This window comes from Scyliorhinus torazame, chromosome 16 (genome assembly GCF_047496885.1).
Source record: "Scyliorhinus torazame isolate Kashiwa2021f chromosome 16, sScyTor2.1, whole genome shotgun sequence".
Taxonomy (NCBI): domain Eukaryota; kingdom Metazoa; phylum Chordata; class Chondrichthyes; order Carcharhiniformes; family Scyliorhinidae; genus Scyliorhinus; species Scyliorhinus torazame.
Window position 1 is genome coordinate 112,137,359 of NC_092722.1, and position 576,716 is coordinate 112,714,074.

At 48.6% G+C, this 576,716-nt stretch overlaps 2 protein-coding genes across 22 annotated transcripts; one reads left to right on the forward strand and one right to left on the reverse strand.

The window, feature by feature from the left end:
- Positions 1–41,349: 41,349 nt before the first annotated feature.
- fam13c (family with sequence similarity 13 member C) lies at positions 41,350–345,968 on the forward strand. Of its 21 annotated transcripts, XM_072478892.1 has the most exons (19): positions 41,365–41,558; positions 43,917–44,057; positions 55,825–55,932; positions 58,057–58,196; positions 113,548–113,728; positions 114,615–114,816; positions 128,779–128,888; positions 164,653–164,719; positions 200,652–200,799; positions 201,106–201,171; positions 244,124–244,334; positions 282,861–282,999; positions 291,800–291,881; positions 294,111–294,322; positions 294,440–294,523; positions 302,725–302,820; positions 305,119–305,324; positions 321,041–321,142; positions 341,726–345,968. In XM_072478892.1, coding segments are annotated over exons 5-19 (1,860 nt in total). In that variant the 5' UTR covers positions 41,365–41,558; positions 43,917–44,057; positions 55,825–55,932; positions 58,057–58,196; positions 113,548–113,726; the 3' UTR covers positions 341,859–345,968. The 21 variants fall into 21 exon arrangements, with proteins under 21 accessions (XP_072335002.1, XP_072335004.1, XP_072335005.1 ...); XM_072478890.1 differs by lacking the exon at positions 58,057–58,196 and having other exon boundaries at positions 43,917–44,076; XM_072478888.1 differs by lacking the exon at positions 58,057–58,196.
- Positions 345,826–438,567, reverse strand: phyhiplb (phytanoyl-CoA 2-hydroxylase interacting protein-like b). Its single transcript, XM_072478911.1, has 5 exons — positions 438,373–438,567; positions 386,304–386,500; positions 363,426–363,600; positions 355,193–355,310; positions 345,826–346,980 (listed from the first exon to the last, which is right to left on the reverse strand). The coding sequence occupies exons 1-5, from the start codon at positions 438,476–438,478 to the stop codon at positions 346,446–346,448; spliced, it is 1,131 nt and encodes a 376-aa protein (XP_072335012.1). The 5' UTR covers positions 438,479–438,567; the 3' UTR covers positions 345,826–346,445.
- Positions 438,568–576,716: the final 138,149 nt, after the last annotated feature.

Here is a 576,716-nt window from a genome sequence, read left to right on the forward strand (position 1 = left end):
TGGTAGGAGGTTTACCCTCGTCACCGACCAATGATCGGTTGCCCTCATGTTTGACAATACGCAGCGGGGCAAGGTCAAGAATGATAAGATCTTGAGGTGGAGGATCGAACTCTCCACCTATAACTACAATATAGTATATTGTCCTGGGAAGCTCAACGAGCCCCCAGATGCCCTGTCCACGATGACCTCTGCCACCCGGGGTTCACCCGGCTCGCCCATTACATCAAGGCCCTCAACCTGTCCTACTCCACCGAGGAGGTCAGAGCTATAAACAGAGACTGCCAAATCTGTGCAAAGTGTAAACCGCACTTCTATCGACCGGATAAGGACCACCTCAGTATCGATTTCAAAGGGCCCCTCCCCTCCATTAACCGCAACACGTACTTCCTTAACATCATAGATGAGTTCTCCCGCTTCCCGTTTGCCAACCCCTGCCCCGATATGACCACCCCCACTGTCATTAAAGCCCTGCATAGTATCTCCACCCTGTTTGGTTTCCCCTGTTAGTCCACAGCGACAGGGGCTCGTCGTTCATGAGCGACGAACTGCGTCAGTACCTGCTGACCCTATGGTCCAGGAATCTCACAGTTTCTCACTGGCAGGAGGTCCTCCACGATGCGCTCCACACTATTAGGTCCCTCCTTTGCACAGCTACAAACCAGACTCCTCATGACCACTTATTTGTTTTCCCGAGGGGAGCTATCTCAGGGGCCTCGCTTCCACCCTGGCTGATGACACCGGGTCCAGTCCTCCTCCAAAAACACATTCGGAGCCATAAGACCGACCCCCGGTAGAGAGGGTCCAGCTCCTGCATTCCAACCCACACGCCGAACACCCCGATGGCCGGCAAGATACCGTCTCCCTCCGGGACCTGGCGCCCGCAGGCTCCACCACCATTACCACTACTGCATCCCCCACACTATGTCCCGTCCAACCTCCCATGTTCAGCGCCCCCACCCCTATATGGTTCCCGCGCTCCCTCCCACCCGCCGCACTGGTCCACTGGAATGAAGCTCCGGAAGAGCCGCTCCCGGAGTCCACGCCTGTGCCCGCTCTGGACCCACTTCCACAGCCATCCGGACCGGCTGCAACACCAGTGCTTCGGCGGTCGCAACATACGATCCGGGCACCGGACCGACTGAATCTATGAGCCCGTCACCCCCGCCGGACTTCATTTTGAATCAGGGGGTGAATGTGGTGAATGTATAATTACTGATAATTCACCAGTGCACTGTATTATGTTATGTTATGTTATTAACCCTGTGGGCTCCACCTATGGGCCATTGTGTGGCTTCACCCACGAGGGATATGTTGGGGCATGTACGGGCTCTGCCCATGGCTCCACCCCTTTAGAGGAAGTATAAGAGCAGCAGACCTGCGGGGCCACCTTCAGTATTGTACCGGTCGCAGGCAGGCACAGTTCTAAGCTGATTAAAACCACGGTTTACTTCTCCGCGAGTCTTCAAGTGAATTGATGGTCGCATCAATTTGGAAAACCACAAATTACTTAAGCTTCTGGGGGTATAAATTCAACTTGGGTGGAAGGATTATGCTATAACTAGCACGGGACATAGAGTGTGGGAATGTTTGTTTTCCCTGTGCTCCTTGAGGAGTACCAGCTCCCCCACAAGGGGCGGGATAGCTTACGCGTACTTGTACAAGATCTTTTTTTTATACAATCTTTATTGTCACAAGTAGGCTTACATTAACACTGCAATGAAGTTGCTGTGAAAAGCTCCTAGTCGCCACATTCCAGTGCCTGTTGGAGTGCACAGAGGGCGAATTCAGAATGACTAAATTACCTAACAGCACATAAGAACATAAGAACATAAGAACTAGGAGCATGAGTAGGCCATCTGGCCCCTCGAGCCTGCTCCACCATTCAATGAGATCATGGCTGATCTTTTGTGGACTCAGCTCCACTTTCCGGCCCGAACACCATAACCCTTAATCCCTTTATTCTTCAAAAAACTATCTATCTTTATCTTAAAAACATTTAATGAAGGAGCCTCTACTGCTTCACTGGGCAAGGAATTCCATAGATTCACAACCCTTTGGGTGAAGAAGTTCCTCCTAAACTCAGTCCTAAATCTACTTCCCCTTATTTTGAGGCTATGCCCCCTAGTTCTGCTTTTACCCGCCAGTGGAAACAACCTGCCCGCATCTATCCTATCTATTCCCTTCATAATCTTATATGTTTCTATAAGATCCCCTCTCATCCTTCTAAATTCCAACGAGTACAGTCCCAGTCTACTCAACCTCTCCTCGTAATCCAACCCCTTCAGCTCTGGGATTAACCTAGTGAATCTCCTCTGCACACCCTCCAGTGCCAGTACGTCCTTTCTCAAGTAAGGAGACCAAAACTGAACACAATACTCCAGGTGTGGCCTCACTAACACCTTATACAATTTCAGCATAACCTCCCTAGTCTTAAACTCCATCCCTCTAGCAATGAAGGACAAAATTCCATTTGCCTTCTTAATCACCTGTTGCACCTGAAAACCAACTTTCTGCGACTCATGCACTAGCACACCCAGGTCTCTCTGCACAGCAGCATGTTTTAATATTTTATCATTTAAATAATAATCCCTTTTGCTGTTATTCCTACCAAAATGGATAACCTCACATTTGTCAACATTGTATTCCATCTGCCAGACCCTAGCCCATTCACTTAGCCTATCCAAATCCCTCTGCAGACTTCCAGTATCCTCTGCACTTTTTGCTTTACCACTTATCTTAGTGACGTCTGCAAACTTGGACACATTGCCCTTGGTCCCCAACTCCAAATCATCTATGTAAATTGTGAACAGTTGTGGGCCCAACACTCATCCCTGAGGGACACCACTAGCTACTGATTGCCAACCAGAGAAACACCCATTAATCCCCACATCTTTCGGGACTTGTGAGAGGAAACCGGAGCACCGGGAGGAAACCCACGCAGACACGGGGAGGACGTGCAGACTCCGCACAGACACTGACCCAGCCCGGGAATCGAACCTGGGAGCCTGGCACTGTGAAGCCACTATGCTACCGTGCTGCCCCTAGAGGTCAGCCAGTCTGGAACAGACTGACAGGAAAGGGAACCCGGTGAGGGTCTACTGGTACTTGCGTATATAATTGTTGTAAAATAAATGCTGTTTACCTTTGCTTACTTTAGACTCCCTGAGCCTTATTAAAGATTAGACAGAACAAAACGCCCCCCCCCCCCCGAAATGATCTTTCAGTCAAAATCGATGAAGTAACAATCTGGGGGTGGGTTTCTAATAGGTGTCCCATCTTCAAAAGAGGATGTGTGTGAGAGAGAGCGAGAGAGTGTAGTCATTAAGACTTCATTATACACGGTTCAGTGAAGAAAACATCTCTCAGTCAAAAAAAACCAAAAAAGTCCTGAGATCAGCACATTGCAAATTATGTTGCTTGGCTTGTAGAATGTTTATCTTTAGATAGAGAATGTACTAGTTAAACAGAAAACTACAACAAACATGACTCTGATACTTTCTAAAGGGAGAATGTGTGGGGGAAGAGAAGACATGCGTCATTTTCTGCTTAAACCCCCTTCTTCACGAAGTTGGTCGCCCTGCAATAAAATCGGAACTGCTCGGGATGTGGTTCAGACGATGCAACCCAGCGATTTAGCCTTGAGAATGACAGAGCATAACCAAATGGTTCCAACAATGCCCTTTGTCTTTTTTTTTTGCAGAGCTCATCGAATCAATGCAGCGTTATATAGAAAGATACTGAGGCACGAGATCAGTGTGGCAAATTAAGGAATGCAAGATTCAGCAGCCTTGAGAATTGTTGTAGATAAGAGTTGGAGCCCCTCATTCACAAGCTTCCGCTCAAACCATTCACTTTAACATGTTAGTCAGGTTTAGTGAGAGTTCCAGACAAAGAAACTGCAGCATTAGGAGTGTGCCACGACTGTTATGAATACATAATTAAATCTTCTATTGGGGACCTTTGCATTAGGAATATCCTGGATTGATGATTCTCCTAGACCCTGAAGAGTCTCCTCCTGGTGAGTGTATAGATGTGTCGCTTGCTTGTTAATACCCATTTGTACCAGTAAAATCCAGCAAGATCTCTGATCTGACTCCTATAACCTATATTCATGGGGTGCAAAAACAAAGAGTGCACTTACTGGGAATGTAATGCTCTGGCTCCTGCTGTGACTGAGGCAAGTGGCCTACAATTCTTTATTGGAGGTGGGTGGGCAGCCTCTGGACATGTAACCAGTGCTGGCAGCTCGCTCCAATGAAGCACAATCTCAAACTGACTTCCGGTCTCTCTCAGCTGGGGCTATTGTCTCACCCTGATTCCTGAGAGAGCCCAATGGGCCAGCAGTATAGAAACCATATTGTTAGTCTGCGCAGACAGGCAGTGGCAGAAAACATAGAAACACTAAACGGTTTACATCGCCGTAAGGAGTGACCCCAGTATCAAATGCTGTGCCCCCGCAGAGGGGATTACAAAGACATGATGGAATAGAAGGCGGTGACCCAGCCCATTGTATCCATGCCATTCGGAGGTAGATTTATATTGCAACACTAGGGCGGCATGGTGGCACAGTGGTTAGCACTGCTGCCTCACAGCTCCAGGGACCCGGATTCAATTCCGACCTTGAGTGACTGTCTGTGTGGAGTTTGCACGTTCTCCCTGTGTCTGCGTGGGTTTTCTTCGGGTGCTCCGGTTTCCAACCATGGTACAAAGATGTGCAGGTTAGGTGGATCGGCCATGCTGAATTCCCCCTTCGTGTCCAAAAAGGTTGGGTGAGGTTACTGGGATAGGGCCTGGGTGTGGTGCTCCTTCGGAGAGCTGGTGCAGACTCAAGGGGCTGAATGGCCTCCTTATGCACTGGAGGGATTCTATGATTCGATGGTGTTGGTGCTTTCTGTACAAATGCATATATCCAAATATAGCATGAACTGTTTTATGCCTAAATCTACGCCTACCTCCTGCTTCCTTCCTCCCCCAGTTTTCCAGCCCGTTACAACTTAATTGCCGATAAAGTGCTATGGGATGTTTTGAGGTCATGGCAGGCTCTGTATAAATGCCTTGAATTAATGGTTGCCCTGTTTGAATTTCAGATACTCAGTGAGACTCCCTACATGAACTGCAAAGATCCCTTCAGTTTGATCCCACAATGAATGGGTGTGCTTTCCATTCTTCAGTAAGTATCACTGCAAGCTCTTGGCGATGACAGAAATATTCTGTCTCTCTTTCTCTCTCTATATCTCTCTGTGGATTTCCTATTGCTGTCACAGTGTAAATGTGTTCTTAACATGATACGTGACTATCCTGTGTGTCTCCAGGCAACACAGCAGGCCTAGGTAATGTCCAGAAACATTGTGCAGAAGGAACTGAAAGGAATACGTGACAGTGGGCAGGTATTTTTCACAGTGACCATCCTAAACAACCCCTCAGTCCAACATTCCCAATGTGAAGAATGCTGCCTCTTATCTGTTTTCGTTAAGCAGGAGCAGGAGAATAAAACAGAAAAGAAAATAAACACAGAAAAAAGAACGTTCCAGTCAACGCATCAGGTTAAATAAAGAATCCTTACAGTGCAGAAGGTGGCCATTCGGCCCATCGAGCCTGTACCGACCCTCTGAAACCTACGCAGGCCCACTTCCCCCCACCTAATCTTTGGGCACTAAGGGGAAACTTTATCATGGCCAATCCACCTAACCTGGACATCTTTGGACTGTGTGAGGAAACCGGAGCATCCGGAGGAAACCCACGCAGACACGAGGAGAAAGTACAAACTCCACACAGTCACCCAAGTTCGGAATTGAACCCGGGTCCCTGGTGCTGTGAGGCAGCAGTGCTAACCGTAATAGAATTTAAAGAAATATATAAACTTAGAGTGCCCAATTATTTTTTTCCAATTAAGGGGCAATTTAGTGTGGCCAATCCATCTAGCCTGCACATTTTGGGTTGTGGGGGTGAAACCCACGCAAACATGGGGAGAATGTGCAAACTCCACATGTACAGTGACCCAGAGCCGGGATCGAACCTGGGCCTCGGCGCCGTGAGGCAGCAGTGCTAACTACTGTGCCTCCGTGCTGCCTAGAATAATAGAATATAATAATAGAACTAGAATAATATCAGGAAAATAATGAAACTAAAAGAAATGTGTTAAAGGGAAAAAACAAGTTAAGTTTGTCCTGTAGGATAATTTCTACAAGTACTAAATTTGGAAGCTCGAGCTTGACTTGTTTTCACAAGTCAGGAGCGCTAATCAGGAATTAAGGTTCAGAGGTATGTGGGTCCAACAGTTTTATCTGTCCATTAATGCCAAAATACACGACTAGGGTTAAAGGTAAAGGAATAGAGATCAGCCAATCTATCCTGCAGTGTAAGGAAGCAGCAGCATTAGTGTCTAACATCCTCAACCAGCTACTACAGGACTCCATCACATTTCAGCTGAGTTTCTGGATACTGAGACCCTTGAACTAAAATAATTGACCATACGCTTCAAATGATGTAGTTTCCTCTGATGAAGCCCTGGGATTTATTGAGAACTCATGCAGAGCCAGACTAATCACATTTGGGCACCTTAATGGACAGCAAATGTGCTGCTGCTAAAAAAGAACAAAACAGAACTTGAATTGATATGGAGCCTTTAAGGACCCTGGGATGGACCCAAAGCGCCAATAAAGTGCTTATGAAAACACTCACTCTCGTAATGTAGGAAATGTGGCAGCCAATTTACACTCAGCAGGATCCCAGTGTCTACTGAGAGATAAATATTGACCAGGATGTCTAGGAACTCAACAGCAGCAACCACAATTTGCATTTATGTAGCATCTTTAACATAGTAAAACATCGCAAGGTGCTTCATCAGCAGTGTTGGCATGGCACCACTCAAGGGTATATTGGGCCAAATGGGCTTGGTCAAAGAAGGAAGTTTTAGAAACACAGAAAAAATAAGAAAGGAGGTGGCCATTCGGCCCTTCAAGCCCACTCCGCCATTCACTATGATCATGGCTGATCAGCGAACGCAATAGCCTAATCCCACTTTCCCCCATATCCTTTGATCCCCTTCACCCTAAGTGTTATATCTAACTGCTTCTTGAAACAATACTATGGGCGGGAGTCTGTGATTCTGAGGCTAAGTGTTGGCGCCGTCTAAAACGCTGTTGCGTTTCTCGACAACATCAACACGGCCTCAGGATCAGCAATTCTGGCCCCTACAGGGGGCCAGCACGGCACTCGAGCAGTTCACGCCGCTCCAGCTGCTGGTCCTGTCATGAACTGGGCGCCGCGGGATCCGCGCATGTGCAGTGGCACCGGCGCCAACGTGCGCATGCGCAGTGGCTCCCTTCAACGCACTGGCCCCTATGCAACATGGCGCAGGGCTACAGGGGACGGCGCGGAAGAAAGGAGGCCCCCAGCCAGAGAGACCGGCCCGCCGATCGCGGGCCCCGATCGCGGGCCAGGCCACATCGGAGGCCCCCACCGGGGTCGGACCCCTCCATCTCCACCACAGGCCGCCCTCCGACCATTCCACGCCAAGTTCCTGCCGGCTGAGAGCAGGAGTGAATGGTGCCGGCAGGACTCGTTTTTTTTACGACGGCCGCTTGGCCCATCCGGGGCCGAGAATCAGCGGGGTGGGGCCGCATAGAGCGGCCCCCGACTGGCACCACGCCAACCACGCTGGCGCCAGTGGCACCGATTCTCCATTCTGCGGAGAATCGCGTGCCAGCATTGGGGCGGCGTGGCGCGATTCGCGCCGGTCGTGGGGATTCTCCGGCTCAGCCCTGGGCTGAGAGAATCCCGGCCTATGTTTTGGACTCAACTACTTCCTGTGGTAACTAATTCCTCAGGCTCACCCCTCTCTGGGTGAAGAAATTTCTCCTTATCTATGTCCTAAATGGTCTACCCCATATCCTCAGACTGTGCCCCTGGTTCTGGACACACCCACCATCGGGATCATCCTTCCTTCATCTATCCTGTCCAGTCCTGTTAGAATTTTATTGGTTGCTATGAGATCCCCCTCATTCTTCTGAACTCCAGTGAATACAGTCCTAACTGATTCAATCTCTCCTCGTACATCAGTCCTGCCATCCCAGGAATTAGTCTGGTAAACCTTCGCTGCACTCCCTCTAGAGCAAGAACATCCTTCCTCAGAAAAGGAGACCAAAACTGCAGACAGTATTGCAGGTGTGGCCTCACCAAGGCCCTGGATAATTGCAACAAGACATCCCTGCTCCTGTTACTTGATTTTAAGGAGCATCTTTAAGAAGGAGACGAATGTAGAGAGGCAGTGGGGGTTAGACAGGGAAATCCAGAGTTTCGATCCTAGTCTGAAAGAAAGGCCATCTGTGATGGAGCAAACAAAATGGGTGATGTGTGGCTCCCCTATTCCTCTCATTTAAGAGACTGAATGATCCCAGTGAGCTGATAGAAAATGTCGTGGGGAAATCTCAAAGGCCAAGGAGAACAGACATGCAAGCTGCCAGAGTAATTTCACAGGATGACTCAGGTATGCTCTAAGGACATTCTGAACTTTTTGTTAATTCATGGGATGTAGGCGTTTCTGGCTAGGCCAGAATTTATTGCATATCCTTAATTGTCGTTGTGAAAGGGGTGGTGAGCTGCTTCTTGCAGTCTATTTGGTGTAGGTTCACCACAGTGCTGTTAGAGAGGGAGTTGCAGAATTTTGACCCAGCGACGGTGAAGAAATGGGTATATATTTCTATAATAACTTTGCCAAGGCCAGTCTTCTAACAATAATTCCCTTTATTTAAGTAACAAAAAGGGCTGCAGCTACAGTGTAAGACACTTGCGTCCCAACCTGGGGACCTACGGAGATGCTGGCCCGGGTTGGAACTGTGGGTTTTAAACTCTGCCATACATTTCTTATTGGCCGAGCCTCCACCCGCTCAATAGCGCTTATGGGCCAGGGTTTAGAGAACTCCAAAGTGTATCATGGAGTTCACCTGACCCACAACTTTTAATAGTTTGTGGTATGGGGAGCACACGGCCCACTCTACAGGTGTGGTACAGCAGAAATGGAAAAGTATTTTTTAAAGCAAAACAATGTTTATTCTATGAACTCAAGTTAACCTTTTTAAAACATACAGTGAACGTCTTAGCAACCATTAATTCAAATACAATCCCCAACGACTACAACACTAGGTAAACATCCCCCTCCTCCAATAGCTTCGCCAACATCGTGGCAAAATACTCAGTTGGCCTCGGGCCTTCCACTCCTTCGGGCAGCCCCACAATCCTCAGATTCTATCGCCTGGAGTCGTCCATTTTGGCTCGCAGACCCTTGTTGATCTCTATCACCTTCCGCATCTCCTTCCCCATCGAGGTAAGTTGATCACTGTGCTGCAATAATGTCTCTTCCACTTCCTTCAGCGCCTCACCTTGCTCCTGCACCTCCGCCACTGCGCTCAATACCGCCGCCCTCACCGGGGCAATCGCCTCCTGCACCAGCGCTTTCAATACCGCCCCCATCTCCTTCCTCATCGCCTCCATGTGTTTTGTGAACTGCCTTTCGAGTTCCACGGCCATCACCTTAGTCATTTCTTCAGCCGTGGGCAACGCGGCCTCCCCTGGTGCCCCAGCCTCCACTTTTCTTGCCGTCCCCGGGGTGACCTTTCCACTCCCCGATGGACTTTTAGCCGCTTTTTTCACGGCCGTTCTTTTTACTTATATTCAACATTTCCCTTCACTGTGCCTTCTCCCTGCTTTTGCCGCCTCAGTTGCCCCTGGGACCGGGCATTAAACCCCGAAAATGCCATTCCCGAATGGGAGCCCTCCAATGTGCGGCTGCCTCCCTCCCGCAGTCACCGGGAGTCCACAAAGTACCTTTTAAGCATATTCACATGACACACTCGGTGATTCTTCCTTCTATCTGGTGTTTTTAACCACGTAATTCACCTCACTTAATTTACTTTCAATCTTATAAGGTCCACAAAACCTAGCTTTTAAAGGTTCACCTACCACTGGTAACAACACTAAAACTTTATCTCCACTGGCAAAACTACGAACTTTGAATTTCTTGTCCGCTACCCATTTCATCACATTTTGTGCAACTTTCAAATGTTGTCAAGCCAATTCACCTGCTCTATTTAATCGTTCCCTGAAATTTGACACGTAATCCAATAATGTAAGCTCTGATTTCTCACTCACCAATTTTTCCATAATCAATTTAAGTGGTCCTCTTACCTCATGACCAAAAATTAGTTCAAAAGGACTAAATTTGCTTGACACATCAGGAGCATCCCGAATTGCAAACACATGGAATTCCTTTATCCCATTCCTCTGGATACTCATGACAATAAGCCCTCAACATTGTCCTTAATGTCTGATGCCACCTTTCTAACGCTCCCTGCGATTCTGGATGGTATGCAGTTGATTTAAATTGTTTTATCCCTAAGCTATCCATAACTTCTTTGAATAATCTGGAGGTAAAATTTTATCCTTGATCCGATTGTATTTCTGTGGGTAGTCCATATCAAGTAAAGAATTTAAGTAACTCCTCCACAATCTTTTTAGCTGTAATATTACGTACTGGAATGGCCTTTGGAAAGCTAGTAGACACATCCATTATAGTCAGAAGATATTGATTCCCACTTTTTGTTTTAGGAAGTGGTCCTATGTAATCAATTAGGACCCTTGTAAAAGGTTCCTCAAATGCTGGAATGGTATTAAGGGCGCTGGTTTTATCACTGCTTGATGTTTCCCTATCACTTGACATGTGTGACATGATTGACAAAATTTCACTACATCTTTATGTAGTCCAGGGCAATAAAAATGTTTCTGGATTTTAGCTTGAGTTTTCCTTATTCCCAAATGACCTCCCACTGGTACCTCATGTGTAACTCGCAACACCTCCATTCTATACTCTACCGGCAATACTACTTGATGAACTTCTGCCCACTTTTCATCTGCCTGCATATGTAAATGTCTCCATTTTCTCATCAAGACATCACTTTTACGATAATAACGCTCTGGTATACACTCAGATTCCTCTTCCGTCTATGCTTTCTGATACATCCGTTTTATTTCTACATCTTTGTGTTGTCACTCTGCCAATTTTCCTGAACTAAAAATATTCGCCTCAACCTCCACCTGTTCTTGTTCATTTTCAACCATCTGATCAAAAATCATTTCTGATAAATGCACTTCAACTTCATCTTCACGCTTTGATTTCTCCTCTTATCTTAATCTGTGACTTTGCGACCTTGTTACTACATAATCCGGAAAAATCCCAGGATATTCGTCCTTCAACACTTCAGTTGTCTGATTTTCCACTGGCTTATCAACCACAGTAGGCATCACTCCCACCTGCGATCCAGCTATATCATTACCCAAGATAAACTGTATTCCTGGACAAGATAGTTTCTCTATTACTCCTACTACCACTTCACTACACTCTTCACTGGACTTTCCAACCTTACCTTATATAATGGAATACTACTCCACTCACCCTGAATTCCACATATTACCACCTTTTCTGGCAACATTCATCCCAAACTACATAACTCCTCATCTCTTACCATTAAAGATTGACTAGCTCTCGTATCTCTTAAAATTGTGACTTATTTACCTGCTCCTCCTGATACACATGAGTAAACTTTACCCACACAAGTAAATTCCTTAAAGAGATCTGGCACCTTCTTCCTAATCACCTCTTGATCAGTCTGTACAGTCTTTTGCACATCCTTCGCTTCACTTGGGTTTTCCTTTACTACTTTAACAAACCCCACTGTCTTATCCTGTTTTTAGCACATCAGCCTTCCCAGTGCTTTTCTTCAACCACCAACACTGTGACTTTACATGGCCTAGTTCATTACAGTGAAAACATTTGAAACTTTTCATTTCTTTTCCACCCTCTTGGATTTTTAAAAAAATCTGAGGTACACTTTCCTTATTACCTCCCATCAGATCACCTTTACCTTTACCACTTGAGTATTTCTCATGTCCCCAGTTTCTATCCCCCACAGGCTGAAACTGATGTCGGAAACAAAACTTTGATTTATGAACTAATTCATAATCATCTGCCATTTCTGCTGCTAATCTCGCAGTTTTAGCCCTCTGCTCTTCCACATAAGTTCTCACTACATCAGGAATTGAATTTTTAAACTCCTCCAAAAGCATAATTTCTCTGAGAGCTTCATACGTTTGGTCTATTTTCAAAGCCCTTATCCACCAATCAAAATTACTCTGTTTGATCCTCCATGTATGTTTGACCAAATTCTTTCCTTAAATTTCTAAACCTTTGTCTGTAGAATTCAGGCACTAGTTCATATGCAGCTAAGGTGGATTTTTTCACCTCCTCTTACGTTCCAGATACCTCCTCCGGTAATGATGCAAACACTTCACTAGCCTTACCTACCAGCTTTGTTTGAATCAGTAATATCCTGTGGCCATTTCATTTGTTTAGCTACTTATTCAAATGAAATGAAAAAGGCTTCTACCTCCTTCTCATCAAACCTTGGCAATGCTTGGACATATTTAAATAGATCCCCACCAAGCCTTCGACTATGACGCTCTTTCTCACTATCCTCATCACTATCATCCAACTGTACGTTTCCCTTTATGTCTGCTAATTTTAACTGACCGTCATGTTTCATGGCCATTTTCTGAAGTTCAAACTCTCTCTCTTTATCTTTTTCCCTGATCTATATCTCCCTTTCTCTTTCTTTTTGTTCTGCAAGGGCTATTCTTTCTGTTTTCCTTTCTTCTCTCTCTTTTTCCTCTCTCTCTCTTTCTCTCTCTTTTTCCTCTCTCTCTCTTTCTCTTTCTTTTTCCTCTCTCTATTTCGTATTCAAGCTGCTTTAATTCTTTCTCATGTTCCATTGGTTAATTTGCAACTGAATCTTTGCTATTTCCAATGAGTCAAACTGTATCTCAGGCAACTTTAAATGCTTAGCCACCACCATAATGACCTCATTTTTTCGCAGTTTGTCAGGTAATGTTAACTGCAATGTTTTTGCCAAATCTAACAGTCTGCTTTTAGTCTCTGTCCATAAGGTACTCCGTTGACTGTCTCCACCCCCAAAAACGTCAGAGCCTCTGAAAGAGCCATTGTCCACAACACACTCCCTACTTAAACTAAAATACCACACCTGAAAAGCACCCACAATATGCTCACCCCTCACTGTCTTTAAGTTCACAAAGCCAATCCAATAGATAGACTTTTATCCCGGACGAGCCCCCAATTTGTTATGGGCCAGGGTTTAGAGAACCCTAAAGTGTATCATGGAGTTCACCTTACCCACAACTGTTAATAGATTGTAGTATGGGGAGCACACGGCCCACTCTACAGGTGTAGTACAGCAGAAATGGAAAAGTATTTTTAAAGCAAAACAATGTTTATCCTATGAACTCAAGTTAACCTTTTAAAAGCATACAGTGAACATCTTAGCAACCATTAATTCAAATACAACCTCCAACGAATACAACACTAAGTAAACCTTTAAGCGTTCCTTTTTAACATCCATACAACTTAAAAACAAAACCTTTATCAGAAGCACACCAGGTTAAAGTCACTACTGAAATCATTTATAATTCTGAATTCACCAAATGATCAAGAGATAGTATTTTGATGACAGAGAGAACAGCAGTACACCTGCTTGGTCTGGCTTCAGCTCCAACACTGAAAAAGAAACTAAAACACACCCTGCAGCCTGCTCAAAAACAAAAGTAAAAAGCTGACAGACAGCCCAGCTCCACCCACTCTCTGACATCACTGCAGTAGTAAACACCCATTTCTTAAAGGTACTCTCACTACAGATATTAATATACACACCCATTTATGAACACCCATTTCTTAAAGGTATTCCCACATGGCAATATTCCACAAAACGATCGCTGATCTGCTGCTGATCCCCCGTGTCCTTCATGGCCACCATAATATCCTCACCTCCGTGCCATCGAAAGTCCATTTCCCCCTCATTTCTCCCAAGCTGAGGAGGTTGCTTCCGCCTCGTCACAATCAGCTTGATGTCTGATGGGGGTGGAATGGGATTTGGAGGTGTGAATCGGATTGGCGATCTTTGCTTCCAGAGGGAGTGCCGAAGAGTTACCGATGACGATTTCTCCTTGGTGTCTGCTACCGATGGAATGCCTGTTTCCTCTGCCTCCATCTCGGAACCTGACATCAGGGCGACAGACACAGGGCTCTCTACGGCTGGTAGCCCAGCACTGGGGGCGGCCACCTCTGTGGCTGGTCATGAGGCTTCTATGGGGAAGGACTCCCTACTTTGAAGGTGGTCCAGGTGCTTCCTCCAGACCTTATCTTGGACCTTCACTTTGTGGGATACGGGCCCTGTTCCTTCAATTTGACTCCGGGGATCCAACTGGAGCCATTCCCGAAGTTCCTCACATAGATTAGTTCACCTGCCTTGGCTATTCTTTTGGATCTCACGGAATCATAATTTATTTTCTGATTTTCTTGTTGGGACTTAACCATTCCCATCAGATTTGTGAATAAGGCTTAATCCTGTGCAAATCGACTGTCCCATTAACAATTCCGCTGGGGCAATTTCTGTTGTAGTATAAGGAATGGTTCTGTAATCAAATAAAAACCATGCCAACTTGGTCCCCATGGATGCTGCCGGTTCCTTTTTCATGCCGACTTTGATGGTCTACCCCGCCCATTCTGCCAGTCCGTTAGACGATGTGTGATATGGTGCCATTCTTGTATGTCTGATGCCATTTAATTTCACGAAGGCTGTGCCATTGTCGGAAATCAGGACTTCCGTTACATCATGTGTGAAAAAACTCTGTTGAAGTATCTCGATTGTGCCCATGCGGTGTATCTCCAACCATTTTGAATGTGCATCTACCAGGATCAGGAACAAGGAATCCAGAAGAGACCTGGCAAAGTCCACATGCGCTCGCAGCCATGGCCTGCCTGGCCACTCCCATGAGTGTAGCGAGAATGAAGGAGGGAGTTTCTGTTTTTTCTGGCGTGACCCGCACTGTTTAAACAAGCCCGCAATGTCTGGGTTGAGACCTGGCCACCAGACGTAGCTCCTGGTGAGCATTTTCATTTTAGAGACCCCAGAACAAAGAACAACACAGCACAGGAACAGGCCCTTCGGCCCTCCAAGCCTGCGCCGATCATGTGTCCTATCTAGATCAACCGCATGTATCCTTCTATATCCAGTCTGTTCATGTGCCTACCCAGATAAGTCTTATCTGCCTCAACCACCTCACTGGCAGTGCATTGCAGGCCACCACCATCCTCTGATTAAAAAAACTTCCACTGCACATCCCCCCTCACCTTGAACTTGTGCCCCCTTGTAATTGTCATTTCTGCCCTGGGAAAAAGCCTCCAACTGTTCACCCTATCTATACCCCTCATAATTTTATAAACTTCTATCAGGGCGCCCCTCAGCTTCCATCTCTCCTCCCAGTTTATTCAATCTCTCCTCATAGCTAATACCCTCCATACCAGGCAACATCCTGGTAAACCTTTTCTGTACTCTCTCCAAAGCCTCCACGTCCTTCTGGTAGTGCGGTGACCAGAATTGGACACAGTATTCCATGCCCAGGAAGCGCAATGCCGCCGCCTTGTCTTCCGGGACCTTCATGGCTGCGATGGCCTTGACCTTGTCTGTGTCGGGGCACACGCCCTGCTGAGAGATCTGATCTCCTAGGAACTTGAGTGTCGACATGCCAAAGCAACATTTGGCCCTGTTCAGCTTCAGGCCATTGGCGTGGACACGGCGGAATACCTGCTGGAGACGGGAAACATGCTCCTCATGGGTCGTGGACCATATGATGACGTCGTCCACGTACACACGAACCCCTTCGATGCCCTCCATCATCTGCTCCATGGTGCAATTAAATATCTTCAATGCCGAGACGATGCCGAACAGCATACGGTTATAGCAGTACCTGCCAAACGATGTGTTGAAGGTGCAGAGCCTTCTGCTGGACTCATCCAGCTGGATTTGCCAGAATCCATGTGACGCATTTCACTTCGTGAAAAACCGTGCATGTGCCATCTCACTGGTGAGTTCCTCCCGCTTCGGGATGGGGTAGTGTTCACGCATTATATTCTGGTTGAGATCCTTGGGATCAATGCAGATGTGCAGGTCTCCAGAGGGTTTTTTAACCACCACCATCGAGCTGACTCAGTCAGTCGGTTCAGTTACTCTGGAAATGATCCCCTGCTGCTGCAGCTCCTTAAGCTGTTCCTTCAGGCGCTCCTTCAATGGAGCCGGGACCCAGCGTGGTGCATGGACCACTGGCTTGGCATCAGGTCGCATTAGGATCTTGTCAATGCCAGCTTGAAGATCCACGTTGGAGGATGTTGTTGAATAAACCCGCTGCACCAGGTTTAGCTTTTTGCAGGCATGCGCGCCCAGTAGGGATGCCCTGTCCGGCTTGACAATTTCAAACTTTAGCCGTGCATGGGTACTCCGGTTGGAGACGAGGTGGCGGGACCCCAGTGCCGTGATGGCGTTACCGTTATAGTCCAAGAGCTGGCAGGCTGCTGGAAGAACCTTGGGGGGCTTCTTGATGCGTTTGAAGTCTGCCTGTGAGAGGAGGTTGGCAGAAGCACCTGTGTCCAGCTTGAACTGGATGGAGCAGCGGTTGACCTGCATCACCGCACGCCATTCGTCCTCCGAATCCACAGCGAGGATGGACTGAATGCGAGATGAGTTAGGTGTGGCATGTTCACGTGTGGTAATGATGCCCACTCGGTAGGCGGACTCCAGGCACTCGTCTTCTGGATCCGTTGTACTGCCAGGATCAGAATCCTGCAATCGTCGTTGCACATTCTGGACGTCCCGTCGTCGGAATTGGGAGCGCTGGCCTCTGACTGGTGGTGCAGACCTGCACAAGGCTGCATAGTGTCCAGGCTTCCCACAGTTTAAACATCGCCTGCCTCTTGCAGGGCAATGTCCCTTTAAGTGGGCGTTGCCACAGTTCGGGCACGTCATGACGTCGGCGTCGTGGCGCGGTGTACGTCGTCACACATGCGCAGTGAGGTTGGCAGATGTCTGCACCTGCGCAGTGTGGGTGTCGGCCGCTTCGTCATCCCGTACGCATCGCGCATGTGTGGGGCTCCGGGAAAAGTGCCCGAGATGGCCGCTGTCTTCAATGCTGAGGCGCTGCATCCGGGAGATGGCCTGTACACTCACTGCCTCGTGGGAGGCAAGTTTCTCATTTTCAGCTGATTTGTATTGGGAATATCGATTTTTTTTTTTTTGCGTGCTCATGCACTGTACATGTTTCAATCGCGACTGGCAGGGTCATATGCTTGATTTTCAGTAGCTGCTCTCTCAGAAGATCAGAGTGAGCTCCAAACACAATGTGGTCTCTGATCATGGAGTCAGCAATATCACCAAAGTTGCAGGACAGCGCTAGCAGGCGGAGGCTAGTTAAGAAGGCATTGAAAGATTCATCTTTACCTTGAAGACGTTGTTTGAATATGTAGCGCTCGAAGATTTCATTGGTGTCCACTTCACCGTGACTATCGAACTTGTCCAGGATGGTCAGAAACTTTGTCTTGCCCTGGCCTTCGGTGAAGTTAAACGAGTTGAAGAGTTTGATGGCTTGATCACCCGCTGTTGAGAGGAGAAGCGCGATCTTTCTTGCATCAGACCCACTCTCGAGGTCTGAAGCTTCGATGTACAGCAGAAACTTTTGCTTGAATGTCCACCAGTTGGCACTGAGATTGCCGGATGTCCTGAGCTGGTGAGGAGCCTGAATCTTCTTCATGATGTTGGGATACATTTGCTGGTCGTCACGGAACGGACTGAGGTAAGCCACCTTAAATTCGTAGTCTTCTGGTATCATGGCGTGTTAGGTACACTGGTCTAACACTGGCTGCAACTGGATGCAGTTTAGATCAGAAAGATATTCCAGACCTTGAAGTTAGTTCAATCAGGTTTATTGAACTAATAGCACAGTTAGCACAGTTCTCTGAGAGTTCGACTCTCTGCTAACCTAAGTGTGGTTACTCTGTCTGACTGAACCAGACTAGCTCTTAGCCACGTGGTGGAGGTGTGAGATTGTAACAACACCCTTGACTGACTCTCTAGATGTACATCAGTGGAAAGAGGCGGAGTGTGAGTGCCTCGTGTCTTTTATAGTCAAATCCCCCCCCTGAGTGTCCTGCCTGCTTATTGGTCATGTCCTGCTCTCTGTGTCCATTAGGTGCTTGTCTGTACATCATTATGTGTGAGTCTGCATATCAATGCACACCTGACACTACCTCCATCGTAATAACGACCTATTCTAAAGTGTTTACACATCCCTCTGAGACATCACCAATCAGCATGTTCCTCTTATTTGTGAATACCGATGCAAAATACTCATTAAGGACCTCACCTACTTCCTCTGGTTCTATATATAATTTCTCTCCTTTGTCCTTGAGTGGGCCAACTCTTTCTTGAGCAACCCTCTTGTTCCTAATATATATATAAAATGCCTTGGGATTCTCCTTAATCCTGTCTGCCAAGGACATTTCTTGACCTCTTTTTGCCCTCCTAACTCCCGGCTTTAGTTATTTTCTACTTTCCTTGTATTCCTAAAGTGCTTTATCTGTTTTTAGTTGTCTGCCTCCCATATGCATCTTTTTTCTTTTTGACAATATTCTCAATTTCCCTGGTCATCCATGGTTCCCTGCCTTTCCTGGCCTTCTTTTTTACTGGCACATGCCTGTCCAGCACTTCCTTGAACTGCTCCTTAAAAGACTCCCACATGCCAAATGTGGATTTGCCCTCAAACAGCCTCTCCCAAAGAACAGCCTCCAAATCCTGTCTAATCTGTTCTAGTTAGCCTTCCCCCAATTTAGCACCTTAACCCTAGGACAACACTCGTCCTTTTCCATGAGTATCCGTAAGCTTACGGAATTGTGGTCACTGTTCGCCACATGTTCTCCTACTGCAACATTGATGACCTGGCCGGGCTCGTTCCCTAGTACTGGGTGCAATATAGCCGCCTCTCTAATCGGACTATCCACATATTGTTCCAAAAAACCTTCCTGGACACACTTAACAAATCCATCACCATCCAGGCCCCTAGCCCTAAGGGATTTCCAGTCAATATGAGGAAAATTAAAATCTCCCACTACAACAACACTATTATTTCTACATCTATCCAGAATCTGCTTCCATATGTATCCCTCAACTTCCCGTGGGCTGTTGGGAGGCCTGTAGTACACCCTCATCATAGTGACTGCCCCCTTCCTGTTTCTGAGCTCTACTCACAGTGCCTCATTACTTGATTTTTCCATGGTGTCCTCCCACTGTACAGCTGTAATATGTTCCCTAACCAGTATTGCAACTCCCCCACCTCTTTTACCTTTCTCCCTGTCTTGCCTAAAACACCTATATCTTGGAATATTTAACTGCCAGTCCTGTCCCTTTTTTAACCAAGGCTCCATTACAGCAACACATCCAAGTTCCAAGCGTGAATCAAGGCCTGAAGTTCATCTATCATACCTGTTATATTCTGCACATTGAAGCAGATACGCTCCAGTCTTCCAGTCCCACTCAGTTTGACCTCCCCCAGCCTACCGTTCCTCTTATCCAGCCTGACCCTGGTATCATGCTCATCCCCAGTCTCTACACTTGCTGGCTTACTGTCCTGATTCCACCCCCTGCCAAATTAGTTTAAACCCACCCGAACCACACTAGCAAACCTTGCAGCCTGGATACTGGTCCCCCTCCAGTTCAGGTGTAACCCATCCTTCTTGTACAGGCCCCACCTTCCCTGGAAGACATCCCAGTGATCCAAAAAACTGAAGCCCACCCTCCTGCACCAGTTCTTTAGCCACGTGTTCAACTGCACTATATCCCTGTTGCAGCACGTGGCACGGGGGGTAATCCTGAGATTACTATCCTCAAGGTCCTGCTTTTTAATCTTCTACCTAGCTCCCTAAATTGCCGTCGCAGGACCTCGCTACTCTTTCTACAGATGTCATTCATATCAATGTGGACAATGACCTCTGTCTGATTTCCCTCCCATTTAAGGATGCTTTGTACCCGCTCAGAGACATCCAGGACCCTGCCACCAGGGAGGCAAACTACCATTCAGGAGTCCTTTTTGCGGCCACAGAAGCGCCTAACTGTGTCCCTGACTATTTAATTCCCTACCACTATTGCTTTCCTATGCTTTGTACCCGCCGTCTGTGCAGTAGAACTAGTCGTGGTGCCTTCACTCTGGCCACTGCTGCTGCTGGGCCCTGATGGACCTTCCCCCTCATCAGTATCCAAAACGGCATAGTTGTTAGATAGGGGGACAGGTAGGGTACCCCTGCACTATATGCCTACCCCGTCTGGCGGTCACCCATCTACCTTCCTGTACCTTAGGTGTGACCACATCTCTGAAGCTATTATCTATCACAATTTCAGCTAATTGTGTGCTCCTCAGTGCTTCCAGCTGCTGCTCTAACCGATCCATGTGTTCGGTGCGCTTTTCCAGCTGAATACACTTTCCACAGATGTAGTCCTCAAGGACACTTGAAGTGTTCATGATGCCCCACATCGTGCAGGAATAGCACACAACCCCGCCAATTGACATTTCTCCCTCTTTTGATTGTTAGATTTTCGGGGGAAAAAAATAAATACTAAGGCCCTTAATCAAAAATTACTACTGCTGCTTTCATGAATAGGCCCAGGGTGGCCATTATGCAGCTCCAATAGAATTGGGCACCATCCAGGGTGGAGACGACTACCTTGGACCCCAAAGAATGAGACCGTCATCAACACTAAGTTAATTGTTTTGGTCAGATACGGTTTCATGTCATTGGAGGGTTGTCCTCGGACGCTGCCGTTCAGAATCATGTGGTTTCAATTTTGACAGTGTTGGGTCCTTTTGTGTCCTGTTCTTGATTTGCTTTGGTGATGTCTCAAAAGAATTCAGGGTCGCTGTGACCTCTTCTAACAGGGAACTGGGCTGGTGGCCACAGGGAGGCGACTCAAGGCATCAGCATTAGCTATTCACATTCCAGGACGGTGCTCTCTGAGATATTCATAAACTGCAAGTAACGGGGCCCAAAGCTGTATTCGGTTGGAGGCAATAGAGATTGCCTTCGCCTCCTTAAAAAGTCACTATCACGAAACGTCTGCCATTGATGTACTGGTAACATTTTTTTACACCAAACTCAACCACCAAGCCATCCTTCTCGGTTTGAGAATACCTCTGCTCGGTATACGAGGTGCCCTTTTCAAGGGCCAGTGCAGACTCGATGGGCTAAATGGCCTCCTTCTGCACTGTAATTTCTATGATTCTATGAGTTCTAGATACATAGGCGATGGGTCTTTGTGTTCTGTCTTTCCAGTGGTGTGAGAGTACCGCACCCAATCCCGTTAAGGGGGAAGCATCACATGTTAGAATGAGTTCCTTTTTGGGGTCGAAATGGGCCAATAGATTAGTCGACAGTAGTTGCTGTTCTACCTTTTCGAAGGCCTCCAGCTGTGGTGCCTCCCAAGACCATTTCTGGTACTTTCACAGTATTATGTGTAGCAGAGACAGCAAGGAGGCAAAATTCAGGATAAGCTTCCCGTAATAATTGACTAATCCCAGGAAGGATTTCAATTCTGCAGTGTTTTTTGGAGTTGGCACTTCCTCAAAGGGCCTAACCTTGTTCTCCACTGGGCTTAGCTCTTTTTTGTCCACCCAATAGCTCAAATAGGTCATTTTGCTCGCCTGCCAAACGCATTTCTCCATTTTGAGCTGTACTCCTCCTGCCTTCGGAAATCACAGCAAGACCTCATCTAGGTTTGCCACGTGCTCTTGTACTGAAGTCCCCATAATCGGAACACCATCTAATTACACCGCCACTTTGGGCAACTCATGGAGTATGTTCTCCCTGACCTGTTGGAATATGGCGCACACTGATGAGACCGCAAAAGGCAAGCGAGTATACTCATATAGGCCCTTGTGAGTGTTGATCATCACGTATTTGTAGGAAGGCTTGACCAATTTGAGTTTAAGATAGGCGTGGCTGATATCTAACTTAGTGAACATCTAGCTACCTATTCATGGTATGGGGTACCTATCCAGTTTGGAAATCTGATTGACAGTAAGCTTAAAATCCCCGCAAAGGCGGACCGATTTGTCTGGTTTAAGGACAGGGGCGACCGGCGCTGCCCATTCTGTGAATTGCACGGGTCTTATTATACCTAAATTTTCCAGGCGCTAAAGCACGGTCTCTACCTGCTCCAACAAGGAGTATGGAACCGGTCTTGATCTGAAATATTTAGGCGTAGCATCGGAGTTTGCATAGATTTTGGCTCTGGCTCCTTTTATCTTCCAAGACTTCCAAGAGTTCAGGGTTTTTGCTGATAACTTTGCACAGTCCACCAAATCCCAGTCTGAAAATCTCTAACTAATCCAGCCTTATCCGCTGGAGCCAATCTCTCCCTATAAGTCTTGGTCCCTGTCCTCACACAATGATGAGTGGAAGCCGGGCTGACTGTTGCTTGTAGGTCTCTAGGATTGTAGTAGTACCTTTAATCTGCAAATGTTCCCCCGTGTAGGTAGGTACGTTAGCTCCAGTGCCTTCCAAACTCAAGGATTGGAAACCAGGGACTTCCGGTAGTGGCCATGTCCGAATAGGTCGCATACACTGCAGCTCCCACCGGGATCAGGGTTTCGGGCCTTTAAATGGGGCGGCAACGGCACTTGGAAGGTGAATACCGGCGTGGGAAATGACGCTGGAGAGGTTCCCCCCACTGCTGTATGGAGGGAACCAGGAGCGGGGCCGTTAAACGAGCGCTTCCGGGGAAGAGAGCGGAGCGGGTCCAGGAAGACAAAATGGCGGCCGGCGTGGACCAAGAAGCGTGGGCCCAGTGGTCGAGAGAGCAGCGAAGACTTTCTGAGGAGCTGCTTCGCAGAGCTGAAGACGGAGATGCTGGCCCCTATGAAGGCCTCCATAGAAAAGATGGTGGAGGTTCAGAAGGCACAGGAGAAGGCGATCAAAGAGGTTGAGAGGAAGGTACCTGAGAATGAGGACGAGATCCTGGGCCTGGCGGTCACAAGAGATGGCAGGAGAGACTGGATGACATCGAATATAGGTCTCGGAGACACAACCTGCGGATCCTGGGCCTCCCTGAAGGTGCGGAGGAGGCGGACGCGAGCACGTATGTGACTACAATGCTGCGGACGCTGATGGGCGCGGGGGCCTTCCCGCAGCCCTTGGAACTGGATGGGGCGCATAGAGTCCTCGTGAGGAAGCCGAGGGCGATCGAACCATCGAGGGCCATGGTGATAAGGTTCCACCACTTTACAGACAAGGAGCGTGTCCTGCGTTGGGCAAAGAAGGAGCGGAGCAGTAAGTGGGAGAACGGCGAGATTCGCATATACCAGGACTTGGGAGCTGAACTGGCGAGGAGGCATGCGGGATTCAACCGGGCTAAGGTGGTCCTTCACAGCAAAGGGATGAAGTTCGGGCTCCTGCATCCGGCGAGACTTTGGGTAACGTGCCAGGACAGGCACCATTATTTTGATACGCCGGATGAGGCGTGGCCATTCATTAAGCACGAAAAGCTGGACTTGAACTAAGGGGCAGCTGCACGTGGGTGAAACGCGCTGGCGGAGATGTGTAACCGGGTGTTGGCCTGGTGTAAGATTGTTAGTAGAATTTAAGTTTGTTTGCTTTTCTTTTCCTGTTTTTTTGTTTCAGGGGGTGGGGTAACGCCCGGGTTGTGTTGTCCGGTGCACGGGAAGCCGGATGGCACTTGCCCTCTTACCCTGTGGGGGAGGGGGAGTTGGGGGCCCGAAGGAGGAGACAATAGTAAGTTTGGAGATAGAGGCGGGAGCGGCGGGGTCAGCATGGGTCAGCTGACTTACGGAAGCGCAATGGGGGGAAATTAGTGCTAAGTGGGTGTTTGGCATGGGGGGTTGGGATTGGGGGGGGGGGAAGGGGTGCTGCTCTGCTGACTGAAGGGGAGCCAACTGTTGGGGATAGATGGAGAGTCGGGTTAGAGGGCCTCCGGCGGGAGGGCTGGAGCGAGCGGGGGGCACAGGCACGTGGCTGCCCAAAAAAGGGAGATGACTAGTCGGCAGGGAGGGGGGGGGGTGTTCAACCCCCCATCCAGGCTGATCACGTGGAATGTGAGGGGCCTGAATGGGCTGGTCAAGAGGTCCCGCGTGTTCTCGCATTGAAAGGGGTTGAAGGCGGACGTGGCCATGCTGCAGGAGACGCACTTAACACTCACTGACCAAACGAGGTTAAGGAGGGGATGGCTGGGCCAGGTGTTCCACTCGTGGCTAGACTCAAAGACCAGAAGGGTGGCAATTCTGGTTAGTAAACGGGTGGCGTTTGAGGCAGGGAACATGGTGGCGGATAAGGGGGGGCAGGTACATAATGGTGAGTGGCAAGCTACAGGGGACCCGGGTGGTGTTGGTGAACATGTATGCCCCGAACTGGGATGATGCGGAATTCATGAGGCGCATGTTGCGTAAAATACCGAACTTGGAGTCAAGCAACTTGATCATGGGGGGGGGGGACTTTAATACGGTCTTGGATCCGGTGCTAGACCGGTCTAAGACCAGGTCGTGAAAGAGACCGGTGGCAGCCAGGGCCCTGTGGGAGTTCATGGATCAGATGGGGGGCGTGGACCCGTGGAGATTCGCGCGGCCAAGAGCGAAGGAATTCTCCTTTTTCTCCCACCTCCATAAAGTCTACTCGCGGATTGACTCTTTTGTGGTGAGCAGGACATTAATCCCGAGGGTGGAGGGGGTTGAGTATTCGGACATTGCGGTCTCGGACCATGCCCCGCACTGGGTGGACCTGCGACTGGGGGCGGAGCGGGGGTAGCGCCCTCTCTGGAGGCTGGATGTGGGGCTGCTGGCGGATGAAGAGGTGTGTGGGCGGATAAGGAGGAGCATTCAGAACTATGTGATAACGAATGACACAGGGGAGGTAACAGCAGTAGTGGTTTGGGAGGCTATGAAGGCGGTCATGAGAGGGGAGTTAATCTCTATTAGGTCCCACAGAGAGAAGAGGGAGAGGGAGAGGCTGGTGGGAGAGATGCTTAGGGTAGACAGGAAGTACGCTGAGGCCCCGAAGGGGGGGTTGCTAAAGGAGCGCCGGAGATTACAGGCGGAGTTCAATTTGCTGACCACGGGGAAGGCGGTGGCACAGTTGAGGAAGGTGAAAGGGGCAGTCTACGAGTATGGGGAGAAAGCAAGTAGGATGCTGGCACACCAACTTCACGGCCAGGGAGATCGGGGAAGTGAGGGATAAGGAAGGTAATATGGTGTTGAGCCCAGAGAGGATCAATTAAGTCTTCAAGGAGTTTTATGGGAAGCTGTACGAGTCAGAACCCCCTAGGGGAGGGGAAGGGATGAAGCAATTTATGGATCGATTGAGGTTCTCAAGGGTGGACGAGGATCGGGTGGAGGGACTGGGGGCCCCGATGGAGTTGGAGGAGATAGTTAAGGAACTGGCAAGTATGCAGTCGGGCAAGGCCCCGAGTCCGGACGGCTTCCCTGTAGAATTTTATAAGAAGTTCTCGGAGCTACTGAGGCCACTCCTGCTAAGAACCTTTAACGAGGCAAACGTTGGCCTTTGCCTCCCTGGTAGCCCGGAGACAGATCTTGTTAATGTGGAGAGACTCAAAACCCCCGAGCGTGGAGACCTGGGTTAGTGACATGGCTCGGTTCCTCAGCCTGGAGAGAATACAGTTTGCCTTGAGAGGGTCCTTGCTGGGGTTCTCCCGGCGGTGGCAACCTTTCCTTGACTTTCTAGGGGAGCGGTAAAATGTCAGCAGCAGCAACTGGGGGTGGGGGTGGTTTGTGGGGGGGGAGGGGTGCTCAGGTGGGGGGAATTGTCTATTTAATGTATATTTGCGTTTTGTGTAATCATAGATTTTACAGTGCAGAAGGAGACCATTCGGCCCATCGAGTCTGCACCGGCTCTTTGGAAGAGCACCCTACCCAAGCCTACACCTCCACCCTATCCCTATAACCCAGTAACCCCACCCAACACTCAGGGCAATTTTGGACACTAAGGGCAATTTAGCATGGCCAATCCACCTAACCTGCACATCTTTGGACTGTGGGAGGAAACCGGAGCACCCGGAGGAAACCCACGCACACACGGGGAGAACGTGCAGACTCCGCACAGACAGTGACCCAAGCCGGGAATCGAACCTGGGACCCTGGAGCTGTGAAGCAATTGTGCTAACCACCATGCTACCGTGCTGCCCTTGTAATGATAACAGCCACCTAGTTTTGTTAAATATTTTTCGTTTATTTTTCTGTTCTGTAAAAATTCTGGGTGGAAAAAGCTTTAATAAAACCAATTTTTAAAAAAAGGATTGGAAACCAGTTTGGAGGCGATCAAATGTCTGATCCCCAATGACAGAGACAGCAATCCCCGTGTCTACCTCCACCTGCAATGGATGGCCATTTACCAGCAGCGTTATCATTAGTGGGGTGACCTTGGTCATTATGATACAGTTTAATTGCATCGTATCTTCATCTGGGAGTGGGGATACCTGCATGGTACTAGCCTGTGTGGGCCATGGCTTCTCCCTTGAGTAATACAACTATTGCCGATTCCTATAGCCTTGGCTTGGTTGTGCCCTTTACAGTGCATCCAATAGCCCATCAGCTGGCATCTGCACTCTTGTGGAGCAGGTTCCCTCGTATCCCTAGTATGGGCGGCACAGTAGCACAGTGGTTAGCACTGTTGCTTCACAGCACCAGGTCCCAAGTTCGATTCCCGGCTTGGGTCACTGTCTGTGTGGAGTTTGCACGTTCCCCCTGTGTCTGCCTGGGTTTCCTCCGGGTGCTCCGGTTTCCTCGTACAAATTCCGAAAGACGTGCTGTTAGGTAATTTGGACATTTTGGATTCTCCATCCGTGTACCTGAACAGACGCTGGAATGTGGTGACTAGGGGCTTTTCACAGTAACTTCATTGTCGTGTTAATGTAAGCATACTGGTGACAATAAAGATTATTATATATTATTATCCTTAGGGTGGGCCTGAAACTTCCTTGACTCCCGGGGGACACCAGCTAAGCTCTAACTTGGTGATGGGTGATTCACACAGGTACTTCAACCGAAGAATGGGCGCTTATACACAAGGCCCCTCCCCCTAACCAGAGGACATTGCTGTCAAGTGCCCCTGTCGCTCCTGAGCCCCATTTTCTGCATTCTCCAGGGATAGAGTGATCTCAATGGCTTTTTTTAGATCCAGATGAGGTTCTGCCAGTAACGTTTTTGAGTTGTGGCATTATTTATTCCGCACAACAATCTGTCTCACAACATCTCGGTCAGGGATGGGACGAAATCACAACGTTCTGCCAGTTTCCGCAAACCGGTAGAAAATTTAGTGATAGGTTCCCCTGGAGCCTCCACCCGCTCAATCGGGGAATTTGTATTTCATAAAGCCCAAGGGGCAATCTAATGGCCATTCATCATATCCTTCATAGCCACCATAACAAAGTCAGAATGATGAGTAGCTTGGAGAGGAACTTTCAGCTGTTGGTTGTTAATGTTACAATCCTATCACAATTAAGTTGCTCCAGTTGTAAGTGAGCAGTTGTTACAAATGGGGGAAAGGTTAAGGCACCATTCTAAAGTATATATGAAAGCCAGTTTCTACCTCCAGGGTTCAGAGAAGTCTGTAGCTGTGGTCTCTCCATTTTGTGGATAAACCTGTGCTGAAGAAATACTGGCTCCTGATTCCTCCTTTCCTCAGTGAATACACATCGCATTCTAAATGTGTTCTAGTGCCAATCAAGTGGACAGCTTTATCTTCGATTGTTTCAAGCTTCTTGATTGTTGCTGGAGTTGCAGACATCCGGGCAAATGGAGAGTATTCCATCTCACTCTTGACTTGTGGCTTGGAGGTGGTGGACAGGCTTTGGGGTGTCAGGAGGCGAGTTTTTGGCTGTAGAATTCCCAACCTCTGACCTGCTTTTGTAGCCACAGTATTTATATGGCAAGTCCAGTTCAGCTTTTGGTCAATGGTAACCCCCAGGATGTTGATCTTGGAGGATTCAGCGATGGTAATGCTATTGAATGTCAAGGGGTGATGGTTAGATTTTCTCTTGTTTGAGATGGTCATTGTCTGGCACTTGGAATGGACTGCTTCAGTATCTGAGGAGTAATGAATGGTGCTGAACATTTGGAAATCATCAGCGAATATTTGACTTTATAGTGGAAGGAAGGTCATTGATGAAGATAGCTGAGCCTAGGACACTATACTGAGGAAATCCTAGTGATGTCCCAAGGCTGTGATGATTGGTCTCCGCAACCACAGACATCTTCTTTTGTGCTAATTCTGATTCCAACCAGCTGAGAGTTTCCCCCTGATTTCCATTGCCTCCAGTTTTGCAAGGGCTCCTTGACCACTCGTTCAAACGTTGACTTGATGTCAAGGGAAGTAGCTTCCACCTCAGTTCAGCCCTTTTGTCTATGTTTTTCAGAGGCCAATTGGCCAGCAACAGTGAGCAAGTTATTGACTAGTAAGTGTCGACAACACTTCCAATCATGATCGAGAGTAGTCTGATGGGACGGTAATTGTCCATCTTAGACGTAACCTGTGTCATTTTCCACATTGCCAAATAGATGTCAATGTTGTAGCTGTACTGGAGAAGATTTTTTTTAAAAAAAATATTTTTATTGAAGCATTTGCAAGATTTTTATAACAATGACAAACAAAACAATAATAACATAAACATCAACATGGTAAACTAGACATTTCCCACCCAACCCCTTCTGTACATCCCTTAATCATATTGCACCGACCCGCCCCCCCCCTTCAGAATGCTGCTTCTGCTGACATTTTAATTTTCCCCGAGAAAGTCGACGAACAACTGCCACCTCCGGGAGAACCCCAGCATTGACCCCCTCAAGGCAAACTTTATTTTCTCGAGGCTGAGAAACCCAGCCATGTCATTGACCCAAGTCTCCACGCTCAGGGGCTTCGAGTCCCTCCACATGAAAAGGATCCGTCTCCGGGCTACCAGGGAGGCAATGTACTAGAGAAGATTGGCTAGCGGCACAGCTAGTTCTTGAGCAGAAGTCTTCAGCGGTACAGCCAGGATGTTGTCAGCATTCATAGTCTTCATTGTATCCAGTGCTTTTAGCAGTTCCTTGATATCGAACTGGCTAAAGATAGGGACTGGCTATGATGCTGGGACCTCAAGAAGAGGATGAATAGATGGATCATCTATTCAGCACTTCCGGCTGAAGATGGTTGCTTCAGCTTTGTCTTTTGCACTAACGCCCGAAGCTCTTGCAGCATTGTTGACAGAGACGTCTGCAGAGCCTCATTCTCCTGTTCATTTTTTAATTGTCCGGCACTCATCCCCCCCGTACCCGGCACTCATCCCCCCCGTACCCGGCACTCATCCCCCCCGTACCCAGCACTCATCCCCCCCCGTACCCGGCATTCTTCCCGGTGTACCCGGCACTCACCCCCCCCCTACCCGGCACTCATCCCCCCGTCCCGGCACTCACCCCCCTGTACCCGGCACTCACCCCCCTGTACCCGGCACTCATCCCCCCGTCCCGGCACTCACCCCCCTGTACCCAACACTCATCCCCCGTCCCCGGCACTCACCCCCTGTACCCGGCACTCATCCCCCCATCCCCGGCACTCACCCCCCGTACCAAGGACTCATCCCCCTTCCCCGGCACTCAACCCCCCCGACCCGGCACTCAACCCCCCCGACCCGGCACTCAACCCCCCCTACCCGGCACTCAACCCCCCCCTACCCGGCACTCATCCCCCCGTACCCGGCACTCAACCCCCCCTACCCGGCACTCAACCCCCCCTACCCGGCACTCATCCCCCCGTACCCGGCACTCATCCCCCCGTACCCGGCACTCATCCCCCCTTCCCCGGCACTCATCCCCCCTTCCCCGGCACTCATCCCCCCCGTCCCCGGCACTCAGCCCCCCTCCCCGGCACTCAGCCCCCCCGTACCCGGATCTCTTCCCCCCCGTACCCGGCACTCTTTCCCCCCCCCCTCCCCGGCACTCATCCACCCCTCCCCGGCACTCATCCCCCCTGTACCCAGCACTCATCCCCCTTCCCCGGCACTCATCCCCCTTCCCCGGCACTGAACCCCCCTTCTCGGCACTCATCCCTCTGTACCCGGCACTCACCCCCCCCCCCGTACCCAGCACTCATCACCCCCATCCCCGGCACTCACCCCCCATACCCGGCACTTATCCCCCCGTCCCCGGCACTCACCCCCCCGTACCCGGCACTCATCCCCCCGTCCCCGGCACTCACCCCCCCCCCCCCCCCGTACCCGGCACTCATCCTCCCGTACCCAGCACTCAGCCCCCATACCCAACACTCATCCCCCCGTCCCCGGCACTCACCCCCCTGTACCCGGCACTCATCCCCCCGTCCCCGGCACTCACCCCCCGTACCAAGGACTCATCCCCCTGCCCCGGCACTCAACCCCCCCTACCCGGCACTCATCCCCCCGTACCCGGCACTCATCCCCCCGTACCAGCACTCATCCCCCCGTACCCGGCACTCATCCCTCCTTCCCCGGCACTCATCCCCCGTCCCCGGCACTCACCCCCCCCGTACCCGGCACTCATCCTCCCGTACCCAGCACTCAGCCCCCATACCCAACACTCATCCCCCCGTCCCCGGCACTCACCCCCCTGTACCCGGCACTCATCCCCCCGTCCCCGGCACTCATCCCCCCGTCCCCGGCACTCATCCCCCCGTCCCCGGCACTCATCCCCCCGTCCCCGGCACTCATCCCCCCGTCCCCGGCACTCACCCCCCGTACCAAGGACTCATCCCCCTGCCCCGGCACTCAACCCCCCCTACCCGGCACTCACCCCCCCCCGTACCCGGCACTCATTCCCCCCGTACCCGGCAATCTTCCCCCCCTCCCCGGCACTCATCCACCCCTCCCCGGCACTCATCCCCCCGTTCCCCTCGCCGGCACTCATCCCCCTCTTACCCGGCACTCCCCCGAAGCCCACCCCGCTCCCCCCCCCCGCCACACACACACCCACACACACAGACTGCGGCCACGCCATCACCTCTCCTGCGACCACCCCCCAGGCCATGACCTACCTTCATCAGCACTGGTTGACGCCGTTAAAAAGGTGTTTTGATTTACGCCGACGTGACCCATGGTCACATCGGCGGGACTTTGGTCCATCCGGCCGGGAGACTATGGGCAGCCCCGGAGTCCATTGTCTCGCGTCCGCCCCTGCCATTCTCCGAGGCGGGCGGTGCGATTGACGCCCCACCGACTTTTCACCCTTCAGAGAATTCGGCGGGCGGCGGGGGCAGGATTCACGCCAGCCCCCGGCGATTCTCCGACCCGGCGGAGGTTTGCGCTCAGGCTCCTGTAGTTGGAGGGAAACAGCTTCCAAGCATGGTTATCATGACTGCTTTCCATTTGTGGAAACCAATAGTGATTTCTGGCAGCCTGATGTCACGCCCATCTGAACATGTACATATGGATAAGAAGCTGGAGGACATCAGAGCTGCAAAGCTGTGTGTGCTGTGTTCTGCTCCAGGCCAAAATGAAACTGAGACTGGATTACATGACATACATCCTTTAAAGTGATGACACACAGCTTTCCCTTAAAGGCATATTGCAACATTAATGACCATTGGCTATTTTCTTCGATGCTCCTAAGGTCTTTACTGATCCACTGACGTGATAGTTCCAGTTCTTGTCCTTCCTCGTTACTCTGCATACCCGCCTCAGCACCCACACCGCATTTGTATCCAGTCACTGTTCCTCTCTCCTTGATATTGTCCACGTTTTTGCATTATGTAACAAGGCCAATCTCACAACTGACCCACTTCTGTCCGATCCCTGTTTAAAACTGAGAATTCTGTCCCCACTCACTGACATTACCAAGGATTACCCGTCAGTCCATGTCAGGAGCCACTCCTTTCCTCCTGGAGAAACTAAAAACAGGCAGGAAAAATGTGAGAGGAGATGCTTGCTACATTTCTTGTCCTGCAGTCTCCTGCCCAGGAAGGCCCAGGAAGAGCAGACTTGGAGATTGGAAAAGCCAAAAATCCCAGAAACGCTCCTTCAATCCAGCCTCAGTGAGTGGCACTCGAATTAAGATAATATGCTCATGCTAAATCGCTGGCTTTGAAAGCAGTCGAAGGCAGGCCAGCAGCACGGTTCGATTCCCATAACAGCCTCCCCGAACAGGTGCCGGAATGTGGCGACTAGGGGCTTTTCACAGTAACTTCACTTGAAGCCTACTTGTGACAATAAGCAATTTTCATTTCATTTCATTTAATTCCTTTCCGAGCACCAACATTTGGCTAATGGATCATGGACCAAATTTAGCACATTCCCTGTGTAGCCTCAGCTCTATGCAAGGGGGGGAACCGTTCTGGATGGCCAAGAAGTGATGCCAATCAGCAGAAACTGCGAGTCTGGAAACAGGCAGCGGAAATGATGGCAGAATGTCAATGTCACTGGACTGAGAGCTCCGGGAGAATGGGTTCAAATCCCACCAGGCAGCTGGTAAAATTTAAATTCAATTATTTAATAATTCTAGAATTGTAGCTGCTCCAACAAGTTACGATTGGACCAGTTACGATCTAGAAACCAGCAGCTCGACAAGGTCATTCACCAACGGGGACTGGACAACAAAGGTTGCCCTTGCCAACCATTCCAACTTCCCATCAAACAAAACTGGCAATCACTCTAAATAGCAATCTTTACCTGGCCCTGGAAATGACACTTCTGAATGTCCGGATGGCTTCCTCCTTCACGTCATTGCCCGGAATTGTCCCGTCTCCCTGATTCACCAGTATTTCATAATTTGAGGCATTTGCAATTGAAAAGAAAAAACAACTCTATCTGAAAATGCAGGGAGGCAGAGAAAAAATTACAACATTTTGCAGTTCACAAGTTCTGGATTTGTCAACAGGAAGCAGAATAACTCTGTCCACTGCCAAGGTGTCACCCCAGATTTTTGTGGGACTGATTGAGTGGACACAGTTTACTGTCAGACAGGAATTATTTCTGTAGATCTTGTATGACAAATGTAAATGAACCTTCAGATAGAAAAGAGACCACTAAAATGTTTAGTCTCCCACACCCGCTCCGCCCCCACCTCCACCAAAAACAAATATTGAAATAGGCACCACGGTCAAAATCTGTGAGAGATTTAATTTTTTAAAATTCTTTTGGAATTCTCATGCAGCAAGTAGGTGAAATATTGTCCAAAAAAAAGAAAAGGCTGAGGACACTCAGGCAGCATCTGTGGAGAGAGAGTAACTGAGTTAACAGGGGTAATTCTGCACCCGTGTTCGCCATCAATGAGAACAGTGACGCGGGAGCAAATCTCGGCAGAATCAGGAAATGAGATCCTTGCCGGCGAGATTTCATATCCCAATTTTCCCCACCCCTCGTCGGTGATGTCATGCGGTTCCTGCCCAGAAAGGAGCCTCATCTAAATATATTTCAATGCACTTACATTTGTTTAAAGGGCCTCCCCTCCACATTAACCCCTCACTGAATATTGAGACCTCGCCGATGAGATGTCAGAACAGGTTTGTGAAGACGGGAAACAGTCGCGGGGATCCCGCAGTGGGCGCCAAGGTAAATATAGTCCCACGGGGAGCGAGAGGGTCATGCCCAGGCAGTGCCCTGTCACTGCCACGGCACAGGTTGGCAGCTTCAACGTGGCAGCGCCAAACTGTGCCGGAGGCAGTGGCAGGCTGAGCCCTCTAGGCAGCCTCATGGGCGAGGTTCCTTTATGTGCGTTAGGAAAGGCTGATGCCTGTGAGGGGGAGGAGTGCCCCCGAGACTGCGGTTGTGGGGGGTTCATGCTGATGCACGCAAAGTTTGGGGGGGGGGCGTGAAGAGAGCCCCCGCTGCCTGTGTAGGAGGGGTTGGTGAGATGATGTTGGTATTGTGGTTGGGGTGGGGGGGGGGGGGGGGGGAGAGACAGTGCCTCAATATTTGTGAAGGGGGATCCTCCGTGTCCGATGACAGGGTTGGGGAAGCTGGTGGCATTTACTTTCTGTGCTGATTGGGGCGCCCTTTAAAAAAGGCGGCCTGATCTCTGTGGAGCCTGCCTTGCCCAGAGTGGTGGCATAAACCATGTCCATGAGTTTTGTTTTCTCAGAGAGCCAGAAAATGGTCTTAAAACTGTAAGTTTAAAGTGCCACAAATAGCCTGAATCCTTATGCCATAATAAAATGTCAGATTTTAGTTACTACCATGCCAGGTTAAAATAAATAATTACACATGGGTTTACATTATTTCCTTTGTAAAATAATAATAAATAGTGACAAAAAAGTACAGGTAAATCACATTTTTACAAAATGGGTCAGAGCCGAGTTCATTTTGCAAAAAAGGATTTTCTTTACAACTGGTATTGCGCAGTTCACCCTTAGACCATAGAAAAATAATCAGAGACCAGCGATGCGGTCAAACTAAAAGATGGATTATTTCACAGTGCCGGACCATACACATAAACAAAGAGGGATCAGAAAACCATTAAAAAAAATAATTTCCATGAGGAAGGTTTCAGCCTAATCAACCGAAAAAGTAAACCAAAATGACACCCTTCTCAGGGCTTCTGACATCTCTACCTGATGTCCCCCTGTCTCTTGCTGACTCTTTACCATCAATTGGAAGGCTGATTCCAGGGGCCCGTCATTGGACTCAGACCTCACATGTCTGAGCACGGTAGGGGCAGCACGGTAGCATTGTGGATAGCACAATTGCTTCACAGCTCCAGGGTCCCAGGTTCGATTCCGGCTTGGGTCACTGTCTGTGCGGAGTCTGCACGTCCTCCCCGTGTCTGCGTGGGTTTCCTCCGGGTGCTCCGGTTTCCTCCCACAGTCCAAAGATGTGCAGGTTAGGTGAATTGGCCAATGATAAATTGCCCTTAATGTCCAAAATTGCCCTTAATGTCCAAAATTGCCCTTGGTGTTGGGTGGAGGTGTTGAGTTTGGGTAGGGTGCTCTTTCCAGGAGCCGGTGCAGACTCAAAGGGCCGAATGGCCTCCTTCTGCACTGTAAATTCAATGATAATCTATGATTAATCTAGGACAAAGGTTCGGCACAACATCGTGGGCCGAAGGGCCTGTTCTGTGCTGTATGTTCTATGTTCTATGTTCTATGTTCTATGCCTCTTCCCCAGCACTCCTGCCAGTGCCGGTGGGCTTGGCTGATCCTGCCTCCTCCTGTTGCGCACACGTGTCCACACATTGACCACCAGAATGTGAGGCCCTTCCTACACTAGAGCTCATATCCACTGAGGTACGTGTGTTCTGGGGGGGTGCAGGTGTTTGCTGTGATGCCTACACAGATGCACATCTTTCCTATTGTCCACTTTCCTTGGCTAGGGCTTCTGCTGAGGCTTGACATGGCTCAGGCCTTGGAATCTTCCTGTTGCTACCTGTAATTGAGAGAGGAGAGAGCAAGTGACAGTATAAGCTTCCTCCAAAATGGAGGCGACCTCGGCCCTCAGGTTTCTGTACTGTGCATGGATTCTTACTGGGTGGAGAGTCAAATCCAGTTTCCCCATTTCCAGAGGCCTGTTCGCACTCCGCACCTGCCAGCTGGACTGCCCTGTCCTCAAACTCTCTCAAATCCATCATGTGTAGGCGCAATCCTCTCCCCCTCCCCACCACCATCTTCTCATGCTCTTGCTGGTTGCGTCTCAAATCATCCGGCTCAAAGACATGGGTTTGAGAGGGATTGTACATGGCATCCAATTGCAAGTAGCAATTCCACATTCATTCCTCATACTTCCTCCGTTAGAGATAGCCCACTAGATTGTGTGGCATGGCATTCATGTTCTGCAGGTTCTCCAGAGGGCTGTGGGCTATCTGCCTCCAGAGCATGGAGCCATCCACGTGGAAGGAGAAGGCTCACAGATGCATGTCATTTGTGGAGGTTGCTGCTGCCCTCTGTACCTGAGCACACCACCACCCCTTTTCATACAGCGTAAATTTCTCTGTGCGGGATTTTCTGCCCCCTCCCCATAGCATTTTGCGTCAGTGGAGGTGGCCCATCATTGGCCGGTGGCAGCATCTTCCAGTCCCCGGCTAGATTTTACTTCTGTTTGCAGTGAGAGGATATTTCTTGATTTGGGTAATATTCCCTGGATTTTTCAGTGAAGAATCTATCAGGGCTGTTGCCAAAAAGATAGTTTCATTGTGTACCTTTGGTAAAACATTTTTGGGGTTTACCTTGTAAGATATTTTCTAACAATGTAACTTTTACCTTGTGTGTTCAAGCTTTATCCTTTCTTTTAATCGACATTTTAGTTCTTCAAAGTTATCGCTGGAGTTCTGTGCTTTTGGGTTCAGTAGCTTTTCCTCCACATATCAACAATGCAAAAAAAAAAACAGGTTACTATCAGTCGAGTTGGATTTCATTCTGAGATCTGGCTGGCTCAGCAGTAACAGTAGCTGTGATCTTAACGTCTGACCTTCCTGAGTTTCATTGTGATTAGTGTGAGCAGCTAAAACTTCACTACCTTGGCGGAGGGGATAAAGTCATCTATTCTTTTCTGTCATTGGATGGCTGACCTGCATTGGACAGCCTGGGCACTCACAGCATCAGTCAACTGCGTCCTTGGTTCCCCTGCTCGGCCTCCTCCTCCCATCAGCCTGTGAAGCACTCACTTCCTGACCTCCACCTAGCCGAGGAGGCCACACAGGGATGCATCACTAATATTCAGTGCTGGAGCTCCCTCTCCCCTCCTGCCATCTCTCGAGGACTTGACAGTCAGTTGGATATGGCAGTGAGGTGCATTCCACCTAGCCTGTGCTGCCCCTGCCCACCCCCCCGCTGCCACCCCTCCTCGCCGCTGCCCCTCCATGCCGCCGTCCCTCTACCCCACGCCGCCCTCATCCTAGATGCGAGAAAACCCCCAACTGCCTAATTAATGATGCCGGGGACTCACGATTCCATGGGATTTCCCGTCAGCCTCCGCAGCGCGAAATATTCCCTATCCCCTCCCCCACCATAGGACTTGTTCCCGGAAGGAGAATTCCGCTCGCACTCCTCGGGAAGTATGGGGAGAACAATCATCCCCACACTGGATGTCCTGCGTTGGTTATTACAGATACCTATAGATGATTCAGTGCACGATGTACAGTATTTTAATTGAAGCCCATCAGAATCTATACAAAAGAAACACGGTGAAATCACAATGAATCAATTTAAAATTTTTGTTATGTCAAAGTCGTCAACCAGACCCACCAGCAGAATGCCAAACCCCACATGCCTGTGATAAACCAAAATTCTGCACTGGTAACTCTGGATTGGCCGAACTTGCCTGTTTAGCACACTGGGCTAAATCATTGGCTTTTAAAGCAGACCAAGGCAGGCCAGCAGCACGGTTCGATTCCCATACCAGCCTCCCCGAACAGGCGCCGGAATGTGGCGACTAGGGGCTTTTCACAGTAACTTCATTTGAAGCCTACTTGTGACAATAAGCGTACTTTACTTACTTTATATGACCAAACTGACCAATCAGAGTGGAGTTAGATGCTCGCCTGCTTGTTTGCCTCACGATGCCGCGAAGGCCGTAGGGATGCTCCGGGATTTCACACTGCAGCACCAAAAACATGTTTGACTTTATTGACTCTGTTATTGTGGGTTAGTCTTATGATTCCATGATTTCCCTGTCGAGAAGAGATATTCCTGGAGATCTTTCATTGAAGATATCTTTATTTACGTCACTAACTATTGACATAGTTATAGAACACTGGAACGTAGCTCCAGATCCTGTCGAAGGTGCTTCTCACTCATTTTCTTTCAGTGAGTGAATCACTATGACATAGCCCCTTACGCACATGCTGAGTAGCTATTATTACAATTAACCTTTACTTGACCACATGGCAGGCTATAACTTAGAGCTGGCATATTAAGCAGAAAGGTTAACTCCTGACATGTTTCAACTTGCAAAGCTCTGGCCTTTTCCAAGGTCAGGTCAGTGTAAGGTGTAAGCAAATTGAATAAAGACCTCTTCACACATTTACTGCTTTGCAGTGTTTTCATTTGGCATGTTAATCTGTTGTTTTAGACATAGACCGCAGATGTAGGCATATCGGGTTATATAATGATGTATTTGTGAGGAAATGGGGCCTCCTTGGCTATCACGAAACTCCGCTTAACACAAATGTGTGGGTGTATCCCCTGGGATTTGACTCATCTGTATTTTACTGTCGCTGCTCTTCCATGAGCAGTCCACTAGTGTCTTTTGATCGGTTTATATGCTGAGCACTTGTGGGATTAATTTACCGTTGGAGCTTGATATAAATTATTGCTGTCTTGTTCTGGCCTCCGGTGGGCTAAATTCTCAGCCGTCCCATGCGGACTAGTGACAGGGCATTCATAACCTTCTTACTGTGCCACGTGATTCAAACTTTAAAGTTTTCCATCAGTAGCTGCAAATATGCAGTATCAAACGCTTGCTTTAATTCCAACTCTTGCACAGTCACCACCGTCTTGTGGCCCTTAATCAGTTCTAGAGTATAAAAGGATAAGCTTGGAAGATGGTAACCGCATCAGATCCCAAAACTAGCACTGCTGTTTTACACAACTGGCTCATGTTTTCAATTATCTACCAAATTGCCTGAGATCTCGTAACAAACCATTCGTGAGCACCCTGGGTTTGCTATAGGCTTCCCAAGCAGGGAAATGTGGTACTGAAGGCATTTCTTCCTCAGCAGGTAACTCTTGCACTGCAAATGATTGACCTTTTGAGTGTAAATCATTATTTCCTGACATTTGAACATTGCAGCACTGTACCCAGCACTAACCTTTTACTGACTTATTGCAGTCCTCTAGTGATTTCCCTCTCACCAGTGCACAGCACTGGGCATGTGCACAATCCACTGTTGTCCTCACGTTGCAAAAGTGGAAACTTCCATTCACGACCTCACTTGCATCAGTAACTCATTAAAGGATGTCAGTGAGGTGTAACACTGTGCTACATTCCTAAAAGCATCCCGAAAAGGAATTTTCCAGCCCTTCCTGCTGGTGGGATCTTCCGATCCCACTGACAGCGAACCCCCGCCGTGCGTTTCCCGTCAACGAGTGCTGCAAACTACGGGAACCCTCGCCTGCACTGCCATGAAACACGTCTCTGGGTGCGTGCGGAAAATACTTTAATGAATTCTGGCGCTTATTAATATAGAGTTTATCAGTGAAATGAAAAAAAAACCACACACATTTCCAGATCACCTCGAACACTATTAAGTCAGCTGAAACCAGTGGCAAATTAAAGGTTTTGCTACTCTGTTGTAAAAACGTATTGACCACCCCCAACATGGAAGAGTATTGAAACCTCAGTACTCCCAATGAGGGATGGATATTAGAATGTACAAAACAACAGAAAGGTATTAGAACCTGTAACATTCCTAAACATGGGAGAATATCTGAACCAGAGGAGACTGAGGGAGGACATGATTGAGATGTATAAAATTACGAGGAGCATAGATAGACAGGAAGAAACTTTTCCCCTTGGTGAAGGGGTCAATGACCAGGGGGCATAGATTTAAGGTGAGGGACAGAAGGTTTCGAGGGGATTTGAGGAAAAACCTTTTCACCCAGAGGGTGATGGGAGTGTGGAACTTGTGATGTTTTTTGTGATTCTTGTTCTCAGCATGGATGTTGTAGTGTTCACAAAGACCACAAAAGCTATGTTCATAAACAAAGCTAACATTTATTTACACTACTTAAATTAAGCTCGACCAGTTACTCCTAAAGTAAACAATAATCTAATCTACAATCTATACTCAACTACACTAGTCTCAACACTCTATCTAATACCGTACTGCACTCTCTACCACTGCTCTCTCCAGCTCTTTCCGAGTCATCTGTGCGTCACTGCTTTATATATTTCTGTAACTAGCTCCATCTAGTGGATTTCCACGTCATTACATTAACCCTTTATTATCTGTACATTTCCTATAATGTCACAGCATTCACTGCCTGAAAGAGTGCTGGAGGCAGAGACCCCCTTAACATTTAAGAAGTATTTAGGTATGCACTTGCGATGCATGGTATACAAGGCTACGGGCCAAGTGCTGGGAAGTGGGATTAGAATACTTAGGCAGTTGTTTTTGACTGGTGCAGATGCAATGGGCCAAAGGGCATTTATCTGTGCTATAGACCTTTACGATTCTATGAATATTCCAAAGAATGGAATAATTTAGCAACCAGAACAGTCCTGATATTGAACGGGCAGCACGGTAGCATTGTGGATAGCACAATTGCTTCACAGCTCCAGGGTCCCAGGTTCGATTCCGGCTTGGGTCACTGTCTGTGCGGAGTCTGCACATCCTCCCCGTGTGTGCGTGGGTTTCCTCCCACAGTCCAAAGATGTGCAGGTTAGGTGGATTGGCCGCGATTAATTGCCCTTAGTGTCCAAAATTGCCCTTAGTGTTGGGTGGGGTTACTGGGTTATGGGGATAGGGTGGAGGTGTTGACCTTGGCTAGGGTGCTCTTTCCAAGAGCCGGTGCAGACTCGATGGGCCGAATGGCCTCCTTCTGCACTGTATATTCTATGATTCTATGATTAAAATTATGGCATTGCTGCATTTTCTCGACCATAAATGCCACCCTCTGCACCCCGCACCCCCACCCTGGGACCTGTAGTTAATTAAAGAAGTAGCGATCATCATCATCATAATCTAGAATTTAAATATAAGTCGAATCATGACCTCAAAACCACTGTCAATTGTAGTAAAAACCCATCAGGTTCATTAATCTCCTTTCGGGAAGGAAATCCGCCATCCTTACCTGGTCTGGCCTACATGTAATTCCAGATCCACAGCATTGTGGCTGAGTCTTAAATGCCCACAATTCAAGAGCATTTAGGGATGGGCAATAAATGCTTGTCCAGCCAGCGATGCCCACATTTTGTGAATGAATTTTAAAGAAAGCTATTGTGAGTTGGTACCACTTCACATCCAGGGCTTTGAGAAAAGGTCGGTGAGCCGAAGACACTGGAAGAATCCATCCAGCATAATTATGTTTCAGTATATAGAATCTGCTATCATTTCTGTTTGACACGATTTGCTGGGACTGTTTGGGGGAGCAGCAGTCCACAGGAAGTTCTAACTCCCCTGCAAGGTTTTTCAGTTTGTTTAGAATTCATTATAGCTGGAGAGAGAGAGAGAATAAAAACACCTTGTTCCTCCCTTCTTTTGCGTTGACCCACCATGTCGAGCCAGCTCTCAGGCTAAATGCTGCAGGACTTTTACAGAGCTTGGACTTTGAACATAAAAGTCTTTGTCAGTGACCGAGTAACCGTGACAAGTTGTCCACATAACGGTTAGCTTTATGTCGACACAATGAGTAGATGGTGATTGAAGTGTGTGTACTTGGTAAATTAGTAGCTGGGTTGAAGTAACTACATCCTAAATATAAAGCAGTCTCTGCTACAAGTTAACATTCAACCAATTTCAGTTGTTGGCAACATTATAAAAACTGATGTGGGAGCATAGCTGGTGTATGATTTGAAGGCTGTTAAGTGGAGCAGGAGGTGCTGATCTATGGTCTATTTAAGGTAAAAATGTTTGCCTGCTGAGGTGAACTGCACAATGAAGTAGTCATGGAGGCAATGACGTGTTGTACACACAGTGGGACTCACTAGCTGACTGTTTCCAAGGTTGGTACCCACTTTACTGTTCACTAAACTTACAACCACAACGAACCCATTTTTCAGCTGTGGGGGTTGGTGTTACTGTCCAGCTTGCTGCCTCGGTGGCACCTCACTGGAGCGGATGGTCTGCCTGTTGTAGAACCCGCATAATTCTTCATTCCATTGACCGGGTGAAGATGGGATTGTGTGCTTCATTCCAAAGGACACAAGGTACATGTCCTCTGCCTGCTTTTCTGAATGTTGTCTTTACTTCATTGTGCTTTCCCATGTTTTTATTTGTGATTGGGATGTCGGTCTTTAGCATCCCTGCCTTGGAGTGCTGGCTGTGGTATAAAGAGTTCAGAACTATTATGCTAATAGCTAATAGACATCATCACTGATGCCAGATCGCATGTGACTGGAGCTCAGAGAGAGAGAGATGGTTCTGGAAGGAGCTTTGTGTTTATCTATCCCTGTACCTATTATGTATGGTTAATGAATGTATGAACGTTCCTGGAGACTTCGTCACCAGCAGTCTATATGTTAAGCACACCTTGTGACTATGTACAATGATACTTCACATGGATTCCGATTGCTGTGTTTTTGACTCTAAGTCCAGGAGAGGCAGGTGAAGCCAACAAGGTCCAAATTGACATGTCCAGGCTGGGAGTCCAGTGTCAGCATTGAGCCCCCTCGACTGTTATATTAACAGCAGCCTGAGCACTGGAAATGATGCAGCTTTTTAAGTGAAGCCGAGTGAGAATAGGATCCAGGACTGGAAGAAGCCGTTCAGGATTAGGTTTTTATTTTCTTTGTGTACTGGGTGGAGCTGGACTGTTTCTTGAATTTCATAGGTTAGGTTTCTTCCTGGTATTTCCCTTTCTTACCTCCCATGAGACCCTCTGAGGAGCCTCTTACCACACCTAGCTGCATACTGATTGGTGGTAGTTACCCACATCATTTTTAGCAGCCACTGCCCACCCAACTGGGGGGCATTTTCCGCCCCCTGCTTTCGTCAGGCGCGAATGGCGGCAGGGCAGAGAATCGAGGGGGAGTCCCAAAACAGGTTTCACTCCCACTCGATTGTCTATCCCCACCAATGACGTAACGGGGTTCTTGCCAAGCAATGATGAGAACCCCATTTTAATTCATTTTAATATAATTAGCGGGCCCCCCCGCTAGAACATCCTGCCCCCCGGCGTGTGCGAAAAGCCAGGGTTCCCAAAAGGCTTTTACAAATGAGGGACTGGTGAACAGAACCCGCTGGAGGCGTACAGGTAAGTACAGCCCCCAGGATGGGGAGAGGTCATCCCAGCCAGTAGCCTAGCAGTGCCCAAGCACTGGGGTGGGAGGGGTTCTGGGAGGCGGGGGGTGGGGGGGGGGGGGGGGGGCGGAAATGTCCGTGGGAGGGATCCTTTTATAAATGTTACTTTTTAAGTGGGAAGGGCAGCCTAATCTGTAAGCAGTTGAGGTTGCCGGCAGGGTTGCTCATTCAGAACCTGCCTGGCCAGCGTGGCCTCATGGGACCCGCCTGCAGGATTCTTTTTGACAAAACCCCTTTCTGTGTTTTAAGCACACGTTTTAGCTGAAGTATAGGTCAATCAGCCAAGATGCTGAAGGAATAAGATACAAGTGGGTTTCTCATTCCTCTCTCTCCAACTTGCAAGCTTTTGAACCCTGTCTGCTGATTGTGACTAGCCAGGTGCCGCAGACAGAGATCTCTTAAAGTGACCCAACCCAGTGCTACTGTCTCCAGAAAACAGACAAACCGTCCGTCCGCATCTTCAAATTGCCTTGAGAGATCCTTTTCTAAAAACCTGTTGCACTTAAATGAGGAGAGGAAGAAAGAGCGGAGCAAACCTGCCTCTCCCACCTGGTCATAACAGTATGCATAGAATTACTCTTAGCTAATATCTAGCAATCAGGTTATCAATATCAAGATTAATTGTTGGATAAGGACCAAAGACAGAAGCCTTGTGAGGCTGAAAGATGCAAGTTTCAGACAAGGGGAGGGGCTCACTTACAGAAACATGAGAAAAGGACATTTGTAAAATCTTAAATTGTAACAGAATCAACAGGGTAATCCTTAGGGGAAAATATTCAGTGCCTGGGAGATCGGTGCTATTTCCTGCAGCAACCATTCCGCTAGGCTGAAAGCAAATTACTACAGATGCTGGAATCTGAAACAAAAACAGAAAATGCTGGGCAATCTCAGCAGGTCTGACAGCATCTGTGGAGAGAGAAGGGAGCTAACGTTTTGAGTCTGGATAACTCTTTGTCCTTTGTGAAAGCTCTGCTAAGGTTTTCGCCTTATCCTCTTGTTGCTGATAGACCTGCTGCATGTACCTCATTTAATAGCTTTGTGTGCGGTGCTATCCTCCGCAGAACAGCAATCACCGGCGGATTGCCACTGTCGCCGGACTTACCTTCATCGGGATTCCGAAGCCTCTGGTTCGCCCAACCTTTCTCACTCAGGCTGGGTGAAACAGGAGCAGCGAAGCGTATTCTCAGCACCATCGTCATGGGGTAAGTGGGGCACGGAGAGGTAAGTCACTCCCTCATTTTATGGCAATAACTGCAATTAAGGGGAGGTTTAAACGGCAGGTTTAAAGGAGCAATTTAAATGGGGCTATGAGTTTCAAAGTTTAGATAGTCAGGGGAAGATGGGATAAGTTGGACTAGAGAGTGGGGGGAGGAGGGGAGGTCAGATCAGAGGAGGGCAGGGGGTCGGACCAAGGGGGTTCGGACATGGGGAGAGGGGGGGAGGAAAGAGTCCAGTGCGGGAGGCAGGTTGTACGGTGGGTCCACTGTGTGTGTGTGTGTGTGTGTGTGTGTGTGGGTGTGTGGGTGTGTGGGTGTGTGTGTGTGTGGGTGGGTGTGTGGGGGTGTGTGTGTGGGGGTGTCATGTGCGAAGCTGGGTCTAGGGTTGTTTAAAATAGTTACTCTGCAGTTAGAAGTGATTTTTTTCCCCCTCTAACTCCTTCAGAGTAACTATCAGGGTAAAATTGGCAGAACCGTCTAAAGTTAGCGATTTAAATCGCTTTGTTGGATGGTTCCCAGCCTGTCATAATATACACCAGTATCATAGATTATCAAAGAATTTACAGTGCAGAAGGAGGCCATTCGGCCCATCGAGTCTGCACCGGCTCTTGGAAAGAGCACCCTAGCCAAGGTCAACACCTCCATTCTATCCCCATAGAACCCAATAACCTCACCCAACACTAAGGGCAATTTTGGACGCTAAGGGCAATTTATCATGGCCAATCCACCTAACCTGCACAACTTTGGACTGTGGGAGGAAACCGGAGCACCCGGAGGAAACCCACGCACACACAGGGAGGATTTTCAGACTACACACAGACAGTGACCCAAGCCGAAATCGAACCTGGGACCCTGGAGCTGTGAAGCAATTGTGCTATCCACAATGCTACTGTGCTGCCCCTGTATATCATGGTGCAGATACACACACACTGATGGACACACAGCAAGACCAATCAACACACACAAAACCGCAGCCAATCACCAGTTAGAGCACACTCACTATAAAGACAGGGGGCATCAGAGTTCCCACTCATTCGGCATGCAGCCTCCTAGAAGGACAGAGCTCACAGCCTGCAGCACAGATCTTCACCATGTGCTGAGTGCATAGACTGGTTAGGACAGGCATAGGTCTTTAGTTTAATCTAACATCGTGTTAACCCACAGTGAAAGTATGTTCAACAGTTTGTAACTTAATAAAATAATGTTGCACTATTTTAAGTTGGTGGCCTGGATGTGTTCCACGGATCCAGAGCACCCAACACAACATGATACCAGGAGTTGAGGGATATTAGAGCTTCTTAGACCTACCTGCAAGTGATCTGCCTTCCACCAGCATACAGCCATCCTGCAAAATCGACAGCGTCCGCTCGCCGCCGCCGCTCCGCATCACCGGTAACCTAGCGGCCAACTGGAAGATATACAAACAACGCTTCCAGCTCTACCTTGAAGCCGCAGACCAGAAAGATGCCTCAGACACCAGGAGGATCGCTCTCTTCCTATCCACGGCCGGGGACCATGCCAGCCACATTTTAAATTCTCTCACCTTTGCTGATGATGAAGATAAATCAAAATTCAAGACGGTCCTCCTCAAGATTGACACTCACTGCAGCATGGAGGTGAATGAAAGTTTCGAGCGCTATGTATTCCAACAGCGTTTGCAGGGTAAGGATGAACCTTTCCAGTGCTTTCTCACCCACCTCCACATCCTTGCGCAGTCCTGTAATTACGGGCCCACCTACGACTCCATGATACGCGACCAGATTGTTTTTGGTGTTCAGTCGGACCCCCTATGCCAGCAGCTCCTCACGGTAAAGCAGCTCACCCTTGCGACCGCCATTGATACCTGCGTGCTACACGAACACGCCACTAGTCGGTATTCCCACAACCAAGTGGCTGAAACGGCGTGGCAAGGTCCCCACAAGGCAGAACGGGTCCAAGCAATCGAGCAACTCCAGGGCCTCAGCCTGGATGAGGACGGCCATTTCGCGCGCTTTTCGCCAAATCCCACACTTGTGCGCACCGAACGAGGGGACAGCGACGTCGAAGAATGTACTGCGCAGGTGCGCACCACGCACGACCGCACCATGCATGCGTGGTGGCGCAGCGAACGTACTGACGCTACAACATGCGGCAGCTGTGGCTCCACCCACTTAAAGCGGCAATGCCCTGCCAAATCCCGACGATGCCTGAGATGAGGCAAACTTGGTCACTATGCTGCCTTATGCCGAGCAGCTCAGCCTGCCAACTCATATCGCTCCAGCCAGCCTCGCAGGAATGTCAAGGCCATTCAACCCACGGTCACCGAGTCCAATGCGGACCTACTACCAGTTATTGACACCGAGGAGCCGAAGGCGCCTTTTTGAGTCGGTATCGTTACAAAAAACAGGGTGTCCCCGAAACAAAGAATCCAGCCTCTATCGGTATACAGCATCGATCCGGACGATGAGTGGGGTGCCACCCTGACGGTCAACCGGTCCCAAATACGATTCCGTCTGGACACTGGTGCCTCTGCCAATCTCATTGCGCGGTCTGACCTCCAAAGCCTATGTGTCAAACCAGCCATCCTCCCATCAGCCTGCCAGCTATTAGATTATAATGGCAATGTCATTGCTGCCAGCGGCTCGTGCCAACTTGAAGTGACGCGCAGGTCACGCAAAGCCATCCTTCCCTTTGAAATCGTGGGCTCCTCGAAAGCCTCCCTGCTTGACGCGCAGGCATGCAAGCTGTTGAACCTAGTTCAGAGAGTTCACTCTCTCTCTCCTGCTGACGCATCTGCCTTTCAGGACACCGACTTCAGGGTGCAGCTCGACGCCATTATCAACCAGTACCACAAAGTCTTCGAGAGCATGGGCCCGCTCCCGTACACCTACAAGATTTTATTAAAACCGAATGCCACACCTGTGGTGCACGCACCTCACAGGGTCCCAGCACTCCTTAAGGACCGCCTCAAGCAGCAGCTGCAGGACCTCCAGAACCAAGGAGTGATTTCCAAAGTCACGGAACCGACCGACTGGGTCAGTTCCATGGTATGTGTAAAAAAGCCTTCCGGCGAATTGAGAATTTGCATTGATCCCAAGGATCTAAATCGCAATATCATGAGGGAGCATTATCCAATTCCCAAGCGCGAAGAGCTCACATGTGAGATGGCTCGCGCCGAGCTCTTCACCAAACTCGACGCCTCAAAAGGATTCTGGCAAATCCAGCTCGATAAATCCAGCAGGAAACTTTGCAGATTTAATACCCCCTTTGGCAGATATTGTTACAACAGGATGCCGTTTGGGATCATATCTGCAGATGGAAGGCATTGAAGGTGTTCGCGTCTATGTCAATGACATAATCATTTGGTCCACCACCCCGCAGGAGCATGTTAGTCGCCTCCAGCGTGTATTCAGACGTATACATGAGCATAACCTCCGCCTCAACAGGGCCAAATGCTCTTTTGGTCAGACGGAACTCAAGTTCCTCGGGGACCACATCTCCCAATTGGGTGTGCAGCCGGATGCGGACAAGGTCGCTGCCATCACAGCTATGAAAACACCAGAGGACAAGAAGGTGGTCCTCCGATTTCTGGACATGGTCAATTTTTAGGGAAATTTATCCCTAACCTCGCCTCTCATACCACGGCTCTCATACCACGGCTCTCAGGAACCTGGTCAGGAAGACGACAGACTTCCAATGGCTCCCTGCCCACCAGCGCGAACGGAGAGAACTCAAAACAAAACTCACCACGGCCCCGGTCTTAGCTTTCTTTGATCCAGCAAAGGAGACCAAAATTTTGACCGATGCCAGTCAACCCAGCATTGGGGCAGTGCTCCTTCAACGTGATGAGGCCTCATCATGGGGCCCCGTTGCATATGCGTCACGTGCGATGACCCCCACGGAGCAGCGCGACGCGCAGATAGAAAAGGAGTGCTTGGGCCTTCTGACCGGTGTGGCTAAGTTTCACGATTATGTCTACAGATTTCCTCAATTCACCGCCAAGACCGACCATCACCCGCTGGTCAATATAATACAGAAAGACTTGAACGATATGACACCTCGCCTCCAGCGTATTCATCTCAAGCTCCGGCAATATGATTTCCAGCTGGTATACACCCCTGGCAAAGACCTCATCATTGCTGACGCTCTCTCCAGGGCAGTCAACACTCCATGTGACCCAGTGGGATTTGTCTGCCAGGTTGACGCCCATGTGGCATTCGCGGCCTCCAATCTACCTGCCACGGATGAACGCCTCATCCAAATTCGCTGCGAGACGGCGGCTGACCCCTTGCTACAGCGTGTCATGCGCCACCTAACGGACGGGTGGCTCAAGGGCCAATGCCCTCCGTTCTATAATGTCAGAGATGATCTGGCGGTAGTAGACGGGGTTCTTCTAAAACTGGACGGCATTGTCATCCCGCATAGCATACGCCAGCTTGTCCTGGAACAACTACACGAGGGCCACCTTGGCGTGGAAAAGTGCCGCCGACGGGCCTGAGAGGCAGTATACTGGCCCGGCATTAATGACGACACAGCCAACACAGTGCTCAACTGCCTCACTTGTCAGCGCTTCCAGCCGGCCCAACCACGTGAGATCCTGCAGCCCCATGAATTGGTCACATCACCATGGACCAAGATGGGCATCGACCTGTTCCACGCGCTGGGTAGAGACTATGTCCTGATCGTGGACTACTTTTCGAATTACCCGGAGGTGATACGGTTGCACGACATCACCTCGTGTGCAGTCATTCGTGCATGTAAAGAAACCTTCGCTCGACACAGCATCTCGCTCGCGGTTATGTCGGACAATGGGCCCTGCTTCGCCAGCCAGGAATGGTCCACCTTTGCCAGGTGGTATAATTTTGCCCATGTGACATCCCGACCCCTGTACCCCCAATCCAACGGCAAAGCGGAGAAGGGAGTACATATAGTCAAACAGCTCCTATGCAAGGCTGGCGATGCTGGGTCCAATTTCTACCTTGCCTTGCTGGCCTATCACTCCACCCCACTGTCCACTGGCCTGTCGCCAGCCCAATTACTCATAGGCCCTACCCTGAGGATGACGGTGCAGTCCATTCATGTCCCAGACCTCGACCACGTTCCGGTCCTTCGACGGATGCAGCTGTCTCATGCACAGCTTACAGCACAGATCGGCACCATGTGCTGAGTGCATAGACTGGTTAGGACAGGCATAGGTCTTTGGTTTAATCTAACATCGTGTTAACCCACAGTGAAAGTATGTTCAACAGTTTCTAACTTAATAAAATAGTGTTGCACTATTTTAAGTGTTGGTGGCCTCTATGTGTTCCACGGATCCAGAGCACCCAACACATCACTGCCCAGCCCATTTGTCCTGAGAAAATTAACACTTCTGGGCAATTGCTGGGTGAACCTTTACGTGGGAAATTCCCAGAGGGATCCTCAGCATCATTTCAGTACCCCCTAAATGCGATGCTGGGGAACCCACAAGTTATGGGCCAATAATATTTCACTGAGCAGGTTATAGGCCCAACAGTGCAGTTCTACCTTGTTATGTTTCTTCTTCTCAAATGTGTACCCCACTTGCCCATTTCTGGGGAGAATAGGCGTTTATAGTGGTGCCATCGGCCACATTTGGAACAGTCCAACACAAATCAGGCGTCAGCCACCCAACTTGTCTTCAGCCTGGAGTAAACAGGGAAATCACGATGATGGGGTTTCTGATGTGCCAGAACTGACCAAGATCAAGATGATGCTTCCCTTAATTCACAAATATTGTCAGCGCTTCCTCGTAGATGCAAATTTAATTGAGTGGCAGTGGCTGAAGATTATTTGGAGATACATATGAATGAATGAAATGAATGAAAATCGCTTATTGTCACAAGTAGGCTTCAAATGAAGTTACTGTGAAACGCCCCTAGTCGCCACATTCCGGCGCCTGTTCAGGGAGGCTGGTACGGGAATTGATTCGTGCTGCTGGCCTGCCTTGGCCTGCTTTCAAAGCCAGCGATTTAGCCCTGCGCTAAACCAGCCCTTATTTGCTGAATGCCCTGGGATTTTGCAGTGTTGTTTAATGATGACATGGGTGCAGTTAGGTGTTGTCTTGTAACTTCAGACTACTTTTATATTTCGAAACCCTGTCAGTTTCGTCGGCTGCACATTACCACTGACCTTGCTGTATTCATGTCCAACCCTGGCATCTTATACTTGAGTAGGTAATGGATAAACTGACTCAACTTTGGCAGCTCATAGGTGGCATTGTCTGGAAGGTCACAGGTGTACCCTGACCCTTCTTTGCCTCTGGTTCCCCTCTTCCTCCTTGAGACTACCCAATTAAAGCAAGACTCCTCCTGGACTCGGCATTCAGACAGCTGAGTCACTCTGAACAACATGCCACATTCTGTTCCTTACAAGACAATCTGCCAACACTCTTTCCACTCCATATGGCTTTGAAGAACAACAGAAAGTTCTCCGTGTTCTGGCCAGTATTGATTATTCAATTATTGAATCATGTGCTGTTTGTGGGGCCTTGCTGGGTGCAAATTGGCTGTTGTGCTTGCCAGTAATAACAGCGGCTGCAACTCAGAAGTGAGAAGCACTTTGACATGTTTCAGAGATGCGATAAGTTTCCACATAAATATAATTTATTGTGTGAGTATATGTGCGTATATGCCCACCATGCATAGTGAGTTATGGGCTGTAGGATAAACCTGTGCTCAACAAATCCTAATCAAGCCAAAGGCGATCTTTGTGTTAATGCACTTTAAATTGGTTTTGGTCCCGGGGAAATGTTATGGGTGTGAGGGTGACCTGGCTGTCAGAGCTGCCATTCTGTTAATCACAAGGGTTGATTTGGCTGATCTGGCTGGCTAGGCAGATGTCCCATCACACTTCCATGTCAATTCCTCTCGAAACTCAGTGCTCAGTCGTAACAGATGACTCCCCAGAAGTGATTGCTCAGGCAGTCCAGGGTATATGACTTAGCTATACTCCCCTGCTAAGCTAAACCTCCAAGGCCATTTGTAGAGTGACATGGGAAATGTTGTGTTAGGAGCGAGGCATAATGTTCCAGTAACTCAAGCTTACTGAATTATTATGTAGTGACACAAATAATTGCGTGCATCACGTTCCCATACATCTCTGCATTTACCCCCTAAAAATCACAGTAATGTTTTTTACAAGCAGATATTAATACCAGACTCGCCTGAAAGTTGCTAAGTGACAGAACGTGGATTGTGTTGTCCGGGAGTTTCTCTGGCATGGTCAGCATTCTGAGAAAAAAATATTTCTTCTTTTAAATCTAGCCTGAAGTTGGTTAATTATACATTCGTGACTTTTAGATCTTCAATTCCTTGCAGTTACATGATCCATTTCAGGTCAAATATTATTGACTCACTTTCTTATTAACAAACTCTTTGTTTCATTTGGGGAGGCATGGTGGCAGAGTGGTTAGCACTGCTGCCTCACAGAGCCAGGGACCTGGGCGCGATTCCATCCACGAGAGCCTGTCTGTGTAGAGTTTGCACTTTCTCCCCGTGTCTGTGTGGGTTTCCTCCGAGTGCTCCGGTTTCCTCCCATAATCCAGAGATGTGCAGGTTAGGTGGATTGACCATGCTAAATTACCCCTTAGTGTTCAAAGATGTGCGGTTTGGTGGGGTTTGTCATAATATGCACCCATGCACATCATGAGGTAAAAACAGGCAGTGACAGACACCCAGGTTAGCCAATCAACATACAGGACAGAACACAACCAATCACCAGACAGAACACCAGAGGGGGGCTTCCAACTATAAAACACACGCAGCATCAGCACTCCGCCTCTTTCCACTGGTGACAACTGTAGTGACAGTCAGGGTGTATATATCAGTCAGCACCTTCTACACGTGGATCAGAGCTAGCCTGGTCTAGTAAGTTAGAGTTAGTACACTTAGAGTAGTAGAGTGTCAACCCACAGCCAGCTGTGTGCATTGTTACAGAAGTTCAATAAATCGTATTGAACCAACGCCTACGTTTGGTGTATGCTTGACATTTCATCTGCATCCTGTTGCAGTCCGTGTTACCCCAGGGTGAATAACACGACAGGGTTGCGGGGATACGGCAGGGCGGAGTGGAGCTATGTAGGGTGCTCTTTCTGAGAGTCGGTGCAGACTCGATGGGCTGAATGGGATTCTATGAATTCAAGATGGAATAATCAACTGAGTTAGAAAGCCTGGCTATGGGAAGCTACTAATGTTCTCCCACAGCCTAACTTGTTGGAGCTTAAATGAAGTGAATATATAGGTGTAGGTATAATGACTTAGATTTACATAGCACCATTGATGCAGAAAAATATTACAAAGAGATCCTCGGATGTGTTTGTTTTTTGTTTATTCTTTCATGGGATGTGGGTATCACTGGCTAGGCCAGCATTTATTGCCCTTGAACTGAGTGACTTTCTAGGCCATTTAAGAGTCAACCATTAGTGAACCAGCTGGTGTTTATTTTAGGATAATACAGACTTTTATTGAATTCACATTTCACCATCAATACTTTGCCTCAGTTTTCACGGTGGAGGTCACTAGTACCACTCCTATAGGAACGGACAATTCATGGGTAATAGAAAGGGAGGAACTTGGAATAATCAACATCAATAGGGAAACAGTACTCAACAAACTCTTGGGATTGGGGGCCAGATGGCCTACATCCTAGGGTGTTAAAGGAAGTGGCAGCGGAGATAGTAGATCCATTGGTTGTAATATTCCAAAATTCCCTATGCACGAGAAAGTTTCCAATGGATTGGAAAAATGCTTATTCAAAAAGGGAGGGAAACAGAATGTGGGAAATTACAGGCCAGTTAGTTTAACACCTGTTGTTGGGAAATTGTTGGGATCAATTATCAAGGAAGTAATATCAGGACATTTGGAAAGACAAAATTCTATCCATGAGAGTCGGCATGATTTTAATAATAATAATCTTTATTGTCACAAGTCGGCTTACATTAACACTGCAATGAAGTTACTGTGAAAAGCCCCTAGTTGCCACATTCCGGCGCCTGTTTGGGTACACAGAGGGAGAATTCAGAATGTCCAATTCTCCTAACAAGCACATATTTTAGGACTTGTGGAGGAAACTAGAGCACCCAGAGGAAACCCACACAGACACAGGGAGAATGTGCAGCCTACACACAGACAGTGACCCAAGCCGGGAATTTAACCTGGGACCCTGGAGCTGTGAAGCAACAGTGCTACCCACTGTGCTACCGTGCTGTCCACGGGCAAATCATGAAGGGCAAATCATGTTTGACTAATTTGTTAGAGTTCTTTGAAGACGTAACAAGTGAAGTGGATAATGGAGATCCTGTAGATGTAGTATATCTGGACTTCCAGAGGCGTTTGATAAGGTGCCACACAGAAGCTAGATTCACAAGGTTAGATCACGTGGGATTAGGGATAATTTATTAGCTTGGATAGAAGACTAGCTGATGGACAGGAGACAAAGAGTCGGGATAAATGGGTCCTTTTCTGGATGGCAAGATGTAACTACCGGTGCCACCGGGTCCGGTCCCTGGGCCCCAGCTATTTATAATCTATATTGACACCTTGCATACAGGGTCAGAAGGTTCTATAGCCAAATTTGCAGACAACACAAAATGATTTGGAGGAAAATGTAACTGGTCTGATTAGTAAGTTTGCAGACGACACAAAAGGTTGGTGGAATTGCGGATAACGATGAGGACTGTCAGAGGATACAGCAGGATTTAGATTGTTTGGAGACTTGGGCAGAGAGATGGCAGATGGAGTTTAATCCGGACAAATGTGAGGTAATGCAATTTGGAAGGTCTAATGCAGGTAGGGAATATACAGTGAATGGTAGAACCCTCAAGAGTATTGAAAGTCAGAGAGATCTAGGAGTACAGGTCCACAGGTCACTGAAAGGGGCAACACAGGTGGAGAAGGTAGTCAAGAAGGCATACGGCATGCTTGCCTTCATTGGCCAGGGCATTGAGTATAAGAATTGGCAAGTCATGTTGCAGCTGTATAGAACCTTAGTTAGGCCACACTTGGAGTATAGTGTTCAATTCTGGTCGCCACACTACCAGAAGGATGTGGGGGCTTTAGAGCGGGTGCAGAAGAGATTTACCAGAATGTTGCCTGGTATGGAGGGCATTAGCTATGAGGAGCGATTGAATAAACTCGGGTTGTTCTCACTGGAACGAAGGAGGTTGAGGGGAGACCTGATAGAGGTATACAAAATTATGAGGGGCATAGACAGAGTGGATAGTCAGAGGCTTTTCCCCAGGGTAGAGGGGTCAATTACTAGGAGGCATAGGTTTAAGGTGAGAGGGGCAAGGTTTAGAGTAGATGTACGAGGCAAGTTTTTTACACAGAGGGTAGTGGGTGCCTGGAACTCGCTACCGGAGGAGGTGGTGGAAGCAGGGACGATAGTGACATTTAAGGGGCATCTTGACAAATACATGAATAGGATGGGAATAGAGGGATATGGACCCAGGAAGTGTAGAAGATTGTAGTTTAGTCGGGCAGCATGGTCGGCACGGGCTTGGAGGGCCGAAGGGCCTGTTCCTGTGCTGTACATTTCTTTGTTCTTTGTTCTTTGACACAAAAATAGGTGAGACAGTAAGTTGCTATGAGGGAATACGAACCTTACAAATGGATATAGATAGGTTAGAAAAGTAGGCCAAAATGTGGCAGATGGAGTTTAACGTGGACAAGTGTGAGCTCATACATTTGGTCAGAAAAATGGGAAGGTAACCTATTATCTAAATGGGGAGAGATTTTGGGGTGCTCCGTTGCAGAGGGATCTTGGGGTCCTCATTCACAAGTCACAGAAAACTAGCATGCAGGTGCCGGAGATAAGAAGCAAATGGAATGTTGGCATTTATAGCTAAAGGAATAGAGTACAAAGGTAAGGATTGTTGCAATTATACAAGGCATTGATGAGAGCGCACCTGGAGTATTGTGCACAGTTTTGGTCCCCTTATTTGAGGAAAGATGTAGTGGCATTGGAGACAGTTCAGAGGAGGTTCACTAGATTGAATCCAGAGATGAGGGGTTTGTCGTATGAAAAGAGATTGAACAGTTTAGGCCTATACTCTCTAGAGGGGTGATCAAATTGAGGTATACAAGATGACAAAAGGAATGGATAAAATAGACGTGGAACAGATGCTTCCTCTTGTGGGACATTCTAGAACGAGAGGTCAGTTTTAGGATAAGAGGTAGCAAATTTAAAGCCGATTTGAGGAGAAACTACTTCTTCCAATGTGTTGTGAATCTGTGGAATTCGCTGCCCGAGTGCGGTAGATGCTGGGACAGTGAGTAAATTTAAGGAGGAGTTAGACAGATTTTTAATTGGTGATGGGTTTAAGGGTTATGGAGAACGGGCAGGACGGTGGAGTTAAGGCGAGGATGAAATCAACTATGGTCGAATGGCGGAATGTCTTAAAGGAGGAGGAGGGGGATTTTGGGAAGGAATTCCAGAGCCAAGGTTGTTGATGGCTCTGAAGGTGAAACAGTCAAAATGGAAGATTTGCAAGAAGCTGGAATTTAAAGAGGGCCTTCAAATGAGGGATGTTGGAGAGGTGGAGGAGTTTTTTTGTCTTCTGCTGTTCACCATCCTCTTCCTCTAACCAAATCAATGGCACAAGAATGACACCTGTCACGAAGTGTAAATACTTATTCTGGGGAGTAAAGTGGTTATAATGGAGAGAGGACTTTCCTACTATACACATATTATGATTTGATCAAACTGCAATTTTAGTTTGCAGGCACGCTAAGCTGCGTCCTCTTTAAACATGCAGGACAGGTTATGGATCTGTGATTTTAACCTGAGGCCTCAGCAGGAATGGTTTCCCTGCCAGACCAAAGCTGTTGGAAAAAGAAGCCAGGGCCAGGAGAGGCCCAGTAAAGTAAGTTTATCTTTTTCCTGTTACCTTGTGCGTCGGGTAGCGGGGTGCGGAGGAGTGGGGGGGTGAGTTCCCACTGGCAAGCTCTCTCGGAGGTCTGGAGAAGTCCAGGCCAGGTCACTTACAGCTTTTGAGGCTCCTAGCCATAGGGGCTGGTTTAGCACAGTGGGCTAAACAGCAGGCTTGTAATGCAGGATAAGACCAGCAGCACAAGTTCAATTCCCGTACCGGCGTCCCTGAGCAGGCGCCGGAATGTGGCGACTAGGGGCTTTTCACAATAACTTTGTTGATGCCTACTTGTGACAATAAGCGATTATAGGGGCTGGTTTAGCACACTGGGCTAAATCGCTGGCTTTTAAAGCAGACCAAGGCAGGCCAGCAGCACGGTTCAATTCCCGTACCGGCCTCCCCGAACAAGCGCCAGAATGTGGCGACTAGGGGCTTTTCACAGTAACTTCATTGAGGCCTACTTGTGACAATAAGCAATTTTCATTTTTTCATTTCATTTCATAAAAAGAAATGAAGATACATGAAAAGAAAATAAGGCACCAAAATAAAGTGAGACATAATTGGAATATATTTTCTTTATTTAACAAGTGATTTTCTGGCCTCCTTCTGTGCAAATGCACTAATTACTGAGGAAAACTCTAGCTTTCGTGCACCGTCACAGGTGATATTAAGCATGGCGAGACCATTTAAATGCTCTGTCCCGAAGTTGAAGGGTGATAGTTCTTTACCTGCTTCAACACGTTGACATTGCGTTCACCTGAAGCCATCAATGCAGCCAAACTGATAAAAATACCCAATGTAACTGTGATATTGGGAAACACCCCAGAGAGACCAATTTCGAGTGTTTCTTGAAGCAACTCCTCTGGCTTGCAATCCAGAGAAAAGGGTTTTCATTATTCGGGCCTCACATTGAAAAACTATCCATTATAAAGAGTTACTGCGAAAGAATAATCTGACAAACTTGACCATTCTGCTGCCTTAACTTATGTAGGTAATTACACCCTCCTTCACCCACCAGTCAGGTAGGCTGCCCAGACGTTGGCTGATGTACAATACGGAGCAGCAAATCTTACTTTCTTTTCCTACGTTATTTCCTTTTGTTCATAAAAACAAGTTGCAAAACTTATCAAATGCCACAAAATAGACAAGTGTTTAATTTTGAGGCCTAATGCACCCCCAAAATGCCCTAATGCACCCCCCCCCCTCTGATTGGCCCTGCTCACTGGTCCCTAGCACCCCACTGCCTGAATTCCTGCTCTTGCCCGCAGGCCAGGCAGTGACCTTTGCTGGATTTGGTGGGAAGCTAATCCAGAATATGGAAATGAGATCCAAGAGGAAAGATTTCTCCATAACTTGGCGGTGCAGTTGGCATTGCCCCCCAGCCCTGGCACCAAAGCACAAGTCAGCAGTGCGATGGAATATTCTCCATTTTCCTGGATGAGTGCATCTCTAACAACACTAAAGAAGCTTGAAAACCATCCAAGACAAAGCAGCCCACTTGGCTCCCTCCATCATTGACACACAGTGGCAGCCGTGTGTACCATCTATAAGATGCACTGCAGTAACTCATCAAATTTTAGAGGACCCAATTCATTTTTTTTTCCAATTAAGGGCCAATTTAGCGTGTTCAATCCGCCTACCCTGCACATCTTTGGGTGGTGGGGGCGAAACCCACACAAACACGGGGGGAATGTACAAACTCCACACGGACAGTGACTCAGAGCCGGGATCGAACCTGGGACCTCCGTGCCGTTAGACGGCAGTGCTAACCACTGGGCCACCGTGCTGCCCTTGGAATTCCTTCCCTAACAGCACAGTGGGTGTACCTACAGCACATGGACTGCAGCAGTTCAAGAAGGCAGCTCTCCACCACCTTCTCAAGGGCAATTCGGGATGGATAATAATTGTTGGCCTCGCCAGTGATGCCCACTTCCCATGAATGATTTTTTAAAAAACGCATTTAAGTTAAAATCCAGGCCAGTCATTGCCAGAAACAAATCGAAAGCCAAAGTCCCTACTATAGCAAGGTGATCAATTTAATGCCAATCATTATAATTACCTTGAATTCATTACCCGTCTGTGTGTCCACACATAATCAGCTGGATTCTCCGTCGGCAGATCTTCCGTTTCGCCGGCAGCGCATACACATACACGGATTTCCCGACGGCTTGGGGGTGCTCACAATGGGAAACCCCATTGGCCGGCTGCAGGGACAGAGAATCCCACTGCCGGCGAGGGCACGCCGCACCAAAAAACAGGTACGGCGGGTTGGAGAATCCTGCCCAATGTCTTTTTTAACAGGCTTATTCCCAAGAGGCTCCAGCAATGCTGGGGGATGATGTTTTTGCCCATGTTTGAGAATTCTGAGATGCTCATGGTTAACAACCTCACAAAGGGGCAGCACGGTAGCATTGTGGATAGCACAATTGCTTCACAGCTCCAGGATCCCAGGTTTGATTCCGGCTTGGGTCACTGTCTGTGTGGAGTCTGCACATCCTCCCCGTGTGTGCGTGGGTTTCCTCCGGGTGCTCCGGTTTCCTCCCACAGTCCAAAGATGTGCAGGTTAGGTGGATTGGCCATGATAAATTGCCCTTAGTGTCCAAAATTGCCCTTAGTGTTGGGTGGGATTACTGGGTTATGGGGATAGGGTGGAGGTGTTGACCTTGGGTAGGGTGCTCTTTCCAAGAGCTGGTGCAGACCCGATGGGCCGAATGGCCTCCTTCTGCACTGTAAATTCTGTGGTAAATTCTATGAAAGCTCAAGCCTGGAGAGACCTAGCTGCAGCTTGTAGTATTTCAGTTGCTGCCAGGGCAGCGTGGCACCTTAATGGGTGTTCGTTGATGGGTTGGTGTGGAAGTAGGCATGCTGCCCTCCTGGGATAAGCCAACACATGGAGTTCCCACGAGACTGGGATCCATCAGTCCCACTGTTTTATGTGAGAGCAGACAATAGGCGATGAGTGAGCAGGCATTGGAAGCCAGAGTTTTGAAGGTGGCTGTTGATTCTTACATCAAAGCTGAAAAGTCTGGTGACACCGACTCCCTTGGTGAGGGCCCAGTTGCAGTGGCCCTGAGGGTAGCCGCATGTTCTAAGGTGGACTGCAGAGTGCTGATGCTGTGTGACAGGAGCCCACATGAGATGGAAACAAACTTCTCAATATTTCTGAACACAGTGTGGAAGCTCTTTGGCAGGTTTTCCAACCCTTGTGTAATTGTTTGTGTGCCTTTTCATGGCTGTGTCCCTGAAGTCCACATCTCTAGCCTCCTCGGTGAAAATGGGAGATGACTTCCCCAGTTAACCCCACCAGTGAGCTGTCTCCTAGTCTGACCCGCCTGGCATTACCTACACCCATTGCTTAGTGAATCATAGAATTTACAGTGCAGAAGGAGGCCATTCGGTCCATCGAGTCTGCACCGGTCCATGGAAGTCCAGATCCTTCTAATCCATCCAGAGAGCTGGGGTGGATTCTCCCATACCCAGCGGGGCGGGGGGGTCCCGGCGCCGAAGAGTGGTGCGAACCACTCCGGCGTCGGGCCACTCCAAAGGTGCAGAATCCTCCGCACCTTCAAGGGCTAGGCTGGCCCCGGAGTGGTTTGCGCTGTGCCGGCCGACGGGGAAGGGGCTTGGCGCCACGCCAATCGGTGCCAAAGGGCCTGCGTCAGCCGGCGCGAGTTGGCGCATGAGCGGGAGCGCCTGTGTGTGCTGGCGACATCCCAGCGCATGCGCAGGGGGGTTCAACTCAGCGTCGGCCATGGCGGAGGAATAGCAGCCAACGCAGAGAAATAGAGTGCCCCCACGGCACAGGCCCGCCCGCAGATCGGTGGGCCCCGATCGCGGGCCAGGCAGCTCCCAGGGCCAGATCCCCCCTCGCCCCCCCGAGGACCCCGGAGGCTGCCCGCGCCGCCAGGTCCCGCCGGTAAGGACCTACTCTAATTTACACCGACAGAACCGGCAAAAATCGGGCGGCCACTCACGGCCCAGAGAATCGCCGGGTGGCCACTGCTAGCGGCCGCCAACCGGCGTGGCGCGATTCCCGCCCCCGCCAAATCCCCGGCACCGGAGAATTCAGCAGCCGGCGGGGACGGGATTCACACCGCCCACCCCGGCAATTCTCCGACCCGGCGGGGGGGGGGGTCGGAGAATCCCGCCCCTGGTGTTTGGGAGGAATGAAGTGTACAATGATGCATCCTCATGGGGAATGTCGTTCCCTGAGTTGTTTTCTTCAGGGTTTTACAACCGCAAAGGACCTAGAAGAATGGGTAATGGGAAAATGCTAGAATGGAACTAACACCGAGGATAATAGTGCATAACAGGCAGCATATTGCAACTTCAGCTCGACATGAGTATCACCATCGAGCTTGGTGAGAGAGCTCAGATGGAAGTGAAATATTCCAAAACTAAATAACAGTGTGCCAAAGCAGCCATGCATGACATTTGACTTACAAACCTGTATGTTTGGTGACTTAGTTATTTTGGGTTTTGACTTACTCAGCAGCTTCGAGTTTTTTTTGTGCAGTTCAGTGAATGCTTGAGGGTGACTCTCAAGTAAACAGGGTGCCCATCATGCTTAATACGTTTTCAAAAATATATTTTTTAATTAAACTTTTGTTATTTTATACCAAACTATACAAAAAAGTACAAAAAATTCAAACAATAATAATAAACTAAAAACAAAAACAATAATCTAGAAAACCAAACCCCAGCCCCCTCCCATTGCTCCAGTCCCCCATCCCCACCCCCCCAAACCCACCCTCTAAAAGCTAACAGTGACCAGCTCCTTGAAATACAATATAAACGGTTGCCATCTCCGGTAGAACATTTCAATTGACCCCCTCACAGTGTATTTGACCTTCTCGAGGTGCAAAAACTATATTAAGTCACCTAGCCACGCCGAGGCTCTAGGTAGTGTCACCAGCCTCCGAGCAACCAGCGAGACGAAGGCCAGGTTATCTGCTCCTGCACCTGCCCATAGCTCTGGAAGGCCCGATACCCCAAATGTAACCATTAAAGGACAGGGCTCTAGCTCAATGTTCAGGATCGCCGATATAGTGCTGAAAAAAAAGAGACCCAAAAATCCACAAGCTTGGGACAAGACCGGAACATGTGCAAGTGACTAGCAATCCCTCTCAAACAGCGCTCGCATCTGTCATGTGGGAGTACCTATAAGAAATGGGTGTTTATAAATGGGTGTGTATATAAATATCTGTAGTGAGAGTACCTTTAAGAAATGGGTGTTTACTACAGCAGTGATGTCAGAGAGTGGGTTGAGCTGGGCTGTCTGTCAGCTTTTTACTTTTGTTTTAGGCTGTTTGCTGCAGGGTGTGTTTTAGTTTCGCTTTCAGTGTTGGAGCTGAAGCCAGACCAAGCAGGTGTACTGCTGTTCTCTCTGCCATCAAAAGACTATCTCTTGATCATTTGGTGAATTCAGAATTATAAATATTTTCAGTAGTGAATGTAAACCTAATGTGCTTCTGTTAAAAGGTGTTTTTTTTTAAGTCTTCTGGATGTTAAAAAGGAAAGTTTAAAGGTTCACTTAGTGATGTAGTCTTTGGGGGTTATATTTGAATGAATGGTTGCTAAGATGTTCACTATGTTTCAAAAAGGTTAACTTGAGTTCATAGAATAAACATTGTTTTGCTTTGAAAAATACTTTTCCATTCCTGCTGTACTACACCTGTAGAGTCGGCCGTGTGCTCCCCATACCACAATCTAGTGAAGGTTGTGGGGCAGGTGAACCCCAATGTGCACTTTGAGGTTCTCTAAACCCTGGCCCATAACACACCTCTGAAATTAAACAACTCATTCTGGCTTCAGTAAGGTGCACCCCAGACAGTACCTTGAGCTGGATTAGGCTCAGCCTCGCACACAATGACATGGCGTTCAGCCTGTGGAGGACCTCACTCCAAACCTCCTCTTCCAATATAGGCCCCCTGCGTTTTCTCCCATTTCATAGATTATCATAGAATTTACAGTGCAGAAGGAGGCCATTCGGCCCATCGAGTCTGCACCGGCTCTTGGAAAGAGCATCCCACCCAAGGTCAACACCTCCATCCCATCCCCGCAACCCAATAACCCCACCCAACACTAAGGGCAATTTTGGACACTAAGGGCAATTTATCATAGCCAATCCACCTAACCTGCACATCTTTGGACTGTGGGAGGAAACCGGAGCACCCGGAGGAAACCCACGCACACACGGGGAGGATGTGCAGACTCCGCACAGACAGTGACCCAAGCCGGAATCGAATCTGGGACCCTGGAGCTGTGAAGCAATTGTGCTAACCACAAGGCTACCGTGCTGCCCCATTTGGCCTTCACCGCTTCCACCGAGACCAGATTCTGCCCCAAAATCCATTCATACATGCTGGACATACTCCCCTCTTCCGACCCCCGCACTGGATAGAATCATCTCCAGTAAGGTTGATGGCGACGCCACCGGGAATGTTGGGAACGTCCCTCTGATAAAATTCCGTTCCTGGAGGTAACTAAAAGCATCCAAGCCCAACTTTCTCTTTCAACTCCTCAAGACGGGCTAACCGCGCCCCCCAGAAATAAATCACTTACTCTCTCCAACCCCCCCCCCCCCCCCCCCCCCGGATGTGGCATCTAACTTCGCCGACTCAAACAAGTAGTTCACACAATTGGAGGCCAGCCTTGACACTGACCCCAACTTGAAATGCTGACGGAGTTGCCTCCATATTTTAAAAATGTGACAACCACTGGATTTGACGCATACTTTGCCGGAGCAGATGGCGGAAACTCCATAACTAGCGCCCCCAAACACGATCCATCGGCACGAAAGTAGACCCAGGTCTCCACATCACCCCAACACCTTTTCCCCGTTGGCAGCCCAGTAACAAAATATCAAATTTGGCAGCGCAAGTCTCTGTCTATCCCTCTGTAGGAACCCCTCCAAATCCTTGGGGTTTTTCCAGCCCATATGAAACCTAATATAAACCGCACAATCCACCGAAAAAATGATTTACATAGAAATACCGGAGAATACTGAATTAAGAGCAAAATGTTCACCTTAATGGATTGAACCCGACCCACCAAGGGCAATGGAAAGGTGTCCCACCTTTGCGGGTCAGCCATGACCCTATTCGCTAGGCTAATGTAATTCAGTTTGAGCCGCGCCAAATCCCGAGCCATGTTGACACCCAAATGCCAAAAACTGGTCGTGGACCCGCAAGTGAGTCTCCTGTAAAAACACCACCCTTTAAATGAGAAAAAAACTCTCATCCTTCTCACAGGCCCCACACGTTTCAGGTAAACAAGTGTTTAAAAAAAAAACACTTATTTTCTGGGGGGGGTTTTCCGCGGACTTCTGGGAAGACCCCCCAACCAATAAATTCTGGTGGAGAGGAAACCCGAGACACTACACGTGTAGTGTCTCCCACCTGCCCTCCTCCTCTAACCTAATAATAAGACCCATTGGTGTGAGGTAAGTGCCATATTATATTATTATTAGCATTACTATATTATATTATTAGCATTGCGCAGGTCAAGGAGACACAGCTGGAGTGAGAGAGATACATACAGTGAGAATTTGCTAGTTTGGTGCAGTAAGGTAACCAGGAAAGGTAAGTGGTTAATCTAATTGTGCTGTTTTTCAGTTAAAAGTGCAGGGTAGTGTCTGATTGGCTGAAGCTGCCCCCACCATAAACTTAAATTAAACTAATTAATTAATTAGTGATGGCTGGTCAGGTGATGTGCTTGAGCTGCTTGATGTGGGAGCTGGCAGATCCCATTGCGAGCTGCAGCGACCACATCTGCAGTAAGTGTTGGCTGCTCGAAGAGCTCCGGCTCAGAGTTGATGAGCTGGAGTCTGAGCTTCAAACACTGAGGCACATCCGGGAGGGGGAGACTTACCTGGACACTGTGTTTCAGGAGGCAGTCACACCTGTCAGAGTAAGTAGTTTAAATCCTGCTAGTGGCCAGGGACAGCAGGGTGTGACTGCAAGTCAGGCAGGTAAAGGGAACCAGCAGTCAGGAACTCAGGAGCCTCAGCCCTTGACTCTGTCCAACAGGTATGAGGCACTTGCTCCCTGTGTGGATGGCGAACAGGGTTGCAGGAAGGATGAGTCCGCTGACCAAGGCACCATGGTTCAGCAGGCCATTCAAGGGGAGGGAGTAAATAGGCAAGTTGTAGTTGTAGGGGATTCTATTATCAGGGGGATAGATAGTATCCTTTGTGAGCAGGATAAAGAGTCCCGCATGGTATGTTGCCTGCCCGGTGCTAGGGTGCGGGACATCTCTGACCGGCTTGAAAGGATACTGGAGAGGGAGGGGGAGGATCCAGTTGTTGTGGTCCATGTTGGTACCAACAACATAGGCAAGTCTAGGAAAGAGGACCTGTTTAGAGATTATAAAGAGCTAGGATTCAAATTAAAAAACAGGTCCTCAACGGTCATAATCTCCGGATTACTGCCCGAGCCACGTGCAAATTGGCATAGGGAGGCAAGAATAAGGGAAGTTAACACGTGGCTGAAAGAGTGGTGTGGGAATGAGGGGTTCATTTTCATGGGACACTGGCATCAGTTTTGGGACGGGGGGACCTATACCGTTGGGATGGTCTCCACCTGAACCGAGCTGGGACCAGTGTTCTGGCAAAAAGAGTAAATAGGGTGGTCAATAGGACTTTAAACTAAAGATTGGGGGGGAAGGGAAAGTCAGGGAACCAAGAGGTGAAGTAATCAGTGGGAAGCGTAGCTGCTTAGGAATACAAAAAAGCACGAAAAGACAGAACTCAGGAGAGGTTACAATAGTCCCCATCCCACAAAATATGACACAGTGTATGGAAAGGCTCAGTAAACCAAGGTCCACCACACTAAGAAAACAAAAAGGGACGGTCAATAGAGAATTAAAGGTGCTATATTTAAATGCGCGCAGTGTACGGAACAAGGTAGATGAGCTTGTGGCCCAGATTGTGACTGGAAGGTATGATGTGGTAGGCATCACAGAGACATGGTTGCAGGGGGTTCATGACTGGCATTTAAACATCCAGGGATTCACAACCTATCGAAAAGACAGAGAGGTGGGCAGAGGGGGCGGGGTTGCCTTGTTAATTAGGAATGAAATTAAATCAATAGCACTAAACGACATGGGGTCGGATGATGTGGAGTCTGTGTGGGTAGAGTTGAGGAACCACAAAGGCAAAAAAACCATAATGGGAGTTATGTACAGGCCTCCTAACAGTGATCAGGACCAGGGGCACAAGATGCACCACGAAATAGAAAGTGCATGTCAGAAAAGCAAGGTCACAGTGATCATGCGGGACTTTAATATGCAGGTGGACTGGGTAAATGATACTGCCAGTGGACCCAAGGAAAGGGAATTCATTGAATGTTTACAGGAGGGCTTTTTGGAACAGCTTGTGATGGAGCCCACGAGGGAACAGGCCATTCTGGACTTAGTGTTATGTAATGAGCCCGACTTGATTAAAGATCTTAAAGTAAGGGAGCACTTAGGAGGCAGTGATCATAATATGGTCAAATTCAATCTCCAATTTGAAAGAAAGAAGGTAGAATCAGAGGTAAAGGTGTTACAGTTAAATAAAGGTAACTACAGGGGCATGAGGGAGGAACTGACGAAAATCGACTGGGAGCAGACCCTAGTGGGAAAGGCGGTAGAACAGCAACGGCAGGAGTTTCTGGGTGTAATTGAGGACACAGTACAGAGGTTCATCCCAAAGAAAAGAAAGGTTATCAGAGGGGGGATTAGGCAGCCATGGCTGACAAAGGAAGTTAGGGAATGCATCAAAGCAAAAGAGAAAGCCTATAATGTGGCAAAGAGTAGTGGGAAGCCAGAAGATTGGGAAGGCTACAAAAACAAACAGAGGATAACAAAGAGAGAGATAAGGAAAGAGAGGATCAAATTTGAAGGTAGGCTAGCCAGTAACATTAGGAATGATAGTAAAAGTTTCTTTAAATACATTAAAAACAAACGGGAGGCAAAAGTTGACATTGGGCCGCTCCAAAATGACGCTGGTAATTTTGTGATGGGAGACATGGAAATAGCCGAGGAACTGAATAAGTACTTTGCGTCAGTCGTCACAGTAGAAGACATGAGTAATATCCCAACAATTCCAGAGAGTCAGGGGACAGAGTTGAATATGGTAGCCATCACAAAGGAGCAAGTGCTAGAGAAACTAAGAGGTCTAAAAATTGACAAAATCTCCGGGCCCAGATGGGCTACATCCTAGAGTTCTAAAGGAGATAGCTGAAGAAATACTGGAGGCGTTGGTGATGATGTTTCAACAGTCACTGGAGTCAGGGAAAGTACCAGAGGATTGGAAAATCGCTGTTGTAACCCCACTGTTCAAGAAGGGAACAAGGAAAAAGATGGAAAATTATAGGCCAATTAGCCTGACCTCGGTTGTTGGCAAGATTCTAGAATCCATTGTTAAGGATGAGATTTCTAAATTCTTGGAAGTGCAGGGTCGGATTAGGACAAGTCAGCATGGATTTAGTAGGGGGAGGTCGTGCCTGACAAACCTGTTAGAGTTCTTTGAAGAGATAACAAATAGGTTAGACCAAGGAGAGCCAATGGATGTTATCTATCTTGACTTCCAAAAGGCCTTTGATAAGGTGCCTCACGAAAGACTGCTGAATAAAGTAAGGGCCCATGGTATTTGAGGCAAGGTATTAACATGGATTGACGATTGGCTGTCAGGCAGAAGGCAGAGAGTTGGGATAAAAGGTTATTTTTCGGAATGGCAACCGGTGACGAGTGGTGTCCCGCAGGGTTCAGTGTTGGGACCACAGCTGTTCTCTTTATATATTAACGATCTAGATAACGGGACTGAGGGCATTCTGGCTAAGTTTGCCGATGATACGAAGATAGGTGGAGGGGCAGGTAGCATGGAGGAGGTGGGGAGGCTTCAGAAAGATTTAGACAGTTTAGGAGAGTGGTCCAAGAAATGGCTGATGAAATTCAACGTGGGAAAGTGCGAGGTCTTGCACTTTGGAAAAAAGAATAGAGGCGTGGACTATTTTCTAAACGGTGACAAAATTCATAATGCTGAAGTGCAAAGGGACTTGGGAGTCCTAGTCCAGGATTCTCTAAAGGTAAACTTGCAGGTTGAGTCTGTAATTCAGAAAGCAAATGCAATGTTGTCATTCATCTCAAGAGGCTTGGAATATAAAAGCAGGGATGTACTTCTGAAGCTTTATAAAGCATTAGTTAGGCCCCATTTAGAATACTGTGAGCAATTTTGGGCCCCACATCTCAGGAAGGACATACTGGCACTGGAGCGGGTCCAGCGGAGATTCACACGGATGATCCCAGGAATGGTAGGCCTAACATACGATGAACGTCTGAGGATCCTGGGATTATATTCATTGGAGTTTAGGAGGTTGAGGGGAGATCTAATAGAAACTTACAAGATAATGAATGGCTTAGATAGGCTGGATGTAGGGAAGTTGTTTCCATTAGCAGGGGAGACTAGGACCCGGGGGCACAGCCTTAGAATAAAAGGGAGTCACTTTAGAACAGAGATGAGGAGAAATTTCTTCAGCCAGAGAGTGGTGGGTCTGTGGAATTCATTGCCACAGAGGGCGGTGGAGGCCGGGACGTTGAGTGTCTTTAAGACAGAAGTTGATAAATTCTTGATTTCTCGAGGAATTAAGGGCTATGGAGAGAGAGCGGGTAAATGGAGTTGAAATCAGCCATGATTGAATGGTGGAGTGGACTCGATGGGCCGAATGGCCTTACTTCCACTCCTATGTCTTATTGTCTTGGGTCTCTCACTACTCCACCCCCCCCCCCCCCCCCCTCGAGTCAGCCATTACCACCATGATGAACCATCCCTTCATTACAAATTCCTAATTCCAGGCCCACCTAAGATGGTCACCGGCCCTACCCCAAGGAAGAGATGAAGAAAATCCCCTGGTCGCTCTCTGTCCGCCCCCACCCCAAACATTCCCCTCACCTTCCCCCACCCAGTACCTCCCTCCCCCACCAAGTACCTCCCTCCCCAAAGGGCTTGCAGACCACCTGCCTCCTTGGCTAACCCCTTCCCCCCACCAACCAAACAAACAACTAGACTCATTTTGCCTTGCCACAACTGGCCTAATGAGTTGCAGCCCCTCCCCTCACCCCACTCCCGTTCATTAGCTACTCCTGCTTGCCAGTGAGGTAGCCCCCGCCCAGGGTCCCCACCTAAACGGCAACTAAAACAAGAACAAAATCTCCCCTGGCCACCCTCCCCATCCTGGTGTCCTTACTATACATACTCCTATTCCCACCAAGTGCCATATCATACACCCCTTTTACATCCCCAACATCCAAGAAAAAATAAGAAGAGACTTAACACACTGTGATACAACATCGTCAACAATCCCATCGCGCCTTTCACATAACAAGTCCCTATTGGCTCTCCTCAGAGGAGTCCCAATCCCTTCTCTTTAGTGAAGGCCTATGCTTCATGTCCCTCGTGTCTCTCAATCTCGCCGGATACACCAGCCCGAAACACACCCTTTTAGTATATAGCACCACCTCCGCCTTATTGAAGGCTGTTTGCCTTTTTGCCTGTTTGGTCCTAATGTTCTGGTAGATCTGCACTGTGTGCCCATCCCAGTCAATATTACGGTTCTTCCTTCTCCACACCAGGACCTACTCCTTCCTCTGGACGATATGGAAGTGGATAATCACCGACCATAGTGGCTCATTTGGCCGTGACTTCTGCCAGAGTGCCGATGAGCTCAATTCAACTCCGGAGGAGTGAACACCTCATTGTCTCTCTCTCTCCCACCCCCCCCCCACCCAGCCGAGAAAACTTCTCCGAGAAATACTCGGTTGGCCTTGAGACCTCCACTCCCTCCGGCAGCCCCTCCACCCTGAGGTTCAATCACCTTAGCCTGTTCTCCAAGTCTTCAACATTTACCATCTGGCCCTTGTTGCTCTCCGGCATGAGCAGTAATAATAATGATATGATAATCTTGATTGTCACAAGTAGGTTTACATTAACACTGCAATGAAGTTACTATGAAAATCCCCAAGTCGCCACACTCTGGCACCTGTTCGGTACGCAGAGGGAGAATTCGGAATGTCCAATTTATCTAACAAGTATGTCTTTCGGGACTTGTGGGAGGAAACTGGAGCACCCGGAGGAAACCCATGCAGACACGGGGAAAATGTGCAGATTCCGCACGGTGACCCAAGCAGGAATCGAACCTGGGACCCTGGCACTGTGAAGCAATAGTGCTAACCACTGTGTTATCTCCGCTTCCAAGAAAACAAACTGCCCCATATGCTGCGTTAAGGCCTCCTCCACAGCCTTCAACGTCTCACCTTGCTCTTTCACTGCCTTCGATGTCTTACCCAGCTGCTCTCAGATTGAGACCAATGCCTCCTCGATAGTGGCTTTCAAAGACTCCTTTATCTCTTTATCTTGCCGCTCAAACTGTCTGTCCGTCTGATTCCCAAACCTTTCTAGTTCCTGCGCCATCACCACAGCTAGCATGTCTATTGTGATGGGCACAGCCGCCTCCACCATCTCCTCTCTTTCAGACTCACTCGCCGGGCTACCAGCCTGGGTGTTCTTCCCAGTGGGCTTTCTGGTCGAGACTTTCAACATAGCTCTGTCGAATAACCCTTATCTAGTTCGGCCAGCTGGATTTGAACACAAAAATCCCCCGAAAAACAGGCAAAAGGGATCAAAAGGCAAAGACCCTGGCAGGAGCCACCTTTCATGCGACTAGCTCTCACATGACGTCACTGTGAATCCCGTGCTTAATACATTGAGTATGCCAAATGATGCTGTCTTCAGGAGAAACACCCTTGTAATGTGTTGTTGCAAGACAGTGGATAGAGTATTTGTGTGAAAACACTCAAAAGTTTCATATCATTTGCAAGTCATTCCTAAAGTGGATAAATCACTGATTTGAGTAACAAATATACTGGCATCATCTGGGATTAATTTCCTCACTCTGGACTCAGACTGGAGATTCGTGTACAGATGAAAAAGGAATGGTGCGAGAATTGGTCCTGAGGGAGGCCGTTGACTTGGTATCTCAAAAAGCTGCTGAAGTCAACTATATTTACATTGAAACATTCATCGCCGTATCAATAATTGAGCCAAGCAATTGTCCTAATGTGGCAGGACTCTCGGGCCATAAGTTAGACTGTGTCATACAGTTTTTAGATTGAAGCAGACAGCAGCAGTCTTGAGGTTTTTATGAAAGCTATTTTCACTGAAGGTGGTTAGGGTGTGTACATATTTTGAGGCCAGTGCCCATGACAGATACCAGCTTAGCCTGGGCCCAGCATGCAAGTGGCTGGTGGAGATCATTTAAAAAAAGAATGATTCCTTTCTCAGAGTTACAAAGCCAATGTGCAGAGCAGAGGGGACAAGCTCTAATCCATCTTCTTGCTTGCTCCAAAAAACAATTTAAATTCAAATTAAATCCAATTCATGGGCCCCCACAAAAGAGACATACTAGATGCAAGCTGACAAGAACAGGCATTGCACATGGGTTACTCAGGTTGCTGGAGAACTAGTCACTCAAACCTCTAGCAAACATTCAGGAGGGGGGTCAGTCAGTAGCTCCTCATTAAATGAGCGTCCTTGTCTGTGTAAGTAGGCCACTGATTTCTCCTCAGTGACATACTTCGGGAATCAAGCCTTCAGGGATGATACAAGTCATGGAAGGTGACAAACTTGCAGGTCTTCAAAGGTCTGGGTTATATGTTGTTGTAGGCAGTGCCAGATTTTACATTGAGCAGCACTGCGGAGATCTGATGATGTGAAAGCTGGCTGGGGACACCTGGTTCAGAGAATTTCAACAACGGTGGCCCTATGTTCAAAAGCTTGGTTGCAAGGTGGAATGGGGCTCCTGCTGCTTTGTATGGATGCCTGGCACAGATGGCCAGGTCTCAGCTAGTGAGTATTCAGCAGAACCCAGTGTGGTGAACAGTTACTGTAACACTGTACCCTTGTCATCATGTAAGGTGATGTCCCCTTTAAGACCGGGCTTGGAGCCCTGGGGACTCTGCCTCCGGCTCCGCCCATCTGGGAGCCGTATATAAGGGGCCGCCTTGTGGGCGGCACCCCAGTTAGCACACGTCTCGGCACCAGGTTAGTTCTTAGCTTATTAAAGCCTTCTTTGCCGTTTACACTCTAAGCGTCGTTATTGAGGGTACCACACCCAGGTAATGGCAAGACTCTACCTCATCCAAAACTTGAAAAGTCTGTCACCAGACTGCTTGAACAGTTTCAATAGGGTCGTACACTCTTGTTCTGAGATGGTACGGAAAGGGGCGGAAAGGACGGTGAAGCTTTTTAGAAGATTCCATGGAACATGAATAAGCTTTCTCAACTGGGATGTTAGACCAGGACATACTAACAATTATCTAAGCAACAATGTCACGAAACACGTTCTATTTAATTTTTCTAAGGTTCCACCTGGGGTTTCTTGTATATTTGTTGAGTGTGAGTCAGTGGTTGGCAAGGATAGGTGTTGACTGAATGGAAAGTCATGAACAATGCAAGATGCTGGTTCTGGGTGCTTGTTGATTGATGTGACCCGCAGATTCTAGGGAAGGAATCTTGACATAATTTTATTGAGTGGAAGGTTTCATGTTGCTTAGAGCCATGGATCAGAGCAGATCGAGTATTACCAGATGTTCAACTTGCAACTATTCATGGTCTTTGTTGGATTGGGGTACCACTGATCTTCATGCTGTACACATGTAATGGCGAAAGTGATGGGAGTATGTTGCATCCCCAACCTTTTACCTGGAGGTTTATTAGGGTGTGCAGTCTTGAAACACCAAACTATACAACATCAGGAACATTAGTGCGTACGACATGAGCTGAATCTAAGATGTTGCTATGAACATAGGCAGCTGGACCATGGTTTGCATGAAGTGACTGACATGCCAAATCAAACCCGGGTGGCACGGTGGCAGTCGTTAGTGCTGCTGTCTCACAGCACCAAGGACCTGGGTTCAATTCTGGCCTTAGGTGACTGTCTGTGTGGAATTTGCACGTTCTCCCTGTGTCTGCGTGGCTTTCCTCCGCATGCTCCGGTTTCTTCCCACAGTTCAAAGATGTGCAGGTTAGCTGGATTGGCCATGCTAAATTGCCCTTAGTGTCCAAAGATGTGTAGGTTAAATGGAGTTATGGGGTTACGGGAATGATTGGGGGGGGGGGGGGGGGGAGCATGGAGTGGGTCTATGTAGGGGGCTCTTTCAGAAGGTCGGTGCAGACTCGATGGTCCAGATAGGCTCCTTCTACACTGTAGGGATTCCATGGTTCTAATAGGGAGGTGACCAGCTTCATATGTTGCAATGTAGGTTCAAAGAAATACAGGAATTGCTTGACAAAAAAAGACCAAAGTCCACCTAGTTTCCATTCTATCATCCTGATAGTTGCATAATTCAACGATAATGGAGTTGTTGACAAGCCATAGCCATCAGCCGATATCAAGTCAGCCACAATAGGCCCAGACATACGTCAAGGGCAGAGTGCTTTGGGAGGCATGACTCCAAAGTCACCTTTTTTCTTCACAAGTCTGATAAAACTGCCACGTATCACACCTCAAATTGTTTGATTCCTTTGAGGTAAATTATGTTAATCTTGTGTCAGGCAGAGAAAGTGCTGATGATTAAACACTTCACCAGGGAAAGATGCCAAACATCAAGTTGTAGGACAACTGGTGCCGGGCCTTGTTTGACTGGAAGGGTTGCTATTACCAATCAACTGTGTTCTGAAGGTCCTCTGCTTTGTTTGGCTGATTGTATCATTAGTTTCACTGACAAATCAATTTAGTCAACAGAGGTGAGCTGTGGAAACTGGTCCACATTCTTCCCTTTTCCCTGCACCCCTCCCTTCCTCCTCACCCACCCACCTTGGCGCCTATAATCCGGGAGTTCAGAAAATGAGTTTCTGCCAGTGGATTTAGTGAAATGGGAAGTAAGTAAACTAGTTTCACAGTCAGCCATACCTCCCAGTGCATTTAATGAATGGGTGAGGTGATTAAAACCATTCAGTTCACGAAGACACATGCGACAACTCTGAATATCAAGGAGCTTGTCATGATATTCAAACACACACATCATGATGGACACACTAACAGGCAAATCAGAGTACACAACACCACAACCAATCACAGACAAGAACACCAACCACATAAAAAGCACGAGCACGACACCTGGAGGTCAGTAGGTCTGGGGAGAAGGAAGCATGAAAGAGCTGTTGAAACACCACAAGCAGGGAGCCCCCCACGTGCAGAGTGCAAAGACCAAGTTGTAAATAGTGAGTTTAAATAAACAAGTGTTGTACCATATGCAACTGTGTTGGCTCTTCTGTGTGTTAGAACACCCAACACCACATGGTACAGGAGTGGATCGATACCTGCCTACCAACCTGCCATTCTGGACATGGACCACACCGGCAAACCGCAGCCGATGCAAGTCACGGGGAACCTAGGCACCAACTGGAAGCTCTACAGGCAGCGATTTGACCTGTACATCCGTGCCACCGAAAAACAGAATGTCTCGGATGATTCGAAGATTGCAATGCTCCTCTTCTACGCAGGCCCCCACCCAAATGATGTCTTTAATTCACTGGTGTTCGAGGAAGGCGAAAACCAGGCCAAATATGACACGGTCATCCTCAAAATGGACCAGCACTTTCAAACTGAAGTAAACGAAACTTTCGAAAGATACATCTTTCAGCAACGCCTGCAAGGTAAGGAGGAGCTTTTTCAACCCTTTTTGACGCACCTCCGGATTCTAGCGCAGTCCTGCGGTTACGGCACCACCACAGAGTCCATGATCAGGGACCAGATTGTTTTTGGCGTTGCCTCCAGTGGCCTACGCCAGCAGCTTCTTAAAATAAAGAGCCTCACCTTAGCGTCTGCTGTGGAAGCCTGTGTCCTCCATGAAAATGCGACCTGCCGTTTTGCCCGATTCCAGGCGTCCGAGTTGGCACGGAGGGGGTCCCCAGCCGTCGAATCGGCAAGCCAGGCCGCCCACGACGTTGAACGCATCCAGGCCGTCGATTTCTTCCCGCCCCACGGCCCGGACGACAGCGGCCGCTTCCCGCGCTTTTCGCGGTCTCCCGCGCAGGTGCGCGCCAAGAATAACGGCCACAACGAGGGACGCACTGCGCAGGCGCGCCCACCGCAAGATCGCACTGCGCATGCGCAGTGGCGCAACGAACGCCGTGACGTCATGACGTGCAGCAAGTGTGGAGGTCTACACTTAAAAGGGCAATGTCCTGCAAAATACCAACAGTGCAACAGATGTGCCATGATAGGCCACTACGCAGCCCGCTGTCGTGCGGCTCAACCCATGGATCCGGCGCATCCTCGACAACCTCGCACACGAGTCAGGACCGTCCAGCCCACGCATCAAGACTTCCAGTTAAGTGATGCAGATGACCAGGATGACTTCAGAGTTGCCGTCATTGATGTCAACAAGGTCAATGCCATCAATCCAGACGATGAGTGGTGTGCCACCCTGACGGTCAACCGATCGCGCGTCGCCTTCCGTCTGGACACCGGCGCATCCGCCAACCTGATTGCTTACTCTGCAGTCCAGGCCATGAAGGTCAAACCACTCATCACACCATCCCGGCTTAAGATGGTTGACTATAACGGGAACGTTATCCCGTCCGTAGGATCTTGCCAGCTACAGGTGACTCACAAGGGGTACACGGCCACACTCCCCTTCGAAGTTGTGGGCTCATCAAAGGACTCGTTACTGGGCGCACAAGCGTGTAAGGTCCTTCACCTGGTACAGCGCATCATGTCTCTCTCTCCAGATGAGATATCCGACTTCCCGGATGCTGAGTTCCACGCGAATCTCCATTCCCTCCTCGCTCACAACCAGGAGGTTTTTGAAGGCATGGGGACATTGCCACACACGTACAAGATTCGACTCAGACCGGACGCCATCCCTGTCGTTCACGCACCTCGCAGGGTTCCTGCGCCTCTCAAAGACCGCCTCAAGGCACAACTGCAGATTCTTCAGGACCAAGGGGTCCTATCCAAGGTCACGGAGCCCACGCCATGGGTCAGCTCCATGGTCTGTGTAAAGAAGCCCTCTGGCGAGCTCCGTATATGTATAGATCCAAAAGATCTGAACAACAACATCATGCGGGAACACTATCCCATCCCAAAACGAGAAGACCTCACCAGCGAGATGGCGCGAGCCAACATATTCACTAAATTGGATGCGTCCAAAGGATTCTGGCAGATCCAACTGGACCCGGCCAGCCGAAGACTATGCACATTCAACACCCCTTTTGGCAGATTCTGCTACAACCGGATGCCATTCGGCATCATTTCGGCATCTGAAGTATTCCACCGCATTATGGAGCAGATGATGGAAGGCATCGAAGGGGTACGTGTATATGTGGACGATATCATCATTTGGTCCACCACTCCGCAGGAACACATGCATCGTCTTCGACGTGTCTTCACCCGCATACGGCAAAATGGCCTGCGTCTCAACCGTGCGAAGTGTGCTTTCGGCCAGACGGAGCTGAAATTCCTCGGGGACCACATCTCAAGGTCCGGGGTCCGTCCCGATGCAGACAAGGTTAGCGCCATCACAGCCATGCCACGACCGGCTGACAAGAAGGCTGTCTTAAGATTCCTGGGCATGGTCAACTTCCTTGGGAAGTTCATTCCCAACCTGGCTTCTCATACAACAAACATGCGCCATCTCGTAAAAAAATCGACGGAATTCAACTGGCACCAGTCGCATCAGCAGGAATGGGAGGAGCTCAAGCACAAACTGGTCACGGCACCAGTGCTGGCCTTCTTTGACGCGACTCGCCCTACAAAGATCTCAACAGACGCCAGCCAATCTGGTATTGGAGCGGTACTCCTGCAAAAAGACAGCACGTCATCATGGGCCCCGGTTGCGTATGCCTCACGAGCCATGACCCCTACCGAACAGCGCTACGCGCAAATCGAAAAAGAATGCCTGGGCTTGTTAACTGGACTGGACAAGTTCCACGACTATGTGTATGGCCTGCCACGATTCACGGTCGAAACTGACCACCGCCCCCTGGTCAACATCATTAACAAAGACCTGAACGACATGACTCCTCGCCTCCAGCGCATCTTACTCAAACTCAGGAGGTACGATTTTGAACTGATCTACACTCCGGGGAAGGAACTCATAGTGGCGGACACTCTTTCCCGAGCAGTGAGCACACCACCAGATGCGGAGGGGTTCGTGCGTCAAATTGAGGCACACGTGACTCTGACAGCAGCAAATATGCCAGCTGATGATCCTTGTCTGGCCCACATACGCGCAGAGACGGCGACTGACCCTCTGCTGCAGCGAGTGATGCGCCACATGACGGAAGGGTGGCTAAAAGGGCAGTGCCCCCAGTTTTACAATGTGCGAGATGATCTCACCAATATAGACGGGGTCCTTATGAAATCGCATAGGATCGTCATTCCACACAGTGTGCGCCAGATGATTCTTCGTCAACTACACGAAGGCCACTTGGGTGTCGAAAAATGCAGACGAAGGGCCCGGGCGGCGGTATATTGGCCGGGTATTAATGAAGACATAGCCAACATGGTGCTCAACTGCACAACCTGTCAGAGGTTTCAGCCGGCGCAACCTCCGGAAACACTTCTACCACACGAGATGGTGACGTCCCCCTGGGCGAAGGTGGGTGTTGACCTATTTCACGCGCTCGGCAGAGATTACATTGTTATTATAGACTACTTCTCAAACTACCCGGAAGTCATGCCTCTCCATGATCTGACGTCGTCCGCAGTCATTGGGGCCTGCAAGGAAACGTTTGCTCGCCATGGCATTCCAAGGACTGTCATGTCAGACAATGGACCTTGTTTTGCCAGCCGTGAATGGTCGTCCTTTGCCGCAGCATATGGTTTCACTCATGTGACATCCAGCCCTCTGCATCCACAATCGAACGGGAAGGCTGAAAAGGGTGTCCACATCGCAAAGCGGCTCCTGTGCAAGGCGGCTGATGCCGGATCGGACTTTAACCTTGCCTTGCTGGCCTATCGATCGGCCCCGTTATCCACGGGCCTCTCGCCAGCGCAGCTACTAATGGGTCGCTCCCTCAGGACGACGGTACCTTCCGTCCTGGCACCGACAACAGACCATGAGGCGGTTCTTCGGGACATGCAACTGCAGCGTGATCGCCAGAAAGGTCGGTACGACACACGAGCGACGGACCTGCCCCCCCTGTCCTCCGGAGACAAAGTACGCGTCCATCAACCGTATGGTGGCTGGTCAGCACCGGCCGAAGTCCTCCGACAAGTGGCTCCCCGCTCGTTCCTGGTTCGCATGCCGGATGGTTCCGTGCGTCGCCGCAATCGGCGCGCCCTTCGCCGACTTCCACGTTCACAGCCACACAACACGCCAGATCCTCAACAGGCTTCCGAGGATGACTTTGTGGAGCTGCCGCACATCACGCCCTTTCCATCGCCACCCATGGCCATGCCTGCACAGCAGCCGGTGGTTCTTGATCCACCCTTAAGGCGGTCAACCCGAATTCGTCGCAAACCCATTAGAATGGACTTATAATACAGTTCATATGTTTAATAAGTTGGACAATTTTACATGATAACCTGTTGTTGTTTATCGTTCCAGATGTCGTCTGACTGGACAACTGTTCAAAATTTTTTTTCTTCTTCTCTCGTTCGCATTTCTGTTATGTTATGGTACAACTGGATTCATGTGACGCACTCGACATCGCCCCATGTACATAGTTCCGTCATAGACACATGCTGCACACGACACACACACACTCTTAGATGCACTCACGTCACGATCATATTTATTACCACGTAGGCACATATCTTTGTAAAAAGGGGGGATGTCATGATATTCAAACACACACATCATGATGGACACACTAACAGGCAAATCAGAGTACACAACACCACAACCAATCACAGACAAGAACACCAACCACATAAAAAGCACGAGCACGACACCTGGAGGTCAGTAGGTCTGGGGAGAAGGAAGCATGAAAGAGCTGTTGAAACACCACAAGCAGGGAGCCCCCCACGTGCAGAGTGCAAAGACCAAGTTGTAAATAGTGAGTTTAAATAAACAAGTGTTGTACCATATGCAACTGTGTTGGCTCTTCTGTGTGTTAGAACACCCAACACCACAGAGCTGACAGTGGCAACTCTTTGTTGCACCTTGGTCAAAACTTTAAAACACAGTCTAAAGTGTGTCGTTGCTTTTAAAGGTTGGAGGCTTCAATCAGGTGAGGCACTGAAAGTGTTAAAAATAGAAAGCTTTGCATTTTCTGTTTTGTGAGTTCTGCTGTACACTAAACCTTTGAGTTGTGGGTGATTCAGGCTAGTACATTCATTACATAATGCTGACTATATGAAATCCTCTCTTCATGTTTCAAGCATCAGATGGTGTTGACTAAATAGAGGTTCATGTGAAATCAGTCCCTCATCATTCCATGCTCTTCCCTTCTCTCTTGCTCCTCCCAAAACATTGGCAGCATAGAAAAAATTATAACAAGAATCTGGTGGCTTGTTATTTTTGATAATGCGGCTTGATTTAAAAACACCCTTGACGACCCACGACAACTTTGCTTATCTATTCTCGCTATCACGTAGAACTTTTTGTATTTGTGCTGGCCTTTGACCAAGGAATTTAAACCAATGTGCTCAGTGGCATTTTCTCTATGGTCACCTTGGGGGTAATGTTGCTCTCCCGTGCGCCGTCAGTGAGAATGGCGATGCAGAGGTGGGAAACGAGAGGTGGGAATAGTGATTTTCACCGGCGAGATCTTGTTTCCCAATTTTTCCCGACCCTCACCCAGAAACGGGCGAGGACCTCATTTAAATACATTTTAATTAATCTCTCGTCATATAATGCCCTCTCGCTGAATTACGTCACACCTTGCCGACGTGACCCATACCAGCAAGTTTTGCAGGTTTAATGAAGGGGCTGGTTTAGTACAGTGGTCTAAACAGCTGTCTTGTAATGCAGAACAGGGCCAGCAGCGCGGTTACAATTCCTGTACAGGCCTCCCCAAACAGGCGCCGGAATGTGGCGACTAAGGGCTTTTCACAGTAACTTCATTGAAGTATACTTGTGACAATAAGTGATTATTATTATGAAGACAGCGAACAACCAAGGGTATCCTGCCGGGATTGCCAAGGTAAGTATAGCCCCCGGTGGAAGTGGGACATGCCTGGACAGTGGCATGGGGCTTCCCCCCGGCACAGTTTAGCACTACCAGGCAGTGCCAGCCTGTGCTAACCTGTGCCGGGGCAGTGCTGGGTGGGTCCACAGGGTAGCCCAATTTTGGAGGGGTGTGTTCCTGTTATATGTGGGGGGGGGGGGGGGGGGGGGGGGGGGGGGTGAGCACGGAGGCCTTCAAAAGGGGGGACTTGGCAATGACCGAGGAATCAGGCTTTGCGGGTTGGAGCCTGGCAGTGAAAGGAGGGGGGCCTGACTGTGAGGTGGGGAACGCCTAACTGCCTTGGTGGCTGTTGGTTGTGTGGGTGGGGGGGAGCACGGGAGAGCCCCCGATAATTGTGCCATGGGGAGGAGGATGCCTGATACCTTTGTCGTGTGGGCGTAGGAGGGAGGGTGGGCAGTGCTGGGGGGAGATTCACCTCAGTTCTGATTGGGGCATCCTTTAAACATGGCAACCTGATCCCTGTGGAGCAGGCCCCGCCCCATGAGACTGATGGTGGAAACTGTCATGATATTCAAACATGCAACCAATGAACACTCAGAATACGACACAACCAATGGGCAGTCAGGACACTCAGAGGTGGCATCACCACAAGGGGGCGTGACATAAACACTATAAAAGGGATGAGGCACTCACACCTTGCCTCTTTCCACAGACAGACATCTAGAGAGTTGATGCACGATCAATGACCACTAAAGCGAGGTTGTAATCCAACTGAAGGCTTTAATAAGCTAGATGTTTCCCCCAGCAGTTCAGGTACAGAATGAAGGCTGCCCTTATACCCCGCCTAGCGGGGCGGAGCTACCATACAGCTTGACCAATAGGAAGCATACAATATCTACCAATGGTGTTCCAGCATTACCAGGTACCGTAATACCTCTATACAGACTACCACATTCACCCCCTGTTAAAAAGGAGTGCGGCGGGGGTGGTGGCCTGATACTACAACATGATAACGTGGTAGAATTATAGTCATGGAGGTACCGTAATACCTCCGTACAGAATTTTGTAACTATTTACAATTCTATCAACTATTTACAATTTATGAGTCATAATTACCTAGACACTTTAAAATGAAGCAATCAGTCGATCGGGGGTCCTGGTCGTCCTCTGTGATCGTCGAAGCTTCGGTGGTGACTCCGGTGGAGGCTCAGGTGTCTGTGACTCCGGGAGCGTGGCCTCGATCTCTGTGGCAGCTTTGACACCCCTAGACGGCGCTGGTGGGGAAAACGGTTGACCTGGGAAGGGAGCGTCTGCGTGGTGCGTCGGTGGGTGGGGGGGGCCTAGATGGGGCTGGCGGGAGGACCGATCCTCCTGTAAGGTGCACTGGTGGAAGGGAGGGTGGGACTGGTGGCTGGGGTGTGCGTGGGGCTCCGGTGGGCGCCAGGTCTCGTAGGGAGACCGTATCTTGTCGGTCGTCGGGGTACTGGGGGTTAGCGTGGAGAAGATGGACCCTCTCAAACAACGGGTCCGACTTGTGAGCCCGCACGTTTTTCTGGAGCAGGATGGGTCCAGGAGCTGCCAGCCAGGTTGGGAGCGATGTCCCAGAAGAGGACTTCCTGGGGAAGACAAGGAGACATTCGTGAGGTGTCTGGTTGGTTGTGGTACAAAGCAGTGACCGAATGGAGTGGAGGGCATCTGGGAGGACTTCCTGCCAGCGGGAGACTGGGAGATTCCTGGACCGTAGGGTCAGTAGGATGGTCTTCCAGACCGTTCCGTTCTCTCTCTTTACCTGTCCGTTACCCCGGGGGTTGTAACTGGTCGTCCTGCTCGAGGCAATGCCCTTGCTGAGCAGGAATGGATGCAGTTCGTCGCTCATAAAGGAGGACTCCCTATCACTATGTATGTAAGCGGGGAACCCGAACAGTGCAAAGATGCTATGGAGGGCCTTGATGACGGTGGTTGCGGTCATGTCGGGGCAGGGGATGGCGAATGGGAACCGGGAGTACTCGTCAATCACGTTCAGGAAGTACGTGTTGCGGTCGGTGGAGGGGAGGGGGCCTTTGAAGTCCATGCTGAGGCGTTCAAAGGGACAGGAAGCCTTTATCAGGTGCGCTTTCTCTGGCCGGTAGATGTGCGGTTTGCACTCCGCGCAGATTTGGCAGTCCCTAGTGGCTGTCCTGACCTCCTCGATGGAGTAGGGCAGGTTGCGGGTCTTGATAAAGTGGAAAAAGCGGGTGACCCCCGGATGGCAGAGGTCCTCGTGGAGGACTCGGAGGCGGTCCACTTGTGAGGTGACACATGTGCCGCGGGACAGGGCATCAGGAGGCTCGTCTAGCTTCCCGGGACGATACAAGATCTCGTAGTTGTAGGTGGAGAGTTTGATCCTCCACCGCAAGATCTTATCGTTTTTATCTTGCCCCACTGTGCATTATCGAACATGAAAGCAACCGACCGTTGGTCAGTGAGGAGAGTGAATCTCCTGCCGGCCAGGTAATGCCTCCAATGTCGCACAGCTTCTACTATGGCCTGGGCCTCCTTTTCGACTGAGGAGTGGCGGATTTCGGATGCATGGAGGGTACGTGAGAAGACGGCCACGGGTCTGCCCGCTTGGTTGAGGGTGGCCACCAGAGCTACGTCAGATGCGTCGCTCTCGACCTGGAAGGGAAGGGACTCGTCGATGGCGTGCATCGTGGCCTTTGCAATGTCCGTTATGATGCGGCTGAATGCCTGGCGGGCCTCTATCGACAGCGGAAAAGCTGTGGATTGGATCAGGGGACGGGCCTTGACCGCATAGTTGGGGACCCACTGGGCATAGTAACTGAAAAACCCTAGTCAGCGCTTCAGGGCCTTGAAGGTGTGAGGGAGGGGGAATTCCATAAGGGGGCTCATGCGCTCAGGGTCGGGGCCTATAACTCCATTTCGCACTACGTAGCCGAGGATGGCTAGGCGGTTGGTGCTAAACACGCATTTGTCCTTGTTGTATGTAAGGTTAAGGATCTTTGCGGCCTAGAGGAATTTTCGGAGGTTGATGTCGTGGTCCTGCTGGTCGTGGCCGCAGATGGTGACATTATCGAGATACGGGAATGTTGCCCGTAAACCGTACCGGTCAACCATTCAGTCCATCTCGCGCTGGAAGACCGAGACCCCGTTGGTGACACTGAAGGGAACCCTTAAGAAGTGATAGAGCTGCCCATCTGCCTCGAAGGCAGTGTATTTGCGGTCACTAGTGCGGATGGGGAGCTGGTGGTAGGCGGACTTAAGATCCACCGTGGTGAAGACCTTGTAATGCGCGATCCTGTTTACCAGGTCGGATATGCGATGGAGAGGGTACGCATCCAGCTGCGTAAACCTGTTGATGGTCTGACTGTAGTCGATGACCATCCTATGCTTCTCCCCGGCCTTTACCACCACTACGTGAGCTCTCCAGGGACTGTTGCTAGCTTCAATGACTCCTTCCCTCAGTACGACCTCTGACCTAATAAAGATCGATCTTGGGCACTGAACCGTCTGCTCCTGGTGGCGACGGGTTTGCAATCCGGGGTGAGGTTCACAAATAGGGAAGGCGGATCGACCTTGAGGGTCGAGAGGCCGCTGACAGTGAGGGTAGGTACAGGACTGTCGAATTTGAAAGTTAGACTTTGGAGATTACATTGGAAGTCTAAACCTAGGAGTGTGGCGGCGCAGAGGTGGGAGAGGACGCAGAGCCGGTAATTTTTGAACTCCCCTCCCTGGACTGTGAGGTTTGCTACACAAAACCCCTTTATCTCTACTGAGTGGGAACCGGAGGCCAGGGAGATTTTTTGATTAACGGGGTGGATGAGAAGAGAACAGCGTCTTAACGTGTCGGGGTGCATGAAGCTCTCCGTGCTCCCAAACGTAGCAGCGGGGCCCCCTGCTTGGTCTGCCGCCTTGCAGCACAAGCTTGTGGGGGGATGGGGGATGTCTCGGGGCCGGCCGCGGAGGGGTTCCACGCTGCCCAGGGGGATGCCACACGGTCGGGAATGTAAGCTCGGACGTTTCTGGAGGCCACGTCCAGGGAGCCGGCAAAGGCCCGTGCTTCCTTGAGGCCTAGGGTGTCTTTTTCCAGCAATTGCTGGCGGATCTGGGAGGACAGCATACCTGCCACGAAAGTGTCCCGGATCAAGAGTTCTGTGTGGTCGCTCGCCGAAACTTGCGGCCAGCTGCAGTTTCTCCCCAATACCAGGAGTGCCCGGTAGAATTATTCCAGCGATTCCCCAGGGATTTGTCGCCTCGTTGCTATCAGATGTCGGGCGTAGACCTGGTTTACTGGGTGGATATAATGTCCGTTTAGCAGCTCTATTGCCGCATCGAAGTCTTCCGCGTCCTCGATGAGGGTGTAAATTTCCGGGCTCACCCTCAAGTGCAGGACTTGCATTTTCTGTTCTCCTGTGAGTGTGTTTTCAGCCGTTCCAAGATATCCTTTAAAACACGCCAGCCAGTGCTTGAAGATTGCCGCAGAGTTCGCCACGTGGGGGCTGAGTTGCAGACACTCCAGCTTGATTCGGAGCTCCATCCTTTTAAATCTAGCTTCTTAAATTGAACAACGATCAATGACCACTAAAGCGAGGTTGTAGTCCAACTGAAGGCTTTAATAAGCTAGATGTTTACCCCAGCAGCTCAGGTACAGAATGAAGGCTGCTGGGGCGGGCTCTTATACCCCGCCTAGAGGGGCGGAGCTACCATGCAGCTTAACCAATAGTAAGCATACAATATCTACCAATGGTGTTCCAGCATTACCAGGTACCGTAATACCTCTACACAGACTACCACAAGAGTTAGACAGGGTTGATCAGCAGCATCACACCCCAGCACGTGGCTTAGAGCAAGCTGGCACAGTTAGACTGAGTTACTACAGTTAAATTAGCAGAGAGTCGAACTCATTTCATAACTGTGTTAATAGTTCAATAAACACGTTGAACACATTTCAGAGTCTGGAGCATCCTTTAGTTAAGACTGCATCAAGTAGCAACCTGTGTTATCCGAAGCAGCATTACACAACATGATACCAGGAGTGACTGTTCAATCTATTTAGTTCAACTCAGCAATATCCGCGACAACCAGATACTGAATATAGGCACAATGGACAAGATTCAGGCTCCTCAATCTTAGTGCCAACTGACGATCATTCAAGCAGAAATTTCAACTATACGTGGAAGCATCGACCTCAATGGCGCGACCGATGCTCGGAAGATAGCTCTTCTACTCGCCACTGCGGGTGAACATGCGATAGAGATCTTCAACTCTTTTCACTTTTCCGAAGGGCAGGACAAAATGAAGTACCAAACCATCCTGGACAAATTCGACAGCCACTGCGAGGTGGACACCAACAAAATCTTCGAGCGCTACATCTTCAAGCAGAGGATGCAAGGTAAAGACAAATCCTTCAACTCCTATCTAACTAACCTTAGACTGCTAGCGCAATCTTGCAACTTCGGTGATATCACTGACTCCATAATCAGAGTACGAAGTCTTACAACACCAGGTTAAAGTCCAACAGGTTTGTTTCGATGTCACTAGCTTTCGGAGCGCTGCTCCTTCCTCAGGTGAATGAAGAGGTCTGCTCCAGAAACACATATATAGACAAAAATATATAGATTTTTGTCTATATATGTGTTTCTGGAGCAGACCTCTTCATTCGCCTGAGGAAGGAGCAGCGCTCCGAAAGCTAGTGACATCGAAACAAATCTGTTGGACTTTAACCTGGCGTTGTAAGACTTCGTACTGTGCTCACCCCAGTCCAACGCCGGCATCTCCACTCCATAATCAGAGACTAAATCATTTTTGGAGTCCACTCTGATCTTCTGCGAGAGCAAATGTTGAAAATCAAGCACATGACCGTGCCAGTCGCGATTGAAACGTGTACTGTGCATGAGCACTCTGAAAATCGCTATTCATAGTACAAAACGTCAGAAAGTGAAAAACAAGCCTCCCACGAGGTGGAGAGTGTTCAGGCCATCTCCCGGATGCAGCGCCTCCACATTGACGAAAGCGGCCATTTCGCATGCGCAATGCGATCGGGAACAAGAAGCGGCCGAAAACTGCACTACGCAGGTGCAGACGTCCGAGAACTGCACCGTGCATGCGCAATGACGCACTGAGCGTCAGGACATGTGCGAACTGCGGCACCGTCCGTTTTCGAAAAAATTGCCCTGCAAGAGGCAAACGCTGTTTAAACTGTGGGAAACCAAACCACTATGCAGCCCTGTGCAGATCTGCACCACCAGTCAGGACCCAGCGCTCCCAATTCCGACAGCGGCGCATCAGAAGTGTGCAACACTAAATGCATGACTCTGATCCAGGCAGTGCGACGGATCCAGATGATGAATACCTGGACAACACTTACCGAGTGGGCATTATTACGAAGTGCAAATAGGCCACACCGGACACATCGCCAATCAATCCTGGCCGTGGATTCCGAGGACGAATGGCATGCAGTAATGAAGGTCAACCACTGCCCCATCCAGTTCAAACTGGACACAGGTGCCTCCGCCAACCTGATTTCGCAGGTGGACTTCAAGAGAATCAAGAAACCCCCCACAATCCTTCCAGCTGCCTGCAAACTCCTGGACTACAATGGAAACGCAATCAAGACACTGGGGTCCTGCCACCTGCAGGTGTCCAGCCGACACACACAAGCAAGCTTACGCTTCGAGATTGTTAAATCAGACAGGGCATCCCTGCTAGGTGCGCACGCCTGCAAGCAACTGAATCCCATTCAAAGGGTCTACACCACGACGCCGTCCCATTCGGATCTTCAGGCCAGCATTGACGACATCCTAACCCAGTACCCAGATGTATTTAGAGGGATGGGCACGCTGCCGTACGAGCACAAGATTCTACTGCGGCCTGATGTGAAGCCAGTGGTCCACGCACCACGACATGTCCCTGCTCCACTGAGAGAGCGAGCGAAGGCAGAGCTCAAGAGTCTACAACAAAAGGCATCATCTCCAAGGTGACTGAACCAACCGACTGGGTCAACTCGATGGTGTGCGTAAAGAAGCCTTCGGGGGACCTACGCATCTGCATTGACCACAAGGATCTAAACAAAAACATTATGCGGGAACATTACCCCATCCCGAAGAGGGAAGAAATCATGAGTGAGATGGCGCACGTGCGCTTCATCACAAAATTGGACGCATTCCAAGGATTTTGGCAAATCCAACTTAAGAATCCCGCAGAAGGCTCTACACCTTCAACACGCCTTTTGGCAGATTCTGCTACAACCGAATGCCATTTGGCATCATCTCGGCATCAGAGATTTTCCATCGCATCATGGAACAGATGATGGAGGGAATAGAAAGGGTTTGTGTCTAAATTGACGGTATCATAATCTTGTCCACAACCCCAGAGGAGCATGTGTCGCGACTCAAGAAAGTATTCCGACGCATACATGAACATGGCCTCGAACTAAACAGTCCAAGTGCTGTTTTGGGACATCCACGCTGAAGTTCCTGGGCGATCAGATTTCGCAACACGGTGTGCGCCCGGATACAGACACAATTAAAGCCATCGAGGCAATGAAAGTCCCTGAGGACAAGAAGGCAGTACTGTGCTTCCTGGGAATGTCAGTTTCCTTGACAAGTTCATCCCGAATTTGACCACACACACCACGGCCCTACGCAACATGGTGAAAAAAATCAACCACCTTTGAGTGGAAGGCGGAACACCGAACAGAGTGGCTGGAGCTGAAAGCCAAGCTCACCACTGCACCCGTCCTTGGATTCTTTGACCCAGACCGAGAGACCAAGATATCCACAGATGCGAGTCAGGATGGCATTGGGGCGGTGTTGCTTCAAAGAGACGACATGTCATCCTGGGTACCAGTAGCAGACGCGTCACGGGCAATGACACCCACTGAGACCAGATATGCGCAGATTGAGAAGGAGTGTTTAGGTCTTCTCACCGGCATGCTCAAATTTCATGATTATGTCTACGGCTTGCCAACATTTACTGTTGAGACGGATCATAGGCCTCTGGTCCACATCATCCACAAGGCCCTGAACGACATGACGCCTCGTTTGCAGAGAATTCTGCTCAAACTCCGGAGGTATGATTTTAATTTGGTGTACATGCCTGGCAAGGAGCTCATCATCGCCGATGCATTGTCCCGCTCCGTCAACACACCCAATGAACCACTGGAGATCATCCAGCACATTGAATTGCAGGTACAACTGTGTGCAAGCACTCTCCCGGCAACAGATGAGACGATCTTTCTCATCCGAGAAGAGATGGCCAAAGAACCCCCTGTTGCAGCGAGTCATCCACAACCTCAGCAATGGCTGGCAGAAAGGGCAATGCCCTCAATTCTACAACATCAAGGACGACCTGACGCTGATCAACGGCATCCTGCTCAAGCTGGTCAGAATAGTCATCCCGCTACGTCTCCAGAGCATGGTGCTGCAGCAGATTCATGAGGGACATCTGGGCGTAGAAAAGTGCAGACGCAGGGCCCGGCAAGCCGTCTACTGGCCCGGCATCAACCAGGACATCACGGACATGGTCCTGAGCTGCGAAACCTGTCAGAGATTTCATCCAGTGCAGAGCAAGGAGACGCTCCAACCACATGACCTAGAGACCTCTCCGTGGTCCAAGGTTGGCATTAACCTATTCCACGCGAATGGTCGCGACTATATCTTAATCATCAATTACTTTTCGAACTATCCTGAGGTGCTGAAGCTGCCAGACCTCACCTCACAGACCGTCATCAAAGCACGTAAAGAGACATTCTCACGGCATGGAATCCAGAACACCGTCATGTGCGACAATGGCCTGTGCTTCCACAGTCCAGAATGGTCCATGTTTGCCAAGAGCTACAATTTCAGGCATGTCACCTCCAGTCCGCACTATCCGCAGTCCAATGGCAAAGTCGAAAAAGGGGTGCACATCGTTAAGCAGCTCATCCGCAAGGCCTCGGACTCCACTTCCGACATACACCTTGCATTACTTGCGTACTGAGCGACTCCCTTGTCCACTGGCATGTCGCCAGCTCAACTGCTGATGAACAGGGACCTGCGGATGACACTACCAGCCATACACCTGCCCAACCTTGATCACCTCCCGGTGCTGCAGAAGATGCAGCAGCTTTGCGACAGCCAGAAGCAGGGCTATGATGCACATGCCACCGATCTGGACATGCTATCCCCGGCAGCCACAGTCAGGATCAAGATACCGGATGGTGGGTGGTCTGCTCCGGCTGTCGTTGTTCGACAGACTGCGCCCAGATCCTATGTCATGCGTATGGCTGATGGCTCCATTGTGCGAAGGAATCGAAGGGCACTGCGAAAAGTTGCTTGCCCACAACCATTTTCCCCTCCATTTCCACATGTCGAATTGCCACCTTCAGACACCTCGAACCACGAGGCCACCAGTCGTGCCTCCCACTCGCCTGTTAAGACACCGTCATCCCCTCCACCACCTCTCCAGCGGTCGACGAGGATCAGACGCAAGCCTCAGAGACTGGACTTTTGAGCATTTGTTTTGTTTGTTCTGTTCTGTATTCCTCAGTCAGTCACATTAGACAGACACATTCACATGTATATACATCTAAAAAGAAAAGAAAAGGGGGAGATGTCATGATATGCAAACATGCAACTCAAAATAGGACTCAACCAATGAGCAGTCAGGACACTTAGAGGTGGCATCACCACAAGGGGGCATGACATAAACACTATAAAAGGGATGAGGCACTCACACCATGCCTCTTTCCACAGAAAGACATCTAGAGAGTTAGACAGGGTTGATCAGCAGCATCACACCCCAGCACATGGCTTAGAGCAAGCTGGTACAGTTAGACTGAGTTACTACAGTTAGATTAGCAGAGAGTTGAACTCATTTGAGAACTGTGTTAATAGTTCAATAAACACGTTGAACTCATTTCAGAGTCTGGAGCATCCTTGAGTTAAGACTGCATCAAGTAGCAACCTGTGGTATCTGAAGCAAATGATGACAGAGTTGAGGTACAGATCAACCATCCTCTAATTGGATGATAGAAGAGAATCTGGAGCTGAATGGCTAACATCTGATCCAAATGATTCTCTGATCAGGAAATCTTTTCCTCAAAGTTCAAAACGATAACTCCACTCATCACAAGAATAACTTTGTGCATGGATTATGTGTTCATAGATCATTTGCACTGACTTAATTCACAGAATTGGGTAAACTGTTACAAAATCCCCTTTCCTCATTAACCCAAGTATCTCACACAAAATACCAAAACATTGTTGCATTTGAAAAGCTCCAGTAACACTTTATTTGCTTAATTCGCCATTTGCTTTTATTTCCAAGTTCCAGTTAGTCTCAAATAATGTGATAATGATCACTGATGTTATTAGGCTACAGGTCCTAATCCGTTTATTTTATTTCAGTCTCTTTAAGCAAATCTTAGCCATGCTCTTTTCCCAACTGAAAAGTGCATTTACATTCAGATTTCTGTTGCTGCTACATGAAGCTTTGTGACAGTGTCAAAACCAACCTGTGTTAATCCTCACGAGGACCATGTGGATCATTCATCCTGGGGCTCGTGGAGTAAGGGTTCCCATGGTAACGTGCGAAGGCCCACCCAGCTGGGACTCATTATCGATCCCAGTCCTGGGTTGGGACACTTGTGTTGTATTCCGCGAGTGCGGCTTTACTTTTGAGTTAAAATTAATTTAGTTAAACATTTATCTTCATGTCTCCTGGATTACTACACAACCTTGGATTTTTGCACCAGACATTTTCCCATGTACAGCTTCTCCTCTGGCCTCCCTCCCCTGCTCCATCCTCATTTCTGACCCCAAGCGTCAAGAACTTGACACCTTATAATCTTCAAAATGGAATCTGTGTTCATCCTCTGCAAAAACCTCACTTTGCCAGTCGCATTCTCACAACCCTCTGCAGTTTCTTGTCCATCTCTGGCCCAGGCCTCATCAGAATCACCGTCCCATGTTCCTCAATGTAAATGGCTTGCTTTCCATAGGCATTGACACTACTCCTCAAATCTGTTGTCACCCGCCCCCATCTATTAGTATCTATTAGTGCCCCTCATCGAGCACTTCCAACTTCAGCCCTACAAGCTACTCAGTGAATCAAGATCAGGGTCAAAATCATTGATGGAGTGCTTGCTGATTCTGACCACACTTCAGCACTACAATCCCAAAGCCACCCTTGTGTCTCCACTCGTAAACTCAACGCCAATCCTAATTTCCATCTCCCTCCTTGGTGTTCAGTTAGGTTAAACCCAACCGTACGCTTGATTCTGCCTCTGTCATATCACTCGCCTTGACCCTTACATCATCCCACGGCTGCTGGACATTTATCACTGTCGGGTTTAACTTTGGCAAAGCAGTATTTGAGAGTCCGGCGCACACTCAGCCTACATAAACATCTATACTGATTACATAATGCTGCCCATGTGAAATCCTCCCTTCACATTACAACCATCATGTGTTGTTGAGTAAATAGAGGCCAGTGCAAAATGAGACCCTCATCATTCGACACTTATCCATTTTTTTCTTCCTGCTAAAGCGTCAGCAGGTTAGAAACAATGATAACAAGGATGTGTGACTGGCTTTAAAAAAAAAAACTGCGGCTTGATTTTAAAAACATCCTTGACTGCGGAGGACTATGGTGTTCTTGCATTCTATTCAGTACCAAGCCTCATTTAGCCCTTTTCATTTTTTTGAGAAATGTTTTTTCTTGGGTTTTTGAGCAACTTACTGTAAAAGTAACTCAATGCCATACCCTTTGGAGCTAGCCTTTTCAATGCAATGTTAATGGCAACAGTGGCCGCAATCTAACAGCCGCTAGCCATGGCCGCACATCCCGTAACGGCCGCTAAATCTCACGAGAGGCCAAAACATGATTTGCGCTGGCGAGATTTTGGGTTGTAATCTTCTCCGTTACTCCCCTTCCGATGATGTGATGAGGTTCACGGCCTCATTAGAATCACCTTCACATGTTCCTTAATGTAAATAGCTTACTTTCCATAGGCATTGACACTAGTCCTGAAATCCCCTTCACCCTTTCAGGTAGTGAATTCCAGACTCCCACCACCCTCTGGGTGAAAACTTTTTTCCCCACACCCACTCTAAACCTCCTGTCCCTTAAATATATGCCCCCTGGTTATTGATCCCTCCACCAAGGGTGGATGATTCTTTCTGTCTATCTATGCCCCTCATAATTTTATACATCTCAATCATGCCCCCTCTAGCCCCTCTGCTCCAATGAAAACAATCCCAGTCTATCCAATCTCTCTTCATAACTAAAACTCTCCAGACCAGACAACATCCTGGTAAATCTCCTCTGCACCCTTTCCAGTGCTATCACATCCTTCCTATAATGTGGATCCTAGAACTGCACACAGTACTCTAGCTGTGGCCTAACCAGTGTTTTTTACTGCTCCAACATAACCACCCTGCTCCTGAACTCTATGCTTCGGCTAATAAAGAGAAGTATAACATATGCCTTCTTTTTAAAAAAATAAATATATTTTATTCAAGATTTTTGGCCAAACATAACAGTACGTAGTATTTCTTTTACACAACAATAAAGCAATATAAATAACAGTGGCCAGTTTTAAACAAGTAAATAAATAATATATAAACAGAAACAAAAACAAAACTGAATGGCAACTGCCTTGTCCAAAATAAATACTCTCCAAAAATACAATCCAACAATCCAATATACAATTACCTATAACAACTACCTATACATATTATACATATACAATAACATCTCTGAGAGTCCGTTCGATTCCTCCCCCCCCCCCCACCCCCCTCCAATGAAAAGTCACTGCTTAACATCCTAACTTTGCAGCTCAGAAAAGTATCCTCTACTCCTGGATTAGTGACAAGTATCCTTTGATTCCAAATTGGCATAAAATAGTTATGGATTGTATTCCTATGGAATTCCTGACTTCTGTACTCTGTTCAAAGTCAGATATATTCCGCAAAGTGCGGGACCACTATCTCAAATATATAGGCTCCGCTCTGTCTGACCTGCTCTTGCAAGGTTTCCCACGAGCCATGTTGCAAGTGTTGATTTTGCTCTACATAAAGGTGTGCATCTTGTTATTCTACCATGTTTGTATGGCTTTATCCTCTCTCTCCCCCCCCGCTCTCTGATTGGTCCGTTGTGTAATTATAGGCACTAGTTCTTGAGGACTATAGTACTGAAATCACCCAGTCTTTTTCTGTTTTTATGTTTGCAGAAATAATTGTTCTGTACAGTACCAGTTTGTGTTCGAAAGTTTATTGTATTCGATGTAAAAACTATAAAACTCTAATATAAAAATATGTTAAAAATAAAAACCAGGGGCGGGATTCTCCCCTACCCAGCGGGGGGTCCCAGCAGGATGGAGTGGCGTGAACCATCCCGGCGTCGGGCCACCCCAAAGGTGCGGAATCCTCCGCACCTTCAGGGGCTAGGCCCGCCCTGGAGTGGTTTGTTCCCCGCCGGCCGGAGGGAAATGGGCTTTGCGCCACGCCAACCGAGGCCGAAGGGCCTCTGCCAGCCGGTGCAGGTTGGCGCATGCACAGGAGCGCCAGCGCGTGCAGGCACCATCCCCGTGCATGCACAGAGGGCTTCGTTTCCGCACCAGGAATGACGGACTGGGACAGCCTCCGGTGCGGAAGGATAGAGTGCCCCCACGGCACAGGCCTGCCCGCGGATTGGTGGGCCCCGATCGCGGGCCAGGCCACTGTGGGGGCCCCTCCCACGGGCAGTTCCCCCCATGTCCCCCCAATAACCCCAGAGCCCGCCCGCGCCGCCAGGTCCCGCCGGTTAGGGACCTACTCCAATTTATGCTGGCGGGACTGGCAAAAGACGGGGCGGACTTCGGCCAATCACGGGCCGGAGAATTCAGGCAGCCTCGGCTGCCAATGAGTCGCGCCGGACCCCACTATTCTCCGAGGCGGGCGGCGCGACTCACGCCGCGCCGATTTTTGGGGGCCGGAGTATCAGGAGGACGGCGGGGGCGGGATTGATGCTGACCCCCGGCGATTCTCCAACCCGGCGGGGGGCCAGAGAATCCCGCCCCAGATGTGTGATGACCACACTGTGGCCGTATAGGTACGTTTAGCCCCTGGGTGGTGAGGGACATGGCATGGTACTTTCCCCTGACACCCAGGCAATATCCCTGGTACTGCCAATCTGACAGTGCCATCCTGGCAGTGTCACCCTGGCAGATTAGCTGTGCCAGTCTGGCAGTTCAAAGTTGGCACTGCCAGGGACAGGTCCTCTGGGGAGCCCCATTGTGGGGGGGGGGGGTTCCCTTATGTGCAGTGGAGGGGGCAGCGCGCCCTCCAATATCTGTGAGGGGGCGATGCCTGTGAGGGGAGAACACCTATACTTGTGTGGGTGGCGGGGAGTGTCCAGATACTTGTATGTTGTTGGCAGAGGGGAGATCCCCCTTGTTGCTGGGATGGGGGGGGGGGGGGTTGCTCCAATGCATATGGGGCAAGAGTCCACCGTGTCCATGGAGGGGGGTGGGGGGAGTTTATTTTCAGCACAAATCTGGGTACCCTTTAAAGAGGGCACCCCAATCTCTCTGGGGTCTGCTTTGCTGGCTCTGCAAGGCCCTGCCCCAACGGAGTGATGCCGCAAACCACTCCCCCAAATTTTCTGTGCACTGAATACCAGAGAACCTGAAGAGAAAACCCAGCTGTGTATCTGGTGAGCTGCACACCGGTTTTCAGTCAGAGCCTGGCACTCTGGGCTCAATCCAACGGCCACACTGGACCACAAAAGCAGCTCGCCGCAGCAAAGCGTGGGCATCGAAAGCCAGGAGACCCCGCTTCCGGATCCAATCAGCCCGCAACACTTCACGAGATTCTACGCAATCTTGAGATGTGAATCCCGCCCACAATGGAAAGGATCAATTTTTGGCAAATCTGCATATCAGAGCGAGGTGGTAAAGTGCAGATTCCCGAGGTACCTGAAGCTTTGGGACTCAACCCCTTCATCTCGGAGACCTCGGCCGAGCAGCATTCAGCACTGGTCCCCACAAACGGGGACCAGATTGAACGGCACTCGTGGAGGTCTCCCATGGATTGGAGTCCCCCAGTTGCACGTTCTTTGGGCAGAGTGGTGCCCTGGCACTGCTGGTGCCATCCGGGTGCCAGCCTGGAACTGCCAAGATGCCCAGGTTCCACTTCCAGCTGGCAAGGACACTGCCAGGGTGCCAGGTTGGCACTGCTAAGCTGCCACGCTGGCATTTTTTGAGTGCGCGCAATCGGGCCGTGGTTGCCCAGCATGGATATTGGGGGGTTCGGGGACCCTCATCCTCCCATATTGCATTCAGCTGGGGGCGATGTTGGGAATTGTTTCAGGGGCCTCGGAGATCGGGGCGCCATTTAAAATGGCTACAATGGCAAGTCCTGATGAGCGGAGCTCCCCACTGTACAAAACGGGGCTATGTGCAGCCTCGGCCACACGTTCCCCGTTCAGGCCTCTTATTCAAGACAAGTCGCGTTGAATAGCCATGTATTTCACGGCACTGTGCTGCCGGGAAACACGTGGCTAAACGTGCTCGCTACGAGACTTTGTTCCCTTTTAGGAGAATTGCGCCTCTGTCAGATTTTGGGAGCATTCAGTTTAGTAATGATGGCATGTTTACTCTCGAGGTTCGAATCATTCCCTTGAATCGCTCTTTGGGTTTGTTTTCGTAGGTGGTTCAGGAACTTGATTTTTTTTAATTATTCCTTCATGGGATGTGGGCTTTGCTGGCTAGGCCAGCTTATATTGTACATCTTTAATTGCCCTTGAGGAGGTGGTGGGGAGCTGACTTCTTGAATTGCTGCAGTCCATAGATTACATAGATTACATAGATTACATAGAACATACAGTGCAGAAGGAGGCCATTCGGCCCATCGAGTCTGCACCGACCCACATTAATCCCTCACTTCCACCCAATAACCCCTCCCAACCCTCATGGACACTACGGGTAATTTAGCATGGCCAATCCACCTAACCTGCACGTCTTTGGACTGTGGGAGGAAACCGGAGCACCCGGAGGAAACCCACGCGGACACGGGGAGAACGTGCAAACTCCGCACAGACAGTGACCCAGCGGGGAATCGAACCTGGGACCCTGGCGCTGTGAAGCCACAGTGCTAATCACTTGTGCCATGTCGTGTAGATACACCCACAGTGCTGTTAGGGAGGGAGTTCCAGGATTTTGACCCAGTGACAGTGATGGAGCACCGATATATTTCCAAGCCAGGATGGTGAGTGCCTTGGAAGTTTCCAGGTGGTGCTTTTCCCATGTATCTGCTGCCCTTATACTTTTAGATGTTAGAGGTTAGGGGATAGGAACATAGGAATTAGGAGCAGAAGTGGGCAATGCAGCCTGTTGTGCCATTCAATCAGATTATGGCTGATCTCTTCCTGGTCTAAAATCCATCTCCCTGCCTGTTCCCAAATCCCTTTAACCCATTTTATAAAATCAGAAATATATCTATTTCCTTCTTGGAAAAATGTGATGACCCAGACTCCACCGCACTATGGGGCAGCGATTTCCACAAATTCACCACCCTCTGCGAGGAGTAGTTTCTCCTCATCTCAGTTCTAAATCTACCGCCTCTCAATTTATATCCGTGACCTGTCCTTCTTTATTGCCCCACAAGGGGGAACATTTTGTCTATGTTTATTTTATCAATCCCTTTTAATATTTTATATACGTTGATCAAATCTCTTCTCATCCTTCAAAACTCCAGCGACTATAAGCCAAAACAGTTTATTCTCTCCTCATGCATCAACCCTTTCTATCCCAGAATCAATCTGGTGAACCTCCTCTGAACTGCCTCCAATGCCACCACATCCTTCCTCAAATAAGGAGACCAAAACTGGACACAATACTCCAGATGTGGTCTCACCCACACCCAATACAATTGCAACAACACTTCTCTACTTTTATACTCCAGTCCTTTTGCAATAAACACTACCATTCCATTTGCCTTTTTTATTACATCCTGTACCTGCATACCGACTTTCTGTGATTCATGAACAAAAACTCCCAAATCCCTCTGCCCAGACGCATTTTGAATCTGCTTTCCATTTAGATAATAATTTGCCTTTCTATTATTTTGGTCAAAATGGAGAACTTCACACTTATCCACATTAAACTCCATCTGCCAAATATTGGCCCAATCTCCTAACCTATCTATATCAATCTGTAAAATCTTTGGGCGGGAGTCTCCGACCCCGTGCCGGGTCGGAGAATCGGCGTGAATCCCACCCCTGCCGGCTGCCGAATTCTCCGGCGCCGGAGATTTTGCGGGGGCGGGAATCGAGCCACGCCGGTCGGCGGCCGCTGGCAGCGCCCCCCCCCCCCCCCCCCCCCCCCCGACGATTCTCCGGCCAGCGATGGGCCGAGTGGCTGCCCGTTTTTTTGCCGGTCCCGCTGGTGTAAATTAGAGTTACCCTGGCGCGGGCGGCCTCCGGGGTTCTCGGGGGGGGGGGGGGCGGGATTTGGCCCCGGGAGTTGCCCCCACGGTGGCCTGACCCGTGTTTGGGGCCCACCAATCCGCGGGCAGGCCTGAGCCATGGGGGCACTCTATTGTTCCGCACTGGTGGCTGTAGCGATCTGCCATTGCCGGTGCGGAGACAAAGCCCTCTGTCTGGGATCTGCCATTGCCGGTGCGGAGACAAAGCCCTCTGTGCATGTGCTGGGATGATGCCAGCACACGCTGGCGCTCCCACTCATGTGCCAACTCACGCCGGCTGGCGGAGGCCCTTCGGCGCCCGTTGGCATGGCGCCAAGCCCCTTCCCCGCCAGCTGGCGCGGCGCAAACCACTCCGGGGCCGGCCTAGCTTCTGAAGGTGTGGAGGATTCCACACCTTTGGGGCGGCCGGACGCCGGAGTGGTTCACGCCACTCCTTCCCGCCCGAGTTGCCCGCCCTGCCGATTACGGCAGAATCCTCTTCACTGCCTGCTTTCTCACCTATTTTAGTATCATCTGCAAATTTTGCTCTGTTACACTTGTCCCTGCTTGCAGATCATTTATATAGACTGTAAACAGTTGGGGTCCGAGGACTGGCCCCTATGGCACCCCCGCTAGTTACAGTTTGCCAGCCAGAGAAGGACCCATTTATCCTGACCCTCTGCTTTCTGTCAGTCAGCCAATCCTCAATCCAATCTATTACTCTACCCCCAATCCCCTGGGATTGAAAGGTGATGTCGAGGGAGCCTTGGTGAGTTCCTGCAATGCATCTTGTAGATGGTACACAATGCTACCACTGTGCATCGGTGGTGGAGGGAGTGAATGTCTGTGGATATGGTGACAATTCATCCTGGATGGTGTTGAGCTTCTTGAGTGTTATTGGAGTTGCACCCATTCAGGCAAGTGGAGAGAATATTGCATCACGTCCCTGAATTGTGCCCTGTGGATGGTGGATGGGCTTTGGGGAATCAGGAAGTGAGTTACTCGCCGCAGAATTCCCAGCCTCTGACTTGTTTTTGTAGCTACAATATTTATGCGGCTCATCTGGTTTAGTTTCTGGTCAATGCAAACCGCCTGGATATTGAGTAATTTTAGGTTAAAATCAATAATTGTAGACTATGTAAAATTAAATGTTGCTCCATTGCAGCCATTAGCTACTGTTACTTTTTCAGCACAGTGCCTTCAGAATCTTGGGACAGCTTATCGTTTTTAAGATTGGACACATTCATTGATATATGAAAATGAAATGAAAATCGCTTATTGTCATGAGTAGGCTTCAATGAAGTTACTGTGAAAAGCCCCTAGTCGCCACATTCCGGTGCCTGTTCAGGGAGGCTGTTATGGGAATTGAACCGTGCTGCTGGCCTGCCTTGGTCTGCTTTCAAAGCCAGCGATTTAGCCCTGTGCTAAACAGCCCCTAACAATTTAATTGTTAGATTATGTGTGTGATAGAAAGGAATGATAGAAAGACTTGCATTTATATATCACCTGACATCTCAAAGTGCTTCACAGCAAATTAAGTGTTGTCACTGTTGTAATCTGGGTAATGTGGCAGCAATGTGATGATGACGTCATTATCTCATCATTATCCATGGGGTGGCACGGTGGCACAGTGGTTAGCACTGCTGCTTCACAGCTTGGAAGACCAGAGTTCGATTCCGACCTTGGGTGACTGTCAGTGCGGAGCTTACAAATTTTCCCCGTGTGTGCGTGGGTTTCCTCCGGGTGCTTCGGTTTCCACCCACAGTCCAAAGATGTACAGATTAGGTGGATTGGCCATGCTAAATTTCCCCTAGACGGGGTTACAGGGATAGGCCGGGGGATTGGGTTTAGGTACGGTGCTCTTTCAGAGGTGCAGACCAGATGCGCTGAATGGCCTCCTTCTGCACTGTAGGGATTCTATGATCTGCTTATTATGATACTAATTATAGGAAAAATGTCAGCCAGGACACTATGGATAACACCTCTGCTCTTCTTCAAAATAGTGCTTCAGATTCTTTAATATCTAACCAAGACATATTGGGCTTTGATTTAGTGTCCAAAAGACAGCACCCTCTCACATTGCAGTGCCCCACCAGCCTGGCACTTAGCATCAGTCTTGATTTGTATGCTCAAGCCCCAGAGCGGGCCAACTCTGTCAGTCAGAGCTAAGAGCACGACAATTGCTGCACCTAAAAGAGAATTTACTCCTCCTTCTATCCCAGTGAATTGCGCAGATTAAATTGTTGGCAGAAATGCATGTCGGAAATGCTACAGCACAAAACTAAATGCGTTTGTAGATTCTTTTGCGGTCCTGCATTTTCATTGCAATCGGCTGCTCCAGGATATGATGTGACAATTGTAATGTGTTATAAGTTTGCCACAACCAACCAAATTTTTTTTCAAAAACACTGGCAGTGTTGGCAAAGGCTTCGACGAATTTCCCGCGTGCTGCAGCGACAAAGAAAAAAAGCATGAAAAACGGGAGCTTTTCCTTTCAATCATCAGCTCCTTTAAAGACTTTAAATGTGTTCATTGCTCAATCAGATTAGAGAAAGTTATGACATTTTTGTGTTGACTGGGGCAATACAGAAAGACGTGCTAAAAGATACAATGCAGGATAAAAAGATAAATATAGAATGGAAGCAAAGAATGGTTACATGCAGGTGGCGTCTATTCAGCTATCTCTCTGCAAAAGCAATTCAGCTAACCCCACTCCCCTCACCCTTTCCCCCTTTTTGGCTTCGGGGCCTCAACTGAATCTGCTTCAACCCCCGTTTCAGGCAGTGCATCCCAGGTCATAATCGCTCGCTGTACTAAAAGGGGGTAACTGATCCGGCCCCACCCTCTGCGGGCATCATCGTGGGCGGGGTAGATAATTGAACGGGCCATTGAAAGGTCCATTGACAGTGACCGGAATTTCCAGTCCCTGGACAGGCAGGACCTGAGACACCCCCTCGAGGTCTATCCCCATGTCACCTTTGGGTTTCTTTTTGCTAATTGCTCAAAGCCTCTGTCCTCTTGTTCACAACTGCATTTGTCTGTATTTAGGCCACTATTGGGAAAGCTAGATTATGTCAGAGCGTGAATATGAAATGACAGAGAAATTCATGTGCAGTTTCTGCTTTGAATGGCACATGAAGAAATTGTCTGCTTTATATTGACCAGTTGTCAAACTCAATGGGTAAACAAAAGCTATCCCCTTACTTCTGACAATTAAGTCGGGTAATAAACAAGTGGAATCTTGGACCTTTTAAGCAGCATTGTTTTGTTTGCTGCCTGATCAATATTTTAATGATCATCCAAAATGATATCTGCGCCTGAAAATGCCATGAGCTGGCAGGGATCATAAATTGGAGCCCAAAGTCCTCAGGCTGTTTTTACACAAAACACATTGAGGCTCGGACTCCAGTTCTATGCAATATTGTGGCATCACTATGAAGCAAATCCACATTGCACAACCCTGCAATTAATGGTAATCTTAAGAGACACTGGGAAACGTGGTGAGTGCCCATTACAAATGCAGAATTGTGCCCAGAGGGTTTACCCATCAAATATTTACCCTGTTAAAGCACAGGGATGTGTTTGACTTACTAAATGCATGGAACTGGTGTGCCTTACATGAAGCAGGCTCTGCGTGTTTGGTGGGGATGCCGTGTGCTGGAAATGTTTCTGGTATTGGTCGGGAATTTAGTATCTATTAGTGCCCGATGCATGTGACTGGCTAGTCACATGAAAGATTATTCAAATGCCCTCATGGAAAAATAGAAACTGGCACAGGGAGAGAACAGGAAACCAGCCAACCCGGATTTTGTTGTTTTCAGAAGGGGTCTGAAGCCAACAGAGAGGCTTGATCTTCTCAAAGGTTATTGCAGTGTGGCAAGCATAGTTGCTCGGCTAAGTGCTTCTTTGAGAGGAGCGTGTGAAAGATAAAGAGTGAAAAGAAAGGTGCATTCAAGGTATGTAATCACTCAGCCCTGACAGGTCTTTTCAAAATTCATGCTTATTATTTTCTGTAATGTTCTGCTGATTAATGTTGCGAAGTAGCATGGAAAATATTTCACTATGTTAGAACCTTGTTTGATTTTGCTATTAAGCAGATATTTCAGTCATCAGTGAATGTGGGGGCAGGGGGAGGGGCGGGAATGTAATTACATACAATGTTGCTTTTGAATCGTGAACAGCTGAGTAAATGGAATTTTGCATTTCCCTCCGTATTAAGATTGAACTTTGTAATTAACAAATACATGACTTCATGATGCAGCATTGTGGTAATATGAAACAAAACACAGTGGAACAGGTTCTGGACGTGATGCAGCATTTCAGACAGAGGTGATAGCTCTTTCTAGTCCCGTGCTGATTCGCAACATTTCAGCCTGCCTGCCTTCGCTTGGCTTAAACAAGCAGAATATGACGAAGCTTGAATGGTTTTCTCTCACTGCCTACTTTATTTGGGCTTGGGTGGGGTGCTCTTTCCAAGAGCCGATGTAGACTCATTGGGCCAAATGGCCTCCTTCTGCACTGTAAATTCTATGATTTCCCGCCATCCCCTATTCCGACGTCCTTCCGCATTATAGCTCCTATATGGCGAGCTTCTGACTTTGTCAAGACTGTAGCAGTGCAAGCCATCTGAAAGTACGTACACTCTGCCAGTATGTGAGAATGCATGTCTAATATTCTGCAATTATACTGAGGTATTAGACAATAATGTATGTGTGGGCTCCTCAGATTATTGCTCTAATTGACTATGTGCAGCTTTTCCGCCTCTTGTGTTTTGGATACTGCCTCCAATAACGTAACCCAACTGTGTAAGCAATTCCTTATGTTGTACTTGTTTTTGAGATATTTTAAATGATAGTGTGTGTGTGTGTGCAAAAAAAAATGTACGCACAGCCAGGCATAAAGCCCCTAAAAGTAAGTTAAACATGGCAGAATTGGTTAATGGAAATACTTGTGCAATTAAGACAGCCCTCAACTTAAGTCCTGGAGTGCATGCGTTAGATATCATCTGCATACTTTTGTCTGGCTTCCTTTCATGAAATTATATTTGGGCTGCAATGAAGGGCTGGTAATGAATTTCTCATTGCAACCTTTGTTCATAGAATGTGATTCACTGGAACTCTTGAATGAATCTTACAGAGGTAATCTACTGTTATAAGAGGTTTAAAGATAATGATTACATTTATTTTACGTTCAGATTTCTAAGCATAAATAATCTTTACTGAACCAGATAAATACTAAACATATAATTTATCAAAAGAGCGTTGTCTCAGACTTAAAGTGGTCAAAGTCTGAGTTGTAATTGTGGACGCATTAAATATTTAATTTAGAAACCACATTTCAAATTATTTTCTTCTAATCACATCTGATGAAACAAAATACAGTGGCGGGATTCTCCATCAGTGGGATCCTCCGCTTCGCTGGCAACGCACATACGCCCGCGGATGTCCCGATGGTGTGGGGGTGGCCACTATGGGAAACCCCATTGGCCGGTTGCTGGGACGGAGGATCCCGCTGCCAGCGGAGGCACGCCACGCTAGAAAATGGGTCTGGTGGGACGGAGAATCCTGCCCAGTAAGTTTAGCGCAATGAGCAAGTTATAAAATGTCTGGCATTGTGGCACTTACAGAGTTTAATGGTCCACAGGTAGGACATCCAACCCATTATGTCTCTGTCAGTGCTAGTTCTTCAATTTGTCACGAGGTTATGCTCCCTTTATTTTCAAAAAAATGATTTTTCAACTTTCAACTGGCTGGAAAGTTTGCAATTTAAATTGGGACAGAGGTTCAAACAGCAAGGCCACATTGCAAAGTGAAGCTGAGAAACAAATAAATCACCCTGAGGGGGTGTGAAGAGGGAGGCTTTTCCTATAATCCAGATACCCGTCGAAACTCGTAACTGTCTCAGGAAGAGACATTAAAAATATAAGTATTGGATTTTGAAACAATGGCTGCAGCAGACAGACATACCCAATTCCTCTTGGAAATACACAATGGGTGAAGTATTTCATGGCAAGGCTTTCCAGCCACTAAAGAGAGATTGCAAGTGACACAGACAGTGTCAATAAAAGTCTTCAGCAGAGGAAACTAGCTGAAGGCTGCTCTCTCTCCCTCTCTCTTTTGAAAGTCACCCGATTTGACAAGCCAACTTTACCAGAAATCCGTCAAAGAACTGAGATCTTGTGATAATTACAACACCTTTTTTTATCTGACTGCATCCATAAAACCGGCTACTTCATATTGGCCATAGCTTTGATATCTACACCTCAAGGTCAATCCGAGGACACTTAACTAAATATTGTGTGTATGTGGGGGGGGGGGGGGGGGAGATGATATATGTGTGTGAGAGAGAGAAATGGTGCATGCGCATGTGGATGTGGGTGGAATGGCGCAAGCATGTGTGTGTATGCATGTGTGTGTGTGTCTGTCTCTGTGGGTGTGAGTGGAGTGATGCATGTGTGTTTGCGTGGGTGTGAATGGAGTGGTGCGTGCCAGTATATATGTGTGGGTACGTAGTGCGTGTATGTGTGGGTGGAGTGCTGCGTGTGTGTGATTGAATAATTGTATGAGGGCTGAATGCTTGCATCACATTTTTATTCTTGTTCCTGAGTTTCTGGGGGAAATAAATTTTTTCTTTAACTCAGGAAAACCGTGTTCGATTGGCTCCATGTTGTTCACAGCTGAAATAGTTAAATACATTGTGATTTGGAAAAAGCATAACCTTGTGAAAAATAAACTAAAACCTTTGTTGTGACCAACCGACAGGATTGAATAGAGGAGAACCAGTTCATCCCCTCTCACCTGGTCATCCCAAATTGGAATTTCTTCTTTCAGCTTAAGGGCAGCATGGTGGCCCAATGGTTAGCACTGCTGCCTACGGCGCTGAGGACCTGGGTTCAATCCCGGCCTGGGTCACTCTCTGTGTGGAGTTTGCATATTCTCCCCATGTCCAAAGATGTGCAGTGTAGGTGAATTGGCCATGCTAAATTGCCCCTTAATTGGAAAAAAAAAAAATTGGGTACTCTAAATTAAATTTTGGGCAGCACGGTAGCATTGTGGATAGCACAATTGCTTCACAGCTCCAGGGTCCTAGGTTCGATTCCGGCTTGGGTCTCTGACTGTGCGGAGTCTGCACATCCTCCCCGTGTGTGCGTGGGTTTCCTCCGGGTGCTCCGGTTTCCTCCCACAGTCCAAAGATGTGCGGGTTAGTTGGATTGGCCATGATAAATTGCCCTTAGTGTCCAAAATTGCCCTTAGTGTTGGGTGGGGTTACTGGGTTGTGGGGATAGGGTGGAGGTGTTGACCTTGGGTAGGGTGCACTTTCCAAGAGCTGGTGCAGACTCGATGGGCCGAATGGCCTCCTTCTGCACTGTAAATTCTATGTAACTCTATGTAAGCTTCTCCCGTTTTATTTGGGCTTGCCTCAGTGCTGGTTCATCATCCTTCTCCAACTCCTCCTGTCAGTCAGCCATTCCCCTCCCAATCCCACCGTGTTTAAGTCCCTCACACTGCCGTTTCTATTTGGTCTCAAGCCTTTCTCTTCTCCTCCCTGGCAGTTCTGTCTCCATCACCCACCTCACCCCATTCCTTTTCTCTCTCCACCATTTGATCAGACCTTTTCAGTCCCTTCTAGGTTAATGTCTCTGATGCTCCCAATGTCGTCACTGGTCAGCTGAAATGCTGGCTCTTGATTTTGTCCTTATTTGTTACTCCACATACCCATCTCGGCATCTCATTCGTATACAGTCATTGTTCCTCTCTTCTTGATTTTGGCAGGTTTCAGCACCTATATAACCAGGCCAGTCTCACAATTGTCCTGTAGATTCTCCCCCTCGACTACCAATTCTTTTCTACCACATAAATTTCCACTGCCCTTCTTCCTGTTACTGCACAGCTAATCAGTTGCTTAATTTCCATTTCCACATTTCCATTTTCTGCCACCACTAACCCTCAGGTACTTGAAACTACATCCACGCTGGAGGAGCATCTTCTGGTTAGGAATGTTACAGCCCTCAGGACATCAACATTGAGTTCAATAATTTTAGACTGTGCCGTTTCTTCCCTATCTTCAACCCTTTTAAAAAAAGATATCCCAAACATGTATTGCCTCAATGCAAATCCCCCCTCCCCATACCAGGCCATCTGTCTTTTGTTCTTAAAGTTGCTCCATTTTGTTGCAAACCCTATACCACACTTCATTATTCAACACATTTCTCCCTTTCTTTAGTTCTGACGAAGAGTCAAACGGACTCAAAACGTTAATTCTGTTTTCTCTCCGTACAGATGCTGCCAGACCTGCTGAATTTTTCCAGCATCATCTGTCCTGGTTTCAAATTCCAGCATCCACAGTATTTTGCCTATTTTACTTGAAACTACTCACTTTCTCCAAATCACCACCCAGAATCTTTACACAGTCACTCTGATTCTCACTTGTCTGCAGCAATGGATCTTCAATTCGGTCTATCGACACTAATTCCATTTCCGTGTTTACCCCATAACCTATTGCAGATATCTATTGCATGGGTTGCCAAATGCTCGTTCGATTCCATTACAAATAATGTGAAGTCCCTGCCGCTGTTCATTTGTAGTAAAGCAATTCCATGTTCTAAAAATCCTCTCTGTTAAAACTAGCTTCCCTCTTCACTCTAATTATAATCGTGAGTCTATAGCTCTTATCCTGATGTATTAATCAATGATAATCCTTCCGTGTTTACCCTCTCTAAATCTGTCATAATTTCCAAACACTCAGTGGGACTTCCTTCCCTTTCGCTGCTCCAGTGAATAAGCCTCAATTTATGAAACTTCCCTCATAATTACAAACTCTTGTTTCTGGAAACACTCTCATGATGATACATTGTACCCTAAACACTCTTCTGATAGCCTTATTATGGAGGGATGTGCAGAACTGAGGTATCACAATAATGTCTTCACAAACTTAACACCACTTTCTTTCTTTTATTTTAAAGCTCCATGTACATAACATAAAATCTCAGTTGATCTTCACTGTCTAATCTACTGCTCTTAAATGTGTGCGGCCCAACACCTTTGGAACTCTCTCATCCTCTAGTTAGTACAAACTGATCACGGGATGAGGCACTTAATTGACAGGGAGTTGAATAGGTACACTGTAATATTGATCCTGAAGCAAATTAAATACTGCATCATATTGCACTGAATAGGACTAGATTTATAGGTAAAACAATTGGCCTGCAGTGGATTGGGTTTGTGATAGTCTGGACTCTTGGCTCCTTATACTTATTTGGTAGTGGGCAGCACGGTGGTTAGCACAATTGCTTCACAGCTCCAGGGTCCCAGGTTCGATTCCTGGCTTGGGTCACTGTCTGTGCGGAGTCTGCACATTCTCCCTGTGTGTGCGTGGGTTTCCTCCGGGTGCTCCGGTTTCCTCCCACAGTCCAAAGATGTGCAGGTTAGGTGGGTTGGCCATGCTAAATTACCCTTAGTGTCCAAAATTGCCCTTAGTGTTGGGTGGGGTTACTGGGTTATGGGGATAGGGTGGAGGTGTGCGGTTGGGTAGGGTGCTCTTTCAGAGAGCACCACGGTGCAGACTCGATGGGCCGAATGGCCTCCTTCTGCACTGTAAATTCTATGAACCCGATAATCCTTCATTGTTTACCCTCTCTCAGTCCTTTATAATTTTGACATTCTCTGTAGGCCTTCCCTTCACCTTCTTCAAGAGAGAAAGCTTCACAGAAGTTTAGCAGGCCTGGTATCATTCTCGTGACAATGCATCATACCCAAACTAATTTGTAAAAATTTATTTATGGGATGTGGGCATCGCTGGCTGGGCCAGTATTTGTTGCCCATCCCTGGTCGCCCTTCAGAAGTTGGAAGTGACCTGCCTTCTTGAACTGCTGCAGTCCCTGAGGTGGACTCTTGGCTCCTTATACTGATTTGGTAGTGGGTAGCACGGTGGTTAGCACAATTGCTTCACAGCTCCAGGGTCCCAGGTTCGATTCCTGGCTTGGGTCACTGTCTGTGCGGAGTCTGCACATTCTCCCTGTGTGTGCGAGGGTTTCCTCCGGGTGCTCCGGTTTCCTCCCACAGTCCAAAGATGTGCAGGTTAGGTGGGTTGGCCATGCTAAATTACCCTTAGTGTCCAAAATTGCCCTTAGTGTTGGGTGGGGTTACTGGGTTATGGGGATAGGGTGGAGGTGTGCGGTTGGGTAGGGTGCTCTTTCAGAGAGCACCACGGTGCAGACTTGATGGGCCGAATGGCCTCCTTCTGCACTGTAAATTCTATGAACCCGATAATCCTTCATTGTTTACCCTCTCTCAGTCCTTTATAATGTTGACATTCTCTGTAGGCCTTCCCTTCACCTTCTTCAAGAGAGAAAGCTTCACAGAAGTTTAGCAGGCCTGGTAGCATTCTCGTGACAATGCATCATACCCAAACTAATTTGTAAAAATTCATTTATGGGATGTGGGCATCGCTGGCTGGGCCAGTATTTGTTGCCCATCCCTGGTCGCCCTTCAGAAGTTGGAAGTGACCTGCCTTCTTGAACTGCTGCAGTCCCTGAGGTGCCGGAACAGCAACAGTGCTGCTGGGGAAGGAAATAGCCTTTCTGCATGGGGGTGTACATTATTGCACACCATAATTGAACCAACATCAAGCTAACATCTTTAGAAAGTCATGTTGCTCTTATTAACCTTAGTTTATTACCTCTGATTATGTCACCTTTGCTCATGAGTCGCCAGGTATCTTTCTGATACCGCCACGTGGTTCAAGCTCGAGTTATGATTAATAAGTCAGCTTAGTAAGATTGAAATCAACGATCATTTATTATATATAACAAGTAATGCTTACACAATAATGCTATTCTCTATGTAGAAACCTATCACTACTGGCCAATACTTAACTTTAGGAAGGGCCCACCAGGTCAGGGAAACAAATGGCTTATCGAATCGGATCTGGCCCGTGGGATTCAAAAAGGCTGATACGGGTCGATGGCTAGGAGTCTTTACCGGGTAGCGATCGCTGGAGTCAAACTTACAGTTTCTGGTCGATGTTTTTGCGAAGGTCGCGAGCAGGCGAAGAAGGGAGAGAGAGATCTGAACTTGGCCCCTTACTTTATAGGTCCCAGGGGCTTCACGCCTCCCGGGGCGGCCCTTGACCCTGAGTCCCAAGTGATTGGACTTGTTCCCAATCACTGGGTTCGATACGTCCAATAACGGGCCGATTCCTCGATCGGGGGGTGGTCGTTCACCTGTCTTTGTTTCGGCCACTGCAGGCGCCGACAGGTCTGGCCCGGCATTCAATTGCTAATATGTTGCAATTGTTCCCGGGGATAGCCGATTTAACTGCAGATGTCTGGGTTGATGTGCTGCTAATGGTCTTGAGTATCGATCTGGGCCGACTTCCCCAGAGCCGAATATGCTATTCTGTCTGCAGCTGTCCGTTTGTGTCCTGTTGGCTGCTTTTCCCATCAGCCTTTTCGGTGAGCCATTTTAAATCGGGTTTTGGCCAAATTAATAGGGAATCAGCCATTTTAGGTGGCTACAGTCAACATCCCTTCCTTGCTTTTATATCCTAATCTTGTATGTAAAGAAGCCAGGCAGCACAATAGCACAGTGGGTAGCACTATTGCTTCGCAGCTCTAGGGTCCCAGGTTCGATTCCCGGTTTGGGTCGCTGTCTGTGTGGAGTCTGCACATTCTCTTCGTGTCTGCATAGGTTTCCTCTCACAAGTCCCGAAAGTCATGCTGTTAGGTAATTTGGACATTCTGAATTCTCCCTCTGTGTACCCGAACAGGCGCTGGAATGTGGCGACTCGGGGCTTTTCATAGTAACGTCATTGCAGTGTTAATGTAAGCCTGCTTGTGACAAGAAAGATTATTATTAAAATTACTTTTGGCTTTTTAAACATTATTGCTTTTAACAATGTACGGTACGCGTCTCTTGAGCTCTCTATTCCTCCAATTAATACATAAATGATTCTGGGAAGTAGCAATCAAAGAGAGAACATTGAGCTAGCGGCCTCTAATAATGATCCTGAAGAGAATTAAATGATGCATTAATGGAAAAGGGTTTATAGATGAGAGTATTGATCTTCAGTGACCTTGGTTTGTTGACTTGATCTTTATTGGAGTTCAGTGCTTGTTAATCTGAGGAGAATTGAAGAGCCCGACTGTGGATTCAATTGCATTTTTGTATGACCTGCAGTTTTGTGTGTTCTCTGAGGCCTGAATAGTCAGGGAACACATACTCATCCACTCCAGCAGCCCTGGTGCCATTTCAAGCTCTAATGAGCATTGATTGGAATAAGGCAGGATTTCCATCCTCAGGCAGGTGGAGGTCCTGCCTTGGCGATCTGATTGGCTGGCAGCTGTCCAGTCCCTCCAGGTACAGCATTACACTGGCCAAAAGAGGCACTGCAGGGAACTGCCTGGAATGAAGTGCCGGGAGCCGGAGGACAGGTAAATGGCAAGGCCCCAGGGTGGGGAGGGTAAGGGAAGTCTGGGGGAAGGGGGGAGAGGGGATCAGGTGCTCAGGGATCGGCCGGGGTTGGGGAGAGGGGGAAGTGATGAAGAAGGTCCAGATATCACTGGGCGTTAAGGGGGCTTCTGATAGAAGTGTACCCCCGCCTGCCCATCCGTGATTCAACTCTGCTCAATTATGAGTCCTTGCCCACCGCCTCCCCACCTAAGCTGCCATGTGCTGACCCGCCTAAAAATTGAGATGGGGTGTGGAAAATAGACCATTAAGTGGCCAAGTAAGGACCTTAATTGGGGTGAGGGCAGGCTTCCCCTTCAAGGTCCTTCCCACCCCATTGTAAATTTGCTACCCGTTCCGAGTGGGCGGGATCCCGAAGGGAATCCCCTCCATGCAATTTCACACTCCCTCAGCTTCCCCGCCCCCCCTCAACTTCAAAGCCTGCTGGGAGGGGAGGGAGTTAGAATCTGATGACAAGACACCGTAACACCTCACCAATCATGGTATTTGTGATGTCACTGACCTGCTAATTTGGAAACCTGAACTAACAATCTATAAGAGGTGAAATCAAATCTCACCGTGGCAGCTTTGAGAATTTGGATTTGGTTTTAAAGCCCCCCCCCCAGAGACCCCCTAATTAACAGCTTTCTGACAGGACATCAGGTGCAGAATAATTCCAGTACCTGGCCATGGACTCTGTTTTCCCCTCCAGAATTGGTTCCTTTACTTTTTTCCTGGACCATGCTGCAGAGATTAATCTGATCACACTTTGGATGTCTTTGAGAGTCAAAGTAAAACCCACTACTGCAGAACAAATTATCTTGTCCATGGTGTTGACAGTAAAATTGCATCCAGATGCCACATGATACAAGAAGGATTAGTAATTACAGGATTACATTATTTACTATTAACAACATGCTAACTCTATGTATGCCTGACTCTAAATTGAGTGGCTTGGTTAACTTTCCCTGTCTCATGTTTTTTCTTCTTCTCTGATTATGTTTTCAACTTGAATCAGATTTAAGGCTCTCAAGGTATGGTATGGGATACCGGAATCTGAATGTTTCAATGGTTACACAAAATTCCCCTTCACTATTTCTTGGTGGAACCGGTGTATCTATATTAAAATTAGGGGGAGGATTTTGTGAGGAACAGGTGAGGTATCTGTAAGCTGGTATTCCAGGGTGTAATTTTGGGGCCTTAATGCCACGACAGTAGTTGGGTCATTCCAGTGACAGATAACTACCAATCTGTCCAGAAGATGGGTTAGTCAGAATGGAGGGTGCAATGTTTAGTTGACGAGCAGAAGGATGTCAATGCAGTTCTCAAAATAGAAGATTGTGTACCTCATGTGGTTTGATACTAAACTGTTAGACTGGATGTTGGGCGCCATTTAACTAAATGGGAACGAAGTCCCATTTTTACCCACATGTTTCTTGGCACTTGCAGTGCTGAGAAACACTGCACTATTCAACATGCCCCCGGTTAGATATGGGGCCTCAGCGGTGAACATGTGGCCGAGGCTGCACGTAGCCCCTTTTTTACAGTGCAGAGCTCCTCTCGCCAGAAATCTCCATTGTAACAAGAGATCGTGATGCCATTTTTAAATGACGTCCCGATCTCCGAGGCTCCCAAAAGTATCCCCGACCTCCCCCCAAGCCCAAACGCCCAAACGCAATATGGGAGGGTCCCAGCCCTCCCCGCATCCCCACGCCAGGCAATCCCAGCCCGATTGCGTGCAAAAAATGTCAGTTTAGCAGTGCAAACCTGGCATCCTGGCAGTTCCTTTGCCAGCTGGCACTGCCACCTGGGTACCTTGGCACTGCCAAGGTGGTACTGCTAAGGTACTTAGGTGGCACCATCAGTGCCAGGGCAACACCATGATCAAAGGGTTTGCAGCTGGGGGGCTCAGATCCCTTTGGAGACCCCCATGGGTGAGGTTCAATCTGGTCCACATTTGTGGGGACTAATACCAAATGGCGCTCAGCCGAGGTCTCCGAGGTGAAGGGTTTGAATCCCAAAGACACGCTGCTTTTCCAGCGCAGTGTGGCTATATAATCACATCCTAGCTGTCTTGCTCTAATATACAGATTTGCCAAATACGCCCATAATGGATGGGTTTCACACTGCAACGTTTTGCGAGATGGTGTTAGATCTCGCAAGACCTTGCAATCCGGGTCGATCCCAGGAATGGGATCTCCTGGCTTCTATCGTCACGTTGTGCCATGGGGCACTGCTTTTCAGGCGCAACATGGCCATTTGATCACACCCAACTTAACTTTGTCACTGAATATCAACTTTTCCAGAGTCCAAAATGCAACACAAGAAAATGCAATCGAGTGCAAGAATGGGGCAGATAAAGAAAAATGACATTGTAGCTTTATTTGTTGAAATGTTGGGAGTTTATTTGTTCACAGTGGGGATCAACGATACACTGAAATGGAGCTTTTTGCCCATATGCACCTGTCAAATGTTTACTTTTCAAGAGAGTTATATTCTTTGTGAAATAGGAACAGCCTATTTCTCAAAATCTGTGACTGAGCCTCACTATATCCTGGCCATGCGTCATGAAATCAAACACTGTGATGTATGGAAAAGCTTGTTTGACCATAATGGTATTGTGAAGGAGGAAACTTAAACTGAGAGTCTCTGTTAAGGTGCAATGGAGCTTTGCTGAAATCGATATATGTACATAAAGCTGCAGCACATGCTTAGGAACCTTGCGAATCCTACCTCCCATTGCCAACGTCGCTTGCCACAACCACACAAAAGCAAATATGCAGTGGAATTAAGGAGAAAAGATACAATTCCACAAATAAGATAGAGAACAAATGGATTACGAGACAGCCCAACCCCCTCCCCATAGTACTCATAAATTGTTTGTTAATAATTCAGAATTCAATGAGCTCAATATGATGACATATGATCAAAGGCTTTGACATGAAATGCAGAGTGTAATAGACAATTCATTTCTATTCTGTAAATTGAGAGCTGAACTTTGTAACATATTGTAATTATTTGTGTGCTGAAATGATCATTAATCCTTTTATTTACTTTATTCGTATATCAATGATTGTCAGTAATTACGTTATGAATTATTGTTTGTTTTATTTGTATCATTGTCACAAGGTGGCACGTGCCGCCATGTTGATTTTTCAATAAACCAATTATCCATCCTTCTAATTCCACAATATGACATTCCCAGTTGTGATATGGGCTTGCTAGGTTGCTGGAGATTGCGTATGTAGCACCTGATGCTTCAATGGTTAATTTGAATGGATGGAAAATGGCAGGCTCCTGAAAAACACTAGGAAGGCTGGATTGCCACATGTGTTCTGAAGAAGTTCAGCTTTGCTTTCACTGGTTACGGCCTAAAACCAAATCTTTGGCTTGCGACAGCCTTGTGGCTCAATCCCAGCCAGTGGACCCTTTAGCATTGTTCGCTTCAGTCTAAAGAGCTGATTCTTTCAGATTAAGGACGTGTGATAGCTCTGGCTGGGCCGCTCTCAGACCTGTTTCCTTTCTAACACTCTGCAGCCATCGGGGTTTAAGCTGCTTGTTCTTTCACCGTTCTTAAGCAGGATTAGAAGGGTCTACTCTAAACTCAGCAGAGCTAAAGACCAGTGTTAAAGCCTTCTCTCTCCCTTGACTTTAGTTAATGAAAAGCAATCAAGCTTTTATTACTTATTGCAACTCTGGAGAAATGTCATAAATCTTCATGATTAGGATTTAGACTCAGTATAAATTTTTCTCCAAAACATATCCACGTGGAAAATAGCTATTTTATATTCTACAAGACTCAAATATTAGTGTATCACGATCACCCCAATTAAACAAAAACCTTGCCATACTTGCAGTATTGCAGCTCTTACATTAGTGTAGCAGGAAGTTTAGTTAACGCAATAATGATTCTCAGCCCGAAAGTAGTGAAACGACAGACAGAAGAGGCCAATGGTCAATAGACTCACACTGTTTATTGGGGTTATATTGGAAGAACAGGATGCTGGAATTGTTTTAGTGCATTTGCAGCAAACCAGCTGATGCTGCTACTGTACACACTGAGGAGGGACTCAGCCTATATTTACACTTCTTATGGGTTTGGTTCAATCTGAGAAAAATTGCTGGGGAAGGAAAACATGTTCATCTTTGGTCTATCCCCAAAGTGCAGGCAGCAACTGAGATGCACCTTTTGAATCAGTTACAATTTAACGATTTATCTAATTTAACTCCATAATTTTGGTTCCTCCTTGAAGCTTTATTAACCACAATAATACTGACAACAACAGTTTCCCCCCTACAGATAATGGGTCAGTCCAGTATGACATAGCTCCATCAATAGCTTGTCATTAGCTTGGCCTAGCCAATCAGCTTGCTGTCTGAAAATAATCTGGGACTGAGATGGGTAGTTGTGTATGATGATTGTGTATAGAGGTCACTGGTGTCTTTGTTGTTTGGTACTGGGCCAGTATAATGTTAGGAGAGTCAGTCTCTCTACTCCCAAGAAAGAATTCCTCTTGAGCATCTACCACAGTTTGTTTCTGAAGGAAAATACGACTCTCATGTTACAACTCGTACTTTGGAGAAATGATAATGAAATTCTTTTACTTTGTTATCGGTGAAGGTTTGAAGGGCAGCTTGTTTGTGTGCCCAAGGAACTTTCAGCACCTCTGCTGAACATCATCAACGAATAGTCTCTGCAAGAGGCAGATCCAGGATCAAGTCTCTTTCTTACATCCCTGTCAACAAGGGAAAGGTTGTCAACTGCAGAACTGACAGGACGATGACCACAGCCTCAAAAAAATGTAAGATTAAGTTTACTGTTGGAAATTTCAAACCGGCGCGGGTTTAGCACTGGTTCCATCACACTCCCAGGCAGTGCGTTCCAAACCCAAACCACTCACCGGAGCTCCCCAGTGCAGGAAATGTGACTGAGTGCGGCCTCGGCGGTGTGCTTCCCCCTTCGCTGGACCGGAAGACTATTTTCCAGATGTGGCCACCTTAACCTGGTTGTGGTAATTACTTGTTGGATTTAGCACAGAAAATTACTTAAAACTGTATGTTGTTTGGGAAAGGGGTGTTTCAGAGTTCAGGTAAATAAATATAGGTATTTGGGGACCAAGGGATAGTTTGATGTAAAATTCTGTGTGTATAGTCATCAGTCTACTTAAGTGTCATAGCTATAGTCCTTCTTGTGTGTGTATTTGTCTTTCTTTTAAGTTAACAAATATTCTTTATTAATTGATTACTGGACTGTTCCTCACTGGGTTCTCCATGGTTCCTTATATTAGACCAGAAAAATACAACACCACAAACCGTTGTTCCAAGTTACCCATCAAGGTTTTGGGATACCCTTACATTTAACATCAGCGCAGTTTGTATCATTATTCACCTCTTAAAAACCATTTGAGACAAGGAAAAGGGAGTATGAATGTAGCTTGTAGGGGTGGGATTCTGAACAGTTCAGATGTGGGGTGTACTGGAGGGAACAGGACAGGACTTTTAAAAAAGTAACATGTATATTTTAATGTGCTCCTCCAAGGCTGCATAGCTCTGGCTGCAAACTCTGTGTAGCACTGTCCATTTTTACAATCCCTATGCAAAATTCATCTGAGTCCTGAAAAATAACCTTGTCTTTCTGGTGTGATCTTTTATTTTGCTCACCGGGATGTTCTTCTATTTGTGTGTCAGGGATAAGACAAACACAGATAATTTCCCACAGTGTGGCGATACCTGGGAAGATCACCATCCATCAGTGCGAGGTGCTTTACAGCACACTTTACAACACGCTGAAAAGAAAGTACTCAGTAGAACAGAACAGCAAGGTGGAGATAATCAAAACGCAAAGAGGCCGAAGCCCAGCTTAGGGACACGAGCAGTGCAACATCAGGATGTGAGTGTTACCAGGACAGATTTATTTTCAGATGTCAATTAAATGAGACATGCTATCAAAGCTTTTTATCTTGCACTCATCAGGACAGATGCAAGAATGCCAAATTTCAAAGTGGGGACAATGTGTACTGCTGATTAGTTGGCAAGTCAACTCTGATTAGTTGAGGCTTTGCCATGGGGAATGTACCGGGGAAATAATGCCGCCCCCTCCTCCCATGGATATATATAACTTATAGTGAGAGTAATTTAAGATTATTAGTTGGACTCATAATACTTGCTTGAAGTTACATATATTCATAAGCTGGGACTTGTCCTCTGCAGGAAAAAGGAACATGTCCAGGCATTGTGTCTTTTTTGAATTAAACAAAAGCATGGAGGACAATAGTTCCATGGTGCATTCTCCACGGCAATGCCGTGACCAATCAGAGCCAATGTGCCAACCAACCACAGCTCCCTTTTCTCATGCAGTATAGTTTGTTGCTCCTTTGAAATTTGGCATTTCTGAGTGCTTGCTGAAAAGCTTCAACAGCACATCTCTTTTTCCAACAATACTCAAATTCTGTAATTAACTATGTTTTAGAAATGTGAAATGATTTAGTAGAGAAGAAAAACCACAATGCTTGCACTAATGTCTCTTACATTAAAACAGTAATGGCATTTAAACAGATGTACTTCATTGGTTGTGAGGTGTTGTAGGAAGTCCTAAAGTTGTGGATTGACATCCTTCCATCTGCCAGTGATGATGGGAATGCAGAAGTTTGGTGAGATCAGATAAGGTCAACTGCTGCACTTCTTTCCATGACTGAACAAACTTCATGTTATAACCTGCCTACTTACCATTGGCTGGGGACTAATGACTATCCCACAATCCTGTGGGAGTATGAGCTTCCCCAATGAGGGGAGTGGAGAAACCACTAGTAAACTCCTAGTATAAATAAAGCTGGCCAGTTCAGGAACCAACAGGAAGGAGTATGTAGCAAGGGAAGTTACTGCTACTGTTATGTATATATGTTATCGTAAATAAATGTTATTACTTTGTATCCTTAAAACTTGTGCTGGATTCTTCGTGGCCCTTACAAAACTTCAGAAAGACAAAGTCGCCCACAAAAGCCCCACAGGAAGTTGTCCCTTGCCGGTGGTGTGGGATGATCTCTGCTGATACCTTATTTGCAGGGCTGGCTTCAGCTTTGGAGCTTCTGAAACCACATGTTGTCATGCTGGTGAACTCCTGCTGGTACCGCCATTTGCATCTGGAGTCATCCACTTGATGGGATTGGTGTTAAGGGCTTTTGTGTCTCTTTGGACTGTATCCTTTTATCGGAACTTTGGCTGCCCTGCTGGTCTATCTTGACATGGGCCATCTCACCAGACAGCATATCCTCGGGAATGCAGCCATCTTCCATACTGTGCACGTGCCCCAGCCAGCAGAGTCGTCTTTGCTGGTTTAACGTTAACATACTTTAATGGAAAATATTGCTTCATTGGTGACTTTCTCTTTCCATGTGATGCTGAGGATGTATAGTGGACACCAGAGACTGAGGTTATTGAGCCTTTTTTCTTGGTAGGTTAAGTTGCCCAGGCTTCGCTGTCTGGGGAGGCAGTGGTGTAGTGGTATTGTCACTGGACTAGTAATCCAGGGACCCAGGGTAAAGCTCTGGGGTCCCGGGCTCAAATCCCAACATGGCAGATGGTGAAAGTGGAATTCAGTACAAAAATTCTGGAACTAAAAGTCTAATGATGACCACGAAACCATTACCGATTGTCGTAAAAACCCATCTGGTTCACTAATGTCCTTCAGGGAAGGAAATCTGCTGTCCTTAACCGGTCTGGCCTATATGCGACTCCAGACCCACACTGTGATGCGGTTGACTCTTAACTGCCCTCCTGTTCGAGGGCATTTAGGGATGGGTAATAAATGCTGGCCCAGCCAGCAACGCCTACATCCCAAGAGCGAATGAAACAAAAACCCAGCAATGTGCTGAGGATGCAGGATTCGTAGAAAAGTACAAAAGTCGACGGAGACTGCAGAATGCTGTGGCACAGAAGAATCTGGGTGTCCTTGTACATTAATCACAAAAAGTTATCATGAATGTACAGCAAGTAATTAGGCAAATGGAACGTTTATTGCAGGGGGGAATGGAGTATAAAAGTAGGGAGGTCTTGCACGAGGCATTGGTGAGACCACACCTGTGTGCAGTTTTGGTCTCCTTTCTTAAGGAGAGATAAACGTACATTGGAAGCAGCTCAGTGAGGGTTGAGTAGGTTGTCTTACGTGAAAAGGATGAGCAAGTTGTGCTTATACGCAATGGAATTTAGAAGAATGAGAGGTGATCTTATAGAAACATTTAAGATTCTGTGGGGGCTCGACAGGGTGGATGCTCAGAGGATCTTTTCCCTCGTGAGGGAAGCTAGAGCTAGGAGACACAGTTTGAAAAGAAGGGGTCATAAGGACCACAGTACAGGAGCAGCAGACGGTCATTAACCCTTTTGAGTCTGTTCTGCCATTCAATAGGATCGTGGCTGATCTGGTCGTAGTCTCAATTCCACTTATGCCTTTTCTTTCCGAAAGTTGTCCAACTCAGCCTGAAATAAATTCCGTGACCCTGCCTCCTCTGCTTTCTAGGAAGGAGAATTCCTCATGTTAGTGACCCTCTGAGAGAAATAAATCTCTTCATTTCCATTTAAAGAGGAAACTCCTGATTCGTAAATCATGTCCCCTTGTTCTAGACTCCCCACAAGTGGAAACATCCACACAATATCCACCCTATCAAGTCGTCAGGATTGTATATAATTTTATATTATATATATTTTTTCACCACATACTACATATTAATAAGCACTCAACTCCAATAAAGGTCATGACAACAAATCAAGACCGCTGCAGATCAATTCTCTCATCTATAAATCCTTTTCTGTACACTGCAATTCTCTTCAGGATCGTGAATACAGACCATTAATTCAAGTTTCTGTCTTCAATTGCTACTTCCCTTGATAATTTTTCAATTAAATGGAGGCACAGAGAGAAAGATATCTTTCCACCTTTGAAAGCTGTGGTGATGTAGATAGAAAATGAAATGAAAGACAAATGTATACTGGGTTTTCTCTGGATTGGAGAGGGTGAAGGAAGTTCCTATGGAGAATTTCAAAATTATGGAAGGTTTAGAAAGGATAAACAATGAAGCATTATCACCAGTTAGCAGACCAGTATAACTGAATCAGGGACTTGTTTTTGAAGTTTTTTGCTTTGCACTCATCGGGGCAAATCTGGACTGATGAGTATAAGATGAAAAGCTTTGACAGCATGTCTGTTTTCTTTCTGCAGCACGGTAGCACAATGGTTAGCACGGTTGCTTCACAGCTCCAGGGTCCCAGGTTCAATTCCCGGCTTGGGTCACTGTCTGTGCGGAGCCTGCATGTTCTCCCCGTGTCTGTGTGAGTTTCCTTCGGGTGTCCCACAGTCCAAAGATGTGCAGGTTAGGTGGATTGGCCATGCTAATTGCCCTTAGTGTCCAAACAAAAGGTGGGGTGGGGTTACCGGGTTAAGGGGATAGGATGGAGGTGTGGGCTTATGTAGGGTGCTCTTTCCAAGAGCTGGTGCAGACTCGATGGGCCAAATGGCCTCCTTCTGCACTGTAAATTCTATGATTCTAAAGCACCACTACTGCCAAACGATTATCAGTGTAAGGGTTATCGCCAGAGTGAAGAGGCAAGTCAGTTTTCACACACACTGTTATTAGAACATAGAATTGCTTTACTGCGTGTCTTATTGAGCCATTATTGAGGAGAAGATGGATATGTACTTACAAAATAAACATATTTAATAAAATATGGGAAATGGGATAAAGTAGAGAGATCTAACTGAAAAATTAGCACTGGCAGAGACACTGGGCTGAACGAACCAGTTCTGTGTTTGTAAGCTCCTTCATTCTGCCACAATGACTGTATATTTAAGACAATCCTTGAAGATAGGAGTTTGTGTGCGTTGTGTTAAATTTTGTTTTGTTCTGGCTGGAGCAGCACCAGGATCGACTTTAAACAGAGGCCCATCTTTCAGATGAGATGTTAAACTGGGGTCTGGTGTATACCCTCTCGGGTGGATGTGAAAGGTATAGACATATGAACATACAAACTGGGAGGAGGCGTTCTCCTTCTCTCTGTCTTAAATGAGTAACCCCTTATTTTTAGACAATGACCCCGAGTTCTAGATTCTCCTACAAGATGAAACATCTTTTCCAAATCCACCCTGTCAAGAACGCACAACAGCGCCTATACTTCCTCAGGAAACTAAGGAAATTTAGCATGTCCACATTAACTCTTACCAACTTTTATAGATGCACCATAGAAAGCATCCTATCTGGCTGCATCACAGCCTTGTATGGCAACTGCTCAGCCCAGGGCCACAAGAAATTTCAGAGAGTCGTGAACACAGCCCAGTCCATCACACAAACCGCCTCTCATCCATTGACTCCATCTACACCTCCCGCTGCCTGGGGAAAGCGGGCAGCATAATCAAAGACACCTCCCACCCGGCTTACTCACTCTTCCAACTTCTTCCATCGGGCAGGAGATACAGAAGCTTGAGAACACGCACGAACAGACTCAAAAACAGCTTCTTCCTTGCTATTACCAGACTCCTAAATGACCCCCTTATGGACTGACCTCGTTAATACTACACCCCTGTATGCTTCATCCGATGACGGTGCTTATTTAGTTACATTGTGTACCTTGTGTGCCCTATTATGTATTTTCTTTTATTCCCTTTTCTTCCCATGTACTTCATGATCTATTGAGCTGCACGCAGAAAAATACTTTTCACTGTACCTCAGTACACGTGACAATAAACAAATCCAATCCAATCCAATCAAGGTCTCTCGGGCCTTATATCTTTCAATCAAGTCATCTCTTACTCTTCTAAAGTCCAGTGGATACAAGCCAAGCCTGTCCAACCTTACCTCATAAGACAACCCACCCATTCCAGGCCTAGTAAATCTTCCCTGAACTGCTCGCAACGTATTTACAAATCCCCAGCACTATTTAGGGCAGCACGGAAGCACAGTGGTTAGCACAGTTGCTTCACAGCTCCAGGGTCCCAGGTTTGATTCCCGGCATCGGTCACTGTCTGTGCAGAGTCTGCACATTCTCCCCGTGACTGCGTGGGTTTCCTCCGGGTGCTCCGGTTTCCTCCCACTGTCCAAAGGTGTGCAGGTTAGGTGGATTGGCCATACTAAATTGCCCTTAGTGTCCAAAAGACAAAGGTTAGCTGTGGTTACTGGGTTACAGGGATAAAGAGGATAGGGTGGAGGCGTGTGGCTTAAGTAGGATGCTCTTTCCAAGGGCCGGGGCAAACTCGATGGGCTGAATGGCCTCCTTCGGCACTGTAAATTCTATGATTCTATGATTTCAAAGAAGGGCAGTGGAGGTCTTCTCCTGCCTGGGCCAGCAATTATCCGTCAGCCAACGTTAGTCAACAATGTAAATTGTTCAATGATCTCATTGCCATTTCTGGGTGCTCACTCTATACAAATTGGCTGCCCTTGTTTCTCTACATTACAATGATGATGACACTTCACTGCCATGGAACATCCAGCAGTCAAGGAAGCCACCATATAAATACCTTCTATTTCTCACTAATGTAGAGAAAAGGGCCGGGATTCTCCCCCAACTGGCGGGCGGGCCGTCCCGGCGGCAAAGAGTGGCGTGAACCACTCTGGTGTCCGGCCGCCCGGAAGTTGCGGAATCCGGCGCTGGAGTGATTGGTGCCATGCCAACCAGCGGCAATGGGTCTCCAGCGGTTGGCGTGTGTTGGTGCATGCGCGGGAGTGCCAGCGTGTTCTGGCGCATGCGCAGAATTGCTGCCGTGATCCCTGTGCGGGCGCAGGGGGTTTCTTCTCCGCGCTGGCCATGGCGGAGCTTTACAGAGGGCGGCGGGGAGGAAAAGAGTGCCCCCCACGGCACAGGCCCGCCCGCAGATCGGTGGGCCCCGATCGCGGGCCAGGCCACCGCGGGAGCCCCGCCCCCCAGAGCCGGATCCCCACACGCCCCCCCCAAGGACTCTGCAGGCCACCGTCAGAGCCAGGTCCCGCCGGTATGGACCTTGTGTATTTCACACCGGCGGGACCAACCGAAAACGGGCGGCCGCTCGGCTCATTGGGGCCCGGAGAATCGCCAGGGGGGGGGGCCACTGTCAACGGCCCCCGACCGGCGCGACGTGATCCCCGCCCCCGCCAAAAAACCGCCGTCGGAGCGGCCGGGCGGGATTCACGCCGCCCCCCCCCCCCGCCCCGGCAATTCTCCGACCTGGCAGGAGGTCGGAGAATCCCACCCAAGGTCTTTCCAAATGAATTGTGTCTACTATTACATATCCTAGTTTAACTTTTGAATGGCAGATTGAATATAAGATGATGGTTTATTGGAAAGACGTTTGTTGAACATTTACTTGGTTAGTTTAATCTGACCTTAAACAAAATCTAATTGTTTCTTCTTTATACTTGTTGAACCAAAGATAAGATTCATCTGAACTTCTTATCACCATGTTTGACCTCCAAGCAAGTCACGTGGGGGATTGCTCAATAAGTTTCAAAGTAAAAGAGAATTCATTAATGGCCCTACACTGTACATGAAATAACCTCATGTACAAGAGTGTAATAAAAACAAACATTCAGTGATCTCCAGGATTTAGATAAGAGTATATAGTGAGCAGGATATTCCGTGCCCCCCTCACGGCATGTTTTGCAGTGGCGGAGGTGGCCCACCATGGGCTGGTAGTGGGATTTTCCCAGTCCTGCCGCTGTCAATGAGTTTTCCCGTTGTTCACATCTGCTGCCACCGGGAACCCACCACGCAGGGGGCGGGGAAATCGTGGTGGGACTGGACTAGCCAGTATTTTTTATTAACCATTTCTCCTGAGTTTTATTTATCTTTGAGAGCTTCCGGCCAGTCTCTGCTTTCATTCTTTGTTACACACAATCTCATTCAGAAACTGCCTTTTCTCACACTGGTGTAACAGGCTTTATATTGAAACCTCCAATCAGAGCACTACTTAGACTTGCATTTATACAACGTGTTTCAATACCTTTAACTCCACAAAGCACGTCAAAGCCAATTAAGTCTTTTTGACACTGTTATATTGTGGAAACATCTCAACCAATTTACACACAGCAAACTCCCACAACCAGAAATTTGATAAAGGCTTGATCATTTGTGCAATAAGGATTTGGCCACGAGAGAATAACTGGCAATACAGGTACTTCCACTAGGAGCAAACCACAATTAAAATGCAATGAAATGTGTGCCCCACATACCGAATTTAATACAGGCAACTAATAATTGGACATTCAATGAGTTTGATTAATATGCTGAAAGAGGATACTAAATTTGAATGTAATTAGCAACCTACCAATCAGCCTCACCAATCAGTAGTTTTGCCCGAAAAGTGCAAATTCCGGGCACATTGAAGATGATGTCTGTTTTAAATATCAGTGGCTGATTTCTAATTCTGTTCATCCATTTATCAGTTCATGTTTTTGGCACTATGGGCTGGAGATTGGAGCGTGCTGTGCACAATTTGTAGGCATAAAACAAATGCTTGGGGGTCTGATTATAGTGGACAACTCATTTCATGCCCATGCCAGAAATGTGCCACCTGCCAATTTTGTTGGGGCTTCTCAGTTGGTATTTGGGGCACCTACTCGAAATTGGCATTGGGTCTGTCGGTTTTGGAAATGGAGGGCTTGTTGCAGGCTTCTTTGAGAAACTGGACTGTGAATTACCTGAACTCAGCGTGATCTGAGCTGTCCATTTTGTGCACTCAGTGGCCATATCAGGAATCCTTAAAGGTACTTCTGGTGGCCAATTGAAAGCCACCATCAGCTTCCCAAGTATCAATTTTTCATTATTAAGAGAAGTTGGAGTGTTACATTTCCACAGCTGAAGTTGGGTGGAAGTAATATTTTCTCCTTTGTTTGTTAGTCTGTAAAGAAGATATCTCAACAGCTCACAAATGGATTTTACACTTTGTACATAGATAGGTATGGCCCAATGAAGCACTGATTAGTTTTGAACAAAGATTGCGGATGCAGATCCTGGAATTTTAAAAAGGTTGCTTTAACATTAGGATAAATAAGGCAAATTGACATTTTTTTTTGCGAAGTGTCAGAACTGTCAAAACATGAGCAGAATTTTCGGAGCAGATTATTGGACGTGGGTTAGCCTGAAACCTTCCCAGTGAGATGGAAGCTTTTAATTTAAAAAAATTCTATTTTTAACTTTGTATTTACAGAGCACAGCTTGGCAAGGGAAAGACTAAAGGAAGACCTGTTTAGTTTTAATCATTTTGAGCTAACGCACCAGGATGGAGCCTTGCGCTTCTCTTGTGGTGTTTGTTTTTGTACTCATGGTTGTAAAGAAAGACTTACTTTCATGACCTCAGGACATTCCAAGGTGCTTTACAGCCAGGAAACTATTTTGAAATAGTCACTGTAGTAATATAGGGAACAGAGCAACATTTTTGTGCAGGGCAAGCTCCTATATGTTTGTGCAGGGTAGCACGGTGGCGCAGTGGTTAGCACTGCTGCTTCAAGGCGCGAGGTCCCAGATTTGATCCCGGCTCTGGGTCATTGTCCGTGTGGAGTTTGCACATTCTCCCCGTGTCTGCGTGGGTTTCGCCCCCACAACCCAAAGATGTGCAGGGTAGGTGGACTGGCCACGCTAAATTGCCCCTTAATTCGAAAATATAAATTGGGTACTCTAAATTTGGGGCAGCACGGTAGCACAGTGGTTAGCACTGTGGCTTCACAGTGCCAGAGTCCCAGGTTTGATTCCCCGCTGGGTCACTGTCTGTGCGGAGTCTGCACGATCTCCCCGTGTCTGAGTGGGTTTCCTCCGGTTTCCTCCCACAGTCCAAAGACATGCAGGTTAGGTGGATTGGACATGCTAAATTGCCCTTAGTGTCCAAAAAGGTTGGGAAGGGTTATTGGGTTACGGGGATAGGGTGAAAGTGAGGGCTTAAAGTGAATCGGTGCAGACTCGATGGGCCAAATGGCCTCCTTCTGCACTGTATGTTCCATGTTCTATGTTGAAAAAACAATGAGAAGAAGTCGATGAACGGCTGCCCTCTCCGAGCGAACCCCTGCAATGAACCCCTCAAGGCGAATTTAATTTTCTCGAGTCTGAGAAATTCCGCTATGTCGCTTACCCATACCCCCGACTTCAGGGGCTCTCCACCCTAGTAAGATCCGTCTCCAGGCCACCAGGGAGGCAAAAAGCCTGGACGTCAGCCTCTCTCACCTCCGGCCTCCCAAAGATCACCATAGCTTGTCTAGGCAACACCTTCACTTTTAAGACCTCTGACATGACGTCAACAATCCCTGCCAGAAACCCCTCAGCTTCGGACATGCCCAAATCATATGGACATGGTTCACAGGATCCCCTGCACAGCGCCTACACCTATCCCCCACCCCCTCAAAGAACCTGCTCATCCGGGCCACAGTCATATGTGCCCTATGGACCACCTTAAACTGTATCAGGCTGAGCCTGGTGCACAACGAGGTTGCATCAACTCTCCTCAGGGCCTCCTCCCATAACCCGGCCTCCAACTCCCCACCCAGCTCCTCTTACCACTTTCTCTTCACCTCCCATATCGGTGCTCCCACTCCATCAGTCCCTTATAGATATCTGAGACCAACCCCCCTCCTACTCCTGTTCTCGACACCACTTTATCCTGCAGTCCCTGGTGCGGCAGGTGCGGGAGGGTCGAAACCTGCCTCCGCACAAAATCCCTCACCTGCACATACTGGAATCCATTCCCCCCGGCAACTCAAATTCCTTCTCAAGCTCCTCCAAGCTTGGGAAACCCTCATCAATAAACAGATCCCCAAATATCCCGATCCCTACCCACTGCCACCTCTGAAACCCCCCATCTAGACCGCCCAGGGTGAAACGGTGTTTATTATATATCGGCGCCCAAACCGACGCCCCCTCCAGCCCCATGTGCTGCCTCCACTGTCCTCACACCCTCAGGGCTGCCACTACTATCGGGCTTGTGGAGTTACCCCCCCCCCCCCTCCCCCCGCTCCAGCAGCACCTTCTTCACCTGCGGGGCTTTACCCGCCCAAACAAATCCCGAGATCTCTGCATTCACTATTTTGAAGAACGCCTTGGGAAAAAAATTGGAAGGCTCTGAAAACCAAACATAAACCTCGGAGGACTGTCACCTTAACTCTCTGAATCCGTCCGCCAATGACAACGGGAGCGCGTCCCACCTCCGAAAGTCCCCCCTCATCTGATCAACCAACCGACCCAGATTCAGCTTATGCAGCTTTTCCCACTCCTGCACCACCTGGATACCCAACTATCAAAAGCTCCGTCCCACCACCTTGAACGGCATCTCACTCAATCGCTTCCCCTGCCCCCTCGCCTGGATCGCAAAGACCTCACTCTTACCCATATTCAATTTGTATCCCGAGAACCAGCCGAATTCCTCTCATCCCCACAATCCCACCAATCCCCCAGTGGGTCCGATATGTGCAAAAGTAGATCATCTGCGTAAAACGAGACCCCCCCCCCCCCAGGGCAAACCAGTGATTGTTACAAATCGGTGACCACACTGACGCCCAAATTCTCCTAGTATCTCCATGATTTCGGCCATCCCCCCACTGGGTCTGTGACATAGAGCAACAAATCGTCCGCATGTAGAGAGATTCTGTGCCCCCCCCCCCACACACCCTGTCACTATCCCACGCCAGGCATTTGATGATCTAAGGGCCATTGCCAAGAGCTCTATGATATGACCAGGGCAAACAGTAATGGGGAGAGCGGACATCCCTGTCTTGTCCCCCTGCAGATACTAAAATACTGACCGGACACGGTTGGCTCTTATATTTGCCACCGGAGCCTGGTATAACAGCCAACACCCTCGACGATCTTAATGCCATTGCCAATGACACTATAGCCAAGACAAACAACAGTGGTGAAAGTGGACATCCCTGCCTTGTCCCCCATGTAACCTGAAATAGTCTGATCTCACCCGATTCGTCCGCACACTCGCCACCGGTGTTTGGTATAGCAACCGTACCGGACCCAGTCCGCAAATCCTTGTCCAAACCCAAACCGCCCCAGGACCTCCCATAAGTATGCCCACTACACCCGATCAAAGGCATTTTCTGCGTCCATGGCCACCACCACCTCCTCCTCGCGCCCCTCTGGAGGCATCATAATTACATTAAGTAACCTCCTAATGTTGGTCGGCAAATGCCGCCCCTTAACGAACCCTATCTGGTCCTCCCCTATTACCCCTGGGATGCAGTTTTCGATCCTTGTGGCTAGGATCTTCGCCAGTAGTTTAGCATCCATATTTAACAGGGAGATCGGCCTGCATGACCCACAGTTTTCCAGGTCCTTATCCCGCTTTAAAATGAGGGAGATCGATGCTTGTGACAAGGTCGGGGTGAGCACTCCCAACTCCTTTGCCTCATTGAAGGCCCTTACCAACAGCTGTCCAAACACCCCAGAGAACTTCTTGTAAAATTCCACCGGGTACCTGTCCAGTCCCGGGGCCTTACCCGATTGCATCGCCTCCAACCCCTCAACAACTTCTATTAGCCCAATTGTGGCCCCCAAACCCTCCACTAGTTCCTCATCAACCTTCAGGAACTCCAACCCTCCCAGAAACTACCTCATCCCCTCTTTCCCGGCTGGGGGTTCCGACTCGTACAATTTGCTATAAAACTCCCTAAACACCCCATTTCCCACCCCCCCCCCCCCCTTCCCATCAGGTCCTGGACCATATTCCTACCTGAGCCCTTCAGTTTCCCAATCTCTCTTGCCTCCTCTTGCTTCCTCAACTGATGCGCTAATATCCTGCTCGCTTTCTCCCCATACTCATATACCACCCCTCTCACACTTCTCAACTGACCTACCGCCTTACCTGTGGATAACAGCCCGATTTCCATTTGCAACCTCTGCCGTTCCTTTAACAGCCCTTCCTCCAGGGCCTCTGCATATCTCCTGTCCACCTGCAGGATTTCTTCCACTAGCCTTTCTATCTCCACCTGCTCTGCCTTCTCCCTATGCGCATGAATCAAAATAAACTCCCCCCTGACCACTGCTTTCAGTGCCTCCCAAACCGCACCTGCCAAAACCTCCCCCGTACCATTAATCTCTACATATCCCCGGATGGCCTTCCTCACCCACTCACACACCTCTTCCTCCGCTAACAGTCCCACATCCAGCCTCCACTGCGGGTGCTGGGCCCCCACTTTGTTAAGTCGTAAATCTACCCAGTGCGGGGCATGGTTTGACACCACTATCGCCGAACACACGACATCCACCGTCTATTCGGGAGTACACCTTGTGCACATGGGAGTAAAACGAAAACTCCTTCGCCCTCGGCCTCCCAAATCTCCATGGATCCACTCCCCCCACCATGTGCTCCATGAACCCCAAAGCTCCTTGGCTGTAGCCGACTTAGCTATGAGGAGAGGTTGAATAAAGTTGGTTTGTTCTCACTGGAACGAAGGAGGTTGAGGGGCGACCTGATAGAGGTCTACAAAATTATGAGGCGCAAAGACAGAGTGGATAGTCAGAGATATTTTCCCAGGGTAGAGAGGTCAATTACTAGGGGGCATAGGTTTAAGGTGCAAGGGGCAAGGTTTAGAGGAGATGTACAAGGCAAGTTTTTTTACACAGGGGGTAGTGGGTGCATGGAACTCACTGCCGGAGGTGGTGGTGGAAGCAGGGACGATAGTGACGTTTAAGGGGCATCTTGACAAATACATGAATAGGATGGGAATAGAGGGATACGGACCCCGGAAGTGTAGAAGATTTTAGTTTAGACGGGCAGCATGGTCGACGCAGGCTTCGAGGGCCAAAGGGCCTGTTCCTGTGCTGTACTTTTCTTTGTTCTTTAACACTGTCCCCGACCTTGCGCCCGACCGGTCCAGTCTTGGATCCAGGACCGTATTAAAGTCCCCTCCCCCATAATCAGCCGAAGAAGCTCACCAGCTTGTCCGTTGACCACTGAGCCAGCAGGGCTGCTCCCTACCCTTCCGCCATCTCCACGTGCTTCGCAGGTGCCGCACCAGCTCCAACCGACTGATTCCCTCTTTTTCGACCGCTTCTGGCCCTCAGCTCCATACACCAGAGGGTCAATCTCTTCCCCCTACTCTCCTGCATCTATTTTCTGCCTCACATCCACCTGTTAACTGGTGAAAAGGTCTGAAAAAAACACGCCCAAATGTGCGACCACTCACACCATGGCCGCCACCAGAATGGCCGCCACCAGAAGTTCCAATTGTGGTTTTTTTTGTTGAATCACCCAGCTACGAATTGCTGTAATGCTCACTGCCGAGCTAAATTGTATTTGGACTGAGAGAATTGTACTTATTTCAGCTGTCGGGATTTTGGGGTGGAGTGATTGTTTTTTAATTGGGGGATCTGAGGTGTGTGGATGAAAGGGAGTGTTGTGTCCTGCAGCTTTGGAATTGGAATCTCAAACCTGGAAAGGTGATGCCTATTGGCTGCAGCTCCCCCCCGCTGTGTACGGCAGTTCAGACAGCTGCGCCACACGGCAGAAAAGCACTTTATTAATCAATCAGCCAGACCGAGGTACAGTTTGAGGAGTGAGTCTTTGCACAGCACTCAACAATCACCACCATGCAGCTACAGGAAAATATAAACTGGGTGGTCATTATTTTAACTGCGCCACAAAGAGGATTTTAGTGCCCTGAAGAATATAAAGTTTGAAAAAGGGAAGCAGAACAGGCTAGATGCTTCTCAGTTTGTTCCTGATCAGGAGCAGGGGGGGCACAGTTTGGCCTTGATCCAGATGGTACCATGTTACATCAGCAGAGCAGATCGCTTTCTCAACTCTTGATGGGTCCGAAAGCGGCATTTAGAAGTTGCGGCGTGTATGAGCCGAACCTTGATATGACGGGCATGAAAATACTATTCCTCTTTCTTTGTGCAGGCGATGGAGAGGGGGACTCCTCCACCAGCAGATAGCAGAGGGAAAACCGAGACAGCCATTACCAAACATTCTGAAGACCCTGCACTGAGGCGAGGAGAACGTTGCAATAGGTACGTTAATGGCCCTCAAGGTTGGTGGGAAGTGGTCAAGTTCCTCATAAAAGTAAATTCTTGCTGCCAATAACCTTGTGACATGTGCACTACGGTGTGTATAAAATATTCCTAACATTATGGGCTGTGTATTATTTTATGTAAGTATGTAAATGCTATTTATTCCGTATTAACCTACCTAATCTGTCTTTCCACTCAGTTTCCAATTAATATTTGAAATTACGCAGCAGATTTTGCATCTATGTGATTTGTTAAATAATAATTGTATTTTATTTTATTCACTAGTATTTGCAGTGCTTGGTCAGTACATACCTTGTGATATATAGAGCTGCATTCTCCAGTAACCCAGCTGCGCGATCCTCAGCGGCACAACATTCGCTTCCCACCACTTCTCAATTGGATTTCCCATTGAAGCCACTACACGCCCCCGAAAAACCCACCCGCGGGAACAGAGAATCACAACGGCCGGAGAACTCTCCCCCCCCCCCCCCCCCCCCCCCCACCCCATAATGTTTTCTGGATTGTTTCTGAAATACTGTTTTACTTCCAGATCAATAACAATCGTGCACATTTGCACTGCGAGTTGACTTGATCGCGGGCCAAAGCTTTCTGGGAATTGGATTTGTTAGACTTTTTCCTGCACCCTTCAGTCCATGCTATTATTTCCATGCTGTAAACTTGCTGGATCGACTCAAGCTGATTGACCACAGCATGCAGAGGGCAGCCAAATATCTGGCACCCCAGTGAACAATGGAACCAACGGCTTATCTCCTTCACAAACAATGGGATTTAAAGGTTCCGAGGAGAGGCTGAGAAGGAGGGTGAATTCGAATCCTATCAGGTAGAAAAAGAGATATAAAGAAGGGAAAAAAAAGTTTGGATGAGGAAAGGGTTTTAAAAAAGTCAAAATGGAAAAGTAACATGTAAATGCTAAATGTGACATTTTGATAAATTTAGCTTCCTGAAGAACTTACTTCTAATAGATCACCTTTTGAGGTTGACCGACTCACCGACAATTACATTAAAAGGGTCCTTGTGTTATTAATTGCAAGACTTGACTTTCACTGACAAGTTTAATGGGCAATTAATATGCAATTGCAGCAACATTTTGAAACTCATGGGGGCAGGGTTAAGGCGAGATAATGTTTTTGTGAAGCTGATGGTGGAGTTGTGAAAATCATCCAGCAATTTTCAGAGATTGGCGACTCACGGAACATATCATTCGCACCGCAGATTATGGGCCAGTTTGCATGCCTATGCAGTAAAATGTTTCCTTCCCACAGAAATGATCCACCTTTATGGAAAAGGAGAAACAAGGGAAGCCAGGATCAAAAGCATCATCACAGGGGACTGATAGGCAGTCGGCAGGCAGGCTGTATCGCTCCCGAGTTGTGTTAGGAGCCAGCTGTGGTCTGAACAACATTTACAGAAGTTCCTGAAATGTCCGCTCTGCTCAGCAAGCTCTACAGTGTTAAGAAACACTCTCTAATAGTTGTGTGAAGGATGACATTGGACATTTTTGCCATAACTGCACATCTTCCCATCATTTCCATAGGATCCTCATACTTTGCAAGTATCTGCATTGCAATGACAAGATCCCGGAGATTCCAGTTGGAAAGTCCCAGAGCCAGGCTTTTGCATCCCACTTGCTTTCACTTGGGGCATCTTGCACTTGCTAATTTTGATTTATTTCTTTAATCTTTCACTGGATGTGGGTATGCTAGCCAGGCCAACATTCCTAATTGCCCTTGAGAAGGTGGTGGTGAGCTGCTTTCTTGAACTGCTGCAGTCCATGTGGTGTAGGTACACCCACAGTGCTGTTAGGGTGGGAGTTCCACGATTTTGAGCCAGCGATACTGAATGCACGTTATATTTCCATGTCAGGATGATGAGTGGCTTGGAGGGGAACTTCCAGGTGATGGTGTTTCTATGGATCTGTTGCTCTTGTCCTTCTAGGTGACAGCGATCACGGTTTGGAAAGAGCTGTTGATGGTGCCCTGGTGAGTTCCTGCAGTGCACCTTGTAGATGGGACACACTGCTGCTACTGTGTGCCAGTGATGGAAGGAGTGAATGATTGAGGTGGTAGATGGGGTGCGAATTGGGTTGCTTTAGCCTGGAGGTTGTTGAACTTCTTGAGTGTTGTTGGAATTACCAGGAGAAAGGAGAATATTATATCATACTCCTGACTTGTGCTTTGTAGATGGTGGACAGGTTTTGGGGAGCCAGGAGGTGAGTTACTGTCTGCAGAATTTCCAGCCATTGACCTCCTCTTGTAGCCACAACATTTTCATGGTTGTTCCAGTTCAGATTGTGGTCAATGGTAACCTCCGAGGATATTTATAGTTTGTCTGGAACGTTGCGTTTCGGGCACCAAATATCGAGAAGGGCATATTGACCTTGAAGCAGGTGCGATGCAGATCCACCAGAATGATACCGCGGGTTAAAGGGTTAAATGAGGAGGACATATTGCATGAATTTGGCATGTATTCTGGTCGATTCAGAAGGTTTGGCAGCGATCTAAATGACATATTTAAATGATAAAAGGATTCAATAGGATAGACGCAGAAAGATTTTTTATCTGGTGGACAAATCCAGAACAAAAGGAAGCATTTTTACAATTCAGACTTGGGTCATTCGATGAGATATCCGGGATCACTTTTCCACAACAGAGTTGAAAATATAAAATTCTCTTTTTGGAAAGTTGGAATTTTCAAGGCCGAGATTGACAGGTTTATTTTATGAGTTGCCGGTATAAAGGGATATTCAGGGGTCGGTTAGCTCTGTTGGCTGGATGGATGGTTTTTGATGTGGAGAGAAGTCGATGAACGACTGCCACCTCCAGGCAAACCCCTGTGTTGAACCTCTCAAGGCGAACTTAATTTTTTCCAGGCTGAGCAACCCTGCCATGTCGCTGACCCATACACCTGTCTTTGAGGCTCTGAGTCCCTCCATCCCAGCAAAATCCGTCTCCGGGCCACCAGGGAGGAGAAGGCCAGGACATCAACCTCCCTCCCCCCACTGGGCTCCCGGATCTTCCAATACCCCAAATATTGCCATTTCCAGACTCTGAGTCACCCTCCCTTCCAGGACATCTGACATAGAACATACAGTGCGGAAGGAGGTCATTCAACCCATCGAGTCTGCACCGACCCACTTAAGCCCTCACTTCCACCCTATCCCCGTAACCCAACAACCCCTCCTCACCTTTTTTTTTCGTCGCTAAGGGCAATTTATCATGGCCAATCCACCTAACCTGCACGTCTTTGGACATGGGAGGAAACTGGAGCACCTGGAGGAAACCCATGCAGACTCTGCGCAGACAGTGACCCAGCGGAGAATCGAACCTGGGACCCTGGTGCTGTGAAACCACAGTGCTATCCATTTGTGCTACCATGCTGCCCAATGATGTCCACAAATCCCTACCAGAATCCCCTCTACTTCGGACACACCCAGAAGATATGTACATGATTCGCCGGGCTTCCCCCACAGCATCCGCACCTATCCTCCACTTCCTCAAAAAACCTACTCATCCGGGCAACAGTCATAAGAGCCCTATGAACCACCTTGAACTGGATCAGACTAAGCCTGGCACACAACGAGGATGGATTAACCCTCCTCAAGGTCTTTTCCCATATTCCGACTTCCAACTCCCCTCCCAACTCTTCCTCCCACTTCCTCTTCACCTCCCCGCTTGTGACCCCTTCCCACTTCATCAATTCCTTGTATATCTCCGAGACCCTCCACTCCTCAATTCCCGTTTTTGACAACACCTTATCCTGTAGTCCCCTCAGGGGGACGCGAGGAAAGCTTGGAGCCTGCCTCCGAACAAAGTCCCATACCTGCAGGTACTGAAATCCATTCCCACCCAGCAACTCAAATTCCTCCTCTAATGCCTCCAGACTCGGGAAACCCTCCTCAATGAAGAGATCCCCAAATCTCTCAATCTCTGCCCACTGCCACGTCCTAAAGCCCCCATCCAGCAACCCCCCCCCCCCCCCCCTCCCGGAACAAAACAATGATTATCACAAATCGGTGATCTCACCGACGCCCCCTCCAATCTCATGTGCTGTCTCCATTGCCCCCACACCCTCAGGGCTGCCACCACCACCGGGCTTGTGGAGTACCACGCCGGCGAGAACGGCAGGGGCGCCATTAATAAAGCCTCCATGCTCGTACCCTTACAGGATGCCGCCTCTACTTGCTCCCAAACCGACCCCTCCCCCACCTCCCACTTCCTGACTATTGATATGTTGCCGCCCAGTAATAGTTAATAAAACTCAGGCAAAGCCCCCCTCCCGCCACCCCGTTCCAGGGTTGCCTTCTGCACCCTCGGGGTTTTACCAGCCCACACAAAACCCGAGATTACCGCATTCATTTTCCTAAAAAAGGCCTTCGGGAGAAAAATCGGGGGACATTGAAAAAAGAACAGCAGCCTCGGGAGGACTGTCATCTTCACCGTCTGTACCCTCCCCGCCAGTGTCAATGGGAGCGTGTCCCACCTGCGGAAATCTCTTTTCATCTGATAGACCGCTTTACCCAAATTTAACTCGGCCACCTGAATCCCCAGATACCTGAAGCTCTTCCCCACCACTTTAAAAGGTAACTCCCTCAGTCTCCTTTCCTGCCCCCGTGCCTGAATCGCAAACACCTCGCACGTTCCCATATTTAGTTTGTAGCCTGAAAACCGCCCAAATTCTTCCAGTGTCTCCATAATTCCAGCCATCCCCCCAACAGGTCTGTGATATAAAGAAGTAAATCGTCCGCGTAGAGCTCCACCCCTCCCCACTATCACCCGCCAGACATTCGATGACTATGGCCAGGGCAAACAGCAGTGGGGAGAGCAGACATGCTTGTCTTGTCCCCCTACAGAGACGAAAATATTCTGACCGGACGCGGTTGGTTCTTACATTCGCCACCGGAGTTTGGTACAGCAGCTGGGCCCAGCCCACAAATCCCTGCCCGAACCCAAACCTGCCTAGAATATCCCATAGGTACTTCCACTACACCTGGTCAAAGGCCTTTTCTGCATCCATGGCTACTACCACCTCAACCTCGCTCCCTCCGCTGGCATCATTATAACATTTAAGAGCCGTCAAATGTTGGACGTCAGATGCCTACCCTTCACAAATCCCGTCTGAACCTCCCTGATTACCTCTGGGACACAGTCCTCTATACGTGTGACCAAGAACTTTGCTAGCAATTTAGTGACTACGTTCAAAAGGGAGATTGGCCTGTATGATCCACAGCTCTCTGGGTCCTTATCCCGCTTCAAAATGAGAGAGATCGATGCCTATGATAGCGTTGGGGGGAGCAGTCCTAACTCCTTAGACTCATTCAAAGCCTTAACCAGCAGCGGCCCCAGTAACCCAGAAAACGTTTTGTCGAACTCCACTGGGTATCCATCAGATCCCGGGGCCTTACCCGAGTGCATCGCCCCCAATCCGTCTATCAACTCCCCAAGCCCAATTGGGCCACCCAGGCCTTCCATCAGCTCCTCATCTACCTTCGGGAACTTTAGCCCCCCCCCCCCCCCCCCCCCCCCCCCCCCCCCGCAGAAATCGCTTCATACCCTCCTCCCCGGCTGGGGATTCCGATTTATAAAGTAGATGAGAGAATTCGCGAAACACATCATTCACCGCCCCCGGGTCCACCACCACCTGAGAGCTGGGCAGCACGGTAGCATTGTGGATAGCACAATTGCTTCACAGCTCCACAGCTCCAGGATCCAAGGTTCGACTCCGGTTTGGGTCACTGGCTGTGCGGAGTCAGCACATCCTCCCCGTGTGTGTGTGGGTTTTCTCTGGGTGCTCCGGTTTCCTCCCACAGTCCAAAGATGTGCAGGTTAGGTAAATTGCCCTTAGTGTCCAAAATTGCCCTTAGTGTTGGGTGGGGTTACTGGGTTATGGGGATAGGGTAGAGGTGTGGACCTTGGGTAGGGTGCTCTTTCCAAGAGTCGGTGCAGACTCGATGGGCCGAATGGCCTCCTTCTGCACTGTAAATTCTATGATCACCTTCCCTCTCATATCCTTTACTTTCCAAATTTCTCCGCTGCCTCCTGCTTCCTCAGCTGATGTGCTAACATCCTACTAGCTTTCTCCCCATATTCGTACACCACCCCTTTTACCCTCCTCAGCTGCCCCTCTGCCTTATCTGTGGACAGGAGCCCAAATTCCATTTGAAGTCTCTGACGCTCCTTCAGGAGCTCCTCATCCAAATACTCCGCATATTGTAGTGATCTGTACATCTGTATATACATCTGCACATAAACCAGGGACTGCAGACAGATGTAACAGCCACAGCATCACTAGAGGGCATCAGAGGCGGGTATAAAGGGTCCAACCCAAGGTAGGATCCGCCTCTTTCAGAAGCACAGGGCTAGTGAGCAGCAGCACACAGAGACAGCTCAGCATAGGCAGCTTACCTTAGCTTCACTGGTCATACCTCTTGACTATATCTAGTTAAGCTCTGGAAACAGAACAAACCCATTGAATAAAGTATTTGTGTTAACTGGAAGTCTACAATCTTTATTCAGACTTAGAGAATAACATATGGTACCCGGAGTGATTTCAGAAAGCTAGCTAGACACCAGCAAGAAAAGAAAAACTTAAACCGGATATTCGACAGTGGAAGACTTCGCAGCAAATGGATCCTCGACGATTAACTGATTTGATGGAATTTGTTGGAACTCCATGGCAGCTGGAAACAACCGGTAATTTAAGTTATAACTGGAAAATGTTTGAACAACTGTTCCAAATATTTATCACAGCTAATGATTTAAGCACTGCCTCTGACGCAACGAAAATAGCCCTACTACTCTCAACAGGAGGGCATGGAGCTAGAGAAATCTATCATTGCTTTAATTACTTAGAAGGTGAAGACAAATCCAAAGTAGAAATCATACTCAAAAACTTTGCTAAACGCTGTAACAGTCAGGCTGGTGAGATGCTGGAAAGATTTAACTCTTGTCAGAGAAACGGAGGGCCCATCTCTGATTTTATTACAAATCTCAAGTTAATACCACAAGGCTATGATTATGCTGATTTCAGAGACACTATGATAATGCATCAATTAATTTCTGGACTATCTGATAACAATTTGAGGGAAGAACTTTCACAAAATAAGTATGTAACTAGAAATCGCTATACAAAAATGCCTTGCTTCTGAACAAAAACAAAATCAATACTGTCAGTCTTTACAAACACAGAATCAGTGTCTAGAAAAGAAAATCGGAAAAAACGGCGCCAAAACTTACCACGAGGCAGAGACAGGGTTGAAACAGAAGATGGAAGTTCTGAGCGGCAGCCATCTTGAGGAACATGCGCAGTTATGCCAAGAGCGCATAGTAAAGGAAACTCGAATTGCGCATGCGCAATCGAGTCCTGCACATGACGTCACTAGCGTCATGACGTCAGATGACCAGGACCACGCCCACTTCAAAGGGAACTGCACGAAAATGAACAAAATGAAATTTAAAGCTGCAAAACCCAATTTTCTTACCTCAAAAGACAGAACAATGCCCGAACTTACACCAGAAGTTAAAAATAACTTTCACAACACCCTGGAACAAGCAGTTAGCACAGCCCTAGAAGATGATATGGTCCTTGTAGACTACGACTCAGACAAAGATTTCATCTTGGGAGATGGCTACCCCAGTACCAAATCCGAACCGCAACTAGAGGTGTTGTACCGTGAAGACCCCGACGATGAGTTCTTCAGATTGGGTAATCTTCAGCCCAGCATATATGACTTCCCGACTCGTGAGTGCAGGATTATGCTGCGGCCTGGTGCCAAGAAACAGAGAGTGGTCCACGCATCACAAAGGGTCCTAGCCTCCACACAAGAAGGTGATTTGTTCATTGAACATGAAGAGAACGATCACAACTCCAAAACAAAACGATGATTTGTCTATCGAACAATACACACAATACTGCTCAGACATGGCTGAGTTATTCGGAGATCCTGATCACAGCATCAGCAACACGGTTGAACAGCTCAATACGACTCTTCTCATGGTAGATGAATCCAACACCATGATGTCATGGCAGATCGCCGGTACATTGGATGACAGCAATACCCAAGACGAAGGCGACGCCACAGAGAGCACAGAATGACTCCGTTGAGAGAGCACAGATCGACTCTACAGCGAGAAAACGGCACGACTCCACAAAGAGAGCGATGACAGACTCCACAGAGAGAGCGATGACAAACTCCAGAGAGAGAGCGATGAAGGACTCCACAGAGAGAGCGATGAAGGACTCCATAAAGAGAGCGACACAAGCCTCCACAAAGAGAGTGACGCAAGCTTCCACAAAGAGAGTGACGCAAGCCTCCACAGACATCTCGGTGACAGACTCAAAAATGGAAGCAAGCAAACACTCCATAGCGAACGCCATTCATGTACAAGACCATGAAGTCTATCAAGCTTATTTGAGCCACCAGAAGAAGACACTGAATGTCTACCCACTGTATGTGACGAAGAAATCACAATTCCCATACAGGATGTGCAGGATCACAGCGAGACTGACATATCTCCGCTCGTCTGCACAGAAGCACTCAATAATCAGAGGATGGCCACCCATGAGTCCAGAGAGACCATGTCAATAGAAATCTTGAAGATTTTGACTCCAGAAAAGGAGCACCACAACCCGCAACAAAATGAAATTGTGAAGATTTTGACTCCAGAAAAGGAGCACAAAGAGATCACAGATGATTCAAATGAACCTGAAATGACTCTAGAAGAGGAGTACCAAGTAAGCAAAGAAGAGGAATCGAATCCACCACAAATGACTGATGTCACCAATATCAATGCAACATCAGATCATTCTCACAATTCTCAAGAAAATACGCTCAATGTAGCAGAGACCACAAAGGACACTGACACCAATAACTGTGACAATGACTCAAATCATCCACATAGCACACTCATTGAGCGCAACAAGAACAACAAAAACCACAAGAAGCACAACAGAAACAAGAACAACAACAGCAACAACAAAAACAACATGCAGCGCAACAAGAATGACAAAAGCAACAAGAAGCATCCCAGAAACAACAAGCACGACAAGAAAAAGAACAAGAATAAAAGCGTAAACAACGAAAACAGAATCAACAAGCGTGACAAAAAAACAACAAGAACGACACCAAGAACGCCAACGAAAACAACAAAGACAGTAACCACACAAACAACAACAATGAACCAACGACCTGTACTACATGGTACAACTCTGCATGTGAAGGACAATGCCACAGCACACTGCGAAACAATGACAAAACTACAAACATGCCATGGCATGATAAAGAATCTCACAAATTCACATCTGCTCCAGAACAAACAAGCAAAACAGCTTTCACGAACGATGACATACAGAATCAATACTACAAACACAAGAAAAAGTCGAGGTCAGACAATGGTGCGACACAGAATCGCTACCCGCAATCAAATGGAACAGGGGAAAAAGGTGTCCACATCATTAAACGACTCATCAGCAAAACAGCCGAGTCACGTTCCAACATCAACCTAGCTCTGTTGTTGTACCGAGCAACCCCATTGAGCTCAGGACTGTCGCCAGCGCAAATGCTCTTCGGCAGAGACATCCGGACAACCCTACCGGCAAAGCAATTCCGAGACCCCGGCAACGCACCGGTTCTCGACGACATGCGGGCACTATGCTCCAAACAAAAACTATACTATGATCAACATGCGATCCCACTCAAGCCACTGACAATAGGTGACACCATCAGAATCAGGGACCCAGAAGGCGGATGGTCTGAGTCAGCCACTGTGATCAGGCGGGAGGCACCGCGGTCCTACATTGTCAAATCGTCTGCGGGAGTACTTTTTCGCCACAGGACGTTCCTCACCACACAACGCCAGACAGTACTCTTGATGACATTAAACTATCATCCCTACTACCACCGTTAAGACGCTCCAGCAGAAGCCGTAAGGCACCCGACCGGCTAGATTTATGACGACACTTCAACACATGCACAAGGCGAATATGGACATTTCTGACGATGGGCTCACAACGCAGTTAATTGTTTCTGTATTACTTTTATCATTTTCACAGTATGCAGATTTGAATATTCTCACCACTTGTTATGTACAGTTTTCTTGAGGCTGGTCTAGAAAACATGTCCAATAAAAGGGGGGGGATGCAGTGATCTGTACATCTGTACATACATCTGCACACACACAGGGACTGCAGACAGATGTAACAGCCACCGCATCTCTAGAGGGCATCAGAGACAGGTATAAAGAGTCCCGCCCAAGGTAGGATCCGCCTCTTTCAGAAGCACAAGGCTAGGGAGTAGCAACACACAGAGACAGCTCAGCATTGGCAGCTTACCTTAGCTTCACTGGTCATACCTCTTGACTGTATTATATCTAGTTAAGCTCTGGAAACAGAATGAACCCATTGAATAAAGTATTTGTGTTTAACTGGAAGTCTACAATCTTTATTCAGATTGAGAGAATAACATACATATCTCCTGTCCACCTGTAAAATTCCCCCAACCAGTCTGTCCAATTCCGCCCGTTCAGTCTTCTCCCTTTGGGCCCGAATCGAGATAAATTCCTCTCTGATAACCGCTTTCAATACTTCCCAAACCACCCCTGCCGCGGTCTCACCCGTGTCGTTGCTCTTTATGTACCCTCGAATGGCCACCCTCACCCGCTTACAGATTGCATCCTCCGCTAACAGCCCTACATCTAACCTCCACTGCGGACGCTGGGTCTTCCCTGTGCTCACCCGTAGGTCTATCCAGTCTGGGGCGTGATCCGACACCACGATTTTTGAGCATTCAATGCCCTCCACCCCCGCTAACAGCGTTTTGTTAAGTACGGAAAAGTCTATCCTGGAATACACCTCGTGCACATGGGAGTAAAATGAATACTCCTTGCTCCTTGGCTCCCGAATCTCCACGGATCCACCCCTCCCATGCGCTCCATAAACCCCACAGCTCTTTCGCCATTGCTGCCATCTTTCCGGACCTGGAACTCGAGCGGTCTAGTCTCAGATCTAGAACCATGTTAAAATCTCCCCCCATGATCAGCCGGTGCGAGTCCAGGTCCGGAATCTTCCCCAGCACCCTCCTGACAAACGCGACATCATCCCAGTTTGGGGCGTATATATTCACCAACACCACAGCCACTCCCTCCAGTTTTCCACTGACCATAACAAACCTACCCCCCGGGTCTGCCTCTATCTTTCCCACCTTGAATGCCACCGTTTTATTAACCAGAATTGCCACCCCACCCTTGTTTTAAAGTCCAATCCCGAATGGAATACCTATCCCGACCCATTCCTTCTTCAGTCTAACGGTCTCCCAGCTTCAAGTGCGTCTCTTGCAACATGGCCACGTCTGCCTTCAGCTGCCTCAAGTGTGCTAACACACGGGACCTTTTGACCAACCCATTCAGCCCACGTACGTTCCACATGACCAACCTGGTCAGGGGACACGCTACCCCCCTCCCCTGTCAATCAGCCATGACCTTTCCTAGGCCAGCCCTTGGCCCATGCCCCGTACCTCACCTGTCCCGCCCCCTGGCAGCTACCGTTGTCCACTCTCCGCCTCCAACACCTTGAAAGTCCCCTCCTCGTCAGCAGTCTACCCCCCTCCCGCCTACCCCCCCCATTCCCCTCACTACATTGATCTTCAGCTTTGCTTCCGTGAACTAGCCCTCCCAGCTGGCCTGGCAGCTCCCGCCCCTGGCGCCTAGCATCCTACCACCTGCTGGTCCCCCCCCCACTCTCAGTATAAGTTCCCGGAACAATGGAAAAAAGCAAAAAACAAACAAACAGTCCCTCCCACGGTCCAAGCACAGAGGCCCACCCCTTCTCCCTTAACAAAATTTTAGCTCGTCAAATACCTTCAAACAGAATCAAATGAAAAAGACTGGAAAAAGAAAAAGAATTATACATGCAGAATCTCAAACACCTTTTCGAACATCGCAAATTAAATTACAAAGTTAAAAGACTAAGGTTTTTACAAAGCAAAACATCACTTCTAACTCAGTTCTCCACAGTCAAGGTTAAAGGTCCTTGTTTTCCCATCAGGTTATTGTCCTTCATAATGTCCGCCACGTCCTCCGGCGAGCCAAAGTACAGCTCCCGACCCTCACAGGTCACCCATAGACGGGCCGGCTAAAGCAGTCCAAACTTTATTTGCTTCTCATACAGGGCTGCCTTGACTTTATTAAAACTCGCCCTCATCTTTGCGAGTTCTGCTCCCAAATCCTGGTACACCCGGATCTCAGCACCTTCCCACATGCACCGTTTTGTCTACCTGGCCCACCTCATGATGCGTTCCTTGTCTAGGAACCAATGCAGTCGTACCACCATCGCCCTCGGGATCTCACGCCCCTGGGGCTTACGCCTAAGCGCCCTGTGGGCCCGGTCCACTGGCTTGGGGAACGAACCATCCCCCATCAGCTTCTCCAGCATCTTCCCCACATACGCACCAGCATCCGCTCCTTCCTTCCCCTCTGGCAGACCAACGATCCGGATATTCTGTCTCTGAGAACGGTTCCCAAGGTCCTCCATTTTCACTAGCAGTCTTTTCTGTTGGTCCTGTCGCATCCCGATCTCCGCTGCCATCGCAGTGGACTGCTCCTCTCGTTCCGCCGCCAGCTCCTCCAGCTTCTGGATCGCCTGTCCCTGGGTCATCAATCTCTCTTCCACATGGTCAACCACAGCCCTGATCGAGTCCACCGCCCGGGCCAGGTCCTCCGCACACTCCCTGCGATGTTAAGTGAACTTCTCGGCCAAGAAGCTCACCAACTGGTCCGTCAACCATTGAGCTGGCGAGGTCAGACCCTGCGTCCCTGCCATTGCCTCCCTCGAACTCTGGTCCTCACTTCCAACCAACTTTGATTCCTCCTTTTTCGATTTTTCCCTGGGCGCAGCTCCATAAACTAGGGGTCACCTCCTTCTCTTCTCGCTTTTACACCTTTATTTTGAAAAATTCCTGTAGAAATCCAGCTTAAGACTTCCGGTGGCGTGGGCGAGCAGGGCGGCCGCAGCAGCAACAGCTCCCGCCGGTGGCCGCGATTCGCGGTGATTTCGGGGAAATCTCCGAGTCTTCACGCACCCCTCGACTATCGTCGGCCTTTGGGGCCGTCACGAGCAGCCAGCGGGGCCGGTTTAAAAACCGGCGAAGAACCCCGCGTGGGTGTCGTGCGGCGGGGGCTGAGGCGCTGGGCCCAGCGCGGCGTCGAGGTCAGAGCAGCAGGGGCGGAGCTACGAGGAGGCCAAGGTGGCAGGCCCGAGGCCAGGGCACTATGTAGGGAGGGTGCTCCATGTCGGATGGCTCCCATCTAGGAGGAAGAAAGAAGGCTGAAGCCTGGTCCCAGGGGAGCTCTGGGTGAATGCAGAGCAGAAAGAAAGAAGGTTTAAGGAAGTTTGGAAAAAGTTTTTTTCTCTCTCCCCTTTTTAAGAATCAGTCAGATTGATGAAGGACAGGAGGGTGAAGTGGGAGAGAGGAGAAAAGAAGGAAGATAAAAAACAATAAGCCGCTAAAGGATGCGAAGAGCAGCGTCGAAGAAAGGAGGAAACGCGGGTTCGCCGCTGAAGGAGAAGACGAGCAAAAGTGTTGACAGGATGGCGGAAGCCGAACTGCAAGGTGGGGCCGCACTACTTACGGTGGAGAAGATGATCGAGGTGATGGCGGTGGAGCTGGAAAAACAGTTTGCGAGGCACATGGAGGCCTTGAGGAAGGAGACAGCGGTCGTGTTGAAGTCATTGGTGGAGGAGGCAATCGGCCCGGTGAGGGTGGCGGTGGCAAAGGCATTGGCCGAGGTGAGAGAGCAGGGCGAGAAGATAAAGGAGGTGGAAGAGGCCGTGTCACGAAACAGTGACCAGGTCACCTCGATGGGGGACGATCTGCGGAGGGTGGTGGAGGTTAACAGAAGACTCTGATGAAGACTTGGAAAACCGCTCAAGGTGGCACGATTTGAGAATTGTGGACCGAGCTCATCACTCATTAAGGCCGGAGCCCAAAGTGAATGAGCCACCAAGGGCAGTATTTATCTGCTTCCATAGGTTTTGCATGAAGGCGAAGGTATTAAGCTGGGCGAAGCAGAAGCGTGAGGTGCTGTGGGATGGTACTGCAGTTCGGATCTACCAGGACTTGACGGTGGAATTGGCAAAAAGACGAGCGGCGTTTGGGCGAGTGAAGGCGGCTTTGTACAAGAAGGGGGTGCGATTTGGTGTGGTGTACCCGGCGAAGTTGAGAGTAACATATAACGCCAAAGACTTTTATTTTGAGACAGCTGAGGCGTTCGTGAGGGCAGAAGGCTTGGGACAGACGTGAAGAGCGGAACTGGAAGAGAGACTGTGGACTGTGTTTGAGCAGCTGGAAAATGTATAAATGTTACAACTTTCTTTTTACTGATTTGTATTGCAATTTACTTCTCTTTGCATTGTTACAGAGTTCAAGTTAATGGCGTTCTGTGTTGCGACGGTTAAATGTTATGTCAGTGAATTGTAGGGGTTGGATTGTTGGGTTTGTTTTGGTGTTTCTTTCTCTGGGACTGGATGGAAGGGGGCGAGAGGTCTTGGCGGGGGGAGCCACCCGCGCTAGCTAACTAAAGTCAGTTAGTGAACGGGGGTGAGGTGGGAGGAAGGCTGCGGACGTTGGAGCCTGGATAGCAGGCTTCAATGGGCCTACGAGGCGAGCGAGAGGGGGGGGGGAAGGGATGGATGTTGGGGGATGTTTTTGTAGGGGGGGTTCTTGGGAGGGGGGGAAGGGGTTCGATGTTAACAATGGACAGGGGCGGGTCAGGCTTATGGGGCAGGGCCCGGTGGTATGGTGATGGTGGATTAGAAAGGTGGGGGGGGGTGAGAGACCCCCAGTAAGGATAGTCACATGGAACGTGAGAGGGCTAGGAGGTCCGGTCAAGAGGTCAAGGGTGCTTGCGCATCTTAAAAGTTTGAAAGCCGATGTAGCAATGCTGCAGGAGACTCACTTGAGGGTGAAGGACCAGGTGAGACTTAAAAAGGGCTGGGTTAGCCAAGTGTTTCACTCCAGATTTGATGGAAGGGCTCGAGGGGTAGCGGTGTTGGTCAGCAAAAGGGTATGCTTCCAGATGGAGAAGGTGGTGGCAGATCAGGGGGGTAGATATGTGATTGTGGCAGGGGCGCTGGAGAGGAGATTAGTGGTGCTGTTAAGTGTATACGGTCCCAATTGGGACGATGTGGGATTCGCGAGGAAGGTGTTTGGGGCTATTCCCGACTTGGACACGCATGAGCTGATTGTGGGGGGGGGGGACTGGAACTTGGTGCAGGAGCCAAGGTTGGACAGATTACGGCCTCGCTCGCTGGTCCCATCAAGGGGGGGCGAAGACGCTGGCTGGGCTAATGGTGGAAATGGGAGGGGTGGACCCTTGGAGGTTCCTGCACCCAAGGAACCGGGAGTACTCGTTGTTCTCAGCGGTCCATAAGGTATACTCGCAGATCGACTTTTTTGTGGTGGGGAAGGCTTTGCTGGCTGGAGTCAAGGGGTCGGAATACTCTGCAATTGCAGTGTCAGATCACGCTCCACGTTGGGTGGATATGGTGCTGGAGAAGGGGGTAGCGCAGAGACCAGGATGGAAACTGGATGTGGGGCTTTTGGGGAACCAAGTGTTCTGTGAGAAAATTGAAACGGTAATTAATGAGTATGTAGATTTCAATTGTACGGGTGAGGTGTCGAAGGCAGTCATCTGGGAGGCTCTAAAGGCGGTGGTGAGGGGGGAGGTAATTTTGTTTAAGGCCAGGTTGGACAAAGAGGAGAGGTTGGAGCGGCAGAGGGTAATAGATGAGATGTTGGAGGTAGATAGGAGGTATGCACAAGATGGAGACCCAGCGAAGCTGGAAAAGAGGAAGGAACTACAGGCGAGCTTCGACCGACTGTCCACCAGGAAGCCAACTGAGACGAGCAAGGGGTGCAGTTTATGAACATGGAGATATGTTAGCAGGTCAGCTCCGGAGGGAGGCAGCGGCAAGGGAAATTCTTCAGGTGAGGGATAGGGCAGGGAAGTTGGTGGTGGCTCCAGAGCTGATTAACAAGGTTTTTGAGGAGTTTTATGAAAGGTTGTACAAGTCAGAGCCACCCGGGGGAGACTGTGAGATGCAGGAATTTCTAGATGGGTTGGAGTACCCGAGGCTAGGGGAAGGGGACAGGGCTACATTAGAAGGAGCAATAGTGGAGAAGGAGATAAAGGAAGCGATTGGGAGGATGCAGTCGGGGAAGGTGGCAGGGCCGGATGGGTTTCCGGTGGAATATTATAAAAAATTGAAGGATAGGTTGGCACCCCTGATGGTGGGGATGTTTGAGGAGGCGATAGGGAAGAGGGTGTTGCCGCAAACTTTGGGGCAGGCATCGATTTCACTGCTGCTAAAAAAAGATAAGGATCCGACGGAGTGTGGGTCGTATCGGCCCATATCACTTTTGAATGTGGACTCAAAAGTGTTGGCGAAGGTACTGGCGGGTAGGCTGGAGGAGTGCCTCCCGAAGGTGAGCAGGGAGGATCAGACGGGGTTCGTGAAAGGGAGGCAGCTGTTTTCGAACATTAGGAGGGTTTTGAATGTCGTTATGGCACCGGCGGAAGGGAAGGAAACAGAGGTAGTTGTGGCATTGGACGCCGAGAAGGCGTTTGATCGGGTAGAATGGGGGTACCTGATGGCAGTGCTGGAGCGGTTTGGATTGGACCAAGGTTTGTGAACTGGGTAAAGCTATTATATAAGGAGCCGAAGGCGAGTGTCCACACAAATAATATCAGTTCGAGATACTTTTCTCTCCACCGTGGGACGAGACAGGGATGTCCTATGTCCCCCCTGCTGTTTGCACTTGAGAAGTTTGGGAGTATGGAAAGGAATAGTGCGGGGGGGGGGGGAATAGAGCATAGGGTGTCCTTATATGCCGACGACTTGCTGCTGTATGTGTCGGAACCGAGTGCGTCGATAGGAGGAATATTGGAGCTACTGCGGGTATTTGGGTCTTTCTCGGGGTACAAGCTGAACCTGGACAAGAGTGAGTACTTTGTGGTGTCTCGGCCGGGGGTGGGGGCAGGGGTGGGGGGGCTGCCATTCCGTAGGGCAGGGACTCATTTTAGGTATCTGGGGGTGCAGGTTGCCCGGGAGTGGGGGAGGCTTCGCAGGTACAACATCACTAGTTTGGTGGGGAGAGTGAAAGCTGATCTGGCAAAGTGGGATGGTCTTCCTCTGTCACTGGCAGGTCGGGTACAGGCGGTTAAAATGAATGTGTTGCCGCGATTTCTGTTTATTTTTCAATGCCTACCGATTTTCCTGCCAAAGTCTTTTTTCATGGAGATTGAGGGAAGGATTACCTCATTCATATGGGGAGGGACGGTGGCCAGAGTGAGAAAGGAGCTGCTCCAGAGGGGAAGGCAGGCAGGGGGTTTGGGTCTCCCGAACCTGTTGTAGTACTACTGGGCGGCGAATGTGGAGAAGGTGCGGAGCTGGTTGATTCTCAGTGGGTCAGAATGGAGGAGTGTTTGTGCAGGGGGCCGGGACTGAAAGCACTAGCAACAGCGTCGCTCCCAATAGCTCAGGGGAAATATTCAGTGAGTCCGGTAATAATAGCTTCATTGAAAATCCGGAGGCAGTTTCGACAGCACTTCGGGTTGGGGGTAGGGTCAAGGGAAATGCCAATTCGGGGGAAGCACAGATTTCAGCCAGGGAGGTGGGATGGACTTTTTCGGAAATGGGAAGAGAGGGGGATTAAGACGCTAAAAGATTTGTTTCTTTGGGGTCGGTTTGCAGGATTGAGGGAGCTGGAAGCGAAGTATGGGCTGGAGCAGGGAGAACTGTTTAGGTACATGCAGGTTCGGGATTTTGCCAGGAAGGAGATACAGAGCTTCCCAGAGGAACCGGCCTCCACATTGCTGGAGGAGGTGCTGACGACAAGGGGACTGGAGAAGGGGGCAGTGTCAGCGGTGTACGGAGCTATTTTGGAAGAGGATAAGGCACCACTGGAAGGGATCAAAGCAAAGTGGGAGGAAGAGCTGGAAGAGGTTATAGAGGAGGGGGTCTGGTGTGAGGTGTACCGGAGAGTGAATGCCTCCACCTCATGTGTGAGGTTGGGGCTGATACAGCTGAAGGTGGTATACAGAGCGCACCTCACGAGGATGAGCCGATTTTTTGAAGGAGTAGAGGATGTGTGTGAGCGTTGTGGGGGGTGGGGGTGGGGGGTGTGGGGGGGGGGGGCGCTAATCACATTCATATGTTTTGGTCCTGTCCAAAGCTAGGGGAGTACTGGTAGGACGTGTTTAGGGTAGTTTCCAAGGTGGTGCGTGTGAAACTGGACCGGGTCTCCGGGAGGCCATATTCGGGGTGTCGGACCAGCCAGGGTTAGAAACGGGTGCAAAGGCAGATATCATAGCCTTCGCCTAGTTGATCGCCCGAAGGCGGAACCTGCTGGGATGGAGAGCAGCCTCTCCACCCAGTGCCCTGGCGTGGCGGGAGGACCTGTTGGAATACTTGACCCTTGAGAAGGTTACGTTCGAACTGAGGGGAAGCTCGGAGGGGTTCTACAAGTCATGGGCACTATTTATTATGCACTTTCAAGAACTGGATAACATCGAACATTAGTTGGGTGGGGTGGGGGGGGGGGCTGTTGGGGGGGAGGGGGGCTGTGTATATTAAGGGTGACTATGGGTAATCCCTGATTCCTTTTTGTCATTTGTTCATGTAAACATGCGGGCTGATGTTTGGGGGTTGGTGGGAGGATGGGATCGTTGTTATTATGGGGATTGACATATCTTGCTGATTATTGTTTATAGTTGATGGGTGTAAATGCGGGAGAAAATGTGAAAAAGGAGGAGAATAAAAATATTTTAAAAAGAAAAAAAGAAATCCAGCTTAAAAGCCACAAAAAGACCACCAAGAGCGGGAGCTGCCAAATGTGCGACCATTCACTCCATAGTCGCCACCGGAAGTCGACTATGGCAATTTTCATCTACTAAGGGCTAAAATGTACAAATAGGGCAGCATGGAAATGCAGTGGTTAGCACTGCTGCCTCACGGCGTCGAGGACTCCGGTTCGATCTCGGCCCCAGGTCACTGTCCATGTGAAGTTTGAACATTCTCACCTTGTCTGCATGGGTCTCACACCCACAACCCAAAAATATGCTGGGGGGCCCCAATCGAAACTTCACAGGTAAGGGTTTGTAATGCAATTGCCCAGAAACACAAACTTCCTCTCTGGGCAATCGCCCTCCTCTGGGAATCATCCGAGAATCTTAAACTTTGAATGGTTCCGACAGGGTTACACCAACAGTTACTCAGATAAAGTTAGAGAAATTAACACATCTTCTAACTTCTGGGTAACTTTGTAATGACCTAAACTGACCCATACACCCCTGAGCACCTCACCCTCTGACTTACTAGCCCCCGCACAGGATGTGCCCCCATCCACATGTGACCCCACCCCCTCCACAGGCCCAACTCTCAACCCCACACCCACCTGAAGCCCAACACCCCCACAATCTGACCCGTGCCCTAGACCCTGAGCTGCCCCACACCCCTAAGTCAACTGGATACCCCCCTATACCCAACCCAACATCCACTGCCCAGACCCAAGCCCCCATAACCTGATCCTCACAACACCCACACCCCCACTCTCCCTGGCAAGCCCAACCCAAGTAGTGCTATAAAGAAGTGGGTGGGTCCTCCTGCTCTTCGACAGAGCTGGACTTTGGTGCTGGATGTCAGGGTGAGCTGCATTACTTGGATCTCATTGGTGTGACTCGGAAGGTTGGGCGAGATAGGTCCAGAGGAGAATTGACATAATTGGGCACGGAATGGCAATCCGAAGCTGACTGTCGCTCCGAGCAAGTTACGGCCCACTGTTAAAAGCAATACCTGAAGAATTTAATGTGTTCAGCTTCCGTAAAATACCCATGGCACTCAATGGCTTTGCACCAAGTATTAGCTTGTGAGTGAAAATATTTTGCAATGGACCCCAGTGCTGTCCTTTATGAATCTTGAGGTCCATCAGCTGAGAAGAATTGATGACCGGGTTTGTAACTTGTGGCACTTTTTGTGCCTAATGTCTCTATAAATCACAACAACATCCCTCTGTCAATGTTAGCCAGTACACCAGGGACACTCCAAAAATAGCAAATGACAATGGAGCATTTAATAATGTAAATGTTTCATCAAAAGTTTGGGATCTTGAAATTGTGAGTCGCTGCCCAAAATGCCATGGAGGTGGAGTTTCCATCAGCCTACATTCCCAGTGCTGACCTGGGAAGAACTCCTGGGGTCAGCTTATTAGAATATTGTGAGGTAGTGCACATCAGCAAACTGAACAAGAGTCGATGGTCAAAGATCAGAAATTATTGGCGGGATTCTCTGATGCGAGTCAGAGTGTCCGTGCCGACGGGAACGCCGCGCGTTTCACCACGGCACGAACGGGCCGCCGGCAGCATCGATTCAGGCCACGAAAGGTGGCCAGCAGCGGAGCCACGAGAAACGCGGTGGGCATGGCGCCAGAGCGGCGCCGTCATCACGCGACGCCTGGATGACACGGCGCCGCGTCATTTTATGTGCACGATCCGTGCACAAGCCCCGACACAGAGAGATAGCTGCGCCCCGCCGTGCCGCTCCCGTGTACCGGGACAATGACCTGGAGACACTGCTGGACGCAGTGGTGAATGGAGGGCGATCCTTGGCCCAAGACGTGGCCACCGGCACCCGGCCTGCACAGTCAGGCGCAACTGGTGTGATGTCGGCATCCCCGGTGGCGCTGTGGGGCACACCCCCCACGTTCTGGAAAGCAGTGCCACAAGAAGCTCCACGACGAGGGCAGCCAGGGTAAGTACCCTGAGAGTTCCCCAGGGCCACACCCCATCCCTCATCACCCCCCACCACATGTTGCGCCCCCCCCTGCCCACGCAAGAGGAGGGGCACCGGACCCACATGGGCACCACCTCCCCCTTGCGAGCCGCCGTGGAATGGTGCCCAGTGCCCCCCCCAGTCATAATGTTGCCAACATCTGCACATCTTGCTGCTGACCGCCTAACTCTGATGCTTTCTCACCCCCCCCCCCAACCCCGCAGGATAAGACAGCCCACAACCATCGTGAGCGTGCAAGAACCGGAGGGGATCACCTGTTCTGCACCCCCTCACCGTCCATGAGCAGAAGGCTCTGGACCTCGTTGGGGAAGCCGCCACCCGGGAGGTAGCGCCATGCCAGATCGGAGGCACAGCACCGTGAGACTCCTCTACCTGGCTACACTCCCTCGACCCCTCACCTCCCCCTCACACTGCACCCCCTCACACTGCCCCTTCCACCCCCTAACCCCCACTCACACCACCCCCTCACACTTCCCCCTCCACCCCCTAACCCCCCCTCACACCATCCCCTCACACTGCCCCCTCCACCCCCTAACCCCCCCTCACACCACCCCCTCATACTGCCCCCTCCACCCCCTAACCCCCCCTCACACTCCACTCCCTCACACTGCCCCCTCCACCCCCTAACCCCCCTCACACCACCCCCTCACACTGCCCCTCCACCCCCTAATCCCTCCTCACATTCCACCCCCTCACACTGCCTCCTCCACCCCCTAACCCCCCCTCACACTCCACCCCCTCACACTGCCTCCTCTACCCCCTAACCCCCCACACACTCCACTCCCTCACACTGCCCCCTCCACCCCCTAACCCCGCCTCACACCACCCCCTCACACTGGCCCCTCCACCCCCTAACTCCTCCTCACACTGCACTCCCTCACACTGCCCCCTCCACCCCCTAACCCCCCTCACACCACCCCCTCACACTGCCCCCTCCACCCCCTAACCCCTCCTCACATTCCACCCCCTCACACTGCCTCCTCCACCCCCTAACCCCCCCTCACATTCCACCCCCTCACACTGCCCCCTCCACCCTCTAACACCCCCTCACACTGCCCCCTCCACCCCCTAACCCCGCCTTACACCACCCCCTCACACTGCCCCCTCCACCCCCTAACCCCCCCTCACATTCCACCCCCTCACACTGCCTCCTCCACCCCCTAACCCCCCTCACACTCCACTCCCTCACATTGCCCCCTCCACCCCCTAACCCCCCCTCACACCACCCTCTCACACTGCCCCCCTCCACCCCCTAACCCCTCCTCACACTGCACCCCCTCACACTGCCACCTCCACCCCCTAACCCCCCCTCACACCACTCCCTCACACTGCCCCGTCCACCCCCTAACCCCCCCTCACACTGCCCCCTCCACACCCTAACCCCCCCTCACACTCCACTCCCTCACACTGTCCCCTCCACCCCCTAACACCCCCTCACACTCCACCCCCTCACACTGCCCCCTCCACCCCCTAACCCCCCCTAACCCCCCCTCACACGCCACACCCTCACACTGCCCCTCCACCCCCTAACCCCCCTCACACTCCACTCCCTCACACTGCCCCCTCCACCCCCTAACCCCCCCCTCACACTCCACCCCTTCACACTGCCCCTCCACCCCCGATCCCCCCCTCACACTCCACTCCCCCTCCACCCCCTCACACCCAACTCTGCATGTCTAACGATACACGCTTAATTGTGTATTCCAGGTCCAGCCGCCGATCGTCCCGGTACGTCTCAGACAAGCCACCACCGACCAGGTCCACGTCCATCCGTCCACAGGGACACACGCCAGGGAGGGGAAGGAAGACGGACAGGAGTGCCCTCTTCCAAAGCCGGGGCACAGGAAACGGATGCACAGAGGAGCGACACAAACGACAGTGACGAACAGAGGACGGACAGTCAAGACACTGACGGCCATGAAACGGACGAAGAGAGGACGGAGAGCCAGTACAGTGACGGACAAAGGACGGGGACTCTGGACAGTGACGCACAGAGGACAGCCAAACAGATGTTGGACAGACTGGACATGGCCCCTCACATGGGCCGGAGACAACGTCCATCGGTCCAAGGCTCGAACCAGGAGACCCCAGACCTGGGGTCCGATGAGGACATGGACCTTGCGTCACTGCTGTCACCCACACCCTCCACCATCGCTGATACCCTCACCTCGGTTGGGCACATTAGTGATGAGGTTTCTGGGACACTGACTGATGCGCACCACACAGCCGAACCGGTACAGCAGGTGGAGGTAGGAGCAGCCGAGGGGCTGGATGGTCAGAGGGCAGGCCAGGCCCAGCACCCAGCTGCCACCCAGACGGTTCCCAGGTTCCTGGACTTACCAGACCCACCCACAGACCCGATGCGTTTGGAAAACCAGAGAGTTGACGACAGGATGACGGCCGCCTTCCAGCGTCTGCAGACGCAGTTGGAGGAGTCCATCTATTACGGATGTGGCACTCCCTGAGCTCCATCGCTGCGAACGTTCAGATCCTGGTCGATGCCACAGCGGGCTTCCAGGACTGGCAGTGCCAGGTGTCGGTGGTGCCCCGGCGCTTGTCTCCGCTCGCACCATCGTCCCATAGTGAGGCCCAGGGGCCACCGGGCTCCCCGAGAAAGGAGGAGGTTCTAGGGCCTGTCCCGGTGACTCCTGCAATGTTCCTTCCTGCAAAGGGTGTTTTCAGGGTGGGGGGGGGGGGGGGGAGGGGCAATAAGGCAGCTACTAATCATCCCTCTTCCCACTCTTGGACCTATTCAGGCCCAGTTTTTTCTTCTGAGGTTTACACGCCGGAAAGATGGTTACCAGTGCAACATTTCCATAGTGACTGAAAGCAAGATAGATGCTAGAGAGAGAAGCGGCACCAATGCCAGAACCCTGAATGTCTAACATTGCCTGTAGAAATTGGCCCACTCAGTCATGAACACAATTATAATCTACACTAGACGAACTAGATGCAGGTATCTAAACCAGGAAGGTCTTTGACGAAGTCCCACATAAGAGATTAGTGTGTAAAAGTAAAGCGCATGGGATTAGGGGTAGTGTATTGAAATGGATAGAAAACTGGTTGGCAGACAGGAAACAAAGAGTAGGAATTAACAGGTCTTTTTCAAATTGGCAGGCAGTGAGTCGTGGAGTACCACAGGGATCAGTGCTGGGACCCCAGCTATTCACAATATATATTAATTATTTAGATGAGGGAATAAAATGTAATATCTCCACATTTTGCAGATGACACCAAGTTGTTGGGTGGGAGGGTGAGCTGTGAGGAGGATGCAGAGATACTTCAGTGTGATTTGGACAAGTTGAATGAATAGGCAAATTCATAGAATTTACAGTGTAGAAGGAGGCCATTCGGCCCATCGAGTCTGTACTGGCCCTTGGAAAGGGCACCCTACCTAAGCCCACTCTTCCACCCTATCCCCGTAACCCAGTAACCACATCTAACCTTTTTGGACACTAAAGGCAATTTAGCATGGTAAATGAATGACGGATGCAGTAAAATTTGGAGAAATACGAGGTTGTCCCCTTTGGTAGCAAAAATGAGAAGGCAGACTATTATCTGAATAGCCATAAATTAGGAAAGGGGAATGTGCAGCGCGACCTGGGTGTCCTCACACACCGGTCACTGAAGGTAAGCATGCAGATACTGCAGGTGGTAAAGAAGGCAAATGGTATGCTGGCCTTCATTGCAAGAGGATTTGAATACAGGAGCAGGGATGACTTGCTGTAATTACACAGAGCCTTGGTGAGGCCACACCTGGAATATTGTGTGCAGTTTTGGTCTCCTGATCTGAGGAAGGATGTTCTTACTCCAGAGGGAGTGCAGCGAAGGTTTACCAGACTGTAATACCGGTCTGGGTTTTATGGCCCCCCTGCCAGTTGCGTTTTCGGGGGGGGGGGGGGGAGTGGCAATAAGGCGGCCACTAATCATCCCTCTTCCCACTCTTGGACCTATTCAGGCCCTTAAATGACCAATTCATGGTAACTGAAGAACTGGGATCCTTTTCCACAGCCATAAAACACTGGACAGTGGAAGGGGAGCAAGAATGGAAAGGCTGGCTTGTTTTCCCTAAAGTTAATGAAAGGACAGGAAGGAAGCTGCTGGGGGGAGGGGGAGGTGGTGAGGGGTATGCGGGATGGTACATCCTTTGAGGGGTGCTCAATGTGTTCCAGAGATCCAGAGGTAATTGTATCACCCTTTTGTGCCTCCCAAACCTACCCCCCACACTTGCCTCACCTCTCTCCATGCCTCCCCCCCCCCCCCCCACACCTCCCTGAACCCTTTCTCCCAAGGCACCTGATCCCCCCGCTGTGGTAACTTGAGACCACAAAGATGGTAATTGAATGTGTTGTTTAAAAGAAGGAACTTCTTGATATAAAGAAGTAACAAAATTTAACAATAACTAACGCAGCAGAAAAGCAATAACCATGAAACAAGGAGCAGTAGCAAAACAGGTCTTGCTTACAGGCACCCTCTTGCAGACTGAAAAAGTGCCCAGCCAAAGCTCGCACATGCTTAGTACCCTCAACAGATGCCAGTGAAGCAATGACACAGGAGAAAGGCTAATAAGAACACTCTGTACTCAAAACAACACTCTGTATCACCTCCCCGAGGCAGGACTTCCTTCCACGGAGGGTTGGGAGTCCCACTTTCTGCCTCTTAATGCCACCCACAGCATAGTGTGCCGGTGTGGCAGCCTTTATAAGCAGGATAGTGGGGGTGGGGTAGGGGAGTGTAAGCAATGCACCTTCCCCCGCCGTAGAATTCAGCCCATTTGCCTGTTTCATTTGTCTCCAAAGTTTATCTGTTCAGCTAATCCACGAGTCTTTGCCCTGTTTCACTTTTTCAAATGTAACTGTAGTGAATCTGGTGCAGATATTAATAGTCCAGTGAAATTTGAAACAAAATGGAAAGTGAAGGATGTTCTGTTGAAAACCAAGGGAAAGAAATGCTTATAACAATAGGATTAATTATAGTGACATACTGGTGTGTTGCACATGCATTACCAGTAGAGTTTCCATGGCATTGTTTCTACGTTTTTAAGCATAGGTTCGCAACTGGGCGTCACAACGATGTAGAATTAAGGTAGATGGTGCTCTCAGAGATGACATTCAGCAGAAACCCGATGGGCCAAATGGCCTTTTTCACCACTGTGGCATTTGACCATTTGGGGCAGCACGGTAGCATTGTGGTTAGCACAATTGCTTCGCAGCTCCAGGGTCCCAGGTTCGATTCCGGCTTGGGTCACTGTCTGTGCGGAGTCTGCACATCCTCCCCGTGTGTGCGTGGGTTTCCTCCGGGTTCTCCGGTTTCCTCCCACAGTCCAAAGATGTGCAGGTTAGGTGGATTGGCCATGATAAATTGCCCTTAGTGTCCAAAATTGCCCTTAGTGTTGGGTGGGGTTGCTGGGTTATGGGGATAGGGTGGAGGTGTTGACCTTGGGTAGGGCGCTCTTTCCAAGAGCCGGTGCGGACTCGATGGGCCGAATGGCCTCCTTCTGCACTGTAAATTCTATGATAATCTATGACGCTACTTACTTGCCTGGCCCCCATCATCTGCAAGTTCAATACCAAGCACTCCTTATTCAGGTAATGGTAGCTCCTTACAAGATCCTGAAGTAAATGAAAGGCCAGTAAATTGATTTTGAATATCAGAAGACCAATGAGGCTTTCTTTCCCTTTATTATTGAAGGTTATTTTGTCATTTGTAGCAGAGTGTGTAGAGTCTGTTGAGAATGGATGGGGCGACAGATTTATACAATGGATGCAAGCTTTCTCCCATGGCAATGTTTATGGTCATTTCGACCTGACAGTGCATTATAAGAGCAAGAGAGTTGCACCTTCCTTTCTCCACTTACCGCCATTCACCTACTGTCCTTTTTTGAAAATTTCTAAATATTAGTTTAGCTATTTACTCCTAATTCGTACCTTATTATTTTCCTTAAAATTATTTTTTTAAAGTCCCCTTTTCCTCCTCCCTCCCTTCTTTTGAAACGTGGGGAAGATTTCAGAAAAGGTCGAGAACCCATTTGTTGGAAACTGGTTTTAAAGGGAAGACTTTGAAACAATCCAGAGTTGAGAATCTTAACCACACAAAGTGTTGCTAACTTTTGGTTGGCTCTTAAATCGTAATTTGCTCTGTTTGTTTATCCTTTGCTCTAGAGTCGCCAGGTATCTTTATGATACCGCCACGAGGTTCAAGTTCAAGTAATGATCAATAACTCAACACACCAATTAATAAGTTTCAAATCAAAACACATTTATTATACACAATAAATCACTACTCATGCATAAACTCTACTTTCTAGGCTATTTCTATCACTAAAAGGCCTATACTTAGCTTCGGACTGGCCGACCAGGTCAGGGGAACAAATGGCCTTTCTTTCAGGTCCTGAGTCTGCAGGATTCAAAAGCTGGTATGGACTGGTAGCTAGGAGCGCCTATCTCGTAGCGAGCGTTGACTTGAGACTTACTTGGTTGGCGGCAGCTGAGCCAGGTCACTCTCACGGGTTGATTCAAGTTGCTGAGTGACCCTGCCAAAGAAGAACGATTTGAACTTGGGTGCTTTACTTTATAGTCCCCAGGGGCTTCCCGCCCTTCGGGGCGGACCCCGTACCTGGTTCCAAATGATTGGACTGCGTTCCGATCACTTGGATCGATTTCTCCAATACTGGAGTTGTTCCCTGATCGCTGGGCGGTCCCTAAATGTCTGTTGGCCTTCCTTTGTCTTGGCTCCTGCTGGCGCCGAGGAGTCTGGCTTGGCTTAACTATTGCAATTGTGCCTTGCAATTGCTCATTACTATGCAGATGGCTGCTGGTTTCAGTGTTGTCTGGTTTCTTTCAGGTTTCAATATCCATGATTTCTGTATTTGCTAGTCTTTGCCTGTGTTGGCTGAATTTCCCTTCAGCCTTTGCGGTTCTCCATTTTAAGTCGGGAAGTGGCCAACCCAGGTGGCTACAAAAGTCTCTGCTGTGTAAAAAACAAACCACTGCAACATAGGAGTATGGAGTTTGAATGTATCTGCCGATTGCAGCAATTGTACAACAACAACCCCTCCTTTAGAACAAAGAGGTTAAGAGGAGATTTAAGGATTGTGAAGTGTTTTTATAGTGTAGATAGGGAGAAAATGTTGCCACAGGCAGGACAGTTTGCTTGAAAGGATAGTTGGAAAACCTGGAGGTGAATCCTTGATGAAAACAGCTGAGAGAAAGCATTCATTTGGAAGGAGATTTTAAAGTGTGTTTTTTTGAGAGTGGAATTTCGGAAAACGCATATTACAATCATCCGGGGGGATATTTGAGGATAAATGCATGGAACATCGATTGAGTGGCATCTGCCATTTGGCTGCAGAGTGTGGTGTGTTGGCTGATCACAGTCAGCCAGTGGGTTTCAAGCGACTGTGTGTTTTCTGAAGTCCTTGTAGCAACCTGTGTTATCCTAAACCAGACACAGAGTTAAGAGTGTTTGTGAAAAGCAAGGGAGAAATGAGTAGAATTTCTTTATACATTGTGAGCAGTTATGATCTGGTATACACTCCCTGAAAGGGTGACAGAAGCAGATTCAATAGTAATTTGCAAAATGGAAATGACAGGACTATGGAGAAATAAGAGGGAAGTGGGACTAATTGGATATCTGTGTGAAGAGCTGGCAAGGGACAATGGGTTGAATGGCCTTCTGTGCTGCATGAGTCTCAGTACACCTGCCCAAATTCAGACATAGATAACATTGTTGGTTATAACATAATATTAAAAATTGTGGAAGTAAAATGCTCAAATGCCAGTAATAAACACACATTCTGCAGTTCAGTTGCTTCCTATAAGTATTGATTTTCCCAACCATGCTTCCTCTGAGTCACAGAGCTCCAAATGTAGACTAGGATCATGACAAATGATTAAAATGCTCTCTTCTGAAGCATTAATTGAGACTTCTGGGAACAAGATGTTATCCAATGCCTGCAGATGAATAAATTATACACATTACACTATTGAACAAAATTAGCCACATATTTCTGAAGGTCTAACCTTGCGTGATGCATGGGTTTCTGCAGCTGACTCAGAATCTGGCCCAAATTTCCTGCCACCATTATGGCCCAATAAATAGGGACTCTGCTGTAAAACCTATAATAACCCAATGATTGATTTGTGTCTGCCACACAAACCCAAGTTTGTTTCCACTAATGGTTCTTGGGGAGGACTAATATATCAGTGGCCTGATCAATGATTAAAGCAAAACTTAATTTTATATATTAGGAGATATGTTTTGATTGGGGCCATTGAATGACATATGGATATTGGACAGCTGGGAAAGAAAAGGACTTGCATTATACAACGCAAACCACCACCCAGGGACATGTCAAAGCATTTTATAGTCAATTAAGTACTTTTGGAGTACAGTTTTTGTTGTAATGGGTCCGGTTTAGCTGAGATGGCTGGACAACTGGTTGGTAATGCAGAGCGAGGCCAGCAACACGGGTTCAATTCCCGTACCAGCTGAGGTTATTCATGAACCTTATCCCTCGCCTGAGGTGTGGTGATCCGAAGGTTAAATTACCACCAGTCAGTTCTCCTCCTCAAAGGGGAAAGCAGTCAATGGTCATCTGGTGACTTTACTTACTTACTTTGCTGTAATGTAGGAAATGAGACAGACAACTTGTAACAGGGCAAGTTTCAATGAGATTCGCGACTAGATACTCCATTTATAACATTAGCTATGGGCTGAATATTGCTCAAACCACAGAGGCGAACATTCCTGTTCTCCTTCGGCATAGTGTCTGGGATCCTTTTATTCCCATTTCAGAGGGAGGATGGGTCTTATCCGAAGCATGGCAGCTCTGCCACCCTCTTCCTCAATCCTGCACTGGAGTGTCATCCTAGATATGGAATTTGGAGTGGGATCTACACCCACAATATTGTGGCTGGGAGGTTAAGTGCGTTACTGCTGAGCAATGTACACTTTGCGAAGTCGCAACGGCCGAACTGTGCATGTCTGTAAATATCACCAAGCCACTCACCCCTCTAGTCAAATAAAAATGTCCAAACTGGCATTACTCAAACTAAAACAGCCAGCTCGACACCAGTCAGTCCGAATTTCCTCGCCCAGTATCAATCCAACCATCATGCTGTTCAATTGAAATCCAACCCAGCACTCTAATCAATTTGTCCAGTTTAACATCCATCTTTCCTAATCTTGGGCAGGATTCTCCGGTCCCCCAGTCAAGTATTTCCTGGCGGTGGGATTCTCTACTCCTGCTGTTTGACAATGGGATTTCCCAATGAAACCACTCCACACTGCCTGTAAACCTGTGGGCGGGGATGCGCTGCAAGTGGAAAAGAGAGTCCATACGACCAGAGAATTCCAGCCATTTATCCTCCCTTGGCATCTTTGCCAGTGCATTACCTGGCACTTAATTTCCAACATTTGCCACCCATTTAATTAGCATCCATTGAATGTTAATTTTTCCCTTAACCTTCGAAGCCTTGCTAAACTGGCCAGAAAGGAAATCCTGGTTTAAACTTCTCTGCATGCTGCAAAATATTTCAGATACCACGCTAATGCCACCCTTACGCATCTTTTCTAAACTACAGCAATTAAACTTCTTTCATCTTCCGTCAGACCATTCCCTTTGCACCTGTTGCAACGCATAAAAGTCTCTTCAGCACCCAACTATCAAGTTAGCTGGACCTCGTTCATTCCCGGTTAATTTTTGATGCCTTTATAATTCCAAAATGTGCTGGCCCTGGTACCAGAAAAGTGCACAGGAAACAATTGACTTTCTTTTTCACTTTTTAAAAACATTTTTGATTATTAAAAGTATGGAATTGTAAATTACATGTGTACATATCACTTAAACAACAAGATGCTGGAGAGTGGCTGGAGTATTTGGTGCCCACACCAAATGTTTATTGTCTCTCTCTCTATCTTTAATATGCGTCCCCATACCCTACATGCTGGGAGAGAAAATGGTGGTTTTGGCTGGTCCTGCAGTTTCCATGCTGCTTGGGGCAGGGGGAAGGGAAGGAAAAGGAAAGGTCACAGTATTAGAAAATGTCATGCTAGTGGAACCCCCGGGCCTTGACCTAGACCTTGATGTAGGGGTTGTCATGATATCCACATTAGCATATCATGGTGCAATCACACACACACTGATGGACAGGCAGTTGGACCAATCAACACACACACAACATCACAGCCAATCACCAGTGAGAGCACACACACTATAAAACAGGGAACACCACAGTTCCCGCTCATTCTACCAGGAGATAGCTCAGAGCACAGAGCTTACAGCGTGCCACTCAGACATACACCATGTGCTGAGTGCCTCATCAAGATAGTGAAAGGACTGGGTCCACAGGTTAGCTGGTGAAGCACGAACCTCAGCCAGCAGTTATTAGTTGTTATTGTTTAAGACAATAAAACAGAGTTGTACCATCTACAACCGTGTTGGTTCATTTGTGTATCAGAACACCCAACTCGACAGGGGTTTGCACTGTGTCAGCATTCACATGGACTCGACTGGCAAGGCGAACATTTCCCCTCCCAAGAAGGCTGACACACGGCCAGGATGTTCATTTATTTAATGTTTGGTCTGGAAGTTGGCCTGCACATCCTGTTTCCATGTGTGCTGCTTATTTCTCTTCTCCAAGCCGTCAGATTTGTTATGACCACATGGGGAAAGGTGAAATGACTCCACTATTCTCACACTCCACAGTGACCATCCATTGGCAGTGTACAAATGCGGGGATCCCAATCTCGAGCGGCAGACAACGTTACCGCCCCAATGGCTCCAGTACAGCTATCCTGCATGAACAGCAGCTGTTGACCCAGAAACAGTGGTGTTAAGAAAACCTGCCAGCAGTTCCTCCCAGTGGGAGAAAACCCCGATGGAAAGATTCACCTCCCGTTTTCCAGTCGATCGAGCAGACATTTGCCTCATGTTGGAAATCGTGAGCCCATGATACATCATTTAAAAGAAGAAAAAGATTTTTTCCATTTGAACCTTCTGTAGTTGTGGATAGAGTTTAGAATTAAATGATGAATTGATGAGACCCAGTGCTGAGATTATACTATATTTGGCTACTGCCAACAGCGATGTAAATTGTCAAACAAAGAGCCACTGAATCTTGTCAGGTTTCCTTTCTCCATGTCGAGAAACCCCACCGATTGCTCGCTGTGTAGAACTGACGATGTGGAGTTTGCACATTCTCCCCGTGTCTGCGTGGGTTTCTTCCGTGTGCTCCGGTTTCCTCCCACAGTCCAAAGATATGCAGGTTAGGTGGATTGGCCAAGATCAGTTGCCCCTTAGTGTCCAAAGATGTGAGGTAAGCCACCCACAATCCTGATTTGGAAATATATCACTGTTCCTTCACTGTGGCTGGGTGAAATTCCTTGAACTCCTTCCCTGACAGCACTGTGGATGTACCTACACCACATGGACTGGAGCAGTTCCAGAAGGTGGTTCGTCACCACCTTCCCAGGGCAATTAGGGATGGGCAATGAATGCTGGCCTGGCCAGCGACACCCACATCCCAAGAATGAATGTTAAAATGTAGAGGGGCTGGTTTAGCACCGTGGGCTAAATAGCTGGCTTCCAATGCAGAACAATGCCAGCAGCGCGGGTTCAATTCCTGTACCGGCCTCCCTGAACAGGCACTGGAATGTGGCAACTAGGGGCTTTTCACAGTAACTTCATTGAAGCCTACTTGTGACAATAAGCGATTATTATTATTATTATTATTATTATTATTATTATTATTATTCATAAAGCAAAAACAAAATTGTGGGGTGATTAGATAGATGTGTACAAGTTTATGACAGGGTTAGATAAGGTAGACAAAGAAAAGCTGTTCCCATAAGCTCTCGGTACAAGGACCAGGGACAGAGACTTAAGGTTTTGGGCAAGAGATAGAGTGTGAGGCAGAACTTTATTGTGCAACAAGGGGTAGCAATCTGGAACTCTCTGTCTATGAGAGTGGTGGAAATGGAGATCAATGATTTCACAAGGAAATTGGATGGGCACTTGAAGAAAATAAAAGTGCAAGAGTTCAGGGATAGAGCGGGTAATGGGACTGACTGGCTTGCTCGCCAAAGAGCTGGCATGGAGTTGATGGACTGAATGGCTTCTTTCTGCACTGTAATGACTCTATCTGATCACAAACAGCCTTTGAAAAGACGAGGGAGAATTTTAAATTACTTAACATCAATATAGTAGCCACCTGGACACTGAAAACAATAGCACATTCCCATCCATCCATTTCACACCAGAAGAACCACTGCCATCATTTTAAATTGGGCCACCTTTTACATGGCTGGCGTACCAATCGTAGATGCCGCCTATTTATATTGCAAATGTTTAAGGACCCAAATGCCTTTTTCAGGAATTGATCAGGTCTACAATGGACAATATTGTATAACACACAACAGTCTGCAAATGATGGAGTGGGAATAGCTAAAAGGGAGGGAGCAGGTGAGATTAGGAGCTGTTCCCGGCTACACCACTGGCTAGTTTGTTTTGACCAACAGTGAGACACTTGGCAGTTCTGGCTGGTGAAGCTTTATGCTAAACGTTCCAAAAGCTTAACTGGCTGAGTCTGTGATTAGACATGAAAGATTCCATCGCACTCTTTGTAGAGAAATGATGGTGTTCTTAAGTGATTAAGTCTCACTATAGGAAGGATGTGATTACACTGGAGAGGGTGCAGAGGAGATTTATCAGGATGTTGCCAGGGGTGGAGCATTTGAGCTATGAAGAGAGGCTGGATAATCTCAGGTTGTTTTCTTTGGAGCAGAGAAGGCTGAGGGGGTACCGGATTAAGGTGTATAAAATTATTAGGGGTCCGGACAGGTGGATAGAAAGCAGCTGACCGGCTTAATTAAAGGATCAATAACAAGGGCGCATGATTTTAAGGTGAGGCAGAGGAGGTTTAGAGAGGATTTGAGGAATGTGTTTCGGCCAGAGGGTAGTGGGAGTCTGGAATTCTCTGCCTGGCAGGGTAGTTGAGGCAGGAAACCTCACGTGGATGAGCATTTGAAATTTCATAATATTCAAGGCTATGGGCCAAGTGCTGGAAAATGGATTAGTGTAGATTTGGTGTCGCTTTTCTTTGATTTTTTTTCTCTTTTTTAAAAATTTGGAGTACCCAATTCATTTTTTCCAATTAAGGGGCAATTTAGCATGGCCAATCCACCTAGCCTGCACATCTATGGGTTGTGGGGGCGAAACCCACGCAAACACGGGGAGAACGTTGTGCAAATTCCACACGCACAGTGACCCAGAGCCGGGATCAAACCTGGGACCTTGGCGCCGTGAGGCAACAGGGCTAACCCACTGCGCCACCGTGCTGCCCTGATTTGGTGTAGTTTTGTCGGTGCAGATTCAATGGGCCAAATGGTCTCTTCTGTATTATTTGACTCTATGGCTGTGGAATCTTGCTGTGTACAAGATGCTTGCTTTGTTTTCCTACGTTACTGCACTCCACTGGCTATGAAGTAATTTGGGATATCCTGAAGTCATGTGACCTTTTTTGTTATTTTATCTAGGGGCTTCTGTTGAACTTTGGGTTGGCTTTATTGGTGGTTCTTTAGTTGATTATTGAGGTGGAAGCATTGCTTCAAGTCTGTCATTTATTGTATATCCCTAGTTGCCCATTAAAATATGGCCGTGGGCCTTATTTAACTACTGCTGTAAATAAAGTGCAGGAACTCCACGGTGCTGTTAGGTAAAATTCTGACCCAGTGACAGTGTAGGAATGGTGATTATATATCCAGATGAGGCTGCTAGGTGACTTGTTGGTGAACCTGGAGGTGATGGTGCTCCCATGCACATGCTGCACCTGTCCTTCTAGGCAGAGGGGGTCATGGATTTGGGAGATGCTGCCGAAGGCTGTGTTGATTGGAACGCTGTTATGGATGGAAGAATCATAGAATTCTTGCAGTGCAGAAGGAGGCCATTCTGCTCATTGAATCTGCACCGACCATTCAAAAGACTACCCTACCGAGGCCCAAGCCCCCGCCCTATTCCTGCAATCCCACCCTAAGGGGCAATTTAGCATGGCCAATCCACCTAACCTGCACATCTTTGGACTGTGGGAGGAAACCGGAGCACCCAGGGGAATCCCATACAGGGGAGAATATGCAGGTTAGGTCACCCGAGGTGGGAATCGAACCCGAATCCCTGGTTCTATGAGGCAGCAGTGCTAACCACTGTGCCACCGTTGGAAGAGGTTGGAACAATGTCTGAGGGTCCACAGCAGTTGCAAAGGAAGAGGCAGAAGGAGGGAAGCCCACAGGAGGCCTTAACACACTGAAGTGTGCAGACCAAAAACCTCAAACCTGTAGTTTAATGAGGAGCAGGGGGCGGTATTGTTTATCCCGCCAGCCTCTTTATCCGATGCATCCCCATCGGCAGCGGGATTCTCTGTTCCCATAGCCGGCCAGTGGGGTTTCCCATTGTGGGCCCCCCCAACGCTGTCGAGAAATGCGCGGGTGTGTGTGTGCTGCCGCTGGGACGGAGGATCCCGCTGACGGAGAATCCAGCAGAGGGTGTGGGAAGTCTGAACTTTACGAGGACACTTTTAGTGCTTTGTTAGTGCTTTGCTCCTGGCTGCACCCTATCTCCAGATCTCACACTTCCTTGTCCTAGGCTATTAAAGCAATGGTGATTCTCAGGCTCATTCTAGGTTGTAGCAGACGGCCTTTGCAACATTAGTCAATCTGCTATGTATGTCCCTCAAGAAGGTGGTGAATGTGCTCTTTGCCAGTACCAACATCTTCATCTCTGTGCTTTCAACATTGTAAAACAGGGAAATTGTGTATTATAAATGGTGCACTTGCAGGTTTTCCGCCATGGTTATAATTTCCCTGCCTCTAGTAATATCCTGTGTAAATATAACCGTAACTTCTCTTTCAGAGGGAACAACATGTCACCTGTAGAGACCGAACAAGAAATTCCAGAAATATCACAGGATTCCAGTGAGGTAGGTGGCAAACACTAAAACCATCAATATTCACCACATGGGATGGTCTTGAGCTCATCTTGAATTCTGCTGATGGTATGCTACCTATCACCAATTCCATTCACCTTGCTGAGCGACATTGGCTCTGATTCTACCAATACCTCAAACTTAAAATTCTCAATCTCGTGTTCCAATCCCTCCCTAACTCCGTAAACTCCTCCAGCCCTGTAACTTTCCGAGAGTTCTCTCACCCTCCAACCCTGGCCACTTGTGTATCCCCAGTTCCTTCATCTCATGAATGTCGGCCAAACCTGTAGGCCCTATGCTGTGGAATTTCCTCTTCAAGTCTCTCCACATCTTTCTCCTTTAAAGTTTACCCCTTTTCCGAGCATTTGGTCACTGTTTCTAACGTCTCCTCCTTTGGATCAATTTCAAATCATTGTCTGAATATGCTCCTGTAGACTGCTTGGGACTCTGTTAAAGGTGCTAAATAAATGTAGTATGATCCCAGACCAGATCCCTACGGTGGCTGCGATACTGGACTGAAACCCCAATATTTGAGTTTATTCTGTAAGATTGTGCAGAAAGAATTCTTTGCTCCAGGAGTGATTGCATGAAGAAATGGGGATTTAGTATTTTAAAACAAAACTTTATTATTAACACAATATTAAACTCTTTAACATCATCCTCAAAAATAGCTTGCAATTACCCCTTGAACAATACAACTAAAAACAGTAAATACATTACCCGCAATTATTATCTCTATTCCCAATTAAACAACAAGAAAGGAAAAACATACAGCTCTCAATTCATCCTACAACCCAATGGCACAGATGAATACCTACTTTGCAGAACAGATTTGGCTCCTGTTAGAACCCCTGCAGACTCTGGCTGGATGTTTCAAACAGATGTTTCATGGTGGCATCAGCTGGCTCACTTTAGTCCTACCAGGGCCACTCGACTCCTGACCTCATTACACCCTTGGTTCAAACATGGATAAAAAAGCTGAACTCCAGAGGTGAGGCGAGAATGATTGTCTTTGACATCAACTGGCTTCTTTCAGCCTCTTCCTTGTCCTCAGATAAGTCTGCACGCCTGTAAATACTATTATTTTAAAAAGATTATCCTACTGTGAGAGCAAAATACTTTACTTGTGGTCTAAAGGATAGCCAGTTCAAAGCTCAACTCAAAATCTTTCTCAAAAGGTCTGAATGCCTTAGCTCTATCCAGCAATGACATAATCTCCCCAAGCTGAAAACACATTAACTCCCCAGGACTCCCCCTAGTCAAACAACAGTGCATCAGTGGCCAGGCTTTTTACTCTGTCAATTTCATCTCTGGCTCCTAAAAAGCTTTCTGGTCTTGTAAGACAAAATTCTTTGAAAAACGTGACTACTGCAGTCAAACACACTCTAATCCAGCCTTTGACCCCTTAAATTGCCCAGTGTTTATATTCCAATATATTTAAAATCTTGCATTCGTCACAAATGCAAGTTGTTGTAAGTATGACCCTTCATTTATTTGAGTTATTTCTATATAATACAAACATTAATATGATGTAGTCTTTATAATTTTTCAAACATAGTCTAGAATACAAAGTCTAATGTGTTTTCAGATCTCAAGTGCTTTCTATGTCTCTGCTCACTCTTCCCTTTTGATGAGTAAAATGTTGAATCCTCGGAAAGTCTATACTTAACGAAACATACCCCTGGTGAGAAAAAACAACAAGGAACTTGGTTGAATTGCTTTATTACACGCTTAATAGATGAGTTTGGAGAAAAAAATAAAATGAATCTTTTGTATAAATCAAAAGGTGAGGGAAAAGATATTTCTTTGCAGATGCTCTTAAAAATATAATTGCAGTAAGAACAACAAACATTAGATGCTGGTTTTGGAAATGTGCTCATTGTGTTTCTGTCTGTTATTGTTGATTGTGGTTATATGTATGCTCCAGAACCTGCCCCACCCATAGCCAAGTTGCTCCAGTTCAGCTACAACACTGGCATCCGGCCAGCAATGTGGAAAAGTGCCCAGTGATGTCTTGTACACAAAAAATAGCACAAATCCAGCCTGGCCAAATACCACCCCATTTCTCTCCCCTTGATCATCAGTAATGTGACCGAGCGTGTTGTCAACAGTGTGGAAAGGCACTTACTCAGCAATAACCTGCTCACTGACACACAGTTTAGCTCTTCCAGGGCCAATCAGCTCCTGACCTCATCACATCCTTGGTTCAAACATGGATAAAAAAGCTGAACTCCAGAGGTGAGGTGAGAGTGATCGCCTTTGACATCAAGGCAGCATTTGACTGAGTATGGCATCAAGGAGCCCCAGCAAAACTGGAGTCAATGAGAATGGGGTGGGGGGGGGGGGGATTCTCCATTGGTAGGAGTCACACCTGGCACAAAGGAAGATAGTGTTGGAGGTCAATCACCACAGTCCTGGGTCATCGCTGCACAGGTTCTTCATGGTAGAGTCCTATGCCCAACCATCTTCAGCTGTTTCATCAATGACCTTGCTTCAATCATAAGATCAGAAGTGGGGAAGTTCACAGATGATTGTAGGGATATTTGTAGACGTGCAATAAATGGTGGATTTGAAGCAATGCTCACGCACCAAGAATAAATTTTAAAAACCACCATTAAAGCCAACCCAAAGTTCATCATAAGTCCCTAGTCAAAATAATAAATGATAGCACCATTCACAACTCTTCAGATACTGAGGCAGTCCGTGCGTATTTTCAGCAAGAACTGGATAATTGTCCAGACTTGGGCTTACAACTGACAAGTAACAATTGTGCCACACAAGTGCCCAGCAACAAGAGAGAATCTAACCATCGCCCCTTGCCCTTCAGTGGCATTACCATCGCTGAATCCCCCACTATCAACATCCTTAGGGTTACCATTGACCAGAAACTGAACTGGATCAACTGTATAAATACTGTGGTTACATGAGCAGGTCAGAGGCTGGGAACTGTGCACAGAGTAACTCACCTCCTGACTCCCCAAAGCCAGTCCATCATCTACACGGCACAAATCACGAGTATGAGGGAATATTCTCCCATTGCCTGGATGAGTGCAGCTTTAACAACACTCAAGCAGCTAAACATCATCCAGGACAAAGCAACCCACTTGATTGGCACCCCATCCGTCACCTTCAACATTCACACCCACCACCATGGACGCACAGTGACAGCCATATGTACCATCTATACGATGCACTGCAGAAACTCACCAGGCTACTTCAACAGCATCTTCCAAACCCGCGACCTCTACCACCTTGAAGAACAAGGGCTGCAGATACCTGGGAACACCACCACTTGGAAGTTCCCCTCCAAACCTCTCACTACCCTGACTTGGAAATATATCTTTGTTCCTTCACTGTCACTGGGCCAATTGGGTGACCACCAGCTATACTCACTATCTGCCACCCACCAACTGTATTCGCCCCACCACTCCCACCAGCAGATGGTCCCTTGGAGTAATCATCTCGTTCATTATCAAATTCAGGGGGGATGGTGGACATGGACCTAAAGAGAAGGGAAGAAAGTGGAAGCAACTTTAAAAATTGTGGATGTGACTGGGAGATATCTTTAGAACGCCATTGCAATATCATGCTCAGCAGCTTGTGTTTGTCTTGGGTGGTAGTCTACGTGGCATCTGAAAATAATAATGTTATAGGGCGGGATTCTCCGACCCCCCGCCGGGTCGGAGAAACGCCGGGGGCTGGCGTGAATCCCGCCCCCGTCGTTTGCCGAATTCTCCGGCACCGGATATTCGGCGGGGGCGGGAATCGCGCCGTGCCGGTTGGCGGGCCCCCCCCGGCGATTCTCCGGCCCGGATGGGCCGAAGTCCCATTGCTGGAATGCATGTCCCGCCGGCGTGGATTAAACCACCTCTCTTACCGGCGGGACAAGGTGGCGCGGGCGGGCTCCGGGGTCCTGGGGGGGGAGCGCGGGGCGATCTGGCCCTGGGGGGTGCCCCCACGGTGGCCTGGCCCGCGATCGGGGCCCACCGATCCGCGGGCGGGTCTGTGCCATGGGGGCACTCTTTTCCTTCCGCCTTCACCACAGTCTCCACCATGGCGGAGGCGGAAGAGACCCCCTCCACTGCGCATGCACGGGGATGCCGTGAGCGGCCGCTGACGCTCCCGCGCATGCGCCGCCCGGCAAAGTCATTTCTGCGCCAGCTGGCGGGGCGGAAATCAGTCCGGCGAGGGCCTAGCCCCTCAAGGTTAGGGCTCGGCCCCTCAAGATGCAGAGGATTCCGCACCTTTGGGGCGGTGCGATGCCGGACTGATTCGTGCCGTTTTTGGCGCTGGTCGGCGGACATCGCGCCGATTGCGGAGAATTCTGCCCCAGATCCCTAATTTTCTTATGGTCCTGAATGAGACCCCCAAATTTTTTTTACGGTCCTGGACAAGATCCCCAAATTTGTTACGATTACGGACCAGTAACCTTTTTTTTTTAAGCAGACGTAATTTGAAACCCTAGTTACTTATGAAAAGAATTAATCCACAAGATTCCACTGTTTTAAACAAACAGAAAACATTTTACTATACAAAAGTCAGCAGAGCTAACAGTGCATACTATTCATCTTATAGCCTAACATACAGGATTAACATGAGGGAAACATGAATTTAACAGACTGATCGGATACACCTCAAATTCCACAATAAATGGCAGACATGACCAGGACAGGTCCCTTGGATTTCTCAGCATTCAACTAAGACATCAGTGAATCACAGAGACTCTAAAATTCAGTTCTCCTGAGGGGATTTAGATGCTCTCTTTCAAAGAACTGGTCTGATCTCCAGCAGACAGCAGCTCTACTCCATCTGATTTCCATTGGTACACTCCTCACCCGAAAAACGCGCACTGTTCCAGATCTCTCTCAGATCTGTTCCCAGGTTTGGGTCTATTTTCCAGCTGAGCTGACCTACCGAGACTGAGTCCCTTTGTGGTGACCAATCCATATTCCAGTGTCTAAACACAGACACGGCCCCAGTTTCCCAGTCATGCTGCCGCCAACAACTGCTTCTAGGCTTCCCCAATCTCCCCAGCTGCACCAAGCAAATACCACTCCTGGCGTTCATTGAGCTCCAACTCTTAGCAACATGGAGCTGCCAACAGCTCCCGGGGCTTTGTTGAGCCCCAGCACCCTCAGCAGCATGGAGCTGACAGCAACACTTCAGCTAAATAGATGTCCTTGGAACTGATCTGTGTGACCTGTTAGGATCTTCAAACAGAGTTCTGTCCCCATTGTAGGCAGGACCAACTGTATCAACCCTCAGTGCATTCTGTATTTTAAATGTTACAATCTCCAGTCAATCAAAGGTCTCCCCCCACCCCACCTAGCAAAAAAACAAAACAAATATTCACAAAATATAGATTTCATCACAAAAACGAACAGCCCAAGTTGTGGGGCTATGGCCGAAAAGCAAAGGGATGGGATTAATTGGATGGCTTTTCCGAGGAGCAAGCACGGTGGAAGATACAGCCTGTTTCTATTCTGTATCAATACAGGAAGAAAATATAAAAGCAAATTTTATGTTGGAACTTAATAAATGCCTGGTTAGCTTTAGCTGCGGGATTGTGGGCAGTTCTGGGTACACACTAAGAATAGCGTAAAGGCTTTAGGATGGATATAACAGAGGTTTAGCAGGAAGTTACCAGGGATGTTGAACCTACGCTATGAGCAGAGTTTGGAAGTGTTCGGACTGTTCTCCTGGGAATAGGAAAGATTCGGTAATGATCTAACAGACGATGAGACATGAGATACTTTGATACGGATTCGAGAAAAATTGCTCTCGCTGGTGAATCGGTGCATAAGCAGAGGCCTCATTCAAAACCATTGACAATAGACCTAGAGAGCAGATGAGAATTTTTTCACTGAGTTGGCAGGATCTGGAATGCTGTATCTGAAAAGGTGGTAGATGCTGATTTCATGAAATAATTTTACTAAGGAGTTGGACAGATACCTGAGGATCAGGGATTTATAAGATTGTGGATAAAACGTAGGAGTATGGGATGAAGCATGACTGCTATGAGGAGAAGTTGGATAAACTCAGATTGTTTTCACTGGAACAAGGGAGGTTGAGGGGTGACCTGATAGAAGTTTACAAAATTATGGTGGCATGGACAGAATGGATAGTCAGAAGCTTTCTCCCAGGGTGGAAAAGTCAATTACTAGGGGGCATAGATTTAAGGTGCGAGGGGCAAATTTTAGAGGTGATATGTGAGGCACGTTTTTTACACAGAGGGTGGTGGGTGCCTGGAACTCGCTGCCGGGGGAGGTGGTGGAGGCAGATATGATAGCGATGTTTAAGGGGTATCTTGACAAATACATGAATAAAATGGGAATAGCGGATACGGACTCCGGAAATGCAGAAGGTTTTAGTTTAGACGGGCATCATGATCGGTACAGGCCCGGGGAGCCGTAGGGCCTGTCCCTGTGCTGTACTGTTCTTTGTTCTTTGTTTGTTCTTTGCTTTTTCTAAGCACCAAAGTAGGAAAAATGAACTCCTTCTGTGATGCTGTAGGTTTCTACAATCGTAAAAATTTATCCCGAACCATTTCCATCCATAAAAGGGATGATCCTTAATGAATAATCGTGCTATAAAGATTAATTAAAAGGCATTAAGCTGCAGGGAATGTTACAATCAGATTAATGTTTTAATTCTTTCTGTTAGATATTCTCTCATTAAAAGCTTCATTTTTTTGTAGAATTAGTATCAATGTGCATTTAATAATTAGATTATGTGGAGTCTGTAATCATTTATAACAAAGTAGTGTGAATAAGAATATGTGTGTGAAATGATAGAGAAAACTAACATACCTAAAGCGTTTAAAAATTCTGTCCAAATCTATGACAAGATAGGGTGCCATAGTGTCATAGTCATAGAGTCATAGAGGTCTACAGTACAGGAAAAGCCCTTGGGCCCATCGCGTCTGCATTGGTCAAAAACAACCACCTAACTATTCTGATCCAATTTTCCAGCACTTGGCTCATAGCCATTTATGCCTTGGCATCTAAATATTTCCTAAATGTTGTGAGGGTCTCTGCCTCCACCGCCGTTTCTGGCAGTGAGTTCCAGACTCCCATCAACCTCTGGGTGAAAAGGATTTTCCTCAAATCCCCTCGAAACCTCCTGCCCCCTACATTAACTCTTTGCCCCCTGGTAATTGATCCCTCCAACAAAGGGAAAAGTTTATTCCTGTCTACTCCATCTCTGCCCCTCATAATTTTATACATTTCAATTATGCCACCCCCTTCCAGTCTGCTCTCCTCCAAGGAAAACAACCCCAGTCTATCCAGTTTTACTTCATAACTAAAACTCTCCAGCCCAGGCAATATCCTGGCAAATCTCCTTTGCGCCCTTTCCTGTGCTATCACATCCCTCCTATACTGTGGATTCCAGAGCTGCATACAATACGCTAGCTGTGGCCTAACCAACATTTTATATCGTTTCAGCATATCTTCCCTGCTCTTAAACACTATGCCTTTGCTAATAAAGGAAAGTATACCATATATCTTCTTAATCGCTTTATCCACCTGTCCTGCTACCTTAAGGGGACATATGCACACCAATGACCCTCTGATCTTCACTGCTTACCAGTTCCTACCATTTATCATGTATTCCCTTGCCTTGTTTGTCCTGCTCAATGCATCACCTCACAAATAGCTGCCCTTTGCAGAAATCTATTGACAAATCCACTGTGTCCCTTCAATTGGTCATTTGAGGTCATTGTGAAGGATCATAAGGAACATTGACGCACTAGTTTTCATTTTCCATTCATGTCGAACATTCCTAAAAGCCAATCTCTTTAAATCCTCAGAGGTACAGGCGGTGCCAGTGAAATCTCTCATGCCTGCCAAGAAAAAGTAAATTGAAACACCTTGATATCTGATTTTAATCACTTAAGAACAAAGTTTTACGTGACAACACAGCATAGTTTGAATGATTAACTGGCCAAGAAAATAAAAATGTGATAGTTTTTTGAAGCGAGTTTAGAGGCATTTTGCTGGACTGAATGCAGGAGGTCTAGTTATGAAAGGTACTGGCTGAAGATTTCACTGCACAGAAGATGAGCAACATTAATATTTACAGGAGTCTATGATAATTTCATATGGCTGGGGGAGCAGTTATTGTTCAATATTGTGGTTAACAATCTATTCAATGAGGGGGCAGCACGGTGGCACAATGGTTAGCACTGTTGCCTCAAGGCACCGAGGTCCTAGGTTCGATCCCAGCCCTGGGTCACTGTCCGTGTGGAGTTTGCATATTCTCCCCCTGTTTGCGTGGATTTCACCCCCACAACCCAAAGATGTGCAGAGTAGGTGGATTGGCCACACTAAATTGCCCCTTAATTGGAAAAAATGAATTGGGTACTCTAAATTTATCTTTAAAAACAATCAATTCAACAGCTTCAGTGTAAATGGTTGTGATGCCACCAGGAATAGATCCCTCAGGTGAGGAGTTCAGTAAATGGACGATGGTCTGATTTGGATGACCACAGTCACAATTTGAGCTGCTCCTCCGCAAGTGGCCACATCTCCCCTGGCCCCTCCTCAAACAGCTGAGGACTTTCCAGATTTCCCATGGAGGGTTGAAACCTGGGACTTCACCACTCGGGTCAGTTACCAGGTTCAAGTTGATGATGTTGGCTGTCAACCAGAAGGTGCACCATGGAGAGGTGGGGCTGTCATCAATTTGTAGTGTGAGGGGTGTGCTCCAATAGAGGCTACACAGGATTAAAAATTCTATGATTGATGCGTACGGTCGTTCAAAGTAAAAGTTTGAAGAAAGCGTACCCTGATTCTGGACTCCTGCAGCATGTGAGAAATCTTCACATTTTTCACGATTGGAAATGTTCTTTAATATAAAAGACAATCTAAATGAGCAGACATTTTGCAATCGCATTTTGCCGAAAGGGGCCTTTGGCATTGAAAACGTTATTTCAATTGCTGAATGGTGTAATACAGCTAAAACATCCTGACACTCTGCCACGGTTTATTAAATGTATCAAATCAAATCTATCCTCATAAAACGAGGAGTGAAATCAGGAGGCAGTTTTCATTCCGAATAGAGCTTGTAGAAATTTGGACCTCCTTTCCCCACAAGGTCGTGGACAATTGGAGCTTTCAAGACTTGAGACGGATATATTTTGGTTTAGATTATTGAGGCACATGGAGCAAAGGCAGGAAAATGGAGTTGAAGCACAGATCAGCCACAATCTCATTGAACAGGTGCACAGGTTTAAGGGGCTGAATGGCCTCCTCCTGTTCCTATGTTCCTCAACCAAACAGAAGCAAATCAATTACCCTTTACTGCAAGGGTAACTACATTGATAGGGATAAGAAATAGCAAATGAAGAGATGACTTATGAGTGTTTAAAGGCCTCCTAACAGTAGTTTTGGCTGCAGGACAGAACAAATAGGAAGGAATAAATGTTGTGTGTAAGAAGGTACCACGATAATCAAGGGTGATTTTTAACCTACATATAGATTTGGAAAAATCACATTGGCAAAGGTAACCAGGGAAATTAGTTCAAAGAATGTACTCCGGACAATTTCTTGGAGCAGTACTTTCTAGAGCCAACCAGGTCGCTGACTATTCTGGACCTGGTACTGTGCAATGAGATAGAATTAATCAATGGCCGCTTGGAAAAGGAGCCTCTAGGTGTCAGTGATCACAACACAATAGAATTTCATGTTCAGTTTGAAATAATGAAGTGTGGGTCCATGACTTGTGTTTTAAACCAAATGAAGGTAACTTTGAGAGTACAAGCGCAGACTTGGCTAAAATGAACTGGGAAACTAGATTGAAAGGTAGCACAGTACGGTTGCAATGGTGGACTGTTAAGACATTTAATAATGCTCAGAAAAGATTTATCCCAATGAGAAAGAAAGGCTCTTTGAGAAGAATGCATCAAGATAAGGAAGTTAAGGATAGTATTAAATCAAAAGATACACTTCAAATCTGCAAAGATTGACGTTAGGTCAGAGGATTGAACAGATTTTAGGAACTAACAAAGAGTGGCAATAAAGAAGCAAAAAGCAGAGTATGAGAGAAAGCTAGCTATTAATATAAAAACAGATAGTTAACATTTCCACAAGTAATTGAATAGGATAAGAGTAACTAAAGCTAGTGTTAGTCCTCAGGAGAATGAGTGTGTGGAATTGGTCAAGGGAAATAAAGTAATAGTGGAGGCATTGAACAGGTATTTTGTACCTGTGTACTTGTTTCTTGTAAAGTTTGTTGAAAATCAGGAGATGCTGCGGAGGAATGAATATAGTTACCATCACAGGGAAAGGGCGCTAGGAAAGCCATTAGACCCAAAGGCTGACATGTTCCCGGTACCGGATGGCCTACATCTTGGGTCTTAAAGGAAGTAGCGGCACAGATATAAGATGCATTGGTCATATTCTTCGAAAAATCCTGAGAATCTGGAAAGGTTGCAGTGGATTGGAAAATAGCTAATGTAACACCTTTATTCAAGAAGGGAGGGAGACAGAGAGCAGGAAATTATAGGTCAGTTAGCCTAACGCCAGTCATATTGAAAGTGCTAGAATCCATTATTAAGGCGGTTATAGCAGGAAAGTCACCATTTGATCAGCCAGAATCAACATGGCTTTGTGAAAGGAAAATTATGTTTAACTAATCAGTTAAAGTTTCTTGACAAAGTAAAATTCAAAGTGAATAAAGAGGAACCTGTAGATACGATGCACTTAGTTTTCCAAAAAGCTTTTCATACATGCATGTTAGTTGGATTGGCCATGCTAAATTTCTCCCAAGTGTCCAGAGGTTAGGTGGGGTTAGGGGGATAGGGTGGGGGTTTGGGCCTAGATCGGGTGCTCCTTCGGAGGGTCAGTGCACACTTGATAGGCCAAATGGCCCCCGTCTGGACTGTAGTGATTCTATGATTCTGTAAGGTGCATCATTAAAGGTTACTGCACACAATAGCAGCACTTGGTGTAGGGGGTAACGTATGAGCATGAGATATTGGATGGACTGGCTGACAGGAAGCATCGAGTACGGATAAATGTTTTTTTTTTGGATAGGCAAATTGCTCTGTCCGGTGGGGGGGGGTGGGGGGAACAGCTGCGCCACGTAAAGCCTGGCTCTACCTGCAGATACAAATGGCTGGGTCCGTGGCTGCACACGCGGACGCAGTGGCCGCGCCTTACAACATGGTGTCAGTCGTGCGTGGACCCGACCTGCCAGATAGTGTCCCCCTGTAACCCCCCTTTGCCATGCCTGGACCACCCCCCACCAGTCCCCCAGCCCCTGACAAAGCCCCCCTGCCAGTGGAAGCCCCCCCCTCAACTGTAGCAGCACTGGACACAGTCCGCAGCCACCACGCAAGGTTCACGGAGGTTGAGAGGACACACGACCGACGCCAGTTGGCCCATCGGGGGCGGAGCATCGGGAGAGGGCCTCAGCTGATGTCCTGAGGCCGTCCCAACAGCGTGCGGCGTACTCCTCGAGTACCCCCTTTTGGAAGGGGCAGAGCATTTGATAAATGGCGCCGCCCTGATTCCGGCGTAAAAACGGATTCTCACGCCGAACGTGGATTGGGCGTCGGCAATCGGAGAATCCCACTCACTGTGTGGGATGTTGGTTTCCTTATTTAAAAACAGATATTAAAGTTTTGGAAGCAATTCAGACAGGTTAATGGAAACATAGAAAATAGGAGCAGGAAGAGGCCATTCAGCCCTTCAAGCCTGCTCCGCCATTCATTATGATCAGGGGTGATCATCCAACTCAATAGCCGTCCTCTCAAGCCCTTTGATCCCCTTCACCTCAAGTGCTATATCTAACTGCTCCTTGAAAACAAACAATGTCTTGGCCTCAACTACTTCCTGTGGAAACAAATTCCACAGGCTCCCACTCTCTGGGTGAAGAATTTTCTCCTCATCTCTATCCTAAATGGTCTACCTCGTATCCTCAAGACAGTGACCCCTGGTTCTGGACACACCCACCACCAGGAACATCCTTCCCGCATCTACCCTATCTAGTCCTGTTAGAATTTTATAGGTTTCTATGGGAACCCCCTCATTCTTCTGAACTCCAGCGAATACAATCCTAACTGACTCAATCTCTCCTCATACGTCCATCCTGCCATCCCAGGAATTAGTCTGGTAAACCTTCGCTGCATTCCCTCTAGAGCAAGAACATCCTTCCTCAGAAAAGGAGACCAAAACCGCAGACAGTATTGCAGTGTGGCCTCGCCAGGGCCCTGTATAATTGCAGGAAGACATCCCTGCTCCTGTACTCAAATCCTCTCGCTTTGAAGGCTAGCATACCATTTGCCTTCTTTTTACCACCTTTCATGCTTACCGTCAGTGACTGGTGTACGAGGACATCCAGGTTTCATTGCACATTCCTCTCTCCTAATTTATGGCCATTCAGATAATAGTCTGCCTTCCTGTTTTTGCTATCAAAGTGGATAACCTCACATTTATCCAAATTATACTGCATTTGCCATTAATTTTCCCACTCACTTAACTTATCCATAGGACACTGAAGGATCTCTGAATCCTCCTCATAGCTCGCCCTCCCACCCAACTTGGTGTCATTTGCAAATTTGGAGATATTACATTTTGTTCCCTGATCCAAATCATTAATATGTATTGTGAATATCTGGGGTCCCAGCACCGATCCCTATGGTACCCCACTAGTCACTGCCTGCCATTTTGAAAAAGAATTATTAATTCCTACTCTTTTTTTCCTGTCGGCCAACCAGTTTTTTATCCATCTCATTACATTACCTCTAATCTCATGCATTTAATTTTGCACACTAATCTCTTATGTGGGACTTTGTTGAAAGCCTTCTGAAAGTCCAAATAAAGAACATCCACTGGTTCTCCCTCATTAACTCTACTAGTTAAAGAATTCCAGTAGATTTGTCGAGCGTGATTTCCCCTTCGTAAATCCATGCTGACTCAGTCCAGTGCTGCCACTGTTTTCTAAGTGCTCTGCTATTAAATCTTTGATTCTACCAATGCCATGCTTACTGATCTATGAATCCCTATTTCTCTCTACCCCCATTTCTAAATAGTGGAGTTACAATAACTACTCTCCTATCTGTAGGAATTTTTCCAGAGTCTACAGGATCCTGGAAAGTGACCACCAATGCATCCATTTGTTCTAGAGCCACTTGCATAAGTACTCTGGGATGTAGATTATCAACCCCTGGGATTTATCAGCTTTTAATCCCATCAATTTCCCCAACACCACTTCTCTACTAATATTTATCGCCTTCAGTTCCTCCCTCCCACTAAACTCTGCCTTCCCCTATATTTCTGGTATCTTCTTTGAGTCCTCATTTATGAAGATGAACCGAAGAATGTATTTAGTTGCTCAGCCATTTCTCAGTCCCGCATTATAAATTCCTGTGTTTCTGACTATAAGGGACCTCGATTTGTCTTCACCCATCTTTTTCTCTTCATGTACCTCTAAAAACTTCTACAGTCAATCTATACTCATCTGTACTCTTCCTTGGGAATGAAGGGCTTATGAAGAAAGATTGAAAAAGTTAAGCCTATACCCATTGGAATTTAGAAGAATGAGAGATGATCTTATTGAAACATATCTTGAGGGATTTGATAGGATAGATAGCCAGAGGATGTTTCCTCTTGTAAGAGAGAGGAGTACTATGGGACACAGTTTTCAAATAAGAGATCTCCCTTAGTACTAGGGGACACAGTTTTCAAATAAGAGATCTCCCTTTTCAGACAGAGATGAGTAGAAACAATTTCCCCAAAGGGATGTTAGTGCGTGGAATTCTCTTCCTCAGAAAGTATAGAGCCTGGGTCTTTGAATTTGTTCAAGGCTGAGTTAGACAGATTTTTGTTAGACAAGGGAGTCGAGGATTATGGGGGGCAGACAGGAAAGTGGAGCTGAGACCACAGTCAGATCAGCCATCACCTTACTGAGTGGCGGAACAGGCTCGAAGGGCCGAATAGCCTAATCTTGCTCCTATGTTCCGAAATAAAAATAACCCTTTTTAATAGGAATGTAATATAAATTTGGACATGACATCTCAAAATGTTACATGGTACTTGTTAAACTAAAATCCACAACTGTACTTCTGAAATAACCACCTTTAACCTTTTGGTATGTAATCACAGTTTTATGGTTCAAAGATTTAGAAATCTGCTTTCCATTTACTTGCCAAATGTGTAAGCCTTCTGTAGACCATCTCTCAAATGATGCAAGATGCTTAATATCCTCTCATAGTCTCATCTGGTTTATAAAAGGGCAGCTCTTAGTGGTGATGGCATTTAGCGCATGTTTGATGATTTTGAAGATTTAAGGGCAGCAGTCAATTACATCATTTTTCTGAACCACATTGTTATATTAAATATCTGTCTTTCAATTGGGTGGCTCAGTCAAGCCACAATATGCTATAAACATATGCTATAAAGGCTCCTTAAATCCTTTAACCGTGTTTAATGGCAAGGAGATCTATCTGTTTATCAATTTTATGAATCAAGAAGATTTTAAAAGTATAAATTCACTGCCGTGCACTGGATGCACGTGCCCGCATTGCATGGGGTCCTGACATCCTGACAATGCTGAGCAATAATCATGTCAATAAAACTGTAAACTGCTCATTTGCGCTTAGGAGGCAGAATTCAAATGGCTCTCAAATCAACGACTTGTAGGCTTGTAAAGCAACCTCAGTCTTTGAAGTCAAATCAGCCAAAGTATAAGTCAACGGCCTGGATTTTTTCCACTGGTGGGGTGTGCAGTCAAGAGAATTCCCAGCTCCACAAACCCAACTTTTAAAAATGTCTACCCACATGACAGACCTTTTGGTCTGGGGAGGGAAGGTGGGGCAGACAACCCCAGAAGCAGTAAGGAGGCAGTCCCAGAGCAGGTTGGCGACTAGTAAATGTTGTCCGATTGTCAGCTGACTCTGGAGTGGATGGCCCCTCAAGGGGCTTTCCCGATGGGAGAATTGCTATTGTTGCTGTCTAATCAAAGTGTACTTGACTGAACCACTGAATGTATGGAGTGGATTCTCGAGGGACGGTTGTGGAGATGGGATTGTCCTTTCACCCAATACCTGGTACAGATATTCTGCAGTCCTTTAGTTAGCTGTCAAGCTGGCAAGAGCCTCTTTCTGTGCTGTAAAGTCCTATGGATAGTATTTACCTAGCAACACACCACATGTTTCACGGCGGTGGGAGGTGACCCACCACTGCTGGTGGTAGGATCTTCTGGCCCTGCCCGTTGTCAAGAGGTTTCCCATTGAATACACCCCTCATCCCTGAAAAACCCACGATGAGGGTGCGCTGTTGGCAGGAGTGGAAGATCCTGTGATGAATATAAGAAATTGTAATACTTTATAGTTTGTATTTTTGCAGCAGTGTTATTAAAATGTAGGTTAAAATACTTACAGACAGTATGTCTTCTGGAGCTCTGATTAAAAGTGAGGTAATCAGTGATTTTTGCTGGGGAAGGATTTGCTAATAGATATTAAAAACCATTTTGCCTGTTTGCAGATAGAGAGCCAATGTAATGTTGTAACAGTTTGAACCTGGCTAAACAAATCATGGAACATCTTGTAACAAGCGACAAAAGAATGCTGTGTGCTTTGAGTGAAGCTGGCGTAGTTAATGGGAGCAGCCAGGTCTGTCTGGACAATGGAGTTGCTTCCAGGGCTCTAAGCTGAGAAGAGGGTTTTTAGCTTGTTCCTAAAAAAGGTTTCTTTCTCCAAGGACTCTGCACCAAGATAAGAAAGTAAAATGTTAAGTGGTATTTGTAATGTATGGGTTTGCTTAAACGGAATGTACAGGCAGGTTTCAGGAAGCAAGTTAGGATGTAACTGTTAACTGGAAATCTATTCCTTTGTTGCTAATGTGTTTAATTCTGTGTTCAAATTAACGTTTATTTTAATATAAAAGCTGTCTACTGGGCAGTGTTATTACTCCTGTGGTGCAGTATCATTTCCTCACAGCTTTACCAAATACAAATAGTTGAGTTCTAATCTGGGATCGTGATCAAAATTGGGGTTCTGGTCCGGACACACAACAATCCTGCCTGCGTGAACGGCCCTTAACCAGGTCCATCACCGCTGCACACGGTCACGGCATACCAATGTGACTAAGAGGGCTGGGCTGTCAGTGGCCACAGAACAACGTGTGCTACCTTGGAGTCACAGCAACGTACTTAGCATCCATCATTTGCAGAGAGCCATTTTCTTCACCAAACCTTATCACTAATCATTGACGATATGGTGTAAATGATTTGTGCATTTTGTGTGCTCACACAAAAATGAATGACAGCATTGTAAATCTGAATGGCTCGCAACGCTTTTTGCCCTACATTTTTACTCATAGCACTTCACACAGAGGAAGGCACAAGGGAAAGGCAAGTCCAGCTGACCCTCACTTTTCTGATCAGGACCTGCAAGTGTCAGTGAAGAGATCCAGAATGGGAGCCCAATTCTCTACCCTGCTAACCATTGGAATCCAGCTGCCACAACCAGGAAGGCTTGAGTTCAAATAGAACATAGAATATACAGTGCAGAAGGAGGCCATTCGGCCCATCGAGTCTGCACTGACCCACTTAAGCCCTCACTTCCACCCCATCCCCGTAACCCAATAACCCCTCCTAACCTTTTTGGTCACTAAGGGCAATGTATCATGGCCAATCCACCTAACCTGCACGTCTTTGGACTGTGGGAGGAAACCGGAGCACCCGGAGGAAACCCACATAGATACGGGGAGAACGTGCAGACTCCGCACAGACAGTGACTCAGCGAGGAATCAAACCTGGGAGCCTGGCACTGTGAAGCCACAAGCTATCCACGTGTGCTACCATGCTGCCCTAATAGCGGTGGTGACCGCCGCCACTGAGTGTGTTTCCGGATTCAGTGCGGGAAAAGGTTCAGTGACATGCTACAAGGTGAGGAGCTTGGCTCATCCACACAGAGCTCAAAGGAGAGGGTCATCTTTAGCCAAGGTATGAGACATGGTACATAACTCTACATCAGCATCAACTATTATATGTGTAAGCAGCTCATGGGTCACTCCATGCATTAAATATCAGCCTAGCATAAACTCATGTTAGTACAGGCCAAAAGAGTGAAAAACACCATGAAAATGGCCTTGGGCGGGGTGGGGAAGTATGCCTGGCTGAGATGCTTCCACCCCTTTGAATGTCCATGGAGATTGCAAGCAAGTGTGCCTGAACAGCTGTCCATTGGTGATGGTGAATCACTGTTAGTGGGAGGTAAAGACAATGCCAATATCGCCTTAGTAAATGGTGGAGGTCATGATGTCCATTCACTAAGCACAGTGGAACGTTGGCATGAGAGGGGAGTGCAGTGATGGAGGTGCATCATAACATTGGTACAAATATGTTTAAAGCAATGGTGGGCATCAAAGAGTGCTTTCACAATGAGAAAGAATATACCTAAAAAGCTTCTTTGGTGTCTCACAATGATTCGTTCTCCTCCTTCAACTCCCTCAACTGCCCCTCCCCTCCACTTCCCTTTGGACATCAGGAGGAGGAGGAGGTGGCCAACATGACTAGTCCACACTCTGCAAAGACAGACACCAGTACATTGGAAGGATGGTACATATGTAGAGCCAGTGGGAAAGGCTGAAATTCACCACATCAAAATGCAGGAGGAGATGTCAGAGTCCGAGACGTCTGTGCACAGTTTTCTCCGGAGAACGGAGGACATTCACGTTGATGCTCCAGTGAGCAAGAACATGGAGCCTCAAGAGTCACCTTTCGGCACACAGTATTTAGATAATCAGCCATAGCTGTATGGATATCCAGGGGAGTTCCCTGAGGCATGAACTGTGAATAGAGGAGCTCGACATTGTCCTGGAGGTTCAACCGCATGAGCTCTAACCCTGAGAGAATGGCCAATCACATGGTGAGACACAGGTAGCTACACTTGGGGTGGATGCAAGAGCTGGGTCTCGGCCAGGAAAGGGCGCAAGCTTCCCTCAATAGCCTAGAGCTGTCCACTCGAAGTTTGAGTGCCGCCATCCATGGAAGACATATGGAGGCTGTGTATCCTTTACTAGATGATCACACTGTTGGTACAGCAGTTGCTGGAATGGACAATTGCTGCACACCAGCAGATGTCCCATCAACCTCACCTGAATGCCAACCCAGGGCTGTGGAGATTAGTGAGGAAGGTGAAATGTGATATTTTTAAAGGATAGGCTTGCAGACCACAAAGGTACAAAGCAAACAAGAGCTTTATTGGCAAGATGTTTACAGGCTGTTGGGATAGACTGCCCATTTGCCCACGCAGATGGCCAATGACATCATCAGACTCTTAAAGAGACCTTGTTCCAACTAGGAACAAACATGAATAGACGACCCCTTTACATTAGAGGTTCCTGCAACGAAACACAATATAACATTAACAATCAAAATTTACTCAGTGAGCAATGAACAAACACAACAGTCAATAAGTTAGACGTTTCAGAGGACATTGATTTCTGTGTGGTTGTTGATGAACCTCCGACGTCTGGTTTTCCGTGTTGACTGCGCCTCTCGTGGTTTTGGTACAGTTGGACATCGTCTGTAACTGCCTCAACCGGAGACAATGTAGTGTTCGAAGGTTCACTCGATGTCGAAGTGTCCTCAACTGGGGTACTGTCTCCCACCACACTGTCGGGTTTTCAGGAATGTTTAGGTCTTCACTTAGCACAGTTTTTTGCGGAGTCTTGGTTGACTCTATCTCTGGCAAAGTAGTTCTAGTTCCTAAAAGCTGGTCAGTGTGTCTTCTCCACATTACATTGTCCCAAGTGTAGGAAGCGAGTCTTGTCTGTGCTAATATGATGGCAGGTACCCACTTCTCACTGGTGGTACAGCTCCTTGCCAATACCTCCTGACCTTTATGAAAACATGCCATTGAACCCTGTTCTCACATCGCAAATCCTGACTTTGCTGTTACCTCTTCACACTTTCTCTTGTCTTAAGCTGCTGCAGCAGAGTATACGCTGTACGTAACTGATGTTTTACTATGAGTAATGCGAGAGAACTTTAGGTCTTCAAAGATGTTGTATTCATGGATGTCATCAGGAATTGGCTGTTATTTAGACAATGATCCTTGCTCACGAGTTACCTTCAATGACTGCTTCATCATTTGAACAATCCTTTCAGCCAGCCCATTTGTGGCTGAATGATATGGAGTAGATTGGATGTGTTGGATTCCATTCTCCTTTAGATAATTTGTGAACTCTCGTAAAATGAACTGTGGCTCATTGCTGCTAACAAGTTGTTCAGGGTAACTGAATGTTGCAAAAATCTCATCCAGTCTCTCTATTGTTCTCTCCAAGGATGCAGTTTTCATTGTTGCGATTTCAGGCTATTTCGAGCACGGTCTTCCACAATGAAACACATTTGTCCTTTGGATGGTCCACATAATCTATATGGGGCGGGATTCTCTGAAAATGGGGCTATGTCTCCATGCCGGATTGAAAACCGGCGCCAAGGACTTCGGCGTCAACGGCCCCCCAAGGTGAGGAATTCTCACCTTTCTAGGGGGCTAGGTTGCCACCAGTGTTGTCCCCGCTGCTCCAGCTGGCACCGAAGGGTCGGCACGAGTTTGCGCATGCGCAGAACGGCCGGCATGATCTCGCGCATGCGCGGACCGGCCGGCGTATTTCCATGCATGCGCGGGGGTTCTCACCTCCATGTTGGCCCCCCGGCAATATGGCGGAGCCCTACAAGGGCCGGGGCGGAAGAAAGAGGTCCCTCCACGGAAGAAGCCCGCCCGCAGATCGGTAGGCCCTGATGGTGGGCCAGGCCACCGTGGGGGCACCCCATGGTGAGTAATTCACGCCAGTGGGACTGGCCAAAACTAGATGGCCGCTCGGCCTATCTGGGCCCGGAGAATCGCCGGGGGGGGGGGGGCGCTGTCAAGGGCCCCCAACTAGCGTGGCGGAAATCCCGCGGCCCGAAAAACGGCGCCGGAGAATAGGGCAATAAATTCTGGCCAATCCCATGTAAAGACACTAGTGGCCGCAGGTTTTGAACCTTTGCACAAGTCAAACACATGCCTGCCTTCTCCTCAATTTTGCTATTGAGACCTGACCACCAAAAAAGATTTCTGGCTATCTCTTTCATCCCTACTATCCTTTAGTGACTTTCATGAAGTTGGTTTGGGACTTGTTTCCTTAACAATTGCGGAACGATGACCCTCATTCCCCAGAGGAGACAGCCAGCCTGTACGGATAGTTGGAATATTCAGGTAACATATGACTTCAACTCTGGGTTCACTCCCGCGGTCTTGTCACGAAGTACCATGTCCATAACTTCTGACAGCAGTGGATTACTTCTGGTATACGTCTCAACTTGTCTTGTGGTTACAGGAGTGTTATCGACTTCTTTGAAATAGACAATATTATCACTCAAACTATTCATTGCCGACTCGTGAGGTAAACGTAATCTAGAGAATCCATCAGCGTCCTCATGGAGGTTTGAATGACGATATTTTATCGTACATGTAGGCGCTGACAGCAGCAATGCCCATCTCTGCATCCAACTCGCTACTAGAGATGGAATACCGATGTGCGGCCCAAGTATCGTTGTCAGTGGTCGATGATCCATTAATAAAGTCAATTTCCATAGGTATTGTTAAAAATGTTTAATTCTGAAAATGATGCCAAGAGCTTCCTTCTCTATCTGTGCATAGTTTATTTCTGCTTTGTTCAAAGATCTGGATGCAAATGGTATTGGTTTCCCTTCACTATTGGTCATTATGTGAGAAACCACTGCTCCTACCCCATAAGATAAGGTGTCGCAAGCTATTTGCCAGGGTAACTTTGGATCAAAGTATGTCAGGAATTCTGACTTTGTAGTGCCTCTTTAGCTTGTACGAAGACCTTCTCGCACTGATCCACCCATTTCCATTTCCTGTTTTGATGCGATAAGTTGTGTAAAGCTTGAGAATAGTTGCTATATCAGGGACAAATTTTCCAGAATAGTTCAATAAGCCCCAAAACAATAGAAGTTAATTTACATTCTGAGGTGCAGATGTCTCAGTTATGGTTTTTACTTTTTGAGGCAATTTGTTTAGTCCCTTTGCATCTATTATGTGCCGGAGTTTTTCAACAGAGGATTTGAAGAATTCACATTTATTCTTCCATTCTCGTAGTCCATAATCTTCCAGTCTCTGGAGTGTAGCATTACATTTTGAAGATGCTCTTCTTCATTCTTTCCAATAACTAAGATATCACTGAAGTAGCACTGGATTCCTTCTAGTCCACATAGAATTTGATCCATGGCACGTTGGAACGAAGCAAGTGACGTGATGCCAAGTGGAAGTCTAGTTTGTTGAATCGCCCTTGTGGGTCATGATTGTCAAATATTATTGCGAATCTGGATTCACATTTTTCTGGAGATAAGCTTGACTATAAGGTCAACTTTACTGAAATGCAGGCCTCCAGCCAATCCAGCAAATAAATCGTCAATTACAAGCAGAGTGTACTGCTCTGCACACAGTACCGGATTGATAGTGAATTTAAAGTTGCCACATATGTGTTCTGAACCATCTTTATTCATTACAGGTACGATCAGTGTGGCCTAATCACTTACATTAATGAGTTTGAGGACCATGTCTTGATCTGCCTCCCTAATTCTGCCTCGACGCTAGGTCTGATGGCATACAGCATTGACCTAGCCTTTAAGAACCTTACTTGGCCTTCTTCCTTAATCTTTAGCTTACTGAGATCTCTTTCATGCTTCCCAGCTCTCCATTAAAAACAATGGGGCATTTCTTTAAAATCTTCGGTAGACCTGCTTCAGACTCTGACATGAGATTCACCTCGGCCCAGTTTAGCTTGATTCTCTCCAGCCAAGTTCTCCCCATTAGGACTGGATAGTTACCTTTAACAACGTGCAGGGACAAGTCTGTGCTCTGTCTGTTTAGTTGCATGTTTACATCGATATGGCCTCTCAATCGAACCACTTCACAGTATAGCTTTTCAGTATTATCTTCGAGGGCTTTAAGGTGCTATATTTTGTAATTTCTCTTGGTCAGCAGTTTATGGTACCAACGAAACTGCTGCTCCAATGTCCAACTCAATTTTCACTGGCCACCCAGTAAAGGAATAACCTAGTTATGGTTTGTTGTACCTGCAATGGCCTGTACGTTCAATGACAGTTCCCCATCTGACTGTGACTCTGGTCGTTTTTAGCACACTTTTTGTATCACATGGATTCTTTTTCCTCTATTTGGTTTTCCATTTGATACACTTGGTTCTAGCTTTTTATAGTTCTTGTTTGGAACTTGTTGTTTCTTTCTCCAACTCCACAATTCCTGCAGTTTGTATCTTTGCACCAGCAGTCTGCTGCTGTGTGCCTAGCTCATTGGGGACGATTCCAAACCTCTGTCTGTGTTCGGGTCTCAGCCGACAATTTATGGATTCTAGTGCTCAAACTTAATTGTTGCCCTTCCTTAGCTGCTTATTCCATAGAGATCGTGACATCTTAAGCCTTCTTTAGGTTTATTTTGCTTTCTGTTAATAGCCTGTTTTGAATAGATTAATTTCTTAATTCACATACTAGTCTGTCTCTAATGGTGTCATTCAAGACACCTCCAAAAACACGGGGCGGGATTCCCTAATAATGGAGCTATGTCCCCACGCTGGCGTGGAAACCAGCGGCAACCACTCTGGCGTCAACGGCCCCCGAAGGCGAGGAATTATCTCCTTCCTAGAGGGCTAGGTTGGCGCCGGAGTGGTCCCCGCAGCTCCAGCCGGCGCGGAACGGCCTGCACGAGTTTGCGCATGCGCGGAACGGCCGGCGTATTTTCACGTATGCGTGGAACGGCCGGCATATTTCCGCGCATGCCTAGGGGATCCCTTCTCTGCGCCGGCCCCCGGGCAATATGGCGGAGCCCTACAGGGGCCCTGCGCGGAGTAAAGTAGTCCGCCCGCTGATCAGAAGGCCCTGATCGCGGGCCAGACCACCGTGGGGGGCCTCCTGGGGCCGGATCCCCCTGCCCCCCCCCTCCAGGATGGCCCCCGCACACTCACCTTCCAGGTCCCGCCGTGTTGGACCTGAGTAACCCACGCCGGCGGGACCCGCCCAAACTCGTCGGCCACTCAGCCCATCGGGGCCTGGAGAATTGCCAGGCGGGGGCGCTGTCAACAGCCCCCGACCAGTGTGGCGCCGATAGGCTTGAAGACCATGAAGGTACAAACAAACAAGAGCTTTATTGGAAAGGTGATTACTCTACATACTGTTAGGATAGGCTGTTCATTTCCCTGCGCAAATGGCCGATGGCATCATCAATATATCATGTGATTGGACTCTTAAAGTGAACTTGTTCCAACTAGAAACAAACGTGAATATACAACGTGAAGGTACTGAAAGCTCTTCAGCTTCCTCATCTTCATCTACCTCTTCAGCCCCTCCACCAGAGCCCTTGTCCATTGCACATGTGCCAGTAACCATGGCTGCCAATACGAAGATGAGAGTTAATGATCTGAAGCAAGTTCCCACGCTGCTCATTGTTGTTTCGGCCGATGAATGAACAGCCTGCCTCCACCTCCTCCGAGGCAATGTGCTCCATCTAAGCTGGACTTTAAGGGAGCTTCAATGATTAAACAATATGAACACAAACAGGTGCTGGCAGTAGATGCATTTCCAGTATGAGTGACGTTAGCAAGGCATTCAGCTGCACTGCAATGTTGCACATTGGCCTAGGCATAGGCATCACAGCTCAAGAGGCCATGCATCATGCAGGTAATATTAGTCGTCTGCTTTAGCCACTTTGACTGCATTTGCATTCCAGGTATCACAGGATGTGCTTTGTGCGATGAGCAGAGGTATCTGAAAGCCAGGAATGTTACATGTGGTGCCCATGCTAGAAACTGGACTATTGGCTGGAATGGATGGTGTGCAAATTCTTTCAAAGAGCTGTTGCACAGTTATGGGCTAATTTTGCATATAACTTATTTGCATAAATATTACAACATACAATCCTATCAACATGTATTAGCATTAAAGTCTTAAGTCAAGCCACACTCAGCATTGTGGGCATCGTTTGTAAATGGATAAGTTGGTGACATGGGCCCCCCATTTACAGCCACTGGTGATCATGCGAGGGGGCCAGGTAGTGAACGACCTATTACCATGTGTGTTTGCAGAATGCTCAGGCCCATCCATGGTTATGATGGTGAGTGTTTGAACTAATAAGTTTATTGTCACCCTTGTGGACAGTTCCTTATGCATCATAGAATTTACAATGCAGAAAGAGGCCATTCGGCCCATCGAGTCGGCACCGGCCCTTGGAAGGAGCACCCTGCTTAAACCCACGCCTCCACCCTAACCCCGTAACCCAGCAACCCCACCCAATCTTTTTGGACACTAAGGGCAATTTAGCTTGGCTAATCCACCTAACCTGCACATCTTTGGACTGTGGGAGGAAACCGGAGCACCCGGAGGAAACCCACGCAGATGTAATTGTGGAGTCAGTGTACAAGGGACTTTAGGTTCAGTTGGCTGATGGCACTTGTGGTGTTGGTGGACCTTTTGAGAATCTATTTTACACAAGGACCCATCTGGCGAGGACCGTCTCCTGCACAGAGTCAGTCTTACTACATCACCATGCCACCCAGCTGCTCAGCCATTGGCAGCCTCCTCATGCTCATACATCTCTGAATTGTGAGAATGGACAGGGGCTTCCCACGCTTCCTCACCTTCCTTGTCCTTGGAGGGTAGAGCTCTGACCATGGCCTCGTCATCATCGATTTGTGAGCCCCCCACATCGTGCCATGTTGTGCAGCATGCAGCACACCATTACTATTCTTGATACCCTTGCTGTGGAAAGTTTCAGAACTCTGCCTGTGCGATCGAGGTACGTGAAGCACACCTTTAAAATTACAATTGCCTGCTTGATATTACTCCTGGTGATGGCATGGTTGCTGTCGTAATTGTGATGTGCCTCAGTTTGAGGGGTTCTAAAGGGATTAATTAGCCAGGCTCTGGTCCTCAGGAAGCCATCATGGATCTGATTTGGTGACTGAAATAAGTGAGGGAGTTGGGAACTGCTTAGTATGAAGGAGTCACGGTCGATGCCAGCGAACCTTGCACACATGTGAAGGAAGACCTTTTCATGCTCACAGACCTAGAGTGAGTGGAAGGTCTTTGGTTGACAAAGGCGCCCACATGTTGAGTTGGGCCTTTATGGGTGCAATCAATAGCCCCCTGCACGAGGGAAGCATGCTGACTGGGTAAAGGCTGTGTCATTCTGTGTGTGAGACAATAAACCTGCAGGGAAATTAATGTGGTCCCCCACATAATCAAACAGGGCATCAGTTATAGGCTTAAGCAGCTGTGTGCTGCTGGCCAGGATACACCAGACACGTCCCCTGATGAGTATTGGAAAGAACCTGAGGCAACAAAATTGAGAGCGACTCTTATCTACACTAGCAGGGTATGGGGGTCGATAGATTTAGGTGAGAGTTGCTGCTGGATCATGCGACATATGTCTGTCATCACCTCACGGCTTAATGTCAGTCGCCTTCAGCACTGGTTCTCTATTACATTGAGAGAGGATAGGTCTGTATGCCCTTCCCACAAGGTAGCACCTGCTTGTTCTGCCTCTCCTCCCTGGTAAACGTTCCACAGCCTCTCCCTCCTGATTTTCTGCCCTTCCCCTAGCCTCTGGCTGCTCACAGTGACTGACTTCAGTGGCCTGTGTGTGTGCCAGGATGTCATGCCCCATCTTCTGTCTTCCTTCACACAAAGTGCAATGCACCCTTCTTCAGCGCCCTTCTTCCTGGCACCTGGATGCACAAGTCAGTAGGGGCAAAAACTATTTCCTCAAACCACACCCTCCTACTCCCTTGGCTTACGATAAGACAGCTGGTATTGAGATTTTGCTAATTCTTGGGCATATGTACATACAGGGGGAAAAAGTAGGCCATTCGACCCCTCGGGCCTGTTCTGCCACTCAATAAAATCATAGCCGATCTCATTGTCGAGTTCCACATTCGCATCTACCCCCAATAACCTTTGATTCCCTTGCCCAACAAGAATCGATCTACCTCCACATTAAAAATATTCAGTGACTCCTCAGCTTCCATCACCTTCTGAGGCAGAGAGTTCCAAAGTCGCACAACCCTCAAAGTGAAAACAATTCTCCTCATCTCTGCACTAAAAGTGCGGCCCCTACTTTTAAAACAGTGCACCCTAGTTCTGCACTCACCCACAAGAGGGAACATCCTTTCCACATCCACCTTGTCAAGACCATTCAGGATCTTATATGTTTCAATCAAGTCACCCCATCACTCCTCAACTCCAGTAGAAACAAGCCCAGTCTAACCCTCATCAGACAATCCACTCATTCCAGGTATTAATCTAGTAAATCTCCTCTGAACCGCCTCCAACGCATTTACATCCTTCCTTAAATAAGGAGACCAAAATTGCACACAGTAATTGAGTCCTCTCATATTAAAGGATAACATTCCATTAGCCTTCTTGATTACTTGCTGTACTGTTCTAACGGGGACACCTTCGGCGAAATTCTCCGGAATCGGCGCGATGTCCGCCGACTGGTGCCCAAAACGGCGCAAACCAGTCGGGCATCGCGCCGCCCCAAAGGTGCGGATTGCCCCGCCAGCTGGCGCGGAAAAGGCCTTTGGTGCCCCGCCAGCTGGCACGGAAATGACATCTCCGGGCAGCGCATGCGCAGGAGCGTTAGCGGCCGTTGACGGCATTCCCGCGCATGCGCATTGGAGGGAGTCTCTTCCGCCTCCGCCATGGTGGAGACCGTGGCGGAGGCGGAAGGGAAAGAGTGCCCCCACGGCACAGGCCCGCCCGCGGATCGGTGGGCCCCGATCGCGGGCCAGGCCACTGTGGGGGCACCCCCCGGGGCCAGATCGCCCCGCGCCCCCCCCAGGACCCCGGAGCCCGCCCGCGCCGCCTTGTCCCGCCGGTAAGGTAGGTGGTTTAATCTACGCCGGCGGGACAGGCATTTTAGTGGCGGGACTTCGGCCCATCCGGGCCGGAGAACTGCGGGGGAGAGCCCGCCAACCGGCGCGGCGCGATTCCCACCCCCGCCGAATATCCGGTGCCGGAGACTTCGGCAACCGGCAGGGGCGGGATTCACGCCAGCCCCCGGCGATTCTCCGACCCGGTGGGGGGTCGGAGAATCTCGCCCCCCGATCCCTCTGCATCTCGGAATTCTGCAGTCATTCTCCATTTAAACCCTCTGCTTTTTATTCTTCCTGCAAAAGTGAACTACTTCACTTTTCCCACATGATACTCCATCTACCAGATTTTTACCCACTTGCTCAACCTTTTTATCTGTCTACAAATTACCTTTATCTTCTTTGCAACATACTTTCCTACCTATCATTGTGTCATCTGCAAATTTAGCTACCCTGCATTCACTCCCTCATCTAAAGTAATGAGCTTAAGGCAGGGAAGACAGGTTTAAGGCTATTCCATGGGGTTATCTGCATCTCTCCAAAGGGGAACCCCGGGTATCCAAAGGAGTTTGAAGCTGCTCCAATCTGCACACATCATGTTACACACTCCTTGGCTACCAAAATTCGGCATGAGCAGTGGCAGTTGATGTTTTAAATGACCAGCTGCCTCTGAGAGCCGCACATGTGCGTCATGTGCCCTTCCCCCATTCCCGCCCCTGTGAAAATGGAAAGTGTCATGTTCAGGGCTGGAACTTACGATTTCTGGGTTTGTCCACCAGTTTCACCATGACAGAGAGTCTCTCCAGACCAAAGTAGGAAAACCATGTGCCCTTCCTTTGGAGTGGAAAATTGTGCATGTTATTTCAGTATTGGAGAAAATGTGAGAGGGAAACCCAGGGAATTCTAGACCAATTAACCTAACATCTGTTGTTGGAGAATTCCTGGATGTGACTAGACCAAGCCAATGTCAATTTGTAAAGGGTGGGTCATGACGAATTTAATTTTTAAGTTTATTCTTTCATGGGATGTGGACATCATTGGCGAGGCCAGACTTTGTTGCCATTTCAGAGGGCAATTAAATGTCAACCACATTGCTGTGTGGTCTGGACTCGCGTGTAAGCCAGACCAGGTAAGGAGGGCAGATTTCCTTCCCTAAAGGACGTTGGTGAGCCAGATGAGTTTTTGTGACCAACAATGATAGTTTCATGGTTACTATTGCTGAGCCTATTTTCATATTCTAAATTTAAATTTAAATTCCACCAGTGGCCATGATGGTCTTCGAATCCATGTCCCCAGAGCATTAGACTGGGCCTTGGGATTACTAGCCCAATGAAGCTACTACCATATCAACACCTTCCCCCATTGTTTGAAGAGGTGACTGAAAGGTGGATTGGAGTATATGTATGGACACTGTTGCTATGAACTTCCAGAAGGCATTTATTAAAGCGTTTCGCAAGGGACTGTTAGATAAAGTCGAAGCCCATGGAACTGAAGGTAAATGATTGACCTGGTTAGAAAATTGGCTGAAGGAAAGGAGACAGAGTTAGGGATATAGGCAGGAATTCTTAATTGGCAGGACGTACCTAGTGGTGTCCCACAAGGATCTCTGTTGGGGCCTCAATTGTTTACCATATTTGTTAAGGATTTAAACTATGAATCAGAAAGCTACATATCCAGATTTGCAAATGACACAAAGAAATGCAGCATTTTAAGTGATGTAGAAAAAGTACAAAGTTATCAGGAGATATTAATGGATTAAGTGAATGGGAAAATTGTAGCGAATGAGGTGAGATGAGAGTGATTGCCCTTTACATCGAGGCACCATTTGACTGAGTATGGCACCTAGGAGCCCTGGAGTCATTGAGAATCGGGAGAAATTGTCTGCTGGTTGGAGTCATACCTCGCATAATGGAAGATGATTATGGTTGTTGGAGGTCAATCATCTCACTTCCAGGACATCACTGCAGGATTTCCCCAGGGGAATGTCCTCGGCCCAACCACCTTCAACTGCTTCATCAATGACTTTGTTTCCATCTTCAGGGCAGAAATGGGGATGTTCGCTGATGATTACTGTGGTGAGAAACATCACTGTAAGTACACAAAGGGTTAATGTACACACACTACACCTAGCTAGACACTAGAGGGAACACCAGAGACATGACACACAGACAGTCAACCAATAGGTCAGCAAGATAGGACACGACCAATGGGCATTCACGATACACACAGAGGTGACACTACCACAGGAGGACATTACACCAACCCATATAAAAGGACACAGCACACATGCTCAGTCTCTTTCCAGTGGAGACACTCAGTGAGTATAGACACAAGGTTAATTGAACATCATTCCCACCACGTGGATTGTAGCAGACTGGTTCTTCAGTCTGAGTAGCTATAGAAGGATTGACAGTAGCGTTGAATCCAACTAGGAGAATTGTTAATAGTTTAATAAACGTGTTAAAGCTATCTCCAAGCCTGAACCTTCCTTTGTCAGAGTGCACATCAAGGAAACAGCTTATGCTATTACAAGAGCATAACAAAACATGGTTCCAGGAGTGGACTGTTGAATCCATATAGTTTCAACTCAGCGAACAGTGACAACCAGCAACAAAAGCCAGGCAAGATGATGTTTGGGATTCCGATTCCACAGCAGCTCCAGTACCAAGGCAATCAGTGAAAACTGGCGTTGGTTCCGGCAGAGATTCGAGATCTACCTGGTAGCGTGCGACCGAGATGGCGTGGCAGATGCAGAGAAAATAAAGCTTCTACTTACCATCACGGGTTCAGAAGCAGCTGAAATCTTCCAGATATTCAAATACTCGAAGGGGCAAAACAAGAGCGACTTCCAGGCAGTCCTGGACAAATTCCAAGAATTCTCCGAGGAAAATACAAGGAACAAAGGTAAAATAGGCGCCAAAACTCACCGCGAGGTAGGCTTGCAGCAACGAATGGCAGTTTTGAATTCCAGCCATCTTGGAAAAGGTGCTGCACATGCGCAGTTGCGCGAAGAGCGCACAGAACGGGAAGGTCCGTTTGTGCATGTGCGAGAAGCCGCGCATGCGCAATTGAGAACAAGGCCCCAAGTAAAGGAACAGCGATCTACGCATGCGCAATCGCTTCCTACGCACTACGTCACACGCTTCATGAGGCCCCGGACCACGCCCACTTAAAGAGGAAATGTCCCAAAACACGCAAAAAAAATGTAAAGCCTCAAAGCCAGTTTATTTCACCTGGAACAACAGCACAATGCCTGAAATTCAACCAGTAGCTGAAAGTAACCTCCGCAGAACCCTGCAACAAGCAGTTAGCACTGCCCAAAGAGATGATACAGTCCTTGAAGACTATGACTCAGACCTTGAATTCTTCTTTGGACATCACGAGCCCAATGCCAGCTCCGACACAAAACGTGATGATATAGTCTTGGAAGACAACGACTCACACGAAGCTTTCGCCTTGGGAGGCTACCCCAGTACCAAATCCGAACCGCAACTAGACATGTTGTACATTGACGACCGCGACGACGGGTTCTTCGGATTGGGGAATCTTCAGCCCAGCACATACGACATCCTGACTCTTGAGTGCAGTATTATGCTGCGGCCTGACACCAAGAGACAGAGAGCGGTACAAGCCCACAGAGAACGGCCTGCTGCCACACAGAGAGTGGTCTACGCACCGCAAAGGGTCCCCGACTCCACACAGAGAGTGGTCCACGCACCACAAAGGGTCCCAGCCTCCACACAGAAAGCGATGAAAGACTCCATAGCAAGACAACTACACGTCTCCACACAAGAAGTGTCTCTTGGTGTCAGGCCGCAGCATAATACTGCACTCAAGAGTCTCCAGTGACACAAGCCTCCACAGCGAGCTCGTGGACAGACTCATTTTACATTCTGTATTTTATGTTTGCCCTATGTATTTTCTTTTCATATATGGAGTGACCTGTCTGAACATTACGCAGAACAATACCTTTCATTGTACCTCGATACACGTGACAAACCCAATCCAATCCAATCCAATCCTTGCCTGATCTGTTTACACTTTGAAGTGGCGTATTCGCCCTGAACTGCTCTGCCTGACAGCTGATGAGCAGATCAGGCAGTCCATTGAAGATTTGCTTCACAATGAAGCACATGGCATGGTTTCCAGTGAGAGCCCATACAACATGGATCATTCTCTTGTAAATTTGGAAATCTTGCCTCAATGGAACATCGAAAACTTGAGATTTGGTGTTCTCAAATGTTTAGAAGAATAGGGTATTAGGTCAGTGTTTTTCAAACTTTTTTTCCGGGGACCCATTTTTACCAACCAACCAACCTTTGTGACCCACGTCGGCCGACCTTCGTGACCCACCATTTTCGCGTACTTTTAATGCGACAGGTGAGCCTGCTTAGTCCTCACGATCTCACTTGTTTTGCCATTCAAAGTTATATTTTTGTATGGGTTGTTCATCGGAGATCCTGGAGCTCACACCATCACTGCTTTGTCCTGCTATGGATTCTCCTGAGCCACTCACTCCAGCACGTTTAGCTGTGAGATCCTGGCCTGTTTGTTTCTCTGGCCCTCTCTTATTACAAAACGATCCATTTTAAATTTTTCAGTCCTGTTGCTTGTTTGCTGCTGACCAAATGAAGGAATCGCAATCGCGCCCAGAGCACATGACGTCAGTGCTCGAGACACGTGACCTCTGCTCTCTGTCTTGCTTCAGGCAGGAAGACTGACTGAATTTTTAAAAGAAATCTTCTCCTGAGTCATGGCGCTGACGTCAGGAGGAGGCCGTGCTTTTCACTGGACTCGGGCATGCGCACTGATGAGCGGGCACGCATGCGCAGCACGCCCGCATTTTTAAAGCCGGTCGGGCCGTCACTTTTAAAGCGGCTCGCAGCCGGCATTTTTAAAAGCTGGTTTCTGCGACCATTGTGCGTTAATACCCGCGATTGGGAACGCCGTGATCGATGGCTCCGCAACCTTTCTGACACCCGCCCGTGACCCACCTGCGGATCGCGACCCCAACTCTGAAAATGACTGTATTAATATATCTCCTGCGGAGGGGCCCACATCAGCTCTATAAATACATCCCCTTGCACATATGTATATAACATATAAAGCAGACTGTTTGATCTTGCTGCTGTAGTGGAATAGCAGTTAATGTGTTTTTTTTTCTTTATGACCAGAAGAGTCAATTGCTGCAGATGAACACAGCTGAGGTCACTGAGTTCAATTGTTGTTCAGTTAGCTAACTTTGTAAATTTGACATTTGGATTGCAACTAAAAAATATCCTTCATTGCTTTGCTCCTGTAACAAAGTTTGACATCTAACAGGTCACCTGTGGCATTGCTGAATGGTGAATGTGAGGATTTGCTAGTTTGTTTAATGCAATCCACAAAAGACAATCAGGGCTACTAAGGTGCAGTGATTGAACACGTCAGATTGCACTTTTATCAGCGGGTTTTGTATGAGTGTTACTTGAACACCTCGGGTATGCACACATTTGCGTAAATGAGTGGCCTTCCCTGCAATTAATTGTTCATTTCACTATGAAATTAGTTTTATCTCATCTTCTGCTTCAAGCTTGGGACATTAAGGAAGATGGAAGGGAAGATGTACTAATTTGTACTTTTTGGAAATGGTAGCTTTGAAGGAGAAAATAAATCAGTAATTCAACTGGTTAAATTTGTGGTGGTTGTTGCTCAGTGACTGGTAGCTCTTCATACATGATCAAGGGAACTTGCTTTTGAGTGTTTTTTATTTAGCCAGTAGGGTATTTGAACCAATGAACTCAGTTTGCTTTACTGAATTATTGCAGTCAATTGTGATTGTCATTCTTTGCCTTATGATCAAGTGGGTGTATGGTGGCCGAAGTGGTTATGATCGAGGACGAGTAATTTTAGAGATCTGGAAATGTTAGGGCAAATTCACCATTGCATGTTCATTGTATGTCAACTGGGGGGTAATTGTGTTCAGCTGGTGGGAATTAGTTAGTGACTCAGGTACATAGGAGCAGATGGAAAGTGTGGCTGTTGGTTGGGGGTGCACAATATGTTGAGTGCCTACCTAAAGGAAAGCTTGTACGTGTCTGAAGTGTCTTCGACGGCAGCTGTGAATGTTAAATTCAGTTAATTAAATAAATCAGGAATAAACAGAAGCTGGAATAAATAACAGTGACCATGATTGTTCTAAAAGCCCATCTGTTTCATTAATGTCTTATTAATTCTGAAGGAAATCGTCCATCCTCATGTTCTGGTCCACACGTGACTCCAGGCCCACTGCAATGTGGTTGACTCTCAGCCACACTCTGGAATGGCCGGGCAGCCACTCAGTTGTACCTTAAGGGCAATTAGGGAAAGGCAATAAATGGTGGTGTTGCCAGTGCAACCCACATCACATGGATGAGCAAAAAGTAATACTTTGCATGTATGATAGAGAATTTTAATGGTATGGATGCTTTTTACGTGAGAAGGAAAAATTAGACTGCACGCTAAGTTTATGTAGAGCAAAAAAATTCAATTTTGTTTAGTGAACCAGTTTTTACATCTTGATTAATGCGCATAAACATCATGGAAAATTGTCCATCCATTTTGATATTGCATTGGCAAATCAGCATATTTATGAATAATTTGTTGTGATATTTAGGAATGGAATTTGGGGAATTAGATGTACAATTAACCTTTATTAGTATTTATCTGTAGTTTAAAGCAAACTATAAATAGATATTTAAAAATTCTGGCAATCCAACTTTTGGATGGATAATATATTTCTGCTACATTGAGAGTGTCATATCAAAATCAAGCTGTCATCTTATTTGAAAATACACTGACCTTCTCACAAGACACTTTAATTTCCTGCAATCAGTGAAGGGTGATGATATTCGAGCGCAATGTTTTATTCATTGTTAAATCTGTGAAGATTTGCCTTTTAATTACAAATGGATTTAGTGGCATAAATCTTGGCTGTTTGTGTCAGGTAGATAGCTTGCAATTGGTGAGCAACTGACCATTTTACTCTCCAACCCCCTAGTTTCCGATGGAAAAGAACATTTGGTTTGTATGACCTTGAGTGGTCCCTGCAGTGACAGTTAACATTTGTGGGCAGCACGGTAACACAGTGGTTAGCACTGTTGCTTCACAGCTCCAAAGTCCCAGGTTCGATTCCCGGCTTGGGTCGCTGTCTGTGCGGAGTCTACACGTTCTCTTTGTATCTGCGTGGGATTCCTCCGGGTGCTCCGGTTTCCTCCCACAAGTCCCGAACGACGTGCTGTTAGGTAATTTGGACATTCTGAACTCTCCTCTGTGTACCCGAACAAAGATTATTCTTATTACCTCCATTTTGTGGGCAATAAGAGAATTAAATTAACTCCACATTTAAGTGTAAAATGAGAAAACTCTAATATGTCTGTAAACATTCCTCCTGTCTGACAACACTCTGAAAACTTCCAATTCTAGCCTCTTTTCATACCTCCCTTTACAAAATCCCTACAGTGCAGAAGGAGGCATTTGGCCCATCGAGTCTACACTGATGTCCCGAAAGAGAACCCCACACAGGCCCACACCCTATCCCCACAACCCCACCTAATGGGCACATCTTTGGACTGTGGGAGGAAACCGGAGCACCCGGAAGAAACCCACGCAGACACGGGGAGAACATTCAAACTCCACACAGTCACCCAAGGCCAGAATCGAACCCGTGACCCTGGTGTGGCTACCATGCAGCCCTTTGTGACTTCCAATGCTGTGCCTTCAGCCATCCATGCGCTGAACTCTCGCCTCTCCCGAGATCCTCCTCAAAGCTTTGGCCAAGGGTTTATTTTGTTTTTTGCTACCTGCTCCTTCCTTCAGTGTATGAGTATCAAGTTTTCTTTCCCCCTGACTCGGGCTCCTGTGCCGTGCCCTCGGTTTCAAAAGGAACGGGACTGCATAACGGAAATTGTTGAAAATTTTCTAAAAGGCGTTAAAAATTAGTGACAGAAGCCTCAATGTGTCCTTCTCATCGTTGAATTTAATGGGAACACTATCGACGGACACGCTTCCGTTTGCACGTTTCTGGTACCCGCGGTGGTCAGATGAGAGACATTTGAACGAGCTTCAAATTGAGCATCATTTCTGACTGGTATCGGCAGGTTGCTGTGTGTCAGCTCCTGCCTGAAGACGTGCAGGACTACACATTTGCATGCGTATGTGACTGTTGCAGACTCCCCCTCCCCCCATGGGCACGAGAGATGCTGGAAACAGTCAATTCATTGCAGTCAGGTTGTCACGAGCCTTCAGCTTTTTTTTAAAATGAAGGGTATGTTTGCTGCAAGGTTCTGTGGCATTTTTCTGTAATGATTTTGAAAGGGCAACCCTGCATGTTAGAATCTAGGGGGTAATAGCTGAAAGACTTCATGTAAAAGGGCTCTCTCTGAGCAGATATAAATATCCTGCTGACTCTCGTTTGTAGCTGGTGGCTGAAACTGGTTCAAACGCCAGCTGGTGAAATCCAGGGGGGAAAAAAAAATCAATATTTCTATTCACGAAGAAGACATTTAGTGCAGGTCAATGTAGTGAAGTAAAGCATTGCCTGATTCATTCGTAGGGGCATCACTGGATCTGATCTTGGCTTTTATGAATGGACTGCACTGGGAGGGGCAAATTGTCACCAGAGATGATGTCAGCAGCCTGGATGAAACTATTGCACGGAGGCAGAGCATTAGGGACAATCTAATCTGGCTGGCGTGTCAGATTGGCTGAGTCACAAATCACGGACTGCTAACGGAATAAGTGTTCCCACTGGACTCGGGTCACAATTTAAGGTCTAATCCGAGATGTGCTTTCTGCTGCGGAGCCCAGAGCAGCATGTTAGTCATCCTGAATAGATGGCTTTAAGTTCGACGCATCACCGCTGGCCTTCACACAAGTACCCCGGGGTGGTGGTGTTGCTGCTGCTACTGCAGCAGACACCTCTCACTGAAAGCTCAGCGGTACGGCTGTGGGCAGAGCTGGCGTCTGTGCTGGTGTTTCATGGCATCATGTTCTGCTTTTGCCTGCAGAACTCCTTGATGAAGCTGCAAGCCTTTGACGTTGACCTGTGCTCCACATTCTTGCCAAGCCCGGAGGAAAGTCCTGCAACACAACATAGCAAGGAGCAACCGCCTCCGCCCGGTCGGAATGGGGTTGGTGATGAAGGAAGCAGTGGCGGTAAGATACCTACTATATTTGCAGCTAGAACAATTAAAGCTTTCACGTCTTACTTTGATACAGAAAGTGCCCTGTACTTGCGGGTGCAACACCTTAGAATTCATTGTAACTTGATGCTCTGCCAAGCTACTGTGTTACAAAACGTTAGTGTCAATCATCTTTTATTCTTTTTCTCATTCATTATATCATGGAGTTGAGGTTTTTATCATTAGAAGTGGATTTTTAATTTTCATTGTTATAATTATCAATGTTTGCCCTTGCATTTCTAGTTTTGTTTTATTTTCTACACTTGTTTTGTTTTGTCAGAACACAGCACCATCATTGCCCCTTTTATTGATTTCAAATTAATGCATCAACAGAGAGATAGCGATGGTAAGTACATTATATTGTTTCATGCTTTGATTTGAAACTCTGAATCCTGCCCTTTAACCCCAGTCACATTTACTGCCTGTGACAGCTTGTCCCAGTTGGAGTACTGCACGTGAGGGAATGCCTTCTTTTTATTTTATGTTCCCGTTAACGCCTACCCCCACCATCCATCCACAGGGCATGGGCGTGTTCCCTGAGACTTTATCATCAGGCGGGTGACTGACAAAGTCACAGTTGCTTCCTTCTTTCGTGTGAAAATCAGACTGACTGACACCTTTGATCAAAACCGGTTCATTTCCTTGATTGAATTATCAACTTTGTTCCTTTGATTCAAAGAGCTGGCTTATCAGTTTGTTTTAAAGCCTGTCTCTGTCGACAACACACTCTAGTAGCCCCATTGTAATAATAACATTTGACCTGCAGTTTTATTCAGAAAGACGTTTGAAGCATTGCTGGAGGTTGTCTGGGCGGCTCGACGTCATGGGATTAACAGGGATGCCTGTTTTAAAATTGCAAGGGCTAGAGGTAGGAGCTCAGTTGTTGGAACGTCGTAAGAGATGCAGGCTGTAACTGATGGAGAATGAAGTTTGGGCCAGAAGAGTACCAACTACCTCACCAGAAATTCATGAGGATGTGATTTAATACTCAACAGTGACTCATTAACTCAATAAAGAGCCTAGCCTCAAGGCCAATGGATCCACTGAAAAGCTAGATTTCTGAAAAGTCATTACCTCATTGCAGACTTTTGCACTTGGATTGCGCATTTTGTGTTGTTATGATCAGCCCCCGGTGAGGTTCCCCAAAAGTTGTTGGTCCGGGCGTTACCCCTCGATTTGTCACCACCCAGCTGGGATATCCCAAAATTGTTCCAATCCCGGGTGAGGAGAGGTGACTGGCTCCCTGTCTTTAGTCAACCCACCCTCTGCTGGTAGCAACAAAGGCTTAATCTAACAAGGTTCCCTTTCCCTTGGATACCTTGTCCAGACCCAATAGTTATGTTTAAAAAGGAACCAATTTAACCAGGCTTTCTTAACTAAGATAGAGTAAATTTATTAACTACTAAAAAGGTTAGGAAAAATGGTAAAACATGCACATCTACATTAATACAGATTAGAAGTAAGAATTGAGTCCAATACTAAATAAATATAAGTTTCGAGGAGTAGATGATGACATGTGCGGCTATTGCAAATTCATTCTCTGTTGATTGATGTGGTAGAGAGATTTCAGTTATTGTTTTCAGCTGCAACCCTTTTACTGGCTGGTTGACTTCCACAGTCAGAGAGAGAGAAAGAGAGTTTTTAGATATTTCAGCAAAAGAAGGTTATTTCCTTTTTACAAGAACACTGCCTCTGGTACTGGAGCACACACCTGCAGTCTGGAAAACTTCCAGTTGCTTTTCGTCACAGCACTCACACACACAGACCAACAGACAGACACACAGGCAGGCCCAGGGCAGCTCTCTCATCTGGCTTTTAACCCCTTCATTGTGAATGCCAACTGGAAACCCGAATACACTAATCTGTCCTGGCAATCACACCCAGGGTCTTTCAGATGAAATAGCCATTATGCGCCTTTGCCTTTACTGGGGTTGATAATCAGTCCTTGGATGCTTTTAGAAGTGCCTTGATTGGAAATACAGGGAGGGGTTCTATTGTCCCTGAGAGATACACCCTACAGTCATTCCTGTAAGTGGCTAACTACACATTCTCTGCCATCTTTGGGGTTTGTGTCCATACGTTAAATCTTGGACGCGATTTTGCTAAATGTCCTATGGCAAGCGCGTTTAGCCATGTGTTTCCTGGCACTCATCATGCCGAGAAACATATGGCTATAAAACGCCACTCACATCAGATAAGGGGCCTCAGCGGGGAATGCGTGGCCAAGGCCGCACATAGCCCCATATTATGCACTGAGGAGCTCTGCTCACCGTAATTCCTCAGAGAGATTGGAACACCATTTTTAAATGGTGTCCTGATCTCCGAGGCCCCTGGCGTGACCCCCGCAACACCCGCATAGGGCACCCTGGGCCCAATAGCCAGCGCACATAAAATGCTAGTATGGACCTTGGCAGTGGCAACCTGGCACCCCGGCAGTGCCCATGCCACCTGGACACCTTGGGAGTGCCAGGTTGCACCAACATGCCAAGGTGCTACCCTGTCCAGAGGGCATGCACCTGGGGGCCTCCATACCCCTGGGAGACCCCCACCAGTGCAGTTCCGTCCGGTCAATATTTGTGGAGACCAGTAGTGAACAGCGCTCTCCCGAGGTCTCCTTGGCGAAGGACATAGATCGCAATGCCTCGGGTAACTTGGGAATCTGCACATTAAAGTGAGACTAGGGGCGCGATTCTCCGTGCCCCGTGCCGGGCTGGAGAAACACCACAGCCGCCCCGACGCCGGTGCACGATTCTCCGAGGTACGGAGAATTGGCACTGTTTGCGCTGCCGCGTTTGGTGTGGCGCTGGTCGCAGGCCGATGTCCGCGGCCGGGCCGCTGATTCTTCGGGCCAGATGGGCCGAGCGGCCGTGCGTAAACGGCAGAGTCCCGCCGGCGCCGTTCACCCCTGGTCACTTCCGGCGGGAACTCTGTGCGAAGGGTCGGGGGCAGCCTGTGGGAGGGGGGTCTCTGATGGGGTCTGGCCCGTGATGGGGCCCACCGATCAGCGGGCCGGCGTCTCCCCCCCCCCCCCCGGGCCTACTTTGTTGCGCGGCCGGCCCCTGAACCCCCACGTCATGTTGTGTAGGGGCCGGCGCGCTGAAGAAGTCCCCCGCGCATGCGCGGGTTGGCGCGGCCCACCTGCACTCGTGCGGGTTGGCGCGGTGCCTATTTGGCACCGGGAAGGGAGGCTGGAGCGGCATGAACCGCTCCAGCGCCATGCTGGCCCCCTGTCGGGACCAGAATAGGTTGTCCCCTTGCCGTTCCGCGCCGTCGTGAAACGCGACAGCGTTCATGACGGCGCGAACACTTAGTCTCCATTTTGGAGAATCGCACCCTAGCTGTCTCGCAAAATATGCAGATTTGCCAAAATGTGGATCTCACGAGGCACTGCGAGCTGGGTAGATCCCGGGAGCAGTGTGTCCCAGCTTCTATCAGCCATGCTGCGCTGAGGTGAGCTGCTTTTTGGGTGCAGCGAAGCCATTCAATCGCGTTCATATTCTCGGAACTTTTTAAAGTGCAATATTTCTGTCTATAATTCCATGTTTTCCTTCTCCATCACCATAACAATATGTGGTGATTATTGTGTAATCATGGGAGGAGGCAGTGGCGTAGTGGTATTGTCACTGGGCTAGTAATCCAGAGACCCAGAGTAATGCCCTGGGGACACAAGTTTGAATTGCGCCATGGCAGATGGTGAAATTTGAATTCAATAAAAATCTGGATTTAAATGTCGAATCATGACCATAAAACCAATGTCATTTGTTGTAAAAACCCATCTGGTTAACTAATGTCCTTTAGGGAAGGAAATCTGTCATCCTTACCCGGTCTGGCCTACATGTGACTCCAGACCCACAGCAATCAGTTTGACTCTTAAATTTTCTCAGGGATGGGACTCTCACAAACCTCTACAGATGTGCGATAGAGAGCGTCCTATCCGGTTGCATTACAGCCTGGTATGGCAACTGCTCGGTCCAAGATCGCAAGAAGCTGCAGAGTGTGGTGAACTCAGCCCAACGCATCACACAAGCTTGCCACCCCCACATCGATTCTGTATACACCTCCTGCTGCCTCAGGAAGGCAGGCAACATTATCAGAGACCCCTCCGACCCTGGCATTGCCTTCTTCCAGACCCTTCCTTCAGGCAAAAGGTACAGAAGTCTGAAGACCCGCACATCCAGACATAGGAACAGCTTCCCCACAGCTACAAGACTCCTCAACGACTCCCCCTTGGACTGATCTGTTCCCTGTAAGAACACTATTCACGATGCCCTATGCTGCTCTTGCTCATGTATTTGCTTTGTTTGGCCCCTTGTTCCGCACTGTAACCAATCACTGTTTGTCGATATACCATTTGTCAATGTTCTCTGTTGATTATTCTTTTTGCCTACTATGTACATACTTATACGTTCCCTCGGCCGCAGAAAAATGAAATGAAATGAAAATCGCTTATTGTCACAAGTAGGCTTCAAATGAAGTTACTGTGAAAAACCCCTAGTCGCCACATTCCGGCGCCTGTTCGGGGAGGCTGTTACGGAAAATACTTTTCACTGTACTTTGGTACATGTGACAATAAATCAAATCAAATCAATGTTGGCCCAGCTAGCGACACCCACATGAACGAATAAAGAAAAAACTTCTGTCATGTACGCTTCATATGGAAGTAAAACTCTCAATTATAACCCGACTTCTGGTTTGATTTGTAATAGCCACCATTTCAAAGAATAATTAAAGCTGCAGCAATTGGCTTTTTGGTTATGTATCTCTGTGAGCTACCAGAGGATTTGTGGTGGGGTCAGTTGTGTTGAAGGCAAAGTACAAAAAAAGTCCTCTCCAATCCATTGGAGGAGGAGCAGTGGAAAATGTTACTCATCATCCAGACAGGCTGCTAAAGGTTTAAATTGGTCGAACCTTCGTAAAAAAAGGAGAAGCGTTACAATGGGTATGGTATCAGAAAATGACCTTGAACTGCTATGGGGCCAGAGAACATTGAAAGTGAATTGTATGGAATAAAGTCTCAGGTGGATCTAAATTGGCCGAGTGTGAATGGAATTGTACCAACAGGCAATGGGTGAGAAGCAGTGCAAAGTTGACATAACGGAACCCTAAATCTATGGTGTAGGGGCAGGGGGTGCAGTGGCGATTCTCTGTATAGCCCAGAGAAAAGTTGCGAAAGGGATTAATTAGAGGCACGAGTCAGTTGGCCATGTACCACTGCAAGGTTTGAACCTGGGCCTGAAGTTTATTTCCGCCGGACAAGCATTCTCGGTGGGCCTGGAAGTAGGTGTGAAACGCATTCCCGGCCACGACCGCTCCCCAGAACCCGATTTCATGCTGGCTGGCCGGTTAACGAGCATCCCACGTGAAACGTGCGCTGGGAAAGGTTGAGCACTGCCCGGGTGGCGGGAAGAGGGCAGGCACTGTGATGCTCGATCCATTACACTCAAAGACGAGGCTGTAACATAACTGAAGGCTTTAATCGACTAGAACTGTTCCCCAGCAGCTTCGGTACAGAAAGTGAGGGCTGCTGGGATGGCACCGGTTCTTATACCCCGCCTGTCAAGGCGGAGCTACATACCAACAGCCAATGGGAAACTCTTAGGTTTAACCAATGGTCTTCGGCCTCTTGGGTACTGTAATACCTGATAATACCACATTCACCCCCTGTTAAAAAAGAGTCCAGCGGGGGTGGTGGCAAGTGGTTATTATTGCATCTACATGGTATGATCAGATACGGAGGTACGTGATACCTCTTTACAGAGTTGTCGAGAATATTATACAAATGTGGGAGATATATCCATTCAGTGTACGTTTACGGTTATAGTTACAGTGAAACATTCAGTCGGTCGAGTGGCCTGGTCGTCCTCCTGGATCGTCTGGGCTTCGGTGGTGATTCTGGTGGGGGTCCGGGCGTCTGCGACTCCGGGAGCGTGGCGTCGGCCTCCATGGCAGCTTCGTCACCCCTAGACGGCGCTGGTGGGGCCCACGGTTGGTCCGAGAGGGGGGTGCCTGTAGGGGGCGTCGGTGGGTGGGATGGCCTAGGCAGGAGTGGCCGGGAGGACTGACCCTCCAGTGAGGTGCTGTGGGGGGGGGGGGGTAATGGTTCGGGTGCGCGTGGGGTTCCGGCGGGAGATGTCAGGCAATGCAACGTAGGCGTAGTGGGGGTTAGTTAGCAGGTGGACCCTCTCGATCAACGGGTCCGACTTGTGCGCCCGCACGTGCTTCCGAAGCAGGATGGGTCACGGTGTTGCTAGCCAGGTTGGGAGCGAGGTCCCGGAGGAGGACTTCCTGGGGAAGACAAGAAGACGTTCATGAGGTGTCTGATTGGTAGTTGTACAGAGCAGAGACTGGATGGCGTGGAGGGCCTCCGGGAGGACCTCTTGCCAGTGGGAGACTGGGAGATTCCTGGACCGTAGGGCCAGTAGAACGGTCTTCCAGACCGTTCCGTTCTCCCTCTCTACCTGCCCATTTCCCCGGGGGTTGTAACTGGCCGTCCTGCTTGAGGCGATGCCCTTGCTGAGCAGGAATTGGCGCAGTTCGTCGCTCATAAAGGAGGAAAGGAGGACCCCCTATCACTGTGTATGTACGCGGGGAACCCGAACAGTGTAAAGGAACCCTGGAGGGCCTTGATGATGGTGTTTGCGGTCATGTTGGGGCAGGGGATGGCGAATGGGAACCGGGAGTACTCGTCACTCACGTTCAGGAAATACGTGTTGCGGTCGGTGGAGGGGAGGGGACCTTTGAAGTCCATGCTGAGGCGTGGGACGGGACGGGAAGCCTTTATCAGGTGCGCCCTCTCTGGACGGTAGAAGTGCGGTTTGCATTCCGCGCAGATTTGGCAGTCCCTGGTGACTGTCCTGACCTCCTCGATGGAGTAGGGCAGGTTGCGGGTCTTGATGAAGTGGAAAAAACAAGTGACCCCCGGGTGGCAGAGGTCCTCGTGGAGGGCTCGGAGGTGGTCCACTTGTGCGGTGGCACACGTGCCGCGGGACAGGGCATCGGAAGGCTCGTTTAGCTTCCCAGGACGGTACAAGATCTCGTAGTTGTAGGTGGAGAGTTCCATCCTCCACGGTAAGATCTTGTCGTTCTTTATCTTGCCCCGCTGTGCATTATCGAACATGAACACCACCGACCGTTGGTCAGTGAGGAGAGTGAATCTCCTGCCGGCCAGGTAATGCCTCCAATGTCCAATGTTGTTCTTTGTTCTTTGAATGGTGAATTTCTGATGCATGGAGGGTACGGGAGAAGAAGGCCACGGGTCTGCCCACTTGGTTGAGGGTGGCGGCCAGAGCTACGTCGGCCGCATCGCTCTCGACCTGGAAGGGGAGGGACTCATCGATGGCGCGCATCGTGGCCTTTGCAATGTCTGCTTTGATGCGGCAGAAGGCCTGGCGGGCCTCCGTCGACAGGGGGAAGGTTGTGGACTGGATTAGGGGTCGGGCTTTGTCTGCGTAGTTAGGGACCCACTGTGCGTAATAACTGAAAAACCCGAGGTAGTGCTTCAGGGCCTTGGGGCAGTGAGGGAGGGGGATTTCCATAAGGGGGCGCATGCGTTCAGGGTCGGGGCCTATAACTCCATTTCGCACCACGTAGCCGAGGATGGCTAGGCGGTCGGTGCTAAATACGCATTTATATGTTAAGTTAAGGATCTTCGCGGTCTGGAGACGTTTCTGGAGGTTGGTGTTGTGGTCCTGCTGGTCATGGCCGCAGATGGTGACGTTATCAAGATACGGGAACGTTGCGCGTAAGCCCTACTGGTCAACCATTCGGTCCATCTCGCGTTGGAAGACTGAGACCCCATTAGTGACACCAAAGGGAACCCTTAAAAATTGGTAGAGCCGCCCATCTGCTTCAAAGGCAGTGTACTTGCGGTCACTAGTGTGGAGGGGTAGCTGATGGTAAGCGGACTTGAGATACACCGTGGAGAAGACCTTGTATTGCGCGATCCTGTTCACCAGGTCGGATATGCGGGGGAGAGGGTACGCATCCAGCTGTGTAAACCTGTTGATAGTCTGACTGTAGTCAATGACCATCCTATGCTTCTCCCCGGTCTTCACCACCACTACTTGAGCTCTCCAGGGACTGTTGTTAGCTTCAATGACCCCTTCCCTCAGTAGCCTTTGGACCTCTGACCTGATGAAGGTCCGGTCCAGGGCACTGTACCGTCTGCTCCTGGTGGCGACGGGTTTGCAATCCGGGGTGAGGTTCGCAAACAGGGAAGGCGGGTCGACCTTAAGGGTCGCGAGGCCGCAGACAGTAAGGGGGGTATAGGGCCACCGAATTTGAAGGTCAAGCTTTGCAAGTTTCATTGGAAGTCCAATTCCAGGAGTGTAGCCGCGCAGAGGTGCGGCAGGACATAAAGGCGGAACTTGTTGAATTTCCTGCCTTGGACAGTGAGGTCTGCTATGAAGAACCCCTTTATCTCCACTGAGTGTGACCCGGAGGCCAGGGAGATTCTTTGGTTTACAGGGGTGGGTAACAAGTGAACAGCGCCTTACCGTGTCGGGGTGTATAAAGCTCTCCGTACTCCCAGAGTCGATCAGGCAAGACGTCTCGTGGCCGTTGATGAAGACCGTCGTCGTTGCTGTTGCGAGTGTTCGAGGTCGATTTTGGTCCAGCGTCACCGAGGCCAGATGGAGCAGTTGCGGGTTGTGATCAGGCAGCGTGTAGTCGGCCGTGCTGGGGGCCTGGGGCCCCATCCAAGATGGCGTCTCCCATGGATCGCACATGGTGGTCGGGGATGGACAAAATGGCGGTGGGATGGACAAAATGGCGGCGCCCATCCGTCCAGCATGATGTCCGAGGGGCAAGATGGCCGCGCCCGTGGGTCGGATGTGGTCCTAGAATAGGGGGGGTGATGGTGAATGCTGGCCGCCTGGGGCCCGAAGGGAAGGTTGCCGCGGTGGTCCGGAATCGCTGGAGACCGTGGCCAAGGCTCGTGCCTGGCAGACCCCCACAAAATGGCCCTTCTTGCCGCACCCTTTGCAGGTGGAGGTGCGGGCCGGGCAGCACGTGCGGGGTTGCTTCGCCTGCCTGCAGAAGAAACAGCGGGGCCCGACGGAGTTAGCGGGCCGTCTTACAGCGCAGGCCTGCGGGGACACGGGGAAGGGCTGCCACAGTGGGGCTTGCGGGCAGCCACAGTTTCTGCCCAGCACCTGTAGCGCACGGTAGAAGTCCTTCAACGATTCCCCGGGGCTTTGCCGTCTAGTTGCAAGCAGGTGACGTGCGTAGACCTGGTTTACAGGGCGGATATAATGTCCTTTTAACAGTTCGCTCGCAGCATTGTAGTCCTCCGCCTCCTCGATGAGGGTGAAGATCCCAGGGCTTACTCTCAAGTGCAGGAGATGCAGTTTCTGTTCTCCTGAGGGGGTGCCTCCGGCCGTCTCGAGGTAGCCTTTAAAACACGCCAGCCAGTGCTTAAATCTCGCCGCCGAGTTCTCTGCGTGGGGGCTGAGTTGTAGACACTCCAGCTTGATTCGGAGATCCATCTTTTCAGCTTAAGTGTAGTCGATTAAATTGATGCACGATCATTTACACTCAAAGACGAGGTTGTAACATAACTGAAGGCTTTAATCGACTAGAACTGTTCCCCAGCAGCTTCGGTACAGAAAGTGAGGGCTGCTGGGATGGCACCGGTTCTTATACCCCGCCTGTCAAGGCGGAGCTACATACCAACAGCCAATGGTAAACTCCTAGGTTTAATCAATGGTCTTCGGCCTCTTGGGTACTGTAATACCTGATAATTCCACACACTGAGAAAATAGTGGGTGTGGACTGGCGCTTCTAATGCTCTCTCTCAGGGGGACAGCCAGTGCGGGGCTGTCTCAGGCAGCTGCTGATCTGTGCAAGGTAAACAGAGATGGAAAAACTATGCAAAGAGTGTCTCGGCAGCACATTCAAACACAGACCTCAGTCCCCAGAAACCTTTAAAAGTTTTATTTCCCCCTGACAGCTCAGCCCACACTGGGTTGAGGTTGAAGCTGAGATGTAAAGGCCGCCTGGCCTTTCTGGCATGAATGTCAGCAGGCACGCTTCAAACTCTCACAGGGACCCGCGAACCAAAACATTGTGCGGATGCGCGATGCCTTTCGCGCAATTTTACGCACTTTCGGGTCAGATGTGCAGTCGCCTGAGCATCGTAAAATTCTGGCCCGGCTGTTGCAAATATACATGTTTGAAATTGTGTAGGATTTTAAATTTAAAAATATGTTTTGTAAACTGTGTTACTTTAGTTTATATTATGCTTGGTTAAACCAACCTTTTTGATGCTTCACTACATGCACTGGGAAGGCAAGTGTGAGGGTGAGATGGTAGATGAGCCAAAAGGACATAAACACAGACATATTGCTGGAGTGGGCAGATAGGTGGCAGATGAAGTTCAATGTAGAGAAGTGGGAGGTGATGCATTTTAGTAGGAAGAACATGGAGAGACAGTATAAAATAAGGGGTAAAATTGGAAAAGGTTGCAGATGCAGAGGGACCTGGGTGTATGTGTGCAGAAATCATTGAAAGTTGCAGGACAGGTGAGAAAGCAGTTAATAAAACTTATAGGGGTGAATTCTCCACTTCCCCAGCCGTGTGTTTCTGGGCGGTGTGTCATCGCTGGCAGGGGGATTCTTTGTTCTGCCGCTGGCCAATGGGATTTCCCATTGTAGCCACCCCACACAGCCGGGAAACCCGCTGCCGGCGGAACGGAGAATCTTGCCGGAGGAAAATTCACCTCAATACTGTGGGCTTAATTAAAAGGGGCACAGAGTACAAAAGCAAGGAGGCTATGCTGAACTTCTGCAAGACACTAGACACAGCTGTAATATTGTGTACAGTTCTGGGCGTCATACGATAGGAAAGATGTGAATGTATTGGAGAGAGTGACGAAGAGGTTTACAAGAATGGTTCCAGGAATGAGAAATTTCAGTTATGAGGGAGTGGAGAGATTGGGACTGTGCTCCTTGGACAGAAGAAGGCCGAGAGGAGATTTGATAGAGATGTTCAAAGTCATAAGGGGGGTGCACCGAGTAGATAGGGAGAAACTGTTCCACTAGTGAAATGATCAAGAACAAGAGGGCAAAGATTTAAAGTGATTTTCAAAAGAAGCAAATGTGATGTGTTAAAAAAACTTTCACGTGACAAGTGGTTCAGGGCTAGATTGCACTGCCTGGAAGTGTGGAGGAGGCGTGTTCAACGGAGGCATTCAAGTGGGCATTAGATGATTGTTTCTATTTAAATAATGTGCAGGGGTACTGGGAAAAGGTAAGGGAATGGCACAAAGTAATAATGCTTATTTAAAGACTCAGTGCAGACATGATGGACTTCTATGTCATAATAATTCTGTGATTCTGTGAGGGAGACTAGGGAAGCACGGGGTTTGGGGATATTGCAAGTGGTTTAGGGCATGGAGGTGCAGTCGTGGACTTGAACCACGATTGATATTTTTCCTGGAGCAGAAGAAACCCCCCTGAAAACCTTTGGGAAAGGAAAAAACAAACATATTTTCTTTTTGCAGAATTCTACCGCAGTTTCGTTACAAACCACTGGTTAGAAAGCTCAACACCCTCTATCAATGAGAGGTATCCCAGAATCATAATGGCACTGGGGTTCACAGTACATCATAAATTGTTAATTAGTGTCTTAGAATCATAGAATTTACAATGCAGAAGGAGGCCATTTGGCCCATCAAGTCTGCACCGGCACTTGAATGGAGCACCCTACTTAAGTCCACGCCTCTACCCTATCCCCGTAACCAAGTAACCCCACTTAACGTTTTTGGACACGAAGGGCAATTTATCATAGCTAATCATGGCCAATCACCTAACCTGCACATCATTGGACTGTGGGAGGAAACCGGAGCCCCCGGAGGAAACCCACGCACCCACGGGGAGAATGTGCAGACTCCGCAGTCTAAGCCGGGAATCGAACCTGGGACTCTGGAGCTGTGAACCAATTATGCTAACCAGTGTGCTAGAACGAGGCTCCTCCCTGGCATAGGGCTGCTCATGCTGAGACCCTGAGATAAAAGCTGTGAAAGAGTGGGAAATGAGTACCTTTGTGATTTTTAGGCTGTAAATTTGTCTATCTCAGCAGGCAGAGAAAACTGAAGGTTTGAAGGGGAGTGATGGGGCAGTGAGAATATTGTTAATGTTAATAATTTTAGAATAAGTTGTAACAGTAAGGTAAATTGTACATGACTTCTAATAATGTAAAGAATTGAAGTAAACTAAGTAACTCTATATCCATGGGATAAAGACTTGTAGGGAGGTGTGGGTTAGGGGTCTGGCACAGACAGGGTTAATGTGGGACTGAGTACCACCTGCACAGTAATGTAGAACGATGATGCTCCGCCTCTGATGGGCCGAGTTCCCGACGTCGCGGGCGACGTGTGGTCACAGCAGTCGGGAAACTGGCGTGCCGGCTGTGGACAATGTCCAGCGCCGCCACACCCGACCGACATCCGTGCCGCTGCCCGGGGGGCTTCTGGTAGGGCTGTGGAGAGTGGTGGGGTGTGGCCAGGGGTGGGCTGTGGGAGTGGGCGGGTAGTGGTCCAGCATGGCCGGCGCTATGTTTCCCGGCGTGACCGGTGGGGTGCGGGTGTGCGCGGCTGCAGTTTGTCAGCTCTGCGCATGTGTGGCTCGGGGCCCAACGATTCTCCGGCCATTCTCCGCATGATCCACATGTATTCCAAGCGGCGCCGGTGCTAGCCCTCACCGGTACTGGAATTGGTGAGGGAGTCACGCCGATTCTTCTGTCGTGGAACAACACGGATTCTCCGTTGGTGCCGGCACTTAGCCTCAGAAACGGAGAATCCAGCCCAAGGGTGTTTGGTCTGGATGCTGCCACCATGAAGAATCTTGCTTTGTAATCTTGGGTATATTAACAGCAAGTCTTTATTAATGATCCATAACTGTATGCTCATATACAGTAGTGAGTTAAGGTATGGAGCTGACTTCATCAAAGACCTTTACATATCTCTGTCTATCTCTCGACTGATCTTGCCTCTGGAGCACATGCCTTCTTACATCGCTATGTGGTGGTGCTATTCTCAGTCCCATATTAACCCTATATGTACCAGTCCCTCCCACTACAATGTTCTTCCAGCATAGCCTTAGCTGACAGCCTAAATGTAAAATTCTCGGGGGTGGATGGGAATAACATAGTACGTTCTGAACTTGTGAGAGTATCAATATCCAATTCAAATGTCCTGATGGATGCACATTTGAAGGGGCGCCTGCACATACGGGTCCTAGGCTTGGATCCCAGCCGTGCGATGGTCCCACTGCCAGACGTTATCAAAACTTTACATTCTGGGTGTCGGCATGCTGGCACAGTGGTTAGCACTGCTGCCTCACAGTGCCAGTGACCCGGGTTCAACTCCTGCCTTGGGTCACTGCCTGTGTGGTGTTTGCACATCCTCCCCGTATCTGCGTGGGTTTTCTCCAGGTGCTCTGGTTTCCTCCCACAGTCCAAAGAAGTGCAGATTAGGTGGATTGGCTATGCTAAATTGTCCCTTAGTGTCCAGCGATGTGCAGGTTAGGTTGGGTTATGATGTTACAGGGATAGGATGGGGGAGTGCCTCTAGGTAGGGTGTTCGTTCAAAGGGTCATTGCAGACTCGATGAGCCGAATGGCCTCCTTCTGCAGTACAGGAATTCTATGGGTCCAAGGAAAACCCAGCCAAGTGCCGAAAGCCTGGGAACTCAGCATTTCCCAGGGGAGGAAATTGTCCAGTGTTCTTGAGGCCATGAAGACGAGATATTTACTTAGGAAGTGTTTTTGTTATTTATGAACTGGGAGGCTCGAGAACGGATAGAAGAAATGAAGAACTTTCTGTTCCCCCGCACTTGCTGAGGACAAAGATTTTTTTGTTCCACTAATATAGCCGTTAGTTCACAATGCATGGGTGATGTTTGCTTGCATTATTCACTGACACCACAACATATAGTGCAATCGACATTTGTGTCGTATGTCAGTGAATCATTGTTGTGAAAAAGGGATAAGTGACTAATAGTTAGAATTATCAAGCCATTCAGCACAGAATGAGGCCATTTGGCCCGTCGTGTTTGTGCCAGCCCTTTGAGGTACCTATTCAATTAATCCCACTCCCTTGCTATTTACCCCAGTGCATTGTGACATCTCCTTTTTCAAGTAGATATCTAACTTTCTTTTAAAAATTACTCGTGAATTTGCTTCCACTAAACTTTTACATAATGGCCGGGATTCTCCAATCCTGCAGCCAAGTTCTGGCGCTGGCGTGAAAAGTGGCGCGAGCCATTGTGAGGTCTACGGGCCTCAACTAGCAGCTATCCACTCCTTCCTAGGGGGCTAGAACGGCGCGGAGTGGTGTCCGCAGTTCCGGCACCCGATAGCCGGCACGCCACGGCTGCGCGGGTTCGCGCATGCGCGTTGGGTTCCCATACCCGCGCCGGCCCCCGGGCAATATGTCGGAGCCCTACAGGGGGCCCGGCGTGGAGGAACATAGGCCCCCACGGAACTAGCCCGCCCGCCGATGGGTAGGCCTCGATCATGGGCTAGGCCACCATGGAGGCTCCCCCCGGGGGTCGGATCCCCCCTGCTCCCCCCCCCCCCCACCAGGACGGCCCCCGCAGACAGAACTCCGAGGTCCCGCTGGTTGGGACCATATGTAACCCAGGCCGGCGGGACTCGGCTGAACAGGGCGGGCACTCGGCCCGTCGAGGCCCGTAAAATTGGGGGGCGCTTTCAATGGCCCCCGACCGGCGCGGCGGCGATCCCGCGGGCACCCGAAAATCAGTGCTGGAGAATCGGCGAGCCGGCGTCGGGGCGGCGTGGCGCAATTCCCGCGCCCCCCCCCGCCAATTCTCCGACCCGGCGCGGGCTCGAAAAATCCTGGCCAATGTTTTTCAGATCATCATAACTTAGGGTTTAAAAATACAATATTCATCTCCCCAATTTTTATGGCAAATTATTTTACCTACTCAATCCCATATTAATCCTGGAAGTACCTGATCCTCCTCCTACAATATTCTTCCTGCATAGCCTCAGCTGGCCCTGCTTTAAAGTTAATACAATGGGTGGCAGTGGGGCCCATCACAGGGTTGGGATCTAAGCCTTGAACCCTTCAAATAGGCCTCCGTCAGGACAGAGAAATGCAAATCAGACGGGACGTGCTGTTACCACACCTCTGAGGCATGATCAATTGGATAAAGACGATAGTTGAATCCAACTGAGGCTTTATTGCTATCAGATATGTGGCCTCCCACAGCAGCTGGCGAAATGGCTGCTGGCTGGAGGACATGCATATTTATACCCCGCCTCCTGGGCAGAGCCAGCAGGAAGGGACCACCGGCGAACTGTAGTACAGGTCCTACCATACATCACCTAATACAGGTGCAACAGTGGTTTACCACATTCACCCCCTATTAAAAATTGAGTCCGGCGGGGGTGGTGGATAACTATATACACCAAGAGTTAATATTTACAAGATTTGAGCAAACAAATGTCCTATGATGTCCGGTGGACCGGTCAGAGGTTTAGCCGGTCCGGGGCCTTGATGTTCCTCTGGGAGCGACGCAGTGGTGTCGGCGATGTTGGTGCTGATCTGGTTGATGGTGACTCCGGGAGCGTGCCAAAATCCTCTTCGTCGTCGGGCGTGGGCAAGGGGGGGGATGGATGGTCCTGGGAGGGGTGCTGTTGGGGTCGACGGGGGAGGGGAGGGTGGCGGAGGGGGTGTGGGGGTGGAACCTGCTGGTGCCAGGTCCCTGAGGGAGACTGTATCCTGGCAGCCGTCGGGGAACGCCACGTAGGCATACTGGGGGTTTGCGTGGAGCAAGGGCACCCTCTCCACCAAAGGGTCCGCCTTGTGGAGTCTGACGTGCTTACGGAGAAGCACAGTTCCCGGAGCTGCGAGCCACGTCGGGAGCGACACCCGGATGTGGTCTTCCTGGGGAAGGCAAAAAGACGTTCATGGGGTGTATTGTTAGTGGCAGTGCAGAGTAATGAGCGAATGGAGTGGAGTGCATCAGGGAGAACCTCCTGCCAGCGGGAGGCCGGGAGGTTTCTGGACCGTAGGGCCAGCTGGACGGCCCTCCATACCATCCCAGTCTCCCTTTCTACCTGTCCGTTTCCCCGGGGGTTATAACTTGTCGTTCTGCTGGAGTCGATACCCCTGTTGAGCAGGAACTGACGCAGCTCATCGCTCATGAATGAGGATCCCCTGTCACTGTGGATGTAGGCGGGGAAACCGAACAGAGTGAAGATTGTGTTGAGGGCTTTAATGACGGTGGCAGACGTCATGTCGGGGCATGGGATGGCGAAGGGGAATCTGGAGTATTCGTCGAAAACACTGAGAAAATATGTGTGACGGTCGGTGGAGGGGAGGGGGCCTTTGAAGTCCACGCTGAGGCGTTCAAAGGGGTGGGAGGCCTTCACCAGGCACGCGCGGTCCGACCGGTAGAAGTGTAGCTTGCACTCCGCACAGACCTGGCAGTCCCTGGTGATTGTCCTTACTTCGTCGACGGAGTAGGGCAGATTTTGTGCCTTAATGAAGTGGTACAACCGTGTGACTCCTGGGTGACAAAGGCTGTCGTGCAGGGCCCGGAGTCGGTCTACCTGTGCGCTGGCACATGTACCTCGTGATAGGGCATCTGGGGGCTCGTTGAGTTTGCCGGGGCGATACATAATCTCGTAATTAGAGGTGGAGAGCTCGTTTCTCCACCGCAAGATTTTATCATTTTTGATCTTACCCCTCTGTGTGTTGTTGAACATGAAGGCTACCGACCTTTGGTCAGTGAGGAGAGTGAATCTCCTGCCGGCCAGGTAATGCCTCAAATGCCGCACAGCTTCAACGATGGCTTGGGCCTCCTTTTTGACGGATGAGTGCCGAATTTCTGAGGCATGAAGGGTGCGGGAAAAGAATGCCACGGGCCTGCCTGCCTGATTGAGGGTGGCGGCAAGGGCGATGTCTGATGAGTCGCTTTTGACTTGGAAGAGCAGTGTCTCATCTACAGCGTGCATTGTGGCCTTGGCAATATCAGGTCTGACCCGGGCGAAGGCCTGTTGGGCCTCGGCCGTCAGGGGAAACTGGGTGGACTGTATGAGTGGGCGGGCCTTGTCCGGATAGTTTGGGACCCACTGAGCGTAGAACCCCAGGCAGCATTAGAGGGCCTTGGGGCAGTGGGAGAGGGGGCGCATGTGGTCGGGATCAGGCCCCAGAACTCCGTTCTGGACCACATAGCCGAGGATGGCTAAGCGGTTCGTGCTGAACACACACTTCTCCTTGTTGTAAGTGAGGTTTAGGAGAGTAGTGGTGAGAAATTTAGCAAGGTTGGCGTCGTGGTCCTGCTAATCATGGCCGCAGATGGTGATGTTGTCTAGGTACGGAAAGGTGGCCCGCAACCCGTACCGGTCGACCATTCGGTCCATCTCCCTTTGGAAGAATGAGACCCCGTTTGTGACGCCGAAGGGGACCCTAATGAAATGGTATAGGCGGCCGTCTGCCTCGAAGGTGGTGTATGGACGGTCCAATTTACGGATGGGGAGCTGGTGGTAGGCGGATTTCAGGTCTACCGTTGAGAAGACCCGGTACTGCGCAATCTGGCTAACCATGTCAGATATGCATGGGAGGGGGTACGCGTCGAGCTGCGTGTACCAGTTGATGGTCTGGCTGTAGTCCACGACCATTCGGTGTTTCTCCCCAGTTTTAACTACTACCACTTGAGCTCTCCAGGGGCTGTTGCTGGCCTCGATGGTGCCTTCCCGAAGCAGCCGCTGGACCTCGGACCTGATGAATGTCTTGTTCTGGGTGGCGTCATGCTTCTGCTGGTGGCGACGGGTTTGCAATCTGGAGTTAAATTGGCAAAGAGGGAAGGTGGGTCGACCTTTAGGATCGCGAGGCCGCACACAGTAAAGGGTGGTAAGGGCCCGCCGAATTTCAGAGTTATGCTCTGGAAGTTACACTGGAAGTCCAGGTCGAAGATTAGTGCAGCGCAGAGGTTAGGGAGGACGTAGAGGCGGAAGCCACTGAATTCTACGCCCTAGACCATGAGCGTGACCGTACAGTACCCCCGGATCGTCGTAATGGGATCCGGAGGCCAGGGAGATTTTTTGGTTGGCGGGGTGTATCGTGAGGGAGCAGCGCCTTACCGTATCCAGGTGTATGAAACTTTCGGTGCTCCCGGAGTCCAGCAGGCAGGAGGTTACATGTCCGTCGACTTTCACGCTGGTGGATGCGTTGGTCAGGTTATGCGGACGAGACTGGTGATTGACATGGAGGCGAGTCTTGGTTGGTCGTCGGGTAATGGGGCGGCTGGTGAGCCCGGGTCCTGGAACGCTGGTGGTGCCCATGTGCTGAGGGGTAGACAAGATGGCGGCGCCCTAAGTTCTTGAGGATTACAAAATGGCGGCACCCATGGAACGCATGTTGCGGGGGTGGAACAAGATGGCGGCGCCAATGGAACGCACATGTTGCGCGGAGGGGAAGATGGCGGCGCCCACTGGCCGCACATGGTCTGAGGGGGGGGATGGCGGCGCCCATTGTCCGTGACCGAGGGGGGTGGGGGCGATAGCGGCTACTGAGCGGGCCTGGCACACCGTGGCGAGGTGGCCCTTCTTCCCGCAGGCTTTACAAAGGGCAGCGTGGGCCGGGCAGTGTTGGCGGGGGTGCTTCTGTTGGCCGCAAAAATAGCATCGGGGCCCCCGGGGTTCGCTGGCTGGTGTGCAGTGCTGGCATATTGGGTGGGCAGTGCCCCCGCTGGGGCGGCTATCTATGGGGTCCACGAAGCGTAGGAGGGGTCGGCTGCGCGGCTGGGGGTGTAGGACCGGACGTTGCGCAGGGCGAACGTCATGGAGAGCGCTAGCGTTTTAGTCTCTGCGAGATCGCGCGTGGCCCCTTCTAGGAGTCACTGGCGTATGAGATCTGACCCAATTCCAGTCACAAAAGTGTTCCGCATAAGGAGGTCTGAGTGTTCCGTGGCCGTAACGGCCTGACAGTCCCAGTCCCGGACTAGTGGGATTAGAGCCCGCCAGAAGTCTTCTATGGAGTCACCAGGGAGCTGAGAGCGAGTGACGAGTGCGTGCCTGGCGAAGAGCGTGTTCGTTTTCTGTGCGTAGTTGTCCTTGAGTAGAGTCATGGCTTCGGCGTAGTGCGGCGCGTCCTGGATTAACGGAAAGACTTTGGAGCTCAACCTAGAATATAAAAGCTGAATCTTCTGAGCCTCCGGAACAGGGCTTGGTGCCGCGTTGATGTACGCTTCGAACCAAGCTAGCCAGTGCTGGAAGTCCTTTCTGGCGTTGCCTGAGTGCGGATCCAGCTGCAGGCGATCCGGTTTGATTCGGAGGTCCATTCTTAGAAACTGATAGCAATAAATTGAGGCATGGTCAATTGGACAAAGACGATAGTTGAATCCAACTGAGGCTTTATTGCTATCAGATGTGTGGCCTCCCACAGCAGCTGGCGAAATGGCTGCTGGCTGGAGGACACGCATATTTATACCCCGCCTCCTGGGCGGATCCAGCAGGCAGGGACCACCGGCGAACCTATAGTACAGGTCGTACCGTACATCACCTAATACAGGTGCAACAGTGGTTTACCACAACCTCATTTAAATTTGATTTGATACTTTCACAAGCTCAGGATGTGCCTTCTACCAGTGCAAATGGCTTCTCTATCAAAACCCCTCGGAATTTTGAACACCTCTATTAAACCCCTCCACCTTCTCTGCTCACAATTAATTCCAATCTCTCCCCGTAACTGACGTTCCCCGTCCCTGGTACCAGACTGGTCGATCAGTTCTCTGCAGCCTCTTCAAAGCTTTCACATCATGAGAAACTAGAGCGTGAGAAGTGCTGGTTCAGCTTTAGTTTCATTCCACATTAAATCAAATGGTGGTTTGGCACTCGGGAGAAGCTGAACAGGAGCAAAATGATTTACTGCTTGACTTAAGGGTTTTTTTTACAATAAAATACTTGCCAGCCAGCTAATAATCAGCCAGCCCGTGCTTGTAAAATTCAGAATATAGGGGGTCATTCTCCGACCCACCAGCGGATCGGAGAATGGCCGTTGGCCGCCGTGAATCCTGCCCCCGCCGGTTGCCGAAGTCTCCGGTACCGGATATTCGGCGGGGGCGGGAATCGGACTGCGCCGGTTGGCGGGCCCCCCTGCTCGATTCTCCGGCCCGGATGGGCCGAAGTCCCGCCGAGAAATTGCCTGTCCCACCGGCGTAAATTAAAGTACCTATTTACCGGCGGGACAAGGCGGCGTGGGCGGGCTCCGGGGTCCTGGGGGGGGACGCGGGGCGATCTGGCCCCGGGGGGTGCCCCCACGGTGGCCTGGCCCGTGATTGATGCCCACCGATCCGTGGGCGGGCCTGTGCCGTGGGGGCACTCTTTCCCTTCCGCCTCCGCAACGGTCTCCACCATGGCGGAGGCGGAAGAAACTCTCCCCACTGCGCATGCGCGGGAAACTGTCAGCGTCCGCTGACGCTCCTGCGCATGCGCCGCCCCGAATGTCATTTCCGCGCCAGCTGGCGGGGCAACAGACGCCGTTTCCGCCAGCTGGCGGGGCGGAAATCCCTCCGGCGCCGGCCTAGCCCCTCAATGTTGGGGCTCGGCCCCCAAAGGTGCGGAGCATTCTGCACCTTTGGGGCGGCGCGATGCCCGTCTGATTGGTGCCGTTTTGGGCGTCTGTCGGCGGCAATCGCGCCGTTTGGGGAGAATTTCGCCCCTGGTGTCTAAAGTTAGATGTGATTCTGCAATAGGACAGCGCTTGTTGAACAATCGTGTGTGTGCTAAGAATGCTATTAACAATAATTTAAGAGGACTTCCGGTTGCGGCGATGACCAGCTAAGCCGCACGTTTCGGCGGCTCCAGTTTAGACGGACCTTCGGGCTCTTTTAAGAGCCCCAAAGGGAAAATGTTTTTCGACGAAACCCGGTGTGGGGTGAGGCAACAGGGAGTCCCCCCCAGTGGGAAAGAAAAATATCGGCGGCGGCGGCCAGATCTCGGAGAGTCCTCGAGGGCAGCGGCAGAGGAAAGAAAGGAGCAAGATGGCGGCAGAGGGAGCCCAGGCGACATGGGGACCGGAACAGGATGAATTTTTAAGACGGTGTGTGGAGCTGCTAAAAAAGGAGGTGCTGGCCCCGATGCTACAGGCAATCGAGGGGCTTAAAGAGACACAAAAGGCCCAGGAGATAGAGCTCCGTGTGGTGGAGCAGAAGGTAACGGACAACGAGGACGAGATCTTGGGCCTAGCGGCCAAAATGCAGACGCACGAGGCGCTCCATAAGAAGTGCATCGAAAGAATTGAAGTCCTGGAAAATAGATCAAGGAGAAAAAACCTCCGGATCCTGGGTCTCCCCGAAGGAGTGGAAGGAGCTGACGGCGGGGCTCACGCGAGCACGATGCTACGCTCGCTAATGGGAGGTGAGGCCCCCCCGGGCCCCTTGGAAGTGGAAGGGGCCCACCGGGGCCCTGCGAGGAGACCAAAGGCTGGAGAACCACCTAGGGCGATGATCGTGCGATTTCACCGCTTCAATGACAGACAGGTGGTTCTGAGATGGGCCAAGAAGGTACGAAGTAGTAGATGGGAGAATGCGGTGATACGAGTGTATCAGGAATGGAGTGCGGAGGTGGCGAGAAGGAGGGCGAGTTTCAATCGAGCCAAGGAGGTGCTGCATAAGAAGAAAGTGAAGTTCGGGATGTTGCAGCCGGCGCGATTGTGGGTCACGCACCAGGGTAGACATTACTATTTTGAAACGTCGGAAGAAGCATGGACCGTCATTCAAAAAGAGAAACTGGACCAGAACTGAGGGACTGATGTTGGAGGGGAAATGCTGATGTATAGAGGTGTAAATTGGGGAGGGGGGGACACTGAGAAATGTGGGCGCCGGTGGGGGGGGAAAAAGAGACACAGGCAGGGGATGGGGAATGGGAACGGGGCGGTAGGGGGAGCTGCGCCATGGGGGGCGGGATGGTTCTAGAAAGCGCGGGGTTTCTTTTTCGTTTCCCGCGCCAGAGAGATGATGGAGGGAAGATAGGCGCAAGGAGGATGGGAGTTCCTCACACGGGGGGGTCAAGGAGAGAGCGGGAGAAGCCGGGGTCAGTTGAAGTCAGCTGACTTTCGGAAGCAATATGGGGGGAGTAACCATGCTAGATGGGGATCTAGCGGGGGGGGGGGGGGGACAACTGGGTTTCTGCTGCTGAGATCGAAAGGGAGCTGGTAAGAGAAAAGGTGGTCGAGGCGGGAATGCGCCGCCTGGGGGACGGGTGGGTGCGCGGAACCAGGACGTGGGACTGGCCCAGAGAGGGTGATGGCTAGTCGACAGGGGAGGCGGGCGGGCAGCCCCCCAGTCCGGCTGATCACGTGGAACGTGAGAGGCCTAAATGGGCCGATTAAGAGGGCCCGAGTGTTCGCGCACTTAAAGGGACTGAAGGCAGACATGGCCATGCTTCAAGCGACGCATCTGAAGGTGGCGGACCAGGTTAGGTTAAGGAAAGGATGGGTGGGACAGGTATTCCACTCAGGGCTGGATGCAAAGAATAGAGGGGTGGCCATATTGGTGGGAAACGGGTGTCGTTCGAGGCTAGGAACATTGTAGCGGACAGCGGGAGCAGATATGTGATGGTGAGTGGCAGACTGCAGGGAATGGAGGTCGTGCTGGTCAACGTATATGCCCCGAACTGGGATGATGCGGGATTTATGAAGCGGATGCTGGGACGCATCCCGGACCTGGAGGTAGGAAACCTGGTAATGGGGGGGGGGGGACTTCAACACCGCGCTAGACCCAGGGTTAGATAGATCTAGATCCAGGACCGGAAGAAGGCCGGCAGCGGCCAAGGTGCTTAGGGGGTTTATGGACCAAATGGGGGGAGTGGATCCGTGGAGATTTGCTAGGCCGCTGGCCAAAGAGTTCTCCTTTTTCTCCCATGTCCATAAGGTATACTCCCGGATAGATTTCTTCGTTTTGGGAAGGTCATTGATTTTGAGGGTGGAAGGAACGGAGTACTCGGCCATAGCTGTTTCAGACCATGCCCCACATTGGGTGGATCTGGAACTAGGAGAGGAGAGGGAACAGCGTCCACTCTGGCGACTGGATGTGGGATTATTGGCGGATGAGAGAGTATGCGGAAGGGTGCGGGGATGTATCGAAAGGTACCTGGAGGCCAACGATGATGGGGAGGTCCGAGTGGGGGTAGTATGGGAAGCACTGAAGGCGGTGGTCAGGGGAGAGTTGATCTCCATCAGGGCTCACAAGGGGAAAACAGAGGCCAAAGAGAGGGAAAGATTACTGGGGGAGATTTTGAGTGCGGATAAAAATATAAAGGGAGAGGCGGCGACTCCAGACGGAGTTTGACCTGCTGACCACAGGGAGGGCAGAGGCACAGTGGAGGAAGGCACGGGATGAAATATGATATGGGGAAAAGGCGAGTCGCCTGTTGGCCCACCAGCTTCGTAAGAGAACAGCGGCGAGGGAAATAGGGGGAGTTAGGGATGAAACGGGAACCACGGTGCGTAGAGCAGGGAAGGTAAATGAGGTGTTCAAGACCTTTTATGAGAGGTTATATAGGTCCCACCCCCGGAGGGAAAAGAGGGGATGCAGCAGTTTCTGGAGCAACTAAGGTTCCCGAGGGTGGAGGAGCAGGAGGTGGCAGGCCTGGGGGCGCCAATTGGGGTGGACGAGGTGACCAAAGGGCCGGGGAACATGCAGGCAGGGAAGGCCCCGGGACCTGACGGGTTCCCGATGGAATTTTACAGGAAATACGTGGACTTGTTGGCCCCGCTGCTGGTAAGAACCTTTAACGAGGCCAGAGAAGGGGGGACCCTACCCCCGACAATGTCGGAGGCGACGATATCACTAATCCTGAAGCGAGATAAAGACCCGCTGCAATGCGGGACTTATAGGCCTATCTCGCTCCTGAATGTGGACGCCAAGTTGCTGGCAAAAGTGCTGACAATGAGGATAGAGGATTGTGTCCCGGGGGTGGTGCATGAAGATCAGACAGGGCTCGTAAAGGGGAGACAATTGAATGTCAATGTGCGACGGCTATTGGGGGTGATAATGATGCCCCCAGCAGAGGGGGAGGCAGAGATAGTGGCGGCAATGGATGCAGAGAAGGCATTTGATAGGGTAGAGTGGGAGTACCTATGGGAGGTGCTGAGGAGGTTCGGGTTCGGGGAGGGGTTTGTCAGCTGGGTTAAACTCCTCTATGGGGCCCCAGTGGCAAGTGTAGTCACAAATCGGCAAAGGTCGGAGTATTTTCGACTACATAGGGGAACAAGACAGGGATGCCCGCTGTCCCCATTACTGTTCGCGCTGGCAATTGAACCACTGGCCATAGCGCTGAGAGACTCCAGGAAATGGAGAGGGGTGGTTAGAGGGGGAGAGGAACACCGAGTGTCACTCTACGCAGATGACCTACTGCTATATGTGGCGGATCCAGTGGGGGGGATGACAGAGGTTATGCAGATATTGAGGGAGTTTGGAGATTTCTTGGGATATAGGCTGAACATGGGAAAGAGTGAGCTTTTCGTGATACACCCTGGGGACCAGAGTAGAGGGATAGATGGCCTGCCGCTAAGGAAAGTGGAAAGAAACGTCCGATACCTGGGGATTCAGATAGCCAGGAGCTGGGGAACCTTACACAGACTCAATCTGACTCGGCTGGTGGAGCAAATGGAAGAAGATTTCAAAAGGTGGGATATGCAGCCGCTGTCACTGGCGGGCAGAGTGCAGGCGATTAAGATGATGGTCCTCCCGAGGTTCCTATTTGTGTTTCAATGTCTCCCTATATTGATCACTAAGGCCTTTTTCAAAAAAATAGATAGGAGCATCATGAACTTTGTGTGGGCAGGGAAGGCCCCGAGGGTAAGGAGGGGGTTCCTGCAACGTAGCAAGGACAGAGGGGGACTGGCGTTGCCGAATTTGGGCGACTATTACTGGGCCGCCAATGTGGCGATGATCCATAAGTGGATGATAGAGGGAGAGGGGGCGGCGTGGAAAAGGCTGGAGATGGCGCCCTGTAAAGGAACGAGCTTAAAAGCGCTGGTGACGGCGCCACTACCGCTCTCCCTGAAAAGGTTTACCACAAACCCAGTGGTGGCGGCAACATTAAGTATCTGGGGGCAATGGAGGCGACAGAGGGGTGTGCTGGGAGTCTCGATGTGGTCCCCGATCAGGAACAACCATAGGTTTGCCCCAGGGAGGTTGAACGGAGGGTTCCAGAGCTGGCACTGGGCAGGAATTAGGAGAGTGGGAGACTTATTTATAGATGGGACGTTTGCGAGCTTGGGAGCGCTAGAGAAAAAGTTTGAGCTGCCTCCGGGGAATATCTTTAGGTATATGCAGGTGAGGGCGTTCACGAGACAACAAGTGAGGGAATTTCCGCTGCTCCCGACACAGGGGATCCAGGATAGAGTGCTTTCGGGGGGGGGGGGGGGTCGGGGGGGGGCAAAGTGCCCGAAATATACCGGGAGATGAGAGAAGAGGGGGAGGAGCAGGTAGAAGAACTGAAAGGAAAATGGGAAGAAGAGCTCGGGAGGAGATTGAGGAGGGTTTGTGGGCTGATGCCCTAAGTAGGGTAAATTCCTCTTCCTCGTGTGCCAGGCTTAGCCTGGTTCAATTTAAGGTGCTACATAGAGCACACATAATGGGAGCGAGGTTGAGCAGGTTCTTCGGAGTGGAGGACAAGTGCGGGAGGTGCGGGGGAAGCCCAGCGAACCACACACATATGTTTTGGTCGTGTCCAGCACTGGAGGGGTATTGGAGGGGAGTGGCGGGAGTGATCTCGAAGGTGGTGAAGGTCCGGGTCAAGCCAAGCTGGGGGTTAGCTATATTTGGGGTAGCGGTTGAGCCGGGAGTGCAGGAGGCGAAAGAGGCCGATATTGTGGCCTTTGCGTCCCTAGCAGCCCGGCGTAGGATTTTACTCATGTGGAAGGAAGCGAAACCCCCCGGCGTGGAGGCCTGGATAAACGATATGGCAGGGTTCATAAAACTGGAGCGGATGAAGTTTTCGCTGAGAGGATCGGCTCAGGGGTTCACCAGGCAGTGGACACCGTTCCTCGACTATCTAGCGGAATGGTAGGGGGAAAATAGATAGCCAGCAGCAGCCCTGAAGGGGGGGGGGGGGGGAGGGAGGGAGGGAAGTGGGGGGAGAGGTAAATTGTTTGTGTTCTAGATGGGGTGAAGGGGCGGGTTGGGGAGCACTATTTTGTGTTATTTTGTTAGTTCACTATTTTATTTAAACAATGTTATCTATCAGTTATCATGTTACCGTTTTTGTTGATTTGTAAGGGGGAAAAATTGTGTTTGAAAACTTTAATAAAATATATTTTTTAAAAACCAAAAAACAATAATTTAAGATGATCAGCTGGGTATTTTGATGTGGTTCAGCTTTGCTTGCTTGAAGCTACATATATTCATTTGCCCAGCCCACTGCAGGCCAAAAGAAACATGTCCAGGCTTGCACCATTTTTTGGATTACAGAAAAACATGGGAGGGACAATAGTTCCCTGGTGCGTTCTCCACAGCAATGTCTCAACCAATCAGAATCCACTTGCCAATCAATCAGTATGCTCTTCTTCTTCAGTATAAATTGTTGTTTCTTTTGAAGTTTGGTAATTTTGCATCTACTATCCTGATGAGTAGAGGACAAAAAGCTTCAACAGCACATCTTTTTTTTCAATAATACTCAAAGTACTCGTTTATGTATTAGACGGTTCTGTGGCAGCGAAAGAGACTCATGGATGGTATGTTGCCTCCTGGGTGTCAGGGTCCGTGACGTCTCAGACTGTGTTTTCAGAATCCTTGAAGGGGAGGGGGAGCAGTCACAAGTTGTGGTACACATCGGTACCAACGACATAGGTAAGAGAAGGGACGGGGATTTAAAACAGGAATTTAGGGAGCTAGGGTGGAAGCTGAGAGCCAGGACAAACCATGTTGTCATCTCTGGTTTGTTGCCGGTGCCACGTGCTAGTGAGGTGAGGAACAGGGAGAGAGTGCAGATAAACACGTGGCTGCAGGGATGGTGTAGGAGGGAGGATTTCAGTTACGTGGATAATTGGAGCACATTCTGGGGAAGGTGGGACCTGTACAGACAGGACGGTTTGCACCTGAACCAGAGGGGCACCAATATCCTGGGTGGGAAATTTGCTACGGCTCTTCGGGGGGGTTTAAACTAATTTGTCACGGGGCTGGGAAAACGAGCTGTGTTCCAGAAGCTAGTGTTGAGAGTAGTGAGGTACTAAGGAGGGTATCAAGGTCGCAGGAGTGTACCGGCAGACAGAAAGGTAGGTTGAAGTGTGTCTACTTCAATGCAAGGAGCATCCGGAATAAGGGAGGTGAACTTGGAGCGTGGGTTGGTATTTGGGACTACGATGTTGTGGCCATTACGGAGACATGGTTAGAACAGGGACAGGAATGGTTGTTGGAAGTTCCGGGGTATATATATATAGAGAGGGAGCATGAGAAGTCCTTGGCGGGTCAGATCAAGGAAAACCCCAAGGCTTTTTACTCTTGTGTGAGAAATAAAAGAATGATCAGGGTGAGGGTAGGGCCGGTGAAGGACAGTAGTGGGAACTTGTGCATGGAGTCAGAAGAAATAGGAGAGGCGTTGAATGAATACTTTTCTTCAGTATTCACAAAGGAGAGTGGCCATGTTTTTGCAGATGAGAGTGTGATTCAGGCCGGTAAGCTGGAGGAAGTAGATGTTCTGAGGAAGGATGTATTACCAATTTTGAAAACCTGAGGGTCGACAAGTCCCCTGGGCCAGATGGGATATATCCAAGGATTCTTTGGGAGGCAAGGGATGAGATTGCAGAGCCTTTGGCTTTGATCTTTGGGTCCTCGCTGTCCACGGGGATAGTGCCAGAGGACTGGAGAGTGGTGAATGTTGTTCCAGAAAGGGAATAGGAATGGCCCTGGTAATTAAGTGTTAGTCTTACTTCGGTGGTCAGTGATAATGGAAAAGGTCCTGAAGGACAGGATTTATGACCATTTGGAAAGATGCAGTTTAATCCGGGATAGTCAACACGGATTTGTGAAGGGTAGGTCTTGCCTCACAAATTTGATTGAATTCTTTGAGGAGGTAACTAAGTGTGTAGATGAAGGTAGAGCAGTTGATGTCGTACACATGGATTTTAGTAAGGCATTTGATAAGGTTCCCCATGGTTGGCTCATGAAGACAGTAAGGAGGTGTGGGATAGAGGGAAATTTGGCCAATTGGATAAGTAACTGGCTATCACATAGATGACAGAGGGTGGTGGTGGATGGAAAATTTTCAGACTGGAGACCAGTTACCAACGGTGTACCACAGGGATCAGTGCTGGGTCCTCTGCTATTTGTGATTTTTATCAATGACTTGGAGGAGGGGGCTGAAGGGGTGGGTCAGTAAATTTGCTGAGGACACCAAGATTGGTGGAGTAGTGGATAAGGTGGAGGACTGTTGTAGGCTGCAAAGAGACATTGATAGGATGCAGAGCTGGGCCGAAAAATGGCAGATGGAGTTTAACCCTGATAAGTGCGAGGTGATTCATTTTGGTAGAAAAAATTTGAATGCGGATTACAGGGTCAACGTCAGGGTTCTGAGGAATGTGGAGGAACAGAGCGATCTTGAGGTTCATGTCCACAGATCTCTGAAGGTTGCCACTCAAGTGGATAGAGCATTGAAGAAGGCTTAGAGTGTGTTAGATTTATTAACAGGGGGCTTGAGTTTAAGAGCCGCAGGGTTATGCTGCAACTATACATGACCCTGGTGAGACCACATTTGGAGTATTGTGTGCAGTTCTGGTCACCTCACTATAGGAAGGATGTGGAAGCATTGGAAAAGGTGCAAATGAGATTTACCAGGATGCTGCCTGGTTTGCAGGATAGGTCTTATGAGGAAAGGTTGAGGGAGCTAGGGCTTTTCTCTTTGGAGCGGAGGAGGATGAGAGGCGACTTAATAGAGGTTTATAAGATAATGAGGGGGATAGATAGAGTGGATGTTCAGAGACTATTTCCTCGGGTGGATGTAGCTGTTACAAGGGGGCATAACTATAAGATTCAGGGTGGGAGATATAGGAGGGATGTCCGAGGTAGGTTCTTTACTCAGAGAGTGGTTAGGGTGTGGAATGGACTGCCTGCTGGTTTAGTGGAGTCGCGGACACTTTAGGAACTTTCAAGCGGTTATTGGATAGGCACATGGAGCACACCAGAATGACAGGGAGTGGGATAGCTTGATCTTGGTTTCAGACAATGCTCGGCAGAACATTGAGGGCCAAAGGGCCTGTTCTGTGCTGTACTGTTTATGTTCTATGTTTTAAATTTGTGCCCTTCCGTTGTTTAGCCCACCCCTATGAAATGAAACACTTGTTTATCACAGTCAGAGGTTTGGTTGGCTTAACAAAGTGATAGTGCTTCGAACGGGGGTCTCTTGTGCTCCCCAAATGAACAAAATATCTACTAAAATGCAAACATAAAATGCTGGAAAAACTCAGCAGGCCTGACAGCATCTGTGGAGCAAGAAACAGAGTTAATGTTTTGAGTGCATATGGCTCTTCTTCAGAGCTGCAGAGAGGTAGAAAACAGATTAGATCTATGAATTTGATGTTGTGGTTCTGTATGATAAACTTGAAGAGGGGAATGATCAACATCACTCATAAGAAAAGAAAATGTATCCTCATAATTACTGTGCTCAAAATATCCAGATCTGCTCGCTATCAAGCATCTCACATTCCACTTGGTGTTGTTACCCAACAGATGAGCAGTGCTACCAAGCAACCACTCGATCTGCTTTGGATCTGCTATAGATGATACAAGTTAGTGGCAGCAATTATGGCTATTTGATTTAAACCCGATCGCCAACCTCAAACTTTTCCTGGTCGCTTTGTGATTTAATTTGCTTTCACTGTGACATTCTCATCAATTGGTGGTGACAGCTTAAGAATGATCAGTGGCATGTGAAAGCTACGACCTATCGTAAATTTGGCTGGTGTCTGTCCGGTCAGAGTTTGGGGTGGATTGATTTGTGTGGAGTAGGCTGTGAATGGATTGTTCTAAGTGTTTTCCCCTCTGACCTATTATCTCTCAGACTGTCCTTTATTGCACTATTGAATTAGAACAAAGAAATGTACAGCACAGGAACAGGCCCTTCGGCCCTCCAAGCCCGTGCCGACCATGCTGCCCGACTAAACTACAATCTTCTACACTTCCTGGGTCCGTATCACTCTATTCCCATCCTATTCATGTATTTGTCAAGATGCCCCTTAAATGTCACTATCGTCCCTGCTTCCACCACCTCCTCCGGTAGCGAGTTCCAGGCATCCACTACCCTCTGTGTAAAAAACTTGCCTCGTACATCTACTCTAAACCTTGCCCCTCTCACCTTAAACCTATGCCTCCTAGTAATTGACCCCTCTACCCTGGGGAAAAGCCTCTGACTATCCACTCTGTCTATGCCCCTCATCATTTTATAGACCTCTATCAGGTCGCCCCTCAACCTCCGTCGTTCCAGTGAGAACAAACCGAGTTTATTCAACCGCCCCTCATAGCTAATGCCCTCCATACCAGGCAACATCCTGGTAAATCTCTTCTGCACCCGATCTAAAGCCTCCACATCCTTCTGGTAGTGTGGCGACCAGAATTGAACACTATACTCCAAGTGTGGCCTAACTAAGATTCTATACAGCTGCAACATGACTTGCCAATTCTTATACTCAATGCCCCGGCCAATGAAGGCAAGCATGCCGTATGCCTTCCTGACTACCTTCTCCACCTGTGTTGCCCCTTTCAGTGACCTGTGGACCTGTACACCTAGATCTCTCTGACTTTCAATACTCTTGAGGGTTCTACCATTCACTGTATATCCCTACCTGCATTAGACCTTCCAAAATGCATTACCTCACATTTGTCCGGATTAAACTCCATCTGCCATCCCTCCGCCCAAGTCTCCAAACAATCTAAATCCTGCTGTATCCTCTGACAGTCCTCATCGCTATCCGCAATTCCACCAACCTTTGTGACGTCTGCAAACTTACTAATCAGACCAGTTACATTTTCCTCCAAATCATTTATATATACTACAAACAGCAAAGGTCCCAGCACTGATCCCTGTGGAACACCACTGGTTACAGCCCTCCAATTAGAAAAGCATCCTTCTATTGCTACTCTCTGCCTTCTGTGACTTAGCCAGTTCTGTATCCACCTTGCCAGCTCACCCCTGATCCCGTGTGACTTCACCTTTTGTACTAGTCTACCATGAGGGACCTTGTCAAAGGCCTTACTGAAGTCAATATAGACAACATCCACTGCCCTACCTGCATCAATCATCTTTGTGACCTCCTCGAAAAACTCTATCAAGTTAGTGAGACACGACCTCCCCTTCACAAAACCATGCTGCCTCTCACTAATACGTCCATTTGCTTCCAAATGGGAGTAGATCCTGTCTCGAAGAATTCTCTCCAGTAATTTCCCTACCACTGAAGTAAGGCTCATCGGCCTGCAGTTCCCTGGATTATCCTTGCTACCCTTCTTAAACAGAGGAACAACATTGGCTATTCTCCAGTCCTCCGGGACATCACCTGAAGACAGTGAGGATCCAAAGATTTCTGTCAAGGCCTCAGCAATTTCCTCTCCAGCCTTCTTCAGTATTCTGGGGTAGATCCCATTAGGCCCTGGGGACTTATCTACCTTAATATTTTTTAAGATGCCCACACCTCGTCTTTTTGGATCTCAATGTGACCCAGGCTATCTACACACCCTTCTCCTGACTCAACATCTACCAATTCCTTCTCTTTGGTGAATACTGATGCAAAGTATTCATTTAGTACCTCGCCCATTTCCTCTGGCTCCACACATAGATTCCCTTGCCTATCCTTCAGTGGGCCAACCCTTTCCCTGGCTACCCTCTTGCTTTTTATGTACGTGTAAAAAGCCTTGGGATTTTCCTTAACCCTATTTGCGAATGACTTTCGTGACCCCTTCTAGCCCTCCTGACTCCTTGCTTAAGTTCCTTCCTACTTTCCTTATATTCCACACAGGCTTCGTTTGTTTCCAGCCTTTTAGCCCTGACAAATGCCTCCTTTTTCTTTTTGACGAGGCTTACAATATCTCTCGTTATCCAAGGTTCCCGAAAATTGCCGTATTTATCCTTCTTCCTCACAGGAACATACCGGTCCTGAATTCCTTTCAACTGACACTTGAAAGCCTCCCACATGTCAGAAGTTGATTTGCCCTCAAACATCCGTCCCCCAATCTAGTTTCTTCAGTTCCCGCCTAATATTGTTATAATTAGCCTTCCCCCAATTTAGCACATTCACCCTAGGACCACTCTTATTCTTGTCCACCAGCACTTTAAAACTTACTGAATTGTGGTCACTGTTCCTGAAATGCTCCCCTACTGAAACTTCTACCACCTGGCTGGGCTCATTCCCCAATACCAGGTCCAGCACCGCCCCTTCCCTAGTTGGACTGTCTACATATTGTTTTAAGAAGCCCTCCTGGATGCTCCTTACAAACTCTGCCCCGTCTAAGCCCTTGGCACTAAATGAGCCCCAGTCAATATTGGGGAAGTTGAAGTCTCCCATCACCATAACCCTGTTGTTTTTACTCTTTTCCAAAATCTGTCCACCTATTTGCTCCTCTATCTCCCGCTGGCTGTGGGAGGCCTGTAGTAAACCCCCAACATTGTGACTGCACCCTTCTTATTCCTGATCTCTACCCATATAGCCTCATTGCCCTCTGAGGTGTCCTCCCGTAGTACAGCTGTGATATCCTCCCTAACCAGTAGCGCAACTCCGCCACCCCTTTTACATCCCCCTCTATCCCGCCTGAAACATCTAAATCCTGAAACGTTTAGCTGCCAATCCTGCCCTTCCCTCAACCAGATCTCTGTAATGGCAACAACATCATAGTTCCAAATACTAATCCAAGCTCTTAAGTTCATCTGCCTTACCCGTAATACTTCTTGCATTAAAACATGTGCACTTCAGGCCACCAGACCCGCTGTGTTCAGCAACTTCTCCCTGTCTGCTCTGCCTCAGAGCCACACTGTCCCTATTCCCTAGTTCTCCCTCAATGCTCTCACCTTCTGACCTATTGCTCCCGTGCCCACCCCCCTGCCATACTAGTTTAAACCCTCCCGTGTGACACTAGCATTCCTTGCGGCCAGGATATGTATGCCTCTCCAGTTTAGATCCAACCCGTCCTTATATAGGTCACACCTGCCCCGGAAGAGCTCCCAGTGTCCAGATAATGGAAACCCTCCCTCCTACACCAGCTGTTTAGCCACGTGTTTAGCTGCTCTTGTCCTATTTCTAGCCTCACTGGCACGTGGCACAGGGAGTAATCCCGAGATTACAACCCTAGAGGTCCTGTCTTTTAACTTTCTGCCTAGCTCCCTGAACTCCTGCTGCAGGACCTCATGCCCCCTCCTGCCTATGTCGTTAGTACCAATATGTACAACAACCGCTGCCTGTTTACCCTCCCCCTTCAGGATGCCCTCTACCCGTTTGGAGACATCCTGGACCCTGGCACCAGGGAGGCAACATACCATCCTGGAGTCTCTTTCACGTCCACAGAAGCGCCTATCTGTGCCCCTGACTATAGAGTCCCCTATTACTATTGCTCTTCTGCGCTTTGACCCTCCCTTCTGAACATCAGAGCCAGCCGTGGTGCCACTGCTCTGGCTGCTGCTGTTTTCCCCTGATAGGCTATCCCCCCCCCCCGACAGTATCCAAAGGGGTATACCTGTTCGAGAGGGGGACAACCACAGGGGAGAATACCATTGTTCAATACCACCTTTCGCTTGTAGATTACAGTGTGATGTCAGATGGTGATCAATTCTGCAACTTGCTAGGAAGTCTATAAATTAACTGGGAACTGTTAGGATTCCGAATGATAACCCAACTATTTCCATTTGGTAAAACTGTGAAGAAATGTTACTGCACCACAGGAGTGTGTTGCTAACTTATGGTTGGTTCAATTGGCTCTGTTTTATAACCTTTGCTTTCGAGTCGCCAGGTATCTTTATGATACCGCCACGAGGTTCAAGTCCAAGTAATGATCAATAACTCAGTACACCGATTAGTAAGATTCAAATCAAAGCACATTTATGATACACAATAATCGCTACTCCTGCACAAATTCTACGTCTAAGCTACTTCTACAACTAACAGGCCTATACTTAGCTTCGGACTGGCCCACCAGGTCAGGGGAACAAATTACCCTTCGTTCGGGTCCTGAGTCTGCGGGATTCGAAGTTGGTACGGATTGGTAGCTAGGAGCGCCTATCTCGTAGCGAGCGTTGACTTAAGACTTACGGTCTCTCGGCGGCAGCTGCACCGGTCACGGTCAAGGTTCATAGATTATCATAGATTATCATAGAATTTACAGTGCAGAAGGAGGCCATTCGGCCCATTGAGTCTGCACCGGCTCTTGGAAAGAGCACCCTACCCAAGGTCAACACCTCCACCCTATCCCAGTAACCCCACCCAACACTAAGGGCAATTTTGGACACTAAGGGCAATTTATCATGGCCAATCCACCTGACCTGCACTTCTTTGGACTGTGGGAGGAAACCGGAGCACCCGGAGGAAACCCACGCACACACGGGGAGGATGTGCAGACTCCGCACAGACAGTGACCCAAGCCGGAATCGAACCTGGGACCCTGGAGCTGTGAAGCAATTGTGCTATCCACAATGTTACCGTGCTGCCCTTAAGAACAAATTAATCTACATTACAGCATTCTACCGTAATCCCTGTATCTATCCAATAGCTGCTTGAAGGTCCCTAATGTTTCCGACTCAACTACTTCCACAGGCAATGCATTCCATGCCCCCACTACTCTCTGGGTAAAGGACCTACCTCTGACATCCCCCCCCTACATCTTCCACCATTCACCTTAAATTTATGTCCCCTTATAATGGTTTGTTCCACCCGGGGAAAAAGTCTCTGACTGTCTATCTATTCCCCATATCATCTTATAAACCTCTATCAAGTCGCCCCTAATCCTTCTCCGTTCTAATGAAAGAAGGCCTAGTACCCTCAACCTTTCCTCGTAAGACCTACTCTCCATTCCAGGCAACATCCTGGTAAATCTCCTTTGCACCTTTTCCAAAGCTTCGACATCCTTCCTAAAATGAGGCGACCAGAACTGTACACAGTACTCCAAATGTGGCCTTACCAAAGTTTTGTACAGCTTCATCATCACCTCTCGGCTCTTAAATTCAATCCCTCTGTTAATGAACGCTAGCACACCATAGGCCTTCTTCACAGCTCTATCCACTTGAGTGGCAACTTTCAAAGATGTATGAACATAGACCCCAAGATCTCGCTGCTCCTCCACATTGCCAAGAACTCTACCGTTAACCCTGTATTCCGCATTCATATTTGTCCTTCCAAAATGGACAACCTCACACTTTTCAGGGTTAAACTCCAACTGCCACTTCTCAGCCCAGCTCTGCATCCTATCTATGTCTCTTTGCAGCAGACAACAGCCCTCCTCACTATCCACAACTCCACCAATCTTCGTATCATCTGCAAATTTACTGACCCACCCTTCAACTCCCTCATCCAAGTCATTAATGAAAATCACAAACAGCAGAGGACCCAGAACTGATCCCTGCGGTACGCCACTGGTAACTGGGATCCAGGCTGAATATTTGCCATCCACCACCACTCTCTGACTTCTATCGGTTAGCCAGTTCGTTATCCAACTGGTCAAATTTCCCACTATCCCATGCCTCCTTACTTTCTGCATAAGCCTACCATGGGGAACCTTATCAAATGCCTTACTAAAATCCATGTACACTACATCCACTGCTTTACCTTCATCCACATGCATGGTCACCTCCTCAAAGAATTCAATAAGACTTGTAAGGCAAGACCTACCCCTCACAAATCCGTGCTGACTATCCCTAATCAAGCAGTGTCTTTCCAGATGCTCAGAAATCCTATCCTTCAGTACCCTTTCCATTACTTTGCCTACCACCGAAGTAAGACTAACTGGCCTGTAATTTTCAGGGTTATCCCTAGTCCCTTTTTTGAACAGGGGCACGACATTCGCCACTCTCCAATCCACTGGTACCACCCCTGTTGACAGTGAGGACGAAAAGATCATTGCTAACGGCTCTGAAATGTCATCTGTTGCTTCCCATAGAATCCTTGAATATATCCCGTCAGGCCCGGGGGACTTGTCTATCCTCAAGTTTTTGAAAATGCCCAACACATCTTCCTTCCTAACAAGTATTTCCTCGAGCTTACCAGTCTGTTTCACACTGTCCTCTCCAACAATATGGCCCCTCTCATTTGTAAATACAGAAGAAAAGTACTCGTTCAAGATCCCTCCTATCTCTTCAGACTCAATACACAATCTCCCGCTACTGTCCTTGATCGGACCTACCCTCGCTCTAGTCATTCTCATATTTCTCACATGTGTAAAAGGCCTTGGGGTTTTCCTTGATCCTACCCGCCAAAGATTGTTCATGCCCTCTCTTAGCTCTCCTAATCCCTTTCTTCAGTTCCCTCCTGGCTATCTTGTATCCCTCCAGCGCCCTGTCTGAACCTTGTTTCCTCAGCCTTACATAAGTCTCCTTCTTGCTCTTAACAAGACATTCAACCTCTCTTGTCAATCATGGTTCCCTCACTCGACCATCTCTTCCCTGCCTGACAGGGACATACCTATCAAGGACACGTAGTACCTGTTCCTTGAACAAGTTCCACATTTCACTTGTGTCCTTCCCTGACAGCCTATGTTCCCAACTTATGCACTTCAATTCTTGTCTGACAACATCGTATTTACCCTCCCCCAATTGTAAACCTTGCCCTGTTGCACGCACATATCCCTCTCCATGACTAAAGTGAAAGTCACAGAATTGTGATCACTATCTCCAAAATGCTCCCCCACTAACAAATCTATCACTTGCCCTGGTTCATTACCAAGTACCAAATCCAATATGGCCTCCCCTCTGGTCGGACAATCTACATACTGTGTTAGAAAAGCTTCCTGGACACACTGCACAAACACCACCCCATCCAAACTATTTGATCTAAAGAGTTTCCACTCAATCTTTGGGAAGTTGAAGTCAGCCATGACTACTACCCTGTGACTTCTGCACCTTTCCAAAATCTGTTTCCCAATCTGTTCCTCCACATCTCTGCTACTATTGGGGGGCCTATAGAAAACTTCTAACAAGGTGACTGCTCCTTTCCTATTTCTGACTTCAACCCATACTACCTCAGTAGGCAGATACTCCTCAAACTGCCTTTCTGCAGCTGTTATACTATCTCTAATTAACAATGCCACCCCCCACCTCTTTTACCACCCTCCCTAATCTTATTGAAACATCTATAACCAGGGACCTCCAACAACCATTTCTGCCCCTCTTCTATCCAAGCTTCCGTGATGGCCACCGCATCGTAGTCCCAAGTACCGATCCATGCCTTAAGTTCACCCACCTTATTCCTGATGCTTCTTGCATTGAAGTATACACACTTCAACCCATCTCCGTGCCTGCAAGTACTCTCCTTTGTCAGTGTTCCCTTCCCCACTGCCTCACTACACGCTTTGGCATCCTGAATATCGGCTACCTTAGTTGCTGGACTACAAATCTGGTTCCCATTCCCCTGCCAAATTAGTTTAAACCCTCCCGAAGAGTACTAGAATACCTCCCTCCCAGGATATTGGTGCCCCTCTGGTTCAGATGCAACCCGCCCTGCTTGTACAGGTCCCACCTTCCCCAGAATGCGCTCCAATTATCCAAGCACCTGAAGCTCTCCCTCCTACACCATTCCTGCAGCCACGTGTTCAACTGCACTCTCTCCCTATTCCTAGCCTCGCTATCATGTGGCACCGGCAACAAACCAGAGATGACAACTCTGTCTGTCCTGGCTTTTAACTTCCAGCCTAACTTCCTAAACTTGTTTATTACCTCCACCCCCCTTTTCCTACCTACGTCGCTGGTACCAATGTGCACCACGACTTCTGGCTGCTCCCCCTCCCCCTTAAGGATCCTGAAGACACGATCCGAGACATCCCTGGCCCTGGCACCCGGGAGGCAACATACCTTCCGGGAGTCTCGCTCGCGACCACAGAATCTCCTATCTATTCCCCTAACCATTAAATCTCCTACTACTATTGCTTTTCTATTCTCCCCCCTTCCCTTCTGAGCCCCAGAGCCAGACTCAGTGCCAGAGACCTGGCCGCTAGGGCCTTCCCCCGGTGGGTCATCCCCCCCCCCCCCAACAGCATCCAAAACGGTATACTTGTTTTGAAGGGTTGGTTCGCGTTGTTGTGTGACCCGGTCAAGAAGAACGATTTGAACTTGGAGCTTAACTTTTATAGTCCCCAGGGGCTTCCAGCCTTTTGGGGCGGACCCTGTACCTGGTTCTAGGTGATTGGACTTCGTTCCAATCGCTTGGTTCGATTTCTCCAATACTGGAGCGGTTCTCTGATCGATGGGCGGTCTTGAGGTGTTCGTTAACTTCTTTTGTGTTTGCTCTTGCTGCCGCCGGGGAGTCTGGCTTAGCTTTGTTTGTCCTAATTGCTGCTATTGTTCCCGGGGATTGCTTATTAGTATGTAGATGGCTGCTACATTTTTATGCTGATGGTTGCTGGTATCAATGCTGTCTGGGCTTTTTCAGAGTTAAATACACAGCAAACCTGCACCTGCTGGTTTCTGCCTGTGTTGGCTGAATTTCCCTTCAGCCTTTGCTGTTCTCCATTTTAAATCGGGAGTTGGCCAACTCAGGTGGCTACAAGTGATATCACTGACCAATAGGTAACTTTTGTGTTAAAACAAACTTTAATTTAAGCACAGAATTATCCACATTAGCAACAAAGAAACAGCTTTACAGTTAGTAGTTAAAACAGTTCTTAATTAAAAGAAGAAACCTAAACCTGCCAATTAAACAAACCAATATATATTAAATATCACTCATAAATAACGTTAGCACCAGGGTTTTACTTGCTTTTCTCTCTGCAGAATCTTTGGAGAGAAAATCTTTTAGGACCGAACTGAAACACCTCAGTACAGATGAGAGTTCTCGGACCAACTGCCTTTTCAGACAGACCTGGCTCCTCCAATTAACTACATCATCTGTACCGAAAGCATATGACATTCTCTTGTCTCTTCTTACAAGATGTCCCTTGACTTGTTTAGCCAGGATCAAACTCAATACCCTTCATCAATTACCTACATCTCAGGGAGAAATGATTGTCAAGATATACCTCTGAAACAGAAAACTTCACTTCCAATGATGGTTATCTCACTTTTATGACATCTTAATCACCGCTCCAGCAGTCATAATGTCTGTATGCATCTTAACCCAAGTTTTACTAACATTACTGCAAAAGAATATAGAGTATGACATTTTTTTACATTCATCACAAACAGACTGCAGTCCATTGCCTGTAATAATCTCTGGCAATCCACATTTCTTAGACAACTTGTCTAAGGTGCCAATGACTGAAGTGGTTGTTATGGAAATTGTTGTGATTGTGTTGCCACAGAAAATGTTGATTATGAGAGGTTGCTTAGGCTTCACCAAAGCTATCTTACTTGGTGTTGTTGCCGTTGTCTTGTTGACTTTGGGATCATCTGTAGAGGTATGGGACGTGGTTTTAACAGACCTCTCACTCAGTGTACAGGCTACGCAGTTTCGAATGAACTTTTTGATACAGCAATCTATTGCCTGCCACTAGTCTGCTTCACAGGATCATTGTTTCATCTTAACAACACCCAGTTGTCCCTCATGGACATGATGCAATAATACGAATAACCTTCTATTGTCACAAGTAGGTTTACATTAACACTGCAATGAAGTTACTGTGAAAATCCCTTGGTCGCCACACTCCGGCACCTGTTCGGGTACACAGAGGGACAATTCAGAATGTCCAAATTGCCTAACAGCACTTCTTTCGGGACTTGTGGGAGGAAACCGGAGCACTCGGAGGAAACCCACGCAGACACGAGGTGAACGTGCAGACGCCGCACAGACAGTGACCCAGCAAGGAATCGAACCTGGGACCCTGGAGCTGTGAAGCAACAGTGCTAACCACTGTGCTACCGTGCTGTTCTACATTTTGCTGTAGAAATTTTGGGGTAACCACTCGGGTTTCATGTGCAATACAGTCATCACCAAAGAACATGAGCTAATTGCGTACTCTGTAGTATGGGATCAGTTCTTCCCCTATTCCACAAGTCCACTTGCTTTTTGAGATACTGGCGTAGTTTCTGAAGCACACTCTATGCTGATTCTGCCTCCAAGTCCTCTTGCCTGACCTGATTCCGGCTACGTGTGAAATTATCATGACCGTGTAGTCTCCCATGTTGCAAGCTGTTTCACTATCATTGCGCTGCCGCGATAGCAGTATGGTTCAGCATGCCAGCGTAAACCTGCAAGATGCCCATCCTAATGAAGACTTGACCTAACTATCTTTATATTTGTGGAGATCAATGACCTGATCTGCAATTGTCCATTTCCCATTGTGCACCTTTTTGCAGAAGCTTCTGAAGATACTCCGTGAGCTCTGCATACATGGGAACAAATTTGAGCTAAAAGTTGGCAGTACCGAGGGATGATGCCAACTTTTCCATGATAGACGAATTTGGGAGCACATAAATGGCTAGACAGTGAATCTCCGGTGCCACAAATGTGCATTTGTCCTTGTGTGTCAAATTAGGTTGTGTGAGTCGACTGAACACTGCTGTTAATTGTTGATCATGTTTTACTTTATCCATTCCATGGGCAAAGGCATCATCAAGTAGGTTTGAGTGTCCCCTCAATATCTGACAAAACAGAAGAAGCAACGTTCTGAAATGCACTGGGTACTGAACTTAGTCCATCGGGCCTTAATTCTGGGGTACTTAAACATACCTTCATACATAATAAAAGCTGTAATATATTGGCTTTGCTCTTCAAGAGGTATCTGATGAAAGCTCCATCACATATTAAGCTTTGTGAAGACTGTGGAATCACAAAATGATGCTGACATTCTTGGATTGTAAGAAGTGGACACTTGCCCCGAATGATTGAATGACTGTCTTAACGTTAACACATATCTAGGTTTGCCATTTCTTCTTTGGGTGATGACTAGATTTGAAATCCATTGCGATGAGTCGATTGGCTCTGTGATACCATCTGCTTCTATTTGTTCCAGCTACTGTGACACTTCAACACGGATTACAATGGCACCATCTCAAATTTTGTATAACTGGGGGAATTGATATGTTGATGTGAGGAGCATGACATCTCAACAAATGATGTCTCTGCGAATCTGGTAAATAGGGAAGGATGCATGTGCATTATCAATCATGTTGATGTGTGCTCCATGGGGCCTTCAGGTTTGAAGCCAAGATTATCAAAAATGTTTACCCCCATATAAAGTGAACCTCGGGTGGCATTTTTGTAATAGATCGGAATTGGAATTGTTTCAGAAGGAAAGATAGATTTGCCATAAACTTGAAGAATGCCAGTTGCAGGGGTGAAAGGAAGTTGTGAAAAATACTGATGGTAGAGTTTGTTGCTCAATATTGATACTTTCACACCAACATTGACAAGGAGTGACTTTGAGGTGCCTGCGACCTTGACTGAGAACTTACTAAAATTATGTGGTGCTTTATCTTTTGTGATTCTACATACATGCTGTACCTCACTCTCCAGGAGAAACTCTTCCACTTATTCTTCGATGACCTTCGGAGTCTGCATGCTCTCCCCGTGTCTGCGTGGGTTTCCTCCGGGTGCTCCGGTTTCTTTCCACAAGTCCCGTGTGCTGTTAGGTAATTTGGACATTCTGAATTCTCCCTCTGTGTACTCGAACAGGCACCGAAATGTGGCGACTAGGGTATTTTCACAGTAGCTTCATTGCAGTGTTAATGTAAGCTTACTTGTGACAATAAAGATTATTATTATTATTACACATTTTTGCAGAATGGTTCTACTTAGAGCATGAGTTGTACTTTTTGTCTCAAGCTGAACTAGGCACCGTGATTGGATGAGCAGTCCCAGAATTTTGGCACTGTTTTAAAGGTATATGATCCTGATGGGACTGCCGCGATCTCCTTCTCTGTAACCCTTCCTTTGTACTTGAGCTGGTTGGGCAGGCAGTGCCCGCAATCCTGAGTCTCAGGGTGTATTTCTGTGTAACCTCTTTGGATTTAACTCGGCAGATCCGATTTGGACGGCAAAGGTTGTGGCTTATTCCAAAGTTAAGTCATCATCATCCATGAGGAGACGTTCTCTAATTCTTGGAATTGAAGTCTTTTCAATTAATTGGTCACAAGTTAGTCCATCGGTTGAGGTGCCAAATTTACTTGTAGAAGCTAATAGCCGCACTGTTGCCGTGTAGTGTTTTGTGGACTAGCTATAACCCTGGGATTATGACAGGGTGTATATCATTCGGTCATCACACGGTCCTCCGGCCTGAAGCATTTTTTGAGAGCACTTGCTGCCAAGTCAAATGTAGACATAGCATCTATGAGCTGCTGAAATAACTATCGCTTTCTTACGAATCACTCCTACATCCGGATTGTCCATTCCTGTAGCAAGCAAGTAGGTCTTGAACGCTGCAACCCATTGCTCCCATGAGATAGGAGGATCACCCAGCAGTGAAAGGAATGGTTCTGGAATTGGTTAAGTTAAACTTTCCCGATCTTCCTTAATGGCAATTTTGTTACGTATTTGCTGGGTTGCTGTATATCACATATGTCTGATTTTTCTCAGATCAATGCGGACATAATACTAGTTCTAAATCCAGACGGGTTCATTTACAGGACCTTAAAATATCTCAGGATTTTGCACACACATGACCTCAGCTCAGGTCTTCTCTGGATGCTTTTCTGTTTAATTAGCTCTCCAGCTCCACCCACAGGCTTAAACAATCAAGTACAGCTATCAAGGATCAGTTGCCAGATTAACAATCAAATACCCAGACTGCAGCTGTGGTGCACCCCAATTAACGACTACATCATTGAAGACCGCCTACTGACAAGATTCAGCGGGGGGCTCAGAGAGCTCCATTTAGCCATTGCAGAGGTTATTTCCTGGCTTGGTGATCACTGCACATGCTAAAAGAAAATCAAATACAGATCAATCAAACCATTGATTGATAGAAATATCTTATCTATCAAGCAAATGTAAGTGTCATTGAATACATGATTCTCCTGCAACCTGGAAATTGTGCTACAATACACGACATAGATCAGTTATTTTGAGTTATATCACTCTATTCCTGGCTTTGCTACCATTATTTTACTTTTCCCTATGTACAAGAAGACTGCATAATAAACTGACAACTTTTTTGCCTTAACTGTAGCTTTAAGTAAGAGAGCAAACTTCTAACAGTCTGGTTAATGTTGCAGAGCCAATTCCCGCCTTTGAGAGCTGGCAGAGTGAGCTGGAGAATGGAGTAGAAGCCCATCGATCCCTGGGGGCTGGCAGATTGCTGCATCACATCGCAGAAGGGGACAATCCGCTAATATCGCCACGTTGCTCGAGTTTCAGCAAGAGTCAAAGATTTGTGTTGGACACGGAAGCTGCCCCCTCGCCACCAAGTGCTCAGCTCTTCATCATGTAAGAAAAGGAGTATATTTATTACACTTTAAACTTTTATATATGCAAAATACAAATTTGAACATGATTTTCATTTAAAATGTGTTTTTTTCCTCTTGTGTTTCAGGTGTATTATGCTAACCTATAGAATAAGCATATTAGATACAGGTTGTGGCTCAGTTAGGGCTGGTTTAGCTCAGTGGGCTAGACAGCTGGTTGTGGTGCAAAACAAGGCCAGCGTGGGTTCAATTCCCGTACCAGCTGAGAATTCTGGATTCTCCCTCTGTGTACCCGAACAGGTGCCGGAATGTGGTTACTAGGGGCTTTTCACAGTAACTTCATTGCAGTGTTAATGTAAGCCTACTTATGACAATAAAGATTATTTACATTTTTAGTAGCACTCTCCTGTGAGTTAGAATGCTGTGTGTTCAGGCCCCACTCAAGACCTGAGCTCCTAATCTAGGTTGTCATTGCTCAGGCAGTCCTGAGGGAGTGCTGCACAGTTGGAAATGCTGTCTTTTGGATGAGACATTAAAGTGAAACTCTGTCTGCTATCTCATGTAAAAGATCCCATGGCTCCATTTCAGAGAAGAGCAGGGTCTCTCTGGTTTCTCGACTGATATTTATCCCACAACCAACATTATGAAAATAGATGAAGCAAGGGGTTATTATTAAAATATGACCTAATCGTTATCGCGTTGCTGGTTGTGGGAGATAGCTGTGTACGTGTTGGCTGCGTTTCCTGTGTTACTTTAAAAAATAAATTTAGAGTGTCCAATTATTTTTTTTTCCCAATTAAGGGGCAATTTAGCATGACCAATCCACTTACCCTGCGCATTTTTGGGGTTGTGGGGTGAGTTGCCTTCTTGAAATACTGCAGTCTTTGAGGTGTAGGTGCACCCACTGTGCTGTTAGGGAGGGAATTCTAGGATGTTGCTCCAGCCTCTTCCAAGTACAAGTTGCTGCCCAAGTCAAAGCGAAAGAGAAGGTATTTGAGATATTCGATGGGTTAAAAATTGATAAAGAGCAGGCTGTAGAAAGGCTGACTCTTCTTATGATGAGATGCACCCGACGCAGCTGAAGAAAGTAAGGGCAGCATGGTGGCGCAATGATTAACATTGCTGCCTCACGGCGCCGAGGTCCCAGGTTCGATCCCGGCTCTGGGTCACTGACTGCGTGAAGTTTGCACATTCTCCCCGTGTTTGCGTGGGTTTCGCCCCCACAACCCAAAGATGTGCAGGATAGGTGGACTGGCCACACTAAATTGCCCCTTAATTGGAAAAAATGAATTGGGTACTCTAAATTTATAAAAAAAACAGAAAAAAAAAGAAAGTAAGGTTGGAAATTGTGGAGCTCTGGGCCAAATGATCTAATTCTCCTTAAATACCCAGCATGGTGCCAGAGGACTGGAGAATTGCAAATGTTAAATCCTTGTTCAAAAAACGGTGCAAGGATCAATCCAGCAACTACAGACCCAATTTAACCTCAGTGGTGGGAAAGCTTTTATAAACAATTAAAAGGATAAAATGAAAAGTCTCTTGGACAAAAGTGAGGTGAGAATAACTGCCCTTAGCATCAAGGCAGCATTTGACTGCGTATGGCTTCAAGGAGCCCTAGCTAAACTGGAGTCAATGGTAATCGGGAAAAACTCTCCATTGGTTGGAGTAATACCTGCCACAAAGGAAAATGGTTGTGGTGGTTGGAGGCCAATCATCTCAACTCCAGGACATCACTGCAGGAGTTCCTCAGGGCAGTGTCCTAGGCCCAACCATCTTCAGCTGCTTCATCAATGACCTCCCATCATAAGGTCAGAAGTGGGGAAGTTTGCGGACGACTGCATAATGTTCAGCACCATTCGCGACTCCTCAGATAATGAAGCAGTCCATGCCCAAATGCAGCAAGGTTTGGACAACATCCAAGCTTGGGCTGGCAAGTGGCAAGTTACAGTCCCGCCACACAAGTGCCAGGCAATGACTATCTCCTGTGGTGTTGGGTGTTCTGACACACAGATGAGCCAACACGGTTGTATATGGTACAACGCTATTTTATTCAAACTTACTATGTACAGTTTTGTCTTTGCACTCTGCACGTGGGGGTTCCCTGCTTGTGATGTTGTAACAGCTCTTCTCTGTTTCTTTGTCCCCAGACCTACTGCCCACCAGGTGTCGTGCTCGTGCTTTTTATGTGGTTGGTGTTCTTGTCTGTGATTGGTTGTGGTGTTGTGTGCTCTGATTTGCCTGTTGGTGTGTCCATCATGATGTGTGTGTTTGAATATCATGACATCCCCCCTTTTTACAAAGATATGTGCCTACGTGGTAATAAATATGATCGTGTCGTGAGTGCATCTAAGAGTGTGTGTGTGTCGTGTGCAGCATGTGCATATGACGGAACTATGTACATGGGGCGATGTCGGGTGCGTCACATGAACCAAGTTGTACCATAACATAACATAAATGCGAACGAGAGAAGAAGAAAAAAAAAACTTGAACAGTTGTCCAGTCAGACGACATCTGGAACGATAAACAACAACAGGTTATCATGTAAAATTGTGCAACTTGTTAAACATATGAACGGTATTATAAGTCCAGTCTAATGGGCTTGCGACGAGTTCGGGTTGACCGTCAGGGTGGCACACCACTCATCGGCTGGATTGATGGCATTGACCTTGTTGACATCGATGACGGAAACGCGGAAGGCATCCTGGTCATCTGCATCACTTAACTGGAAGTCTTGATGCGTGGGCTGGACGGTCCTGACTTGTCTGCGAGATTGTCGAGGATGCGCCGGATCCATGGGTTGAGCCGAACGACAGTGGGCTGCGTAGTGGCCCATCTTGCCACATCTGAGGCACTGTCGGTTTTTTGCAGGACATTGCCCTTTTAAATGTAGAGCTCCACAATTGCCGCACGTCATGACGTCACGGCGTTCGTTGCGCCACTGCGCATGCGCAGTGCGATCTTGCGGTGGGCGCGCCTGCGCAGTGCGTCCCTCGTTGTGGCCGTTATTTTTGGCGCGCACCTGCGCGGGAGACCGCGAAAAGCGCGGGAAGCGGCCGCTGTCGTCCGGGCCGTGGGTCGGGAAGTAATCGACGGCCTGGATGCGTTCGACGTCGTGGGCGGCCTGGCTTGCCGATTCGACGGCTGGGGACCCCCTCCGTGCCAACCCGGACGCCTGAAATCGGGCAAAACGGCAGGTAGCATTTTCGTGGAGGACACAGGCTTCCACAGCAGACGCTAAGGTGAGGCTTTTTATTTTAAGAAGCTGCTGGCGTAGGCCACTAGAGGCAACGCCAAAAACAATCTGGTCCCTGATCATGGACTCTGTGGTGGTGCCGTAACCGCAGGACTGCGCTAGAATCCGGAGGTGCGTCAAGAAGGGTTGAAAAAGCTCCTCCTTACCTTGCAGGCGTTGCTGAAAGAGGTATCTTTCAAAACTTTCATTTACTTCAACTTGAAAGTGCTGGTCCAGTTTGAGGATGACCGTGTCATATTTGGATTGGTTTTCGCCTTCTTCGAACACCAGTGAGTTGAAGACGTCGGTGGCGTGCTGACCTGCGTAGAAGAGGAGCATTGCAATCTTCGTTTCATCCGAGGCACTCTGTTTTTCGGTGGCACGGATGTACAGGTCAAATCGCTGCCTGAAGAGCTTCCAATTGGTACCTAGGTTCCCCGCGACTTGCAACGGCTGCGGTTTGTCGGTGCGGTCCATGTCCAGAATGGCAGGTTAGTAGGCAGGTATCGATCCACTCCTGTACCATGTGGTGTTGGGTGTTCTGACACACAGATGAGCCAACACGGTTGTATATGGTACAACGCTATTTTATTCAAACTTACTATGTACAGTTTTGTCTTTGCACTCTGCACGTGGGGGTTCCCTGCTTGTGATGTTGTAACAGCTCTTCTCTGTTTCTTTGTCCCCAGACCTACTGCCCACCAGGTGTCGTGCTCGTGCTTTTTATGTGGTTGGTGTTCTTGTCTGTGATTGGTTGTGGTGTTGTGTGCTCTGATTTGCCTGTTGGTGTGTCCATCATGATGTGTGTGTTTGAATATCATGACATCTCCTACAAGAGAGGATCTAGCCACTGCCCCTTGACATTCAATGGCATTACCAGCGCTGAATCCCCCACAATCAACATTCTGGGGTTACCATTGATCAGAAACTGAACTGGACTAGCCAGATTAATACTGTGGCTGCCAGGGCAGGTCAAAGGCTTGGAATCCTACAGCGAGGAACTCATTTCATTTCCTGACTCGCCAAAGCTGTCCAGCATTTCCAAGGCACAAGTCAGGGGTGTAATGGAATGCTCTCCACTTGCCTGGATGAGTGAAGCTCCAACAACACTCAAGAGGCTCAACATCATCCAGAACAAAGCAGCTCACTTGATTGCTCCCCCTTCCACAAACATTCAAACCCTCCACCACCAAAGGACAGTGGCAGCTATCTGTACCATTTACAAGATGCACTGCAGTAACTTGCTACATTTCCTTCGACAACACCTTCCGAAGCCAAGACCACTACCATCTAGAAGGACAAGAGCAGTAGATACCTGGGAACCCTTCCACTTGGAGGTTCCCTCCAAGTTACTCACCACCCTGACTTGGGAATATATTGCAGTTCCTTCACTGTCACTGTGGCAAAATCCTGGGGCTCGCTACCTAACAGCACTGTGGGTGTACTGACCCCTCAAGGGCTGCAGTGGTTCATGAAGGCAACTAACCACCAACCTCTGAAGGCCTAACCAGCGATACCAACATCCCGTAAATAATAAAATACAAGGAAAAGTAAAGTCACCTTGGTCCCAGATAGGCTGCTTTCCCCTTTGAGGGGGGAATTGACTGCTGGTGATTTAACCTGAGGGTCACCAGGCAAGGGGCATGGTTGAGAAGGCGTGACCTTGACTTCCGGGTGCGGCGATGACCAGCTGAGTCGCACGTTTCGGCAGCTCCCTGTGAAACGGACTTTTGGGCTCTTGATAGGAGCCCCAACGGCAATTTTGACGGCTAAAAACACTGTGCGGTAAACCAGAAGGGAATCCCCCCTGGATACGGATGGACAAAGGAGAGGGAAGTGGCCAGATTGCAGCGGATCCTTTAGAACAGCGGCAAGGAAGGCAAGCAAAAACCAAGATGGCGTCGGAAGGTGGCCGTTTAGCATGGGGCCCTGAACAACAAGAGTTCTTGAAATGCTGTGTGGAAGAGATCAAAAAGGAAATGAAGAAAGAGCTGTTGGCCCCAATACTACAGGCGATCGAAGGGCTAAAGGAGGAACAAAAGACCCAGGAGCGGGAGCTTCGGGTCATGAAGGCAAAGGCAGCCGAGAATGAGGACGACATACAGGGCCTGGTGGTGAAGACGAAGACGCAGGAGGCACATCAGAAACGATGTGTGGAAAGGTTGGAGGCACTGGAAAACAACGCAAGGAGGAACAACCTGAGGATTCTTGGTCTTCCTGAAGGTGTGGAGGGAGCGGACGTCGGGGCATATGTGAGCACGATGCTGCACTCGTTAATGGGAGCGGAGGCCCCGGCGGGTCTGTTGGAGGTGGAGGGAGCATACCGAGTGATGGCGCGAGGACCGAGAGCAGGAGAAATTCCCAGAGCCATAGTGGTGAGATTCCTCCGTTTTAAGGATAGAGAAATGGTCCTTAGATGGGCGAAGAAAACTCGGAGCAGTAAATGGAAGAACGCGGTGATCCGCGTTTATCAAGACTGGAGTGCGGAGGTGGCGAAAAGGAGGGCGAGCTTTAATCGGGCCAAGGCGGTGCTTCATAAAAAGAAGATAAAATTTGGAATGCTGCAACCGGCAAGACTGTGGGTCACATATCGAGGGAGGCACCACTACTTTGAGACGGCGGATGAAGCGTGGACTTTTATTGTGGAAGAAAAACTGGAATGAGCGGGTTATTAAAAAGAACGTTCGAACAAAGTGGTGGGGCGAATGTGGGGGGCGAAGAGGGGTTTTATGTGCTAATCCTGCGATGTGGTAACTTTTCTCTCTCCCACAGGTGGTGATGGGGGAGGAGGGGCCATTGGGGGCGGGGCCAAGGGAGAAGCGCGGACTTGGTTCCCGCGCTATGATAATCATGGCGGGAATAGAGAAGCAGGAAGGAGGGGGCGTCGCACGGTGCGAGCCGAGGTCACGGGGGGAAGCCGAGGTCAGCCAGAGTTTGTTGACTTCTGGGAGCAACATGGGGGGAGTAATTACGCTAGCGGGGGATCTAGCGGGGGGGGTGAGAGGGGGGAATTACTGGGTTGCTGCTGCTGGGGAGAGGGGGCAGCTGGTATGGGAGAGGATGGGCGGGGGGCCACCGCCTGGGGGAGATACAGCTACGTGGGAACCGGGTGAGGAGCTGGAAAAAGGTGATGGCTAATCGACAAGGGGGGGGGTAGGAAGCCCCCCAACTCGGCTGATCACGTGGAACGTGAGAGGGCTGAACGGGCCGATAAAGAGGGCACGGGTACTCGCACACCTTAAGAAACTTAAGGCAGATGTGGTTATGTTACAGGAAACGCACCTGAAACTGATAGACCAGGTTAGGCTACGCAAAGGATGGGTGGGGCAGGTGTTCCATTCGGGGCTAGATGCGAAAAACAGGGGGGTGGCTATATTAGTGGGGAAGCGGGTAATGTTCGAGGCAAAGACTATAGTGGCGGATAACGGGGGCAGATACGTGATGGTGAGTGGCAAACTACAGGGGGAGACGGTGGTTTTGGTAAACGTATATGCCCCGAACTGGGATGATGCCAATTTTATGAGGCGGATGCTAGGACGCATTCCGGACCTAGAGATGGGAAAGCTGATAATGGGGGGAGATTTTAATACGGTGTTGGAACCAGGGCTGGATAGGTCGAAGTCCAGGACTGGAAGGAGGCCGGCAGCAGCCAAGGTACTTAAAGATTTTATGGCGCAGATGGGAGGTGTAGACCCGTGGAGATTTAGCAGACCTAGGAGTAAGGAGTTCTCGTTTTTCTCCTATGTCCATAAAGTCTACTCGCGAATAGACTTTTTTGTGCTGGGTAGGGCATTGATCCCGAAGGTGAGGGGAACGGAGTATACGGCGATAGCCATTTCGGATCATGCTCCACACTGGGTGGACTTGGAGATAGGGGAGGAAACAGGAGGGCGCCCACCCTGGAGAATGGACATGGGACTAATGGCAGATGAGGGGGTGTGTCTAAGGGTGAGGGGGTGCATTGAAAAGTACTTGGAACTCAATGATAATGGGGAGGTCCAGGTGGGAGTGGTCTGGGAGGCGTTGAAGGCGGTGGTTAGAGGGGAGCTGATATCAATAAGGGCACATAAAGGGAAGCAGGAGAGTAAGGAACGGGAGCGGTTGCTGCAAGAACTTTTGAGGGTGGACAGACAATATGCGGAAGCACCGGAGGAGGGACTGTATAGGGAAAGGCAAAGGCTACATGTAGAATTTGACTTGCTGACTACAGGCACTGCAGAGGCACAATGGAGGAAGGCACAGGGTGTACAGTACGAATATGGGGAGAAGGCGAGCAGGTTGCTGGCACACCAATTGAGGAAAAGGGGAGCAGCGAGGGAAATAGGGGGAGTGAGGGATGAGGAAGGAGAGATGGAGCGGGGAGCGGAGAGAGTGAATGGAGTGTTCAAGACATTTTATAAAAAATTATATGAAGCTCAACCCCCGGATGGGAGGGAGAGAATGATGGGCTTCTTGGATCGGCTGGAATTTCCCAAGGTGGAAGAGCAGGAAAGGGTGGGACTGGGAGCACAGATCGAGGTAGAAGAAGTGGTGAAAGGAATTAGGAGCATGCAGGCGGGAAAGGCCCAGGGACCGGATGGATTCCCAGTCGAATTCTATAGAAAATATGTGGACTTGCTCGCCCCGGTACTGACGAGGACCTTTAATGAGGCAAAGGAAAGGGGACAACTGCCCCCGACTATGTCTGAAGCAACGATATCGCTTCTCTTAAAGAAGGAAAAGGACCCGCTACAATGCGGGTCCTATAGACCTATTTCCCTCCTAAATGTAGATGCCAAGGTCCTGGCCAAGGTAATGGCAATGAGAATAGAGGAATGTGTCCCGGGGGTGGTCCACGAGGACCAAACTGGGTTTGTGAAGGGGAGACAGCTGAACACGAATATACGGAGGTTGTTAGGGGTAATGATGATGGCCCCACCAGAGGGAGAAACGGAGATAGTAGTGGCGATGGATGCCGAGAAAGCATTTGATAGAGTGGAGTGGGATTATTTGTGGGAGGTGTTGAGGAGATTTGGTTTTGGAGAGGGGTATGTTAGGTGGGTGCAGCTGTTGTATAGGGCCCCAGTGGCGAGCGTGGTCACGAATGGACGGGGATCTGCATATTTTCGGCTCCATAGAGGGACAAGGCAGGGATGCCCTCTGTCCCCATTATTGTTTGCACTGGCGATTGAGCCCCTGGCGATAGCGTTGAGGGGTTCCAAGAAGTGGAGGGGAGTACTTAGGGGAGGAGAAGAACACCGGGTATCTTTGTATGCGGACGATTTGCTACTATACGTGGCGGACCCGGCGGAGGGGATGCCAGAAATAATGCGGATACTTGGGGAGTTTGGGGATTTTTCAGGGTATAAATTGAACATGGGGAAAAGTGAGTTGTTTGTGGTGCATCCAGGGGAGCAGAGTAGAGAAATAGAGAACCTACCGTTGAGGAAGGTAACAAGGGACTTTCGTTACCTGGGGATCCAGATAGCTAAGAATTGGGGCACATTGCATAGGTTAAATTTAACGCGGTTGGTGGAACAGATGGAGGAGGATTTCAAGAGATGGGATATGGTATCCCTGTCACTGGCAGGGAGGGTGCAGGCGGTTAAGATGGTGGTCCGCCCGAGATTCCTCTTTGTGTTTCAGTGCCTCCCGGTGGTGATCACGAAGGCTTTTTTTAAAAGGATTGAAAAGAGCATCATGGGTTTTGTGTGGGCCGGGAAGACCCCGAGAGTGAGGAAGGGATTCTTACAGCGTAGCAGGGATAGGGGGGGGCTGGCACTACCGAGCCTAAGTGAGATTATTGGGCCGCTAATATTTCAATGGTGAGTAAGTGGATGGGAGAGGAGGAGGGAGCGGCGTGGAAGAGATTAGAGAGGGCGTCCTGTAGGGGGACTAGCCTACAGGCTATGGTGACAGCCCCATTGCCGTTCTCACCGAGGAACTACACCACAAGCCCGTGCTGGTGGCTACACTGAAGATTTGGGGACAGTGGAGACGGCATAGGGGAAAGACTGGAGCCTTGGGGGGGTCCCCGATAAGAAACAATCATAGGTTTGCCCCGGGGGGAATGGATGGGGGATATGGAATGTGGCAAAGAGCAGGAATAACGCAACTGAAAGATCTGTTTGTGGATGGGAAGTTCGCGAGTCTGGGAGCGCTGACCGAGAAATATGGGTTGCCCCAAGGGAATGCATTCAGGTATATGCAACTGAGGGCTTTTGCGAGGCAACAGGTGAGGGAATTCCCGCAGCTCCCGACACAAGAGGTGCAGGACAGAGTGATCTCAAAGACATGGGTGGGGGATGGTAAGGTGTCAGATATATATAGGGAAATGAGGGACGAAGGGGAGACTATGGTAGATGAACTAAAAGGGAAATGGGAAGAAGAGCTGGGGGAGGAGATCGAGGAGGGGCTGTGGGCAGATGCCCTAAGCAGGGTAAACCCGTCGTCCTCGTGTGCCAGGCTAAGCCTGATTCAGTTTAAGGTATTACACAGGGCACATATGACTGGAGCACGGCTCAGTAAATTTTTTGGGGTGGAGGATAGGTGTGCGAGGTGCTCGAGAAGCCCAGCGAATCATACCCATATGTTTTGGTCATGCCCGGCACTACAGGGGTTTTGGATGGGGGTGACAAAGGTGCTTTCAAAAGTAGTAGGAGTCCGGGTCGAACCAAGCTGGGGGTTGGCTATATTTGGGGTTGCACAAGAGCCGGGAGTGCAGGAGGCGAGAGAGGCCGATGTTTTGGCCTTTACGTCCCTAGTAGCCCGGCGCAGGATATTGCTAATGTGGAAAGAAGCCAAGCCCCCGGGGGTGGAGACCTGGATAAATGACATGGCGGGGTTTATAAAGCTAGAGCGGATTAAGTTCGTCCTAAGGGGGTCGGCTCAAGGGTTCACCAGGCGGTGGCAACCGTTCGTCGAATACCTCGCAGAAAGATAGACGGAATGGGAAAAAGAAGGCAGCAGCAGCAGCCCAGGATCGGGGGGGGGGGGGGGGGGGGGGGGGGGCGGAGGGGGGGCGGGGGCGGGGAGGAGGAACCAGAAGGACTCTCAGGGTCGTTAGTATATACTGTATAGTATGTATAGGTCGTTGCTACAGATAATTATATATTGGACTGTTAAATTATATTTTTGGAGAGTGTTACTTGTGACAAGGCAGTTGCCAATTAGGGCTAGTTTTCATTTTTGTTATTTATTATTTATTCATTTTTTGTTTATAAAATAGGTCATTGTTATTTGTGTTGTTATAATATTGTGTAAAGGATGCACAATGTACTGTGTTGGTTGACCAAAAATTTTCAATAAAATATTTAATAATAATGAGAAGGCGTGACCTTCATGAATAACCCCCGCTGGTTTGGGAATTGAACCCACGCTGTTAGTCTCGCTCTGCATCACAAAACAGCTGTACAGCCAGCTGAGCTATTTGAAGCTGAAACCTCAGAGCATTAGTCTGGCCCTCTAGATGACCTCTGAGGCACCATTGTACTGATGCCTCTATTGTTTCTTACTGGTAGCTGATGCTCATGTTCTTTCTCCTCTTAGAATCACTACTTTACAGTGCAGAAGGAGGCCATTCGTCCCATCAAGGCTGCACTGACCCTCTGAAAGAACCCCCTACCTAGGCCCATTCCCCCGCCACATCCCCATAACCCAGTAGCCCTACCTAACCTTTTGGACACTAAGGGGCAATTTAGCATTGTGCTGCTCCTTGCATTTCCTGTTGGCCAGTGCTGGACTTGCATTATTGCACAGTTCCGTGCAAATGGGCCACAAATCTGGATCCATAGTCAGAGTTCTCCTACAGGGTTCCTCCTGAGCGGATGCACTGCTTGAGCACAGTTACGATCCGCTAGATGATATTTCTGGGCTCCTAACATTAGTCATAAGCCATGTGTGAAGTGGTAGCTCTTGACACCCAACAGCCAGTCTGTGACCTGATGGCCCATTTGGAATAAAGATGTCATAGTTGACTGGTGCAGGCTTGGGACCAAGTGGGACCAGGGTTTAAGCCTTGGGACATTGTACTGCATTAAAGATGGTATGAAATGCAAGTTGTTATGTCAAAGTGAAGGGCTTCAATAATCCTGACAGCCACGGGCTGTGCTGTCCACCCCCTGGTTTCAGGCTCATTGTGAGTGCAGGAGGTGACATGCTGCCTCCTTAGTGAAGTGAAGATCCTGACACATTGCTCTCCCCTGACATTCAGGTAGAAGGGCCCCTCCTGTAGACCCGCTGCGGGTGTGCTCCCCTCCTGCAGTGCCCTCTTCCTCCCTCATCTCCCAGCTGCTCTTGCCGACCATAGAATCCCTACAGTGCAGAAGGGGATCTTTCGGCCCATCGGGTCTGCACTAACCTCCGAAAGACGCGTTACTACGCCCGTTACCTGCCCTATCCTCATAACCCTGTAGCCGCACCTAACCTTCACATCTTTGGACGCCAAGGGGCGATTTTATCATCGCCAATCCACCTAACCTGCACATCTTTGGACACCAAGGGGCAATTTTAGCGTCGCCAACCCACCTAACCTCCACATCTTTGGGCTGTGGGAGGAAATGCAGAGAAAATCCACATAGAGACGGGGAGAACGTGCAAACCCCACACAGTGTCACCCAAGGTCGGAATCGAACCTGGATCCCTGATGCTGTGCGACAGCAGTGCTAACCATTGTGCTACTCTGCCGCTCTCTTCAGTTCTCTTGTCTTCCTGCCTCAAAGGCGGTCTTCCCATATCACCCAGGACTGACACCCTGATGGCAGACAGAACAATCCAGCACCAGAAAGAGTTGTTGGAAGTCAGTTGTTGAAGACATAAATGATGCCTCCCCACCCCCTGGGGCAGTTTCACAAGAGGGTTGGACAAAAGCATAGTTTCCTCATTCAAATATTATAATTCCTCTTGGATCCCTATCTTAAGGGACAACAGGTACGTGCCAGTGGGCCACTGATTGGTTTGGCAGCATCTGGGGATCTCTCTATGTGGTATCATCTCATGTCTGTCTAACTGCTGTGTCTTTTTTCATACCCTCTGTTCACTCCCTCCTTCACTACTGTCCAGCACCTCTGACGATCACTGGCAAATTTCTCCCAACGTTTGTAGTCCATGTCACAGGACTTCAGGTCACATTTGCAGACATCAGGTGGGATTGGCGGCAAGTGGGTCTGGTGCCAGTTTCGAGCTCGCTGTACAATATGACCTAGGGGATCCTCCATGTCGCTCACATGTCCAAGCCATCTTAAGTGCCGCTGTCTCAGTACGGCATACATGCTGGGAACATTAGCTACCTTGAGGATTTCTGTATCCTCAGTGTCCTGCTTTATGGCAGTGAGGCCTGGACAATGTCTGGCTGCCAGGAACGACATCTCACCATATTCCATCTTTGCTGCCACCTGATGCCAAGAATTCATTGGAGCAGCGAAGATGGAATATGTTGAGGTGTCGTTCCTGGCTGTCATACATTGTCCAGGCCTCGCTGCCATAAAGTAGGATACTGAGGACACAGGCTTGAAACAACTCAAACCTTTGTGTTCCATGTGAGAACTCCATTTTTCCACACCCTCTTAGTCAGTCTGCACATAGCAGCAGGCGCCTTTCCAATGTGGCTGTTGGTTTCTGCGTCGAGAGGCAGGTTGCTAGTACTGGCTGAGCCCAAGTAACAGGCGGCATGGTAGCAAGTGGTTAGCGTTGTTGCTTCACAGCAGGGTCCCAGGTTCGATTCCTGGCTTGGGTCACTGTCTGTGCGGAGACTGCACGTTCTCCCTGTGTCTCTGTGATTTTCCTCCGGGTGCTCCGGTTTCCTCCCACAAGTCTCGAAAGACATGCTTGTTAGGTAGTTTGGACATTCTGAAATCTCCCTCAGTGTACCCGAACAGGCACCGGAATGTGGCGACTAGGGGATTTTCACAGTAACTTCATTGCAGTGTTACTGTAAGCCTACTTGTGACAATAAAGATAATTAGTTTTAAAATTCTATAGTTAAACTCTTGGGCCACTTTCAGAGTGTGGTTGGATGGAGCATTTCTAAAGTCCTATCCCATGATATTCATTTTCTTGAGACTGATGATTAAACCAAATTTGTTACAAGCTTCTGCAAATCTGTTACTAAGTCTCTGCAGGCACTCTTCAGTGTGAGATGTGAATGCAGCATCGTCAGCATAGAGGAATTCCCTGATGAGAACTTTCTGTACTTTTGTCTTTGCTCTAAGATGGGCAAGGTTAACAGCTGCCATCTGATCTTGTGTGAAGGAAAATTCCTTCTCCTGGAGACTTGAATGCAGGAGAGAGCAGCAGTGAGGAGAAAATCCCAAACAGTGTGGGTGCAAGGACACACCTGATTCACACCACTGAATATGGGGAGTGTGGGCTGATGGGGCATCGTTGTACTGGACTGTGTCTTTCATTTTATCATAGAGCAAAACGATGCTTAATAAAATTGGCGGACATCCGACCGTTGCTAATACATTGAAGAGGCCATGTCTGCTGATGAGGTCAAAGTGTTTGGGAACATCTGTGAAGGCGACGTAGAGGGGCATCCATTGTTCACGGCATTTCCCCTGTAGCTGGCGAAGGGAGATCACCATGTCGAAAGCGAAGCTTTCTGCACGAAAGCCGTACTGTATCTGTAAAAGTCTATTTAAAACGACCTGGGCAAAGACTTTCTCCTCTGTGCTGAGCAGGGAGATCCCATGGTAGTTGTTGGAGTCACTGTGGTCACCCTTGTTCTTACAGAGGGTGATGATGTTGGTGTTGTGCGTGTCCTATGGCACTGTTCCCTCATCCCGACACAGGCAAAGCAGTTGATGGAGCTTTGAGAGTATAGCTGGCTTGACGCACTTGATTATTTCTGGGGTAATGCTGTCCTTTCCAGCTGCCTTTCTGCTGGCAAGAGAACCAATGGCATTGCTGAGCTCCGGTTCCATTGGCTGTTCGTCTAACTCGTCCGTGACTGGCAGCGGCTGAACTGCATTAAGGGTGGCATCAGTGATGTTTGACCCTGGAGTACTGATCTAGGTAGTGCTCCACCCAGCGGTTCATTCGTTTACTTTGGTCAGTGATTGTTTCCCCTGATTTCGACTCGAGGGGGCGTTCATACATTTCCCTGATGTTTCCAGTGTCAGAGGCTAGCTGAATATGACTGCATAGATGTTGCCAGTAGTCATTTACACAGCACCTTCGTTTCCATAGAATTTACAGTGCAGAAGGAGGCCATTCGGCCCATCGAGTCTGCACCGGCTCTTGGAAAGAGCACCCTGCCCAAGGTCAACACCTCCACCCTATCCCCATAACCCAGTAACCCCACCCAACACTAAGGGCAATTTTGGACACTAAGGGCATTTTATCATGGCCAATCCACCTAACCTGCACATCTTTGGACTGTGGGAGGAAACCGGAGCAGCCGGAGGAAACCCACGCACACACGGGAAGGATGTGCAGACTCCGCACAGACAGTGACCCAAGCCGGAATCAAACCTGGGACCCTGGAGCTGTGAAGCAATTGTGCTATCCGCAATGCTACCGTGCAGTTCTATGCATGGTGTGTCTGGTAGCTTTAAGTGCTCAAGATGTTTTCTCCCTGGGGACTTGGCGTTCAGCGGTGCAGTGTGCTTGGCGGCTATCTCTTCAAAGTGGGCTTGAAACCAGTGTCATGTGAGAGTGCCTTTAAGAAATGGATGTTTAAGCAATGTACCTTTAAGAAATATAGTGATGTCAGAGTGTGGGTGGAGCTGGGTTTTAGATCAGCCATTTTGCAGTTTTGAGTTTCAGTTTTGAGAAAAAGAGCTTGGGTGTGTGTCTGTGTTTGGATCTGCTGTGATCTCTGCCATGAAGGACTATCTCTGGATCATTTGGGTGATTTAAACTCATAAAAGTAAAGCCTTTAACGTGATGTGTTTCTGCTTAAAGGTGTTAAGTCTCTTGGATGTTGAAAGAAATAACTGAAGAATTATTTAGTGTTGTATTATTTTCGGGGTTATCTTTGAAGTAAGGGGTGTTAAGTGATCCAATGTTTATTTAAAAGCTTAAGATGAGTTCATGGAATAAACATTGTTTTGTGTTTAAAAACCCACGTGTCCATAATTGTAATCCCACGTCTGGAGAACAAGCCGTGTGCTTGGAAAAGCACAAGGGGAGGTTGGTTGAACTCCATGATACATTTTGGTGTTCTGAAAACGCCTCTCCCATAGCAATTGGGGTTTGAGGGGGTTAAAAATCTATCTATTGGATTGGGTTTTGTGAACGTAAAGACAGTGAAGGATTGTTGCTTTTCCGGTGTGGTATTTTAGTTTAAGTGTGTTGTGGACAATGGCTCTTTCAGAGGCTCTGAAATTTTTGGGGGTGGAGACTGTCACACGCAGTACCTTACGGACAGAGACTAAAAGCAGACTTCTGGCAAAAACATTGCAGTTAACATTATCTGACAAAATGCGAAAAGATGAGATAATTATGGGGTGGTTAAGCATTTAAAGTTGCCCGAGATAGAGTTTGACTAATTGGAAATGGAAAGAATTCAGTTGCAAATTAAAAAAATGGAACATGAGAAAGAATTAAAGCGGCTTGAATACGAGAGAGAGAGAAAGAGAGAGAGAGGAAAAAGAAAGAGAGAGAGAGGAAAAAGAAAAGGAGAGAGAAGAAAGGAGAAAATAAAGAATAGCCCTAGCAGAAGAAAAAGAAAGGGAGATACAGATCAGGGAAAAAGATAAAGAGAGGGAGTTTGAACTTCAGAAAATGGCCATGAAACATGACAGTCAATTAAAATTGGCAGACGTGAAGGGAAACGTACAGTTGGATGATAGTGATGACGTTAGTGAGAAAGAGCGTCATAGTCAAAGGCTTGGTGGGAATCTATTTAAATATGTCCAAGCATTGCCAAGGTTTGACGAGAAGGAAGTGGAAGCCTTTTTCATTTCATTTGAGAAGGTAGCTAAACAAATGAAATGGCCACAGGACATGTGGGTATTACTGATTCAAACAAAGCTGGTAGGTAGAGCTGGTGAAATGTTTGCATCACTACCGGAGGAGGTATCTGGAACGTATGTGGAGGTGAAGAAATCCATCTTAAGTGCAGATGAGCTAGTGCCTGAAGCTTACAGACAAAGGTTTAGAAATTTAAGGAAAGAATTTGGTCAAACATGCATGGAGTTTGAAAGGCTCAAACAGAGTAATTTTGACAGGTGGATAAGGGCTTTGAAAATAGACCAAACATATGAAGCTCTCGGAGAAATTATACTTTTGGAGGAGTTTAAAAATTCAATACCTGATGTAGTGAGAACTCATGTGGAAGAACAGAGGGTTAAAACTGCAAGATTAGCAGCAGAAATGGCAGATGATTATGAATTAGTTCATAAATCAAAGATTGGTTTCCGACATCAATTTCAGCCGGTGAGGGATAGAAACTGGAGACATGAGAAATACTCAAGTGATAAAGGTAAAGGTGATCTGATGGGAGACAATAAAGAGAGTGTACCTCAGTTTAGAAAAGAAATCCAGGAGGGTGAAAAAGAGATGAAAAGTTTCAAATGTTTTCACTGTATTAAACTAGGCCATGTAAAGTCACAGTGTTGGTGGTTGAAGAAAAGCACTGGAAAGGCTGATGTGGTAAAACAGGATAAAACAGTGGGATTTGTTAGAGTGGTAAAGGAAAGCCCAAGGGAAGGAGGTGCAAACGATTGTGCAGCCTGTTCAAGAAGTAATTGTTAAGAAGGTGCCAGGTGTCTTTAAAGAATTTACTTGTGTGGGTAAAGTTTATTCATGTGTATCAGGAGGAGCAGGTAAAGAAGTCACAATTTTAAGAGATACAGGGGCTAGCCAATATTTAATGGTAAGAGATGAGGAATTATGTAGTTTGGGAAGAATGTTGCCAGAAAAGGTGGTGATTATGTGGAATTCAGGGTGAGAGGAGTAATGTTCCATTATATAAGGTAAGGTTGGAAAGCCCAGTGAAGAGTGGTGAAGTGGTAGTAGGAGTAATAGAGAAACTATCTTGTCCAGGAATACATGATCTTGGGTAATGATATAGCTGGATCGCAGATGGGAGTGATGCCTACTGTGGTTGATAAGCCAGTGGAAATCAGACAACTGAAGTGTTGAAGGACGAATATCCTTGGATTTTTCCGGATTGTGTAGTAACAAGGTCACAAAGTCATAGGTTAAGACAAGAGGAGAAATCAAAGAGTGAAGATGAAATTGAAGTGCAATTATCAGAAACTATTTTTGATCAGATGGTTGAAAAAGAACAAGAACAGGTGGAGGATGAGGCGGATATTTTTAGTTCAGGAAAATTGGCGGAGTTACAACAGAAAGATGTAGAAATAAAACGGATATATCAGAAAGCATATACAGAAGAGCAATCTGAGAGTATACCAGAGTGTTATTACCATAAAAGTGATGTCTTGATGAGAAAATGGAGACCTTTACATATGCAGGCGGATGAAAAGTGGGCAGAAGTTCATCAAGTAGTATTGCAGGTAGGGTATAGAAAGAAGGTGTTGCGAGTTGCACATGAGGTACCGGTGGGAGGTCATTTGGGAATAAGGAAAACTCGAGCTAAAATCCAGAAACATTTTTATTGGTCTGGACTACATAAAGATGTAGTTAAATTTTGTCAATCATGTCACACATGTCAAGTGATAGGGAAACCTCAAGCAGTGATAAAACCAGCTCCCTTAATACCCATTCTAGCATTTGAGGAACCTTTCACAAGGGTCCTAATCGATTGTGTAGGACCGCTTCCTAAAACACAAAGTGGGAATCAATATCTTTTGACTATAATGAATGTGTCTACTAGGTTTCCAGAAGCCATTCCAGTACATAATATTACAGCTAAAAGGATTGTGGAGGAGTTACTTAAATTCTTTACCAGATATGGACTACCCACAGAAATTCAATCGGATCAAGGATCGAATTTTACTTCAAAGTTATTCAAAGAAGTTATGGATATCTTAGCAATAAAACAATTTAAATCAACTGCTTACCATCCAGAATCGCAGGGAGCGTTAGAAAGGTGGCATCAGACATTAAAGACACTGTTGAGGGTGTATTGTCAAGAGGATTGGGATAAAGGAATTCCATTTGTATTGTTTGCAATTAGGGATGCACCTAATGAGTCTACCAAATTTAGTCCTTTTGAACTAATTTTTGGTCATGAGGTAAGAGGACTACTTAAATTGATTAAGGTAAAATTGGTGGGTGAGAAATCGGAAATTACACTATTGGATTACGTGTCAAATTTTAGGGAACGATTAAATAGAGCAGGTGAATTGGCTAGACAACATTTGAAAGTTGCACAAAATATGATGAAACGGGTAGCGGACAAGAAATCCAAAGTTCGTAGTTTTGTCAGTGGGAATAAAGTTTTAGTGTTATTACCAGTGGTTGGGGAGCCTTTAAAATCTAGGTTTTGTGGACGTATCAGATTAAAAGGAAATTAAGTGAGGTGAATTGTGTGGTAAAAACACTAGATAGAAGGAAGACTCACCGAATGTGTCATGTGAATATGCTTAAAAGGTACTTTTAATGGGAAGGAGAGAAAAAGGAAGTTTTAATGATTCTAACTCAAAGTGCCGAACCAAATCCAGATGACTGTGAATTTGACATACCTCAAATTAAATTGGAAAATGAGGATGTTCTTAAAAATTGGGATGAATTGTTAAGTTACCTTCCAGAGGAAAAACGAACTGACCTGAAAAAGTTATTGATATCACATGGGCAAGTTTGTAGAGATAAATTGGGAAGTACTAAAATGGCTATACATGATGTAGATGTGGGAAATGCTGTTCCTATCAAACAACATCCATATAGACTTAATCCTTTAAAATTGGCACAGGTTAACAGAGAGATTGAGAGTATGCTGAAGAATGGCATAATTGAAGTGGGTTGCAGCCAATGGAGCTCACCCATAGTGATGGTACCTAAACCAGACGGTACCCAGCGGTTGTGTGTGGACTATCAAAAGATGAATGCAGTTACAATAACGGACTCTTATCCTATCCCACGTTTGGAGGATTGCATTGAGAAAGTGGGACAATCCGCTTTTATTTCCAAATTGGATTTACTGAAAGGTTACTGGCAAGTACCTTTATCTGAAAGGGCGAAGGAGATTTCAGCTTTTGTGACTCCAGATGGCACATACCAGTTCAAAGTTATGCCATTTGGCATGAAAAACGCCCCAGCAACATTTCAACGGTTAACTAATACAGTTGTTTCAGGATTACCCAATTGTGCGGTATACATCGACGATCTGGTAGTTTTCAGCCAGGCATGGAAAGAACATTTACAACATCTGAGGGAGTTATGTGATCGACTTCAGGAGGCGGGTTTGGTGATAAACGTAGCCAAAAGTGAATTTGGAAAAGCCCAAGTCACTTTCCTTGGCCATACAATCGGACAGGATTGAATGGGATGTGAAAACGAAAGTTATTTGGAAGTTTCCGATACCCTCGACACGACGAGAAATAATGCGGTTTCTTGGTAGGAGTGGATTTTTCCGGAAATTTGTACCAAATTTTAGCAGTGTGGTCACTCCACTGACGGACTTGCTCAAGAAGCGTAACAAATTTCAGTGGACAGCGGAGTGTCAACAGGCATTTGACGCCCTGAAGGCTGTGTTAACCACTGCTCCTGTGTTAGTCACCCCAAATTATACCAAACCATTCAAAGTGGCTGTTGATGCGAGTGATGTGGGCGCAGGTGCGGTGCTTCTACAAGACTACGATGAAGGGCTAGAGCGGCCTGTTGGTTATTTGTCAAAGAAATTGAATTCTCACCAGAAAAAGTATTCGACGATTGAGAAGGAGACTTTGAGTTTGGTGCTGGCTTTGCAACATTTTCACATTTATGTGACCAGCAATCCGTCTAATACCATTATATATACTGATCATAATCCTTTGACATTTTTGGAGCGATTCCGGAATAACAGTCCAAGGCTGTTTCGCTGGAGTTTATTGTTACAGCCATTTCATTTAAAAATAGTACATGTGGCAGGACGGGAAAATGTGATAGCCGATGCTTTGTCACGAATGTGATGAATGGAAGGATTTCGGTTGGAGCAAGAAGAATGTGAAAAATGGACTATATTATTATGCCTGTTTGCATGTGTTGTTTTTTTTGTGAAACAAAAAAGTATTTTTACTGTGTGCATTTCTTAGTGGATGGTGCAAAAGTGAAAAATGAAACCATCTTGAAGTTGATGGTTTATTTTTGTTTCTTGGGGGGAGGTGTCATGTGAGAGTGCCTTTTAAGAAATGGATGTTTAAGCAATGTACCTTTAATAAATGCAGTGATGTCAGAGTGTGAGTGGAGCTGGGTTTTAGATCAGCCATTTTGCAGTTTTAAGTTTCAGGTTTGAGAAAAAGAGCTTGGGGTGTGTCTGTGTTTGCAGTGAGCTGGATCTGCCATGACCTCTGCCATGAAAGACTATTTCTGGATCATTTGGGTGATTTGAACTCATAAAAGGAATGCCTTTAACCTGATGTGTTTCTGTTTAAAGGTGTTAAGTCTCTTGGATGTTGAAAGGAATAACTGAAGGATTATTTAGTGTTGTATTATTTTCGGAGTTATCTTTGAAGTAAGGGGTGTTAAGTGATCCAGTGTTTATTTAAAAGCTAAAGTTGAGTTCATGGAATAAACATTGTTTTGTGTTTAAAAACCCACTTGTCCATAATTGTAATCCCACTTCTGGAGAACAAGCCGTGTGCTCGGAAAAGCAACAATACATTAAAGGGGGAACTCCATGATACATTTTGGTGTTCTGATAACGCCTCTCCCATAACACCAGTCTACATTCTGCTTCTCTCGTTTGCTAAAGGTGATCATTGCTGAATTGTGGATGAAATCTCTGATCTGGGCCCACTTGATCTCTACATCCCCTTCAGGGGTGTTTTGAAGGGTTTGTTCAAGGGAATTGAGAAACTCCTGTAACAGCGGTGGGTGAGGAATTCTGGCAGTATTGATGTGCGGGCAACCGTTCTGCTTGGAATGACACATCTTCTTTGATTGGAATCTAGCTTTGCTGCACACCAGGGAATGGTCAGTGCCACAGTCCATGCTTTGAAAGCTGTGCATGATTAGAACACTGTTTATAAAGACACTCTTTGTGATGATGAGGTCCAGTTGGTGACACTGGCATTTTGATGCCTCCATGAAACCTGGTGACAGAGTTTGGCTTGAAAGAACCAATGCAGAGACTGTGGTAAGCACACAACTCCAGCAGTCTTTGCCTGTTCTCATTCATCCTTCCAAGTTGCCCGAGGCAGGAGGGCCATGACTCATGGTCGGTCCAACCCTGGGGTTAAAGTCCCCCAGCAGGAGCAAATGTGGAGCAAATGTTCGGTGTTAGGGGTGCTGCTGCTGATGTTTATGGAGTTCCTCGTCGAATTGTCTTTAACTTCAAGTGAGGAACAGAGTATTTGGGCATAGATGCTGAGCAGGTTTACTGGTCAAGAAGTGGTGGACAGTTGGATGGACAGTATGTGTTCCCAGCCATTTGCAGGTGGCTCTATCATACCGAGAAAGGAGTTTCTGATGGCAAAGCCCACTCCGTGCTTTCTTGGTTCATTTGGGTCTCTACCTGCCAGTAACAAGTGTAGTCTTGCTCCCTTGGTGATCCAGAAGTGCTGCAATGTCCGCATTAAGTTTATTCAGCTTGTTGTTGATAATGGCAATCTTCTGAGAGTCGTCAATTAGATTGAGGTCTTGTGATCAGCTGGGACACATGGTGCTGACTTTCCAGCTTGCAAAGCAAAGGGCTTTTCGTTCTTTGTCATATTGTATGGTGCGGTGTTACAGTTCACTTGTTGGGCAATAGCCCTAAGCTTTAAGCACTCATTGGAGCAGGTGGACTGAGGCACCTCACTGGCCAGGGGACTGCCTGGTTTGAGGCGGGCAGGAGCTTTCCGATGAGATGCAATCATCTCTCCCACCGTTGAAGGCAGCTCATAGCGTCCATTCTGTATGCCAATCAAGCTGGACTTATAACCCATGACTGCTGCCTACCATGTTGTTTAGGTTGCTGTGATGTGTCCATGGAGTGGCCGCTCCATGGCGCATGCCTGGCCGGAATAGAAACATAGAAAATAGGAGCAGGAGGAGGCCATTTGACCCTTCAGGCCTGCTCTGCCACTCATTATGATCATGGCTGAACATCCAACTCAATAGCCTAATCCCACTTTCCCCCCATATTCTTTGATTCACCTCAAGTGCTATATCTAACTGCTTCTTGAAAACATACAATATTTTGGCTGTGACACTTGGCTTTGGAAAACCCCACCATGGGGAACATCTTTCCTGCATCCACCCTGCCTTGTCCCGTTAGTATTTTATAGGTTTCTATGAGACCCCTCCTAATTCGGGCAGCATGGTAGCACAGAGGTTAGCACAGTTACTTCACACCTCCAGGGTTCCAGGTTCGATTCCTGGCTTGGGTCTCTGTCTGTGCAGAGTCTGCATGTTCTCCCTGTGTTTGTGTGGGTTTCCTCCGGGTGCTCCAGTTTCCTCCCACAGTCCAAAGATGTGCAGGTTAGGTGGATTGGCCATAATAAATTGCCCTTAATGTCCAAAAAGATTAAGTGGGGCTATTGGGTTATGGTTATGGGGATAGGGTGGAGGTGTGGGCTTAAGTGGGGTGTTCATGGAGTGGCCAATTAGCCTCCTTCTGCACTGTAAATTTTATGATTCCATGATTCTTCTGAGCTCCAGCGAATACAATCCTAACTGACTCAATCTCTCCTCGTACGTCAGCCCTACATTCCAGGAATCAGTCTTGGAAACCTTCGCTGCACTCCCTCTAGAGCAAGAACATCCTTCCTCAGATAAGGAGACTAAAACTGCCACAATATTCCAGGTGTGACCTCAAAAGACCCTGTAAAATTGCAGCAAGAAATATCTGCTCCTGTATTCAAATCCTCTCGCAATGAAGGCCAGCGTACCATTTGCCTTCTTTACCACCTGCTATACCTGTCTGCTTACCTTCAGTGACTGGTGTATGAGGACACCCAGGTCTCGTTGCATGTTCCACTCTCCCAAGTTATGGCCATTCAGATAATCGTCTGCCTTCTCATTTGTGCTACCAAAGTGATAACCTCGCATTTATCCAAATCATGCTAGACCTGCCTTTCATTTGCCCATGCACTCAACTTGTTCATCACATTGAGGTATCCCTGTATCCTCCTCACAGCTCACCCTCCCAGCCAACTTGGTTCATCTGCAAAATTTGGAGATATTACATTTTGTTCCCTCATCGAAATCATTAATATATATTGTGAATAGCTGGGGTCCCAGCATCTATCTCTGCAGTACCCCACGAGTCGCTGCCAGTCAATTTGGAAAAAGACCCATTAATTCCTATTCTTTGTTTACTGTCTGCCAACCAATTTTCTAACCATGTCAACACGTTACTCTAATTGCATGTTATTTAATTTTGCACTCTAATCTCTTATGCGGGACTGTGTCAAAAGCCTTCTGAAAGTTCAAATACACCACATCCACTGGCTCCCCCTCATCAACTCAACATCCTCGAAGAATTCCAGTAGATTTGTCAAACATGATTTCCCCTTCATAAATTCATGCTTACTCTGTCCGATACTGCCACTGTTTTCTAAGTGCTCTGTTATAAAATCTTTGATAATGGATTCTAGAATTTTTGCCACTACCAACCTCAAGCTTACTGTTCTATAATTCCCTGTTTTCGCTCTACCTTCCTTTTTAAATAGTGGAGCCGCATTAGCTACCTCCAATCTGGCGGTACTGTTCCACAGTCTTATAGAATCCTGGAAGATGACAGCCAATGCAGCCACTATTTCTAGAGCCACTTCCTTAAGTATTCTGGTATATACATGGTGGCACAGTGGTTATCACTGTTGCCTCACAGCACCAGGGACCCGGATTAGATTCCGACCTCGGGTGACTGTGTGGCATTTGCACATTCTCCCCGTGTCTGCATGGGTTTCCTCTGGGTGCTCTGGTTTTCTCCCACAGTCCAAAGATGTGCAGGTTAGCTGGATTAGCCATGCTAAAATGCCCCTTAGGGTGGGGATGCAGGAATAGGGCAAGGCCTACGTAGTGTGGTCTTTCGAAGGGGCGGTGCAGATTCAATGGGCCGAATGGCCTCCTTCTGCACCGTAGCCATTCTATGATTTTATGATTCTATAATGTAGATTATCAGGTCCTGGGGATTTATCAGCCTTCAATTCCCCAACACCATTTCTCTACGAACGTTGATCTCCTTCAGTTCCTCCCTCTCACTAAACCCTGCATTCCCCAACATTTCTGGTATCTGATATGTGTTCTCATTTGTGAACATAGAACCAAAGTATGTATTTAGTTGGTCAGCCATTTCTCCAATTGTACATTCCCCTGTTTCTGTCTGTAAGGGACCTACATTTGTCTTCACCAATCCTTTTCTCTTCACTTACCGATAGATACTTTAGTCAGTTTTTATGTTCACTGCAAGCTTGCTCTTCTACTCTATTTTCCCTTTTTTTAATCCATTCCTTGGTCCTTCTTTGCTAAGTTCTAAACTGTTCCCAATCCTCAGACCTGCTGTTTTTCTTGGACAATTTGTATGCTTCTTCGCTGAATCGAATACTATCTCCAATTTTTCTTGTAAGCCATGGATTGGTCACCTTTCCCGTTTTACTTTTGTGCCAGACAGGAATAAACAATTGTTACAATCCGCTCCTTCAATGTCTGCCATTGCCTATCCACTGTCGACCTTTTCAGTGGGAGTTTTTAAAATTGGTAACGTGGAGTTGTGAGCTGCCCTAGCGTCAGGGTACTCTCTCTCCCCCTGCCTTACTGGTGGGGTCCGAAGCAGTGCAGAGCACCGAGTTTCCCATCAGTTTGGCTGCAGGGACTGCCGGAATAAGCCAAAAATATCACATGATCACCTTATGGGGCTCCACTCCGGATTTTTGGTTAGGGTTTACTCCCTCAGCTGTAGTCCCTCCCGAGAAAGCCAAGGGTTCGTATCCCTGAGCAGGGGCCCAGGTCTCGTGAAGGCAGGATTGACACTCCTTGAAGTAGCTCAATTTCACAGGCACTACCCGCCACCGGTAAATATAATAATGACGCTTTTTAATAGTTGCTGCACAGTCAGTGCACTGTCTGCCATTTTCGCCACTTAGGCATCTATTTTACATCTGCAAAATGGGCATCACACAATCAACTTTCTAACCCATTTTTTGTATTTTGACAACTGGTAACCTGTGTATGACATTGAGGGAGAACTGGAATGCTGTCAACATGAAAGCTGAGTAATAATGATATTTTTCCTTGAGCATTAAGGTTCCCGTGAAGGCAAATTAATGCTACCTTCCTCAGCATTGCACATTTAAAATTATACATCCCCAGGCCCACTCTAAATCGGATGGACTTTCTCTATGCCTAGCTGTCCTGCCACACGTGACCTTACACAGCTCATATTGACACCCTCCACACAAAGTACAAACAATCTTTTAAAGATCAAGTCCAAGTATGATTAATCGAAGCTTCCAAAATCCTTCTGGTCACCTCAAGAATTACCAACCATGTCAAACCTTCAAATGGAGGACGAGAGAGGAGACCCTGAAGATTAAAAAAGATGCTGTGTGCGGTTATACAATTCATCACTGAATTAGCATAGCATTTGATCCATGTTTCCTCAATAAAGTTTTTTTTAAATTGGGAATTGTTAACTCAGGTAATTCTTTGATGAATAAAGCTATTACTAATTAACCATGTGCTAGTGCAACATAAGTGGAATACAGGAGATTTTCCGATGTGGTGAGGTAGCCTCTGTATAGGTGAGTCAGTGTCTACACATGGGCACAGGCCAAGTAATGAGGGAGAAGTCAGGCTTCGGGTTGCTCCTCAAAAAACATGATCTGCTAGCTCAGCCCAGCGTGAAGCTGCTGTCGTATTGTTCACCCTGGGGTAACACGGATTGGACACAAGGCAATTAACTGATCAAGTATACACCAAACGGAGGCGTTGGTTCAATAAAAGATTTATTGAACTCTAGCAACAAAACACACAGCTGCCTGTGGGTTGACTCTCTACTACCCTAAGTAAACTAAAGCTATCTAGACCAGGCTAGCTCTGATCCACGTGTTGTAGGTGTTGAATGATTTGTACACCCTGACTATCACTATAGCTATCACCAGTGGAAAGAGGCAGAGTGCTGATGCCTTGTGTGTTTTATAGGTGCAAGTCCCCCTCTGGTGTCCTGTCTGGTGATTGGTCGTGTTCTGTTCTGTACATTGATTGGCTCACCTGGATGTCTGTCACTGCCTGCTTTTACCTCATGATGTGCATGGGTGCATATTATGACAGCTGCCACTTGCGCCTGGTAGCCCTTTTTTCCATCGTGCTGTTCTTCATTACACTCCATCTGATCCTCGATATAGGCATCAAGAACTGCATACACTTTGCAAAAGGCGGTATTGCTAACTCTGGAACAGCGATTCACCCTCACTTAAACTGTGCAGGTTCATGTCATTCTGCCGTCTTGTCTAGCACTTGCTTTGGGCTTTCTCCTTTCTGTCAGAACTCACTGTTTCGGTGATCGGTTCAATTGGCCTTTCCGGCCTCCAGGAGTGTCAGACCTGCACTCCAATTTACATCTCGAGTTTTACAGAACTCAGCCACAAGACCCACTTCAGAGCTTACTTGACCATCTTTGTCAGACTCTCAATTTAAATAGCACATCAGCCAGCTAATGTAATTAACATTCAATTCAATTTAACAGAAAATCTAATCAGTATAATCCTCCTGTTATCTCGGCACACTTCTAACGTAGGGGAGACCTTTTGGCCCCTTGTGCTGTGCCAGAAATGCAGACAGAATCTTGTGCTTCAGCATTCTCCTATCACCCGGTATCTTTCTCTTTTTTATTGAACAACCATCCCTTTTCCACTGAAAGAGACAATGATCCCTTCCTCCACTATATCCTCTGGCAAAGCATTCCATGCTCCATCAATCTTCTCCATGTATAAGTTTTCTCCTAGCCCATCACCTCTTCCTTTTATTGACACTCTATTAAACTGAAGTGTCCTCATCCCTTACTGCTCAGCTGGAGAAAATTATCTGTCCCTCTTTACCCTCCCCTAACCCTTCATTAACCATCTGGAAGAAGGAACTGAGGGCACGGTTGCTAACTTTGCAGATACAAAGATACAGGGTAGTACTGAGGAAGCAGGGAGGCTGCAGAAGGACTTGGACAGGCTAGGAGAGTGGGCACAGAAGTGGTAGATGGAATACAATGTGGAAAAGTTTGAGGTTATGCATTTTGATAGGAAGAATAGAGGCAAAGACTATTTTCTAAATGGGGAAATGCTTAGGAAATCAGAAGCAGAAAGGGTCTTTGGAGTCCTAGTTCATGATTCTCTTAAGGTTAACATGCATATTCAGTTGGCAGTTAGGAAGGTAAATGCAATGTTAGCATTCATGTTGAGAGGCTAGAGTACAAGAGCAGGGATGTACTTCTGAGTCTGTATAAGGCTCTGGTCAGACCCCATTTGGAGTACTGTGAGCAGTTTTGGGCCCCGCATCTAAGGAAGAATGTGCTGGCCTTGGAAAAGATCCAGAGGAGGTTCACAAGAATGATCCCTGGAATGAAAACTTGTCATATGAGGAGCGGTTGAGGACTCTGGGTCTGTATTCGTTAGAGTTCAGAAAGATGAGGAGGGGATCCTATTGAAGCTTGCAGGATACTGCGAGGCCTGGATAGAGTGGACGTGGAGAGAATGTTTCCACTTGTAGAAAAAAAACTAGAACCAGAGGACACAATCTCAGACTAAAGGGATGATCCTTTAAAACAGAGATGAGGAGGAATTTCTTCAGCCAAAGGGTGGTGAGTCTATGGAATTCTTTGCCGCAGAAGGCTGTGGAGGCCAAATCACTGAGTATCTTTAAGACAGAGATAGATAGGTTCTTGATTAATAAGGGCATCAGGGGTTATGGGGAGAAGGCAGGAGAATGGGGATGAGAAACATATCAGCCATGATTGAATGGCAGAGCAGATGCGATTGGCTGAAAGGCCTAATTCTGCTCCTATGTCTCATGGTGTTTTAATTCCAAAGGCTGCTGTGTAATCTTGTATATTTCTGTCAAAATCTCCAACTGTATATTGAATACCCCAAAATTGCTGCCTACAGTTACCCACCAACCAGCAGATCCTAATATGTTTGTACAGAGTTTATTATTGGAACATAGGGTCATAGGATTTAGGAACAGGAGTAGGCTATAAGGCCCTTCGAGCCTGATCTACCCATTCAATAAGAACTAAGCTGATTTGGTTGTCCATTTGAAGCATTAGATGATTACTTGAATAGTATTGTGCAAGGGTACGGGGAAAAGCAGAGGAACGGCACTAAGCTATGATGCTCGAATGGTGGTCAGGCGCAGGCCCGATGGGCCAAATGGCCTCCTTCTGCGCCGTAAAAATTGTGTGATTTTCCTGTCTGCCCACCCTATAATCCTCGATTCCCTTGACTATCCAAAATCTGCCTTGAATATATTCAATGACCCATCCTCCACTGCTCTTTGGGGAAGAGAATTCCACAGACTCTATACCCTCCTGAAAGGAAGAATTTTCCCTGCTCTCTTAAACCCCCCCCCCCCAGTTGTAGTCAGAATATGGGCATCGTTGGCAAGACCATCCCCAAATGCTCTTGAGAAGGAGATGGTGCGTCACTGCCTTCAACCACTGCAGTCTGTGGGGTGTAAGTATTCCCACAGTGCTGTTAGGTAAGGAACTGCAGCATTTTGACCCAGTGATGATGAAAGGACAGTGATTTAGATCCAGGTGATGATGGTGCGTGACTTGGAGGGGAATTGTGAGGTGATGGTATTCCCATGCACCTTGTCCTTCAAGGTGGCCAGAGTCACGGATTTAGGAGGTTAACTAAGCAGATGAGGAAAAATGGGGTAATGCAGAAAGTGTGTATGATACTGCAGCAAAATTTGTGTATCCAGTCAGAGCCTGGCGTTCCCAAGCTGACTCCCATCCATACCAAGCCTGACTCCGCTTAGCATCTGAAATAAGATGAGACAAGACATTTTCAGAGTAATGTGAATGACGCCAAGCAAAAAGTGGCCATTTCATGTTTTTCGTTTTATGAGAGTGAATCATTAATACAAATACCTTGAAGTATTTTTTCCTTCCATTATTTTGAATGAAGCATCTTTCACATTTCTTAGGGCATTGACAACGATGAGGACCCTGTCTGCTTTTCAGTGTCTGATGTCAGGGAGATTGGTTGATGACTATTGCGATTCTCGCTTTTCCATAAGAAGGCCCTTCTGTAATAACTCATGGGTGCAACCTGGTCCCACGTCTCACGCAAGAGCTCGCCTGCATTGAGAGCAGTTTAATGAGTTGAGGTTTTATGATTACAGTCCTCTCACCCAATCACATTCATATCCAATAAGCTGAGCCTCATAAAATTGCCCTCATTGTTCTTTCCCCATGTGTAACACCTGATGAAATATTGCCCGAGGGGTGGTTCTATATCTGTGTAAAATTGATCCCTCTGGAATGGCTTGGATAATTCCCAGATGATATTTTAAAGAATGATTTAAAAATCAAATAAAGTGCACTTCAATTTCTTCTTCATTCCACCTCCTCGTACACCACATAGAGGCGAATAAAGAGAACCCAGGAAGAGGAAGATGACTCTTTATTTTAGTGAAATACCTGAGTAGATAATAATAATAATAATTGCTTATGATCACAAGTAGGCTTCAATGAAGTTACTGTGATTTGTCAAATTGTAGATTATCTTTTGCCCATGAATACATCCCGCAACGTTTGATGGAAGTATAATAATTGCTGCCCACTGGGGCCGTATTGTTCAAAGTGACTTATTAAAATTAACCAAAGATATAGATGTCAAGCTCTCCCATTACAGAATGAAAACATTTTCATTGATGTAGCACCTTTTTGACCTCAGGCTATTCCAAAGCACTTTCCTGTTAATGAGGTACTTAATGAAGTGTATTCACTGACCTATTTGTGTAACCTAGTACTGTCCTATGTGCTAACTCTCATAACTGCTGAATTTATTCAAGTATTCTACAGTTAGATGTTATGCTCAGTTGTTTAGACTTGCAGATTGTCAACACCGTATTGCAAAGTTGTTCTCTCATCCATTTAACAAAATTTTGAATTCTGCTTTTGCACCAGCAAACTGGAATGTTCTACCCATCATAATGAATGGGGAAAACAACAATCCAGGATCAAGCAATTTTGAGATATAGACATGTGAGGTTCTTATGCTTGTATGCCATTGTATTCAGATAATGGATGCGATTTAACTAAATGGGAACAAAGTCTTATAGCAAGCACGTTTAGCCGCATATTTCCTGGCGTTCGCAGCACCGAGAAACACCCGACTATTTAACGCACCCCCGCGCTAGATAGGGGGCCTCAGCGGGTAACGTGCGGTCAAGACCGCACAGAGCCCTGTTTTCTGAAGTGAGGAGCTCCACTCACCGGAACTCCTCAATGTAGCGAGAGATCAGGTGAGTGCATAGTAGCTCTAAGTATGTCCCGATAGATAGAAGTCCTCTTCCATATTTTGTGCAGCCTGGTCCTGTGTTAAATGCAAAAAAGTGCCTGGACATGCCACTTGTGAATGACTGAACCATGGTCAAATAAAACAAGAAAATTGGACTTAAAAACATTGGAGAAGACAAGACTGAATAATAAGGTTCCGGGTGCGACGATGACCAGCTGAGTCGCACGTTTCGGCAGCTCCCTGTGAAACGGACTTTTGGGCTCTTGATAGGAGCCCCAACGGCAATTTTGACGGCTAAAAACACTGTGCGGTAAACCAGAAGGGAATCCCCCCTGGATACGGATGGAAAAAGGAGGAGAGAGTGGCCAGATTGCAGTGGATCCTTTAGAACAGCGGCAAGGAAGGCAAGCAAAAACCAAGATGGCGTCGGAAGGTGGCAGTTTAACATGGGGCCCTGAACAACAAGAGTTCTTGAAATGCTGTGTGGAAGAGATCAAAAAGGAAATGAAGAAAGAGCTGTTGGCCCCGATACTACAGGCGATCGAAGGGCTAAAGGAGGAACAAAAGACCCAGGAGCGGGAGCTTCGGGTCGTGAAGGCAAAGGCAGCCGAGAATGAGGACGATATACAGGGCCTGGTGGTGAAGACGGAGACGCAGGAGGCACATCAGAAACGATGTGTGGAAAGGTTGGAGGCACTGGAAAACAACGCAAGGAGGAACAACCTGAGGATTCTTGGTCTTCCTGAAGGTGTGGAGGGAGCGGACGTCGGGGCATATGTGAGCACGATGCTGCACTCGTTAATGGGAGCGGAGGCCCCGGCGGGTCCGTTGGAGGTGGAGGGAGCATACCGAGTGATGGCGCGAGGACCGAGAGCAGGAGAAATTCCCAGAGCCATAGTGGTGAGATTCCTCCGTTTTAAGGATAGAGAAATGGTCCTTATATGGGCGAAGAAAACTCGGAGCAGTAAATGGGAGAACGCGGTGATCCGCGTTTATCAAGACTGGAGTGCGGAGGTGGCGAGAAGGAGGGCGAGCTTTAATCGGGCCAAGGCGGTGCTTCATAAAAAGAAGATAACATTTGGAATGCTGCAACCGGCAAGACTGTGGGTCACATATCGAGGGAGGCACCACTACTTTGAGACGGCGGATGAAGCGTGGACTTTTATTGTGGAAGAAAAACTGGAATGAGCGGGTTATTAAAAAGAACTTTCGAACAAAGTGGTGGGGCGAATGTGGGGGGCAAAGAGGGGTTTTATGTACTAATCCTGCGATGTGGTAACTTTTCTCTCTCCCACAGGTGGTGATGGGGGGAGGAGGGGAGGTGGAGGAGATGGGGCGTTGGCCATTGGGGGCGGGGCCAAGGGAGAAGCGCGGGCTTGGTTCCCGCGCTATGATAATCATAGCGGGAATAGAGAAGCAGGAAGGAGGGGGCGTCGCACGGTGCGAGCCGAGGTCACGGGGGGAAGCCGAGGTCAGCCAGAGTTTGCTGACTTCTGGGAGCAACATGGGGGGAGTAATTACACTAGCGGGGGATCTAGCGGGGGGGGTGGGAGGGGGGAATTACTGGGTTGCTGCTGCTGGGGAGAGGGGGGAGCTGGTATGGGAGAGGATGGGCGGGGGGGCACCGCCTGGGGGAGATACAGCTGCGTGGGAACCGGGTGAGGAGCTGGAAAAAGGTGATGGCTAATCGACAAGGGGGGGGGGTGGGTAGGAAGCCCCCCAACTCGGCTGATCACGTGGAACGTGAGAGGGCTGAACGGGCCGATAAAGAGGGCACGGGTACTCGCACACCTTAAGAAACTTAAGGCAGATGTGGTTATGTTACAGGAAACGCACCTGAAACTGATAGACCAGGTTAGGCTACGCAAAGGATGGGTGGGGCAGGTGTTCCATTCGGGGCTAGATGCGAAAAACAGGGGGGTGGCTATATTTGTGGGGAAGCGGGTAATGTTCGAGGCAAAGATTATAGTGGCGGATAACGGGGGCAGATACGTGATGGTGAGTGGCAAACTACAGGGGGAGACGGTGGTTTTGGTAAACGTATATGCCCCGAACTGGGATGATGCCAATTTTATGAGGCGGATGCTAGGACGCATTCCGGACCTAGAGATGGGAAAGCTGATAATGGGGGGAGATTTTAATACGGTGTTGGAACCAGGGCTGGATAGGTCGAAGTCCAGGACTGGAAGGAGGCCGGCAGCAGCCAAGGTACTTAAAGATTTTATGGAGCAGATGGGAGGTGTAGACCCGTGGAGATTTAGCAGACCTAGGAGTAAGGAGTTCTCGTTTTTCTCCTATGTCCATAAAGTCTACTCGCGAATAGACTTTTTTGTGCTGGGTAGGGCATTGATCCCGAAGGTGAGGGGAACGGAGTATACGGCTATAGCCATTTCGGATCACGCTCCACACTGGGTGGACTTGGAGATAGGGGAGGAAACAGGAGGGCGCCCACCCTGGAGAATGGACATGGGACTAATGGCAGATGAGGGGGTGTGTCTAAGGGTGAGGGGGTGCATTGAAAAGTACTTGGAACTCAATGATAATGGGGAGGTCCAGGTGGGAGTGGTCTGGGAGGCGTTGAAGGCGGTGGTTAGAGGGGAGCTGATATCAATAAGGGCACATAAAGGGAAGCAGGAGAGTAAGGAACGGGAGCGGTTGCTGCAAGAACTTTTGAGGGTGGACAGACAATATGCGGAAGCACCGGAGGAGGGACTGTACAGGGAAAGGCAAAGGCTACATGTAGAATTTGACTTGCTGACTACAGGCACTGCAGAGGCACAATGGAGGAAGGCACAGGGTGTACAGTACGAATATGGGGAGAAGGCGAGCAGGTTGCTGGCACACCAATTGAGGAAAAGGGGAGCAGCGAGGGAAATAGGGGGAGTGAGGGATGAGGAAGAAGAGATGGAGCGGGGAGCGGAGAGAGTGAATGGAGTGTTCAAGACATTTTATAAAAAATTATATGAAGCTCAACCCCCGGATGGGAGGGAGAGAATGATGGGCTTCTTGGATCGGCTGGAATTTCCCAAGGTGGAAGAGCAGGAAAGGGTGGGACTGGGAGCACAGATCGAGGTAGAAGAAGTGGTGAAAGGAATTAGGAGCATGCAGGCGGGAAAGGCCCCGGGACCGGATGGATTCCCAGTCGAATTCTATAGAAAATATGTGGACTTGCTCGCCCCGGTACTGACGAGGACCTTTAATGAGGCAAAGGAAAGGGGACAACTGCCCCCGACTATGTCTGAAGCAACGATATCACTTCTCTTAAAGAAGGAAAAGGACCCGCTACAATGCGGGTCCTATAGACCTATTTCCCTCCTAAATGTAGATGCCAAGGTCCTGGCCAAGGTAATGGCAATGAGAATAGAGGAATGTGTCCCGGGGGTGGTCCACGAGGACCAAACTGGGTTTGTGAAGGGGAGACAGCTGAACACGAATATACGGAGGTTGTTAGGGGTAATGATGATGGCCCCACCAGAGGGAGAAACGGAGATAGTAGTGGCAATGGATGCCGAGAAAGCATTTGATAGAGTGGAGTGGGATTATTTGTGGGAGGTGTTGAGGAGATTTGGTTTTGGAGAGGGGTATGTTAGATGGGTGCAGCTGTTGTATAGGGCCCCAGTGGCGAGCGTGGTCACGAATGGACGGGGATCTGCATATTTTCGGCTCCATAGAGGGACAAGGCAGGGATGCCCTCTGTCCCCATTATTGTTTGCACTGGCGATTGAGCCCCTGGCGATAGCGTTGAGGGGTTCCAAGAAGTGGAGGGGAGTACTTAGGGGAGGAGAAGAGCACCGGGTATCTTTGTATGCAGACGATTTGCTACTATACGTGGCGGACCCGGCGGAGGGGATGCCAGAAATAATGCGGATACTTGGGGAGTTTGGGGATTTTTCAGGGTATAAATTGAACATGGGGAAAAGTGAGTTGTTTGTGGTGCATCCAGGGGAGCAGAGTAGAGAAATAGAGGACCTACCGTTGAGGAAGGTAACAAGGGACTTTCGTTACCTGGGGATCCAGATAGCTAAGAATTGGGGCACATTGCATAGGTTAAATTTAACGCGGTTGGTGGAACAGATGGAGGAGGATTTCAAGAGATGGGATATGGTATCCCTGTCAATGGCAGGGAGGGTGCAGGCGGTTAAGATGGTGGTCCTCCCGAGATTCCTCTTTGTGTTTCAGTGCCTCCCGGTGGTGATTACGAAGGCTTTTTTTAAAAGGATTGAAAAGAGCATCATGGGTTTTGTGTGGGCCGGGAAGACCCCGAGAGTGAGGAAGGGATTCTTACAGCGTAGCAGGGATAGGGGGGGGGCTGGCACTACCGAGCCTAAGTGAGTATTATTGGGCCGCTAATATTTCAATGGTGAGTAAGTGGATGGGAGAGGAGGAGGGAGCGGCGTGGAAGAGATTAGAGAGGGCGTCCTGTAGAGGGACTAGCCTACAGGCTATGGTGACAGCCCCATTGCCGTTCTCACCGAGGAACTACACCACAAGCCCTGTAGTGGTGGCTACACTGAAGATTTGGGGACAGTGGAGACGGCATAGGGGAAAGACTGGAGCCTTGGGGGGGTCCCCGATAAGAAACAACCATAGGTTTGCCCCGGGGGGAATGGATGGGGGATATGGAATGTGGCAAAGAGCAGGAATAACGCAACTGAAAGATCTGTTTGTGGATGGGAAGTTTGCGAGTCTGGGAGCGCTGACCGAGAAATATGGGTTGCCCCAAGGGAATGCATTCAGGTATATGCAACTGAGGGCTTTTGCGAGGCAACAGGTGAGGGAATTCCCGCAGCTCCCGACACAAGAGGTGCAGGACAGAGTGATCTCAAAGACATGGGTGGAGGATGGTAAGGTGTCAGATATATATAGGGAAATGAGGGACGAAGGGGAGACTATGGTAGATGAACTAAAAGGGAAATGGGAAGAAGAGCTGGGGGAGGAGATCGAGGAGGGGCTGTGGGCAGATGCCCTAAGCAGGGTAAACTCGTCGTCCTCGTGTGCCAGGCTAAGCCTGATTCAGTTTAAGGTATTACACAGGGCACATATGACTGGAGCACGGCTCAGTAAATTTTTTGGGGTGGAGGATAGGTGTGCGAGGTGCTCGAGAAGCCCAGCGAATCATACCCATATGTTTTGGTCATGCCCAGCACTACAGGGGTTTTGGATGGGGGTGACAAAGGTGCTTTCAAAAGTAGTTGGAGTCCGGGTCGAACCAAGCTGGGGGTTGGCTATATTTGGGGTTGCACAAGAGCCGGGAGTGCAGGAGGCGAGAGAGGCCGATGTTTTGGCCTTTGCGTCCCTAGTAGCCCGGCGCAGGACATTGCTAATGTGGAAAGAAGCCAAGCCCCCGGGGGTGGAGACCTGGATAAATGACATGGCGGGGTTTATAAAGCTAGAGCGGATTAAGTTCGTCCTAAGGGGGTCGGCTCAAGGGTTCACCAGGCGGTGGCAACCGTTCGTCGAATACCTCGCAGAAAGATAGACGGAATGGGAAAAAGAAGGCAGCAGCAGCAGCCCAGGATCGGGGGGCGGGGGGGGGGGGGGAGGAGGAACCAGAAGGACTCTCAGCTTTGTTAATATATACTGTATAGTATGTATAGGTCGTTGCTACAGATAATTATATATTGGACTGTTAAATTATATTTTTGGAGAGTGTTACTTGTGACAAGGCAGTTGCCAATTAGGGCTAGTTTTTATTTTTGTTATTTATTATTTATTCTTTTTTTTGTTTTTTTTTTGTTTATAAAATAGGTCATTGTTTTTTGTGTTGTTATATTGTGTAAAGGATGCACAATGTACTGTGTTGGTTGACCAAAAATTTTCAATAAAATATTTAATAAAAAAAAAAAAAAGATGGTGGTCCTCCCGAGATTCCTCTTTGTGTTTCAGTGCCTCCCGGTGGTGATCACGAAGGCTTTTTTAAAAAGGATTGAAAAGAGCATCATGGGTTTTGTGTGGGCCGGGAAGACCCCGAGAGTGAGGAAGGGATTCTTACAGCGTAGCAGGGATAGGGGGGGGCTGGCACTACCGAGCCTAAGTGAGTATTATTGGGCCGCTAATATTTCAATGGTGAGTAAGTGGATGGGAGAGGAGGAGGGAGCGGCGTGGAAGAGATTAGAGAGGGCGTCCTGTAGGGGGACTAGCCTACAGGCTATGGTGACAGCCCCATTGCCGTTCTCACCGAGGAACTACACCACAAGCCCGGTGGTGGTGGCTACACTGAAGATTTGGGGACAGTGGAGACGGCATAGGGGAAAGACTGGAGCCTTGGGGGGGTCCCCGATAAGAAACAACCATAGGTTTGCCCCGGGGGGAATGGATGGGGGATATGGAATGTGGCAAAGAGCAGGAATAACGCAACTGAAAGATCTGTTTGTGGATGGGAAGTTTGCGAGTCTGGGAGCGCTGACCGAGAAATATGGGTTGCCCCAAGGGAATGCATTCAGGTATATGCAACTGAGGGCTTTTGTGAGGCAACAGGTGAGGGAATTCCCGCAGCTCCTGACACAAGAGGTGCAGGACAGAGTGATCTCAAAGACATGGGTGGGGGATGATAAGGTGTCAGATATATATAGGGAAATGAGGGACGAAGGGGAGACTATGGTAGATGAACTAAAAGGGAAATGGGAAGAAGAGCTGGGGGAGGAGATCGAGGAGGGGCTGTGGGCAGATGCCCTAAACAGGGTAAACTCGTCGTCCTCGTGTGCCAGGCTAAGCCTGATTCAGTTTAAGGTATTACACAGGGCACAAATGACTGGAGCACGGCTCAGTAAATTTTTTGGGGTGGAGGATAGGTGTGCGAGGTGCTCGAGAAGCCCAGCGAATCATACCCATATGTTTTGGTCATGCCCGGCACTACAGGGGTTTTGGATGGGGGTGACAAAGGTGCTTTCAAAAGTAGTAGGAGTCCGGGTCGAACCAAGCTGGGTTTGGCTATATTTGGGGTTGCACAAGAGCCGGGAGTGCAGGAGGCGAGAGAGGCCGATGTTTTGGCCTTTGCGTCCCTAGTAGCCCGGCGCAGGATATTGCTAATGTGGAAAGAAGCCAAGCCCCCGGGGGTGGAGACCTGGATAAATGACATGGCGGGGTTTATAAAGCTAGAGCGGATTAAGTTCGTCCTAAGGGGGTCGGCTCAAGGGTTCACCAGGCGGTGGCAACCGTTCGTCGAATACCTCGCAGAAAGATAGACGGAATGGGAAAAAGAAGGCAGCAGCAGCAGCCCAGGATCGGGGGTGGGGGGGGGGAGGAACCAGAACGACTCTCAGGGTTGTTAATATATACTGTATAGTATGTATAGGTCGTTGCTACAGATAATTATATATTGGACTGTTAAATTATATTTTTGGAGAGTGTTACTTGTGACAAGGCAGTTGCCAATTAGGGTTAGTTTTCATTTTGTTATTTATTATTTATTCATTTTTTTTTTTGTTTGTTTATAAAATAGGTCATTGTTATTTGTGTTGTTATAATATTGTGTAAAGGATGCACAATGTACTGTGTTGGTTGACCAAAAATTTTCAATAAAATATTTAATAAAAAAAAAAAGACTGAATAATAATGGAGTGTTTTTTCATGGAAACTATGGGGAATGTTCTCTTTTCTGGAGACAATTGGAAATAATCCCTTTATATGAGATGGAAGAGTAATATAGTGCACAAATGGGACTTGTAATTCCTTGTGTTCATAAACTGGTTTTATTCCTGTAATATATTTTAAAAATTTGTCTTTTTGGCAGCAGTTGTTGCTCAAAGAAATATTTGAGTTTCTGTGAACGGTTCTCCAGTTGTAGCATTGATGTGATAGTCTCTGAGTTGCTAAGTTTTGAATTAACCCTGTTCTCTCCTTCAAGGCCAAGAAACTCTACACTGGTCAATTCAGAAGCTGAGAACAGTCCAATGTTGGTGACGCAACTGACAAAACAGATCCAGAACTTGAGAAAGAAAATACGAAAATATGAAGAAAAATTTGAGCAGGAAAAGAAATACCGAGTATGTGATTATAGATTTATTAAAGTTTTTAACACAGTTTTTCTCCCTTACAAACAATAACCCCCTCCCCCCCCCCGTAACAAACAAAAAAAGAGACTAGAAATTGCGCGGAGCAAGATATATACATGGCAAAATAGTATATTTACATAGCTTTGTACACTGGCTCTCTCCCGTACGTGCCAATTTCCCTGGATCTTCATGTTATCCCTTGCTCAACCACCCCCCCCCAGGTTGCTGCTGCTGCTGACCGACCTTCCTCTAACACTCCGCGAGATAGTCTAGGAACGGTTGCCACCGCCTGTAGAACCCCTGCGCAGACCCTCTCAAGGCAAACTTTATCCTCTCCAACTTTATGAACCCAGCCATATCATTTATCCAGGCCTCCATGCTGGGGGGGCTTCGCCTCCTTCCACATTAGCAAGATCCTTCGCCGGGCTACTAGGGATGCAAAGGCCAGAATACCGGCCTCATTCGCCTCCTGCACTCCCGGTTCGTCCACTACTCCGAATATTGCTAGCCCCCAGCTTGGCTTGACCCGGACTTTCACCACCTGAGATATTGCTCCCGCCACTCCTCTCCAGAACCCCTCCAGTGCCGGGCATGACCAAAACATATGGACATGGTTCGCCGGGCTCCCTGAGCACCTTCCACATCTGTCCTCGACCCCAAAGAACCTGCTCAACCTCGCCCCCATCAAGTGAGCTCTGTGAACCACCTTAAATTGTATCAGGCTGAGCCTGGCACACGAGGAGGAGGAATTAACCCTACCCAGGGCATCAGCCCACAGACCTTCCTCGATCTCCTCCCCCAGCTCCTCCTCCCATTTACCCTTCAACTCTTCTACCAGCGCTTCCCCCTCTTCTTTCATCTCCTGGTGTATTGCCGACACCTTGCCCTCCCCGACCCATGCACCCAAGATCACCCTGTCTTGAATTTCTTGTGCCGGGAGCAACGGGAATTCCCTCACCTGTCTCCTCACAAAATCCCTCACCTGCATATATCTAAAGGCATTTCCCGGGGGTAACTCAAACGTCTCCTCCAGTGCCCCTAAGCTCGCAAACGTCCCGTCAATGAACAGGTCCCCCATTCTTCTAATCCCCGCCCGATGCCAGCTCGGGAACCCCCCGTCCATCTTCCGCGGAACAAACCGGTGGTTACCTCTGATCGGGGACTATACCGATGCTCCCATTGTGCCCCGGTGCCGTCTCCACTGGCCCCAGATCCTTAACGTTGCCGCCACCACCGGGCTCGTGGTACTCTTTGTCGGCGAGAGCGGCAGCGGTGCTGTCACCAACGCCCCCAGGCTCGTTCCTTTGCAGGACGCCATCTCCATCCTCTTCCATGCCACCCCCTCTCCCTCCATAACCCACTTGCGGATCATCGCCACATTTGCTGCCCAGTAGTAGCTCCCTAGATTTGGCAGCACCAACCCTCCTCGCTCCCTACTGCGTTCCAGGAACCCTCTCCTTACCCTCGGAGTCTTTTTCGCCCACACAAACCCCATAATACTCCTACCTACTCTCTTAAAAAAGGCCTTGGTGATCACGATGGGGAGGCACTGAAACACAAACAGAAACCTCGGGAGGACCACCATTTTGACCGACTGCACTCTACCCGCCAGCGATAGCGGTAACGTGTCCCATCTTTTGAAGTCCCCCTCCATTTGCTCCACCAATCTCGTCAGGTTCAGTTTATGTAGGGTCCCCCAACTCCTGGCTATCTGGATCCCCAGGTACCGAAAGCTCCCCTCCGCCCTCCTCAGCGGTAGGTCCCCTATCCCTCTTTCCTAGTCCCCTGCCTGTCATACGAAGAGCTCACTCTTCCCTACATTGAGCTTATAGCCCGAAAACTCCCCAAACTCCCTCAGAGACTGCATGACCTCCAGCATCCCCTTCATTGGGTCCGCCACGTACAGCAACAGGTCATCCGCATATAGCGACACCCGATGCTCTTCTCCCCCTCGGACCACCCCCCTCCATTTATTAGACTCCCTCAATGACACGGCCAATGGTTCGATCGCCAATGCGAACAGCAGGGGGGACAGGGGGCACCCCTGTCTCGTCCCTCGGTACAGTCGAAAGTACTCCGACCTCCGCCGGTTCGTCACTACACTCGCCACCGAGGCTCTGTAAAGGAGCTTAACCCAACTAATAAACCCTCCCCCGAACCCAAACCTACGCAGCGCCTCCCAGAGGTACTCCCACTCTACTCGGTCAAAGGCCTTCTCCGCGTCCATAGCTGCCACTATCTCCGCCTCTCCCTCCTCCGATGGCATCATCATCACGTTTAAAAGCCGCCGCACGTTTGTGTTTAATTGCCTGCCCTTTACAAATCCCATCTGGTCCTCATGGATCACCCCCGGGACACAGTCCTCGATCCTCGTGGCCAGCACATTTGCCAGCTTTGCATCCACATTGAGGAGCGAGATCGGCCTGTACAATCCACATTGAAGTGGGTCCTTGTCCCGCTTTAAGATCAAAGAAATTGTCACTTCCGACACTGTCGGGGGCAGGGTCCCCTCCTCTCTTGCCTCGTTAAAGGTCCTCACTAGTAACGGGGCCAACAGGTCTATATACTTCCTGTAGAACTCCACCGGGAACCTGTCCGGTCCCGGGGCCTTCCCCGCCTGCATACTCCCCAAACCCTTGCTCAGCTCCTCCAACCCAATTGGTGCCCCCAAGCCAGCCACCTCCTGCTCGTCCACCCTCGGGAATCTCAGTTGGTCTAGGTATCGTCTCATCCCCTCTTCCCCCGCTGGGGGCTGGGATCAGTACAGCTCTTCATAGAAGGCCTTAAATACCTCGTTTATTTTCGTCGCACTCCGAACTGTGGCTCCCCTTCCATCCTTGACTCCCCCTATTTCCCTCGCTGCCATCCTCTTACGGAGCTGGTGTGCCAGCATCCGACTAGCCTTTTCCCCATGCTCGTAGATCGCCCCCTGCGCTTTCCTCCACTGTGCCTCCGCCTTCCCTGTGGTCAACAGGTCAAACTCCGTCTGGAGCCGTCGTCTTTCCCCAAGTAATCTTTCCTCCGGGGCCTCTGCGTATCTCCTGTCCACTCTCAAAATCTCCCCCACTAACCTCACCCTTTCCATGCCTTCTGTCTTCTCCCTATGAGCCCTGATGGAGATTAACTCTCTCCTGATCACCACCTTCAACGCCTCCCATACCACCCCCACCCGCACCTCCCCGTTGTCATTGGCCTCCAAGTACCTTTCGATACACCCCTCACCTTCCCACACACCACCTCGTCCGCCAGCAGTCCCACATCCGCGACAGGAGCTGCGCCAGAGGGGGCGGAGCGGGCTTTGGAAAGCACAGGGTTTCTTGTTTTTCCCACGTGCGGGAAGAAAGGTGGGAGGGGGAACGCCACAGCGGCGTTGGTCCCTCTCCTCTCCCAGCGCCAGTTCCACCCAGTGCGGGGCATGGTCCAAAACGGCTATGGCTGAATACTCCGTCCCCATCACCCTCGGGATGAGCGCCCTGCCCAGAACAAAAAAATCTATCCGGGAGTAGGTTTTGTGTACATGGGAGTAGAAAGAAAATTCCCTGGCCTGCTGCCTTGCAAACCGCCATGGGTCCACTCCCCCCAGCTGATCCATAAACCCCCTGAGTACCTTGGACGCCGCCGGCCTCTTTCCAGTCCTTGATTTGGAACGGTCCAGTGCTGGATCCAACACTGTATTGAAGTCCCCTCCCATTATCAGGCCTCCTATCTCCAGGTCCGGAATGCGCCCCAACATGCGCTTCATGAATCCTGCATCATCCCAGTTCGGGGCGTATACGTTTACCAAAACCACCCGCGTCCCTTGCAACCTACCACTCACCATTACATATCGCCCTCCATTGTCCACTACAATAGTCTTGGCCACAAATAACACCCGTTTTCCCACCAATATTGCCATCCCTCTGTTCTTCGCGTCCAGTCCCGAGTGGAATATCTGTCCTACCCATCCCTTTCTTAACCTGACCTGGTCCGCCACCTTCAGATGTGTCTCTTGGAGCATGCCTTCAGTCCCTTTAAGTGCGCGAACACTCGAGCCCTCTTCGAGCCCATTCAGGCCCCTCACGTTCCACGTTATCAGCCGGATTGGAGCTCCCCCGCCTTCCCCCTGCCGACTAGCCATCTCCTTTTCTGGGCCAGTCCCGGGTCCATGCCTCCCTCACCCTCCAGTCCCCCAGACGGGGGACCCCTGTCCCGACCACCTTCTATGTCCCATTCCCTTTCGGCCAGTGCAGCAGCAACCCTCCCCCCCCCTGCCCCCCCCCCCCCCCCCCCGCTAGACCCCTGTCTATCTGTTTTGCTCCCCCCATGTCACTCCCGTAAGTCAGCTGACAGCTGCTGACCCCGGCTACCCCCGCTATCCCATTGACCTCCCCGTGTGGGAGTTCCCCCTCCCACCTTTCTTCCCGCGCGTGGAAAAACAAGAAACCCCACGCTTTCCAAAGCCCGCTCCGCCCCTTCTGGCGCAGCTCCTGTCGCGGCCTTGTCTCTCTCCCCCAGCCCATGTAACATTTCCTGCGCGTGATTGTGATTGACCCCCTATATACAACAACCATCACACATCAAACCTCAAATATCCCCCCCACCCTCACAAACCCTCAGTTAAAGTCTAACTTTTCGGTTTGTATAAATGTCCACGCCTCTTCAGACGTTTCAAAGTAGTAGTGTTGGCCCTTGTATGTGACCCACAGTTGCGCTGGCTGCAGCATTCCAAATTTCACTTCTTTCCGGTCCAACACCGATTTGGCCCGGTTGAAACCCGCTCTCCGCTTGCAACCTCCGTGCTCCAGTCCGGGTATATTCGGATCTCTGCATTGTCCCACTTACTGCTCCGCTCCCTCTTGGCCCATTTCAGGACCCACTCTCTGTCCGTGAACCGGTGGAACCTCACCACCATCGCCCTTGGTGGCTCATTTGCCCGGGGCCTCCTCGCCAGCACCTGGTGTGCCCCGTCCAACTCCAGTGGCCTCGAAGGGGCCTCCTTGCCCATCATCGCCCTGAGCATCGTGCTCGCGTATGCCCAGGCATCGGCCCCCTCCGCTCCTTCAGAGATTCCGCAGATTCTTTCTCCTCGACCTGTTCTCCAGGTCTTCGAGTCTTCCCGCCCACCTCCTGTGTAGCGTCTCGTTCTGCTCCACTCTCACCACCAGGCCCGAGATCGCTCCTCGTTCTGACCAACTCTTTTTTGTACCTCCTGGATCTGAACCTCGTGGGCCTTCTGGGTGATCCCTAGTCCTTCGATTGCCGAAAGCATAGGCGCCAGCATTTCCTTATGCATCTCCTCGCGCTGCTCCTCGAAGCAGTGTTTGATAAACTCCTGCAGCTCCACTTTGTCTCTGGCCGCCGCCATTTTGTCTTTTGTCCCCGGTTTTTCCTGTTGCTCCAATGCCACTTTTGTGGCCGTTACGCTTCGAGTCCGTTTAATAAAAGTTGGAGGGGGACCACCCTCTTACTTTCCCCACGGGTTAGTATCAAAAAAAAGTTCCGTTGGGGCACTTCTAGCGAGCCCGAAAGTCCGTGGTAGCGGGAGCTGCCGAATCGTGCGGCTCAGCTCCGCATAGCCGCACCCGGAAGTCTGTGATTATAGATTTAATAACACATATGAAAATTCTTTGATTTTAAGGCTGCCTCTTTAACATTTGCTTTACGGTGCTTAAGATTCATATCTGTGCTTGTTGGAATCTTCACTTTCAGCTCTGTGACACAAAAACTAATGTCAACTTAATATATATTTTAAGGCAATGAGAAAATGTGGAAGGGCAACTGACCTAAGATTGCATGCAGCATGTATAATCAATTATAAAAGGGATGCCTCCACACCTATTAAATATTTTGAGATAAAATGAAATCTTTCTCAAGGTAATCCAAGAGAAACTTTAAATACCTCATTTACCTATCTCTTATTTCTCTTTCCATTTTCCCATCTCTGGTGCTCAGATTGGACTGATTGACTTCCATGACCACCTTTAAGTTATCAATAACAGAAACTGTAAGCTCTTGACATCTCTTTATCTCCTTGAAGTAAACATTGAGCCATTGGCAAAAATGGATAAAAGATAAATAGCTTGATCTGTCATTCTAACACTGTATTCCCTTCCCTGAACTCATTCTGAGCTACTTACTTCTCTAGCTCTTTAATGCAGCATTAACTGTTACTAGACGGCACGGTAGCACAGTGGTTAGCACTGTTGCTTCACAGTGCCATGGACCTAGGTTCGATTCCTGGCTTGGGTCACTGTCTGTGCGGAGCCTGCTCTTCTTCTCCCCGTGTCTGCGTGAGTTTCTTTCGGGCACTCCGGTTTCCTCCCGCAGTCCAAAGATATGAAGGTTAGGTGGATTGGCCATGCTAAATTGCCCTTAGTGTCCAAAAAAAAGGTTAGGTGTGGTTACGGGGATAGGGTGGAGGTGTGGGCTTAAGTAGTGTGCTCTTTCCAAGGGCCGGTGCAGACTCTATGGGCCGAATGGCCTTCTTCTGCACTGTAGATTCTATGATTCTAAGTCTGTTCCACATGCCTACCAATCTTCATGAGGGGAACATTTCTTCTAACATCAATCCTTAGGAGTCCATTAACTTATGTTGCAAGGAAATCCTTGTTTTTCTGGGAATACATATCCGTTTGCCTCTAATTTTCACACTATGATAAACAAGTATGAATCAAAAGCTATTGATTAAACACCCAAAACACAATCTAATGCCTTAATAGAAAATGGCACTTAAACACTTTGCGTCGAAGTCACCCCCACCCCCCACAGCATGTTTTGTGGTGACGGCCTGCCATTGGCCAGTGGTGGCATCTTTCGGTCCTGCTGCTGTCAATGGGGTTTCCCAGTGTTCGCACCCTTTGCCACTGAGGAACCCTTTAAGGCATGGGTTTCCTGGCAGTGTGGGGTGGCCTCCATGGGCCCATTGACAAGCGGTGGGAAGATAGAATCCCGTCGCCAATGAATGGCGCACCGCCGAGAAACCCGCGGCTGGGGAACCGGAGAATCTTTGTTTCACATTCTTCCTACCAAAATAAATTATTTCACAATTTCATTAAATCTCAACTGCCATATGTCTGCCTGTTTTACCATTCTTTTTATGTCCTTCTGAAGCCTGCTACTGTCATTCTCACTGACAGCTACATTCCCGAGTTTGGTTTCAGGTGCAATTAGAAGTTGTGTTCTGCATACCCAAATCCACACCACTAATTTAGATCAAATGGAGTTAATTCTGCCCCTGGAGTGTCGTTGGTTTGGAAGGGGGGTGCGGTGCACACTATTTTATTCAACTCTGCAGTCTGAAAAGCAGCCATTCACCACTGTCCTTTCTTTGCTTTCTGTTTCTTCACCACTTTATATACCCGCAGGTATATGTGAGTATTGAACTTAATCATGTTGGGACTGTTACGGCCTATCAGTACACGGTCATAGTCGTGTCTTCTGATGATTTTGTTGGCTTGCTCCAGCACCCGATATAGGGCAATGGAAGACTTTAGGAATATTGGATTCTAAATATTGAACAATTTAAGGGTTAAAAGCCTGGGGTTAGAATGTGTTTGACTGCAGTGGTCATGTTTTTAAAAAATAATTCTGTTTTAGCAGGGCCTGGGTGTTTTAGCAGCTAGAAGGTGAAATTGACAAAGGAATGTGTTTTTCAGTCTGGGCTAATGGATTGTGGTTTGACTAGGAATGTCCCTGGAGAGTTAATGTGCTTTGCAGCCTGCAGAGATCATTTGTATTTCAGTTTGGGTAGATGAAGTCATTGCCGGGTGAAGCCAAGGAATGCAGAGAGACATTTTGAAAAGCTTTGGAGAGGTGTTTTTTGGAGAACGTTTTGGAGAGAGGAGTTGAATTCTGATCTGCCTGACGTTGAATCCACAATTCTCCCACAGTGAGACAGATTGAGAGCTGTATGTTTCTATACTTGTTGTTTAATGGGAAATTGAGTAGTCGTGTATAAGGTGTAAATTGTAAGCTATTCTTTTCAGGTGTGAAGTTAAAAAAGTTTAATCTTGTATTCATAATAAAGTTTTGTTTTAAAAATAACCAGGCCCTATTTATTCATGCAATCACTCCTGGATTGAATCATTCTTTCCGCACAGTCTTACAAATAAACTCAAATATTGGGGTTTTGGTCCAGTATCCTAGCCACTGGTCTGGGATCGTGATAGCAGGCAATATAATTATGAAAACAGTTCCCTAAACTATCAATGATGTTTGTATGAGGATTCCTAGTGTTCGGAGCAATACTGGTAAATGAAGTGTGCCCACCTAATCAGTGACTGTCAGCCAGGGGCACCTACTTGGAGAAAATAATGAAAGAAATGGCATTAAAGATGAATGAAATTTAGCACCAATTTCTCCAAGCCAGAAATAAGAGAGATTCTGCAGGTAAATCCAGTATTTTGTCCTCAGATGATAATCTTGTTTCTTTCATTTGCAATATAGAAAAAGCTTTGCGTTTTGAGGGTTCTCCATATTTTGTAAAAAAATATATAAATTTTTAAAGAAATAAAATTGCATGGTGTTCCATCATTGTGTCGACTGCTCATATTTTTGACGGCAGGGAATCATACAGCACAAAGGGGAGGTTGTTCCTCCCATCCAGTTGATGCCGGCTCTTTGAAAGGGCGATCCAATTAGTCCTGCTCTCCTTTATCTCTCCTTTTCAGGCATCCGCTTCACCAGCTCTTCAGGCAATGCCGATGTTTTTCTCTAATGTTAAAAATAAAATCATGCAGTGTGTATAATTGCGTTTGAAAAGAAAACACGACAATGATAAGGAAAGATAATTTTCAATCTGTTGTGGTTTTAGCCCTCCCACAGTGATAAGGTTGCCGATCCAGAAGTCATGAGATGGATGAATGATCTGACAAGGGCCCGTAAGCAGTTAAAAGGTACGGAATGTCGTTGTATGAAATTTGTGATGTAACTGGAGCCAATACTCTCAGCGGCAAAGTGGTAGCAACTGTGCAACCAGCATGAAAAGTGATGTTTCATGCAGCAGCTTGGGTATCGCCAGCAGCAGTCTCTAGCAAGAGATCCGAGTAGTGATCTGACAGAGCAATCTGTACTTTGCAGCGATTTTAAAAAGTCATCCATAGTGCACTGGGTTACCTGAATATTTACTTTTTGTCAAAAAGCTTCAGTACACAGTACACATCACGCCGTCTTCAGCATAAGAGCTTGTTACAGATGCAATGCCTAAAAAATCATTCCAAAGCAGCAAATTTAACTGGGACGCTCAGAGCTTGTCTAAACTCTGAGATGATCCTTATCTCTTCATAGGATCCTGCAGCTCAGAGGGAAGTTTTTCTTCCAATCATTAACTGTGCTAGCTCATTTGAAAGAGCCATCCAATTAATTAGTCCCACTCCACAATAGGATCACGCATTCTTCCCTTCAGCTCCTCATTCCGCTTCCTGTCAACGGTTGATGCCGAATCTCTTTCCGCCACCTTTTCTTGGCCGTCATTTCCTGATTGTAACAACCCGCTGCGTGAATATTACTCCCCTCATCCATCCCCACCCCTTCTTTCACAGATCCTTTTGTTCAGGGAATTGCAACTGTGATGTAGAACTCAATTACCTGCTGGATATTTTCTGTAACTCATTCAAGAACAAAGTAACATCTTCCTAAAGTCACAAACGTTCACACCAGTTAAAGGAATCTATTCTGACCCCCTTCCATTCATGTATATGGGATGCATATATTGAGCTAGTTAATCTAGCTCAATGGGAGGGAGGGCGAGCTGTGAGGAGGATGCAGAGATGCTTCAGTGTGATTTGCACAGGCTGAGTGAGTGGGTATATGCATGGCAGATGCAGTATAATCTGGATAAATGTAAGGTTATCTGCTTCGGTAGCAAAAATAGGAAGACATTATTATTTGAATGGGTATAAATTGAGAGAGGTGGATACTCAGCGAGACCTTGATGTTGGATAGGCTGAAAGTTCCACCCAATGAGGAATGTCAGATAGGGCTGGAGGAGAATTCCCGGCTGTTCTGTAAATAAAACTGCGGGATCTTCAAGACATACTTGGCGACCTGTAAAATGAGCAACTAACACCAATTAGCTCCCAGATAGTTAACGCCTAAAAGTATAACCATGGATATAAGTCGCAAGTACATGTGGAGTTTGCACATTCTCCCTGTCTGTGTGGATTTCACCTCCACAACCCAAAGATGTGCGTGCTAGGTGGATTGGCCACTCTAAATTGCCCTTAATTGGGAAAAAAAAGAATTGGGTACTCTAAATTTTTTTTTTTTTTTAAAAGATCTATTGGTTTCTCATCTCATTGTGAATAAGTGATATTCTCATTGGTGTTTGGGAATATTTACCTTGTAAAACACGATAAAATATTTGTCTGATAACGTTCCTGTGTGTGGTATTATCATAACTGGCAGCATTACAAGGGTTAATGTGTTGAGAGTAGCCACTAGAGGGAGCTACAGATACAACTATATAAGGCAGTGATGCTAGACCTTAGGGGAAGGGTAAATGCAGGAGATAGCTAGTGAAGGTCATAAGAGCAGATAGTGTGAGTAAAGTTTAGATTATCGTTTATGTCAGTAGTAAGATTAGCAGTCAATGAGTGTAGTTAGATGTAATTGATCAGTTCTGTATTCTTAAGGACTAAGTGTTGAATCCCAGTTTTAGTAGTGTAAATAAAATCATAGCGTTGTTTCAGTAAAAGCTATTCTGTGGTCTTTGTGAACACTATGCCAACTATCCTCAACAAGCAACACAAAGAACACCACACTGTGAAGTGCTTTGGACTATTTTATCATGTTGTAGCATTAAAACAGAAAATGCTGGAAAGCCTCAGCATGTCCGCATCAGTGGAGAGACAAAAAGTAAACGTTTCGAGTCCAATATGATTCTTCCCCAACGTTTCCAAAGAAGGTTCTGAAGAAGTGTCATATTGGGACCGAAATGTTAACTTTGTATTTGTTTTTCTCTCTCTCTCTCTCTCTCTCTCAACAGATGCTGCCAGACCTGCTGAGTTCATCAGCAATTTCTGTTTTTTTTATTTTAGATCGCCGCGGTATTTTGCTCTGATATTGCTATATAAATGCAACTTGAGCGTTGTTTGTTGCTGTTATTTTTGCGATTGGTCTCTCAGAATTCAAACTGAGGATCTCTGAGGAAGAGAATAACAGGCGGCACAGACATCGAAACAACCTGCTGCCCATAAACTCCAGACAGGACAAAGAGAACAAGCACAATGCATCAGTGGAATCTCAGCAGAAACCGAGCGTTGAGGAAACCGTCCAAATTGTGATGAAAAAGCTGAAAGAAAAGCAGGAAATACTTGGCCTGCCGGAGGATGTTAAGGTACCTCACTGCAATAGTAAACTTTTAATTATTGAGGAATTTGAAATGAAATGATTTGAACAAATGTACGGTTATTCAAATGGTCTGACCAAAACAATTCAACAATATTTTGCACAGGAAATGACACAAAAGCAACTGAGGTTAGATAAGGTCAACATGCAAAATTGCCTATTGCATTTTGAAAGCATTTATGGACGACCGGTATGTATTCAGTTAACTAGATTGGGAATTAGATATGGATTAATGATACATTAATGGTCATCTCATCAATGGGCTCCAGATTTTCGAAAGCAGCTTGCAATCGGAACCCAGAGATAAGATTATAATCATTGCATAGTAACTATTGTATTTCTGTTTATTTGTCATTGTGACCTATTTTGTACATTGCATTTTGGTTATTTTTGATCTTGGCCAACAGCATCTTCATGGGTGGGCACTTTTAGCAGTCTAACATGTCACTAGATGTTTGCTTTTTATTCATTCAAAGGATGTGGGCATCGCTGTCCAGGCCAGCTTTCGTTGCCCATCCCTAATTGCCCTTAAGAGGGTGGTGGTGAGCTGCCTTCATGAACTGCTGCAGTCCCTATGGTGTCTGCACATTCATGCTTGCAATATAGTCAATCCAATATGAATGGGTCGTCATTGGTTTGTCACAAGGAACTCACAGGCTGGTAGACCTCTGAGACAGAATAATCCATACTGGGCATGATTTACAGGGTTAAATGTTGAATGATTCATGATCCATTAGGATATTTTTCTACAGTATCTGGAACTGAGTGAAGATCCCAGGGTCCAATAATTGATTTGTCCTTCCATATCTTTTTAATGAACCTGTGGAATCTGATGTTCCATCATTCTTTTTCCTTATTGTTTTTGCACCACCTCACCTTCAGTGCCATTCGGAAGAGGTTTACATGAATGGTTCTAGGGATGAGAAACTCCAGTTATGAGGATAGATTAGAGAAATTGGGTCTGTTTTCGTTGGAGAGGAGAAGGCTAATAAGAGATTTGATAGAGATGTTCAAAATCATGAGGCGGGGCTGTTAATCATCAACAAAGTCACGGAGGATGGTGGGCCTACCCTGTTTGGATTACCAAGAGAGTCGTGGATTGACTCTGTTCCAATCAGACGTGTCGAGAATGGTGTCTTATCTCAGAGCCAGCCTGACCACAGAGTCTCTGTTTGATTCTCCTGTGTCTGTCATGGGAATAATCACTAATTTGTCGTCGACCAATTGATTTAGTTGGGTATGAAGCTTAAGCAGGTGACTAGCAGCTACAGGAAGCTCCTTGTGAGCAATGTAACAATGTGAGCAAAATCCCAATACCTTCTGACCCCCATTGAATGGTGACTCCACCAGTTACAGATCTACAGCAGAGTTGAAATTACTTTGCATTTTTGCAATTCAAGTTGCATTAGGCACTGAACCCTGATAATTCTTACCAACTACTGCTGTTGTCCAGTCCCCTGAGCTCCTTCTCTGAACAATAGACATCTGCCTTCAGCATGTTGGCAAGAATTGCCCAGGATAGACCACAATGTACCTGCTGCTTGGACAATCGTGGACAGATCCAGTGCTGCTTTTAGAGTAGGTCCTCATACAACACATCCGCATGTAATTTGGCAATGCGATAAATAGTGAGCATGATGGCAACAGAAGGACAGACTGGTAAATTAGGTAGACACACGGTAGATGCAATTCAATGCAGATGAGTGTGAAGTGACGCACTTTAGGAGGAACAATATAGAACGTGTGATATCATCTATTACTGAGTCACACAAAGTCACATAATTGTTATGGCGCCAAAGGAGGCCACTTGGCCCATCGTGTCCGCATCAGCTCTCCAAATGAGCATTATGATTTAGTGCCAATCCCACTGCCTTTACCCTGTACACTTGCATATTGTTTCTGTTTAGGTAATCATCTAATGCCCTCTTGAATGCTCTGATTGAGCCTGCCTCCACCACACTTCCAGGCAGTGCATTCCCTACCCGAACCATTTGTGTGAAAGTTCGTTCTCACATCGCATTTGCTTCTTTTGAAAATCACTTTAAATCTGTGCCCTCTCGTTCCTGGTCCTTCTGAGAGTGGGAGCAGTTTCTCCCTATCTACTCTGTCCATGGGTGGGCACTTTGAGAAATCTACCATGTCACTAGATGTTTGTTTTTTATTCATTCAAAGGATGTGCTGTCCGGGCCAGCATTCACTGCCCACCCCTAATTGCCCTTAAGAGGGTGGTGGTGAGCTGCCTTCATGAACTGCTGCAATCCCTGTGGTGTCGGCACAGTCACGCTTACATTATATTCAATCCAATATGAATGGGTCGTCATTGGTTTGTCACCAAATGATTTGGTGATTTTTAACATCTCTGTCAAATCTCCTCTTAGCCTTCTTCTCCCCAAGGTGAACAGGCCCAACCTCTCCAATCGCTCCTCAGAACTGACGTTTCTCATCCCTGGAACCATTCTTGAAAACCTCTTCTGAATGGTACTGAAAATGGTGGTGCAAAAACAATAAGGAAAAAGAAACCGAGGGGAGAAATGTCTTCGGTAGATTGTTAAAATCTAGGCTGCACTACTTGAAAGGATGGTGGAATCAGATACTGCAGGAAGTATTTTTAATAAATATTTTTATTCTCTTCCTTTTTCACATTTTCATCCAATTTACACCCACTATCAAACAATCAATGGTAACAAAATACAATGGCAATCCCCTGGCCAACAATTCATCCCTCCCACCAACCCCCACACAACCCTGAAGATTTTAAGTACAAACATCAAAGAAAAGGATTCAGGAATCCACCATCCACCCATACATAGTCACTAACAACATACACAGTCCACCTGCCTCCGCACCCGCTTCCAACCATGGCCGGTCTGCTACCCTGAATATGGCCTCCAGAGGACCCGGCTCAAGCCTCACATGTACCACCTTCGAAATTACTCTGAACACCTCCTCCAATACCCCTCCAACTTTGGAAAGGACCAAAACATATGAACGTGGTTTGCCCCACAACGTTCATAAGCATCCTCTACCCCCTCAAAGAGTCGGCTCATCCTCGCCTTTGTGGGGCAGCACGGTAGCACAAGTGGATAGCACTGTGGCTTCACAGCGCCAGGGTGCCAGGTTCGATTCCCTGCTGGGTCACTGTCTGTGCGGAGTCTGCACGTTCTCCCCGTGTCTGCGTGGGTTTCCTCCGGGTGCTCCGGTTTCCTCCCACAGTCCAAAGACGTGCAGGTTAGGTGGATTGGCCATGATAAGTTGCCCTAAGTGACCAAAAAGGTTAGGAGGGTTTATTGGGTTATGGGGATAGGGTGGAAGTGAGGGCTTAAGTGGGTCGGTGCAGACTCGATGGGCCGAATGGCCTCCTTCTGCACTGTATGTTCTAGGTGCACCCTACACACCACCTTCAACTGTATCAACCTCAACCTCGCACAAAAAGTTGAGGCATTTACCCTCCGGAGCACCTCACACCACAACCTCTCCTCCATGCTCTCTCCCCAACTCTTCCTCCCACTTTGCCTTAAAGATGTCGCAGAAATTTTTAAAGCACAATTGAACATACTAGCAGAGGCTGAACTTACAGGGCTATGGAGAAAAAAGCTGGAGTGTGGGACTAAATTGCACAGCTCTCTCAAAGAGCTGCTGCAGGAGTAACAGGATGAACAGCTCTTCTGTAAGATTCTATGAACAAAGTGGCCCTGTGGCAAAGGGATATGATTGCTGTGACACTGACTCCCTCTTCAGGCTGCTGAGCAACAGTCCTGTGTAGGCTAGAGCCTCCCTCCTTGGTGATTGTGTTAGATTTTGTCTCGAATCCAAGCTTTTGTACCTAACAAGTACCGTCAATCAGAACAGTATGATTAGATGGTTTGGCCTTGCATTTGAACTCAACATGAGCGTTATTCTACAGAATACAGAGCTCCTGTGCTGGTATCTGCAGCTAGGGCTAATTGTGAAAAATAGTGAATATTCTGGACCTCTTTTTTTGATTACTTTGAGGATCACAGGAACTTTTTCTTGTTGGAGATTAATTGCATGGGTTAGCAATCATGGTGAGATTTGATTGTATCTGATGTGTAGAAGGAATGAGCTTGGAGATGCAATGATTACTGTTTTTTAGGATTCTTTACACAATAAAGTTCGAACAATTTTACAATTTTCAGCAGATAACTCTGTATCCATGCACACTGTTTGGTAGATGGATTTTATTTTTAAAAAGCTACTTCATTTATATGGTATTTTGGTATATTAATGCAGTTAATTATGTTTTAGTTGTTGCCCTGACATGCTTATGACATTTTCATAGTTCTGTGTACACTTATTGCTATTCCTAATACTATTTCAAAGGTTTAGGAAAACATGTATTAAGATTAAAGGGAGAACTCCCGGTACTTCTTTTTTTTTTTAACAAACAATTTTATTGAGGTTTTTTTTGGCATTGTAAACAGTTACAGCTAACAGAAATGTGCAAACATCAATATAAAACATCAATATAAAACCACTACTTAATCAAACCAACTGCACATGCCCGCTCATCTCCCCTAGACACTACCCGCCTATTTATCCCTCCTACTCTACCCTAAACTCCCCCCCCCCCCCCCCTTGCTGACGTTCACTCTCCCGCGAAGAAGTCGATGAACGGTTGCCACAATTTTATTGAGGTATTTTTTTTGGCATTGTAAACAGTTACAGCTAACAGAAATTTGCAAACATCAATATAAAACCATCAATATAAAACCACTACTTCAATCAAACCCCAGTACAGATCCCCTCAAGGCGAACTTAATTTTTTCCATACCCAGAAAACTTGACATGTCCGAAAGCCATAGTTCGGTCTTCGGGGGTTTTGAGTCCCTCCATGCCAGCAGTATTCGCCGCCGGGCTATTAGGGAAGCAAAGGCCAGAACATCTGCCTCTTTCTCCCCCTGGACTCCCGAAACCCCGAAAATTGCCACCTCTGGACTCATCACCACCCTTGTTTTCAGCACCCGGGACATGACCCCCGCAAATCCCTCCCAGTACCTCCTAAGCTTAGGACATGCCCAAAACATGTGAATGTGGTTCGCTGGTCCTCCCGCGCATCTAGCGCACTTGTCCTCTACCCAAAGAATTTGCTCATCCGAGCTACCGTCATGTGGGCCCGGTGAACGACCTTAAACTGAATCAGGCCGAGCCTGGCACATGTTGCGGTTGAATTTACCCTATTCAGAGCTTCCGCCCACAGCCCGTCCTCCATCTCCCCACCGAGCTCCTCCTCCCATTTGAGTTTCAGTTCCTCCATCAGGGACTCTTCCCCATTCATGAGCACCTTGTAGATATCCAAGACTCTACCCTCTCCTCCTTCTCCTCTAGAGACTATTCTGTCCTGGATCCCTATTGGCGGGAAGGATGGGACCTGTCTGTGTACAAAGTCCCGCATCTGTAAGTACCGAAAGTAATTTCCCCTTACCAGCCAAAATTTCTCCTCCAAGCCCCTCAAACTTGCAAAGCTCCCCTCCAGGAACATATCGCCCACCCTCCCCACCCCCGCCCACCGCCATGTTCGAAACCCTCCATGTTCCCGGGGGCGAATCGATGGTTATCACATATTGGAGCCCAAACAGACGCACCCCCCCCCCCCCCCACATGCCTCCTCCACTGGCCCCATATCCGCAGGGCCGTCCCCACTACCGGGCTGGTTGAGTACCTGGCCGGCGACAGTGGTAGGTGAGCCGTGACCAGGGCTGCCAAACTGGTCCCTGCGCGAAGCCGCCTCCACTCGCTCCCAGATAGACCCCGTACCCACCATCCACTTCCTTATCATGGCTATGTTAGCCGCCCAGTAGTAGTTGATCAGATTCGGCAATGCCAGTCCCCCCTCGCTGTGGCTCCTTTCAAGCATCGCCTTCTTCACCCGCGGAGATTTTCCCGCCCAGACAAAGCTCATGATGATTTTGCAGTCCTTTTGAAGAAGGACCGTGGGATAAAGATCGGGAGGCACTGGAAGATGAACAGAAATCTAGGGATGATTGTCATCTTTACAGTCTGCACCCTCTCCGCCAGTGACAGCGGGAGTGCATCCCATCTCCGAAACTCCCTCTTCATTTGTTCCACCACCCTAGTCAAATTTAACTTATGCAACCTGCCCCAGTCTCATGCCACCTGTATCCCCAAGTACTGGAAACTTTCCCCAACCAGCCTAAATGGCAGCTCCTTCAGTCTATTCTCCTGGCCCCTTGCCTGCACCACAAACATCTCACTCTTGGCCATATTTAATTTGTACCCTGAAAACCGGCCGAACTTCCTCAATGTTTCCAGTATATTTTCCATCCCGGCCAGTGGGTCCGACACGTACAGGAGTAGGTCGTCCGCATAGAGAGAGACCCTATGGTCCAACCCCCCCCCCCCCCCCCCCCCCCCCGCCCTAATCATTCCCTTCCACCCCTTCGCAGCTCTCAACGCCATCGCCAACAGCTCTATGGCCAGCGCGAACAGCAACGGGGAGAGTGGGCACCCCTGTCTGGTCCCGCGATGTAGTCTGAAATAATCTGACATTATCCTGTTCGTCCTAACGCTAGCTTTTGGGGCCTGGTACAATATTCTGACCCAATTAACCAGTCCCACCCGAACCCAAACTGTCCAAGCACCTCCCACAAATAGCCCCACTCCACCCAGTCGAAGGCCTTCTCAGCATCCATTGCCACCACTACCTCCACCTCTTTGCCCGTCGGGGGCACCATGATCACATTACGCAATCTTCTCAAGTTAGCTGTCAGCTGCCTGCCTTTCACAAACCCTGTCTGATCGTCCCCAATCACCTCCGGTACGCAGTCCTCAATTCTAATCACCAGGACCTTGGCCAGGAGCTTGGCATCCACGTTGATCAGGGAGATTGGCCTGTATGACCCGCGGATTCCGGATCCTTGTCCTGTTTTAGTATCAGCGAGATAGTGGCTTGCGACATCAAGGTCCCCCTGTCCCTCGCCTCATTAAAAACCCTTGTCAGGACCGGTCCCACTATCTCCGAGAACTTCTTGTAAAACTCTACTGGGTATCCATCCGGTCTCGGGGCTTTCCCCGACTGCATGGCCTTTAGGCCCCCCCAATACCTCCTCTGCTCTAATCGGGGCCCCCAGCCCGTCCACGAGCCCTCTGCCTACTTTTGGGAAGGTTAGTCCATCCAGGAACCTTTTTATCTCCTCCGGCTCTTCCGGGGGTTCTGAAATGTACAGCTTACTATAGAAGTCCTGAAATACCTTATTCAGTCCTGCCGGGTCCTCCACTCTGCTCCCCTCCCCATCAACCACTCTACTTATTTCCCTGGCCGCCTCCCTCTTCCTGAGTTGCTGCGCTAGCAATCTGCTGGTCTTCTCCCCATGCTCATACACCACTCCCCTCGCCTTCCTAAGTTGTTCCACGGCCCTACTCGTGGATAGCACCTCCAGTTCCGCCTGCAATCTCCGTCTCTCCCTGAGTAGGTCCTCCCCCCGGGGACCCCACATGCTCCTCGTCTATCCGGTGAATTTCCCTAACCAATCTGTTCATTTCTGCTCTGTCCGCCCCGACCCTGTGAGCCTGAATTGAGATCAGCTCCCCCCTCACTACTGCCTTCAGCGCCTCCCACAGGGTCGCTGCTGAAACCCCACCCGTATCGTTCACCTGCAAGTAATTTTGCATACACTTCCAAAGTCTCTCACATATCCCCTCCTCCGACAACAGTCCTACGTCTAACCTCCATTGCGGGCGTTGGTAATTCGCCCCTACCCCCACCTCAATTAGCCCCTCCCCACCTTGATCAGCCCCTCCCACCTCGATCAGCCCCTCCCACCTCGATCAGCCCCTCTCACCTCAGTCGGCCCCTGCCCCCACCTCGATCAACCCCATACCTCGATCAGCCCCTCCCAACTCGAGCAGAACTTCCCCCACCTCGATCGGCCTCTCTCCCACTTCCATCGACCCCTTGCCCACCTCGATAAGCCCCTCGTATGGATCCTCGCCCACCTCAATCGGCCCCTCACCCACCTGGTGCAGCCGCTCACCCTCCTCGAGTAGCCACTCCCCCACCTTGATTGGCCTCTCCTACCTTGATCGGCCCCTTTCCCACCTCGATTCGCCCCTCGCCTGGCCCTCACCCACCTTGATCGACCTTCACCCACCAGGTGCAGCCCCTTACCCACCTCGATCAGCCCCTCGATTTTGGTTTTGTTTTGGGTTGATGTTGCTCTGTATTGTATCAGATGCGGTTTACAAGTCCGCGCATTTCTAGTTGTGAAAATTCCTCTTTTGAAGGTACGTCTCTCTCATTCCTGGTAAATATTCTAATTGTGATCTCCCTTTACCTAAAGTCTGAACATATTTCAGATGTAGCATAGTACGCTCAGTAAATGTCCCACTGATGATCACTGTCTATTTGGATAGGTGAACAAACAGGAAAGACTGCTTATGAAGCCTCTCTATGACAGATATCGGAGTATCAGGCAGCTTCTGTCTCCAGCAGCAGCAATCCCCACTATTGTAAGTACAACACAACGGACAGGATTCTCTGTCCAGCGACGCCGAAATCGGGGATCTCGATCGGGCGGAGAATCGGGCGGCAGCCAAAAATGGAGGCCGGTGCGAGGCGGAATACGGAATGTCAGGCTCCGGTGCCTTGACAGTAGCATGAATGCGTTCAACGCTGCATGACATCGTGGGCATGCAAATTGTACAGTAAACGCCGTTGGCATGTGATTAACGGGCCAGACCCGACAATTTCCACGTCTCCCGTAATACTCCGCCAGAAGGAATAACCGACGTCGAGGTTCACTTGTATTATTTAAAACTGGGATACAGGCACCACCGTGGCTGCTGAGGGAGAGCGGGGGGGTATTAAAAGTGTCCAACGTCCCTATAGTGTGCTGACAGTAGTGCCGCTTTTGCCAGTGGTGGGGGGAGTAGCGGGTGTGGCCAGGCGGGTGGGCTGTGGGGTTGTGATGGATGGGCATGTACCACCATTGCTGCAGCCTGCAAGGCAGCCATGCAGCGGCTCACGCCGCTGACTGCCCACTGTGAACCTAGTGCCATTGTCTGTACGGATGTCACCCCAGGCCACCCCCCCCTAGGAACCCTCCGACCCCAGCCAACCCATCAACAGGATGGGCATGCTCCAGCGCTACCAGTGTCATTTCTTGGCTGGGCTGAGTGTGCGCGGGGAGGGGAGTGCCTACATGGAGCTCCTGCTTGTCTGGACCCCAGTGAATCATACACCAGCAGTCATTTGGATTGCACTAGTTCCACCTGGTGCCTGTGCTATTCCATTAGGATGTCCTGAATTGCGCCAGGATGGGCGCCACTTTTGGGGCCATAGAACTCATGCGATTCAGGCCCAGCATCAGTACTTAGTCTCTGAAATGGAGAATCTGGCCATTGTGAAGTGCTTTATTTGTTTTCATGAGGGTGACAAATATCCAACTGGTGGCTGCACCAGGTTTCCCCAGACAAATGGCATTTATTCTGCCACAAGCAATGGTTCTTACTCACGTGCAAAGTCCTAACCATGAGACCCTAATAATTTACAAACATACGAGCAAGGAGCAGGAGTAGGCCATTCAACCCCTCGATCCTGCTCCACTATTTTATAAGATCATAGTTGATGCGATAGTAATCTCAAATCAGCTTCCGGCCTATCTATGATGCACGGTAGCACAGTGGTTAGCACTGTTGCTTCACAGATCCAGGGCCCCAGGTTCGATTCCCAGCTTGGGTCACTGTCTATGTGGAGACTGCACGTTCTCCCTGCGTCTGCGTGGGTTTCCTCCGGGCACTCCGGTTTCCTCCCACAAGTCCCGTAAGACGTCCTTGTTAGGTGAATTGAATATTCTGAATTCTCCCTCTGTGTACCTGAACAGGCGCCGGAATGTGATGACTAGGGGCTTTTCACAGTAACTTCACTGCAGTGTTAATGTAAGCCTACTGTGACAATAAAGATTATTATAATCACCACCCCCTTGTTTATCAAGAACCTATGCACTTCCCTTAAAAATATTCAAGAAGTCTGCTTCCACCACCATTTCAGGGCGAGTCCCAAAGACTCACGACCCTCTGAGAGAAAGAATTTTGTCCAATCTCCATTTTAAATGGTGACCCCTTATTTTTAAACCGTGACCCCCGGTTCAAGATTCTCCCACAAGAGGAAACATCCTTTCCACATCCACCCTGTCAACACCCCTCATTTTCGTTTATATATCGTCTTTAACACAGTAAAGTGACCCGAGGTTTTTCACAGTTCATTCTGAGTCGAAGGTCAAGACATTAGAGCAGGTGGCTAAATGTTTGGCCGAAGAGTTTAAGACCCAGGCAGCAGAGTTTTGTATGAGCTCAGGTTTACAGAGAGTGAGGAGTGGGAGGCCGAGGCGAAAAGCATAGGCGTAGTCAAGCCTAGTGGTAACAAAGACATAAATGAGGGCTTCAGCAGGCAATGAGCTGAGGTAAGGGCAGGGACGGCCGATATTCTGCAGGTGGAACAGTATTGCACCAGGCTGCACCTCCATGCCCACTTGAAACTGATGGTCCCTGAACTCATTTGGGATCCTTCTGCCCAAGGGAGACTCCCATACCATCTGGACTAGATTTGAAATGAATTGAAGTGTCAAAGTCTAACCCAAGCAGGTGCTTTTTAAAGCAGAACCACTGTTAGCAGTAAACATGTGGTGCAGAAAGCCACGTTATTGCAAAAAAAGATTTCTCCTAAAGTTGATGCCGTTATATATTTAGTCATATGTCGGAGATGTATGGTTGGGAAGAGTTGCAAAGTTGACATTTTGGCTTCTTTAGGAAGAAGAGGGTTCTGATGAAGAAACCATTCTGAAGAGCTGTGAAATATCTTCCAGACCAACAGCTGACTTCCCTTTCCAAGAGTTTGTAGATAATGTTGATCATCCAGATGAAGATCATGAACGTGGATTTCTTTCTCCTCCGGATGAAAAGAAAGACACCAAGCAACCGTCTGCTTCACTTTCGAATCTGCATGAAGCCTCCATGTAAGAATTGGCAATATTGTTTTTTCTCTTGTCTTTCTTATTTTAACTCTAGGTCAGATTAAATTGAAACAAGGTTGTGTTTTATTGATTAGTGGTTTTCTATGAACTTGGTACTTGGAATTTGTACCTCTGCAGATGAGTATGTGATCCATGGGATGCTGTGGAGTTTATCTAATTGTGGCTTAATGTGTATCGATTCATATATTTGTGTCTTTGATGTGGGAAGTGAATGTAACTGTTTTGTTATGCTCTTGACGTAGCAAAAGCTGCTTCCTTGATGTACACTCTGACAAAGGAAGGTTCAGACTTGGAGATAGCTTTAACACATTTATTACTGTTAACGATTCTCCTACTTGGATTCGACTCTCCTGTTAATCCTGTCACAGCTACTCAGACTAACTAACCAGTCTGCTACAATCCACGTGGTGGGTGTGATGTGTTTCAATCAACCCTGTCTATACTCACTAAGTGTCTCCCTGGAAAGAGAAAGATCAAGTGTGCTGTGTCCTTTTATATGGGTAGCCCCCTTGTGGTAGTGTCACCTCTGTGTGTGTCTTGACTGCCCATTGGTCGTGTCCTATCTTACTGACCTATTGGTTGAATGTCTGTGTGTCATGATGTCTCTGGTGCTCCCTCTAATGTTTATCTAGTCTTAGTGTATTTGCATTAACCCCCTGTGTATTTACAGTGATGCATATCACCACATCCCCCCTTTTTTCGTGTTACATATTTTGTACAGTGTTAAAGAAAATTGAACACAATAGGTAGATAAGTGATGCTATGTACAAGTTATGATGACTGTGATGACTATACAATATGATACAAGACCAAATAATGGTTGCGATGACTTTGAGGATAAGACAATACAAAATAAAAGTTATGAGTCCAATAGTTCATGAATTTATATGGTCTGGTATAGAAGTGTCAATGGTGACGTTGTCATTCCCTTGTGAACGCCGTCAGTGTCCTGGTGTTTGGTCATCAGGAGGTGTTCAAGTGTTCAAATCACTTCATTGACTGATTTGGACTCTTTCTTTCGATGCTTGTGGTGGTAATTCTTGATGGCATCTGTCCTGAAAGCCGGGTTGCCTGTTGGTAGTGTAGCAAACGTGAATTGGTAAGATGCATCGTCCTGCCATGGTATGTCATTGTACTGAGCTGAGCAGTAACAGTGTCCCTCATTTGCAGAGTTGTACCGTGTCGTACCAGTCGTAGTCCCATTGTTGTTGTTTTTGTCGTGCTTGTTGTCGACGTTGTTGCCTCTGGTACGCTTCTTGTTATTGTCTTTGATGTTGTTGTGTTGGTTGGTTTTGTTGTCGTGTTTGCTGCGCTCAAGGACCACACTCTGTGGATAATATGAGTCCTTCACACAGTTACTCGTGTCAGCGTCCTTTGTGGCATCTGCTGTCTCCTTGAGCGTGCCGTCACTGAGTTCGCAGCGCTCCCCGTCTGGAGTCATGTCCGGCCTACTTGTATCAGCTTTGGCTTGTCGATGCTCACCGCCTGGAGTCGTTTCTGGTTCACCTGTGTCAGCTGAGATTTCCTGATGCTCCCCGTCCGGAGTTATTTCAGGTTCACTTGAGTCAGCCGAGGTTTCTTGATGCTCCCCGTCCGGAGTCATTTCAGGTTCACTTGATTCTTCTGAGGTTTCGTGATGCTCCCCATCCGGAGTCAAAACGTTCAGGAATGCATTTGCTTGTGGAGAGGCTCGAGCGGATGAGGTTTGAATTAACGTGGTGTCACCGGACTCACCAGTAGTCTCACTGTGATTGTCGAGTGCCTCTGTACACACTAGCTGAGGTCTGTCATGTTGCACATCTGGTATGGGAAGTGGGAAGCCGTCGTCACTTGTCACATACAGTGGATAGAGCCTCAGTGTCTTCTTGTCGTTCACTTGAGCGTGGTAGACTGTCATAGTCTTCTTGCTGTGCACTTGAGCGTGGTAGACTGTCATAGTCTTCTTGCTGTGCACTTGAGCGTGGCAGACTGTCATAGTCTTCTTGCTGTGCACTTGAGCGTGGTAGACTGTCATAGTCTTCTTGCTGTGCACTTGAGCGTGGCAGACCTGCATCGCCTGCTGCTGGTTGCTCAGAGGAGGTTGCTAGATCATGCTCATGTTCATGCAAGGACAGCGCTCTGGAGTCTTGCGTTCCTTCCATCGTGGAGTCTGTCCACGAGCTCGCTTTGGAGGCTTGTGTCACTCCCTCTGTGGAGTCTTGCAGCGTTCCCTGTGTGGAATCGTGCATTGGTCTCTCTGTGGAAACTGTCATCACTTCTTGTTCATGCAAGGACTGCGCTCTGGAGTCTTGCGTTGCTGCTATCGTGGAGTCTGTCCACAAGCTCGCTGTGGAGGCTTGTGTCACTCGAGTCACTTCTGGTTCATGCAAGGACTGCGGTGTGGAGTTTTGCGTTGCTTCTATCGTGGAGGCTGTCCACGAGCTCGCTGTGGAGGCTTGCGTCACTGGAGTCACTTTCTGTGTGGAGAGGTACAGTTGTCTCGCTGTGGAGTCTTTCATCGCTTTCTGTGTGGAGGCTGGGACCCTTCGTGGTGCGTGGACCACTCTCTGTGTGGAGTCGGGGACTCTTCACGGTGCGTGGACCACTCTCTGTGTGGCAGCAGGCCGCTCTCTGTGGGCTTGTACCGCTCTCTGTCTTTTGGTGTCAGGCCGCAGCATAATCCTGCACTCACGAGTCAGGATGTCGTATATGGTGGGCTGAAGATCCTCAAATCCGAAGAACACATCCGCGTCTGTGTCGGATTCGTCACTGTGCAACACATCTCGTCGCGATTCGGATTTGGTAGTGGGGTCGCCATCTCCAAAGATGAAATCATCATCTGAGTTGTAGTCTTCTAGGACCATATCATCACGTTTTGTGTCGGAGCTGTCATTGGGCTCGCGATGTCCAAAGAAGAAATCAAGGTCTGAGTCGTAGTCTTCAAGGACTGTATCATCTCTTTGGGCGGTGCTAACTGCTTGTTGCAGGGTTCTGCGGAGGTTACTTTCAACTTCTGGTCAAAGTTCAGGCATTGTGCTGTCGTTCCAAGTGAAAGAATCTTGTTTTGAGGCTTAAAATTTTTTCTTTCTTGTTTTGGGACATTTCCCCTTTAAGTGGGCGTGGTCCAGGGCCTCATGAAGCGTGTGAAAATTCAGAAAATGAAGCATAGGAAGCGATTGTGCATGTGCAGATCGCTGTTCCTTTACTTTGCGCCCTTCTCTCAACTGCGCATGTGCGGCACCTTTTCCAAGATGGCCGCCAATCAAAATTGTCCTTCATTGCTCGCCTCCCTCGGCCTCGTGGTTAGTATTGGCTCCTCGTTTACCATTTTCTGTTGCTTTCTTTGTGTTTTCCTCGCAGTATTGTTCAAACTTGTCCAGGACTGTCTGGAAGTCTCCCTTTTCTTACCCTCTGGAGTACTTGAAGGTTTTGAAGATTTGTTCTGCATTTGCACCCGCAATTGTGAGCAGAAGCTCTGTCTTTTCAGCATCGGCCACGTCATGTAGGTCGGCTGCTACCAGAAAAATCTTGAATCTCTGCCTGAACGCACGCCAGTTTGCACTGAGATTGGCACCTGAGCCGCTGTGGAACCGGAATCTCGATCAATTGCCTGGGTGCTGTTGCTGGTTGTCACGGTTTGCTGAGTTGTAACTATATGGATTTAAACAGTCACTCACTGGTACCATGTTTTGTTATGCTCTTGACGTAGCATAAGCTGCTTCCTTGTACACTCTGACAAAGGAAGGTTCAGACTTGGAGATAGCTTTAACACATTTATTAAACTGTTAACGATTATCCTACTTGGATTCGACTCTCCTGTTAATCCTGCTCTCGCGACTCAGACTAACTAACCAGTCTGCTACAATCCACGTGGTAGGTGTGATGTGTTTCAATCAACCCCGTCTGTACTCAACTAAGTGTCTCCACTGGAAAGAGAAAGATCATGTGTGCTGTGTCCTTTTATATGGGTAGCCCCCTTGTGGTAGTGTCACCTCTGTGTGTGTGTCTTGACTGCCCATTGGTCGTGTCCTATCTTACTGACCTATTGGTTGAATGTCTGTGTGTCATGATGTCTCTGGTGCTCCCTCTAGTGTTTATCTAGTCTTAGTGTATTTGCATTAACCCACTGTGTATTTACAGTGATGCATATCACCACAGTAACAACAGGAAGTATGCCCAGATACAAGAGTTCCAGTTTCTAGGCATATGCTGTAACCTTTCCAGTCTGGAAATGTTTAATTGGTAACACCATTTATTTATTTGGGAATCTTTGAGTAGACCCAGGCAACCCATGACATCATTTTAATATAGTACTTCAAGAGTGGAAGAAACAGTAAACACAATAAGTATACACAAATATAAGTAACACAAATCGTATTGCTGTTTTATGATAGTTTATCACTGTTTTGTGCTTCTAGTGAATATTTGTATCCATGGTGATTTTCCAAATTTGTGGTTCGGGATTCTAACGCATTCATAAAATTCTGAAATGATTTGGCCCCAGGCATTCTAGACTGGAGAGTGCGTGCATTTCTATATATTACAATGTTGGGTATTACCAGACTAATTATATTTCTAGTAGAGATGAAATATTTCTCATTTTAGTCTGTAAATCTGATCAGTGACTATGTTTCCAAATGAGTAAGAGGTAATTAATCCAACAAACACAAAACTTTGAGTAAGACATGTATACTCAGAATATGTCTTCCTTTTTCCTGAGCTGAGGGTTCCCACCCACTGTGATTGACCCATCTCTTGCACCTCTGCCCTCACTCCGTCCCCTCCCTCCCAGCACTGTGACAGGGTCTCCTTGAACTCATTTTTTACCCCACCAGCCTCCGCATTCAAAGGATCAGCCGCTGCCATTTCTGCCATCTCCAGCATGATACCACCACCAAATACATCTTCCCCTCACCAGCCCCCTGCCCCCCATCAGAATTCCAGGGGCCATTCCCTTTGTGATACTCTGGTTTCACCCCGCCATCACCCCCAACACATCATCCCCCTTTCCAAGATGCCTTCCCTTGCAATCGCAGAAGGTGCAACACTTGCCCCTTTACCTCCTCCCTGCTTCACTGTTCAAGACTCCAAACACTCCTTTTAGGTGAAGCAGCATTTCATTTGCACCTCCTTCAATTTGGTCTACTGTATTTGCTCCCGATGCAGTCTCCTCTACATAGGGAAAACTAAACGCAGACTCAATGCAGACCCTAACCTTCCTGTCGCTTGCCATTTCAACTCACCATCTTGCTGTCATGCCCACATGTCCATCCATGGCCTGCTACAATATTCCCGTGAAGCCCAATGTAAACTGCAGGAGCAGCAACTCATCTTCTGATTAGGTACTTTACAGCATTCTGGATTAACATTGAGTTCAACAACTTCAGACCATGAATTCTCACCTTGACCTTGACCCCTTTTTTCTGATCCAATTTTTTTCCTCCAAATGACATGCATCACCGGTCACTTGTTCTTAAGTTTTGCTTTCGCAGAGCATTGACCCATGTTCTGAGATTAACACATTCTGCTATCTTAACTTTATGCCACTATTAGAACCTTCTTCAGTCTTTAACACTACCATTAACACTCCCTTTGTCTTGTGTTCCATGAGATCTTTGCCAAATCTCTCTGGAACTCCCATCTAGCCCTGACCTTGGTTTTGTTCCACCTGCTCCACCCTCCTTTTTAAAAAAAATATATTTATTAAAGTTTTTTAACAACACAATTTTTCTCCCTTACAAACAATAACCCCCCCCCGTAACAGAATAACAAGAAATCGCACTGAGCAAGATATATACATGGCAAAATGGTATATTTACATAGCTTTATACACTGGCTCTCTCCTACACGTGCCAGTTTCCTCCACCCTTCATGTTATCTCTTGCTCATCCATCCCCCAAAGCACCCCCCCCCCCCCCCGGGGTTGCTGCTGCTGCGTACCGACCTTCCTCTAACGCTCCGCGAGATAGTCTAGGAACGGTTGCCACCGCCTGTAGAACCCCTGCGCAGACCCTCTCAAGGCAGACTTAATCCTCTCCAGCTTTATGAACCCAGCCATGTCGTTTATCCAGGCCTCCACGCTAGGGGGCTTCGCCTCCTTCCACATTAGCAAGATCCTTCGCCGGGCTACTAGGGACGCAAAGGCCAGAGTGCACTCCTGCACTCCCGGTTTGTCCACTACTCCAAATATCGCTAGCCCCCAGCTTGGCTTGACCCGGACTTTCACCACCTGAGATATTGCCCCCGCCACTCCTCTCCAGAAACCCTCCAGTGCCGGGCATGACCAAAACATATGGACATGGTTCGCCGGGCTCCCTGAGCACCTTCCACATCTGTCCTCTACCCCAAAGAACCTACTCAACCTCGCCCCCGTCAAGTGAGCTCTGTGAACCACCTTAAATTGTATCAGGCTGAGCCTGGCACACGAGGAGGAGGAATTAACCCTACTTAGGGCATCAGCCCACAGACCTTCCTCGATCTCCTCCCCCAGCTCCTCCTCCCATTTACCCTTCAACTCTTCTACTAGCGCTTCCCCCTCTTCTTTCATCTCCTGGTGTATTGCCGACACCTTGCCCTCCCCAACCCACACACCCGAGATCATCCTGTCTTGAATTTCTTGTGCCGGGGGCAACGGGAATTCCCTCACCTGTCGCCTCACAAAAGCCCTCACCTGCATATATCTAAAGGCATTTCCCGGGGGTAACTCAAACTTCTCCTCCAGTGCCCGTAGGCTCGCAAATGTCCCGTCAATGAACAGGTCCCCCATTCTTCTAATTCCGCCTGATGCCAGCTCTGGAACCCCCCGTCCATCTTCCCCGGGTCAAACAGGTGGTTACCCCTGATCGGGGACCACACCGAGGCTCCCACTGCACCCCTGTGTCGTCTCCACTGGCCCCAGATCCTTAACGTTGCCGCCACCACCGGGCTCGTGGTATACTTTGACGGCGAGAACGGCAGCGGTGCCGTCACCAACGCCCCCAGGCTCGTTCCTTTACAGGACGCCATCTCCATCCTCTTCCATGCCGCCCCCTCTCCCTCCATAACCCACTTGCGGATCATCGCCACATTTGCTGCCCAGTAGAAGCTCCCTAGGTTTGGCAGCACCAACCCTCCTCGGTCCCTACTGCGTTCCAGGAACCCTCTCCTTACCCTCGGGGTCTTATTCGCCCACACAAACCCCATAATACTCCTACCTACTCTCTTAAAAAAGGCCTTGGTGATCACAATGGGAAGGCACTGAAACACAAACAGAAACCTCGGAAGGACCACCATTTTGACCGACTGCACGCTACCCGCCAGCGAGAGCGGTAACATGTCCCATCTTTTGAAGTCCTCCTCCATTTGGTCCACCAACCTCGTCAGATTCAGTTTATGTAGGGCCCCCCAACTCCTGGCTACCTGGATCCCCAGATACCGAAAACTCCCCGCCGCCCTCCTCAGCGGTAGGTCCCCTATCCCTCTTTCTTGGTCCCCTGCCTGTAATACAAAGAGCTCACTCTTCCCTACATTGAGCTTATAGCCCGAAAATGCCCCAAACTCCCTTAGAGTCTGCATGACCTCTACCATCTCCTCCATTGGATCCGCCACGTACAGCAACAGGTCATCTGCATATAGCGACACCCAATGCTCTTCTCCCCCTCGGACCACCCCCCTCCATTTATTAGACTCCCTTAATGACATGGCCAAGGGTTTGATCGCCAATGCAAACAACAGGGGGGACAGGGGGCACCCCTGCCTCATTCCTCGGTACAGCCGAAAGTACTCCGACCTCCGCCGGTTCGTCACTACACTCGCCACCGGGGCTCTGTGAAGGAGCTTAACCCAGCTGATGAACCCTCCCCCGAACCCAAACCTATGCAGCATGTCCCAGAGGTACTCCCACTCTACTCGGTCAAAGGCCTTTTCCGCGTCCATAGCTGCCACTATCTCCGCCTCTCCCTCCTCCAATGGCATCATTATCACGTTTAAGAGCCGCCGCACATTAGTGTTTAATTGCCTGCCCTTTACGAATCCCGTCTGGTCCTCATGGATCACCCCCGGGACACAGTCCTCATTCCTCGTGGCTAGCACTTTTGCCAACAGCTTAGCGTCCACATTGAGGAGCGAGATCGGCCTGTACGATCCACATTGCAGTGGGTCCTTATCCCGCTTTAGGATCAAAGAAATTGTCGCTCCCGACATTGTCGGGGGCAGGTTCCCCTCCTCTCTTGCCTCGTTAAAGGTCCTCACTAGTAGCGGGGCCAACAGGTCTACGTACTTTCTGTAGAACTCCACCGGGAACCCGGGGCCTTCCCCGCCTGCATACTCCCCAAACCCTTGCTCAGCTCCTCCAACCCAATTGGTGCCCCCAAACCAGCCACCTCTTGCTCCTCCACCCTCGGGAATCTCAGCTGATCTAGGAATCGTCTCATCCCCTCTTCCCCCGCTGGGGGCTGGGATCTGTACAGCTCTTCATAAAAGGCCTTGAATACCTTGTTTATTTTCGTCGCACTCCAAACCGTGGCTCCCCTTCCATCTTTGATTCCCCCTATTTCCCTCGCTGCCGTTCTCTTACGGAGCTAGTGTGCCAGCATCTGACTAGCCTTTTCCCCATACTCGTAGGTCACCCCCTGCGCCTTCCTCCACTGTGCCTCCGCCTTCCCTGTGGTCAACAGGTCAAACTCCGTCTGGAGCCGTGTTCTTTCCCCAAGTAATCTTTCCTCCGGGGCCTCTGCGTATCTCCTGTCCACTCTCAAAATCTCCCCCACTAACCTCTCCCTTTCCATGCCCTCTGTCCTCTCCCTATGAGCCCTGATGGAGATTAGCTCTCCCCTGATCACCGCCTTCAACGCCTCCCATACCACCCCCACCTGCACCTCCCCGTTGTCGTTGGCCTCCAAGTACCTTTCGATACACCCCCTCACCTTCCCACACACCACCTCATCAGCCAGCAGTCCCACATCCAGCCGCCACAGCGGGCGTTGGTCCCTCTCCTCTCCCAGCCCCATTTCCACCCAGTGCGGGGCGTGGTCCGAAATGGATATGGCCGAATACTCCGTCCCCTCCACCTTCGGGATGAGCGTCCTGCCCAGAACAAAAAAATCTATCCGGGAGTAGGCTTTGTGCACGTGGGAGAAGAAAGAAAATTCCCTGGCCTGCTGTCTTGCAAACCTCCATGGATCCACTCCACCCATCTGATCCATAAACCCCCTAAGCACCTTGGCCGCCGCCAGCCTCTTTCCAGTCCTTGATCTGGAGCGGTCCAGTGCTGGGTCCAGCACTGTATTGAAGTCCCCTCCCATTATCAGGCCTCCTACCTCCAGGTCCAGAATGCGCTGCAACATGCGCTTCATGAATCCTGCATCATCCCAGTTCGGGGCGTATACGTTTACCAACACCACCCACGTCCCTTGCAACCTACCACTCACCATCACGTATCTCCCTCCATTGTCCGTTACGATAGTCTTGGCCTCAAATGACACATGCTTTCCCACCGATATTGCCACCCCTCTATTCTTCGCGTCCAGTCCCGAGTGAAATACCTGTCCTACCCATCCTCTTCTTAACGTGACCTGGTCCGCCACCTTCAGGTGTGTCTCTTGGAGCATAGCCACGTCTGCCTTCAGTCCCTTCAAGTGCGTGAACACTCGAGCCCTCTTCACCGGCCCATTCAGGCCCCCCCGCCTGCCGACTAGCCATCTCCTTTTCTGGGCCAGTCCCGTGTCCGCGTCTCCCTCACCCTCCAGTCCCCCAACCGGGGGACCTCCGTCCCGGCCACCTCTTCTGTGTCCCATTCCCTTTCGACCAGTGCAGCAGCAACCCTTCCCCCCCCCCCCCATTCACCCCCTCCACCCCCCCTTCCCTCACCCCCGCTAGACCCCTGTCTAGCTATTTTGCTCCCCCCATATCACTCCCGTAAGTCAGCTGACACCTGCTGACCCCGGCTTCCCCGCCGTCCCTTTGACCCCCCCGTGTGGGAGTCTCTCTATCAATATGCGTTCCTTCGTTCCCCTTCCAGCCTTTCTTCCCGCGCGCGGGAAAAAACCCCGCGCTTTCCAAAGCCTGCCCGCCCCCTCTGGCGCAGCTCCTGTCGCGACGTTGTCTCTCTCCCCCAGCCCATGTAACATTTCCTGCGCATGAGTGACCCCCTATATACAACAACCATGACACATCAACCCTCAAACATCCCCCCCCACCCTCACAAACCCTCTAGAGTCCAACTTTTCAGTTTGTATGAAGGTCCACGCCTCTTCAGGCGTTTCAAAGTAGTAGTGTTGGTCCTTGTATGTGACCCACAATCGCGCTGGCTGCAGCATTCCGAATTTCACTCCTTTCCGATGCAGCACCGCTTTGGACCGGTTGAAACCCGCTCTCCGCTTTGCAACCTCCGTCCTCCAGTCCGGGTATATTCGGATCTCTGCATTGTCCCACTTGCTGCTCCGCTCCTTCTTGGCCCATTTCAAGACCCTCTCTCTGTCCGTGAACCGGTGAAATCTGACCACCATCGCCCTTGGCGGCTCATTTGCCTGGGGCTTCCTCGCCAGCACCCGGTGTGCCCCGTCCAGCTCCAGCGACCTCGAAGGGGCCTCCGCACCCATCATCGCCCCGATCATCGTGCCCGCGTATGCCACGGCATCGGCCCCCTCCACTCCTTCTGGGAGACCCAGGGTCCGCAGATTCTTTCTCCTCGACCTGTTCTCCAGGTCTTCGAATCTTCCCGCCCACCTCTTGTGTAGCGCCTCGTGCCGCTCCACTCTCACCGCCAGGCCCAAGAGCTCGTCCTCATTCTCACTCACCCTTTTCTGGACCTCTTGGATCTTCACCTCGTGGGCCTTCTGGGTTATCCCTAGTCCTTCAATTACCACCAGCATAGGCGCCAGCATCTCCTTGCGCAGCTCCTCGAAGCAGCGCTTGATGAATTCCTGCAGCTCCGGCCCGCATTCCGCTTTGTCCCCGGCCGCCGCCATTTTGATTTTTTTCCCTCGCTTCTCCCGCTGCTCCAATGTCGCTTTTTTGGCCGTTGCACTTCTGGTCCGGTCCATAAAAGTTGGAGGGGGACCTTGCTCTTCACTTCCCCATGGGTTGTCGTCAAATAAAATTCCATTGGGGCTCCTCCAATGAGCCCGAAGGTCCGTAGTAGCGGGAGCTGCCGAATCGTGCGGCTTAGCTCCGCATAGCCGCAACCGGAAGTTCCACACTCCTTTTTAACAGTGTAAAATCCATCATATTTCCCCCTCCCTTTAACTCCGAATAAAAGTCATGCAGACTCGAAAAGTTAACTCTTCTTCTCACTCCACAGATGCTGAGACCCACTGTGCTTTTCCAGCATTTTCTGCATTTAGTCCAGATTTTCAGCATCCACAGTATATTGCTTTTATATTGGCTATCTATGTCACAAAACCTTATGGATTTTCGGGGCCAAGACTGGCATATGTGAACTGCTGCTGAGAAAGACTATCAGTGCTATTAAATGTCATTTGTTCAGTGAATAATCAGCTATCTCAGTACTCAACCAAAATCAATAACTTGACATTAGATACCACTGTCTATTGAAACTCTACTCGCCAATGAATTTTTAATTGGTTTACTGTAATGAATAATTAACTATACTTCTTTACAAAGTACCAAAATTATCACACACAGGTAGGAAAGGATGCAAGAGTTCCCCATATGTGAAATGCCTGACAACAGCTGGTAACACTGTGCGGGCTTCCCCAATCCAGCGCTCCTGGCAGAACAAGCCACTCAACTCGGAGAAATGAAGTGTTGCAGTCCATGTTATTCATAGAATTTACAGTGCAGAAGGAGGCCATTCGGGTCTGCACCGGCTCTTTGGAAGAGCACCCTACCCAAGGCCAACACCGCCACCCTATCCCCATAACCCAGTAACCCCACCCAACACTAAGGGCAATTTTGGACACAGGGCAATTTATCATGGCCAATCCACCTAACCTGCACATCTTTGGACTGTGGGAGGAAACCGGAGCACCCGGAGGAAACCCACGCACACACGGCGAGGATGTGCAGACTCCGATCAGACAGTGACCCAAGCCGGAATCGAACCTGGGACCCTGGAGCTGTGAAGCAATTGTGCTATCCACAAGGCTACCGTGCTGCCCTGTAGTGGCATGTAGTGCACTGCCCTGTAGTGGCATAACCTGTAGTTATCTGACTGTAGTGCTTCTGAGCAATGCTCCGCGCTTGCAATTTTCCCCCCATGCTTTTATCCCCAAGGGAAAATTAGAAGCTAATTGATTTTTGCAATAAGTGGCTTTTTAAAAGGTTAATTCTGAGGGTGGGGCATTGCTGGCATGACCTATCCATAGTTGGCTTGAGAAATTGGTGATGGCGCCTTCTGTTTAAACCGAGACCATACTGTTAGGTAGTGACTTCCAGAATTTTCATGCAGTGACAAGGAAGGGACAGTGGTATATCCAAGTCAGGATGGTATGTGACTTGGGAGGGGAACATGGATGTGACGGTGTCCCAAGCTTAGAGGCAGCATTAGTGCAAAACCAGAAAAGGTAGCCTGTTGACCCTAAATAAGCTTATCCATAGGGAAACAATGAGACCAAATGGACAGGCCAGCAGCATTACAAAAAACAGAAAATACTGGACAATCTCTGCAGGTCTGACAGCATCTGTGGAAAGAGAAGGGAGCTAACCTTTCGCGTATGGATGACTCTTTGTCAAAGTCCAGCATCCGCAGTAATTTACTTTTATCTTCGTGTCTCCAGCATCCACAGATGTTTCGTTCAGAAAAATAAAGCAGTACCTAGAAAGTTGGGTAATTTCACTCACACTAACTTGCGCCCTTAGAGTAGGCTACACGGGCATCTGTCATTGACTCAATCAAGGATATGGGGCGTGATTCTCCGAGCCCTGCGCCGGGCCGGAGAATCGGCGCAACTGTGCCCCGATGCCGTCGTGCAATTCTCCGAGGTGCGGAGAATCGGTGCAATTTGCGCCGGCGCGTTTGACGTGGCGCTGGCCGTGGGCCGATGGAATCGGCTGTGCCGCCGATTCTCCGGCCCGGATGGGCCGAGCGGCCACGCGGAAAAAGCAGAGTCCCACCGGCACCGTTCACCCCTGGTCGCTGCCGGCGAGAACTCTGCGCGAAGGGTCGGGGGGCGGCCTGTGGGGTGGGGAAAAGCGTTCCTTCACCGGGGGGGCGGGGGGGGGGGCCTCCGATGGGCGTCTGGCCCGCGATCGGGGCCCACCACCTCTTTCCCCCCCCCCCCCGGGCCTACTTTGTTGCGCGGCCGGCCCCTGAACCCCTATGCCATGTTGCTTGGGGGGCGGCGTGCTGAATAAGTCCCCCACGCATGCGCAGGTTGGCGCGGCGCCCATTTGCCGCCGGGAAGGGAGGCTCGGGCAGCGTGAACCGCTCCAGCACCATGCTGGCACCCTGTGGGGGACAGAATCGGTCATCCCCGCGCCCGTTTCGCGTCGTCGTGTAATGCGACGGTGTTCACGACGGCGTGAATACTTAGTCTCCATTTTGGAGAATCGCCCCCATGGTGTTTTTTTTTAATGCAGTTTATAATGATCTAGAATCCATTGTTTGAAAGGCGGGTGGGAATAGATTTCGTCATAACCTGCGAAAGGAAATTGGATAAAACCTCCGAAATGGAGAAATTCTCATGGCAATCATGACAGGACATGGTAATGGGACAAATTGGCGCAGGCAGAATGGAACAACGAGCCGGCTGTATCATTTTTACAATTCCAGAATGAATTCCAGAATGACGTGGAAGGATATGGTGATAAGATTACATGAAGTAGAGTGATAAGAGGCTTGTGTGGAGCGTAAATCAAGGCATAGATCATTTGGGCTGAATGAGCTGTTTCTGAGCCTTATGCACTTGTTCAGTTGGGTAGTATTGCCTGATGTTATGATGGAAAGTGCTGTGCAAACCAATTCCTAAAGGGAAACTTGGCAAGCTATCACAACTATTTTTCATGTATTTTACTACGAGAAGCTATGTGTACTGAAGTCAGGAGCCACAAATCCCTGGTAACACTTTTGGAGATTCTAAATATTAAATTAAAACATTTATTAACAAATGAAAAAGTTAAACACACATGATTATATTTACACAGTCAAAATTAGTCTGAGAGAACATTTCTCCAAAAAGAGTCTTTTTTTTGGTTAGTTAGACTCTCACTCCTTTGGGCAACAATCCCCATAGATATTTAATCTACAGAAAAAAAAAGTTATATAACCACAATGCACCTACTGTTGCTGTAGGAATCTGCTGGGGAAAATTCCAAAAATTTTAAAACAAAACCATTTCTGGGGGAAAAAACGGACAACCTTTCTGGGATGGCTGAAAACTGCCTCACTTTGGTTCTTCTCACAGCTCTCTTCCAGCCCAAAGCAGACTTCAGGTCGTACATGGCCGCACCTCAACACAGCTCCCAACCTATCTATAAATATGTTTTTTCTCTTTCATATTTTCCCATCGTCCTTATCCTTCTTTGAAATTTACATTTCCCAGATTTTTATCATAGAATCCCTGCAGAGCTGAAGGAGGCCATTCGGACCATCGGGCCTGCACCGACCTCCAAATAAGCACCCCGACCAGGCCCCCCACCGTATCCCTGTAGCCCCGTAACCCCACTTAAACCACCCATCCCTGAAATCTAAGGGAGAATTTTGCATGGCCAACCCACCTAACCTGCACATCTATGGGTTGTGGGCGGAAACCAGAACACCTGGAGGTAACCCACGCAGACAGGGGGAGAACGTACAAACTCCACACATAAAGTGACCCAAAGCCGGAATTGTTAATGGGTCTCTGGCACTGTGCCCCCCCCCCCCCAATGTTTTCCTTACGGCTACCACTTTCAGGTCAAATAAAACTTAATAATTTTGCCTCATTTATCACTAACCTTTTCCAGTTTTAAACTGCTGTTTACGTCCCTTTGAAATGTAACAACTGAACACAGCAAACCTTCTTTATCTACGAATACAAATTTCTACCCATTTCTTATTTACCTGGGGTACATTCAACTCGGCCCATTCAGCTCAAATGCCTGTCTTTCACATCTAGACCCTCTGACGTTCTAAACCTTCCAGCACACACACACAGCACACGCCTGCTTAGTGGACTAACACAATATACTCCAAAAATATTAAAATAAGAACATTTTCTTCACACCAAGTATTGGTGCCAACCGGGGATCAGTATTCACAATCTCTCCGAGTTGCATGGTTGTGTATTCAAGTTCCACCTGCACAGAAACCAGGGGCAGGATGCTCCGCCCCACCGCCCCACATTTCTGCCTCACCATGCCAGCGGGATTCTCCGTCACGCCGGCCGGTCAATGAGGTCTCCCATTGTGGTGCAGCCCCACGCCGTCGGGAAACCCCTGGCAAAATGGAGCATCCCGCCCCAGATCTCGGCTCACACTTCAGTGCAGTACCAGGGGAGTGCAGCTCTGTCTGAACTGTGGCCTTTTAGTGATTTGAAGCTATTTGAAAGAAGATCAGGCGAGTTCCCTCTGGTGCCCTGGCCAATGGGAGATGGCAGAGGATAAATTAATGCTGTTAATTTTTGACTGCCAAAAATATTTTTTTGATAACTGTGATGCTCGGAGGTTGTGAAACACGCTTTCTAAATGTAAGAATTTCTTTAATTTGGGACTGCCTTTTTTCCCCTCTAATTATGATGTGGCAAAAATTCATATTCGCACAATCTGTCAGTGTCACATATAATGCATTTGTTATTGTACAGGCCCGAACTGCTGGAACATCTTCGTGAAACTCGAGCAGAAAAGAAGAAACTCCGCAAAGCTCTCCGGGAGTTTGAAGAGCAATTTTTCAAACAGACAGGAAGGTAAGTAGGAGCAATTATCAGCTGTCAATGAATACATTACCAAGTTACCAGCAAAACGGGACTTTGTTCAAAAAGAAATATAGGAATGAAAGACTTTTGACAATTTTGTTTATTTGAAAATAATTAGAAAATGAAACAAAAGCTGACGATTAGTTGCAATCTTTCATCCCAACAACTTTTTAAATACCGCAAACCAAAGACTGTGTTAGCTGCTAAAATATCACTTAAAATATTTGTTTTGTGTTTGCCACATCTCCATTGTCCAGTTGCTGTATGCGCAGGCACGTGTACACACACAATGTACCACTCAACACATACACACAGCACCTCTCAGCACACATGTACACGCACACACTGTGCCTCTCAGCACATACATACACGCACACTCAGCACCTCTCAACAGACCCAGTCGCGCACAGAGCACCTCTTAGAACACACACAGAGCACTTCTCAACACATGCACACCACACACCACCTTTCAGTAGACACACACATCTATACCTCTCAGCACAGACACACACAGCATCCCTCAGCACAGACACACACACACAAACAGCACCTCTCAGCACATACACAGAGCATGTATCAGTGCAGACACATACACAGCACCACTCAGCATCTCTCAGCACAGACACACACACACACAGCACCGCTCAGCACAGGCATACACACACACAGCAGCTCTCAGCACAGACACACATACACAGCACAGACGCACATACACACATCAAAGCCAGCAGACACGCGTGCGCGCGCGCACACTCAAACACACACCTCTGAGCACAGACATACATACACGTGCACACACAACCTCTCCGCAGACACACACAAAGCATCCCTCAACACAGACATACACACACACAGCAGCTTTCAGCACAGACACACATAGACAGCACACACACATGCATACACAGCACCACTCAGCGCACACCCAGGACTTCAGCACAGACACATATACACAGCACGTCTCAGCAGACACATATACATACAGCGCCCCTCAGCACAGACACGCATACAAATACAAAGCACCTCTCAGCACATACACACGTCACGTCTCAGCACATACACACATACATGCACACACAGCATCTCTCAGCAGACACACACACAAAGCACCTCTCAGCACAGACACATACACACGTCACGTCTCAGCACATACACACATACATGCACACGCAGCATCTCTCAGCAGACACACACACAAAGCACCACTCAGCACAGACACACATAAATGCATGCACAGCACCACTCAGCACGAACACACAGGACCTCTCAGCACAGACACACATACATACACGTCTCAGCACAGACACATTAGAGCTGGCTTTTAAAACAGACGAAGGCAGGCAAGCAGCACGGTTCAATTCCCGTACCAGCCTGCCCGAACAGGCGCCGGAATGTGGCGACTAGAGGATTTCCACAGTAACTTCATTTGAAGCCTACTTGTGACAATAAGCGATTTTCATTTCATTTCATATACATACAGCACCTCTCAGCACAGACAAACATACAAATACAAAGCACCTCTCAGCACAGTCGCACATATATACATAGCACCCGTCAGCACAGACACGCATACAAAAACAAAGGGTGGGAATGGAAGGATATGGACTCCGTAAGTGCATACAGTTTTAGTTTAGGCAGGTACCATGGTCGGCGCAGGCTTGGAGGGCCGAAGGGCCTGCTCCTGTGCTGTATTGCTCTTTGATCTTTGTTCACACAAATGCCAGGCAATGACAATCTCCTACAAGAGAGGTTGCAACCTTTGATCAGAAACTGAACTGGACTAGCCATATTAATACTGTGGCTACCAGGGCAGATCAAAGGCTAGGAATCCTATGGCGAGTAACTCACCTCCTGACACCCCAATGCCTGTCCAAATCTACAAGGCTCAACTCAGGAATATGGGCGGCACTGGAGCTCAGTGGTTAGCACTGCCGCTTCACAGCGGCACCAGGGTCCCAGGTTCGATCCACGGCTTGGGTCATTGTCTGTGTGGAGTCTGCACGTTCTCCCTGAGACTGCATGGGTTTCCTCCGGGTGCTGAGATTTCCTCCCACAAGTCCCAAAAGATGTGCTTGTTCGGTGAATTGGACATTCTGAATTCTCCCATCGTGTACCCGAATTGGCGCCGGAGTGTGGCAACAAGGGGCTTTTCACAGTGACTTCATTGCAGTGTAAATGTAAACCTACTTGTGACAATAAGGATTATCATTATAATTGAACTTGCCTGGATGAGTGCAGCTCCAACAACACTCAAGAAGCTCAACATCATCCAGGACAAAGCAGCCCGCTTGATTGCTCCCACTTCCATGAACATTCAAACCCTCCACCACCGACAAACTGTGACAGCCGTGTGTACCATCTACAAGATACACTGCAGTAACTCACCAAGGCTCCTCAGACAGCATCTTCCAAAGCCACGATCACTACCATCTAGAAGGACAAGAGCAGCAGATATCTGAGAACACCACCACCTGGAGGTTGCCCTCCTAGTCACTCACCACCATGACTTAGAGGTATATCGCCATTCTTTCACTGCCGCTGGGGCAACATCCTGGAATTCCATCAGCACAGAACTCTATCCCTAACAGCACAGTGAGTGTGCCTACACCTCAAGGACTCCAGCGGTTCAAGAAGGCAACCCACCACCACCTGCTGAAGGGCAACTAGGGATGGGCAATAAATGCTGGCCTAACATCCCGTAAATGAATTAAAAAATAATACACACACGTAGCGCACCCCTCAGCACAGACACACCTCAGCAGACATATTCAGACAGCACCTCTCAGCACAGACACACAAACAGGCACTCATAGCACCTCTCATCAGAAACACATACACAAACAGACACACATACACGAACACACACACCACTCAGCACATACACAACACGTCTCAGCAGACACACGTACATGCACACACATCCTACCAGCAGACACACATACATACACAAAACACCTCTCAGCACAGACACACATACACATAGCAAGTCTCACCAGACACACATACATGCACGTACATTTTAACAGACACACATACGCATAGCGCCTCTGATATACCATCAACTCACAGCAAGACCATATGGACAAGTGAACGAATGCTTTATTACACAAAGAACTAGCCTGCCAGCAACCTCTGTCCAAATGAGCGCCACCCACTGGTCACAGGACTATATACCGTCTCCCGGGGGGGGCGGCGGCGGAGCCAGAGGTGGAGCCCTCTGGGGTTCCAGCTCAATCCTTAAAGGTTAAAGGTTACACAGGCACCACATCTCCTGGTGAATACATTTCACCACATTCACCCCCTGTTTAAAAAAAACAAAGTCCGGTGGGGGTGACATGGGTCAAATGTCCAGTCTATCTGGAGGCCGGAGCGTCCTTTTAGACCTCCTCAGCTCTGGTGGTGCGGCGGGCACGCAAGTCGTAGATAATGGTGACTCCGAGAGCGTGTTGTTCGGAGCTTCTGCCCGACGTGTCGGAGACAGTTGCAGGGTAGTGGTCGGCAGGCGGGTGGCGGGTGGCTGCTGTGAAGGCGTGGGGGGCAGTGCAGGCACAGGGGGCGGCGTAGGCATGGGAGGACACAGGAGCCCCAGGGGGGCGAATGAGACATGGTTGGTGGCGGTAGGCGATGCCAGGATGCGGGGGGAGCACGTTGGCAGGGGAACCAGCAGGCGCCAGGTCCCGTAGGGAGACTGTATCTTGCCGTCCGGCTGGGTGCACGGCGTAGGCGTAATGGGGTTTGCGTGCAGCAGCTGGACCCTCTCGACTAGGGGGTCGGTCTTATGGCTCCTCACATGCCTCTGGAGAACGACAGGCCCTGGAGTTGTCAGCCAGGATGGAAGCGAGTCCCCGGACATGGACTTCCTGGGGAAGACAAACAAGCGGTTGTGAGGGGTCTCATTCGTGGCTGTGCAGAGGAGCGACCTAATGGAGTGGAGCGTATTGGGGAGGACCTCCTGCCAGCGGGGAACCGGGAGACTTCTAGAACGGCCTTCCATACCGTCGCGTTCTCCCTCTCCACCTGCCCGTTTCCCTGCGGGTTGTAGCTGGTAGTCCTGCTCGAGGCGATGCCCTTACCGAGCAGGTACTGACGCAGCTCATCGATCATAAACGATGTGTCCCGGTCACTGTGGATGCATGCAGGGAAACCGAACAGTGTGAAGATGCTGTGCAGGGCCTTTATTACTGTGGCCGCAGTCAGGTCGGGGCAAGGGACAACGAAAGGGAAGCGGGAGTCCTTGTCAATGACGGTCAGGAAGTACAGATTGCGGTTGGTGGACGGGAGTGGCCCCTTGAAGTCGATACTGAGGCGCTCAAAGGGCCGGGAGGCCTTTACCAGATGGGCCTTGTCTGGCCGATAGAAGTGCGGTTTGCACTCTGCGCAGACATGGCATCCCTGGTCATGGTTCTGACCTCCTCGGTGGAGTAGGGCAGGTTGCGGGTCTTAACAAAATGGACAAACTGGGTGACCCCTGGGTGGCAGAGATCGTTGTGGAGAGCCCGCAGTCGGTCCTCCTGTGCGCTGGCGCAAGTACCGCGTGACAGGGCATCTGAGGGCTCTTTGAGTTCCCCAGGACAAAACTTGATATCGTAGGTGTAGGTGGAGAGTTTGATCCTCCACCTCAAGATCTTATCGTTTATAATCTTGCCCCGCTGTGCATTGTCAAACATAAAGGCTACCGACCGTTGGTGAACCTCTTACCAGCTAGGTAGTGCCTCCAATGCCGCACAGCTTCCACAATGGCTTCCGCCTCTTTCTCGACAGAGGAGTGTTGAATCTCGGAACATTGAGGGTTCTAGAGAAGAAGGCTACGGGCCTGCCCGCCTGGTTGAGGGTAGCAGCCAGGGCGACGCCTGACGCATCGCTCTCTACCTGAAAAGGGATGGACTTGTCCACCGCGTGCATGGCGGCCTTCGTTATATCGGCCTTGATGCGGCTGAAGGCCGAGTGGGCCTCAGCCGTCGGGGGAAACGTAGTGGTCTTAATAAGTGGGCGGGCTTTGTCCGCGTAGTTGGGGACCCACTGGGCGAAGTATGAGAAAAGCCCCAGGCACCGTTTGAGGGCCTTGAGGCTGTGGGGAAGGGAAAGTTCCATGAGGGGGCGCATGCAGTCGGGGACGGGCCCCAGGACTCCGTTTTCCACGACATAGCCGACTATGGCTAGCCGGGTTGTGCGGGAAATGCACCTCTCCCTATTAAATGTGATGCACGATCAATTACACAAAGACGAGAGCTGGATGCAAGCGAGGCTTTATTACACTGAGATGCGTGGCCTCCTACAGCAGCTGGTTAAGTGGCTGCTGTACGAGGAGCACACATATTTATACTCCGCCTACTGGGCGGAGCCAGCAGGCAGGGAACTACCCCCGTACCTGTAGTACAGGGCCTTACCTCAAAGCACCTAATATATACATCAGTGGTGACTACCACATTCACCCCCTGTTAAAATTGAGTCCGACGTGGGTGGTGGAGAACTATATACAAGTAGATGTTTTAAAGTACAGAAAAAAAATTGAGTCCCACGGGGGTGGAGGAGCATTGTACAGAAGGATGATGTTTTGTTTTTTTAAGAGTCCCGATCAAGTTCCAGGTTCAGTCGGTCCGGAGCCTTGATCTGCCGTTGGTAGCGCCGCAGTGATGGCGGCGATTCCGGTGTCGGTCTGGTCTTTGGTGACTCCGGGAGCATGACAAAATCCTCTTCATCCTTGGGCGTGGGCAGGAGGAGGACGGATTGTCCTGGGGCGGGGGTTGCGGCTGGGTGCGCCGGGGGAGGGGAGGGTGGCGCCGGGCCGGAGTGGTGTGTGTGTGGAACCTGCTGGTGCCAGGTCCCAGAGGGAGACAGTATCTTGGTGGCCGTCGGGTACGCTACTGATGCGCGATCAATTACACTCAAGACGAAGTGATTTCATAACTGAAGGCTTTAATCTACTAGAACTAGTTCCCCAGCAGCTTTGGTACAGAAAGTGAAGGCTGCTGGGACGGCATCGTTTCTTGGACAGGCGGAGCTATGTAACAACAGCCAATGGTAAACTCCTGGGTTTAACCAATGGTCATCAGCCTCTTGGGTACCGCAATACCTGGTACTACCACATTCACCCCCTGTTAAAAAAGAGTCCGGCGGGAGTGGTGGCCAGTGGTAACAGTCGCCTTTAACATGGTATGATCAGGTATGGAGGTACCGTGCTGTCGAGGATATTTACAAAGTGTTCGTTCACAGTTAAAGTCACAGCGAAGCAATCAGTCGATCGGGTGGCCTGGTCGTCCTTCTGGAGCATTTGGGCTTCGGTGGTGATTTTGGTGGGGGTCCCGGTGGTTGCAACTCCGGGAGCGTGGTTTCGGCCTCCCTGGCAGCTTTGTCACCCCTCGGCGGCGCTGTTGGGGCAAACAGTTGACATGGCGCGGTGGGGGTGGGGGGGGGCGCCTGTAGGGGGCGAGGATGGGTGGGCGGGCCTAGGCAGGAGCGGCGGGAGTACTGACCCTCCAGTGAGGTGGTGGTGGTGGGCGGGGGGGGGTAATGGTTCAGGTGCACGTGGGGTTCCGGAGGCCGGCCGTCAGGGAATGCCACGTAGGCGTACTGGGGGTTAGCATGCAGCAGGTGGACCCTCTCGACCAACGGGTCCGACTTGTGCGCCTGCACGTGCTTCCGAAGCAGGATGGGTCCGGGTGTCGCCAGCCAGGTTGGGAGCGATGTCCCAGAGGAGGACTTCCTGGGGAAAACAAGGAGACGTTCATGAGGTGTCTGATTTGTGGTTGTACAGAGCAGCGACCGGATGGCGTGGAGGGCCATCGGCAGGACTTCTTGTCAGCGGGAGACTGGGAGATTCCTGGACCGTAGTGCCAGTGGAACAGTCTTCCAGACCATTCCGTTCTCCCTCTCCACCTGTCCGTTTCCCCGGGGGTTGTAACTGGTCATCCTGCTCGAGGCGATGCCCTTGCTGAGCAGGAATTGACGCAGTTCGTCGTTCATAAAGGAGTACTCCCTACCCGCTATACGCGGGGAAACCGAACAGTGTAAAGATACCCTGGAGGGCCTTGATGACGGTGGTTGTGGTCATGTTGGGGCAGGGGATGGCGAATGGGAACCGGGAGTACTCGTCAATCACGTTCAGGAAATACATGTTGCGGTCGGTGGAGGGGAGGGGGCCTTTGAAATCCATGCTGAGACGTTCAAAGGGACGGGAAGCCTTTATCAGGTGCGCCCTCTCTGGCCGGTAGAAGTGCGGTTTGCACTCCGTGCAGATTTGGCAGTCCCTGGTGACTGTCCTGACCTCCTCGATGGAGTAGGGCAGGTTGCGGGTCTTGATGAAGTGGAAGAAACGAGTGACCCCCAGGTGGCAGAGGTCCTCGTGGAGGGCTCGGAGGCGGTCCACTTGTGCAATGGCACAAGTGCCGCGGGACAGGGCATCAGGAGGCTCGTTTAGCTTCCCCGGACGGTACAAGATCTCGTAGTTGAAGGTGGAGAGTTCTATCCTCCACCGCAAGATCTTGTCGTTTTTAATCTTGCCCCGCTGTGCATTATCGAACATGAAGGCAACTGACCGTTGGTCCGTGAGGAAAATGAATCTCCTGCCGGCCAGGTAATGCCTCCAGTGTCTCACAGCTTCTACTATGGCTTGTGCCTCTTTTTCGACCGAGGAATGGCGAATTTCGGAAGCATGGAGGGTACGGGAGAAGAAAGCCACGGGCCTGCCCGCTTGGTTGAGGGTGGCCGCCAGAGCTACGTCGGACGCATCGCTCTCGACCTGGAAGGGGAGGATCTCGTCGATGGCGCGCATCGTGTCCTTTGCAATGTCTGCTTTGATGCGGCTGAAGGCCTGGCGGGCCTCCGTCGACAGGGGGAAAGTTGTGGACTGGATTAGGGGTCGGGCTTTGTCTGCGTAGTTGGGGACCCACTGTGCATAATAGCTGAAGAACCCGAGGCAGCGCTTCAGGGCCTTGGGGCAGTGAGGGAGGGGGAACTCCATAAGGGGGCGCATGCGCTCAGGGTCGGGGCCTATAACTCCATTTCGCACTATGTAGCCTAGAATGGCTAGACGGTCGGTGCTAAACACGCATTTATCCTTATTGTATGTCAGGTTAAAGATTTTCGCGGTCTGTAGAAATTTGCGGAGGTTGGTGTCGTGGTCCTGCTGGTCATGGCCGCAGATGGTGACATTATCCAGGTACGGGAACGTTGCGCATAAGCCGTACCGGTCAACCATTCGGTCCATCTCTCGCTGGAAGACCGAAACCCCATTAGTGACACCAAAGGGAACTCTTTAAAAATTGATAGAGCCACCCATCTGCTTCGAAGGCAGTGTACTTGCGGTCACTATTACGGAGGGGTAGCTGGTGGTAGGCGGACTTGAGATCCACCGTGGAGAAGACCTTGTATTGTGCGATCTTGTTTACCAGGTTGGCTATATGGGGGAGAGGGTACGTGTCCAGCTGCGTAAACCTGTTGATGGTTGTAGTCAATGACCATCCTATGTTTCTCCCCGGTCTTTACCACCACTACTTGAGCTCTCCAGGGACTGTTGCTCGCTTTGATGACCCCTTCCCTCAGCAGCCTTTGGACCTCGGACCTGATGAAGGTCCGGTCCTGGGCACTGTACTGCCTGCTCCTGGTGGTGACGGGTTTGCAATCCGGGGTGAGGTTCGCAAACAGGGAAGGCGGGTCGACCTTAGGGGTCGCGAGGCCGCAAACAGTAACGGGAGGTATAGGGCCGCCGAATTTGAAGGTCAGGCTTTGCAAATTGCATTGGAAGTCCAGCCCCAAGAGGGTAGCCGCACATAGGTGCGGCAGGACATAGAGGCGGAAATTGTCGAATTTTCTGCCTTGGACAGTGAGGTTCGCTAGGCAGAACCCCTTTATCTCCACCGAGTGTGACCCGGAGGCCAGGGAGATCCTTTGGTTTACAGGGTGGGTTACAAGTGAACAGCTTACCGTGTCGGGGTGAACAAAGCTTTCCGTGCTCCCAGAGTCAATCAGGCAAGACGTCTCGTGGCCGTTGATGAAGACCGTCGTTGTAGCTGTTGCGAGTGTCCGGGGCCGACTTTGGTCCAGTGTCACCGAGGCCAGATGGAGCAGTTGTAAGTTCTGATCGGGCAGCGTGTAGACTGCCGTGCTGGGGGCCTGTGGCCCCATCCAAGGTGGCGTCACCCATGGGTCGCACATGGTGTCCGGGGATGACCAAGATGGTGGCGGGGATGGACAAAATGGCGGCGCCCACCCGTCCAGCGTGGTGTCCGGGGGGGTAAGATGGCCGCGCCCGTGGGTCGCATGTGGCCCTGGGATAGGGGGGGTGGCGGTGAGCGCTGGCCGGCCGGGACCTGAAGGGGGGTTGCCGCGACGGTCCGGAGTCGCTGGAGACCGCGGCCACGGCGCGGGCCTGGCAGACCCCCACAAAGTGGCCCTTCTTGCCGCACCCTTTGCAGGCGGCAGTGTGGGCCGGGCGGCGCCAGTGGGGATGATTCGCCTGCCCGCAGAAGAAACAGCGGGGCCCGGCGGCGTTAGCGGGCCGTCTTGCCGCGCAGGCCTGCAGGGTCAGGGGGAAGGTCTGTGGGGCTGCCGCTGCGGGGTGCCATGCAGCCCAAGCGGCCGCCGCGCGGTCGGGCACATAGGACTGCGCGTTTTTGTAGGCAACGTCCATGGACCCTGCCAGGGCCCGTGCCTCTCTAAGTCCCAGGGTGTCCTTTTCTAGGAGTCTTCGGCGAATATCTGAGGAGCTCATATCTGCTACGAAAGCATCCCTGATTAAAAGTTCCGTGTGCTCGCTCCCCGAAACTTGCGGGCAGCCACAGTTTCGGCCCAGCACCAGTAGCACCTGGTAGAAATCTTCCAACAATTCCCTGGGGCTTTGCCGTCTAGTTGCAAGCAGGTGTCACGCGTAGACCTGATTTACAGGGCAGATATAATGTCCTTTTAGCAGTTCAATCGCGGCGTCATAGTCCTCCGCCTCCTCGATAAGGGGGTAGACCCCAGGGCTCTCCCTTGAGCGCAGGAGGTGCATTTTCTGTCCTTCTGAGGGGGTGCCTCCGGCCGTCTCGAGGTAGCCTTTAAAGCACGCCAGCCAGTGTTTAAATATTGCAGCCGAGTTCTCCGCGTGGGGGCTGAGTTGTAGGCACTCCGGTTTGATTCGGAGATCCATCCTTCCAGCTTAAGTCTAGTCGATTAAATTGATGCGCTATCAATTACACTCAAGACGAAGTGATTTCATAACTGAAGGCTTTAATCTACTAGAACTTGTTCCCCAGCAGCTTCGGAAAGTGAAGGCTGCTGGGACAGCACCGTTTCTTATACTCCGCCTGTCAGGATGGATCCACGTAACAACAGCCAATGGTAAACTCCTGGGTTTAACCAATGGTCATCAGCCTCTTAGGTACCGCAATACCTGGTACTACCACAGCTACGTAGGCGTACTGTGGGTTGGCGTGGAGTAGCTGTACCCTCTCTACCAACAGGTCCGCCTTGTAGAGTCGTACGTGCTTACAGAGGAGTACGGGTCCTGGAGCTGCGAGCCAAGTTGGGAGCGACACCCCAGAGGTGGACTTCCTGGGGAAGGCAAAGAGATGTTCATGGGGTGTGTCATTAGTCGCAGTGTATAGGAGCGACCAAATGGAGTGCAGTGCGTCGGGGAGGACCTCCTGCCAGCGGGAGGCCGGGAGATTTCTGGACAGCAGGGCCAGCTGGACGGCTCTCCAGACCATCCCATTCTCCCTCTCCACCTGCCCGTTTCCCCGGGGGTTATAGCTGGTCATCCTGCTCTAGGCGATACCCCTGTTGAGCAGGAACTGATGCAGCTCATCACTCATGAATGAGGATCCCCTGTCGCTGTGGATGTAGGCGGGGAAGCCGAACAGCGCGAAGATGGTGTTGAGGGCTTTGATGACGGTGGCAGACGTCATGTCGGGGCATGGGATGGCGAAGGGGAATCTGGAATATTCATCGACCACACTGAGGAAGTACGTGTTACGGTCGGTGGAGGGGAGGGGCGGGAGGCCTTCACCAGGCGCGCACGGTCTGGCTGGTAGAAGTGCGGTTTGCATTCCGCACAGACCTGGCAATCTCTGGTGATTCCGCTGACTTCCTCGACGGAGTAGGGCAGATTGCGGGCCTTAATGAAGTGGTACAAACATGTGACTCCCGGGTGACAAAGGTTGTCCGGAATTGGTCCACCTGTGCGCTGGCACGTGTACCTCGGGATAAGGCATCGGGGGCTCGTTGAGCTTACCGGGGCCATTCAAAATCTCGTAGTTGTAGGTGGAGAGCTCGATCCTTCACCTCAAGATTTTATCGTTCTTGATCTTGCCCCGCTGTGTGTTGTTAAACAGGAAGGCTACCAACCGTTGGTCAGTGAGGAGAGTGAATCTCCTACCGGCCAGGTAATGCCTCCAATGCCGCACAGCTTCAACAATAGACTGGGCCTCTTTTTCGACGGAGGAGTGCCGAATTTCGGAGGCATCAAGGGCTCGTGAAAAGAATGCCACGGGCCTGCCTGCCTGGTTGAGGGTGGCGGCTTGAGCGATGTCTGATGCGTCGCTCTCGACTTGAAATGGTAACATCTCGTCTACTGCATGCATCGCGGCCTTGGTGATGTCAGCCTTAATACGGTTGAAGGCCTGGTGAGCCTCGGCCGTTAGGGGAAAAAGAGTGGATTGAATGAGTGGGCGGGCCTTGTCCGCATAATTTGGGACCCACTGGGCGTAGTAAGAAAAGTACCCTAGGCAACGTTTGAGTGCCTTGGGGCAGTGGGGGAGGGGGAGTTCCATGAGGGGGCGCATGCGGTCGGGATTGGGCCCCAGAACTCCGTTCTGGACCACATAGCCGAGGACGGCTAAGCGGTTCGTGCTGAACACGCACTTCTCCTTGTTATGTTAGGTTGAGGAGAGTGGCGGTGTGGAGAAATTTGGCAAGTTTGACGTCATGGTCCTGCTGGTTGTGGCCACAGATGGTGACGTTGTCCAGGTACGGGAAAGTGACCCGCAGCCCGTACCGGTCAACCATTCGGTCCATTTCCCGTTGGAAAACCGAGACCAAAGGGAACCGTAAGAAAGTGGTAAAGGCGGACATCTGCCTCGAAGGCAGTGTATGGGCGGTCCGCCTTCCGGATGGGGAGCTGGTGGTAGGCGGATTTTAGGTCGATAGTTGAGAAGACCTGGTACTGTGCAATCTGATTGACCATATCAGATATGCGTGGGAGGGGGTACACATCGAGCTGCGTGTACCTATTGATGGTCTGACTGTAGTCCATGACCATTCTGTAGTTCTCTGCAGTTTTCACAAATACCACTTGGGCTCTCGAGGGGCTGTTGCTGGCCTCGATGATGCCTTCCCGAAGCAGTCACTGGACTTCGGACCTGATGAAGGTCCTGTCCTGGGCTCTGTACCGTCTGCTCCTGGTGGCAACGGGTTTGCAATCTGGGGTTAAGTTTGCAAATAGGGAAGGTGGGGCGACCTTTAGGGTCACGAGGCCACACGCAGTAAGAGGTAGTAGGGGCCTGCCTAATTTCAATGTTAGGCTCTGGAGGTTGCACTGGAAGTCCAGGCCGAGTAACAAGGCAGCGCAGAGGTTGGGGAGGACGTAGAGGCGGGTGCCGCGGAACTCCATGCCCTAGACAGTGAGAGTGGCTATGCAGTACCCCCGGATCGCCACGGAGTGGGACCCGGAGGCCAGGGAGATCCTCTGGTTGGCGGGGTGTACCGTGAGGGAGCAGCGCCTTACCGTATCGGGATGGATGAAGCTCTCGGTGCTCCCGGAGTCCAGCAGGCAGGAGATCTCCATCGATTTTCATGTTGGTAGAGGCCGTTGCTAGGTTGCGTGGGCGGAACTGGTCAATCCTGACCGAGGCGAGACGCGGCTGGTCGTCGATGGTAGCAGACGATGGGGTGCCCAGGGAGCATGGGTCTTGGTACGATGGCGGCGCCCACGGGTTGCACGTGTCGTGGGGGAAACAAGATGGCGGCGCCTGATGATCCTGCGGAGGACAAGATGGCGGCAGTCACGGGCCGCACGTGGTGGGGGTCGAACAAGATGGCGGCGCCCACGGGCCATACGTGGGAGGGGGGTCGGAACAATAGCGGCGACTGCGCGGGCCTGGCACACCGCAGAGAAGTGTCCCTTCTTGCCGCAGGCCTTGCAAAGGGTTGTCGGGGGTGTTTTAGCTGCCCACAGAAGTAACATTTGGGGCCTCCCGGGTTGGTTGGCTGCCCCGTGGCACCCGTGTGGGGTTGGCTGAGTGGGGTCCCCGATGGGGTGGCCATCTGCGGAGTCCATGATGCGTAGGAGGGGTGGGCCGCGCGGCCGGGGGTGTAGGCCTGGATGTTGCGCGAAGCGACCATCGGCGAGAGCGCTAGCTTTTTGGTTGCCGTGAGGTCGCGCGTGGCCCGTTCTAAGAGGCGCTGGCGGATGTAATCCGACCCTATCCCCGTAACAAAAGCGTCTCTCATGAGCAAGTTAGAGTGTTCCTTGGCCGTGACGGCCTGACAGTCACAGTCTCTAACTAGGAGAATTAGAGCACGCCAGAAATCTTCCACTGACTCACCAGGAAGTTGACTACGAGTGGAGAGGATGTGCCTGGCGTAGAGCGTGTTAGTCCGCTGAGCGTAGTTTTCCTTCAGTAGCGCTATAGCGTCTTCGTAAGTCGGCGTGTCCTGGATAAGTGGAAAGATGTTGGAGCTCAGCCACGTGTAGAGGATCTGAATCGTCTGAGCTTCCGGAATTGTAAGCTTCGAAACAGGCTAGCCAAAGTCCTTCTTGGCATTGCCTGATTGCGGATCCAGCTACAGGCGATCCGGCTTGATGCGGAGGTCCATCTTCTGAAAACTTTAGTGTAATAAATTGATGCACGATCAATTCACAAAGATGAGAGTTGGATGCAATCGAGGCTTTATTACACTAAGATGTGTGGTCTCCTACAGCAGCTGGTGAAATGGCTGCTGTACGAGGAGCACACATATTTATACTCCGCCTACTGGGCGGAGCCAGCAGGCAGGGAACTACCCCCATACCTGTAGTACAGGGCCTTACCACAAAGCACCTAATATATACATCAGTGGTGACTACCGCAATATGTGAGGTTGAGGGATTGGGTGGTTTGGAGGAACTTCTTAAGGTTGGCGTTGTGGTCCTGCTGGTTATGGCCGCAGATGGTGACATTGTCCAAGTACGGGTATGTAGCCCGCATCCCGTACTGGTCCACCATTCGGTCCATCGTTCCCTGGAAGACCGAGACCCCATTGGTGACGCTGAAAGGGACCCTGAGGAAGTGGACGAGTCGGCCGGCTGCTTCAAAAGCCGTGTAGTGGCGATCGGGAGCTGGTGGTAGGCAGACTTCAGATCCACCGTAGAGAAAACCCGGTACTGTGCGATCTGGTTGACCATTTCTGCAATGTGGGGGACGCATCCAGTTGCGTGGACCGGTTAATGGTCTGGCTGTAGTCCACCACCATACGGTTCTTTTCCCCAGTCCTGACAACCACCACTTGAGCTCTCCAAGGGCTGTTGCTGGCCTCGATGACCCCCTCTCTCAAGAGTCGCTGGACCTCTGACTTGATGAAAGTAATATCTTGTGCACTGTACCGCCTGCTCCTCGTGGCGACAGGCTTACAGTCGGGGGTGAGATTCGCGAAGAGCGAGGGAGGGGTGACCTTAAGGGTCGCGAGGCTACATAACGTGAGTGGGCGTAAGGGTCCGCCGAACTTCAGGGTCAGGCTTCGGTGACTGCATTGGAAGTCCAGTCCAAGCAGTAGAGGGGCGCAGAGGTGAGGGAGGACATACAGCTTAAAAAGGGCATACTCAGCGCCCTGTATCGCGAGGTTCGCAACAGTACCCCTGGCAGCGCGCAGGAGAATCTCTGGAAAACATGACCCTACTCGCCAGAAACTGTAATTATCAAGACGTGACGGCTGAGGAGCACATGAAGCTGCAGATCCGGGACACCGATGTGGCTGGGGTCCGCTCTAATTACGTCAGGCAGCGACTGCTGGAAAACGGGGCTACCGACCTGCAGGACACGGTAAAACTAGCCACCTCGTTAGAGGTGGCTGACCAGAGTCTCAGCGCATTCCCTGCGGACCCAGCGAGCTGAATGGGATCCGGAGACGAGGGAGGTAGTTTGAGATGCGGGGTAGATGTGCAGGTAGCAGAGCCCTAACATTTTGGGGTGTACAAAGCTCTCCGTGCTCCCGGAGTCGAAGAGACAGGGGGTCTCGTGCCCGTTGACCCAGACGACCATCATGGAACTCCTCAGGTGCTTCGGCCGCAACTGGTCGAGGGTGACGGCGCCGAGCTGCGGGTAATCAGTGTAGTCGGAGGAATCTGAGTCATGAAATGGCGGCCCCCACGAGTCGCACATGTCGGATTGAGTTGAAGATGGCTGCCCCCACGAGTTGCACGTGGCTGATGACGCGTCTGAAGGGGGAGTTTCCGGCAGGCATGCAGCCGCATTACGGGGTCTGCGGGCCTGTGAGTCCATGGGTCGGGCCTGAGGAGCTTTTGGCTTCTGGGCTTTCGATCTGGCCAGACAGACTCTGGCGAAGTGACCCTTTTTGCCTCTGTCGCTGCATGTCGCGGAGCGGGCTGGGCAACGCTGCCGTGGGTGTTGGCCCTGGCTGCAGAAGTAGTAAGACAGTCCCCCGGTCTAGGCGGGCAGCCACGCGGCACAGGCCTGTGGCGTGGCCAGGTCTGGCGACATCCGCGTCGGCGGGGCCCACGTTGGGTCCACAGGGAACGTGCTGAGACTCTGGTAGGCCACCTTGTTTACCGTGTCCTGCAGGTCGGTAGCCCCGTTTTCCAGCAGTCGCTGCCTGAAGTAATTAGAGCGGACCCCAGCCACATTGGTGTCCCGGATCTGCAGCTTCATGTGCTCTTCCGCTGTCCCGTCTTGATAATTAGTTTCTGGAAAGTAGGGTCAGGTTTTCCAGATATTTGTCCAGAGATTCTCCTGCGCGATGCCGGCGGGTAGTGAGCAGATGCCGCGTGAACACCTCGTTTACAGGCTTGATGAAGCGCTTCTTCAGAATCGCGACCGCTGCCTCGTACGTGGCCGCCTTTTCGATCAAAACTGAAATTCGATGGCTCACCCGGGCGTAGAGGAGATGCAGCTTGCGAGCTTCGGGGATAGGCGCTTCGGAAGACCCAAGGTAGGCCTCGAAGCAGCGGAGCCAGTGAGAGAAGATCCCCTTGCCTTCTGGGGCACGGGCACCTAAGTTGAGTTTTTCTGGCTTGAGAGCGGCATGCATAGTGACGTTGTTTGTGTAATACATTGATATACCATCAATTCACAGCGAGACCATATGGACAAAGTGAACAAAGGCTTTATTACACAAAGAACTAGCCTGCCAGTGACTTCTGGACAAATGAGCGCCACCCAATGGGCGCAGGACTATATACCATCTCAAGGGGAGTGGAACCAGAGGCGGAGCCCACCGGGGATCCAGCTCAATCCTTAAAGGTTAAAGGTTATACAGGCACCACATCTCCTGGTGAATACATTTCACCACAGCCTCTAAGCGCAGACACACATACACACCTCACAGCACAGACAAACACACACACACCTCTCAGCAGAAACACATACGCTAATACTGCACCTCTCAGCAGACACACATGAAATGAAAAAAATGAAAATCGCTTATTGTCACAAGTAGGCTTCAAGTGAAGTTACTGTGAAAAGCCCCTAGTCGCCACATTCCAGCGCCTGTTCGGGGAGGCTGGTACGGGAATTGAACCGTGCTGCTCGCCTGCCTTGGTCTGCTTTCAAAGCCAGCGATTTAGCCCAGCGTGCTAAACCAGCCCCTACATACATATACACACAGCACTTCTCAGCAGATACACATACACGCACACACAGCACCTCTCAGCAGATACACTTACACACAGCACGTCTCAGTAGACACACATACATGCATACACAGCACCTCTTAGCACAGACACACATACAGGAACACACAGCAACTCACGGCAGAGACACATACACACAGCATGTCTCAGCACAGACACACATAGACACATACACCGGCACCACTCAGCAAGCACATGCACAAACATACACACAGCATCGCTCAGCAGACACATAGTCACACATTACCTCTCAGCACAGACACACACCTCAGCAGACTCCTACACGCACACAGCACCTTGCAGCATACACTGCACCTCGCAGCAGACCTCACACACACCTCTCAGCAGACACACATAACCAACACCTCTCAGCCCAGACACACACACAGCACCTCTCTGCAGACACATACAGCATCTCTCAGCAGATACAGACACAAAGCATGTCTCCACAGATACACACACACAGCTGCCCTCAGCACATGCACAATGCACCTCTCAGCACAGACACACATATACACACACAGCACATCTCTAGACACACATACATGCACACACAGCACTTCTCAGCAGGCACACACAGCACCTCTCAACAAACACACACACATGCAGCACCTTTCAGCAGACACACACATGCAGCACCTTTCAGCAGACAACATACAAGTACACACAGCACCTTTTATCACAGACACAAACACCACCTCTTAGCAGACACACATACACACCTTTGAGCAGACACATGCAAACACAGCCCCTCTCAGCAGAGACACACACACATAGCCACCTCTCAGCAGACACATACACGCGCACACAGCACCTCTCAACAGACACACATACAGCACGACTCAGTAGACACACACAGGTCCATCTTCAGCTGCTTCAAGCAGATACACATACACACGCACACAGCACCTCTCAACAGACACACATACAGCACGACTCAGTGCATACACATAGGTCCAACCATCTTCAGCTGCTTCATCAATGACCTCCCTTCCATAAGGTCAGAAGTGGGGATGTTTGCGGATGACTGCACAATGTTCAGCACCATTCGCGAATCCTCAGATAATGAAGCAGTCCATGTCCAAATGGACAATATCCAGGCTTGGGATGCCAAGTAGCAATTAACATTCACACCATACAAGTGCCAGGCAATGACGATCTCCTACAAGAAGGGATCTAACCACCACCCTTGACATTCAATGGGATTATCGTCGCTGAATCCCCCACAACCAACATCCTGGGGGTTACCATTTATCAGAAACTAAACTGGACTAGCCACATTAATGCTGTGGCTACCAGAGCAGGTCCACGGCTAGGAATCCTATGGCGAGTAACTCACCTTCTGACTACCCCCCCCCCCCCCCCCCCCAGCCAAAGCCTGTCCACCATCTACAAGGCTCAACTCAGGAGTGTAATGGAATACTCTCCACTTGGCTGGATGAGTGCAGCTCTAACAGTACTCAGAAGCTCAATACCATCCAGGACAGAGCAGCCCGCTTGATTGAGCCCCCTTCTACACACATTCAAACCCTCCACCACCGACGAACAGTGGCAGCCGTGTGTACCATCTACAAGATGCACAGCAGTAACTCACCAAGTTTCTACAGACAGCACCTTCAAAACCCACAACCACTACCATCTAGAAGGACAAGAGCAGCAGACACCTGGGAACCCCACCACCAGGAGGTTCCCCTCCAAGTCACTCACCACCATGACTTAGAAGTATATCGCCATTCTTTCACTGCCGCTGGGGCAACATCCTGGAATTCCATCAGCACAGTGGGTGTACCTACACCTCAAGGACTGCAGCGGTTCAAGAAGGCAACTCACCACCACCTTCTGAAGGGCACCTAGGAATGCGTAACAAATGCTGGTCTAACTAGCGATGCCCACATCCTGTAAATTAATTTTTTAAAAATCATTCACGCACACAGCGCACCCCTCAGCAGATGCACAGACACACATGCACACAGTATCTCTCAGCAGACACACATACATGAACAAACAGCACCTCTCAGCAGACACACACATGCATGCACACATAGCACCTCTCAGCAGACACACACACATGCATGCATGCACTGTGGTGATACACCACTGTACTCCCCTACCATTGTACATAGTATATAATAGTTGTGTGTAACGTGGCCCTGTAATACTGTGTATGGTACTGTAGCTCTGTAGAGGTTCGGTCACCGGTAGGTAACCCGACCTGGCCACGATGAGCTCCGCCTTAGCCACTCCCCCGGGAGTTACGTATAAGAACCCTCTTCTGGGACCGGCCCCATTCTGTCTGGGGTCGTCTGTCGGGTAAGCCTCCCATGTAGTATATTAAAGCCTTAGTTAAAGTCTCACATGTCTTTGTGGTTCTTGACGCTTAGTGCATCATGCACCCATTGCACTATTCAGTGTACAGTTGCACCACACTGCGCATGCACTATCCTGCTCAGTGGTTAAAAGATTTTTTTTTGGTATTTCCATTTAAATTGGTATTTTTCTTCTAGATTTACCACTTACTATTCCATTGGTTTAATATTAATTATATCACAGTTACAGTATACACCCCTTTAGTTTGCACCTGCTGGCCAAATCACAAGTTTCCCCATTAGCCTTATTATGACAGCTGTTGATAGCCACTTAGATTATCTGAGTCAATTCGAAGCAGATAGCTCCTTGTGCTATTCTGGCAAACCTTAGCTGTGCCAGTAGAACAATTCTGGTCAGTTGTGTTGAGGAACCCATTTTACGAAGGAGTCTTTGGAGAAGATCCTAGGGGTGATTCACTGAAAAAATGCACTGAGGTATAAGGATTTAGTCATGAGATGATTCAAATAATTGAATCATAGAATCCCCAAGGTGCAGGAGGCCATTCGACCCACATAGTCTGCGTTGACCCTCTGAAAGAGCACCCTACCCACTCCCCAGCCATAACCCGTAACCCCACATAACCTGTACATCCCTGGACACTAAGGGGTAATTTTATCATGATCAATCTACCTAACCTTCATATCTTTGGACTGTGGGAGGAAATCGGAGCACCTGAAGGAAACCCACGCAGACACGAGAGAAAGTGCAAACTCCACACAGTCACCCAAGGCCGGAATTGAACCCGGATCCCTGCCGCTGAGAGGCAGCAGTACTAAACATTGTGCTACCGTGCCCCCCACACACCGATCAATATCAGCCTAGATAGGGAACAACTGATTGCTGGAGATGAATATGGGACAAATGGGGATAATTTCAGAAATCAAGTTGAAAGCGAATCTCAGAAAAATTCTTCAGCAAAACTTTATGAGAAGGTGAAAAGATCTGTTCAAGGCCATTAGATCAAACTGAGAGACTCTAAAGGGAGACAGGCATTTTGTAAATAAATGTATTGAGGGGGATAGCAGGGAAAGGGTGTAAGAAACCAGATCGAAAAGCTTGGAGCTAACAAACTGGCACAACATGCTCAGCATGTCAAACAGCCTGCCGCTGTTCCACTGGCTAGATGAGTAAACTTGTCCATGGGGTGATGAGAATCAACAATTTTGTATTTGTTCATCCTTCTACCCTGCAATCCAAGCCAACTGGATCAGTTCCTCTTAGCTCTATGTGGAGGTGAACTTGCTCTTTCTTGTCTTATCCTATTGCCGTAGAGCTGTGGGAGTATGTAGTTGCAGACCAATAACCTCCGACACACTCTGTGGCACAGAGTTTTATTTAGCCATGTTGCTTTCCCTGGAAATGAAAAATAATCACACAGGCTTTTCTTATAGGAATGTACAGAAAGAAGATCGCATACCAATGGCTGAAGAGTACAGCGAGTACAAGCATATAAAAGCCAAACTTCGATTGTTGGAGGTACTCATCGCTAAGCACGATGACTCAAAAATAGTTTTGAGTTCTTAAAGACAAAACCCTTACACGGAAGACAATTTTCTTGTACTTAATTGGGATTCACTCCTTCCGAAAGCTCTGGATTCTTCATCCTCGCATTTGTGCCATAGAAACACTTGGCTGCACTTTAATTAATCACTGAAGTCTACAAATTCCAGCAGTGACAGCAAAAATGAACACGGGTTGCTGAGCAACTAATCAAAGTCACTGTTGCTAATGACAGCAAACGTTACAAGATGCACTGACGATATTTTTGAGTAGGTAGCTTTGAGAATTTTATGAAATAGACCCTATTCTGGACAATGAGAAACTCCGAATAGTTGGAATTATGTCTCGGAAAGGAGATGTTCAGGAGGGAGACATTTATTTGATGGTCTCCATGTGAGACACCATAAGCACTTTATTTATGTCATTGTGAACTGAAAAAAAGTGTCGTGTGCAACCAAAAAAAAAATCAGCCTGCCTTTTTTTTTTTGCTCATGTGTTTTGATGGTTACTTCAGTTTTTATCACATTAAGTAGTCAACTACTGTTTAAATACAAAGATTGTCAATTCTTGTTTGAGTATTGAAGGGAGAAGAAAGGAAATTCAACGTGAATTTATAGTTGTTTGGACTCCAATTCCAATGTTCTTTGTAGCCATTTAAAACAGGATCAGGTTGCAGTTCTTTAACCATTTCACATCCAACTTAGTGATTGGTATACCTTTATATTGTCCACTAGAAATGTTGTAATTTATATTTTTGGTAATTATTTACTGAAAAATGTGATGTTTTGTAATCTAGAACATTTGTAAGGTGTATCATTCTGAAATAGGCATATTTTGCTTGCATAATGTTCCTGAAGCATCTTAGAGGTCTATGTGTCATTAAGGTTTGACTTAAACTAATTTTATCAATCCTTTCAGCAATCCATTGTTTATTGAAAATATGCTATATCACAAGGCAGATGAAGGAAGTCATTTGGGCCAGCTAAGTTTATGATCTAAAAAGAATCTAAAGGTCCTTTATCGCAGTCTTATTTTTTAATTGATCTTCGGCTGCTCCTCACCCGTTTGGTATAATTGATAAATTTGACCACTTCGCTTTAATAACTTCTATATTCAAGTTGTTTTCAACAGTTACCCAGCAAATGTTATAAGAATTAGAAAAAAAAATTAGAGTACCCAATTCTTCTTTTGCAATTAAGGGGTAATTTATCGTGGCCAATTCAACTACCCTGCACATCTTTTTGGGTTGTGGGGGTGAGACCAATGCAGACATGGGGAGAATGTGCAAACTCCACACGGACAGTGACCCGGGCCCTGGATCGAACCCGGGTCCTCGGCGCCGTGAGGCAGCAGTGCTAACCACTGGGCCATCATGCTGCCGTAAGTTAAAAGAATTAAAACCTCTTCTGACCAAGGGTAACTGTTGCACAGACCCACACCGACCCCGTATAGGGCTCCCCACACCCACAAACCCCCAGGGGTCTCCCCGCAGTCCTCCCTCCCCATTACAGGAGGCCCCCCGAAATCCCCCATAGATTTCCCTCCACCCCTTCAACAACCCCACCACTGTCAAGACCCGAAAGCCCCCACGAGGCTCGACTTCCCCAAGCCCTCCTCATAAGCCTACAGGCTTATGTGATACACATCTTCTCCCTAGACTGTCCTGGATATTTAAACTTGCCTGCTTTATGGCAGCTGGTACTATAAAAAAAAAAAGGGGCCTGTGGCTTCCTTCCCTTTGACTGAGCTTTACGTGAAGCTAGGTTCCAAGGATGTGCGGCACTACCCAGCTCTCGCCTGGCCGGAGTAAGAAGGTCGGACAAGAAAGCAATTTGGGTAAATAACTCCACTCCAAGGAAGTTCAGATCCTTCCTTCCCTAAAAGAGATTAGTAAACCAAATGCCAATTCTCTTTAGAATTGATGATAGTTTTAGAGTAACCATCACTTAAACTAGCTTTATAGTCCAGATTTTGTTAATTGAATTTAAATTCCACCAGTTGCCATGGTGGGATTTGAGCCCATGTCCTCAGGGGCACAGGCCTCAAGATTATTAATTCAGTTATCACTGCACCACCAACTCCCCAATTGAATGTAAATTAGAAACCGCAGTTTGCAATACCATTCCCAGTTCTTTGAATACTCATCGAGGATTCTCAAGTCACAACAAGAACATGCTGCTTCTTACAGCCAATGTAAAAACCAGAAGCAAAATAATGTTGATTATGGAAATCTGCAAACAAAACAAAAAAATGTTGGCAATACTCAACAGGTCAGGCATCTGTGGAGAGAAACACACACATATTTCAGGTCAATGATCTTTGGTCAGAAGGAGCTCTTCTGCTGCTTATTTCCAGTGATGTAAAACCACTGGGTTTATAGTTGTTTGTTGAGTCTCTTGTTTTGGAACGGCTGATGCCTGGTCCATTTGCCTCTTTCAGATTTCATCCCTTTTGTTTTGTGCCCATGTGTGTCTCAGGCCTTCATTGATTTGATCATGTTCTGCATTATCTCGGATTACATAGGACATGATACTGAGCAGTCATAGAGTGCATTAATTATTTTCAACTTGTTTCAGGTCCAATAATATTCTTTTCACGTTCCTTCTTCTCTAACTCCCTTCTTACTATGGTTGTACTGATGAACTATAATTTGCGATTGGGCTAATATCGCTGTTATTTATGCACAAAGGCCACAGCAACTTCATGGGAGGCTTAAATGCACGGTTCACCTCCAAATATCCAAAGTTGCTGTTCCTGTTGCACCACTCCATCATTAGCTTCACAAAAATGGCATCTTGCTGTCTAGTTCACTATTGAAATGCATTCCCTGTTATGAAATTGCAGTAGATATAAACTAAACTCTCCAGAGAAGGTTAAGTATTGTCCATTTCAGTCTAAGTACAATTTTTATATAATCACTGCTAAGTCAACCTCACTGGCATTGAAATATATGGTTGCTTGGCCTGTTCACTGATGTCTTAGATGACCAATTTCCCTCACTGCGATGTTATCAGCTCACATATACAGCAACTTGCAATGTAAAAATTTAAACCAGGTTCAATAATGGTAAGTCTAACTGCCGTTAGATTCATCACCACAGCAAATTATGGCCCAATGTGTTTCTGAAACTCCAATACTTCCCCAGCCTACCATATTATAAGATTTATATTTTCTTCACTTTGGATTGATCTATTTGAATGGTATTTAATTAATGCCTAACTGAGCTAGAGTACAACTCACCACCATTTCAATCAAATTCCTTAAGCTTATCCTTCAAAGACTTGAAGCCAGCCTTTTAAAGTGTCTTGCTGTTTATTGGCCTTTGGTGTTGCCAATTCTTTGTGTATCCTGCAGAACCTTAATTTGCCATTGTCTGGTCACGGTCTTTGTGTTCTTTTTAAAATGATTATTTAAACTGCATGCATTTTGAGTTTACTTATTTTGCAATCCTAATGAATGTGTTCACTCAAAACTAGTTTGCCAAAAATATTTGTAGCTAAACCTGAACTTCCATGTAAAATGGAAATGAACGCAGAATTTCTTTGCTTGGTTCAGAAGTGTACTATTAACTACGCTCAACTGAAACAGAACAAAGCATCTGAGACTGGAAGCATTTGTTCAAAGTCATTGTTGGTAGTGACAGAATTCAACTCAGGTTTTTAATTTGTGCCACCAGATAAAATCCCAATTTCACATTCTACAAAATTCGATTTAAATCTGGAAGCAATGTTATAAATGCAGTGTTAATTTACCATTTCTTAACCAGAGATATTTCTTTTCCTTATTGTGGACCATTAAAAACAATTTGTTGTTCCAAACTGTCTATGCATGGAGGGGAAAAATACTATGAAATTATAAGCTACTGTTTGGTTAACCCAAATAATGCTGGCACTTTGTATTTCTTTGTAGGAAGCAGTGTAGCTTTGTAAGAAGAATTATAATTATAATGAACTTAATGAGATATTAGAATGTAATAAATAGGATAGTAATGTTTGCATTTTACAGCCATTTAATGTTTTAGAAGCAGTATGGATTCATAACACTGTCAAATTACTACAAAATGCTCTGTAGTTGATCATCCACCGAACTGTAAATCTTTTTAAACAGTACAAATACAAATATTTTTCTATTGTATTACATTTATTTTCTTCAAATACAGCGGTTTTAAATGTTTCTTATTAACTAGTTATTACAAGTAATGTGAACACTTAATGAACGAGTTGGAAGTACTGTATTTCTATTTTGCAAGATAAAGTCATGCTGCCACTGTAACCTTCATGCTTGTTCCAATCGATAGTTGTTCATTCAGGTTAAATATTTGATTTAGAACACTACAAATAAGCTAAACTTTTTGCTTTGCAAGAGCACATTAATCTCAATTGTATTTTCTCTTAAAGCAGGAACTTTGCAGCAACTTTATGAAGTATCTCACAAAAAGAAACAGACATTTACATATTCTGTAAAACGAATGTTTCAGTAAATAAATCAACCAGCGGATCAGCTTTTGGTGAAAGGCTGCATCATATGCGTGCTTTCAAGAGGAAAAAATTGAAATAACACAAAATGAAAACTATATTACTGTCAGTAGTGTGAAAATTGTAGATTGTTCAGTTAACGTCCAGCACTAATATTACAAGTCTTGCAGCTAGGATCTTTTTTTGCGTTTGCTGTGGATAAACTCATTAGCTGATGGCCACTGATCTCAGCCACGCTACCAAGAGAGAGATCCACTGGGTCAGTGTAGATAATTTCTAAAATAGCATCCTGGGCATGATGATAAACAAGCCTACCGTCCTCCTCAGTGCACGTCAGGAATTTGTTGTCTACAATATTTAGCTGAGGAAGTCGCTGCTTGCAGAATTCATCTCCCTCTGATCCCATAGGTGCAATAACAAGAATGATGTAGTGGTATGCTGTATACATACAATAAAAATCACCAAAATAGAGGTTAGTGTTCTGGTTGAAGAGTTTGCTGGCAGGAATCTGATAACGGTATCTCCCGTAAGGTGAATCATGCGGAGGTTTTCCAGTGTTGAATTCAGTGTTGCAGCTAAAGAAGATGCCTTGCAGTTTTCCACTGATGGGAGAACCATGACTGCCACTGTTATCTTTTATGGAAGCTTGCATCATTTGCTCCTCATGCTCCCTGAAAACAGTAATTTTCCATTTGTCAGTAATGCAGGAGAACTGCCTGTGGAAGCACAATCAGTATTGGCAGGTCATCCCAATAATTATGAAGCCAGAGACTCAATTGGACTTCTCGGTGAACTGCTAAGTTGGTATCGGACTAGTGGCAGAATTTATAACCAATTTGATTGTCTCAGTTTAAGAAACAAACTAACAGGGAAATCTTGGACTAAGAAATGACAGGAGGCAGAAATTATTTTTCCCAGAGCTCGGAGCTGTAGCATGAACATGGAGTGGGTTCAGCAGAGGAGCAGTCAATCGAGTGGAAGAACAAATAAGGAAGGTTCTTAAACTGAAGACTATTCCAAAATGGGAAAAATGCTTTCCTTCCTATTAATTTCCAAAAAAACATCTACCTCGACTGTCTCAAATTCGTTCATCATTGTTAAAACTTTAACCATATCCCATCTAAGGCTGTGTTTCTCCAAGTTAAATGACGCTCGGAAAGTATCCTCATAATTAAGAGCTTCAATTCCTTCATTGAGCACAGGGACCAAAGCTAGACAGTGCTGATTGGTTGTTGCGGTAGAATTAGTCTCAAGTGTCCATTTGATGAACAATATCGTACACCTGATCTGTGCCCAGGCGCTGCAATGTTGGTTAAGCAACTTTCTAATGCCCAATAAAGAACAAAGGACAATACAGCACAGGAACAGGCCCTCCAAGCCTGTACTGGTCATGATGCCAACCTTGGCCAAAACCCTCAGCACTTCCTTGTGCCGTATCCCTCTATACCCATCCTATCCATGTATTTGTCAAGGTGCCTTTAGAACGCCGTTAATGTATCTGCTTCCACAACCTCCCCTGGCAACATGTTCCAGGCACTCACCACCCTATGTGTAAAAGGCCTGCCTTGCACATATCCTCTAAATTTTGCCCCAGAGACCTTAAACCTATGCTCCTGGTGATTGACCCCATCACCCTGGGAAAGAGTGCCTGCCCATTCACTCTATCCATGCCCCTCATAATCTTGTAGACCTCCCTCATGCACCCCTCAACCTCCGTCGTTCTAATGAAAACAGTCCGAGTCTATTCAGCCTCTCCACATAGCTAACACCCTCCAGACCAAGCAACATCCTGGTAAACCTCCTCTGCACCCTCTCCAAAGCCTCCACATCCTTCTGATAGAATGGCGACCAGAATTGTGCGCAATATTCCAAGTTCGGACTTACCAAGGTTCTATACAACTGTTGCATGACTTGCCGGTTTTTATTCTCAAAGCCCCGTCCAATGAAGGCAAGCATTCTGTATGTTTTATTGATTATTTTGTCCACTTGTGTTGCCACTTTCAAAGATCTGTGGAACTGCACACCCAGATCTCTGACTTTCTATATTCCTAAGAGTTTTGCCATTTGCGGTATATTTCCCCTCAATGTTAGACCTACCAGAATGCATTACCTCACATTTGTCTGGATTAAACGCCATTTGCCATTTCTCTACCCAAGTCTCCAACCTATGTCCTGCTGTATATTCTGACAATCCTCAACACTATCTGCCACTCCACCAACCTTGGTGTCATCCGCGAACTTGCTAATATTCCAGCTACACTTTCCTCCAAATCGTTTATGTATACTATAAACAACAGAGGCCCCAGCACAGATCTCTGTGGAACACCACTAGTCACAACCTTCCATTCAGAAAAACACGTTTCTATTGCTACCCTCTGTCTTCTGTGACCGAGCCAGTTCTGTATCCATCTTACCAACTTACATCCAATCCCGTGTGACTTCACCTTTTGTACAAGTCTGCCATGAGGCAGCTTGTCAAAGGCTTTACTGAAGTCAATGTCAACAACATCCACCGTCCTCCCCATATCAATCATCTTTGTCAGCTCCTCAAAAAACTCGATTAAGTTAGTGAGGCATGACCTACCCTTCACAAAACCATGTTGTCTATCGCTACATTTGTTTCCAAATGGGTATAAGTCCTGACCCTGAGAATTCTCTCCCATACTTTACCCACTATCAACATGAGTCTCACCAGCTTATAGTTTCATGGATTATCCCTGCTACCTTTCTTAATCAGCGGTACCACATTAGCTATTCTCCAGTCCTCTGGGATCTTACCTGTAGCCAATGAGGATACAAAGATTAAGGCCCCAGCAATTTCCTCCCTTGCTTCCCTCCGTATTCTGGTGTAAATCCCATCCGACCCAGGAAACCTATCTACTTTAATGTCTTTTACAATACCCAATACCTCCTCCTATTCGATGTCAACACGACCCAGACTGTCCACACACCCTACCCAAGAATCATCTTCCACAAAGTCCTCTTCTTTGGTGAACACTGATGCAAAGTACTCATTTAGTACCACACCCACTTCCTCTGGCTCAATACATAGATTCCCCCCACTGTCCTTAAGTGGTCCAATCCTTTCCCTGGCTACCCTCTTGTTTTTTTACATGTGAATAAAAAGTTTTGGGGTTCACCTTAATCCTGCTTGCCAAGGACTTTTCATGACCTGTCCTAATTTCCCGCGTAAATACCTTAATCTGCCCACTTGAAGTAGATATAATGTCCCTTGAAATGAAATGAAATGAAAATCGCTTATTGTCACAAGTAGGCTTCAAATGAAGTTACTGTGAAAAGCCCCTAGTCGCCACATTCCGGCGCCTGTTCGGGGAGGCTGGTACGGGAATTGAACCGTGCTGCTGGCCTGCCTTGGTCTGCTTTAAAAGCCAGCTATTTAGCCCAGTGTGCTAAATCAGCCTTGCGTGCAAGCTTCAGATTCCTTCAGGAAATTGAACCAAGCAGGAGCCATTATTTGATCTACGTGAAAACAATATTGTGGTCTTCAATGGGACTACAAATGTACTTAAAAAATATATTTTGAGATGGAGCCGGAAGTAGCAGTACTCCTTGCATTTAGCGCAGAAGGTTCTGGAAACTCTAGTGTGCGTCAGAAACCAGCCCAGGGAATAATTATGTGGAATACAATCAGGTAAATTATGAAATAATAAAATTGCTTTTCAAAATCATACTGTCACTGAAATCATTTCAACATTAAATTAGCTATGCAAAGATTGCATGGGGTCATATTGTACATGAACATGTAAATTCATTTGGAATTCTCCCTAAGAAGTTTAGATTATAATGCTCTCAGCAACTGAGAAATTTTGAAACTAGCATTATTTAATAATCTATTTTGCTGATACCGCCGTACAGCTTCTGATGCTCTGAAGATATAGACATTGTTGTAGGAGTCCCAATTAACTGCAATTAATGTAGGTTTAAAAGTTCTAATTGTAAATTTTTGGTGACATTCTCTTGTATGCATTATGTTTTGCTAGTTTACCAGAAAAGTACTGCAAGCTCATTTAAACCTAAGCTGTTTATTAATATTTGTTGAAGTAGTAACATCTGACCATACAAATTAGGAGTAGGTCCTTCGAGCCAGCTCCGCCACTCAGTAAGATCATGGTTGATCCAATTGTAACCTCAACTCCACATTCCTGCCTACCCCAAATAACCTTTCACCCTCTTGCTTATTATCTAACTGCCTTAAAAACATTCAAAGAGTCTGCCGAAGAGTTCCAAGACTCGCACTGAGAAAGTAATTCTCCTTATCACTGTCTTAAATGGGCGACTTCTTATTTTTAAACACTTCTAGATTCTCCCACAAGCGGAAACATCCTTTCCATATCCATCCTGTGGAGTTCTTTGAAGAAATAACATGTGCTGTGGATGAAGGGATGTACTGTACTTGGATTTTCAGAACACATTTGATAGGGTGCCATATCAAAGGTTATTATGGAACATAAAAGTACATGATGTAGAGGATAGGATATTGGCATGGATAGAAGATTGGCTCGTCACCAGGAAACAGTAGGCACACATGGGTAATTTTCTGCTTGGTGGGATGTGATGAGTGATGTGCCACAGAGATCAGTGATCTTATATATTTACATTACTCTTTTAAACTCCAGCAGATACAAGCCAGAAATTAATCTAGTAAACCTTTCCTGAATTGCTTCCAATGCATTTACATCCTTCCTTAAATAAGATTAATACTAGTACTCCAGATGTGATCTCATCAATGCCCTGTATAACTGAAGCATAACCTCCTACTTTTGTATTCAATTTCCGTCGCAATTAATAACATATTAGCTTTCCTAATTACTTGCTGTACCTGTATATTAATCTATTGCAATTCATGCATCTCAGAAATCTGAAATTTCTCACCATTTAGATAATATGCTTTTTTTATTCTTCCTGCCAAAATAGAAAATTTCACATTTCCACCCCATCATATTTTATTTGCCAGATCTTTGTCCACTCATTTAACCTATCTATATCACTTTGTAGTCGCCTTCCATCCTCATCACAATTTAAATTCCTACCTATCTTTGTACGGTCAGCAAATTTAGCAACCATAACTTCATCCAAGTCATTTATATAAATTGTAAAATGTTGAAGCATCAACACGGATCTCTGCAGCACACCACCCATCACATCCTGCCAAGCAGAAAACTACCCATGTGTGCCTACTGTTTCCTGGTGACTAGCCAATCTTCTAACCATGCGAATATGTTACCCCCTACACCATGAGCTTTTATTTTCCATATTAACCTTTGATAAAGCACCTTATCAAATGCCTTCTGAAAATCCAAGTACAGTACATCCCTTCATCCAATTTATTGGAGTTCTTTGAAGAAATAACAGAACTCCAATAAATTGGTTAAACATGGTTTCCTTCTCAGAAAACCATGTTGACTCTGCCTTTAGTTTATCTAAGTGACCTGCTATAATGTCTTTAATAATAGCTTCTAACATTTTTCCTATGAGATATTAAGCTCATTGGCCTGGAGTTTCATGCGTTCTGTACATTTACTATCTTCCAATCAAATGGCAACTTACCTGAAATTAAGAAATATAGGAAAGTTAAAACTAAAACATCAACTATCTCACTAGCCATATCTTTTAAGACTGTAGGGTAAAGTCATCAGGACGTGTCAGCATGCAGTACCAGCAATTTTTTCAGTACCACTTCCCTGGTGATTATAATTTTCCAGAGTTCCATTTCCTGATTTACAGCTATTTCTGGGATATTATTTGTATTCTCTATAGTGAAGACCAAGGCAAAATACCTGTTCAATTCACCTGCCATCTCCTTATTTTCCATTATTCATTCCCCAGACTCACTTTCTATAGGACCAACATTCACTTTGTTAATGTCTTTAAAAATATCTGTAGCAACTCTTACTCTATGTCTTTACACTTATCGCTAGCTTTCTCGTGTACTCTTAATTTTTGCCTCATTATTAATCTTTTTGTCATTATTTGCTGTTCTTTATACTCTGTCCAAAATACTGACCTATCATCCATCTTTGCGCAATTATATGATTTAAAAAAAAAGTTTTATACCTTTTTAACTTTTAGTTAACCATAAATGGAGGGTCCCTCCACTTGCAATTTCTCATTGGAATGTACCAATGTATTCTGAAATATCCCTTCAAATGTCTGTTACTGTATTGAACTATTCATTAACCTCATTTGCTAGTTCAGTTTAGCTAAATCTGCTTCCATGCCCTTATTTAAGTTTAATGTACTCGTCTTAGACCCACTCTTCTCTCCCTCAAACTGAATATAAAATTCGATCATATTTTGATCGCTACTAGCTAGGGGTTCCTTCACTATGATGTTATCAATCAATCCTATCTGAAGCCTACTCTCTTTTGAGAAACTGTCCCGAAAACATTCTTGGAATTTCTCATTTATGCTGCCTTTGCTTATCTGATTTTTCCAGTCTATATTTAGATTAAAATCCCCCATGATTATCATTGTACCTTTCTGACATGCTCCCATTATCTCTTCCTTTATACTCTGTCCTACCAAGTGTTATTAGGGTGCCTGTATACCACTCCCACAAATGACTTCTTGCCTTTATCATTTCTCATCTCAATCCAAACTGCTTTTACATACTGGTTTTCTGAACATAGATCATCCCTCTCATGCACTAATACCATCATTAATTAACAGAACTACCCCCTCTGCCTTTTTGCAGATTCCGGTCCTTCCTAAATATCATGTACCGATGAATATTTAGGTCCCAATTTATGTCATCCTGTAGCCACGTCTCTGTAATGGCGATAATAGCGTACATATTTATTTCTATTTGTGCTATCAATTGATCTGTTTCTAATTATTTGATACAGAGACTTTAGTTTTGTCCTTTAATTACTTTTGTAACATCTCGCCTTATCTGCTAATTTACTCTTTGATTTGTACCTTTAGCCCTTCCTGCCACAGTCCATTTGTCATTTCCCTTGTCTTTCTTGCCTTGTCTCTACTCTTTGGTTTACCACATCTTCCTAAATTTGATCTCTTGCTCCCACTATTTAGTTTAAAACCCTCTCTACTTCCCTAACTATGCGGCTTGCCAGAACACCAGCCTCGGCATGATTCAGGTGTAGACGATGCAGTCCTCAATTTTCCCAGGACTGGTACAAATCGGAACCCATTTCTCTCACACCAGTCTTTGAGTCATGTCTTTAATTTCATTTCTCTGTGCCAATTTGCACATGGCTCAGGTAATAATCCAGAGATTGCACTGTATTGGCATCTAGGAGCTCCCACATCCGCAGCTGAAACGCAACATCTATCCCGCCATTGTTACTTATGTTTAGTTAATTAAATTTAATTACTGCTGCACTGAAGTAAGCAGAAAAAGTAGAACATAAAGAGCAACACCTCCGCCCCCCTCACTCTGCTTGCAATCTGCACTCAATTTGCAAAATGGTACCCAGACCTCCATACAGTCTTTGGAGCTAAAACTACAACAACTAGATTGGACTAGTTAGCCAATTAACTAATCAACTATTCTTCAGTAGAGATTGTTTCTCCCTGTTGGAAGGCTGGAATAAATGTATTGGGCGGGATTCTCCGTTGGCTGGCGATGAAACGCTATTGGCCGGATAATAAGTTCCGATGCTAAAATCGCAGGTGCCGATTTGACTCTAAATCGCTATTCTCCACCACCTCGTCAGCGGCGTCAATGCGGTCTGGAACGCACCTACAGTAAACACCATATGCACATCATAAGTGGGTCTGACCCGGTATTCTCCGGGACCTCCGCAATGCTCCGCCTTTGATGGGCCGAGTTTCCGACAGTGCGGTTCACGTGTGCTTTTAAAAATCGTGAAACCAGCGCCGTGGCTGCTGAGGGAGAGGGGGTATGGAAAGTGTCCAACATCGCCATAGTTTGCTGACTGTTGTCCTGCTGGCTGGGGGACCTCTGCGAGGGCTGGGGGGAGTAGCGGGCGGTGGCCAGGAGGTCGGCTGTGGAGTCAGAGTGGACGGACACTGAACACCATTGCTGCAGTCGGAAAGGCAGCCATGCAGCTGTAAATGCCGCTGACAGCCCACTGTGAACTTAGGGCCACGGGTCATATATGGGTCCCCCCAGGCCCCAGCCGACACACCAGCTGCAGGGGCGCACTCCACAACCAATGCCATCTTCTTGGCAGGGATGAGTGTGCCTAGGGATTGTAATGTATATATGTAGCTGCAGCTTGTCAGCCTCCCGAGTGTCAATCACCTGGCAAACTCTGAACTGTTTTTCATTGGAATCGATTGTGTTCCACATGGCACTGGCGCTAGCCCCTCCACAGTTGTTGAATCGATCCAGGTCTGGCGCCAGTTTTGCTATCGTGAAAGTCCACGTATTCTGCCCCGGCGTCAACAATTAGTCTCAGAAACGGAGAATCCCGCCCAATTAGGTTGTTAACCTACTTTAAGTAATTACCAGTGAAATGCCAACTGGAAAACAGATTTTTAGAAAGATATTGATACTTAAAATTCCCCACTCACAAACCTTATATCAGCTCACTCTGCTTGCAATTTGCACTCCATTTCAGCACTATTTTATCAGTGTCATTTTATCTCACTTACCACTAGACAACTCAAACTTGTCACTGGCTGTGAATTAAGACTATAAAAGGATAGTTAATGCCATGCTTCTCAGACAGAAGTAAATGTGTGTATGTAGTTAACACCAAATATGAAAAACTTACTGCTTCACACACACTATTTTATCCTACAATTATCGGTAAAAGATATGATCCAAGGCTTCATTAAAAAACATTCTTCTCAGTAGTCTCATTAAGTTTAATAAATAATTTTCTCAAGTTTAACTATGGTAATGAAAGTGGCTTTTCCTGTGATTTTTCTTACCGAACATAGTCAAAATACTCTCTGTGCTGGTTACGATAGAAAACTGAAAACTTCAACATGCGCCCTGAAATCACTTCAGCTTTTTCCATCAACTGTGTTAAGTGAACCTTGGAATAGTCTGCAGAACAATTGAAATACATTTTATTACGAACATTACATTGTGTTTCAATTTTATACTAAATTAAAACAGTGAAAACAATTATTTTCACATGGTTTGAAGATTAAATGTAATTCTAGTGGTATATACATGAAAACATTACTTTGAGGGGAAAATCGATTGTTACTTGTCCAAAAGAAAAGGGTAAGCAAACATTTTCTGCTATAATCAAAACAGAAAATACTGGAAATACTCAGCAGATCAGGCACCATGTGTGAGGAAAGAAACAGCATCTTTGGGAGAAAAACAGCATTATTGTGGTCTGAACCTTCCCATCAGTGGCAAAGCAATGAAGGAACTAAGAAGCTTGCAAATGCTAGGGATAGGCGAAGAGGAAAAACCAGGTGTGGCCAAACTTGGGATACCATTGAATGGGTGCATTGTGAGGTTGTGAGAGGTGAGGCAGGGGGTGAGAGGCAGTGGGAGTACGAAGATACTTCTGATAGAAAGGGCTGCTCCTAGAAGGTTTTATGCCTGTTGTGAACAGTGCTAATAAATAAATCAGGGTAAAAAATCAAGCTAGGTCCCAGGCAAAAAGCCCAAGTTTATGTACTGGTAGAACCCAAGAGGGGCTATTTCTGGCAAACTGGACGTTGGGGGTTTCCAGTGCAAGTTGTAAGGAAACTTCCAATTTTGTTGCAGTCCTTAATAGTGACAAATATCTGGGATGGGTTTCACTGTTGGCTGACGCGAAAATTGCAAAAAGCGATTGGGCAGAGAATAGGTTCCGACAAAAAAGTTGTAACGGGCGATGGTATGACATTAAATCGCAATTCTCCGTCACCTTGACAGCGGCATCAATGTGTACCGGAACGCATGTAGAGTAAACACCGTTTGCATGTCATGCAGGTGATTCTCCTCCTCCGATGTGCCGAGTTCCCGATTGTGCGGTTCACTTGTGCTTTAAAAAATCGTGAAACCGGTGTCATGGCTGATGAGGGAGAGAGGAGGTAGGACACAGAGAGGCGCGACTGTGGGCTGCCAGGCCAGACACTGGCTGGGGTGGGGGGTGCCCTGCTAGGGGAGGGTGACGGGGGAACAGGCCGAGTGTCCGGGGTGACCACCCACAGGATTGGGGCGGTGTCCAATCATGGACTGCCATTACCGCGGCCTGCAAGGCAGCCATCTTGCTGCGCACCCACTGACCATCCACCTTAGCCCCTGGTTCTGCAGTGACATCGGCCGTATGGGTGCCCCCACAATCCCACCCCAACCTCCGTCACCCCCCCCACAACCTGACCGCCACCCGCCGACGGCCCATCCAGGGCAACGCCCACGGTAGCCCCTATGGAGGTGCAGGGCAGGGGCCACGGAATGTATCGCTGGCAAGGGCCGTGTCAGACGATGGTACCCCTGGCCTCAGGGACAGGCACCAGGGCCAGTGGCCCCCATGGTGCTGGCCAACAGGGCCACTATGTAGCCCAGTGGACCTGGTTGGGCACGGGAGAATGCACCATGCTAACATGTCAGCCTCTCACCCCCTGCAGACAATGGATAATGGAATTCAACCAGCAATAATAGCCTTTCTGCTGGTTGCCACAGCCCTGGGGATGCCCTTCGGTTGTACGAGCTGGTACTGTACGAGGAGGAAGCTGCAGTAGCGGAGTGTGGAGCAGCGGAGTATGCAGCAGAGGAACAAGTGGTAGCCATCCAGGATGGGGAGCTGGCCACCCAACAGGCCGCGGAGGAAGAGGTGCCAAGGAGCCGCTGCATGAGGCCTCATGTGTACCGGCACTGCCTGTCATTCGAAGACCTGCCGCACTGGGCATGCCGTTGAAGACTCCGGCGGAGCAAATGGACAGTGCGACACATCCGCAAGACACTGGCACACCTGGCACCGCAGAGTATAGGAGAAGACACCCGCTCCCGGTAGGCTTCAAGGTGACAGTCGCCCTGAATCTTTACGCCACGAGCTCCTTCCTGGCACCGAGTGGGAACCTGTCCAGGATCTCACAGACCTCGGTGCACAGGTGCATCCACGCCGTCACAGATTCCCTATATGCCCAGGTGGCTCAATGAGGACCGAGCCCACCAGGCTGCCTGGGCAGCAAGGTTCGCATCATGCCCCCGGTCCAGGGGTTGATTGATGGAATGCATGTCCCCCTACGAGCACCTGCACAAGACAGGCCACTCTACAAAAACCAAAAGGGGTACCATTCTATGAACATGCTGCGCTTCATACACGTCTGCTCCTGTTCCTGGGCAGTATACACGGCGCCTTCATCCTGGCACACTCAATAATTCCTGACATGTTCTAGACACCCCCCCACCCCACCTCCCAGCTGGGGGTTTGGCTCCTGGGTGACAGGGGTTATCCACTGCGGTCGTGGCTGATGACACCTATCTGGAGGCCACAAACCAACACAGAGACCCGCTACAACGATGCCCATACAGCAATCAAGCCCGTGATGAAGCGGTGCTTCGGCCTCCTGGAGTTAGGCCATGGGCGAGGAAGTGAGACCCCGCTGAGTTATGGTTCCCCATGACAGGTGTGCCAACCCCCACCAACACCACCCTCACCCCAACACCATTCCCACACCACCCACCTCACCTCCACACCACCCCAACACCACCAACCTCACCCCCACACCAACCTCACCCCCACACCACCCTCACCCCCCACCACCAACCTCACCTCCACACCACCCCAACACCACCTTCACCCACCACCAACCTCACCCCCACACCACCCCACCATTCCCACCCCCCTCACCACCAACCTCACCCCCACACCATTCCCATACCCCCCTCACCCCCCACCACCAACCTCACCCCCACACCACCCTCACCCCCCACCACCAACCTCACCTCCACACCACCCCAACACCACCTTCACCCACCACCAACCTCACCCCCACACCACACCACCATTCCCACCCCCCTCACCACCAACCTCACCCCCACACCACCCCACCATTCCCACACCCCCCACCAGCAACCTCACCTCCACACCACCTTCCCCCCCCACCAACCTCACCCCCACACCACCCCACCATTCCCACACACCCCTCCACCAACCTCACTCCCACACCACCCCACCATTCTCACACCCCCCACCACCAACCTCACCTCCACACCACCTTCACCCCCCACCATCAACCTCACCCCCACACCACCTTCACACCCCACCACCAACCTCACCACCCCACCACCTTCACCCCCCACCACCAACCTCACCACCCCACCACCTTCACCCCCCACCATCAACCTCACCCCCACACCACCTTCACACCCCACCACCAACCTCACCACCCCCACACCACCTTCACCCCCCCACCAACCTCACCACCCCCCACCACCCTCAACCCCCACACCACCCCAACACCACCTTCACCTCCCACCACCAACCTCACCTCCACACTACTCTCACCCCCCACCACCAACCTCACCTCCACACCACCCCAACACCACCTTCACCCCCCACCACCAACCTCACCCCCACACCACCCCACCATTCCCACCCCCCTCACCACTAACCTCATCCCCACACCACCCCACCATTCCCACCCCCCCTCACCCCCAACCTCACCTCCACACCACCCCAACACCACCTTCACCCCCCACCACCAACCTCACCCCACCACCCCACCATTCCCACCCCCCTCACCACCAACCTCACCCCCACACCACCCCACCATTCCCACCCCCCCCTCACCCCAACACCACCTTCACCCCCCACCACCAAATTCACCCCCACACCACCCCACCATTCCCACCCCCCCCTCACCCCCCACCACCAACCTCACCCCCACACCACCCTCACCCCCCACCACCGACCTCACCTCCACACCACCCCAACACCACCTTCACCCACCACCAACCTCACCCCCACACCACCCCACCATTCCCACCCCTCACCACCAACCTCACCCCCACACCACCCCACCATTCCCACACCCCCCACCAGCAACCTCACCTCCACACCACCTTCACCCCCCACCACCAACCTCACCCCCACACCACCCCACCATTCCCACACACCCCTCCACCAACCTCACCCCCACACCACCCCACCATTCCCACACCCCCCACCACCAACCTCACCTCCACACCACCTTCACCCCCACCATCAACCTCACCCCCACACCACCTTCACACCCCACCAACAACCTCACCACCCCCACACCATCTTCACCCCCCACCATCAACCTCACCCCCACACCACCTTCACACCCCACCACCAACCTCACCACCCCCACACCACCTTCACCCCCCCACCAACCTCACCACCCCCCACCAACCTCAACCCCCACACCACCTTCACCTCCCACCACCAACCTCACCTCCACACCACCCCACCATTCCCACACCCCCTCACCACCAACCTCACCCCCACACCACACCACCATTCCCACACCCCCCACCATTCCCACACCCCCCTCACCCCCCACCAGCAACCTCACCTCCACACCACCTTCACCCCCCACCACCAACCTCACCACCCCACCATTCCCACCCCCCACACCCTCCACCATTCCCACACCCCTCACCCCCCCACCAGCAACCTCACCTCCACACCACCTTCACCCCCCACCACCAACCTCACCACCCCACCATTCCCACACCCCCCTCACCCCCACCACTCCCACATCCCCCTCCCCCCCACCAGCAACCTCACCTGCACACCACCCCACCATTCCCACACCCCCCTCCACCAACCTCACCCCCACACCACCCCACCATTCCCACCCTCCACCATTCCCACACCCCTCACCCCCCCACCAGCAACCTCACCTCCACACCACCTTCACCCCCCACCACCAACCTCACCACCCCACCATTCCCACACCCCCCTCACCCCCACCACTCCCACATCCCCCTCCCCCCCACCAGCAACCTCACCTGCACACCACCTTCACCCCCCACCACCAACCTCGCCCCCACACCACCCCACCATTCCCACACCCCCTCCACCAACCTCACCCCCACACCACCCCACCATTCCCACACCCCTCCACCAACCTCACCCCCACACCACCCCACCATTCCCACACCCCCCTCACCCCCCCCACCACCAACCTCACCTCCACAGCACCCCACCATTCCCTCACCCCCCACCTCACCTCCACACCACCCCACCATTCCCACATCCCCCTCACCCCCCACCACCAACCTCACCTCCACACCACCTTCACCCCACACCACCAACCTCACCCCCACACCACCTTCACCCCCCACCACCAACCTCACTACCCCCACACCACCTTCACCCCCCCCACCAACCTCACCACCCCCCCACCAACCTCACCACCCCCCACCACCCTCAACACCCCCCCACCACCCCAACACCACCTTCACCTCCCACCACCAACCTCACCCCCACACCACCTTCACCCCCCCCACCACCAACCTCACCACCCCCACCACCTTCACCCCCCACCACCAATTGCAACCCCACCAACACACTACCTTCACCCCCCACCACCAACATCACCACCCCAACACCATTCCCACACCACCCTCACCCTACACCACCCTCCATCCACACGCTCACCCCCACCACGTCCCGGTCTAATCATGTATCGTGTCTTCTGTGTTGCAAGACCTGCTGGTGATGGGGCGGGCCCATCTGACGTTCCCCCACCCCCAGCCAGTGCCACAGCTGGAGCTGCCCTGTGAGCCGAACAACAGTCAGAGCAGCTCGGCCACCAGCCCTCCACAGGAGACCCCGCAGCTCGACACTGCATTTCCGTCACTGCTGTCTCCAACACCCTCCACCATCCCAGAGATACTCACCTCGGTTGGGTACTTTAGTGAAGAGGCTCCTGGGACACACTGCGCACCACAGCTGATCCGGTACAGCAGGTGGAGGTCGGAACTCCCGAAAGGGCGGACGGTCGGCCGCCCCAGGAACTAGCTGCTGTCCAGACAGGTTTCGGGCTTCTGGAACGGACAGTACCATCGATTGTGGAGGTGCAGTTGCAGAGCCAGGGACTACATGAGGGGTTGTCGGCAAGCATCCAGTACCTGCAGGTGCAGTTGGAGGAGTCCAACCACGTGCAGGAGCAGGAGGTGCTGACCATGCATGCCACCCAGACTAATATCGCACGAGTGGCATCCATGGTGGAGGTGCTGGGAGTGAGGGTTTTGAGTGAGCCGCCCATGATGCCAGGGGTACCTTAGGCTGGCGCTGCCCTTGACAGCGGTGCACTCTGCAGCCCGTGCCCAGCACCCCTGTAGGAGCTACAGAGGCCGTTGCCCTTGAGTGGGCCGCGTTATACCCTGCCGGTGGGTGGCGGCCAATTGGGTGGTGGGCGATATGGTGCAGGGTGCGGTGCAGCGGTGGGAGATGGGGTGTGGGGGTGGGTGCACCCATACGGCCGGTGTCACTCTGCAGAACCAGGGGCCAAGGTGGCTGGTCAGTGGGGTGCACAGCAAATGGCTGCCTTGCAGGCCGTGGCCCAGTCCCGTAGGGAATAACCCCGGCCAAAAGGCTCATTTCCCTGTCATCCCCACCCCTAGCTTGACCCCCCTTCCTTCCCCCACGGCCATCCCGGCGAGTGTCTGGCACGGCAGCCACGGTCGCACTTCTCCGTGTCCTCACCCTCTCTCTCCCGCATCGACCACAACACCAGTTTCAGGATTTTGAAAAGCACAAGTGAACTGCGCCGTCGATAATTCGGCCCATCGGAGGCGGAAAATCGCGAATCGTAGAATACAGGGTCAGGCCCGCTAATGACATGCAAACGGTGTTTACTATACCTGCGTTCCAGATGCACCGGCGTCGCTGTTGAAGCGATGGATATTTTGCGATTTGGCGTCAAATCAGCATCCGCCACGGTTTCGGCCTCGGAACCGATTCTCCGCCCAATCGGGTTTCCCAATTTCGGCATTGGCCGATGGAGATTCCCGCCCAATGTTTTTGTTCCCAGATATTTCTAGTGCTCAGTCAAACTGCTGTGATTTCTCTCTCACTCCCTACCTAGTATAATTTTACAATAAATGGGAGAAAGAAAATAGAAAGATCTCTGGATTGCTCTAGACCAGTCAGCATGGTCACAATAGTCCATGCTTTTTCAACCCAATCACACATGGTCTCTTTCTATGTTACGCAATGTGCTACTGCCGAGCGATTGAAGAGAAAGCCTCGAGTGTTTTAGTAAGTGGTAAGTTGCAGGGAGAGGGTGGTACTGGTCAATATGTATGCCCCGAATTGGGACGGTGCGGGTTTTATGCAGCGTGTATTTTTTGGCTGAATATGCCTTTTTAAGAGGATTTAGAGAGACAGCGAGTGAACAAGAACATGGCAGGTGGAATACAATGTGGAAAAATGTAGGTTATCCACTTTGGTAGGAGGAACAGATGCATAAATGATTTCCTAAATGGCAAGACATTAGAAAGTGCAGACATACAAAAATTCATCAATAAGTTACTTAAAGCTAACATGTAAGGTGTAGCAGGCAATTTAGGAAGGCTAATGGTTTGCTAGCCTTTACCACAAGACGGTCCGAGTAAAGGAGTAGTGAAGTTTTGCTTCAATCGCACAGAATCTTGGCTAGACTGCAACTTGAAATATTGTGTGCAGCTTTGGTCCTTTTACTGTAGGAGGATATTATTGCTATAGAAGGACTACAACAAAGGTTCACCAGACTTGTTCCTGGGATGGACAGTCATAGGACCATCCTATGAAGAGATTGGGGAAACTGGGCCTATATTCTCTAGAATTTCGAAGGACGAGAGGTGATTCCATTGAAACCTACAAAATACTTAAAGGGATAGGTAGGATAGATGCAGGTAAGATGTTTCCCCTGGTTGGGGAGTCTAGAACTAAGTGACACAATTTCAAAACTTAGGACCGGGATGAGGAGAAATTGTTTACACAGGGCTGTGAATCTTTGGAATCCATTACCCCAGAGGGCTGTGGAAATTCAGCCATTGAGCATGTTTAAAGTAGAGAGGGACAGATTTCTAAATGTCAGTGACATAAAAGGATATGAGGATAGTGTGGGTAAAAGGCATTGAAGTGGATAATCAGCCATGATCATACGGAATGGTGGAGCAGACTCAATTGACTGAAAGACCTACTCCTGTTCCTTTGTTTCCATGCTCGAGAAATTGATTCAAATATAATTTTACCTGCAGTACAGAATTCAACGACTTCACTCCAGTCAGAAACCGTATAATCTCCATCACCTTGTTTTGATGCAGTCTGAACAGCCACAGTGTACTCTGTCCTGGGACTCAAGAACCAATGGCCGCGCACTGTCATTGGCAGAGGAACTGCTTTTGCCACCAGTTTAGTAGGAACATCCTGCAGAAGAAATGGAACTCTGATTTCTCAAATGGTTTAAGCAATAATATTGCAGATAATACAGTGCTCATCATCAAACCTAATGTTTTCCCTGAGGCATTGAGGTTACAAAAATTTTAAATTCAAAAGAAGTTGTAAGTGGTTGGAATCCTTCTTTGTCCACAGAAAATGTGTTGCAAAACAGATCAGAAACCTGGAGCCATTGAGCAGGAATGGGGAAGTAAGAAGGGATGTGGCAATTGAGATTTCATCTTATTATTCCATTCGTCTTGGTTTGTTACCTTGAATTATGACAGGAATCCCAACAAGAAACTCTCATAAATCCTTTTAAAGTGCCATGCGAGTTCCACTCAGGCAACCATTCCAAGCACTTTTCTTCAGATTTCAGTGATGCATGTACTGTTACTGAGTCTATCTGCCCAAGCACTATCTCAGAGCTATTCGCCTCATGTGAAATAGCGAGGTAGAGAAAGTGCACACAGTGAGCAGGAGCAACACTGATAGCACAAGGAAGAAGTCACTGCTGGCTGCAGGGTCGGAAAGTATCACCTTTTGGCCAGGGGACTTAGAACTCAAGTCCTACATATTATCATTCCAGTGAGCATATGAATTGGCAATAATAAGGAGAAAATCTGAGGTAGAGTTATAGAACAGTTACAGCACAGGGGGTGTTTAGCTTGTCCACCGTCCTTTCAGGCAGTGCATTCCAAACCCTAGGCACTCTGATATACCTTCAATTCACCGAGAGGCAGAGAGAGCGAGTGAACAATAGGCTTGATTAATCATGAACTTGCCTAGCCAGAGTCGGTTGTATAGATGAATGCCGCCCACAGGCGGCCGGTCTATATATGGCCCCGGTGAGGGCAGAACCAGAGGCGGAGCCCACCGGGGTTACAGTACAGTACCAGGAAGCAGCTCGTATCACCACTTCCAGGTCATAGGTTACAGTATCATACATGCATTAGGTGAATACATTCACCACGTTAAAAAAATCAAGCCCAGCGGGGGTGATGTGGGGTCATTACATATTCATCTATCTGGAAGTTGGATCGTTCTCCTCAACTCTGGGGCGGCGGCAGGCACGGTTGTTGCAGGTGATGACTCCAGGGGCATTGTGTCTGGAGCTTGAGCCTCAGTCCGGCATGTTGGAGACAGTTGAGGCGTGGGGGTAGGCATGGGGGGTGATGGGTGGCGACGCGGGACAATACAGAAGACCCAGGGGAGCATACGGGGCGCTGGGGGTGGCGGCGGGCAGCGGGGGCGCATTGGCAGGGGAACCAGCTGGCGCCAAGTCCCGTAGGGAGACCGTATCTTGCCGTCCGTCCTGGTGCGCGATGTAGGCATATTGGGGATTGGCGTGGAGCAGTTGGACCCTCTCGACCAGGGGGTCGGTCTTATGGCTCCTCATATACCTCTGGAGAAGGATTGGTCCCGAGTTGTCAGCCAAGATGGAAGCGAGACCCCGGAGATGAACTTCCTGGGGAAGATAAACAAACGATCGTGAGGGGTCTCGTTTGTGGCTTGCAGAGGAGTGATCTGATGGAGTGGAGGGCGTCAGGGAGGACCTCCTGCCAGCGGGGGATCGGGAGACTTCTAGACCTGAGGGCCAGAAGAACGGCCTTCCATACCGTCGCGTTCTCCCTCTCCACCTGCCCGTTTCCCTGCGGGTTTTAGCTCGTAGTCCTGCTCGAGGCAATGCCTTTGCTGAGCAGGTACTGACGCAGCTCATCGCTCATGAACGATGTGCACCGGTCGCTGTGGATGTAGGCAGGGAAACCGAACAATGTGAAGATGCTGTGCAGTGCCTTTATTACAGTGGCCGAGGTCATGTCGGGGCAGGGGACAGCGAAGGGGAAGCGGGAGTACTCATCGATGACCAAGTATATATTACGGTTGGTGGAGGGGAGGGGCCCTTTGAAGTCAATGCTTAGGCGCTCAAAGGGCCGGGATGCCTTTACCAGGCAGGCCTTGTCTGGCCGTTAAAAGAGCGGTTTGCAAGCCGCGCAGACTTGGCAGTCCCTGGTCATTGCCTTGACCTCCTCGGTGGAGAAGGGCAGATTGCGAGACTTAATGAAATGGGTAAGCTGGGTAACCCCCATATGGCAGAGATCATTGTGGATATCCTGAAGTCGGTCATCTTGCGCGTTGGTGCATGTGCCGTGGGACAGGGCATCTGGGGGCTCGTTGAGCTTTCCAGGACGATACTTGATATCGTAATTGTAGGTGGAGAGTTCGATCCTCCACCTCAAGATTTTGATATTTTTTATTTTGCCTCGTTGTGCGTTGTCAAACATAAAGGCGACCGACTGCTGGTCGGTGACGAGGGTGAACCTCCTACCGGCTAGGTAGTGCCTCCAGTGCCGCAAGGCTTCCACTATGGCTTGTGCTTTCTTCTCGACCGAAGGGTGTCGAATTTCGGAAACGTCGAGGGTCTTAGAGAAGAATGCTACTGGCCTGCCCGCCTGGTTGAGTGTGGCAGCCAGTGCGACGTCTGACGCATTGCTCTCTACCTGAAAGGGGATGGACTCATCCACCGCATGCATTGCAGCCTTGGTGATGTCGGCCTTGATGCGGCTGAAGGCCGAGCGGGCCTCATCCGTCAGGGGAAAACTGGTGGTTTGAATAAGTGGTCGGGCTTTGTCCGCATAATTGGGGACCCATCGTTTTAGGGCCTTGAGGCTGTGGAGAGGGGGGAGTTCAGTGAGGGGGCGCATACGGTCGGGCTCGGACCCTACGACTCCGTTCTCCACGACGTAGCTGAGGATGGCTAGGAAGGCGCACTTTTCTTTGTCGTATGTGAGATTGAGGGATTGGCCGGCCTAGAGGAACCTCTGAAGGTTGGCATCATGTTCCTGCTGATCATGGCCGCAGATGGTCACATTGTCCAAGTACGGATATGTAGCCCACAAATTGTACTGGTCCACCATTTGGTCCATCGTCCTCTGAAAGACCGAGACCCCGTTAGTGACGCCGAAGGGGACTCTGAGGAAGTGGAAGAGTCGGCCGGCTGCTTCAAAGGCAGTGTAGTGGCGCTCTTCAGGGCGGATTGGGAGCTGGTGGTAGGCCGACTTCAGATCGACCGTTGAGAACACACGGTACTGCGCGATCTGGTTGACCATCTCCGCTCTGCGGGGGAGGGGGTACGCATCCAGTTGCGTGAACCGGTTAATTGTCTGGCTGTAGTCCACAACGATCCGATTCTTTTCCCCGGTCCGGACAACCACCACTTGCGCTCTCATGGGGCTATTGCTGGCTTCGATGATCCCTTCTCAACAGTCGCTGGACCTCCAACTTGATAAACATCATGTCCAGCGAACTGTACCGCCTGCTTCTGGTGGCGATGGGCTGACAGTCAGGAGTGAGGTTTGCAAAGAGTGAAGGGGGGAGATCTTGAGGGTCGGGAGGCTGCACACTGGGAGGAGGGGCAAGGGTCCACCGAACTGTAAGGTCAGGCTTCGGTGATTACATTGAAGCCCAATCCGAGCAGTAGGGGGGCGCAGAGGTGGGGGAGGATGTAGAGCTTAAAACAAGCGAGCTCTGCGCCCTGCATCGCGAGATTGGCGATACAGCACCCCTGGATCTGAACCGAATGGGACCTGGAGGCAAGGGAGATTGTTTGGGAGGCTGGGTAGGTGTGGAGGGAGCAGCGCCTTACCGTGTCGGGGTGGAAAAAGCTCTCCGTGCACCCGGAGTCGAAAAGACAGGGGGGTCTCGAGCCCGTTGACCTGGACGACCATCATGGAGTTCTTCAGCTGTTTCGGCTGCGACTGGTCGAGAGTGACTGGGCCCAGCTGCGGGTAGCCTGTATGGTCGGTTGAATCAGAAGATGGCGGCCCCCCATGAGTCGCATGTGTCGGGCTGGGGCGAAGATGGCGACCAAGATGTTAAGTAATGGGTTAAGAGACGTTGCAATTAGTTGTCTCATTTATGTTAAGTATCCATTAATTGACACTGATATGTAAAGGGGCTTCAGGTGGCCTCTGTCAGGTGGTGTGTTGTTAAGAGTTTTGTGCAGAGGCTGTGGAAGTGAAATAAATGGTGTTTGGTGAAAAGGAAAAAGAACTTTAGACTCTTCATTCCACAGCAACTAAAACGTCTAACAACGGTAGCAGAGGATGGTTGCTGTGCAAATGTGAAGGTTTGAAAGATACAATTTTTCCTGATCAAACCAAGGAGTGAGTGAGAAGGAAAAAAAAAAAGATACATGGCTGAACCCAGGATGAAGATGGCTGGATAGGACTATCCTCCCTTATTTTCTGAAAGGGAATTGTACGACCAATGGAGAAGTGCAGTAGTTATGTGGACTAAAGTAACTGCTTTGGGAAAGAGAAAACAAGGTATGGCATTGGCTCTTTCTCTACCATATGGCAGTAAAATCCGAAACAAAGTGCTTTCTGAGCTGGAATTGGAAGAGTTAGACTCAGAAGGAGGTCTGGAGATGTTATTACATTATATGGATAAGATTTATAAGGAAGATTACTTGTTAAGTGCGTATGAACCATGGTCGGATTTTGATAAGTTCCGGAAAATGGAGGATATCTCCATGGAAGACTATATAATGGAATTTGGCAGACTATATAAAAGGCTGCAGAAACACAATCTGGAATTTCCACAGTCTGTGTTGGCCTTTAAATTAATTGACTGTGCTAGAGTGAGTAACATGGATAGGCTCCTGGTTTTGGCAGGAGTTCAGTTTACTGATAAGGATACCTTATTCGAACAGATGACAAAAGCTTCACAAAAGTTTCTGGGGAAACATTCGATTCCGATGGCTCTGATGACCCAAATAGGTCAGCCTGCAATAAGGCAGAATATGGAAGATACACTAGTAACAGGATGGCAAAATCGTATGGCTACGAACAGGGCTCAAGACTATAGACGGAGACCGAGACAAGGAAATTATGAAGACAGAAACCCAGTTAGAACCTACAATAGGAAGATGAACCCCAGAAATGCACAGGGCATGATAAATCGATGTTTTCGATGTGACTCTCAATACCATTATGCTTTCAACTGTCCAACTCATTATGATAGAGTGTTTGAAGCGACACATGACACGGAAGAGTCAGAAGACGAAAAAGATAGTGACCAGAAAGAAGGCATTGTCCTATTGACAAGCAGTTTTACGCCGGTAATGAGGGTGTTGGTTGCAGAATCCTTCAACTGTGCTGTATTGGACAGTGGCTGCACATCTACTGTGTGTGGAATTGACCGGTTAAAATGTTACTTAGACTCCTTGAATGCTGAAAATCGTAACAAGGTTAAGGAATTTGAAAGTTCCACAAGTTTCAGGTTTGAGGATGATAATACTCTGAAGTCGCTGAAAAGAGTGGTGATCCCTTGCAATATTGCCGGAGTGAATCATTTCATTAGCACGGATGTTGTATCAAGTGAGATACCTTTGCTTCTGAGCAGACCATCGATGAAGAAAGCACACATGAAACTGGATATGGAACAGGATAAGGCAACGGTTTTTGGAAAGACTGTGGACTTACAATTTACACAGTTGGGACACTATTGTATTCCATTACTGACAAATAATTTTTCAAGTAGAGTGGTTAAGGATGTGTTAATGGCAGTTGAAAATGGGACTTTAGCTGATAAAAAGCTTGTGGTATTAAAACTGCATAGGCAATTTGCACATCCGTCTCCTCGGAGGCTGAAAAATTTATTAAAGGATGCAGGGGTAAGGGATGACAACTATACTAAACTGATAGAACAGGTTAGTGACCGCTGTGAAGTTTGTAGGAAGTACAGAAGGACACCAGCACGACCGATAGTAACCCTACCTTTGGCCAGGGATTTTAACAACATTGTGGCCATGGACCTTAACATCTGGGATAAAGCAAATAATACATTTATTTTGCATTTTGTAGATTTAGCAACCAGATTTAGTCAATCAACGATTGTATGAAGTAAAGAAAAGAGAGTAATTCTGGATCAAATCGTGGAAAAATGGATAGGGACAGGAATGGGTTCACCGGCAAAATTCCTTACGGGGGAGAATTTGCTAATGATGAGTTTAGGGATATGTGTGAAAACATGAATATCAGTTATGAATACGGCTGCAGAAAGCCCATTTAGTAATGGTGTCTGTGAAAGAAATCATGCTGTCATCGATGACATGCTTCGGAAAATTTTGGCAGATCGACCAAATTGCAGGCGAAATTCAGCTTTAGCATGGGCAGTACATGCAAAAAATTCATTGCAGATGGTTGGGGGCTATAGTCCTTATCAATTAGTGTTTGGTAGAAATCCTAAAATTCCGACCATTTTGGATGACCAGCCTCCAGCTTGGGAGGGGACTACAATTAGCTCTGGTTTTGCTGAACATTTAAATGCATTACATAGCAGTAGTAAGGCTTTTTTGGAAGCAGAAGTCTCTGAAAGAATTCGCAGAGCTTTAAGACATAACGTACGGCCATCAGATGCCGTTTTTCAGTAAGGAGGCATCTATATGAGAGACAATTCTAATGAATGGAAAGGCCCAGGGAAGATCATAGGCCTAGATGGCAAAACAATTATTTTGCAACATGGTAATCAAACTGTTAGGGTCCATTCATCAAGGATAATGGGTACAGATTACAAATTTAGACAGAGCAGACAGACATGACGAGGAACCAGAGTCATCCGGTACGCATGTGTTACAGAACTATGAGGACCAATTAACTGATATAGACAGAGTTTCTGTGGAGGAAAACAACACTGCTGGTGAATTAAAACAGGCCATTTTTCCGAAAGGGCAACTGCCAAAAGTTGATACAAAAGTGACATAATTGCCTGAAGGGACTAGTCAATGGAAGGATGCAACTGTTATTAGTAGAGCAGGGAAGGCCACTGGAAAGTATAAACATTGGTTGAATGTACAGCATTCAGGGGAAGGAGTCAAGACAATGGATTGGGAAAATGAAGTTCAAAAATGGAGGGCACAGAAACGCAGTGCCAGTTCAGATAGTACATCGGATAGTGAACAGGTCCGCAGGAAAAGGTCGAGAACTATTGAAAGGACATCCCACAGCAGAAGGGAAAGATCAAGCAGTAGCAGTACAGAACGAGATACCAGGCGGGAGAGGGGACATAGTTTGTCAAGATCTCGGAACATGAGTAAGACTACGAGTACTAATAGGAGTAGAAGCCCACATGCACGTGAGAGTTTGGTGGCTTCAAATAAATTAGATGAAAAAGTTATTAAAGAAGCTAAACAGCAAGAATTGCATAGTTGGAGTGAATTTGGGGTATACACGGAAGTACCGGATAGGGGACAAAGAGCTCTATCCCACAACTGGATTTGCATGGAAAAGGTTCTTCCGGATGGAACATATAAGGCAAAGGCCAGGCTCGTGGCAAGGGGATTTGAAGAAAACTTAGAAGATCAGAATTTAAGGGTAGATTCACCTACAGCAGGAAAGGTTATTTTAAAGATCTTCTTGGCTCTGTCAGCCACAAAGGCATGGGAATGCAAATCTATAGATATAAAAGCTACCTTTTTGCAGGGGCATCAGCTCCAGAGAGACATTTTTCTCCGTCCTCCTAAAGAAGCAGCTAACACAGAAGGGGTACTCTGGAAGTTGAACAAATGTGTATATGGATTAAATGATGCATCTAGAGTCTGGTATTTTTCGGTAAGGTCAGTTTTGTTAAAGTTAGGCTGTTACCAGTTGAAAGCAGATCCTGCAATGTTTTACTGGCACTATAAAGGAAATCTTTCTGGCATTTTTATGATGCGTGTCGATTTTTTTGTGGGGTGGGACTAGTGATTTTGAAGCTATTGTAATCTCTGGTTTGAGGAAAGAATTCAGGGTTGGAAGTCAGGCTTCCGGTGCATTTAAATATATTGGACTGGAAACTGGACAGACTAAATTAGGGGCAACTTTACGTCAGCAATCTTATTTGGAAAGCATCACCCCAATAGCAATTAGTCGTGGCCGAGTTTCACAAAAAGACGCAATGGTTTCAAAGATAGAAAAAGAGCAAGTACGAAGTTTAATTGGGCAACTGAACTGGTTAGGTAGACAGACTAGACCGGACCTGAGTTTTGATGTCTTAAGAGTTGAGTACAAAAATGAATGATCCCAAAGTGGAAGCCATAATACGAGCAAATAAAGCGTTGGCCAAACTAAAAATGCAGGAGTGTGTTTTGAAGTTCCCGGTTTTAGGTGACCGTAAGCACTTGAAACTCATAGTTTATAGTGATGCGTCCTATGCAAATTTATGTGATGGGGTTTCAAGCGCAAGAGGTTTTATAATTTTCCTTTTGGGGAACAATGGTAAATGTTGCCCACTTGTGTGGGAAACAAAGAAAATAAGGAGAGTGGTAAAAAGCACTTCGGCTGCTGAGACGTTAAGCCTTGTAGAGGCGTTGGATATGGCTTTTTATATAAGTATGATATTGACAGAAATTTTGGGATAAGGGGATTTGGGTAATATACCTATTGACTGTCACATTGACAATAAATCCCTGTGGGAAAATGTGCACTCTACAAAAAGTGTCACTGAAAAGAGGTTACGGATAGACATCGCAAGTTTGAAGTAGATGTTGGACAGAGGGGAAATAACAAAAATTAAATGGGTCGACAGGAGCTATCAACTGTCAGACTGTTTTACGAAAAGAGGGGCGAGTTCACAGAAACTTTTGGATATTGTTCATGAAGGGCGCTTGTTTCTGTGACTTTTTTTTCTTCTCGTCCAAACAAGAAAAAAGAAAAGGGGGGGGACATCATGTGTGTGTTTTGGAGTTTCTGGAAATTTTGTTTTCACCTATTTGTTTCTCCAAGGGGAGACTGTTAAGTAATGGGTTAAGAGACATTGCAATTAGTTGTCTCATTTATGTTAAGTATCCATTAATTGACACTGATATGTAAAGGGCTTCAGGTGGCCTCTGTCAGGTGGTGTGTTGGTCAAGAGTTTTGTGCAGAGGCTGTGGAAGTGAAATAAATGGTGTTTGGTGAAAAGGAAAAAGAACTTTAGACTCTTCATTTCACAGCAACTAAAACGTCTAACACAAGATGGCCGCCCCATTGGTCGCACGTGTTGGTCGGTGCCGGAGCCGGCGGCCAAGATGGCAGCCCCCATGAGTCACACGTGTCGGTCGGTGTTGGGGCCGGCGACCAAGATGGCGGCCCCCACAAGTCACACGATGCTGATGACGCATCTGATGGGGGGGCCCTCCGGGCAGGCACGCAGCCATATTGCGGGGTCTGTGGGGCTGCGAGTCCATGGGTCGGGCCTGGTGCGTTTTCGATTTCTGAGCCTTAGGTCGACCCAGACAGACTCTAGCGAAGTGCCCCTTTTTCCCCCACAGTCGCTGCACAGGGGTGTTGGCCCTGGCCGCAGAAGTAGCACTGCGGTTCCCAGGGCTGGGCTGGCAGACACGCGCCGCAGGCCTGCGACGTAGTCGGGTTCGACGGGGGCCGCGACGAGGGTGTCCACGAGGGGTTCGCCAGGCCCGTGGGACACGCACTGAGGTTCAAGGTAGCTAGCTTTACTGTGTCCCGCAGGTCGGAGGTCCTGTTTTCCAGCCAGCGCTGCCTGATGTAGTTCGAGCGGACCCCCGCCACGTAGGTGTCCCGGATCTGTCAGTTCATATGTTCCTCCGCCGTCACATCTCGATAGCTGCAGTTCTTCGCGAGTAGAGTCAGGGTTTCCAGAAACTCGTCCAGCGATTCTCCGGCACGTTGACGGCGAGTAGTGAGGAGGTGTCAAGCGAACACCTCATTTACGGGTTTCACGAAGTGTGCCTTGAGGGTTGCGACCGCCACCTCGTACATGGCCGCTTTCTTGATCATTACTGAGATTCGATGGCTCACCCGAGCGTGGAGGAGGCGCAGCTTGAGGGTCTCTGTGGGAGGCGTTGTGGAGGAGTCAAGCTAGGCCTCGAAGCATTGAAGCCAATGTTCGAATATATCCTTGGCTTCGGACGCGCGGGCGTCGAGTTCGAGCCTGTCTGGCTTTAGAGCGGCTTCCATAGTGCTGTCTATGATTAATAAATTGATATACCTTCAATTCACCAAGAGGCAGAGAGAGCGAGTGAACATTAGGCTTTATTAATCATGATCTTGCCTAGCCAGAGTCGGTTGTACAGGTGAATGCCGCCCACAGGTGGCCGGTCTATATATGGCCCCGGTGAGGGTGGAGACAGAGGCGGAGCCCACTGGGGTTACAGTACAGTACCTGGAATCAGCTCGTATCACCACTTCCAGGTCATAGGTTACAGTATCATACATACATACATTAGGTGAATACATTCACCACACACTCATTCCACACAAAAGCTCTTCCTTGTGTCACCGTTGCTTCTTTTGCCCATTACTTTAGATCGGTGTCCTCTGGTTTCAAACCCTTCTGCTAAAGGGAAGTTTCTCTCTTATCTATTCTGTTCTATCAACTCTTTATCTACCCTTTATAATTTTGAACACCTTTATTAGATCTTCTCTCAACATTTGTTTCTCAAAGAACAACCCAGTTTCTCCAATCTACCCACCTAATTGAAGTCCCTCAGCCTTGGAATCAAAGGCTTTATAAACAGGCATAAGGGTACAAAAGCAAGGAAGTCATGGTGAAATATCTCCTGCAGCTTAAACGGGAGAACTTTGCCCAATTCTGGCACCACAGTTGAAGATGAATGTGAGGGCATTGGAAAGGCTTACAGAAAAGATTACCAAGAATGATTTCTGGGATAACAGACTTTAGTTATGATAACAGATTGGCAAAGCTAATTTGATAGGGGTCTTCAAAATCACACAACAAAGAACAAAGAAATGTACAGCACAGGAACAGGCCCTTTGGCCCTCCAAGCCCGTGCCGACCATGCTGCCCGACTAAACTACAATCTTCTACACTTCCTGGGACCGGATCCCTCTATTCCCATCCTATTCATGTATTTGTCAAGCTGCCCCTTAAATGTCACTAAAGACAGGGTCTGGACAAAGTTCATAAAGAGAAACAGTTCCTGTTGGCAGGACACTGATTTAAGCTGACTGGCAAAGGAACCAGAGGCGACATGAGGAAAAGCATTTTTTTTAAGTACAGCAAATGGTAAGAATCTGGAATGCACAGACTGAGAGAGTGGTGGAGAAGGATTCAACTGTGGGTATTATTCACCCACTTTAGAACTGCAGGTTTGGTGGAATTTTCGACACTTTTTCAGTGTCAAGCTCAGACTGAAAACCGCATGTAGCTCTCCAGCTGCACAGTCTAGTTCTCTCTCCCGGTCTTGAGCCTCTCTGAGTAAAATAAAATAAGCGGGAGGGGTTTACGCCATCACTCTGGCAGGGTGGAACCTGAAAGGGCTGGCAAGGCAGGACTGAAAGCCAGCAACATGGCTTCACACACACAGTTCACTTACTTCAACACACTCTACAAAGTTCAGGCTCCAGACTTCCCGCTCGCTCGCTCACTCTCTTCTCCCCCACCTTCCATAGACACACAACTGAAATCCCCCAGATGGGGCTCCCATGAGGGCCAAGCCCTGCACTGCCCCCTTCTCCCCCAGGGGGCTATACTTACCTTTACACCCCTGGAGGGATCCCCGCGACTGAATCTTGTCTTATAAAACCGGTTGTAAACCTCGCTAACAAAATATTCAGTGAGGTGGGGGTGACTGGCTAATCTGGCTAATGATATTAGAATTTATTGAAATCCATTAACATGAGATACTCATGGGTGTGAACTTCATGACATCACCGGCGAAAGGCGTGGAAAATCGGGAGACGTAATCCCTCCGGAATCGCATTTCTCGATTCTCTCTGGAATTTGCACCGTCATCGTTCTCTCAGACAGCGAATGCGGGCTGAAAATCGCCCCGTTTAAGTTATATTGCCTCACCACCTTCTTCCTATCAAAATGTACCACTTAACACTTCTTTGCAATAAATTGCATCTGCCATGTGTCTGCCCATTCCTTTTTTTTTATAAATACATTTTATTGAAATTTTTTTTCCCAAACAACAATTTTTCCTCTTACAAAACAAACTCAACAGTAACAGTACAGAAATTTTTAACAATACACAAGTAACAAAACCCCATTATCTATTGACCTAAACTAAATTAACCCCCCCCCCCCCCCTGGGTTGCTGCTGCTGGTCATCTGTCTTCCCTCTAACGTTCCCCTAGGTAGTCGAGAAATGGCTGCCACCGCTTGGTGAACCCTTGAGCCGATCCTCTCAGGGCAAACTTTATCTGCTCCAGTTTAATGAACCCCGCCATATCATTTACTCAGGCCTCCAGTCCGGGGGGGTTTCGCCTCCTTCCACATGAGTAGGATCCTGCGCTGGGCTACTAGGGTCGCAAAGGCCACAACGTCGGCCTTTTTCGCCTCCTACACTCCCGGCTCTTCCGCAACTCCAAATAGAGCTAACCCCCAGCCTGGTTTGACCTGGGCCTTTACCACCTGCGAAATCACTCCCGTCACTTCCTTCCAATACCCTTCCAGTGCCGGGCACGCCCAAAACATATGTGCGTGGTTTGCCGGGCTCCCGCCACACCTCCCACATTTGTTCTCCACTCCAAAGAACCTGCTCAATCTTGCTCCCGTTATGTGTGCTCTATGTAGCACCTTAAATTGAATCAGGCTAAGCCTGGCGCATGAGGAAGAGGAATTTACCCTGCTTAGGGCATCAGCCCACATACCCTCCTCTATCTCCTCCCCTAATTCTTCTTCCCACTTTCCTTTTAGTTCGCCCACCGACTCCTCCCCCTCTTCCCTCATCTCTCGATAAATCTCTGACACCTTGCCCTCTCCGACCCACACCCCTAAAGCACCCTGTCCTGTATCCCCTGTGTCGGGAGCAACGGAAATTCCCTCACCTGTTGTCTAGTAAACGCCCTCACCTGCATATATCTCAAGAAATTTCCCCGGGGCAACTTATACTTTTCCTCCAATGCTCCCAAGCTCGCAAAAGTCCCATCTATAAATAAATCTCCCACCCTCCTAATTCCCAACTGGTACCAGCTCTGAAATCCTCCATCCATTCTTCCTGGGGCGAACATCTGGTTCCTGATAGGGGACCCCACCAGGGCTCCCCGCACCCCTCTCTGTCGCCCCCACTGTCCCCAGATATTCAGTGTTGCCGCCACCACCGGGTTCGTGGTAAACTTTTTAGGTGAGAACGGTAGTGGCGCCGTCACCAGCGCCTCTAAACTCGTCCCTTTACAGGACTTTCTCTCCAGTCTTTTCCACGCCGCTCCCTCACCCTCCATCATCCATCTACGTATCATTGCCACATTGGCGGCCCAATAGTAATCGCCCAAGTTCGGTAGTGCCAATACTCCTCTGTCCCTACTACGCTGAAGGAACCCCCTCCTTACTCTCGGAACTTTCCCTGCCCACACGAAGCTCGTGATGCTCCTGTCTATTTTATTAAAAAAGGTCTTGGTGATTAATATAGGGAGACATTGAAATACAAATAAGAACCTCGGGAGGACCATCATCTTAATTGCTTGCACCCTGCCCGCCAGCGACAGAGGCTGCATGTCCCACCTCTTGACGTCCTCCTCCATCTTTTCTACCAGCCGTGTCAGATTAAGTCTGTGCAAGGTTCCCCAGCTCCTAGCGATCTGAATCCCCAGGTATCGGAAGTTTCTTTCCACTTTCCTTAGCGGCAAGCCTTCTATCTCTCTACTCTGGTCCCCTGGATGTATCACAAATAATTCACTCTTCCCCATGTTTAGCCTATACCCCGAGAATTCCCCGAACCCCCTCAAAATTCACATAACCTCTATCATCCCCCCCCGCTGGGTCCGACACGTATAACAATAGGTCATCCGCGTATAACGAGACTCGGTGTTCTTCTCCCCCTCTAATCACCCCTCTCCATTTCCTGGAGTCTCTCAACGCCATGGCCAGAGGTTCAATTGCCAACGCGAACAACAATGGAGACAGCGGGCATCCCTGTCTTGTTCCCCTATATAGTCGGAAATACTCCGATCTATGTCGACCTGTAACTACGCTTGCCGTTGGAGCCCCATAAAGAAGTCTAACCCAGCTAATAAACCCGTTCCCAAACCCAAACCTCCTTAACACTTCCCATAAATACTCCCACTCCACCCTATCAAATGCCTTCTCGTGTCCATTGCCGCCACTATCTCTGCCTCCCCCTCCACTGGGGGCATCATTATCACCCCTAATAGTCGTCGCACGTTAACATTCAGTTGTCTCCCTTTTACGAACCCTGTCTGGTCTTCGTGCACCACCCCCGGGACACAGTCCTCTATCCTCGATGCCAGTACCTTTGCCAGCAATTTGGCGTCCACGTTCAATAGTGAAATAGGTCTATAGGACTCGCACTGCAACGGATCTTTGTCCCTCTTCAAAATTAGCAATATCGTCGCCTCCGACATCGTCGGGGGTAGAGTCCCCCCTTCCCTGGCCTCACTGAATTTCCTCGCCATCAACGGGGCCAACAAGTCCACATATTTTCTGTAATATTCCACCGGGAACCCGTCTGGCCCCGGGGCCTTCCCTGCTTGCATGCTTCCCAGTCCCTTAATAACCTCGTCCACCTCAATCGGTGCCCCCAGGCCTACCACCTCCTGCTCCTCCACTTTCGGGAACCTCAATTGGTCCAGGAACTGCCGCATCCCCTCCTCTCCCTCTGGGGGTTGAGACCTATACAGTTCCTCATAGAAGGTCTTGAACACCTCATTTATCTTTCCTGCCCTTCGCACCGTGTATCCCCTTTCGTCTCTAATTCCTCCTATCTCCCTCGCTGCTGCCCTCTTTCGCAATTGATGAGCCAACAGGCGACTAGCCTTTTCCCCCTATTCATACCTCCTCCCCTGTGCCTTCCTCCACAGTACCTCCGCCTTTCTGGTGGTCAGAAGGTCAAACTCCGTCTGGAGTCGTCTCCTCTCCCTGTACAATTCCTCCTCCGGGGTCTCTGCAAATTCCCTGTCCACCCTTAAAATCTCCCCCAGTAATCTTTCCCTTTCCTTGGCCTCTGTTTTCCTTTTGTGGGCCCCAATAGAGATCAGCTCTCCTCTGACCACCGCTTTTAGTGCTTCCCAAACCACTCCCACAGGGACCTCGCCGTCGTCATTGACCTCCAGGGATCTCTCAATACACCCCCGCACTCTTGCACACACTCCCTCATCCGCCATCAGTCCCACATCCAATCGCCAGAGTGTTCTCTGCTCCCTGTCCTCTCCTAATTCCAGGTCCACCCAATATGGGGCATGATCCGAAACCGCTATGGCTGAGTACTCAGCTTCTTCCACCCTAGAGATCAACGACCTTCCCAAAACAAAAAAATCTATCCGGGAGTACACTTTATGGACATGGGAGAAGGAAAACTCCCTAGCCCTAGGTCTAAGAAATCGCCATGGATCCACTCCCCCCATTTGGTCCATAAACCCCTTAAGTACCTTGGCCGCTGCCGGCCTTCTTCCGGTCCTTGAGCTGGATCTATCTAGCCCCGGGTCCAGCACCGTATTAAAGTCCCCTCCTAAAATCAAGTTTCCTACCTCCAGGTCCGGTATACGCCCCAGCATCCGTCTCATAAATCCCACATCGTCCCAATTTGGGGCATACACATTAACCAACACGACCTCCATTCCCTCCAGCCTACCACTCACCATTACATATCTACCTCCGCTATCTGCTACGATGTTCTTTGCTTCAAATGCTACCCGTTTCCCCACCAAAATGGCCACCCCTCTGTTCTTTGCGTCCAGTCCTGAGTGGAACACCTGTCCCACCCATCCTTTGCTTAGCCTAACTTGGTCCGCCACCTTTAGGTGCGTCTCTTGGAGCATAACCACGTCTGCCCTTAGTCCTTTCAAATGCGCGAGCACTCGGGCCCTTTTTATCGGTCCGTTCAGGCCTCTCACGTTCCACGTGATCAGCCTCACTAGGGGGCTACCTGCCCCCGTCCCGTGTCGACTAGCCATTACCTTCTCTAGGCCAGTCCCATATCCCGCCTCCGCGCTCCCGCTCGCTCCCCCAGCGTCGCACACCATCCCCGCCCACCCACTCTTTAGCCATTTCCTTTTGGATTTCCGCAGCAGCAACCCAGTTGTCCCCCCCCCCGCTAGATCCCTATCTAGCATGATTGCTCCCCCCATATCACTTCCGTAAGTCAGCTGACTTCAACTGACCCCGGCTACTCCTGCTCACTCCTCGACCCCCCCCCGTGTGGGGGAACTCCCATCCGCCTTGCGCCTGTCTTCCCGCCTTATTCTTTCTGGCGCGGGAACATCCCTTTACCTGACCCGCCTCTTATGGCGCAGCTCCCTTTCCCCTCCCCCTCCCCTTCCCCATTCTCCGACTATGTCCCGTCTGTCCCCCCTCACCGGCGCCCACATTTCCCCAATGTCTCCCCCCTTCCCAGTTTGCTTCTCAATTAACTTCACCCATAACATTAACAAAATCAATAACAATAACATTTCCTGCAGCATCAGTCCCTCAGTTCCGATCCAATTTCTCTTCTTTGATGAAGGACCATGCTTCCTCCGCCGTCTCAAAATAATAGTGTCTCTCCTGATACGTGACCCATAGTCTTGCCGGCTGCAGCATCCCAAACTTCACCTTCCTTTTATGCAACACCTCTTTGGCTCGGTTGAAGCTCGCCCTCCTCGCCACCTCCGCACTCCAATCCTGGTATATCCGTACCACAGCATTCTCCCATCTGCTACTCCGCACCTTTTTAGCCCATCTCATGACCTCTTCTCTGTCCTTAAGGCGGTAAAATCGCACGATTATCGCCCTCGGTGGTTCTCCCGCTTTTGGTCTTCTCGACGGAATCCGATTTGCCCACTCCACCTCCATGGGGCCCGTAGGGGCCTCAGCACCCATCAGTGAGCTCAGCATCGTACTTGCGTACGCTCCACAGTCCACTCCTTCCACACCCTCAGGGAGACCCAGTATCCGAAGGTTCTTCCTTCGCGCTCCGTTTTCTAGGGCCTCGATCCTTTCAGTACACTTTTTATGAAGTGCCTCGTGCGTCTGAGTCTTAACCGCCAGGCCCAGGATCTCGTCCTCAATATCTGTCACCTTCTGCTCCACCACGCGGAGCTCTGTCTCCTGGGTCTTTAATGTCTCCTTGAGCCCCTCAATTGCCTGTAGCATCGGGGTCAGCACCTCCCTCTTCAGCAGCTCCACGCACCATCTCACGATTTCATCCTGCTCAGGCCCCCATGTCGCCTGCGCTTTCTCCGCCGCCATCTTGTACTTCTCTCCCTCTGACCTTTTGGTCGACGATTCCTTGGGCTGCAGCCGCCGCCGCCGGTTTTTTCCTCCTTCGTTTGGGGGGGACTCCCTTCTCATCCACCCCACACCGGGTTGGGTCGTCAAAGAATTCCCCGTTGGGGCTCTTAGAAGAGCCCGAAGGTCCGTCGGAGCTGGAGCCGCCGAAACGTGCGGCTAGCTCGGCATCACCGCAACCGGAAGTCTCGTGTCTGCCCATTCCAACAATCTGGCTACATTCTCCTGAAGTTTATCATCATCCTCCACACAGTTCACAATACTTCCACGTTTTGTGTTGTCTGCAAATTTTAAAGTTGTGCCCAAGCCTATCTCATTAATATAGGTCGGGAAATGCAGTGTTCCTAGCACTGACCCCATGGGAATATTATTATATACATTCCTCCAGTTCAGTAAACAACTGTTCATCAATATTTTATTTCCAGTCACTCAGCTATCTTCACATATTGTGGCCGCTATCCCTTTTAACTTTTCTGACAAACCTGTTATATGACATTTTATGAAATGTCTTTTGTAAATCCGTATATACATCAACCCTATTACCTTCAACAACCCTCTCTGGTACTTCACCAAAGAACATAATTAATTTAGTTATATATGATTTGCCTTTAACAAATCACTTTTAAAAATATTCATTCATGGAATGTAGGCTTCGTTGGTTAGGCCCATCACTAATTGCCCTTGAGAAGGCAGTGGCGGAAGGCCTTCTTGAACCCCTGCAGTCAATGTGATGTAGATATACCCACAGTGCTGTTAGGGAGAAAGTTCCAGGATTTTGTCCCAGTGACAGTGAAGAAACCGCGATATATTTCCAAGTCAGGATGGTGTGTATCTTGGAGAGGCACTTGCAGGTGGATGGTGTTCACATGTGCTGGATTTCCTTAGTTCATCCTCATTTGTCCAACTGACTTTATTTTGTCCCAGAGTATTGTTTCTAAAAGCTTTCCACCACCGAGGTTAAACTAACTGGCTTGTAGTTGTTGGTTTATTCTTGCACCCTTTTTTGAACAATTACATTAGCAATTACATTAGCAATTCCCAGCCCTCTAGAATTATCTTTGTATCTAAGAAGCATTGGAAAACTGTGACCAGTACCTCTGCAATTTCTACCCTTACTTCTCACATCAACCTTGGATGCATTTCATTCAGTCCTGGCGACTTGTCAACTTTAAGCCAATCTTTCTTGTACCCTGCTTTTATTAATGTTTAGCTCATCCAGAGTCTCAGCTACCTCCTATTCCGTGGCAGCATTTTGTTCCTAAGTAAAGGGGAATGCAAAACGCATGTTCAATAACTCCCAACATGCTCTCTGCTTCCAAGTCTAGTTATCCTTTTTGATCCCTAATAGGTCCCAGTCCTCCTCTTACTATCCTTTTTCTGTTTATAGAAAGATTTATAGACCCATAGAAAATTTTACAATTCCCTTTTATGTTGGCTGCCAGTCTCTTCTCCTACTCTCTTTGCTCTACTTCCTTTCTTCACTTCCCCTCCAATCTTCCTATAGTCAGCCTGCTTCTCGTTCATGTTATTAACCTGCCATCTGCACTCTTTATCTTATTCTCTGGCTCTTTTGTCATCTAGTTAGGTCTGGCTTTAGTTATCCAACCTTACTCCCCTTGCGGCAACGTACCACAGCTGTAATGAGCCATCTCTTCTTTAAAAGCAGCCCATTGTTCCATTACCAGCCAACATACCCAGGGCAGATCCATTCATAACTCACTGAAATTGGCCCTTGAATTTGATTATGGATTGGTTCTTGTCCTTTTCTTTACCTAACCTAAATCGTACAATACATTGATCACTGTTCCCTAATTGTTCCCCTGACACTTGACCCATCCCATTTCCCAGAACAAGACCTAGCAATGCCTTCTTCCTCACTAGGTCAGAAATGTGCTGCTCAAGAAAGTTCAGTTAAATACACTTCAGAAACTCCTCTTTATCCTTTGCACTATTTCCATCCCAATCTATATTAATATAATTGAAAGCCCCATGCTATTGGAGTCTTATTGTTACCCTGTCCACCAGAAATGGGTTACACATGAAAAAGGTGGAGTTCCAGCAAAACAAAACACCTATCCATTTTCCATTGTTGCTGACAAATTTACGCTAATGCAGTGAGTGGCTGGGAGCAGAAATTACAAGCTGAAGTCCCAGATGGTCTGTTAACAGCTGTGTCAAAGCACTGACTCAAGTAATGCATTTATTATATTCATCAGTAACTGTAATTACATTCTTGACACAGCAATCACAGCCTGAGTAAGCCTTCCAGGTTGCTTGTTAAATAACGTTTTGTGACTTTTTAAATCTTGTTTTAAAATAGCCGATGAGTCAATTAAACAAAAGTCACAAGAAACATAACCATTTAGTTACCAGAATTCAATAACATTTCTACCTTATGTTGTCTATTTTATCAAAAATGTAATGTAACAATGGGCAGAGCCTTTGATCTCTGTGGCCAATATCAAACACATACAAAAAAAGCAAGCTTATAATGCTGCTCCACTGTGATCACAGCATTTCGTTCCTCAATGTGTGGAGTAATAGCCATTTGTATTCAGTATATTAGAAGTCTTTCCTATAGCACGCATTCTAAGTGCAATATTTGCTTTCTGTATAATGCTGAAAAACCTACTTATTATATTTGTCTCTGGTTGAGTTCTTTGTTGCTTCCTACTACTATCTTACTGACCCAAGTGAAAGTTCAGTTCCCTGATCCAGCTCTCTTTGGTATTTTTGTGTAACTGACAGTGGCTGGTAATGTCCTTAAAGCTGCTTGCACTCCGCCATTCCAATCAACAAGGACAAGCTACGTCTGATGCCAGAAGAAAACTAAGTTGCATGATCCAGAATATATGAGAGATGTCTTAATTTAGAGAGTGACAAGGGGAGGTTCATCTGATCTAGGTAACACATGGTACAAACACTCTTCATAGGATCGTATTTCGAAGTGATAATTCCTCAGAAAGATTCAGCATTTTTACAGAAATTAAATTAAAGTTAAGAAGCAAACTTCCCAAATAATTTAAGCATTGAAACTATACACAGGCATGTTTGAAACTGAGTACTTATGCAAGATTCACAATACTCCAGAGTTCTCTCCAGAATAATGAGTAATCCCAGTCTGTCCAAAACATTTTGGAAACAGATATTTGGTGCATAATGGTGAACACTGGCCGTTCCCACATTAGTACAAATGTAACCTAACTGTATATGATTTAATTACGATCCCCATGGGAAAACTGTAAACTAAAAATAACCAAACTTACCACATGGCCGCAAATGAGAAAATTACCAACAAGATTTCATTTTTAATATAACACAAATCAGAATCCATGGGAATTCCATCTGAATTAACAGGCAAATAATACTGTAAATAAAAAGGTATATATAGTTTTAAATAATCAATATAAAAAAGATACACACAACCCCTAACGCGTGCATCTGTCTCTGGCACCATGGGCAGTTCCAAATTTCTTTAACGGCCTCTGGTACGCAAGATCTCTTATTTTTCCACCTCCACTGGCAACTGTATTCGATCCAAAGTCCCCAGATACAGTTAATACCAACAAGGCACATACATGGCGATGAACCATCTTTCACCATCATCATCACGTTCTCCCTGTGTCTGCGTGAGTTTCCTCCGGGTGCTCCGGTTTTCCGGAAGACGTGCTTGTTAGATGAATTGGACATTTTGAATTCTCCCTGTGTACCTGAACAGGCGCAGTAGTGTGGCGACTACGGGATTTTTGCAATTTGCAATAACTTCATTGCAGTGTGCAGCATGGTAGCACAGTTGTTAGCATGGTGCTTCACAGCGCCAGGGTCCCAGGTTCAATTCCCAGCTTGGGTCAGTGTGTGTGCGGAGTCTGCACATTCTCCCTGTGTCTGCATCAGTTTCCTCCGGGTGCTCGGGTTTCCTTCCACAAATCCCGAAAGACATGCTGTTAGGTAATTTGGACATTCTAAATTCTCCGAGTGTACCCGAAAAGGCACCGGAATGTGTCGACTAGGGGCTTTTCACAGTAACTTCATTGCAGTGTTAATGTAAGCCAACTTGTGACAATAAAGATTATTATTATGTAAGCCTACTTGTGACATTAATAAAGATTATCATTCAATCCAAATGCTGTCACTTTCCGGAGTTCCCTTTCAACCGACCGACCAACAATACATGGCTTATGGTCTGGATCTCTGATACAAACTCTTCTTTCGAACATTTGAGCTTTTTGCATCACATTTAGGATTCTGTCCCTTTTTTAAAAAATTTAGTGCCCAATTCATTTTTTCCAATTAAGGGGAAATTTAGCGAGGCCAATCCACCTACCCTGCTCATCTTTGGGTTGTAGAGGCAAAACCCATGCAAACACGGGGAGAATGTGCAAACTCCACACGGACAGTAACACAGGGCCGGGATCGAACCTGGGACCACGGCGCCGTGAGGCAGCAATGCTAACCTCTGCACCATCATGCTGCCCTGGTTTCAGTCCCTTTTACCTTGCCCATCCATCACTTCCCCAAAAGCTTCTGGAACTTTACTTTTCTTCTCATTACCTTTTGGTAGAGAGCTTTGCTGGCTTCTCATCACATAAATTCTGAGTTCCTCTCTCTGTCTGTCTGCTTTTTCTTCCTGTCGGCATCTATGCTGATCATCTTCTGACTTCAGCTCTCCTGTTTTCTTTACAACAGCACTTCCTTTGCCTGTCTTCTGTGTCCCCCAGTGCAGATACTCACACAACTTTCATATCTTGACTTCCTTCTTGTTGGCTCTGCTTCAAGGTTCGCCAGGCCACATGGACTCGTGTTTCTTATTATCCACGGAAATTAAAAGTGATCCCTTTACAATTGATGAAACTCTTAAAATTCCTTTACAAACATTATTAAAAACAATTACAGATTACAAATGCACAGAGATAAGGTACAATAACAGAAACTATGGGCAGGATTCTCCCCTACCTGGCAGGGCGGGGGGTTCCGGCATAATGGAGTGGCGAGAACCACTCCGGCGTCGGGCCGCCCCAGAGGTGCGGAGGGGCCAAGCCCTCACCTTGAGGGGCTAGGCCCGCGCCGGAGTGGTTTCCGCCCCGCCGGCTGGAAAGGCCTTTAGCGCCACGCCAGCCGGGCGAGGGTTGACAGCGGCGGGACTTCGGCCCATCGCGGGCCGGAGAATTGCATGGGGTGGGCCCGCCGACCGGCGCGATTCCCGCCCCTGCCGAATCTCTGGTGGCGGAGAATTCAGGACATGGCGGGGGCGGGATTCACGCCAGCCCCCGGCGATTCTCCGACCCGATGGGAGGTCGGAGAATCGCGCCCTAGATCTTTTTTGTGATTATTTAGTAATTCAACAGAACACCTTTCCTCCTTACGATCATCTGCTTCATCAAGGGAAGATTCAATTTTCACTGTAACCAGTGAACGTAGAAATTTGTAGAATTATTTTGCAAAACAGCATCAGTCTATGAAAAATCAAATAATTTTACAGTAATTATTTTTATAATAGAGTACTTTACCTTGTGCTTGAATTTATTGGAATTCTTAGTTTCTTTCTTATTAAGATCAATGAAGTAATGTGTGATACGATCTTTGTATTTTGGATCCATGCTCCATGAGATCTTGAACGAATCACATGTGATATTACTTATTTTTATGTTGTGTGGAACAGCAAGCTCTTCCATCTCTGCAATGCCACTGTCTTGTGATTTGTTCCCTGTGCAAAAATAAAATGCAAATGTTTTGAAAGTATTGTCAATAGAGTTGCATAAAATAGATTACAAAATAATCAAAGATAAAGGCATTTCTTATTCCCAATTCAAGCATTGATCAATTGGCTTGCCATTGTGCTCTCCTGTCTTAAGGTTTGATGCACTGCACAGTGCAAAACCTCCAGCAGGAAGTTAGAATGGATGCTGGACCCTGTAATGGCATGGTGGTTCAGTGTAGTATCCAGCAGCAATGGCATGATGTTTGCTAACTTGCCTCATAGGCATAATTAGGACACAATATCGACAACTGTATCTAACATTTTTAAATGTAATCTTACAATATCTTAACACTTGTTGCAAATCCTACTACTTTGAAGGAATGAGAGTCCTATAACAAAATAAGTCACAAAAGAATTAATCATTTAGATGTGAAATACTGAGATTAGCGGCAATAAGCATCTTCCTTCTCAGGCATAGCTTGGCTTTAAATCTAGGTCAAACAAAGAAATTAAATAATAATTTGCACAATCTCAATTCATAGATTGTTCGGAGCAAAGCTTGCTCGGCTGACAGACATTGTTCAACCATCCTCAGTCTTTTCACCTCATTAGTGATCATCACGTTGGGCACCAGACTTATATGAACTTGGACCTTTTAAATATCATTCTTTTTCATTGTCGCTGCAATGGTGGCAAAGCCTGCACAACTGTATTAAGAAGCTCAATCTTTGCAACATATATCTTTAGCAATGGAGTGGAGAATGATCCACATAGTTGTTGCACAGAAAGATTCTTAGCTTACTCTAGTCAGGGGTCAATGAGGTGATCGGAAATTGGGTTAAACCACTTCTCTCGGTGATGGTAACCAGCCCATCAGGTGATACATTCTATTAATTACCTTTATTTATGTTAAAAAAATAAACTATTACAAATGTTTGTATAATAAATGTTTTACATGTCTTCGTCATACCGATTTAGTTTGCAACAACTCTTGAGTAAGCCAAGCAGGAAACCAATTTTAACTCCATAGATGCGGTCATGGAAAATCTACAACTTTCATTCACATAGTGCTCTTAACATTGCAAAATGTCACTAAGCACTTTATGGGAGCATTATCAAACAAAGTTTGGTATCAAAACAAACCACATACACAAGACAGAACAATAGAACATCTCTCTCCACAGATGCTGCCAGACCTGTTGAGAGTTTTCAGTATTTTCCACCTTTATTTCAAATTTTCAGCATCCTCAGTATTTTACTTTTGTAAGGACAAGTTAGGTCAAGTGACCAAAATCTTGGTCAAAGAGGTAGGTTTTAAGAAGCATCTCAAAAGAAAGAGAGCAAGAAGACAGATAGGTTACAGTTTGGAATTCCACAGTCTTGACAGGTGAAGGCACAGCCACCAATGGTGGGTGATTAAAATTGGGGTGCTCAAGAAGCCAGAAATGGAGGAACTCGGGGTCTTAGAGAATTGTAGGCTGGAAGCGGGAGAGATAGTGAGGGGTGAAGACATTGGAAGACAAGGATAAGAATTTTAAAACTGAGGCATTGCTGGATCAGGAGCCAATTCAGGCCAGTGACAACACAGAGCTAATGGGACTTGGTATGAGCTACAAGATAGGAAACATACTTTTGGATGAACTCAATGTTATGAAGTTGAAAAATGGGAGACCAGCCAGTTTAGAGGCAACAAAGGTATAGAGAGTGGTTTCAGCAGAAAATGAGAAGAGGAGAGGTCAAAACCAGGCAATGTTATAGAGGCGGCACGGTGGCACAGTGGTTAGCACTGTTGCCTCACAACTCCAGGGACCCGAGTTCAATTCCGACCTCGGGTGACTGTCTGTGTAGAATTTGTACTTTCTCCCCGTGTCTGTGTGGGTTTCCTCCGGGTACTCTGGTTTCCTCCAAATACGTGCAGGTTAGGTGGAGTGGCCATGCTAAATTGCCACTAGTGTCCAACAGATTGGATGGTATTTATTTTAATGTAAGGAGTCTGACGAACAAGGCAGATGAATTGAGGGCACAAATTAAAACATAGGGGCATAATGCCATTGCTGTCACTGGGACATGGTTGAGAGAGGGGCAGGATTGACAGCTCAATATTTCAGGATACAGAATCTTCAGGCGCGATAGGTAAGGAGGTAAAAGAGGAGGGGATGTCACAATTTCCATCAGGGAATCAATTACAGCAGTACCGTGGGACGACATCTTGGAAGCCTCTTCAACTGAAGCCATATGGATAGAATTTAAAAACCAAAAAGGAGCAAACACATTGCTGGGTGTGTTCTACAGACCGCCTAACAGTCCAAGAGAAACAGAAGAGCAGATATGTAGGCACAATTCAGAGTAGTGTAAAAGTAATAGGGTAGGGATAGTGGGGATTTCAAATACACCAATATTACCTGGGGTAGCCATAGTGTGAAAGATTTAGAGGAAGCGGAATTCTTAAAATGCATCCAGGAGAACATTTTAAGCCAGTATGTAGAAGGACCTACAAGAGAGGGAATGGTCCTGGACTTAATTTTCGGTAACGAAGCCGGCCAAGTGGTTGAAGTATCAGTGGGGGAGTATTTTGCAGACAGTTATCATAACTCCATTTGGTTCAAGATTGTTATGGAAAAGGACCCAAATGGGTCTGAGATCGAAGTTGTAAACTGGGGGAAGGCCGATTTTAATAAGATCAGATATGATTTTACCAGTGTGGACTGGGAGCAGACACTTTTAAGTAAATCTGTGACAGAATAGTGGGACGCATTCAAGAAGGAAATAGGGAGAGTGTATTAGTGGGATCTTGGTTTGCATTTACACCCATCCCTTAAGGTAGCAGAGCAGGTGGATACAGTGGTTAAGAAGGCATATGGTATACGTACTTGCCTTATTAGTTGAGGCATAGCGTTTAAAAGCAGGGAGATTATGCTGGAACTGTATAAAATGTTGGTTAGGCCACAGCTAGAGTACTGTGTGCAGTTCTGGAATCCACATTATAGGAGGGATGTGATAGCAATTGAAAAGGTGCAGAGGAGATTTACCATTACCAGAATGTTGCCTTGGCTGAAGAGTTTTAGTTATGAAGACAGATTGGATAGACTTGGATTGTTTTCCTCGGAGAAGAGGAGACTGAGAGGGGCATGATTGAGATGTATAAAATTATGAGGGGCATAGATAGAGTAGACAGAATAAACTTTTCCCCTTGGTGGAGGGATTAATGACCGGGGGTATAGATTTAAGTAAGAGGCAGGTGGTTTAGAGGCGATGTGAGGAAAAAAGCTTTTCATCCAGAGGGTGTTGGGAGTCTGGAGCTCACTGCCTGAAAGGGTGGTGGAGGCAGAGACCCTCGTAACATTTAAGAAGTATTTTGATGTGCACTTGCGATCCCAAGACATACAAGGCTATGGGCCAAGTGCTGGGCAATCGGATTAGAATAGTTAGTTGGTTGTTTTTGACCGGCACAGACTCGATGGGCCGAAGGGCCTTTTCTGTGCTGTGTGACTCTATGATGTTGAGGTAGAGCTGATTCATGTCTGCAGATGATGGCACTAAGGGGTAGTATATAGACAGGGAAGAACAAACAGCCAGGGGATTCTTGGGGGTGGTGGAGGAGGCTGGCAGTAATGGAGGTAATGGAATGAAGGTGAGATGAGAAATTATTATTGGATATTCTATGGCTACGAGCTATGGGGTAAAAGTGGAACCAAGCAAGATAGGCGCACTGAATTAAATGATGGAGAGGCAATAGAGGAGGATTTGATCAGCCATGTCAAAGGCTGAAGAAGTTGACAAGGATGGGGAGAAAAACAAATGTAACAGTCAAAGAGGAACTCATTTGTGCTCCTGGGTAGGGTTGTTTCATCGCAGGGATAGAAACCTGATTGGCAAGATTCAAACTCAGGTTTTGGGAAAGGTAACTACATATTTAAAAGGTGACAATACAGTGGCATGAGGAAAGATAGTAGTTTGTAAAGTTGTTTTTAAAGAGAGTGGATTTTAAAGAAAGTGAATGATTTGTAATGTCAGTTACAATGGCAGCCAGAAAGAAATTGGGTGGTCAGCACTTTTGAGAATGGGGTCAAATAGCAGAAAGCGGAGTCTTTGGGATAAGGTGAACTCATGGGACAGGTTAAGATCAAGCAATCTGGACTTTGAAAGTGCATTTATAATTGGCTTGGGGAAGATCAAAATGGACACCCACAAAACAGATAAGGAGTAAACCAGTTGAAATTGTATAAACCAGAAAAGAATCTCGAGTTACAGGACGTTGGCAAAAGTAATTAGTAAAAAATGATCTATTATTGACAATGGCTATATCAAATACGGTGTAACGTACAATTTCAACTTCACATAATTTACTTCATAAAAGTACTCTTTAAATTATGATTTCCATCAAGTTCAAATGCAAATTTCTGTAGACATAGTGATGAGATGAAAATAGCTTTGTCAAAAGGATATGTGCTCAGAATCTAAATATTCCCCACTAAAAGAATAATATTTTGTCATCTGGTCGGACAGTAGGACACTATTGTTCTGAGAAACAGAGGAGGCTTTCATTAATCTTTCAAGATATACTATTTCAAACTGGCAGTGTCACATGCCAGAAAATGCAAAGAATGAATAAATAAAATTCCACAATTAACAGCCAAGTGAACAGGGTCACAACATAATGCAATATTGTGCTTTTAGTCAACATTTAATGCACACTAGGAAGACGACTGTTCTCTGTAGGGACAATCAGTTACTCCGAGGATCATAGTAGAAACACTATCCTCTTTAAAACCATTAAGCAAACACAGTGCTGTGATACAGATAGATGAAAGTTTCTATTTATGACATCATCAGAATGTCAAATTCTTCATATCCAACAAAATGTATTTTTAAGTTTTATGTAGGCAAATGTGATGGAAGTTGCTATTAACATCAAATGAGTTGACTTTCGGGGTGGCCATGGTGTGAGTGGTCGCACACAAGGATGCTCCTGCTCAAAGGCGTAAAATAGAGTTCATTTTGCCCGAATTCGGGTGTAATTTCGACGGAAAAGTGTAACTGAAGGTCAGAGGAGAAGCTCCCCACCGGGAGTCGTATGTCTGCTGGTTACCAAAACTGGCAGAATGTGAAAGATCTGGCCATGGAGTTGGAGGAGGCCTGTGGCGCAGCAGTTAGTGGAAAGATGGCGGAGGGGGAAGGGTCAGTGCAAGATGGAAAGCCCCAGATGGAACAGTTAATGGCCTTCATCAAGGAAATTGGCCTTCCTGAAGGAGTGAAAGGTGCGAGTGCCACGAGGTACGTTAAGAGGATGCTGGCAGGGCTGTTGGCGGAGGGGGTGCTGGACAAGGCCTCTGAGGTGGGCAGAGTGCAGAGGTCTCTAAGGCAGAAGCCAAGAGCAGGGGAGCTGTCGTGGGTGGTGATCGTGAGACTCCACAAGTTTGTGGAGAAAGAGAAAATCTTGCAGTGGGTCAGGGAGAAGCGCAACTGTGAATAGGAGGGGAACAAAGTCCGAATATACCAGGACATTGGAGCTGAACTGACAAAACTGCGTGCGGGGCCAAGGTGGTGTTATATTGACGACGGATCAGGTTTGGGGTGCTCTACCCGGCAAAACTATGGGTGACTTATGAAGGCCGAGAATATTATTTTGAGACCCCAGAAGCGGCCAATGGCTTTATCAAGGAGCATGAATTGGGGGAGAACTGAACAAGTTTGGGAGACGGATGTGCTGGCACTCTGGAATAATGGGGAATACAGGTAGAGTGGGGTTGGAAGGAGGGTTTTTGTTTCTTTCCCCCCAATGCGGAGGGATTTTCTTCTTTTTTCTGTTGGGTTGACAAAGGGTAGCACGGGTGAAAGGTTTCTAAGTCTCCTGCTGCCTGTGGCTGTGTTAGTTGCTTTTGGGGAAGGTGACCTGTGATTCGAGATGAGTCTTTATTTGGGTGGGGGAGGTTGAGGTCAGTGGGGAGCCTGCTCACAGAACAAAGAGGTGAGGGTGAGCAAGGGATGGGAGGTCAGTAGGAGGAGCCTTTGGGCAGGATTTGCCACGCTGACAGGTAATGCTGGTGAATGGAAGTGCGGTGAGGGAGAAGGCCGACATAGGATGTCATGGGGGTGGGAGATGCGACTTGCGGAGTTTGGTTTCGAACCACGCGTGGAATAGATAGTATGTATAGGAAGTGGAGAGAAGTGGGGCTAGCTAAGGTGAGGGACCTGAACATGGAAGAGGGGTTTGCCAATATATGGAGCTGAAGGAGAGGGTAGAGCTCCCGAGAGAAAGTGAGTTTAGGTGCCTGCAAGTAAGGGACTTCGCGCAGAAGGTTTGGAAAGAGTTCCCCAGGTTGCCGAGGAGTGACTGTCACTTCCGGATGTGGAAGGGGAGGGCAGGATCAGAGACATATACGGATGGCTGTGAGAGTAGGGAGGCGAGAGGGGGAGCAGGTGGTGAAGATTAAGGAGAAGTGGGAGGGGGAACTGGGAGGGGAGATAAACTGGGGAGTATGGAGTGAGGCTTTACAAAGGGTAAAGTGATCTTCTGGTGCGCATGGATGAGCCTGATACAGTTCAAGATCGTACACAGGGTACTTATGACTCGGGCAAGAATGAGTGGGTTCTTCCAGGGAGTAGAAGATGAGTGCGAGACGTGTGGGCGGGGACCAGCGAATCACGCACATATGTTCTGGGGCTGTGAAAAGTTGGAGAGATTTTGTGCATGAGTGTTCGCGGCGCTAATAAGGATAGTAGGGGAGGATAAGCCGGACCCTTTGGCGGCGATATTCAGAATATTGGAGAAGCCTGAGCTGATGAGCTGAGGAAGGCCGACGTTGTGGCTTCGCCTCTCTGATTGCCTGCCGAAGAATTCTGTTGGAGTGGCCATCAGCAACGCTGCCGGGAGTGGAGCCCTGGCTGGGGACTCATATGACTTTCTTTGGCTGGAAAAGGGCAAGTAAGAATTAAGGAGATCAGCGGAGAGCTTCGAGGGAAGGTAGGGGATGTTCGTGGGCATGTTTGAGGAGCTGTTCGTCACGCGGGGTGGGGGAGGGGAAGAGGAGGGAGGAGGCGGTTGAAAAGGGGAAAAGTTTGTATAAACTGTATAGTTGTGTGTTGGGGAGTTTGCCCCCTGAATTGTTTATGTTTTGTAACTTTTTATATAAGTTTGGAATAAAATACATTGAAAAAAAACATAAAATGAGTTAATCAGTTAACTTGTATTTTGATAGCGTTAGCTGAGGAATAAATGTGCCTCTACAAATGTTTTACATCCATTTAAACTGACAATTTCACAACTGAATTGAAAAATGGCACCTCCAACAATGCAGCATTGAAGTGGCATGGTTGGATTTTGGGCTCAAATTTTACAGAGGGATTTCATTCCACAAACCCCTGGTCAGAACAAAAAGTGCTACCAACATATCAAAATTAAATTACTAACTAAACAGACAAGACTAATATACCTGAAACAAAAACTTCAACATTCATCTTTTTGCTTTATATAAAATCAACACGTTTCCTGCAATGACCATGGGCAGATGGTAGCTCCTGTTCCCAAAGTAAATCAAACCATAGCTGGTCTGAAACATTTGACTTACAGTATTCATCAACATTGCATCATCTGCCAGAAAAGTAACACTAGATAAAGCTTTTGAAAGACAATTAAAATAAAACAAAACTAGTGTTTGTGAAGATTTGTGATTTAGATATCCTCACTGTTACTCATTCAAAAATTAGTCCGCTGTTGAAAAACCCGGTGTTATTTCTAGCCCTTTTCTCAAAAAAAGTCATTTGTATAGTGTAGCGCACAAAGACTCCGAGAGACGAATAGAGTGAAGTCGATGAGGCTTTATTAAGCGTGTCTGTTCCCCCGCAGCTCAGTAGTAGACTGGCCTGCGGGGGAGGACTCCTGGTTCGTATACTCCGCCTTCAGGGCGGAGCTAGAGGTCAACGGCCAACCAGGACCTGGGATCTGTCAGCCAATGACATCACGGCTTCACAGTCCCACATGACCCCTAATGCATACTACCACATTCACCCCTTGTTAAAAATGAACCCGGCGGGGTGATGCTTCGCATGGTGGTAAGGGTTTACAAGGCTGGTCCTGGGAGGAAAACATTTGCATGTCATTACAGTATGTACAAGGTTTTTTTTTCTGTTTCGAACTATTTACAGTAATCGTCAGGAGAAAAAGACAAAATGTTCTCGTTAAAAGTCCACATATTGTGTTGGATCGACGCCACGAGTCGGTCGGGCGGTCTGGTCGTCCGTGTCGATCTCCTCGGCCCCGGTGGTGGTGCTTGTTCCGGTGTTGTCGTCTCCGGGAGCCTTACGGTTTCAGCTTGGGCTTCACTCCTGGTCGGGCCTGGGAGGAGGACCGATCCTCCTGGGAAGGGGTGGTCGCGGGGTGCGCCGGTGGCAGGGAGGGGGTGATTGGTGTCGGGGGGGTGTGTGTGTTGCCGGCGGGCGCCAGATCTCGCAGGGAGACCGTGTCCTGTCGGCCGTCGGGGTACTCCACGTAAGCGTACTGCGGGTTCGCGTGAAGGAGGTGAACCCTTTCGACCAACGGGTCCGACTTGTGCGCCCGCACATGTTTTCGGAGCAAGATAGGTCCTGGGGCCGCCAGCCAGGTCGGCAGCGACGTTCCAGAGGAGGTCTTCCTGGGGAAGACAAGGAGGCGCTCATGGGGCGTTTGGTTAGTGCTAGTACACAGTAGCGACCGGATCGAGTGGAGGGCGTCCGGGAGGACCTCCTGCCACCGTGAAACTGGGAGGTCCCTGGACCGTAGGGCCAGTAGGACGGTCTTCCAGACCGTGCCGTTCTCCCTCTCTACTTGCCCGTTCCCCCGGGGGTTGTAGCTGGTCGTCCTGCTCGAGGCTATACCGTTGCTGAGCAGGAACTGGCGCAGCTCGTCACTCATGAAGGAGGACCCCCTGTCGCTGTGGACGTATGCGGGGCAACCGAACAGTGTGAATATGCTGTTCAGGGCTTTAATGACTGTGGCCGCGGTCATGTCAGGGCAGGGGATGGCGAATGGGAAGCGGGAGTACTCGTCCACCACATTAAGGAAGTATGTGTTGCGGTCGGTGGAGGGGAGGGGTCCTTTAAAGTCCAGATTAAGGCGTTCAAAGGGGCGGGAAGCCTTAATCAGGTGCGCACCATCCGGCCTGAAAAAATGCGGTTTGCACTCTGCGCAGATGTGGCAGTTCCTTGTGACTGTACGGACCTCCTCCAACGAGTATGGGAGGTTGCGGGACTTAATAAAGTGGTAGAACCGAGTGACCCCCGGGTGGCAGAGGTCCTCGTGGAGGGTTTGGAGGCGGTTAATTTGTGCGTTGGCACATGTGCCGCGGGATAGGGCATCGGCCGGCTCGTTCAGCTTTCCGGGATGATACAAGATCTCGTAGTTGAAGGTGGAGAGCTCGATCCTCCACCTTAAGATCTTGTCGTTTTTGATTTTGCCCCGCTGTGCATTATCGAACATGAAGGCTACCGACCGTTGGTCCGTGAGGAGAGTGAATCTCCTGCCGGCCAGGTAATGCCTCCAATGTCGCACAGCTTCCACTATGGCTTAGGCTTCCTTTTCCACTGAGGAGTGGCGGATTTCTGAAGCGTGGAGGGTTCGGGAGAAAAAGGCCACGGGTCTGCCCGCTTGGTTAAGGGTGGCCGCTAGAGCTACGTCGGAGGCGTTGCTCTCGACCTGGAAGGGGAGGGACTCGTCGATGGCGCGCATCGTGGCCTTTGCGATATCCGCTTTGATGCGGCTGAAGGCCTGGCAAGCCTCTGTCGACAGAGGGAAGGTCATGGTCTGTATTAGGGGGCGGGCCTTGTCTGCATACTGGGGGACCCACTGGGCGTAGTATGAAAAGAACCCCAGGCAGCGTTTTAGGGCTTTTGAGCAGTGCGGGAGGGGTAATTCCATGAGGGGGCGCATGCGTTCGGGGTCGGGGCCTATTATCCCATTGCGCACTACGTAGCCCAAGATGGCTAGCCGGTTTGTGCTAAAAACGCACTTGTCCTCGTTGTACGTGAGGTTCAAGGCTTTAGCGGTCTGGAGGAATTTTTGGAGGTTGGCGTCGTGGTCCTGCTGATCGTGGCCGCAGCTGGTTACATTGTCGAGATACGGGAACGTGGCCCGCAACCCGTGTTGATCAACCATTCGGTCCATCTCTAGTTGAAAGACCGAGACCCCGTTTGTGACGCCAAATGGGACCCTTCGGAAGTGGTACAATCGCCCGTCTGCCTCGAAGGCTGTGTACTTGCGGTCACTTGGGCGGATGGGGAGCTGATGGTAGGCGGACTTGAGGTCCACGGTGGAGAAGACCTTATATTGGGGAATCCGATTGACCATGTCGGATATGCGGGGGAGAGGGTACGCGTCTAGTTGAGTGTACCTGTTGATGGTCTGGCTATAGTCTATGACCATCCTTTGCTTCTCCCCTGTCTTTACTACTACCACCTGTGCTCTCCAGGGACTATTGCTGGCCTGGATTATGCCTTCCTTCAGCAGCCGCTGGACTTCGGACCGAATGAAGGTCCGGGCCTGGGCGCTGTACCGTCTGCTCCTAGTGGCGACGGGTTTGCAATCCGGGGTGAGGTTTGCAAACAAGGATGGGGGCTCAACCTTGAGGGTTGCGAGGCCGCAGATAGTGAGTGGGGGTATTGGGCCGCCGAATTTGAAAGTTAGGCTCTGCAGATTGCACTGGAAGTCTAATCCCAGTAATGTGGGGGCGCAGAGTTGGGGAAGGACGTAGAGTCTGTAGTTTTTGAACTCCCTCCCTTGCACCGTTAGGGTAACTATGCAGAAGCCTTTGATCTGTACGGCGTGGGATCCTGCAGCTAGGGAAATCTTTTGTGCGCTGGGACGGATGGTCAAAGAACAGCGTCTTACCGTGTCGGGGTGGATAAAGCTCTCCGTGCTCCCAGAGTCGACCAGGCATGGTGTCTCGTGCCCGTTTATCAGCACCGTCGTTGTCGTCGTCTGGAGCGTCCGGGGCCGAGCTTGGTCCAGCGTCATTGAAGCCAGACGTGATCGTAATGGTTGAGCGTCTTCTTCGAACCCCGTGGAGCCGTCGACACTGGGATCCGTTGTTGCCGTCCAAGATGGCGTCGGGGATGAACAAGATGGCCGCTCCCATGCATCGCACATGGCTGGGGGTCACAAGATGGCGGTGGGGGTGGATAAAATGGCCGCCCCCATGCGTCACACAGGTCTGGGGTGGTCCAAGATGGCGGCGCCCCTCCTCCCCTCGTGGTGGCTGGGACCCAAAATGGCGGCGCCAGCGGGTCGCACATGGGGCGCTGGGGGGGGGTTGGGGAGCGTTAGAGACACGCAGTACTCCCTCTTCTCTGGGGACAGTGGTGGCCGGGACCCAACAGCGGTGGCCAGGACCCAAAGTGGTTGCGCCGGCGGGTCATACATGGGGCGCGGGGGGGTTGGGAAGCATTAGAGACGCGCAGAACCCCCTCTTCTCCGGGGAGAGCGGTGGTCGGGACCCAAAGTGGTCGCGCCTGCGGGTCGTACATGGGGCGCTGGGGGGGTTGGGGAGCGTAAAAGGGCGTGCAGGGCTCCTTGTTCTCTTGGGACAGCAGCGACCTCCCGGGACCGGCACACAGCCGCGAAATGGCCCTTTTTCCCGCAGCTCTTACAGATCGCTGCGCGGGCCGGGCAGCGCTGCCGGGGGTGTTTCGCCTGGCCGCAGAAATAGCAGCGGGCTCCCCCGGTGCGACTTGGCTTTTGAACCGCGCAAGCCTGTGGGGTGTCCGGGGGGGGGGGGGGGGGGGGGGGGGGGGGTTTGTCGCGACGGGTGCGTACGGAGCCCAATGGGCTGCCGCGCGGTCGGGGCCGTAGGCGCGGGCGTTTCGCGCGGCCACGTCCAGGGAGGCTGCTAGGGCCCGTGCCTCTGAGAGTCCTAGCGACTCTTTTTCTAAAAGTCTTTGGCGGATTTGGGAGGAGTTCATACCTGCCACAAAAGCATCGCGCATTAACATGTCCGTGTGTTCATTTGCGTTCACCGGCGGGCAGCTGCAGGCTCGTCCCAAAATTAGTAGCGCGGCGTAGAATTCATCTATCGATTCTCCGAGACTTTGCCGTCTCGTTGCGAGTTGATAGCGAGCGTAGATCTGGTTTACTGGGCGAACATAGAGACTTTTTAGTGTTGCGAACGCCGTCTGGAAATCCTCTGCGTCTTCGATGAGAGAGAAAATCTCCGTGCTTAACCTCGAGTGCAGGACCTGTAGTTTTTGGTCTTCTGTGACCCGGCCGGGGGCCGTTCTGAGGTAGGCCTCGAAACAAGTCTGCCAGTGCTTGAAAGCTGCTGCTGCGTCCACTGTGTGGGGGCTGATCTTCAGGCATTCCGGGATGATCCTGAGCTCCATAGTCCTTTAGGCACGCTTAATAAATTGTAGCGCACAAAGACTCCGAGAGACGAATAGAGTGAAGTCGATGAGGCTTTATTAAGCGTGTCTGTTCCCCCGCAGCTCAGTAGTAGACTGGCCTGCGGGGGAGGACTCCTGGTTCTTATACTCCGCCTTCAGGGCGGAGCTAGAGGTCAACGGCCAACCAGGACCCGGGATCTGTCAGCCAATGACATCACGGCTTCACAGTCCCACATGACCCCTAATGCATACTACCACATATAGTCCACACTGAAAAGAAAATAATTAAATGCTGGCTTGAGCAATAACAAAAAGATACTGGGCGGGATTCTCTCAGCCTGGGGCCGGGCCGGAGAATACCCACGACCGGCGCGAATCGCGCCACGCCGCCCCGACGTCCGCAGAGCGGAGAATCGGCGCCATTGGCGCTGGCGTGGTTGGTGCGGCGCCCGTTAGGGGCCGCTCTACGCGGCCCCGCCTGCCAATTCTTGGCCTGGGATGGGCCGAGTGGCCGTCGTGAAAAACCCGAGTCCCGCCAGCGCCGTCCACACCTGCTCTCAGCCGGCGGGAACTCGGCGTGGAAGGGTCTGGAGGTCCGGCCCCAGGGTGGAGGGGCCTCCGATGTGGCCTGGCCCCCAATCGGGGCGCACCGATCGGCGAGCCGGCCTCTCTGGCTGGGGGGCCTCCTTTCTTCCGCGCCGGCCCCTGTAGCCCTGTGCCATGTTGCGTCGGGACCGGCGCATTGAAGGGAGCCACTGCGCATGCGTGCGTTGATGCCGGTGCCACCGCGCATCCCGTGGCGCCCTGTTCACGACAGGATCAGCAGCCGGAGTGGCGCGAACCGCTCCAGTGCCGTGCTGGCCCCCTGTAGGGGCCAGAATTGCTGATCCTGAGGCTGTGTTGACGCCGTCAAGAAATGTGACGTAGTTTCCGACGGCGTCAACACTTAGCCTCAGGATCACAGAATCCCGCCCCCTGTTTAAGTTGTCCCTTACAGTCACAAGGCTAGAAATTATGGTTGATGCATAAAGCTTGCAAACACTGATCAGGCAGTGAAAAGGGTAAACAATAGCTTTCTGGATTAAATATAGACTGCAATTAGAAGGCAACATGGAAAATAACAATGGGCAGGCAAAGCAAAACTTTTGCTCAACAAAATTGTCGAATGTTTCAGGTATCTGAACTAGAAATACAGTTTTACAGAGTAGCAGTTTCAGGTCCTAAATGTACATAGTAAAGTTGGTTTTGGGCAGTGCTGGCTATGAGTATACACCTTAACGCCTTTGTTAAAGTCACACAATTGAGTAACAGAAAGGGAAAAGTTGTGTGAGAATTATGAATACTGGTAAATAACATACAAACAGCAACAAGCCTTTGAAGAAAAGATCAGCAATGTTGCAAACCCGTTGTCCTTCTAATCTTAAACAATTAAGAAAACACGACTGACTATTCATCATAATATGGGCCGTATCTTGCTCTTAATTTCCTCAAAGGGCTGTACTCCCTCTATCCATAGCATGGCCAGAGTTTTAGAGTCCACTTCTCCTCCCAGGAGCAGGCTGGCAAGGTAGGTGTTGGGTGGCCCACCTGCCCTTGGGCTAATTAATGGCTACTTAAGATTGTCCTTACACCACTTCAGGCATTTTACCAGCAGCATGGGAGCACCACCAAGCTGCGGGCTCGACGGTAACCTTCCTGTTCGGGAACCTTCTGCTCAACGGAGGACCAACCCTGCATGAACCATGCACATTACAACTTCCATATACCTGATTGCTGCCCCCTCCCCTGACTAGACAATACAGTGATGTAAAATCAGCTAAGAGTAAATCAGCCCATTTTAAGCCTCATCTATATTTGATTTCCAATGTATATAATATACATGTTCATGTAAATTGCAGTTTCGCACAGAGATAGTTTATGGAGCCTTCAGAAACAGCATGAACGAAATCCAGTTCTGGGACAAAAGCAGTGGAACCAGCTTGAGCATATCTTAACTTCAAAGTTTGCCAAAGGTTGATGTCATATGATTAATGAGGTACAATTATGTATATATGACTGATGAGCTGTCTGTCCATGTTAGAACATAGAAAATACGGCACAGAACAGGCCCTTCGGCCCACGATGTTGTGCCGAATCTTTGTCCCAGGTTAATCATAGAATTTACAGTGCAGGAGGCCATTCGGCCAATCGAGTCTGCACCGGCTCCTGGAAAGAGCACCCTACCCAAGGTCAACACCTCCACCCTATCCCCATAACCCAGTAACCCCACCCAACACTAAGGGCAATTTTGGACACTAAGGGCAATTTATCATGGCTAATCCACCTAACCCGCACATCTTTGGACTGTGGGAGGAAACCGGAGCACCCGGAGGAAACCCACGCACACACGGGGAGGATGTGCAGACTCTGCAGACAGTGACCCAAGCCGGAATCGAACCTGGGACCCTGGAGCTGTGAAGCAATTGTGCTATCCACAATACTACCGTGCTGCCCAAATGTTGGGAATATGTCAGAAGATATTCGGTTGAAGGAGTGTACTATCATGTAAGAGTCATTAAAGGTCTGCAATACTGCAAATTTCCAGTGTTGGAAGTCTGATCACAGAAAAAGAAAGATCCCATTTTGAACTGAACGTAAGAACATAAGAACTAGGAACAGGAGTAGGCCATCTGGCCCCTCGAGCCTGCTCCGCCATTCAATAAGATCATGGCTAATCATTTTGTGGACTCAGCTCCATTTACCCGTCCCTTTACCACAACCCTTAATTCCTTTATTGCTCAAAAATATCTATCTTTGCCTTAAATACATTCAACGAGGTAGCCGCAACTGCTTCACTTGGCTCGGAATTCCATAGATTCACAACCCTTTGGGTGAAGACGTTCATCCTCAACTCTGTCCCAAATCTGCTCCTCCTTATTTTGAGGCTATGCCCCCTAGTTCTATTCTCACCTGCCAGTGGAAAAAATCTCCCTGCTTCTATCTTATCTATTCCCTTCATAATTTTATATGTTTCTGTAAGATCCCCCCTAATTCTTCTGAATTCCAATGAGTATAGTCCCAGTCTACTCGGTCTCTCCACATAAGCCAATCCCCTCAACTCCGGAATTAACCTAGTGAATCTCCTCTGCACCCCCTCCAGTGCCAGTATATCCTTTCTCAAGTAAGGAGACTAAAACTGTACACAGTACTCCAGATGTGGCCTCACCAGCACCCTATACAGCTGCAACATAACCTCCCTGTTTTCAAACTCCATCCCTCTAGCAATAAAGGACAAAATTTCATTTGCCTTCTTAATTACCTGCTGCACCTGCCAACCAACTGTTCGCTCCCTCGTAGGTTCCATTACAGGAAACCGTTGAGGATACATTCTATGAGCTCCTCCTCAAGGTTGCTTTAACCGACCTGGTTTGGACCAATCGACGTGTAGATTAACATTGACCATGCCAACTGCAGTACCATTTTTACATGCATCAGTTATTTCTTTGTTTATTGCCTGCCCAACTGTGATGTTATTATTTGGTGGCCCATAGACTACGCTTATCAGCAATCTTTTCTCCTTCCTATTTGTAATTTCCACCCATATGGATTCAACCTTTTTCTCCACAGAACCTATATCATCCCTCACTACAGCCCTAATGGCATCCTTACATATCAGAGCTACCTTACCTTCCTATCTGTCCTTCCAAATAGCCTGATATCCGTGGATATTTAACTCCCAGTCGTGACCATCCTGCAACCATGTCTCAGTAATGGTCACTAAATCATACTTATTCGCGATGATTTGAGAGTCAACTCATTTACCTTGTTTCGAATGCTACAAGCATTCAAGTAAAGTGCCCTTATGCTAGTTTTTTTTCCCTTCTTTTTGAATCCTAACACCTGCATTAATAACATTTCCTGAGTTCTTCCCTTTAAATGTTTTCATAATATTCTCTGTAGTTGAACCATCCTCCCACATGCTAACTTGCTGCTTTGCTTCTCATTAACCATTATTCTTCCTGGAGTTTCACCCATCCCTTCCCCCCCACTGCTCTTTTTCAAGATTGAAGTTTAAATCCTTCTGTGGGACAACCAACAGAGGGTAGGTTTGCCTTCTTTGAGAAAGGGTTGCAGTTTCGCCACATAGGATGTCACACTACATGGGTGGGATTGGTCAGGATAGGATTGGTCATCTCCAAAACTCATCTGTTATGGGAGAAAATGAGACAAAAATTTGTCAGCTTTTTTAAGATTACCAAGGTAAGCATACCCGACATTTATCTGCCCAATGAAGTTGACCAACATATATGACGAATGTGATATAAAATAGTTACTTTAGAGTTACTAGTTAATGTAATGTAGAAATAAGCCACTTTGATTCTTGCAGTTAGGGACAAAGGAATTTGAGACCGCATGGAAAAAGCAGGAAGAGGTGTGTCTATGAGGGTGATGCTTCATTGATAGGGGCCAGAGAAAGGGATTGGAAGTGAGCCAATCAGAATAGATCGAACAGGTCAGGAGGGACATAGGCTGACCTATGTCCGTCGAGTATGTGAAACTTGATACCATTTGAACTGATTTTGCAGAGATCCCTTTGTCTGTTAGTTCAGTCGTTTTCTGGAGTGTAAGAGGCTGGATGTCCTGTTACATTTCTGTAAGATGATTCAAGCTTGCAAGCTAAATAAATAACTTCTGTTTACGTGCGAATCCGTCTCAACTTTTATTGAGGCCAGACTGACAGAGAAAGAAATTTGAAGATCAACATTTGGTGCCGAAAACCGGGATTTCTCTGGGCGATCCTGATCCAACTGCGAAATCAGAATTAGACTGATTATGAACAGGAGGACGGGAACAAAGGGCCCTCAATGTAGAAATGGAAAACGACCAGCATTGATTGTTCCCCTCTTCTTATCGTCTGATTAGTCTGGTCACTCGCGGTTGGCACAGAAAGACCGCCTCGACGAAATCACAGGTCAGTCTGGGGATTAGCACTTTAATTGATGGGATTTCATATTGTTGTTTCGGCTTGGGTTAGGGTTTTGGGCTGATGGGACTTTAAATAATAAAGGTTCAGTCTATTATTAGGGTTCAGAGGCTGATGTGACTTAAATAATAAAGGTTCAGTCTATTATCGGGGTTCAGAGGCTGATGTGACTTAAATAATAAAGGTTCAGTCTATTATCAGGGTTCAGAGGCTGATGGGACTTTAAATAATAAAGGTTCAGTCTATTATATGGGTTCAGGGGCTGATGGGACTTCAATAGATGGGGGTTCAGTCCAGTATAACTGTTTTTAAATCTGAAGATGGTTCAACTCTATGTGTGAGTGTTTTAAATATATAGTTGATTAAGCTAAAATTGTCTCCTTGGACTGTAAAGTTCCGAGGTCTAGTTGAGATTGTGAGGTTGAAGCAGAAGTCTCTCAAAGGGTTAACAGCAGCAGGCGGAGTTGAAAACAGACAGTGCTTCTCACTCAGGCCTTGAGATAACAGCACCAGTCTGCAGTGTAATCGGATACCTTTCCTTTGAGTCAGTGAACACCAGCAAAGTTACGTTTTGAATTAATTAAAGGAAACCAGTGGGTTTCTCCACCTCTTTGATAAAAGTTATTATTTTCGAAAGCAATTGATTGAAATTGCCAGAATCTTAAATTTTACTTACTTGAAATAAGGTTTATCTCATTTTATCTGGAGATTAATAGAAACTTAAAGAAGATCATGGACACCATTTTAAAAAGTGTCAATCTGGAGATGATAATTGATTTTGCTAATACTTATGATAGTTGATTTTGCTAATACTTATGTGTATGTAACAGAAAAAAAACTTGTTAAAAAAAACTTGTTAAGATAAAGAAATAATTAAGTTGTAAATGTTATACAAGTTTGTGTTAAGCAAATTGTAAATTTAGTTCTGAGTTGAGATCAGAGCTAAGCTTGCAAGTTGCAGTAATTCAATTTGAATTTTCAAACATTTTTAAGTTTAAAAAAAAAAAGAGAGCAAATAGAGAAAAGGACACAGATCTTGAATGCGTTGAATAGCACATTTCAAAGGCCCATAAATCTTTCTGTTATCTTAGACCTAAAACCTAGGAAGATTGATGAGCCATAGGAATGTCTGGGGCGTTTTAATGAAATCTACCGGGGGCAGTCAGGCGATTTGCTGTATCAAACTGGTCAGAATTCCCCTCAATACTGTGCTATGTTAATGCATTGCCTACCACCTTCTGTGGTTACTGCTGTGAAATGTAATAACATGAATTGGACAGAGAACGACCCTTCCCAGATGGCAAGGGCAGTCAGATTTTACTGGAAGGAGGGTGTAGGCCAAGAAGGAGGCTCAGTTACAAAGGTTAAGACTGAGTACGTAATGAAAAAGGATGATCTGCGATCCCAACAAGCGGCAGAAATGGTAGTTTACCAGCAGGAGCTCCAATATAGTGACTTTGGGTGGGTGGATCAGCGAAGAGGAGGATGAGACAACAGTGCTATATTTCTATCACCCCCCAGTGGTGGACGTTAGACATTGAACAGCCACTATCACTGCATCACGTTACCCTGGCCTATGACAGAACTGGACGAAACAGGGAGTTGGAGGACAAATACCGGCCATTACTTGAGACCGAATGGCCAGTCAAGGTTACAGCCACAGTCACGGGAAAAGAAGGTACAGCCGATTTTGTTACAATATCACCACATTTATGGCCACAGTCAGCTTCGGTAAGCCCTCATATTACACGTCAGGTCCATGACCAGTACCATGCCAGGGATATGGGGCGAATGGTCAGCATCTTACCGCAGCTCGTCAGAATAGGTATGAGATATACCTTTTGAACAATCCACGTCTGACATTTAAATACTGTACCACTATCAATCCAGCCTGTTTTCTTAGTGGTCCCCCTGTCCATGAAGACGCACCTGGCCACGACTGTTTAGCCTTGATTCAGGAAACTACCACAATAAGGGGCGATTTGAGTGACATTTCGTCAGAACAACCTGACATGATTATGTGTGGTCAAATATCCCACCGGGGTTTAGTTAATGACCTACTGCAGGCCCTCCTTCTGCCAGCGCAGATTTCCGTTATTAAATGCGCTGCCCACACGAATGGTACAACCCCAGTTGACGTTGGTAATGAACGAGCAGATTGTGCAGCGCGCACAGCCGCACAAGTTCAGCAAGTGATGGTGCCTAAAATGTTAAGTCAGACTAAACGATCTACTATGAATGTGTCTGCTTCTGACAAGCCAATGCCAGACGTCATAAGGTTACAGGAGGACGCTCCTGAGAGTGATAAACAAATGTGGAAACGGTTAGGTTGTACATATGATTCTGTTTCCTCTTTATGGACCACGCCTGCACATCAGACTTGTATGTCTGATGTGCTGGCTTTATGGGTCATCGAATGTGTACACTTTGCAACTCATTGTGGGGCTCGAGGGACTAGTGATTTGTTGCTGGACACTTGGTGGCACCCTAAAATGCAGGGGTTGGCCCAAAGTATCAGTAATCGGTGTTTGATTTGTCAGCAATATAACACCGGAAAAGGTATCCCTTGTGGGAAGGGGCAAACCCCGTTGCCCAGTGGTCCCTTTGAGACGCTCCAAATGGATTACATTGAGTTGGAAAGGTGTCAATGTTATAAATATGTTTTGGTCATTGTGGATGTGTTCAGCAGATGGGTTGAGGCGTATCCGACTATCTATAGTAAAGCTGCTACTGTGGTTAAAGTCTTGATGAGGGAAATCATTCCCCGGTACGGTATACCAGCTCAGTTAAGTTCTGATAATGGGCCTCATTTTATTGGAAAAATTAACAAGGAGTTTTGCTCCCAGTTGGGCATACGCCAGCAGTTACACTGTGCTTACAGACCGCAGGCAGCCGGGGTGGTTGAGAGACACAATCAGACCCTCAAAACTAAAAAAATTGAGTCCATCTCCACTACTGTAAAAGGTCGGATACTAACCTGCCTCCCTTCTCCAGTGCTATTTTACAGGTGTGGAGCATGATGGAGTGGCTACGCATCGTCTGTCTGATATTTGGCCTCACTTCGCTTGGCGTGTTATTGGCGATGGACATGGAAAAGGGGAATATTATGTATCTGTGTAGCCCCAACCAATCTACAAGGATACATCACCTATGCAAAGGTGATGTTCTTCACTGCCCCCATATACGAGGACATGGTATCGACTCATGGAAGGTCATCAAAGTTAAGGAGAATGCGGGAGTCATGAAGCAGCTGCACCGGTCCCGGCGATGGGAAGGGAACATTATATGGACATTGCCTTGTTTTTGGAATACATGTAAATTTGATTTTGGATGTGTTAAAAGTGGTACAATAAAGGTAACATCAGGCTGTCAGAAGAGTGTAGGAAGAGACCATGAGAAAGAGAAAGGGACTAGAGAGAGGACGGGGCGTGTGAGAAGGGAAGTACAGCTAGAACGTAGGTTACCGGGAGATGCACTTAAGTTAATTAAAGGCCAAACTGAGGAAAACCCGGGTAGTATGAATCTCTTCTACCAGATTTACCACCGTCTGTATGGCCAGGGACGGGTTGTCTGCTACCCAAACCCCGCAGCGGTGTCTAGGTTATTTTCTGTTTCACCGCTTTGGGGCACTCCCCAAACGGTGGTTCATTGTCAGCGTTCCGAGCCATTGCCCGAGCACGTCACTCTTCCTTACGATCCGGATTCAGCACCACCGGCTATTTGCCTTCCCCTCCCTCGGGATAATTCCCATTCACAGTATGATAGGCTGCGACGGTGGAGGGCGTACATACCTAGCCACTTCACTCCCAATAGGGATTCCCGGTCGTACGAGAATTGCTTCAGCAGTGAAGGATATGGCTGTTTGCTGGTAGAGGTGGACACAAATATAACTTGTCTGTTTCCCACCTGTACGGACAGGAGGTGCCATATCACCCAGGCGTCTGGCCAATGCGTTTGTTACAACATTACTTGCGTTCCATTGAACGCTGGCCTCCAGCTCCTTTGTGGCTGGGCGAATGTCTCTCATATCACTGTTGGGAATAGGGCTTTCTGCATTGCTGGGCAGCCCGAATGGGCATTTCAAAATTGGATAAACTGGGCTACTGGGAGGTCCTTACGCAACCGATATGCTGATTGTGATGCTAGTCTCCACACGGAACAAGGATACTACTTTTTATTTAATGGTACGGCGACCAACGTTTTGTCACCCCATTTCCCCGCCGAATTGTTATAGGGACTCTAGTCCCTACCACAGTCCCCTGCCCTTCGGCGTGGAACCTGCATAATCAGTTAGCACGCCGGGCAGTCTCTGCTGAATTTTGCGAGAACTGGAAAAAACCTCAGGTTCTCGCACCCAACCGGGGCCACTCAGCCGGGTGGGGCATTCTGAGCGTATTGACACTGGGAGGTGTGGGGGGTTCCTTGGCTGTTAGTGATCGGAATTATTTTATTTGCGGCCTTACCATTTTGGGAAATGAAACCTTGGGAGCCCTCGGGGCAATAACTAAGGAGTTGTCTCAGCTACGGTTGTTTGCAATGCAGAACCGGTATGCTCTTGACTATCTTCTGGCCCGTGAGGGTGGGGTATGCGCCATAGTACAGGGCAAGTAGATCATGGGTGTTCAGGACTTGACCGCTAACATTACTAAATTTATGGATCGCATACGGGATCACTTGGACGGGATGCAGGATCCTGACTCTTGGGGTAACTGGGGATCTGGAGGATGGAAGGACTGGTTGATAAATATGGCCATGTATCTAGTGGTAGCTATCGGCTGCATCTTTGTGGGCCTGGCCATCCTTAAATGTGTGATGGGTAGAATGCGGGGTGCACTAGATCAGATCACCGCCCCAATCACCGAGAAAAAAAATTTAACTGTTAAAATCCATGAGGGTGAGGCAGATGAAGGGGGGCTAAGGCAGGAATTGGAAATGCAGCGACGGATCTTTTTAGATGAGGAACCGTAGCTATAGATTGGATAGTTCGGTTATCATGGAATGATAAAAGGAGGGAATGACGAATGTGATATAAAATAGTTACTTTAGAGTTACTAGTTAATGTAATGTAGAAATAAGCCACTTTGATTCTTGCAGTTAGGGACAAAGGAATTTGAGACCGCATGGAAAAAGCAGGAAGAGGTGTGTCTATGAGGGTGATGCTTCATTGATAGGGGCCAGAGAAAGGGATTGGAAGTGAGCCAATCAGAATAGATCGAACAGGTCAGGAGGGACATAGGCTGACCTATGTCCGTCGAGTATGTGAAACTTGATACCATTTGAACTGATTTTGCAGAGATCCCTTTGTCTGTTAGTTCAGTCGTTTTCTGGAGTGTAAGAGGCTGGATGTCCTGTTACATTTCTGTAAGATGATTCAAGCTTGCAAGCTAAATAAATAACTTCTGTTTACGTGCGAATCCGTCTCAACTTTTATTGAGGCCAGACTGACAGAGAAAGAAATTTGAAGATCAACATATACAGGTCACAGAATTTCCTCTCAATTCACTGCAGCTGGACTGCAGCCACATTCAGAAACCCCCGACAAACTTTCAATGGTTTCACTCAATCATGTATATTACTAGAATACTAAAAGATAAACTTGTAGTTGGCACTGATGGCAAATATTGTCAAACATTAAAGTTCAATTCCAAAGACTATTTCTGTCAAAGCACAGCGACATAATGTATGTTCACTGACTCACACAAACTGGATACAGCATGTATTCTTGGATTTGGTGTCTGTGCTCTTCGACATCTAATACTACGTCACTTTGTAACTGGTCACAGAAAAGGTCATTCAGAACAAGAAGGCACTGCAGCATACTGAAAGAGGATCCCAAAATTTCAGACAATTAGGCAGATTTGAAAGGTCCATTTTCAAATCCGGGGCCCAAAGGGGGAACAAAGGGATGAAGAGGCTTCCCCTAAACACGGAAGGCTAAATCATCCTTTGCTTATTACTTTTATTTCCCTGCCACATTCACACACATAAGCATCACTGCAAAAGTATAATACACTGGGGATGAAATTGAGAAAGAAGAATCAGATGAGATTTAAAAATGGGCTAATTTACTTTTACCCAATTTTGCATCACTGGCATAGGCTAATTTCACCTTCACAATGTATTATCATATCAGCTCTATATACAGGAGCATCTTTCATGTGCTTAAGGGCCCACAATTTTATATTCCCTTTCATTTCCCTGCAATTATCTTTTGGTGAGATGTTGTGACCACAAAGGCCTTTGTACTTACTTCCATTCTTATCAAATCTCATTCCCCCTCCATCTCCTGACAACTTATACAGATACGTTGCTGAAAAATTGTCTTTAACTATTCAGAAGCTATCAAGCAAACCCAAAGATTTCCCAAAAATATTATCCATAACAATTCGTTACGTTCTAAGTGGATTCCCCTTTTCCCCCAGAAGTTAATTTGTCACGTTCTTCCCAGCAGTTTGTTGACTTCTTTGGTAGATATCACTCAAAATTGTGCTGGTCCAAATTGGATCCCTGAAAAAGTTGTGGCCACAGCACGTCCAGTATGGTATGAGATAGGCATCCAAGGAAAAAGGGTGATACACTGACACTGGTAGCAAAGATCACAGGGCTGTGTTGTCACCAACAAGCCATGCGCACAGTCATTACTTCTGGCAGATGCTGCCTGGAAACCTGGCTCAAGATTACAGCCTAACTCTGCTGCTTTTCAAAGCAAGCAGTTTTTTTTTGTAAAATATTTTTATTCTCCATTTTCTTCAGAATTTACCCCCCCACCAATAAGCAGTAAACGGTAACAAATACAAAGTCAATCCCCATATCAACAACGATCCCATCCTCCCACCACCCCAAACAACGCCCCACCTGACAATATAAGCATCAAATAAAACAAACCCTCCCACGGTGAGAAAAACAAACTAAAAAAAAAAGAAAAAGGAATCAGGAATCGCCTATGGTCACCACTGAACTATAGAGTCCACCCCCCCTCCCCCTAACATTCAATGCCATCCAATCCCCGTAAATGACACCCATGAATTGTAAACGCCCCCCCCCCCTCCATTTCCTCTTATAAAACTCCCCCCCCCAACCTCTGTTCCTTCCCCCCAACTTTCCACCCCGGCTAGACTCATCGGAACCTGTTCTGCCAGGCTCCGATGGCTGCAGCCCCTCCCCCCACCTTACTCCCGTTCACTGGCCGGCTTAAACCGGCCAGCGTGGAGGCCCCCGCCCGGGTCTCTTTCCCCCTTGCCCGGTCCCAGGAAAACCAAGAAATCCCCTTTAGCACACAAACCCCACATACACACCCAAGCCCCAAAGAACTATCATTGCAAGTGAAAGTCCCATCTCTTCCCTTGTCCAAATATATAAAACGTTGGCTCATTTAGCACATATACCAGCACGCAGTGAAAAAATAGTTACATGAGGCTACATCGGAACACGACCATTTCTCAATTCAGCCACAGACCTTCTGCCTTCGCAAACTCCTCCGCTGCTTCCGTCCCAAAATAAAAGTCCTTGGATAATGTAGGTCACCCTCAACTTAGCTGGGTATACTATGCCGCACTGCACCTTACTGATGCACAGTGCCTTCTTCATCCGGCTGAAGGCAGCCCGCCTCCTTGCCAGCTCCACCGCAAAGTCCTGATATATGCGTATACCAGCTCCAGCCCACTGCATCACCCGCTTCTGCTTTGCCCAGCACAGGACCTTCTCCTTCACACCGTACCTACGAAAACAGAGTCACTACTCTTGGTGGCACACTCTCCTTTGATACAGGCCTCCACGACCCATGAGCCCGATCCAGTTCATATCGGGAGGGATCATCCCCCTCCCCCATTGCTTCGCTAACATTGTGGCAAAATACTAGATATGTCAGGATTTTGATGCAAAACCTGCAAGAAGCCAAAAGCAAGATTCTTGTTGGCGAGGTCTTGTGGCCCGATTGTCCCCGCCCCATCATTGATGTAACGAGGTTCCCACCCAGGAAGGTCAGAAACCTTCTTTAAATACCTTTTCATCTCATTAGCGGGCTTCCCTGCTGTATCTTCTCCCCACATTGGGTCTCTCCCCTCACCAATGTGACGTGGGGAACGCCTCCAGGATTTTCTTCTTCCAAATGCTGGAAAATATGGCGAGGAAAGCCAGCTCTGCAGCACGCCACTTTTCTCGCCTTGTCCAGAGCTTAAGAGGAATTTTTTTAAAATTCCACTCGTCCTATGAAACACCTAGGTAGTTTTGACCTTGCTCTATAGACCTGGTGTAGTAAACTTATGTATGCTCAATATAGTTTTCCTCCAAATATCTTTAATTGCAGTTTTACTTGCTGGAATTTAAGGTTTCAGTTACAAGAAAGAAAGAAGAATTTGTATTTAAATTTGATCTTAGGTTCTGGATGCTCCATTATTGAGTATATTTACGTTTGAGATAGACAGATTCTTAAAGAATCAAGAGCCATGGGGAGCAGGTGGGAAAGTGAACTTGAGGCAGAAGACCTTGATTCTACTAAATGGTGGAGCAGGTTCGAGGGAGGCATATGGACTACTCTTGCTCCTTTTTCTTATGTTCAGTAGTACCAAAGCACTTCATAGCTAATTAATTATTTTGAAGTGTGTTACTGCCATGTACACAACACAGCAGCCAATTTTCACACAAAGTCCTATTAACAGCAATAAGATAAATGGCAAGATCATTTGTTTTAGTGGTGATGACTGGTGGGCAAGTATCACCCAAGTGCTTATTAAATACCCCTGCTCTATCAAATAGTACCATTGGATCTTTTATGCCCACTTTGAACATAAGCCTTTGTTTAACAAACGATAAAATGAATGGGGGAAGGCAGAAAAATAAAAGACAAAATTGAAGTAGAGCAAAAGTATGACCATAGACATTGGCTAAAGTGCAAGGACTGCACTGATTTGGGAGGGACACGGGACATTTAAAATGAAAAAGACAGCTGTTAATAATAAGTGGATATATGGAAAGGGTGAGTTGGTAGAGTAAGGCAGCTTTCAGAATGGCTAACAGTGGCTTAATCCTGGTCAGGCTTAGAATGATAAAATGACCATTTGGCCTACCACATCCATACCAGACTTTGGACATTTGTCAAACTTTCTGGACCATGAATGAATTTACAATAATTTACATTATGTTGTTGCTAATAAGGTAAATGATTCCACAAAAGTATTAGTAATGGGATTTAGATCTTGTAGCTAGGACTTGCAGTATAGGCCAACGGAGCATTGTGCTCCTTGCATGCTGTATTAGTTGAACAATATTCCAGAAGCAAAAATGGATATTATATTAGAATGGTTTCCAGTTTCAGAACTCACCAGAAATCTTATGAACAGGTCCTGCAGATATTATGTAAGGGAATGGGTGTCTGAATTGAGATTGCAGCTCAATGAGGCAATCCCTGGCAGTTGGGGGAGGTCAGCGGGCAGTCTTTTAGTTTCTTCTTCAATGTCAGTGTGCAGTAAATTTAAGTGGGAAAGGATATGAAAGAGACATGAGAACTGGCTTTTCTTAACATTTGTGCTCATTTCAATGATTGATAGTGTATAAAGTGATAGTGTATAAAGTGAAGTTAGCTTGTTATAGGAATAGAATGGCAGTCTGTCTCATTTCCCATGTTATAAGGAATAATATGAAACTGATTAAATTTCACAGGATCACACTTGTTGAACACTCAAGATATTCTACCACAGATCGTTTCTGCATAATTTCTGGCAATCAGCTGCTGGACTCAACATTCTGTTCAATAGCTGCATGACATAGAAACACATGCAACAAGACAGCATATTATAAAGAAGGCAGAGGTATCCAACAGCAAAACACACCAAGCAGCTGACTCAAGGCTGCACAGCACAATATGTTGCCTGCAGTAGTATCTTGAAAGACTGGCGGCCACCAAGTAGATTAATGAATAAATGGTTTAAGACAAATAACTATTTTGAGTGAGATAAAGGCTCCGCAACTCCAAACCCTGTACTAACAGTAAAACCCACACTCAGCCCCAGGATTCGCGTGCTGTGCCCAATTGGCTCTACAGGTCACATGACCCTCCAAGACCTCGGTCTCTTAAAGCGGCACATTATCACATTCCTCCCCCTTTAAGTCCCTGATTAACACATTAACAACAAAAATGGAACTTTTGACCTGTTCAGGCTTCTTTCTGATGCTCTCTCCAATACCACCTCAATGCATAATCCAATTGGCTCTACTAGTCACAGGGATGTCAACGTTGTAGAAAGATTAGGATTAAATCTGCGACAATAATTTACCATTCCTAAAAACTATTTCAATTCTGATGTATTTTTAGGGCCAGTACTTTCTTAATCATTTTTATCTTCTCCTCCATTGGGTACAACCCTTTAGGGTCTACCCTAAATCCTAAGTACGTCATTTCATGAGCTTGGAAAGTACACTTTTCTCCTTTCAGCCTTACTCCGGCCTTCTCAAATCTTTTTTAAAACTTTTGAGATTTGCTAGGGGCTCCTGTTGGACGCTCCTGTTATCATGACATCGTATAGATAGACAACCATCTTGGGTAGGTCTGTAGTAAGCTTTCCATCATACACTGGAAAAGCACACACGCAAGTGAGCCTGCAAAGAGTAGCCGGGTATACTGGTATAGATCTATGTTGGTATTTATAGCAGAAAATTCTCTAGAAACCTCGTCTAATTCTAATTGCTGGTACCATGGCTCATTTCAACTTTAGTGTAAATTAAACCTCCTGCTAATTTAGCATATAAACCTTAAATTCTTGGTATTAGATATCAGACTTAACCACTGGCACGATAGGAGCCGCCCACTCTGAAAACTGTACAGGCTAGATGATGCCCAATCCTTCTCGCCACTTTAATTCAGACTTAATCTTTTCATGTAAGGCTTGGGGGCCGCTTGGGCACTATAAAACCTAGGTGTGCCTTCAGGATCCATGTTAATCCTTCCTTTCAGGTCCTGCATCTTGCTAACTCATCTTGGAAAATCTCTTTTTTTTGAAAGACATCATGAAAGTCTCCTTCATGAATTTTGAAGGTTTCTACCAATTTAATCTAATTTGACAAAGCCAATCTCGGCCCATCAGACTTGGTCCCCCACTGTGGGAGTGGGGGGCTGATTATGTAAGGGATCTGCGCTGTATGACTCTATAACTACTTTTAGAGGCAGTTGAGCTGATTGGTGCCAGTAGCTCACGGCCGTTGTGGTTGTTCCCAGGATCCTTAAAGCTTCCCCAGTATACATGGCTACCCTGGCCTTCAGGGGCTGGACCCAACCTACAATACATGCAGCAAAGGCACCCGTGTCCACCTCCATTCTAAGTGGCTGACCGTTTAATACAATTGTAATTGGGACCGTCTTGTCCACCTTAATCTTGTTTAAACTGTGTACTTCAGATTCGTTTTCAGGTTTATTCTCAACACTGTACTGGAGTCTGAGTTTTTTTGTTGGCTTCCTGTAGACTCTGCCTAGCCTTGCACTTTCTCCTTATGTGCCCCCACCTATTGCATGTTGCTTCCATGAATTTACATCTCTGCTGGGGATGATCTCCCCCACACCAGTAGCAGCTGCTGATCTGTGGACCCTATTCCCTATATCTCTGCACTCTCTTTCTTTCCAAGCCTCTTTGCTCAGTACTCTCAGAGCCTCTTTGATCATTACTTTCTGTGCCTTCATCCTTGACTGACTGTCAGCAACTTCCCTCCAAACTTGGTGGACCTTGTCTGCTTGCATGCTCTGCAGTTCCATCACCCCTCTTTCGGCCACATAGCCCGGGTGAACTCTAATGCCTTCTTTAAGAAAATCTCTGCCTCTGTTAACAATTTATTTTGTACGGCTGTGTTGTTAGCACCACAGACTAGCTCATCTCTCAACATGTCATTGCGTGCAGCCCTGAACTCGCAATGCTCAGCCATTTGTTTCAGGTAAGCCACAAACATCGCTATCATCTCCCCTGGAGCTGTAGTCATCAAATAAAATTTCTTTCATAGCATTATCACCAAGGGCTTTGGGTGATAAGGTCCTTTGGCTACTTCCACTGGCTCCTCAAAAAGTTTTGAAGTCGCGGCATCTGGAAAAGTCAGACTCCTAATCAGATTATAGGTCGAGTCATAGAATCCTAGAATTTACAGTGCAGAAGGAGGCCATTCGGCCCATCAAGTCTTGGAAAGAGCACCCCACTTAAGCCCACACTTCCACCTTCTCCCCGTAAACCAGTAACCCCATCTAACCTAAGGGCAATTTAGCATGGCCAATCCACCTTACCTGCACATCTTTGGACTGTGGGAGGAAACCGGAGCATCTGGAGGAAACCCACGCAGACACGGGGAGAATATGCAGACTCCGCACAGACAGTGACCCAGCGGGGAATCGAACTTGGGACCATGGAGCTGTGAAGCAACTGTGCTACCTTGCTGCCCAGAGGTTGTTAATAGGCTTACCCACTGCCTCTCTCCCCCCCCCCCCTAATTTTGTTGGCTTTAAAGAAATAATGCAGCATTTGACATATAGCATTGATGCTCCGTGTTAGGATCGAATGGCTCACGTTTTCCCAAAAAAGAGCATTTTGACACTCAGACTGCTGAACAAGTTTGCTTCAAAGCAAAGGTTTCCACACGAGGTCTGCTCTCCCGATTTCTCTCACACTAGGAAGGCACTCCGATTAATCCTCGGTGCCAAATGTCGTATCTTGAAAGACTAGCGAGCACCAAGAAGATTAATGAATAAACAGTTTATTAAGCCAAATGACTATTTACAGAGAATGTGATAAGGGCTGCCATACTCCACGACTCCAACTCTTAACCAGCAGTGAAACTGACGTTCAGCCCCAGGATTCGTGAGCTCTGGCCTGATTGACCCTCCGGGTCACCTGACCCTCCAAGAATTCACCCCTTAAAGGGGCATGTTACCAATCCATGCTTTCCTACACACTGCCTTCAAAGCCACTTTACAGACTTTCATTACATTATCCATCCAAATTACAAACCACTTTCATTACATTATCTATCCAAATTCCAACCTTTAACATCTTCAAATTGTAGTATACAACTGAAGCCCTCACAGTATTCACATATTCTGAGGGTTTAACACAAACATGGTCACGTAATGCTCCCTATGGAATGAAGTTTAGGAAATTCAGAAGTACAGCGACATTAAGCAGTTGGGTTAGTAGGAAAAGAGATGAAAGTGTTGGATATACTGAACATATCGGACATGAATTGCAAATTAGCTAGTATTGCAGTGCTAGACTGGACTGAGTCATGAGCATAATGGGTGAAAGCTGCAATGACCTTGCCAACCACTTGCAGTGTCATCCTTCTGCTGCAACATGGTAGCAGGTGTCCTTGCTGCAGATGTAAAGCTCTAACAGCATCTTTGTTGGCCTTGAGAAACCTGAGGCTGTTGTTCTCCATCACTAACAGCGAAGTGTGCCAAGGTTGACAGATATGTTTGGGTACTTGCTGACCTCCCTTTTGTCTTGTACCACTTCAATGATGAATCAGCATTTTCTTTTTTTCATGTGAAGAAATTTTATTTTGAGGAAAAAAGGTCCACAATTTCTCAACTAAAACGTCAAAATTATTGAAACAATGTCTAATGAAAATAAACCATACCAACTAGATATTGCAAATACTGAGGAAAAGAAACCCTTCAAAGTTGTTTTCTCTTAAGAGCCCCACTGAACATGGAGTTCTTCTTGCTCCTTTACAAATATACAGAAAAGTAAAAATCAATTAAGGGCGTGATCTACTAGCCACGCTGCGCCCAAAAAACAGCGCACTGTGGCACAATGTGGACGATTAACTGCTTGGACACCCTGTTCCCGGGATCTATCCAGCTTGTCACACCTCGTGAGATCTAACGCAATCTCATGAGACATCGCGATGTGAAACCTGCCCATTGTGGGCAGGGTGATTGTTTTGCAAATCTGCATATTAGAGCGACTCAGCTGATATCACGATAATATGCAGTTCCCTGAGGTAACCAAGGCGTTTGGATCTATCCCCTTCGCCTAGGGAGACCTCGGACGAGTGCTGTTCAGTAGTGTTCCCCACAAACGGGTCCAGATGGAACAGTACTCATGGGGGTCTCCCAGGGGATTGGAGGCCCCCAGGTGCATGCCCTCTGGGCAGGCAGTGCCACCTGGATGCCAGCTGGCAGGGGCTTTGCCAGCATGTCAGGCTGGCAGTGGCAAGCTGGCATTTTTCAAAGTGAACGTCGGTTTCACTGCTGGTTAAGAGTTAGGGCTGGGGGGGGGCGGTCGGGGATCACGTCGGGAGCTCGGCACGCCATTTAAAAATGGAGTTCTGATCTCTTGCTGCGTTGAGTTCCGGCAAGCGGAGCTGCCCAGTGCAGAAAAAGGGGCTGAGTGCGGCCTTGGCGTGTGTTTCCTGCTGAGGCCCCATATCTAACTGGATGAGTGTTAGACAGCAGGGAAACACACAGCTAAACGCACTCGCTATGGGACTCTGTTCCCATGTGGTTAGATGTATCTTCCGATCCAGCCATGCCGGTATTGAAATCCCAGTATTTGGCTTGTCCTTTAATTCCTGTTTCTCCAGTATTTTAACTCCTGCTGCTATATTCGCTGTAATTTCTTTTCCAACCAATTAACCAGATCTAGATCTTGTTTGCTTCTTTCAGCTTACTGAAATTAGCTCATCTTCAATTAGAGGGCCGTTTATATTTGACTCTTTCTGTATATGTTTTCCTCTGAACCCAACTAGGGCATGGTTATTGTTCATGTTTTCCTACTTCGCTTTCTCTCTTTTATTCTTTCTAAACACCCCACAAAATTCTACCTGACAGATATTAGATTGAGCTGAAGTAGCAGTGCCAAGTCCGCTAATTATATTATAATTTATGATAATGGGCAAAATTCTCCGGTATCGGCGCGATGTCCGCCGACTGGCGCCCAAAACGGCACAAATCAGTCGGGCATTGCGCCGCCCCAAAGGTGCGGAATGCTCCGCATCTTGGGGGGCCGAGCCCCAACCTTAAGGGGCTAGGCCCGCGGCGGACTAATTTCCGCCCCACCAGCTGGCGGAAAAGGCCTTTGGTGCCCCGCCAGCTGGCGCGGAAATGACATCTCCGGGCGGCGCATGCGCGGGAGCGTTAGCGGCCGCTGACGGTATTCCCACGCATGCACAGTGGAGGGAGTCTCTTCCGCCTCCGCCATGGTGGAAACAGTGGCGTAGGCGGAAGGAAAAGAGTGCCCCCACGGCACAGGCCCGCCCGCGGATCGGTGGGCCCAGATCGCCCCGCGCCCCCCCCCAGGACCCTGGAGCCCGCCCGCGCTGCCTTGTCCCACCGGTAAGGTAGGTGGTTTAATCTACGCCGGCGGGACAGACATTTTAGCAGCGGGACTTCGGCCCATCCGGGCCGGAGAATCCCGGGGGGAGGGGGGCCCGCCAACTGGCGCGGCGTGATTCCCGCCCCCGCCAAATATCCGGTGCCGGAGAATTCGGCAACCAGTGGGGGTGGGATTCACGCCAGCCCCCGGCGATTCTCCGACCCGGCGGGGGGTCGGAGAATCTCACCCCAGATGTGTGAATCAGGGTCACTCCCTTCCTAGGCATGAACCTGTCATCGGAGGGAGGCGCGGGTTACTGATTTGGATGATCAGCCATATGGACTACTTTAAATTGAATGAAGCGAAGCCTAGTACATGAAGAAGACGCATTCTCACTCCTCAGAGCCTCCTCGCATAACCCAGACCACCACCACCGTCCCCAGCTCTTCCTCCCACTTCCGCTTAACTGCTCTCATCGGGGCTCCTTCCCAGCCAATTAATTCTTTTTAAATCTCCGGCACCCTTCCCTCACCAACCCGATTTTGACACCACCTTGTCCTGAAACCCCGGGGACGACAGGTCAGGAAAGGACGGCACCTGTTTCCTCATATATTTCGCACCTGGAAGTACCGGAACCTATTTCGCTGGGCAGCTCATGCTCCTCTACCAATCCCTCCAAGCTTGGGAAGCTGCCCCAGCAAATAGGTCTCCAAACCGCTCAATCCCTGCCTGCCGCCACCCCTGGAATCCCGTGTCCAGCCCCCCCGTAACAAACCTGTGATTCCTGCAAATCGGAGCTCAAACCGAGGCATCCTCCAGTCTCAGGTGCTGCTGCCACTGTCCTCACACCCTCAGGGCCGCCACCACTACCGGACCTGTGGTGTATCTAGCCGACGAGAACGGCAGAGGTGCCTTCAATAATGCCCCCAAACTAGTGTCCTTACAAGAGGCAGCCTCATCCTCTCCCACACCGACCCTTCCCCACTACCCACTTCCTGACCATGGCTATATTTGCTGCCCAGTAGCAGTTCATCAAATTTGGCAAGGCAGCCCGCTCCCCCCCGCCCCAAAAACCCCATGGGGCTTTCCATGCCCAGACAAACTCCGAGATCAATGCATTAATCTTCCTAAAGGCTTTTGGAATAAAAATTGGAAGGTTCTGAAACATAAATAGAAATCTCGGGAGTACTGTCATCACGGACTTAAAATTACCCTTTATCTGCTCTACCAACTGCACCAGATTCAATTTATGTAGCTGTTCCCATCCCCGCGCCACCTGGAGGCCCAGATACCAGAAACTCGCCCCCACTACTCAAACGGTAGCTCGCCCAACCTCCTCTCCTGCTCCCTCGCCTGGTTCAGAAAGACCTCACTCTTTCCCATGTTTAACTTATACCCAGAGAACCAGCTGAATTCCACCAAAATGTCTGTCATCCCTCCAATACTTTCCAATGGATCCGATATGTAAAGCAACAGATCATCCGCATATAGCGACACCCTATGCTCCAACACCCCTCCGCATTATCCCTTTCCAACCCCTTGACGCTCTAAGCGCCTTTGCCAGTGGCTCTATCGCCAAGGCAAAGAGCAATGGGGAGAGTGGGCATCCATGCCTCATCCCACAATGCCACCTAAAATATCCCAAACTCACCCAGTTCATCCTTACACTCGCTGCCGGCGCCCGATACAACAACCGGACCCAATCCACAAACCCTTGCCCGACCCTGAGCCGCCTCACTACCGCCCACAAACATTCCCATTCTACCCGATCAAAGGCCCTCTTCTCGTCCATAGTGACCACCACCTCCACAATCCGTCTCTCCGAGGGCAACATTATAACGTTCAATAGACACCTAGCTTTAGCCGACAGATGTCTCCCCTTTACAAACCTAGTCTGGTCTTCCCCCATCACCCCCGGCACACAGTCCTCAATCCGCGAGGCCAAGATCTTTGCCAACCACTTGCCATCTACAATCAGTAGTGATGTCGGATGGTGGGACCCACAATGCTTCAAGTCCTTATCCTTCTTAAAGATATTGAGGCCTACGATAATGTGGGGTGGGGGGGGGGACTCCTCCTTCTCCCTCGCCTCAGTAAATGTCCTTACCAGCAGGGGCCCCTGTTTTCCATTTGCCCACCCGCCAAGAGAAAGCCGGGAGCGGGAGAAGACTGGAGGAGGACCACCGGACCTACAGCCCTCACCATGGCAGAGCAGAGGACCCTGGGCGTGATCAGTGTCCCAGAGGAAAGGGAGATTGCCGGGGTGGAAGTCGGATGCGGGCGAGGAAGTGTGACCCTGCTGAGTTGCGGATCCTGTGACACGTGTGTCAACACTACCCACTCTCCTCCCCAAACCACTCCCATCGTAACCACACGCTCAAACCCACCCACACGCTCACTTCTTCCTCCACCCCCCCCACCCCCCCGTCTAATGATACGTCTTGTCCTGTGTCTTGCAGAACTTCCTGGTGATGGGGCAGGCGCATCTGGTGTCCCCTGCCCCCCCCCCCCCCCCAACCCCCCAGTCACAGCCTCCCCCATCATGAGCTGAGCACTGATGGATGAGAGCAGCGCAGACGCCAGCCTTCCACCCAAAACACAGGACTCTCCTGAGCTCGAGTCTGAGGATGACACTGACTTCTCATTACAGCTGTCTCCAACACCCTCCTCTGTTGAATCCCAAATTTCTTTATCCGTCAGTCTGGCCTCAATAAAAGTCGAGATGGATTTGCAGGTATAACATTAGTTATTTTATTCAGCTTGCAAGCTACCTAGTCCACAGTGATACAGATAACATGTTGCTCTCTGCAGCCCCGGGAACTAAGTGAATGTCCCAGACAAAGAGCTCCGTACTGATACATTCAAATGGCATCAAGTTTCACATACTCGATGCCCATAGGTCATCCTATGTCCCTCCTGACTTGTTTGATCTATTCTGATTGGCTCACTTCCAATCCCTTTCTCCGGCCCCTATCAATTCAGCATCACTCTCATAGACACACCTCTTCCTGCTTTTTCCATGCGGTCTAAAATCCTTTGTCTCTACGTGCCAGAATCAAAGTGGCTTATTTCTACATTACATTAACTAATATCTCTAAAGTAACTATTTTATATCACATTCGTCACCACCATCCCAGAGATGCTCACCTTGGTTGAGCATTTTAGTGAAGAGGCTCCTGGGACACTATCTGGTGCACATCACACAGCTGTCCCGGTACAGCAGGTAGAGGAAGGAACTCCCGAGGGGGGAAAATGGTCGGAGTGCAGGCCGACCCGAGGAACTAGCTGCTGTCCAGACATGTTTCGGTCTACTGGAACGGACAGTTCCATCGATTTGGAGTTGCAGTCGTAGAGCCAGGGATTACATGAGGCGTTGTCGGCGAGCATCCAGCACCTGCAGATGCAGTTGGAGGCGTCCAACCGCGTGCAGCAGCAAGAGATGGTGCCGGCAATGCGTGCCACCCAGGCCAACATCGCACGGTTGGCGCCAGTGGAGGCATTGCATGCGACAGTTTTGGCTCAGCACGGTTATGGATCAGCATATCCAAGACCTGGGGCATTCTGTGCAGGCGCTGGCCGAGGCCCAGGACACGGTTGCGGACTCACAGGCAACCATGTGCCAGAGCCACCTAGACATTGCAGCGGCGCTTGAGCACGGCCCAGTCACAGCAGGTCATGGCTGGGAACGTCAACGGCATTGGCCAGGCGCTGGCCGATGTGGCGCAGACACAGAGGGAAGTGGCCAAGTCCCAGAGGGAGATGGCGCAGTCACTTGCTGATGTGACACAAACCCAGAAGGTGTTGGCACAGTCAATGGATGATGTGGCGCAGTGCCAGACGGAGATAGTCCACTCCCTGTGCTCCATGGCTGTGAGCATGCAGACCCTTATTGAGACCAGAGCAGGCCTCCAAAAATGGCAGCGCCAGGTGGCAGGGGAGCCTCAGAGGTTAGCTCTGCTCGCACCCCCATCTCATAGAGTAGCCTGGGGGCCATTGGGCACCCCGAAGAAGGAGGTAATGGGGCCAGTGCCGGTGGCTCCCGCAGGGGAGGTGCCGGAACACTGCAGCACCTCGGAGACCCCAACTCCCCCCCTCCTCCTGTCCCTGGCACATCTGATGGACAGCGGGCAGAACAGGGCGGCACCATGCCACTGGGGCACCCAAGCAGCAGCCGGGCCCATCCAAGTCCGGTCATCAGATGACACCCGCCAAAGGGGACTCAGGTAGCAGGGTGGGAATCGTAGCAAGGCGCCTCTACTCCTGCTGTACCGTCTGGGGGCCCATAAGACCAGAACGTTAGACACTTGTTAAGAACAAAGAACAAAGAAAGAAAAGTACAGCACAGGAACAGGCCCTTCGATCCTCCAAGCCTGCGCCAACCATGCTGCCCTTCTAACCTAAAATCTTCTACACTTCCGGGGTCCGTACCCCTCTATTCCCATTCTATTCATGTATTTGTCAAGATGCCCCTTAAACGTCACCATCGTCCCTGCTTCCATCACCTCCTCCGGCAACGAGTTCCAGGAACCCACTACCATCTGTGTAAAAAAGCTTGCCTCGTACATCTCCTCTAAACTTTGCCCCTCGCACTTTAAACCTATGCCCCCTAGTAATTGACCCCTCTGGCCTGGGGAAAAGTCTCTGACTTTCCACTAAAGAATGGTTAAGTTGCCATTGGTGCAGGGCACAGTTTAGTTCACAGTTTAGTTATAGGGGCTAGGGCACAAACCTGTATATACGTTGTAACATTAAACACCTGTTCACACTGTCAGATGGGTGTGAGGGGTGGGCTCGCCTGGACTGGTCAGAGAGAGGAGTGGGGGGGGGGGGGGGAGTACGGGTGGACATTGGTGGTGGTGGTGTGGGGGGGCGGTGGGCCTAGCCTAGGCTCCCAACCCTTCCCCCCCCCCCCCCCCCCCCAACGTCATCCAGGGATTTGATGGGACCGTGTGTTGGAATGGTCAGCTCACATGCAGGGATCACCCAGGTGGACGGAAGGAAATGCTACCGTGGGCAGGAGTCAAGACGTTGTCAAACAATGTGGAGCACCAGAGCTCATCACAGAGCAGGTTGTCATTATCCTCCATCCCATGGACCAGACCTGTGGCGTTACTGCCAACCCAGGGCCCGCACGCTAAAGTGCAGCTGGTATGTAACACACAGGAAGATGCAGGCGAGGGTTGGCCGGGAGGGGAGGGGGATGATATGGTGTCAGTGCCCCCCCACCCCCCCCGGACCCGTTGGTGAACCCGGAGGCGATCAGAGCGTTCCATGCGCATCAGCCTGGCGCACCTTGCTTGACCTTAATCCTGCCTAAAGGGCAATAGCAACGTGTATCACAAAAATGCCACTTTGGAGAATCGGAGTCTTCGTCCAATGGGGAACGTGCCCTTTCTAATAGTCATCGGTACAGGTCATCCAGCTTCCCCCTTCCCAGGTTACCCGAGAATAGTTGTTCCTCTAACATCATGCGTCTGAGGATCCGTGGGTACGTGGTCATTTCCTTGCGGAGGAACATCTTTATCTGTAGTTGTCGCAGTTCGTTCCCGTTGGGAAGTTGTAGTCGTTCTGTCAGTTCCTCTAAGGTCGCTAGCCTGTCCTCTGTGTAGAAGTCCCAACGTCCCCCCATCCTGTCTCCACCTCCTGAAGGTGGTGCCTAGCGTGGCTGGCGTGAACTTGTGGTTGCCATAGTGGATATTTTGGATAAGCCGAAGTGCTGTCTCATTTGATTCCAGGTTCAGAGTGTGGCTACCACCACTGGGCTTGTTGACTCTGGTTGGCGGGGATGAGAGTGCTGTCGTGGCGAGAGCCCGGATGGTTGACCCGGTGCAGGAGCTCTCTTCCATCCTTTCCCATTCCATTTCTGGTTCATCCATCCATCCCCTCTTTCTGCAGTGGCTTCACCGTGGTAGTACGTAGGTTTGGGAGGGCCAGGCCCCCCATGTTCCTTCTCCTTTGTAGGCCCATTTGGGGGATCCTTGAGGTCTTTCTCCCCACTTCCTGCAGAATCAACCATACTTCCTTGGATTCAGAGCGAAGTGCATTGACCACAGTCACCTTGTGTGCTTATAAAGCGACTTTGTGTTAATGAGTTCATTGTAGCTTCAGGTGTACTTTGAAATCCATGCTAATCTTACCGTAAAGTGTCAGTTCCGGCAAGAAAAATAGACGGTGGGATTTCTCATTGAATCTTGAACCTCTCAGGAAACAATGTGATTGGGTGTCGTGAATGTCATCACTCTGGTGAAGTGGAGACTCATAAAGCCAGGAACCGGCTTCAAACAGATTGGTCGCCATCTTTAAAGGGCTTCCTAACCAGCACTGCAACCGAACAGCACCCAGGCCACATCTCAGGGCTCTCCCCACCTGACAGTTATCACCTGCAGATCCCCCCACCGCCCATATCGCACCCCCTCCCCCCAGAGTCATCATTGGAATATACGCCCCACACCCTGACAGTCATCACTGACAGATTCCTCCCGTCCCCATCCCCCCATCCCCTTGATAGTCATCACTGAACGATCCCCCCACCCCCCCCAAAACTCATCACCAGCAAATCCCTGCCCCCAACATTCATCGCAATAGATTGCCACCCCCCCCCCACAAACCTCCACCCGACCCCCCAACACTCATCGCTGGCAGATCCCTTCCCGCATCCCCGCTGACACACATCACCTGCAGATCCCCCCCATCCCTCCCAAAACCCATCGCAACACATTTCCCCCCCCCCCCCGCCAACCCACTCCGCCACCTCCCCCTGCACTCATCACCAGCACATCCCTCCCCGCAACTCCCCCGACACTCATTGCCAACAAATTACCCCCTCAATGTCCGCACAGCCCCCCCCCTTGTGCCCATCACACATACCGCACCTCCTCCCATGGGCTTGCACTAAGGTCCTGCCCTGGCACTGCCACCAGCACAGGTTAGCACTGCTAAGTTGGCTCTGCCAGCTTGGAACTTTTGTAAGAACAGATGCAACGTATTCTTTCAGTATCTCAGTCACGTCCTACGGCCTCTCTTGCCTACCTCGGCTCCATGTCCAACCCATCCTCCACCCTCCCCCTCTTTGTCAGATGATGACTGCTGTTCCTCCTCCAGTATTGCCCCTCTGCTGCGCGGTGTTGTGGAGGATGCAGCAGACCACCATGATGGGGATGACCCTCTCAGCATCATACAGGAGGGCCCCTCCAGAGCGGTCCAGGCACCTGAATCGCATCTTCAGGAGGCTGAAGCTCGATCGCGCTCCCTGTTGCTGTAGCGGGTCTCCTCTTCGGTCTGTTGCCTCGAGATAGGCGTCACAGCCACAACCGCAGTGGATAACCCATCGTCCAGGAAACAAACCCCCCCAGGTGTCTCGAACATGTCAGGAATCGCCGCATGTACCAGGATAAAGGCATCATGCACACTGCCCGGATATCAGGCGCAGACGTGCATGATGTACAGCTAATGGTTACATATCAGCTGCACGTTCATAGAGTGGCATCCCTTTTGATTTGTGTAGAGCGGCCTGTTATCTGCAGGAGCTCGTAGGGGACATGCATCCAGTCTATCACCCCCTGGACCCACGGCATCCCGTTGATGGTAGTGAAACCCGCTACTCGGGCATTCTGGTGGGCTCGGTCCATATTGAAGTGGATGTATTGAGCAACCTGGGCAAATAGGGCCCCCTTGACGGCATGGTTGCATCTGTGCGCCAAGGTCAGGGTTCCCGGCCAGGACGCCACTCAGAGCCTGGAAGAACCCGTTGCACAGAAGTTCAGGGTGACTGTCACTTTGACGACCACCGGGAGGAGGTGTCCTTCCCCTTACCCCCACGGTGCCAGATGGGCCACGATCTGGCAGATATGTTGTACTGTCTCCCTGCTCAGCCGACGTCTTCGACAGCATGCCCGGTCTGGCAGGTCCTCAAATGACAGGCACTGTCATCACACACAGGAGGCATCATGCGGTGCCTCCTTGGCAACCCCACCTCCTCGGCTTGTTCGGCAGCTGGCTCTCCATCCTGGGCGGCTGCCTTCTGTTCCTCTGCGGCAGGCTTTGTTGCTGCAACTTTCTCCTCCTCGCTTAGCGCCAGCTTGTACAGCGCAGGGCATCCCCAGAACTGCGGCAACCAGCAGGAAGGCCACCATTGCTGGTTGAATTCCAATATCCATTGTCTGCAGGAAGTGAAAGGCCAACATGTTAGCATGCATAACCCCGTGCCCAACCAGATCCAATGGGCTACATGGTAGCCCCGGTTGGCACTGTGGGCTCCACCCCCACATGTCCCCCCCCCACCCCCCCCCCCCCCCCCCCCCACCACCACCGCACCCTTGGCCCCGTTGGTGGCTGGCACCGTGCAGACCTCTGGCCCTGGTGCCTGTCCCTGATGCCAGGGGTACCATTGGCTGGCAGTGCCCTTGCCAGCAGTATGTAACGCGGCCCCCTCGTAGTAGCTACAGTGGTCATTGCCCTTGGGTGGGCCGTCTGCTGCCCTGCCGACAGGTGGCGGCAAATTCGGTGGTGGGGGCATGGCGGAGGGTGGGATGTAGGGGCGGGGCACCCATACGGCCGGTGTCACTCTGCAGAAGCAGGAGGAAAAGTGGGTGGTCAGTGGGGTGAGCAACAAGATGGCTGCATTGCAGGCCACAGCATTGACGGTCTGTGCCTATACAACACCCCAATCCCGTGGGGGGTCACCCCCCCTCCCCTAGTCCTGGCAGGGCCGTTCCTCCACCCCAGCCAGCCTGGCTAGCAGCCCAGGTTGCGCCTTTCTCTGTCCTACCTCCTCTCTCACCCCCGCATCAGCAAAGATGGCGGTTTCTTGATTTTTAAAAGCACAAGTGAACCGGGTGTCGCTGTATGCAAACGACCTGTTCATTTACGGGATGTGGGCATCGCTGGTTAGGCCAGCATTTATTGCCCATCCCTAGTTGCCCTCCATAAGGTAGTGATGAGTTGCCTTCTTGAACCGCTGCAGTCTTGAGGTTTAGGTACAACCACTGTGCTATTAGGGAGGGAGTTCCAGGCTGTTGCCCCAAGTGAAGTGCGGCAATATATTTCCAAGTCAGGGTGGTGAGTCACCTTGAGGGGAACCTCCAAATGGTGGGGTTCCAAGATATCTTCTGCTCTTGTCCTTCTAGATGGTAGGGGTCATGGGTTTGGAAGGTGTTGTCTGAGGAACCTTGGTGAGTTCCTGCAGTGCATCTTGTAGATGATGCACATGGCTGCCATTTTCGTCAGACTTTGAATGTTTGTAGAAGGGGGAACAATCAAGCGGGCTGCTTTGTCCTGGATGGTGTCGTGCTTCTCGAGTGTTGTGTTGTTGGAGCTGCACTCATCCAGACAAGTGAAGAGTATTCCATTAAAGTAAAGTAAAAGTAATCTTTATTGTCACAAGTAGGCTTACATTACACTGCAATGAAGTTACTGTGAAAAGTCCCTAGTCGCCACATTCCAGCACCTGTTCAGATGCACAGAGGGAGAATTCAGAATGTTCAAATTACACACGTCTTTCAGGACTTGTGGGTGGGACCCGGAGCACCCGGAGGAAACCCACGCAGACACAGGGAGAACGTGCAGACTCCACACAGACAGTGACCCAAGCCGGGAATCGAATCTGGGACCCTGGAGCAACAGTGCTACTGTGATTACACTCATGACTTGCGCCTTGTAGATGGTGGACAGGCTTTTGGGGGGGAGGTCAGGAGGTGAGTTGCTCGCTGCTGTAGGATTCCTAGCCTTTGATCTACCCTGGAAGCCACAGTATTGATATGGCTAATCCAATTCAGTTTCTGATCAATGGTAACCCCAAGGATGTGGATTGTGGGGGGATTCAGCGATGGTAACGGTGATTACTTGGAGTAAAATATCTTTGGAAAAAGGAAACTCCCAGGATTCGGTAAATCGTTTTGCAAAAGGGGCAGAAAGTGAGGGGGTTGACACTCCCAAGCCTATTGTCCTATTACTGGGCGGCAATATAGAGAAGGTGAGGTGTTTGTGGAGGGGGAGGGGGAGAAGAATCAGAATGGGTTTGGGTGGAGGAGGTCTCCTGTGTGGAATAGAGTTTGAGGGCATTGGTAGTGGCCCCACTCCCGTTCTCTCCAAGCAAATATACTAGAAATCCCGTGGTTGCACCTTCACTCAGAAAATGGAACCAAGTGAGGTTGTACTTTGGGCTAATAGGCATATCGACACTGGCCCCATTATGTAGGAATCATCAGTTTATGCCGGAAAAGATGGATGCAATGTATGGTAGGTGGTACAGGGAAGGGGTACAATGGTTGAGGGACCTGTTTATTGAAGGAAGATTTGCGAAACTGGAGAAATTTTATGGGAAATTTGAGTTCTCTAGGGGGAGTGAATTTAGATACAAAGTCCGGAACTTTGCAATCAAAGAACTACCCTCATTTCCTCATCTGCTGGAATGAATGCTGCTGGAGAAGTTGTTGACTTGGGGCGATACGGGAAGGGGAAGATTGGAGACAGTTATGGGTGGCTGCTAGGAACTGATAAGGCACCAATGGAAAAAATAAAAAAGAAGTGGCAGAAGGAGTTGGGAATCAAGCTTGGAGGGGGGGGTCTGGAGTGAGATCATGCACCGAATTAACTCAACTTCATCCTGTGTTATGATGACCCTCATCCAGTTCAAGATATTGCACAGGACTCATAACGAGAACCCGGATGAGCAGGTTTTTCTTGGAGGTAGAAGATGAATGTGAAAGGTGTGGGAGGGGATCAGCAAACTATCCACATGTGTTCAGGGATTTCTGGATTGCAGTGTTTGACACAATATCAGAGATAGTGGGGGTCAAGCGAACACCATGCCCTTTGATGGTAATCTTTGGGGTTTCAGAGTTGCCGGAGCTGTTGGAAGGGAAGGGGGTTGATGTGGTGGCTGATTACAAGACGGCAAATCCTATTAAATTGGAGATCGGCGGTGACACCGGGGGTTTCAACATGGCTGGGAGATCTGGTTGAATTCTTGAAGTTAGAGAAAATTAAATGTGCACTCAGGGGGTGGAAGAAAGGTTCTTCATGAGATGGAAACTCTTTCTATCCCTGTTTCAATAAATGTTTGTCACCAAGGGTATAGGGAATGGGGGGAGGAGGGTGCTTAAGGGTAGGAGGGGAGAATAGGGGATTATTTGGGGCTGGAAAAAAAGAGGGAAATTTGTTTTTGAACTGTTTGTAACCTGTTGTAAGTTGATTACTGTTTATTAATGTAACTATGCATTTAAAATAAAATATATTTAAAATAAACCTTAAAATTGGCACTTCAAAAAAAAATTATTTATTGGTTGCAGAAGCACAAATGTGTTAAATGGTTTTCTATTTCGCCTACAGGACTCCAGTGCCAGCGCGTCTAAGTATTTATTAACTGTGCAGGTACCATTAAATGAAAGTTATTTCATCAGTACAAAACGGCGTTGAAAATATTTTTTAAACTGCCATTCAGGTTTGACTGGTACGGAAGTGGATAGCATTCTCTTGTAGGAAATGAAATTGTGAATCTAAATATACTTTTTTAGGATCTGGGATTTAGAGAGGAAGTAAAAAAGGCAAGTGAGGAAAAGAGAGTATGAACAGAGACTGGAACACAAAGTACAAAGGTAGTGAGAAGAGGGATGGGCTGATTATGGACATGGAGGTAGAGGTAAGGCTGATGTAATAATTGAATGCTGTGTATCTGTCATTTCCAAAGAAAAGGATAGTGTCAAAGTCATATTTTAGATAGTGGATAAAAATTGATAAAGACGAATGTGGTGGTATGTATTAGGGATATTAAGGTACCCTGTGATGCCGAGAGGCTATTGTTGGTAGACACTGGGTCCCGATTGGATCAGCCGCCTGCTGGCTCCACCCAGTAAGGCGGAGTATAAGAGCCCGGGTTCTCCCAGCAGCCGCATTCTGTAACTGTGCTGCTGGAGAACAAGTCTGCGTAATAAAGCCATCGTTCGACTCCTTCTCATCTCGTCTCGTGAGTGATTGATTGTGCTACAACGAGGTATCAGAATGACTGGCTGTGTTTAAAAAGTGATAAGTCTCCAGTAACCAAGGCTATATTGCAGGATAAAGGTTAGGTTTATAAAGCCAAAGTGACATGAAATAGGAAACAAATATAAGCTCACGAGGAATCAACCTCATGCAGACAAATTAATGCGCAAGGGATCTTATTGCTATACTCCCTTTATCAACATCCAGGGTCCGATACCAAGTTAGAAAGAAAGGGCAGCTTCAGGTCTGATTTTACACCCCATCCTATTTTACTCTCCGTTAAAGTGAATGGATTTTAAATTGTGTGGTTGACCAGGTTTGTTTGTGATCAGGAATCTAGACTAAGCAAATCAGAAAATAATGCAGGCAGGAAAACCACAATCGCCTGATAACAGCACATCAGAGCTAGTCCTTTTACTACCCCAACCTAACATGCAACTTATTTTGAAAACCACCAATAATTACACCTCTTACTAGTGTCTAACAGATTATTCCAGGCATTTATCTATGTTTGTGTAGATGTACTGCCTTCCACACGCCTTTTTTTATTATATATCACGCTATTCCCCATCAACACCTGCTCTTATGTTCACAGCTGTGCATAAACAAACCTAGCCGCTTACAAAATGATTGTTTGTTTGGCATTTCCAGAGTCCGATTGAGCCCTAGTCCTGGGAAACTGCTTACTCGAGATTATGTAAGGTGCCACATTTTGCTGTTGAAGGCAAAAAGTCTAGCGTATTGGTAAAAATCAGATGGTTGAATTTACTTACAACTAAAGTAATATCCAGGAGTAGTTGCACAGCCTTAAGGGTAACTGGAAGATCTGTCCCCCAACCCTCACTGCCCCGGGCATGACGTTTTCACAGAAGTGGTTGAGTTTGGTTGAGTACGATTTAAGACTAAATCAGGCCACTGTCAGGCTGCCTTCTTTGGAATCGATGAGAGCACATCTTGAACTAATGTACTGACTGTAATCATTGAGATGTATAAAACCTGAACCTCTCAGCTGCAATGTGTAGAGGTTTTTGGTGCATTTTGCATAAGTACTTTAGCCACTGCCCCTTTAAATTTGGATCCTTCTGACCTTTGAACCTTCTGACCCACGAGAATGACAAATGGCCATTCACACCCATTTAACATTTTAACTGTGTCATTCCATTGACTGATGTCCCTGTCCTCCCCCAAACTGTTTTCTCTGGATGTCCCAATGCTCTAAGTTGACCTCACCCCTCCCCTTCTTGAGATCCTATGCAGTGACCTAGTGTGATCCACCCCGAGACCATCAAGTGCCCCTCTCTTTCTTACCAGTTCCCCATCTACAGGCTGCAGTTGCCTCTCCTGATTAGGACTATGCCGTTTGCCATCCAGTACCAAGCCACCAACTCCCAGGAACCAAACACGTGAGGGACTGACTATGTCCTGCACAGCATACAATGCACGATTGACACAGCACATTAAGCCCTCCCCTCCCTGGACTGGGACCAGGACATGCATGCCAGGCAAGCAAGTAGCATGATGTGCACTATCCCAGGACTGCCTCAGACTTATAAATTTTGCCCCCTCTTCCTATCATCACCACCACTGCCAGTCATGCTTCTCTGTCCACACCATCCCTCCTGTGCTCTATTCACCAGCAACCTCCCCCTGCCGCTTCCCCTCCCCACCCCCCAAACTGACCTTTGGCCACACTGTGAGTTTTCCTGTCCTGCCATCATGATGCCGGTCGCTGTCCGACCAGAAAATCCCACCCATAGTCTGAAGTTGCTTTTGTTCTCTTAAGAGTGCATGAATACTGCAAGTTTAGCATTGGTGCAATGCAGTTAGTATTTGAATGATGTTAAACTAGCAGTGTGGCGTCAAGAGTCATAGTACATATCTGACTTTGAAGTGAAGAAGACAGTGTCACCTTGTATCTGTGCAACAACACATGGATTGCAAACTTACTGATGTATCAAACTTGGCTTGCAAAATGCCGAGGTGATGTTATCCCCTGGACATTTTGATCAGGGTTCTGTAAGGCTCATGTAGTTTTGTCCATGGGTTGGAATATCGGCAAAGAACTCCTGTCACTTCCATGGCGGAACCTCCATAATCAAAACGGCTACCCATTAGACCTGGTTTTGGAAACCCCACCCACCAAGAGCTGTCAGACAATCAGAGGCTGGCAGCTCATCAGCAGGTATGGTGGCAGCAATGTACTTACTTACCACAGATTAAGGATAATCAAAGGCAAGTGAAGGCAAAATGAGATGTTAGGTGGCCTTTTGAGGGTGCAGGAAAACTGTACACCCCCATTTGCTCCCTGGGCCACCGCTAAATTGTGTGCATTCAGGGATAACAGATGTGAATCGCTCATTAATTATTAAGGCAGCTGGGAATGCCGGGTCACCCATATTTAATCTCTTATTTAATCAAGGCAGGCTTGCCGCCGTCAGCTCACTGATGTGGGGCCTCTCCAGTGATTAAGTGGGCCAGGTCGCCATGTTTCCCGCCACAATGGGCTATTTTAAATCCAGGCCTTTGTATTCTAGCCTGACCTTAATTTAAGTGTTTCCAAAATATTAATGTTTCAGGAAAATATCTGTTGGAAGATCGCTCTGCATATACAATTATTCAGGCAACTGCGGAGTTCTATCCTAAACAAGAAAATTTAGTTTCCAGCCACGTAGGAGCCAAGCAATGTTAATAGAGTTCTACCTGGCTGGAGTCCACACTGCAGTTACTGATCTCCAACCAAAAGAAGTGGATGTGAAATAGGTGAAATATTTCTCAAAAAATCCTTTCTTATCCCAGCAGATTTAATCAACAAAGCAAATTAGAGATTGAAAGAGTTCAAGGCATTTGTGGAATTATACATGTGTGTCCTTTGCAATAAAATATGACCTTTTGAAGGTGCATAGAAAATATGCACCACGGCAAAAGGGTCGTAAAATTCTTCTCCTGGTGGTGTTCACAACTAACACCTGGAAAGCACAAGCACATTCAATGTGGTTTAAATGAAATCAGCATACAAAATGCCTCCAGTTATTCAAAGATTCTATGATAAATGAACTAACTTAACACCAGCGGCTATTGCAGCTTTGATCCAGACACACCATCTGCAGGACCCATTACAATTATCACAAGGAAATGCTTAGAGGGCACCACAATTTTGAAGCGAGTAGTAAAATATACTTGGCTCATAGGACAAATCATCTATTTTGCACCATATTTATGTCCTCTGAAAAAGCTATTTTGTGACCACACATCATGAAAATATGTATTTTTGAAGAAAGCAAAACAATTTTAATGGTGAAAAAGTTTAGAAACATCAGAAAAGCCATAAGCATCAATAACTAGGCAAGAAAGAATGTCCATAAAGAGAAACGATCCATAACCTCAAGGTTGAACTGTGCTCTTTTAATCACATGGAACTGAAAAAGTCACATGGTCAATGATTCACGTCAAAACCAGCTGTCAATTTGTAGATTATGTACTTTGCCCAGGACAGCTCCAATTCAGTGTACAGTAGATGCCAAGAATGAAGAAACCATTTTTTGACATATTTCACAAAAACATTTATAGTAAAGGATATACTCACTTAATGTTATTGCATCTAAATTCTGCACCTTGAAAAGTGCTGGTTATAACAGAAGGCTATGTCAAATGTCAAGTACAGAACATTCGTACTTAACGGTAGAGTTCTTGGCAATGTGGAGGAGCAGAGAGATCTTGGGGTCTATGTTCATACATCTTTGAAAGTTGCCACTCAAGTGGATAGAGCTGTGAAGAAGGCCTATGGTGTGCTCGCGTTCATTAACAGAGGGATTGAATTTAAGAGCCGTGAGGTGATGATGCAGCTGTACAAAGCTTTGGTAAGGCCACATTTGGAGTACTGTGTACAGTTCTGGTCGCCTCATTTTAGGAAGGATGTGGAAGCTTTGGAAAAGGTGCAAAGAAGATTTACCAGGATGTTGCCTGGAATGGAGAGTAGGTCTTACGAGGAAAGGTTGAGGGTGCTAGGCCTTTTCTCATTAGAACGGAGAAGGATGAGGGGCGACTTGATAGAGGTTCATAAGATGATCAGGGGAATAGATAGAGTAGACAGTCAGAGACTTTTTCCCCAGGTGGAACAAACCATTACAAGGGGACATAAATTTAAGGTGAAAGGTGGAAGATATAGGAGGGATATCAGAGGTAGGTTCTTTACCCAGAGAGTAGTGGGGGCATGGAATGCACTGCCTGTGGAAGTAGTTGAGTCGGAAACATTAGGGACCTTCAAGCAGCTATTGGATAGGTACATGGATTACGGTAAAATGATATAGTGTAGATTTATTTGTTCTTAAGGGCAGCACGGTAGCATTGTGGATAGCACAATTGTTTCACAGCTCCAGGGTCCCAGGTTCGATTCCGGCTACGGTCACTGTCTGTGCGGAGTCTGCACGTCCTCCCCGTGTCTGAGTGGGTTTCCTCCGGGTGCTCCGGTTTCCTCCCACAGTCCAAAGATGTGCAGGTTAGGTGAATTGGCCAATGATAAATTGCCCTTAATGTCCAAAATTGCCCTTGGTGTTGGGTGGAGGTGTTGAGTTTGGGTAGGGTGCTCTTTCCAAGAGCCGGTGCAGACTCAAGGAGCCGAATGGCCTCCTTCTGCACTGTAAATTCAATGATAATCTATGATTAATCTAGGACAAAGGTTCGGCACAACATCGTGGGCCGAAGGGCCTGTTCTGTGCTCTATTTTCTATGTTCTATTCGTCTTCAGTTCCCCAAATTACACAACAGTGTGAAATTCTACTTAGTTTAACCCAACAGAGTTTAACTCCAAATGAGTTTTTAAAAGTTATCTCTCATTTATACTTTTGTGGCTGAAATTTTCATTTTTGACCTCTAGCCTCAGCTTCAGTTTCAGGCCTCCAGCTAACTGAACTACCCAGTATGTTTGGCATACTCAATCAAAGAATCAAACTCAATATTTTAGCTGTCTTAACACTCCCCCAGTTGTGGCTCCCCATAACTAGCTGTCATCTGACATTAATGTTTCTGACTTTACTATATTGTATAAATTATGGTTATAAGATTGTATATTATAGATTGTATATTAAATGTACATTATACAAATGTGTTTTTATTTTAATTACATTAATTAAAATTAAGGCATTAGGGTTTGCATTATATTTAATATTATTTATACTTTATTTTAATATGTTATTCGTGCAAGTTCAGGAAATTAACTTAGGTCTTCATTGATTTGGGGAATATAACAGATCAACTTGTAACTTCACATCTGCTCTAGCTTGCCTGTCCAGCTCCATTTTCAGTTGTTACCACCCTCTGAAAAGGAACGTCTGAAATCTGTACACTCAATATGATGCTTCTCTTACTTACCAGCTCCCTCAGTTCTCTGTACTTTGCCAAAAAACATTCCCTCTCATTATTATAACACCTCCTCCTCACTGCATCTCTACTACTGCGAATTAAAGATTCCTTACTGGCCTCAGAACTTCACCTTATTGCATTTCCCCTTATCGAGTACACCACTACCATCTTATACAATTCAAATGATTTCCAGGAAACTTTAGTAAAGACTAGTAAACTCAGACTGCAAACATAAATTTGGAAACAAATGGATTTGAAATGGAAGCAGTTATAGAACCAGCTGTGATATTCAAAGCTAATGTAAATCTAATTAAATGGTTATACATAAAGCAAGGTTATACACAATATTCTTTATTTGCTCAGATCTCATCAAAATTAGTTTTATTTAAATAAAATCCATTAAATATTAAACATTGTGAATTTTACATGCGGAATTCCTAGCATATCAAACTAAAGGCTGTTAATGACAATTCACTGATCCTTACTAGATTCTGCTGGAGCAGACTGGTCTGCAAGAATGGATAGCGCTTTCATTAATTTCTATTCATCTTCTAATGCTGTTCCACCCATCAATAAGTATCAAGAATTTCATTAAATATAATGAAAAGCTGGAAACTATAGACTCTCACAACTTGGCGTTGTTTGCTCCATGTAGAATAGGATTCTCAGAAAAGGTGCAAGTTTCATTGTGTTTAAAACAAAAGACTTTAACTTCAAGTAAACCGACACTTCAATATCTCTTACATTGGGTGCATGAAACATAGTTCAACCTGAGCAAATAAGACAAAGTCCTCATGCCAATCATTCTAAATGGCTCCAAATATAGTCTGCACAGTTTAAACTGTCTACGGTTAGGGTGCTCCCTAATCTGCCTCGTTATTTTGGGATGATTTACCCACACACTTTCTGCTGCTTCTTTGCTTTGACTTGAAGCTACTTTAGATATAATTTTGTGTCTTGGGGCTGACATAGTTTCTAACTATTTACCTATTTTTATGTAATTGTATATTTGTGTCATTGAAGTGGTCTGCATCTGACATAAATGTTTTACAGTAGTATTTGATTTTTGAAAAAATGAAATGTTAATCAGAAATCTCCAGCTGAGCAGTTGGTGGCATTTAGGGAGAATGTGAATCACTATGGATGGAATTAATGGGCACTAGAGAAACTTTGCACCCGAGTGACCTTGAGGCTTTTGAAAGATTGCTTTGTACTGAAATGAAGTTATGCTTCCAAATGATTCCTGAAACAAATGCACATTACGTTAAACAGCTGTCATCACTGTGGCTATTCTGTGTTTTAAGATACTGAAACAGGAAAAGTGAGCAGTCATTCCAACAATGCAACAAAAATACCCAAACTGCAATCAATTAAACATTAATCTCAAGCAAATCTGTCCTGAATAGATGTGTGCTTTCTTCTAGGGGCTGAAGTATTTCCACAAAAGGCAAACTCAAATGTATGCCTTGTTTGAATTAACCATTGTAATTCACAGCAGTCAAGTACAGTGCATCTACTTTGTTCGGTTGCCCACTGCAGTCAGGAATTGAGCGACCCTTTCCTATCTTGTCCATGGTGCTGAATATCGAACCATAAAATGCGCCCGATTTCCTTTACATTTTGAAAACTGTTCCACTGCACCGGACAAACCATTATAGATCTTCGCTTTAAACCATTACATAATAAACGGTGAAGCGCGCTGAATGATTAACTCGACATCGTGAAAAGCGTCAAACGGAATAACCTACAAGAAATTAATGCGCATCAGTTCCACTGAACAGGATTAAAAGCTAGCTGGTATTGTGATAGAACTGAGCATGAATCCGAATTACTGGAAAATGTAGCAGCGAATTTAAATGCCATGCACTTGACAATGAAGAGGCGTGAGCCACCCTCGGCTAGCTTTCCATGAATTCGTTTGAATTCCTCCTCCGTACCAATCTTACCTTCTCTATCACACAGCTGTATGGCCTCCAAACTGCTGATATTTTTCAGCATGTCGTCGCATGGACTGGTCGGGCTGCTGAGACTGTGGGCGAGATGTGCATCCATTTTGCAGTTTTACGAGGATTTGTTTTTTTTGTTCTGTCTTCACCTTGAGTGCAGGCTCGGATCGCTCGGGCGCTTTCACTGGCGAGAAAGGGGAACAGCGTCAGCTCCAGACTCAACTATGATTCCAGCTCATTGAGGGGAGAGAGAGAGCACAGCCATAGCAATGCCTATAGCACACACACAAAAACATGTCAGAGCTACACAAACTATTAGCGCTGCCTCGCCTAAACCTCATCCAGCTGCCTCAATTCAGCCCCATCGCCTTCCTGGATATTTTACATCTCCAGTTCAACATTTCCAACCGTCTGACCTACTTTGCAAATACCCGCAACTTCCCTTCCACTGGGCACAACTTTACCAGCTCAGGATGAGGCTTTCACATTCACCTCATGTTGGCAGTGCCCAATTATACTGGCACTTAGAGAAACTTCCAGAAACTGGCTCACTGGCAGCAACCTTCTTCAGCAGCCTTCCAAACCAACTCTCAGTCCTTCTACCCCTTTCAATCCTACTGTCTTTTTAAATAGCACTGCCTCTCTTTTTCAATCCCACTGTCTCTCTTTTCTTTATAAATTTAGAGTAACCAATTATTTTTATTTTCCAATTAAGGGCAATTCAGCATGGCTAATCCACCTAACCAGCACATCTTTTGGGTTGTGGGGGTGAAACCCACGCAGACATGGGGTGAATGTGCAAACTCTACATGGACAGTGACCCTGGGCCGGGATTTGAACCCGGGTCCTCAGCGCCGCAGTCCCAGTGCTAACCACTGCGCCGCATGCCGTCCCTGTCTCTTTTTCAACCCCATTGTCTTTCCTTCAATTCCACTATCTCTCTCTCTGTCTGTGAGGGTGGTGGAGGTGCGAACCCTCACAATATTTAAGAAGCATTTAGATGAGCACATGAAACACCATAGCATACAAAGCTCTGTACTAAGAGCTAGAAAATTGGATGAGAATAGCTAGGTGCTTGACGGCCGGTAGAGATTCGAGGAGCCGAAGGACATCTTGCTGTGACTCTAATTTCCCAATATGCAATTGACTGGTGTTACTGCTACTGGGCATTTAATTCGAACATTTCATCAGAAGATTATTCTTGCGTAGAACTATGCGAATGGCAGTGGTTAGCACTACTGCCTCAGCGCCAGGGAACCAGGTTCTCTTCTGACCCACAGGTGACTGAGGAGTTTGCACTTTCTCCCTGTGTCTGCTTGGGTTTCATCGCGCAGGCCAAAGATGTGCAAGTTAGATGGATTTGCCATGCTAAATTGCCCCTTAGTGTCCAAGGTTTGGTGGGGTTATGTGGATAGGGCAGGGATGGGGCCTGGCTAGGGTGATCTTTGAGGGTCGGTGCATACTCGATGGGCCAATTGGCCTCCTTCTGCACTGTAGAGGTTCTAAGTCTCTGTCCCTCCTTCAATCCGTGTCTCCTTCAATTTAGTCAATCTGCCCCTCCCCTTCAATCCCACATCTCTCCTCTCCCCATCCATCCACAATATCTATCCCTCTCTCCCTTTCAATCCTGTGCTTCTCCTTCCCTTCCATTTGATCCCAAGTGTCTGCTTTCTCGCCTCTGCAACTTCCACCATGTCTCTCCTTCTGTCTTCATCTGTCCAAATTACCATACTATTTCCAACATTGATTACTCTATCCTTGACAAGTCAGGCCTCCCCCCACACATCCCGATATTTATGTTCCTCCTCCGGGTATATATTTATATATTCCCCTCCCCGGGTATTTATTCCATCCGGGTATTTAACCCCCTGGGGTATTTAATTCCCACTCCCCATCCCACCAGTTATTTATCCCATCCGGATATTTATTCCCCCTCCATCGCGCCCCCCCCCCCAGTATATTCTCCCCGGGTATGTACTTCCCCGCTCCATATTCCTATCCCCCAGGTATTTATTAACCCTCTCCCTCCAGGTATTTATCACCCCTGGTATTTAGCACCCCTCCCCCCAAGGTATTTATTACTCCTCACTCCTGGTATTTATCATACCCCTCCAAAGTATGTATTACCCCTCACCACTGTTATTTATCACTCCTCCCCCAGGTATTTATTACCCCTCACCCTTGGTATTTATCACCCCCCCCAGGTATTATTCACCCCTTCCCACCCACCCAGTTATTATTCACCCCTTCCCTCCCACCCAGTTATTATTCACCCCTTCCCACCCACCCAGTTATTATTCACCCCTTCCCACCCACCCAGTTATTATTCACCCCTTCCCTCCCACCCAGTTATTATTCACCCCTTCCCACCCACCCAGGTATTATTCACCCCTTCCCACCCACCCAGTTATTATTCACCCCTTCCCACCCACCCAGTTATTATTCACCCCTTCCCTCCCACCCAGTTATTATTCACCCCTTCCCTCCCACCCAGTTATTATTCACCCCTTCCCTCCCACCCAGTTATTATTCACCCCTTCCCTCCCACCCAGTTATTATTCACCTTTTCCCCTCTCCCCGCCCCCGGTATTTACCATCCCTCCCGGCTACTTATCACCCCGTTCCCCGCTCTCTCACGGTCGGTTAAACGGTTCCCTCCTTTCCCGCGCCACCTTCAGCCCCGGATGTGGAGCACGTGGGCCGCTGGAACAGGCGCGACGTCACGGGGTGGGGGTCACGGCGGGGTCAGGTCCACTGCATCATCTCAGTGCCCACCATTTGAGTCAGTTAATGAAGGTCCGGCATTGTGCACATCCAGGAGAATCAGTATGGAGACATCAGTGAGCAGCCACTGGGGGTGAGTCAGCGCCCCTAGCATTGGGGCAAGGGGTTGAAGGATGATATACCCCCCCCCCCCAGCACCTTCTCAACTTCCACACCTCAGTGGTGGCCATACTTCATAAGTACTCTGCTTAATGTCTCTCTGGTAACCCGGGACATCCTGAGGTCTAAATTTAACTCTATGTGATTCTTTCCCTGAGAAAAGAATATAGCCTGTGGATGGGCACTCCGGCCCGATCCTCATCCTCCTGTACCAGTTAATGCTTGTTGCTATGTCGACCTGAATCAAGGTATGCATCAAAAAGAACTTGCATTTTCATGACCATTCAACACCTCAAAATGCTTCAATGCAATGAAGTAATCTTGAAGTGTAATAACTGTTGTAATGTCAGGAGGCCGGCAGCTGATTTGCACAAACAGCGATGTGATAATGTCCAGATAGTCTGTTTTTTGTGATGTTGATTGAGAGACAAATATTTTCCAGGATGCCAGGGATAATTCCCCTGTTCTAATGCCATGTCACATGGTATGGAGTCCCTAATCTCTGACAGAAATGTCTGAATTAAGTGACACAAGAAGAACTAAAGCAACATCTTATCTGCATTCGTTTGTTTTGCTTGAGGTCAGAATTCGAGTCAAAATATAACAGGATAAAAATTCATTAAAATAGGAGTAAATGTGAAGTAGCTTGACCAGACAAAACGTAATGAGATCACATCAAGAAAAACAATCACCTAGACTTAACAATAATACACTGAACAGGTAGAAACACTTATCTCATGCCAAAACTAAGGTCATTTTTGTCTGCAAGCTCACCTTCAGTCATTATAAAGGAAAAAAGAATGGATCACCCACTATGTCCATCAGGTTAAGAGATTTGTCGACTCACATTCTGCAAGAGTGATCTAAACTAATACTACTGCTCTGCTCCCTTCCTAAAACTTTGAAAGGTTTATCTAAGAAGGTCTGTGCCCATTCTACTCTTCGGAACAAATGACCTGACAACCCGTTGTATCAAGATATTTCTCAAAACCTCTTCATTCTCTGTTGAGGGTGTAAGAGTGAAAGATAGAAGAGGGATGGAGGCAAAAACATAAGGATAGGAGGTCAAACCATGGAGTGGATTAGCGAGTTAAACGTGATGCAGTCAAATTAAAATGGAATGGGAAAATCTGTGAAGATGGACTCGAGCAAGAATTAAAGACATGAGAAGAGAATGGAGATATCCCTGGCACGGAGAGTAGCATAGCTTTATTAGTGCTATGGAAGAAAGCAGAAAGGCAATGGTCAAAAATACGCAAGTGAGACCTTGGATGCAGGATGCAAAGAGATATATGCTATTGAGTCTATGGCCAGAACTTTATGCAGAGGTAGTGGATCAACCCACCCCTGCTGAAAGGTCAATGGCGAACCTCTGCATTGCCAGGAAGTCCCTAACCTCATTTTACGGCCCTTGGGCTGTCAATTCGCTCAGGTTGTGGCTTCTGCCCCCATCTGGCAGTGGGACTGCAGCCAGTCCCCCATGAGGATTGACACTGGAGGTTACTATCATAGTCATAGAATTTACAGTGCAGAAGGAGGCCATTCGGCCCATCGAGTCTGCACCGGCTCTTGGAAAGAGCACCCTACCCAAGGTCAACACCTCCACCCTATCCTCATAACCCAGTAACCCCACCCAACACTAAGGGCAATTTTGGACACTAAGGGCAATTTATCATTGCCAATCCACCTAACCTGCACATCTTTGAACTGTGGGAGGAAACCGGAGCACCCGGAGGAAACCCACGCACACACGGGGAGGACTATGGGCTGCGATTGGTTGACCAGGTGGGGAGATTTAGCATTGGGTACAGGGTGCCCAAGCAGAAGGCACCCCTGTGCCCACACAACCACAACCAGCATACCTGGTAGCCTCGCTGCATGTTGTGTTCATACCCTGTCACTGGAAAAAGTCTAGCAAAGGTGGGTAGATGATTGGTATGAGGTCCTACCAGATGTTACACAGCCTACCTTGCTGCCAGCCAGCTCTCGCATCTGGCCCATGTCACAGAAGCACAAAAGGGCACTGCAGCAATGCCCACATCCTGAGAATGAATAAAATAGATTCCAACTGTGAAAAATTATTAGCAAGGCTTGCAGAGTAATGATATCTCACACTTTTACTGGGTGAAAAATTAAACAAGACAGACACTATTCCCAGAAAAGCACTAACTGTATCGACATAGAATTGCAGAAGTTGGACAACACTATCCAACTGAACAATTGCATACGCCAGAATCTTGCCCAGCCCCCATGGTGGATTTGGTGGTGGTGGTGGTGAGAATATTTAATCAGGTGATCAATGGAGACCCTGTCATCTTCCCGCCTCCACTCCGATTAATTTTGTGGCAGGAAAGTCACCCCACCTTGCCAATAGTGGAGGCCTTTAAGGGCACAATTAATGCCAATTTCGGGGCTTCAGGTCTGTGCACTTGTGTATGTGTGAAAGTGTGTACTTGCGTGTGCGTGAAAGTGTACATGTGTGTGTGGAGGTGCATATGTGTGCATGAATGTGTGTGTACCTGTGTGTCTTGAAAGTTGTGTGCGCGCAAAGGTTTGTACGTGTGTGAACGTATGTGAACATATGTGTTTGAAAAAAAACGTGTGTTTGTCGAATGCATACTTGTATGTACATGTGTGTGCGTGTGTGTGAACTGGTAGGAGACTGAAAGTGGGTGTGAATGTGTGCGAGATTGTGAAAGTGGATATTTGTAAGAGATTGAAAGTGAGTGTGCATTTGTGAAAGATGTTGAAAGTGTTCATGTATTTGCAGAGGCTGCAAATGAGGATGTGCCGACTTGAATGACCGAGATGTCCTACAAGAAGGCAGCAGATTCAGGCTGCAGTAATTCTGTCTGACTCTTTTGACTGTTAGCCAACTATTGACAAGAGTGTTGCCATTTGAATTATGACATCAATGCAGCAGAAACCAAAACAAAAATTATATTTTTACTTAAGCCGGTAGATTTACATTTTAAATAATTAGACCATCTTTAGTCTTTCTTTATAACAGGGGAATGCAATACTTCTGAAAAAAATATTACTGCATGAAGTAATGGTGTTAATTCTACAATATTCTTTTGGAACTGATGCACTTACATTATTTTACCTAGAGTTACAAGATACTTAAATAATTAACTGTAGCTATATTTGAGTTTGTAATAAGTAAATTCACAGTGCATTGTCAGGGAGTAATTCTGATCCATCGGGAAGTGATTTTCTTTGATCTCATTATATCCCAACAGATCCAGTGAACTCCAGTATCTAATTTAATAACGTAAATTAATCCCACATCAATTTACTTTGTATTACATGCACAATTGTAGTTGTAAGTCTTATATTTAGCATGCATCCGTCCAGATACGAAAACCCCTTAAAGGATGCTAACATTATTGCATATCCAATATGAAGTCATTGGGGTCATTTTCACCTTCACCTATCTCTCCATAAACAGCCTGTTACAGAAGCTGTGCGAATTCCAGGGTAATCAATTGAATGAAGACGGAGTGAAAATTACCCAACCGATGTCAGATTATATAAGTGAATCAAAGTGTCAAAGGAGGAATAAATTACCAAAGCAATAAACCACTCAACCCCCTCAATTTATTGTGGGACAGGCTGCTTGAATCAGAAGGTCTTTACCTGGCTTTTATTGTTTAAAACTTTTCAAAACACCAGCAAGTAGCACAAAAAGTACCAATTAGAATTGCTCAAATAATTTTCTTCACATCTTTGAAGCGTCATGGTGAATGTGTGCAGCCAGAAATTAAATTTATAACATTATACAGTTCTGAAAAATACAGTGTAAAATATTATCGATACATCGTAAAAGTATTCAAGAAGTTTCCTCAATATAGGCCCCCCTTCCAGTCTGGAGCCTGGGGCTTGTCGGAGATTGCAGCTGAATCTGAGTGCTGGAGATTTCCTACGGCTCAGAAGAAACTGCGTGTGGAGGAGGGATTTGCATCATGAGTGTGGCAGTTTTCGTACTGCATCTCCGCCATTGCAATACCTAGGACTCGATTCTACTCTCCCATACCAGTAGGTCCAAAGGTGAAGGGGCATATAATATCCAGCAGGCTAGCACTGACCGCCCACCCCTACTCCCAATACAATTTTACCAGCAGCAGAGGTGCCGGATGGCTTATCCATCATTGGGCCAATTAAGGCCCTTAAGTGGGCGGGAGGGTGGGGTTGGGGGGGCGGGGGGGAGAGCAAGAGCAGTTAAGGAGGGAGGAGTTTGGGGGGGGGTGTTAGGAGGGGCTCCGTTCACACCACATCTATTCCAACCTCCTGGAGTCCAAAACCCACACCATGTTGAGCAACCATTGAGCTCCAACCGCCATTCAGAAATTGTGTATGTGAGAGAAAGTTACATCACAGGAATTCCATACATTCATAACACAGGATTTGGATTTTGTTTATTGTCACGTCTACCAAGGTACAGTGAAAAGTATTTTTCTGCGATCAGCTCGACAGATTATTAAGTACATGAAAAGAAAAGGGAATAAAAGAAAATACATAATAGGGCAACACAAGGTATACAATGTAACTACATAACACCGGCATCGGGTGAAGCATACAGAGGTGTGTTAATGAGGTCAGTCCATAAGAGGGTCGTTTAGGAGTCTGGTAACAGCAGGGAAGAAGCTGTTTTTGATTCTGTTCATGCGTGTTCTCAGACATTTGTATCTCCTACCCGATGAAAAGTTGGAAGAGTGAGTAAGCCGGGTGGGAGGGGTCTTTGATTATGCTGCCCACTTTCTCTAGGCAGCGGGAGGTGTAAATGGAGTCAATGGGTGGGAGGCAGGTTCGTGTGATCGACTGGGCTGTGTTCACGACTCTCTGAAGTTTCTTGAGGTCTTGGACCGAGCAGTTGCCATACCAGGCTGTGTTGCAGCCAGATAGGATGCTTTCTATGGTGCATCTATAAACATTGGTAAGAGCAAATTAAACAGCCCAGCCAGCGTATACGTGACACAAAAGCCTTCTCCTGCCTTACTCTGTTGAATCCGACCTGCATATTCTTCTAAGATATCTGGGTGGGACTTGAATCCAGCTGAAGGAAGGATGACACCTTGGTGAAATGTGCAATATTCACGCTGCTTCCAGGGATACAGCAACACCCAGAATGTACTGAGGACTGAGGATAACCAAGCAGAGAATTTACACATAACTATGAGGATGAGACAGCAAATAAGGATCAAAATTGAAGATTTTTTTTTGGCTGTACAAATTACGTCATTAATTAAAATGTTTGTGAGATAATTGTATTCTTTTGGAATGAGTTCTGCGTGTGACAGATGGGCCTGATATTTATGCAAAAGCTAGCCAGAGACCCACGGGGACGACTCGATTAATCTCCCCGTGAACCTCGTGGAGTACAAGCTCCCACAGTGAGGGGCAGTGGCCCCTCAGCGGACTAGTTAACTCTGTACCTTAAAAGCCGGCCCAGTTAGGAGCCAAGTTGCAGAGTAGCCCCGACTGGAGCCATTACTTGTAAATACTTTACTTTTGGTAAAAAAAACATTCTTTTGATTCTCCTTTCTAGACTCCTCCGTGACTACTAGACTGGCGAAGATGTGCACCTTGTTGACCACTGCCCAAATCAGTCAGCCTGCTGCCATATGGCCAGATGTTTAGGTGCTGACACAAGACATTTGTCAGTGAAAAAACCATCTGGGTTATACTAGTACCAATCTAGCTGGAATTAAAAAATCCACTGTAGGAAGAGAAAGCAGAACATATAATCTAGTCATAAAACAACTGAGAGTATGAAAAAAATGAGATATTTATTCATTCATTCACAGGATGTGGGCTTCGCTGGTTGGGCCAGCATTTATTGCCAATCCCTAATTACCCTTGAAAAGATGGTGGTGAGCTCCCTCTTGAACAGCTACAATCCATGCGGTGTAGGTGCATCCACAGAGTTGTTAGGAAGTGAGTTCCAGGACTTTGACCCAGTGACAGTGAAGGACCAGCTATATTATTTCCAAGTCAGGATGGTTTGCAACTTGGAAGGGAACTTGCAGACGGTGATGTTGCCCATGCATCTCCCGTCCGTATGCCTCTAGGGTAGTGGTCGTTGATTTGGAAGGTGCTGTAAAAGGAGCCTTGGTGAGTTGCTGCAGCGCATCTTGTAGATCAGAGTTTTTCAATGCGACCCGGGGGTTTGTCATGGTTGTGTGTTGGGAAGGTCGCGGAATGTTCCTGATTACGGGAGAAGCACCCAACGACCACGACCGGCTTTCAAGAATGCTGGGGTGCGACCGGCTTTTAAGTTGAAAATGCCGGCCGCGACTGGCCTTTAAATATGAACGATGGAGTCTTCCTGCCAAAACAGGTGGCAGAGAACAGGTCACATGCTTGACACGTACACTGATGTCATGTGCCCTGTATATCCCTGCTTTGTGGGCAAAATCACAGAGGAGAGACTCCTCCATTTTGTAGCTGCCAGCAAGCAAACCAGAGAATCGTGAAGAACTGAAATGGATCATTTTGTAATAAGGAAGAGAGGGCCAGAGACACAAACATCTCACAACTGAGTCTGCTGGAGAGAGCTGCACAGGGGAACCAATGGCAGGACAAAGCAATGTTGGTGTGAGCTGTCGACAGAGCTCCAGGTCCTCTGGTGAACAGCCCATTAAGGAGAAACAAATTGGGACTAAAACAGTATAAAGATGATTTTTTGAGGTATGGCTTTGTTAATTGTTTCAATGTAAATCAAGATGCAAAGCATATGCAGGGAGGTACTGGCAAATGAGAGTTGGATGCAGTTGCTAATTTTCTCCTTGGTTCAATTGCTCTGTTTTATTACCTTTGCTCTCGAGTCGCCAGGTATCTTTATGATACCGCCACGAGGTTCAAGTCTGAGTAATGATCAATAATCCAATACACTGATTAGTCAGATTTAAATCAAAGCACATTTATTATACACAGTTATCACTACTCATGCATAAATTCTACGTCTAAGCTACTTCTACAACTAACAGGCCTAACAGGTTCTGAGTCTGCGGGATTCGAAGTTGGTACGGATTGGTAGCTAGGAGCGCCTATCTCGTAGCGAGCGTTGAATTAAGACTTACGAGTTCGATGATCACTGGAGTCACTGCACCGGTCACGGTCAATGTTGGTTTGTTGTTGCTGGGTGACCCGGGCAGGAAGAAGAGCATGAAGAGAGCGAAGAGGTGAAGAAGAGAGCGATTTGAACTTGGGGCTCAATTCCTATAGTCCCCAGGGGCTTCTGCCTTTCGGGGCGGACCCTGTACCTGGACTTTGTCCCAATCGCTTGGTTCGATTTTCTCCAATACTGGAGCGGTTCCCTGATCGATGGGCGGTCTTGAGGTGCTCGTTCACCTCCTTTGTTTTGGCTCCTGCTGTCGCCGAGGAGTCTGGCTCTGCTTTGTGTGTCAAAATGTTACTTATTGTTCCCCGGGGATTGCTCATCAGTATGCAGATGGCTGTTCACTTTGTTATGCCGATGGTCGCTGGTATCGATGTTGTCTGGTTTTTGCAGAGGTAAATACACAGCAAACCTGCAGCTGCTGGTTTTTGTCTTGTTGGCTGACTTTCCCATCAGCCTTTGCCGTTCGCCATTTTAAATCGGGAGTTGGCCAATTTAGGTGGCTACAATGCTAACAATGTCATACCTTGCAATTCTAAACGAGCTGAACCTCAAATTGCAAGGGAAGTATGATGATTGCTTTCGGCACTGTGAAGGAATAGATGTTTTCTAAAAGTCATTGAACGTTTCCCAAGTCCAAGTACAAAGTCAAAAATACTACATATTCTGCACACTGCTACAACACATCGAAGAAAACAGTGTTAGTAAGGGAACTGTAAATAGACTGGCACGATCTCTCTGGATCTATGGGCTGGATTTTACACGGGGGCCGTACTACTCATCTCCCCCGGAAGGAAATTCTTTATAATATAATAATCTTTATTGTCACAAGTAGGCTTACATTAACACTGCAATGAAGTGAAAAGCCCCGAGTCGGCGCCAAGTGATCAGGTTTAGGCCACCCATTGTACTTCCGGTGGCGACCATGGAGTAAGTGGTCGCACATTTGACAGCTCGAGGCAGTTTTTACGGTCCTTTTCCCTGTTTGCTGGGTGGATGTTTTGGTGGAAAAAGGAGTAGAAGTGGTGGAGGAAAGTAAAGCTCCACTGGTGATGTTGGTTGATGGATCCGTGGGCCCGAAGTGGGTTGAGAAGAAAGGAGCTGTTGGAGCAGCAGTTTCTTTGTGCGCCACAGGTGAAGATGGCAGAGGGTATAGAGTCGGCCCTCCCAGCCCAATGGGCTACGAAGCGGCTGGTAGACTTCTTGAATGAGAAGTTTAGCAAGCAAGAGGAGGGAAACTAAGGTGGTAGAACCGCTAAAAGCAGGGATTGATCAGGTGGAGCAGAGGCTGGAGACCCAGAGCCAGGCGATCCAGAAAGTGGAGGAGGCGGTGGGGAAGCAGGAGGAGCAGCTTACCTCATTGGCCGTCGAGATATGATGCGGGAGACCCAGAAGTGGTCGGAGGGGAAGAGCGGTACTGGACCCGTTGGGGGTGAATGCAGTTATTGAGGATTTTTAAAAGAGCCTGTACGAATCGGAGCCCCCGACCCGGGGGTGGGGGTGGGGTGGGGTGCGGGGGCGGTGAGAGAGAGAGAATGCGATGATTCCTAGACAGGTTGGGATTCCCCAAGGTGGCGGAGGGGCTGGGGGCCCTCGTTGGATTGGTGGAGGTGATAGAGGATGTGGGGGCGATGCAGGCAGGAAAGACCCCAGGGCCAGATGGGTTTACTGTAGAATTTTATAAAGAAGTTTTCTGGGGAGCTGGGGCACCTGCTGGTAAGGGCATACAACGAGGCGAGGGATAAGGGGGAACTTCCCCAAAATTATCGCAGACTTCGATATCCTTAATGCTGAAGAAGCGGAGCAGTATAGGTCCTACCACCCAATATCGCTGCTAACTGTGGATGCCAAACTGCTAGCAAAGAGTTTGGCCTCGCGGATTGAGGACTGTGTGCCAGGGATGATAGTGGAAGACCAGACGGGTTTGTAAAGGGGAGGCATCTGTCGGTGAATGATAGCGATTATTAAACTTGATAATGATGCCCCCGGAGGGACAGGAGGTGGCAATCGCTATAGGCTTGGAGAAGGCATTCGATCGGGTGGAGTGGGAGTACCTGTGGGAAGTGCTGGGACTGTTCGGGTTCGGGCAGGGGTTTGTGGATTGGGTCCGGTAGCGAGCGTACGACAAATCGGGTGAGTTTGTGGTACTTCGGACTACAGCGTGGGACAAGGCAGGGATGCCCACTCTCCCCGTTGCTCTTTGCCTTGGCAATAGAGTCACTGGCAATGGCGCTAAGAACTCAAGGAGGTGGAGAGGGATAGTACGGGGAGGTGGGGGGAACACGGGGTCTCACTATATGCGGACGATATGCTGCTTTATTTATCGGATCCACTGGGAGGTATTGAGGGAATTATGAATATTCTTGAGGAATTTGGCTAGTTTTCCGGATATAAATTAAATATGGGGAAGAGTGAGATCTTCCCAATTGAGACAAGAGCACAGGAAAAGAGGTTGGGCGAGCTGCCGTTTAAGGTGGTGAGGGCGAGCTTTAGGTATTTGGGCATCCTGTCCCACAAGATGGAGAACGGGGTTGAGCGACCGATAGCTTTCGCCTCCCGCACATTGACTGCAGCGGAGAAAAAGTACGCGCAGATCGAGAAGGAGGGCCTGGCAGTGGTTTTTGCGGTGAAACGCTTCCACCAATACGTGTATGGCCGCCATTTCACTATCGTGACTGATCATAAGCCTCTGCTGGGACTTTTCAGAGAGGATAAGCCAGTACCGCCCATTGCTTCCGCACGGATCCAGCGCTGGGCTTTGTTGCTTGCTGCATATGAGTATTCTCTGGAGCACAAACCAGGAACGCAGATAGCAAATGCCGACGCACTGAGCCGATTACCTTTATCGACCGGCCCCATGTCGACCCCCACGACCGGTGAGGTGGTTGCAACCCTAAATTTTATGGACACCTTGCCTGTCACGGCATCACAGATCCGTGAGTGGACCCAGACGGAGCCAATCCTGTCAAAGGTTCGGCACATAGTCCTGTATGGTGGGCAGCATAGACAGCTCCCAGGCGAGTTGCGGGCATTTTCCTCCAAGCTGTCAGAATTCAGCGTGGAAGACGGCATCCTCTTGTGGGGGACACGTGTGATTGTCCCGGAAAAAGGCCAGGAGCTGATACTAACAGACTTGCACAATGGGCATCCAGGTGTGACCAGAATGAAAATGTTGGCCCGGAGTTATGTCTGGTGGCCAGGCCTCGACACCGACATTGAGAAGGTGGCCCAAAACTGCTCCATTTGCCAGGAGCATCAGAAGCTTCCGCCGGCCGCGCACCTACATCACTGGGAATGGCCAGGGCGGCCTTGGGCACGCTTGCATGCAGATTTCGCAGGCCCTTTTCAAGGATCCATGTTCCTTCTATTAATTGACGCCCAGTCTAAATGGCTAGAGGTGCATAAGATGCAGGGGACAACGTCCTGCGCAACAATTGAAAAGATGCGTTTGGCCTTTAGTACGCATGGCCTCCCCGAGGTGCTGGTCACGGATAACGGCACTCCATTCATGAGTGAGGAGTTTGCGAGGTTCACGAAGATGAACGGCATACGCCATATCCGCACTGCCCCTTACCACCCGGCTTCAAATGGGTTGGCAGAGCGCGCAGTGCAGACATTCAAAAGAGGCCTAAAGAAGCAGTCTTCCGGATCAATGGACACGAGACTGGCTCGCTGTTTACGTATAGGACCACCCCCCATGCGGTGACTGGGGTAGCTCCCGCAGAACTGCTAATGGGCCGGAGACTTCGCACCCGCCTTAGTATGGTTTTCCCGGACATTGACGCAAAAGTACGCCACACACAAGAATGGCAGGGACAGGAATTTTCTCGGCATCGGCCGATTCGGCAGTTTGCGCCCGGTGACCCAGTGTTCGTTTGGAATTTTGCTGGTGGTGCCCAGTGGGTTCCTGGCGTAATCTTTTGCCAAATGGGTCCTATATCTTACCAGGTGCAAGCCCAGGGTCGTCTCCAGCGCAAACATGTAGACCACGTTCGGTCCAGATGACTATCCCCTCAAAAGATTCCCCGGCCCCGGAACTCATTTCTACAGCCGCAGATACCAGAGACAAGGGAAGATAGTCCTCACAATCTTCCACTGGTGCCTCACTCGAAGCCTGCGCAGGTCGTTACAGAACTGAATGGAGATAGAGATGCTGACATGACGGAGGCAGCAGACTCTGACTCTGAGATGGAGACACGGGACGCGTCAGAGGGGGAATCCTCGGGTTCACGGGCCGTGGATGTACAACCGTTGCACCGTTCATCACGGAAGCGCTGGTCTCCATCTCGACCCAGCGCCGTGTGCAAATGGTGTCCGGCCTGCGGCAAAACGAGTCCGACGCCCTCCTTCGCCAGGGTCTTCGGTGGATTCCTTGGACTTTGGGGGGGAGGGATGTTATAACCTGCCTGCTTACCATTGGCTGGGGACTAATGACAATCCCACAATCCTGTGGGAGTATGAGCTTCCCCAATGAGGGGGGCGGAGAAACCATTAGTAAACTCCATGTATAAATAAAGCTGGCCAGTTTGGAAGCAGCAGGAGGGCGTGTGCAGCAAGGGAAGTTGCTGCTGCTGTTATATATATATATATATGTTATTGTAAATAAATGTTATTACTTTGTATCCTTAAAACTCGTGCTGGATTCTTCGTGGCCCTTACAAAAGTGCAGTAACATTGTTGGGACTTTACTACAGGCCTCCCAAAAGTGAGCGTGAAGTAGAGGTACAAATATGTAGACAGATTATAGAAAAATGTAGGAGCAATAGGGTGGTCGTGATGGGAGATTTTAACTTCCCCATATTGAATGGGACTCATGTAGTGTTGGAGGTGTAGATGGAGCAGAATTTGTAAGGAGAATCCAGGAGAGTTTTTTAGAGCAGTATGTAAACAGTCCAACTCGGGAAGGGGCCATACTGGACCTGGTATTGGGGAATGATCCCGGCCAGGTGGTTGAAGTTTCAGTCGGTGATTACTTTGGGAATAGCGATCGCAATTCCGTAAGTTTTAGAATACTCATGGACAAAGATGATAGTGGTCCTAAAGGAAGAGTGCTAAATTGGGGAAAGGCCAAGTATAACAAAATTCGGCAGAAGCTAGGGAATGTGGATTGGGAGCAGCTGTTTAAGGGTGAATCCACATTTGAAATGTGGGAGTCTTTGAAGGAAAGGTTGATTAGAGTGCAGGACAGACATGTCCCTGTGAAAATGAGGGATAGAAATGGCAAGATTAGGGAACCATGGGTGACGGGTGGAATTGTGAGACTAGCTAAGATGAAAAAGGAAGCATACATAAGATCTAGGCGACTTAAAACTGATGAAGCTTTGGAGGAATATCGTGAAAGTAGGACAGATCTCAAATGCGCAATAAAGAGGGCTAAAAGGGGTCATGAAATATCTTTGGCTAACAGGGTTAAGGAAAATCCCAACACCTTTTATTCGTACATAAGGAGCAAGAGGATAACTAGAGAAAGGATTGGCCCACTCAAAGACAAAAGAGAGAATTTATGCGTGGAGTCAGAGGAAATGGGTGAGATTCTTAATGAGTACTTTGCATCGGTATTCACCAAGGAGAGGAACATGACGGATGTTGAGGCTAGGGATGGATGCTTAAATACTCTCGGTCAAGTCGGCATAAGGAAGGGGAACGTTTTGGGTATTCTAAAAGGCATTAAGGTGGACAAGTCCCCAATCTGGATGGGATCTATCCCAGGTTACTGAGGGAAGCGAGGGACGAAATAGCTGGGGCCTTAACAGATATCTTTGCAGCATCCTTGAGCACGGGTGAGGTCCCGGAGGACTGGAGAATTGCTAATGTTGTCCCTTTGTTTAAGAAGGGTAGCAGGGATAATCCAGGGAATTATAGACCTGTGAGCTTGACGTCAGTAGTAGGCAAACTGTTGGAGAAGATACTGAGGGATAGGATCTATTCACATTTGGAAGAAAATAGACTTATCAGTGATAGGCAGCATGGTTTTGTGCAGGGAAGGTCATGTCTTACAAACCTAATAGAATTCTTTGAGGAAGTGACAAAGTTAATTGTTGAGGGAAGGGCTGTAGATGTCATATACATGGACTTCAGTAAGGCGTTTGATAAAGTTTCCCATGGCAGGTTGCTGGAAAAAGTGAAGTCGTATGGGGTTCAGGGTGTACTAGCTAGATGGATAAAGAACTGGCTGGGCAACAGGAGACAGAGAGTAGTGGTGGAAGGAAGTGTCTCAAAATGGAGAAAGGTGACTAGTGGTGTTCCACAGGGATCTGTGCTCGGACCACTGTTGTTTGTGATATACATAAATGGTCTGGACAAAGGTATAGGTGGTCTGATTAGCAAGTTTGCAGATGATACTAAGATTGCTGGAGTTGCAGAGAGCGAGGAGGACTGTCAGAGAATACAGCAAAATATAGATAGATTGGAGAGATGGGCAGAGAAATGGTAGATGGAGTTCAATCCAGGCAAATGCGAGGTGATGCATTTTGGAAGATCTAATTCAAGAGCGGACTATACAGTCAATGGAAGAATCCTGGGGAAAATTGATGTACAGAGAGATCTCGGAGTTCAGGTCCATTGTACCCTGAAGGTGGCAACGCAGGTCGATAGAGTGGCATACAGAAGGCATACAGCATGCTTGCCTTTATCGGACGGGGTATTGAGTACAAGAGTTGGCAGGTCATGTTACAGTTGTATAGGATTTTGGTTAGGCCACATTTGGAATACTGCGTGCAGTTCTGGTCACCACATTACCAGAAGGATGTGGATGCTTTAGAGAGGGTGCAGAGGAGGTTCACCAGGATGTTGCCTGGTATGGAGGGTGCTATCTATGAAGAAAGGTTGAGTAGATTAGGATTGTTTTCATTGGCAAGACAGAGGTTGAGGAGGGGCCTGATTGAGGTCTACAAAATTATGAGAGGTATGGACAGGGTGGATAGCAACAAGCTTTTTCCAAGAGTGGGGCTGTCAAGTTTAAGGGAGATGTGCGTGGAAAGTTTTTTACGCAGAGGGTGGTGGGTGCCTGGAACGCTTTGCCAGCGGAGGTGGTAGAGGCGGGCACAATAGCATCATTTAAGATGCATTTAGACAGATATATGAATGGGTGGGGAACAGAGGGAAGTAGATCCTTGGAAAATAGGCGACAGGTTTAGATAAAGGATCTGGATCGGCGCAGGCTGGGAGAGCCGAAGGGCCTGTTCCTGTGCTGTAAATTTTCTTTGTTCTCTTTGTTCTTTGTTCTTAACAGGCCGCGTAAACAATCTGAGGTTCAGACTTCCACCCCCAGTGAGGGGAAGTCCTGTTGTCATAAGAACATACAAATTACGAGCAAGAGTGGGCCACTTAGCCCCTCGAGCCTGCCCCGCCATTCAATAAGATCATAGCTAAACTGATTGCAACGTCAACTCCGCATTACCTGCCCTTGATAACCTTCATTCCCTTACATATCAAGAAAATATCTAGCTCTGCCTAAAAAACATTCAAATAGGGCAGCACGGTAGAACAGTGGGTAGCACAGTTGCTTCTCAGCGCCAGGGCCCCAGGTTCGATTCCCGGCTTGGGTCCCTGTTTGTGCGGAGTCTGCATGTTCTCCCTGAGTCTGCGTGGGTTTCGTGCTGGTGCTCTGGTTTCCCACCACAAGTCCCAAAAGACTTGTTAGGTGAATTGGACATTCTGAATTCTCCCACAGTGTACCCGAACAGGCGCCGGAATGTGGCGACTAGGGACTTTTCACAGTAACTTCATTGCAGTGTTAATGTAAGCCTACTTGTGACAATAAAGATTATTATTATTATTATTATTATTATTAGTCTGCTCCACTGCCTTTTGATGAAGAGTGTTCAAAAGACTCAAGGTCCTCTGAGAGAAGAAAATTCTCCTCATCTCTGACTTAAATGAGTTACCCCTTAATTTTCTCCCATAAGAGATATCCTCTCCACATCCACCCTGTCAAAGGTTTCAATCAAGTCACCTCTTACACTTTTAAACTCCAGTGGATAAAAGCCAAGCCTGTCCAACCTTTCCTCAAGACTACCCGGCCATTCTTGCTGTTAATCTAACCTTCTCTGAACTGTTTCTAATGCATTCACATCCTTCCTTAAATAAGGAGACCACTACTGTACATGGTATTCCAAATGTGGCCTGATCAGTCTCATAAGAACTTAAGAACTAGGAGCATTGTAGGCCAACTGGCCCCTTGAGCCTCATCCGCCATTCAATAAGACCTTTTTGTGGACTCAGCTCCACGTACCCACCCGTTCACCGTAACTGTTTATTCCTTTACTGTTCAAAAATCTACCTACCTTTGCCTTAAAATCATTTAACGAGGTAGCCTCAACTGCTACACTGGGCAGGGAATTCCACAGATTCACAAACCTTTGGGTGAAGAAGTTCCTCTTCAACTCAGTCCTAAATCTGCTCCCTCTTATTTTGAGGCTATGCCCCCCGAGTCCGAGTTTCACCCGCCAGTGGAAACAACCTCCCTGCTTCTATCCTATCTATTCCCTTCATAACTTTATATGTTTTTATAAGATCCCCCCTCATTCTTCTAAATTCCAATGAGAATAGTCCCAGTCGACTTAGTCTCTCCTCATAAGCTAATCCTCTCAACTCGGTATCACCCTAGTGAAGCTCCTCTGCACCCCCTCCAGTGCCAGTGGGTCTCCTGTACAACGGAAGCATAACCTCCATATATTTTATTTGAAAAAAAATCTTTTTATTGGCATTTCTCATATTTATAAACAGTTGTATATATACACATCACATTTTTCTCGCCTGCGCTAATTTCCTTTATTGTACAGAGGTTTTGTTTGTGCTTCGTTTAACTGACCCTACGTGCCTTTCATTGGCCTCTGGATTGGTCTATGGTTCCTCCCCCCCCCCCCCCCCCCGACTATTGGGCATGGCTTCACCCTCACCCCCACAACCTTGGACATTGCCTCAGAGAAGGCTGTCCAGAACCCAGCAAGCTTGGGGCAAGCCCAAAACATGTGGGTGTGGTTGGCCGGGCCCCTCTGGCACCGCTCACATTTGTCCTCCACCTCCGGGAAGAACCTGCTCATTCGGGTTCTGGTCAGGTGCGCTCTGTGCACCACTTTGAGCTGCATTAGGCTTAGCCTTGCTCAGGAGGAGGTGGAGTTCACCCTGCTCAGTGCTTCGCTCCAGAGTCCCCATCCTACCTCTGTTCCCAGTTTGTCCTCCCATTTTTGTCTGATCTCGTACAGTGGAGTCCGGGTCTGTCCAGTAGCTATCCATATATTTTCCCACATAGCCCCCCCATTTCGTTGCTTGTGCCTATCAGGTCCTCTAGTATTGTGGTTTCTGGGGCCCCAGGGTACCTCACTGTCTCTTTGCGGAGGAAGTGTTTTATTTGGAGGTGTCTCATTTCCTGTCCTTTTGCTAGCCTCCACTTCCTCGTCAGTTCGTCTAGTGTCGCCAGTCTGTGTCCTACGTAGAAATCCCCAACCGTCAATGTGCCCCAGTCCCGCCTCCATCTTTTGAAGGTGGTATCTAGCATGGCTGGGGGGAATCTGTGATTGCCGCAGATGGGGGCCATGGGGGACATTTTAGTTATCCCGAAGTGTTGTCTGAGCTGGGTCCATGTTCTCAACGTGGCCGCTACCACTGGGCTTGTTGTGTATCTTGTTGAGGAGGATGGGAATGCTGCTGTAGCCAGGGCCCGGAGGGTCGTTCCTTTACAGGATGCCTCCTCCATTTGTACCCAATCTGTGTCAGGTTCTTGTAACCATCCCCTCACTCTTTCTGCCGTTGCTGCCCAGTGGTAGTATTGTAGGTTTGGTAAGGCCAAGCCCCCTTTGATTTTCCTTCTTTGCAGTGTCGGTTTGGGATTTTCGGATTCTTTACACCCCCCCCCCCCCCCCACCACTCCCCACACACACAAACGCCATGATTAGACTGTCTACGTTTTGGAAAAAGGCCTTGGGGATGAAGATCGGAATGGATCTAAACAGGAAGAGGAACCTTGGCAGTATGTTCATCTTGATCGTCTGCACTCTCCCCGCCAGGGAGAGTGGGAGTGAGCCCCACCTTTGAAGGTCTCTTCTTACTTCCTCCACCAGGCTGGTCAAGTTCCACTTGTGGATCTGTGTCCAGTCTCTGGCTATCTGGATCCCCAGGTAGTGGAATCTGTTCTGGGCTGTTTTGAACGGGAGTCCCTCCAGCTCTCTCCCTCCCCCATTTGGGTTCACTGGGAATGCCTCGCGTTTGCCCAGGTTACGTTTGTAGCCCGAGAAGGTTCCAAACTCTTTCAGCATTTGCAGTATTGCCTTCAGTCCCTCCTGTGGCTTCGAGACATAGAGGAGCAGGCCATCTGCATAGAGTGAGACGCTGTGCTCTCTATCTCCTCTCCGGATTCCCTTTCAGCTTTTCGCGTCCCGCAGGGCTATCGCCAGGGGTTCGATGGCTAGCGCGAACAAGAGTGGGGACAGGGGGCAGCCCTGTCTTGTTCCTCTCTGGAGCTGGAAGTATTTAGAGCTGGTTGTGTTAGTTCGGCGCTCGCTTTGGGAGCGTTGTACAAGAGCCTCACCCAGGCGGTGAACCCCGCTCCTAGCCCAAATCATTCCAGTACCTCGAGGAGGTATTTCCATTCGACTCTGTCGAAGGCCTTTTCTGCGTCCAGGGAGACGATCACCTCTGGTGTTCTCTCCCCAGAGGGGGTCATTATTACGTTCAGCAGCCGCCTGATGTTCGCTGTGAGCTACCTACCCTTGACAAAGCCAGTTTGGTCCTCTGCGACCACCTCTGGTACACAGCCCTCCAGCCTTTTGGCCAGGACCTTTGCGAGTATTTTCGCATCCACGTTCAGCAGTGAAATGGGTCTGTATGATCGTCTTTCCGTCAGGTCTTTATCTTTTTTGGGTATCAGTGAAATTGTGGCCTGCGCTAGCGTTGGGGGCAGGGTGCCCCTTGCCAGTGAGTCCGCGAACATGTCCCTTAGGTGTGGGGCCAGGACTGGTGCAAATTTTTTGTTGAAGTCCGCCGAGAACCCATCGGGTCCCGGTGCCTTCCCTGCCTGCATGGAGCTGATGATCTCCATGATTTCTCCCAGGTCTATTGGTGCTTCCAGCTCCGCCCGTCTGTCTTCCCCCGCAACTGGTAGTTCCAGTCCGTCTAGGAGCAGTTTCATCCCTGCGTCCCCGTTGGGGGGCTCGGAGGTGTACAGTCCCCGGTAGAAGATCTCAAATGCCCTATTGACCTCCTTCGGTTCTGTTACCAGTCTGCCTCTGCTATCCTTTACCTGCGCTATTTCCCTTGTGGCTGCCTGCTTTCTCAGCTGGTGAGCCAATAGGCGGCCAGCCTTGACTCCGTGTTCGTAGAAGGTCCTTCGTGCCCGACGGTGTTGGTACACTGCTTTCCTAGTGGATAGCAGGTTAAAGTCCATTTGCAGCTTTTTCCTCTCCGCCAGCAGCCCTACGGTCGGGGCCTCGGAGTATTTTCTGTCGACTTCCAGGATGGAGTCCACCAGTTGTTGCCTGGCCACCCTCTCTTCCCTATCTCTGCTTGCCTTGTAGGCTATGATCTCTCCTCTAATCACGGCCTTTAGTGCCTCCCAGAACGTGGAGGGTGAGACCACCCCGTTTTGGTTGTTACTCACGGAGTCGCCTATGGCCCGCAATGTTTCCTGACAGAAGACCTTGTCGGCCAGGAGGTCCGTGTCCAGCCTCCATGTGGGGCGCTGGGCACGGCCTGTCTCCAACCTCACATCCATATAGTGTGGAGCGTGGTCAGAGATAACGATCGCGGAGTACTCCGCTCCCGTGATCCCTGGAAGCACCGATTTCCCCACTGCAAAGAAGTCGATACGGGTGTATACCTTGTGTACTTGTGAGAAGTATGAAAATTCCTTCTCTCCCAGGTGCAGGAACCTCCATGGGTCCACCTCCTCCATCTGCTCCATAAATGCTCCTAGTTCCCTATCCATGCCAGTCTTTTTCCCTGCTCTGGGGTTTGATCAGTCGGTCAGTGGGTCCTGTACACAGTTGAAGTCGCCCCCCATGATCAGTCGGTGTGTGTCAAGGTCGGGGATTTCTGCCATGGTCTTCTTTATGAATTCTGTGTTGTCCCAGTTGGGAGCGTACACATTTGCCAGTACGACCGGTGCCCCTTCCAGGACACCGCTGACCATGACGTACCGTCCCCTGGGTCCGTAACTGTCTTGGTTTCCGTAAACCTCGTCCTCCTAATTAATATTGCTACTCCCCTAGCCCTTGTCCCGTAGCATGAGTGGTATGTCTGTCCCACCCAGCCCTTCCTTACCAGCCATCGGTCCTTCTCCCTCAGGTGCGTCTCTTATAGGTAGATTATGTCTGCTTTCAGGCTTCTTAGGTGGGTGAAGACTCTGGATCTTTTGACTGGGCTGTTGAGTCCCCTTATGTTCCAGGCAACAATCCTGGTGGGGTTTTTTTGACCCCCCCGGTCCTGCGGGGTCACTCATACTTATCTGGTGGATGCGCCCCTGCCCTCCGGGGTTTCCCTTCGTTAGGGGGCCGTACAAAATGGCCACTGTCACTGCTCTCACCATGAGGTCGGGCCCCAGGGCTCCGTGGTTTCCTTTTGTCCAGGGGGCACCCACCATGGCCGCCAGCTGTGTGTACGCCCTTGTACTCCAGGGTCTCCCTTCGTCCTGAAGCCCTCCTGAGTGGCTGTTTGTGGCACCGTCTTGGTTCCTCGCCCTGCTCCATGCCTGCCGAGGCCTGTGTTCGTGCTGCTTAACTACCTCACCCTTCCCTTTGCTTCTCTTTTGCTCTGCGCTCTCCCCCGACTCCTCTCCCCCCCCTTAGTCCCTGTTCCTCTCTCCACCCCCTGTGTTCTTCCCCCCCTTCTGCCCTGCGCCCCCCCCTTCTCTTTGTGCCAGGCGTTCCCTCTCCCCTGAGAAGTGCGCCGCGGCCCTCCTTTCTTCCTGCCCTCCCGTGTTAGCCCTCCTCGCTAGCACGGTGGCCCCCCTCCCAGCACTTGCCCTGTTCTGGTCCTGTTTTACCTTCCTTTTGCTAGCCCTTGTCTCGCCCTCCTGTCCGCCTTTTTCACCCTCATTCACCTTGCTTCGCTCCCCCCCCCCCCCATTGCATCGAGAGGTGGAGCGAGCCCGGGAACGAGTCAGCACAGTCCCGCACAGTGCACCAAACACGTGTGTACAGTCCGTGATGGTATTGTCTCGGTTTGCGGTCTGCCCGCTGCTCTTTGTTCCGATTCTTCCTTTCTTTTCCATCCCCGTCGCTTTCATGATGGCCGTTGTGGCTGTCCCTCCCCCAGTTTGTTTGCTCTAACAAACTCCTCTGCTGCCGCTGGGGTGTTAAAAAACAGCTCCTTCCCCTCAAATGTTACCCAGAGTTTGGCTGGGAATAACATCCCAAATTTCACATTACTTTTGTCGAGTGCTGATTTGGCCCTGTTGAATTCAGCCCTTCTTTTGGCCAGGTCCGCCCCAATGTCCTGGTACACCCTTATGGTCTTCCCTTCCCACGTGCCCGCTTTCGTCTGCCGGGCACACTTTAGGATTTTTTCCCTGTCTTGGATCCTGTGCAGCTTCACGATAATCGCTCTGGGCTGCTCCCCGACTTTGGGCCTGGGACGGAGCGACCTGTGCGCCCTGTCGATTTCTGGGGGGCTTGGAAACTTCTCCCTTCCCACTAGCTTGCCCAGCATTTGGGTGACGTAGCCTGTTGGATCTCTGCCCTCCATCACCTCTGGCAGACCCACTATTTTAACATTCTGCCGTCTGGACCTATTTTCCTGGTCCTCCACTTTCCCTCTTAGGCTCCCCTGGGTCGTTACCAGCCTTTTCACCTCGGTTTCCTGAGTTACCATCCTGTTGTTCTGGTCCGAGGCGGCCCTCTCCAACTCCTGAATAGTTTTCTCCTGCACCTCCACCTTCCTTTCCAGGCCGTTGATGGTTTGCTGCATTTTTTCTGTTGTCTCCGCCAGCATCTCCTTCATCATTGTGTGGAGCTCAGTATTGAGTGCCTTCCTCATGGCGTTTATCTCCGTTTTTATCTTCTCCTTTATGGCGTTTATTTCCGTTTTCAGCACGCTTCTCCATTCCTCCCCCTGTGCGTGGGGGAGGGGGGGGTGTGGTCGTCGCATCCTGTTCCTGCTCAGCTGCTCGGCTCACCAGCTTTTCCGCTTCCTGATTCGCCTGAACCTCCGCCTCGCCCCTTGGGGTCGTCTGCCTGCGCGGCCGCAGCTCCTGCTTTTTTCCTTCGCCTTCGCTGCTGTTCCTTCTTACATCTCGCCGTCCCCTCAATTTATTATTTGGAGGTATATTTCTGTCTGTGCCTTCCTTTTAAAAACAAATTTTTTTAAATAAAAAGGGATTTAAAAAAAATTTTGGAATTTTTTTTTTCCCTCTTTAAAAAAGTTTTTCTTTTTTTAAAAAAATTTGCAGGAGAGGAACAAGGAAGGTTGAATTAAAAAATTCTTACTTTGTCCTTGTGATCCTCTCCGTGCTCCGACTTTCAGGCCGTTTCTGAGCGATCCCCAATCCTCCTCCACGTGCAGCTCACCGGGACCAGTCTCTCCTTTTTTTTCCCTCTCCCTCTCCAGCTTTGGTGCCTGGCCAGGGCCGAATACGCGGGGCCTAAGGAATTTAAAAAAAAAAAAATTTAATTCCCCGTGAAAACCCCCCCAAAAAAGCCACGATTTTGTGGCTGTGCGGGAGCGTCTTTGCTGCGGCCGCTCCGTTCGTGATTGCCACCGGAATTCAACCTCCCTATTTTTATATTCCAGTCTCCTCGCAATAAACTATAACAGTTTATTAGCTTTCCAAATTATATACCAATCTTTATTGTCACAAGTAGGCTTAAGTTAACACTGCAATGAAGTTACTGTGAAAAGCCCCCAGTCAACACATTCCGGTGCCTGTTCGGGTACATTTGGGAGAATTCTCTATCGGCAGGATCCCCCGGTCCGCCGATAGCGTACCATGCCCGCAGGTTTCCCCACGACGTGGGGTGGTCACAATGGGAAACCCCATTGGCCGGCTGCGGGAAAGGAGAATCCTGCTGCCAATGGGGGCACGCGTGCTGGAAAACGTGGCTGGAGGACTGGAGAATCCCGCCCCAGTTCTTCCCCCCCCCCCCCACTTAACCTATCTATTCCGTTTTGGTAGCCTGCTTATGCACTCTTCACAACATACTTCCTTATCTATTTTGTGTCAGCAAATTTAGCAACCACACCTTTGGTCCCTTCATCCAAGTAATTTATGTAAATTATAAAACGTTGAGACCTCTGCACTGAACCCTGTGGTACACCACCCATTACATCCTGCCAACCAGAAAAAAATCCATTTATGCCTACTCTCGGTTTCTTGTTAGCTGGTCAATCTTCTATCCAGGCCACTATATTACCATCTATACCTTGAGCTTTTATTGTCCACAATAACCTTTAATGTGACACCTTATCAAATAGCTTCTAGAAATTTAAGTACAGTACATCCACCAGTTCCCCTTATCCACAGCACATGTAAGTCCTTCAAAGAAATAGGTTTCCCTATAATTTCCCTTTCACAGAACCATGTTGACTCTGCCTGATCACTTTGAGTTTCTCTAAATGCCCTGCCATAAAATCTTTAATAATAGCTCCTAACATTTGCCTCATGACAGATGATAAGCTAACTGGCCTGTAACGTCCTGCATTCTGTGTCCCTCCTTTTTTGAATATAATAATAATATAATAATCACTTATTGTCACAAGTAGGCTTCAGTGAAGTTACTGTGAAAAGCCCCTAGTCGCCACATTCTGGTGCCTGTTCGGGGAGGCCGGTACGGGAGTTACATTTGCTATTTTCCAATCTAATGAAACCTTCACTGAATCTAGGGAATTAAAATTAAAATCATTGCATCAATTGCCTTACTAGTTACTTCTTTTAAGACCCCAGGATGAAGTCCTTTAGGACCCAGGGATCTGTCAATCTGCAGCTCCAACAATTCACTCAGTACCACTTCCCTGGTTATTGTAATTTCCCTGAATTCCTCCATCTCTTCCGTTCTCTGATTTATAGCTATTCCTGGGATATTACTGGTTTTTGTGAGGGCCACGAAGAATCCAGCATGAGTTTGTAGAGTCAAAAGAAAAGAACTGTATTTACAATAATATATACACAGCAGCAGTAGTACTTCACGACTGCTTCCTACTCTAGCTGGTACCACACTGGCTGTGGGCCTCTGCGACAGTGGGGGTGGGGTGGAGGCACAGCCTCGGCAGCTGGTGCCGTTGTTCCTTCTCTTGAAATTCTCTGTACTTGGTTTCGTTTATAATGTACCGACGTTATTCCGGACTGAATTGTGGCCCTCTTGGGAGGGTGGACTGTTCTTTCTCTTTCTCTCTCTCTCTCTCTCTCTCAACTGTGCCCTATACCTTGTGTCCTTTTCTGGTGGTCTGTGCTGCTTGTTGGGCGCCTTTCTGCCGATGTGGGGCTACCATTGTGGACAGGGGTGGTTGTGTGTGTGCTGGCTTGAAAGGTGGTGGTTTTTGTATCTTGTAAATGCTTTTGGCATTTACTGTTTTTCGTGACTATGTTGTTTTTGCATGTTGCTGACTCTTTTTTTGTATTGTCGAGTTGTCAATAAATTCAAATATATTATGGGATACCCAATAGTCCCCAGCCAATAGTATTCAGGCAGGTTATAACAGGTATCTTCTATAGAGAAGACGGAGGCAAAAAACTGATTCGATTCATCAGCCATTTTACATTTTTAATTCCCAAGATTCACTTTCTATCGGCTCACACTCACTTTGTTTACGTGTTTTTTATTTAAATATTTATAGAAACTCTAACTACCTGTCTTTATATTTCTAGCTAGCTTACTCCATGCCTCCTTATTAATCTTTTTGTCATTCTTTCTGTTTTTCACATTCTGTCCAATCTTCTAATCTGCCACTCATCCTTGTGCAATTATATGCTTTCTCTTTAAGTCTGATACTGCCTTTAACTCACGGACAGTGCGCCTTCCCCTTGCAATTTTTCTCTCTCATTGCAATGTGTCTATACTGTGTATTCTGAAATATCCCTTTAGATATCTGCCACTGCTTCACTCTGGATCTAACCCTTAACCTAATTTTCCAATTAACGATAGCTAGCTTTACTTTCGTGCCTTCATAATTTCCCTTATTTAAGTTTAAAATATTAGTGTTAGACCCAATCTTCCCTTCCTATAACTGAATGGAAAATTCAATCACATTATGATCGCTTACCTAGAGGTGCCTTCATTATGGAGGTTATTAACTAACTCTATCTTGTTGCACAACACCAGATCTAGTAGACTTTGCTCTCCGTTTGGTGACAGGACATGCTATTTAAGAAACTCTTTAAAATATTCTGTGAACTTCTCATTTACACTACCTTTGCCGATCTGATTTTTTCAGTCTATAGATAGATTAAAATCCCCCATGAATATCCGTGACTTTCTGACAAGCTCCCATTACCTCTCCCTTTATACTCTGTCCTACTATGTAGTTACAATTAGTGGCCTGTACACCATTCCCACAAATTACTTCTTGCATTTATCGTTTCTCCCTCTCTAATGTGCTAATGCATTAATTAACAGAGCTACCACTCCATATTTTCCTCACTTCCTGTTCTTCCTAAATGTCAAGTTGCCTTCAGTATTTAGATCCCAATCTATATTCTGTAGACATTTCTCTGTAATGATAATAAGAGTTGCCGGCCAATCTCAAGCAGTCCGAGAACTCAGTAGTGGGAACTGCTGGGACTGCAAGGAGTCTGCAGGATGACAAGGACATGGCAACCGAGGTGAGGTAAGTCTGGGGTTTTAGATAGGAAAGGATTGGGGAGCCTACGGAGGGGGAATCAGAGGAGTTGGGGGGGCAGGTTTTGGCGGCCAGCTAGGGAGGAGCAAAGAGGGGATAGTATTTTGCAGGGGGTGGTATGCAATGCCCCTGACACACAAAACACCTGAATATGGAGGGGGGGGGGGGGGTTGCACAGTGCCCCTGTAAAGCACAAGACACCTCTAATTGATGTGCCCCCTTCCTTCCTGCCATTTCAACTAAGTTGTTTGAGGCTTCCCAATCTCACAAAGCCACTTCAGGCCTAATGGTGGACGGGCTAGTGGATGCCTTACCCATCCCGAGTATTATGTGGACTAAATTGGTGGTGGGGGAGGGAGGGATGCTTGGGGGGTGCAGGAAGACAGTATCCCAGCTACCCAATACATTTTACATGCTCTCCCCCACTCCAAAAACATACCAATGAGGGACATAAAGTCCAATCCTGTGAATCAACATGAATTGAAATACCTGCTTCCCACCCCAGATCTTGTTTATCTTTTAGCTGCATTTGTTGTGGAACCAGGAACATACAAGAATAACAGGATCCTTGACATCGTTGACCACATCATTCTCCTTCAACACCTTTCCAGTGTCATACAGCTGGTCATACACCTGGTTCCATTCTTATCTATCAAATCATAACCAGAGAATCACATGCAATGGCTTCTACTCTTGCTCCTGAACTGTTACCTCTGATGCTCCCCAAGGATCTTACCCTTGGCCTGCAACTTTTTCTCAACTACAGGCTGCCGTTAATGACAACATCCAAAGACACAACGTTAGTTTTCACATGTAGACCACTGGCACCTCATCATTCGACTCCTCTACTGTCACTAAATTATCCGACTGCTTTTCCAACATCCAGGACTGGATGAGCAGAAAGTTCGTCCAGCTAAATATTGGAAAGACTAAAGCAAATGTTTTGGTCAACGCTCCTAATGCTGTTCTCTAGCTACTAACTCCATCAGTCTCCCTGGCAACAGTATGAGATTAAGCCAGTCTGTTGACAACCTCAGTGTCATATTTGATTCCGAAATGAGCTTTTGACTTCATATTCATGCCATGGCAAAGACCACCTGTTTACACCTCTGTAACATTGCCTGGCTTTGCCCATGTCTCGGCTCATCTGCTGCTGAAACCTTCACTCATCCCTTTGTTATCTCTGGATTCACCTATTCCAACACCTGCCTGGCTGGTCTCCCACATTCTGCCCTCCATAAACTTGAAGTCATCAAAACCTCTGCGGCCTGTGTCTTAACTCTGAGCTAATCCCTTTCCCTCATCACCCCTGTGCTCACTGACCTATATTGGTTCCCAGTAAAGCAATGTGTGGAACTTAAAATTCTCATCCTTGTTTTCAAATTCCTCCACAATGTCAAACTTGTCTGACTCTGTAATCTCCTTTAGCCCCACAGCTCTCAAAGATATTTGTGCTCCTCTAATTCGGTCCTCTTCAGCACCCGCAATTTAATTGTTCCACCAATGGTGGCCGTGCCTTTTGTTGTCTAGGCCCTAAGTTCTGGAATACACTTCCTGCACCTCTCCACCTCTTTATCTTGCTTTCCTCCTTTTAAAACACTCTTTAAACCTCTTTGACCCAGCTTTTGGTCATCTTGCCTCATACCTGGTTAGATGACTTGGTGGTCATACTTTGTTTTATAATGCTCCTGTAAAGCACCTTGAAATAGTTAATTACATTAGCTGTGTTGTATGAATATAATATATTGATTTTTTGCAATACCAGAAATACTAAAACTATACAAATACTGTGCTCCATATTCACAACCCTGTCCCCCACCTACCCTTCCCTGCAAGGCATATATGCAGATTGAAATCGAGCGTTAACTAACTTCAATGTCTTTGTAGCAGATCAATGGTGACGTGAGCTACCTCCTTGGTTTTTAATGATCAAAATGGTACAGGTGAAAGATTCAAACATTTTCAAAATATACTCATGTCCAATGTGACGATGTTGAGCCTATGAAGCAAGGCAGTTTTCTCCTCGAGGAGCAAACGACTTTGAACCTGTAATACAAAAACGCACGTGAAGGTTACTTGCCCATCCTGCTTGTTCTGCATTATATGAGGTGGAACAAGCCAGAATATTCTCCATTAGTTATTGATACTGAAAACTCTGAGAATAGATTGGCTTAGATCCACAAGACTGATTAATGAGTGTTAAACGATAGGAAGTATGTTATCTCAGGCTGGAATTTCTAGGAACCAAATTTTCACAAAGTCAAGAGTATACTGTCATTGCAACATATAATTCTTTATCTGACTGGTTAATATGGTCTCCAAAAGCAGGGTCAGAAAATAATTCAATATGATCTTAGATATGTAAGAAGTCTTACAACACCAGGTTAAAGTCCAACAGGTTTGTTTCGATGTCACTAGCTTTCAGAGCTGAATGAAGAGGTACCTGAGGAAGGAGCAGCGCTCCGAAAGCTAGTGACATCGAAACAAACCTGTTGGACTTTAACCTGGTGTTGTAAGACTTCTTACTGTGCTCACCCCAGTCCAACGCCGGCACCTCCACATCATGGATCTTAGATATTATTATCTATTATTTTCTCATGCATTTGACCAATGAAATACCAGTGTCAAATAATCCAGCCCTTTAAAATATATCCAGCATTTATTGCCCATCCCTAATTTCTCTTGAGGAGGTGGTGGTGAGCTGCCTTCTTGAACCATTGACGTCCATGTGTTGCAGGTACACCCACAAAGCTCCCACAAGGGCAGCACGGTAGGACAGTGATTAGCACAGTTGCTTCACAGCTCCAGGGTCCCAGGTTCGATTCCCGGCTTGGGTCGCTGTCTGTGGGGAGTCGGCACATTTGCCCCATGTGTGCGTGGGTTTCCTCCGGGTGCTCCGGTTTCCTCCCACATCCAAAGATGTGCGGGTTAGGTGGATTGGCCATGCTAAATTGCCCTTAATGTCCAAAAAGGTTAAGTGGGGTTACGGGGATAGGGTAGAGGCGTGGACTTGTGTAGGGTTCTCTTTGCAAGGGCCGGTGCAGACTCGATGGGCCGAATGGCGTCCTTCAGCAGTGTAAATTGTATGATTATGATGCTGTCAGGAAGGAAGTCCCACGAGTTTTACCCAGTGACAGTAAAGGAACGGCGATGTATTGTAGCTCCGAGTCAGGATGGTGTGACTTGGAGGGGAACTTGCAGGTGGTGGTGTTCCAATGCTCTTGTCATTCTTGGTGATAGAGGTCGGGGATTTGGAAGGTGCTGTCGAAAAAGACTTGGTGAGTTGCTGCAGTCGGTGATGGATGTAGTGAATATTTAAGGTGATGGATGCCAATCAAGCGGTTGCTTTGCCCTCGATGGCATCAAGCTTCTTGAATGTTGCTGTAGCTACACTCATCCAGCAGGTGGAGAGTATTCCATCACACTCTTGACTTATGCCTTACAGTGGACAGGAGGTGAGTTACTCTCTGCAGAATTCCCAGCATCAAACCTGCTCTTGTAGCCACTGTATTTTTGTAGCTGACCAGTACTGATCGTGATCAATGGTAACCCCAGGATGTCCCCAATGATGGCTTTCTCTGCCGTACTGTTCGACTGATAGTCAAAAAAGATGAAGGGGTGGCTCCCATGATATAACTCTGATTGAGCCTGCCCCGCCAGAATTTTTGTTTTTAAAAGATCGTGGCACCATTTTTAAAATCCGTCTCGATACAAAAAATTAAGAACGGAACACCACCCCCGCCATGGAACACCCCTCCAGCACTGGCCCCTGGCACTGCTTTGGTGTCAGGGTATATATTATTCTCTAAGTCTGAATAAAGATTGTAGACTTTCAGTTAACACACATACTTTATTCAGTAGGTTTGTTCTGTTTCCAGAGCTTGACTAGATGTAATACAGTCAAGAGATATGACCAGTGAAGTTAAGGTAAGTTGCCAATGCTGAGCTGTCTCTGTCTGCTGCTGCTGCTCACTAGCCCTGTGCTTCTGAAAGAGGCGGATCGTACCTTGGGCTGGACCCTTTATACCCGTCTCTGATGCCCTCTAGTGGCTGTTACATCTGTCTGCAGTCCCTGGTGTATGTGCAGATGTATGTACAGATGTATAGATCACTACGTCCCCCCCCCCTTTTTATTGGACATGTTTTCTAGACTGGCCTCAAGAAAACTGTACATAACAAGTGGTGAGAATATGCAAATCTGCACACTGAAAATGATAAAAGTAATACAGAAACAATTAACTGTGTTGTGAGTCCATCGTGAGAAATGTCCGTATTCGTCTTGTGCGTGTGTTGAAGTGTCGTCACAAATCTAGTGGGTCGGGTGCCTTACGGCTTCTGCTGGAGCGTCTTAACGGTGGTAGTAGGGATGATGGCTTGATGTCATCAAGAGTACTGTCTGGCGTTGTGTGGGGAGGAACGTCCTGTGGACAAATGGACTAGGTCAAGTCCAGTGTGGGAAATACTGACGTTATAGGTCGAATCTTTAATAGATCCCGGCGGTTACGGCGAAAAAGTACTCCCGCGACGATTTGACAATGTAGGACCGCGGTGCCTCCTGCCTGATCACCGTGGCTGACTCAGACCATCCGCCTCCTGGGTCCCTGATTCTGATGGTGTCACCTATTGTCAGTGATATGAGTGGGATTGCATGTTGATCGTAGTATAGTTTTTGTTTGGAGCATAGTGCCCGCATATCGTCGAGAACCGGTGCATTGCCAGGGTCTCGGAATTGCTTTGCCGGTAGGGTTGTCCGGATGTCTCTGCCGAAGAGCATTTGTGCTGGCGACAGTCCTGAGTTCAATGGGGTTGCTCAGTACGATAACAGAGCTAGGTTGATGTCGGAACGTGACTCGGCTGCTTTGCTGATGAGCCGCTTAATGACGTGGACACCTTTTTCCCCTGTTCCATTTGATTGCAGGTAGCGATTCTGTGTCGCACCATTGTCTGACCTCGACTTTTTCTTGTGTTTGTGGTATTGATTCTGTATGTCATCGTTGTGAAAGCTGTTTTGCTTGTTTGTTCTGGAGCAGATGTGAATTTGTGAGATTCTTTATCATGCCATGGCATGTTTGTAGTCTTGTCATTGTTTCGCAGTGTGCTGTGGCATTGTCCTTCACGTGCAGAGTTGTACCATGTTGTACAGGTCGTTGTTTCATTGTTGTCGTTCTTGTTCTTTTTGTCATGCTTGTTGATTCTGTTTTCGTTGTTTTCGCTTTTATTCTTGCTCTTTATCTTGTCGTGCTTGTTGCTTCTGGATGCTTCTTGTTGCTTTTGTCATTCTTGTTGCACTGCATGTTGCTTTTGTTGTTGCTGTTGTTCTTGTTTCTGATGTGCTTCGTGCGGTTTTTGTTCTTGTTGCACTCAATGAGTGTACCATGAGGATGGTTTGAGTCATTGTCACAGTTATTGATGTCTGTGTCCTTTGTGGTCTCTGCTGTATTGAGCGTACCTTCTTGAGAATTGTGAGAATGATCTGATGTTGCATTGATTTTGGTGACATCAGTCATTTGTGGTGGATTCGATTCCTCTTCTTTGCTTACTTGGTACTCCTCTTCTAGAGTCATTTCTGGTTCACTTGAATCATCATTGATTTCTAGGTGCCTCTTTTGGAGTCATTTCAGGTTCACTTGAATTATCATTGAGTTCTTGGTGCTCCTCTTTTGGAGTCATTTCAGATTCATTTGAATCATCTGTGATCTTTGTGCTCCTTTTCTGGAGTCACAATCTTCACGATTTCATTTTGTTGTGGGTTGTAGTGATCCTTTTCTGGAGTCAAAATCTTCAAGATTCATATTGACGTCTCTCTGGACTCTTGGTGCTTCTGGAGTCAAAATCTTCAAGATTTCAATTGACATGGTCTCTCTGGACTAATGGGTGGCCATCCTCTGATTATTGAGTGCTTCTGTACAGACGAGCTGAGATATGTCAGTCTCGCTGTGATCCTGCACATCCTGTATGGGAATGTGATTTCTTCGTCACTTGTCTCACATACATCTGGTGGCTGAAATAAGCTTGATAGATCTTCATGGTCTTGTACATGCATGGCGTTCGCTATGGAGTATTTGCTTGCTTCCATTTTTGAGTCTGTCACCGAGCTGTCTGTGGAGGCTTGCGTCACTCTCTTTGTGGGGGCTTGCGTCACTCTCTTTGTGGAGGCTTGTGTCGCACTCTGTGGAGTCCTTTATCGCTCTCTCTGTGGAGTCCTTCATCGCTCTCTCTGTGGAGTTTGTCATCGCTCTCTCTGTGGAGTCTGTCATCGCTCTCTTTGTGGAGTCGTGCAGTGTTCTCGCTGTATAGTCGATCTGTGCTCTCTCAACGGAGTCGTTCTGTACTCTCCGTGTGGCATCGTCTTCATCTTGGGTATTGCTGTCCTCCAATGTATCGACGATCTGCCATGACATCATGGTGTTGGATTCATCTACCATGAGAAGAGTCGCATTGAACTGTTCAACCGTGTTGCTGATGCTGTGATCAGGATCTCCGAATACTGCCATGTCTGAGCAGTAGTGTGTGTATTGTTCGATAGACAAATCATCGCTTTTTGTTTTGGAGTTGTGATCGTTCTCTTCATGTTCAATGAACAAATCATCTTCTTGTGTGGAGGCTGGGACCCTTCATGGTGCGTGGACCACTCTCTGTTTCTTGGCATCAGGCCGCAGCATAATCCTGCACTCACGAGTCGGGATGTCATATATGCTGGGCTGAAGATTCCCCATTCCGAAGAACTCATCGTCGGGGTCTTCACGGTACAACACTTCTAGTTGCGGTTCGGATTTGGTACTGGGGTAGCCATCTCCCAAGATGAAATCTTCGTCTGAGTCATAGTCTACAAGGACCATATCATCTTCTAGGGCGGTGCTAACTGCTTGTTCCAGGGTGTTGTGAAAGTTATTTTTAACTGCTGGTGTAAGTTCGGGCATTGTTCTGTCTTTTGAGGCAAGAAAATTGGGTGTTGCAGCTTTAAATTTCATTTTGTTCATTTTCGTGCATTTCCCTTTTCAGTGGGCGTGGTCCTGGTCATTTGACATCATGACACTAGTGACGTAATGTGCCGGACCTGATTGCCCATGCGCAATTTGAGTTTCCTTTACTGTGCGCTCTTGGCACAACTGCGCATGTGCGGCTCCTTCCTCAAGGTGGCTGCCGCTCAGAACTTCCTTCAATCCTGTCTCTGCCTCGTGGTAAGTTTTGGCGCCATTTTTTCTGATTTTCTTTTCTAGACACTGATTCAGATGACCAGGACCACGCCCACTTAAAAGGGAAATGTTTGGAAAGACTGACAGTATTGATTTTGTTTTTGTTCATAAGCAAGGCATTTTTGTATCGCGATTTCTAGAGTTAGATGCTTATTTTGTAATAGTTCTTCCCTCAAATTTTTATCAGATAGTCCAGAAATTAATTGGTGCATTATCACAGTGTCTCTAAAACCAGCATAATCACAGCCTTGTGGTATTAACTTGAGATTTGTAATAAAATCAGAGATGGGCCCTCCGATTCTCTGACAAGAGTTAAATCTTTCCAGCATCTCACCAGCCTCACTGTTACAGCATTTAGAAAATTTTTTGAGTATGATTTCTACTTTGGATTTGTCTTCATCTCCTAAGTAATTAAAGCAATTATAGATTCCTCCAGCTCCATGCCCTCCTGTTGAGAGAAGTAGATTTTTGTTGCATCAGAGGCATGGCTTAAATCATTAGCTATGATAAATATTTGGAACATTTGTTCAAACATTTTCCAGTTATAACTTAAATTACCGGACGTTTCGAGCCGCCATGGAGTTCCAACAAATTCCATCGAATCAGTTAGTCGTCAAGGATCCATTTGCTGCAAAGTCTTCGACAGTCGAATATCCGGTTTAAGTTTTTCTTCTCTTGCTGATGTCTAGCTAGCTTTCTGAAATTGTATATTATTCTCTAAGTCTGAATAAAGATTGTGGACTTCCAGTTAACACAAATACTTTATTCAGTGGTGTAATGACCTCCAATTGGCATTATTGGTTGGCCAATTGGAGTTTGAGCTCCCTCAATGATAGCTCATTGAGGGGGCCCATATAAGCACCTGTGTAGGCTTTATGAACCAGTCTTAAGTTGACTGGAATGCTAGCAGCACTGTATGGAGCTGCGCTTGGATATAGTTATTGCAAATAAATACTGATGTAGTGATGGTACCCCTGCCTCCTCTGGATTATTACAAGTAGGTTTGTTCTGTAAATAGATGTAATACAGTCAAGAGGTGACCAGTGAAGTAAGGTAAGCTGCTAATGCTAAGCTGTCTCTGTTTGCTGCTCCCGAGCCCTGTGCTGCTGAAAGAGGCGGATCGTACCTTGGGCTGGACCCTTTATACCCGTCTCTGATGCCCTTTAGTGGCTGTTACATCTGTCTGCAGTCCCTGGTGTATGTGCAGATGTATGTACAGATGCACAGATCACTACAGGGTACAGTGTGCTAGAAGTACCATAGGGCAGTGCCCAGGCAGGACCCACTCCTTCCTGAGTGATGCACTCACCTGAACTCCAAGGTGGATTCTGCTTGTAATTCAGGCTGACGTGAATGCATTATGTAACAGTTAGGGGGTGATCAGGCGTGGAGGACTGATAATGTAATGTAAATTTATTGTAATGGTGTAATGACTTTGAACTTTTGGATTCCTGTTCTGTCACTGCTGCCGGCGGGAGGCGCACAGACAATTGCCTTTACGTCGGTATGAATTTGGGCCTCCAATCAGATTCCCCGCTTCTGTCGCCAATCCCGCCCAATGAAAACAGCAGCAGAAACCCCCCCCCCTGCAATGAGTTGGCATTCCTGACACAACAAATACTAATATATATGTCCAATGTATGAACCCATTGGAAGAAAAGGGCTGGGATTCTCCGAAATCCATCGGGTTTTTAGAGAGCTAGCACGGCGCCGGAGTGCTGCGCGCTGCTCCAGCGGCCCTGCACGGCCGGCGCAGGTCCACGCATGCACACCGGCCGTTTCCACACCGGCGCATGCGAGTGGTTGCCGTCTACACGCCGATGCGGAGCAACATTTTGGGGACCTAACAGCGGGCCCGTGCGGAAGGATGTAGGCTCCCTCCAGATCGCGGCCCCTCGTCGATCGGAAGCTCCCGATCGCGGGCCTGGACCCCGTGGAGGTCCCCCCCGAATCAGATACCCTGCCCCTCCACCAGGGACGTCCACAGCGGCCGTGGGTCCGAGCCCCGTCAGGTGATACCAGGTTTGAACCACGCCGTCGGGGGTTTGGCCAGTCGCCCGCGGAGAATCGCCGCGGGGGCCTATTTCAACGGCCCCGACCGTGCAGGCGTGATCGGCACCGATTCTCCGGTCGCCGGAGAATCAGCGACCCAGTGTCGGAGCGGCGTGGTGGGAATTACCCCTGCCCCCGCCGATTCTCCGACCAGTCGTGGGCTTGGAGAATCCCAGCCCAGATTTTTAAAATCTCACCTCATATCTACTGAGTCCTCATCTGGAACAGCCCAATGGACACCAAGAAAGACTACCGGGGCTACCGAAAGAAACCACGGCCAGGATTCTCCATTTTGGGGACTAAGTCCCCACGCCCGCCGGAAAATGGGTGAGAATCACTCTGGAGGTTTTCCTCGCAAGTCCAGGGTGATTCTTCGTTTTCCAGGGGGCTAGCAGGGCCCCGGCATGCGACCCTTGGTTCTGGCTGCCGGCGGGGCCCTGCTGTCCAGACCGTGCGGTCGCACATGCGCACAGCGGCCCACTTCAGCCCGAGCGCCGATGACGTGGCGGAGCCACACAGCGGGCCCCCGATTGCGGGCCTGGCCACTGCTGAGGCCCACTTTGGAGTCAGATTCCCCCCGCCCCCCACCAGGACCGCAGTCGCGGGTCCAAGCTCCCGCTGGGTGGTAACGGATGTAAACCACGCTAGCGGGAGTTCGGCCGGTCGACTGCGGAGAATCGCTGCTGGGGCCTCTTCCAACGGCGCCTGACCGGCGCCACGTCGACCGCGCTCACGACTGGCGGGTCCGCGGAGAATCGCGGAAGCGATGTCGTGTCGAATTTCCGGCGTGAACGGCTATTCTCTGCCCCTGCGCCGGGGGGGGATCCGGCGTGGATGGTGGGAGAATCTCGCCCCCCATTTTTAAATAAAATTTTGTATGTATTTTTACGTCTCAGCCTTTAAGATTTGACTGGCAGCTGTAAATTAAAACAAGTCTCACCATCACTTATTTTAAATATCAAATCATTGGGTAGAATTTAACCTTTGACTAGAATGCTTGGAGGTGGAACCAGAAGTGGTCACGAATGCCACTCTTGTCCACATCCAGTTGGAATTTGTGCTATTAAGTGACAGCCAGCATGAATCGCAGCCAAATTGGTAGTTTGTCCGGCGGGAACTGAGGTACGGTGGGCGTCGTGGCAATGGCGGTCACCGCGAACTTCAAAAGTGGCATCTTCAGGCATTAGAGGAATACCTGTGAGAGCCCTGGCAGCAGCAGGAGGCCACTGCAGATGGGAGGGGAGTTTGGGTGACCTACCCTGTTTCTCAGATGACTGCCTCCAAATCCCGGTGGAAGCAGTCACAAAAAGGAGGGACATTCTGATGACGAGGGATTGGAGTAGGAGGCCACCCCACCTCATAAAGAAGACCTGGACCGATGGGGCAGCAGAGATCAATGGCCATTACTTTGTCCAGTGAACCTGGATCCAGTGCCGGAAAAGGTTCAATGACCTTCCGCGCTTGGCACGGTTGAGTACTGAGTGGACATTGTGCCAGATGGGGCATTGAGCAGGGTGGCATCCATGGTTGCGATCTTGTGTATGGGTCTCATGTAGTCTCGGATCACACGTGTCCCTAGGTGCTCTAAGACTTTTTTTTAATAAACATTTTATTGAGGTATTTTTGGTATTGTAACTACAACAAAATAAACAATGTACATGAAACCATAAACATAGTGCAAAAGCCGTCTCCGTTCCTTACAGGTCCCACCTTTATTAACCCCCTACTCTAAGCTAAACTAACCCCTCCCCTTCTGACGATTAATTTTCCACGAAGAAGTCGATGAACGGTTGCCAGCTCCGGGCGAACCCTAACAGTGACCCTCTCAAGGCGAACTTGATTTTCTCCAAACAGAGAAAGCTAGCCATGTCTGGTAGCCAGATCTCCGACTTCGGAGGCTTTGAGTCCCTCCAAGCTAATAGCATCTGTCTCCGGGCTACCAGGGAAGCAAAGGCTAGAACGACTGCCTCTTTCTCCTCCTGGATTCCCAGGTCTTCTGACACCCTGAAAATCGTCACCTCTGGATTCAGTGCCACCCTTGTTTTTAACATCTGCAAACCCCTTCCAAAATCCCCTGAGTTTCGGACATGTCCAGAACATGTGGACTTGGTTCGCTGGTCCTCCCGAACATTTTGCACACCTGTCATCCACCCCAAAGAATTTGCTCATCCGGGCCAGTGTCATGTGAGCCCGATGAACGACCTTGAATTGTATCAGGCTGAATCTGGCACATGTTGCGGACGCGTTGACTCTACTCAATGCGTCCGCCCATAGACCATCCTCTATCTCTCCTCCCACTTGCGCTTCAGCTCCTCTGTCTATGTCTCCTCTGACCCCATAAGTTCCTTGTAAATGTCAGAGACTCTCCCTTCTCCTACCCACCCTCTGGAAGCTACCCTGTCCTGAATCCCCCTTAGCGGTAGGAGTGGGAAGGTTGACACCTGTTTACTTAGGAAGTCCCGCACCTGCAGATACCTGAATTTGTTTCCCTTTGCCAACCCAAACTTTTCCTCCAGCGCCCTCATACTCGAAAAGCTCCCCTCTATAAACATGTCCCCCATACTCTCAATCCCTGCTCTCCCCCATATCCGGAACCCCCCCATCCATGCTTCCCAGGCAAACCGGTGATTAATACAGATTGGGGACCAGACCGATGCTCCCTCTGCTCCCACATGTCTCCTCCATTGCCCCCAGACTCTCAGGGCCACCACCACCACGGGGCTGGTGGAGTACCGTGCCGGCGGAACAGCAGAGGCGCAGTTACCAACGCCCCCAGACTGGTGCCCTTGCTTGAAGCCGCCTCCATAAGCTCCCATGTCGACCCCTCCCCCACCACCCACTTACTGATCATGGCTATATTCACCGCCCAGTAATAGTTACTAAAATTTGGCAGCGCCAGCCCACCCTCTCCCTGACTCCACTCAAGCATTACCTTCCTTACTCGCAGGGTCTTGCCCGCCCAAATGAAACCAGTTGATCACTTTGTTGACCTGTTTTTAAAAAAGGCCGTGAAATAAAGATGGGGAGACACTGAAATACAAACAGGAATCTCGCGAGGACCGTCATCTTCACCGTCTGCACCCTCCCAGCCAGTGCCACCGAAAGCGCGTCCCATCTCCGAAAATCGTCCTTCATTTGGTCTACTAGTCGGGCCAGATTTAATTTATGCAGCCGGTCCCATTCCCACTCCACTTTTGAATGCCTAGGTACCTAAAGCTTCCCCCTACTAATCTGAACGGCAGCTCCCCCAATCGCCTCTCCTGTCCCCTCGCCTGGACCGCAAACATCTCACTTTTCCCCATATTTAGCTTATACCCCGATAACCGGCCAAATTCTCCTGGAATCCTCATAATTTCTTCCATCCCCTCTATTGGGTCCGATGCATACAGAAGCAGGTCGTCTGCATAGAGCGACACTCTGTGCTCCCCCGACCAGCCCCTTCCAGCCCCTTGAGGCTCTCAGAGCAATTACCAATGGCTCTATAGCTAGCGCGAAAACAGCATCCCTGTCTCATCCCCCGGTGTCATCTAAAATAGCCCGATGTTGTCCTATTCATCCGTACGCTTGCCACAGGAGCCTGATACAGCAACCTGACCCAGTCAATAAAGCCCTGCCCAAATCTGAAATGTCCCAGTACCTCCCACAGATAATCCCATTCTACTCGATCAAAAGCCTTTTCTGCATCCACTGCGATCACTACCTCCACCTCCTTACCTTCCAGGGGCGTCATGATCATGTTTAACAACTTTCTTACATTGGCCACCAACTGCCTACCCTTAACAAACCCCGTCTGGTCCTCCCCAATAACGTCCGGAACACAATCCTCAATGGAGGACAATTTTGGCCAGCAATTTGGCATCCACATTCAACCGGGATATCGGCCTGTAAGACCCACACAGCTCAGGGTTCTTGTCCCGCTTCAGAATCTGCGAATTCGTGGTCTGTGACATCGTCGGGGACAGCACCCCTCTTTCCCTTGCCTCATTGAACATCCTCATCAACACCGGCCCCAATATACCCTAAGACTGTTACGGGTGTGGTAGTGGAATGGTTAGATAGCTGCCAGAGGTTTACAAAATCAGGAAATATAAACTGGTATCTGTATAAGTGAACATCAAACTCTTCGACTGTCACATAAACCCCCACTGTGGTTGACTCTTGACTGCTCTATGACGTTGTATACACTTCCTTGATTCAAATGGCTACATTGGGCAATTAGGAATAGGCAATAGTTGCTGGCCTAGCTAGTGAATAAACTTAAAAGAAATGTTGTTCAACTTCAAACATCTCAGTACTACTTGTGTGTATTACAAATTAATGCATAAATGGTAGTTCAAAATCAGAGGAGGCCTCTCCTCATATTGAACCCCTCTATCCAAATGGATCAACTGTACCTTTGGCGAGAGAATCTTCATGTATTTGGGCACGTGGATGAAGCCCTGTCTGTGATAGCCTGTCATGTGACTCTTGCTGCTCTCACTGTTTGCAAAGATGGCTCAGCAGTAATGGATGTAATTGAACCACCCCGTTGGGCCTGGCGCAGATAGCGAGAAAGGTCAAAATCGATATTTGTGGCAGGCGTGCTATCTAACTGGCCTGCTCCTGATGGTGAGTTCCGGATCACGCCCAGATATGGCAAGCATTAATTTCCATCTCATTAGCGAGATTGAAGTCGAATGTAACAGCCTCCCGGACATTAACCGGCTCCCCAGTGAGAAATCACGTGTACTCCTTTTTAAAAATGTGAAGCTGGCACAATGGCTGCTGAGGGGATCTGAGTAGTCATTTCCAGGCATGCAGCTCAAGGGCACCAGAGCTTGGGGGTTTCGCTTGGTTGGGGGGCTGTAGCATTCCAGGTCGGTGGTCGCTCCTGGGCCGGGTACGGGAATTGAGGGGCTTTTCGTCTGAGGCTTTCAAACCATCTTTAAATATTGTGGATACCCATAATAGGGGCAACTACAGCTGCTGTCTGTCTGTCCGACCAAACACTTCCAGGGCAAAGCCCTGCTCTTGATTCTATGTTGAAAGTCACTTTAACCAGTCCAAAGATGTGCCGGTTAGGTGAATTGGCCATGTTAAATTGCCTTTAGTCTCCAAAATGTTCAGTGGGGTTTATGGGTATGGGGTGGAGGTGTGGGCTTTTCCAAGGGCCGGTGCAGACTCAATGGGCCGAATGGTCTCCTTCTGCACTGTGAATTCTATGATTCTAACTCCTTTGACTGTGAGCAGCCCCTAGCTTCACAGCTGAAGACTATTGCTAATGAGGAATTGACCTAGTTAGTTGTGAGAGCACTTCACAGTAGCAGGTTGTTTGCTGCTGCTCCTGTTGGTGGCTGCAGATGCCTGGAGGCTGCTGTTGCTCTTTCCTTTTTCTGTAGCCGGAAAGGACAGTTTTTTCTAAGGTACCTGGGTCCTGGAACACTGGGCTCAGGGAGACGTATGAGTCCAGAAGGCAATCTGGTTTGAAGCGAGAAGACGCTAGGAGAGCTGGTGTACGAGATTGTCCCAAATGGGCAACCTGCTATCGTCGTTGAAGAAATGCTTTCGCAGATTGCTGATTTTTTTTTTTGTTGCTGGTGTGGTAAGTGCTGGCACGTCACCGCGGGTTAAACATGATGGAAGTCAAGGATGGTCAACTGCACCAGTGGAGTATGTGGATGCCAGGATTTGGTTCCGATGAGATTGGGCCATGTGGGAGGGCCTGCACAGCTGCGGCTCCTGGACAGAGAATGGCACAGATACGTGGAACAAGTCACACATCGATGGACAGATCATTACTAGGACAAGGTTCTGGACATGCTAACACAATCTTTGGCTTGTCCTCCATTTCTGTTGTGGAACCTGCAAGGGTAATACCATGTGTTTGTTTTTGTGAAAATGAGCAGATATTGCTTTGTGTAGGTACCAATATGGAATGGTGACATTTCCTTGTTGTTTAATGGTGTGATATATGGAATGTTACATAGTTGATTTTCAAATCTTTGTTAATGTTGAATGAACAAAATACTCTCAAGTAGCTTCTTGTGGGTACATCATCTCAGACGATGATTATTGCATCGCATTTCAATCAATCTTTGAAGCCTGAACAGGTTGCCTAAACTCTAGAAGCATCAACACCATAGAGGCAGCAGCCAACAATCAAACTGGGCTTTCAGCACTGGGGATATTCTTGTAACCATGTGTGTGGATCAGAGGTGGGTACCTGAGCACAGTCTCCCTAATGTTCCAGTCTGGGGTCAAGGGGAACCTACTGTGGCCGGGGGTGCAGAGTGACGGTTTCCAGCACAACTGGCTCGGTGGCTAGCACTCTGAGAGAAGGTGGGACACCTAAGGATTGGGGAGGTTTGTGGGATTTGAGAGTCCCGGGGTGGAAGCCCGAACTGATTATCAGCCTCTCTCCTTCTCTAATTCCTTGTAGATATAACAATATGGCTAATGGTGTTGGTCCCATAGAGGCTGACCTCGTGGTGCTGTGGCAGCCTTGGCAGGCAGATGCCGGAGAAGGCGGCAGCAGCGTTGATGCAGGCTGGAGGCAGCATCCCATGTGCAGGGGGCCACTGCGCACCCTGTAGCCCCAGTCGCCCATCGGTTCCCCTATTCCAGGGTGCCATTGACTATACCTTTGTGGCTATCAAGGTGCCAGCTATGAACAGAAAGGGCTTTTACTGGATGAGTGTTCAGATCTGTGAGGTCACAGATACGCTGTATGCCCAGGCATCAAAATTTATCAGCTTTTGAGTTGGACGAGGCCCCCCCCCAAGATGCCCGGCTGCAGGATTCGCCACCATAACTGGGATGCCTGTAGTCCAGGGGCTAATTGATGGCACGCATGTCACCTTGCAACCACTGGGGCATCTGGGAGTGCTCTTCATTAACAGGAAGGAGTTCCACTCCCTGAATGTTCAACTCTTGTGCAACCACTACCTCATGCGTGTATGCTTTCCAGGGAGTGTGCATGACAGTAGCTGTGTAGCAACCTGGGACACTCTGAGATCCCCGGCGTCTTCGAGAACCACCCCAGGATGACGGGTTGGCTCTTGGGGGATATGGTGCACTCACTGAGGTCCTGTCTGTTGATGCCAGTGTGGAGGCCAGAGACCGATGTGGAGACGCAATATAACGAGGCCCATGTGATCACTTGTGCTGTCATTCAGCAGTGCACCGGAATGCTCAATATGCGGTTCCGATACTTGGACTGCTCTGGTGGTGCACTACAGTATACCCCCCAGAGTGCTTTCCACTTTGTGGTGGTCTGCTGTGCCCTCCGTAACCTGGCACAGCAGCGGGACAACATGCTGGAGGAGGGACATGCACCTTTGTCGGAGGAGCAAGAGGCAGACCAGGAGGGAATGGAGGACGAGCCCGGGTAGAACCCGCAAGAGGAGCCGGAGGATGGAGGACAGGTGGTGGCAAGTGTCCGGCATGCCCAGAGGACCTGGAAGGCCCTCATCCTCACCCGATTCTCATAGGACAAGCTTTGTCCATCAGCTCAGTCCCTTCCACCCCATTCCCTCATTTTTCCCCCCCCTAGTGCCCCATTTCTCCCATTCCGCTCATACCCACCCATTCCCCCTCCCCCCCATCCCCCTTTTCTCCCCCCCCCCCCCCATCCCTCTACTCTCCCCTGTAATTCCTCTTCCCGAAATCTCCCCATATTTTCCTCCTTTTCCCCCCTCCCCCCAATCCCTCCTTCCCCCTGCCCCCGCCGCAACTACCCTGTTCCACCCTTCAACAGTCGGTGATGGGCCTATGTCGGCTTGTCAGCAGATCAATATACAATGTTTGAGAGTGATAACTTCTTGTCAGGTAAACTCTGGTGCTTCACAGTTTATGCAAAGTCTGACTCCTATTTTTCTGCTGACAGCGCGCTCATACCAATCCTCTGAACATGGTCTGCATCGCAGACGTTTGATCTTGGACCACTGGCCGGAGGATGGAGGGAACGGAAGGCAACAGGGGGTTGGAGTGCAGGCCAGCCCACTGTGACGATTAATGTGACAAAGGCTTCACATGCATCAGGTGTAAGATGTTTTAATTGTGAACATTTGACATTTCCATTCCCCTTGGCTACAGATGCCGCCTCCACCCTCGCTGTGCCCAATCAGTGATCCTGTGTCTTGATCTTTCGAGGTCTGAAGTTTGCACTTCAGAGGTGGAGGCATCCTGCTGCTTTCCTCACCCTGCGGCCTTTGATGCCATTGGTGGACATCCTCTGGAGGGCCTGGAGACGAGGGGCCCCGGCTGACTTAACGGTGTCACTGACTCTGTTCTGCCCACTGCCCTTGAGATGTGCCTGTCAGAAGGGGGGATTCAAAAGAACTGGAGACCGCCGGGTCAACCTCCAGCCCTTGTTCCTTTCCAGTGATTTAGCCCTGTGCTAAACAGCCCCTGTGGAGGCTGGAGTAGAGTTGAAGACTCTACCATTCGCAAAGCCCATGGAAGTATGTTCAGGGCCCTCGAGCTACATGACCCCCATCAATGATGTCTGGACTCTGGTGAAACCTTCCATCTGAAAAAAATAGCCCATTATGCTGTGCTTGCTCATGAGGAAGGTTATGAGATTGTTTGCCCGAGTGAACAACTCATCAGTAATTTACTTTGATTTAGCAGAGTGACCGATATCCTAGACAGTTTGGTGTGAGCCAGAGGCTAAACGCGTTATGGTGTCGAGACATTAGACACTGGCAATGTAACCCCATGGTGGGGATTAGCTTTAGTTCATATATTTAGGACTCAGCTCACCTCTCATCACATTTGTAGAAACATAAGAACAGGAGTTGGCTATTCAGCCCCTCAAGCCAAACCCACCATTAAATTAGATCATGCCTCAAGAGTCTTTACTGCATATCACTAGACACCGATACTGAATAAAAATCCATTGATCTTGGTTTTGCAAGCTCCAATTGTCACTCAATATCCCCAACCACTTAGGGAAGAGAGTTCCATATTTCCATTGCTTTTTGTGTGAAAAAATGCTTCCTGATTTCCTTCCTGAAGGCCAGGCATTCCATTCTTGATCCTCACAACCCCCAATCACCCCCACCCGGGGAAAACAGTTTCTCCTTATCCATCCTATTAAATCCTTTTAACAATTCAAACACCTCAACTAGATTACTCCTCAATCCCCTATGCTCAAGGGAATACAAAACATTACAAACAATGTAGTCAACGGGACGAGCCTTGCTATCATTCTGGTGAATGAATTTAAGGCACCTTCCTTTAACATTCCAAGAATCACGTGTACCTGACTATGGATTTGGTGCTTCTGTCACCTCTATTGCAGCATGATGTGCCCTGCGTTCCTCCTTTCATCCCGCAAGCAATGTAAACGTAAAGGAAATACCATTTAAAAATGTATAATTGCAGCAACCACAAAATTGTGGCAATCAAAATTTTCGAGTAAAGATCTAAAAAAAACGAAGTGAAAATAACAGTCAGCACAAAGCCAAATATAAATTCCAATTTAATATTTTTCTCAAAACATATCCCATTCCTCCTTTGAATACTGACACCCTGCCGACCCCCAAATTTGTCTGCACGATTCCCCCTTACAGCTCCCCCTCTCTGAATGAGCAGATTCGACACATAGCACATTAAACTGAAACATATGTGAATACTGAAAATATATTTACATATTAAACCGAAGTTCTTGCCTGCTTTCACTGAGAATTCTTTAGGTCTGCCAATAGATCCAAGTGGCACTCCAGGCACAGTGCACAATGAACAATGGTCCTGGAACACTAACTCCCTCCACCTATTGTACTCTGGCACTGCCAAAGATAGCAACTGGAACATTTACCCTAACATTTATTGCTTCTGATTGCTTTGCATTTCAGAGCTAAATTAATAGTATTTTCTTGAATCTTAAAGTGTCAGCCTAGCACTCTCATCTATGAGAAAGACAGCTGTGGCCTCGAGTCCCACACCAGAGACTTGAGCGCATTAGCTGGGCTGGCATACCAGTAAATCCAGTCCTGCATTGACGCCATCCTTCAGATAAATGTTAAATTGAAACCCTGTCTGCCATCCCGGGTGGATAAAAAGATTATGTAAAGAGTCATCGGACTCGAAACGTTAGCTCTTTTTTCTCCCTACAGATGCTGCCAGACCTGTTGAGATTTTCCAGCATTTTCTCTTTTGATTCTGTAACACTATTTGAGGAGCACAGGAATTCTCTCCTATTTATTGGCCTATATCAGTCCTTCAACAAAATCACTCAAAAGTTCAACAGAACTTCAACATATGTGAGAAGATAGTTTATTCCACTGTGAGCAATATGAAATGGAAAATGAAAATCACTTTTATTGTCACAAGTAGGCTTCAAATGAAGTTACTGTGGAAAAGCCCCTAGTCGCCACATTCCGGCGCCTGTTCGGGGAGGCTGGTACGGGAATTGAACTGTGCTGCTGGCCTGCCTTTGTCTGCTTTAAAAGCCAGCGATTTAGCCCAGTGTGCTAAACCAGCCCCTATGTTTTACTGCCGGCGCATTTGCAGGCTGGGGGGGGGGGGGGGTTGAAATTCACTGGACAGCTAACTCACAACCCACCGCCTTGCCCAACATCCCATAATGGGATGAGACAAGCAAGGCCTACATCGGCTTACCCGCGTCCCAATTGAGTCCCTTAAAATGCGAATAATTAGCTACTTTTTCTTTTCATGATATATGGGTGTCGCAGGTAAGGCCTGCATTTGTTGGCCCTCTCTAATTGCACTTCAACTGAGTGGCTTGCGCGACCATTTCAGATGGCAGTTAAAAGTCAACCAATTTTCTGTGGGCTTGGAATGACATGAAGGCCAGACCAGGTAAAGATGGCAGATTTCCTTCATTAAAGGGTTATTACAACAATCAACAATAGCATCATGCTCACTGTTAGTAAGGCTAGCTTTTAATTACAGATTTAATTAATTTATTTTAAATTCCATCAACTGCCCTGGTGAGATTTGATCCCATGTCTCTTGACCAGTGGCATATACCACTGTCCCCCTGAAGGATGTTCCCTGCTCCCTGTGTGTGCTCCGGCCCACCCTGGCCATTGGCCCCCACCCTGCTACCCCTCTTTTATGTTTTTGTTTATTCGTTCAAGGGATGTGGGCAGGGACGTAGGTCAGACCAGGTAAGGATGGCAGATTTCCTTCCCTAAAGGGCATTTGTGAGCCAGATGTTTTTTTAAATGACAATCGGCAATGGTTTAGAATAGTTTCATGGTCATCATTAGACTTTTAATTACAGATTTTTATTGAATTCAAATTTCACCATCTGCAGTGGCCCCCAGAGCCGTGCCCTGAGTTTCTAGTTTACTAATCCAGTGACAATACCACTATGCCACCACCTCCCTATGGTCTCACCTTCCCTCCCTGTCCAAAGAGCTTAGACTGACAGCCTGTATTGGTAGCGGATTCATTCCCTGCTGATACTTCAAGTGGCGTGGCAGGACGCTATGCCATTTGAAAATCCTGGCCGATGTGTTGTTGCAGTGTTTAATGCTTCAGAATCTAGCTGGAAGTTGTAGCACAGGCCTCCACTTTCCCCAGAAGCAGTTTCTATGTGATGATGTCACCCCCCTGCAGCAGACGGAAGCCAATTGAGGTTGCTAATTTATCAATTACCTGCAATTTTCCAAGGACAATGCAATTTTACCAGCATTTCATAGGGAGTAAGCAGTGTCTGCAACTCATCAACTCACAGGAAGTAAGTGCACAGTGGAATGTACCGTAATTAAGTCTCTTAGGTACATTCTCTTAGGTTATCTTGAGACAGAGGCTTACCAGTGTGTAGAAGCCGGCTTCTTGTCGCCTAACCCTAACTCTGCATTTTATCCTACCCCCTTCTACTCCATTCACCTCAGCAGCACTCTCCCTGCAGACACAGTCTGACAATCACCCATGACAATCACACCACTGAATCACCTCCTCAGCCCGCCTGCCATCCCTAATTGGACGATGATCCTGAAGGCACCCTCTTAATTGGATGCCTCAGAATGTTGGATCGACAGTCCCATTATTGCTGTGACCTAAAAATGGTCCTGAAGGCTGAAATAAAACTATTTTGGGAAAATTTAGCTTGTTATTGCTGAAACAAAACTGCATCATGAATGTTTGTGGTGGCCCGCGGTGTTCATGCCTAAACTAGTAGGAAGTGAAGAATAAGAGTATTGTCCAGAGTCCACTCCTCCCATTTACATCACATCACTGTGACCAGGGGCGGGATTCTCCGATATCGGCGCGATGTCCACCGACCAGCGGCAAAAACGGCGCGAATCAGTCCGGCATCGCGCCGCCCCAAAGGTGCGGACGTCTCCGCATCTTGAGGGGCCGAACCCTCACCTTGAGGGGCTAGGCCTGCGCCGGACTGATTTCCGCCCCGCCAGCTGACGGGAAAGGCCTTTGGTGCCCCACCAGCTGGCGCGGAAATGACTTTGCCGGGCGGCGCATGCGCGGGAGCGTCAGCGGCCGCTCACTACATCCCCGCGCATGCACAGTGGAGGGGGTCTCTTCCGCCTCCGCCATGGTGGAGACCATGGCGAAGGCGGAAGGAAAAGAGTGCCCCCACGACACAGGCCCGACCGCGGATCGGTGGGCCCCGATCCACGGGCCAGGCCACCGTGGGGGCACCCCCCCGGGGCCAGATCGCCCCGCGCCCCCCCCCCCCCCCCCCCAGGACCAGTGGCGCCGTGTCCCGCCGTCCCAAAGGTGATTCAATCCACGCCAGCTGGCGTGGGTTGACAGCGGCGGGACTTCGGCCCATCGCGGACCGGAGAATCGCCGGGGGATTCCCGCCGACCGGCGCGGCGCGTTCCCGCCCCCGCCGAATATCCGGTGGCTGAGAATTCGCGACACGGCGAGGGCGGGATTCACGCCGGCCCCCGGCGATTCTCCGACCCGGTGGGGGGTTGGAGAATCGCGCCCCAGAATTGTAAGAACGTGCTTGTTCCATGATTGTTTCCGACCAATGTTTTTTTCAAAATAAAAGATAGGAACCAGTGATAACTGAATGCAGCCACTGAACTGCTTCAAACCGAGAAGGTTCAATTGCTCTGTTTTATTACCTTTGCTCTCGAGTCGCCAGGTATCTTTATGATACCGCCACGAGGTTCAAGTCCAAGTAATGATCAATAACTCAGTACACCGATTAGTAAGATTCAAATCAAAGCACATTTATTATACACAGTCATCGCTACTCATGCACAAATTCTACGTCTAAGCTACTTCCACAACTAACAGGCCTATACTTAACTTCGGACTGGCCCACCAGGTCAGGGGACCAAATGGCCTTTCGTTCGCGTTCTGAGTCTGCGGGATTCGAAGTTGGTACGGATTGGTAGCTCGGAGCGCCTATCTCGTAGCGAGCGTTGAATTAAGACTTGCGGTCTTTCGGCGGTCACTGCACCGGTCACGGCCAAGGTTGGTTCGCGTTGCTGGGTGACCCGGGCAGGAAGAAGAGAGCGAGTTGAACTTGGGGGCTTAACTTTATAGTCCCCAGGGGCTTCCCGCCTTTTGGGGCGGACCCTGTACCTGGTTCTAGGTGATTGGACTTTGTTCCAATCGCTTGGTTCGATTTCTCCAATACTGGAGCGGTTCCCTGATCGATGGGCGGTCTTGAGGTGTTCGTTAACCTCTTTTGTGTTGGCTCCTGCTGGCGCCGGGGAGTCTGGCTTAGTTTTGTGTGTCCCAAATGTTGCTATTGTTCCCGGGGATTGCTCATTAGTATGTAGATGGCTGCTACATTATTATGCTGATGGTTGCTGGTATCGATGCTGTCTGGGCTTTTGCAGAGTTAAATACACAGCAAACCTGCACCTGCTGGTTTCTGCCTGTGTTGGCTGAATTTCCCTTCAGCCTTTGCCGTTCGCCATTTTAAATCGGGAGTTGGCCAATTTAGGTGGCTACACAGACATAATTGGAAGATGGATGAATAAATAGGGTGTTATATTCAATGCTGAAAAGACTAATTTAGTACTTCTGTTAAAAAATTAACTATGATGTTAGCTACCCACGTCTACTCTATTAAATTCCAAATATTCATCTTTCTACTTGACTTATCACATCTAATTTACATGGGTCAAACAAGTGACAAATGTACTGTAAAAGTTGGTAGAAACTGGGACTTTCCCAGAAGCTCAGTTTTACTTGTTAGTCATGATGTGGAGATGTCATCGTTGGACTGTGGTGACACAATAAGAAGTCTTACAACACCATGTCGCATTACATTCACCCCCCCCCCCCCCCAAATCTGGCCCAAGCTTGCAAAATCCTACCAACTATCCTGCCTTCAGACAATTCACACCTATTTAACCTGTGATTATCCCTCTCTCCAGTCGCTCCGTCTGAAAATGAAAAGACTTAATTACCTGCAAAGTCTCACATTCAAAGTATCGTCTTGCATCATTGACTTTGATATATGTGTTTCTGGAACCCACCTCTTCATTCACCTGAGGAAGGAGCTGTGCTCCGAAAGCTAGTGATTCGAAACAAACCTGTTGGACTTTAACCTCGTGCTGTAAGACTTCTTACTTGTTAGTGTCACTGTTCATTATTTTCTTTCTGGTCAAATGACAAACTGAGGTCCAGTCTGCTTCCTCGAGTGATTTTTTTCTGAAGAAGAGGGGAGCACTCTTAGTGCCCTGGCTAATTAGAAGCTCCCTGCATCTCCATCACGTTACAGACTGTACTTCTAAGGGGCTGAATGTGGATGAAGATAAAGAAGGAAACCAGAATGCAACCTTCGGAGACTGCAAAGGTGATGGTGCAAAGGCAGCCATTCCTGAAGAGGCACTAGATGTGCTCTGTCAGATGCTTCACTATCCCACTTCCGATCAAGATTTACATTCAAAACCTCAGACGCTGACTAATCTGCTGAACACGAGTTGGTTTAACAGGATGAAATGTAGCTCTTTCCTTAATTTGAAAATAGCTAAAGACTTTTGAGGATGTAGGTGTTCGTGACAGGAAACAAGATTCTTCATTAATGATACTACAGATACCCATTCCTCTTATTTACTGGGAAGGATACAATATTTTTGAAATGTCATTTAATAAGCAAATGCCATTTGACTGCATGCTAGGGAATACCAGACTTGCACACAAACCACATAGAATCATAGAATTTACAGTGCAGAAGGAGGCCATTCAGCCCATCGAGTCTGCACCGGCCTTTTGAAAGAGTACCATACCTAAGCACACACCTCCACCCTATCCCCGTAACTCGACCCAATCCAACATTTTTTGGACACTAAGGGCAATTTAGCATGGCCAATCCACCTAACCTGCACATCTTTGGACTGTGGGCGGAAACTGGAGCACCCGGAGGAAAGCCACGCAGACACAGAGAAAGTGCAAACTCCGTACAGACAGTGACCCAAGCCGCGAATCGAACCTGGGACCCGGGAGCTGTGAAGCTACTGTGCTAACCACTGTGCTACTGTGCCCCCCCAACATCTTCCTTATTCTAGTCATCCTCGAAGGTAGTGATTCTATTCTGCACTGATGTTACTTTTTCAGAACCTTTCAAAGCAATCAGCAGTCTCCTAGTAAACTCCTGACTTACTGCCTGCCATATCAGCCTCCCAGCAACTTTGCAACAGTAAACCACAAACACATTTTTGTACTGCTGAGTTGACTTGGGACACATTGACTGTGTTCACCCATTCATCAAACTGCCAACCAATAAAGTGAAATTCTCCAGCAGCAGTAAAGTCTGCCATTGTGTGTACGATATATGCACTAACCACCATCATAACATCCAACAATTCAGGACTACATGACACATGTTCCACTTGGAATGAAAGATGAGGTGCTCACAGGCATCATTCTCCTATTCTGAGACTGCACCGCCTAGAAAACCTAAAATTGAGAGGATAGACTAAATATTTAAGAGGAGGCCATAAAAAACATGGAATGCAAAAAAAAAGAACAATTACAAAAAGTTTGAACTATCAAAGATAATTTTCAGGCCATATTTTGATTTGAGGTTAAAATAGGATTGCATTTAGCATGACGTTTAGATCATCTGATCTTCCTCAGTTTATGAGATAATATCATGAGGAATTGTGGTAACCTATCCACCCTTTTTATCAATAGGACAGATCATCAAAAGGTTCTGATCAGCTGGATCATCCATCTTTTCCATATAGACAGCCGACTGGAGTGCATTCAGAGTGTGAATGCACTAAGTAATTTAGCATTCCCCATTCAAACTTTGCTTTAATCTCTTATTCTATGAGCTCTTATTTTTTCCCCCCTCAAAAGTCTATTCCTAATCTGGAAGCCCTGTTGCAGGGCTATAGGGAGAAGATAGAATGGTGGAATTAGTTTTGGATTGCTCCAGCAACAGAACAATGCAGAACAGAAGTGCAATTTAGCATGGCCAATCCACCTAACCTGCACATCTTTGGACTCTGGGAGGAAACCGGAGCACCGTGAGGAAACCCACGCAGACACTGGGAGAATGTGCAGATGCCACACAGTCAGTGACCCAAGCCGGGATTCGAACCTGGGATCCTGGAGCTGTGAAGCAACTGCTAACCACTGTGCTACCGTGCTACCCCAATTTGTCGTAATGACCTCTGTAGCTAGCTTCTGATCCTGATCCATGTTGCCCAGGGAAGCAAATGGTTTTACTGCAGGTGACGAAGCTGGGCAGAAACAGCGACAGTGCCATTTGAAATTGGATGACAGAACACCATCTAACCTTAGACACATAAGGTTAGCTAGGGTCACTTCATCCACTAGATGTAACTTGATAAAAGTCTTGTATCCTCGGCAGCTGATTTTTTTTCTCAGAATCATTCCATTACCTGCTAAGACCATCCTTTTTGAACATTTTATTCTGTATTTGAGTAATGGTCAAGTGCTGCACTCATTGCGATGCCTTTAGTTTGTGAGCTTTCTTGCAGTGTGAAAAATAAAATCGCATAAACCTCTGTGGCGCAAGTTCACGATGACTTAATTGAACATAATCTTCTCACTGGAACAAGCTCACAAACAATTCTTTTTCTGAGTGATTTTGGATATGTGTCATATTTTGCAAGTCTGAGCATCAAGTTTAACTTAAATTAATTTGCACCTCGTTTCAATATTGTATCTGAGTTTTGAACATTCTCATACTTCAAGGCAACAAACATGCATTTCAATGTGAATGTCAACACTTGGATTTTTTAAAATATACCGAATGCAAATCTCCAAAGCCAAGCATTAGCTTTCTCATTTACTGAGTCTAAGGTGATTTGTCTGCAATGGGGACACTCTTTGGTAATGTGCAGCCTTGTTTGTGTCTTCATCATCATCATAATAATAATCATCTTTATTAGTGTCACAAATAGGCTTACATTAACACTGCAATGAAGTTACCATGAAAAGCCCCTAGTCGCCACATTCCGGCGCCTGTTTGGGTACACTGAGGGGGAGTTCAGAATGTCCAATTCACCTAACAAGTACGTCTTTCGGGACTTGTGGGAGGAAACCGGAGCACCCGGAGGAAATCCGCGCAGACACGGGGGGGGAACGTGCAGACTCCGCACAGACAGTGACCCAAGCCGGGAATCGAACCCAGGACCCTGGCACTGAAGCAACAGTGTTAACCACTGTGCCACGGTGTGTAAGGGGTTTGAACTGAGGTATGAGTGGTGGAGGTCGGCTGTACAGGGACCCTGGCCTGTCCTTCACCTATTTAGTAAGGACCATGCTCGCCAGGGTAATTCAAAGCCTACCAGTCGACAGATGGGGTTTGCCGCAAGGAAATTGTTAGTCACTTGCTGTTTCTCCTTCCTTGGTCCAAAGGGTGTCCGCTAATAGATCTTGCTTAGGAAGGTTGCTCCATATGAGGCACCGAGATGGAAGGTGGATTGGACAGATGATCATGAAGTGGTAAGTGAGGTGTAGCCAGGATGCTTTTAACCAACTAGTGAGGTTTTGTCAATTGGCACAGATGTAAAGGGGAGTGATGTTTGAGGACAGGACACCAAAAATGGGGTGTCAAGCACTTAACCAGGTGAAGTGAAAGAAAGTCATGGATCGTGCATGAATTGATGTGTGCTGCTTTCATCGTTCATACCACTGTTTTAAACCAATTTCTGTAAACCAATTAGCAATTCATTTTCTTCCAAGATTTAGAGTTGAATGTTATGAACAATTATTCTTTTTTCTCATTTCTATTAAGGTTTCTAACACAGAAACAGCATGGTAGCACAGTGGTTAGACTAATGAGGAGGTAATTGGCACGTTTGGATTTGTCCTGGTTTTTGTCTTCAGGACATACTTGTGCAATTTTCCACATTGCCTGGCAGGTGACAGCGTTGTAGCTGTACTGGAACAGTCTGGCTAGGTCTTCAGTATTATTGTCAGGATATTGCAATATCCAGTGCTTCTTTTTCCTCCCACAGGTTAGATGGGGTTACAAGGTTATGAGGATAGGGCAGGGGAGTGGGTCTAGGTAGTGTGCTGTTTCAGAGGGCTGGTGTAGACTTGATGGGCCGAATGGCCTACTTCTGCACAGTAGGGATTCAATGGTTCTTTTCTATGGAGTCTGCACCAACCCTCTGAAGGAGCCCCCTATCTAGGCCCTATCCCTGTAACCCAACCTTACCTTTGGACACTAAGGGGCAATTTAGCATGGCTAACCTTCCTAACCTGCAGTGGGAGGAAACCGGAGCACCCGGAGGAAACCCACGCACACACAGGGAGAACCTGCAATCTCCACACAGTCACCCGAGGTTGGAATTGAACCCGGACCCCAGGCGCTGTGAGGCAGCAGTGCAAACCACTGCTGCCCGACTTTAAATGTCTCCCCACCAAAAGCTCGGTGGCAATACATACTGTAGTCAGATGTGGGTTTGTTCTATATTTCAACAGGAAATCAGCTAGCCACTGTTTCATACGGAGTTTAAACATTCATGCAGCACTTGTTTTTTCAGTGCGTCTTTCACGATTAAACGGATCTTTCAGCTGCTCCATGTGATGCCAGATGGTGAGGAGGAGGGAGAGTATGTTTAATATCATTTTGCTTCTTGAAACTTGGAACAGAGCAGAACAAGAGCGAGGGTTGTTACCTGCGACAAGCTTCTCTGGTAAATCCTGTCAAGTAAAAATAGATCATAATTTGCTCATTGTTCATTCAGCATTGGTATTTTGACCCATGTGCTTTGCTTACACCCACTGACTGGCCATCACTTAGCTCCAAGGAATTGTTGTTTCCCTTTTCACAAAAGTGTACATGAATCCTTCAAAGTATCAACTCCACCATGACCATGATGGCAAAAGGTTTACAGCAGCTTATTTCTACAATTTTGCCAGATGGTAGATTTGCCAACCAATGATTCTAGATCCCTGTCTGCACTGGGCCAGGAAGGAAGACCTCTTGCAATGGATTTCTTACTGACTATTGCTGTATGGTCAGAATGGAGTTTTGTGGTCCGTGGGGGAGGGGGGTTTCTCTGGGCGGCACTTGAGCAAGAAAACACATGAATGATCTGGAAACTGACATGTACGGGAAGAATCCAATGTACTAAGTTCTGTATCGTATTGACTTGCCCTGTTCATGTCTTGCCACGCGAGTTCTCTTTCTTTTCTTTGTTGCGGGGGGGGGGGGGGGGGGGGTCTGTTTGTAAGGTGGAAAATATTGTTGAAAAAATTCTTAATAAAAACATATTTTAAAAAGGAATGGAGTTTTGCCAGAATCCCCTCTCCAAGAACTATGCACCACCCGTCTGGGAGGTCACTTTATACAGCTCTGCTCACGTGATAACTCAGTCAAATGATGGTGGAATGGTTTCACTTCCTCACCTGTTCACTGGTCAGGTTGTGTCCATTTATTCGCTATCTGTTCATAGATTCTTTTCAGTACATCCTTTCGGAGTTTAAACTGCAATTTTACTTGCAGCGATTGGAAAGTCATCATCTACTATTCCTACTGTGAGATGAGTACTATTCACCATTGCATCCTCGATGCTGCCATCATCGGTATTTCAGACTTTAGCCCTAGAATAGTGTTATGATCAACCACCGTTAATATTTAAAAAGAAACCCAAATGTCTCATTTTGACCAATAGAACCACGCAGCACTTTTTTTTTAACAGAATACTTCATTGCAGGCTTGTCCAATCTTTTCACTTGGGAGGGGCCACATTTCCATTTTCTTCTCACTCAAAGGGCCGATGAGAACATTTCAGAAAGGTTTGGCACAATCTTAAATGTGAATTTCAAACTTATGAGGTATGAAGAAAAAGAGCAACTTTCCAAGCAAAAATAAAGCAACGTCAAAGAAATAAATTGATAATTAAAGAGTATTTAATAAAGATCACAATTCGAGTGTGAGAAGGACATAATCTATTTGTCTAGCTCACTCCTGATCTCTTGATGTTCGCTCACCCTCCCCCACCATGTGAGTGGATGTGATTGTATCGTGGTGTGTGGGGATGAGGGTGAGTGGGAATTCCGAGACTGCGAGTGAGCCAGGCACATGCACACTTTTTACATTCCCTCACTCTCTTCCCCACACTCACTCTTTCCCCCATACTCACTCCTTCCCACTTACTAAATCATTCAAACCCATACACTCCCACACACAATCACATTCTTCTCTCCCACACTCCTAGACAACGAGTTTTATCATTCGCACCTGACCTGGCCAGCAGCGAGTCTCTCCTTCACCCACCCAGGATGACCCAGCACATCATGGAACAAGTCTCTCTTTCGTCTGCCCAGCATGGAACGAGTCTGTCGTTCCCCTACCTGACCCAGCAGTGAGTATCTCCTACACCCACCTGGCTTGGTCCAGTCTGGAGCAAGTCCCTCCTTCATGAGTCTATCAGCAGAAAACAAGGGCGTGGAACAGCAGTTTCTTTAGGAATCTTCCACTGCACTGTATTGGATGGTGAAACTGGTGAAATTATTGATTCTAAAGATGATTCAAAGTGCTTTTGTTTCTATCTGTGTGCAGTTGCATTCACTATTGGTAAATGTACACAGTGCAAATAATGCATCTCTCCTGACCAAATTCATGATATGACTAATCACTGCTCCAATTGCATCATTTGCAGTGAATAAGTCATGCATCGCTAATCAAGCTTCTATGCATTGGAAGAATTTTGTTGTGTTTTGATCATTCCCATTTTCATCATTCTTCAACAATTCTTGGAGCTAACATTATTGCAAGCTGAGGCAGAAATGATGAACAGTATTGAACTATGCTTTAAAAGGATCTAAATTCTGACATGATGGGCACGATTGAACAGGACAAGTCCTAAGTGGTGCAGCACGCAAAGTTTCCCAGGAGCTCCTCGACAACCGCATTGGCGAGCTCCTGACCACTATGGCACTTAGTGTAGGAAATGATCCCCTCGGCGGAAATGGCTGTCTCGCTTGCTGATTCGCCTGGGCCCTCGCTCGGCGGCACTCACTAATAAGGGGGAGCCGAACTCCCTCTTCCTCACCATCTAGCATCACATGGACTCTTCGAACACATTCCGGACAGCACGCAACCATGCTACAATGGGAACAGCACCACACTTCTAGGATGACGACTTGACCAGGATTATGGACGCGAGACAGGACATCCTGTTCCCCCAAGAGAGGCAGAAGCGCAGCCACAGTGTTGCCAATGACACTTGGGATGCAGCGGCAGTCAGTGCAGGCAGCCGAACTGGGAGGACCACTGTACAATGCCGGAAAAAGACCAATGACCTCCAACAGGCCGCATGTGTATACTGAAACCGGCCTCTTGGCACCAGTCTCACCGATACCACCTTGACTCACCCACCCCCCTCACCCACAAGCCAGAGGTTAGCACCGCACCCCCAGGTGCAACACCGCACTTCTGCCCCAGCGCACCCTGGCACCCAGCAGAGCTACCCTTCCATGCCTACCGGCAGTGCCGGCACATGCTACCTGCCCCCCCCCCCCCCCACCCCGATGCATCAAGTGCATAGATCACAATGCCCTCTCTCAGTTCCTGCAGGATAAACTGGCCCATAATCAGCAGGAGAGGGCCCAGAAGGGTGGCAGGGTGCCAGGCATCAGAGTCCTCACTTCCCATGAGGAACGAGCTCTGGAAATCGCGGGGTCAACCGAGGGTAGAGCAGTCACTAACAGCAAGGTTGGCCTGCACCGTGGAGGTTGGGACTCACTGTCTCTCCCCCCCCACCCAGATGACATGTCTCAGGTGAGTCGTGCCTGTCTGACAAAATGACCCTTTGCTCTCACTGACCACATTTCCTTCCTCCTGCAGGATCTCCATTTGATGGCACCGGGCCATCTGGGGTGGCCCCACAAGACAACCACCCCACTGCCACCCATGAGACCACCTTGGAGGAGAGCTCTGAGGAGACCACCATTGATATCTGACGGCTGACATCACCACCCTCAGAGCGCAGAGAAAAACTTCTCGGTGGATGATATTGGTAGTCAGGTTTCTGGGGCACAATCTGGTGAGCACCACACAGTTGCAGATGCACATCAGGTGGAGGCAAGAGCATCCCAAGGAGTCAGCAGTCGGCAGTCTTCTGGACCTCGGGACTCTTATGAGTCCCAGGCAGACGCAAAGCCTCTGGACAAGGTCATTCTGGGGCTGATGCAGACTCTAGGACGTGGCCGTGACATTCAGGAGCGCATGTCAACAACACTCATCCCATCATTGCCGATTGAAGAAGTCCCAAAGTCTAAGTGCGCAGGAGATGGTGCCAGCATTGTGTGGCACCAAGGCCAAAACTGCTAGTGCAGCATCTGTAGTGGAAGGCCTGCAACATAATGTCAGTGTCATTGGTGATGGTGTCCAAGATGTGGCCCAGCCTGTGACGACTTTGGCTGAGGGCCTTGACAGCATGCCCCAGTCGCTGGGGAGCACGTCCCAGACACAGGTGGACATCGGCCAGGCCATTCAGAGCATGTCCCAGACGTTGATATTGCCGTAGCACTGCAGAGCATGTCTCATCACTGAGGAGCATTGCTAAGGGCATCACCACCAGGGCGTAGACAATGGTGAGGCGCCAATCCGGCCGGGCCGGATGATGCAGAGGCCACTGGAGCTTACTCCAGCTGCTCCTCTGTCCCATGGCGATCCCCAAGCCCCCACGGGCACCATCCAGGAAGAGGGAGCACTGGAGGCCAGCCCGGTACCTTCCACCAGGGAGAATTGTGCGAGGGTGAGGGCCTCCCTGGCTCTCTGAACATGCCAGATCCTCGCTGTTGCCATCGGCGCCTGTCCTCCCTTACCCTGCTCCACCTATGGGTCCTGCCCGGGCTCATCCACCATCCCTTCCTGCTCCAGCTCATCCTCCTCAGACGAGGCCGCATGTCCCTCCTCCTCCAACACGTCGCCCTGCTGTTGTGCCAGGTTGTGAAGGGCACAGCAGACCACCACCAAACAGGAGGCCCTCCGGATTGTGTACTACAATGCACCACCAGAGTGTTCCAATCATCGGAACCGCATTTTGAGCAGTCCGATGCACCGCTCAATGACCGCATGGGTGGCAACATGGGCCTTGTTATATCGGGTCTCCGCATCAGTCTCGGGCCTCTGTACTGGCATCATTAGCCAGGATCTCAGTCGGTACCCCTTGTCCCCCAAAAGCCAATCGGTCATCCTGGGGTGTCCCTCGAAGACACGAGGGATCTCTGACTGACCCAGGATGTAGCATGCAAACTCCTTCGGAAGCATACACACCTGTGCATGATCTTGAGCTGGTGGTCGCACACAAGTTGGGACATTCATGGAGTGGAAACCTTTCCTGTTAATGAAGGGCGCTCTCTATTGCTCCAGTACACGCAAGGCGACATGCCTGCCATCCATTTCCCCCTGGACCTCGGGCATCCCGGCAATGGCAGAGAATCCTACTGCATGGGCATCTTACTAGACCTGGTCCAGGTCAAAGGTTATATAGTCAGCTGCCCGGCACACAGGGCATCCGTGATTTCATGGATGCGCTTGTGGTCTGTGGCTTGGGAAATGCCACACAGACCCCGCTCAGGCCCTGGAATGACCCCGAAGCATAAAGATTCAGGGCAACAGTGACCTTCATGGCTACCAGGGGGGTCCTCCTCCTCCACGTGGTGCCAAGTCTGCAAGAAAATGCCACAGGTGCTGCACGGTCTCCTTGTTGAGGCGGGGCTTCCTGCGGCACATGCTGTCCGACATCTGTTCGACCCCATTACGTCTGTTCACCTGAGGCTGTGACCACCTCTGGATCTCCCTCTGGGTGGCTGAGTTTGCTGGGTGTGGGGTGGGCTCCTGCACAAGGGCTGCCTCGAGCCTGCATCAACGCTGTTGCCACCTGTTCTGCCGTCAGGCTGCCTCAGCTGCCACCAGTGCTAGGAGGGCAGCTGCTGTGGGGTCAAAAGCTCCATTCATTCATCATGGTATCTGTATGGAATTGGAGAAGGAGAGAGACCAGCAATCAGCTAGGGCTCCTACCACAGGACACTTGACACCCCTGTGCACACCCCCCCCCCCCCAACCCTTACGTGGCCCGCATCTGGACAGGGTGCCATCCAACAAGCCAGTGGTGCTGGGGGACCCCGCTCTGCATATCCGCCCCCCGACAGAGCAGGGGCCCCTTGACCCCAGACCTCTGCCGGGAACATTAGGTGGACCCAGCCGTAGTTGTACCTGTTATGGGTGTCCACATTTATGGATGTGGGGACCCGTGGGGCCCGCAGGCACAGCCCCCATCCCAGCCCAGAGGTGGCACCCGGCCAGTGTCATCATGCCTCTCAACCAGCTCCCCCCCCCCCTTGAGTGCTCCCCCATCCTCCCCGAGCTCTGGGGCAGCAGCTCCAGTGCCGCTGGGCATCATGCCTGGACACGGGAGATGGCTACTCACCTCTCCCAATCCCCTCAGCAGCCACTGCGCTAGATTCACGTTTTTTAAAAGGAGCACTATTCGTCGCTCGCCTGACCTCTCGTTGGCGAGCCGGTTCAATCCAAGGAGGCCATTCAATACGGTGACTATCTCGTTAATGAGATGGTGATTTGCCGTTTCCAGGACATTCACCCTGCAGGATAAGGCGGGACCAGTCAAATTCATCGGCATTCGAGGACTGCTGGGAAGAAGCATCTGTGATGTCAAAGTCTGATGACAAGTCTCTGGAATTGCCCCTGCCCAAGATGCTGTGAGAGACTGGGAACGCCAGGCAGATGGCGGAGGCCATCAACAGAGTGACATGTGAAGTGGAAGCGTCTATCCTCCGACTCTCTGATTAATTGGTCCTGGAATCTCCTGCAGTGAGAAGATCCAGAAATTGGAATCTCCTGCAGTGTGAATATCCACATCCTGGAATCTCCTGCAGTGTGAAGATCCAGAAATTGGAATCTCCTGCAGTGTGAATATCCACATCCTGGAATCTCCTGCAGTGTGAAGATCCAGAACCTGGAATCTCCTGTAGTGTGATGATCCACGTCCTGGAATCTCCTGCAGTGTGACGATCCACATCCAGGAATCTCCTGCAGTGTGAAGATCCAGAAATTGGAATCTCCTGCAGTGTGAATATCCACATCCTGGAATCTCCTGCAGTGTAAAGATCCAAAACCTGGAATCTCCTGCAGTGTGAAGATCCACATCCTGGAATCTCCTGTAGTGTGAAGATCCACATCCTGGAATCTCGTGCAGTGTGAAGATCCACATCCAGGAATCTCCTGCAGTGTGAAGATCCACATCCAGGAATCTCCTGCAGTGTGAAGTATCACATCCAGGAATCCCCTGCAGTATGAAGATCCATGTCCTGGAATCTCCTGCAGTGTGAAGATCCATGCCCTGGAATCTCCTGCAGTGTGAAGATCCACATCCTGGAATCTCCTGCAGTGTGAAGATCCACATCCCAGAATCAACTGCAGTGTGAAGATCCACATCCTGGAATCTACTGCAGTATGAAGATCCACATCCAGGAATATCCTGAACTGTGAAGATCCACGTCCTGGAACCTCCTGCAGTGTGAAGTATCACATTCAGGAATCTCCTGCAGTGTGAAGATCCACATTCTGGAATCTCCTGCAGTATCAAGATCCACATCCAGGAATCTCCTGAAATGTGAAGATCCACATCCTGGAATCTCCTGCATTGTGTAGATCCACATCCTGGAATCGCCTTCAGTGGGAAGATCCACATCCAGGAATCTCCTGAAATGTGAAGATCCACATCCTGGAATCTCCTGCATTGTGTAGATCCACATCCTGGAATCGCCTTCAGTGTGAAGATCCACATCCTGGAATCCCCTGCAGTGTTATGATCCACATCCTGGAATCTCGTGCAGTATGAAGATCGACATCCTGGAATCTCCTGCTATGTGAAGATACACATCCAGGAATCTCCTGAACTGTGAAGATCCACGTCCTGGATTCTCCTGCAGTGTGAAGTATCACATTAAGGAATCTTTTGCAGTGTGAAGATCCATGTCCTGGAATCGCCTGCAGTGTGAAGATCCACACCCTGGAATTGCCTGCAGTGGGAAGATCCACATCCAGGAATCTCCTGCAGTGCGAAGATCCACATCCTGGAATCTCCTGCAGTGTGAAGATCCACATTCAGGAATCTCCTGCAGTGCGAAGATCCACATCCTGGAATCTCCTGCAGTGTGAAGATCCACATTCAGGAATCTCCTGCAGTGCGAAGATCCACATCCTGGAATCTCCTGCAGTGTGAAGATCCACACCCTGGAATTGCCTGCAGTGGGAAGATCCACATCCAGGAATCTCCTGCAGTGCGAAGATCCACATCCTGGAATCTCCTGCAGTGTGAAGATCCACATTCAGGAATCTCCTGCAGTGCGAAGATCCACATCCTGGAATCTCCTGCAGTGTGAAGATCCACATTCAGGAATCTCCTGCAGTGTGAAGATCCACACCCTGGAATCGCCTGAACTGTGAAGATCAACATTCGGGAATCTCCTGCAGTGGGAAGATCCACGTCCTGGAATCTCCTGCAGTGTGAAGTATCACATTCAGGAATCTCCTGCAGTGTGAAGATCCACGTCCTGGAATCTCCTGCAGTGTGAAGATCCACATCCTGGAATCTCCTGCAGTGTGAAGATCCACATCCTGGAATCTCCTGCATTGTGTAGATCCATGTCCTGAAATCTCCTGCAGTGTGAAGATCCACATCCTGGAATTTCATGCAGTGTGAAGATCCACATCCTGGAATCTCCTGCAGTGCGAAGATCCACATCCTGGAATCTCCTGCAGTGTGAAGATCCACATCCTGGAATCTCCTGCAGTGTGAAGATCCACATCCTGGAATCTCCTGCAGTGTGAAGATCCATACCCTGGAATCGCCTGAACTGTGAAGATCCACATTCTGGAATCTCCTGCAGTATCAAGATCAACATCCTGGAATCGCCTGCAGTGTGAAGATCCACCCTCTGGAATCTCCTGCAGTGGGAAGATCCACATCCAGGAATCTTCTGCAGTATGAAGATCCATGTCCTGGAATCGCCTGAACTGTGAAGATCAACATTCTGGAATCTCCTGCTGTATCAAGATCCACATCCAGGAATCTCCTGAAGTGTGAAGATCCATATCCTGGAATCTCCTGCATTGTGTAGATCCACGTCCTAAAATCTCCTGCAGTGTGAAGATCCACATCCTGGAATCTCCTGCAGTGGGAAGATCCACATCCAGGAATCTCCTGAGATGTGAAGATCCACATCCTGGAATCTCCTGCAGTGTGAATATCCACATCCTGGAATCTCCTCAGTGTGAAGATCCACATCCTGGAATTTCCTGAACTGGGAAGATCCACATTTGGGAATCTCCTGCATTGTGTAGATCCACATCCTGGAATCTCCTGCAGTGTGAAGATTCACATCCAGGAATCTCCTGCAGTGTGAAGATCCATACCCTGGAATCGCCTGAACTGTGAAGATCCACATTCTGGAATCTCCTGCAGTATCAAGATCAACATCCTGGAATCGCCTGCAGTGTGAAGATCCACCCTCTGGAATCTCCTGCAGTGGGAAGATCCACATCCAGGAATCTTCTGCAGTATGAAGATCCATGTCCTGGAATCGCCTGAACTGTGAAGATCAACATTCTGGAATCTCCTGCTGTATCAAGATCCACATCCAGGAATCTCCTGAAGTGTGAAGATCCATATCCTGGAATCTCCTGCATTGTGTAGATCCACGTCCTAAAATCTCCTGCAGGGTGAAGATCCACATCCTGGAATCTCCTGCAGTGGGAAGATCCACATCCAGGAATCTCCTGAGATGTGAAGATCCACATCCTGGAATCTCCTGCAGTGTGAATATCCACATCCTGGAATCTCCTCAGTGTGAAGATCCACATCCTGGAATTTCCTGAACTGGGAAGATCCACATTTGGGAATCTCTTGCATTGTGTAGATCCACATCCTGGAATCTCCTGCAGTGTGAAGATCCACATCCAGGAATCTCCTGCAGTGGAATCTCCTGAACTGTGAAGATCCACATTCGTGAATCACCTGCATTGTGTAGATCCACATCCTGGAATCTCCTGCAGTGTGAAAATCCACGTCCAGGAATCTCCTGCAGTGTGAAAATCCACGTCCAGGAATCTCCTGCAGTGTGAAAATCCACGTCCAGGAATCTCCTGCAGTGTGAAGATCCACATCCAGGAATCTCCTGCATTGTGTAGATCCACGTCCTGAAATCGCCTTCAGTGTGAAGATCCACATCCTGGAATCTCCTGTAGTGTGAAGATCCACATCCTGGAATCTCCTGTAGTGTAAAAATCCGCATCCTGGAATCTCCTGCATTGTGTAGATCCACGTCCTGACATCGCCTTCAGTGTGAAGGTCCACTTCTTGGAATCTCCTGCAGTGCAAGATCCAGGTGTCTGATGCTCAACCCGCCCCGCTGTTCCACATGGTGTTCTAAGATCCATAGCTCTCTGCAAACAGTCTGACATCTTCTTCCATGTGAGACGCAACATGTCCATGCCACATTGGTCCAGACGTGTTCTGGATCATGGTACCCCATTGGTGAAGCAGATGATTGGCTGGGTGTAATTCTGGTTGGGCCTTCATCTGCATCCCATTAACGGGGTGTAAAATGGTTTTACGCTTGCCTCCGGCAGGAATGGAGACCCGCAATGACAGTCCGGAGTGTACGTACCCACACTCATTTCACTTTGGCGGGAAATTAATTTTCCAGCTCCCGCCACATCCCACCCTGTCCTTCATCCATTTCTCCATCCTGCATTACACCAACTTCTGTTGGGATTGGGAGTGTCTTTGGCACACCCCATCCTCGTAACCAATTTTGTGACATATTGTGTGGCACGATTGCAATGGAATGTGTATTCACAGATCCCTGGAGGCGGCAGGGCAGGTAAATAAAGAAAGCATGTGGGAAAGCCTTTATTAGCCCAGCCATAGAATACAAGAGCAGGGAGATCATGCTGGAACTGTATAAAATGCTGGTTAGGCCACAACTGGAGTACTGTGTGCAATTCTGGTCACCACATTATAGGAAGGATGTGATTGAACTGGTGAGGGTGCAGAGGAGATTTACTAGGATGCTGTCTGGGTTGGAGGGTCTGACCTATGAGGAGAGATTGGATAGGCTGGAGTTGTTTTCCTTGAAGCAGCAAAGGTTGAGAGGGGACCTCATAGAGATGTAATAGAGGTGTATAAGATTATGAGGGGCATAGAGAGGGTGAAGAGAAAGACATTTTTCCATTAGTAGAGGGGTCAGTCGCCAGGGGACATAGATTTACGGTAAGAGATAGAAGGCTAAGAGGAGAAGCTTTTGCACTCGAGGAATATAAGTCTGGAATTCACTGTTTGAAAGGGTAGTTGAGTCAGAAACATATCGCAACATTTAGCAAGCATTTAGATATTCTCTTGTGCTGCTGTAACCTCCAGGATTATCGGCCAAGTGGGATTAGTGTAGTCAGATATTTGTTGACCAGCGTGGACATGATAGGCCGAATGGTCTCCTTATGTACTGTAAACATCTATTAATGTGCCACGGGCAGCACGGTTAGCATTGCTGCCTTAGAGCACCAGGTACCTGGGTTCAACTCTGGCCTTGGGCGACTGTGTGGAGTTTGCAATTTCTCCCTGTGTCTGCGTCGGTTTCTTCCACAGTTCAAAGATATGCAGGTTAGGGGATTAGCCAGGATCAATTGCCCCTTAGCGTCCAAAGATCTGTAGGCAAGTGGGGTTACAGAGATAGGGTGGGGGAGTGAGCCTAGGTAGGATGCTCTTTGGAGAGTCAGTGCAAACTCGACAAGCTGAATGGCCTCCTTCTGCATTGTAGGGATTCTACAATTCTAAATCTATGAATCTATAAATGAAGACGGCCAGTATGAAAAATAGCCAGTTCACAAAAGTGTAATGCATCATTAGATACTGTGTACACATGAACATAATGCATGAAAACATTACAACTTACTTATAACTTAATTCTTATGAAAATGAGGACAAAATCACATAATTCCAAACTAAAAATATCCTGACAATCCCAGAAACTGAATTTAATTTACTGATTGACCATCAATCAGTACAGGGAATCTCTGATAAAATACCAGGTGTCATAAAACCTTTTATCCTTTGACTCCTTTCCATGGTGGATCTTTAACATATTGCTCTCAATTAGACAAAGGAAACACAATAGGGCAGCACAGTAGGACAGTGGTTAGAATTGTGGCATCACAGCGCCAGGGGCCCAGGTTCGATTCCCGGTTTGGGTCACTGTCTGTGTGGAGACTGCACGTTCTCTCCGTGTCTGCGTGGGTTTCCTCCGGGCGCTCCGGTTTCTTCCCACTAGTCCCGAAAGATGTGCTGTTGGGTAATTTGGACATTCTGAATTCTCCCTCTGTGTACCTGTGGTAGTCTGTGTAGAGGTATTACGGTACCTAGTAATTCTGGAACACCATTGGTAGATATTGGATGTTTCCTATTGGTCAAGCTGTATGGTAGCTCCGCCCTGCAAGGTGGGGTATAAGAGCCATTGCCGCCCCAGCAGCCTTCATTCTGTACCTGAGCTGCTGGGGGAAACATCTAGCTTATTAAAGCCTTCAGTTGGACTACAACCTCGCTTTAGTGGTCATTGATCGTGCATCAATTTAAGAAGCTAGATTTAAAAGGATGGAGCTCCGAATCAAGCTGGAGTGTCTGCAACTCAGCCCCCACGCGGCGAACGCAGCGGCTATCTTCAAGCACTGGCTGGCGTGTTTTAAAGGATATCTCGGAACGGCTGAAAACACACCCACGGGAGAACAGAAAATGCAAGTGCTGCACTCGAGGGTGAGCCCGGAAATTTACACCCTCATCGAGGATGTGGAAGACTTCGATGCAGCAATAGAGCTGCTAAAAGGACATTATATTCGCCCGGTAAACCAGGTCTACACCAGACATCTGCTAGCAACGAGGCGACAAATCCCTGGGGAATCGCTGGAAGAATTCTACCGTGCGCTCCTGGTGTTGGGGAGAAACTGCAGCTGCCCGCAAGTTTCGGCGAGCGACCCACAGAACTCTTGATCCGGGAAGCTTTCGTGGCAGGTATGCTGTCCTCCCAAATCCGCCAGCGATTGCTGGAAAAAGACACCCTAGGCCTCAAGGAGGCCCGGGCCCTTGCAGGTTCCCTGGATGTGGCCTCCAGAAATGCCCGCGCTTATGTTCCCGACTACGCGGCAGCCCCCTGGGCAGCGTGGAACCCCTCCGCAGCCGACCCCGAGACATCTCCCATCCCCCACAAGCTTGTGCTGCAAGGCGGCCTGGCAACCCCGGGGGGGCCTGCTGCTACTTTTGCGGGAAGGCCAAGCACCCCCAGCAGCGCTGCCCGGCCCGCGCATCCACCTGCAAGAGATGCAGTAAAAAAGGCCGCTTCGTGGCGGTATGCCAGGCCCGTGCGGTCTCCGGCGGCGAATGCGGACCACCACCACAAACCTCTCCACGGTCCCCGTGCGGCCAGCGGGTGCCACCATCTTCCTACATATGGGCCATGTGCGGCCCCCGGGTGCCGCCATCTTGTCCCGCGGACGCCACGTTCGATGGATGGGAGCCGCCATTTTGTGCACCCCCAGCCATGTCCGACCAATGGGACCCGCCGTCTTGGATGGACTCCCAGGACCCCAGCTCGGCTGACTGCACACCGCCTGAAGAGAACACTCAACTGGTGAGGTTAGCCTCGGTGACCCTGGATCAGTCCCGGCCTCGAACACTCAACTTTACAACAGTACTAATCAACGGGCACGAGACGTCCTGCTTAATCGACTCTGGGAGCATGGAGAGTTTCATAGACCGCGACACGGTAAGGCGCTGTTCTCTCATCGTCCACCCCGTTAATCAAAAAAATCTCCCTGGCTTCCGGTTCCCACTCAGTAGAGATAAAAGGGTTTTGTGTAGCAAACCTCACAGTCCAGGGAAGGGAGTTTAAAAATTACCAGCTCTACGTCCTTCCCCACCTCTGCGCGGCCACACTCCTCGGTTTAGACTTCCAGTGTAATCTCCAAAGTTTAACTTTCAAATTCGGCGGCCCAATACCCCCCCCTCACTGTCTGTGGCCTCGCGACCCTCAAGGTCGATCCGCCTTCCCTGTTTGCGAACGTCACCCCGGATTGCAAACCCGTCGCCACCAGGAGCAGACATTACAGTGCCCAGGATCGGATCTTTATTCGGTCAGAGGCCCAAGGGCTACTGAGGGAAGGAGTCATTGAAGCTAGCATCAGTCAAGTTGTGGTGGTAAAGACCGGGGCGAAGCATAGGATGGTCATCGACTACAGTCAGACCATCAACAGGTTTACGCAGCTGGACACGTACCCTCTCCCCCGCATATCCGACCTAGTAAACAGGATCGCGCATTACAAGGTCTTCTCCACGGTGGATCTAAAGTCCACCTACCACCAGCTCCCCATCCGCACTAGTGACCACATATACACTGCCTTCGAGGCAGATGGGCGGCCCTTCGAGGCAGATGGGCGGCTCTATCACTTCTTAAGGGTTCCCTTCGGTGTCACCAATGGGGTCTCGGTCTTCCAGCGCGAGATGGACCGAATGGTTGACCGGTACGGTTTACGGGCAACGTTCCCGTATCTCGATAATGTCACTAACTGCGGCCACAACCAGCAGGACCACGACACCAACCTCCGGAAATTCTTCCAGACCCCAAAGATCCTTAACCTTGCATATAACAAGGATAAATGTGTGTTTAGTACCGACCACCTAGCCATCCTCGGCTACGTAGAGCGAAATGGAGTTATAGGCCCCGACTCTGAATGAATGCGCCCCCTTATGGAGTTCCCCTCCCTCACTGCTCCAAGGCCCTGAAGCGCTGCCTAGGGTTTTTCTCTTACTATGCCCAGTGGGTCCCTAACTATGCGGACAAGGACCGTCCCCTGATCCAATCCACTGCTTTTCCCCTGTCCATAGAGACCCGCCAGGCCTTCAGCCGCATCAAAGCAGACGTTGCAAAGGCCACAATGCACGCCATTGACAAGTCCCTCCCCTCCCCTGACGTAGCTCTGGCGGCCACCCTCAACCAAGCGGGCAGACCCGTGGCCTTCTTCTCACATAGCCTCCATGCTTCTGAAATCCGCCACTCCTCAGTTGAAAAGGAGGCCCAGGCCATAGTAGAAGCTGTGCGACATTGGAGGCATTACCTGGCCGGCAGGAGATTCACTCTCCTCACTGACCAACGGTTGGTTGCTTTCATGTTCGATAATACACAGTGGGGCAAGATAAAAAAACGATAAGATCTTGCGGTGGAGGATCAAACTCTCCACCTACAACTACAAGATCTTGTATCGTCCCGGGAAGCTAAACGAGCCTCCTGATGCCCTGCCCCGCGGCAGAACGCACATGTGGACCGCCTCCGAGCCCTCCACGAGGACCTCTGCCACCCGGGGGTCACTCGCTTTTCTCACTTTATCAAGACCCGCAACCTGCCCTACTCCATCGAGGTGGTCGGGACAGCCACCAGGGACTGCCAAATCAGCGCGGAATGCAAACCGCACTTCTACCGACCAGAGAAAGCGCACCTGATAAAGGCTTCCCGTCCCTTTGAACGCCTCAGCATGGACTTCAAAGGCCCCTCCCCTCCCCCGACTGCAACACGTACTTCCTGAACGTGATTGACGAGTACTCACGGTTCCCATTCGCCATCCCCTGCCCCGACATGACCACAACCACCGTCATCAAGGCCCTCCATAGCATCTTTGCACTGTTCGGGTTCCCCGCTTACATACATAGTGATAGGGGGAACCTTTATGAACGACGAACTGCGTCAATTCCTGCTCAGCAAGGGCATCGCCTCGAGCAGGACGACCAGTTACAACCCCCGGGGTAACGGACGGAGGGATAACGGAACGGTCTGGAAGACCGTCCTACTGGCCCTACGGTCCAGGAATCTCCCAGTCTCCCACTGGCAGGAAGTCCTCCCGGATGCCCTCCAGTCCATCCGGTCACTGCTTTGTACCACAACCAATCAAACACCTCACGAACGTCTCCTTGTCTTTCCCAGAAAATCCTCCTCTGGGACCTCGCTCCCGACATGGCTGGCAGCTCCCAGATCCATCCTGCTCCGAAAACACGTGCGGGCGCACAAGTCGGACCCGTTGGTCGAGAAGGGCCACCTTCTCCACGCTAACCCCCAGTACGCCTACGTGGCGTACCCCGATGGCCGACAAGATACGCTCTCCCTATGAGACCTTGCGCCCGCCGGAGTCCCACGCACACCCCAGCCACCAGTCCCACCCTCCCTCCCACCAGTGCACCTTACAGGAGGATCGGTCCTTCCGCCGGCCTCGTCTTGGCCCCCCACCCACCGTCACACCCCACAGACGCTCCCTTCCCAGGTCAACCGTTTTCCCCACCAGCGCTGTCGAGGGGTGTCGAAGCTGCCACAGAGATCAAGGCCATGCCCCCGGAGTCACAGACGCCCGAGCCTCCACCGGAGTCACCACCGAAGCTTCGGCGATCACAGAGGATCGACTGATTGCTTCATTTTAAAGTGTATAGTTAATTATGAATCATAAATAGTAAATAGAATGGTAAATAGTTACAAAACGCTGTACGGAGGTATTACGGTACCTCCATAACTATAATTTCTACCACGTTACCGTGTTGTAATATCAGGCCACTACCCCCGCTGGACTCTTTTTTTAACAGGGGGTGAATGTGGTAGTCTGTGTAGAGGTATTACGGTACCTGGTAATGCTGGAACACCATTGGTAGATATTGTATGTTTCCTATTGATCAAGCTGTATGGTAGCTCCGCCCTGCAAGGTGGTGTATAAGAACCCGTGCCGCCCCAGCAGCCTTCATTCTGTACCTGAGCTGCTGGGGGAAACATCTAGCTTATTAAAGCCTTCAGTTGGACTACAACCTTGCTTTAGTGGTCATTGATCATGCATCAGTACCCGAACAGGCGCCGGAATGTGGCGACCGGAAGCTTTTCACAGTAACCTCATTGCAATGTAAGCCTACTTGTGACAACAACGATTATTTTTAAAAAAACAATGGGGCTGGATTTTCAACTAATCCCTTGGGCATAGCAAATGCATGATTCTCATTCAAATCAAGTAACAGGATTTCTCGAGAAATGGTGTGCTTTGCTATAAGATGCAGATGAATTGGAAACATGCTGCATCTTCTTAGGGTAGAGTGACCAAAGGGAGTTACTTGGCAATGGGGAGAGGGCAGGATAGTATGATTCATTTAGATTGCATCAACAAAAAGTCTGCAAAATGATAGGCCGAATGGCCTCCTTCTGCAATGTTAACTTTTAAGGATTAGAACTACAGTAACTTCTCATAAATACTTTAGTGTTGGTCCACATCCAGAATATGAAGAGCATAACTTCATATCAATCAAATCTGGTGCAAATCTCTTGTATGTACCATTGTTCTGGTATTTCAGACCCACCCTGTGATAGAAATGGGGTGAAACTGACACCGAGGAAATTAACTATGTGGAATTTTAGAGGACTATTGTGCTGGATTAGTCCTGTGGTGTGTGATGACCATAAATGAAAGAGATTAAACACTATATACAGAGGGTAACTTCAATCAAAGAATGAGAAAAACCTACCCAGCTAGTTACTTTATACCTTTCAATTCATATCAATTCTTCTATTGGGTGACAAAGATTATTGTGCACTCATTAGGATGAAATCACCAAAAAGGAACAAAATATAGAATGGCAATAGTAGTAAAGAAATACATTTTTTGTCATCTTCTCTGATCTATTATTAATGCATTCTTTCGTTTTGGAGAGGGGAAAGGTGTTCGATGTTAATAATGGATAGGGGCGGGTCAGGCTCATGGGGCAGGGCCCGGTGGTATGATGATGGTGGATAAGAAAGGTGGGGTGGGGGTGGTGAGAGTCCCCCAGTTAGGATAGTCACGTGGAATGTGAGGGGGTTAGGAGGTCCGGTCAAGAGGTCAAGGGTGCTTGCGCATCTTAAAAGTTTGAAAGCCGATGTAGCAATGCTGCAGGAGTCTCACTTGAGGGTGATGGACCAGGTGAGACTTAAAAAGGGCTGGGTTAGCCAAGTGTTTCACTCCGGATTTGACGGAAGGGCTCGAGGGGTAGGGGTAATGGTCAGCAAAAGAGTACGTTTCCAGATGGAGAATGCGGTGGCAGGTCAGGGGGGTCGATATGTGATTGTGACAGGGGCGCTGGAGGAGAGGTTAGTGGCGCTGTTAAGTGTATACGGTCCCAATTGGGACGATGTGGGATTCTTAAAGAAGGTGTTTGGGGCCATCCCCAACTTGGACACACACTAACTGATAATGGGGGGGGGAACTGGAACTCTGTGCAGGAACCAATGTTGGACAGGTCACGGCCGCACTTGCTGGTCCCATCGGGGGGCGAAGGCGTTGGCTGGGCTAATGGTGGAAATGGGAGGGGTGAACCCTTCGTGGTTTCTGCACCCGAGGCAACTCGTTTTTCTCGGCATAAGTTATACTCACGGATCGACTTTTTCTTTCTTTTTTAAAATAAATTTAGAGTGCCCAATTAAATTTTTCCAATTAAGGGGCCATTTAGCGTGGCCAATCCACCTAGCCTGCACATCTTTGGGTTGTGGGGGCGAAACCCACGCAAACACAGGGAGAATGTGCAAACTCCACACGGATAGTGACCCAGAGCCGGGATCGAACCTGGGACCTCGGCGCCGTGAGGCAACCGGGCTAACCACTGTGCCCGGATCGACTTTTATGTGGTGGGGAAGGCTTTGCTAGCTGGGGTTAAGAGGTCGGAATACTCGGCAATTGCAGTATCAGATCATGCTCCGCATTGGGTGGATATGGTACTGGAGGAGGTGGGTAGCGCAGAGGCCGGGGTGGAAATTAGATGTGGGACTTTTGGGGGTCCAAGGGTTCTTTGACAAAATTGAAAAGGTAATTGAGGAATATGTAGGTTTCAACTGTACGGGTGAAGTGTCGAAGGCAGTTGTCTGGGAGGCTCTAAAGGCGGTGGTGAGGGGTGAGGTGATCTCGTTTAAGGCCAGGGTGGACAAAGAGGAGAGGTTGGAGCGGCAGAGGGTAATAGATGAGATGTTGGAGGTAAATTGGAGTTATGCAGAAGATGGGGACCCAGCGAAGCTGGAAAAGAGGAAGGAACTACAGGCGAGCTTTGACCGACTATCTACCAGGAAGGCGGTGCGCCAACTGAGGCGAGCAACGAGGCAGTTTACGAGCATGGAGAGAAGAGCATGTTAGTCGGTCAGCTCCAGAGGGTGGCAGCGGTAAGGGAAATTGTTCAGATGAGGGACAGGGCAGGGAAGTTGGTGGTGGTTCCGGATCTGATTAACAAGGTCTTTGAGGAATTTTATGAGAGGTTGTACAGGTCAGAGCCACCTGGGGGAGACGGTGAGATGCAGGAATTTCTGGATGGGTTGGAGTACCCGCGGTTAGGGGAGGGGGACAGGGCTATATTAGAGGGAGCGATAGTGGAGCAGGAGATAAAAGATGCGTTTGGGAGGATGCAGTCGGAGAGGGTGCCAGGGCCAGATGGGTTTCCAGTGGAATATTATAAAAAATTCAAGGATAAGCTGGAAGCCCTGATGGTGGGGATGTTTGAAGAGGCGATAGGGAAGGGGGTGTTGCCACAAACTTTGGGGCAGGTATCGATTTCTCTGTTGCTAAAAAAAGATAAGGACCCGACGGGGTGTGGGTCGTATAGGCCCATGTAACTTTTGAATGTGGACGCTAAAGTACTGGTGAAGGTACTGGTGGGTAGGCTGGAGGAGTGCCTCCCGAAGATGATAGGTGAAGATCAGACTGGGTTCGTGAGAGGGAGGCAGCTCTTTTCAAACGTTAGAAGGGTATTGAACGTGGTTATGGCACCGGCAGAGGGGAAGGAAACAGAGATGGTTGTGGCATTGGATGCTGAGAAGGCGTTTGACTGGGTAGAATGGGGGTACTTGATGGCAGTCCTGGAGCGGTTTAGGATTGGACCAAGATTTGTGAACTGGGAAAGCTACTATATAAGGAGCCGAGGGCGAGTGTCCGCACAAACAACATCGGCTCAAGAAACGTTTCTCTCCACCGTGGGACTAGGCAGGGATGTCCTATGTTCCCCCCTGCTGTTTGCACTTGCATTTGAGCCGTTGACCATCGCATTAAGAAGTTTGGGGGTATGGAAAGGAATAGTGCGGGGGTTGCTAGAGCATAGGGTGTCCTTATATGTGGATGACTTGCTGTTATATGTGTCGGAACCGAGTGTGTTGATAGGGGGAATATTGGAGCAGCTTCAGGTGTTTGGGTCTTTCCCGGGGTACAAACTAAATCTAGACAAGAGTGAGTATTTTGTGGTATCTCGGCAGGGGGTGGGGGGAGGGGGGGGGCTGCCATTCCGTAGGGCAGGGACTCACTTTAGGTACCTGGGGGTGCAGGTTGCCCAAGGGTGGGGGGGCTCCGCAGGTACAACATTTCTAGTTTGGTGGGGAGAGTGAAAGCTGATCTGGCAAGGTGGGATGGTCTCCCTCTGTCACTGGCGGGTCAGGTGCAGGCGGTTAAAATGAACGTGTTGCCGCAATTTCTGTTTATTTTCCAATGCATGCCGATTTTCCTGCCAAAGGCTTTTTCAGAGAGATTGAGGGAATGATTACTTTGTTCATATGGAGAGGGAAGGTTGCCAGAGTTAGAAAGGTGCTGCTAACAGAGACGAAGGCAGGCAGGGGGTTTGGGTTTTCCGAACCTGGTGTATTACTATGGGCGGCGAATGTGAAGAAGGTGCGGAGCTGGGTCAGAGAGGTTGATTCCCAGTGGGTCAGACGAATGGAGGAGAGTTTATGCAGGGAGTCAGGATTGAAAGCACTAGCAACAGCGCCGCTCCCGATGGCCCCGGGGAAATACTCGGGGAGTCCGGTAAGAATAGCTTCATTGAGAATTTGGTGGCAGTTTTGCCAACACTTCGGGTTGGGGGCAGGATCAAGGGAAATGCCAATTCCGGGGAACCACAGATTTGAGCCAGGGAAATGGGATGGAAATTTTCGGAAATGGGAGAAGGGGATTAATACACTAAAAGATTTGTTTCTTCGGGGTCGGTTTGCAGGGTTGAAGGAGCTGGAAGCAAAATATGGGCTGGAGCAGGAGGAAATGTTTAGACACATGCAGGTTCGAAATTTTGCCAGAAAGGAGATAAAGAGCTTCCTGGTGGAGCAGGCCTCCACATTGCTGGAGGAGGTGCTGACGACAGAGGGACTGGAGAAGGGGGTAGTGTCAGCGGTTTACGGAACTATTTTGGAAGAGGAGAAGGCACCACTGGAAGGGATCAAAGCGAACATGACATAGAACATACAGTGCAGCAGGAGGCCATTCGGCCCATCGAGACTGCTCCGATCCACTCAAGCCCTCACTTCCACCCTATCCCCGTAACCCAATAACCTCTCCTAACCTTTTTGGTCACTAAGGGCAATTTATCATGGCCAATCCACCTAACCTGCATGACTTTGGACCGTGGGAGGAAACCGGAGCACCCGGAGGAAACCCACACAGACATGGGGAGAACATGCAAACTCTGCACAGACAATGACCCGGCGGGGAATCGAAGCTGGGACCCTGGCACTGTGAAGCCACAGTGCTATCCACTTGTGCTACCCTGCTGCCCTGGGAAGTGGGAGGAAGAGTTGGGAGAGGATATGGAGGAGGGGTTCTGGTGTGAGGTGCTCCGGAGAGTGAACGCCTCCACCTCGTGCACGAGGTTGGGGCTGATACAGCTGTAGGTGGTATACAGAACATACCTCACGAGGGCGAGGATGAGCTGATTCTTTGAAGGAATAGAAGATGTGTGTGAACGTTGCGGGGAGGGCCCCGCTAATCACGTTCATATGTTTTGGTCCTGTCCAAAGCTGGAGGATTACTGGAAGGAGGTTTTTAGGGTAATTTCTAAAGTGGTGCACGTGAAACTGGACCCAGGCCCCCGGGAGGCCATATTCGGGGTGTCGGACCAGCCAGGGTTGGAAACGGGTGCGGAGGCAGATGTAGTCTTTGCCTCGTTGATCGCCCGAACGCGGATCCTGATGGGTTGGAGAGCAACCTCTCCACCCTGTGCCCTGGCGTGGCGGGGGGACCTGTTGGAATTCTTGACTCTTGAGAAGGTTAAGTTTGAACTGAGGGGAAGGATGGAGGGGTTCTACAATTCATGGGCATTATTCATTATACACTTTCAAGAATTGGATAACATTGAACATTAGTCGGGGGGGGGGGGGAGCGGGTGGGAGGGTTGGGGGGAGAGGGGCTGTGTGTGTTAATGATGACTATGGGTGATTCCTGATTCCTTTTTGTCATTTGTTTATGTGAACATGAGGGCTAATGTTTGGGGTTTGGTAGGAGGATGGGATCGTTGTTATTGATATGGGGATTGACATATTTGTTACTGATAATTGTTTATTGTTGGTGGGTGTAAATTTGGGAGAAAATGTGAAAAAGGAGGAGAATATAATTTTTTTAAAAATTAATGCATTCTTTCAGATAACAATGAAGCTGCAGTAACAGCAGCAGCCATCAAGTTGTGCAGACTGCAAATAATGGAAACGGGGGTCTGAGCCTAATGCCTCGTGAGTAAAACTGGAACTAATTGGCAATCGCACTCAAGGGAAACTTGAAGTGATATGTGAAGTGATATGGCAATGTGTCACATAGCTGCATTACGGGTTACTCTATTGAGGCAACAGCACATTATTGGTGTAGAGTGGAGGAGGCTTTATTTTACATCTAACCATGCTGTGGCTGCCTTCTATTAAACACTCATTACTGAGCTCCCACGAGTGTACAATTAGACCGAATGCATGAAAGTAATTCAAGCAGCTTCAGGTAAGAACCTGATACAATACCGATGTGTCCTGAAGGGATGAAGGGATGATTCACACTAAACTGACAATGCTGCTTTTTCCCCTTGTGAAATTGTGAACCCACACTAGATTATAAATCTGGAAGTGCTGAGTAGTGGTGCAGAATGCCCAAAGTGTGAAGAATTCCATTTCCAACACTAATGCCCCTCAAAGAAAGAATTACATTTGACTCGCATATTTCAGGTCATTAGGATGTTACAGCCAATCATATGCTTTTGAAATGAAGTCACTTGTATGATTGCACGATTAAAGAAGTGCGACAGCCTAAATTGTGCACAGCAAGCTTCCATGAACAGCAATGTGATAATGACCAGGTAATCTGTTTCAATGATGATGATTGGGATAAAATTTGCCAGGTTACTGGTATTGTAATAACTTGGACGGCGTGGTGACCACCAGGCAGAGTAACTATAGAATTAATTATTCACAATATAACTATGTAGGGAGAATTCTAATAATGCTACCGATGACTTAGACTCCAGATTCTAGACTGGCACTCAGCGCCAGGATCTGTTTGCTCCAGCCCGATTGGCCAAATGGGTCACATGATCTTTTGAGAACCTGCCCCTTAAAGGAGCTTGCTACCACAAAACTATTGACATAAAACCACCTGAGAGGGCAGACCGGCTGTTGGTTTAAACATCTCATCTGAAAGATGGCACTTGAGCTGGTGCAGCAATCCCTTAGTCCTTTATTGGGAGTGCCAGCCTGCATAATGTACTCAAACCCCTGGAATGGGATTGAACCTACAAGCATGCATCCTACCCACTGGACCACAGCTGGCACATTAAAATGTAAAACAAACAAGAAAAATGAAAACTATCTGAGACCATTTTGATTCCCAGTGGGATGGGAACTTTGAAACATTGGTGTATTCATCGATTATTGAAATTTAAGAAAGGAAGACTTGTATTGAGATAGCACCTTTCACAACTTCAGGACACATTAAAGCACTTTACAGTCTATGAAGTATGTTTGAAATGTAGTCGCTGTTGTCGTGCAGGAAACATGGCAGCCAATTTACACACAGCAAGATCCCAGAACCTGGAAGGTGATAATGTGCGTAGGAGTGTTCAGTCAACTGTGCCACATCCATTTCAGCAAATTGTGGTCAGGCAAACAAGCAACCCAGCTAAATCCCTGAATGCACCAGGTTGTGTTCAAAACACACACAAAAAATCCTAAATGTTATTATAATCTCTTAGCACTCAAATGTAAACGGTAAAGAGATTACAGTATCCTGACGTGTTTATTTTTCAAATTGGTAGGTTAATCCCTGATCAAGAGGAGCTGGAAAGAGGGCACCACATGTAAGAGCGATTTGGGGAAAAAAAAGGATTTAGCTGTTATTGGGACACTTATGACGTCAATCACATAAGATAATTCTTTATACATAACGCCTTGGTATAAGACTGAGAATTATATTTGGTTATTACCATATATTTTACATTTGTACCAGAAAAAGCAAATGAGAGCATAAAAGATTTGAAAATACTTGAATAACGTACTTAGATAGAATATAACCTCTGACCCTTATCGTTTATTTATACAAAGATCCTAAGCTGTAATCTGGACTCAGTATGCGGATAATAAGAGTAGATTAGTGCAGCTGCCCCAGTTACACTGATGTGCTCCTGTGAGAAAGCTTCCACACCAAACCATTGCTACTAATTGTTCCCCCCCACTCCCCCTCCTCCTGTATATTTATGGTAAACTCACACTGCAACTGAAAGACACATTGCAGTAAATTTGAAGCAGCAGTCGATGAAGCAAAATGTGTCAGCTACCTGGCATCGTAAAAGGAGAGGATATGGCAGCTAGAATTGTAGCTCAACAGTGAAACCTTCCAGGTCCATCAGAAATGCACCCTGAGTGGATTGGACTTTGTAACTGCAGTATAACTGCAAAGCTTTTAAAACCTTTGTAACCAGAATAGCAACTTGAATTAATATAGCAAGATGGCGGAGGAGGTATAACTTGTTTCTAGTTACTATGCTATAGTTCCTGGTACATGCGACTCTTTTTGATTTTGAATCATTAAGATTCTGCAAATATTCTGGGCAGCATTTTACTTTTATTTTAATATTTTGGCAAGTCCATTTCAAGTCCCACAACATCAAGAAAGTTAAATGCAGGAATGCTTTAGATTTGAATGTCCTGTGAGGGCTGAGGAGGAGCTTATTGCAATCTCAACACAAGTCGGTCGTGCTCAGACCCGATGGCACTCGTGATCTCGAGCAATGTTTTTCAAACTTTTTTTCCAGGGACCCATTTTTACCAACTGTGGTAGTCTGTGTAGAGGTATTACGGTACCTGGCAATGCTCGAACACCATTGGTAGATATTGTATGTTTCCTATTGGTCAAGCTGTACGATAGCTCTGCCCTGCAAGGCGGGGTATAAGAACCCGTGCCGCCCCAGCAGCCTTCTTTCTGTACCTGAGCTGCTGGGGAAAACATCTAGCTTATTAAAGCCTTCAGTTGGACTACAACCTCTCTCCCGCATATCCGACCTGGTAAACAGGATTGTGCATTACAAGGTCTTCTCCACGGTGGATCTTAAGTCCGCCTACCACCAGCTCCCCATCCGCACTAGTGAACACAAGTACACTGCCTTTGAGGCAGATGGGCGGGCTCTACCACTTCTTAAGGGTTCCCTTCGGTGTCACTAACGGGGTCTCGGTCTTCCATCGCGTGATATCACAGATCACAGATCATATCACAGAATTTACAGTGCTGAAGGAGGCCATTCGGCCCATCGAGTCTGCACCGGTTCTTGGAAAGAGCACCCCACCCAAACCCACACCTCCTCCCTATCCTCATTACCCAGTTAGCCCACCCAACACTCAGGGCAATTTTGGACACTAAGGACAATTTAGCACGGCCAATCCACCTAACCTGCACATCTTTGGACTGTGGGAGGAAACCGGAGCACCCGGAGGAAACCCACGCACACACTGGGAGAACATGCAGACTCCGCACAAACAGTGACCCAAGCCGGGAATCGAACCTGGGACCCTGGAGCTGTGAAGCAATTGTGCTAACCACAATGCTACCGTGATGGACCGAATGGTTGACTGGTACGGTTTACGGGCAACATTCCCGTATCTCGATAATGTCACCATCTGCGGCCACGACCAGCAGGACCACGACACCAACCTCCGAAAATTCCACCAGACCGCAAAGATCCTTAACCTTACGTATAACAAGGATAAATGCGTGTTTAGCACCGACCGCCTTGCCATCCTCAGCTATGTAGTGCGAAATGGAGTTATAGGCCCTGACCCTGAACGCATGCGCCCCCTTATGGAGTTCCCCTCCCTCACTGCTCCAAGGCCCTGAAGCGCTGCCTCGGGTTTTTCTCTTACTATGCCCAGTGGGTCCCCAACTATGCGGGCAAGGCCCGTCCCCTGATTCAATCCACAATTTTCCCCGTCGATAGAGGCCTGCCAGGCCGACTTCCGGTTGCGGCGATGCGGAGCTAAGCCGCGCGTTTCGGCAGCTCCCGCGACTACGGACATTCTGGCTCTCCAGAGGAGCCCCAACGGAGCTGTTTTGATTCAATCCCATGTGGGAAGGTTCAATGAGGTCCCCCCTCACAATATATGGCAGAGATCAGCGGTGGAGCGACGAGGAAAGAGGCCCTGGAGCAGAGACCAAAACGAGGGAGAAAAAACAAGATGGCGGAGAGCGAGCAGCGTGGGGGCCAGACCAGCAGGAGTTCCCGAAGGGTCTTCCCGAAGGAGTGGAGGGAGCTGATGCCGGGGTGTACGTGAGTACGATGCTCCATTCGCTGATGGGTGCGGAGGCCTCTCTCACCCCCCTGGAGCTGGAAGGAGCTCATCGGGTCCTGGCGAGGAGACCCAAGGCAGATGAGCCACCAAGGGCGATAGTGGCAAGGTTCCACGGCTTCGCGGACAAAGAAAGTGTGCTGAGATGGGCCAAGAAGGGAGAACGCGGTGATCCGAGTATACCAGGATTGGAGCGCGGAGGTGGCAAAGAGGAGAGCTGGCTTCAACTGGGCCAAGGCGGTGCTGCATAAAAAAAGAGTCAGGTTCGGCATGCTGCAGCCTGCGTGACTGTGGGTTACTTGTCAGGACCGACACCATTATTTTGAAAAGCCAGAAGAGGCTTGGACCTTGACTCAGATGGAAAAACTGGACTCGAACTGAGGAGATGTGGTTGTACAGGGGGTTGTAAACATGGGTAAAGAATATTGCATGGGTGGGATGATGGACGGGGATGTGGGTAGAGTCCTGGTTAAAATTCCTAAAATTTCCTTTTTTCTTTCCTGCAGACAAGATGATGATGATGGGGAATGTGGGCGTTGGTGCTGGAGGGAGATGAGACTCGGGGATGAGGGAACTGGGATAATGGCCGCAATAGGAGCTGCGCCATAGGGGCGGAGCTGGCTCAGGAAAGCACGGGCTTTTTCCTGCGCCAAAAAGGGGGGGGGGATGGAAGAAGGTGAGGAGGAGAGACTCCCACACGGGGAGATCAAAGGGAAGGCGGGGGAAGCCGGGGTCAGCAGAAGTCGGCTGATTCACTGAAGTAATATGGGGGGAGCAAAAGAGCTGGACGCGGATCTAGCGGGGGGAGGGGGGAATTTAGGGTTGCTGCTGCACTGTCCGAGGGGGAACTGAGAATGGAAGAGGTGGTCGGGACCGGAGTCCCCCGCCTGGGGGACTGGAGGGTGCAGGAGGCGCGAGCACGGGACTGGCCTAAGATAGGAGATGGCTAGTCGGCGGGGGGGGGGGGGGGGGGGGGGGGGGGGGCGGGTAGCTAACCCCCCAATCCGGCTGATCACGTGGAATGTGAGAGGCCTAAATGGGCTGGTTAAGAGTGCCTGAGTGTTCGCGCACCTAAAGGGACTGAAGGCAGACGTGGTCATGCTTCAGGATACACATCTGTAGGTGGCAGATCAGGTCAGGTTAAGGAAGGGATGGGTGGGACAGGTGTTCCATTCGGGGCTGGATGCGAAGAATAGAGAGGTGGCAATACTGGTGGGAAAGGGGGTGTCGTTTGTGGCCAAGAACATAGTAGCGGACTTGGGAGGTCGATACGTGATGGTGAGTGGTAGTTTGCAGGGGACGGAGGTGGTACTGGTGAATGTATATGCCCCAAACTGGGACGATGCTGGATTCATGAAACGGATGTTGGGGCGTATTCCGGACCTGGAGGTGGGGAGTTTGATAATGGGTTGGGATTTTAATACGGTGCTGGACCCAGCATTAGATCATTCCAGATCTAGGACTGGGAAGAGGCCGGCTGCGGCCAAGGTGCTTAGGGGGTTTATGGATCAGATGGGGGGAGTAGATCCGTGGAGATTTGCCAGGCCTTTGGCCAGAGAATTTTCTTTCTTCTCCCACGTTCATAAGGCCTACTCCCGGATAGATTTTTTTGTTCTGGGCAGGGCATTGATCCCGAAAGTGGAGGGAACGGAGTATTCGGCCATAGCCATTTCAGACCACGCTCCGCATTGGGTGGAGCTAGAGCTGGGGAAGGAGAGGGACCAACACCCGTTGTGGAGGTTGGATGTGGGACTGCTGGCAGACGAGGATGTGTTGGGAGGGTGCGGGGGTGTATTGAAAGGTATCTGGAGGCTAACAACAATGGGGTGGTCCAGGTGGGAGTAGTATGGGAGGCGCTGAAGGCGGTGGTCAGGGGAGAGTTTATCTCCATCAGGGCTCACAGGGTGAAGAGAGAGGGCAGGGAAAGGGAGAGGTTAGTGGGGGAGATTTTAAGGGTGGACAGGAGTTATGTAGAGGCTGTAGAGTTATGTATGAGGGACTGCTCAGCGAGAGACAAAGTCTCCAGACGGAGTTCGACCTATTGACTACAGGGAAGGCAGAGGCACAGTGGAGGAAGGCACAGGGGGCGATATACGAATATGGGGAGACGGCGAGCCGGATGCTGGCACACCAGCTCCATAAGAGGATGGCAGCGAGGGAAATAGGTGGAGTCCAAGATGGCAGGGGAACTACGGTGCGGAGGGCAGGGAAAGTGAATGAGGCTTTTAAGGCCTTTTATGAGGAACTGTATAGGTCACAGCCCCCAGGGGGAAAAGAGGGGATGCGGCGATTCTTGGATCAGTTGAGGTTCCCAAGGGTGGAGGTACAGCAGGTGGCTGGTTTGGGGGCACCAATCGCGGTGGAGGAGCTGGTTAAAGGACTGGGGAGCATGCAGGCAGGGAAGGCCCCGGGGCCGGATGGGTTCCCGGTGGAGTTCTGCAGGAAATATGTAGACCTGTTAGCTCCGTTGCTGGTAAGGACCTTCAATGAATCAAGGGAGGGGGGGGACCCTGCCCCCGACAATGTCAGAGGCGACGATCTCTTTGATCTTGAAGCGGGATAAGGACCCACTGCAATGTGGGTCGTATAGACCAATCTCGCTCCTTAATGTAGACGCTAAGTTGCTGGCAAAAATGTTGGCCATGAGGATTGAGGACTGTGTACCGGGGGTGATCCATGAGGACCAGACAGGATTCGTAAAGGGTAGGCAGTTAAATACTAATGTGCGGAGGCTCCTAAATGTGATAATGATGCCATCGGTGGAGGAAGAAGCGGAGATAGTGACAGCCATGGACGCGGGGAAGGCCTTCGATCGGGTAGAGTGGGAGTATCTCTGGGAAGTGTTGAGGAGGTTTGGGTTCGGGGGAGGGTTTATCAGTTGGGTTAAGCTCCTGTATAAAGCCCCGGTGGCGAGTGTGGTCACGAAGCGGCTGTATCGAGGGACGAGGCAGGGGTGCCCCCTGTCCCCTCTGCTGTTTGCATTAGCAATTGAACCTTTGGCCATGGCGTTACGGGAGTCGGGGAAATGGAAGGGGGTGCTCCGAGGGGGAGAGGAACATCGAGTGTCGCTGTACGCAGACGACCTGTTGCTGTATGTGACGGATCCAGTGGAGGGGATGGTTGAGGTTATGCAGATCCTACGGGTATTTGAAGACTTTTCAGGCTATAAGCTCAATGTGGGAAAGAGTGAACTCTTTGCGATCCATCCGGGGGACCAGGGAAGAGGGATAGACGACCTACCGTTGAGGAGGGAGGAAAGGAGCTTTCGATACTTGGGGATTCAGGTATCTAGGAGCTGGGGGGCACTACACAAACTTAATTTGTCGCGGTTGGTGGAACAGATGGAGGAGGATTTTAAAAGGTGGGACATGTTGCCACTCTCGCTGGCGGGTAGGGTACAGTCGGTTAAAATGGTGTTCCCCCCCGAGATTTCTTTTTGTATTCCAATGCCTCCCAATTGTGATCACTAAGGCCTTTTTTAAGAGGGTAAGCAGGAGCATTACGGGATTTGTGTGGGCAAGCAAGACCCCGAGGGTAACGAGGGGGTTTTTGGAGCGTAGCAGAGACAGAGGAGGGTTGGCGTTGTTGAATTTGGAGGGTTACTACTGGGCAGCCAACGTGGCGATGATCCGTAGGTGGGTGATGGAGGGAGAGGGGGCGGCGCGGAGGAGGTTGGAGATGGCGTCCTGCAAAGGAACGAGCCTGGGGACGCTGGTGACGGCACCGCTGCCGATCTCGCCAACAAAGTACACCACGAGCCCGGCAACGCTAAAGATCTGGGGGCAGTGGAGACGACACAGGGGTGCCACGGGAGCCTCGGTGTGGTCCCCGATCAGAGACAACCATTGGTTTGTCCCAGGAAGGATGGACGGGGGGTTTCAGAGCTGGCATCGGGCAGGGATTAGAAGAATGGGGGACCTGTTCATTGACGGGACGTTTGCGAGCTAAGGGGCGCTGGAGGAGATGTTTGGGCTACCCCCGGGAAACGCTTTCAGGTATATGCAAGTGAGGGCGTTTGTGAGGCGGCAGGTGAGGGAATTTCCGCTACTCCCGGCACAGGGGATTCAAGATAGGGTGATTTCAGGCGTATGGGTCGGAGAGGGCAAGGTGTCGGCGATATACCAGGAGATGAAAGAAGAGCGGGAGGCTTTGGTACAGGAGCTGAAGGGTAAATGGGAGGAGGAGTTGGGGGAGGAGATTGAGGAGGGGCTATGGGCTGATGCCCTAAGTAGGGTTAATTCCTCTTCCTCGTGTGCCAGGCTTAGCCTGATACAATTTAAGGTGGTTCATAGAGCACATATGACGGGGGCAAGGCTGAGTAGGTTCTTTGGGGTGGAGGACAGATGTGGGAGGTGCTCAGGAAGTCCGGCGAACCATGTCCATATGTTTTGGTCATGCCCGGCACTGGAGGGGTTCTGGAGGGGAGTTGCGGGAACAGTATCTAAGGTGGTGAAAGTCCGGATCAAGCCAAGCTGGGGGCTAGCACTATTTGGAGTAGTGGACGAGCCGTGAGTGCAGGAGGCGAAAGAGGCCAGCATTCTGGCCTTTGCGTCCCGAGGAGCTCGGCGAAGGATCTTGCTAATGTGGAAAGAGGCGAAGCCCCCCAGCGTGGCAGCCTGGATAAATGATATGGCTGGGTTTATCAAGTTGGAAAGGATAAAGTTTGCCTTGAGAGGGTCTGCGCAGGGGCTCTACAGGCGGTGGCAACCGTTCCTAGCCCATCTCGCGGAGCGTTAGAGGAAGGTCGGACAGCAGCAACAGCAATCCGGGGGAGGTTGAGGGGGGGACAGCGGTTGCATTGAGGGGGGGGGGAAGGTTTTTTTTTCTGGAGGGCATTTGAACAAGATAACACATGGTAGGATCCGGAAACTGACATGTACGGGAAGAATCCACTGTACAAAGTTTTGTATCTTATTGATTTGCCATGTCTTGCCACGCAAGTTCTTTTTTTCTTATTCTTGTTACGGGGTGGGGGGGTTTGTTTGTAAGGTAGAAAATATTGTTATTGAAAAATTCTTAATAAAAACATTTTTTAAAAATGAGGCCCGCCAGGCCTTCAGCCACATCAAAGCAGACATTGCAAAGGCCACGATGCACGTCATCGACGAGTCCCTCCCCTTCCAGGTCAAGAGCGACGCGTCTGACGTCGCTCTGGCAGCCACCCTCAACCAAGAGGGCAGACCCGTGGCCTTCTTCTCGCGTACCCTCCATGCTTCCGAAATCCGCCACTCCTCAGTCGAAAAGGGGGCCCGGGCCATAGTAGAAGCTGTGCGAAATTGGAGGCATTACCTGGCCGGCAGAAGATTCACTCTCCTCACTGTCCAACGGTCGGTTGCTTTCATGTTCGATAATGCACAGTGGGGCAAGATAAAAAACGATAAGATCTTGCGGTGGAGGATCGAACTCTCCATCTATAACTACGAGATCTTGTATCGTCCCGGGAAGCTAACGAGCCTCCTGATGCCTTGTCCCGCGACACATGTGCCAACGCACAAGTGCACCGTCTCCGAGCCCTCCACGAGGACCTCTGCCACCCGGGGGTCACTCGCTTCTTCCACTTTATCAAGACCCGTAACCTGCCCTACTCCATCGAGGAGGTCAGGACAGCCACCAGGAATTGCCAAATCTGCGCGGAGTGCAAATTGCACTTCTACAGGCCAGAGAAAGCGCACCTGATAAAGGCTGCCCGTCCCTTTGAACGCCTTAGAATGGACTTCAAAGCCCCCCCCCCGCCTCCACCGACCGCAACACGTACTTCCTGAACGTGATTGACGAGTACTCCCGGTTCCCATTCGCCATCCCCTGCCCCGACATGACCGCAACCGCCGTCATCAAGGCCCTCCATAGCATCTTTACGCTGTTCGGTTTCCCCACTTGCATACATAGTGATAGGGGATCCTCCTTTATGAGCGACGAACTGCGTCAATTCCTGCTCAGCAAGGGCATCGCCTCGAGCAGGACGACCAGTTACAACCCCCGGGGTAACGGACAGGTAGAGAGGGAGAACGGAACGGTTTGGAAGACCGTCCTACTGGCCCTATGGTCCAGGAATCTCCCAGTCTCCCGCTGGCAGGAAGTCCTCCCGGAAGCCCTCCACTCCATCCGGTCACTGCTTTGTACCACGACCAACCAAACACCTCATGAATGTCTCCTTGTCTTCCCCAGGAAGTCCTCCTCTGGGACCTCGCTCCCGACCTGGCTGGCAGCTCCCGGACCCATCCTGCTCCGAAAACACGTGCGGGTGCACAAGTTGGTCGAGAGGGTCCATCTTCTCCACACTAACCCCCAGTACGTCTACGTGGCGTACCCCGACGGCCGGCAAGGTATGGTCTCCCTACGAGACCTGGCACCCGCCGGATCCCCACGCACACCCCAGCCACCAGTCCCCCCCTCCCCCGCCCCCTTCCCCCCCCAACTGGTGCACCTTACAGCCGCCCCCTTCCCAGGAGGATCGGTCCTTCCGCCGGCCCCGTCTAGGCCCCCCCCCCCCACCCACCAACTCACCCCGCAGATGCTCTCATGTCATGTCAACCGTTTTCCCCACCAGCGGCGTCGAGGGGTGTTGAAGCTGCCACAGAGATCGAGGCCACGCTCCCGGAGCCACAGACACCTGAGCCTCCACCGGCGTCACCACCAGAGCTTCGATGATCACAGAGGACGACCAGGGCCCCCGATCAACTGATTGCTTCATTTTAAAGTGTATATAGTTAATTGTGAATCTGTAAATAGTACGACAATAAGACAAAACACTGTACGGAGGTATTACGGTACCTCCATAACTAATTTCTACCACGTTACTATTTTGTAATATCAAGCCATCACCCCCGCCGGACTCTTTCTTTAACAGGGGGTGAATGTGGTCATCTGTGTAGAGGTATTACGGTACCTGGTAATGCTGGAACACCATTGGTAGATATTGTATGTTTCCCGTTGGTCAAGTTGTATGGTAGCTCCGCCCTGCAAGACGGGGTATATGAGCCCATGCCGACCCAGTGGCCTTCTTTCTGTACCTGAGCTGCTGGGGGAAACATCTAGCTTATTAAAGCCTTCAGTTGGACTACAATCTCGCTTTAGTGGTCATTGATCACCAACCAACCAACTTTCGGGACCCATCATTTTCTCTTACCTTTAATGTGAGAGGTGAGCCTGCTTGATCCTCACGATCTCACTCCAATCAGGTTCACAGAAGGAGAGGTAAGACATAGTTAGCATCCAAGTTCCATCAGCAAACAAATCAGCCAGAGAGGACAATTTCTCGAGGAGGAATGCGTGGATTTCGTACCTCAGTTCGTAAACTTTGAGTAGCTCCCCTGTTGACTGATCATTACAGTAACTCTTCAAGCAGATGAAGTCCACCGTCATTGGAATTGACTGGTCACTGTTTTGATTCAATGCTTTAATGTAGTCTAAAAGGTCAGCAAAAAACTTATAGCCACCCTTCAGTACACAGAGGGCGGGGATGTGATGATTTCCCATGGCTTTCATTATATCCCTTGCCAAACATTCAGTTCTGTCCATGATTAAACCATGAGGAATATATACTCACTCCAGATCGGTTGAGTCATGTTCAGGGATGCAAAACAAATCGAGGTCATAGCCTTGTTCGTCGGTGCTCACCACGCAGTCAGCCACCGGCATGCCGCAATTGCACTTTGACCCCGGGTTTAGGTTCCATCACTCCCAGGCCACATGCGCACTGATGAGCGGGCACGCATGCGCAGTGCGGCATTTCTTTAGCTGTTTGCGGCCGCCATTTGTAAAGCCGCTCGCAGCCGGCCTTGTTAAAGCCGACTGCTGCAGCTGTTGCATGTGAATTCCCGCGATAGGAACCTCCGCAATGGCTGGCTCCGCGAATTCCCCGACACCCACCCGCTCCCCACCTGCGGGTCGCGACCCCCACTTTGAAAATGCCTGATCTATGTATTATTCCTTGTGCCTGAATAAAGCTCGTAGTCTTACAGTACATGCCTTATTTGTATGAGTTTGTTCTCTCTCCAATGCTTATACTATGTTACATCTGAGCTGCCTCTCTGTGTCCTGCTCACCAGCTGCCGTTCCTGCGAAGAGTGTCCTGAGTATATATATATATACTCTGGTGCTCCCTCTAGTGGTCGCTTAGTTGTAGTGTATTTACATTAACCCCTTGTGTGTATACAGTGATGCATATCACTACATCCCCCCCTTTTTTCTTTGTACATATTTTCTGTACTTTGTTAAAGAAAATTGTACAAAACAAATAGATAAATGATGATATGGACAAGTTGTGATGATATTGATGATTATACAAAGCCAATTAATATTTATGAGTCCAACCTTAATTTAAAAAATTTATGAAACTTAAATGAATTTGTTCGGTTGAGTTTTCTTTTCTGTTGTTGACGTGGTGATATTGATATTGTAATTTATTTGTGAATGTCATCAGTGTTCTTGTTTTTAAGTTAGTAACAAATCATCAGAAAGTGTTTCAATGGTTGAACCACTGATGTTGACTGATGTGGACTTTTTTCTGTGCTTGTGGTATCGATTTAGTGTGTCATCTGCCTTGAAAGCTGGTGTGCTTGTTTGTTCCGGAGCAAACATGAATTTGTGAGATTCGTTGTTATGCGATGGTGTGTTTGTAGCTTTGACATTGTTTTGGAGTGTGCTGTTGCATTGTCCTTCATGTGCAGAATTGTACCATGTTGTACAGGTCATTTCATTGTTGTTTCTGCCGTTTCTGTCCTTGTTATTTTTGTTGTCGTACTTGTTGTTTTTGTCGTTATTGTTGTTTCTGTTTTGGTTGTTTTCGTTGTTGTTGTCGTGCTTGTTGTTACTGTTGTCTTTGTTTTGCGTCTTGTTGTTGTTTTTGTTGTTGTCCTTGTAGTTTTTGTTGTTGTGCATGGAGTTTTTGTCATTGTTCTTGTGCTTCTTATTGTTTCTGTTGTTCTTGTTTCTGTTGTGCTTCTTGTGGTTTTTGTTGATCTTGATGCGCTCAATGACTGTTCCGTGTGGATAATTTGAGTCATTCTCAAATTTATTGGTGTCAGTGTCCTTTGTGGTATCTGATGTTTCATTGAGCGTTTCTTCTTGAGGATTGTGAGAATGATCTGATGTTGTATTGATCTTGCTGGCATCAGTCATTTGTGGTGGATTTGATTCCTCTTCTTTGCTTCCTTGGTGCTCCTCTTCTGGAGTTATTTCTGGTTCATTTGAATCATCTTTGGTTTCTTGGTGCTCCTCTTCTGGAGTCAAAGTCTTCAAGATTTCATTTTCTTGTGGGTAGTTTAGAGTAGATGAGGTTTCAATTGATGCGGTCTCACTAGACTCGTGAGTGGTTGTGCTTTGATTGTCAAGTTCTTTTGTACAGCCGAGCTGAGATCTGTCAGTCTTGCTGTGATCTTGCACATCTTGTATGGGAATTGTGATTTCTTCGTCACTTGTCTCACATACAGTGGGTAGACTTACATTGTCTTCTTGTTGATTATGTGAGCTTGGTAGACTTTCATAGTCTGCTTCTGGTTGCTTAGATAAGGTTGATAGACCTTCATGGTCTTGTTCATGCATGGACTTCGCTCTGGAGTCTTTAGTTGCTTCCATTTTGGAGTCTCTCAACAAGCTCTCTGTTGTGGCTTGCGCCGCTCTCTGTGTGGAGTCTTTCATCGTTCTCTGTGTGGAGTCGTGCAGTGTTCTCTCTGTGGAGTCGATCTGTGATCTCTCAAAAGAGTCGTTCAGTACTCGCTGTGTGACATCGTTTTCTTCTTGGGTATTTGACAGGTTGCTGTCATCCAATGTATCGACGATCTGCCTTTGCATCATGGTATTGGATTCATCTACCATCAGTAGAGTCGTGTTGAGCTTTTCAACTGTGTCGCTGATGCTTTTATGATCATCATATCCGAATAACTCAGTCATGCCTGAGTAGTATTATTCGATAAACAAATCATCTCTTTTTGTTTCGGAGTTGTTATCGTTCTCTTCATGTTCAATTAACAAATCGTCTTCTTTGGTTTCAGATTTTTCATTGTGCTCTTCATTTTGGGTGGTGCAAACTGCTTGTTCCAGGGTGCTGGGAAAGTTAGCTTCAACTGCTGGTAGAAGTTCAGGCATTGTTCTGCCTTTTGAGGTTAAATTTGTTGGTTTTGTGCCTTTAAACGTCTTGTTTGTGATTTTCGGGCATTTCCCCTTTAAGTGGGCGTGCTCTGAGTCATTTGACGTCATGCGCTCGTGACGTAAAGCGTAGGAATCGATTGCGCATGCGCATCATGGTATTGGATTGCGCATGCGCGACTTGCGCATGCACAGATCCATCTTCAAATTGTGCACTCTTTTTGTCCAACGCGCAGATCCATCGGCGAACTGCGCCCCAAACTTCTTTTTTCAATTACGCATGCGCGGCTGCGGTTTCCTGCGCATGCGCAGACCCAAACGTGCGTCCTTTGTTCCCCGGGCAGTTTAAAATGTGCTCAGACGCCATTTTTACTTCTTCAGACCCGTGGAAAAGAACTTTTTCACCGTTTTGTTTCTTAAAACTTAAAGTTATTTTTTTCTTGCGATCTGCACTTGTCAATCGCGATTTCAAGCGTTAAACCTTTCTGTTCTGGTAATGATTGTTTGAGTTTCGCATCACTCATTCCCTGAGCAATTTGGTCTCCAAGCATTGAATGTCTTAAAGTAGCATTATTACTGGTGTTACAGTAATCTTCAAATTTTTTAAGTATTACTTCTAATTTGGTGTTGTCTTCACCTTTCAAGTATTTAAAACCATTATAGATTTCTCTAGCTTCATGTCCTGTTAGTAGAAGTGCTATTTTCATTTCTTCTGAGGCTGTGCTCAACTCATTAGCTACGATATATAGTTCGAAGGTTTGTTTAAAAATTTTCCATCTATGACTTAAATTACCGGTTGTTTTCAGCTGCGGTGGAGTTCCAATGAGTTTCAGTGACTCAGCGAAGTCTCCCCACGTACGAGTTTTCTTCTGTTTACGATCTTGCTTTGTCTGCATTTTGTGTAACCTTCTAGTAAGCGTTCTGAAGCTCCTGGTACCATGTATTATTCCTTGTGTCTGAATAAAGCTCGTAGTCTTACAGTTGAAGTAGATGCTTTATTTGTATGAGTTTGTTCTCTCTCCAGCGCTTATACTATGTTACATCTGAGCTGCCTGTCTGTGTCCTGCTCACTAGCTGCCATTCCTGTGAAGAGTGTCATGACTTCCTGTTTGTATATATACATTTCTGGTGCTCCCTCAGTGGTTACTTAGTTGTAGTGTATTTACATTAACCCCTTGTGTGTATACAGTGATGCATATCACTGCAATCTAGAGAAGGCACAGATTTGTGGTCTCAGCACACCCCATCTCTAATGGAGTTTAAAATTGGCCCCAAACCACCCCCCGCCCCCTCCCCTCAGGAACTGGAGCCCCACAGTCTGAGCCACCTCGCAGAAAAGTCCTCCATGCCCTTTTGCACAGCATGGAGGGTTTCCTGTATGGCCTGCTCCTGCACACTCTTCACTTCCTTACCTTCACCCGTTGCCCGGACACATTGTGGTACGCCTTGTTGTCATTTGGCAGCGGAGGTCCCCAGTGGAGATCTCTCTACTGAGGAGTCCTCCCCCTTAACATCGGGGACCTGGGTTGGAGGCTGTTACACGCTGCAGTCCTAAACAATCGTAGGTTGCATCAGTTCATGGACTCCTAAGGTGGCTGCCCTTTTGGTGGCCTTGTAGAGTCCGTGGAGGTTGCTCTAGACTGCATTCCCTTTTCAGTTATTTAAAAACCTATTGTTACAGTTTTGTTTACACTTCAGCCCCATGCTCCTGACCTACGGACACCCGGTGCGGATGGGGGAGTGGGGACAGCCTCGTGAACCTGCTCCTGGGCCTGGCCAAACTCGCCCTAAACAGGTCCAGGCAGCGGGTGACCGATGGGGTCATCCGACCATACTCTCTGCCCCTCCACCGCAGATACATTCGCGGCCGGGTGTCCTTGGAGAAGGAGCATGCGGACTCCACCGGCACTGTTGGGGCCTTTCGTGCCAGGTGGGCACCGCAGGAACCGGCGTGCCTTATCAACCCTCTTAAGCATGTTTTGGTTTAATGTTTCATTTGTGATTTGTTTTAGTTTCAGGCAAGATCCCTTTAAGGGGCTGTCCCTTTAATTTGTCCCTCAGTTTGTTTGATTCAATTCCCTTGGCGACTTGATTTGCACCAAAATAGTTGGGACACGTAGCAAGCGGAAGTCAAACATCCTCTAACTGGGAAAATATTGCAGGAAAATGTCAAGTGGTTTACTTGAAATAACCTGATAAGCAAAGATCAAGCATCAGATCAAGCCCAGGATGAGGAGCAATGCATTTTTGTGTCAACTTGGATCATTTATGTCTCTCTTGAGCAGCACGGTGGTGCAGTTGTTAGCACTGCTGTCTCACGGCGCCGAGGTCCCAGGTTTGATCCCGGCTCTGGGTCACTGTCCGTGTGGAGTTTGCATATTCTCCCCGTGTTTGCGTGGGTTTCGCCCCCTCAACCCAAAAAGATGTGCAGGGTAGGTGGACTGGCCACACTAAATTGCCCCTTAATTGGAAAAAATGAAATGGGCACTCTAAATTTATTTTTAAAAAGAAATACCAGTGACAAATGAACTGGGAGCGTTGGTTAAATCGTGGGAAAGATCAAAATCAAGATTTGGGCAGGCAAGAATCAGTTTGCTATCTAACTGGCCCGCTCCTGATGCTGAGTTCCAGATCACGCCCAGATATATGGAGATTATGTCTCTCTTGTGGAGTCCATGAATCGGATTCAATGTGAATTTGAATTGTTTTTTGGGGGTGGCAGGTTTGGATTCTGAAGAATAATCATGTAAATTGAGCATGTTCCATTAGAAAGGAGCACAATATTTGCTGTTCTCAGGGTTTAAGGGGACGAAACGATGACAAGTTGTTTTATCCTTATCCAGAACAGTAGAACCAGAGGACATAGCTGTGCTTGAAGAGCTAACTTCTTCATTAATCTATTGAAACAATGGTTCATTGACTGAATGCTCAATCCATGGATCAGGCTTCTAAATGTAAGGGTAGATCAAATCTGATGAATCAGATTTTTTGAAGAGCTAAAGTAGTGGACAAGAGGGAATGTCTATGGATACTATTAACTATACTTCCAGAAGACATTTGATTTAGAGACTGTAAACTAGAACCAAATTATGTAGAGTCCTTTTAAAATATTTTTATTCTCCTTTTTCACATTTTCTCTGAAATTTGCACACACCAATAAACAATAAGCAGTAACGAATATAATGTCAATCCCATATCAACAATAATCCCATCCTTACCAACCCCCAAACAACTGCCCGCATGTTAACATAAACAAATGACAAAAAGGAATCCGAAATCACCCATAGTCACCATTAACACATACAGTCCCCTTCCCCCAACCCCCCCACTAATGTTCGATGTTATCCAATTCTTGAAAGTGCATAACGAATAACGCCCATGAATTGTAGAACCCCTCCATCTTTCACCTCAGTTCAAACTTAACCTTCTCAAGAGTCAAGAATTCCAACAGATCCCCCCCCACCACGCCAGGGCACAGGGTGACGAGACTGCTCTCCATCCCAACAGGATCCGCCTTTAACAAGGCAAAGGCTACAACATCTGCCTCCGCACCCGTTTCCAACCCCGGCTGGTCCGACTCCCCGAATATGGCCTCCCGAGGGCCCGGTTCCAGTTTCACGTGCACTACTTTAGAGATTACCCTAAAGACCTCCTTCCAATAATCCTCCAGCTTTGGACAGGACCAAAGCATACGAACGTGATTTGCGCCCCCCGCCCCCCCCCCCCATTCCCCGCAAAGTTCACACACATCGTCTACCCCCTCATGTGCTCTATATACCGCCTTCAGATGTATCAGCCCCAACCTCGCGCACGAGGTGGAGGTGTTCACTCTCCAGAGCACCTCACACCAGAACCCCCTCCCAGTCTCCCACAGTGGCTCTGACCTGTACAACCTCTCGTAGAATTCCTCAAAGACCTTGTTAATCAGATCCGGAGCCACCACCAACTTCCCTGCCCTGTCCCGTACCAGAACAATTTCCCTTGCTGCCGCCTGCCTCCGTCCCGCTAACATCTCGTGAGACCCGCCTTCCCTCCATGCTCGGAAACTGCACCCCTTGCTCGCCTCAGTTGGCGCACTGACTTCCTGGTAGACAGTCGGTCAAAGCTCGCCTGTAGTTCCTTCCTCTTTTCCAACTTTGCTGGGTCCCCATCTTCTGCATAACTCCCATTTACCTCCGGCATCTCATCTATTACCCTCTGACGCTCCAACCTCTCCTCTTTGTCCCCCCCTGGCCTTAAACGAGATCACCTCACCCCTCACCACCGCCTTTAGAGCCTCCCAGACAAATGCCTTCGACACCTCACCTGTACAGTTGAAACCTACAGATTCCTCAATTACTTTTTCAATTTTGTCACAGAACCCTCGGTCCCCCAGAAGCATGTACAGTCAAAGACAAATTGTTATTTTTTATTCATTTATAGGCCAGCGTTCATTGCTGATCCCTAATGACCCTTGAGATGGTGGTGGTGAGCTGCGTTCTTGAACTGCTGCAGTCCCTGTGGTGCAGGTACTGTGGTGACCTGACAGGGCCTAGTTTTGAGCCTGATTAAATTGGATATTTTAAATTAAAGAATTGGGCACTTTAAATCAAACTGCAGTCAAACCTCAGGCAGGCTGTTGGGAATTCAGACTTTAAAAAAAAAAAAATTTAGAGTACCCAATTATTTTACTTTTTTCCAATTAAGGGATAATTTAGTGTGGCCAATCCATCTCACCTACACATCTTTGGGTTGTGGAGGTGAAACCCACGCAGACATGGGGATAATGTACAAACTCCACACGGACAGTGACCCAGAGCCAGGATTTGCACCCGGGTCCTCAGCGCTGTAGTCCCAGTGCTAACCACTAAGCCACATGCTGCCCTTTGGGAATTCAGATTTGACCAAAGTCAAATACAACCGATAGGCAATCTTCCAGAACATGTCTGGACCTGCCCCATCAGGAGATCATCTCACCCTATTGATATGCACTGGCCTATTGTTGGTAGCACAGATCAAGCCAGACCCTCGTGCACCCAGCGTTCCTTGTATGGAGCAGGTTATGTGCAAGCAACACCACTGGAGATGGACACCTGGCTGCAGGCCCCGGTGTCCTATCAAGTGGACATCAAGAAACCCACTGGGTGTTGGGACCCCCTCCCGAGACCCCATTGGCTGGAAGCCAGAGTAGATTCCGGAAAGGTGGGGAGGTAGGGGGGATAAAAATAGACGCCCAAGGCACATCAGCAGCGAAGACTCCATGCAGAGGCAACCGAGACATCTGATCAGAGGCGGAAGAAAACGGCTTGTGAGATCCACCTTCCCAACAACGGACCTGCGAGAATCGGACCCATGGCTCAACTGAAGCCATCATTATGGGTAGTATAACAAATCTGGGGTATCTTTAGTAAATGTTATTGGGTTAATTTAAGGGTAAATGTTGTTGTTAAATAAAGTTGGTTTGATTTCAAATTTGTGTTGTCCTTTGTTCTTGCTAATAAAGACATCTGGGTAAACGTTTGATTAAAATACTGATTGAAGTATCTGAGATTTTACAGATACAGCAATACACGCACAGTGCTGTTGGGGACGGAGTTCCAGGATTTTGAACCAGCAACAGTGAAGGAACATTGATATATTTCCTAGTCAGGGGGTGAGCGACTTCCAAACCCACGACTGCTGCTCTTGTACTTCTTGATGCAGCAGTCGTGGGTTTGGAAGGTGCTGCCTAAGGAGCCTTGATGAGTTGCATCTTGTAGATGGTACACAGTGTTGGCACTGTTCATCGGCGATGGAGTAATTGAGTATTTATGAAAGGGGTAGCAATAAAGTTGACTGCTTTGTCCTTGCTGGTGTCGAGCATCTTGAGTGTTGTTGGTGCTGCACTCATTCAAGCAAGTGGGAAGTATTTTATCACACTCTTGACTTGTGCCTTGTAATGGTGGACAGGCTTTGAGGAGCCAGGGGCTGAGTTACTTGCTGCAGGGTTCCTAGCCTCTGCGCTGCTCCTGTAGCCACAGTATTTTTATGGCACGTCCAGCTCAGTTTCTGGTCAATGGTAACCCCCAGGATGTTGATAGTGGGGGAATTCAGCGATGGTAATGCCATTGAATGTCAAGGGGAGATGGTTAGATTGTTTATTGTTGAAGATGGTTAGTGCCTCTTGTGTGGCACGAATGTTAATTGCCACTTGTCAACCCAAGCCTGGATATTGTTCCGGTCTTGCTGCATATGGACATTGACTGTTTCATTATCTGAGGAGTCGCAAATGGTGCTGAACATTGTGCAGTCATCAGTGAAGATCCCCACTTCTGACCTTATGATGGAGGGAACGTCATTGATCAAGCAGCTGAGATGGTTGGGCCTAGGACATTACGCTGAGGAACTCCTGCAGTGATGCCCTGGAATCAAGATGACTGACTTCCAACCACCACAACCATTTTCCTTTGTGCTAGGTATGACTCCAACCAATGGAGGTTTTCCCCCTAATTTTTATTGACTCCAGTTTTGCTAGGGCTCCTTGATGCCACATTCGATCAAATGCCGCCTCGATGTCAAAGGCAGTCAGTCTCACCTCACTTCTGGAGTTCAGCTCTTTTGTCAATATTTGAACCAAGGCTGTAATGAAGTCAGGAGCTGAGTGACTCTGGCAGAACCCAAACAGAGCATCCGTGAGCAGGTTATTGCTAAGTAAGTGCCACTTGATAACACTGTTGATGACCCTTTTCATCATTTTACTGATGATTGAGAATAGACTGATGGTGCAGTAATTGGCCAGGTTAGATTTGTCCTGCTTTTTGTGTCCAGGACATACCTGGTCAATTTTCCACATTGCCGGGTAGATGCCAGTATTGTAGATGTACTGAAACAGCTTGGCTAAGGGGGGCAGCACGTTCTGGAGCACAAGTCTTCCCTACTATTGCTAAAAGCGCCCATAGCTTTTGCAGTATCCAGTGTCTTCAGCTGTTTTTTGATAGCATGTGGAATTAATCAAATTGGCCGAGGACTGATATCTGTGATGTGGGACCTCTGGAGGAAGCCGAGATGGATCATCCACTTGGCACTTCTGTCTGAAGATTTTTGCGAATCCTTCAGTTTTATCTTTTGCACAGATGTGCTAGGCTCCTCCATCATTGAGGATGATAAGAGTTCATTGATTCTCCACCACCACTCATGACTGATGTGGCAGGACTGCACAGTTTAGACCGGACCTGTTGGCAGTGGAATTGCTTAGCTCTATCATTTACTGCTTATGTTGTTTGGCATGCAAGTAATGCTGTGCTGTAGCTTCACCAGGTTGACACCTCACTTTAAGTATGCCTGGTGCTGCTTCTGGCATGCCCTCCTGCACTCTTCATTGAACCTGGGTTGATCCCTTGGCATGGAGATAATGGTAGAGTGAGGGATATGCCAGACCCTGAGGTTTAAGATAGTGGCTGAGAGAAATTCTGCTGCTGCTGATAGCCCACAGCGCCTCATGGATGCCAAGTTTTGAGTTGCTAGATCTGTTCAAAATCTATTCCATTTAGCATGGCGGTATTGTTACACATCATGATGGAGGGTATCCACAATGTGAAAATGGAACTTTGTCTCCACAAGGACTGTGCAGTGCTGACTCCTAATGAAACTATCATGGACAGATGTATCTGCAGCTTGCAGGTTGGTGAGGATGAGGTCAAATGTGTTTTTCTCACATGTTGGTTCCTCACCACTGGCTGCAGACACAGTCTAGCAGCCATGTCTTTTAGTTTGGTCTGTGGTGGTACTACCAGGCCACTTTTCGTGATGAATATTGAAGTCACCCAACCACAGTACATTTTGCACCCTTGCTACCCTCAGTGCTTCCTTCAAGTGGTATTCAACATGGAGGAGTACTGATTCATTAGTTGAGTGGGGTGACATGTGGTAATTAGCAGGAGGTTTCGTTGCTCATGTCTGATCCGGTAACAAGAGACTTCATGTGTTGCAGAGTCAATGTTGAGAGTAACTCCCTCTGGACTCTATACCTCAGTGCTGCCAAGACATACCCTTTGAAGGTGGTGTCTGAGACATGGGGCGAGATTCTCCGACCCTCCGACCCCCCCCCCCCCCCCCCCCCCCCGGTTCGGAGAATCGCCGGGGGCTGGCGTGAATCCCGCCCCCGCCGGTTGCCGAATTCTCCGACACCGGATATTCGGCGGGGGCGGGAGTCGCGCCACGCCGGCTGGCGGGCCCCCCCGCGATTCTCCGGCCCGGATGGGCCGAAGTCCCACAGATAAAATGCCTGTCCCATCGGCGCAGATTAAACCACCTACCTTACCGGCGGGACAAGGCGGCGCGGGCGGGCTCCGGGGTCCTGGGGGGGCGATCTGGCCCTGGGTGGTGCCCCCACGGTGGCCTGGCCCGCGATCGGGGCCCACCAATCCGCGGGCGGGCCTGTGCCGTGGGGGCACTCTTTCCCTTCCGCCTTCGCCACGGTCTCCAACATGGCGGAGGCGGAAGAGACTCCCTCCACTGCGCATGCGCGGTAATGCCGTCAGCGGCCGCTAACGCTCCCGCGGATGCGCCGCCCGGAGATGTCATTTCCGCGCCAGCTGGCGGGGCACCAAAGGCCTTTTCCGCCAGCTGGCGGGGCGGAAATTCGTCCGGCGCGGGCCTAGCCCCTTAAGGTTGGGGCTCGGCCCCCCAAGATACGGAGCATTCCGCACCTTTGGGGCGGAGCGATGCCCGACTGATTTGCGCCGTTTTGGGCACCAGTCGGCAGACATCGCGCCGATACCGGAGAATTTCGCCCATGATCTGTATGGCATGTTTCTGTGAGTTTGACTATGTCAGGCTGCTTGTCTTTGAAACATTTCTCCCAATTTAGGCATAAGCCAAAATATTTTAGTGAAGAGGACATTGCAGGGTCAACAGGGCTAGGTATCCCATTGTCATTTCTGGCACCTGGGTTGATTCGGTCCAGTTTCATTTTTTTAAATTGACTTTGTAGAGGTTGATACAACTGAGTGGCTTGTTCGGTCATTTCAGAGGGCATTTAAGTGTCAGTCACATTGCGGTGGGTCTAGAGTCACACGTAGGCCAGACCAGGTAAGGATGGCAGAGTTCCTTCCCTAAAGGACATTAGTGAACCGGATGGGTTTTTAATGACCATCCACAATGGTCATCATTAGACATTCATTTCCAGCTTTTTTAATTGAATTCAAACTCCACCATCTGCAATGGTGGGATTTGATCCTGGGTCCCGTGAACATTACTCTGGGTCTCTGGATTATTGTCCAGTGACAATACCGCTGAGTCCCCGCCTCTCTGGTTAGGACATGGCTGAGTAACAGGAGACAGAGAAAAGGGATAATGGGCAGTTGCTCCAATTGACTAAATGTGACTAGTGGTCTCCCACAAGGATCCAAGGATCTTTGTTTTAGCCTCAACGGTTCACCCTGATTACCGAGAACCCAGTTGATTGGATAGAAAGCCACATAACCAAATGTTCCACTCACACACAGACATTGTAAACAGCATAAATGGCAACATAAAATTACAAAGTGTTAATGTGAATGGGCAAAATAGCGGCAATCATTTTCAAAGCAAGCAAACATGAGGTCATCCACTTTGACCCCAGTAAGGGTGGAACACATCCTTTGCCAAATGGTGAAAAGCTAAAAAGAGTTGAGGTCTATGGATACTTGGGTTAATGTACACAGACCATTAAAACATCATGGTACAGAAAATAATTCAAAAGGATAATGAATACTGGTCACACTACCAGAAGGATGTGGAGGCTTTGGAGAGGGTGCAGAGGAGGTTTACCAGGATGGTGCCTGGTCTGTAGGGTGCTAGCTACGCGGAGAGGCTGAATAGACTCTGACTGTTTTCATTAGAACGACGGAGGTTGAGGGGTGATCTGATAGAGGTCTACAAGACTATGAGGGGCATGGATAGAAAGAGTGGATGGGCAGGCACTCTTTCCCAGGATGGAAGGGTCAGTCACCAGGGGGCATAGGTTTATGGTCCGTGGGGTAAAGTTTAGAGGAGACGTGCGAGGCAGGTCTTTTACACAGAGGGTGTTGAGTGCCTGGAAGGTTGTGGAAGCAGATACATTAACGGCATTCAAAAAGCATCTTGACAAATACATGGATAGGATGGGTATAGAGGAATACAGCACAAAGAAGTGCTGAGGGTTTTGGCCATGATCATCCTATCATGACCGTCACAGGCTTGGAGGGCCGAAGGGTATTTTCCTGTGCTGTTTTGTTCTTTGTATCTAAAGGAGTGGAAGACAACAGGGTAGTAGCCATGCTTCAATTATACTGGGCCCTGGTTAGATCACGTCTTGTGTACTGTGAATGTTTCTAGGTACCGCATTTTTTGAATAATATACGGTACCGGATTTGGAGTGGATGCAGTAGGTTTACCAGAATGATACCTGGACTCTGATCTATTGGTCCCAAAACTTCCCACCACTGGGAATTTTGTCATTTCTCACCTCATGTCCATGTGTGCTACAGACTAATTAATAGAGATTGTTTGGGCCTTGGTTGGGTGCTCGTTCGGAGGGTCGGTGTAGACTAGATGGGCCAGGTGGCCTCCTTCTGCACTATAGGGATTCAATGATACTATAATTTATTAACAAATCCATCATCATTGTATTGCCCTAATATGTATGTTCTTTTCATGTACGGAATGATCTGTCTGAGCTTCACGCAGAACAATACATTTCACTGTACCCCAGTACACATGACAATAAACAAATCTAATCCAATTAGTGACGACAGGATGCCAGAAGGTGTACTGGATGGCATCTGCTCATTTTTACCGATCAGTTTCTATGTTTGAAAACCATTGTGATTGCAAATTGTGTAGGAGGAATAATTAAAAATTCAGAAAAGAAGTAAAATAAATGACAAAGGAAGAACTAACGTTCCAATAATTTGATTAGAGATAGTCAACACGGTTTTGTGAAGGGTAGGTCGTGCCTCACAAACCTTATTGAGTTCTTTGAGAAGGTGACCAAACAGGTGGATGGGGGTAAAGTAGTTGATGTGGTGTATATGGATTTCAGTAAAGTGTTTGATAAGGTTCCCCACGGTAGGCTACAGCAGAAAATACGGAGGCATGGGATTCAGGGTGATTTAGCAGTTTGGATCAGAAATTGGCTAGCTGGAAGAAGACAAAGGGTGGTGGTTGATGGGAAATATTCAGACTGGAGTCCAGTTACTAGTGGTGTACCACAAGGATCTGTTTTGGGGCCACTGCTGTTTGTCATTTTTATAAATGACCTGGAGGAGGGCGTAGAAGGATGGGTGAGTAAATTTGCAGATGACACTAAAGTCGGTGGAGTTGTGGACAGTGCGGAAGGATGTTACAAGTTACAGAGGGACATAGATAAGCTGCAGCGCTGGGCTGAGAGGTGGCAAATGGAGTTTAATGCAGAAAAGTGTGAGTTGATTCATTTTGGAAGGAATAACAGGAAGACAGAGTATTGGGCTAATGGTAAGATTCTTGGTAGTATGGATGAGCAGAGAGATCTCGGTGTCCATGTGCATAGATCCCTGAAAGTTGCCACCCAGGTTGAGAGGGTTGTTAAGAAGGCATACGGTGTGTTAGCTTTTATTGGTAGAGGGTTTGAGTTTCGGAGCCATGAGGTCATGTTGCAGCTGTACAAAACTCTGGTGCGGCCGCATTTGGAGTATTGCGTGCAATTCTGGTCACCGCATTATTGGAAGGATGTGGAAGCATTGGAAAGGGTGCAGAGGAGATTTACCAGGATGTTGCCTGGTATGAAGGGAAGATCTTATGAGGGAAGGCTGAGGGACTTGAGGCTGTTTTCGTTAGAGAGAAGAAGGTTAAGAGGTGACTTAATTGAGGCATACAAGATGATCAGAGGATTAGACAGTGAGAGCCTTTTTCCTCAGATGGTGATGTCTAGCACAAGGGGACATAGCTTTAAATTGAGGGGAGATATATAGGACAGATGTCAGAGCTAGGTTCTTTACTCAGAGAGTAGTCAGGGCGTGGAATGCCCTGCCTGCAACAGTAGTGGACTCGCCAACACTAAGGGCATTCAAATGGTCATTGGATAGACATATGGACGATAAGGGAATAGTGTAGATGGTATTTAGAGTGGTTTCACAGGTCGGCGCAACATCGAGGGCCGGAGGGCCTGTACTGTGCTGTAATGTTCTATGTTTTAATAACTTCAGTAACATGTGCTTCATATAAACAAAAAAAGGTGCATTCCAAATCACTACCAAGCAATTGAGACAGCAGTTAGTTTGTGTTATATTACAGATGTGGTATATGTGACATGTGATCAAAGAGGCTAGCCCAAGGACCTTTTGATCGATATTATGCGATGTAGATAGCAACGTTTTAAATCAGATTTTGTCTCTGAACAGAACTGCTCTATAATGTCCACCACAAGGTGACACTGTTTCTTTTCCTTGGCCAACAAAGATTAAACTCAAAGTCTGTGGTAGTTTTTGCGTGTTATCTAAAACGTATGCCATTAAGATATCCTATACTTGCACACCTAAAAACCTTTTGGGTGGGGTATGGAAATATTATTCTTGCCCACTGGGTGTAAACGGTATAAAATAACATTGTCAGGTGTATTAATGGATGCTTGTTGAATTTTGTTTTCTCCATATTAAACAAAATATTTCATTTTTATTTTCTTTATTTATATATTTAGAATACAAACATTTTTTTTCAGACTGAGAACTTTACACCTTTAGAATACTGGTAAATCCAAGGAATGCCTAGAGTTGCCAGTTAAGGTCTTATCACATACATGATGATATTACAGTAGTAATTAAACTCCAAAACAGGGGCACATTCCTGCTATGCAATAACCCCACACTACAAAAAGAAACACTTAAAGACAACAAAAAATGTAAATGCTATTTTTATTTACCTCATCTTTTATCCCCCTCCTAATTTTTCTCCTTATTCCCTTTGATTTGTTTTTTTGTTAACTTTCTTTTTTTCTATAATTTATATCCAATCTAAATGGCTCCATGGGAGTGGTAAATAGGTACCCTAATTGTAACTACATGGTAGAGCGGAGTATAAAAGAAGAGGTAATAGGAGTTTCTCAGAAAGGTACAGCAATAATCATGGGGTTTTCAATCTACATAAAGAATGGAAAAATCAGAGAGGCAGAGGTAATGTAGATGAGGCGTTTATAGAATATTTTTGAGATAATTGCTGAAAACAGTACTTCTGGAGCCAACCAGAGGGCAGAATATATTAGCTCTGGTATTGTGCAGCGAGATAGGATTCATTGATAATCCCAGAGTGAAGGCACTCTGAGATAGCAACGATCATAATATGATTGAATTTTACATTCAGTTTGAGGGAGAGAAGAGTGTGTCCAAGACTAGTATTTTAAACTTAAATAAGGGCAATTATGAGGGCATGAAAGCAGAGCTAGCTAGAGTGAACTGGCAAATGTGCTTAAGGGATTGATCAATACAGGGTCAGTGGCAGATATTTCAGAATATACAGAATTCAAAAGAGAAAGAAAAATTCCAAGGGAAGGTTAACTAAAAAAGGTTAAACACAATATTAAACTTAAAGAAAAAGTATGGGCTGGATTCTCTGTTCTTGAGACTATGTGTTGACGCCGGGGCAGGATTCATGGACTTTCACAACAGCAAAACTGGCGGTGAACCTGGACCGATTCAGCGACTGTGGAGGGGCTAGCACCGGCGCCACGTGGAACACAATCAATTCCAATGAAAATCGTGCGGGATTCGCCGGGTCCGTGATTGACACTCAGGAGGCTGACAAGCTGCAGCCGCTTATACACATTACAATCCCCACACACACTCATCCCAACCAACAAGATGACACTTGTTGTGCTGGAGCGCATCCATCCAGCTGATGGGTTGGCTGGGGCCAGAGGGCATCTATGGGGGTGGCGTGGCTGGACACCTGTATGACCCGTAGCCCTAAGTTCACAGTGGGCTGTCAGCGACATGCACAGCTGCATGGCTACCTTTCCAGCTGTGGCAATGGTTACCCCTGTCCATCTACCCTGACACCACAGTACACCTCCTGGCCACCCCCGGGGCAGTGGCACAACTACCAGCAAATAATGGCGCTGTTGGACACTTTCTGTACCCCCTCTCTCTCCCTCAGCAACCATGACGTCGGCTTCATGATTTTTAAAAGCACAAGTGAACCCCGCCGCCGGGAACTCGGCCCATCGGAGGCTGAGAATCGCAGAGGCCCCGGAGAATACCAGGTCAGGATCGGCAATGATATGCAAACGGTGTTTACAGTATGTGCGTTCCACATTGACACCGCTTTCGAGGTGATGGAGGGTCGCGATTTGGAGTCAAATTGGTGCCCACCGCGATTTCGGCGTTGGAGCCTATTCTCTGCCCAATTACATTTCGAGATTTCGGCGTCAGCCATCGGAGAACCCCGCCCTATATATTTGCACAAAGGTGAGTAGCAGGTCAGAAGATTGGAAAGAATATAAAGAACATCAAAGAATGATGAAAAGGTTGTCAAAGAGGACAAAACTAGAGTATGAGAGAAAGCCAGGCAGTAATATGAATACAGATAGTAAGAGTTTTATAGATATTTAAATGAGAAAAGAGTTAACAAAATGAGCGTTGGTCCTGTTGAACGTTCATCTGGGGAATTGATAATGGAAAGCAGGGCTATGGCGGATGAATTTAACAGGTATTTTGCATCAGTCTTCACTATAGAGGACACAAGTAACATCCCAGAAATAGCTGTAAATCCCGAAGGGAAGGAGGAACTCAGGATAATTATAATCACCAGGGAAGTGATAGTGAGCTAATTGTTGGGTCTGTGATCTGATAAATCCCCTGGGCGGGATTCTCCACTCCCACGCCAAAGTGGCCGCGCCGTCGTGAACGCCGTTGAGGTTCACGACGGCGCGGAACGGCCCCGGTCCCGACCGATTCAGGCCCTGACAATGGGCCAGGATCGGGGCCGCGTCATCTACACGCGCCAGGCCTTGTCGCCCGCGTAAAAGCAGCGCCGCATAGATGACGCGGCCGGCTCCGCATAACAGGCGTCATCCGCGCATGCGCGGTTGCCGTCCTCTCTAAATCCGCCCCGCAAGAAGATGGGGGACGGATCTTGCGGGGCCGCGGAAGGAAGGAGGTCCTCCTTCAGAGAGGACGGCCCGACGATCGGTGGGCACCGATCGCGGGCCACCCCACATTCCAGGTGAAGCCTGGTGTAAGATTCCCCCCTCGCCCCCCCCACAGACCGCCCCTTCAGCGTTCACGTACCGCCCACGACTGCAGCGACCAGGTGTGGACGGCGCCGGGGGGAACCCGCCATTTTGGCCTGGCCGCTCGGCCCATCCGGGCCTCAGAATAGCGGGGGTGCCAGAGAATCGCCATTTTGGGTGTCTCCGGCGATTCTCCGGCCTGCGGCCCGCGAAACTCGACCGGGCCGTTCCCGCTGCTTGGGAGAATCGCGGGAGGGCGTCGGACCGGCGTCCCCGGAAATTTTGGCGGCCCAGGCGATTCTCCCAACCGGCGTGGGGGTGGAGAATCGCGCCCGTTCTGGATGAACTTTTCCCTAAGATCTTGAAAGAAGTGGCTAATGAAATAGTTGATGCATTGGTTTTAATTTTTGAAAATCTAGATTTGGGGAAGCTTTCATTAAATTGGAGGGTAGCAAATATAACTCCTTTATTCAAAAAGGGAGGGAGACAGAAGGCAGGAAACTGCAGGCCAGTTAGCCTAACATCTGCCATGGGGAAGGTGTTAGAATCGAACATTTAAAAAATATATATATTTTTATGAAAGTTTTATCATTTAATACAAAAGGTCAAACAGTAACAGTCAATAAAAGAAAAAGAGAACAACAATCTAATCGCCGTACACCGCCCACCCCACCCCCCCCCATTTCTCAAACTGTTCCCCCCCTTTGCTCCCTCCCCCATCTCACCCCCCTCCAACAAGATTTGAATAGGCAAAACTCTGGCAGATGGAGCATAATGTGAGTAAATGTGAAGTTGTTCATATTGGCAGGAAGAATAAAAAAGCAGAGTATTACTTAAACAGAACGACTGCAGAATTCTGATTGAGGGGTCTAGGTGTTCTAGTGTGTGAGTCACAAGATGTTAGCATGCAAGTAATCAAGAAGGCTAATGGAATGCTAAATTTTATTATGAGAGGAATTGAACATAAAAGTAACAATGTTATGCTTCAGTTATGCAGGGCATTGGTGAGTTATTTTGAATATTGTGTGCAGTTTTGGTCTCATTTAAGGAAGCATATAAATGCAATGGTGGCAGTATAGAGGAGGTTTACTAGATTGGTATCTGCAATGAGTGGGTTGTCTTATGAGGATAGGTTAGACAGACTGGGCTTCTTTTCATTGCAGTTTAGCAGAGTGAGGGATGATTTATAGAAGTATATAAGGTCCTGAACGGTCTTGACAAAGTGGATGTGAAAAGGATATTTCTTCTTGTGGGTCAGAACTATTTTAAAATTAAAGATCGCCCTTTTAGGACAGAGCTGAAGTTTTTCTCTCTCAGGGAGCTGTACAACTTTGGGTAATCTGTCTCAGAAGGTGGTGAAGGAGGGTCATTGAATAATTTTAAGGCAGAGGTAGATAGATTCATGTTGGGAAAGGGAATCAAAGGTTATCAGGGATAGATGGGAATGTGGAATTTGAAACACAAACAGATCAACCATGATATTAGTGAATGGTGGAACAGACTTGAAGGGCCAAATGGTCTACTTCTGCTCCTATTTTGTATGTGTGGTGAACCACTGTTATTGTAGTTCCAGTGTTGTTCCACTGTTACTTACAGCGCTGTATATATTCTCTGTTACTGTTTGTTACATTGTTACTCACTGTGTTATATATTGTTGTTCTTCCGTGGCTCCGCCCCACTGGGTGTTGTATATATTTGACTGATCTGTAACCCTGTCTCCAGTCTGGGTTCAGCAGCAGACAGGCTACATCTTAGAGTATTAAAACCATTACTTTGTTTCCTACAACTTGCCTTGTGTGTAATTGATGGTGCATCAATTTAATACTCTGAGATAGTACGGTGGATAAGTCACTCAAGCCTGAGCGATTGGACCTGGACCCAGAGGCAGCCGATGCCACCGCGATCTTCCAGTATTGGTTAAGCTGTTTCGAGGCCTCCCTCGACTCTTCCACTGACGTCGTCTCAGGGGAGCACAAGCTTCGGGTCCTCAACGCCCAGGTGAGCCACCGAATATTTGCCCTCATCAGAGACACGGCCACGTACGATGAGGTGATTACACTCCTCAAAGGGCAGTACGTGAGGGCGGTAAACAAGGTGTACGCCCGGCACCTCCTCGCCATGAGGCGTCAGCACCCAGGAGAATCTTTGGCCGAGTTCTTGCGAGACCTGTGGGTACTTGCCCGGAATTGTAGCTGCCAGGCAGTAACGGCAGTTCAACATACCGAGCTCCTGATCCGGGATGCCTATGTGGCCGGCGTTAGGTCTGACTACATTCGTCAGCTCCTGCTCGAAGGGGGTACCCTCGATCTAAACGCCACGGTGCGGCTCACAAACTCCCTGGAAGTGGCCTTCCAGAATATGGATGCATTCACGCCCGACCACGCAGCATCCTCGTGGGCGTCCTGGGCGCAGCCGTCACCCGATCCGGGGGTGTCACAAGCCTGTGCCACGCGGCAGCCTGCCAACCCCAGTGGACCGTCCTGCTACTTCTGCGGCCAGGGTCAGCACTCCAGACAACGCTGCCCAGCTCGGAATGCGACCTGCAGCGAGTGCGGTAAGAATGGCCACTTTGCAAAAGTCTGCCAGGTCCGGCCTAAAACGTCCAAATCCCGCCGCGTGGTATCTTGCCTGTCGGGATCGCCCCCTTCTAACATGTCATCCGCCTCGTGCGACCCGTGGAGTCCGTCATCTTGTTCGCCATGTCCGACGCGACCCGCCACGTGCGAGTCGTGGGGGCCGCCATCTTGGCCGCCATCTTCTACGCGACCCGCCATGTGGGACACGTGGGGGCCGCCATCCTGGCCGCCATCTTCGATGCCACCCGCCACCACCGACCAGACCAGCCACCTTCCGCAGCTCGCCTCTGTCACCCTTGACCAGTCCCGGCCCCGTCATCTTAAGAACTCCATGATGACTGTCCGGATCAACGGGCACGAGACGACCTGCTTATCCGACTCCGGGAGCACAGACAGCGTCGTCCATCCGGATACAGTAAGGCGCTGCTCCCTCTGAATCTTTCCTGCGTCCCAGACAATCTCCCTGGCTTCCGGATCTCACTCTGTTGAGGTCCGGGTGTACTGTGTTGCAGCTCTTGCGATATGTGACGTAGAGTACGTTAACTTTAAATTCTACGTCCTCCCCTATCTCTGCACTCCCCTTTTATTAGGCCTAGACTTCCAATGCCATTTCCGAAGCCTGACCTTAACGTTCGGTGAACCCCTGCCCCCTCTCACCGTATGTAGCCTCGCGACCCTTAAGGTCGCCCCACCCCCCACTCTTCGCTAACCTCACTCCGGACTGTAAGCACGTCGCCACCAGGAGCAGACGATACAGTGCACGGGACAAGGCCTTTATCAGGTCAGAGGTCCAGCGACTCCTGCGGGAAGGAATCATAGAGGCCAGTACCAGCCCCTGGAGAGCCCAAGTAGTGGTCGTCAAGACTGGGGAGAAGCACCGGATGGTCATCGACTACAGTTAGACGATCAACCGGTACACGCAGCTCGATGCGTACCCCTTCCCCGCATATCTGACATGGTCAACCAGATTGCGCAGTACCGAGTCTTCTCCATGGTAGACTTGAAGTCCGCGTACCACCAGCTCCCTATCCACCCGGAGGACCGCCAATACACTGCCTTCGAGGCAGATGGGCGCCTCTACCACTTCCTCAGGGTCCCCTTCGGCATCACCAATGGGGCCTCGGTCTTCCAACGGGAGATAGACCGAATGGTTGACCAGTACAGGTTGCGGTCCACATTCCCGTATCTGGATAATGTCACCATCTGCGGCCTTGACCAGCAGGACCATGACGCTGGCTTTTAAAGCAGACCAAGGCAGGCCAGGAGCACGGTTCAATTCCCGTACCAGCCTCCCCGAACAGGCGCCGAATGTGGCGACTAGGAGCTTTTCACAGTAACTTCATTTAAAGCCTACTTGTGACAATAAGCGATTTTCATTTCATTTCATTTCATTTCACACCGCCAAGCTCCTTAATCTTACGTATAATAAGGAGAAGTGCGTTTTCCGCACGACTCACCTAGCCATCCTCGGCTACGTTGTGGAAAACGGAGTGCTAGGGCCCGATCCCGACCGCATACCGCCCCCTCTTGCAACTTCCCCTTCCCCACTGCCCCAAGACCCTGAAGAGATGCCTGGGGTTCTTCTCGTACTATGCCCAGTGGGCCCCCAACAAGGCCTGCCCACTCATCAAATCCACCCTTTTTCCTCTGTCGGCTGAGGCCCGCCTAGCCTTCAACCTCATCAAGGCAGACATTGCCAAGGCCACGATGCACGCTGTGGACGAGTCCATCCCGTTCCAGGTGGAGAGCGATGCGTCTGATTTTGCCCTGGCCGCTACCCTCAATCAGGCAGGCAGACCCGTGGCCTTCTTTTCCCATACCCTCCAGGGCTCCGAAATTCGACAGTCCTCCGTCGAGAAAGAAGCCCAAGCCATTGTGGACGCTGTTGGAGGCATTACCTGGCCGGCAGGCGATTCACTCACCTCCCTGACCAACGGTCGGTTGCCTTCATGTTCGATAATACACAGCGGGGCAAGATCAAGACGACAAGATTCTGAAGTGGAGGATTGAACTCTCCACCTACAATTACGACACCTTGCATCGTCCTGGGAAGCTCAATGAGCCCTGAGATGCCCTGTCCGTGGTACATGTGTCAGCGCAAAAGTAGACCAACTTCGGGCCCTCCACAATGACCTCTGTCACCCGGGGGTCACCCGTTTTTTTTCATTTTGTCAAGGTCCGCAACCTGCCTTACTCCATCGAGGAGGTCAGGACCATGACCAGGGACTGCCAGGTCTGCGCTGAGTGCAAACCGCACTTCTATCGGCCAGACAGAGCGCACCTGGTGAAGGCTTCCCGCCCCTTTGAGCGCCTTAGCATCGACTTCAAAGGGCCCCTCCCCTCCACCGACCATAACATGTACTTCCTCAAAATCGTTGGTGAGTACTCATGTTTTCCCATCGCCATCCCATGCCCTGACATGACCGCGGCCACTGTCATCAAGGCCCTGCACAGCCTCTTCACCTTGTTCGGTTTCCCCACCTACATCCACAGTGATCGGGGCACCTCGTTCATGAGTGATGAGCTGCGTCAGATCCTGCTCAGCAAGGGCATCACCTCAAGCTGGATTACCAGCTACAACCCCCTGGGGAAATGGACAGGTGGAGAGGGAGAATGCGACGGTCTGGAAGGCCGTCCTCCTGGCCCTACGGTCTAGAAGTTTCCCAATCTCCCGCAGGCAGGAGGTCCTTCCCGATGCGCTCCACTCTATCCGGTCGCTTCTGTGTACTGCCACCAACGAGACCCCTCACAGATGTATGTTTGTCTTCCCTAGGAAGTCCACCTCAGGGGTCTCGCTCCCGTCCTGGCTGACAGCCACAGGGCCAGTCCTCCTCCGGAAGCATGTGAGGAACCACAAAACCGATCCCCTGGTCGAGCAGGTTATGCTTCTCTACGCTAACCCACAATACGGCACATCAGGACGGGCGGCAGGACACAGTCTCCCTCCGGGACCTGGCACCCACTGGTTTCCTACCCGACCCTCCACCGTCTACCTCCATTACCATCGCCCCCGCACCTATACCGTCTCCCTCCCTGTCGACGCTTCCGGAAGAAGAAGAAGAGGACGACGCACTCCTGGAGTCGCATTCTCAACACCAGTGCCCACACCACAGCCGGGACTGAGGAGATAACAGCGGACGATTAAAGCTCCTGATAGACTTAATCTATAAGTTTGCTTCACCCCCGCTGGACTTTTTTTTAACAGGGGGTGAAAGTGGTGAACCACTGTTATTGTAGTTCCAGTGTTGTTCCACTGTTACTTACAGCGCTGTATATATTCTCTGTTACTGTTTGTTCCATTGTTACTCACTGTGTTGTATATAGTTGACTAATCTGTAGCCCTGTCTCCAGTCCGGGTTCAGCAGCAGACAGACTACATCTTAGAGTATTAAAAACATTACTTTGTTTCCTACAACTTGCCTCGTGTGTAATTGATGGTGCATCAGTATGTTTGTATGTATGTTGCTGAATTGAGGTTTATTCCTGCTCTATTCCCACCCCAGGTTCTACTGGTATATCCTTTTACAGAGACCCTGATTGGACATCTAATGTCACTCATCATCACCACCACCAAAGCAATACAAATGTAAAGCCCCCCCATCCCCCCGAACCCTCAACACTATCCCTTCCACCTTTCCCCAACATTGCATCTTAAAAGCTATATTAAGCCCAGGAAATCCTTTTCAGGTCAGAAGAGACTAAAGCTCCTGAAAATTTAAACACCAAACACATTGAAAGAAAACAGGAGCATTTCTGAGCTTTGGACAAGTATTCTTGAAACATTCTTGACACTAGGAAGTTCTGAGGAACAGCGGGATCTTGCGGTGCTGGTCCACAGATCCTTGAAGGCAGAAGGACAGGTTAATATGATTATTAAAAAGGCATACGGAATACTTGTCTTTGCCAGTCGTGGCATAGATTATAAGAGCAGTGAGGTTATGTTGGAGCTGTAAAAAAAAAATTGATTACGCCACAGCTGGAGTACTGTGTGCAGTTCTGGTTGCCTCACTACAGGAAGGATGTGATTACACTGGAGAGGGTGCAGAGGAGATTCATCAGGATGTTGCCTGGAATGCAACATTTGAGCTATGAAGAGAGGCTAGATAGGCTCTGGATGTTTTCTTTAGAGCAGTGAAGGCTGAAGGGGGACTTGATTCAGGTGTATAAAATTCTGAGGGATATGGGCAGGGTGAATAAGAAGCAGCTGTTCCCCTTAGTTGAAGTGTCAATAATGAGGGGACATAACTTTAAGGTGAGGGTCAGGAGGTTTAGAGAGGATTGGAGGAAAATCATTTTCACCTAGATGGTGGTGGGAGTCTGGAATGCTCTGTCTGGGAGGGTAGTAGAGACAGGAAACCTCACAGCCGTTAAAAATTGTGAATGAGCATTTGAAATGCCATAACATTGAAGGCTATGGGCCAAGTGTCGGAAAGTGGGATTAGTTTAGATTTAGTGTAGTTTTGACGGTGCAGACTCAATGGGCTGAATTGGTTCTTGTGTACTGCATGATTCTATTTGTATTGCAACTTGTATACAAAGTGCTTATATTTCTGAAAAATTCTTTCATGGTAAGACCAGCATTTGTTATCCATCCCTAATTGCCCTTGAACTGAGTGGCTTGCTGGGCCATTTCCAAAGGCAATTAAGAGTCAAGCACATTGCTGTGGTCATGTTGGCCAGACCAGGTAAGGATGGCACATGCCCTATGTTGTATATGCTGCCCATATTTCGCTGAAGGGCGTTAGTTAACAAGCTAGGTTTTTACAACAATCAATGATAGTTTCATGGGGCGTCATTCTCCGCCGGCGGGAGTCTCCGTTCTGCCGGCGCCCGGGGGTTTCCCGACGGCGTGGGGCTGCCCCACAATGGGAAACCCCATTGACCGGCCAGTGTTACGGAGACTCCCGCCGGCCGGTCGGCGCAGAAATGTGGCGGGGCGGGTAGGAGAACTTCGCCCCAGGTCTCCATTACTGAGACTAGCTTTTCAATTTCAGATTTGTTATTAATTGAATTTAAATTCCACCATTAGCCCAATTCTCAGGATTACTAGCGATGTTCCCACTGTGCCACTCTTTTCCCCCTGTATATTACATGAGCATGAGCAGGTCTATCTGAAAGGTTGCAGAGTAGTATCAAAGGTTACAGAGCAGTGTCCAAGGTTAGGTAGTGTCCAAGGTTAGGTAGTGTCCAAGGTTAGGTAGTGTCCAAGGTTACGTAGTGTCAAAGGCCACAGAGTAGCATCAAGCCTGGAGGCCCTTCAATAAATTCAACTTGAACTACTGCTTTAATATCCATCTGTACCACACAGTTTACATGCATTATTTAATCAAAGTGTAAAGAAGTAGACTTTACAACAAGCCATTGCTGCTTCTATAACTGTTACGTTATCGCAGAGATTTAATTGGAATAATAGAAAGTGCTCAGTACAAAGCACTTTCCCTCATGGCTGATTATGAATTATCACATTTTTGGCACCGAAAACAAATAATTCACATTATCTAAAATACACAGTAATATGATATAATCTCAAATCTGGCCTTATTCCAGCTCCTACAGACAAAACTTGGCTTCAGTTCAGTTTGCAGCACCAGTTTGAACAGGCGTGGACTGAGTTTCCAAAGTTTCAGCTCAGTTTCCAGTTGCCTGCTTTCTGAACAGATAAACCAGGTTGTCCCATTTTTAAAAAAATAGAGCTTTGGCCACATACAGAGAGAAATGATGATGTTGAGCCAACAGGTGTTCTTTTTGCCGGTGGGAAGAATACATATATCAGAAGCTTACGGTGCTACACAGGAGCCAATAGTTTGGACTGATACGCTCTAAAGTACTATTATCCTGAATGAAAACAATGCTGCCTTTATGGTTGGGTGTATAGTGAAGCAGTAGACTCGTTATGATTAAAAAAGAACGCTCTTAGTAGGTTACTTCAGCATTGTTGCGGTCAGGTTCTTGATGATGTTTAATTAACAGCAAGTGATTTTCTTCTTAACCTCTGCTGAACCATTTTTGACATGAGATTCGAAGTTCATGCAGGGAATATGGGATGTTGCAACAAAAAGACCCTTTCAGCAAAGTTGTCAATGCTTCTTTAACGCTGGCCAATGGAAGTTAGAAGTTGGAAAATGAAGAGAGGTATTGTGAGCATTCCTCCACCGCCGCCCCCCCCCACTACCCAATCTCACATTATGTCCCCATTCACCTTGCAGTCCAGTGAAGATATAACCTGAATTCTCCAACTGCGTTTGGAAAATCGAAATGCGGAGCAGCCTGCAGATACTTGCGGCCTTCGGTTAGAACCTTATTAACTTCTTGAGTTACTTCAACGTGACAAGAAGCAACAGTACAAGTTAACTGCTACATTAGCTAAGTCAAAAATGTGATTCCAGTTTTTATTTCTTACAGGCTTACATTAACACTGCAATGAAGTTACTGTGAAAAGCCCCTAGTCGCCACATTCTGGCACCTGTTCAGGTACGCAGAGAGAGAATTCGGAATGTCCAAATTACTTAACAGCATGCCTTTCGGGACTTGTGGGAGGAAACTGGAGCACCTGGAGGAAACCCCCACAGACAAAGGGAGAACGTGCAGATTCTGCACAGACAGTGACCCAAGCCGGGAATCGAACCTGGGACCATGGCGCTCTGAAGCAACAGAGCTAACCACTGTGCCGCCCAAGATCTTCCATTCTGGAGTCTTAAGTTCAGAAGTGGAAGCGGAAGTAGGAGTGATATCTGCAACAGGATGGGATGGATGATCGCGCGCAATCTTGCGCTGTTCAGCTCAACATGTATGTATCCCTGAGGAGCTCGCCAACTCTCCCAGCAAGAGCAGGCAGGGAGTTGCCATCTTTGCCATTACCTCATATCGTTCAAAGTCTGGGGACCTGCTTAAAGGGGACTCAGACAGTCTTCACTATCCCTTCCACGTTTCTCCACTAACCCTTCCTACCTCCCTTGGCTATCCTCCACATGGCTTGCACTGCCACCACTGTAGCCTGGCATTTGCAGACACTCTCTTAAGAGGAGAATGAAGCTAGTTAATTAGACAACTGGTTTTCTCCAGTTTCAGAAGCATTGAATTAGGGGTCATAAAAGGAAGGCTCCTTCAGTGCTGCCTTGTCTGCACTGTGCTCCTTTGCTGTATTAGAGTACAGCTGGAGTTTGGTGAACAGGGAGTTAGGTGAAAGAGGGAGTAGTTGATCAGTCCCTTCTTTTCTGATTTGTGAGTACTTATGCTTTTTACAGTAAAGGTAAGGTTGTAGGGAATTTGGAGCATAAGGGTAAAGAGCGACTTTAAGTAACTTACAGTGCAGAGCACTGGAGGTCAGAGAGAGAGAGTGAATCTTGTGAGGAACAGTTGAGCAGCACAGTATACCTTCACTCAATCTAGAGGAAGAGCTCCTAAGATGACATCAGGATTCGAAAGTCTTGCGGGCCTGGTGGAAGTTGCTAATTGGTTGAGTACAGATGGTGGGTATTTATGCTAATATTAATGGTTATAGTTTGTCTTTATTTTGTGGTGGACAGTTTGTAAGGGCTATATTCAGTATTAACAAGATCAAAGGAAGAAGGGCCCGAATGTAGTTGATATTATTTGAATTAAAGAGTCATTTAACAGTTTAATCCAAAGGGATAAGTCATGGCAGGAAAGCTCAAAGCCTTGGTTTACTCCCCCTGTTCTATGTGTGTAACCGGGTGATGCGACCATCAATTCACTCAAGGACTCGTGTCGGAGTAAAACAGTGGTTTTAATTAACTATCAACTTTGCCTGCCTGCGACTGGTACATACTGAGGAAAGTCCCACAGGCCAGCTACTCTTATACTCCTTCAAAGGGGCAGAGCCATGGGCTGAGCCCGTACATGCTCCGACATCCTGCAACATCTTCCCCTGTGGGTGAAGCCATACAATGGCCCACAGATAAAACCCACAGGGTTAACAACAGAGAACATAACTGGTGAATTAACTGTATTTACAAACATAGAACATAACTGGTGAATTAACTATATTTACATTCACCACATTCACTCCCTGTAAAAAAAATAAAGTCCGGCGGGGGTGATGGGTCACAAGTTCAGCCGGACCGGTGCCCGGATCGTACTCTGCGACCGCCGAAGCACTGGTGTTGCAGCCGCTCCAGGTGGCTGGGGAAGTGGGACCGGTGCAGCCCCAGGGGTGGACTCCGGGAGCGGCTCTTCCTGAGCTTCATTCCTGCGGACTGGTGTGCCGGGTAGAAGGGAGCGCGGGAGCCAAATGGGCGTGGGGGTGCTGGGCATGGGAGAAAGAGCGGGGTACAGCGCGGGGGATACTGTGGACGTAGTGGCGGCGGAGCCTGCGGGCGCAAGATCTCGGAGGGAGAAGGTATCCTGTCAACCATCGGGGTGCTCAACATATGCGTGGTGCGGGTTTGAGTGCAGGGGCTGGACCGTCTCTCCCAGGGGATTGGTCTTATGGGTCCGAACATGTTTCCGGAGGAGAACCGGACCTGGTGTCATCAGCCAGGGTGGGAGCGAGGCCCCTGAGGTAGTCCCTCTAGTAGCCGGTTAAAATGGCTAACTCCCGATTAGAATGGCCAAACCCCGATTTAAAATGGCGAACGGAAGAGGCTGATGGGAAAATCAGCCAACAGGACTCAAACAGACAGCTGCAGGTAAAACAGTGTATTCGCCTCTGGGGAGGCCAGTCAGAATCGATACCTGCAGCCATCAACACAATAACACACCAGCCATCTGCATATTAAGTAGCAATCCCCGGGAACAATATGCTACAAATTAGAAACACAAAGCCAACCCAGACTTTTCGGCGCCAGCAGGAGCTTACACAAAGAGAGGTGAATGACCACCCCGAAACCGCCCATCTATCAAGGAATCGCTCCAGCATTGGAGAATATCGAACCAAGTGATTGGGACCAAGTCCAATCACTTGGAACCAGGTACAGGGTCCGCCCCGAAAGGTGGGAAGCCCCTGGGGACTATAAGAATAGAGTCCAAGGTCAAATCGCTCTCTCTCCATCCTCTCCGCACCCTTCGAGACCCTTCTGCTGACCCTCTACAACAGCTGCAAGAAACAGTCAGTCTTACTCCAATGCTCGCTACGAGATAGGCGCTCCTGGCTATCGACCTGTACCAGCTTTGAATCCCGCAGGCTCAGAACCCATACGAAAGGCCATTCGTTTCCCTGACCTGGTGGGCCATTTCCAAAGTTAAGTATTGGCCTGTTAGTTGTAGGAAGTAGCTTAGAAGTAGAATTAATGTATAAGTATTGATTACTGTATATAATAAATGTGCGTTGATTTAACTCTTACTAAGCGGTGTGTTGGATTATTGGTCATTACTCGGACTTGAACCACGTGGCGGTATCCGAAAGATACCTGGCGACTCAAGAGCAAAGGTGATAGAACAAGAGCAATTAAACTAAGGCTAAAACGAGCAACACTCTAGGGAAAATAAACAAGCGGTCATGAGGAGTCTGGTTTGTGGCTGTGCAAAGGAGGGACCTAATAGCGCATCGGGGAGGACTTCCTGCCAGTGGGAAACCAAGAGATTCCAGGACCGTAGGGTCAGTAGGACGGCCTTCCAGACCGTTGCATTCTCCCTCTCCACCTGTCCGTTTCCCCGGGGGTTGTAACTGGTAGTCCTGCTCGAGGCGATGCCTTTACTGAGCAGGTACTGACGCAGTTCGCCGCTCATGAACGACGAGCCCCTGTCGCTGTGGACGTAGTTGGGGAAACCAAACAGGGTGAAGACACTGTGCAGGGCTCTGATAACAGTGGGGGTGGTCATATCGGGGCACGGGATGGGAAACGGGAGAACTCATCAATAATATTGAGAAAGTAGGTATTGCGATTATTCGAGAGGAGGGGCCCTTTGAAATCGATACTGAGGCGTTCAAAGGGCCGGGACGCCTTCACCAGGTGGGCCTTATCTGGTCGATATAAGTGCGGTTTACACGCCGCACAGATTTGGCAGTCCCTGGTTACAGCTTTGACCTCCTCGGTGGAGTAGGGCAGGTTGAGGGCCTTGATATAATGGGCGAGCCAGGTGACCCCCGGGTGGCAGAGGTCATTGTGGATAGCCCGTAGTCGGTCCCCTGGCGCATGTGCCGCGGGACAGGGCATCTGGGGACTCGTTGAGCTTCCCAGGACAATATACTATAGCGTAATTATAGGTGGAGAGTTCGATTCTCCACCTCAAGATCTTATCGTTCATGATTTTGCCCCGCTGCGTATTGTCGAACATGAAGGCTACCGATCGTTGGTCGGTGACGAGGGTAAACCTCCTACCAGCGAGGTAGTGCCTCCAGTGCCGCACGGCTTCCACGATGGCTTAAGCCTCTTTTTCAACCGAGGAGTGTCGAAGTTCAGAGGCGGTGAGGGTGCTTGAAAAAAACGCAACCGGTCTGCCTGCTTGATTGAGAGTGGCGGTGAGAGCGACCTCTGGTGCATCACACTCCACCTGAAAGGGGACGGACTCGTCCACCGCGCGCATCGCGGCTTTGGCGATTTCCGCCTTGATGCAGTTGAAGGCCTGGAGGGCCTCGGCTGCCAGAGGGAAAAGGGTGGCCTTAAATAGTGGGCGGGCTTTGTCCGCATACTGGGGGATCCACTGGGCGTCATAGGAAAAAAATCCAAGGCACCTGTTGAGGGCCTTGGGACAGTGAGGGAGAGTGAGTTGCAGGAGGGGGCGCAGACGGTCAGGGTCGGGCCCTAGGACTCCGTTTTCCACGACGTAGCCGAGGATGGCTAGCCTGGTGGTGCGGAAAACGCATTTCTCCTTATTATAGGTGAGATTAAGTTTTTGGGCGGCTTGGAGAAATCGGCGGAGGTTGGCGTCGTGGTCCTGCTGATCATGGCCGCAGATGGTGACGTTGTCCAAGTACGGAAACGTGGCCCGCAGCCCGTACTGGTCCACCATTCGGTCCATTGCTCGTTGGAACACCGAAACCCCGTTTGTGACGCCAAAAGTGACCTGGAGGAAATGAAAAAGGCGGCCGTCTGCCTCAAACGCCGTGTCGTGGCGGTCCTCCGGACGGATTGGGAGCTGGGGGTATGCAGACTTCAGATCTACCGTGGAGAACATGCGGTAGTGAGCGATCTGATTGACCATGTCTGCAATCCGGGGAAGGGGCTACGCATCAAGTTGCGTAAACCGGTTAAAGGTGTGGCTGTAATCAACCACCATCCGGAGCTTCTCCCCGGTCTTGACGACCACCACCTGAGCTCTCCAGGGGCTATTGCTGGCCTCTATGACTCCTTCCCGCAAGAGACGCAGGACCTCAGACCTAATAAATATTCTGTCCTGCATGCTATATCGCCTGCTGCGAGTGGCTACTGGCTTGCAATCAGCGGTGAGATTAGCGAAGAGGGAAGGAGGGTCGACTTTCAGAGTGGCTAGGCTGCACACAGTGAGTGGGGGCAGGGGTCCGCCAAAGCTAAGCGTCAGGCTCTTGAGATTACATTGAAAATCGAGCCCTAAAAGGAGGGGGGCGCAGAGGTTTGGGAGCACGTACAGCTGGAAATTAGTGTACTCAGCACCCTATACCGCTAAGGTTACCGTAGTGCACCCTCGGATTTGTACCGAGTGTGACCTGGAGGCGAGGGAAATTGTTTGTTGCGCCGGGAATATCGGGAGCGAGCAGCGGCTTACCAGATCCGGGTGGATGAAACTCTCGGTGCTCCCGGAGTCGAACAGGCAAGGTGTCTCGTACCCGTTAACCAGGACGGCCATCATGGAGCTCTTGAGCTGCTTGGGTCACGACTAGTCCAAGGTGACTGCGCTGAGTTGAGGGTAACCGTCGGCTGTGCTGGGGTGGCCCCCCAGTGACTGTCAGGGCAGGTCGTACGCGCCGAGCGGCATAGCAGATGGCGTCCAAGATGGCGGCCCCCGTTGATCAAGCGTGGCGGGCGTCAAGGCAGATGGCGTCCAAGATGACGGCCCCCATGGATCGCACGTGGCCGGCCGCGTGGGGGAGGATGGCCAAAATGGCGGCCCCCGTGAGTCGCACGTGCTGTGTGGAGTCGGAGTCGGCAGGCACGCTGCCACATTGTGGGCCTGAGAGTCGGTAGTCCGGGTCTGAGAGTTTGGGTGCGAGGTAGACCTTGGCGGAGTGCCCTTTTCGGCTGCAACTGTTGCGTTGCGGGCCGGGCAGTGCTGTCGAGGGTGTTGAGGCTGGCCACAAAAATAACAAGGCAACCCCTCATGATGAGCGGGGGGGCGCGCAGCACAGGCCTGGGGTAGTCTCTGGTCGGGAGCCCACGAGGGGGTCGAGTGTTTTGCCGGAAATGCAGTGAGGCTCTGGAAAGCGACCTCCAGTGAAGTCGCCAGTTTCACCGTCTCGTCCAGGTCGTGGGCCCCTTTCTCGAGCAGTCGCTGCCGCACGTAATTTGATCTGAGCCCCGCAACGTAGACGTCTCGGACGGGGAGCTCCATGTGCTGAGTGGCCGTAACGGCCTGATAGTTGCAATTGCGCACGAGGGCTTTGAGGTCGCGCAGATGGTCGTCAAGTGACTCCCCGGGGCGCTGGCGTTGAGTAGTGAGAATATGTCGCGCATAGACCTCGTTCACAGGCCGCACGTAGATGCGCTCGAGGATTGCGAGAGCGGCGGTATATGAGGTGGCCTCTTCGAGTTGCACAGAAATGCGGTGACTCACCCGTGCGTGGAGGTGACTCAATTTTTGTTCGTCCGTGATGGATGGCATCGGCGACGCGGCAAGGTAGGCCTTGAAACACCGCAGCCAGTGTGAAAACATTTCCTTCGCCTCCGCGGTCTGTGGATCGAGCTCCAGTCTGTCAGGTTTGAGGGTTAACTCCATAATTGTTTTTGTTCAGATAGTTAATTAAATTGATGCGACCATCAATTCACTCAAGGACTCGTGTCGGAGTAAAACAGTGGTTTTAATTAACTATTAACTTTGCCTGCCTGCGACTGGTACATACTGAGGACAGTCCCACAGGCCAGCTACTCTTATACTCTTCAAAGGGGCGGAGCCCGTACATGCTCCAACATCCTCCAACATCTCCCCCTGTGGGTGAAGCCATACAATGGCCCACAGATAAAACCCACAGGGTTAATAACAGAGAACATAACTGGTAAATTAACTGTATTTACATTCACCACACCGGGCACTTTTCCAGTGCCTGGGGTCAGCATGTGTGCAGGAAGAGTCTCCAGCTGCAGCTCCTGGGAGCCCGGGTTTCGGAGCTGGATTGGCAGTGGGGGACACTGTGGAGCATCCATGAGGCAGAGAGTATCGTGGATAGCACATGTAGAGAGGGGGTCACACCGCAGGCTAAGTATCCACAGGCAGGAAGGGTGACCACCAGGCAGAGCAAGAGGACTAGGCAGGCAATGCAGGAATCTCCTCTGGCTATTCCCCTGTGAAACAGATATACCGATTTGGAAACTGTTGAGGGGAATGGCCTCAATTAGTTGCACCACGCTATGTTCTGTTGTAAAGCAGAGGAGTAAAATGTGTGGGAATGTAATAGTTGTAGGCGATTCAACTGTCAGGGGAATAGATAGGCGTTTCTGTGGCCACAAACGAGACTCTAGAATGGCACAGTGCTCCCTGGGTATAACGGTCAAGGTTGTATCAGAGCGGCTACAGGACATTCTGGAGGAAGAGGGTGAACAGCCAGTGGTTATGGTGCACATCGGTATCACTAACATAGGTTAAAGAAAAAGATCAGGGGCGGGATTCTCCCCTACCAGGCGGGGCGGGGGTTCTGGAGTAATGGAGTGGCGGGAACCACTCCGGCGTCGGGCCGCCCCCAAGGTGCGGACGTCTCCGCACCTTTACGGGCCAAGCCCTCACCTTGAGGGGCTAGGCCTGCGACGGAGTGGTTTGCGCTCTGCCAACTGGTGGGAAAGGCCTTTGGCGCCATGCCAGCCGGGGCCGAAAGGTCTTCGCCAGGCGACGCATGCGCGGGAGCGTCAGCGGCTGCTGACGTCATCCCCGCACATTCGCATGGGGAGGGGGTCTCTTCCGCCTCTGCCATAGTGAAGACCATGGCGAAGGCGGAAGGAAAAGAGTGTCCCACGGCACAGGCCCGCCCGCGGATCGGTGGGCCCCGATCACGGGCCAGGCCACTGTGGGGGCACCCCCCCAGAGCAAGTTCGCCCCGCGCCCCCCTCAGGACTCCGGAGCCTGCCCGCGCCGCCTTGTCCCGCCATTCAAAAGGTGGTTTAATCCACGCTGGCGGGCGGGCATTCCAGCAGCGGGACTTCGGCCCATCGCGGGCCAGAGAATCGGCAGGGTTGGGCCCGCCGACCTGCACGGCGCGATTCCCGCCCCCGCCAACCGGCACGGCGCGATTCCCGCCCCTGCCGAATCTCTGGTGGCGGAGACTTCGGGACACGGTGGGGGCGTGATTCACCCGGAGAATCCCGCCCAAGGTTCTAAAAGCTGAATGTAGGGAGTTGGGAAGTAAGTAGGACCTAAAATGTAGCGATCGTAGCATTACTACCAGTGCCATGTGCTAGTCAGAGGAGAAATAATAGGATATATCAGATGAATACATGGCTGGAAGGATGGTGCAAGGAGGAGGGTTTCAGATTCCCGCATGCGCGGGAAACGTCTTACGCACGCCGGCCCCTCACCAACATGGAGCCGGTGTTCTGCGGCCGCGCGCGGAACAAGTTAGGCCCGGGGGGAGAGGCCGGCCCGCCGATCGGTGGGCCCGGATCACGGGCCAGACCCCATCGGAGGCCACCCCAGTGAAGGAGCCCCCCCCCTCCCCCGCCCCCACAGGCCGCCCCGCCCAGCGTTCCCGCCGAGTTCCCACCGGCAGCGACCAGGGGTGGACGGCGCTGGCGGGAACCTGTTGTGTCATAGCGGCCGCTCGGCCCATCAGGGCCGGAGAATCGCTGCTCGCTGGTTCTCCGAGCGGCCCGGTGCGAATCGTGCGCCGCTGGTTTCCGGGGGGTGGGAGAATCGCGTGCGGTGGGTCGGGGCAGTGTGGCGCGATTCGCACGGCGCCCCGGCGATTCTCCCACCCGGCGTGGGGGGGGGGGGGAGAATAGCACCCCAAGTCTTTCGGGACTTGTGGGAGGAAACCGGAGCACCCGGAGGAAGCTCACGCAGACACAGGGAGAACACGCAGACTCTGCACAGACAGTGACCCAAACCGGGAATCAAAATCTGGGACCCTGGCGCTGTGAAGCAACAGTGCTGCCTACTGTGCCTCCGTGCTGCCCACTTATGCGCTGTCGTAAAAGTGAACGTTCTAATTTCTTGCTTGCAGGGAACTTAATTTAGAGGGGTACTTAATTCCAACAATGTGTCCCCTTAATGAGCAAGCATAATATGCTAATGCAGTCAAAAGTGCTTCTGGACATTGTTTGTCCGGAGAACTTAATTGCTAAAGTTCATCCCAGTGTCGAGAAACTGATTGGTGGCCTTCTGCCAAATTAAGATTCCCTGCTCGCCGAGCGTCCTGCTGCTGGCAAGACCAGAAGCATCTGCCCTTTATCTCTGTCCCCACTGGCGCTGTCTAGCATCTTCTGGGCGGCACGGTGGCACAGTGGTTAGCATTGCTGCCTCACAGCGCCAGAGATCCGGGTACAATTCCTGCCTTGGGTTATTGTCTGTGTGGAATTTGTATGTCTCTCCGTGTCTGCGTGGGTTTCCTCTGGGTTTCCTCTGGGTGCTCCGGTTTCCTCCCACAATCCAAAGATGTGCAGGTTAGGTGGATTGGCCATGCTAAATTGCCCCTTAGTGTCCAGGGATGTGCAGGTTAGGCTATGAGGTTACGTGGGTAGGGAGAGGTGGACGGGTGAGTGGACATGAGTAGGGTGATCGTCCATAGGGTCGGTGCAGACCCGATGGGCCTAATAGCCACCTGCACTATAGGGATTCTATGATTCTGATTTCATTATATTTCACATGTTCACTGCTCTACCTACCCAGTCCCCCATTTCTTTTGAATACTCCGCTGTTGCTAACTTATCAGACTACTCGTCTGCCATCCAGTGCTGGATGAACTGAAATGTCCTCCATATTATGTACCTGTACATGAGAAATTGTTCTCTTTGCTCCCTGCTGCAAACTCTGTCTCCTAGCTACAAACTCCATCCCTCTCCCTGTAACTCTCTGAGGTTGAACCAAACTGCTTGAAAATGTAATGTCATATTTAACCCCACGATAAGCTGTCTTACTGGTGGTAAGGATATCTCATCAGCAAGAGCTCATTGCCTGACTTCATTCCTGCCTCAGCTCATCTGCTGCTGAAACTCTCATCCAGGTCTTTGTTACCTTTAGACTGGACTATTCCAGCACAGTGCCTGAAACCTGAAGTGATCCAAATCTCTGTTGTTCATGTCCCGACTCGCACCAAGTCCTATTCCAAGTCCTATTCACCCATTGTCTCACTGCCAGCAGCACATAGAAGATACTTGAGTACCCTCAACCCATGAGTTTCCAACCTGTAAAATTCATGGGTAGCAAATCACAGGCATATCTCCTCATCCCTGCATTTCTGATTTTCAGCATTCACATATTTTGTCTTTTGTCTTGATGTTCAATTTGCTAACACTTTTTCAGGAATGCTCCCCTTGATGGAGTTCTGTTTTGCTTTAATCTTTTATGGATTAGGGCATCATTGGCAAGGCCAGTTAGCATTTGTTGCCCATCCCTAATTGTCCTTTCATTAATACCGGGCAGCACGGTAGCATTGTGGATAGCACAATTGCTTCACAGCTCCAGAGTCTCAGGTTCGATTCCGGCTTGGGTCACTGTCTGTGCGGAGTCTGCACATCCTCCCCGTGTGTGCGTGGGTTTCCTCCGGGTGCTCCGGTTTCCTCCCGCAGTCCAAAGATGTGCAGGTTAGGTGGATTGGCCATGATACATTGCCCATAGTGTCCAGAATTGCCCTTAGTGTTGGGTGGGGTTACTGCGTTATGGGGATAGGGTGGAGGTGTTGACCTTGGGTGGGGTGCTCTTTCCAAGAACCGGTGCAGACTCGATGGGCCGAATGGCCTCCTTCTGCACTGTAAGTTCTATGATAATCTATGATAATTGAGTCGCCTGCTAGGCCATTTCGGAGAGCTGTTAAGAGTCAACCACATTGTTGTGGGGCTGTAGTCGCATGTTGGCCAGACCAGGCAGGATGGCGGATTTCCTTCCCTAAAGAAGCATTAGTGAACCCAATGGGTTTATAAAACAATGAATGGTAACTTCATGGCCCCATTACGAGGGCTAGTTTTATATTCCAGATTTAATAATTGGATTTAAGTTCCATCAGCTGCCTTTAGTCCAGTGATCATACCACTAAGCCACCATCTTTCCAACAGACCGTCCATTCTGAGCTTTCCTCACCTGCCACCTTTCCCTTCCTCTGCACTTGCTTAAAACATGTTAAACCTTTGACATTTCTGATGAAAGGTCATCAGAGAACCATTATCTCTGTTTCTATAAACGCCAAGTTTCACTGTGTGCAGACGACCTGCTGCTGTTCATGTCAGACCCGTTGGAGAGTATGGGGAGATTTATGGGCTTATTGGAGGGGTTCGGGGCCTTCTCGGGCAATAAGTTGAATGTTGGAAAGAGCGAGATGTTTCCAGTGAACGAGGCTGGTGGGGAGTGTTGCCATTCAGGGTAGCCAGGGATTGGTTTACGTATCTGGGGGTCCAGGTGACGGGGGAGTGGGTGATGATACACAAATGGAACTTAACAAAGTTGGTAAAGGAGGACTTTAGGAGGTGGGATACTCTACACCTGACATGGCGGGGAGGGTCCAAGTGGTGAAAATGAATGTTCTGCCAAGGTTCCTATTCGTATTTTGGACCCTCCCAATCTTCATCCCGGAGGCCTTTTTCCAGAAGCTGGAAGCAGGGATCTTGGAGTTTATATGGGAGGGAAAGGTAGCTAGAGTGAAGAGGACCCTGCTACAGAGGCAGAAAGAGCGGTTGGCATTACCGAATCTGCTGCACTATTATTGTGCGACGAACGCGGAGAAAGTGAGGCAGTGATGAGAAGGAGAGGGGTTAGAATGGGTTAGGATGGAGGAGGTAGGGGCAGCACGGTGGCGCCGTGGGTTCGCACTGCGGACTCACGGCACCAAGGTCCCAGGTTTGATCCCGGCTCTGGGTCACTGTCCGTGTGGAGTTTGCACATTCTCCCCGTGTTTGTGTGGGTTTCGCCCCCACAGCCCAAAAATGTGCAAGGTAGGTGGATTGGCCTCGCTAAATTGCCCCTTAATTGGAAAAAATGAATTGGGTATTCTAAATTTATTTTAAAAAAGGATGGAGGAGTTCTGTAGAGGGTCCAGCCTGAGGACCATGGTGTCAGCAGCGCTACCACTGGCACCGAGGCGGTATACGGAGAGCCTGGTTGTACAGTCCATGATTAGAACCAGCTGAGGAAACATTTTCAGATGGAGGGATGTTGGTGTTTACACCGTTGTGCGAGAACCATGGGTTCAAACCAGGGGAGACGGATAGCAAGTACAGGAGGCGGAGAGAGGTGGGGCTGTTGAGGGCGAGGAAAGGTTTGCAAGTCTGGAAGAGCTGCGGGAGAGAGTAGAGCTCCCAAAGGGAAGCAAATTCAGTTGTAAGCAAGTGAGGGAATTTGCACGGATGGTATGGAGAGGGTTTCTCAAGCTGCCGAAATATGCCCTATCGGAATGGATGCTGCCTCCGGACGTGGAAGGGGAGGGTAGGATTGGGGACATATGCGGGTAGCTGGGGGAGCAAGTGGTGAGGATCAAGGAGAAATGGGGAGTGTGGAGTGAGGCGCTGCGCATGGTGAATTCGACCTCCTCATGGGCGAGGATGAGTTTAATACAATTTAAGGTGGTACACAGGGTACACATGACTCAGGTGAGGATGAGTGGGTTCTTCCAGGGGTTGGCAGACGAGTGTGAGAACTATGGGCGAGTACCTGCGAACCACATACATATGTTCCGGGGTTGTGAGAATTTGGAGAGGTACTGGGAGGGGGTGTTCTGGCCGATAGCAGAGATTGTGGGGGTAGAGGCCGGGCCGGACCCTATGGTGGTGATTTTGGGGGTATCGGAAATGCTGGAGCTGATGGAGGGGAGGAAGGCCAATGTGGTGGTCTTCACCTCTCTAGTTGCCCGGCGAAAGATTTTGTTGGAATGGCAGTCGACAACGCTGCCGGGGATGACGGCCTGACTAGGGTTTTAAAAAAACTGTTTCAATCTTTGCAGATTTATGGCTGTGAAGACCCAAGAGCTTTTGTAAGTGAATAAACACGGGTTTATTGTAGACAAGGAAACTGCCGCTCTGGCAGCGTACACACAATCAGTCCCCGTTGGGACTACCAGAATGCCGGACCCTGTCCAGGCTGGCTTTTACTTAGCTTGGTAACGAGCGCCAGCTCTGCAGGCCTTCGCCCAATAGTGGGGAAGCTCAGATTTCCACGAGTCCCAGGGGGCGATTGAGTAGGGTATAACCGTGGGCATCATAAGGGTCATTCCACCCCCCCCCCCCAAAGTCCGAAGGTTCTCCTCCAGTGGCCAGCTGAGGGGGTCTTCTTCACCTTTGCATGTGCCCGCGCCTCTGTCAGTGGTGGGGCTGGGTTGGGCGATGTATATCAAGTTGTCGATCGCCTTTTTGTGATGACTGATTGAGGGTTATTGCCGAGGGCTCGGCTCCGGCTGCAATGTCATCTGGACATGCTGATGCTTCCATGCCCATGTCCGACGCAGAATCATCATCGTCCTCTTGACTGTGTGGTGGTACCAAAGGCAGAGGGCGTTTTGATGTGTCAGGTGTGGTTTTCTCTGGGGTGGGTTCCCTGCCCTTGAGGTGGCCCATGTAGTTCCATATGGTTGTCTCTCGGGTTCTACCTTGTATGAAACGGGCCTCATTCTCTCAGTCACGAACCCAGTGAGCCAATGGGTACTGCCGCTGAAATTACAGACATGCAGGGCATCTTCCGATTTAAAGCCTCTCTCAGGCGTCCGGTGATCGCGACACATCTTTTGGAGGTCCTGCTTTGATTCCACTTTCCCGCCAAGACTCGGGAATGTTAGGCTCAGGCTAGTTCGGAGGCATTGGCCCACTAATAGCTCCGCCGGTGCTACCCCTGTTGTGACGTGAGGCATGGTCCGATAAAGGAACAGGATCCTTGCCGGCTTTGCGTCAAGGGAGCCTGTATTCTGCTTCCTCGTGCCTTGTTTGACTGTCTGAACCACCTGCTCTACCAAACCATTCGAGGGTGCGTGGTACGGGGCAGAATGTGCTTCACCCCATTGACACACACAAGTGATTGGAACTCCTCACTAGTGAATAAGGTCCCCTTTCCGTGACCAATAACTCTTGTATCCTGTAGGTGCTAAATGATTAACGTAATTTCTCCACAGTAATCCTTGAGGTGGTTGTGGCCATCCGATGCACATCCAGCCACTTGGAGTGGATGTCCACAAGGTCCAGAAACATGGATCCCATGAACTTCCCGGCAGAGTTGGTGTGCAGACTCACCCAGGGGAACCCTGCCCATTCCCAGGGATGGAACAAGGCTGATGGAGGAAGGTTCTGGTGCCGTTTTACCACACTTTTGATTTCACCGTCAATTCCAGCGTACACAGCTTCTCGCCATCATTTTCATCGTTGAGGTACCTGGGACCACTATGCAGGTCTTGTAGGATCGTCTCTTGACCCGGCCATGGGATAATCACAGGAGCTCCCATTAGGAGGTTGACATCCTCCACGCTGAGCTCCTGCTGCTTCGTGATGTCAGGCTACGGGCTGCCGGGGGGCTTCCTTGTAACCCACCATGCAGGGCGATGTGGTGAACTTTTGCCAACGTGGGATTCCTCTGGGCCCACGTATGGATCTGGGCAGCCGTCGCGTGCATAGTTTCCATGAAGTTCAGTGTTGCCACAACCTCACCTGTTACTGGTGAGGAGTGGGGGCTCAGGGGCTGCGGGAGTCAACAGTTTACTATCTGTGCACCCGGGCGATGCTCAATGTGCACTCGTAAGCTGCTAATAACAACGCTCAGCGCTGGATCCAGGCTGAGACTATGAGAAGAATCCCCTTGTCCTCCTTGAAGAGGCCCAGCAGGGGCTTTTGATCAGTGATTATAAAGAAGTGGCACCTGCAGACGTACTGATGGAATTCTTTCACCGCAAAAATCACGGCGAACTCCTCTTTCACTATCTGGGCATAGCGACATTCCGCATCCGTCAGGGTCCTAGATGCATATGCTGTTGGCTGTTCCGTGCCGTCATCCGACCAATGGGACAACACTGCTCCAGTGCCGTACGGGGAAGCATTGCATGTGAGGATGAGCGGCCTTAAAAGGGTCGTAATGTGTCAACTACTGGGAAGATAGTAGCTACCTCTTTACCCTGGCAAATGCTTCCCCTTGTATCGCTTCCCATGCCCATCTTTGGTTCTTCTTTAGCAGCATGTGTAGGGGTGCCAACAGGGTGGCTAAGTTCGGGATAAATTTCCCACAAACTTTCATGAAACTCAAAAATGACTTCAGTTCAGTTGTGTTTTTGAGCGTCAGGGCTCCCTTTCTGGCCTGGACCATTTCTTCTACAGGGAGCAAGCCATCCTTGTCCATGTGATATCCCAGTATCATGACCGCCTTCACCTGAAACATACACTTGCCTCTCTCCCCACTTGGGAGAACCGCTTGAGGACCTCTTCCAAGTTAACCAGTTGTTTCTTCTCCATAGCCCCCGAAATAGCACACCGTTCAGGTATATCGCTACTTTGGGCATTCCTGGAGAATGCCTCCCATACTCTTTGGAATATCGCACATGCGGATGAGACCCCAAAGGGGAGCCAAGTATGCTCATACAGAGCCCTGTGGGTATTGATGGGCACATACTTCTGAGATGCTGCGTCTAGCTCTAGTTAGAGATATGCATGACTCATTTCCAGTTTCGTGAATGAGTGGTCCCTAGCTAGCTTCGCGTACAGGTCTTCTACACGTGGCATGGGTTACCAGTCCACGCGGTAGTCCCTGTTCACTATCAATTTCTAATCACCGCAGAGATGAACTGACTTATCCGGTTTCAACACCATGACCACCAGTGCTGCCCACTCTGAAACTTGGACCAGGAATATGATACCCAAACTTTCCAAGCATCACAATTCAGTTTCTACCTTCGTGAGCAAGGCGAAGGGGACCGGCTGTGCTCTGAAGTATTTGGGCTGGGGCCTTTTATTTTTCCTATACTCTCCAGATATTTCCCAGGACCACATACAGGTGGCCATCTGAAAGATTTGTTGCCAGTCCAGGCGACGTGTTCGTAGCCAATCAGCTGGGTCCCGGCCCCTGTACCACTATTAGTGGAGCCTGTCTGCTGCCCATGTGTCACTGGGGTTCCGATGGCCCCGATGATGTTCAATGGCTCCCTAGCAAATGTCGGCAGCCCGTCCTTGGTATTACACAAGTCCAAGTGCAGGACACCCGCGCGAAGCCAGCGGAAGGTTTGTTGACCGATGATGGAGATGGAATCCCCCATGTTAACCTCCATTACCATGGGATGATCGTTGACTTGAAGTCTAATCTGAATTGGTGCGACTTTAGGGGCTGTGATGCAAATCATCTGCATCTGGTCGTCCTCCTCGGGCTGGGTCATGTGCAAGGCCCTGGCTCGGGGTGACCTTTTTGTCTGCCCAGGAAGGCGTATTCTATGTCGATTCTGGCGGCCTTGGGTGCTGCGTGTTCTGTGACCACAAGCATGGCAATACTGCTGGTGCTTCCTGACCGGGAAGGTGTCACACTGGTCTGTGGTGGCTCTTGACCATCGAATCCAGACGGGATGTTGTGTACTTGGTTGCTGCTTTCGTGGTGATCGGGTCTTGTGAGCACTGCCCTGAGAGGGCTCTGTACTCCTGTACAGGGGCCGTCCAATGTTATGGACGCTGTAGTCAACGGAACCCTGGAGTTGCTAAACCCCCTTTTCAGCATTCTCAAGTGACAGGGCACTGTTTTCAGTCCAGTGTTGATTCTGCCAACAACTTGCTTAGAATTGCCACATTGTTAATCCCGCACACCAAACGGTCCCTTAACATCTCAGAGAGGGATGACTGAAATCAGTGTATGACAGCTTTTAAGTCATGTCAGAAAGTCTGTTACCGACTCCCGGAGTCTGCACAGCCATGTTAAACCAATACCTTTGCATTATCACGGGTGGTTTTGGATTGTAAAGATTTGCCACTAACTCCGCTAATTCATCAGAGGATTTTGAGTCCGGGGCTCCTCACTGCAACTCTAGCTCAAGGGTGTCATTCTAAAATTTGGACATTATGAGCAGGTTGTCCATCCCACCATCTGTTTGTGAGCGCTCTACAGCATTATGGCTTCTCTTCTGTTCGGAACAAAGTGCATTCATTAGTCCACCCTACTTTCAACACCATACTAGTCTGCCCCCACTCCCCCTCCCCCCCACCAGAAGACCAGGTTGACAGCATGAAGGGTTCGTCAAATTTGCACATCCCACCCTTCTATGCCCCTAAGGCTAGTGGACACATCTCTCAGCTTTCGCCGGTACAGGTATATGTGCCTTTTGTCACCCTGATTCTGACAGCCTGTGTGCCATGGAGAATGACCACCATTCATGACATCTCCACATAGTACCATGACAAATTGGTACTCACCCTTGCTGAGTGCAGAAGATCATCATTTGTGGCACTGGATCCAGGAGTGACTCACTACGCCATTGACCTAGACTACTACTTCTGACCAGGTCTGTACTGTCTGGTGTGGTGGCCTCCTCTTGCCATCCCACGGCATCAGAATATCAAACCTGGCACTCATTGGCTCCACTAGAATGGGCAACCACTTGATCGACACTGGGGGTGCGAGTACCACTGACATTGCCCTCCCGCCTTGCATGCCCAGCAGGTGCTGAGGCCATAACTCCTGCAAATTTCAAACGTTTCCAAGACATGTAGCCTCAAATCCTCTTGGCAGCTTTCAGGGAGCTGCCTCTGCTATATTTAAATGGCCCGCTGAGTTTCCATTAGACCTGATGCCCACCATGCTCTCGCCCATTCCACCAGCACATCGCCAATGTCCGCCGTGTTTTGCACTCGGGGTCCAATTGTGGCCGGAAGTGGAAATCACGGATGCTTCCGGGCCTGCTGATCAAGCCCGCCCAACAAGTGTAAAATTCAGGCCTTTTTTTTGTGGATGGTGACATCAGGGGTAATAATGAACACTGAGGAGAATTGCGTAGCTGATTCTGGTCAGCGTGTAGGATGTGTGTACATAGCACAGAATGGTCATGTGCGTACAGACACCCAGTAACCATGAATAAAATGTCAAGCTCAGAACACAAGCTTTAGGAAGGGTTCAAAATAAAAGGCCAGAACCAATGAGACAGGCACTCCTAAAAAAAATTGCCGTAGATTTGGAATAGCTCCCAGCCATTTTACAGCCTTTGTTACTTAGATTTTAACCATTTCTTCCACCTAGCATTCAAACATTTTTTAATATTTTTGCATTTTCCAAATTACCTATTCTGTTACAGCTTCAGCAAGCCAAAGGGTTCTATTTAATAAGGGTTCCATGAAATCTATTGTATCCGACCTGCAAAACAGCTGCACCTGTATCCTTATTCTCATTAAGAAAAGGCCAATGATTTCCATCTCACCGCCGAAATCCAAGTTATTGGTAACCTAGTACCACATGCATCTATCATTAGTTAATAGACAAAAGGTGTTAAATGCTGGCCGAGATGGAAGAACAGGAAGTGGTAATTATTCACATTTTGAGCAATAGTTATATGGTCAGTACTTTTTATCGAAAAGAAGATGGTCATTCAGCCCACCATTATTGTGCCGTTCTAGCTCTTCAATTGGAGTGATCCAATTGAAGATCCAAACTTCAATTGGAGGATTCCAATTCCTTGCCCTTTATATGGACATTTGTCTTCCTTTTCTCTTCAAATACTTATCCAATTCCCTTCCAATGATGCTATACCTTCTGTCGCAGTAGCACCTGTGGTAAAACAGTCCATGTTCTAACAATAATGTGCTACTTCCCTATTCATCCTTCTCCTAATAATCCTACTTAACCACTCTGTGCACTAGTAGTTAAAATATTGAACTATTGACTCTCTCAAAACTTTTTGAAATTTTTGATCATCTTTATCGGATCCCCTCTTCATCTTCTCAGCTTCCTGTGGGAAAATAAAACCCAATCGTTTGGATCTTTCTCTGTAATTTTAACCTCTCATTCAATTCTCAAACACCAAAGAATGAAATCTTCACTGTACCCCCTTTCCATGGCCCTCATGTCCTTCCTGGAATAAGATGCCCAGAATTGCATTCAACATTCCAAGTATGGTGGTGTAGTGGCTAGGTTACCAGACTAGTAATCCAGAGGTATTTATTAATAATCCAGGGAATATGGGTTAGAATCCCACTATAATAATTAAACATAAAAAGCTTATCCTGGTAAAAAAAAGTAACCCTTTGAGTGAAGAAGTGCTTCCTAATATCTCTCCTGAATGGTCTGGCCCTAATTTTTAGACTATGCCCTCTACCTTTCGAATCTCCAGCCTGTGAAAATAGTTTGGCCGGGATTCTCCGATAATCGGCTCGATAGCCGGAACCCGGCGCCAAAAACTGCGTGAATCTCTCCGGCGTCAGGCTCCCCGAAACGGCACAAATTCTCCGGCCCGGAATGGGCTAGCAGCGGTGTGACACCATTCACGACGGCGTCACCCATCACGGACGGGCGGCGTCGGAGCACAAAGGACTCCCCCCCGGTGACCCGTCAAAATGGCTACCCGCCGCGCAGCGCCGGAGTTCCAGGAGTGGGACATCGAGGCGCTCCTGCACGCAGAGGAGGGAGGCTTTGTACCCCAGGCACGGCCGCAGGGTCGCTCCACGCCTCAGCCGGCGCCTGTGGAGGGAGGTGGCAGAGGCTGTCAGCGCCGTGGCTGTAACACCAAGGACAGGCGCCAGTGCCACAAGAAGGTCAATGACCTAGTCAGGGCAGCCAGGGTGAGTACCCCCCCCCCTCACCTCCGATGTGAGGCACAGCCCGAGCCATGCAACTGACATGGCTGCACCCACCCACACTGCCTGCAGTGGCAGGATGGGTTGTGCACCTCTGCCAATATACACACAACCGCTGGCCTGCATGTATATCTCTGCCTAACACTGTTGCCCTTTATCCCTGCCACCCACCCGCCCCCACAGGAGAAGCGCGCACACAACAACCGGGAGCGTGAGAGGACCAGAGGGGGTCCAGCTGATGTGCGACCACTCACCGTTCATGAAGCGAGGGCCCTGGAACTTGCAGGCGGACCCGAGGACCGGGAGGTTGCAGATGCAGAGGTCGGGGGTGCACCACCAAGTGAGACCCCCCACGGCCTTCTCCCCTTCCCCCATATCCCCCTTCCCCCATATCGCCCTTCCCCCGCACACACACTCCCCCTCCACACACACCCTCCCCACTCCACCCCCACACACCCCCACTCCACACTCCCCTCCACTCCACCCTCCCCCCACTCCACATACACATAGCCCCCATTCCACACCCCCCCCCCTCCCCTCCCGTCACTTCTCCTGCGGCCACCCCACGCCGAGACCTACCTCCGCACTGGCCGGTGTCAAGCATCACAACTGGTTGACGCTGTTAAATAGATGGTTTAATTTACCACGTCGGCGGGACTTCGGCCCATCCGGCCGGGAGAATTCAGGCAGCCCCGGGGCCCATAGCGTCGCGCTGGTCCTCGCCATTCTCCGAGGCGGGCGGCGCGATTCACGCCGGGGCGATTTTTGGAGTGTCGGAGGATGGCGGGGCGGGATTCACGCTGACCCCCGGCGATTTTCCGACCCGGTGGGGGGGCAGAGAATCCTGCCCTTTATCTTTATCTACCCTGTCTTTCCCTGTTAATAGCTTGAGGACTTTGATCGGATCACCCTCTACTCTTCTAAATTCCAGCAAACACAGGCCTAATTTGTGTAATCTCACCTCGGAATTTAATCCTTGTAATCCAGGCCGAAATATCCTTTCGAAAATGTGGTGCCCAGACTGCTCACAGTGACTCCAAGTGGGGTCTCACCATGGTTTTTACATGGTTGACTCTTAACTGGCTTAGCAAATTGAGAAAGTAAAAGAAGAATAAAACCAGATGGATCACTCGGCTACGATGTAAGCATTGAATTAGGACATGCCTGGTTGATGCTGAAAAATCCTCAATTCAGGGTGGGGCCTTGGCACAAAATTGGGAGAGCCATCCCATAGAAAAGCAACAACCTGACGTGGGTATGATTCTGCAAGTGCCATGTCCCAGGCTCCCCCATTACGAACCCTCGGTCTGCCCAATTCCATGAGCAGGATAAAGCTGCATTCTGTTCACCATGTTGCAGAGGTGAATTGTTAGTTCTTGGCACTAATCTCTCAGAACATCGCAATAACCGCCTGGCAGCAGTGTTTAGCAATTCGGGATCAAAACTGTTCCTGTCTGCTGCCAGGCAACGTAAAGTAGAGTCCACTCCCAACTAACTGCTTTGATTATCTGTGCAACGTCGTCTGCCAGGTTTACTGACTTCAGTGCAATGTGAGAGTGCTTCACTCGAACAGAACCCAGTTGAACAGTTTAAACTCTAGAGTGGAGATGAAATCTCCAGGCTTTAACACTTGGTTGTCATACCGGAACACTTCCCACCACCACCATCACCCCCCCCATCCCGCATCCCCACGCCCCTGCACCCCCCCCCCCCCCCCCCCCCCCCCCACCCCACTCCACTCCCTCACCCTGCACCTTGCAGAGTTGGAAATGGTACTTAGTGATGGCACAAACAGGAGGTCAAAAGTTCAACTCGGGGTCAAATGTGACACCGGTAAAGTCCTGCCATTTGCATCTTCCTGGTTTGTGTTTTCACCTACCCATGCTTTGTACCCTGTGCACTCCATCGGCCATCGCATGAAAATTGTTTGGTTATCCAGTTCACTCTTTCTCCGTTACAAATCGGCAGTTCCCACCTCGACCAGAGGGGCGGCTAATATGTCAGGGCTGGAGGGCCTCCATTTAAAAATCTGGGTGGGCATATCATGAACACGGTGTACGGGGGAATGGGACATTGAACTGAAGGGCAGCTTCTTCACTGATGTATGCTCAGGGTCTCCCATGTATACAGGTACTGTACCATCATACTGCCCAAACCAATGCTGTCCTTGCATGGCTAGAACCTATTTAATCGAATGCTATTCAAAGATTTCATAGAATTTACAGTGCAGAAGGAGGCCATTCGGCCCATCGAGTCTGCATCGGCTCTTGGAAAGAGCACCCCACCCAAGGTCCACACCTCCACCCCATCCCCATAACCCAGTAACCCCACCCAACACTAAGGGCAATTTTGGACACTAAGGGCAATTTATCATGGCCAATCCACCTAACCTGCACATCTTTGGACTGTGGGAGGAAACCGGAGATCCCGGAGAAAACCCACGCACACACGGGGAGGATGTGCAGACTCCACACAGACAGTGACCCA

Bases quoted from the DNA above. Each gene is read 5' to 3' on its own strand.
- phyhiplb (XM_072478911.1), bottom strand. From the start codon at position 438,478: ATGGATGCACATCTCGCCCACAGTCTCAGCAGCCCGACCAGTCCATGC. The intron at 386,501-438,372 runs GTAAGATTGGTA...ATTTTTGCACAG, and splicing joins ACAGCTGTGTGATAGAGAAG to GGAACAAATCACAAGACAGT. The intron at 346,981-355,192 runs GTAAGAAAAATC...TACTGTTTTCAG, and splicing joins GAGTATTTTGACTATGTTCG to GGAGCATGAGGAGCAAATGA.
- fam13c (XM_072478901.1), top strand. The intron at 291,882-294,110 runs GTACGGAATGTC...TTGGTCTCTCAG, and splicing joins GGCCCGTAAGCAGTTAAAAG to AATTCAAACTGAGGATCTCT. The intron at 294,323-294,439 runs GTACCTCACTGC...TATTTTGCACAG, and splicing joins GCCTGCCGGAGGATGTTAAG to GAAATGACACAAAAGCAACT.